This window comes from Marmota monax, unplaced genomic scaffold (genome assembly GCF_021218885.2).
Source record: "Marmota monax isolate L192 unplaced genomic scaffold, Marmota_monax_Labrador192_F-V1.1 WCK01_AAM20220418_F8-fsc00103, whole genome shotgun sequence".
In the NCBI taxonomy this organism is placed as follows: Eukaryota; Metazoa; Chordata; class Mammalia; order Rodentia; family Sciuridae; genus Marmota; species Marmota monax.
The window spans coordinates 3,258,355-3,835,070 of NW_026694286.1; the positions used below are offsets into that span (position 1 = coordinate 3,258,355).

Sequence of the window (576,716 nt, forward strand, 5' to 3'; positions counted from 1 at the left end):
ACTAAATATATTTAAAAGAAAAAGAAAACTACTTAATTCTCCCCAGTGCAAAAAGAAAGATGTATCTCCCCTACCCTTGCCCTGCCACCAATGAGCAAACAGGTGTGCACACACAGGCACACTTCCTTTTAAGCCTTATTTTTTTCTTCTGTGCTTCTGAGAATTGAACTCATTAGACATTACAAGTAGACAAATGCTCTACCAGTGAACTATGTCCCCCAACTGAGAGTAATTTTTTTCTTTTAAACCTATGATGGCCTTGAACTCAAGATCCTCCCACTTTAGTCTCCAGAGTTGCTGGGATTACAGGTATGTGTAAAACTTCTAAAAAAAAAAAAAAAAAAGTCTGCATTTGTTTGAAATGTATGTAAATCCTTCTGAAAGCTAAATTAGCCTCTTGCCAGTTTTACAACCCAGGAATGCTTCCTCAAGAACCTGGTATCCATCCTGTTGAAATTTAAACAAGAAAAAGTACCCCTGGCTCCTGGTTTCTTGGACAGATAGAAGCCTAACTTTGAAGGACACCTGGCTCCAAATTGCAACTCTACCTCCTGTCATAAAGACACAAGAAATCTATTTTTCCCTTGAACAATTAACAAACACAGATGGTCATCAAAATTACCAAGTGAATTTAGAATGAACTTTGTGACAAATGGTGCTAATGAGTCCTCTTAGAAACTAGCTATATCATTTGAGAAGTATGTAATCGACTATATCTGTTCAGCTATATAAAAGGGGGAGATTTCTGTCTTGGAAATCAGTGAATTGCTTGTAATGTGTATAACATTCTAGTCTAATGCTTATTCAATAAAAAACAATTTTTTAAAAACTTTCTCTTCTGTCTTTGTATAAAGGTTTTCTTGGGTTGGCAAGAGGTTTTGTTTTTAATTATATTTTTCCAACAGTAGTTTAGGCTACACTTTGAAACCCACTGAACAGTGTGAACAAATGCAGAACTTTACATTTCTCTCTAGAATTTACCTCATTGGTTTCCAGCCTGTTGAATTCTTTTTGAATATTTGCTTTTTCGAATTTTGATTATATTATCCCACTTTATGTCATCTGTAAAACTGATTTAAATTTGTTTTCTGCTTTCCAAATCATTAGTTCTGGAAAGGGATTGGGATGGTTATTGTAGCATTCAGTTTACTTTATTAGTCATTGAACTGCTGAATATCATGTACTGTGCTAAGTGTTGGGGCTACAACTATGAACAAGACCATCCTCACTCTAGTAGCTTACTACTGGGCAAAGAAAGGCCACTATGATATATTATGCTGCAGTAGGGAGATAGGAAGAGTGTTGGGGTTCAGATGTGGCTTCTTAGGAAAGTCGGCAAAACTGTCATCCAAAGGATGAGTAGGAACGAGGTGAAGGAGAAAAAAATGGTGGTACAGGCAAAGGAATAGTGTTTACAAACACCCAGAATTATGAGACTATGGTATGTATAGGTAACTGCAAATACATAGGTCATTGTAGTTGGAGCAGAGTAATGGGGAAGGATTGGAAAATAGGCAGAAACCAGATTGCTGAGCTTAAGTACAATTTCAACCACCAATTGCACACAACCAATTGCACCATCACCTGGCTTATGTTTCTATTTGATCTGTGTATACTTCACCATTTACTTATGTAAAACAGGTACACTGGGCATCTATCAAATCTCCTGTGCTAGAAATTCTACAGGAGCAAATGAAGGTAGCTTGACAGGCATATTTATTATTAAATTTATGTTTTTTCCTGGTAATCACTTTCTCAGAAAAAAATTTAACACAAATCGTCTATACAATAGTCCATTCTAAAAGGTGCATAAATTTTTAACAGCTGAGGATTAAAGGAGTCTCTTTAATTTCTGGCATACTTAAGTGGGTTTTGTTTTGCATTGTTTTGTTGTTTATTGTTTATATTACACTATGGACAGTTTCTGTCAGTGCCTCAGTATGAATTTCCCTTGAGCTAAGACAGAAATACATTGTTTCCAGAAATACTCCCAGTCCTCTTTATTAATACTGGACTCAGATTCTTCCTATATGTTTCCTGTTTTAGAAGAGCATGAAAAACTATCAAAATAATAATAACTATCAAAAAGAATTCTGCCTTATAGCATCAGCTAAATCATACATTGGGTCCTTGGGTCAATCCTTTCCTCATTGAAAGACATACTTGAAAGTTTTTTTGTAAACCTTAACTTAGTTCATATAAAATGCAATCCAAACCAAAAGTCAACTAAGGTAAGGGTAGGGAAAGGGAATCCAACAACTGAATAAGGATTCTACCTGGACTATACACCCCACGAAAGAGTTGGGAGAAATGTTTACAATTAGAGGACACAGGCATCGAAATAACGAGAATCTTGTCCCTAGGACAGAGTATTAGGGTTATCCCAAGAAACAGAAGAGAGATTTATTATTGGAGCTGGCTAGCATTATTACAAAGGCCCTTATGGCCTGCTGTTTGCAAGCCGGAGAACAGGAAAGCTGGTGATTCAATTCTGCCCAAGTCCAGTGGCCCAAGAACATGTATGGAGCCACCCCTAGGGCTGATGGCCTTGAGAGGTGGATTCTGAAAATATGGAACTAGAATTTTAGCTCTGAACTCCCTACTTCTAAGCTGTGCACATACACTGTGTGTGTGTGAGAGAAAAGATCAGAAGTTACATATTTAAGTATTAATCTAAAAATGCAGCATTGGCTTAATGGGGACAAACAGTAGGGGGTACAGGCTTTGTAATTAGAAACTAGAAGGCTAGTCATGATCGTGTGGTGGCAAAACAATGAATCACAATTTCACATGTGCCATATCTTGGAAGACACATGATAGGAACATAGGATTGGCAAAAATTGTAAGAAAAATATAAAATATTAGTGTTCACTGTCTCCCTTTTGACCACTCTTAAAAAGACAAACTGAGGCTAGGTTAAGTCTACAAGTAGAGTTGAAAGGAATCATGGCTATGCTAAGGAAGCTTACTCTCTAACTTGCAGTCTGATTTGACTAAAATCCCTGTATCTAAGCCTTGAAAGACTGAAGAATGTAAGTGTTCCTATCCCCAAACTGAAGTGGTTATCAATAGTGACCACAAGAAGATAATCTCTGAGATTACCTCCTTCACATAATTACTTGTTGGGGAGGGGGCAGGGCCTAAGAGTTTATTTAACTCATGAATCTGTGGGTCATGTGATTGGTTCGTCTAGTCTTGGCTGGACTCTCTCTGATCTTGGCTGGGCTTCTGCATTTCTAGGGTCTTCTGCTGGACTACTACTTGACTGAGACAAGTGGACCACTCAGTTCTGCTTCACTGTCTCATCCTTCAACAGACCAGCCCAGAAATGTTTCCATATTTAAAAGAGAGGAGCAAAAAAATAAAGAATAACCTGCAAGCACTTCTCTGTGTCATGTTTATTAATCCCCATTGCCCACAGCAAGTCACATGGCTAAGCCTAAGGTCAAGGAATGTGGCAGGAGCAGTGATGGGTAGGAGGCAACTCATACCAGCCCATTTGAGTTTATTGGTGAATTTTTAGGAATTTGGCAAGCTGATTGTAAGACAGACATTGTTTGAAATTAAATTACACACTCATAATTAAATAAAATTATATTAAAATTAAAATGAAATTATATTAAAACAAAAGAAAATACTTAAAATTCATGACTTCCTGATTATTTTACTGCATCTTTTCTGTGGTCTGTCCTCCTAAGGTTTTGTGTATTGTACCTGCTGGAAACATGACATCGTGTTTCAGTTGTATTGTACTAGCAGCATCAGTCATCCTAGAAGTATTGACACCAGGTCTAGTCAAGCTTTCAGATGACTGTAGTTCCAAGCCAATATTCTAACTGAATCTCACGAAGGACCCTGGGCCAAAAACAGCCAGCTAAACTGCTCCTGAATTCCTGGCCCACAGGAATAGTGAAATCATGCGTTTATTTTTATTTTAAGCCAGGAAGCTTTGAGATGATTTTTTATGCAGCAATAGATAACTGACGAGCATTATCAAGTTGATACAATACAGATGGGGAAAATTAATGAGGATGCCTTCAGATGAGAAGGTGTTTGTCAGTCCAAGGATGTGAGGGAGGAGGAAGGGATGAAGGGAGTAGTTCTTCTAGACTTCCTTTTCCTGGTGGGTATGGTTGGGGGACACGCTTTCTGGGTCCTTGCACAGCTGGTCCTCTGTGTTGTCACTCTTGAGTGTGGCACTGTGCCAATAGCTTCAACCACATCTGTCCTAACTAACTCCCTGCCAGTCCATTGCTCACATTGGTCTTGTCTACTTCTTTAAAAGTTTACACAAATAGTTCATTTGGTTTACCTGGAGAGACTCGGATGTCTATTTTTAGCCTGGAATATTAGAGACAAATAAGGGAATATTGAATATTAGTAACAGACTCATTCTTCACCTTGATACAGGAATAGCATTGTCATTTTGATGATATATTGTGTACATCTCACATTTCTCTCACTGGACTCTGTTGTTCAAAGCCAGCTCTTTGTTAGGTGACCATAAGTGTCTGCATCAAAAATTAAAACAAGTAGGATTTCCAGTTGTTTTAAAGATGAGAAAAGAATAGGTTGATAGAGGCATTTTCCATCTTAAAAAATCTTCTTGAAAATGAAACAAAAAATGTATTTAAAGTCATGAAAAATGCATTGACTGATCTTTAAAATTCAAGCAAGCACAAAAAGCAGGATAATTAAAGAAGACAAGCTAAAAGCCCAAAAAAAAGACATGAAGCTTGACTAATAAGCATGTTTAAAATAAATAATGTATTGCCATGAGTTATTGATGATTTTACATCTTCTGAGTGCTGAAAAAAAATGTAACAAGGCATGATTTATAAAAGGTCATCAAGAGCAAATAAGAATGCAACCAGTTCCTTGCTTATCTTGCCACTGATTAAAGTTGTAAAAAGAAAAGGAGATAGATAAGCAGAAGGGAAAAAAGAGAAGTGGCAATAGAGGTCCTTACTTGATGAATAGTGTCACAGCAAAACTCTTGTCCATTCAGCAACTGAGAATGTGACCTTGCATGAAATATGGGATCTTTGCAGAAGTAGTTAGTTAAGATGAAGTCATATCAAATTAGTTCTAAATCCAATCTGACTTGTGTCCTTGTGAGAGGAGGAGAGGATGCAGAGAGACTCAGATACACACAGGAAATAAAGCCACGTGACCTCAGAGGCAGGGACTGGGTGATGTAGTTTCAAGCCAAGGAAGTCAAATGTTGCCAGCCACCACCAGAAACTAAGACAGGCATGCACAGATTCTGGAAACATTGCCTTACCGGCACCTTGGTTTCAGCCTCCAGAATGGTGAGAGAATCTTATTTCTGTTGTTTTAAATTGCCGAGTTTTGGGCTTTGTTATGCAGTCCTGAAAAAATAATACACAAGTCAAAAAATGAAAATATTTTAAATCAATATTTAATTTCAGAAAGTAAAAGATGCCTTAGACACCTTAAAGTAAAAAAATAAATAAATAAACAAAAAAACATGGAACTATTACAATAATAAGAACCATGATTTCTAACTCAAATATTGAATTTAATATTTACTTTTGCCCTAATCAGTGAGCAACATATCACTGTCATCTATTTGAATATCAGTTATGTTCAATAAGTATCCAGTAATTATTAGAAGTAATAGTACAGCTAATAGAAGACTAAGAATACTAAGAACTGGGGTTGATAAAAAGGTGAATTTTATAAATTACAAGCTTCAAGTAACTTCACTTGTTAGGAAAACTTGACAAATAACCAAAGAACCCAGTGCAATAAAAGAAGATATATTAAGTACAGTCAGACTGAACTCTAGTAAAGGGCTGAAAACGAAGACCAATACTAATGGTTCTGAAGCATCAAAAGAGAGAATGGGGAGAAGTGACTGACCAGGATATCAAGGCACTTAGTGGGGACAAAAACAATGTCTGAAAGTGAGGCCATGCTAAAGAAATCTGAGTGAGGATAAACATATTCAAACACATCTCTTTTTTAGAGATAAATTGTACCAGATGCTGGGCAATATTAGCCAATGTTCCCTTTCTGCTTTGGATTTCCTGATAAGTTCTCTATTTGTATCTTCCTTGTGGAATTTGGACAGTCAGGGCACTGGCCTAGTGTGGGGCTAGAACTAATTATTAATGTATCAAAAGTATAAAGGAGGCTTGTGACCATAGATAGCACCAAAGGATGTAGAACAAGATATGAAAAAATGGTAAAAGAAGCCTGGTGTGGTGGTGCATGCCTGTAATCCCAGCGGCTTGGGAGCCTGAGACAATAGGATCGTGAGGCTGGAAGCCAGCCTCAGCAATGGCGAGGCACTAAGCAACTCAGTGAGACCCTGTCTCTAAATAAAATAGAAAATAGGGCTGGGAAGGTGGCTCAAGTGGTTGAGTGCCCTTGAGTTCAATCCCTGGTACCAAAAAAAAAAAAAAAAAAATGATAAAAGCAAAACAGGTTTGAAGCACATTATTTAATGAGAACAGAAGTTAATTTGGGGTTTCAAATCAATCATTCTTAACTTAAAAATACCCTGTTCTATAATGACTCTCATTTAATGTAACTATAAAACTCAAATACTTTATTATTTTCAATTAAAATCAGTTAATGTTTAAGTATCATTTACTTTAAAAGTCTAGTTTTTATTTCAAAATCAGCTATGCAACTAATTAAAATTGATTATCAGATATTTGGGAAGCAACCCTATTATTGAATTAATTTATAATTAAGTGCATATATCCTCAATTGCTTAATCTCATTACTTTAAAATATTTCTTTTCATAATGCCACTTTAGATATTCTAATGGTGATCATCATTATACATTAAAATTTGTATAACCACAGGAAGTCATTATGAATTTTTATGTAGGATCCCATAATTCAATAAATTTGCTTTTAAAGAGCTGATGGACTTCCAGGACCCAGATCTTGCTGTCTAACATTGCTACTGAATAAGGGAACCATAGTTCCTTGGAGAAATGATTGATTCTAGGGATGGAACAGAGAATAGACAACATAAGCCTGGAACATGTTATACTTCCAAAAAGTAAGGAAGTACTAACACAGTAAGTAAGTTATCAAAAGATGCAGCATGTCAAAGACACATGGAAGCTGTCCTGAAAAAGTTTGCAATGGACAAAGCTAGAGAAATTTGAGTGTTGGGTCATAATCCACAGAACATAATAAATACCCATGAGTCCATATTCATATCAATAAATCATTGAGTAATAAGTGAATAAAAACTGAGAATAAACAAATCTATATAAAAAATTTTCAAATAATATGTGGACTCTCCACCTTCAAAGGATTAGAGCTTCTTTCCCTGTCCTTTGTGTGTTGATTGTGCTTGGTGACTCGGTTCCAAAGTGTACTATGTACAAACATTGAGAGGAATGTAACCACAGTGGGGAAACCTGGCCAGCATCCCCTCACCAGGTTATCATTATCAGTGATGAGCTGTGATGGTAACCTGTGTCCTTGATACTATGTGATGAGAATGGCATTTCACCTCTGTGGTCTTCCTCCCCCATTGTGGTTTGGATATGAGCTGTCCCCCCAAATCTCCTGTGTTAATACAGGAATGTTAGGAGGTGAAATGATTGGATTATGAGCGCTGTACTCAGCTCCATCCTAGTGTGAATGGACTAGTAACTGTAGGCTGGTGGGGCATGGCAGGAGGAGGTGGGTCACTGGGGGCATGCCCTGGAAGGGGTCATCTTCTCTATGGCCCCTTCCCAGCTCCCTGCTTCTTCACCATGAAATGAGCAGTGTTCTTCTGCCATGCCCTTGTGCCATGATGTCCTGCCTTGCCTTGGGCTCAGAGCCACGAAGATGGCCTACCATGAACCGAACCTCTGAAGCCATGGGCCAAATTAAAATTTTCCTCCTTTAAGTTGTTCTCATTGGGTATTTTGGGCACAGTGACAAAAGGCTAACCAGCACCTCCCCCAAATGCACAGTCTCAGAGTAACTATAAGGAAAACATCAGACAAGCCAAAATGAGGAACATTCAACAAAATACAGAACAGCAATCTCAGAGATAAAATACAAAGTGATCCCTATGATTGCCCTAGCTTACAGCAGGTGAGAGTTTCCAGTGGCAGAGCAGGGAGGGAAAGCCCAAGCAAAGCCTGGCTGTCCCCTGAGTTAAGAATCAGCAGAGGCCAAGGCAGCTGTTATTCATGGGGCAGAGAAGGGAAAGGATAGAGCTATGCAGAGAGTAAGCCCAGAGCGATCCCCTGAATACTTTAGCTGAGTCTTGTGAGTGAAGAAATGGTGGAGGCAAACAGAAGCAAGCAGAACAATCCTTAGATCTCACTGAAGGCTAGGGATAGTAAAGGTGTAAAGAGCTCCTGACCTGTGGGCACAGAGGAGGATCCACAGAAGGCTACTCCCTCTTAGAGGGGCAACAATATCCCTACAATAATGGCTGTCCTGGTCTGCCTACCAAAGGTCTAAGTCAAGCCTAAAAAGAACAAACATTTTTTAAGAAATTAACTGCATCCCAGACCAACAAGATCAAACTGTTTTTAAAGAAATTAACTACATCTCAGAGCAAAGGTCAACATGGATTAAGAAATATAGGAATCTCTTATTGAACAAGGTAAATCCAAAATGTATTAAACCAAACCTTCCATACCCAAAAAACTAATCCAAAGAAGCAGGAAAATATGGCTCATCACAAGAAGAAGAAGAAGAAGAAGAAGAAGAAGAAGAAGAAGAAGAAGAAGAAGAAGAAGAAGAAGAAGAAGAAGAAGAAGAAGAAGAACACCATTTCTTTAAAGAAACAGACTTAGAAATGACACCAAGGGGCTGGGCCTGGGGCTCAGTGGTAGAGCTCTCGCCTTTCACATGTAAGATCTTGGGTTCAATCCTCAGCACCACATAAAAATAATCAAATAAAAGAAAGGTATTGAGTCCAACTACAACTAAAAAATAAATATTAAAATAAAAAGAGATGACAGTACCAGTAGACAAAATGTTTAAAAACCTACTATAATTCTACTCCATGTGTTCACAAAACTGGAGAAAAACTTAAACATGATAAGGAAACAAAGAAAAAATATACCAAAAACCCAAATCCAAATTCTAGAGAGAAAAATTATGATATCTGAGCTGGGAAAATTCCAGTAAGTAGAATCACCTACAGACTAGAAACTAAAAAACCAGTGAGTGAACTTGAGGACACAAAATGAAACCAGGGGGAAATGCTGGAAAAAGTAAGTTAAACTAGGAAACAGCATGAAGCAGACTAACATCTGTGTAATGGGAATCCCAGAATAAGGGAAGAGAAACGGAGAAGCCAAAAAGTTGTGACACCATATTATGAGGAACTCTTAAAACTAAATAAATTTGAATAAACAACAAACACAATTCTCATAAACAACAAGGCAACCGATTTTAACTGACTTTTTGCCAAGGAAGGATGATATACAGACAACAAAAAAGAACATAAGGAGATGCTCAAAATCATTAGTCTTAAGGAACTGCAAATTAAAAGCACTACATACAATATCACAATGGCAAAACTTAAAACGATTGACCATGCTTAGTACTGGCATAGATACAGAGCAATTAGTATGCTCATGCAATGTTGGTTGGAATGTAAATGATACAACTTTAGAAAACAATTTGACAGTTTTTAAAAAGTTAAACACACACTTACCGTACACTACAGCCAACCCACTCATAAGAATTTATGCAAGAAAAATGAAAGCATGAGTCCCGGCATGGCATACAAATATCATAGGAGTTTTGTTTGCAATGAAACCTGGAGGAATGATAAAAAGGTTAATCTTTTTAAAATCTTAATGTAATTCTATATATTTATACATATGTCATATACTTTAATTATAGTGTCATGATATATATCATGATACATATATCATGACACCATATGATAGGTACATATCTCACATTTATTTCAAAAGTTATATATACATATATATGTGTATGTGATATATATATATATATATATATATATATATATATATATTATTGGGGGGAAAATTGAAGCAAAACATGGTAGTCACAATTTTTGATAATCACTAAGGTTCCCACCCCTGGTATATATGACCAATATAATCCCTACCCTTTGAGTGTGGGCAGGAACTGTGACTATAATAAGACACCATGCTTGTGATTAGATCGCATTATATGGAAGCAGTGAAAGGACAATATAGATGTAATTAAGGCCCCAAACCAATTGACTATGGATTAAACCTAAGGGAAATTATCCTTAGAGGGCCTGACCTAATCAGGTAAGCTATGCTCCTAATACTCCAAAACTGTAATAATAAATGTGCATTGAAATAGACTATTCATTTGTAGTAATTTTTTACACAGCAATAGAAAAAGAATACGTGTGAAAAATTGAACTAATGCAGATGATGATCTAAATGGTAGTCTGGACGTGAATGAAGATGAAATTAGTTGGAAGAATTCTCAGTAATTCACCAAGAATGTCACTCACAGAGATAGAGTTAAGAAAAATAAGAATGATAATACTGGAAAAAGTACTTATGAAATGTAAAAAATAGGTTGAATAGCCAGGTCCTCCATATCTGATGGAAGTTCAAGCACACTCCAGAGGCAAGAAAAATAAAGCATCCACAATAGAATATTAAGAATGAAAAGCAATTCTTAAAACCTAACAGAGGCTCAGAACAAATTACATGTAAAGAAATAACAAACTTCTCATCAGCCACCATAGGTGCCAAGAGGTACCATAGGTACTTTGTCTGCAAAGTTTTGAAGGAAGTAACTTAAAAGAATAGTAATAGGAATAATTCCTTGCTAAACTGTTATTCCAAAGAAAGAACTAATGGCACTAGTTTAAAGATTAAAAGGATTACCATTCACCAACACTCACCACAAAAACTATTAATGATGTGTATTAACAAAAAAGAAAATGAACAGTGAAGAAAGTAATGGGATCGATAAACAGTGACAATATGAAACATTAGTAAATTATTTTGCTAAACTGAATTAACTATGGATTATTTTAAAAGAGAGCCTTTGTGTGTTTTTAAAAAGATAAATTCAAAACTTTAAAGAAAAATAACTTGATGGGAGAAGGGGACTAAAGTCCTTACTATATTGAGAATAAAAAAGATCCCCCAATTTGTATTTGTAACTTTTAGATCATGTTAAATGCTTAATATTAATCACTTAAGATATGAGTAGAAGTTCTAGTTTCTTCAACAGTAAAACAGGTGGAAGTGATAAATAGAGAACATGTATAAAGACAGAATAAAGAATAAAAAGCAGAAAAGAGAAAAAGAATGAAATGAAAAAGCTTAATAAGGGAAGACATAAACAATACCTACAGCAGAAAGAAAGAATTGCTAAATAGGACCTCACTGAAATTAAAATGTTTTGCATTGCAAAAGACAGTGTCAAGAGAATAAAGATAGAAGCCACAGGCTGGGAGATTAGGAGAGTAGGAGAAAATCACTATAAAAAAAAAACAAATGATAAAGAACTATTATCCAAAATACACAAAGAACTCTGAAAACTCAACAGTACGGAAACAAACAACTTGATTTTAAAATGGTCCAAAAATCTTAACAACCACTTCACCAAAGGAGATATATAGATGACAAATAAGCATCATCTGTCATCAGGGAATTGCAAAGTAGAACAAAGAGATACACTCCACACCTATTTGAATGGCCCCAATCCAGAACACTGACAACACCAAATGCTGATGAGGATGTGTAGCAACAGGAACTCATGGCTGGTGGAGATGAAAATGGTACAGCCACCTACTGACACTAGTCTCTTCACACTGAACATACTCTTACCATATGGCAAGCCATCGTAGTCCTCCTTGCTATTTACCCAAAGGAGATAAAAATATGTCCTCACAAAACCTGCACATGGATGTTTATAGCAGCTTTATTCAGAAGTGCCAAAACTTAGAAGCAACCAAGATGTCCCCTAGTAGTTAAATGGATAAATACATTGTGGTACAGCCAGACATGTAATTTTCAACACTAAAAAGAAATGTGCTATCATATCAAGTCATGAAAAGACATGAAGGAAACTTAAATGCATATTACTAAGTGAAATAAGTCAGTAGAAAAAGGATATACTATATGATTCCAACCACATAATGTTATAGAAAAAACAAAAACTATGGAAATAATAAAATGATCGGTGATTGCCAGGGTTAGGGAGGAGGAAGGGGTTAATAGGTGGGGTGCAGGAGGAGTTTTAGGAAAGTAACTTCTCTGTATTGTAACTATAGTGATAGACACCTGTCGTTATAAATTATCTAAACCCATAAAACTTATACCACCAGGAGTAAACTCTATCGTAAGCTATGTACTTTGAGTGATCATGATGTGTCAATGTGGCTTAACTAATTGTAATAGATTATTGGGATGTTGATAATAGGGAGGGTATATGAGGTGTGTGGGGAAGGGGTATATGAGAAATCTATTTATGTTCTACTCATTTTTTTTCTGTGAATTTAAAAGTGGCTACTGGGAAGTAATGAGGTAACTGGGGGCACTCCTCTTAGAAGGTATTAATGCTCATTCGTGGAATAAGTTATTTCCCCCAAGAGTAGATTGTTATAAAAAGAGTGAGCCTGGACCCTGAATCATTCTGATTTCCTAATATCAGATATTTCACATTTCTCACCATGTGATATCCTCTGCACACATTCTCACTGTTGTAATGCCAGCTGCCATGAAGCCAAACCAATGGGGCTGCCTGATCCTGGACTTTTGTTCTCTAAAACTGTGAGCTAAATAAAACTCTTTATCAAGTATCTCGGTCTCAGGCATTTTATTATAGCATCAGGCAATGGACTAACATAGATGACACCATTTTTATACTCACTTCCCTTCCAAATAATAGCAAAGGCCATTTTTAGGAAAGTAACTTTCCTAAGCATGGCCTCCCTCAGACTGACTCTCAAGATTTAGTCTCTGGCTGTACTTCTCGTTATAAGTCCGATATTATCTGACCACTGACATCCTTGCTTCCATGCCGGAAATAATTTCAGAGATCAGTAGTTTAATAATTGAAGTACGTGAAATAATAACTTGTATTTTCTACAAATACAGAGTTTTAGATCCCAACACAGACCTACAGAACAGAATCTCTGATGGTGGCCTCCATCAGCCTGATTATGACACAAATTATCTAAAGGGGACACTGAGACAGAGGCAGTTCATTTCCAAATGAACAGTGTGTGCGGAAGAGAAGAATGGAATTAGGTTTATGTTTTGGAAGGTAATTGTAATAAACCTTTTAAAAGCATATAAATCTGGAAACATCGTAGAGAATGCATTATACTGGGGAGAGGGAAGCTAACTAAAAGTTAGTCAAAAACTTTTTTTTGTACTGAGGATTAAACCCCAGAGCACTTTACCACTGAGTTACATCCCTAGTGTCTTCCCATTTTTAAAATATTTTTTTCTTTTAATATATATTTTTAGTTGTCAATAGACATTCATTTTATTTATTATATATGGTGCTGAGAATTGAACCCAGGGCCTCACACATGCTAGGCAAGTGCTCTACCACTGATCCACCACCCCAGCCCCCACTTTTTTTCAAGTTTTAAAATTTGAGAGTGTCTTGCTAGGTTGCTTAGGGCCTAGCAAGTTGCGGTCCTCCTGCTTCAGAGCCCAAGTTACTCAAAAAAATGCATTTAAACTACAAATAACAATAGTGCTTCCAAAATTATCCTACATAAAACTAAATTTCAGTATCTCTTTATTGGTTTTGCTCCTAATGCGAACATGAACATTTGATCTAAAAATCATCCTGTAATGAAAAGACTTTAGGATCCAAGGCAAGTGCTAACATTCATTTCTATTAATTGGCAATGAAAGGATTTTGTTAGCGGATACATTGCCTGTCTTTTACTTTCTATCTCATCCTTCTTTCAAGGACATATATCAATTTAGCTTTTGCAGGAATTTTTAGGGTGGATTGATATTAGATTCATTTTTAACATAATTTAATGATTCTCAACAGTTATTTCTATAAATAGATACCAGAAAAATGCAATGTTGGTGGAAAAGAGCACTGGAGTGGAAAAGGCTTGGTTCTGGAGCTGTCAGTGACTACATGAGATGTATGAACTGTTTAGGCTTCTCCCTTTACTGAGCAAGACTTTGGGATTGGTTTATTTCTAAAGTTTCTTGCAAAAATACTTAACACTATTTCTCCCCAGTACTTAGAGCTTAAAGCCCTGATAAGACCGAGTGTTCATTTGAGCAAGGGAGCCAGAAGGTGAAAGATAGGAGTGGAACAGAAAATGTAAATACAGGAGTATGTTGAGAATGGGTGTATGTTACTTCTACATTAGTTCTCACCAGTTCTTTCCTAGTTCATGTATGCTTATGTATATGTGTTTGAATAATATATAAACCCCTAGGTAAAATTTTAAAAACCACTCCCCCTCTCCCTGATGCTAATTTCAATTCTTTTTATTAGAATCCCACTTAAACATAGACAAATTAAACCAACTTATGCTCATAACTCTTCTCTAACTAATGTAGCTGCAAATTAAATACAAACCAGATTTCAAAACCAACAAAATTCAAATGAACACCATGAATTAAAACGGAATTATGATGTGTTTGGCTGAAAATAAATTACTCCCACACAACATGAATATTGTAATGATGAGAAACAACACTCTATATTCCCTGTGCAATGCCTACAGCCCACTGCAGACTCTTGGCTGGTGGGCTTCTTTCTAGAATATTCACATATTTCTGCCTCTATCCATTGAAGGTTTGTCTGCCAAGAGCTTCTTGTGTTTCTCTATCCCTACTGCACACATAGTATGCCAGTTGTACTTCTGAATTTAAACATGAAATTTAATTAAATATTTTGAACATTAAAAAAATTCTTTTAGTTGTAGTTGGACACAATACCTTAATTAATTAATTTATTTTTATGTGGTGCTGAGGATCAAACCCAGCATCTCGCACGTTCTAGGCAAGCACTCTACCACTGAACCACAACCCCAGCCCAAATATTTCAAATATTGATAAGCAATTGCGAGAAGAAAGAGACAGAACACTTAAAAAAAAAAAAATTCTGAGCTGGGCTCGATGGCTCACACCTAGGATCCCAGAAACTTGGGAGGCTGAGGCAAAAGGATCACAAGTTCAAAGCCAGCCTCAGCAACTTATTAAGGCCTTAAGCAAGTTGGTGAGACTCTGTCTTAAAATAAAATATAAAACCTAGCTGGGGTTGTGAATCAGTGGTCAGGTACCTCTGGGTTCAATCCCTGGCACTCCCTCCAAAAAAATATTCAGTTGGATGTCTTGAAAAAACTGAATGGTTAAGTTATTATACTATGTGTTAGTGAGACAAACATAAAACATAAAATATTGGTCAAAAAATTCCAAACATCTAGAAAATAATTATTGCCTTACAATGAATTTAAGTTCTCTATTTTAAAGAAATAATATTAGTGTATGAATTTTGTGCACAGAGATGTACACAAAGATTTAGTCACAGGGTGGCTTTATACACAAAAAAATTAAAACATTTTCAATAATAAAATTTTCTATGTCATATGGTGATGAGTGTAATGGCTGATGAATCCCCACGTGGAGGTAGCCTGGGTGGTACTGAGTAAGATGATCAAAGATGGCCTCCTTGATAAGGAGACATTGGAGTAGTGACTTAAAAGAGTCCAGAGAGTGTGATAGAAGGGACACTGGATTTTACATTTAGAAAAAATTCCCTCTGGCTATATGTGCAGAATAAACTGCAAAGCTGTGGGGCAGGAACAGAAAGAGGGATCCCTGTTAGAAAGCCGCTGCAATGTTTTGTTTTGTTTTTTCTTTTTTAAAAAAAACTCGGCACTTTACCACTGAGCTACATTCCCAGACCTTTTTATTTTTGTACTTTGAGATAAGGTCTTATTAAGTCACTGAGGCTGGCCTCGAATTTGTGATCCTCTTGCCTCAGCCTCCTGAGTTGCTGGGATTATAGGTGTGTGCCTCTGCCCACAGCTAGCCATTGTTACATCTTGACAAGAGACAATGGTAGCTTAGAGCCAAGGAGGTCAGACTCTGGAGACATTGTGAAGGCTGAACCACAGTTCATATGTGGAATGGGTATGTGATGCCAAAGAAAGAGAATAAGCTTAACATCCTCAACAACTGGATGGTGGGGCTTCCATTAACTGAGACAGGAAAGATGTGTGGGGAAGAGATTTGAGGATCAAGACAGAAACGTGGTTTTGAAAGTTGTATTGGAGATGTCTAGTGGAAATTAACATGGCGATCATATATGACATAATATATAGCAGAATTTCTCTCCAAGAGCTTTCCCTAAATTTGAATTTGGTGCTCTTGCCTCATGGTACATTCCTCACCCCCTGACACACACCACCCTTACCCCCTTTGCATGAAATGGCAATTCTTTACTCCCACCAGATTATTGCTACGTGAGGTAAGTATTCTCACACGAATTCCTAACATGTACCACAGAGCCATATGTATGTAAATTATTGTTTCCAATAAGATAAATATTTAATTGAGAAGATCCTACTAAGATATTTATATTTGGGAATGAAATATCATTAGTGCTTGCAACTCCTTTGAATCTCATGTCAGCAAATTCAATACTACAGTCATGTGTTGATTTGTTTCCAAACTTGACAGACTGTAGATTTACAACTCAGCTCAGAATTTGGAAGTTCTCATGTTATTCTAGTTTAAAGGGAAGGCATTCAAACTTCAGATTTACTGGTTGACTCTATGAGTTACAACTGATAGGCCTGAGAGATTTCTGCCAATACTAAGATTTTATAGATTCTTAAGAAATTTCATATTGAAATAGTTATTAGGACTTCTGGCTATAAGTGACTCATGAATATAGAGAGATATTTTACCTACTTTACTACCCAAAACTGCTATTCAATAACAATAAAGGGGTTTTTCCAAAAATATCTTCCAGAAGGTGTAAAGTAGGTCTCTGGATTTGTGGTCAGCTAAAGGGAGATGTAAAAACCAGAGCTATAGTAACAAAGTGCACAGTGTGGAGAGATGATATTTCTCAGCTTTCTTCTTCAGATTCCAAGATCCTGTCCGAAAGAAATTCTCCCCAAAACAGGAGATTTGAAAATAGTCTTTGCAGCATTTGATCATATTAAGAAGGACCTAAAGATGCTCACACTAGGTGTTAACCAAGTGTCCTAGACAGATCACTAGAGAGTTAAACCCACAATTACAAGACCCTTCCACAGGCTCAGGAATTTCCATCAGCTCTCAAGTCCACCTTTAGAAATTCAATGACAAACAAATATTACCAGTCATCCCCAAACAACCCTCTAATATGAAGATAAACACCAAGGCAAACAACTAACAAATAAATAGAAAAAAAATAATTTGGAAGAAATAGATGATTGATGAAAACAGAAGAACATTCAAAAAACAAATGGCCATGAGTACATTTGGAAAAATAAGATTTTACAACCATAAAACAGAACAGGATGTCATAAAAAAGGAGAAGATAGAAGTTGTTAAAAATAAATAAACAGAGCTCATGAAAAATCAAAAGGATAGTCAATCAATAACCAATGCCAAATGATTTAGATAAAAATTAAATAATGGGGCTGGGGCTGTAGCTCAGTGGTAGAGCAGTCGCCTCACATGTGCGAGGCCCTAAAAGAATTCAACTTCATACATCTATTTTTAAAAAATGAGAAAATTAGAAATTGGAAATGGCAGATTTGAGGAAGGCTGCATTTGCCGTTGCTCTGTGGCTAGGGATTCAGGCAGCAGGAGAACGGCTTGTCAACAAGGTGAGTAAAAGAAGGAATTTCCTGAAATTCAATATTGGACGTGCAGAATTTCAGCTGCATTGAATAAAGAGCAAGAAAGAGTACAAGTCAGTGGTGGCAGTGTCAAACGCTGCTGGTTCACCGTGGAGGGGAGGGATAACACAGAGAGAAATGCGAAGGACAAATTTGGCCCAGAAGAAAACTGTAGATCAGAGAAGCAGCCTGAACTTAGCTGACCCAGAAGCTGCACAGAGATCTAGTGTCTGAAAAGTGCTCTGTGTTTCTTGACCGGAGATGGAGAGCTGAGGCAGGAGTCATCTTAGGAGGCCAGGGCTGCGGCTGCTGCTGTGGAGCCAGATCACAGCAGACATTGCCGTACTGTCCCAACAAGCAACTACCACGTGGCTAGGGTGTACCTGGAAGAACATGAGTGAAACCCGCACAGAGAAGATGATACACAGGGGAATTCAGGTCACAAATATAGAAGAGAGTGCAGCATGCTCTCTCTTTGAGACTGGTGGCTCATGGGACCTGCTGAAGGGGCTTGGGAAACTGAACAGGCAGGTGTGAATACACCTAGGGACTGAGCCCAGGAAGGGCCAGTGCAATGCAGAGTGTGTTGAAAGTTGGCTGTGAGTAGAATTCTTGGAAGTTTCCTGAGATCCAGGCTACCAGCAGAGATCAGCATCTGCCTGGCCCTAAGGGTGTATTGATCTAATCTCTCCAGAGCAGATGCCACTTAAAGATAAGTCCCTAAGGCCTGATTAGATCTAACTAATCAGAACTCTCCCAGCCATCAGAACTCTCTTCAGAGCAGTCTCACCCTGGGAGTGCATCCATCTGGTCTGTCTAGACAAAATTCCAAACCGCAGTATGTCCCATTCTGTTCTACCTTCTACTGGTAAGAAGGGAAACTGAGAGCTATTTCAATCAGCTTCAATTTCGGGCCACTCCAGATGGTATCTCAGTTAGCAACACAAAAAGAAGAAAGGTTAGACAAAACACAGCCCTCCTCCCATCTTCACCTGCACAAAGCACCTCCCTGACCCCTCACAACGAAGAAATAGAAAGGAGAACAGTCAGGAATAGGCAGTGACCATCTATTCTCTTTTTTTTTTTCCTACAGTGTCTTTTTTTTTTTTTTCATCTATTCTCATTGATTGTTTCCTCTATGAAATTCTTTCATTTTTCACTAAGAATCTTTTTTCTTTTCCTTTTTTTTTCTGTGGTGTTCTTGATGTGCTCATATATGTATGCTTTTCCTTTTTTGTCATTTATTTTTTTTTAATATTTTTTAGTGTTGACGAACCTTTATTTTATTCATTTATTTACATGCGGTGCTGAGAATCAAACCCAGTGCTTCACACATGTGAGGCAAGCACTCTACCACTGAGCCACAACCCCAGCCTCATCATTTATTTTTTTTACAATAGTTTTTCCTTGTCCTTTGAGGGTTAGGGTTTTTGGTTTTGATTTGTTTTTATTTGTTTGTGTGTAATTTCATTCATTTATTTTTCTCCACAAACAGCCAAATCTTCTTGTTCCCTCTTTCTCCCCCCCTTTTTTTTTCTATTTTCTCCCCTCCTTTATAACCATCACTGTTTGCAGATGATATAATGCTATGCTTAGAAGACCCAGAAAACTCCCCCCAGAAGACTGCTGAAGCTTATAAACAAATTCAGCAAAGTAGCAGCCTATAAAATTAACATATAAAAATCAACAAATTTCCAACAATGAATCTGCTAAGAATGAAATCAGGAAAGCAATCCCATTCACAACAGCCTCAAAAATAGTAAAATAAAATAAAATATCCTCTTATCAAGGAGATGAAGAACTGTATAATGAAAACTATTGAGAACACTGAAGAAATTGAAGAGGACACTAGATGGAAAGACTTCTCCTATTACTAGATAGGCAGAATTAATATTGCTAAAATGGCCACATGACCAAAAGCATTATATAGATTCAATGCAATTCCCATCAAAATACCAAAGAACTAGGGGGGGAAAAAAACAGTTCTAATATTCATTTGAAAGACTAAAAGACCCAGTATAGCAATTCTAAGCCAAAAAAGTAAGGCTGAATATGTCACAATTCCCAACTTCAAATTATACTACAGAGCTATAGTAACAAAAACTGTATGGTACTGGTATAAAAATAGACAGACCACTGGTACAGTATAGAAGAACACAGAGACAAACTCAAATTTTGGACAAAGGTGCCAAAAACATATATTGGAGGAAAGAGTCTTTTTATCAAATGGTGCTGAGAAAACTGGTTATCCATATGTAGAAGAAGGAGACTAGGTCCAGTTATCTCTCACAAAAGTCAAATGGATCAAAGACCTCAGAATTAGACCAGAACTATGTAACTCCTAGAAAAAAAATGAAGGGCCAATACTCTAACATATAGGCACAGGAAATAACTTTTTCAATAGGACCCCTAAAGCTCAGGAAATAATGCCAATATTTAATAAATGGCATGACATCAAATTAAAAAGCTTTGTACAGCAAATGAAACAATTAATAATGTGAAGAGAGAACCTTCAAAATAAGAGAAAATCTCTGCAAGCTACTCTTCTGACAGAGGATCCAGAATACATAAAGAACTCAAAAAACTTAACACATACCCCCAACAACTCAATTAATAAATGGGCAAATCAAAACTACACTGAGATTTCATCTCATTTGTTAAAATGGCAGCCATCAAAACATAAACAATAAATGCTGGAGAGGATGTGGAGAAAAAGGAACACTTTCAAACTGTTGGTGGAATTGTAAATAGTAGAACCACTGTGGAAATCAGTAGGGAGTTTCCTCAAAAGATTAGGAATGGATCCACCATATGACTCAGCTATACCACTCTTCAGTATTGATCTTAAAGAAGTCAATGTACTATGGTGTTACATGCATACCCATGTTTATATTATAGTAGCACAATTCATAATAGCCAAACTACAGAACTAGACTAGGTGTCCATCAACACATGAATGGGTAAAGAAAATGTGGTACACATACACAATGGAGTTTTATTCAGCCATAAAAAGAATGAAATTATATCATTTATAGGAAAATGGATAGAACTTAAGAACGTTATATTAAGCAAAATAAGCCAGATTTAGAAAGTCAAGGGTCATATGTTTTCTCTCATATGTGGAAGCTAGAGAGAGAGAAAAAAAAAAGAAAAGAAATATGGGGGGGGGGATTGCATGAAAATCAAAGAGAGATCAGTAGAATAAAGAGATCAGGGGGAAGGAGGAGAAGAGGGAAGGGAAGGGGAAATACTGGGGAATGATATTGGCCAAATTATATGGTTATATTGTATGCATGAACAAATATGCATAGAGGATAATAAAGTAAGTAATAAAATATTCAGAGGACCAGTCTAGGAAAACTGGAGAAAGGGAAAACAAAAACGAGGAAGTCATAAATGAAATAATTCAAGAAAACATTCTAAAACTTAGGAACATGTTTTCCAGATTGAAAGGAATCACCAGTTTCTGGTGTAAAAACCCAAACCAAGAAACATATTTCAGAATGTGGGGAACATGAGAAGTAAGAATAGTCCTCAAATTTTTTTACTTAATTATTTTTTTGTTTATCTTTTCCCATCCCATGTATTGCAATTTTATTTTTAAGAGATGGGGTCTCTATGTTGCTCAGCCTGGCCCCAAATTCATGGGGATTCTGGAAATCTTCTTGCTTCTGTCTCCACAGTAACTGGGACCACCACATCTGGTTTTCTTCAAGCTTTAAAGAAAGAACCATTTATAGGTTACAGATAAAGTTTGAGAAATCAGAATGTCTTCAGACTTCTCAAGATATTTTCAAAAATTTGAAGATAGATTATACATTTAAAAAACTTGGCACTGGGGCTTAAACCAAGGGGGTGCTTAACCGTTGAGCTACATCCCCAGTCCTTTTTATTTTGAGACAGGGTCTTGCTAAGCTTCTGAGGTTGGCCTTGAATTTGCTATCCTCCTGTTTCAGACTCCCGAGCTACTGGGATTACAGGCAAGTGCCACTGTGCCCAACAGATCATACATTTTTATTTATTTATTTTTTTTGGTACCAAGGATTGAACTCAGAGGCACTCGACCACCTGAGTCACATCCCCAGTCCTATTTTGTATTTTATTTAGAGACAAGGTCTCACTGAGTTGCTTAGCACCTTGCCATCGTTGAGGCTGGCTTTGAACTCGTGATTCTCCTGTTTCAGCCTCTGGAACCTCTGGGATTACAGGTGTGCACCACTGTGCTCAGATAGATTATACATATTTAATACCTACATTTATTTAAATTTTCATCCTGAAAGAAGATGTGAGATTTTTAGAGGAGTGATCAAAGATATTATTATTTATAGCAATAACTATGCCCAATGTCCTTTATGTGATAACAGCAACATGCCATCTTGCACACTGTAAGTCTTCCTGAACTACGAATCTGGAGAGGGACAGGTCACCAACTGCCTCTTTCCTACGTGAGAGACACAGTAAAACCTTTGTTCTATAGTCATTAACAATCCTTTGGGATGTAAATGACTGGTTCTGGGGCTGTGTGGTTCATTTTGTCTTTGAAATTCAAACACCTACAGAGATAAGGCTCTATACCATGCAGTTATGGATAGTTTCTTAACCCAGGTGCCATTAAAAGTTCCCAGGAAGCCCTCATGGTACCGAAACATGACATTCTTCATTTCCTGATAGATTATTTTCCAATCTAGAATTCTATCCCCAGTGAAACCATCAAATAAGTGCCAGGCTTAAAAGGACCTGAAAAAGTGCAGCTTTCATTCCGTCTTCAGATGGAGGATGTGCTTCTCCACCAAAGCAAGGGAGTGAGTCAAAAACAGCCTGGGACCAGAAATGGGAACACAACTCAGGAATAGAGTGCTAGGATCAAGCAAAGGAAAGCCCTGAGTAACTTCAGTGCCCAGGATCCTCTCAGATAAGAGTTCCTTCGAAAAGTTGCAAGAGAATATTGCACCCTTCTAACATAATGACTGGAGAGATTTAGGAGGAGAATTTAAGGTAGCATCAGTGCTGTTCACAGAGAAACTTCAACAAACAAAAATTACTAGCTGTAGGGAAACAATTTTGCTAGCAAGAAAAAGAAATGATAGTATGCTAGGTAGCTAGTTGGAATATATTTATGTAATCACAACAATGTAAACCATAAATTTTGATTTAATAAAACTATATTAGAAACATAAAAAGAATACAAATGTGATATGTAGGAGATATATAGGAGGAAAAGATGGCCATAGGAATAAGTCGACAGATTGAAGTTTAAACCTAAAAAATTAAGGAAAAGCAATATCCACTTTTACTTACAGAAATAGAGGGAATCACCATATTTGGTAACTAAAATAGCTGAAATTGAAGGAGTTTAATCTTTGTCACATAAGGAGTTAGTCTCCAATTCCTAGTAAACTTATTTTCCTCAAGATAAACATTATAATTATTTTTCATAGAGTGCTTTTTCCAAAGAATTTTCCCATCTTTCTACCTTTCTATTCATCCTCTGTAAGAGTAAGATAAAACTGAACTCCAAGGAGTGACCTATTTTATTTTGAGGCAATGGGATTTGACCTAAAATAATAATGTAAAGCATTAAGCAGCAGTTTTTCCCTTTCTCTTTAGTGGGGGAGGAGGTAAGGTGAGGAGCAGGTCATGGGGGAGAGTGGTACATAGGAAGACCAGAACTCTATTCATGTGACTGATGTGTAATACCTTTCAGCTCTGGAATGTTTTCCAAGACCTCAGCTCTTATTAAATCCAAAAAGAGGCACAGAGCAAATGGCAGATTCTGACCATAGAGACAATTTCTTCATGTGGAAAGGGGTGACAGAAGAAAAGATCAAAGAAGACAACAGTGAAAATATTTGCATGGGGGAAAAAGGAGAAGACTTTAGATTCAGGCTGGGGAAGGAAGAGAAGAAGCTGCTCAAAGAGAGAGGAGCAAGATAAACAGAGATTTGGGAATTTTTTTTTTTAACTCAGGGGCACTAAACCTCTTGATCTACATCCCCAGCCCTATTTTGTATTTTATTTAGAGACAGGGTCTCACTGAGTTGCTTGCCGCGTCGCTTTTGCAGAGGCTGGCTTTGAACTCGTGATCCTTCTGCCTCAGCCTCCAGAATTGCTGGAATTATAGGCAAGCACCACCTTGCCCAGTGTAAACAGATTTTTAAGTGCTGTTTTGTACTTTATTCCCGTGCTGGCAATACTCAAGAAAGCTTCAGTGAAGATCCACATTATGTTTCAATACTTTTTATACTTCTTCTAACCTAGATGCCCTTTAATGAATAGATTAAGAAAAACTGTGGTATATATACACAATGGAATATTACTCAGCAATAAAATTATGGCATTTGCAGGTAAATGGATGGAGTTAGAGAATATTATGCTAAGTGAAGTTAGCTAATCCCAAATAACCAAAGGCCAAAAGTTTTCTCTGATAAGTGGATGCTAATCCATAAGGGCGGGGTGGCATGGGATGAGTAGAGGAATTTTGGATTGGGGCTAAAGGGGAGGGGGCTTGGGGATAGGAAACATGGTGGAATGAGAAGGTCATCATTACCCTATGTACATGTATGATTGCACGAATGGTGTGACCACAATTTTTGTACAACCAGAGATGTAAAAAATTGTGCTCCATTTGTGTACAATGAATTGAAGAGCATTCCACTGTCATGTATAACTGATTAGAATAAATTACTTAACTTAAAAAACGATTTACACTTCTTTTGGATGCATCTCCAAAAGCTGAGAATGACCTTAAAATAGGAACAGGAATGCCCAGATTTACTTAGTGTAGTTTGAATTGTTTTGCTAGGAGCTGTAACAGTGTGGAATCATCTGTATTCTTTCCATTTGGCAGTTCTGGAACTGCCAAAGTTCTGGAGTACTAGGAAATCTGGATCTGTGATCATTCTTTAGAAGTTAGAAGGCAAGAAAACTTCAAGTCATTAAATTTAAAATGCCTTAAAGTTATTAACCCAACTAACTAAATAATTACAGAATAATAGGCTTAAATCCTGAAATAACCTTGAAGACCCTCTAATAAAATCCCTTCCTTCAAGCCAAAGATATGGATCAGGGAGATGAAATCAGTTGCTCATAGTTCATATGGCAAGTTAAAGACTAAGAAAAGACTTGAAATCCAGATGTTCCATCTTTTCATTGGTTGAAAATAACAGTGAAATTAGTGTCTGCCATGTGTATCAGTCTGTTTTCTGTGGGCAATAGCAATATTATGGACAAAATTATCAGTAGGCATATTTTTTATCTTGTTTCTGGATGTTCAAAGTTGAGGGTATGCATCTCGTAATGTCTTACAGGCAGAGTCCCAGGATGGCACAAAGTACCACACAGCAACAGACACAGAGAAAGAGACAGAGGCAGAGACAGAGATTCTGCCACCAGAATTCAACCTTCAGTCACTGGGGCTCACCCTAATGACCTTATCTCAATTTAATCACATTTTAAAGACCTCCGTGCCATACACACACCTAGAGACATCATAGTAGGATTTTTACCCTTTAGTTGGTTATGAAATGTCCCTCAAATGCCCATATGGTAAAGGCCTGATCCCCCAGTCCATGTACCATTAGGAAGTGATAGATCCTTTAGGAAGTGGTGCCTAGTGAAGGAAGTTAGGTCACTGGGGCCATGCTTAAGTGGGTACCATTACTCTAGCCCTTCTTCTCTTTGCTTCTGGTTGCCATGAGGTGAACAGGCCTCTCCACAGAACCCTCCTGTCATGATGCACTGTGCTGCCACATACCCAAAGCAATAGGGACAAGGGACCATGGACTGACTATTCCAAAATTGTGAGCCAAAATAAACCTTTCATCTGTTTTAGTAGGTTACTTCAGGTATTTTATCAGAGTAAAGGAAAGCTAACACACTTAACACCTCATAAAGGGTATTGGATGTGGGACACGATCAAACCGTATCACCATGCGTAAGAACTTTCCACCGATTATCTCACTTAATTCTCAAGACTATTGTCCCATCTTACAAATGAGAAAAGTGAAATTCAAGAAGTAATCTAATATCTTGCCCAAAATTTTAGATTCGGGAATACACTCCCTAACTACAAATTCAGTTGCTATGGAACAAGGGTAGAATAGATACTGGATGGTAACAAGTAAATAGTCATACATGGTTAAAACATTAAAAAACAACAAATTTAGGAACTCGGGAGTTTTAAAGTCATCCCTTACCTCATCACATTGTGGACTAATTAAACTACTAATGTACCACTTTCACATAACTCACAGATGTTTGGAAAAATATGATTAATTATATAGTACCTAAAATTAATTCACCTCTACTGTTTTTCCATTCTTTTTCTCAGCCCCACAGTTTATGATAGGGTATCTAGACTATTAAACAAAATCTTATTTACATGAATGAGTACTGATCCAGTAGCCTTCCAATTGGGTTAATACTTCCTGTTTCATACTGGCTGGAAAGTGACAGAAAGAACAGAATAGCCAAAACATTTCCAGACTTAGAAGGAACAGTAGATAGGGGCTGGGGTTATGGCTCAGTGGTAGAGCGCTCGTCTAGCACATGCAGGGCCCTGGGTTCTTTCCTCAGCACCACATAAAATAAAATAAATGTATTGTCTCCAACTACAACAAAAAAATATTTTTTTTAAAAAAAAGAAGGAACAGCACCTATACATACCCTTCATTTAATTAAATATAAATAGCCCAAGATTGAACTGTGATTAGGTTCTCCAAATATTACACTTCTGTCATTCTGTTTGAGTTCAGTAATATTCTAAATTGATTATATCTGATTTTAAAGTCAAATTTCTCATCTATGACTTTTGGAAGAAAGGTGAGTTTATCTTTTAGAATAAGCAACAGTGGTGTAATCTGGGCAGGGAATCACCATTTGCATTTTGGCAGATGAAATTTAGAAAGATTATGCAACCAAGCCAACTAGTAATGAAGCTTGCTAGCAGTGGAGGTGAAACCTGAATCCAAGTTTCCTAACACCTTCCAGGGATAGAAAGAAGTCAAAGACAAGAGGAACAGGAAACCGCTCAACATGGGTGACCATTTTCACAGTTTCTTTTGGCCTTGGGTCTTTTGGGGTCACCTGGGCTCACTGTATAATGGAACATATGAAATTAACTGGTAACTTTGCTACTACACTGCAATCATCCATGACATTATATCTGCAGATTTTCGTATTCAGGGACAGGGTCTTGATCTGAAGCAAGGTAAAACAAAATTGGTTTACTATCTAGTTTCTTACATGAGATATTCTTGTAGAAATCAAAATATTAGGACCAATTCAGAACAGAAACCTAGGGGCAGCTGTTTGCATAAATGTCTCTCTCTCTCCATCCCTTTGTACTTCCTGCCTAACATCAGACAGAGGTCACTCAGAACACACACTCAGATACTCCTTTTCTAGTGTGAGGCTGAACAAGGGTGACTAAGGGCACAGGCTCTGGGGGCAGAGATGGACCTGTTCTCCTGTCCTGGCTCTGGGAAGGGCTCTACATTGGGCAGGATTTCCAATTTTGAACTTGGTGTCTTTATCACTAATGACTACCTCTGAGTTGTCACAAAACATAAAAAGAGATTGTGTATACAGTGCCTGACGCCTGGTAAATGTTCAACACACACATACTAGGTTTGATCAAAATTGATCCTCTTGACTATCTCCAGTGACAGGTTCAAAGTGAGAAGTGAAAGCAAACAAAAGGCAGCAATGACCTTAAAGAATCACCCATGTCTGTCCTTACTGAAAATAAAAAAGGACTATGTTCCAAGTATAGCATAGGGCGCTTTCATAGAACTGTCAAACTGACAGGCAGCCCAGATGTCCACCTTTTCAGATTCCCATGAGCTTATTTGCTATGCCAACCTAAACACATTGCTATCTTTGACTGGCAGTGGGCACAAACTGACTCTTTGCCCTCAGCCACTGGCGAGCAGACTTGCTCTTGATGCATCTTCCCTTCAAATTTTCTGAGTTACGAATGCTCTGGTCAAAGCTGCTGGCACCCCAGGTTATCTATCATTTTTCACTCCTCTATTTTTTACTTGCATCAGTATCTTTCTTGATGCCAAGTTCCACTATTTTAAAAGAAATAAACCTTAGTCTCCCGTTACCATTCTTCTTCCTGAAATTTAGTATCAATGAAGAAAACTAAGAATCATTTTATGGAAATATTTAATAAATATATTTTCTCAGTACACATTCAAAAATTCCACTTGAGAATGGTGTATTTTGGTACGACTAAATCTCATGACAATGTATGAAACACCCTTAATTACTTTCTAAGATGTGTTCCTTTAACTGGACTAAAATACCACATATTTTAAAAAATAAGTATTCTGCACATTTATGATCAATAATTATTTGTAAACATTTGTAAAATTCAGAAAGGTAAGTGTTCTTTCCAGGACAATAAGCTCCAGGAGGGCAGGAATGGAGTTGTTCTTGTTCACTGTTGCATTCCCAGCACCCAGTCCAAGGCCAGACAAGTACAAGGCATTCTATGAGAATTTGTTAACTCACACACTTTAACCTTACTCTATACACTTTTGTGTAAAAATTAATGGAACTATCCTCTTAAAAGCAAAGTGTTAAAGGGAAATTGCATGGAAATGGAAGGAGACCCTCAGGGTTATACAAAAGAACATACAAGAGGAAATGAGGGGAAAGGGAAAAATAATACAAGGGGGAGAAATGAAGGTCAGTAGAGGGGGTAGAGAGAGAAGAGGGGAGGGGAGGGGAGGGGAGGGGGGATAGTAGAGGATAGGAAAGGTAGCAGAACACGACAGTCACTAGTATGGCAATATGTAAATCAATGGATGTGTAATTGATATGATTCTGCAATCTGTATATGGGCTAAAAATGGGAGTTCATAACCCACTTGAAGCAAAGTGTGAAAGATGATATATCAAGAACTATGTAATGTTTTGAACAACCAACAATAAAAAAAAAAAAGAAAAAAAATTTAAAAAAAAGCAAAGTGTTGTAGCGAACTGTTATTCTGAAACCAAAAGGAAAAAAAGAATTCTAGGGTAGTAGTCTAAGCACTTTGGAGAAAGCAACAGACTATCCTGGAATTTATACAAACCAGAAAGGCAAAGTCTGGGTGTGGCCTGAAATACATCATTTAGAAAAGCATAATATAAAAATATTTTCTAAATGCATGACTCCATGTATGAGACTCAGATGGCTCTCAAAATTGCAATGCTGGCTCTGCCAACATGTTCCCCAAGAAAAGCAGGAAACCATCCAGAGGCCGGTGTTAACTCTTGACTACATTCCAATGACCTACTTAAAAATGGATAAATGATGAAAGACTAAGATGAATACACATATTTTAAAACAAAGCTGTAAATGGGTGGAAGCTTACAGAAATGCTAAGATAAACAGCTTCTGTAGACGTTTTCAGTTAAGACGATTTTAAAAAGTTGAGTCTACAATTCAGGGCCAGTGATTGTAGAGCTGACAGATGCCAAAGGCAAAGAGAATTAAGAACAGCAGGGAACATTTATGGAGCACCTAGAGCGGCAAATGCTGGGCTAAACGATTTGTATTTCTATCCTCACAGCAGATGAGGTTAAAAACCCCTGTATCTACTTTAGAGAAGATGAAATCAAGGCTCAGGACAATGAAAACTTGTCTATGTCTATACATTAACTGATAAGTACAAATGATCAAAACCCAAGTTCGACTAGAAAAATCTTTCCATTAATCCACACTTCCTCCTTGTTACACTTGAAAAAGTCAAATGAATGAATATCGGTAACTGAGAATCTCAAAAATATCGTGAAAATATTCAACAGCTGAAATCTGTTACAACTCAGATAAACTACATCTAGGGTCCTTGAGATGAGATCAGAACAGTAACCCTGAAGGGCACCATAACTAACAGATGAAGGGCAGAGGCCACTGTCAGTTTTTAAAGGATACATAGGACAAGAATGAGAAGGGGTACATATACGCTGTTAGCCAGCAGTCAAGTCTCTTCTGCCTTTGTATCACCAGGATCCTGCCCAGTGGCTCATGCAGGATGCTCAGGAGATGTTGACTCATTATTATCTTTAGATGCAGGATTAAAACCTTCAGTCATGCAGATGCAAGACTAAAACCCTATTTTGAATAATTTCATGGGGGGAGAAAGTTCCCAGTTATACGGGAATATACAATAATCAAGACAGACTTGAGAGGAAAATGACACTTCTCCATTCTCCTTTTGGGAAGTCATGGTTCCCTGACTTTTACTATTCAAAACTCAATACTACAGTGCTTATAATTCTAATTCAACTACACTTACAGTCTGTTCACAGCAGTTATCATCACTGACAATGCTACTACAAGAGAATGAATTCCAGGTTCCAAATGACTGAGTTACAGTATAATCCATTTAATTGGAAACTACATACACTTACATCATTTTCTCTCATTTCAATCTTTTCCTCCAACAAAACAGAAGTTAGTGTCAAGTTCATTTGATAGCACTTCCGTAATTTCCAAACACTTTAAATTAATGAGCAAGTTAACAGAGGCAAATTACCTGCTGCAGTTTGGGTTTTAAATGTTCTCCAAAAGCGCATCTGTTGGAGGCTTGGACCTCAGCTCATGACATTATTGGGTCATGGTGGAACTTTGCATGGGACCTAGTGTGAGGTCTTCAGGTCTTTGGGGGCATGCCCTTGAAGGGCATCTTCCTCTTCCTAGCTTTCTGGCCAGAGATAAATAGCTTTGTTCTGCCATATGTTCTTTTGATATGGCACCATGGGCCCAAAACAACTGGGCCAACTGATCATGGATTGAAACCGCCAAAACAAAACTTCTCATCAGTTGAACATCTCAGATGTTTCTATAGTAACAGAAAGCTAACACATTGGCCTTCAGTTAAACTTCCCCAAATCCTCTTTCTTCATCAGTACCAGTACAATGCAAGTTGAGTACAAAAGTTAACATCAAGTTTATGGACATTCTCTTTATACAAACAGAAAAAGTAGCAGTGAAAAGGGAGTAATATTGACATTTAGAATTTCCCTTCCTCTTATGTATGTAGCAGATGCAGGGTGAGCATATTTCAGAATTAACTCCCTAATATATTAGAGATACCCTTGAAGAATCTAACATGATGGTTTCACTATCCAGGAGACTATTACAGCCAGAAGGATGTGAAGAAAGGCAGTTACTGACCAGGTCTTAGCACACAGAACAGCTGTCAGGTTATGACTCTGCTGCCACTAAAAGAACACAAAGAAAACATGCACCCAAATACATACAGGAACCCAATGCCAGTGGTAGAAATTGTAACAGAAATATATTTCTCATGCAAAATAGGCCAAATGACAAATACCTGCACAATACAAATAAAGATCTGAAAATTAAACTTTCTCTTTTGGGGGTACTGCCATGATTCTGTGGTTTCAATGGGTGTCAATCCCATGTTAAACTTGCAATTCTATAAAACCGTGATTAAGAGTATAGAAAGCATATTTTGGAAGAAACCTGGGTGTGTGAAAGATTGCTATGAAAAAAATGAAAACAGGAATGATAGAAGTATACTTTCTTTTATATACAAAAATGAAGGCCCAAAATATGGTTGTTGAAGTAGCTATCAACAAGATGTTAAATTATTTTTCCTTTGCTTTGGTTAAAACAGCCTTGGAACAGCAGTCAGTTCCCCTTCTACTAACAGCATATAAACACAGTGACAGGACTACTTTTAGTACAGAATAAACAACTTTCAAGAAAAGAAATTAAATTAATTTTAAACTAAATTAAACATTTTTACCAATAAATAATTTCTTTTAAAGTAGCATCTTCATCCTACAATCTCGGGCAGAACATATACACCAATTTAAAAAATAAAGTTTCTCCCACAATAGTCATTACAGGTGTTAATGTAACAAGCTATTAAATGAAATTACTTTAATGTACTTAAAAAAAATTCTAGCAACCAAATATGAATTTTAACAGTTGTCATTTTCTACAATTGTACATATTCTAAAATAATTGACTAATACTTTCTTACAGAACATAATTCAAACTATTGTTGGCATTTCAATATATTCCTAACGAAATGGTTAAAAGAACATTTAGTACACCAAATGTGAAACAGAATTTATAATTCTGATTTACAGCTAATAAAAGGCAATCAATTCCTATTTAAACTGTAACCAGTGATGAAATATACTTCAATAACAAACATTTGGTCTCACAATCTTTAATATTGGTTAAAAACAGTCTGATGTTTGTTGCTCATGGAAGTTACTTTAATCCAATGTGCAAAAAAAGGTGCAGCCATCTGCTTTTACTTGAAATACATAAGACCAACACTACTATTTACACACTTAGAAGATTTTTAAATTTACTAATTTAAGCAAGCATATTGCATCTCTTTTATGGATAAATCATGTGCCACAGAGAGCCTAAAAGCTGGATGACATTCCATTAAGCCACATAAATGTTTCTTGTCCTAATTTTGAACCTAAATATAAATCCAATTTCAAAATCAATTAAGAATTATTTTGATCTAATAAGTCTTGGAATTGTTGCACATATGAAAACCTTGTCTCTGAGAGCTTTCACTCCTCTCACCACTGGTCTACTCCACAAACCCCCACTTGTTGCAGAAGGACAATGCCCCCAAAAGAGGAACCTGTGAACCCAGCCCTAAGCACCAGCATCCTGTGGGTTCACAGGATGATGTAGTACGTATGACTACAGCTTTTGGGGTAGATATGGGGCAATCGAAATGGATGAAGAAACACTTCAGCAAAGCAATTATTACCTGTGCACAAAAATAATGTAAAACATTGACAGAAAAAGTGAATAAAACAAATATAAATCTAATACCATTCTGCATTTCCAGAACTTGGTTTCACACTTGCGCAGTGTTCTTGGTCAATCACCCACCAGCATTTTCTGGGTCTGTATGAAGAACGTTTATTAAGTTATTCAAACTGCTGTTTTGACCATAAGTCACGTGTGACTATGACGATTAAGAAATCAATTTACTCGATTATTACTCTGTGCAGTGCACTCACAACGCGAGTGTAGAGGATTAAAAATAGAACAGAAGTCTCTCACCTCTAAACTGGACATAGGAGTTCTCAAATTAAAATCATAAAAAAGAAAGGGAGGGGAGCTTACTGGCAACAATAGACTAGACAGGACACTGAAACGGTTTGGTCAGAACTTAGGAACGTAATTTCCTTGACAAAGTTCTAAAAACACCTAACCAATCACTGCCTTATGTCCAGCAAGTACACTGCTCCATTCATTTCCATGAAAACATAATAACTGGCATTCGCTGATCACGATCAATGTAGTCCCAGTCTCGGCTTCCCAGGCGCAGCACTCGGGTCCTGCCACCTCTAGCTACAGGCTATTGTCTCCAACTGCTGCTCGGCTTCTGCAGCCATGGCTGCGGCCTGCAACTGTTCAGTCTCGCTCTGGATGGCACTGGGGGTAACCTGCTTCCTCTCGCTGTGCATATTGTTCTCATGTCTCTTCAGATCCGATGCCTTGGCAAAGGCCTTGGTGCAGGAGCCACACACAAAGGGCTTTTCGCCTCTGTGCCTCCTTTCATGGTCCTTAAGGTGGGACTTGTGTTTGAAGGCTTTGTCACACATGTGACATGCGAATGGTCTTTCGTTACTGTGAACTCTCTCATGCTTCTTTAAGTCTGGGGCACGAATGAATGATTTTCCACACACCTCACAACTGTAGGGCTTATACCCTGTGTGGATTTTTAGGTGTTCCTTCAGGTGGGCCTGGGTGGTGAACCCTTTTGTACACATTTCACATACAAATGGCCGGTCTGCGGTGTGAAGTTTCTCATGCTTCCTCAATCTGCCTTCATCAGAAAATGTCTTACCACATGCTTGGCAAGCAATCTGCTCCCGGTGGTGACCATAAAGTAAATACTCAAACTTCATGTCACTGGTGGCAGTCCAGCCTGGTGTCTGTTCATCTTTTACCTCACTCATTCCATCATTAAATGTTAAGGCTTGAGGGGTCTGGGACCCCAAATCTTTGGACTCTGGGGTCTCCATGGATTCTACTTCCTGACCGTAGCAATTTACTTTTCGAACTTCCTCGCTCCCCAGCTCTTTCAAAATCGCTTCCTGAACCCTGAGTGTAGTCGTAGGTGACTTGCCGTCCTCTTGACTTGGGGGGGTGCCTTCTACTGTGTCATCTGAAGGACTGTCATCCTGATCCCCGATTTCTTCCACATCATCATCCTGAGTGTCAGCAGTATCTCCAATGGGGCGATTTATTTTGAGGCAATATTTACTCTTTGATTGGCCATTATTTTCATCAGGACTAGATACATCTCGCTTCTGAGAACAGAGTTTATCCAAAAATCTGATACCAAGAATCTGACCTGATGACATCATTAAGTTAACATCTTCCTTTTTCACGGAGATCTTTGCTGTGTACATGTAGTTCAGGACCTCTTCAAATATATCAGAACGAAGAAAATCTATCTCTATTACTGAAGAGCTATCTACCTCAAGCTTCTTGAAAAGCTTTTTAAAGTAGGTGCTGCAGGCGGCAAGAACACATCTGTGTGCTCTGAATTTCACATCTTCAACCACAATAGCAATATCACAAAATTCTCCTTCCAGGCGTTGTTCATTTAGTGTTTTCAGAAACAGAGTTTTATGATCATCGTCATTGTATTTAATGGTTTCAGACATACTGATGAAAAACTCCTATGAAAACATTTTTTAAAAAAGGAGTTTAGTAATCATGAATAATACTTCATAGAGAAAACACAGGCAGATTTTCATTTTATGACTGATTTTTGGAACCTAGCAATTTCAGAAAGTCAATGTTAAGGATTGCCCAAGAATAAGGGCAGAAAAGACTGATGCCAACTGAGGGATTTCCGTACCGTTTTCTGTTTATCTTCAGTGTACAAAATATTTGTTTACTTACAAGATCAATAGCAACCTTCACAAAATACATGCCAAGCATTATTCTAGGCACTTTATATATTTTAACTAAATTCATGTCCAAATAACCTTGACTTATTCTACAGCCATTTAGTGAAGAGCTAGGACTCAAATGCAGATAATTTAGCTTCAAAATCCATGCTTCTAGATAACCAGAGGTAATCACAACACAAGTGAACCTCAAGGTTTAAGAAACAGTTTGGAGGCAAGAATCCTGTAGACCTGTCTATAGAATCTACTCTAATACCACACACAGAGAAGAGTTTCTAAAATAACTTAAGAGCTCTCAGTGCAAAGTTTTCTATACAGAAGAGAAAACCGCTGACACAGAACTAGAAAGGGATGTCATTGCCAAAATACGCAGTGCTGTCTTCTAGTTTTTCCATAACAGTTTTATGTCACTCCTAAATGAGGGTCAAGGTTTAATGTGACCTAAGAGAAACAGATGACTTCTGGGAAAATAATGATGAGTGGCTTCATTCCCACTGGTCACTAACTGCCATCCAAATAAAAGTATCATCAATATTGGATGCACAGGTTGAATCTATTACCTGAAGTGCTTGGGACCAGAAGTGCTCTGGATTTCAGATTTTTTAAATTCTTGCATATATATAATATGAGATATCTTGAGGTTATGACCCAAATCTAAACATGAAATTCATTTGTTTCACATATAACTAATATATATAGCCTAAAGGTATTTTTATTTATTTATTTTTGAGTACTGGGGATTGAATCCAAGGGCACTGCATCTTCAACTACATCCCCAGCTCTTTTTATTTTTTAAGACAGAGTCTAAGTTGTTTAAGGTCTCACCAAGTTGCTGAGCTGGGCTTGAATTTATTATCCTCTGCCTCAGCCTCCAGAGTTGCTGGGATTATAGGTGTACACTACCATGCCCAGCTGAAAGTAATTTTATATAATAAATTTAATAATATTTTAAACAGAATTTCATGGTGTAGTATTTTCCACTTGTGGCATCATATCAGCACTCAAAAAAGTTTCAGATTTTCAAAATATTTTGAACTTCAGGTTTTTGAATTAGGGAAACTTGACCTGTTCTTGCTAAGAATTTTGAGTTATTTTACAAGAAAAGAAACTTAGAACTAGCATGAAGGACCTCTGTCACAATGTTAAAGAACTAGTCTTTTAAAAATAAGGTGTCCTATTTGTTCTCTTAAAATAATTGTTTTACTTTTATTCAACATAATATAAATGTGAGGAAAACACAATTTTCCCAGAGAAACAGACTGCTATATATAATCAGAATTGAAAATATGCATTTTATAGCGAACACAAAATGATTTTTTCAAGATTTAAATTCAAAGGTATAATTACCATGAACAACTCAGGCAATTATCTTAATGCCTTAAACGCCAAAATCTTCAGATCAGAATAACTCTGATCAGGTGCACACCAGACCTACAGAGAAGAAGATAAAACAAGAGTGAGGTAACATCTTTCTCTATTTTGAATTCTCAACTAAGAATGTTGTCAAGAATTGAGTTAAATAATAATAATTTAAAAAAAAAAACCCTCCAATTTTTGTGCCTCTTGACCCACTTCACACTGGGAGTAGCAAAGTGGGTGATGAGTATCAGACCCAGTTCTGAACAGATATGGACTAGAATGGGTGAGGACTGGGCACAAGAGACATGGAGGGACTGTACACTGCAATAGGAAGGATGGGTTGGAGAACCGTTAAGGGATTACTCCTCATTAGCAAAGCCATGTCCACACTTGTACACATGTGGACCACTACACAGATGGCAAACTCCAATAAGTAGCCCTTACCCCCATCATTTCCAGTTGGGTATGCAACCTTCTACATTTTCCTCTAGGCTTGTACAAACATATACATGCACTTATATAAAAAACAGACAAAGCTGTACAAGCACACATGTAGCATGGGAGGAAAGAGTAGCTGTTTTCTTTACACACCTGTGTGATATCGAGCACACTTGTCTTTAAGATTGAACTTGTGAAATCCTAGTATTTTATCTCTATCCCCACAGTCTCAAAGAAATTTAGCTTTTTAACTCTTATCCGAAGAACTCTTTCCTGCACTCCAATATCTTAAAAACCAAAACTCTTCCTCTACTAAACCATGACCAAATAAACTGGTATAGTAGGAGCACAGGACTGAGCTGTAATACAGTCCCACAAAAAAAAAAAAAAAAAAAAAAACTGATGCAAACCTCTAACCTGAAGACCAAAGTTCCCTCTATAGAAAACACTAAGCCAACTAGAATACTAGGGGGGGCGGGGGGGGGTCTCATCTGCAGTGTGAAGGCTGGGCAAAATTATTTCTAAGGATGCTTCTTACTTGACCATTTTGCTCCCTGTTCTTTAGGGTCCCCAGGGACTACAGTCACCCCCAGAGAGAGGGCAGTCCAGGGAGAAGTTTCCTACCCTGTCAATTCCTACTGATGTAACTCTTGGGGCTTAGAAAATAAAAGTGCACCGGTCATACAGTGTCCATGTGTGTCCTGTGTGTGCGCATATGTTTTCCTTCTGTGGCTAGTGTGTATTTGGCTGTCCCCCTCCTCAAGATCTCTTGAGGACCTGAAAGGAGAGACCATGTGTTCACTGGCTCATTTTTTTTCTATAGAGATGTTCCAATTGCTAAGTTCAGATGAGTCAAACCGGAAGACAGCCATTGCCAGTATTTATGTGGGTAAGTGCAAGAAAAGATGTAGCCCCCAACTACACCTCCACAATAAAGCTGCCCCTTTGCAACTGCTCCCCAAATCGCGAGCACCCAGAGTCGCCCGTATGGAGCAGGGAGTGGGGCTTCCCGCAAAGCCAAACTTACATAAGCAGCCGCAGCCGCCACCCCTACCCCCGAGCAGCTGCGACAATGGCTGCCGCACGATTTCAGAAAGGGGAGGAAGCAGGGAATAAAGAGCAAGATCCGAGGCGCTTTCAAAGCGTGTCCAGCCCTCACTCTCATCTCTTTAGGCCTGGGACGTGGGGGAGTGAATAAAGCCTTTTGCATTCCTTCCCAAACAAAAGCTCCCGGCCTCGGAGCTGCCTGGTGAAAGCGTCACTTTCCCTTTCATAATCAGACTAGGGGCGCAGGCTGTTGGCCTGAGCTCTGAGCGCGGGAAGAAGGGGCCGCGGCGGCCCGGCGGCGCGACAGCTCGGGAGCGGGCGTGCGGCCGGCTCCGCAGCTCCGCGCCGCGCCCCGCTCCGCCCGCGAGCCCGGAGCTCGCGCCCCGCGCACTCCCCGGCCGGCTCGCGCCGGGCCCTCCCGCGCCCTCCCGTGGCCGGGGGCGGGGGCGGCGCGCGGCCGGCTTCCCGAGCTCCGCGGGCGCACCCAGGAGTGCGTGCGCGGGGGTCCCAGCCCCCTCCTCCGCAGGCGGCTGGGGGCGGCGCGGTGGGGCCCGCGGCTCCGAGGGGCGGCGCCGGGCGGGCTGCACTTGGCGCCAGGCTCGGGCCATCCCCACCCCCACAGCGGTGCACTGCGGCGGTGCGAGCGGGGGCGGCCATGAACTCGGCCGCCGAGCGCGCGCGCGGGGCCGCCACCGCCTGGCCGCTCCCCGAGCCCGCTCACCGGCCTGCGCGGCCCCCGAGCGCCCCATCCCCACGCCCAGCCCCGGCCCACGCCCGTCCCCGCTCGCACCGCGCCGCGCCGCCAGCGGCGCCGCACATCCTGGAGCTGGCTGGTGCCCCAGAGCTCGGCGGGAACGCGCTTCTTCAAGGCCGACCCGCTGCGCCAGCCGCCCGCTGCCCCCGCGTCCCCGCGCCCGCCTCGCGGATAGCCCCGGCCCCTTCCGCACCCCGGCCCGCGCTTACCTGCAGCCTGGCACAGCCACAGACACTCGCCGTGGGCTCCCCGCGTTCTTTAGCGCGCAGGCCGGGACGGAACGGACGCGGGGCGCGGGGGCACGGTGGGTGGCAGTGTTTTGGATTTTTTTTTTTTTTTTGGAGTTTGGGGAGGGGGCGGGGTGGGGGAAGTCGTGCACGTCCCTGATGGTAGCAGCCCTCCTCCTTGCACGAGCACAGAATGTCTAGCCAGCCGTGAACACCCCCACCGCCCCCCCCTTCCCGTGCATGCGCGGTGCGGGCTGGGGGGAAGGCGCGCCGCCGGCTTGCGCAGGCACGGAACCCAAGGAGGCCTCCAGTGGGCGAGCAGAGAAAGGGTTAATCCGGGACCTTGCCGACGCTTTCGGTGGTGTCTACGGGGCCGCCCCCGGAGGCCCCTGGCCTGCGCACGCGCGCGCACGCGCGCGACTTGGAGCGCGCGGAGCCCGCGCGCGGGAGAAGGGGTGGGCGGGGAAGGGGCGGGGCTTCGCTGTTGAGAAGCGTATGCACGAGCGCAGCCCGCGAGCACCCGCCCCGCCTGGAGCTCCCGCCTTCTGCTAAGACTCCTGGGCTCCCGCCCGCGCCCTGCGTCTTCGCCGGGGACGCGGGAGCCAGCGCTCCCGTGCGTGTGCATGTGCGTGGGCCTTTGCTGCCGCTGTGCGCGCGCGGGTCAAGCGTTTTGGCTTCAGGGCTTGCCGAGGCTCCTGGGTGGGATCCCTGGACAACTTTGCTCTTGATTCATTCTGGCCGGTGTGTGGATGAGCGCTTGCGGGCAAAGGAACTCGATTGGCGTCGCTACCGCATCTTTTATAAGTGGTTGTTTGCAGAATGAATGAAAAAAGTGCCATCTTTGATTTGAAGTGTAAGGGGTGAACCCAGTCACCCAAGAGAAAGGGATTACTTCTGAATCAAGCCAAGCCCGCTCATTTAGCAGGGTATTCTCAAAGAAAAGTCATGCTGGCTGGAGGCGGTAGCCTTCCAGGAAGTCGTGGCCCTGGACTAGATTTCATTTGAAGCTCCATTAGAGTTGGGGGTCAGCTCAGGGCACTGTCCTTAAATCTGTTCTGGAGAAGTTAAAGCTCCACTACTGGTTGGGCCTGTGCCTGGTCTGAGTACCTGGGAAGTCCATTCAGCTCCCAGGTTTTCTGTCCACATTAAGAACGGGAAGTTGGATTGGAGCACTGCAGATGGCCTTTGAGTTGGTCTTTTATCACGATTTAACAACGTATTGCAGAAACATGCATAATTTAATATATGAAATTAGAGCGTACCTTCCTCTTGAGCTTGTATGCAAATTAAGATAATGCTTGTTAACAGGGTACATAAGTAAAAAAGAAATGATATTATGATTGCCTCCGGCCCATGTCCCTGGCTGGAGATAGAAATGGGGTTCTTCTCCGTGGTACTGGCTGGCTGAGAAATAAAAGCTAAGAGAAATAAAATGGCGAAAAACGACAGAACACAGAAAGTAGTTTCAGAAGCAGAGGCCAGGACGGGCAAGCTGATCAGAGATCAGCTTCTAGACAAAATGGAGCCATGCCTGCTTTATTTATATAAGGAAATGTCAAAGAGATTTTATAGAATGGTCTTTTCCAAAAAAGGTTAAAGGTGGGCTGTTCAGTTCCTAATGGGTTATGCCTATCTCCAGAGCTACTGTGAGGAACCTTCCTAGCAGAGCGGAGGGAAAGATCACATGCATTGGGCAATCTATTGTGGGAGAGCCACCCAAAGTTTCCAATGCCAGACCGCTCTCTCCCTGGCTTCCATGCTGAGAGAAGATCCTCATGTATTTCACGGAGGGCTTCCTGAAGTTGCCCATATTTTCTAAAGGAAATTCTGTATGCCCTTGTTTGATTTTGTAATGTCAACCGCATTGGTTTAACATTTCCCAAGGTGCTTTTATACACATCTTTTCCAGTGCTCACAATAGCATGTGAGCATGGGGTTTAGTGAATCTGTTGATGGAGACATGATAGAATAGAGGGGTTCTAGAGTTAGGCACATCCAATTCCAGTAGTGGTTAAGCTGTTTAACTTTTTAAAACCTCAATTTCTTATTCTCTGAAATGGAGATGTTAAAAAGAAAAAAAAGGCACGTAATAAGGCAGTTACAAGGATTGAGTGTAATAATACCCAGGTAAGTGCTAACACAAATATTAGCTCAAAAGTGTTAAAAGGACCTGCATCCACAGATGGTTGATTCCAGTGGGAGGGGCAGGCCCAGACCCAGAACATCTGTCTCCAGAGTTCATCTCATCATACTTGATCCCCTGTGAATACTTGCTTGATTCTTGTTTGCATAGCATGTACACTTCAATTCTGTTTCTATTTATGGGAGAATAACAACAGTGTGTTATGGTATAGGGTTATGTCATCAAGCAATCAAGCCTGACATTGCAGTTACTGTCTGTGAACATGGCTAGCTCTCAGAAATGTTCATTACTTCTGCCCCCCCCCTTATATCATGCATGGACATTTTTATTCATTCTGCTTTTGTTTATTATCTGCTTACTGTGTGAAGACAATCTTTTTGCCTATGGCTAGGTTAAGTCTTCTCACGTATGATTAATCTGATGAAATTAGAATAATTCTGAAAAACGTCAAGGTAGAATGACACACTCTTGACATGTTGATTTTGTATCAGTTATTCCTTACATTTATGTTTGTGTCACCCAGGCTCTGCCTGGCTTTTTCTTGCTTGGTCATGAAGTTCATGGGGATGAATCTAAAGTAAAGATACAACTCCTTTGGAAGGAGGAGCAAGAGGTGGGAAAACAAAAGAGAAGGGCCTGACCCAGACTCTCATCTGTGTTCCCACACTTAATCATGTATCTCCCAACACTCATGAGGTTCATAGGAAACATCAGCTGACAAGTGCCAATTTAGGGGAGTTAATCAGGATCAGAGCCTTCCTCAAATAAGCATTTTTCCTCTCCTATAGACTGTCATCCTAGGTGATAGTTAGGATCCAATAACTGCTGGGGGACACTCAGAGCATGTTGACCCTCACTAGGGATGTCCATGGCCTCCTGAGTGGAACCTGTTTCTAAGGATTGTGAAGCCTGGGCCTGTGGTGTGAAGTGTGAGGTGCTAGGGCCTGGAGTGTGTACAAAGCAGCCCCCTAAAGATTCTTGGGGGCTCGGGAGGCTAAGGCAGGAGGATCGCAAGTTCAAAGCCAGCCTCAGCAAAACTGAGGCGCTAAGCAACTCAGTGAGATCCTGTCTCTAAATAAAATACAAAATAGGGCAGGGGATGTGGCTCAGTGGCAGAGTGACCCTGAGTTCAATCCCCAGTAACTCACCCCACCCCCGCCACCAAAAAAATATTCTTGGAAATGACAGGTCATTTGGGGTTCTCACAGAGGAATGGAGTTGATTTCTCCTTCACACCGACTCTGGACCCTCCTGATTGTTTTGACGGTGAAGCACTGGTAAATGAGAGTGGGCCAGTTCTGAGTAGAGGCTTTGAGAAGCAGCCTGTGTTCCACTCGTGTGCTGTGTGGTCTGCCTCCAGAGGAACACACACAGGTCACCACTTCCTCTTCAGCCTGGGCCCTTGAAGGCAAACAGATCTGAGAGAAGGAAGCCAGCCTGAAAGCCTACCTAAGCCCACCCCAAATTGGGGCAGACAACAGTTCATCCACAGATCCATGAGCGAGAAATAAAGGTTTGTTTTTTGAGTCACTGGGAGGTCATGTTTTGTGCATTGTTATTGAGCAAAACCCAATACACCTGCAGAAGGAAATATGTCCCACCCAATGTCATAAGCACCCATCCCCTACTGCTCTGAAATCCCTGGGTATGGCAAATGAACAAAAATAGATCCACAGAGACAAAGATGTGCTCATTTCAACAAAGGATCACATAATGATTATACAATTGTACATCGTGATAAGTGCTTTTAAAAACATTGCATATGATGAAAAAGGAAGAGGAAGAACTAGTTTTGATTGAGAAATCAGGGAAAACTCCAAAACACATTTAAGACCTGTAGGGCGAGGGAGAGAGAAGGCCAAAGCAGGGAGGGATTCATTTCAGGCAGATCTGGGAACAGGATCAAAGGAAGGAAATAGGTGTGCGTGACTCTTCAGAGGACAAAGTGACTGGAACACAGTGGACATGAGAAGGGCCCATAAGAACAGCAGGGCCCAGCAGAGGGCCTCACAGGGAACCGGCTGAGTTTTTTTATTAAGCACAAGAAAAACCATCAAAGGATCTCTGTTTTAAACTAAAATTTACTTGGGCAAATATATTAGTTTCCTAACCAGACTAAACTCAACATTTGGCACACAGATAAGACTTGCAGTTTCCCCACCTTTAAACACTGTTGTCTAATACACTGAAATTGGAAATTCTAAAAAAAAAAGATTTGGAGTTTCAAATATCTTCAATAATGAGACCATTTACATAGAACTTCCACAGTTCATGTTATGGGGGAACATTTTAAACTCCATCCTTTACTACCTAAAAGTAGAAAACTAACAGTTTACTAATGAAATTCACATAAAATGCTATATTAAGAAGTATAATATTGACAAAACTTCTTTTTTCACAATTGCATGATTATCACAGTGGAAATGAAAAGAGAGAAAAATCTAAATTACCTTAGCTTTTTCTGGATCATTAGAAGAGACTTATTAAATAACAATAAAAATGCTATATACTATCTGGGAATCAAATAAAAAGGAAAGAGGTTACTAGTAGATTAATTTGTATGGAATATACATCTATAAAATATTATCCTAAGGAATTATAATCCCATGACATTTCCATTAGAGCCATCGTATATCCACTTACTAATATTCAAAAGAGAAAAAAATTCAAGCCTGTTTTAGAAAAAAGATCAAAATGTTATTGTGATGTTTTTGAATTGTGTTATTGGTATTAAAAACAAAAATACTATAGTAATTGTAATTCCTGCAAATTGAATGAAATGGAAACAATTTATATGATTCACATTTAAATAATCTATGGTTATAAAACATTATCCTAAGACATAATTTCATCAAATTTCCATTTGAGCCATGAAACATTCTCTTAGTAGCAATAAAAGAGGAAAAATATCAAAGTCACTGTATCAGAAAGGTAAAAAGACATCTTGCTATTGTTCTGACTTCAGAAGTATCTTCATTGGAAAGTGATGTCTATTTAGAAGGTGGTTCACCTCTGTTTTCTGGTTGTGTGGACAGAAGATTGAATCCAGCACTTGGTATAAACTTTTCTTGTTGGCAATTTTGGGTGTACCAAGCCACCTTAATAGAGTGAATTCCTAGGGGGATTTGTTCTCACTTTCAGAAGAGGAGAATAGGTTGTCTCCTTCTCAGGAACTGTCCTCTAGGACTCCTCAATAAGATTTGACCTCTGAAGGGAAAGCCTGGGCCATTTAGTGGGAAGCTTGAATCACAAGAAGACGAACATCTGTCAACAGGTACTTCTGGAGGAATTACTACATCAGAATTGAGTTGGCCACATGGAGGATCCTCTCCAGGGGTGCTCAACTGGTGGGGCATCCGATCTATGCAGGGGTCCAGATATGACTGCCCCTTTTTTTCTCTGTAACCTGGTCATCCAGAGAATTCTCTTGGTCTTTTTGAGTTAACATCAGAGGAAACTGAACATTCTGTAAATCTTCTCTAATTACAATATTTGACCACTCTTCTATAAAGCTAATATTATTTCAAAATAACAACAACAACAAAAAGTTCCATGAAGATAATTTTCTCTGGATGTTTTTGAGATTTTTCTTTGTCTTTAGTTTTTAGCATTTTGATTATGCTGTTCTGGCTATGGGTTTCATTGAGTTTATACTGTTTGGAGTGAACTGAGCTTCTAGAATCTTTCTCTAGATTTGGGAAGTTTCCAGCCTTTGTTTCTTCACATTGTTTTCAATATCACTCTTCTTTTCTGAGTTTCTAAAGGCATGAACAGTGGGATAAAAAAAAAAATGGGGCTGGAGTCATGGCTCAGTGGTAGAGCACTTGCCTAGCATGTGTGAGGCACTGGGTTCGATCCTCAGCACTGAAAAACCAGCCTCGACCTCAGAGCAAAGCCTGTCCAAGGAAGGGACATCACCTTTGTCCTTGGAAAGACCCATAGAGCACTCCTAGGCACATTCCCAACCTACTAAGTGGTTTATCTACAAATAACAGGAGAGATCTGCTGCGCTAGGTATCCCTGACTCAGTCAGGCTAGGTGGAGACCCATAGTAACCCCCTAGCAGCCACCAATCAGCATGAGACAGGGAAATACCTGGGATGCCAGATGACCCTCCCAGTAGTTTATGGTGGTTGATAACGTGTTGGGAAACCATGTAGTTCAGCACGTACACCCCTTCTTGGCTTAAGCCAATCAGTTCAAATAAATCCCCCTCTTGTAGTAACCAATCACCCCTACCCAACTTGTTCCCGCCAGTGAATGTGCTAATCATGTTTTAGAGTTGTTATTTGATTTTCCCGGTGGTATGTGATGATTTGCTAAGAGATGCTATGATGTATGTGAAGTCCCTGCCTTCTCCAAAGAATGTATAAAACTGCTGCAAACCCTGGGCTCGGGGCCTCTCAGCGTCACCAGTTGTTGTGTGCCCGTGGAGGACCAAGCTAGCTCGCAATAAACACCTCTTTGCTGTTTGCATGGATCTTGGTCTCTGGTGGTCTTTTGGGGGTCCCGAATTCGAACATAACAAGCACCACATATAAATAAATGAATAAGATAAAGGTACATCAATATCTAAAAAATTTTTTAAAAAAAACCTCTTGTAGCATCGTAAAACTTTTAAATCTTTTTTCTCTCCATTATTCAGATTTAATAATTTCTACTGATCCATCTACAATTTATTGACTCGTCCTTTTGTTATCTCCATTCTGCCACTTACCTATCCAATAAGTTTTGTTGGTTTCAGTTGTATTTTTAGTTCTAAAATTTCCATATTTATTTATTTACTTACTTTGCTGAGAATTTCTATGTTTGATTTGTCTAAGTGATCCATTATTATTTCTTGGAGACTTTTTAAGAATAGCTTCTTCCAAGTCTTTGTTTCTTCATTCCAACTTTATCATCTTGGTGTTGCCATCTGCTGTTTTGTCATATTGTTGCCGAAAGCTCTGTCCTTGTCCCTGATGCCAATCCAATAATGAGGATATAGTTTTGAGAAAAAGGAAAAAGAAGGTTTATTGCTTTGCTAGCAAAGAAGAAACACAGGGGGCTCCTGTCCCAAAAGCTGTGGTTCTGCCCATCCGCAGGAATAGGGGGCTTTTATAGAAGTGATTCAGAGAAAATGAGATTATGGAGGAGAGATTCGGGGGAGGGGTGTAGAATTTTTTTTGGGGGGGTAGAATTTTAGGGAAGATTGGGAAAAAGAAAAAGCATGTAAGTTTCAAAGCCACAAGGGATATAGTCAAAACATCAAGTGAACCCCTGTTACAACATGGGAGTTGATATTTCCTTGGTCTTTGTATGATGAATAATTTTGGATCACATCTTGGACATTTTTAATATTGTAATGGTGGTCCACTTTATTCTTTGAATAGAACCCTTGTGCTCTGCCACTTGACTTATTTTTTAAATGGACTTGTTTCTTTCTCTTCCTCCCTCCCTGCTCCTCCCTAATCTCATCCTTTCCCCAACCTCAGGGGAAACAGGATTACCTTTATTCTCCATCCTAGGCAGAGTTATCTGTCCTTGAGCACACACCCACCACAGGAAGAAGTAATTCTGACTTGGAGATGACACCAGAAGATCTCAGAAATGAGGAACTCCTAAATTAACAATTGAGTGACAGAGAAACGTGTGGAATTCAGCCTTTGAATCACCTTTTTCTAAAAAACTCTTTTAACCCTAATAGGTAGAATCATAGCCTCTGGGACAGCAGTCCCCCATGTTTCTCCTTTGCTAGCAAAGCATTAAAACCTTTTTTTTTTTTTCCTTTTTCTCAAAATTGTATCTCATTCTTAGATTGGCATGGGGATTAGACCGAGCTTTCAGTAACAATATTATAAGACTGAGCCTTGTTTAAATTCCATGGAAAGCATTGACATTTTACTTTAGTAGACAACCAGGTGGGGGTGTAGCCACCAGTTGAAACACATTTTCTGTGTGCTATGGTTTGGTGTATTTGGAGAGCTATCTGAATCAATCTTGCATGTGTTCCATGTATTGGCCCATCTAGGACCTGATATGTTAGTTCAGTTCTCAAAGTGCTTTATTTGTTGATTTACATCAGACCCACACATACAGCTCAAAGGTCAGTCTAGCAGTTCAAAAACAAATTCATCAGGTCACTTTTCCTGGACTCCTTCCTCTTTCTGACTTCCCTGTTTCTTTCTGCTTTCCTGGAACTCCAGCCATGTTCATTCAGTTCATGACTATACCTGTATCTAGAACCAAGTGGCAGAAATGCTCAATCCAATACTGGTTTTTGATACACTTTCTTGTTTTCTAATGTGTTTATTTTTAAAGCTAAAAATTTCCTCCTAAGGACTGTTTTCCCCTTTCCGATGTGTTTTTGTGTAAAATTCAGTTCTCTATATTTCTTGGGTTTCTCTATTACATTTTTTTATATAATACTATTCAATTTAATAACATATTAAAATATTTCGTATTTAAATATTTAAATAAATGTTATTAAATCAAGTCTGATTTAATATTATTTTATTTCCAATTATATTAGAATATTTTTAGTTTTTTTTGGTAACTTCTTGTTTTTACATAATTCTAACTTACCATTTGCAAGAATATTGTAAAAATAATTTTACATTCATTTTACCTTTATCCAGATTTACCAGTTGCTAACAGCTTCCCTCCATTTGCTTAATCATTTTTACTCTTTTCCTCCCACCCTCTTCACACACATGCATTTACATTTTTTTGAACCAGTCTCTAAGAGTAAGTTACAGATATGATGCTATTTTTTCCTAAATATCTCAGTAGTATTTCCTAAAACAAAACAAAACAAAACAAAAGGTACATTCTCTTATATAACCACAGTGTATCGATCCAAATCAAGTATTTTAACATTGATAGACTACTGTTCATATTCAAATTTCACCAGTTGTTTCAATAATCTCCATTATAATGTATAACTTCCCCTCTGGTATGAAATAAATTGGAAATAAAATAATATTAAATCACACTCACTGCATTTTGCTATGTGGATCTGTCCTTTTGTCACTTGTAAGCCTGCTTTTATATAGTTTAACACTAATATGGGTCCTCTTTCAAATTCTGTGATCTGTTTTCTGGAAATAAATGCTCTATAGAAGCATTTTGCATCATTTGAAGTTTAGTGCATAAAGGAAGAGACTCCCTCTCTTCCTGGATATAGCTTTCCACATTACCAAGAAATATCGACATCTTCTATAATCCTGTATTCTTAAAATTTCAGAATAACTTTGGTTGCCTTTCTTTTCTCTACTGTTTGCCAGTGGCAAAGCTCAGCTACTTGATTTACACCAAAGCAGCTCTGAGGTACGCTTGAGAGTTGTCTTCTTTTCTGGAGATTTGACTTTTGTCCTTGAACAAAGAATATTTCATCCACTAGAGTGAGACATGTGTTTTATACTAATATTCAAAATATTTTATTCTCTTTGAGTCGGCAGGTTATTGAAGCTGAAATTAGTCTGCTCTGATCTCTTTCTCTCTCTCCTTCTCTTTAATGTGAACACTTTCAATACATGGAGTTGCTCTTCATCCATCAGGTGAGCTGATGCCTGTCAATTACCCGTCTCCTATTCTGGGGCAGTGTCCAAATTCAGGACAGTTTCTTACTTTGAAACTGGAATTCAAATTACATTTCTTATTATAAATGCTAGATAGAGCTATCTACCAAGTTTATTTTTCTGAGCTCCAAAATGATTACATCACATTGATCTTCTAAGCCTATAATGTGCAAATTTTGTGTTGTGTTATTTCTGTTGTTTAGTAAGCTGTTAACTGTACCTTTTACATGTAGAATCAACTCATCGGTTTGGTTCAGAATTTAATACTTTATTTTATCAAAATTACCATCATACTGTCAAATATTGTTAAAACTATTTTTAAAAAACCTGCAATGCATTTATACTTAGTTCTGATGAGCTAAAATTATAGCTTCCTCTTTGGGGCAATCAAATAGCTATATTGTTTTCTCAACCATAGAGACTTCAATCTCAGCATAACAAGTAATTCAGTGAAAACTCGAAAAAAAATTCTCCAACTGACATCTGTTCTCATAGACTTTTGCAGAGAACATCTTACCTCTCTATACCACCCCCATTCCCCCAGCAATACTTTGTCTTGGTCATTCCTTGAGCACACTGAGCATGCCTTTAGAACCTACTGTACCTCTACAATATTCAGGTTGAATTGTTAAAACAGATTTCAGGTTCTTATGATCTAAATAACACTTTAATATCTGCTCAAATGGCTAGTAAAAGAGCCCGTCAATATACTATTCTTTTGTTTCTTATTTAACTCAAAAAATCAGGTAGGAGACAAATATTCCACTTAAGGCATAAAAGAAAAGCAGAGTAGGATAATGAGTGCCCATTTGCCTAGTCTCTGGGTACGGAATATGAATCCTACTGCCACCACCAACTAGCCAATGTTCCTTGGAAGTTATTTCATCAGTCAAGATTCAGTTCACTTATTTGTATGATCAGAAAAAGGATACTCCTACCTCTAGGGCTAATTAATTCAATACATAGTTATGAGTATAGGTATCCCTTGGTATCCACAGGGAGATGGCTTCCAGGAATCCTCACATATTTGCTCAGGTCCCTTAAATAAAATGGCATGATATTTGCATATAACCTACACACATTCTCCCATAGGCTTTAAATAATCTCTCAATGACTTATATTACCTAGTACTATATAAATGCTATGAAGATAGTTGTTATATTGCATTGTTCAGGAAATAATGACAAGAAAAATTTTGTATATATTCAGTCAGTACAGATGCAATCTGTACTGACAAATTTTTGATCCATACTGGGTTGAATGCACAGATGTTGAATCTGTGGATACAGAGAGCTGGCCACATCTATCTTGTTCCAGCATACTAGGCATTTTGATAACCACAGTGGACGAAACCCACAAACACTCCTGATTGGGACCAAACAACAAACAAATAAATAATTGAAATATATATTGTAACCTGTTAATAAGAGCTAGGGAGGAGAATAAAGCAGGGGAGGAAGGCTAAAAATATGGATGAAAGATTTTAAGAGGAGTTGTTTAAAAGGATTTGTGGAGAAGGTGACATTTAGGGTACCAAAAAGACACCTACTTCTTCCACCTTCACTCTGCTTCTATCTGTAAAGGACAGTTGACAATGTGAGAGGTTTTTGTCTTTTTTCTTTTTCTCTTTTGTGGTACCAGGGATTGAACCCAGAGCGCTTACCCACTGAGCCATATTCTCAGCCCTTTTTATTTTTTATTTCGAGGCAGAGTCCCACTAAGTTGCCTTAGGGTCTCACTAAATTGCTGAGGCTGGCTTCGAAGTGGCAATCATCCTGACTCAGCCTGTTGGGATTACACATGAGCACCCAGCTTTTTCTTCTAATTTTTAATGAGCTGTTATCTTTATGTTTGTTGAACATCAAATGCACAACACACATTAATTTAACAGTGATTTCATAAATGCCTGGGCAGTCTTTAGCATGACTTAAGAGCGAGTACTCAAGGATGAGTGGAGTGGCAGTGATGGTAAGGGGTTGGCAGACTGCATCCTTAGCTGATCCGAGAGTCATAACTAGGTGCTTTGGGAAAGAAGGGAGGTGCAAAAGTTTGGAAAGGGAAGGAAGGCAGAAGGACCCACAGTCCTGGGCCCAGAGGATTCCAGTGGGGACCAAAATATCCAGTGAGTACTTGGATCTATCTTTCTTTGATTTCACAGGTTTTTCCATTAATATCCTTTTTGTGCTCCAGGATTCAACCCAGGGAACTACACTGCCTTTCTTTGTCTCATCTCCCCACTTGCTTTTATTCTATGACAGCTTCTCAGTCTTGTTTGGTTTTTATGCCTTCAACAGTCTCAAGAAAAGCCAACCAAGCATCCTGCAAGAATTTTGTCCAAATCTGGCCTTGTCTGATGTTCTTCTTATGATTAGACTGGGGTTATGGGATTTGGAAAAGAATAGCACAGAGGCAAAGCATATTCTTGTCACATAATCTCATTATGGTTTAAATCAAATTTTGCCTCGATTAGTTTTAAGGTCCTTTTGACTTCTCAAATGCTATGATATATTTTCTAGGACCACTGTAATTTTTTATGTAAATATTCCTCTATTTTGAAATTTTGACCTATAATTACACTCAAATGATAAACAGGTAAGGAAAGCCCACCCAATCGATATATCAACTGCCACACATTAACCTCATGTTCCCCACCAGTCATATACTCTTCATAGAGCTCCAGCATTTACAGATTTTATTACCACTCTATTAAATATTCCCATGGCTCAGCCAAATCTACCCTCTTTATTAAGTCAATAATATTACTAGAACAAAAGGAAACAAATGAAAAATCTAATTTTCAGAAAGGGTGGGAGTGTATTCAATTATAAGGAAATCAAGAATGATAAAGATGGTTCTAGTTCTGGAAACACATGATTCCTTGAGTGAGAACAGGAAGAAAAGTTTGAGAGGGAGCAAAGGTGAGTAGTGAGAAGAGAGGTAAAAGAAGAAACCCTGGGTCATCAGACAAACCATCTTATTAAAAAATTCTGTAGTTGTCTTATTTTCTTTGATGCCCACTTAATTTTATATTTGCAATGTAGTTGGGGCTTATCAGATTTGGAATTAATATTAAAATGCTTTCATCATTAATATAGTACTGAATACACCCTACAGCGATGACAAAAACCAACGTGACACTTGTTTTGCACGTATGGGGCTTATACATTCATTATATAATTTGATCATTGTGACAATGGCATACATTTGTATTTTGAAGGGAAGAATTGGAGGGCCAGCTTAATCGCTACAGTATATGAAACTGTGAAGCTCTTCCATGTGGCCTATGCACTTATTTTGCAGATGCAAAGACAGAAACCTGGAGTCAAAACTAGCACTCAGAGTTAGTGGTAGCACATGGAAATAAACTTGGAATCTGTAGTTCTTCCTGCCTGCTTGCTGGATTATTTAGCGTAATAATAAAGCAGACAATAAATGCTTATATGATACTCAACATGGGTTAGGATTAGTGCTGCTTAAGCATTTCATGTGTATGAACTCATTTATCTTCACAATACCCAATGAGGTGTAGGTATCCTCAATTAAAAGTGATGAAAGTGAAACACAAAGAAATTAAACTATTTGTCAGATGTTAAACACCTAGTATGTTAGTCAGCTGTTACTATAACAAAATTCCTGAGATAATCAACTTTTAAAAATCTTTGAACATCAATTTTATTATACAAAAGCAAGTAGCATCTCTGCCATCCCAAAAGCATGGAAGAAAGGACAGAGAAGAACAGGGCAGGAGGAAGTGTCCCAGGAAAAACAGTCTCTGATGTCTCTAGCAGGTGGGAGCAGATGAGACTCCTGATGTTCAGGTGGATCCAGAGGTGCTCCTGGCTGGAACTGGTGTAGAGATGCCTGAGCCATATGCCCACCTGGCTCCTGCAGCTGTTTGGAGTCCCTGTGCCTGATGCTCACCCCATGAGGTCAGAATCCACAGAGCATAGGGTCCTCTGGCTGACAGTGGTCTATTTCTTTTGTCTGTCGCAGCTCTGCATTTACATTGGTACCACCCTGTTTTTGAATCTCCCACGTTTTGGCCTTCCTTGGATGGGAGCCACTGTCCTGCTGACAGAGGGCATGCAACAACACAATTGTTGAAATCCAGCAGCAAACCTCCTCTCCTGGTCACCCTCTTTCAGGCTCTGCTGTTGTCATGGAGAAGGAGATTCTCCCAAGGGGAACTGAAATAATATTGGTCTTTTATGGCGGTTGGTTCACACACAGAACCCCTCCTTCCATCCATTCTTTCACTTTGACCTTCACAGCACATTGCAAAGAGGCTCCTGCTACAGTCCAGCCATTTACACTACAAATGCATAGTGAGCACCTGCTATGAATAAGGGATTGGGGAGATAGCCACCAAGACACATGCAATCCCTGCACTTAAGTAGATCTCTATGTATTCACGGTGTGAAGTGGAGTATTGGGAGTGGTGGCAGTAAAATTTCCCCTCCACAATACAAGAGCAAGGGATTATGTGTTTCAAAAAATGATATAACAAATGATAGTTTAATGGAAAGTAGTCTCTAATAGATTAGTAAGTACAAAACTAAATATTACATAGGGTCCTAGTAATGTTTTAGAAGAGAGAAAATATTATGACTTTGAAAGTAATAGGTATATTTGTAGTGGATAATATAAAACATAATAGTTTATAACAGTCACTTATCTTCAACAGAAGGACAAGTTTTAACATTCCTATTTTTAAGAAATTGTATTTACTAAAGTTTCACATTTTTTCCCCAAAGGGAAGGACTTTTTTTTTCTACCTGTATTTGAATGGAAGAAAATTGCACAATGGTATAAATTAATGGCAAAATATATTCCCTCTTGGTCCCAAACAACCCTCTATTCCCCAAAGACAAACATTTTCAAGTGTCCTTCAGCATAACCATTTAAAAAAATTCATGTATAGTTTGTGATATTCTAGTAATCTCCAGAAGTTGAAAATATTTTAATACCTGACATTTATACCAGAAATGATTCTTCTATTTTGATCTGCTGACAAGAGCAAAGGAAAGACAAGGCATCTTCTATGATTGCATGAAGATTATGAAAGTGAGGGCTGGGGCTGTATCTCAGTGGCAGTGTGCTTGCCTAGCATGTATGAGGCACTAGGTGTGATCCTCAGCAGCACCAAAAATAAAGAAAAATAAAAGTATTAAGAATGCATAGGGGCTGGGATGTGGCTCAAGCGGTAGCACGCTCGACTGGCATGCATGCGGCCCGGGTTCGATCCTCAGCACCACATACAAACAAGGATGTTGTGTCTGCCGAAAACTAAAAAAAAATTAAATAAATAAATATTTTAAAAAAAAAGAATGCATAATGTTTTAAAAAAAATCTTCATGTGGGATGCTGATTATATTTTGAACTTCAAATTCAGGTAATATGCATGCATGCATACTGTTTGGGTTTCATTATTTATGACTCTGATATAAGTAAAGAGAAGAGAGACAGTAAATAGAAGCAATTATTTAGTCTCCCACTCAGCATTTTTATTTATTCATTCCCAACTCATAAATTCCCTGATCTGGTCACATTAAGCCAACTCCTCTTTATTTGCATGCAGTCACAAAGTGGGGGAGCATGAAGGTGATGAATCTGAAATCACAGCAGGAAATTCTCTTAGCTTTGGGGACTCCACAGGGCACCCATTGATGGCTAAGTTGTCATTTGTTCATTTTGCCTTTTCTATTATTTTCTTCCACACAAATTGCTTGCCAAATGTTTTTTTTTTTTTTTTTTTTTTTTAATATCATGGTTGTTTTCACTTGGAACAGTCCACTGTTGGATGCTTATATTTTTTCTGCTGTCAACTTGGGTACTTGGTCAGAACCGCTATAACTCTAGCCACAAATAAATCATTGCTTCCTGTGAAATTCCTCATTTTTATTGTGGAGGTGTTAAATTCAATTGAGACTCATGGAGTGATTTATTTCCTCACTGACTAGAGCACATTAATCAAGTATTTCCAAAATCATTATAGTCACCACAGCAGCCTGATTGAACTCAAATCAAAATTATCTGTAATGCTTTCTGGATCCCCAAATCTTCCTAAGACACTTCTAGTCTTGGAAGAACAAATTTTTATTATGCTCAGTAGCTTGTCTGTGAAATAGTCATCATGATATTTATTTATCTATATAATTAACATTCACACGTGCATTTCATGGGATTCCTATAGGGACAAAACACTATCAGGTTAGGAGAGTGGGTATTTAAGAAATGGAAAAAAATAAGTTCAGAAGGTTAAATGACTCATCGGGATGACACAGGTAAAAGGTGACCCTGCTAATGCTAGAATCTTCTGACTCTGATCATTGCCCCGCTTCTATAACATGGGTACTCCAACAAAACAAAGACAAAGAAGATTAGAAAACAGAGATAATGTATTTGACAATTCACCAAAGGACCTCATTGCTGGAATAGACAAATACCAATGACCTTTTGTTTGTTTCTTTAAAAAAAAAACAAAACATGACCTAGGGGATGGAACGAAGACAGGTGAGCTGGCTCTCTCTTCAGGCAGTAGCTGGCTGCAATTGGGTTACTCCCTCTCTCTCTTCCTTTCTGCTCTCTTTTTTTGCAACTACATTTCCTTTTATGCGTGGCCTAGTTGTCTTCTGCATTTTCCATTTTAGAGATCTTTTATTTGGTGCCTGTAATACCTTAGATTTCTTCCACTCCTTTAACCAATTCTATTTGATAAAGATGCCCTTCTGTCTAATGTTGCTTTTTCTTTCAGACAATGAAAATAGCACGAGCTTTGAAATTTTATTAACCTAAGTTTGAACCACAATTCTGTTGCCAGCTTGTGTGACCTCAGGCATGTTCAAAATCTCTCTCAAGCAGACAAGTAGATAAATTAGAACTCACTCCATTGAGTTGCCATGAGGATTTTAATGATGAGCTGCTATATGCATTAGCATGTAACCCAGTAAAATAATCCAACATGTAAATTCCATTCCTTTGATATGATCATATTCCATTCTCTGACTGCTTTTAGGTCACTTATTTTGTATTTATTGCACTGCATTGCTGACCAAAGAATAATAAGGAGGAAAACAAGACTAAGATGGATTCAATACAATTCTCTAGACATAATGTCTGTCTCCATATCTGTGTCATTCATGATGAATTTAGACTAAATCATATAGAATTATTCAGACTCTCCCTAAACATCTTTCTAAAAGAGAACTTTTATCAGAAGTAATGAACTTGTGGCCTAAAATTCTCATCAAGAAAAGTCTCAGTAATTCATCCATGCAAATAGCTTAAACTTTACATTCAGAAAACTGTGATAAATAGAGATTTTTTTTTTCAATCTAGTGCTACTAGAAGAGGTGCATGAACCTATGTATATCTAATTGGTGTGTCTTTCATTCATGTACTAAATAAATATTTATTCAGTTCTAGTATGTGTCTGGCATTCTGGAGCCTGGTTAGTTTCCAGAGACACAAGAATCCAAAAGTCACTATGAGCTTTCTTGAATTCTAACATACTCTTCCTTCATTGATGTGGAGAACGCTGAGACTTTTTTCAAGTAAATTTGAAGTCATGATTTCAAAATAAACGTGAAAACCAGGGAATCCCTGCACTGTGGAGCTTTTTCATGATGGCAGATGTTAAGAGGGAAAAGGCCCCTTTGGTTCAAGCATCATTTTTGCCAGATCTTTTGAGTTAATTCTAGTCTCTGCTTCTAGGTATAGATTCCTGGACACTCAAAAAAAAGAATATTCCTCCTAATTTATACTGATTTTAATAATCAACATTGAGGGCTGGGGATGTGGCTCAAGCGGTAGCGCGCTCGCCTGGCATGCGTGCGGCCCGGGTTCGATCCTCAGCACCACATTACAAACAAATATGTTGTGTCCGCCTAAAACTAAAAAATAAATATTAAAAATTCTCTCTCTCACCTCTCTCTTAAAAAAAATAATAATCAACATTGAAAGTGAGAGATACTTGGGATCATCTAGTCTATGCCCCTGTTTTGTAGATAAAAGAAACTAAAGTCTAGAGCAGAAGGGAGACTTATCTAACATGGTGCTAACATACCTAGTCAGAAGCAGAAGCAGGACTGGCCCAGCTATAAGCAGAGATATCAGACAGCAATGGATTGCTTCCTCTTGAGTAGAGCATGCCATGATGCAACCAGGGTTGCCTTTTTTTGGGGGGGGGTACCAGGAATTGAACTCAGGGGCACTAAACCACTGAGCCATATTCCCAGCCCTATTTTGTATTTTATTTAGAGACAGGGTCTCACTGACTTGCTTAGCACCTTACTTTTGTTGAGGCTGGCTTTGAACTCATGATCCTCCTGCCTCAGCCTCCTGAGCCTCTGGGATTACAGGTGTGTGCCACTGAGCCCAGCAGTGTTTGCCTTTTAAAACTAGGCTTCAATCCTCCTTTAGAAGTTCACATGGGTGAATTAAATACTCCAATGACTGGAGAGTGGTCAAGATGTTTTCATGAGAATGTGTTTTTGTGCAATATTATATATGTGTTATAAAACATTAAAAAGTGCATTATGAATTCATATAGAACTTCTTCCTTCCAAAATAATAAAGACTTTCATGATGAGAATTTTAGGCTACAAGTTTGAAAGCATAGGCCACCACTGCTGAGGGAAATTCTCTTTTGGAAAGTTGTTCTGGGAGAGTCTCAGAAATTGAAACATTCCTATATCTTGTTTTTAAATATCTTGCAGAATCCAGAACACACTCATCCCCTTATAAGGAAACATTTAATGGCAGAAAATGATCATGATGCAATATTAAATGAGAAAGTATGATCTCAAATATGTAAAAAATGTTGTGCCTGGGGAAAAAAATCTGAAAGGACATAATCTCAAATATTGGTAGTAGTTACCTCTGGATTGTGAGTGATTTTTTTTTCCATTTTAAATACTCTATTGATACCTGCTACTTTTTCTGTAATAAATATACTTAATTTTTTTTCAGTGTTCGGAATTAAATCCAGAGCTTCACATGCTGGGCAAGCACTTTATCAACAAGCCATACCTCCAACCCCTATATTCATTTTTTAAAAAGTAGTGTGTGTGTGTGTGTGTGTGTGTGTGTGCGTTTCTTGGTGCATCCTGCCCACCTCAAAGCTGAGTATAACTACTAAAAGAATGGAAGGTTGGTAGTATGGGAAGAGTTCACAAAACCATTTTCTTAGACATATAGAATCTGCAATTCTAGGTAGACAGAACCCTGTGGTTTTAGGCAGACAGGCAGTGACTAATCAAAGGAACCCTGAGGATATTATTTAAGATGAAATGAAGAATATAACAGGGCCCTAGTAGGCAGGACCAGTCTATAACCCCCCTCATTCCCCACATCTCTACCCACGAACATTAGAGTTTGAAGAAAACCCCACTTTCTCTTTCCCTGCTACTAGATAACTTCCTTTCTAATACTATGACCCACCCCCAACCACTCCCCCATTCACAGAACAAAAAGAAGAAAATCCTCAAAATTGCTGACTGGATTGCAGGAATGTAGAATAAACACGGAGGGGAAGAGGAGAAGGCTGGGGAAATTTTATTAATATCCATGCATTAATATCAGCCAGAAATATGTCTAACTCCTCTCTTAAAGGGATTATGAAATCTTCACAGTCCCTAGTTTTATAGGAGCAGGAACTAGCAATAGGATGGTCTTTTTTCCTTCAGAACTGCATCAGCCTACAGCTCCCCAGCTCCTGGCCCCTCCTCCACCACGTGGACCTCTTCTGTGGAAATGGTTGAACTTCTCACCATTTCTTCAGACCACGTAGCAGACACTGGACCAAAGCTAATTTCCCAAGAGTTCAAAGACACCAGGACAAAGGAGGAAGTCACCTGAGAATTGCACATGTAGGACCAGCCTGGTGATGATGATAGTGTTTGTGCCATGCTCCAGCTAAGTGCATCCTGAATAGAGCAGTCACACAAAGGACAGAGTCATCTCATAAAATTTGACTTTCAGATAAACAATGAATGAATTTGTGTGGAGGTTTGCATACCTATACTAGAAATTACCTGTTGTTTATCTCAGATTCAAATTTAACTGAGCTTCCTCTATTTTCCTTTGCTGAATTTGACAACCTTAATCCTGAGCAAAATGATGATAACTAATAAAATAAAATATTATCTAATAGAAGCATTTAAACATTGTCAATAACTCAGTCCTATGGTCATTTTCTTATTTTAAATGTATTCCTAATTCATTTATTATTTGGGATCTGTAACTTCAATACTATCTTACATTTTTTTTAATATTTATTTTTTATGTGGTGCTGAGGATCAAACCCAGGGTGTCACACATGCTAGGGGAGCCCTCTACCACTGAGCTACAACCCCAGTCCCACTATCTTACATTTATTAATGTTAATGATATGAATAACAATCTGTGATCATTTATATAACTTCTATAATTATAGTTAAGCTTCAAGTACGTGAAATACATGTCCTCAATATTTAAGACTAATTCTAATTGGTAGCAAGTTCTTTTCTTTTTTCAGAATAAGGCTGACAACCAGTAAAAGAAACAAAGAGACTGAGAACACATTCAATTCAGAAAATGATTGGTTCAGTGGTATGATGACATATTTTCAGCATGTCCATCAAGGAGATGGTGATTGAAATATCTCTGACAATATCATCAAGGAGCCAGTCCCTTGTAATTTCACAAAGTCCATAATCCCCGGTAAAGACAATTTCTTCTTGTAACAAAGAGAACAGCAAAACTGGAAGGAAATATTCAAAGTGGGATGAAAGGAATTAGCATTAGAAAAGACCACACAGGGACTGGAAAAAAAACCAGAAGAGATTTTACAAGTTCTCCATCATGGAGCAGACTAAAATCACTAACTTTATCTCTTATACAGTTTCCTTTCCTAGTCTAGTAACTCTGTGCCTCCACAAAGTCTCTGGAAACCAGAAGAAAAAGCAGGGTTTTGAAACACCATTAACTGATTCAAACCACATACAAACTGGGTAGTTAAAACAGAAGAAATTTATTCTCTCACGATTCGGGATGCTTGAAGTCTAAGATCAAGGTGTCCCTCTGAAGGCTCTGGAAAAGATTCTTTCCTTGCCTCTTCTAGCTCCTGGTGTTCCAGGAAATCCTTGATATCTCTTGACCTGTCAACTCCTTGCTCCAGTCTCTGCCATTTCTTCACATGTGTCTGTGTCATCCTCTTCCTCCCCGTAGGAGGAAATGAGGTGCTACTTGTACATACCCGTTTCATTTTCAGATTCCCCTGGTCAGAACTTAGTCGCACGGCCCCACCACACAGCACAGAATATGAGGAACTGCAGTGTGTGGATGGGCAGCCACAGGTCATGTTGGGAAAAGAGGAAGGAGAATGGGTCCTGGCTAACCGATGCTGACTCTCTGTCATAGGCATCTGAGTTGACTTTGTGTAGATGGGAATTGAAAGGACTTCCCTGGGAGTTGGAATGGGGAAAATAGAACAGGAAGACATTCATAAACCTAATAAAAAAGAACCAAATGGCGATACTTTAACATCTGGACTAAGAGTAAAACAGGGGGAGAAACAATGGCTCAGAGCAAAAAGGGATTGACAGGGGAAAAGATGTTCTTATGCTTCAGGAAAAGTGTGGAACACAAGAAGGGAGGAATATATTATTCAAATAAATACATCTATCTCAACTTTCTGCTTTTACAACTGGGGCCTGGGAAGTTTGGCTATGGCTATGCTCCCAGATGTTGAAGAACTGATATGGGAAACCAATGGTAAACTGAAATATAAAGATCTTGGAATTGTCCAGATGGTCAGACCATTAGGAAAGAGAGCCCAGTAATGGAGTCCTGCAAAGATGGTAACTTATAACATACCTAAGTCCTTTCCTGTAGGGATATTACAGAAAAAGAAGGCAACCTAGCAAAGTCACTAGGATAAATATGGGGCTGTCGGTTCTAACATGATCTTTCAGGGAGAAAGTAAACTACTTTCAGAGTAGCATCCTTCATCCTCACTGAGGTCAGAAATTAAAAGCCTCAATCTATGATCCTCTGAGGGGTCCAGATGTTTTCTAGCTTTCCCCCAGAGAGCAGTTGTAGCTACCTTATTCCTCTTGTTCTAGAAAGACCTGTCAGCTCATGTTCACTCAAGTAGACTGAGGGAAATTATCGGGCGACTGAGTTATTAGTGTCCGTGATTGAAGGAGGCTCACTTTTTATACTTGGGGAGTCTTGGGAGCAAAGAGCCTTTTCCCCTCTGCCTTAGGATGGTGGTTAGGTTTTGAAGGTTATTTACCACCAGTTCTTGGGAGTAAACTTTTCTCTTATTCTACTATTAATAGTTTGGTATTCAACAAATGGGCTTGAGTTGAAGGGCTTGAGCTGATTACTGAGGCAATACGAAACCATAACCAGTATTAATAAGCTGGTTCACATAAGGAGTCTTAAAAGCAGAGGTAGGGATATCAAGTACCAGTAAAATTGAACCAATGGAAGAGTAGGGAAAATACTTTAAAATTATATTTAGGGGGGAATAATTGGAGCACCAAAGATGATCAGTTAAAACAAAAATTTGCATTTAAACTGAAAAAATACTTCAGTGATGTAAAGATCAACTGGAAGGATACTAACAGATAAGGTAGAATCTACAGAGAGTTAGAAAACAGAAAGGAAGTCAGGAAAGATGAAGCCAGGAAACAAAATATTCAATTAATAGAATGCTCAAAAGTGAAAAGTTAACATACAGAGAAGAAATAATTAATTAGAAGATTTTTTTTTTCTAATTTGAAAGATAAAACTGAGTGAACATATTGAAAGGACTTAAGGAATCCAATCAGGATAAATGGAAACACACACACACACACATGCACAAACACACACACACACGTATTCTGGTGAAATATCTGAACTCAAAGGCTCAAAGGGTAAAGAAAAAAACACTAGATACTGGACACAAGGGTCAAAAAAGAAAGCAGACTAATATCAGACTTCTCATTAGTAACACTGATTAAGAAGAGAATAGACTTAAAAATCCATTACATAGCAAAGATATGATTCATCTCTTCAAGAAAATGAAAGACACTTTTGAGATTAGCAAGTATACATATATTTTACTGCTCAAATACTCTATCCAGGGAAATTACTCAAGCATGCAATTAAATCAACTGCAATTAAAATGAACCAAGTACAATTAAATCAAAACAATGATTTCAAGATAGGGAATTATGAAGAAAAAAAGAACATAATGGTGCACAATAAATTGTGTGTGTGTGTGTTTGTATGTCTGTAATGTAATTTTTGAAACTAAAAAAAGCATATTGTAAAAGAAAACTAAATGGCAGGCTAGAACTAATTGTTTTAAAGTACCTACATAAAATCTGTATGGGACAACAGGTACAGGGAGTGGGGATAGAGTGACTGAGATAAACTTTCATAAGGATGGGAGAACAGTAAGGATGTAGGTATTAAGGAGATCATCTTGGCATGTGATATGATTTGTCCCCCATGGACAAAATCTTGGTCCTCAATGCAATGATACTGAAACGTGCTGGGACCTTTAAGAGTGGGGTCCATTGGGGTTGGTGATTATGTCATGGGGGCAGCACCTTTGGAAAGGATTAATGCCCACCTCACAGAAGTGAGTTAGTTTTCCTGGGACTGGGTTATTTATCACAAAAGTGACAATTGCAATAAAGTAAGTTTTATTTGCATATGTGAGTAGCATGTGGCTCTCCCAGAATCCGACCAGATGCTGGTGATCAGTTCTTAGACTTTTAGAGCCTTGAACTAATGAAACTTCTTTTCTTTATATATTGTCCAGCTTCAGATATTTTGTTATTGTAACAGAAAACAGACTAAGACAGTGGGATTGAGGAAGAGTATGCAAATAAGTTGTCTTGATGAGGCATGTGACTGTATTATAAAATGAAAAAAATATGTTGTTATATTGTCATAAACAGGAAATAGCCATTTCACATTTTTTAAACATTAGGAAACTTCCAAAATTAGCAAGAGTTCAAAAGAGGAAGAAGTAAACACCTTACCAAGTCCAAAAAAAAGTAAGAAAATGGAAAAAGAGGAAGTTACATAAACTATAAAAATGAATAGGAATTATGAAATGATATGGAGGAATAAAGTCATGCATATCAAATAGTACAATATAAAGGAACAGTCTTAAGTTTTTCAAAGGGCAAAAAACTGTTGAATTGGGCTAAAAAGTTAAAAATCCCCAGTGGAATGATTTTTCTACAAATTGCGTCTGAAAGAAATTGACAAGGACTATTGAGAGCAATGCAGTGGAGAATTATGAGCTCATGTTGGCTTCGTGACTGCCTCAGGACTGACCCCAATATCACCAGAGGACAGAAAATCTGAAATGAAATTATTGGATTTAGTTCTGGACTTGTAGTCCAGGGACCAGCTGAAGACACCTGCTTAACTCTTAGATGGGAAGGAGGGAGAGAGAAACAAGTAAGAAAACCTCTTGCTCAAGTTGCAGGAGTTGGAAAATCATCATTCTCAAAATATGTTAGTAAAGAGTGGATTCGTCAAAAGTCATCAATGCATGCTAAGATGAAGAGAAAATTATGTCAAACGCAATATTCACTTAATTTTAAAGTGGCTCCCACAGACCGCTTATTACTCGGAAGGGGGAAATAAAAGCAGTTAGTACATAGTAGAGAAATTGAATGACACCTGAATTGGGTGATAAAACTTGAAATCATGAAGGAAGACACTCTGAAAAGGCCACAGCATCCTTATGTGATATTCCAGAAAAGCATGCAGAACCTGAATCTGATCTTGAAGAAATATCTGACCCATTCCAAATTAAAAACCCATTTTTAAAAAACAGTGGGGGGTTATATTCATAAAATATTAAAGTCATCAAAGACTACAAACAACTGTGGAAGTGCCCCCAGATTAAGGGAAACTAGAAAGACAGGAGGGCTACATGTAACAGCTCACTTGGATTGAACCCTGTAAAGGATGGAAATACTATCAAGGGCATTCTGGGGCCAATTGGCAAAACTGAAAGACAAATGGTTGACTAAATCAAAGTATTATACCAATGTTAAATTTTACTGTGTTGTGCCTCTGGAAGAGAATATCCCTGTTCTTAGGAAGCACACTGAAGAGTGTAACTTACTCCAAAATGGCTTAGCCTAGGGATAGGTGTCTGACAAATGCATCTCTTCTTTTCTACCTGGCTCCTTGAACAAGAAAAATAAAGTTGAGGTTTTATACGGCCAAATAGCACAACTTATTTGAATTATAATATTTAAGATGGTAAGGCATCCACACTAGGATATAAAAATAAATCAATGAAACAAAAAAGAGAGTACAGAAAGAGATATATATGCACAGGCGCCTGACTTATGATGAAGGTACCACCACATTGCATTGGAAGAGAGAATGGCCTTTCCAGTACTTAGTGCTGGGTCAATTAGATGCCTGAATGTGAATGCATGCATGTGTCTTCTATCTCATTAAACGGGAAAAGCAACTCTAGGTAGACTGTACAAAATAAAAAATTATACTAAGAAAGCATGAAGAAGAAATCATGGGTGCATCTCTCCAAGGCCAAAATCATTCCTCAAACTGGACACAAGTGCACTAACCATAAAAGACCAGATAGAGGAAATGGATTTCATAAAAATTAACAACCATTGTATTAAAATGTGAAAACGTAAGCCACAGGGTAGGAGAATATTTTGTAATATATGTTTTTTGACAAAACACTCTTGTTTAAAGAATTCAGACAAGTCAATATGAACCAGGCAATCTTACAAAAATCCACAGGACTGAATGTTAAAAAATCCAAATGACTGATAAGCATATAAAGTAGGGGTTCAAATGCATCGGTCATCAGAGAAACAGAAAATAAAGCCAAAATGAGAGACTGGAAAAACTAAAATGAAACAAATAATTCTGACAATATCATTTTTTAGGAGAATGTGTAGAAACTGCTGGTTTTGCATAGTGTTGGTAGGAGTGTAAGTTGGTCTGAGTGTTAGGAGTGTAAGTTAGCAAACTGACAGTATCTTATAAAGTTGACCATATGCACGCACTATAAACTGAGTAACTTTACTCCTAGATATATGTTCAACAGGAATGCATAAATATGTGCACCAAAAAGACATAAAAAGAACATTCACAGAAATATTATTTGTAATAACCCCCATCTAGAAACAAGCAAATTTCTATTAATAAAAGAAGGAATAGATAAATTGTGTTATATTCCAACAATGTAATATCATAAAATAATGAAAACTAATATCTCTATCATAAGTACGTGAATGAATCCTACAGACACAATATTGAACAATAGAATCAAAACACAAAAGAAGATATATGGCGTGATTGAATTTACATAATTCTATAAAAGTGGCAAATCTATTGTACGGTGACAGACATCGAGACTGATTACTTTGGGGAAGGATAAAGTATGAGATGGCCATGAGGTAGCCCTGTGAGATATAGGTATCTTGATCTGATGATGTTCACATGAGAATGTTGCGTGGTAAAAAATTTCACTGATGCATGCTCTTCTTTGTGTTAATGTACTTCAATAAAAACTGCACAAAAACAAACAAGAGAGTAAGGTCACTATGACTGATGTAAGAGGTTATGGGCAAATCACACTCATTCCTTGGAACTGGGAAGAGGCTGACCTCACCTGAGCACAATGCTGCTCACTTCATATCTTAAAAAAAAAAAAAAATCAAGGCTCTGTTCACAGGGAAGCAGGAGAGAGTGCTTGTTAAATAGGCAGCAAAGAGTGACTGATACCTGCAGTTATTTTTTTTTAAATGAGTTCCATATCCATTAGTTTGATTGCATATTCATCATGAATTTTGAAATAAGAATGGTAAAATACTAAGTAATGTTCTCAATCTAGTAAAAAAAAATCCACTACTTATATATAAAGAAAGGTGTGGAAAAGACAGACAGAGCTATTACTACTGTATCCCTAAGGGTGTGTGATTGAGGGGAGCAGAAGAAAAGAGATTGTCAAGATTTCACTGGGTCTGCCTTGTTCCATTGCCTGTAGGAAGCACATGTAACTTTTGCATTTTTTGAAGCCAAATTAACCAGGAAGACTAAAATTAGAAAGGACAGTAACCTATAGTGTGTAAGAATCTAAGTCACTAGGAACGGGCCACCACAACATTAATCATTAGAGAGAGTGGTAGGGTGGTGGTGCAGGAAAGATGGTGGACTGAGATGGACATCATTACCCCAGGTACATGTATGACTGCACATATGGTGTGACGCGACATCATGTACAACCAGAGAAATGAAAAGTTGTGCTGCAATTGTGTACAATGAATCAAAATGCATTCTGCTATCATATATACCTAATTAGAATAAATAAATTAAAAGAGAGAGAGAGAAGCCCAGCTTCAGCTGAGGGCACCTGTAGAAATAAAGGTGACCAATACTCCTAGGGGCTTCTGTTCCTCAGAACCATTTCTCCAGTTAAGTTTGGAAACTGTTAGAGCCTCTTGGGAAACAGAATCCTCATGTCTGATTCAATGTATGTGTGTTTTGTAGGTATGAAAATCCTGTGCAGAAGGAGAGTAGGGAAAAGTCCATTTTGTCTGGCAATACTCACCTGCTAGAGGCGTTTATTTCCTGGGAGGAGAAAAAATCACCAGCATTCTCAACAAAATCAGCTTCTTAACAATCTGGTTTATGGATCTGCAGAGCAGGGGCATGTCCACCATGGTAATTACCATTTCATCTAATGAATCCTAATTAATACTGACACTGGTGTCATATTCACCTTCAAGATTTTTCCCCATTTATTCAGATTACCTTAACTTCTTTTCAGATATGAAACAAACAGCAGTTTTTTTAAAAAAAGTTATATTGTCTTATCATCCACTGAGTGCAGGAATTACTCGCTTTTGCATTCCTTCTTGGTTATGAATTTTATATTAAGCAATGCACAAAATAGCTACGCAAATGCAATTAGGACTTCATTGTCAAGCTGGTATGCATCTTATAAGGGAAAGAGAGAGTGTGTGTGCCTGTGTATTTTTTTTTAAAGAATTGCTTCCTGCAATATTGGCTTTGGATTCCTCAATTTAGAATTAAGTCTATTTTTCATGTGGGTAGGTAATAAAGATATAGGACAATTAAGTTTAGAATTACTTTTAAACTGGTGAATCAAAAAATAGATGCTACACTTATTACATATTGTTACAAAGAAAAATAAAACAAGAGAAATTATTAACAAGAAAAATAACAAAACAAAAAAATTATAGCCCAAATAGAATTGGTAAGGTAGAAGGTACTTGAACTGGTACGTTTTAATGGTGGCAATATTCAGATTAAGGTATTTAAAGGGTAATTGAACTTGAGTTTGGTTTTAGTTTTGGAAATTTCAGAACATACTTCATTGTTACTAGTTTTAAATTTGTACTTTCCAATCATTAAAGCATATATAAAAATGAAACAGTGAAAATATACATTCAAAATCACTTCTTCCTCTACAAGTCTACCCAATCTCTGGCAATCCCAAGCGCCACTTGCCCCCGTCACTGTGGCATCCAATTATCCCCATTGAATTTAGGTTTCACAATTCGGTGGTGCCAGTTCCTACTGTAATTTCTGACCTAAAAAGAGAGTGATCACAAAGCTCTTTAAGGATGCTGGGGCTCCCCTCATAAACTTCTTTCTCACAATTCATGGCAAAAGGTTTGTTTTCTGAGTCGTCTCAGGGTGGATGAGCAGTTTTTAAATGATAAATTCACTATAAAATTCCAAGCTCTCCAAGCTTTTGAATTCTTTTCTTTCTATTTTACTAAGCCAGTTCTGGCCTTTTGGTAGCCCTTTGCTCTACCTGCCTGAGCTGCAAAATTAAATATAGAATCTCTGCTTATAGGAGGCCCATATCAGCCCAATCCAACTACTTCCAAGTTATCCAAAACCCTTAATATCCCTTTCCTCACATATCCCTAAGATTTATGTCTATATAAATTGGAAAAATTGTGCAGTTCTTTTGGAGTGTAGAACATCCCTTGTAGGTCATACTTTGTACCTCCCTATTTGGGGCTTGCTGAAACTTGGGTCTAGTTATAGGTCCAGAAGCAAATAAAGATGGTACAGTGGCCCCTGTGGAAGTTCCACGGAATCTTGCAATGCAACTACGTCAGGGGAGGCTGTTAGGATTTCCTCGGGCAGAGCAGGGTTAATTTCTTTGGTTGGGGATGGAATGGCTACTTCTACAGGCAAAAAGGACTCCTCAGAATTTAGGGAGTTCAGTGTCACAGAGTTCCTTTCAAATGGAGCACAGTTGGAGCAACCAGTCAATCTTATTATACCCGTAGCTTGACGTACATGTTCTAAAGTCTCAGTCACCCAGAGCCTTTTATAAGTATTTGATCAAGAGTAGCCAATGGTGATATTTTGTATATCTTTATTGAAATATTAAACTGAGGAATACCAATTTTCTTTCCACTACTGATTGTAAAGTCATTAGAATCTTTAAGTCTAATTAGATTAGAGAACCAATTCCAGAAACTCAAGAAAGAATATAGAAAACTCACGCTGGATTGTAGGTTTCTGTAGAACCACTAACTCTTCATACCAAATATGTTAGTGCTCTCCAAAGAACCAGAATCAATAGAAGGGGTGTGTGTGTGTGTGTGTGTGTGTGCGCGCGCGCGTGTGTGTGTGAATATGTGTGTGTGAGAACAGAGTATTAGCCATAAATAAAAATGGAATTAAGGCATTTGATGGTAAATGGATGGAACTGGAGACTATCATGCTAAGTGAAATAAGCCAGACACAGAATATCAAAGGTCCAATATTTTCTCTGATATGTGAAACTAGTCCAAAATAAGGACAAAAAAAGGAGGGAGTGGGAGGATAAGAAGGGAAAGGATTCTATAAAAAAACAGAAGACAGATCAGTGGATTTGAAGAAGGGATTGAGATTGAGGAAGAGGGAAGAGGAATGGGATAAGGGAAGACCGGTGGAATGAAACTGACATAACTTTCCTATGTAAGTAGAAGACTGACTATAGCACAGTGAATCTCACCATGGTGTACTCCACAAGGCACTATTTTTTTTAAAAAAAAAAATCTTTATTTTTTAAAAATGTTTATTCTTCAGTTATAGTTGGACACAGTACCTTTATTTATTTATTTATTTTTATGTGGTGCTGAAGATCGAACCCAGAGCCTCGCATATACTAGGCGAGTGCTCTATCATTGAGCCACAACCCCAACCCCTAAAAATCTTTAAATAAGTAGTGGAAAGACCAGTAGAGTAGAGGGAAGAGAACAGGGGGAGGAAGGAGGGGAGTTTAAGGGGAAGTACTGGGGACTGAATTATAGCAAATTATATCCCATGTTTTTTATAATTATGTCAAAATGAATCCTAATGTTGTATACAAAAAAGTGCATGTATATGTAGATCAGAAAACATATATATAAAATCAACTCTTGTAATTGTGGGAACTTGCAAGTATGAAATCTGTAGGGTAGGTTGGCAGGATGGATACCCTGGGAAAAAGTTGATATTACATTCTTGAGTCTAGAGGCAGTTTGGAGACATAATTCCTTCTTCAGGAGACCTAAGTCTTTTCTCTGAAGGCCTTCAACTGATTGGATGAGGGTCACACATATTACAGAGGATAATCTACATTACCCAGAGCCTACTGATTTAAATGTTTATCACAACTGAAAAATACCCTCACAACAACATCTAAACTGGTGTTTCAACAAAAGATACATAAAATTAGCCATCACAAAGATGTTGAGCATCTTTTATGCATTTATTGATAATTTATATATCATTTTTACATTGGAAATGGACATTTGGAGATCTATTCAAATTGTATGATCACTTTTAATTGCATTTTATTATTAAGTTGTAACAGTACTTTTTATAAATGACATATGTCATAATTTTTTCTTATTCTATATGGCATCTTTTTACTTTCTTGATGATATTGTTTGCAGCACAACAGTTTCAATGATATTTTTTATTTTAATTTACCTCTAGTGTTTTAGTTAAGAAATATTTCCTAAACCAAGGTCACTGAGATTCACTCCTATGTTTTTTTTAGAATTTTATAGTTTTATCCTTTAGCTTTTATATAAAGGACTAGTATCAATTTGAAGTAAATTCTGTATGATGTGAGATAGGGGTCCAACTCTATTCCTTGTGTATGAATATCCAATTATACAACTATCATTTACTAAAAACATTGTTCTTTCTCATTAAATTTTCTTAGAATCCTTTTCAAAAATCAATTGACCATGAATACTAGGGCTTGTTTCTGAATTCTTAACTCTAGTCCAGTAAAATGAATGTCTATTCTTATTCAGAATTCAAGAATTTCAAAGATGATTAAGGGAAAGACAGGACCACAAGATGTCAGTATTGCACATCAAGCTTTATTGGGTGGTGCTTGAGATGGTTGGAGAAGGGAAGTCCCTCTTGGCTGATCTTCCAGGGACAGTAGAGCAGGGTCACAATTCAGAGGGGAGGAGAGCAATAGAACTGGAGAAGTGAGGAGTTGGAGAAGAAACTTAGGTATCTAGGCAGTGTTGCTTAGCAGCAAGGTGGGGAGTCAGTGGGTCAGAGAGCTCCAAAGAGCAATAGGGATTTGAGTCTTGAATTGCCCTAGAGTTTGTCTTATCTATGGATTGTAGGTGTTGGGTGCAGCTTCAAAGTTTTGTAAAGCAGGCTCTGTGTGGCTAAGACTGTGCTTACTTGAGCTATATGTAAAGTATTGGATGCATAAGAAAGCATGAGTTCTCCTCAAAATGCCTCAAAATATCATTTATCGCTTTTGAAATGCATTCAGGAACTAAAAATGGCATGAGTTGCATTTATTTGTAACTTCTAAATCTCTTTTAAGCCATAAAAACTCTTTGAACAAAGCCACAAAGAACTTTGTTCTTTTTCAAGATCACTCAGATTTTATGACTCCATGAATTTCTGTATGAATTTTAGGATAAGTTCATTAATTTCCATAGAAAGCTGGGATTCTGTTAGGAAAATCATGTTAAATTGATAGATCAATGTGGAGCAGATGGTAACCTTTACCATATTAAATTTTCTGAGCCACAAAAAGGGACAGCCTTTCCATTTATTTATGTCTAATTTAATTTCTTTCAACTATGTTTTATAGTTTTCAGTTTACAAATTGTGTGCTTGTCTTGTTAAGTTTATATCCAATATTTTATTCGTTTCCATGCCATTTGTCTTCTAATTTCCTTTCTGTAATGTTCATTGCTTTTATATAAAAATAGAATTGATCTTATATCCTGCAAACTTGCTGAACTCCAATATTCCTCTAACAGATTTTTAGTGGATTCTTTTGAATTTTTTGTCTTTTAAATATCTTTCACTAAAGATTTCCAGTATGCATTCAGAAAATTTGTTCCAATTTTAAACTCTAACAAGCCTGTCTTGCTATTTGAAAAAATCAAATTTCCAATAAACAGAATATATAAAAACATTTAAAAGGTCACCCATATACGCACTACTTGTACTCAACAAGGGTTAACATCTGCCATATTTGCTTATCTGTCTCTATTGATTCCATTAAATTTGAAAGTGAGTTGCAAGCAACATGACCCTTTATACCTAAATACTTTTTGTATGCCTTTTTAAAAAACAAATGTATTTTTTCTGCATAACTGAAATATAGTTACAACTCCCAAAATATTTCACACCAATTTCTTATTTTTTTATTTTTTATTATTATTATTTATTTATTTTTTTAAAGAGAAAGAGAGAGAGAGAGAGAATTTTTTTTTTAATATTTATTTTTCAGTTTTCGGCGGACACAACATCTTTGTTTGTATGTGGTGCTGAGGATCGAACCCGGGCCGCACGCATGCCAGGCGAGCGCACTACCACTTGAGCCACATCCCCAGCCCACACACCAATTTCTTAATATTATAAGATATATAGTTTATATTCAAATTTCCTCAGTTGCCTCAAAATATCATTTATCACTTTTGAAATGCATTCAGGAACTAAAAATGGCATGAGTTGCATTTATTTGCAACTTCTAAATCTCTTTTAAGCCATAACGACACTTCACCTTTTTTTTTTTCCTACATTGTCTTTTGGAAGGTATCAGACCAGCTGTCTTACAAACAATCAAACATTTTTTTGTCTTTTGTTTCCTTGTGTTGCCATCTTTTCTATTCTTTTCAATCCCTGGATTCCTGTAAATTGAAAGTATAGGATAAGGTTTAATTAGATTCAGGGAATACAGCTTGGCAAGTATACTTCTTAGGTAATACTGTGTGCTTCGTGGTATAATATATCAGGGGCAGAAAATGTCACCTTGCCCTATGATTAGTAATGCTGTTAATCAGTTGGTTAAGGATATGACTGCTGCATCTTTCAATAATCAGGTTGACAAAATAACCCATTTTGTAGATATTAGTTTGCATCTTTATCTAGCCTCACAGGTTTCTAAATAATGGACTTTTATACATTATACATGGCAAAAGGGCTGGAGGCTATGTTTTGGTTCAATAAATGTATATTCCTTCATCAAGTCCAAACTTAAAAAACACTACTGCCATGTGCCGAACTTAACACCATTTCCCATAATGCAATGCCATTCTCTGGGGACCATCCTGCCACTTGATGTTGGGTTGTTTACATTAGAGCCTCTTAATGCTAATAATGGTAGTGATTAGTCTTCAGTGCAGTATTATTTACTTTGGATCTGGATTTGCCTGGATTCTCACAATATTTCCACCTAAAATATTTCCAATGGATATAGGAAATACCTTATTCATTATCCAAGTATCCCACACAACATTACTTCTGATCAAGAAAAGTAATTCACAACAAGATAGGAGTAGCATTGGATTCATTCAGTGGATTCATTGGAATCCACTGTTCTTAGCATGTACCTGGTTATGTAAAAGCGTCGAGCCTGAAAGAGCTGTTTGATAGCTTCCTGAAGATTCATTATGGTGCCACTAAAGAGGCAACATTCTCTAAGATTGGACAGTGTCTTGCACAATATGCTTTGAGACAGCAACAATATATGACACCATTTCTTCTAATTCCCATGATACATGGGCCTGGAAATGAAGGGATAGATGTGGGAATGGTTCCTCTCACTTTGACACCCAGCCCAGAATGTTTGTTTTTTTTTTTTTTTTTTTTTTTTTAATTTTTTATTGTGGGTTGTTCAAAACATTACAAATTTCTTGACATATCATATTCCACACTTTGATTCTAGTGGGTTATGAACTCCCACCTTCACCCCATACACAGATTGCAGATTCACATCAGTTACACATCCATTGATTTACAAATTGCCCTACTAGTGTCTGTTGTGCTCCGCTGCCTTTCCCATCATCCACCCTCCCCCCTCCCCACCTCTCCCCTCCCCTCCCCTCCTCTCTCTCTACCCCCTCCACTGTATAACCCTGAGGGTCTCCTTCCATTACCGTGCAATTTACCTTCTCTCTCCCTTTCCCTCCCACCTCTCATCCCTGTTAAATGTTAATCTTCTTCTCCTGTTCTTCGTCCCTACTCTGTTCTTAGTTACTTTCCTTATATCAAAGAAGACATTTGGCATTTGTTTTTTAGGGATTGGCTAGCTTCACTTAGCATAATCTGCTCTAATGCCATCCATTTCCCTGTAAATTCTATGATTTTGTCATTTTTTAATGCAGAGTAATACTCCATTGTGTATAAATGCCACATTTTTTTTATCCATTCGTCTATTGAAGGGCATCTAGGTTGGTTCCACAGTCTTGCTATTGTGAACTGTGCTGCTATGAACATCGATGTAGCAGTGTCCCTGTAGCATGCTCTTTTTAGGTCTTTAGGGAATAGACCAAGAAGGGGAATAGCTGGGTCAAATGGTGGCTCCATTCCCAGCTTTCCAAGAAATCTCCATACTGCTTTCCAAATTGGCTGTACCAATCTGCAGTCCCACCAGCAATGTACAAGTGTACCCTTTTCCCCACATCCTCGCCAGCACTTGTTGTTGTTTGACTTCCTAATGGCTGCCAATCTTACTGGAGTGAGATGGTATCTTAGGGTGGTTTTGATTTGCATTTCTCTGACAGCTAGAGATGTTGAGCATTTTTTCATGTACTTGTTGATTGACTGTATGTCCTCCTCTGTGAAGTGTCTGTTCAGGTCCTTGGCCCATTTGTTGATTGGGTTGTTTGTTCTCTTATTGTCTAATTTTTTGAGTTCTTTGTATACTCTGGATATTAGGGCTCTATCTGAAGTGTGAGGAGTAAAGATTTGTTCCCAGGATGTAGGCTCCCTATTTACCTCTCTTATTGTTTCTTTTGCTGAGAAAAAACTTCTTAGTTTGAGTAAGTCCCATTTGTTGATTCTAGTTATTAACTTTTGTGCTATGGGTGTCCTATTGAGGAATTTGGAGCCCGACCCCACCGACTGTAGATCGTAGCCAACTTTTTCTTCTATCAGACGGCGCGTCTCTGATTTGATATCAAGTTCCTTGATCCATTTTGAATTCACTTTTGTGCATGGCGAGAGAAAGGGATTCAGTTTCATTTTGTTGCATATGGATTTCCAGTTTTCCCAGCACCATTTGTTGAAGATGCTATCCTTCCTCCATTGCATGCTTTTAGCCCCTTTATCAAATATAAGATAGTTGTAGTTTTGTGGATTGGTTTCTGTGTCCTCTATTCTGTACCATTGGTCCACACGCCTGTTTTGGTACCAGTACCATGCTGTTTTTGTTACTATTGCTCTGTAGTATAGTTTGAAGTCTGGTATCGCTATACCGCCTGATTCACACTTCTTGCTTAGCATTGTTTTTGCTATTCTGGGTCTTTTATTTTTCCATATGAATTTCATGATTGCTTTCTCTATTTCTACAAGAAATGCCATTGGGATTTTGATTGGCATTGCATTAAACCTATAGAGAACTTTTGGTAATATCGCCATTTTGATGATGTTAGTTCTGCCTATCCATGAACAGGGTATATTTTCCCATCTTCTAAGATCTTCTTCTATTTCTCTCTTTAGGGTTCTGTAGTTTTCATTGTATAAGTCTTTCACCTCTTTTGTTAGGTTGATTCCCAAGTATTTTATTTTTTTTGAAGATATTTTGAATGGAGTGGTTGTCCTCATTTCCATTTCAGAGGATTTGTCGCTGATATACAGGAATGCCTTTGATTTATGCGTGTTGATTTTAAATCCTGCCACTTTGCTGAATTCATTTATTAGCTCTAATAGTTTCTTTGTAGAGCCTTTTGGGTCTGCTAGATATAGAATCATATCATCTGCAAATATTGATAATTTAATTTCTTCTTTTCCTATTTTTATGCCTTTAATTTCTTTCGTCTGTCTAATTGCTCTGGCCAGTGTTTCGAGAACTATGTTGAAGAGAAGTGGAGAGAGAGGGCATCCCTGTCTTGTTCCAGATTTTAGAGGGAATGCCTTCAGTTTTTCTCCATTCAGAATGATGCTAGCCTGAGGCTTAGCATAGATTGCTTTTACAATATTGAGGTATGTTCCTGTTATCCCTAGTTTTTCTAGAGTTTTGAACATAAAGGGATGCTGTACTTTGTCGAATGCTTTTTCTGCATCTATCGAGATGATCATATGGTTCTTATTTTTAAGTCTATTGATGTGGTGAATAACATTTATTGATTTCCGTATATTGAACCAGCCTTGCATCCCAGGGATGAATCCTACTTGATCATGGTGTACAATTTTTTTGATATGTTTTTGTATCCGATTCGCCAGAATTTTATTGAGGATTTTTGCATCTAGGTTCATTAGAGATATTGGTCTGTAGTTTTCTTTCTTTGAAGTGTCTTTGTCTGGTTTAGGTATCAGGGTGATGTTGGCCTCATAGAATGAATTTGGAAGTTCTCCCTCCTTTTCTATTTCCTGAAGTAGCTTGAAAAGTATTGGTATTAGTTCTTCTTTAAAGGTTTTGTAAAATTCTGCTGTATACCCATCGGGACCTGGGCTTTTCTTAGTTGGTAGTCTTTTGATGGTTTCTTCTATCTCCTCAATTGATATTGGTCTGTTTAGGTTTTCTATATCCTCCTGACTCAATCTGGGCAGATCATATGACTTAAGAAATTTATCTATGCCTTCACTATCTTCTAATTTATTGGAGTATAAGGATTCAAAATAGTTTTTGATTATCTTCTGTATTTCTGAAGTGTCTGTTGTGATATTGCCTTTTTCATCCCGTATGCTAGTAATTTGAGTTCTCTCTCTTCTTCTCTTCACTAGCATCGCTAAGGGTCTGTCGATTTTGTTTATTTTTTCAAAGAACCAACTTTTAGTTTTGTCAATTTTTTCAATTGTTTCTTTTGTTTCGATTTCATTAATTTCAGCTCTGATTTTAATTATTTCTTGCCTTCTACTTCTTTTGCTGTTGTTTTGCTCTTCTTTTTCAAGGATTTTGAGATGAAGTATGAGATCATTTATTTGTTGGTTTTTTCTTTTTTTAAGGAATGAACTCCAAGCAATGAATTTTCCTCTTAGAACTGCTTTCAATGTGTCCCATAGATTCCGATATGTTGTGTCTGTGTTTTCATTTATCTCTAAGAATTTTTTAATTTCCTCCTTGATGTCTTCTATAACCCATTGATCATTCAGTAACCTATTGTTCATTCTCCAATTGATGTATGCTTTTTCCTTCCTTCTTTTATCATTGATTTTCAGTTTCATTCCATTATGATCAGATAAGATGCATGGTAATATCTCTACTCCTTTATATTGTCTAAGAGTTGCCCTGTGACATAATATATGATCTATTTTTGAGAAGGATCCATGTGCTGCTGAGAAAAAAGTGTAACTGCTTGATGTTGGGTGGTATACTCTATATATGTCAATTAGGTCTAGGTTATTAATAGTGTTATTGAGTTCTATAGTTTCCTTATTCAACTTTTGTTTGGAAGATCTGTCCAGTGGCGAGAGAGGTGTGTTGAAGTCTCCCATGATTATGGTGTGGTGGTCTATTAGACTCTTGAACTTGAGAAGAGTTTGTTTGACGAACATAGCTGCACCATTGTTTGGGGCATAAATATTTATGATTGTTATGTCTTGTTGGTGTATGGTTCCCTTAAGCAGTATGTAGTGTCCCTCTTTATCTCTTTTGATTAACTTTGGCTTGAAATCTATTTTATTTGATATGAGTATGGACACGCCTGCTTGTTTCCGAAGTCCATATGAGTGATATGATTTTTCCCAACCTTTCACCTTCAGCCTATGTATGTCTTTTCCTATCAAATGCGTCTCCTGTAGGCAGCATATTGTTGGGTCTTGTTTTGTGATCCATTCTACTAGCCTGTGTCTCTTAATTGGTGAGTTTAAGCCATTAACATTTAGGGTTATTATTGAGATATGGGTTGTTCTTCCAGCCATATTTGTTTATTTCTGTTACTAAACATTGTTTGTTTTCCTCTTTGATTGTTTCCCCCCCCTTTACTGTCCTACCTCCCACTGTTGGTTTTCATTGTTATTTTCCATTTCCTCTTCCTGTAATACTTTGGCTAGGATGTTTTGAAGAGATGGTTTTCTAGCTGCAAATTCTTTTAACTTTTGTTTATCGTGGAAGGTTTTAATTTCATTCTCCATCCTGAAGCTTAATTTCGCTGGATACACAATTCTTGGTTGGAACCCATTATCTTTCAGTGTTTGAAATATGTTATTCCAGGATCTTCTAGCTTTCAGAGTCTGTGTTGAAAGATCAGCTGTTATCCTGATTGGCTTACCCCTAAATGTAATCTGCTTCCTTTCTCTTGTAGCTTTTAAAATTCTCTCCTTATTCTGTATGTTGGGCATCTTCATTATAATGTGTCTAGGTGTGGATCTCTTATGATTTTGCACATTCGGCGTCCTGTAGGCTTCTAGGATTTGGGATTCTGTCTCATTCTTCAAGTCTGGGAAGTTTTCTCGTATTATTTCATTGAATAGACTGCTCATTCCTTTGGTTTGGAGCTCTGTACCTTCCTGTATCCCAATGACTCTTAAGTTTGGTCTCTTAATGTTATCCCATATTTCTTGGATGTTCTGCTCATGGTTTCTTAACAGTCTTGCTGAGCTGTCTATGTTCTTTTCCAGTTGAAATACTTTGTCTTCATTGTCTGATGTTCTATCTTCTAAGTGTTCTACTCTGTTGGTAGTATTCTCCATTGAGTTTTTAAGTTGGTTTATTGCTTCCTGCATTTCTAGGATTTCTGATTGCTTGTTTTTTATAACCTCTATCTCCCTGTATAGTTGATCCTTTGCTTCCTGGATTTGTTTGCGTAATTCATTGTCGAAGTGATCTTTCATTGTCTGATTTTGCTGTTTAATGTCTTCCTTGATACTCCAGATCATCTGAAGCATGTATATCCTGAATTCTTTATCTGACATTCCATCTGCTGCAGCTGTTACCTCTTCTAAAGTTGCGTTGACCTGCATTGCTTGTGGTCCTTTCTTTCCTTGTCTTTTCATACTGCTTGCGTATCTTTCCTGCAGGTGCGGGCGGCGGCTCTGCTCTCTCCTTATTCCAATTGGGGTGTCGTGGCTACCACGCCGGCAGGTCACTGGGCCTGTTCTGGGAGCTGGTGGCGGCTCTGTTCTGCCCCTACTCCAATTGGGGTGACGTGTCTGTCGTACCAGCAGGCCACTGGGCCTGTCCTGCTGGTCGGTCGCAGATCTGCCCACCTTTCGGGCACGAGTGGAGGCTCTGCTTTGCCCCTACTCCAATTGGGGTGTCGTGACTACCCCGCCTGCAGGATGCTGGGTCTGTTCCTGGCAAGGGAGGCGACTCTGCTCTGTCACTACTCCAATTAGGGTGGTGTTTGTACCCCGCCGGCAGGCTCCTGGGCCTGATCCGCCGGTCTGTTGTAGGTCTGCCTACCTTGAAGGCGCGGGCGGCGGATCTGCCCTGCCCCTCCTACCACGCCTGCGGACCCCTGGGCCTGATCTGCAGGTTGATCACTGGTCTGCTCACCCTGCGGGCACGGGTGGCGGTTCCGCTCCACCCCCACTCCAGTTGGGGTCACGTGACCACCACACCGGCAGGGCCTGATCCGGGCGTGGGATAAGGATCTGCTCTGCCCCTACTCGAGTTGGGGTGACGTGTGTACCACACTGGCAGGCCACTGGGCCTGACCCGCCAGGCTGTCACAGGTCTGTTTACCTTGCAAGCGCGAAGGGCGGCTCTGCCCTGCCCCTCCTACCACGCCCATGTACTACTGGGTCGTGGGTCTGCCCACCTGGCGGGTGTGGGTGGCGGCTCCGCTCCGCCCCCTCTCCAATTGGGGTCACGCGGTCACCACGCTGGCGAGCCGCTGGGCCTGCTCCGGGGGCTGGCGGCGGCCCGGCTCCTTCCCTCTGGCTCGAGGACAAATTGAGGAGACTCGGGTGACTGAGCCTCACCCCCCTTACCAGGAGACCAACTGCTTATGTCACCGCTGGTATTGATGAAGATCTCTCCTCCACCGCTTTCTGCTGACATCAGATCTCTGCCATGTTGGTATCCTATGCGAATGGCAGCATTTCGTTCCCCTTGCCAGGCAACCCAAGCAATGGGTGAGTCCTGACCTGCCCTCAGCAGGACCCGGACCGAGACACAGTTTCCGCGGGCTCCTCGCCCCGGTCCAGGGAAGTTCCGGGGGCCGGAACTCGGCCGCTCCGTGCTCGGTGTAAGCTCCTATAAGTGTAGGCTCCAAGAAGCAGCCCCCGCGGGCTCAGTTCCGGGAGCCGGAATTCGGCCGCCTAGTGTTTGGTGTATGCTCTGATAGTAGCAGGGTCCAAGAAGCAGCCTCCGCGGGCTCCGCAGCCCTGAGCCAGGGCGGTTCCGGGACGGTTCCGGGACCCGGAACTCGGCCGCTCTGTGCTCGGTGTAAGCTCCTATAAGTGTAAGCTCCAAGAAGCAGTCCCCGCGGGCTCAGTTCCGGGAGCTGGAATTCGGCTTCTTGGTGTTTCGTGTTTGCTCTGATATTAGCAGGGTCCAAGAAGCAGCCTCCGCAGGCTCCGCAGCCCGGAGCCAGGGCGGTTCCGGGACGGTTCCGGGAGCCGGGACTCGGCCGCCCCGCGCTCCGTGTTCACTCCGATAAGATCAGATTTTAAGAAGCCCCCAGGCGCTGAACCCTAGCAATCTGTCTGCAAGCCGCAGGCGAATTGCAGCCTGAAATTACCTGTTCTATGGCTGAATGAGCTGCGGTCAGTCAAAAACAGGTGTGGTGACGTCAGTTTACCAACATGGTGGCTGCTGGCCTCCTCTGTGGTCTGACCGGTGTGGAGAACTGAGATGGACCGCTTCCTTCCCCGTCTCGAACCCAGAATTCAGCCCTGAGTGCGGTGCTTGCGCGTCTGGCAGAAACTGCAGCGCTGTAACCCTGCGTCTCTATCCCAGCGCGCCTTGCAGACTCTAGCCGCGGGGCGATTTGCTGAATAAGCAGTGTTACCCTCCGTGCGACAAACCTCTCGCGTTTGAGTCCCCGTAGCCGATCCTCATGCGATGGAAATCCTTCCTCCAGGTTCCGGCGCACCCCACTATTGCTGGAAATTCCTAACAAGATATCCTTTAGCCGTCCTGACTTGTCATACTCCCACACAGTGAAGCAGCACACGGGGGTAATGCACTCCCCTCGCCGCCATCTTCCCCCTCCGACCCAGAATGTTTGTTTTTAATTCATAAACACTTGGAGTGTTTTGTTCTTGCTTAATTAAAGGTCTTAGCTTCTAGGCAGTAATATTTCCCTAGAAAACACAACTATGGATATGAGGGATTGGAAGTTGAGATGACCGTCTAGCTATTTGGAGCTCCTCGTGTCATGTCTCTGAACTAACAAAGACTAGGTGAGGAAATTGATTCTGATTATACAGTAAGTGGAAAGTCAAATTGTTTTATGAAATGGCATCAGAACATAATATCTGGATAGGAGAAGATTTTTTCTAAGCACCTTTTATTATTTTCCTACCCATTACTAAAAGTTAATATAAAACAACTGCAACTGTAGCAAAGTCAGAATTATTATGAACTCAGGGCCTTTCAGAAATGAAACTTTAGATTCATCTATTAAGTAAAAATTCTCAAATGGCTTAGGTACTGGCTGAAGACCCAGGAACATGGGATGAGAAGTAGAAGAAGGAGATTGAAAGTGTCAAATGCAGATGGTAGCAGCTAAGCATATCTTCTACCTTGATTCCTATGTATCAATTTACATTTTAAAATAGGTTTTCCATCATTCTCCTTTTCTGTCTTACTTTGTATACAGAATTTTGATGGTGGTTAACTTTGTAATTTAAACTTTGTGTTATAGATTATTCAGGTGGGATTATAAATGAGTTAAGAAAGCAATTAACCCATTCAGAGATCTATGCATAACTGTTAAGACCATAGATAGGTATCTCCTTTGGGATTATAGGTGATAACATTTTTATTTGTTCAGAAACATCTTGTTGGGATGCATGAAGTTATTACTGCTATGATGGGAAAGTATAAGTAAAAGAATATGTATAGTCAAAAACTTTCATAAATATAGCTGTACAAATCCTAAAGACAAAATTAATGAGTCAAACCTGAAATATGTAAAAATGATAATGTATCACAGACAAGTTGGGTTACTCCAAGAACACACATCTGTTTTAACATTAAGAAGCAATGATATCCGGGCACAGTGGCACATGCCTGTAATCTCATTGACTTGGGAGGCTAAGACAGGAGGATCGTGAGTTCAAAGCCAGCCCCAGCAAAAGCAAGACACTAAGCAACTCAGTAAGACCCTGTCTCTAAATAAATATAAAATAGGGCTATGGGTGTGGCTCAGTGATTGAGTGTCCCTGAGTTCAATCCCCAGCAACATCCCCCTGAAAAGAAGCAATGATTACAATTTATTAGTATTATGAAGAAAACCCATATACGATCATAAAAAAAGTTGCATTTGACAAAATTCAGCATTCCAAATTAATGATTTTTGCCAACAAGTAATAGAAAGGAATTTTCTTAACCAATAAAAATTATAAGAACACTCTAGTAAGCGATATTCTTTGTGGTGAAAGCAAGCTTCCCCAATGAGACTGAGAATGAATCAAGGATGCCAGTCTCACCATGAATACTCAACATTATAATGTATTCTAGTCAGCATCAAAGAGCAATGAATAGGAAAAAAAACAAACAAATAGATGAAAGAAAGATAAGTACAATAATTAGAATGAAAAATACCTGTTATTTGCAGATGACTAAGATATGCATGTTGAAAATCTAATACATGCAAACTATTAAAATTTTGCAAAATCATTTTTATCTAAATGTATTCCTTTATACCTTCAACAATTACAAAATTTGATCAGCACACATTGTATACATGTATTGAAATATCAATATGCTTTGTAAATATGTACAATGTTATGTTAATTAAAAAATTTTGATAATAGGTGCCTTGGCACACTCCTGTAATCTCAGTGGTTAGGGAGGCTGAGATAGGAGGATCAAGAGTTCAATGCCAGCCCCAGCAAAAGCAAGGTACTAAGCAACGCAGTGAGAACCTGTCTTTAAATAAAATACAAAATAGGGCTGGGGATGTGGCTCAGTTGTCGAATGCCCCAGAGTTTAATCCCTGGTACAGCCCTCCCAAAATTTTTAAAGTTTAAGGAGATGGAAACACTAACTACTCTGGTATGATAATCGCACACTGTACACATGTGTCAAATTATACTGTGTCCCACAAATGTGTACAGTTAAAAATAATAGTTTTTAAAGAAAGTAATTTAAAATAATTTTGAAGTAGCATCAAACATCAGATGTTTTAGAATAATGCAAATTAAAAATATGCAAAATCACAATTCACAATAGTTAAACTGTGGAACCAACCTAGATGCCCTTCAGTTGATGAATGGATAACGAAAATGTGATATATATATATATATATATATATATATATATATATATATACACACACACACACACACACACACACACAGGGGAATATTACTCAGCATTAAAACAGAATAAAATCATGGCATTGCAGGTAAATGGATGGAGCTGGAGTATATAATGCTAAGTGAAGTTAGCTAATCCCAAAACCCAAATGCTGAATGTTTTCTCTGATATAAGGATGCTGATTCAGAAGGGGGTTGTGGGGGAGAAGCATGGGTGAATTAGATGAACTCTAGATAGAGCAAAGGGGAGGGAGGGAAAGGAAGGGAGCATGGGGGTAGGAAAGATGGTGGAATGAGATGGAAATCATGACCCTAAGTACATGTATGAAGACATGAATGGTGTGACTCTACTTTGTGTACAACCAGAGATATGAAAAATTGTGCTCTTTATATGTAATATGATTTGTAATGCATTCTGCTGTAATATACAACAAATTAGAATAAAAAAAGAAAAAAATGTGCAAAATAATTGCATTAAAAACTAAAAAGTTATCGAAGCCTAAATGAATGGAAAAACATAGCATATTAATGGAGTAAACACTGGAATTAATAAATTTAAGAACTGGAATCCATATTAATAGTTTAAAGTAAGCAAGTCAATTCTCCCCAGATTGATTATAGATTCAATACAATCCCAATTAAAAATACTGGGACAGGGCTGGGGATGTGGCTCTAGCGGTAGCACGCTCGCCTGGCATGAGTGCGGCCCGGGTTTGAATCTCAGCACCACATACAAAGATGTTGTGTCCGCCGAAAACTAACTAACTAAATAAATAAATAAACATTAAAGAATTCTCTCTCTCTCTCTCTCTCTCTCTCTCTCTCTCTCTAAAAAAATACTGGACATTATATTGCATAAACATTTTTCAGTTCTAAATTTTATTTGGAAATGCAAAAGGCCAAGAATATTGCAGAAAACATTGAAGAAGGAGGGGGAAAAACACAGAAGAGCTTTCTCCAGTGGACAAAATTTATTGTGAAACTACAATAATTAAGAGAGTGTTGTTTGTCTTCAAGGGTAACCAACTATACTTGAGAAACAGAGCAGAATCTGCAATCGGTCCTGCACTTATGGATGCTATAGACAGGACCTTGCTAAGTTGCTGAGGCTGGCTTTGAACTTGTGATTCTCCTGCCTCAGCCTCCCAAGCCACTGAGAATACAAGTGTGCACCACCATTCGAGCCCAGCTCTTCTCTATGAACGTTCAACTTCGATAAATTACTTGAGATAATTTATTGATGTTTTCATTTCATAAATATTTATTAAGCATCTAGAGTGTGCTTGTCACTATGGTAGGCCCTGAGGATGTGAGATCAAAATAGACCTTCTTTATGATACTTGCATAGCAGGAGAATAAGACTGTTAAACACAGCATGGTGGGAATTCATTGGGGGTGCCCAGGCGTAGAGGGCCATGGAAGGTTTCTAGGAGAAAGTGATGAATGAGGTAGAGGGAAGAACAGAAGTGGGAAGGGTCAAGATTAGTGGGGGAGAGGGTATAAAACCATTTCTTGCAGAAGAATGGTCTGTAAGAGAATCCTGCATAGGATGGGATTCAAGGAGAGCAGGAAGAAGCTGATCACAGTCCAAATGGCAGCAATCTGTGCTGTAGGACTAGCAGTGAGGATGTACAGAAAGAGGTGGATTTGAAGGAGAATTTTCTAGGCAGAATGAAGAGTTTATTCATTGTTGATGGGATGTGACCACAGAGGCACAAGAAGGAATTAAGGATGACTTCCAGATATCTGAGAGAAATAAATGTATTATAACCAGAAGAAACAGAGGGACAGGAACAAGTTAGGGTGAGAGAAGAGTGGTGATAAAATTTCCTTTTTTTGATATGTCTAGTTGAGATGTCTGTGGGACATCGAAGAGGAGATCAAGCAGGTAGTTGAAACAAGTAAACTCCAGAGTTGAATCCCACCTGGAACTACACATTTTGAGGTCACTAGTATAAATGTGGATATTTAAGGCATGAGAATGAATGATGTCTGTATGATAAATACCCAAGTAAGAAAAAAGCCTAGGATAAACCCTAAGGCAGGGAAAAGGAACTTACGAAGAATTCTAAAAAGCACCCATTAAAAAAGAGGAAGAAACAGGGAGAGCATGGTGTCACAGCTGCTAAGGAAACCAACTACTTCAAGGAGAGGAATTTTAATAGCATCAGAAGCTTCTGAGAAACGAGAGATGAGGAGTCCACTCAGAAGGAGGCCTTCCATGACCTTGGCAAAAGCAGCTTGGAGGAATGGTGAGGGTGCCCAATGGTGAAGGGGCAATGGTTGTGATTTTAGAAGAGGAAGTATATATAGCTGCAGTGTGGTCAGAGTGTCATTCCTGAAAGCTGAGCCAAATCTCCCAAGTTGACATGGTAGGGCTCCTTCTGCCTCTGGCTTTCAGCCCCTACCTCTCTCTCCATGCTCTTACAGTCCACTGAGAGCAGAATTGGTGGCAGTAGCCTCTAACATTCTGATTTGGTGATGTGCTTCCTTGATATCTTTCACAGTTTATCCTTCCATTCTGCTTCTACAGACACAGGTCTCACATGGCTCGTGAGTCCTTACGAGAGGTCTCCCTGCTGGCTTCCCTCATGCTAGTTGTGCTTGTTTTCAATCTGTTTTCACCCACCAAACCACTATCAACTTCTAAAATGCAAGCAGGAGCCAGGCACAATGGCACACCCTTGTAATCCCAGCATCTCAGGAGGCTGAGGCAGGAGGACTGCAAGTTAGAAATCAGCCTCAGCAACGCAGTGAGACTTTGTTTCAAATTAAAACACAAAAAGGGGCTGGAAATGTAGTACAAGGTATAGCACCCCTGGATTCAATCTCTAGTACCCCAAAAAAAGTTTAAAATGCAAATAGGATCATCTTTTCCCTAAGTGATGCTCCATCCTATATAAGACACAGTGCAAATTCCCTAATACACCTGCTAAGCTTTCCCAGTCTGGTCCCTGCCCCTTCTCCTGCCCAGGCTCCCCTTCACCCTTTTTGGCCTCATTAAACTCATGTTCCAGCAGCTGGCGATTCTTGAGATGTTCTCAAACATGCCACATTCTCTTGGGCCTATTCTTTCCCCATGTGTTTGGAAGAATTTTTAGTCATCTTTCAAGATCTACCTCAACCACATTGTTTTAGTTCAGCTTTTTCACTGCTATGATTGAAAGATCTGACCAGAACAATTGTAGAGGAGGAAAAGTTTATTTAACAGCTTATGGTTTCAGAGGTCTTAGTCCATAGAAGGCCTGCTCCATTCCTCGGGGCTCCAGATGAGCCTGAACATCATGGCGGAAGAGTGTGGCAGAGGGAAGCAGTTAACTTGGTGATGAAGAAGGAGAGAGAGAGAGAGAGAGAGAGAGAGAGAGAGAGAGAGAGAGAGAGAGACTCTACTCACCAGATACAAATACACATCCCATAGCCATGCCCCCAATGAACCATTTTCTCCAGCCACACCCCACCAGTCTTTAAGTACTACTTGGTTAATCGTATCAGGGATTAATTCACTGATTAGGTTAAGGATAGAATCCAAACTTTTCTCCTCCAAACTTTCTTGCATTGTCTCACACGTGAGCTTTTTGGGGACACTTCACATCCAAACCATGACACAGATCTTCATCATGTTTTCCCTTATCCCTACGCTGTCCACCTGTGTTCACTCATGTTCCTCCTTCTCATTTATTTACATCATTATTTTTGTTACTCTTTAGTGACCACATCCTTTATAGTAGTCCAAGCTTACCTTTCACAGGGGCTTTAACTTTCTTTTCCTTTCATGCCGCAGTCCGGCTGCAGCAAAATAACCGGGGGGTGACGAGCAACTTGTGTACATTGATACAGCAGGAGTGGGAGCCGTTTATTGTAGGACAGGAGGGGTATATACACGTTACACACAGCTTATCTTAATTAACATAAACTAGATACAGCAGTCAACCAATAAGGAATCTCCACACTTAATGGCTCACTGGCATTACTTCACAAACCACTCCCTCTGGCAAAATGCCAGGCACCATCTTGACTTGTTTACAGACCCTAACACTTTCAGGAGTTCTGGGGATTGAACCCAGGGCCTCACGCATGCTAAGCAAGTGCTCTACTTACTAAGTGACATCCCCAGCTAGCTATGACTTTCTGTAATGCAAACAAAAGCATAGTACTCATCTTTCTGTTTCTTGTACTCATGACAGTGCCCAGCATGGAGCATAAACCTTCAATCTGCTGGGGGAGCATTACTGACATTCCTGATACATTGCTGCCTTACCAACATTAGAGGTGCGTCTGTCAAGGGAGAAAGAAAACATCTCTCTGTAATGATATTACATTTATGGGATGTTCCAGGGCTTCAATGAAGAAGAAAGAACTCCTTCCACAGCAGGGTTGAGTCTTTTGTTCAAGTTCATCTGTCAAATACAGACAGTCCCCAAGGTATGATGGTTCAACTTACCAGTTTTTCAACTTGACAATGATACAAAAGCAATAGGCATTCAGTAGAAACCACATTTAAAATTTTGAATATTAGTTTACCAGGCTAGCAATAATGTCGAACTATCCTATCTTGAATGTTGGGCAGTGGCAGCCAGAACTCTGTAGCTCCCAGTCAGTCATGTGATCACAAGGGGAAATAATACTTTACAGAGTACTAAGTGCTAAGGTAGGTTGTTAGGTAGATGAGGAGAAGTCAATGCATTGTCAATTCAAAGTATTTTCAAATTATAATAAATTCATCAGGATGTGATCTATTATAAGTGGAGGAGCATCTATGTATTTCTTGCCATTTTAGGAACTTCTGGAGATTATGCTCAACCAAAATTTCCCTGATGAATATGATATACTTTATTGCAAAGCAGACCAATCCATACCCAAATCAATCGTGATTTTTTTGGGGGGTGGGGTACTGGGGACTGAATCCAGAGCTCTTTACCACAGAGCTACATCTCTAGTCTTATTAATTTTTTAAAAAATTTTGAAACAGGATCTTGCTAAATTGCTCAAGGCCGTGCTAAGTTGCGAGGTTGGCTTTGAAATTGTGATCCTCCTGCCTCAGCCTCCCAAGTTGCTGGATTATTGTGCCTGGCTCAATTAGGATTTTCAGTCCAATTGACTCATTGAGAATTCTGCCCCAGAGACCCAGAAGTGTGAGAATACCCACAGTTGGGTATGAAGGGGATGCCTGACTGCCTCCCTACCCAATGGTCAAAAGAGTATATGGCTCTGGGAACAAAAGCCCCCATAGCACAAATGAAGCCAGCCTAGGTAAAACTAATAAGCAAGGATTCTTCCAGATTCACCTATTTTTTTTTACCCTTTACCCAATTTTATGACATTTTTTCTGCCCTTATTCCATACACACCTGCTTTCTTTATATATGCTTAAAATTGGCATAAAGAATTTTTTCTTGGTCCTAAGAAAAAAAGAGTTACATTTTCGATCAGTCTGGATTGCTTTTAAAATCCCCCATTACTTGCCATTGCAGTTTAATTCTTAAATGTGAATAGCAAACAGGATATATCATGTAAGTATCATTTTAAAAATTTTTTCAAGTCAGTTAGGCACAACTGAGTTCCCATTGACTAAATCAGTCCTAATCTATGTCACCGAAGATCCTTTTTAATAGGTCAGATTATAGTAATTGTTCTTGTTAAATGTGATTTCCACTTCATTTTATGTTACACTTAATTTTTTAATGGGTTTTAGGGGGAAAATCTGACAAGGTCTAATTTGATAATTTCTATAGAACAATTATTTGAAACACAATAACTTGTCTTTTAAAATGATAGCAGTTATTTTTGCCTCTGTGGCTTTTCACGATTTTACTTTTGAATGAACTAGAATCATCTTCACATACATGGGTCATGTATCGCACATTTTTGTGCCTTTCCTTCTCGAAGGCAATAAAGATTCCAGAGGAAGAGGGTAGGAAAACCACCACCAACCACCAGTGAGTTTCAGAGAGGGACCAGTCATCGAAGGCAAGGCCCTTTCTCTTTTGATAACCAAAATGGCACGTATTTTACTCACCCACTCTGTCTAGCAGGTGGGGTTCTCCTTCCTGCTGTGTGGAAGGACCAGAAACTTGGGGACAGGATCAAACTCTGAAGATGTACAGAATATGGTTATTTACTTGCTTAACTGGCCAAGTTCACTTCCTGTATGGTGCAGGGTTCAGAGAGTGAATTGCTGTTTACCTGGCTACAACTCTGCTTTGTCATCCCCTGGATTCCTACATTCCAGTCTGATTTTGGTGAAGCCATGCCTCTAAGTCAAGGGTGTCATCTACTGAATTACTTGGTACCTACCAAATGACTTTTGCTATAATAACTTCTTTGAGTGGTAGCACTGAGACTTGAAATAAAAGGTGTGATTTAAAATCATGTTCTGCTCCAGAGTAACCTAAGAGCCCCTCAGCAAGGTCATGGGGCACAGTAGGTCTTAAAGTCTGGGGCATCCACCAAAAAACCGGTCTCTCTCTGCAGATGTAGTAATGCAGAATTTCCAGTGTGAAAAAAAAAAAAGCAAGCAAACAAAAAAGAAAAAAATCACTCTGGAGCTTGGAGCTTCCAAATTTACTTTGGAGAATTCTCATTCAAAGTCTCAGCCTAATGACTTGTGAGATTGGAGAAAAATGAAGGAAATGTAGCATATATTTGCAAGGCTACCTACCACAACTCAAGCAAGTGTTTTATTCTATCAGAAAAAGGAATGGCTGCTGTGTTCTTGAGAAATCTAATTTGTTCAGTAACAAATCATCCTAGAAAAATGACAACTCATGCTCAAAATGTCACAAGACTAGCTGTGGAGTATTCCTGAATTGAATCCTTTATTCAATAATATTGACTGTCACCTAGAGGTTATAGTCCAAAGGCAAATATCACATTATGCAAGATTTTTTGTCTGTAGTACATACATCACGCTCAAAAGGAAACCAGATTAAAGCAAAAAAGAAAAACTATTTGAGTGCCTTTCTGGACCCTTGAAAATGGCAAAATGCTTCTCGTGTTCAGGTTAGCATTCCAAGATGATATCTCTTAGCTTCATGCCAGAGGCGAAACCACAGTCACTCCTTTCAAAGACTTATCTAGTCCTCTGTTAGAACAATTTATACTTTCCAATGACAGGTGTAAATGAGAAATGTCTTGCCACAGTATGGTGTCCAGTTAGGTGAAAACCACACCTTCCCATTTTCTCTTCTCTTTGCTCTGCCCTGCACCACAGAAATAAGAACACTTTTGATAAAGAATCTGGCACAGAGAGTGAAATGATATACTGGAACCCAAGCCCATATGCAAATACTATTAAATAGTTATTTGTATGTAGTCCAAGGGTGGGGCCAGAAAAGTTCAGAGGTGCATTTTTATGGGGTCTTTGCCCCCATTTCTTCCATTAGCATAAAAGTAAAATATGACATGAAGTGGAAATTAATAAAACAGTCTGTAAAATATGAGAAAATTACATGAGAAATAACTTTTATGTTCAGTGCCTTTTCAACTCTATGCTTTCTTTATGGCATAGAGGGATGGAGATATGGTAAGGGGGTGAGAAGTGAACTAGCCTACTAAATAAAACTCCCTAAAAATCTAAAGATATGTTGGTCGCATTTTTATACACTAACAAAGAATGTTCTAAAAGGAAATTAGGAAAACATTTCCAATTACAACAGCATCAAAAATAAAATCTTGAAATAATAACGAAGGAGGAAGGAGATGTATGTGTCAAAAACTATAAAACATTGCTGAAAGAAATCAAAGACACACAAAAATGGAAAGACATGCTGAGTTCATGGATTAGAAGACAATATTGTTAAAATGCCTGTGCTAATCCAAATGACCTATAGATTCAATGTAATCCCTATAAAACTCTCAGTGATACTTTTGTAGCAATAGAAAAATCCATTCTAAAATGCACATGGAATCATTAAATACCCCAAATAGCAAAAAATTAAAATAAATATTGAAAAGAAAGAAAAAAGTTGGAGTTCCAATACTTCTTGATTTCAAAACTTAATGTAAAGCAACAGTAATCAAGGCAATAAGGTATTGGTGTGAAAAAGATACAGAGACCATTGGAATAGAATAGAGAGTCCAGAAAGAAACTCTCATATATACAGTCAAATGATTTCTAGCAAGGGTGCCACACTCACGTGGCACTGTCAAGAGACAGTTCTTTCAACAAATGATATTGGGAAATCTAGATATCCATATGAAAGACTGAAGTTAGACCCTTACTTTATACCATGAATAACAATTAACTCAAGTGGATTAGATGTAAACACAAAAGCTGAAATTATAGAACTCTTAGAAGAAAATATAAGAGAAATGCATTATGGCATTATATTTGGTGACAAATTCTTGGATAAGATATCAAAAGTATAAGCAACAAAACAAAAAGCAGATAAAATTGGCTACATCAAAATCAAAACAAAAAAAAGCCATTGTGCATCAAAAGACATTATCAATAGAATGAACAGAAAGAAAAGGGAAAATATTTGTAAATCATGAGTTTGATAAGGGGTTAGAATCCAGACTATATGAAGATCTCCCACAATTCTAACATTCTGATTTTAAAATGAGTAAAGGACATGAATAGATACTTCTCCAATGAGCAATACAAATAATATGTACATAAAAAGAGACTCAACATCACTAGACATTAGGGAAATGGAAATCAAAACTATCATGAGATTATCTTTATGCCCATTAAGATGAGTATCATTAACATGCACAATAGAAGTAACAAGTATTGGTGAGGATGTGGAGCAGCTGGAACCCTTGTGCACTACTGGTGGAGATGTAGAAGATGTGGGCATAATGAAAAACAATATAGTAGTTCCTTAAGAAACTAAAAATAGAATTTTAAAATTCTAACACCTCTACTTTTGAGCCCATGAGAATTGAAATCAAGGTCTTGTACACCCATGTTCAGAGCAGCTTTAATCACAGTTGTCTAAGGTGCAAGAAACCCAAGTGTCCATTGACAGATGAATGAATAAAAAAAACATCATGCAATGGAAATTATCCAGCTTTAAAAAGGAAGGAGTTTCTGATATGCTAAGACATGTATGAACCATGAAGACATTAAGTGAAATGAGCCAGTCACAAAAGAACAAATATATAATATGATGCCATTTGCATAATGCACCTGGAATGTCAAATCCATAGAAAGACAAATGGTGGTTGCCAGGAATTGTGGGTAGGAAAGAAGGAGGAATTAGTGCTTAATGGGTAAAGCATTTCATTTGGGATGATGAAAAAGTTCTGAAGATGGATGGTGGTGATGTTTTCCTATAATGGGAATATACTAATACCACTGCATTGAATACTGAAAAACGATTAAGAAAGCAAACATTATGTTACCTGTATTTTACCAAAATAAAAAAGTTACAGGCACTCTTACAAGGAGGATTTAGGATACAGCCATTTAAAGGTTATAAATAGTTGTGCATCCTCTCTGAAAAAGTAGCACAGATTCTTTTTGTTAAGTAAGACATGAGTCACATTTGCCTTACAAGTAGACGTATCAAAATCCTAACACTAAAGAATAAAAATAGTAAATATAAAATCATTGACTTATTGGTTGATTCAATTTTTTACCTTTTTACCCCCAACTAATGGGGATTGAATCCAGAGTACAATCATGCTAGACCAGTGCTCTACTGCTGATCTATATCCCTAGCCTTTGACTCCTTCTTACATTATAAGAAAACATTTAGAAGTAGTCCTGCAAAATCTCCAGAATTGTGTGTAGTTTCAAGATAATTGGTAGCTAAAAGAAAATGTAGCAACAGGAATAAATGAATTTATGTCCAGGGAAAATATTCAGAAAGATTTTAGTTTGTATTGAAATATTTCTGGGAACATTACCTTCAAAGATTTATTCATAGATGCTCTGGGCCATTAAGAAAATGCATTCAGAGGTTAAGAAATAAAATAAAAACAGAAAAAAATGGGCCCTTTTATTATTTATTTAATGTATTTATTTAATGTATTTTCCTTCATAACAACATTTACAATTTGTCATAGTGTATTTATATGTTTTCTTTACCTTTTAACTCTCTACTATATATGCTCCATGAATATAGAGATTTTATTTGTTGAAATCATCAAGCCCCTGTATTTAAAACAAAACCTGACATATAGTAAATATTTAATTTGCTAAATGAGTAAATAAGTGACTTTTTATCCCCAAGAGTACCTAACCCTACACCTCATGAATGGTATGTGCTCAATGCATACCTACTGATTTGATTATGCATTTAAAAGGAAATTGATGTTACTTGAGTTGCAAATTCATGATGGCAAGACTTTCCTTAGTGCCTCATGGAATATGTATTATATTTTACTTAAGATCCATTTGATAGTAGGAGAACAAATATTTTATGAAAATCCAAGAAAAATTGTTGCCAATTTGGCCACAACTCATTATCATGTAATGCACATGTTGTAAGCACCACGTGTAGGATGCATCCTGCTTGCAGAGGGGTAAGCATCATGAATGCAAAAGGTGAGCATCTTAGAATTTAAGAATCAGGGCATATGCTACAGAATTTTCCCTAAGATCTATTGCAATATGCCTCTTTCTCCATAGAAATTTGGAGCTGAAAAGAATCCTAAGGGTCATTGGTCTAAATTTTCATGTAGCACTAAGGCAAACATTTGTTCTTAGAATGATGGGGGTGAAATTAAGGTCCCATAAACCTAGCAGCAGCTGAGATGAGGAAAATGCTGGAACTGAAATGCTCCCTTCTTCACTCCTTCCTCCTGTACCAGGTTTCACTCACGTTCTTAAGAGAGAAAGGAAGAAACAGCAGAGGAAGGAGGGAGTGGGCATGCTCTTGATCAAATCTGACCTTTAAAGATCCATCCTGTATGCAATGACCAGTGGGGAGCAAAAGAGGACGCAAGGAGAACAGTTAGGGGGCTATTGGAGAGAACAAAAGAGGACCCATTGGAGATCAGTTAGGAGGCTATGCAAAAAGATGGAGAGCAGAGGAGGAGATGGGGAGAGTTACCAAAAACCAGGAGACCTTGCACAGGTAATCTGTGTTATGTGTTGCATCTTTAAATCTTTTTTTTTAAATTCCTTTAACATGGCTTGCAAAGATCTGCTATGATACACATCCCTGTTTTCTCTTTTGTCTCTCTCTCTCTTTATTTTCTTTCTTTCTTTCTTTCTTTCTTTCTTTCTTTCTTTCTTTCTTTCTTTCTTTCTTTTTTCTTTCTTTCTTCCTTTCTTTCTTTCTTTCTTTCTTCCTTTCTTTCTTTCTGTTTTTTTGAAGCAAAAGTGTTTATTCACATTTTCTTAGTGTCAGTTACTTCATGCCTCATTCATTACCTTATTTGTGCCTATTAATTATGCAGCATGGTGGGTTTCTTTGTGGTCTATTCATACATACATAAAAACATACTTGGCCAATTTCACACTCCAATTCCCTCCCCATCCTTCCATTTCCCCTCCTCTTAGCCTCCTTCTCTAACCAATGGTCTCCCTCCTACTTTCATTGTGTAGCTTCCACATATGAAAGAAAGCATAGTCTCTCTGACTTATTTTGTGCAACATTACCAACTACAATTCTATTCATTTTCCTGCAAATGACATAATTTTGTTCTTCTTTTTTTTTTTTAAAAAATGTTTTTAGTTGTAGATGGCCACAGTACCTTTATTTTGTTTATTTATTTATTTTAGTGGTGCTGAGGATCCAACTCAGTGTCTCATACATGCTAGGCAAGCACTCTACCACTGAGCCACAACCCCAGCCCAATTTTGTTCTTCTTTATGGTTAAATAAAATTCCACTGTGTGTATACACCACATTTCTTCATGCAGTCATCTGCCAATGGTTCCATAACTTTTTTATTGTGAATTTTGCTGCAATAAACATGGGTATCTATATATCTCTAAAGTCTGCTGTTTGTCTCTGTTTTCTAAGTTAACAAAAGCACACACTGAGAAATATTCCACTAGTTGTTTTTGTTTGCTTTTTTGTTTATTTGTTTTTGAGAGAGATGTCTCATGCTACTTGCCAAAGGCTGGTTTGAACTTGTGAGCACAAATGATCCTACTGCCTCACAGCCTCCCAAGTAACAGGACTAAAAGGAGTGTGCCACCACTCCTGGCCCAATAGTTTTTTTTTTTCTTTTACTTTTTGGGTACCAGAGATTGAACTCAGGGGCACTACTGACCCACACCTATTTAGCATTTTATGTAGATAGAGTCCCACTGAGTTGCCTGGCACCTTGCTTTTGCTGAGGCTGGCTTTCAACTCATAATCCTCCTGCTTCAGCCTTCCAAGCTTCTGAGATTATAGGTGTGTCACTGCGCTGGCCCACTAGTTATTTTTGTACTGTTTATTTTAATTAGCACAAACAATAAGGTCTCCATATTTCTGAAGATATTTAACATTTCACTATTTTTAATTGACTTCTTAATGCCATAAAGGTATACTGCTTCTTAGAAGAGCCTAGCCTCAGGGGCACTGAGGGGAAGTAGAGGAGCAGCATGTTTGAACTCTTAAGTCTGTCCTTTGTGCCTGCCATGCTGCGGTCAGGAACAGGTTAGAGTCTCTTCTATACTGATCCCTACAGCAGTGTCTGGTTGTACTGCGAATTATCGATCTCTACTTTTTGATACTCTCTAAAGAATCAAGTGGAAGAAATAATGTACAATTCCCAGTCTAGAGGTCCCTTATGAAAGGCAGGTGGAGGTGGCCTTGGAGTGCCTCCTCCATCACGGTGGCACATACCTTTGTTCCTTTCTTCTTCAGCACACCCTCTCCTATTGTATTTTGTCCTTTGAATGGATATAAAGATCAAGGGCATGCTGCATAAAGTGAAAAAAAATCACGTGTGTGTGTGTGTGTGTGTGTGTGTGTGTATGTAATTTAAGGGCAGGACTTTGAAGGAGAAATGAATTACTAGAACAATTCCTTTTGAGTATTAAAACAAGGACAATTTGAGTCTTTGTAAAAATCACGTGTGGCTACAGGACATTCAGTAGGAAATGGGAAAGGCCAAAGGCCATCCATTCTACTCCATTTCCATTGCCTGTAATTTCAGTGACATCTGATGAGGGGGTAAATTTCCCAAAGCACAATAGAAACAAGTCGTATACCTGAAGGGTTCAAGTTGTGGATGGAGGAAAAAAAGTCTTCAGTGAATCCTCCAGTTGTTTCTCGAAGCTCATTCCACAGAAAGGTTTGCTGGAGATCTCTCTCTGGGATTGCCTGCAGTTGGATTCTTTACTTTCTATTTTAAGATCTAGGTTTCTGGCGACTACCTCATTCTGCTCTACTTTGTCTCATTTAGGTTTCAATTTTTAATTGGTAAAGACCTTATATTGGAACATTACATTCCTTGTAAAAAAATTTAAAAATTTGTTCTAATTAGTTATACATGATAGTAGAAGGCATTTTGACACATTGTACGCAAATGGAGCACAATTTCTCCTTCCTCTGTCTGAACATGGTGCAGAGTATAATCACCAGTAGTATAATCATACATGTAAATTTGGTGATAATGTCTGTCTCATTCCACTGTCTTTCCCATCTCCACAGCCCTTCCCCTCTTTCACTCTCCTCTGCACAATCCAAAGTTTCTTCATTATTCTCTACCCCGCCCCCCCTCCACTATGGATCAACATCTGCTTATCAGAGTACACACTCTGCCTTTGGTTTGGGGGATTGGCTTTTTCACTTAGCATGATACTCTCTAGTTCCATCTATTTACTTGCAAATGCCATAATTTCATTTTTCTTCAAAGTCAAGTAATATTCCACTGTATATATGTACCACATTTTCTTTATCCATTCATCTGTTGAAGGGCACCTAGGTTGGTTCCATAATTTAGCTAGTGTGAATTGAGCTGCTAGTAACATTGATGTGACTGTGTCACCATAGTATGTAAATTTTTAAGTCCTTGGGGTATAAACTGAAGAGTGGGATGGCTGGGCCAAACTTCCATACCAAGTTTTCCGAGAAATCTCAATACTGCTTTCCATAGTGGTTGCACCAATTTGCAGTCCCACCAGAAATTTATGAGTGTACCTTTTCCCCCACATCCTTGCCAACACTTATTATTGCTTGTATTTTTGATAATTGCCATTCTAACTGGAGTGAGATAAAATCATAGAGAGGTTTTGATTTGCATTTCTCTAATTGCTAGAGATGATCAACATTTTTTCATGTTTGTGGAACAATAAATTCTACCTAGAAGTTTTTCATTATTGTTTTTGCTTTTGTTTTGGAAGGGGATTAGGTTCTTTGCTCTATAAGTAAAATCAGAGTTCCTCTGCTTCTTCTGGCAGCTAGCGTCTGTGTAAACTGCAGACCACAGCCAAGAAAGCCCATTTTAGTGTTAGCAACTAATCAAGGCAGGGGATGTCTGCCAGCGTCAGCTCTGAGGATCTGCAGCTGGCAAAGTCAGCTTCTTCACCACTACTATCATTTGGCATGTTGCAGTTCTTAATGGCAGGCTATGCCCATTAGTGTCACAGCAGACTCCGGCAGCTCACCTCCAATTTCTCCTTTCCAGGTTCTTGCATAGTGAATTCAAAGTATGAAATTCCATAGACGTGGAAGAGTGGATGTAAACAAGCAGGATTCATTCAAGTATGAAGAAGAGAAACAGAACTCTCCCAGGGCATGAGGGGAACTGACAGCAGGTTGACACTTGAGTGTGCTAATCTAGGGGTTTAGATAGCTCTTTGGTTAATGCCATTGGTCTACATTTATGCTAATCAGGTTTTGGGAAATATCAATGCATGTTAACCCTGCAATCTCCACTCAGGTCTGCCCCCACTGCTATTTTATCACTGGTTGTTCATTGGGCTGGGCCACCATGGGGCAATGGGTCAGTCCCCCTGGCTTACCTGGGATCTGGCTCACCATACCTCCAGCTCACACCAGCATGGTAGGCTCCATGTGGTCATGGTCCAGCCTGCCCAGGCCACTGCTCTGCTGTTCCATGACAAGGGCTTGGCTTCATAACCATCTGTTATGGGTTGAAGTTAGCAAGGCAGACTTTACTAGAGGGGAATTGCTACAGTGGGGTTTTATAGTAAGGGAAAGAAATTGGGCTCAACTCTAAATGCAAGGAAAAGTGGGAATTTATACCCAAGGAGCAGGGTAGCTGTCAGTGGATGAACAGTTACTAAGTGGTAGGATAATTCTTTGCCAAGTCTACCTGACAAGATTCTTGCTGAAAGCAGGCCAGCATGATCAACATCAGCTGGGGGATGGAGGAGAATAAAGAATTTGATCCAATAGTGAAGGTGATCAGTGGGGAATTCTAGCTGAACCAACGTAGCAAGATTCTTGTTAAAATTGGGCAATTCAAAGACAAACATGGAGTATAAACATCAGAGCCTAGTTGAGAAGAGGGTTCAGAGGAGTCTGAGTTTGATGGAGGAAAGAATCATCATTCCAAAAAATATCTTAGATCCTGACTCCTAGTACCTGTGAACGTGACCTTATTTGGAAAGAATCTCTACAAATGTGATGAGTTGAAATGAGGCCATACTAGAGTAGGATGGTGCCTTAATCTACTATGGCCTGTGTCCTTATAAGAAACTAAACTCAGATACAAAGAGAGAGAATGCTATGTGACAAAGAAGGCAGAGACTGGAAGGGCTGCAGCTGCAAGACAAGGAGTGCCAAGACAAGAATTGCAGAACAGCAGAAGCTGGAAGAGAACAGGAGAGAATCTCCACTACAATTTCAGAGGGAGTACAGTCCTGCAAATGCCTGGATTTCAGACTTTTAGACCTCAGAACTGTAAGACAATGGATTTCTGTGGTTTTAAGTCATACAACTTATAGTACTTATTAAGGCAGCACTAATACACCATCCTTCTTTCCGTCTCTCTGACCCTGTGTTCATTTAATCAAGTGATATTTAGTTAGCAGCTGCTGTGTAGAGATGTTCTTCTATCTGTGATAGAGTTACATCCTGATAAACCCTTTGTAAGTTGAATATTCTAACCTCAAAATGCATTTAATCTACCAAACCTACAGAACACCCTCACTGACCACACAGCACCCTGTAGAGTGCTGGTTGCTTCCCTTCAGGTTCACAGAGTTGGTGGAGAACCGCAGTTTGCTGCTGTTGCCCAACATCATGAGAGAGGCTGGACAGTATGTTGCTGACTGGGAAAAGGTCCAAATTCAAAATTCCAATTCATTCTATGAATATCCATTAGTCTTTCACTATCCTACGGTAAACAATTGTAACTCGAACTATCATCAGTGAGGGACTGTCCTCTACAAGGCACTGTTTACAGTATCTATTGAGGAGACAGAGATGAGAATGTTCCCATGTCTGGTCCTAAAGAGTATTAATCTCAGGAGGCAAGGTACTGTGGGACACAGAGGAGGGACTTAGACTCCTTGGCGTGTGGAGATGGAGATGGACAGTGGCCATGAAAGGCTCAGCAGAAAACAAACTTAATAAGTAGATGGCAAATGGTGGGGGGAAATTGTATTTCTAGTTTAAAGACATAAAATACAGTATTGAAAGAGATTTTGAGTTTATTTAATCTATCCTTAAGCTATACATAAAGAAATTGATGCCTTTATGGGTTGTGACTTGTCCAACGAATCAGAGCTTATGGTGGAGCCAGGACAAGTATCAGGAGATTAGAACCTGCTGTGCACCCACAGGGTTTCACCTGCTTTGTCTTCCTCGCCCCTCACCTCAGCATTCACATTACAAACAAGGGAGCTTAAAGTCCAGAGAAAGGAAGTGATTTGCCCAAGGAAAAGACCAGATCAAAGTCAGTCAGAGCTTCAAAGCCTCGCCTCCTGTGTTATGCAACACACTCCAGATTTCAAAAATTCCTAATCTAATTTTCTTTCCACTCTATCATCTTGCCTTACAACAATTTATAAAACCCCAAATTAGAACTAGACAGTTTCCTGTAATGTAAATGAAAACTCCTTGAAAGAAATTAGAATTAAAAATGTAATCGTACCTCTAGGCCCTGCATCCTTTTAACAGAATGTACTGTTCATAGATCACATGAATAATACAAGAATATTCATGTATTCATATAAATATTGAAATTAAATTACCATTCTTATTGTTGTGACACTCATCACAGATATGGATGAGGTTTATTTCTCTTTCAAATTTTAGAGAAAGAAAAATCTAATGAAAATTATTGTCATACATTGATGTTCAAAGTAGTTCTGATAATAAGATTATTCTCAGGAATATTTCCAAACAAATTTATTTCAAATGCATGTTGATAGGCTTACAGTTCACCATAGCTATTACATTAAAAAGCAGAAGAGTATAAATGGTTAAAGACAAGGGGTTTGAGAGTGAGGCGGAGAACACCATTTAAACAAGCCTTAAACCATAATCACAAGGACACAAAATTCAATATGGAAAGATTTCACTGAGGAGATATAGGTACATATGTTTTATAGAGGTCAAGGAGAACTCTAAACTATTCATCAAATATTGTCATCTCAGGGTAAGGGAATATTCACTGAAGCTTGAAGAAGCAAAACAAAAAATATTCTAATTTAATTGGCATAGAAAAGACATGGATCATTGTCCCAGGAGGTAAGTATTGTAGAAGCTGAAATTACTAATAACTTTACCAAAGGACTAGGTAAATCAATGAGTCATAGACATATGAGCAGTTATTGGGATTTTTCCCAGGGATAAGTCATTAGGTCCTAGGCTGCTATTGCAAAGTATTATAAGAAATTTGCCACTTCTTCTGAGTAATGTTAAATCTCAGATCATCTATTTTGGGCATTGGAGGTAGATGCTTATTGCCATACCCAGGTCTTTTCTTGCTATGGTCCATTATGGACCATTGCAACAAGGTTGAGAAGTTTATAATGGTTCCATTTCCCCCTTATCTATGAATAATATGGTCTAACACCTGCTGGTGGATACCTGAAATCTAGGATATTACTGGACCCTATATCTACTGTGTGTTTTCCTATACATACAAAGAAATTTCAATTTTTAAATTAGACACAGTAAGAGATTAACAATAATTCACCATAGATCTTAGTAATTTCAGCATACATTTTTTACTTTATTGAACTGAGAACTTTCACATCTTCACTTAAAGGAAGCACTCTCAGCTTTTCTTTGGCATCTCTGAATTGCCAGCAGTATTGCTCTTGCACTTCAAGGCATATTAGGTACAATAAGGTTTACTTGAACACAAGAACTGCAATAACACAATAGCCAATCTGATAACCAAGATGGCTATTAAGTGACTACTTGGACAGGTACATATATAGTGAGGCTGCTTTGCACTAATTGACGATTCATGTTCCAGGCACACAGATTGGAGTGGTGCAAGATTTCATCATGCTACTCAGAACAGGGGGAGACCTGAAACTTAAGAATTATTTCTGGAATTTTCCATTCAATATTTTCAGACCTCAATTGACCACGGATGACTGAAACAATGGAAATCAAAACAGTGGATAACAGAGGACGATTGTACCAAAGTTTTGGGAAAGCAAATGGGAAGCAGGTACAGAAAGCCTTGAAACTTAAATATCTGTCTTAGGAAATCTTAGTTAATATGCCTTATGTGCACCGTCAGTTGAAGACGTAGTACTTGAGATATTTTCAGGTCTGTTACCTGTGACCATTTTAACATCTACCAAATAGAGCTCACTTCTCAGATACACACACCTATTCAAATCTATAGCCAAAAGAAGGAAACCTTAAGAAAAGAAAACTCCTTTCTTGACCTACTCAAGACCTGCCTTTCTTGATTTAAGTTCCTGAAAACTAACCTTTTTCCTGAGTCCCTGACATGGGAAATGGCCAAACCTTCCAGAGCAAGGTAAGACTTTCCCATAGGGCTTTGGGATTTTCTTAACAGACACTGACAAGCTATTGGGATAAAATACAGATACACAGGAAAGAGTCACACAGTCTTTATGGCCGTGGTGCTGGGGTGCCTTTCATTGCAGGGATAGTTTTATTTTCTCCCAACTTTCATGTGTTCAACAGAATCAAGCACTGGAACAAGTCAACATGACTTTCCTAATGGATGATTTGTGAGTTTCAAGTCATAGAATTTGTCCCTACATTTATATTTCTTCACTAAAGTCTCATAGAAAATAGAGGAGGTAGCTATAAAATACATAACTGATTTCCATTTCTGTCTTACAGAAATCAAATTATTTTTTTTTAAAAAAATTTAAACTTTTTTTTAGAAATAGTTGGACACAATACATTTATTTATTTATTTATTTATTTATTTATTTATTTATTTATTTATTTATTTATTTATATGTGGTGCTGAGGATTGAACCAAGGGCCTGGCACGTGCTAGACAAGCGCTGTACCGCTGAGCCACAATCCCAGCCCCCAGAAATCAAATTCTTTATGTCTGTACCATATAATAAGCCAGTTCTCTCATCTGTATCAAAATGATTTTTCTGGGCTGGGGTTGTAGCTCAGTGGTAGAGCACTTTCCTAGCATGTGTGAGGCACTGGTTCGATTCTCAGCACCACATAAAAATAAATAAATAAAAATAAAGATATTGTGTCCATCTACAACTAAAAAAAATTTTTTTTTAAATGATTTTTATGATGTAGCTTTGCTTAGTGCTTTTGATTATGGTGTTCTTTTTTCAAGCAAAAGCTTTAAATATTCTATATTTAAACAAAAATAAACTTGTGGGTTTTGGACTCCTTATTCTATTCCATGGATCTTTTTCCCATTCTTATACCAACATCATGTTGTTTTGATTACAGTGGTTCTGTTCTGTGCTAATTTACTGTCTGGGGCAGCATCTGTGAGGTGTACTGCTTAGATCTCCCTGGGGTGCAGTGATCCGACAGCCACATTGTGCTGCTAATGATTGACATGACAGAAGTATTAGGCCTTGCCATTTCTGCCTGCATGAAACTCCTCGAGTGGCAATATTTTTGCACCAGAGCTCAAAACTGGGCTAGTTAAGACACTGTCAGATGTGCACAGCAGTCAGGGGTCCTTGCTGTCTCTCCTTAAGCAGGCCTAAGATTTGATGAGGACTAAAGTTTCTCCCTGTCCAACTGTGCATCCTCCCTTTTTGTATTCTACAAGTATAACCTATTCTCCCCATTCAATAAATCTTTTCCATTCCTAACTGTACCTCAGTGTCTGCCTTCCAAGACTCAAGCTGCTGCCTAAGTAAACCCTCCAAGCCCTGCTTGATATTCTCTCTCTCTCTCTTCCCGCCCTTTCCTCCTGGTCTTTTATTCTTCCATGTAAACATTATTAGAATATTACAGAATTGCATCCTCAAAAAAAGTTGGGATCACAAATTGAGTTTCATTAAATTTATGTATTCATTTGGGGGAAATGGACACAGTTTATAATTAGATTTAATTGTGTGTTTGTTGAATGTTTTCTTCTGTTAAACTGTAAGCTAAGTGAGAACAGGTATTTGTTTATTTTGCTCACTAGTATATGCCCAATGTATACAAGTGGCTGGTGCGTACTATAGGTGTTTGCTGGATAAAAGAAATAACCAGTTCCTGATATGTATATCAGTTCCTGGTATGTACTGTTATGCACTACAGGTGTTTGCTGGATAAAAACAAAATAACTATAAGTGTTTGCTGAATAGAAGAAATAATCAGTGCTTGGTATGTATGTCATACCTAGTATGTACTGGTATATGCACAAATAGGTGTTTTCTGTATGAAAGAAATAACCAACATCGAAGGATCACTATTTTAAAAGATTAATAAAGGTAGACATTAAGTGGTCAGTAGAGTAACTATTACTAAAACAATTCTTTGGTAAAAGAGTGACATAAATTCTAATTTTATTTTCCATGACCAATTAGGAATGATTTTATTTTAAAAAGTTATTTTCAGGCATATTATCTGAACTTGAAATTCATTTGTCCCTTCAAACAATATTTATAAATAGAAGTTAGATTCTTAGCCTATTCCACAGTGTATGCAACTGTTAAAACTACATTTTGGATTAAACAGGCTTTTGTGGAACTAATCCCTATTTGTAAGAGTGTTATACTGAGGATGAAAGCATTAACAAATTCAACTTGAAGCTGGGACATATCCTTCTTTCTCTCATCATCCCCACCACTTATAACAAGAGGAAAAGAAGCATCATATAGACAGCAAGCACAGTTCAAATTTCATGTCCCTTGCTGAGTAGCCAAGTATCCTTGCAGAATTTACCTTTACCTTTCCAAGCCTCATTTCTGTACTATCTACAGTAACAATGCCCTTGCCTTTCAGCACTGGTTTTTAATCAGATGAACATTCATCCAAATCTCCTGGAGATATCTTCTGCTTTATTTTTTTGTCCCCCAAAATAGAAGTGCCCCAGTTGGTACCAACGTTGGGGCCCACCTACGTGAATTTAAAAATATGCTGAAGTGTTCTAATGTCCTGACTTTTATCAGTCAGGAAGATCTTGGTTTTGCTGTGGTAATAAGTAATTTTAAAAATTCTGATTTTCCTGTGGCTTGTCACATTAAAGCTGACATCTTATTCATGCGACATATGTGTCCAGTGTGGGCTGTAATGGAAAGGAAGACTCTGCTCCATAATCATTCAGGATCCAGAGTTGTAGAGGGTTCAAGGCCTGGACCATTCCTATTACTGAAGTTAGGCAATTCAGTGTTTGCTCTGGAGATGAGCATATTCTCATAGTCTTTTGGCTGCAACTATTCGTATGACCCTGTTCCCTGCAGGAGAACTGGAAAGCGTACACCTGTGTGTGCCCAGGAAGTAGAGGAGGAGTCTATACTAGTGAGCAGCAGTCACATCTGGACATTGTTAAGACCTCACTTCATTCTTTAATTAAATGAGATATCACAAGTAAGTTTATGAGTCTGCTGTCTAATATGGTAACCACTGCACACATAGGCCTAGTTAATTTAAATAAATTAAAACCAAATTAAATTTAGAGTGCATTTCCTCTGTGATAGCAGTCACATTTCACCCAAGACTTACATGTAGCTATGGCTACTATACTGCACAGCTTGGATATAAAAAGATTTCCCTTGCTGTGGAAAGTTTGATAGGGCAAGGCTGCTCTGTACAGCCAGTCTTTGTCTCCTTGCTCCTATGATGCCATATTTCTAGTGTCATAGCTACACATACAATGGTATGATTTAGATATGAGGTGTCCCAGAAAAGCTCATGTGTGAGACAATGCTAGAAAGTTTAGAGGTGAAATGATTGGGTTATGAGAGTTTTAACCTAATCAGCACATTAATCCCCTGATAGGGATTAACTTGGTAGTAACTATAGGCAGGTAGGGTTTGGCTGGAGGAGGTGGGTCCCAGGGGGTGTGCCTTTGGGGCATATGTTTTGTCTTTGTTAAGCAGAGCTCTCTCTTTGCTTCATGGGTGTCGTGTTTATTGCTACTTTCTTCTGCCACACCCTTCTGCCATAATGTCCTGCCTCACCTGTACCCCAAGTAATGGAGCCAGCTGGGCTCTGAAACCATGAGCCCCGAAATAAACCTTTCCTTCTTAATATTGTTCTTGCAAAATATTTTGGTCACAGCAATAAGAAAAAAGCTGACTAGAACACATAGCCTCCGTATCAATAGCAATGCTCTGACAGTAGTGCTAGCCATTGCTCTGTAGCTTTCCACAGGGAGGGACATTTGGATTCAGATGTTGGACATTCATAGGGTAGAGAATGTAGGGAGGAAGTGTATGATACATTTCAGGTTAGCAAAGCTAACGATAAAGAGATAGACTAGAGAAGAACAGATCTGCACAAACAGGCATGATGTGGAAGATTTGTGGGTCAAGAGGGGATTAAAAATAAGGGTCTCATTATAATTAAATGAGAAAGCAGGGAGGACAGATTTTACATGTTCTTACAGATAGGAATCTTAAGCAGAATAAATAAGTGGACTAACTTGACTCCATCTCCATGGGAAACAGAATAAAAGAAGGGCTTAAATTTATGGATAAGAATTTCATTTTATACAGGGTAGAATGCACTAAGAGTAAAAAATGGCTAATTACAAATATGCATCTATTGTATTGTAAAATGGAAGCAGTTTTGTTATTTTGTAGTATGGAGAATACCATTTGGAAAGGTGGTGTCAATATTTACAGATGGATTTTTCAATATCTTCACCAATGCTGTGATGATTTTGGAGGGGAGGGGTCCTTACACACCCAGTGACCTATGATCCTCTAGTTGATTAGGACAGTCATTCTCACGTTGTGATCCACAAACTCTAGGTTGTCCTCAGGTATTTCCAGGTCCAGCTATTTTCCTAGTAACATCAAGACGTTCTTTATCCTTTTCACTGGGTTGACATCTCTGTTGATCCCAGGAAAGTGATAGTGGGTCTAGAGCTGAATCTTTTAAACAAATCAAAGTAGTGGGACAAAATTGTTCTGTGTTCTTCAATGTGATGCACTTGTAATTTTTTTAAAATGCCAGTTTTACTAGGAATGTCCTTAAAGAAACACTAAAAATTATTATAAGCAGGCATTGTTTAAGGAAGGGGGCATGCTCTGAGAGGGATGTCTTTAGGCAATTTTGTTACTATGTGATCATCCTAGAATATATTTACACACACCTAGATGGTATGGGTTAATCACCCAATATGACCCGTCAATAAAATCAAGAGACAGTGACTATAAAATATATGAGGTTGCTGTCAGCAAAACAGGTACGTTGTCTTACAGTAAACTCATTTTTAAATAGGAATACATATTAACAATAAAAAGTATGGAGAGCAAATACATAAGCTAGTGACATAGTTGTTCATTCTCATCGTCAGGTATTATAGACTGTACATACTTTCATATGTCTGGCAGCATAGGAGGTCTGTTGATATCACCATCTCCATAACATGTGAATAATTTGCCATGCTATGAGGTTATAGCAGCTGTGACATTTATGGGCAATAGGAATTTTTTAGCTTCAATATCCTCTTATGGGACCACCCTTATATGTGTGATCTGTCGTTAGTTGACACATTACTGTGTGGCATATGACTATAATTTTATTCAATATTGACCTTTGACTTTTCAAAAACTATTCTGAAGGTGAAATTGGAAGAATGCAAAAAAAAAAAATCCGCTACTGCTACATGGGAAAGCAAAAGTGTGGCCATTGAACTTGCAAAGCTGACCTGCCTGGTTTAATTTTTGGAATGTGATTAATTGAGAGACAAACAATAGTTTTTGGATTTGGGTTTCTGGAAAAAATTTTTTTTAAGAATTTATTTTTAATATTTATTTTTTAGTTTTCAGCAGACACAACATCTTTGTTTGTATGTGGTGCTGAGGATCGAACCTGGGCCGCACGCGTGCCAGGCAAGCATGCTACCGCTTGAGCCACATCCCCAGCCCCCACTGGAAGACATTTTTTTCAAAATTAAATGAGAAGAGTTTGTCTCCTCAAGGAAAAATATTTCAATCAAAATTACTTTTGCTAACATTAAAATTCAAGCTTTCATGTGAAAATTAGAGTGACAGGAAACATTTTTTCTATTGTTCAGCTTTCTAATATTTAAAGATTTTAGGCTATGGTGATATGAGTGGTTATTCTAATGAATGAATTTTCTTGTGTTATATAATGAAACGTGCAGTGCTTTAAAGATCTGCAGAATCTAAAGAACCAAATGACCAATGCAGAATATTACAAATCACAAGTGTAAAATATGCCAATCTGTTATAATGTAAAAAGTATAAAAAGGTTGTCAATATGGTTTTGAATTCCACTTATGGAGTTTCAGTGTACTATCAAAGAATATCCAAAGTTTTGTGATGAATCCATCAAAATTCTAGTCCCTTCTCCACTATATATGCATGTGCTATGGTTTGAGCATGACCCTGTTCATGTGTTAAAAACTTAATCCCCAAAGCAACAGTGCAGATGTAGAATTATAGAATTCCAAGTTAAGGTCACTCTTCAGACCTTAACTTGTTGCAGGCAATGAAGAAATATTTTAGCGTTATAGAAAAATATTTCAGAATTGAATGTAGGGAATATTTACTGCTATTGATCTGTTCATTAAGAGTATATTTAAAGAAGTCATTATTCAAAGTACTCATTAAAATGATCTTAATAAATTACCAAGATTATGTGCTAACATGTTATATTGTTCAGAAGTATGAATAAAACATAAAAACATCTTGCTAAAAATATAGTCACTTAGAAACAGTTTTATAAAAACATACCAGAATTATGTGAATAAATGGATTAATTGCTCTTTAGATGCGATAAAAATGTTCCCAAGGGAAGTTTTCTTGTTATAAAAATTCCTCTATTCTACTAATTGTTATTTAAATTTTTTAAGTTCCTGTCATTTTTTTTTAGGAATTTGAGAAGAAATATGTACAGTGATTTGACAGGACAGTTGTTAAAGTCAGACAAAATAACAAAAGCATCTAAAAATAGTACCTGACTGAACCTTGTTCTTAACACTGCAGGCTGCTAAGCGTTTGAAGTTATCTCTAGATTAGAAAATGTTTTGCAATCATTCTGAATTATTTTTAAAAAGCAACACTATTTCATAACAACAGAATGTACTAATAACACTTTAAGCATTTTCATCATACTATTGTCGGGTATATGCTATTTGTGTTCCCCCAAATTCATATGTTGAGATCTTAACTCCCGAAGTAATGACATAAAGAGGTGTATCATTTGGGAGGATTACATCATGAATGAGAGTGCCCGAAAAGGAGGCTCAAGAGATGTCCCACATCCTTTCCACCATGTGAGGTTACAGAAAAAAAGATGGTTATCTATGAAGGAGGAAAAGGGGCCTCAGTAGACTCTGAATGTGCTGGTATCTGTATCTTGGGCTTCTTAGGTTTAAAACTCATAAGATTCAAATTTCAATTGTTTTCAAGCCACCCAATCTGTGACATTTTGTTATAGCAGCTCAAATGGATTACTACAGTGATTATTACATGAATTTTTCTTTAAGTTACTAAGTAAGCTGAACTTTGTGTCTAAAACAAGGGGAAAAAACCCCTAAATTATGATAGTATTTATTATCTATGATGTTTTCATATGCTGATATCATTATTAATTTTGGAGAATGGTAATATTTGTCAAATCACATTTACTTATGTAGCCAACAGAATGATATTCGCATGGATTATGTAAATACCTAAATATTGGCTTTTTACCAATTCCAACATTGAAGTTTCAAAGATATGCAGTCTTTGGAAAAGTATTACCAAACATACTGATCTTATTTCCTTTGACTTACTGTGTTACCTTTGCAGAACTCCCTTTAGTCATTGGAAATAACATGGATATGATACAGAATTGAAGCTGTCACAATTCAATGGACATATTTCATCCATTGAATTCAAATGTGGTTTTGAATATTTACTAAACGATGTTCCCAATCACTCCCTGAAGTGGCAACATTAGTCAACTTTCCTCCTTGTAGAGTGAAAACTAGAGTTAATAAGACGATCTGTATTTTTCACTTATAGTTTGTACTTATTGCTATCCTAGATATATATTAAATCACATGACATCATCTCTATGTGTGTGAAACTTTGGTCTATTGAGCAGCAGATGAAAAACCCATAGAAGAACTATGAAAAGAAGAATTAGAAAAGACTTAACATTTTAAGTCATTTGATTGTGGTTGGAATTCTTACCAGGAAGAAATCAATTTGGACTGTTTGAAGTTGTTGAGTAAACTTTACAGAGCAGAGGAGTCTGAGTTCTGTAAATATTTATTGAATTAAAGTGTGATAGGACTTAGGAATTTAGAAATAGATATGATATCATCTCTGACCACTAAAACCCTACAGCCTGGCAGGGAGGAAGACATAGTAGTGTTTTTTAAAATATGCTGCATGGGTAACAGTAGAGAGTATTTTGTTTGGGTGGTTAGCTGTGGACACTTGGGCATGATGCTTTGAGCTGAGCCCTGAAGATTAAATAAAAATTAACCTGTTGAAGAAAATGGGACAGAGACTCTCTGCAGAGGGAGTGGCATGAATAATGTCATGGAGGTGTTGCATGACCTCAAGTACATGGAGAGCAATAAATTACTTATTGCAGAATAAATTCAGGCAAAGAATTGGGCCAAATCCAAATCTTGCTGTGCAGATACATGGCCATGGTCAATGGGTCAATAGCAACTGGGGTTAAGGTGGAGATGCATCCTGGTCAGATCTGGTGGACCAAGGCTTTGGAAGATGATAATGTACTCTTGGTGTCCTAATCTCCCATATTAATCAGATTTTCATTGCTTTAACCAAGAGAACTTACAAGAACAACTTAGAGGAGGAAAAGTCTATTTTGTGTTTGCAGTTGGAGATACCACCAAAATCGTACCTCTGAATATTCCTGCATTAACATAGGAGATTTGGGGGGACACCTCATATCACCATAACACCTCCCCCTTGACAGAGTTACACATATGGCACTCACATCTGTATATTATTCTATTTATCTCAGTCTCTGACTAAAATCCTAGACTATAGATCTTGCTGGTGTGAATAGCAGAGACCACAAAGAGAAGGATCTGGAAAGGATTTTCTCTAAGTGGGACTAGTGCACATGAGGGAAGGCAGGTAGAACTTCCTGAGTATGTGTTTTGCAGGGACAAGGACAAAGCTGTGTATATGTCAGAATTATGTATACTTGAATGAAAACTGATCTCAGGCTGTGACTCAAGAAAATCATCTAATAATATTTCAGCTTGAGAAATCTGATTTGGGTATTGGAACATGGGTACTTTGATCCAGGATCTCAGGGGTACATGCAAATTAAAAGCTGTAAGTAAAACATTTATAGGTCTCTATGTACCTTTGTGTCTCTGGATGCTACAGAGAAGAACCCCCCAACTGGTATGCTCCACATGCACCAAAGGGTATGTAGTGAAATATTGATTCATCTCTGGTCTGAAGTATTGCAAAGGTAACTTAACTGTTACATAACTGTTCTCTCTATTGCAGTGCTGACACCTTTATTATGTTGACTATGACAGAGAAGGTCATCCTTTAAAACATAAAGACAGTAGTTTGCCATTACTTTGCTATCAACCCTGCACTGATTTCCCTTTTCACTCAGAAAGTCCTCATAGTGACCTGCAAGGCTCTGCATTATCTGACCTCTCTTATCATCTTGTCTCATACTGCTGTCCACCCTGGATATTCCATATCATGTACAATGGCCACCATGTTATCCAAGCTGGAAATATTACTGCCTTGGCTTTGCACAGGCTTCTTCTGTCTAGGATGTTCTTCTCCCATGGAGCCACCACATCATGCCCTCCTCTTTTTTTCTAGACTTTTTCTAGACAAAGTCTTCCCTGACCACACTATTCAAAATTGGTCTATACTCAATATCTCCTGTATATTCTTATTTTGGGGATGGGGTACCTGAAATTGAACTCAGGGACACTCCACCACTGAGCCACATCCCCGGCCCTATTTTGTATTTTATTTAGAGACAGGATTTCACTGAGTTGCTGAGTGCCTCACTTTTGCTGAGGCTGGCTTTGAACTCACAATCCTCCTGCCTTACTCTCCTGAGCCTCTGAGATTACAGGTGTGCATCACTGCACCTCGATTCTGTTTATTTATTTATTTTTAAAATTTATTCTAATTTGTTATATATGACAGCAGAATGCATTACAACTCATATTACACATTTTGAGCACAATTTTTCATATCTCTGGTTAAGTAGAGTTCACCATTTGTGTCTTCATACATGTACTTAGGGTAATGATGTCCATCTCATTCTACCGTCTTTTCTGCCCCCCCATGCCCTCTCCTTTCCTCTCCTGCCCCTTTGTCTTATCTAGTGTTCAAGTAATCCTCCAATGCTCCCCACTCCAACCCCATCATGAATCAACATACTTATATTAGAGAAAACTTTCAGCTTTTTTTTTTGTGTGTGGGGGGATTGGCTAACTTCACTTAGCATTATAGTCTTCAGCTCCATCCATTTACCTGCAAATGCCATGATTTTATTCACTTTTATTGCTGAGTAAAATTCCATTGTGTATATATGCCACATGTTTTTTATACATTCATTTATTGAAGGGCATCTAGGATGGTTCCATAGTTTAACTATTGTGAATTGAGCTGCTATAAACATTAATGTGGCTGCATTACTGTAGTATGCTGATTTTAAGTCCTTTGGGTATAAAGGAGTGGGATAGCTGGGTCAAATGGTGGTTCCGTTCCCTGTTATCCAAGGACTCTCCATACTGATTTCCAGATTGACTGCACCAATTTACAGTCCCACCAGGAATGTATGAGTGTGCCTTTTTCCTCACATCCTTGCCAACACTTATTGTTGTTTGTATTCTTAATAGCTGCCTTCTAACTGGAGTGAGATGAAATCTTAGACTGGTTTAATTTACATTTGTATAATTGCTAGAGATGTTGAAAATTTTTTTATATATTTGTCAATTGATTGTATATCATCTTATGAGAAGGGACTGTTCAGGTCCTTGGCCCATTTATTGATTGGTTTATTTGTTTTTTGCTGTTAAGATATTTGAGTTCTTTATATACTCTAGAGATTAGTGCTCTATCTGATGTGCACATGGTAAAAATTTGCTCACAAAATATAGGCTCTCTATTCATTTCACTGATTGTTTCTTTTGCTGAGAAAAAGATTTTTAGTTTGAATCCATCCCATTTATTGATTCTTGATTTTAATTCTTGTGCTATCGAGGTCTTATTAAGGAAGTCAGGTCCTAATCTGATATGATGAAGATTTGGGTCTACTTTTTCTTCCTTTATTTCCTTGCATGAAATGATTCAATTTGGACAAATCATTAGGTCTGCTTTCTTCCCTATTAGGCACAAGGTCTCTGTTTTAATTCCTATGTCCTTGATCCACTTTGAGTTGAGTTTTGTGCATGGTGAGAGACAGGGGTTTAATTTCATTTTGTTGCATATGGATTTTCAACTTTCCCAGCACCACTTGTTGAAGAGTCTACCTTTTCTCCAATGTATGTTTTTGGTGCCTTTGTGTAAAAAAAGATAATTCAAAATTATGTGGGTTAGTCTCTGTGTCCTCTATTCTGTACCATTGGTCTACAAGTCTATTTTGGTGCCAGTAACGTGCTGTTTTTGTTATTATTACTCTATAGTATAGTTTAAGTTCTGATATATTGATGGCACCTGCTTCACTCTTCTTGCTAAGAAGTTCTTAGCTATTCTGGGTTTCTTATTTTTCCAGATGAATGTCATGACTGCTTTTTCTATTTCTATGAAAAATGCCATTGAGATTTTGATCAGAATTGTATTAAATTTGTATAGTGATTTGGTAGTATGGTCATTTTGACAATATTAATTCTGCCTATCCAAGAGCAAGGTAGATCTTTCCATCTTCTTTGACTTCTTTCTTTAGTGTTCTGTAGTTTTTTTTGTAGAGATCTTTCACCTCTTTTGTTAGGTTGATTCAGAAGTATTTTTTTAGGCTATTATAAATGGGATAGTTTTCCTTTCAGAGGATTTGTCACGGATAAACAGAAATGCATTTGATTTATGGGTGTTGATTTTATATCCTGCTACTTTGCTGAATTCATTTACTAGTTCTAGAAATTTTCTGGTGGAATATTTTGGGTATTCTAGGTATAGAATCATATCATCAACAAATAGTGCTAATTTGAGTTCTTCTTTTCCTATCTGTATCCCTTTAATTTCTTTTGTCTGTCTAATTGCTCTGGCTAGAATTTCAAGAACTATGTTGAATATTAGTGGTGTAAGAGGGCATTCCTGTCTTACTCCAATTTTTAGAGGGAATGCTTTCAATTTTTCTCCATTTAGAATGATGTTGGCCTGGGGCTTAGCATAGACAGCTTTTACAATGTTGAGATGTATTCCTGTTATCCCTAGTATTTCTAGTGTTTTGAATATGAAGGGGTACTTTATTTTGTCAAATTCTTTTTCTGCATCTATTGAGATGACCATATGATTCTTACCTTTAAATCTATTGATGAATTACATTTATTGATTTCCATATGTTGAACCAACCTTGCATCCCTGGGATGAATCCCACTTGATCGTGGTGCACTATCTTTTTGATATGTTTTTGTATCCGATTTGCCAGAATTTTACTGAGAATATTTGATCTATGTTCATTAGAGATATTGGTCTGAAGTTTTCTTTCTTTGATGTGTCTTTGTCTGGTTTTGGAATCAGGGTGATATTGGCCTCACACAATGAGTTCAGAAGTACTCCCTCTTTTACTATTTCCTGAAAAAAATTGAAGAGCATTGGTATTAGTTCTTCTTTGAAGGTCTTGTAGAACTTGGTTGTGTATCCATCTGGTTCTGGGCTTTTCTTGGTTGGTAGGCTTCTGATGGCGTCCTATATTTCCTTGCTTGAAATTGATTCAATTTGGACAAATCATGAGACTCCTAGAAATTTGTCAATGCCCTTGATATTTTCCATTTTATTAGAGTACAAGTTTTCAAAATAATTTCTAATTATCTTCTGTATTTATGTAGTATCTGTTGTGATATTTCCTTTTTCCTCATGTATTTATTTCCTTTTTCATTAGTAACTTGAGTTTTCTCTCTCCTTCTCTTCATTAGCATGGCTAAGATTTTGTCGGTTTTATTTATTTTTTCAAAGAACCAACCTTTTGTTTTGTCAATTTTTTCAATGGTTTCTTTTGTCTCAGTTTCACTGGTTTAAGCACTGATTTTAATTATTTCCTCTCTTCTACTGCTTTTGGTGTTGGTTTGCTTTTCTTTTTCTGGGGCTTTGAGATGTAATATTAGGTCATTTACTTGTTAACTTTTTCTTTTTTTAAGGAATGAACTCCATGTAATGAACTTTCTCTTAGTACTGCCTTCATAGTGTCCCAGAGATTTCCATATGTTGTATCAGTGTTCTCATTTACCTCTAAGAATTTTTTAATCTCCTTCTTGTCTTTTGCAATCCATTGTTTATTCAATAACATATTATTTAGTCTTCAGGTGTTAGAGTAGCTTTTATTTTTTATTTTATCATTGATTTCTAATTTCATTTCATTATGATCTGATAGAATGCAGGGTAGTGTCTCTGCTTTTTTTGAATTTGCTAAGAGTTGCTTTGTGGCATAATATAGGGTCATTGTAGAGAAGGATCTATGTGCTTATGAGCAGAAAGTGTATTCGCTCGTTGAAAGATAAAATATTTTATATATGCCAGTTAAATGTAAGTTACTGAATGTATTATTGAGTTCTATAGTTTCTTTGTTCAGCTTTTGTTTGGAAGATGTATTCAGTGGTGAAAGAGGTGTGTTAAAATCACGCAGAATTATTTTCCTGTGGTATATTTGACTCTTGAACTTGAGAAGAATTTGCTTCATGAATGTAGGTGCTCCATTGTTTGGGGGCATATATATTTGTAATTATTATGTGGTGGTTGATGTATGGTTCTCTTGAACAGTATGAAACGACCTTCTTTATCCCTTTTGATTAACTTTAGCTTGAAATCTACCTTATTTGATATGAAGATGGAAACCCCTGCTTGCTTCCACAGTCCATGTGAGTGATATGATTTTTCCCAAACGTTCACCTTCAGTTTGTGGCTGTCTTTTCCTATGCGATGAGCCTCTTGAAGACAGCATATTGTTGGGTCTTTTTTTTTTTTTTTAATCCAATCTGCTAGTCCATGTCTTTTGATTGGTGAGTTTAGGCCATTAACATTCAGGGTTATTATTGAGACATGATTTGTATTCCCAGACATTTTTGTTTATTTTTGGTATTTAAGTTGACTTGATTTCTCCTTTGATTAGTTTTTCCTTTAGTGTAATCCCTCTCTCTGCTGATTTTCATCACTGTTTTTCATTTCCTCTTCATGGAATATTTTGCCAAGGATGTTCTGTAATGCAGGTTTTCTAGCTGTATATTCTTTTATCTTTTTTTATCATGGAAGGTTTTTATTTTATCATTGAATCTAAAGCTTAATTTTTTATTTTATCATTGATTTCTGTGATATCTTGGTTGGCATCCATTTTCTTTCAGAGCTTGGTATATATTGTTTCAGGATCTTCTAGCTTTCACGGTCTGAGTTGAAAAATCTGCATATAACCTAATGGGTTTCCCCCATACATAATATGATTCCTTTCTCTTGTGGCTTTTAAAATTCTCTCTTTGTTCTCTGTGTTAGGCATTTTCATTATAATGTGACTTGGTGTGGATCTATTGTGATTTTGTACATTTGGCATCTTATAAGCCTCTTGAATTTGGTTTTCCAATTCATTCTTCATGTATGGAAAATTTTCTGATATTATTTCATTGAATAGATTGATCATTTTTTTTTTTGGTTTGGAACTCTGTGCCTTCCTCTATCCCAATAACCCTTAAATTTGGTCATTTTTTGCTATCCCATATTTCTTGCATGTTCTGCTCATGGTTTACCATCTTCAGTGTGTGGTCTACATTCTTTTCAAGATTATATATTTTGTCAGCATTGTCTGGGGTCCTGTCTTCCCAGTGGTCTAATCTGTTAATGATGCTTTCAATTGAACTTTTAATTTGGTTTATTGTGTCTTTCATTTTAAGGATTTCTGTTTGGTTTGTTTTTTTTAGACCTTCTATATCCCTATTGAAGTAATCTTTTGCTTCCTGTATTTGCTTATGTAGCTCTGTATTGAAATGATCTTTTGCTGCCTGCATTTGCTCTCTTATATCATCCTTTAGTTCACAGAATATTTCTTTTGTGGACACAATACCTTTATTTTATTTATTTATTTTTATGTGGTGCTGAGGATTGAACTTGGTGCCTCACACATGCTAGGTGAACACTCTACCATGGAGCCACTACCCTAGCCCCTCACAGAACATGTTGTTATGTACATCCTGAACTCCTTCTCTGTAATTTCTTCTGCTGCACTGGCCCTGGATTCTAATAAGGTAGTATCTTGATTTGTTTGGGACACTTTTTTTCCCTTGTCTTTTTCATGTTGTTCATGTGTCTTCCCTTATAGGGCCCCTTCAGGGTTCCAATACCTCTCCTTTGAGGGTCAGGACAATGTTAACAGATCCCAATACATACAATATACAACCTTCAACCTAATAATTGCTATTAAGACGTTTACAGTTTGGTCACAATATACCCAAATGGTATATATCATTATCTGCAATGTAAACAGTAGGTTAGCAAATGGGTTTACAGTTTCTGATGGTTGACAAAGAACCAGGGGTGAGGTGTAGTAAGATATGCTGAGGAGGTAGGAGGTAAGGATATTGAGTTATTATATCTTAGAAAGTGTGAAAGAGGAATCTTAAGAAGAAGGTTGGAAGCAGGAGAAAAGAGAGGAAGTAATTTGGGGTAGACAAGTAAGTGGGGGGACAGTAGAGTACATAAAACAAACACATAAATATTAAGAAAAATTAAAACTGTAAAAATAGGAGAAAAAGAAAAAATTAATATACAGCACAACTGTAATATACGATTCAGACAACCCAGTCCTCAGGATCCTAATTCATGTAAAGTACTTGTTTTAACATATGTTGGATATGTGAGGGCAGGAGGATAGGGAGAAGAAAGAAAAAAATTTTTTGAAGGAAGAAACAGAGATTGTTTTGGTTGGAGATCAGCATCTTTCCTGCCTTCCTTCTCATCCAATAGGTGGGATTGTCAGTTCTTAGCTGGTATCTCCACCCTCAAGATGGTGGGGGGTTACCAGGATGTGAGGGTTGGTCTTGGGTATGTGGCACCTGGAGGTGGGGTATGGCACCCACCAGTCCCAGTGGGAGACAGCATCTCAAGGATCTCCTTTGGGGCCTGCTCATGTGATGTGCTGACTGGTCTTATCTCCTAATCTCGCCTGTAGACCTCACAGTTCTGCCTCTAAATGAGTCTCTAAAGTGTATCTCCCTCACCCTCTCTCTACTTCCTAATCAGAAACCTTTCTCTCTGGGTGTCTTGGGTGTTGTACTCTGGTAGCTGCACACCTGTCATGGAGAGCTGTTTTGAATTGGGCAGTCACTGTGCTGTGTTAGCAGCTGCTGGGGATTAGGTGGGGCAGAATTAGAAACTATGGGTACCTGGCTAACCAGTGTTCCAAACTGATAGTTGCCCCAACTAAAGATGGTGATGAAGGTGACCCAAGATGGAGGCGACTTCTTTTAGCCATGGGGTGTCAGATGGGGTCGGGCAAGCCGGGCAATGGCGTTGTGCTATGTGTTCAGGGATGAGCTCTGTGGAATGTAGTGTTTCAGCTGTCAGCTGTCTTCAGAGTCTGTGCAATGTCCCCAGGTACAAGCAGGCCACTGCGAGCGTGGGAGACTATGGCAGTAGCTGCTGAGTCTCAAGATGGAGGTGACCAGGGGAGCCCCAAATTGGTAGATGGGGGTCCACATAGGAGTGGCGGCCAGAGTTCTTGTGCATGGGTAGTGGCTGAGTGTCCTGCGTGGGAGCAGCATCTGAGTCCTACTAGACACTTGTGAGACCTGCGTGGACGAGCAGTTGGGAGTCGGGAGTCCTACTGCAGATGTGGTGGCTGTGATTCCTGAGAGGGAGCAGCTGTGTGTGGTGGGGTCCTCTATCAATCTCAGAGAAGCAATGTTCCCACTAGTTAAGAACCAGGTCATGGAGCCACACAGAATGCTGCCTCCCTCTGCCCGCCATCTTGCATCTCCTGCTTATTTTTTATATTTCTCTGTATAACTTACCTCTGTATAACTCATATTTCCCTTTACTGCCCTATGCCATACTAAATATTTTACTTATTTATATTGTATATTGTTTATCTTCCCTGACTAGAATGTGAGCTCCATGGAGTTAGGGAATTTTTTTTTAACTGTTTCCCTTATTAATGGGTGTATCATTAGTCCTTGGAGTAGAATTTGAAAATAAAATAACTAATTAAAAAAATAACAGAAATCACTGAAAGTTTTGATTGAACAAATAAATTTTGAAACAATTCATGTAAAAAAGTTCAATTGGTTTTAAAAATATATTAAAATTACCTCTAGAATTAAAAAAATACATTTGTCAATGTGAGAGCTATTGAAGGATTTAAAATATCAGCTGCCTTGTAAATTTTAAACGATGGTAAAATCATTGGTTTGTAAATTTTATTACCCGGTTGCTTGAAGGAAAGGTTCTCACCAGTGGAGATGATCAGAACAAAGAAATGGTCATTCAAATTTTTCATTCAGGAGTAATGTGGAACCATTTCAAGAACTAACTACAGATATTTAAAATATATATACATAGAAAGAACATGTCAAGGTTACCAGCAACATTTGAAAAGATCTTATTTAAAAATCAGAATAAATTCCCCTAATTTACTGTCTTTACATTTACATCATAATTATATAAAGGAAAAGATTTTTTTCACAAAACAGATATCCTAAAATGACCCCATTCCACCTCCTTTTGTCATGCAAAATAATGATAAATGGGTGTACTACTAAGCAAAAAAGGTCAGAAAGCAGTGTATCAAAGGGCTCACCATAAGCAAATGTCCCAAAGTGTGAGTATGGATGTCGTTTGGAGTGGCAGGAGACCATGAGTCTACACTCTAGTGGGTGGAGTGAGTTGGGGAGTATACAGTTTTTTTTTTATTTTTAGTTGTAGTTGGACACAATATCTTTATTTATTTATTTGTATGTTATTCTGAAGTTTGAACCCAGGGCCTCGCCCGTGCTAGGCGAGCGCTCTACCACTGAGCCATAACCCCAGCCCGAGTCTCCAGGTTTGAAGCTGAAAAGGTAAGCAAGTTCTGTGAGTGGTTTGGAATGACAAAATGAAGAATTGGGACTTTATTAAGATATAACAAGTTGTGGCAAATGCTTTTTCTAAAATAAGAGACCACATTAAGGGCACTTGCTATGGTTTGGATATGATGTCCCCCAGAAGCTCACATGTCAGACACTGCAGGAAGGTTCAGAGGAGAAATGACTGGGTTGTAGGACTCTTGGCCCAATCATTGAATTATTCCCCTGATAGGAATTAACTGAGTGATGACTGAGGTGGTGGGGTGTGGCTGGAGGAGGTGGATATTGGGGGCGTGGCTTTAGGGTATATATTTGTATCTGACAAGTGGAGACCTCTCTCTGCTTTCTGATCATCATGTGAACTGCTTCGCTGTGCCACACTCTTTCTCCATGATGCTTAGCTTCACCTCAAGTCCTGAGGAATGGAGCTGGCCTTCTATGGACTAAGAGCTCTGAAATCTTGAGCCTTCAAATAAACTTTCCTTCCTCTACAATTGTTCTGGTCAGATCTTTTAGTCACTGCAGTGAAAAAGCAGACTGTTTTAAATGATAATCAACATCTTTTAGAGGCGATTTTTTTGGGGTAGAATATGGTTTTCTTTTCTTTATGCTTTCAGATTCAAGCCCAGAGCCTCTTCCTGCCCTGTTCCATACTGCACCACCTAGGACAAGAAAGCAAATTGATAGAGACAGGCCAAAAGGTGGATTTGAGGCTTCTCTGCAAAAAAGAGCCATGTGGCTTCGTAGTTCAGCCCTGCAGCTAAGAGACTGAAGCAGCCCAGGCTAACCTCAACCCTGGTGATTAGACCCTTGAGGTTTACTGATGATCAGCTGCTGCCTGCCTGTGCCCTTCAAGGTATCATCAGAGCTGAGTGACACACCTTTAGCAGTGGTCCAGAGCTACCTTTTAAATACTAGCCTCACAGCTGAGGCTCCTGCAAAAAGCCACCTTGAAATGATCAGGGTGGCATTCTGGAAGTCTGAGCTTTACAAAAGTCCAGACATGGGTGGGAAGTGAGGCAGCACCCTTACATTTAGACAGGACGCAACTGGCTCACTGCACTTTGATTCCCAAATGCTTGGATCATTAGCTGCACAATACTCAAGGGCAATGCTTCTGAAATCCAACTAGGCAACACACCCCCAAATAAATTCAAACCTTCTGACAAAACTGTTGAAAGCAGAGCAAAATGATCCCCCAAATATAGCAATGTCTTGTAACAGTGCTGTAAATACAATGAGGAGTTAGACAGATCTGGAAGGCTTTATATTTAAAACAAATGTGGTATTTGTGTGGGATAGCTAGGGAAGGAGCCTGGAGAGGCTCTAAAATCCAGTACTAGTATCTTCTCTGAATCAGGCAAAGGATTTCACTACTATTTGAACTTCTTAACATACGTAAAAATTATATATCCTTAAAACCGCATAGTATGCTAAGTTTACATTTAGGATATAATTTGGAAAAGGCATACAAATTTCCTCAGTACAAAAAAGAATTGAAATGATCGATACACAATTTTGCAAATTGTGCATGCAAAATGAAGTTGGTGGGGGACACCTAAATTAATTTTAAGAAACAACAACAATAACAACAAAAGTCTATTGAGTGTGTGAGAGTCATCAGCCCCTACTCATTTCTGGAACAGACCGGATAATCCTTTTTCTCTGTCCAAATCATATTTGCTGTTACTCTCTTCTTTTTACCCAGTTGAAGTCAGGTAGATGGGTTTCACACCTTTTAGTAACAGTGCAGAACAAGTGCTTCCATTTTAATTTAATTTGCTGCATAAATCCACTGCTTCTCTTCTTGTGAGTTAATTCCCAGTGCATTTGGAAACTACTGATTTTACCACAAGAGCAGGGTCTCTGAAAGATACATACAGCATACAAACAAAAGCCTGCATCCTGTGCAAGACTGCAAACTGTTTTCATTGACAAGAGTAGGGAAAGTAGGGAAAAGTTGAGCCTCATTAGTACGTTTGCTTTTGAAAAACAAGGCAAAATGTACTCTGTACTTCTGCATATTATTTCAGAAGGAGTAAAGATGTTTTTACCTTTCTTTTTGTAATTCTTTGAAGTATGCTTCAGTTTTGCCAATTTCATTTTCATGAACATGTCCTAAATTTATTTCAACTGAGCCAGGACCTGGAACCTAGCTGGGATCTAGTATTGAAGAAGGACAGGTCCAGGGGATTTATAACTGAGAAAAATTTTGATGCAATTTTAAAAGTGAGAGTTAACATGGTAAGTGCAGAGTCAGAACAACTGAGCCGCAAAGACATTGGCATGAGGACAGTCACACATGTTGTAACTTATTTAGAGTATACTCATCCGTAGAAAATTACTGCCTCTACCTCCCACGGGCAACTTAAGTTATTCTTTACCCCTGAATGGGTCATATTTATTTAATCAACCAGGTAGCTCACACCTCTCCTTATATGCCCTGCAAACTATGTTGATTTGTAGAAATGTTGAAATACAGAATATATGTTCTAAAAACCAAAATTACACAAAGGTTCTTGAGTCATTAGGTAAGCCCACAAAACCCTGCTTAACTCATAGCATCACTGCTGTGCAACCAAATATTATTGATGATGTAAGACCTTACTACCATGTAGAACAGCATTTCTATGAAAAAATTCTGTTGAGAAATACCAGAAGCACAGTGTGCCCATCAAAAGGGAGGGGAGAGCTGTTTTGGTGCACCTGCTGAGCAGGAGTCAGGGAAATCCATGTGGGGCAAAACCAGAATGGGGTGGTATGCATGTAGTATCCCTTCAAGGGTTTGATTAGCCTCTGGGCTTGGTGAGAAAGACCCTGCAAAAAGTAAATAGTGTATACTTGAGAATGGAGGCAGAGAAGGCAGCTTATCATTGACAAAGCATACTTTATGGAGTGAGTGTCCTGACTAAAGGAATACTAGTTTATCAAGTTCCTGGCACTATTGAAATCACTAATCACATTTAATTAGTTCTCACAGCATATGAAATTGCTATATGTGTAGGTCAGAGCTGGTTAAATATTGTTATATTGACATGGTTTGAACTACCACTTTATGAATTTCCTTCCCTTACAGAGTTGAAAGACATTAAGCAACTTTGTCCAACATCACAAAGCTAATGAGTGGCTGCAGGGGTCAAGTGTTCCTACAGGAACATGGAACATCAAGGGGATGACTGAGGACACTGGGTGAAAGACTGTTTTCAAATAGGGCTAAAGGAAATCAACAAGAAAGCGGAAGCTCCCAAGAAAGCCATCCTAGAGACTGGTGGTGGCATCTTGGGACAGTGGTGGCATCTGAGGACAGTGGAAGCTGTGGGTTGAGGGATAAGTTGAGCAAAAGGAAGAGGAGGGGGGTCAGGGAGTAGTTACAAGTAACCACTACTGGCACATGGCATTAGAAAAGGAACTTGCATTTTTCTTTTTTCATATTGAAAGGGCTGAAGTCAGATGTTCATTCTTTTTAACATATTGTAACTGTCAAAAATTCTGCAGGATCCGCAGGCGTGGTAGGAGGGGCAGGGCAGATCCGCCGCCCGCGCCTCCAAGGTAGGCAGACCTGCAACAGACCGGCGGATCAGGCCCAGGAGCCTGCCGGCGTGGTACACACACCACCCTAATTGGAGTAGGGGCAGAGCAGTGTCGCCACCCGTGCCAGGAACAGGCCCAGCGTCCTGCAGGCTGGGGAGTCACGACACCCCAATTGGAGTAGGGGCAGAGCAGAGCCTCCACCCGTGCCCGAAAGGTGGGCAGATCTGCGACTGACCAGCGGGACAGGCCCAGTGGCCTGCCGGTACGACAGACACGTCACCCCATTTGGAGTAGGGGCAGAGTAGAGCCGCCGCCCGCGCCTGCAGGGTAGGCAAACCTGCAACCGACCGGCGGATCAGGCCCGGTGGCCTGCCGGCGTGGTACACTCGTCACCCCAATTGGACTAGGGGCAGAACAGAGCCGCCGCCAGCGCCCAGAACAGGCCCAGTGACCTGCCGGCGTGGTAGCCACGACACCCCAATTGGAATAAGGAGAGAGCAGAGCCGCCGCCCGCGCCTGCAGGAAAGATACGCAAGCAGTATGAAAAGACAAGGAAAGAAAGGACCACAAGCAATGCAGGTCAACGCAACTTTAGAAGAGGTAACAGCTGCAGCAGATGGAATGTCAGATAAAGAATTCAGGATATACATGCTTCAGACGATCTGGAGTATCAAGGAAGACATTAAACAGCAAAATCAGACAATGAAAGATCACTTCGACAATGAATTACGCAAACAAATCCAGGAAGCAAAGGATCAACTATACAGGGAGATAGAGGTTATAAAAAACAAGCAATCAGAAATCCTAGAAATGCAGGAAGCAATAAACCAACTTAAAAACTCAATGGAGAATACTACCAGCAGAGTAGAACACTTAGAAGATAGAACATCAGACAATGAAGACAAAGTATTTCAACTGGAAAAGAACATAGACAGCTCAGCAAGACTGTTAAGAAACCATGAGCAGAACATCCAAGAAATATGGGATAACATTAAGAGACCAAACTTAAGAGTCATTGGGATACAGGAAGGTACAGAGCTCCAAACCAAAGGAATGAGCAGTCTATTCAATGAAATAATATGAGAAAACTTCCCAGACTTGAAGAATGAGACAGAATCCCAAATCCTAGAAGCCTACAGGACGCCGAATGTGCAAAATCATAAGAGATCCACACCTAGACACATTATAATGAAGATGCCCAACATACAGAATAAGGAGAGAATTTTAAAAGATACAAGAGAAAGGAAGCAGATTACATTTAGGGGTAAGCCAATCAGGATAACAGCTGATCTTTCAACACAGACTCTGAAAGCTAGAAGATCCTGGAATAACATATTTCAAACACTGAAAGAAAATGGGTTCCAACCAAGAATTGTGTATCCAGCGAAATTAAGCTTCAGGATGGAAGATGAAATTAAAACCTTCCACAATAAACAAAAGTTTAAAGAATTCGCAGCTAGAAAACCATCTCCTCAAAACATCCTCGCCAAAGCATTACAGGAAGAGGAAATGGAAAATAACAATGAAAACCAACAGTGGGAGGTAGGACAGTAAAGGGGGGGGAAATAATCAAAGAGGAAAACAAACCATGTTTAGTAACAGAAATAAACAAATATGGCTGGAAGAACAACCCATATCTCAATAATAACCCTAAATGTTAATGGCTTAAACTCACCAATTAAGAGACACAGGCTAGTAGAATGGATCACAAAACAAGACCCAACAATATGCTGCCTACAGGAGACGCATTTGATAGGAAAAGACATACATAGGCTGAAGGTGAAAGGTTGGGAAAAATCATATCACTCATATGGACTTCGGAAACAAGCAGGAGTGTCCATACTCATATCAAATAAAATAGATTTCAAGCCAAAGTTAATCAAAAGGGATAAAGAGGGACACTACATACTGCTTAAGGGAACCATACACCAACAAGACATAACAATCATAAATATTTATGCCCCAAACAATGGTGCAGCTATGTTCGTCAAACAAACTCTTCTCAAGTTCAAGAGTCTAATAGACCACCATACCATTATCATGGGAGACTTCAACACACCTCTCTCGCCACTGGACAGATCTTCCAAACAAAAGTTGAATAAGGAAACTATAGAACTCAATAACACTATTAATAACCTAGACCTAATTGACATATATAGAGTATACCACCCAACATCAAGCAGTTACACTTTTTTCTCAGCAGCACATGGATCCTTCTCAAAAATAGATCATATATTATGTCACAGGGCAACTCTTAGACAATATAAAGGAGTAGAGATAATACCATGCATCTTATCTGATCATAATGGAATGAAACTGAAAATCAACGATAAAAGAAGGAAGGAAAAAGCATACATCACTTGGAGAATGAACAATAGGTTACTGAATGATCAATGGGTTATAGAAGACATGAAGGAGGAAATTAAAAAATTCTTAGAGATAAATGAAAACACAGACACAACATATCGGAATCTATGGGACACATTGAAAGCAGTTCTAAGAGGAAAATTCATTGCTTGGAGTTCATTCCTTAAAAAAAGGAAAAACCAACAAATAAATGATCTCATACTTCATCTCAAAATCGTTGAAAAAGAAGAGCAAAACAACAGCAAAAGAAGTAGAAGGCAAGAAATAATTAAAATCAGAGCTGAAATTAATGAAATCGAAACAAAAGAAACAATTGAAAAAATTGACAAAACTAAAAGTTGGTTCTTTGAAAAAATAAACAAAATCGACAGACCCTTAGCCATGCTAGCGAAGAGAAGAAGAGAGAGAACTCAAATTACTAGCATATGGGATGAAAAAGGCAATATCACAACAGACACTTCAGAAATACAGAAGATAATCAAAAACTATTTTGAATCCTTATACTCCAATAAATTAGAAGATAGTGAAGGCATAGATAAATTTCTTAAGTCATATGATCTGCCCAGATTGAGTCAGGAGGATATAGAAAACCTAAACAGACCAATATCAATTGAGGAAATAGAAGAAACCATAAAAAGACTACCAACTAAGAAAAGCCCAGGACCGGATGGGTATACAGCAGAATTTTACAAAACCTTTAAAGAAGAACTAATACCAATACTTTTCAAGCTACTTCAGGAAATAGAAAAGGAGGGAGAACTTCCAAATTCATTCTATGAGTCCAACATCACCCTGATACCTAAACCAGACAAAGACACTTCAAAGAAAGAAAACTAAAGACCAATATCTCTAATGAACCTAGATGCAAAAATCCTCAACAAAATTCTGGCGAATCGGATACAAAAACATATCAAAAAAATTGTACACCATGATCAAGTAGGATTCATCCCTGGGATGCAAGGCTGGTTCAATATACGGAAATCAATAAATATTATTCACCACATGAATAGACTTAAAAATAAGAACCATATGATCATCTCGATAGATGCGGAAAAAGCATTCGACAAAGTACAGCATCCCTTTATGTTCAAAACTCTAGAAAAACTAGGGATAACAGGAACATACCTCAATATTGTAAAAGCAATCTATGCTAAGCCTCAGGCTAGCATCATTCTGAAAGGAGAAAAACTGAAGGCATTCCCTCTAAAATCTGGAACAAGACAGGGATGCCCTCTCTCTCCACTTCTCTTCAACATAGTTCTCGAAACACTGGCCAGAGCAATTAGACAGACGAAAGAAATTAAAGGCATAAAAATAGGAAAAGAAGAACTTAAATTATCACTATTTGCAGATGATATGATTCTATACCTAGCAGACCCAAAAGGCTCTACAAAGAAACTATTAGAGCTAATAAATGAATTCAGCAAAGTGGCAGGATATAAAATCAACACGCATAAATCAAAGGCATTCCTGTATATCAGCGACAAATCCTCTGAAATGGAAATGAGGACAACCACTCCATTCAAAATATCTTCAAAAAAAATAAAATACTTGGGAATCAACCTAACAAAAGAGGTGAAAGACTTATACAATGAAAACTACAGAACCCTAAAGAGAGAAATAGAAGAAGATCTTAGAAGATGGAAAAATATACCCTGTTCATGGATAGGCAGAACTAACATCATCAAAATGGCGATATTACCAAAAGTTCTCTATAGGTTTAATGCAATGCCAATCAAAATCCCAACGGCATTTCTTGTAGAAATAGAGAAAGCAATCATGAAATTCATATGGAAAAATAAAAGACCCAGAATAGCAAAAACAATGCTAAGCAGGAAGTGTGAATCAGGCGGTATAGCGATACCAGACTTCAAACTATACTACAGAGCAATAGTAACAAAAACAGCATGGTACTGGTACCAAAACAGGCGGGTGGACCAATGGTACAGAATAGAGGACACAGAAACCAATCCACAAAACTACAACTATCTTATATTTGATAAAGGGGCTAAAAGCATGCAATGGAGGAAGGATAGCATCTTCAACAAATGGTGCTGGGAAAACTGGAAATCCATATGCAACAAAATGAAACTGAATCCCTTTCTCTCGCCATGCACAAAAGTGAATTCAAAATGGATCAAGGAGCTTGATATCAAATCAGAGACGCGCCGTCTGATAGAAGAAAAAGTTGGCTACGATCTACAGTCGGTGGGGTCGGGCTCCAAATTCCTCAATAGGACACCCATAGCACAAAAGTTAATAACTAGAATCAACAAATGGGACTTACTCAAACTAAAAAGTTTTTTCTCAGCAAAAGAAACAATAAGAGAGGTAAATAGGGAGCCTACACCCTGGGAACAAATCTTTACTCCTCACACTTCAGATAGAGCCCTAATATCCAGAGTATACAAAGAACTCAAAAAATTAGACAATAAGAGAACAAACAACCCAATCAACAAATGGGCCAAGGACCTGAACAGACACTTCTCAGAGGAGGACATACAGTCAATCAACAAGTACATGAAAAAATGCTCAGCATCTCTAGCTGTCAGAGAAATGCAAATCAAAACCACCCTAAGATACCATCTCACTCCAGTAAGATTGGCAGCCATTATGAAGTCAAACAACAACAAGTGCTGGCGAGGATGTGGGGAAAAGGGTACACTTGTACATTGCTGGTGGGACTGCAGATTGGTGCAGCCAATTTGGAAAGCAGTATGGAGATTTCTTGGAAAGCTGGGAATGGAGCCACCATTTGACCCAGCTATTCCCCTTCTTGGTCTATTCCCTAAAGACCTAAAAAGAGCATGCTACAGGGACACTGCTACATCGATGTTCATAGCAGCACAGTTCACAATAGCAAGACTGTGGAACCAACCTAGATGCCCTTCAATAGACGAATGGATAAAAAAAATGTGGCATTTATACACAATGGAGTATTACTCTGCATTAAAAAATGGCAAAATCAAAGAATTTACAGGGAAATGGATGGCATTAGAGCAGATTATGCTAAGTGAAGCTAGCCAATCCCTAAAAAACAAATGCCAGATGTCTTCTTTGATATAAGGAGAGTAACTAAGATCAGAGTAGGGACGAAGAGCAGGAGAAGAAGATTAACATTTAACAGGGATGAGAGGTGGGAGGGAAAGGGAGAGAGAAGGGAAATTGCATGGTAATAGAAGGAGACCCTCAGGGTTATACAGTGGAGGGGGTAGAGAGAGAGGAGGGGAGGGGAGGGGAGCGGTGGGGAGGGTGGAGGGTGGAGGATGGGAAAGGCAGCGGAGCACAACAGACACTAGTATGGCAATATGTAAATCAATGGATGTGTAACTGATGTGATTCTGCAATCTGTGTATGGGGTGAAGGTGGGAGTTCATAACCCACTTGAATCAAAGTGTGGAATATGATATGTCAAGAAATTTGTAATGTTTTGAACAACCCACAATAAAAAAATAAAAAAAAAATTTCAAACAAGTGCCAAGGTATAATGTAACTTTAACAAAATGGCATGTCACATCCCTCAGGTTCTGCCTGATAAAAGTCTACTTGTTCTTCTCAACCAACTCAAAAAAAAAAATCTGCAGGAGTCATTCTGGGCTCAGCGGGCATTTCACTGATTATTGCAATGGAATTGCAGTGAGGTATTAGTTCTGAGTCCTTAAACAACGTCCATTGATGGTCAACCTTTAAGAAGTACCCAGCGGGCCAACATGCTCAACTAGATTTCTGTTTCCTTTTCACCTCCCACTCTCCACTAGGGTATCCTCAGGAAGAAGGAGAATGACAAAGAAACAAGCTAATATCAGATTTTTTTTAAAAAAAAATTACCTATAGCTCAGAGCTACAAGTTCCTGATGAGTCCCTGGATTTTTCCATTTGAACTTGTCTTTCTTTTCAATTGTTCTTTCCCATACTATCTGTGGCCCACCCCTCATGGTGCTCTGGGAGCACCCCCACCCCTCATCTGGTACTGGGCTCACCCCATCCCTGCATTTCCTAACAGGGAACTCCAGGTATAAACCCTGGTTATGCTTCCCAGTGCCCCCCCTGTTCACAGTTGTTCCTAGATCCCAGTGTGCCACCTTGCTTCTGTGTATACCACCCCTGACATTGCCAAGTGGAAAACTGTCTTTCTAAGAAATGACTAGAAGTAGCCTGGGAAGTGACTACTACCCAGGAAGCCAGGTTTGCCCTGCCATTCCCACCTTGGAGACATGTCCTTCAATGCTGAAGATAATTTCATGCATTTGAAAACTGAGCAAGAGCATCCCCACCAGCACAACACCAGTGTCAGCCAAGGCTAGCTGACTTCCAAAGATGCTGCTGAAATCTGGGGAGACAGGAGGGGCACCATCATGCTCCAGGCCTGGTTATGTCCATCTCTTTTTGCAGGAAACTCCCTCCCGCATCCCGCCTTAGTCCAAGTTATTTTGTTTCAATTTAAAAACTTGAAAATAAGTGAAAGTTCAAATACCTAACTTTTGCACGTGGACCACATTTAATACTCCACTTTCATGGAAGTCACTTGGCTCACAGGCTTTCTGTTTCCTTTTCACCTCCCACTCTCCACTAGGGTACTTTATTCCAAAAAAGCAATTTCCAAGCTCTGTGCTGAGGTCAGTTCTCATCCACATTCCCTTTCTGCACCTTCTGTGTCCAAAACACTTTAATGAGAAGAGATCTTGAAATGTGGAAAGATTCTGAAAGGGTGTTCTGAATCATCAAAGCAGAAATTATGCCTGGTATTGGCATTCAGCCTATCTCATAGTACTGTCGGTTTTTAAACATTGGTAATTCAAGTGTGAATAATTTGATGTAAACAAATCAGACTATTCCAAGCATTTTTGGTGATGGAGAGTTTTTAATACAAAGAATTTCAATTTAATCCTATCTTTTCAAAGAGTTCTATTTATTCTTGTGCTTGAAAAATCTGCTGTGCTGTTTTATTTGTAAATTGTCTTATGTGAAAACATTGCCATTGGTACAATATAAATCTAGAATGACAAGCCTGGGAGAATGACTTACCTGGTATGGAATCTTTCTGCAGGATATCCTAAGCCATGCCCCAAAGCCGGCTTCCATTTTGTTTTGTTTCTCCCTTAAGATGGTGAGAGAGGAAGTTCCCCCTACCTTCAAGACCTTCCCCAAGTCACAGATGCCCTTGCTTTGCCTCTAGTGCAACCTTCTCTTTTCAGTCCTGTCTTCAGACTGGAAGACTCGGCAAGTTGTGATTGGAAGCTGAAGCCAGCACTCCTTGGTGGCGCTTAGGCATCTGCACTGGCTCTCATAACCCTCAGGACATTTTCCTTATAGCTCTGCTGTTTCCATCCAATGTCCATTTGGGTTAATATGCCCAATTACTGGAGCAAGAACAGACTCATAATAGGTAGGTGTTGGAAAGCACAAAGTATCAGACCTGTGAACCACTCCTAGGGAGATGCTGTTTTCTGAGAATTCTATTCCCACCTTACCATCTTGTTGGGGTTCAATGAAATGGGTTATGAATTACCCATTCTCAGATATTCTGTTATAGTAACACAAAGTGGGTTAAAAGAAGCTTTTACTCCTTGGGGCTCCCAATTCTCACACTATCATTTTATCTTTTATGATACTATATTGTACATTGGTTTCTTTGTCTAACCATATATCTCTTTATTTTTACTTATTTATTTATTTTTTACATACATGACAATAGTGGAATGCATTACACTCATTATTACCCATTTATAGCACAATTTTTCGTAACTCTGTATATAAAGTATGTTCACGCCAAATTATGCGATTACACTTGTACTCTCTTTTTTTAGCATTACAATTCTTTTTTAAAAATTTTTATTTATTTATTTTTTTAGTCATACATGACAGTAGAATGTATTTTGATATATAAAACATACATGGAATGTACACAATTCTTAATACACATATGTACCACAATTTATCATATCTCTGAAGATTTGAATTTGGTGTCAACATATATCTCTTTGTAAGCATCTGAATCAGTGACCATGATTGATTTTATTGCTGTATAGTTTATTTCAAGGCTTTTTGAAGAGCCTATGTTGACAGGTCTATTTTGGGTGATTACAATGAATGAATAGTGAAGCACTTTTTGGGGGAGGCATCATTATAGTATTTTCTATGACAATTGGTGCCTCCTTGGACTCTTTCTACTTTCTGTCACTTAGGATAGAAATGTCTATGAGGCGATGGCTGCTGTCCCCACAAGATACATATTCTTTTACTAGAATTGTAACTTCCTAGTGATTCCAATAACTACTGTTATTACAGTTGCTGCTCTTATCCTCCATCATCCTTGTTCTCTTAGTGTTCCTGGGAATCAACTCATTTGATCTTGCAGAGTCCCAACATGTGGGGAGATAACAGTATTGTCATTGGCTGGCACAGCAATTTAACTGCTCCTTGTGGTGACCTTCAGAATGCTGTCTCAATACATCTCTACAGCAACGTGTAAGTGGATGAGTTGATTTCCTTTTGTAGAAGAGAAAACTGAATCACAGTAGGTCAAGTGACTTGTCACCCAACTCATTCCTGAATCAAGCCTCTTTCCTTTAGGCCAGTGGTTCTCAAAGTGTGTCTTTAGACCAGTAGCACTTAAGAGCTTGCTAGAAATGCCCACTCCCAGGCCTTGCACAAGGCTAACTGAATCAGGGACCTTAGAGGTGGGTTCCAGAATTTAAACAAGCTCTCCAGGTACTTATGATGCCCTCTTGGGTTTCAAGAACCATTTCACTAGGCTTATGATTCTCTACACTGTCTGCATTGAGTCTGATTTGTGGAGTTATTAAAAATAGCAATGCCTGCCAGCCCAGCCCCCCAAACCAATTAGTTCTGAATCTTTGGAGTGATGATTCGGTTTTAGAATTACTTTTAAAATCCTCAGGTGATTCTAACTTGTAGCTAGGCTGAAGATCTGCTGCTCTGGATGACGCAGTCTGTGAATTCCTTCTGTTTGAGTCCCTGATGAGCATCTCCGGAAAAGGTATCCAATAGGATTATAGACAAGCACACAGATTTTGGAATAAGTCCTATAAAATGTGTCATACAAATATAAATCCTTGTACAGAAAATCATAACTAATCCGCAAATATGTGTATGTCTATTTAGATAGGCACCTCTTTCAGCAAGTGATGCAATAATCATGGGAACCTGCATATTCAAGTTTTGGATTCAATGCATATTTATTGTATGCTCAATGTTTCCAGGACAGTGCTAGTCACACTTTAGATTTATTATTTATTGGCAAAATTAAATTTTCACCATAGAAAAGCATGAACCCCCTACCTAAGGTAGGTGCACATGTAACCATATATTTCTATTTTGTCCCTCTAAAAAGTAACAATTGACATGGCTGCAGGGAAGGATCCTAGACATAGTCACTTGGGTCACTTGAACTACATCACAAGATAAAGATTTTGCAGTTTCTAAATGGAATTTTTGCAAGCTTAGGATTATTTCTTTTCTCAAACATAGCTGTTCCTGAGGTAACACAGTATGAGTTCTTGTATACAAATAAGTGATGCACAGTGTTGAGAGAGAAAGAAAAAAAATGTTATTACATCAGACTAATAATTTACATTTTACGAAGAACTTCTCCATTTGTTTTAGTTTCATCACGTACTTTCTCATACAGCCAAAGGTATTTTTTTCCCCTGTGGTGTGGCTATGGTCCCCCTGTTTTCAGTTCCCTTTTTAATTTCAAGTAATGAGGCTCAGAGTGTCCAGGGAAGTGGCTTAAGGTGACAGTGCTAGTAAATGGCAGACACAGGATTGCTGACTTGAAGGTTTTTTGTTTTTTGAGGCCAGTCTTGTTTAAACAGAGATAGGGCTAGTGATTGACAGCTTTACGTACAGGGAAGTGAAAGTTAAGCAAACTTAGACAAGCACATCTTTCAATTATACTGCAGTGTCACTTAAAATTACTTTCACAGTACACTAAATAACACCCTTAAAAAGCAAATGCATTGCCTAAACCACTAATGTGCCTCTAGGGAGACGCTTATTCATCTGTAAAGATCTAGCACCAAGTATTACTATAAATAACTTTGTTATCTATAATAGAAACTCATCTATCACCATTCTAATTAGAAGGTGACTAAGGAAGTCAGTATTTAACAAAGGCATCTGTAACATTTGGTGACTATAATAATGGCTTTGAAGTTGCAGGGAAAAGTCAGTTTTCCAAATTTCTTCTCATTTACATGTTTCTGACTCTCCAATATTCTGAGTTTCTAGACAAAATTACTGGTATTATTTCTTAAACTGATTTTTAAAAAACAAAAAAATAATAGTAATCAGAACTTTGGAAAAATAAAACAGCACAAAGAAGAAAAGAGAAACTATGTTCTCTCATTAACCAGAGAAAAATCAGTGCTATCATTCTCACATTTTCCTAGGCTCTCTGTGCGCACAGGTGAATATTTTTACCTTATTAGAAACAAGATGTATAAACATATTAGGATTATTTCATCTGTTAACACATTATGTTTTTTTTTTTCAAACAGAACATTTTAAATAACGTGTTAGGATTATTTCATTTATCAGGTCGGTATTCTGTAATTTTTGGTGGCTGTACACGGTATTCTATCTTACATAAAATTATCATGATTTATAGAATTCTCACTTTGTTGAATATTTAAACTGTTTACTCTTTCTGGTTTTTATGAGCATTGCTGAGATGGTCATCCCATACATTAATTCCTGTGTACATTAATTCCTGTCTGTGCTTTCTTTAGGGAAAATTCCCACAGGTGTATTTGCTGAGTCAAGAACTTTGTATACATTTAAATCTGTATCTCTGTATCTATCCTACCCCAGACAAACTACCGACTTATATTCTTCCCAGCAATGTGGTTTAAGTGGCCTCTGCTTTGAATTGTCACCAAAGCTTATAATTAAAATGATCTTGGTCATTGAGGTATGATGGTGCACACCTTTAATACCCACCACAGCTTATAATTAAAATTATCCTGATCAGACAGGTATGGTGGTGCACACCTTTAATCCCAATTACTTGGGAGGCTGAGGCAGGAGATCACAAGTCAGAGGTCAGGCTGGGCAACTGAGCAAGACCCTGTCTCAAAATAAAAAATAGGGCCAGGGATATAGCTCAGTGGCACAGTCCTAGTCTAGCATGTGCAAGACCCAGGGGACTGCAATTCCTAGTGTAAGGAGCCATCCATGAAAAACACATGAGGATCTTCTCTTGGCATGAAGCCAGGGAGATTTAAGGTTTAACCTTGGGAGCTATCTGTGGCTCTCCTATGCAATAGATTGTCCAAGGCACATGACCATTATCTTCACTCAGAGAGGAAGATCTCTCATGGTCCATCTGGAAGTGGGCGTAACCTGTTGGGAACTAGACAGCCCACCTTTGACCTTTTTTGGAGAACATTCTATGGAAGGCCTTTGATGTTCTCTGATATAATTAAAGCAGGTGCGGGCTCCATTTTGCCATAGTATAGAAGCTCTACCTGTATGATTGGCTATTCCGACCCAGCTTTTTGAGATTATTTTCTGTGTCTTGTGTTTTTGTTGTTGTTGTTATTCTGCTTTTCTTAACTTTTATTTCTCAGCCAGCCCATTCCACCAAGGGGAACCCCATTCCCACCACCCACGCGGGATGCAGGCGAGACCCTAGAACTGAAAAGAAAAAGTCTTGATTAATTTGATTGTTAGAAAATTATACAGCATTAAGGCATACGCTTCTTGTCTTCAGGGATCATTTAATTTCAGCATTATTCAGGGCAATAAATGAGCCTGAAATTTAGCTAAAAAGTATTCTGGCTCCTCCTCATTTTATGGGGTGCTCTAGAAATCCACACTCTCTTGGTAGATTAGCTAGTTCTTAAACGTGCGTGAAACTGGCCTATCTCTTACAGATCGCATCTCAAAGAAACTTGAGAGGTTCTTGTGTGTTGTGTGCACATGTCTACGTGTAATGTGTGTGTGTGTGTATTCAGAAGCCTCCCTATATTCCATTTTCAGATCCTAACAATATTTCCATGGGATAAAGGCAATTTCAAAGGACCATTCTGTGAGCGTCTTGAATTCCATGAACCTAAAGGATCCTTTGAGTCTCAACCTTCTGTGAGTTCTGAGCATTGCTAATAGCCTTACAAAGAAGCGTCAGGGGAGAGAAAGGGTCTCCTTCCTAGATGATGTTCTCTATGTTATAGTTTAACTAGTATTGCAGAACCCAGAACTCAATATTTGAGGATCTACTAGTCCAATTCCTTCATTTTATAAATTAGCAAACTAAGATTTAGAGAAGCTCTTTGTTCAAGATCACAAATCTAGTCAGTGCTGCTTCTAGCACCAGAACTTGTTTTCTAGTTCAAGTCTCTTTAATCAATTACATATTTTTCCTCATCAAAGAAAAAGACAAGAGCTTTTAAAATATGCATTTTTGAAATCACACGCAGGGCAGTGGAAAATGAGTATACAGAGATTAAAGAATAGTAACATACTGAACATTCCTTTGCCTACCACTCTCAGATGGCCCTCCCTGGTCACAATCCTCCCTTCCAGTCTTAAAAGTGACCATAATCCTGATTTTGGATCAGTTACTTTTTGCTTTTATTGTTGTGGTTTTTTTTTTTTTTTTTTTTTTTTTACTATGCACATATCTTTCTCTAATCAAATATCATTTGGGCAGGTAGCACCAACCTAGCAGTATAAGAATAGGGGACTGACTGTGGCCACCTGGAAAGGACTTCAAAGTTAGGAAGTTTTCATAACTACGGTGATGGATTATTCTGCTTTCTGCAACTTCAGCTATTTGGATGATGCTCCATCTTGAAGATCCACTTTTATCTTTTTTCCACCTCTTTCATTTTATTGCTGTACTTTTTAGGAGATTTTCTCAAGTTCCCATTCTACTGAATTTTTCATTCCTGCTATTATGTTTCAGTTTGCAAAAGCTCCTCTTTGTTCTCTGAATGTTTCTTTGTAGCTTTCTGATCTTCAGTTTCAGATGGGGTATAATCTCTTATCTGAGGTTGTGATTGAGAGTTTTATTTCTTTTTCAATTCTGTGCACCGTCTGTTTTCTCCTCGGAGTTGTCTTTCATGGTAGAGGCTTTTCTTAAGATATATGCTCATGATGAAGAGCAGACTAAAAAGACAGTTGGAACTAATGAGTATGTGACAGGGCTGGTCAACTCTGATCTCCATAATGGAGACTTTGGGAAAGTGTATTGGGAAGCCCAGTGTATTTTTTTTTCATTGTAATAAAATATACTATAACATGTCAGCCATAAAGAGAATGCAATTATGGCATTTGTTGATAAATGAATATCCAGAACTTTGAACATGCTAAGTGAAATCAGCCAGACCCAGAAAATCAAGGGTTTAATATTTTCTCTCATATGTAAATACTATAGAAAAATATGGGGGGAATAAGAGGGGATTAGATATTATAATGATAAAGGGAAGATATAATGGAGTAGAAGAAGGAGATCAAGTGGGAGGAGGAGGGATGAGAAAGGGGAGGAAATCTGGAGTGAAATTAACAAAATAACAGTGAATTCTACCTTCATGTCTATGTATGAAACACAATAAAAAAATAAATACATAGCTGAGGTTGGCTTTGAACTCACCATCTTCCGGCCTCAGCCTCCCAAGTCTCTGGTGAGTTCAAAGCCAGCCTCAGCAACTTACAAAGGCCCTAAGCAACTCAGTGAGACCCCGTCTTTAAAAAAAATATAAAAAGAGGGGTGGGGATGTGTCTCAGTGGTTATTCACCCCTGGGTTCAATCCCTAGTACCAAGAAAGAAAGAAAAGAAAAGAAAAGAAAGAAAAAATGAATGAATGAATGAATGGAAGATTAATAGACAAAGGAGAATAGGGAGAAAGGAGAAGAGGAAGGAAATGAGGGGACACTGGTGACTAAAATGGAGTAAATAAAATTCCAGACATGCATGATTTTGTTAAAATGAGCCCACCTATTATGTATAACTGTGAGCCCCCCTATTATGTGTAACTGTAGTGCTCTAATAAAAAATACTATAAATGAAATTTGCCATTTTTAACCATTCTTAAGTGTACACTTCAGTGACATCAAATACATTCATGATGTTGTACAACCACTAACATAATCTATTTCCAAACCCTTTCAATAATCCAGAAGAGACTCAATAGCCATTAAGTAATAATTCTCCATTCCCTCCTCCTCCACCCCTGACAACCACCATTCCACCTTCCATCTCTATGAATTCGTCTACATTAGGTACCTCAGATAAGTGGCAGCATATCATACTTTTCCCCTTTGGTGCCAAGCTTATTTCACTTAGCATAATGTTTTCAAGGGTAATCCATGCTGTAACATTTATCATAACTTCATTATTTTCATGGCTGAATAATATTCCATCATTTATATCTGCTATGATTTATCTACTCCTCTGTTGATGGACACTTGGGTTGTTTCCATCATTTGGTTATTGTGCAGATGCCTGTTATGGTTTGGATGTGAGGTGTCCCCCCAGAACTCAAGCATGAGACAATGCAAGAAGGTTCAGAGGAGAAATGATTAGGTTGTGAGAGTCTTAACCCAATCAGTGATTTAATCCTCTGTGAGGGATTAACTGAGTGGTAACTGAAGTGGTGGGGTGTGGCTGGAGGAGGTGGGAATTGGGGTGTGGCTTTGGGTGTATATTTGTATCTGGTGAGTGGAGTCATGATCTCTGCTTCTAGATCTCCATGATGTGAGCTGCTTCCCTCTGCCACACACTCCGCCATGATGTTTAGCCTTATCTGGAGCCCTGAGAAATGAAACCAGCCTTCTATGGACTAAGACTTCAAATTAACTTTTCCTCCTTTATAGTTGTTCTGGTCAGATCCTTTAGTCACAGCAGCGAAAAAGCTGATTAAAACAATGCCGCTGTGGGCATTCTTCTACCGGTCATGCTGGTGGAAGGATAGAGTTGACATTGGGGAATGTTGGAGAAAAAAAAAATAGAAAGCTGGAAGATAGTGTTAAGAATTTAGAATTGAATTTTAGGGAATGACTGAGGAGTTAATACTGAAGGATTTTTGGTTGTGCTATGAAGGTGCTTTTTTTTGATGATTAGGAAAGTGAACAGCCTAAAGATTGAGAGGTGGTGTGTTGATGAATGAGTAGAATTTAGAGACCAGTGAGATAATGCAACAGCCCAGATGAGAGATGATGTTATGGTTTAGTTATGAGGTGTCACCCAAAAGCTCATGTATGAGGCAATGCAAGAAGGGTCAGGGGTGAAATGATCAATTATGAGAGTTGTAACCTCACCGGTGGATTAATCCACTGATATGGATTAACTGGGTGGTAACTACAGGCAGGTCGGGTGTGGCTGGCAGAAGTAGATCACTGGGGGTGTGACTTTGGGTTTGTTCTCAGTGAGTGCAGCTTGCTCGCTGCTTCCTGGTTGCCCATCTGCCCCATGGTCGGCCTCACTCAGGCCCTGAGCTATGGAGTTGCCTAACCATGGTCTGAACTTCTAAAACTGTGAGCCAAGCTTTTCCTCCTCTCAGTAATTATTGTTGGGTATTTTGGTCCCAACAACAAAAAGCCGACCAAAACAGATGATGAGGGATTACAGTAGAATGAAAAGAAAGTCAGATGTGAAGGCTCTTTCACACTGTGAAGCAAATAAAGCAGTCAAAAATAACTGCAAGGTTTTAAGCCTGTATACTAACTCTTTCACCTCCACTATATCCAGTCTGAAGGACTAATGTCTGAGATGTTATGGTAAGACTTCCACTGTCCACAAATGGTATATCTAGTGAAGTTTACAATTCTGATTTCATAGGGAAATGCCAGCTTCTAAGACCCCTTTCAAATATGAGGTTTCTGATACGACAACCAGATCAAAACCTGAAGTCAACTGATCTGAGTCTGACTATCACATGGGTAATGATACCATTGCTAATCAGGGAGCTAAAACCAATCCATCACTTCTAAAGATAGATCTCTAGGGAGAGACCATCACTTGTTGGTCTCAGTGATAATGGTCATGGAGTTGATGAGGATGTGAAATGGAAAATGGTTCCATTGGAGGATTGAAATAGGAAGTGCTCCTTTGGGAATCACTCCTTCAGTGGAAACACTTCCTATTTCTCCCATCAGCTCCATAACCATTTCTGGGCTTCAGAGAAAATTCAGGAAAAAAAAATGTTTCAAACTTATCAGAGCAAAGAAAACTTTATCAGTATGTTCATTTGTGCATGCAAATATTGAGCACCACTGTAAAATCCAGGAACTGAGCTTGGAGGTGAGCCACCATCTGTAAGACTCTTGACATACAGAAGAGATCCACTGAAAGAATTGGGAAGATAAGGATAAATTACAACTTGGGTGACATATTCTATTAGATAGTGTTGAGAGCATGTAAAAGAGTCAAATGGTAAAACCAGGAAAGGGAACTTTATTAAACTCAGGTCTGAAGTTAAATTGGGGACAGAGTAGAGTAGTGCTGGGGATGGTTCCTGCAGTTAAACAGGACTGAGGCAGGTGAGAGGAGCCAGGGTGAGTGGACACATTGCTGCATATGTAACTAGAAAGCCAGTGGGTAAGAGTTGGCTCATGCATGTCTTCAGACCATGTTTGAAGCATGCAGGCCTTTCTTTATACTAAAAGCAATGGAAAGCCAACACATTTTAAATACAGGAGTGATAGGATTAAATTTTAGATTATGAGACTGAAACTATGATCTAAAGCATTGTCAGGGTGGGAATGTGCAAGACACTGGTGGGTAGGCTGTTGGTAGTGCCATTGTTAGGTTCCTAAGAGCGAAGAAAAATAATTGACAAGCTGGGGAAATGAGCAAGGGAGACAGTGGCGTGAAAACCTCCCAGGTCTCTAGCTTGTATAACAAGATGCAAAGGACACCCATTTGAATACATTGTTTCATACAGTTACTTCTATTTGTTTGTAGACTTGACCTCTTCTTATCAAGTTAGACGTCCTTTAGTGTCCCTGAAATTCTATGTCATTAAACACGGGTAGGTAGTGTGGGTGCACACACACATTTAATAATCACACTCATGGGGGAGCCCCAAGCCCCTTTATCACCCTTCCTCAGAGTTAAGTAGCCACAATAAGAAACTATCTGTCAAAACAAAACGTTGTTTCTGAGAACACAATTTTACATGCACCGAAGGCCTGCCACAAAAATGTATTTAAAAAAAAAAAAAAGGAACAATTTGATTTTATTTCAAGGGTAAAATGACTGTTAAAAATACAAGGCCACCTCTTTGGCAATCCAAGGCAGACACTTCCTACACTGGTTAACGGAGTGAGGAAGATGAGAAAGCATTTGATGTAAGGTAATATATAATAACTCTGCTTTGTAAGTTAGAAACACTTTTGAATTCAAGATTCTGATGATTTTTTAAAAAAAATAGCTAGGGTGGGTGCTAATTTAAATAATGGAGCAACAGATGTTCTAGAAAGAAGTTAATAAATGAAATGGATTATAGTAATTGTTTTTCAAAACTGGGCTGAGCAACCCTACAAAGTACACAATCTAACTCAGAGCCCTAAGCTTGTAAGCTCTGGCAGTCCTATGAAACTTGAAAGAAACAGACTAGGAGGGGATGAGAAATTCTTCCAAGAAAAGTGAAAGGACATGAAATCCCCACATTATTAGCACTGCCCTCTCATTTCTCTTGCTACGGCAGTGTGTCCTGGCATCACTGAGGCTCTGTCCATTAATCCCAACCCTGAGTAGTAGGATGCACCCACACAAACTGAGGTCACACACCTAGGCTGAGCTCTGTGGGTGGAGAGCAGGGAGCATTTCTCCTGAAGGAAGGTTAGTCATTTGACACAGCAATTCACTTTATGAGAGTCCAGAGAAAATAACATGTAGTTTTTATTAAAGGCTGGATACCACTGTAACTAATGCTTCTATAGATCCTTGTGGTGTTAGCATGAAAGTACAGGTTATCAGTGGGCTGGACCAAGATGGCCTTTAGAGAACCATACGTTCTTATTTCCTGGATCTGAATCTTAGAACAAATCGAGAAGCATGTTTTTCTTTTCAATGAGGCAAACAGTTATCTTAAGTAGAATTCTTCAATTTCTTTCAAAGTGTAATATCTGAGGTCCTTTCCATACCATTGGTAGTTATGGCTAAACAAAATACTCTGAGATTACTTAAGTATTCAGTAAGTGTCATCCAATCTTACACACTATATTTGTTGATACTGTGGGAAGAAGTCATGACTTTTGTTTTATCAATAGACTATGGCAAAGGAGATGGGAAGCCACTCCTTTGGTTATGTTATACTAGATGATGTCTTGCTAGCAGACACAAGCTAAGAGTGTTTTATCTTATTGCTAGCTTTCAAGCAGGAAGCTTCCCAAATCCTACAACCACAAGTGAATTCTGCCAATGACGTGAGGAGCTCAGGAGTGTGTCCTTCCCCCAGTTGAGGCCTCGGATGAGACACAGCCCTAGCTGACACTTGATCAGTCTTAGAGAAACCTGAGAACCCATACCCAGATCCCTGATCCATAGAAACTAGGACTTAGTAGTTTGTTAGTTTGTAGTTTGTTTTCAGCTACAAATTTTGTGGCAATTTGGGATACAACAATAAAAATCAGATGTTGATACTAGAAGGGAGGTACTTCTGTCACAAGTACCTAAATATGTGGGAAAGGCTTTGGTACTGAGCCATGGGTGGAGGTTGGAGAATTTTGAAAAGTGTCATACAGAAGGAGAAGAAAGCTGCTAACTTTCTTTGCAATGTGTAATTTTATAAAAACAAAAAGAGTACTTATTGCTAAGGATGGGGGCACCTTGATAACATTGGGTCTGGTTTAAAATAGCTGACATGGGTACAACTTGAAGGGTACAAACAAAGCAGACCCAGTGTAGGCATCCTTTAGATGACACTATTTTCATATAAATGAAGTGTTAGTTTTTTTAAAACATATTTTTGATTCATTACAAACACAATTCAAGTGAAACATAAGGACCAGCTAGGAAATTGCTCTAAATAAGGCCAGGTCAAACCTAATAGTATGTTTTTCTTTTTGTTGTTTGTTTAAAATCAGAAAGGTAAATGCACGAGATGGTAGGAAACGTCAGTAGTACTGGGAACTTCACCCTAGTCCCCACCCCAAGAGGAGTCTGACGCGATTGAGCTGCGGGAACAGGCTGTCCAGGCTTTTGCAGTGCATGCAGTTTGATTTATTCAGCTGTGGAGCTGATGTCTGAAAGAGATGTCCCTTTGGTAGATTGAAAGCACCCAGAAACATACAGCCTCTTTCCTTATGAAAAAAAAATTAAAACTTTGAACATGAGATTCTATGATGTTCTTTTTGAAGTTGTTGCAGGCACCCAGGTATTTATATAGACATATTTTATTTCCATTTCCAAGGGTCCACACACTGTAGACCATGTACATTTGGTTTTTTTTTTTTTTAATCCTGTACAGACAGGATGTCTCTACAGTGTGGATGAATGAGGCCTTTGATGTCATGCAAATGTTAGCTCTGGGCTAAACACACATAATACTGAAATTATTAAACATGGAAAAATTAGAGCTTTCGATGCGTTTGCCATTTTTATTTCACTATGCAGAAACACCATTCACCATGGACTGTGATGCGTGGACAGTGTGGTGGAGAATATATCTTTTTGAAGGCTATTTATAACTAAACACTCAATAATTTTAATTACAGTGGAAATTCTGTACAGTTTAAGGCTTGGCTCTGAACTAGATTGTAAATATGGACCAGATTTGGAAACAAAACACTTCACGTCAAAGAAAAAAAAAATCAATGGAAAAATACAAGGAAAAAAAGAAACAAAGAAAAAACACAAAGCAATAGAAGTCCAACAGGTTGTCCTGGAGTGAAATTTCATAATATTGTAAACTAACAAAAACACAGGTTTTCTTCCCCCAAACAATGACAATTTACATATTTGGGTCTTGCTGGAGAACTCTGGGGAGCTTTCCAGATCAAATGCAGACCGAAGTGAACAATATTAACAACAAGAAAGAAATCACATGAATGATATGCTAAAATCAGTACTACCTTTTAACAAATTAAGTGAGATACACAAAGCAAGATTGTAAGCATTAAATATTTCCAGAGGGTCAGAGAGTCATTACTGTGTATGGATGATAATAATAAGAACAGATGAAACAAGTACAAGATTCAAGTTGTTTACTGAATAAACTCGGTTATTGGCACATCTAATCTGAGATCAGTCCGACACACTGGACCTAGACAGCTTCTAGCATTTTAGGGTAATCTTCATTTATCTGTAAACAAAAGATTTGTCACCTAGGAAATTGCAGTTTTGTTGAGACTTTAATAATAATAAACTATGAAAGGTATGGGTTGTTTTTTTGTGTGTGTGTTACATGAGATCACGGTTTATATTGTTGGTTATGGAACGTGCAGGTAGAGCTGGAAACTGAGATGATTTTGTGAAAATTAAAAATGCTGCTCTTTTGTAATTTTATCGTTGCTTCATGCAATATCAGTTTAGTGATGCTGATTCGGATTGCTTTATTATGGGAAGATCTCTCTGCCAGTGTCTTTATTAATAGTCAAGGTCAATTCTTCTGGATTGGAATTTTCCACGGACAGATACAAGTCAGTTGGGTTAGAAGAGGGAACTCCATATAGGCTCTGGTTTTCCTAATGGTTTGCATGACTGGATTCATGTGCAAGCTAAATTATTCCTGCAGAAAAGAGATTCGATTAGTTATCCATCAGAAAACACGCGAGAAGTTTGCTCAGATCAAGGTCACAGAAAAGTACCTTGGATGTTAAAATTATTCTTTTTTTTTTTGACAAGATACTATAACACTCCATTCCAAGCCACTATGCTTTCTCTTCAATAATGACAACATACCCAAGTGGCTAAAGCTTACTGAAGGAAATCTTTTTTTTTCCTTTACATTCTATCTTCCCAATATATTATTAGTTTGAATGTAGTAAGTGATTTTTGATATTTCTGTGTTTGTCCATCTAAATGTTTCTTAAATCGAGGTTACAAAGCTTATGAAGTCTCTTCAATGTTTTATCCCATTAAGCACAGGTGCAAATAGCTCCCTGTTGCACTCAGCATTCAGAGCCCTCTAAGGGATGCTCACAGGCCCATGAGTTCTTGCACAGCAGGTCAGTATGCATGGCAAGTCTGTGCACACACACAGGAGACTGTTGGTCTGCTCATGATGCTGGCCACACAGCAGCTCGCAAGGCATGCACTTTCTGAAGGAAAACAGGATCACCAGGCTGCATTTTTGCTTTCTCCTGAGACAAGAGTATACTAGGGGGAAAGTCATCCCACATAAGCAGGAAATGTACGGACACCCAAAAAGAAAGTGTCCAGGTTCTGAATTAACAAATCGAAATCAAACAACGAACCAACCAACCAACCAAACAAACAAAAAAACCCCAAAGCATGAGTAGGCATAGTCAAAGAGCAAGCTACCAAGAAACAAGGTCATCAAAAGGAGAAAGGGGTGTATTTAATTTCCCTGGTAGCTGGAACACACAAATGGCATCTCTCTGAACAAAAACTGCTTTAGTTCTGAGTACACAGGAAGTGAAATCGAATTTGACATTTCAAATTTGGATATTGTAAAGAGTGCAGGGTCTGGATTTAAAGGGAATAGTGGTGAGACCACTCAAGCAGACTCTGCTCTCCCTTTCTCCTCTAACTGGCAGTAGCTGCAAAACATACCCAAGTATGGAATTTCCAAATCTCAAGACAAACTGGCACCTGCAGACCAATTCTTCACCCTCTTGGTAACCAGCCCCCGAAATACCAGTGAGAGGAGAAAATAGGAAGAGGAGGATCAGGCAAAGGAGGAGGGGGAAGTGCCCCATGCCACATGCCAGCCTAGGCAAGCCTAGAGAATGAGCATCACCTCTTACCTCTGGTCAATCCTCTCCATCTTCTGGTGTGATCTCTGTCTCTTTATGGACCACTACTTTGGTCACTGACATGTCAGGGTGCTGCTCTTTGGCCTCTTTAATTGCCTGAGCCAGAGCCTATCCCCAGGAAATCACAGAAGGGCAAAAACAGAAAGGAGTCGGACATGCATGATCACTAGCAAGGTGTAGACTTACGAGCTAATTCTACATCCACAATTTACAAATGAGGTACAATGATTACAAAAGGAATCAAAAATCATATACAGGAAAGCTAATTCAGAAAGATTTTTAGAGTACATGCTGAACTAGAAGAATAGCATTGGAAACTAAAGGGCAAACATGTTTGTCTTTGTGTCTCTGCTATGGGATTTACCATCTCACATAACACTACCTGGTCATGGTCAATGTCCGCATCTCCTGTGATGACTATTCGCTTCTCAATTCTCGTCTCTGAAATGCCTCCTTTCACAGTCTGAACGAAACAAAGAGAAGCTTCGTGAATCAGCTTACTGGCAGGAATGATCCCCATTCCACAGAGGGAATGGCAGAAAATGGTGAGAGTTTTAGATAATATCACCAACTGAGATAGAATTTTCCAGCAGTTATTTAACATGTTTAATTTCAGAAGTGAGGATTGAGTGTAGTCCTTTGGGTTTGGCTAGCTAGTTTTTCTTGAAGACCCACCCATGCTCAGAACTGGAATGAATGTTAGGCACAGGACACCAGAAAGAATATTCCTGCTGGGTGCGGGGGATGCATGCCTGTAATCCCAGTGGCTCGGGGAGCTGAGACAGGAGGATGGTGGGTTCAAAGCCAGCCTCAGCAATAGTGAGGTTCTAAGTGACTCAGCAAGACCCTCCCTGTCTCTAAATAAAATACAAAATAGGGCTGGGGATGGCTCAGTGGTTGAGTGTCTCTGAGTTCAAGCCCTAGTACCCGTACCTCCACCTCCCCCATTAAAAAAGGAAAGAATATTCCATCATTATGGAGCCAAGTGCATCACAAACCTAAAAATTGGAGACTCTCCCTCTGCAGCTATCCTGGGCATCCTGACAGTCAATTAACTATCAACGAATCTGTCAGAAGTTCTGCATGAACACCATCCCCTAGCTCTCAAGGTCTGCGCTCTCACTTACTTTGGTGATGTGCGTGGTGGTGGTGGTACTGGTGGTTTCCGATGTGATTGTCTGTGCGCTCATCAGCACACCTGGCTCCAGATCAGCCCCAGGATCCACCTGAAGCAAGGGCAGGAACAGATACCACCCTCAGGTGTTTACATTTCCTCTTTGGGAGTTAGCTATGTTATTTAAAGCATTAAAATGACTGAAGTATAGTCAGCCCTCTGAATCTATGTGTTTCATATCTGAGGATTCAACCAAGTATTCAGTAAAAAACTGCAGCTGTACTGAACACATACTGATTTTTATTCCTTGTCAGTATTCCCTAAATAACACAGCACAACTCTTTACAGGGCATTTATACCATACTAGGTATTTTATGGCATCTAGAAATGAGTTAAAGTGCGTGAGGTATGTGAATATGTTTTATGAATAAATGATATAGCATTTTATATAAGCAACTTGAGCATCTGCAGTTTTTAGTGTCCATGAAGGTCCCCCCCAACAGATGGAGAAGGATGACCTTCTCTCACAATCACTGTGCAGAACCTGGGAGCTGAACACAGCTAGAGCTAACTGGCATTAAAAACAAACAAACAACAACCCGGTGAAGTCACTTGCTACTTTATGATCAGTAATAAAATGACAATTATTGCATTTCTCTCTGTAGAGATGGTCTGGCTGCAGGATCCTCTAGGTCTCATGAATTAAATATTATGTAGCTATACTTAAGTGCACTCAACCCTAAGAGGAGGAAAATGTAAAGTGCCAGGGATCTGGCCTTCAGAGACTGTCTTACCTGTGATGATTCATATGTGATGGTTTTTGTTTCTGTGTGAACTACTGGCACTTCCTTGGTAGAAACTTCTAGCTTTACTCCTCCTGTGGGAACACTGCCATAACTGATGGTTTCCATCTTCACAGTTGATGACTGTGCCAACAGGAAGTGAACAGATGGCTATTACAGTTTGAACCAACACACCTTTGTTTTGTTTTGTTTTTCTCTCCTCTTTGGTACTTTAGTACTTGATAAAAGCACAGGTTAACATGAAATCAGTGTTCACACATTACACGGGGATAAACTGAAGAATAAGGCACACAACAGACAAATGTCAAATCATCTCCCAAAACCCCATAGCATTATTCATAAGGAATGTTTGAGGTGAAGAAAAGATTTTGAAGGAATTTTAAAAAAGTTTTCATGTTCTCTCTCTTCAATCTTTTAAACTCATCCATAAATATGCCTTTAAATTAATCACTGTTAAAAGAAGGAACAAAGCATGAAGACATCAACTCTCCAAATACTTTGTGAATCTTCCTAAAAGTGGATAAAGAATAAACTACACTGATATTTCACCTTATTCCTCAGAATGGCAATGATCAAGAATATAAGTAACAATAAATGTTAGGGAGGATGTGGGGGAAAAGTTATACATTACTGGTGGGACTGCAAATTGATGGAAAGCAGTATGGAAATTCCTCAGAAAACTTGGAATGGAACCACCATTTGACCCAGTCATCCCACTCCTTGGTATATACCCAAAGGACTTAAAATCAACATATTACAGTGATGTAGCCACATCAATGTTTACAGCAGCTCAATTCATAATAGTTAAGCTATGGAACCAAGCTAGGTGCCCTTCATCAGATGAATGGATAAAGAATATGCATGTGTGTGTGTGTGTGTGTGTGTGTGTATATATATATAAAATAATGCTATGCATTATTAACAACCAATATATATACATAATGGAATATTATTCAGTCATAAGAATGACTTTATGACCTTTGTTGGTAAATGGGAGGAACTGGAGACTATCATGCTAAGTGAAATAAGCTAACCTCAAAAAAACCAAAGGCTAAATTTTCTTTCTGATATGCAGATGCTGACTCACAATATGTCTGTGGGGAGGAGGGAAGATTTGCTGGATTGGACAGCAGGGGGTGGGGTAGGGGCGGGGGAAGGGAGAAGGGATGGGAATGGGAAGACAGTAGAATGAATTGGACATAACTTTACTATATTCATATATGAATACGTGACCAGTGTAACTCTACATCATATACAACCAAAATAATTGGAAGTTATATTCCATGTACATATGATATGTCAAAATACATTCTACTGTCATGTATAAAAAGAAAAATACAAAAAAAAAAAAAAGAACTAAGTCTTGACACTTGGAGAATGGAAAGGCATAGTCTTTGGTCCTTCTGGATAAGTACACTACTCAGGAATAAGACTATCAGAATTTCTAATATCCTGGCTCACGATGCTTTCTCCAGATTGGCTGCCAATTAGACTTTCAATGACAGAAACCAGTTCCTGGAGCTATGCATTATTAACAACCAATAGATATGTCTGTAAATGACCCCAAAGCTGAAAACCAGCATGAAGGCCCCTAATTGCCATATGCAAAGGAACCAGGCTAAACAAACCACATGGGAAAGGCAGGAGATTGAACTTAGCTCCATCTGTATGCTGATCAAAATTTCAGGGCACTACATTATCAGTTTAGTGTTCAGAGTAACGACAGCTACTAGTTACCTCAAAATGAGGTTTTTGTTCTGAAGTTTCAGAAACCTGGGTGGCTGCACCCTGCTCCTCTTCTTGCTCCTGGGAAGCACGGGCTGTTTCTTCTTGCTCAGATCCAGCCTTAGCAGACTCTTCCTGTCTTTCCTCTTTGGACCCCTCCGTCACAGCAGAGCCTTCCTTCTCTTTCACACTGACTGCTTCAGTAGGTATGGGCTGCGCTGGAGCATCTGCATCTTCCCCAGCTGTGTAAGAAGCATCCCCACTCGCGTGCACGTTCATCACACGCCTCTCCTCCACCAACACAGTTTCCTGCACCACCTTCTCAGTGCTGAGTGGCTGGGGGTGTGGGGTGGTTTCTGTCTCTGTTTCACTGGACTCGATCTTGGTTTCCACTTTCTGTATGGGAAAACAGTGTGGCATCAGAGTGATTTTCCTTAAGTCCAAAGGTCAAAGAAACAAAAATAAAAATTAAAAAAAAAAAAGAAAAATGAAAGCCGCCACTCACTACAATGATTAAAGCCAGCATCAGTTGCTTATAATCAGAAACACTGATAGAAATTATATATTAGCTTCCATTCCTCCCACCAGAAGCTTTGCTGCATGCCTCCTGCTAAACATACACACTGGAGCCTATGCTGCTACTCCACGGCATCCACAAAAGAAAACAGAATAAAATATGCAAGTGAAAAACAATGAACGGAAGCATCATAGCACATTTGCATTGGTTCTGGCTGTTTTTCTCAGACCCAACAGATGAGATAAAATGCTTCTAAAAATTAAATGCTATTACAATTTCTCAATGTGATTGCCTCTGGAATATGTGAGGTGTATTCTTGACATGGAACGAAAGGCATATGACCAAGCAGGCACAAAGGACAATCACGGAAGACACCTTGGAATGTTGAATGCAAAACACGAACACACAACCCGCCCCCCCAAAGGCACAGAGCAAGGCAGATGAGAACATTCAGAAACCCCAGGATGGAAGCAAATGGCCACCTGCACCCAGCTTTGAGAAGTAGAAGTAACCCCTCCTATGAATTCTGTTGGTTTTCGCGCAGACTCTAATAAACTGAAGATTTCAGAGCCATCCATGAGCTTTTCACCAGAAGTCTGCTTAGTCTGAGAGGACAAAGAAATGGACAGAGTCAAGCACAAGAGACAGACACATACTTAGCCACATACACATTCACAGCTTGTTAGACAAAATTGTAGGCAGAGGAAAAAAAAAGAAAGGAGAAATGAAGGAATCCAAGATACGGACTGTGGAAACAGAAAAGAATGGGAAATAAAATAGCAAAGTGGGGTGACCATGAGCTGTTGTTTGGTAAAGCAGAGAGTTATTAGGAACAGGGTAGTGCTGATTTAAGCAGATTTTTTTTTTTTTCTCCTTCATTGCAAGCCACAGCAGCGCTATCAAATCTTGGGAACGGGCAGCTGGAAATAAAACAGAAAAGTGTTTTAATGCTGACTTTAGACTGCGGTATTGACTCAACCATGAAAAAAAATCATAAAGCTGGGTTGGCTGCTCTCAACATAAAGCCAAGCAGCAAGAGAAACGGAAAGGTTTGGGGTGGAAGGGTACTGCTTCAAATAACATCATGCTGGAATCTTAAACTGCAACCGAATGAGAGTTGCTGGTTACCACCACTCGGGACGCGGACGACTCGGTGACATAATGAGCAGTAGCAACAGTAAAGGCCGGTTCCTGGGAATATCTCCACTCGGACAGGCTCTTCCTTCGGGGACCAAAGAGTCCCACTTTTAAGACCTCACTATCTGGTACTTGCTCTGTTATGCTGTACCGGGCACTTTCTGGGCGAGGGTGGACGGCCACACCCTCCCCTGGCTTTGCAGCCTTCTGGAGGTCATCCTCTTCAGGACTCTGCCGGCGAGACTCGGCTTCCTTGATGGGAGCCAGGGATTCTGACAATTTCCGCTTTGTCGTCTGGACCTCGGGTCCTCGCCTGGACTTGTCATCGGCCAGGGACTCCAGGACCTCGTATTCTGTCAGGATGGAAACAGCCTTCCCTGACTCTGACACGCCTCTCTCCATTTTCTGAAGGGCCTCTAGCGAGGAGGGCTGCGCTCCTCTCTCCCCATCTTTGGTTTTCCCAGTCATAGTAACGATTCTTCCAGAGACGGTGTCGTAGGATTTTCCTAGAGTGTATATTTTCTGTTTGTTTTCTTCTTTCAGTTGCAATTCTCGGGCCAAATCATCGAAGCTCTGCATTTCAACAGTGCTAGATTTCAGAATGTCCGCTGGGATGTCACCAGTTCTACTGCTCACCGTCACCACCTTGTAAGTCACAATCTTTTTCGAATCACCACCAACTACCTCAGTGGGTATTTTGTCTACAATAACCCAATCCTCTGTGCCCTATATTTAAAATATAAAAGCTAAATTAGAAATTCTGATGATATCCCATTTCTAAAATAAGAACCCTTTAAGAAAATCAGGCCCGGGGCTACACATAGGTCTGCAATGGGACTGCCCAGGACGGTGTTATTAATCTAAAAATTATGGCTATTATCTCTTTTCCTCTGAAATTAACTAACTATAACCTTCATCCTGAAATGTATCCTGCAGGGTATGGTTACAATTTCATATTTCTTTAACAGGAACAGAACTTCTTGGTAAATTTTGCAAGGAATCTATCTGCAAGATGCACATTTGATTATTTTGTATTTCAAGATTAGATAACATTATTGAAGTTATTGTGCAAGTTTTTCATAATAAATACAATAATAAAGTTCATATGCCATTAATTTCCACAAAGAACTTTCCAACATTCTACAAATTTCTGTAAACATCACTTTCCACGTTTGTAGATTGTGCTTCCTTATATGGGGAAGGGAATCCATGACCGCAATTATCGTTCAAATAATATTGAGCGCACCTGTGTTCACAGCATCCTTACGAAACATTCCCCACTGATCAGACACTTTGGGATCTTTTTAAAATAAGCCTGAGAGGTCTGTTCAGGGTCCCGATCTTAATTACAGCTGAAGTTCACTGTCTCAGTAGTCTGACTTCCTCTTTGCTTAATGTTAGCTCCAACAAAGCAGATTAAAGTTAAGAAAACTTTGCATTCAGGGAGACCGAATAGGAAGTGATAGGTTAACAGCTGACCAGTTTAACAGGTGACAAAGGGAAGAGCAATTAAACCAGAAGGAGGTGAACAGCTTGGTTTACTAGAAAGTTTTTTATTTTTGTACTTATTGTAGCCTGGAAACTTGAATCTAGAAATAAGTATGCCTTAAGAAGAATGACCACAGTTTGATCTACATGTTGGTGTTATACTAAATGAAATGAATTGAAAAAAATAACCTCTAGGGCCGATGGGACAGTTTTCTGGAAAATTATTTGACGAGAAGTAGCCACAGAATCAGCAGAGTCTCCTTCCTGTATTTTCTTAATCACACTTGGCTAGTGGGAAAAACCAATACAAGTTCAGAACTTTCAAAGTCAATCAAGTCATCTAAATTAGCGCCACTCTACGGGTAAAAACAGGCAGTACAAACTTCAGTAAGATTATTACTAGAAAGTACAATCAAAATGCTTCAATGGTAATATGTAATCACCTAGGATTAGAAATCATAAAGAAATGATGCATAAATGATAACCAACATATTAAAATTATTTTCCCCTTCCCCAGAGCCTAAGCAAAAATAATACACTTACCTTAGTTTGAAACAAGATAATTTTAAAAGGAAAATAAAAACTAAAGATACTTTAATGACACTGAAGTCTGAAGAACAGTTCCTTTAGAAAATCGTTTTTGCTTGTTTGTTTGTTTGTTTTACCTGAGACTCAAGGAATGGAGCACTTCCTTGCTGCAAAAATATAACTTTTTCAGAAATCTCTCTTTCTTCTTTGGTCTGTTTGAATAAAGGGGGTTGGGTTGGAGAAGAGGAAGTAGACAATTTCCAAAAAGGCAAGTTAGGAAGAGAGTCCTTTAACTGTATATCCATATATATATATGGATATATACGTATATATCCATATATTCATATATATATATAATTTTGTTTTTCCTGAAGAAGTAAATCATTGTTATTAATGTAAGAAATAGTCTGATACCATCTCAAAAGTTAAAAATTATTTACAAACAGCAGTAGATTATTTTATGAAAGTTGGATGGTCATATGGCTCAAACATTTTTCCATTTCTATGATGACAGAATATGCTAGAGGGAAATAAAGGGTTTCTTTACATTTGAACAGTGTTTGTGTTAGTTACTTGCAAAATCATGAGTACTTAAAATAAAAAAGGAAGAAATTTTAAAAATTTAAGTAGGAAACACATTTTTACTCAGGTGCGCCTGCTGTAGAGCAAGGAAATACACTCAAGGTTGTTGGCTCATTAGCTGCCAATTTGAATAAGCTCAGGTGGACTTAGACTGATTGCTTTGTTGTTCAACAAATAAACAAAAATTCAAGTTTTTTTTGAACTTTTATAACATGGTGAATAAATTGTGAAGTTAATTTAAGAATATCTTAAATTAAGCAGACTAAATCATACTTTTCTTTATAGAATTAAGAAACATTAAAGTAAATATTTCATGTTAGGCACTAGCTTTTTATTTCTTAAACTACCTGATTTTTTTCTTTAATTCAAGTGGCAATACAGTAGCTACCAAGTCTATCTTTGCACAGAGTATAGCTCTACAGAGTAGGAACTGAAGGATATTTTGGAAAATTAGTCTAAAAACAAATCATAGAATGTTCAAAGTTTCTAGAACAATGGAACTCTTTCAATGAATCTTATCATTATAAACAATATAATTTTAGGAAACTACTTAAAGTTCCTGTTTACCTACTAATGTATTGATAAGTACTACATCGAATGGTTTGCCTGCAAGAGGTTGTAGTGGAACATCTGGCACTTACTTCCTACAGGAGCTACTGAGATTTTGACAGTGCCATACTCACATGACCCTTCCTAATGAGAGATAAAAAAACATTATTCGAAGGAGAAAAAAAAATTCTGTCCTGCTGCAATTTTGAAGGAAGGCATTGGAAAACATAAAATGTGCTATATGGCATCATGACATGTAGATCATCTGATGCTTTCTTCCTTCCTTTTAAAACTTTCAATCATAGCCTCTTTTTCAAATAGAAATGAGAAACATGAAGGAAAGGTCAAAATTACTGGTACTTTTTAGAATAACATTTCTGGGCCTCTAATTATAATCACAGAACTACATCTTATTCCTCATACTATTCCCAAGATAAAAGCTTTTTTTAAAAAAATGCCCAGTGGCTAAAGTGGTTTTCGGTATACTCTGTTGTCTGAAACAAACTAATTTTTAAAATGTCTGTGTGTCTTACCATTGGAAATGTCAGCAAGGGCTACATGTAGAACTGTGTATGTCCATAACAGAAACAATATACCAAAAAGGGATATAGATCTGAGATTTAACTTTTAAACATGGCCAACCTTCCAACCCAACTACTTCAGCTACTAGAGAGTAGTTACTACTAATTGAAGTGCTGATAAAGAGAAGCTGCTAATCTAAAAGAGGATTTAACATTAGAGTTCAGAAAATAATCAGATAGTATATTCCAACTGTTATAACATTAGTTTCTTAAACATTCATCTCTGTATTATACTTGGGAAACAAGGTCCTATTTCTGGCACACCTTTATAAAACTGTCATTCACTCTTGGGTGATTAAGGGTCTCTACAAATAAATTTTAGGGAGCTGGGCACAGTAGTGCACGCCTGTAACCCCAGCAGCTCAGGAGGCTGAGGGAGGAGGATCGTGAGTTCAAAGCCAGCCTCAGCTACTTAGAGAGGCTTGAAGCAGCTTAGCAAGATCCTGTCTCAAAAGAAAAAAAATGGGCTGGGGATGTGGCTCAGTGTTTGAATAGCTCTGGGTTCAATCCCTGTTACCAAATATATTTAGGGAGCAAGTGAATTTGCAAATTCAGAATCTGTGGATAATGAGAATCAACTATGCTAAGTATCTAGCTCAAGGAGTTACATAGTGAACACACACCTGTTAATCTACCACTCCCATGAAACAGAGGACAATATTGGTGCTGCACAGGTATTGATGGATACTGATTTAGGGCTGGGATTTGAAAACTTTGGGTATTCAAGTAACCACTAAGGAATATATCCCTAACATGGGCTAGGCCTATGTGCATTATAAAAGGCCATTGTGGAAATATGTGTTGACAGAGAAGCACAGAAAAGGTACCAATATCCATGGAAAGTTCATTATAGTCAAAATATCACCTCCTTAAATTATAATATTTTGGAGTTTATCCAACATCATTTTCTAAGAATCAGGATTAAATCAGAAGTAAAAAAATAGATATTTTACCATTCTAATGGCTTTGATTTTTAAAAAGTCCCCCTTGTTTTTATCACCACCCTTTAACTTCTCTAATAAGCTAAAACCTAAAACATTCAAAGTGGCTACCACCTGACATTTTCTTAAGTATTAGCAATGGGAAGAGACATTTTGCTCCTTTTGTCTGTTATGCTTTGGGTAGCTACTTATTATGTATGTTTGTAACTTAGTCCAGTTGTCTGACATCTTTAGGGCTAGCACATTATTCTAAAAGAAATGGCAAAAATTAGGGTGAGGCTAAACTTGAACAATTAAAATAAAATTTATGACAGCATAACTGACAAGTGGTTTTCTTAACAAGGCAAGAACTATAATATTTAAATCAAACATGGAATGAGAAAATTTTGTCTCTTGAAACTCAAGTCCTCTCAATGGCAGTGGTGTTTCGTGGTACAGGCGTACCTTGGGTAAAGGTACTTTTCATTTATTCTGCATAAAAGGCCCTTTACAAAGTAATTCCCATGGGCACTTTTTGGCTGGTATTGAAATTGTCATGAATACAGCAATAGTGAGATCTTGGTCACTTTGATAAAAAGTTTTCAAAGGCGGTTTAGAAAACGATCAACAATGAGCGTAATTCGATTCTTAATTTCACTGCAAGGACCTGAATGTGGCCTACAGATCACTGTTTAAAGGCTTTTTCACACATAAAGGCATAAGTTCTAATTTTCTGTTCTGTGTCAGCTTCCTGGACAAACAGTTCACAATAAAGGGGTCTTGGTTAAGAAGGAGATTAACCAAAACAATGCCCAAAATATGCAGTTTTCTAAACCTGCTTGTTTTGGAAGAGAGATAAAGCAAAATGATATCTAACAGTAGATAGTAATCTGTGGGTCCCACACAATGGGAGCCCTGAAATAACACCAGCTGTACCCTTACTATGGCTATATATTGAAAGAGAGCTTTTCTATATGGAAAAGCTTTACTTAAGTACCACCAAAATGTGAGCACTGTATGCTAGTAAGGGGGGATGACTTCTCTGCCTACTCTGATTCCTTACCCTCTCCTAGATGGAGAGCCCTTTTCCTATGTATTTATTTTAACTCTCTTTGGTCACATGCAGATTATATTCCTTACAGTTTACCTTTATAATATTCTTCGGAATTTTATGCTTGTATGAACTGGATATTTTTTTCCTTTGTCTTTGTCCCTGAAAAGATTCCATTTTCACTAGATATGGTTGTGTTAAACCTTACTTAAAAAGAAATTTGTCAGCTGAGTGCGGTGGCACACGCCTGTAATCCCAGTGGCTTGGGAGGCTGAGGCAGGAGGATCGCAAGTTCAAAGCCAGCCTCGGGGTAATGGTGAGGCACTACATAACTCAGTGAGACCCTGTCTCTAAATAAAATACAAAAAGGGATGGGGATGTGCCCCAGGGGTTGACTGAGTGCCCAGTTCAATCCCCAGTACCAAAAAGAAAAAAAAAGAAAAAAAGGAAATTTGTCCTGTAATTTCCCCATTAAAAAAAGTCAAATAAAAACCAATTACAAATCAGTTAAAATAATCAGTTATCAGAAAAATCAAATAATGTGTACTGAAATGCTAACAACTTCTGATCACTCAAACAGCAGATGATCTCAGTAGCTCCCACCTTGCAACTGATGAGAAACATACATGGGTTTTCAGGTCATTCATCAGTGGAGAAGGAGGAAGGACATTTACAAAAAGTACCTGTTCACTATGATAGTATCTTAATTTCTCTGCTGTAAAATACAGGTTTTTTTGGTCAGAATCAGCCAGTTGGCACTACAGTCTGCCTGTGGCTTTATGCTCATTGCCAGCACCACCTGAAACCATGCTTTTTGGCCACCTATTCATTTAATTTGCAGCTTTCCTCTGGAGCACAGAGCATCTCAATTCAGGATATATATATATAGAAGTTTACTCAGAAGTTTGCCAAATCCTTTTCCTAGTTTCAGACTCTGTAGAGAAGTGAAACCAGTGAACAGAAGACAATTCCAACCCAAAGCTTGAATACTGACCTCTTCGGGTACCAGTGGCTCGATCATGGGTGCATCCTCCTGCCTGGCAGCCAGTCGCACTGGGGAGGTAGAAAGCCTCTTTTCCCACTCATTCGTTACGGCAGTGTCTGTTGAGGTTTCTAAGAAGGTTCTTTTCAGCTCGCTAATGTTGGTCTGATGTTTCATCAGTTCATCTTGAGTTTTATCTAGCTCCTACATTCGGAACATAAAGAATCCAACAGTCAGCCTTTCATGTTGGCTTTCAACTTCAAAAAAAAAAAAAAAAAAAAAAAAAGTCAAGTCAATCTCATTAGTAGTCAAAAGAAAATAATTTTGAAGAGGGTTCATGACACTACCACACACACACTCTGGTGAAAATGTGATATTTTCTAGAAGAGAGAAAAGAAATCAAATTCACACAAGCATAAAAAAACAAAAGAATTTTGAAAGGTAAAAACTGTAAGGAATGTAATGCACATGTGACCAAAGAGAACTAAATTAAGTCCACACAGAAGAAAAAGGGATCTACATCTAGGAGAGGATAAGGAATCAGAGTAGGCTGAGAAGTCATCCCCACTTATTAACAGATGAGCACACAGTTCATGCATCATGGTACGAGCCCACAGGTAAGCCACTACGGGGGAAAAAACAACACGCACAAACATGCACTGGTATATACCAATACCAACCTCTAACATAAGATTACTATGTTTGACATACACATTTTCACCCTTTATTCGCTTAATCAGACTATTCTGAAAAAAGTGGAGAAGAAAGGGAAAGGTAAGGGACACCGTAGTCAAGGGAACAAACTCCATCCTGCGCACTGCACCATCGACATGGTAACAGCTACAGAGCATGCTGAGATCTGAACATCGTACACAGACCATGACTTATCACGCACTGGTATGTGTTTTACTTTTAATTTTCTACCTGTGCCTTGAGCTCTGCATCTTCCTCCTGGTCCGACTGCCAGCATCAAGAAAGAGTGGGAAATAAAGTCTTACCATGCAATTTACTCTGAGATTAGAGAACTCAAAAGCCCTATATAAACTTGCTAAGTGGAGGCACTGGTTTGCACTTGTGTAATGATGCAGTTCTTTCTTATGCACAATCCACAACACTCTCACAAATTATGAAGCTTAACAAGCACTGAGAAGGGAAAGATTTCCTGCCCATTGGGTCTTTGGTGTTTTGATGAGCAGATGTACGTGGTTGGGAAGGTGGCAGCAAGGGCTTGGTAGGGTGTTCTTAATGAACATCACCAATGGTTCAGGAGGTATGGGGAGCCAGATTACAATTTCTAAGAAGGGCTATGGCTACGTGGTAATGATCGCTACCTTACAGTGGATGAGTCTTTACAAGAGTCCTATGAGGTTAGCTACACAACCCCCAATTTGTGGATCAAAGAACTGAGGCTGGAAGAATTAAACACAGAGATTCTTAAATTTTAAAACTTATAAGAACCTTGATTTTATTTTTTTTCATATTTTTAGTTATAGTTGGACTCAATATCTTTATTGATTTATTTTTATGTGGTGCTAAGGTTCGAACCCAGGGCCTTGCACGTGCTAAATGAGTGCTCTACTGCTAAGCCACAACTCCAGCCCTAAGAACCTTGATTTTTCTAAGGAAGAAAAAAATTAAAAAAAGAAGAAAAAGAAATGAACTGTCATCAATAGCAGCATCATTCCTTTAAAATAAGGACAACTTTTGAGTTAAAAAAGTACTAAAATATTTTTAGAAAATACCCCGAGCTACTACATTATCCTTCTTTGTCTAATTTCAACAACCTGCCTACAACTTGGACATGTGAGTACCAGTAATTAGGTAAGTGTGCCAAGCCACAGGTTGCATGGTAAAGCTGTGCTTCTCATAGGGCTTTCTGACCCAGAGCCTGGGCTTTGGGCCACTGTGCTCCAAGTAGACATGCAGAGTGAAATGACAGGTAAAACAAGGGTCACTCTCAAGCAAGTGGCCTTAAGCATATAATTTCAATTACAAGGGTCTCAGTTTCCTTATCTGCCAGTGGGGTCGAGTACCTACTCTGTAGACCCCATGCATTGGCCATATAAAGGGAAGGGAAAGATGGAAAGGAGCTACTAGAAACTAACAGTGCTGGTGACGTCCTGATGCTCAAGGGTGTGGTGTGTTCATAGCTCTTCACAATCTACTGTTCAATGTATTTGCTTCTGTGCTTTAAGTGTTCTGTAATGAGTTTTAAAACTGCTGTAGAAATTGAAAGTATTATTATTAAATGTTTTTCATTTACAGCATACAGAAAGATGGAGACATTCATTGAATTTATGAGCCTATGTCACTAACTCTTACAAAATCAAGGTGTAGTTTTTTTATATTTGGCATAGAAAATTATTAGCTTTTAATAAGTGTACTTATAATTGCTAAAAAGAAACTGGATAATAGCTTCACACTATTAACTTTTACTTTAAAAAATTAGAATTCTTTAAAATATGGCATTTCCAAAAGAAGAAGCTTAATAATATACCATTATGAAATATTTTTTTTCTGAGATTAAGTGATGTACAGATACAACGTAACAGTACTTTCATTTCTTCCTAAATAGCCAACTAGAAAATATGTTTATGATTGGATGATGTAAAAAATAAAATAAGACCCCAAGTAAAATTTATTGCAAAGTACAAACTGAATTCTCTAGCACTCTGGAAAATAAACATCTTAACTTCCATTACTAAAGATAAATACTGTTTTTTACAGAAATTTGAATCAGTTACTGATAGTGCATGTTTTAAAAATGACAAAAACCCATACACACAATATAATGTATTCTAAAAAATTAACAAAGGAGAATCAATAGCACTGTTTCTCTCCCATTAATGCGATTACATTTTTTTTTTCAATAAAGTAAGTCTATCGACAATTTTCTCTTCTTTTGAGAATTCATTCCTTATGACTCACCTGTAGTATAGCCAAAGGCTACAAAAAATAAATTAAGTACGTTTTGTTAACAAATATTATTTTACTATTTGGGATTTTAAACTATATATCTATCCAGCCAGCAAGCTAATTAAATTGTGATTTATCTCACAAATCAAGGGTATCATACAAAAAGAGCCTCTCATTTGACATAGGAGAAAAAAAATTCTCCTTTTTTTTTTTTTGGCACTGGGAATGGAACGCAAGAACTAAATGCTTTACTGAGCCACATCCCCCCAGCTCTTTTTGGGGCATGCATGTGTGCGTACACACACACATACACACACACACTCACAATTTTTTTTTTTTTTTGAACTATCTTCTTGTCTCAGCCTCAGAAGCAGCTGGGATTACAGGCAAGCACCACCATGCCTATTCCTTACTCCCCACCCCACCCCCTTCTTTTTTAAGGTATTATCAGTTTAGGAAAGTAGTTCTCCAAATATAATCCTAGAATTAATAGTCAACCTCCTCTGGGAACTTGTTAGAAACATAAATTCTTTAGTCCCATCTCAGTCCTTCCGAAGGGAAAAACACGTGAAGTTGCGGCCCTAGGAGTAATTCCGACCGGCACAAGCCAGTTTGAGATCCACTGACCTGTGCAATTAAGAATGGATCTAACTCCTACTTTGGAAGTTAGAATTTTCAAATTCATCCCCACTCCAAAGCTAATATGCAGCATTCATACTTGCAGAGGGCTCCCCCCACCCCCTGGGCCATTTTCCTGAGGCAGCTCCCAGCCAGACTCAGTGGAACACAAACCTCGGTGGCGGTGGTTTCTCCATCCGCGGCGGTGTCCGTTCGCTCACTGTCAGTCTATTGAGCGCAGAGGTGATCAGGTTCCAGGAAGGAGGCAGGGATAGAAAACAAACCCATCTGGTCAAGCGGGGTTACCTATAAGTTGAACCGCTCATTTCCTTTCTCTCGGATCTGTGGCATACTACCTTCCCACAAGAATGCAGCTTCAAGCCAAAGCAAAAGAAGAGCCAGAGCTAGGGGTTGTCAACAGAGCCCCCTTCGAGGAAGACCCGAGGCACGCACAGCCCGCAGGAACTGCAGGGACTGCGTGGGCCACACTGACCTGTCTGGTGCTACATGTCACGAAAACCAATTTGTCACTTTCCTCCCACCCTTTCCACTAACATCCCGAAAAAGCCCTCCTAAAAATGCTTAATGCAAATAAAAGAGGTTTATGTATTTTCTATTTATTTATTTATTCATTCATTCTAGCAATATCACATTTGAAAGGTAAGTGAAAGTACAAATTTACATAAAAAGCTACTGTTAACAGTCACTGGACTTTCAGCCCCTCATTTATACGGTTTGGATAATTTATGCCCATTTACGAACATCAGGCTGTCTGCATTACTTATGAATTATAAAAAGCACATGCCAGTGACTCACAGGCATATGTTTTATAGATGAAAAATGTAACTCAATTTTCAAGTAGCATTGTTAATAGGTACTTTTTAAGACTACATGTTGTTTATTTTATCCCACCCTCTAATATAGAGGTATATCAAAATATGTATTTAAATATCTCATTGCAAAAAATACCATTCAAATGATGCAAATAATAGTAAAAATCATTTAAAAATAAGGAAAGAGAGAGAGAGAGACATCTACTTGGAAACAAATAAAACAAAGCACAGCATTTGACAGAGCCTAGGATTTTAGGGGAGAATTAAAATAATAATTTCAGGACAGGTTTTCAATGTATTTCATAGGGGGTTATGACTTAAAACAGTATTTTCTCTGGGGTAAAGTAGAGCAATGAGCTTTGAAATGAAGACATAATCTAAACACCCTATTAATGGACTTACCCTCTTCAAATGTCAACTAATTATTCATAACATTCCCTTGATCAAATTTTTGGACTGGTATTTTGAAAATAAAAATTGGAACTGGGGGCTCTATAGTTTTGAATCTCTCTTAAAATATCCCTTCCTTTGAAAAACAAAAAAATGTCAGGAAGTGATAACTGGGACATTGTTCTCTCTATGGACTTATGGCCAATCTGATTTTTTGGCACTGTCCCTAAACTTTCGTTTTTGTGAATTTCTAAAGAGAAGGAGTCAGATTGCAATGTTGGCGTATGGACCTGAGGCTGTCATCTGACTAAACCCAAGTAGAAAATAATTTTCAGTAGATTTCTTTCAGAGAAGAAAGCTTGGCTGATATATTTTCATGATCTGACCACCGTGGTTAACAACTGGGGCAGAGGGGCTGTGAATTTTTTTATAGGGTGATTGTTATGGTATTACCATGGCTTTACAAACTGACAGCCCAAGGAAAGATCAATTTGAATGAAAAAGACAGGCTACTGTTGAAACGTACAGAATAACTCAAAGATCTTAAGCTTTCATGAAATAATTATGCTTAATGTCCTAATTAGTTGTGTCAAACACTTCTCAAGTTCTTTGAGATATTTGTATTCCTGCATAGATCATTTCCCATGTGGTTTTAAAATTTAATTCAGTAACTTTCCAACATCTTGGCACTAGAGTTCAGTTGCAGATTCAAGTGAGGGGTAAGATGTCAGAACAATTTCCTCAAATCCTTGCTGTTCAAACTAGTGACACACTGGGTGTATTTCATATTTTATATACACTGGGTGTATTTCATATTTTATCCCAGTTTCCTTCTTGGAAAACAGGGGAAATAACATGACAAATTATATTGGATAGTGGATACTAAGTGCTTTATAAGATGCCTAACATGGATAGAGCTAAAAATTGCCTATAATGATATATGGATATTAACCTATTATATAATTATTAAGTTTCCTTGGCAAACATAATCAAATATCTTTAGCCATATCTAAACTGCCTTAAAAGGGGTGTAGTGGCACCTGCCTATAATCCCAGATACTTGGAAAGAACTGAGGCAGGTAGGATCACAAGTTTGGGCAGCATAGCAAGACCCCCATCTCAAACAAAATAAAACAAAACAAAATCCCAAAGCTATAAACTCCCTCAAATTCCTACTTAGTAAACTAACATAGTACCTGATCAACAGTCAATGAAGTAAGAAAAACTGAATATAGCAGTTTTTTAAGCAACTGCTGTTCATATAATATATTATGACTACACAAAACTAGAAAAGGTGCGCATACCATCAGTTACCATACAGTAATACTATTTCCCACAAACTAGAATGCATAAATGAGGGGATCAATCTTTTTCTCCAAATTTGAACCTCTTTGTTTTGTATTATCAAAAAAATTACTCAGAAATTCACAATTACATGTTATGATGAGCTAAATTTATCTTATGATTCTTGACAGATGATTTGATATTCTGTCCATCTTATTTGATCATTCTGAAAGTATAGAAGAAAAGAAATGATTGGCCAACCACTTTTTTTGTTTGAAATGATTTAATCCTTTCTATACTGGGGTTCACTTTTGAGAAAGGCTGGCACTATGATTTAGCCACTGTAACATATGAGAGATGTAAAAAGAACTACTGTCATTAGTGATTTTGTAAAAGGAACGTGACAGATGAATTATATGGGAAGTCACCCAGTTTAAGCTGCCAAAGAGCTTGAGGCCCAGGGAATAAAATGGGCCATGTAAGCAAACTGCAATTTTTTTTTAAAACCGAATGACCTAAATATGACTTCTTTTGCTCAAGTGGAACTAGTATGCACAGCTCTTTGCACCTGGGGTTAAGAGTCGACACTGAACAGATGGTGAAATACTAAGTCTGGTGGCAGAAGAGCTGTAGTAGGCTAAGTCTGGGGAAGGGGGTGGCAAGGACTGCAGTGGTCAGCGCTATTTTACGGTTTCAGAGGTTTGCAATAACAAGGACAGCCAGGCCTGGGAAGCTCCCATCCTGTGTTCACTGACTTGCAACAATGAACTGCTGTGATTTGTTTTGCTGATGTAATGCAGACATGCCCAAGTTTACATTAACTCTCATGCACCGATTACAACAAGATGTATACCCTGGATTAGGCACAAGCTCTGTGTGGCTGGCTATGGAAATGTTCAGTTCTTTAGAATTTAGAAAAGCATAAAATAGAAATCTTTTCTTTCTTTCTTCTTTTTTTTGGGGGGGGGGCTTTATTTTAGACTCAGGACTAACTCACTGCTAAAGGAAAAACATCTGTAGGTTGGAAATATGCTAATATTATACACAAACTTTATAGATAATATTGTCTTCTTAATTGTAAAGTGTTCTATGCTATTTGATAATATTGCTACTGTGAGAAATAGTAAAAATAAAGCCTTGGACTTAAAACAGTTCTATTTTTCAAGTACAAAAAGATACATATGTGTATGTGTGTGTGCATGTATGTGTGTGAAAGAGAGGGTGAAAGGGGTAGGGGAGAGACAGCTGGAGCTAATAGTCTCATAGCCCAAGAATTTTGAAAAAGACTCTCATGCAATATCAAATTAAAAAAAAAAAAAAACTAGACTTCCATTTACAGCACCTGTGAGATCATTCATATTTTTTTCTCCATTTGCTGTACAGAAATGGCTATAATATCACTAAATACAGGTACTCACACCCTTTCACAATACTAAATACTCACAGGTGCACCTCAAATTATGACTTTCTAGCTGAGCATGAATCTGAATAGTCTCTTTTTTGTGTGTGTGTTGCCTTGACTTTGTGATGTATATTTTTTAAATGCTAGGAGCACATGTGTCTCCTGTCTCAGAAGCCCTTGTTTTGTGGAAACAGGAGAACTGGAGGCAGCCTGGGAGAGGCTCAGGCGGGAGAGGATGTGACAGCCAGTTCCTCTGGCGGCTGCTTCTATTCTTTTCCCTACGCTCTGTTTGAAGTGTGGAGAAAGGGAAGCTGCTGTGCTGTTCACAGGGTTGTGGAGAAGTGGGAAACAGGAACAATTAGGAGCAAAAGCTGCTGAGGGCTGTACCCTCAACTCGCCCAGTTGCTGAGATGAGGAAGGGAGACCCACATGCTGACAGATTCTTTCCTCCACTATGCAATACCTGGTTTAGGGCCAGAGACACCTCACCAGCTTTCTTGATTTGACCCTCTTGTCAACTTATGGGGAGATTTTTGTCTCATGTGGAATTGGAAGAATCACTGCTATCTGATTTATGCACCGGCATTGCTAACACAGACAAAATTTCAGCCTGGTTTTATAATGTAAAGAAAACTTAAATAAATCCTTCCCTGACTGTATTTGGACACTGCTGTACTGCATGCAGGTCTTCTTGGTCCTGTTTCTTGTCCTATCAATGACGAATGACAGGTGGCTGTTTCAAACTGTTGTTGACATCCTTTCTGACCCAATGCATGAGGGAACCTGATCTACTCAAGTAATAAAGATAACTGTAATCAAGGAGAGTAGTGGGGGGGCATTTCAGAATCTCCAGGAGACTAGTTTGCATATTTGGAAAGCTACCCAGGAGATTGTGACATGGACCCTCTGGCAATGCTCTCTCCATCTCTCCTTGAATCTCATTTTAAGCAGGAAGCTACTTATCTGTCTTATATGTGATTTGTTTTGTAAGATGATAACTGATCAGAAACTTTAACTTAGCCCTGATCTTTTACATAGCTAATAGGCTATTTGAAATTGACTTCTGGCTGAGTCCTTTACCCTACCTAGGACTCAGTGGGTAGCAGAGAATTCAGGATTGCACTCAGACTGCTGCATCCACATGGTGTTGTGCCTAACCCTGGGGCCTGGGTCGGACTCCCCAACACACAAAACCTCAACATAATTGGCACAGACAATAAATGAGGCTCTGAAAGTAGGACCACTATCGCAGCAGCCGGCTAACACTTGTTTCGGACCGAAGCACGGAACACGCAGGGGAAGTGTGTTCTATGCCGAGGTACACACCTCTTCCTCTGAACTGTCACTCGGGTCATTGTCTAGGGAGGCGCTCAAGGAGGCCGCCTTGGGCTCCAGGTAGCAGAGGCACAGAGCCAGAGGGAAAGAGAGAGTGAGGGCATATGGCACTGAGAAGGAGGCGGAGAGCAGAAAGAAAAAGATGAAGAGGAAACAGGGCACGAGGGAGGGTGAGCGGATCGGGAGATAATGCTGCAGGCTCTGGGGCAGGAAGTTGGTTTCAGACAGGTTGGGGAAAGAGAGGTACCCATCATCATCTAGGAGGGAGGGGAAGGACTCAGGGAGCTGTAAGGAGAAGGAAAACAAAGTGGCTCCTTTGCTAGTTTGCTGTCTGTAGCTAAATGCCACGTCCTGATCCCCTACGTAAGCTTTCCCTTGGCTGTCAGAGTCCAGGGCCAGCTCTCCCTGCAAATGCTCGGCTCTGGGCGGGGAGGAACCCGGAGCTCTGCATTCATTCTCCTTACACCTCCTACGGAGCTCAGTGGGGGATGTGGGGTCAGAATGGGCTGATGGAGGTGACAAGGGACATGAGTCAGTGCCAAGCTCAGGTGACTGATGTGAAAGAGACAGAGAGAGACAGGAAGCAGCAAACAGAGGTGCAAAAGGACAAAAAGAAAACTGCAATTAGTTAATTTTCTTATGGGTATCAATATAAAATCGTAAAACAAGAATTTTAGCAGTAGGGTTGCTTGGGAATTTTTAAGTCGTTAAGCTGCATGCCAACATTGCTGCAGACGGCTACAGTTCTCCCATCAGACCATCATATAACAGGGTGGAATCCCAATGTCTACAGGTTTCCCACGATCAAAAAATTTCATAGTACACTGACAACTCTAGGAAGGTTGAGGGTTCTGAGAGCAAATATAACTCTCCAATAAATCAAAATCAAGACTTTCAATAACCTTCTCCTGATCTCCAGGTAATAGATTTGTTACAATGGTTTAGCTGGATTAGAAAATGAAAACAAAATTCAATTCCAATTGCAATTATTTAAAAAAAATTTCTTCTAGCATTATTCCTTTCCTTGGTTAGTCAACTATATCCCAAATAGGTGGGTTTGCAAATCTAGAAGTTTCTGGCCCCACTCCTATCTGATAATGGGGGGAGGATTCAACAACTAGCATTTCAGAAACTCTGACTCCCCAACAAAGGACTGAGGTTGCTCTGAAAAGTCTTCTATTTTGGCTCCTTTATGCAGGGTGTAAGTGGAACTCACACTCAAAGTCATTTCAATAAGCTAACCAGCTAAAATAATGTGTTTCCTTGTAATACAGTTTCTATGTGTTAGTTTCTATTATTTGTGGGCCATAAATAATAGACAGATACAATTTCCCAGCCTCCTGATTTCTTTTAGTAGATAAAGGGCATGTTTATACCTTTGGTTTGAGTCCTTAACACAATGCTAAGGCAGGCATCTGCACAAAAGTGGCCCCCTGATGAGCTCTGGCTTTCATGGGACAAGTGAACCTAGTTCCATTCTCTGGGGCCCTGGCGGTTTCAATGCCCAAAGCTGGTTTCTTATGCAGGTGGTGGAGGGGCTGCTGGGCAAGAAAGGGAAGACAGGAAGCAAGCAGAGACTCTGAGCAGAGCATAGGAGCTGCTATAGCCTGGTAAGTTCAAGGCCAGGGCACATGGAGCCTGAAGATAATTAGACTTCTGTTGGTGTGTGTGTGTGTGTGTGTGTGTGTGTGTGTGTATTATGCCTAGTGACCTGAGAGCATGGAAATTACCCAGCCTTGACTGCCTGGTGATGGTTATCCAATCCTTATTTACAGAGAAGTGGTAAACACAGCAACAGAGGGAAAGAAAATGTACAAGTAAAATTACATCTGAGACATGAGGGAAAGAAAATGCACAAAGAAAAAAAAAGTGTCTCTTGAATATATCTGCAGAAGGAGTGTCTCGTTGGACCATGACAGGAGTGTGTCTTCCCACACACTCCCATTTGACATTAAAGACTGCATTTTAAACAGGAACCTGTGAAAATCTCTAAGACTAATGTAGATGTTACAAAGTCACCTTGAAGACAACTGTCCTCTGGTGGTGAAACTGGCCCTCTGACCTGTGGAAGGAAAAAGCCAGGGAAACCAGTTTCCTTCCCAGGCCAATTCTGGGGGACCGGTCTTTTAAGAATTATTTGCAATAATATGTTTTCATTTTGGTTTAAAAAAGAAGTACCTCTATGTTACTGTTTGGAGGTAGAAAATAATAAAATTAAGGGTTAATCTTCCATTCTGCTTATGAATGTGGTTTTTTCAAAGACAACTTTGTCTTTTTAAAGATTTGGGGGAATTAAAGACAGCTGGCAACTATGCAGCCTCCTGAAGGCGCCCTGCTCAAAGCACTGGCTCTGCTGAGATCAGACAATGAGGGGAGTCATTTTCTTTCTTTTTATTTTCCCATGGCATAAATGGCACAAGGTGAAGATAGCTCAGTGCTACATGTTACATAAATGAATTGGTAGTCTTTTAAAATTGAATAAAGTGAGACTGACTGCACCTATTTGGGGAGTAAACTAAAAATAATTTACCTCTGTGTGCCACTTAATTCCACTTACACATCCATGGGGATCATTTGTTGGCATGGACAATCTTGAGAAATTCTGTAATAACCAAGGGTAAGAAGGACACCTTCGCCTTTCAGGTATATTATCTTCATTTCATGTCCCAGTTAAAACCAGCCCTTGACTCAACTGACAGAGTGTGAAAATGAAATTTAGAACAAAGCAACAAAAGTGATCCAAATATCCCTGCACTTTTTTTTTTTTTTTTTGGTTTGGCAAATTAGGGAAACTTATCCTAAAAGAGCAAAATTTAAAAATGATGGACTGGGTCACTTGGAATATTCTGACTACAAAAATTATTTGTTGACCTACCCCCTCCCTTAAGATGCTGTTGTTAAAATCATTATGGAAAAAAAATATTTTTCCAAGGAGTCGAAATTGGTGATTTTCTATCACATCCATCTGTATTTGAAAAGCCCACTTAAGGGAGCACTTGTAAGTGGAGCAAACTCATATTTCAGGATAACCCATAGATGACATGAGCATTTTTCTTCCCCTATTTCCTCTATTTACCTTATATGTTCCAATAGCTGCTCTGCTTTTCCATGATTATCATGCATAAACTTTCCCATGTGTTGACGGTCAAAACTGTTTTCCTAAGAAGTTGCTTTATACTGCTGGGTCACCAGAAATAAGTCTGATATTTAAAAACCATGTTTAAGAAGAAATTTAATTTGGTGGAGGGGGGTGGGGGCATGATTTCATGAAATCACCTGGAGAAAACACCAATAAGTCCACTTCTCAACTTCCTGTGCACACTTGTACCTCCACATCCCATTTTAAAATATGGCCACTAACTCCTTCCTTTCCTGATGAGATCACAATTATAAGACTAAGGAAGATGAATCATAAACACACAGGCCTGTGATACTTGTGGTTAGAAGAATGGCGATGTGATTATCGTATATCTAGAAAAATATATCAAGCTTGGGTAGGAGAATGGGGCCAGAAACAAAGAAAATAGCTTTAGTGACAGTTCTGAAATGAGAGCCAGAACAGAAAGGCATCTTCCACCACCCAAAGAATTTTTAAGAGAGACAGACACAGGACAGCTGTTGAAAGTCTTATGTAGCACATTCCTCATTAAAGTAAAAAATCTCAAAAAATTAAGGAAGCAACTTTCAGAGTAAAAAAAAATGTCAAAATAGGAATAGTAATTTTAAAACTGACATATGACTGTAACTAGCGCTGAGTTATGAACGACCCTATGCTCAACACATTTCTGGTTCCATCCTCAGCATTACTGAGCCTTTGTTAAGCTGGAGCAAGCTCTATGAGGCAGCCTGGGAGCTGTACCTTTCCCTCGTGCCGGATGGCTGAGACCGGCGTGGCTTCCTCAGCCTTTTTCCGTCTCTCGTCTTCCTCGTCGCGCTCCTCCTCGGCCTTTTTCTCCGGAGTCACAGTGGTGATCAAGTTGGTCTGAGAGATGCCCTTTGTTGTGGCGTACTGGCCAGTACCAACCTCTGCAGCAGACATAGAATCCTTCATGTATATTTCATGGTTTTCATTCACTGACGCTAAAAGCAAATACAATTGGAGAAATAAGATCTGAAATTGTTAAGTAGAAGAGAGATCAACAACACCACTGTCCCATTACTGGGAAAGAAAATACCACTACAAAATACCAGCTTTGACATGAAAAGAATCTAAGATATCATAGACTTTCTGTTCCACCTAGACCGTGTAGTTTAAAATTACTTAAATGCTCACGTCTTGAAGTCCAGAATAATGCCCACCCATTCTCATGCTCTCTGGTGAGGGTGTGTGTGTGAGGGTGGAGGAGAATGGAAGGAGGTGAAACTGGGCTTCCCCTGAACCCCCTGCTGCCTGAGAGCCCTGGCTGGGCACCAGCACCAGGCACTGAGTGGCAAGTTCAGGAACTCAAAGCAGTGGATAATACTCTAATACACTTGACTTTGAACACATTTTTGGAAGTAACATTTACCAAAGAGCACTGAATTGGTTTTATTATTATTATGGGATGCTAAAAAAAAATAAACGAACACTCCTACAATATTAAAGCCCCAAGGGTAATAATGAAAATTAACCATGTTGTGGCACAGATTATAAAATTCTGATGGTAATTCCATTCAAGTGAAATAGAGAAATGCTTTAATATCCACTGCATTTTAAACAGTCTGCCATGATGAGATGCATATATACTCATTCCCATCTCTAATATTTTGAGAAAACAAGACAAATGCTGCTAAATGAAATTCATGCAAATGCAAAGCGTGCAAACATAAGAGATATAAGACACAGCCCTTCATACCAGCTAAAATGTCTCAGTGAAAAAGATGCTAAAATTCAGTTCGATGTCCAAATTATTTGGTATTCATTATTTTAGATTATAAAAATTTGATATCATGAAAAATAAACACTGCTTTTCAAATACACAGCAGTTGATCACAGACAAAATATAATCTGCCTTCGTCTTTTAGGAGCTTTAAAACAGAGAAAGGATTATGAAACGAAATCCTTTCTGAGATCCTTTTGATAGCTAAACTACTAAAATATCTTCACCAAGACATTTTATCTGTCTTTCTATCGATGAGAAAGCTTGTATGGTTTCTTAATAGACCAGTTAGGCTGTTTTCTACAAGATGCTGGCACCTTGCAAAAAAGCAATTTATGTTCCAACGTGCAGCCACGGCCCCCAGCTCAGCAGCGTAGAAAACATACTGGCAGGACCACCAAGAGGGAGACAACACATACTAACATCACTTTTGGGCAGGGAGGAAGAGACACCATGATATTAGTACATTGACTTTGCAATTGTCTTCCGTCTTCTCCGAAGTCATTAGCACACAAAAGGTCAAGAGGAAAACAACATTCACGAGAAATGTGCTCCCTTGGGCACACATCACTGAACAAAGTAGATGGTGGGGAAAAAAAGGTGCGATTCTACAAAAGTTCCTCAGTACTGACACAGAGAATGTACAAACAGTGAACAGAGATTCTATAAAGAGGAGTAAATGGGACAAAGTGAAAAAAGAAAAACTTCAGTGTTACATCACAGATATTCAATATCTTAAAACAGTTCTGGTACATGTTTTATTCTAAAGGGTTGGCTCTAGGTTTGGTATTCTGCAAATCTTAGAAGATACAGAATGGTGCAGTTGTCCCTTGGTATCCCTGGGGGATTGCTTCCAGGAGCCCCATGGATATCAAATCCAAAGATGTTCAAGTCTCTTATATAAAGCAGTGCTGTATCTGCATATAATTGCACATTCTCCTTTACATCATTAGATAATAAAGTAACACACTGTAAATGCTATGGAAATTGTTGTCACATTGTATTATCCAAGGAATTATGACAAAAACCAAGTCGGTACATATTTAGTGTAGCTGTGATTTTTCTAAAAAGAAATTTGCAGAATTTGGAACCCACAAATACAAAGAGACAATTGGAATTAACTTTTTGGGCCAGCTCACAAATGTAAGAATCGTCATCAATATAATTATTGAAATAATTTATATCTTATACAATGACTGTTTTCTCCATGTATCTTCACAACAACCCTGTGAAGATGGCCTAATTCCCATTTTCTGGGAAACTACTTCAGACCTGGAGAGCTAAAATCATTTGCCAACCATTACCCAGAGGACAGCGGAGTCTGGATTCACTCTTGAGTTTTTCTTGCCAGATGAGTGCTGTTCTCATTTTAGCAGTAACATACAAAATATAGCACTAACAATACAAGTGTGATTTCTTCTACAAACAGTTTTCTAAATTATGCAATCAGGAAAACACCGTCTTTTTAATCAGGGGATTCAGGAAATAATATGTCGCCCCCATCAACTACACTAGGGATGGCAGGGGCTGGGGAAATGAGATTCCTTGGGAAGCAGATGCAAAAGAACAGAGGGACAGAGATGATTCTAGGTTCCTGTAACTTTTATTTATGTTTTTGTTACTTACTAAAGTCATACATGCATGCCAGAAATCTAAAGCTTTTCATTTGCATAAGATGGGTCTTCAACAGAACAACTAATCTCCAAGTTCTCTGAACTACAAGTTGGAAGCTTGGGCATGACTTAGGTCCTAAAGTGTCACTGTAGCTGGCATGCCTTTTGGCAGAAGCCGCCCTCCATCTTACACAGAAGCAATACACAACTGATAGACAAGACAAAAACAGACTAATAATTCCTGTTTGTTATTCCTTAGGAAGGTCATCTAAGTGACGCTGTCCCTGATTTTCTTTTAGGTGGGGTGGCATGCTGGGGATTGAACCCAGGGGTGTTTAACCTATGAGCCACTTCCCCAGCCCTTTCTTAGTTTTTCTTTTGCTCAGGGTATTGCTAAGTTTCTGAGGCTGCCTTCAAACCTGAAATTCTCCTGCCTCAGCCTCCTGAGTTGCTGGGATTATAGGCATGTGCCATGGAACCGGGCTCTGCCCCTGTCTTAGTCATCTGACTCACTTATCTGACTTAATAGCAGAGAGCACCTACATAGCATCCTTTCTGCTAGCTATCATAAACAAAGGCCACATTTTTCCTAAAAAAATTAAATAAATAAATAAACCCTTTTAAGTAAGAGAGATAAATTAAGCCTACAGTTTTATTTCTGAAACAAATATTCTTGAGACAAAATTGCTAATCATTTCAGGTCAGCTGGCAAGAGAACAGAATTACTTGGAGTCCCTGACTCCTATATTTAGAATGTAACCATCTTTCTCCAAATTTGGGGTACTGGCTTATGAAAGCTATGCTCCTCATTCTCAAAGTGCCTAATTTATCTCAGTTTATACACATCTACAGATAGACTGACAAAGGCATTACTTTTGGAGGTGGGGATGTTCAAAATCTCCCACTTAGTTCAGATCCACCGCTGCTTTCCCTTTCATAATATCCAAGAAGATCTACATTTACACATGTTCATGACACTCCTTCCTGGTGAGTTACTAGAAATTATTAAGAGCCAGTGAGCAATGCCTACCTCCATCCAAGCTGCGAGACATGGTGTAACGTTTGCTGGATGAACGTTCAAAGTAAGGCGCGGGGCGATCTATCAATGCACTGGCTCTTCTTGTCTGGGCTTGCGTCCTGCCACTGTACCGGAACTTGGAACCCAAGGTTAGGAATTTCTTTGGAGGTGCTTCTGGTAACAACAGTCTAAAGATATTAAAGAAAACCACCAGAAAAGACCTTTAAGTCAAATATTCAGAATGCTATTTTTTTTTAACTTTTCACAGTGTATTAAAGGTTTACCACGAAGCTTGTAGGTAATGAATCTGATTTTTATTAGAAAAGCTAACAAGTCATACAGTATATATTAATGAGGGATGCAGGAGAAAAGACATAAGTAAAACCGGGGCTGGGCTGGACTATAGGAACATTAACCTTTATCTCATAAACTAGAGAGTCTAGAATATCTAGAGAAGCCATGGCTCCATAAACCCAAGGAACAATTAAATAGATGATTTAGTGAAGAAGAATGATAATTTGTTATTTTATAGGCACGAATCTGATGGGCTGAGTATATATGTTTGCATAAAGGAGTCCAGGGGGGTATCAAGAAATTTTTGAAATAGGAATGAACTGGATACTTGAAGAGGACACTCTTTTATAAAAATAATGAAAAGACCAAAAAAAAAAAAAAAAGTAACACAGATAAGTACAAGACAAATTGAAGTACATCCTTTAAATTTATTCAGAAGTGTTTTTAGGATTTCTTATCAAGATATCTGGTGAAAATGAACTTGAAGGAATAGAAAGGATGTTTCTAGATTGTCCTTCTTGCCCCAAACCTTTTCAATATAAGCAATCGAGTCATTTCAATTCTTCCTTAGGGAAAAAACAAAAACCAACTCCCAAATGATCTCTACCTACCTGAAAAATGTATGGTGTTCAACACATACTTTCCACAAACGCTTGGCAGCCCGATGGTTTGGCAGCTTAAACCCAATGGTGCTTTCAAATTGTTCAAACTAAATTTAAAAAAGCATATATGTATGGACAGAGTCAAGTTTGGAATTATGAATAATAGATGCTTTGCAAATAATTTACAAAATCATACTCCCATAAGTTTTTTCTTTGCTCATTAAAGCAATTGCTATATGCAGAATTCATGTAATACACATTCATGTAAAAAATCACCACATCTACCTCTTTAAAATGTGGCAAAGGTAGATAATCGTGTCATGCATGCAATAAATGCCTTCTGCATCAGTGTGGATCTTATAAAAACTAAATACAAAAAAAATCAAGATAACTGGATTCCTCCTAAAGATCAAATTTTTTCCTGATCCCATTTTTCTTATTTTCATGGTTTCTTAATGACACGACTTGAACTGGAATGCACAGAAATGAACAAAATATAGGTACAGATATAGTCTACAGCATGCTTAGAAATGACATTTCCTCCTAGGATCTTGCCAGGAAATATGCATATTTCTTAAATACTCAATGACTTGGTGTCAGATATTTCTGATTTCATCTGTGTGCTCCACTATAGATTATAATGTTTAATGTCAACATCTGTCTATATGATCCATAAGCAGAGATTGTGAAAACACATTTTCATACTTTCCAGCATGTATATTTTCATATGATATTCTATCAGCCATTTGGTTTTTCAAGATGGATTATCTGATTAGATTTTCTGCACAATATATTTTAATACGATTATTGCAGATGCACAATAATTTTCAGTTTCTGAAGACAGTATACATCAGGCCACCAGAGGGCAATCATCTTAAACAGTAAAGGTTTATATTAAGGATGACAAAACAACTGGACTACTGATACAATCATTAGCAAAAGTAATCTCTGGGGCAAGAAACCACAGGCCAGGGGTCATGTGCATGGCATGTGAGACATGATCATCCTTGACCTTTATTTCTTGCTTGCTGAAGATGACTGGGGAAATTGGGAAATATATCACAAGTTGCTCCAACACAAGTGCCCTTCCCAATTTCTTATTCATTCTGTATGTTCATGGGCAGGGGTGGTTGTAAAAATTGCTGCTGTCCTAGGGACCTGGCCAAGGCAAAAGTACCCTGGCTCTTAACTAAAGCACTATGCATTTACCCGTCCAGCATCTAATATGCCCCTGCACTATGCTAAAGCCAAGACTTACAAAAGAGAGTCACCTTGCTCTCTGGGGCAAGTTGCCTAGAAGTATGTTGCTCTTCAAAAATTCTCAAAAATTTTTACTGACATACAATAATTGTACATATTCCTAGAGTACCATGTGCTATTTCAACACATATAGGCAATGTGTACTGATCAGATCAGGGTAACTGGTTTATCTACCACCTCAATCATATATCATTTCTTTGTGCTGGACATATTCCACATGTTCTATACTGGGTATTCTGAAATACATGTTTAATTGTTGTCGACCATGTAGTTACACTATTGAGCTAAAGAACATTCTTCTATCCAACTGCACCCCTAGGTTGATCATTTTCTCACCATTTCCACCACCCGCTCTGCAGCCCCTGGTAACTACTTAGAGTACTACTCTCTACTCATGTGAGATCAACATTTTTAATGGGGCAGAGTGTCTTACTGTCATCCTCCTTTACACAAGGATGAGTTGGGCCCCTAGGCTTTCTGAATGCTTACTTCTCTGTGCTTTGTGTCTGCTTTCTTCAACCTCTTTGCAGACTATATGCTATCAATAATTTCTTCTCATTCTTCCCTGCCTATAAATATGACTGTAAAACAGGATGGGGTGGGAAGCCAATTTGGGGCCTGCTTCAGCCAAACCCTGCCTCACTCCTTACTGCTAAGCCACCTCTGTTATTTCACTCCTCGCCTCAATGCACTCTTGGCAGGTGGCTCCTCACACGTTCCCGAACTCTTCCATGCCATAATGGGACCTGACTATCAAGTTCAACACGCTTTACTTAGTCTGCACCCTGTGTGCCCTCTCTGTAACATATGGCACTGCTGGTGAGCCACTAGGCCCTGAAACTCACCTGTCATCTCACAGCCTCTGTCCTTTCTTTTATTTCTGGCTGTCTTCCTGTTTTTCTTCTACTGGCCCCTCAATCAAATGGTGGTGTCACCCAGAGTGTTTATTTTAGGGCCTCTTCTCTAACTTCCCTTGCTCTTTGGGCAATTTATCCCATATATCCAAGACTTGGGTAAAATATATCCAGTTGGTGATGACTCCATTCAATTTCTTACAAGGCAAGAATTGCCTCTTGAAAATTAGTCCTGAAGGAATTTTAATCTCTTTTTTTTCCCCCTTCAAATTCTGACCCTTTCTCTTTCTTGTTGGACATCATCTCCATCAACTTTAGTCATGCAAATGGAACCCCTCTGGTTATGTGGATTCTTCCCTTTTTGAATCCCTTCCTTCATCTTGTCTCAGAGACCTACTACTGGTTCTGCTCCTGAAACCCATCTCCAATTGCTCCCTCCATGCCATGATTTGGGTCTTATCACATGATCACTCAGTAGCTGCATTTCATTGAGAAACCCATCATTCCAGAATGTTCATCCAGTGTGTCAACTTAAGGCCTTCCACTGCTCACTACTGTCTACTAGGTCATTTCCCCCTGTGGCCTCACAGCGAACTCACTCCTTTTCTATTGTATTATTTATCTTTATGTGGTGCTGAGGATCAAACCCAGTGCTTCACACATGCTAGGCAAGTGCTCTACCATTGAGCCACAATGCCAGCCCCTCACTCCTTTTCCATAGATCATCTTCTCTCTTGTATCATGGTGTTATTATTCAAGGGTTGAGTCTGTTTCTCTGATAGAAAAATCTTTTAAGAAAAAGAACAAGGTCATATTTCTCTCTATCCAATTCCCACCATGGAGCCTGATAATAAATAGGTGCTCGTTTAATAAATAGTTGTTCAATGAATTAAAACGAACACATATCAGCTATAAGTTTCACAAACAATTTTTGCAAGTATTTTATAAAACACTACAGTTTCAAGTATTTAAATGAAAAGCTTACAGATTATTTCAGTTGTCATATAACAACTGAATATTTAATATAAATATTTAATATATTTATAATGTAAAATATTTAATATAAGTCATATTTATGTTAAATATGATTGCTAGCTTTATCTTCTGATTTTTTATAACTGCATTTTCCACCAAGAAATTCAGGGCAGAGGTATATTTTGAAGGCAGGATAAAACTATATTGAATGAGAAAATATTTAGAGATATATAGGAGTTGGAATCTTTGGGTTTTGTTTCTAGTATATTAAGGCACCAATTAGAAATTGGAGGTATTAATTATCTCATAAACAAATACAAGTAGAATTCAATACTTATTATGTATAAATCACTAAGAATATATAAATATAACTTGATCATGGAGGCTGTTGCCCAAGGAGTAAGAATTAATAATTCTGATTCTTTTATTAGTTTCTCTGATTAAAAAGAAATCAGAAATACCCTGGAAATGCACTAGGCTGTGGAATATTTACATTATTCACCTCCTCATTCTTTGTTCTAAACTTTTCTGTATCTTGAAGCACATCATCTCTAGCTATTTACTTTAAGGTACAGTCAGACTTGCAGAAAAAAATAAAAAGGAAAAGGAGTGATAACAGCAGGACACAAAAGAAGAGATCTATTCATCACGGCTTGAAATATACATGAAATTATTCATGAATCTTGATTTTATACCCAAATACATTTTTAAAAACCCTCTCAATTAGCGTATGCAGCTCAACTAGAACAACATAATAAAGAAGAGAACATTTTATTTATTACTGCTTTGGATAAAACTACAACAAATTCTCTCAGGATTCAGACATGATTCACCATGTTGCATGGTGCTTAGAATCTGTGAGCAAAAAATTTATATTATTGTTTGTTATTATGGATCTTTTTTTCCCAATGCAAATGCAAATGAAGGCATACTTACCTCTCCTGGCCGAATCTTAATGTAAAAGTTGTTTCGTTTATATGAAATTTTTAGAACCTTGGGCCAGGCAAATCTGTTTATTCGCAACCGGTCACGATATATCAACAGACCACTCGCACAAACTCCTAACATAATTTCTACTCCTTCTGAATCCTAGAGAATTACAAAAACAATATATCAGTATCTCTCTTCTTTCTACTTTTCATTGGGTACAACATTTAAGTCATGACAGAATCTACAATTGAAAAATTTAAATATGAAAAATACTGAATAAACATTTTTAAAAACATCCCTTAGGTAAGCTTTGTTTGTTTTGGTACCAGGGATTGAACCCAGGGGCGTTTAGCCACTGAGCCACTTCCTCAACCCTTTTTTATTTATTTATTTATTTATTTATTTATCTTTTTAATTTTGAGATAGGGTATCACTAAGTTGCTTAGGGCCTCTCTAAGTTGCTGAGACTGGCTTTGAACTTGCAATCCTCCTGTCTCCGCCACCCAATGCACTGGGATTACTGGTGTGCACAACCACACCCAGCTAAGTAAGTTTTTTTTTTTTTTTTTTTAATTAGCTACACATGACATTACAATGATCTTGGCAATTCATACATTTGAATCAATTGGGGTATAATTTCTCATTTTTCTGACTGTACAGACTGCAGAATCACATTAGTCATACAGTCACCTATATACATACAGCAATCATAATGTCTATTCTATTCTGCTGCCCTTCCTATCCCCCCTTCCCCTCCCCTCCCCTCCCCTCCCTTCTCTCTATCCAATCTATTAAGTAAGTCTTTAACAATGATATTTTTCACTGTGGACATTTGTTGGAGTAACATTTGTTCACCCAGGTACCTCAGATTTATGGCATAAATGCTGCACAGAGCAAAGGTCAAGCAGGGGCTGTGTATTAATAACCATAACACGTAACTCTTACCTATGGGGTGTCTAGACACTGCTCTATCCTATGTATTTTAACTTTTTCAATCTTCACTATGCTGTGTTGAGATGGTTGCTATTATTATTCCCATTTTACAGATGAAGAAACTGTAAATTGGGACTCAACTGCACACACGCAGTCTGGCAGTGCTTTTAGCTGATTTGGACACTAACAAGAGGGGACCTGTCTTTTCCTTTGAGCATTTTGAGTATTGTTACTTTGAAAAGAGTCTCAACCTTTATTTGCTATTATTGTCAGAGAAAAATTTTTAAAATGAAAATTTAAAAAAAAATACAAACCTACTGCCTCCAATATACCTCCATACATGGAAACACTGCCCAGTGGCAATCACACTAAATAAAATGACACCTATAGATAAATGCACATACGCTTTAAATATGATTACAGGGTTTTTTTAAAAACAAAAATGGGATGCTATTATAATTTCAACTTGCTTTTGTTACTTGGACATTTCATCTTTTACATAATTTCCTAAGAAATGTGTGATGCTTAGAGGTCATTAGCTATTACATTAAGCTTAAGAGGGATATTGTACATATGATGTCCCTGTTAAATATTGGATTCCACTGAAATCGGGGTAAAATGAAAATGCACAAGGCCTTGAATTGGGTGAAAAATACTGAGGCAGGACTGAATGTGAGCTGCAGCATTAATGCCTTGTTACACCTGTTTGTTGGAATCTGGACAGAAAGGGTCACGGGCTGGTCACACCTTATGTTATTGCAGAGAATTACTCTGCAATAACAGCAAAGCAGAGATGGAAAAAAATTAAGAATTCAGAGAGGAGATTTTCACTCATGCTTACAGTGGGAAGATACTTCCTAAATCCTATAGATGCAAGGCATAAGATGAACACTACCAGAATAAAAAATTAATATATTGGTCCATCTCTGGGAAACAGGAAGTTTACTAACAGAATATAATTGGTTTAGAATTAAATATCTTACCTTGGAAACATATTACTCCATTAGATATTGAATTACTCTACAGGAGTGGAACTATTGGATGGCAGGATATTAGAATATAATACAATTAGAGAATCCAAAGATCAGAAACTGCCCACTATTTATCAGAGGCTATAGTGACTATGCAAGTTAAAGAATTATAACCCAATGCTCCCAAGTTATTGGTATTACTGATTCTTGAGAACCAGCCCATCTGCACAACCCCTCAGAGGTGAGCACCTCCTGCCAGGAGGCAGAAAGGCAGGCATGAGGAAGGAACGCTTGAATAACTGTTCTTTGGTTCACTTTCTTTTCAATATAGAATGCAAGTTTAGGAAAGAGCCTTTGGTCCACAGAGGGAAAGGCCATTTAAAACCTTTTTCGGTTTTATCTATTTTTAAATCACCATTAGTGTCCTTGATCACAAGGAAACAATATCCCCTCCTGGGAAAGAGGAGGAAGGAATAAGACCTCTTTTTCTTGGGTCCTCCAACATGCTGCTCTGGTCCCAAATCAGTCTCTTATGACAAGCACAACCTTACTAAATGGTCCTAAAATAAGATTCCCTCCCTGTCTTCCTTCCCTGGAGACTGTATGCTGATTAGGAGCAGCAGTTCTGTTTTCTATTTGTAATCTCATGGCCAGCACAGGCCTGCCCAGCATGTATCAAACTCATGTGTGCCTGCTGAAAGTAAAAATGAATGAGGAATAAAATGCAGGAGAAGTGGGGTTTTACACTGGCTGAAGGGTCTGTTTCTTTAATTGCATAGGGACAAAAAATATGTTCATACCCAATTTTCTGCTATTGACCAGAGTACTTAGTTGGATAAATCTTTGGTATTAAAAGCTCTGCCAGCCTTTCTTGGGGACAGGTCCAATTCACTCTCAACAGACACACTTCTACTCCCATTAACAGGACCCTGAGGTAGACCCGGAAAGTCTCAGTCTGTCACAATGAAAATAGGTGGCCATGACACTCCCTTCGTTTAGAATCATGGCTCACACACTGCTATCCTTCACTATCACTTGGCCCATGGGGTATTTGACAGGGATTTATATCTACGTTTCATATCTTACATGAAATAAGTGACTCTGACAAAGTCTATTAAAACTAACATTAAGTGCTGAGTGCTGTGGCGCACACCTGTAATCCCAGCAGCTCGGGAGGCTGAGAGAAGAGGATCACAAGTTCAAAACCAGCCTCAGCAATGGCAGTGAGGTGCTAAGCAACTCAGTGAGACCCTGTCTCTACATAAAATACAAAAGAGGGCTGGGAATGGGGCTCAGTGGTTGAGTGCCCTAGAGTTCAATCCCTGGTCCTCCTCCCTTCTCCCCCACCCAAACAAACAAACAAACAAACAAAAAACAACTAACATTAAACAACAAACAAGCAGAGATAGACTTCCTAACATTAAAAATAATAAAAAATAAAAAAGATTTTGGGATAGATTATCCAAAACATAGGACCTTCATCTAATATGGGTATTTATTCTTCATATGGAGCTGTGGAGTCCATGATTACAATTCAGAATGCTTAAATGGATCATAAAGCTTTGGGACTTTCATACCATCAATAGAAGGAGAAGCATCTAGCTCATGACCGGAAATTGTCTCTAATTCAATTCAGTAAATTTCCTCCTTGAAATGATGGTGTGTGACTGCATGAGAAAATGGAGTCTATGAATCGTTTATTATACTTAATATTCAGATAAAATCCTATAATGGGCTACATTTGCACTTCCTTAATTCTTTCTTCTTAATTGGCATAATTTAAAATCATATTATTGAATGACAAAGCAGCCATCCATTTTAATTCAGTAGCTATAGCAATGTGAAGTGATTTTATTTTTACCGATGGGAACACTGATACAACCTGAGTTGCACTTCCCTCAATCAGTTCCCTAATCATTTATTTATTTATCTATTTATTTGGGGGAGGGCAGTTAATGCATCAAAGTGCAAGGTATAACTCAAAAATAGCTTTAGGTTCACTCAAATTCTCATGCTACTTTTATTTCCTTTTTGGTTATCTTTTAGCCACCTAGGGAAAAACTCTAAAAGAAATTGAAAAAAAAAAAAAAACAACTTAATTATCTGGTCTTATCTTTATGTTGAAATTCTACTCTACTGATATCTGACATAAGAGAGAAAAACATCTTCATTATCCAAGGGCAAAATACGTGAAAACATGCAATAAAAAATTGGCAAGTAAACAGCTACACCTGCTGTTGTAATGACACATAAATGTCAAAGAGCTTGCTGTTAGTATACCAACACATGTCCCCAGTCAAACCCCAGTGATCTTGCTGGTGTTCAGGCATTGGAAGTCCTCCTCTCTGTGATGTAGGAGTTCACCCATAGACATCACCAATCAAACCCACATTCGTTCAATGGCTACCATCTGTCTGTCCAAAGTCACGGAGGATTGGTTTGCTCCCTAAACATCTACCAAAGAGCAGCAACAAAACTTGCAAATCACATATTTTCTTCTGTTTGGTGATCAAGGTTGTTGAGATGTTTACTTAAACACAGACAGCTGAAATTGCTCTTCATTTCTAGCCTTAAAACTGACTGTGAGAGACACTTGCCTGCCTGGAAGGCTGTAATTGCACATTCTTGTGAGACCCAGACCGTGAAATTGGTGACTGTCTATCAGAGGTCAAGTCCACATCCCTATGCAGGAGCGATATTATCTTGTCAATCCTAAATAACCCTGAACTTTAAATACTGACCTTTTGAACACACCCAAAATATCAGAATCCATCTCTAGAAACCTAGCAAATTGCATATGTTTTGCTGATAAAAGTTCTCATAAAATCTTCCCCATATTTCCATAGTACTTTGTCCATGGCTTTTAAAATATTAGACTTGTAGTCCACATGCTCATTCTCTCGCTTCTGAAAAGCACAGAGATTCTAGAAAAAGCATGACAGGGTCAAAGCTGCTCTGTGTGTCTCAAACACTGAAGCCCTACAGTTTAATTCCAATTTCTTTCTTGCTAAGATACATCTCTAACACTGCACCCATTATCAGTCAACAAAGCAATTCTTAGCCAGGATGACTAGTTTTGGTTGCACTTTAAAAATAATCTTATTTCAAAGTACTGGTTACATGTACGAGTGCTTAAACACAAGAGACAGAATTCTTAAAATATAACATGAATTTACAAAGTACCTGGTGGGGTTCTAGAATGAGGGACATACACAGACCAAGTTGAGACAGACAGACATGAAAGAGCAGAGAAGTCAGATGTCAGATGAACATATTCAGGGAAAAGGCAGAGTCAGGGTGCAGAGGCAGCAAAAGGTGCATGTTGGTGCAGAGTGGGAGAAAACAGAGAAGGCAGCAGGGTCCAAGAGCTTGTTTGGTCAAGATAAGCTTCCAACTGAATCAACAGGCAATCAGAGGGTTTGTCTACTGTGGGCTTTTAGGAGGCTTAGCCCATGGGGAGAGTGAGTCTGAGCCATGAAAAGCAACCCCTCCAGTAAAAAAACAAAGAGCTAAGTTTGTTTTAACATGAAATAGGGCTTGCAAGGCAAACAGAAATTTGCACCCCCAATATTTCCATTACATTCACTAAAATAAGAATTACGGTAACAGAGTTGAATTAAATAAAATAGTGGGGGGTTTAAAAATGCATACCTTGGCATGATGCAAATCTACTCCATACATAGATAGTTTTTTGGCATTTTCCAAGAAATGCATCTCGGCTTCTGCTGGCGTCATTCCTCTGATTAGGGAAAAAAAAAGTGTTATAAGGTTGCCTTTCCCTTTTATTCATTAGAATGAAAAAGCAGTTAGCTGATTTTCCTTCCTTTTTCAGTTAATTGCTTATCCTTTATCTGGCTGGGTTGCAAAATTTCCCACTGAGCTCCCTGTTAATTTATAAGAAAGCATCTATTGAGGCACTGGCAGATACAGGTTGACCATTCCTAATTTAAAAATCTTAAGTCTGAATAGTTTTGAATACCAGCATGATGTCACAAGTAGAAAACTCCACACCTGATCTCATGAGACCAGTTAGTCAACACCCAGGTGTACTATAAATTAACTTCATGTGTAAGATGAATATGAAACATAAAATGAATTTTGTGTTGAAACTAGGGTCTCGTTCCCAACGCATCTCATTATATATATGTAAATATTCCAAAGTCTGAAAAAATATCTGAAATTTGAAACACTTCTGGGCCCAAGCATTTTGGATAAGGGATACTCAGCATCTGAGGAAAGAATAACAAGAAAAATGGCTTTGAAGGACAACATTACAAATAGATGCCTGGCTATTCTGAGGGAAAGCTTACCTACTCCAGAACTTTCCCATGTAAAGACCCACTGTGCTAAAAATCCCATTCTTAATGTACTGAAATCAACACTGGGAAGAGATAGGCTGTAGAACTGATGCTCACCCATAAAGCACAAGTTAAATGTATGCTCCTGTTCACTGACCTGTGGCTCTTGTGCAGCTCGATCACTTTATCTTCAAGTTCTTTAGTGTGGTTTGGTGCAAAGCGGAACTCACTAATGTAATCATTCCCACATTCATCGGGGTCATAGTCTCCAAGTTCTGACTGGACTGTGTAGGAGCCCAGCAGGGCGAGGGTCACAAAGGAGCAGGGCAGCCTTCCTGATACGATGTCATCGCGCAACTGTAGGCAGAGGTAGTACCTTCCAGGAGCCGAAAGGTCAAAATAAAAGGCCAGCATTAGGACACATGAAAAGGAGATCATTCAGTAAAAACTGTAAGTAGACAATTTCTCCCTGTGCAATAACCTGTCCAGGACACATTTCCTACCATTCACAGATGCTGATATTTGTTTCATCTATATTTGATCTAGATATCAGGGGAAAATACTAGGCTATAAAATATAATATTTAAAGAAGAAGGCAATGGTCATAATAAACCACAGTAGAAGAAATCTAAACATATCCTCTATGTTGTATGCATGCATGAATATGTAATGATGAATCCCACTATTATGTATAATTATAACACATCAATAAAAATAACTTTTAAAGTCTTAAAGACAGTCTTCAACACACTCCCAGAAACCCCTGGTTGGTGGAATTATAATTCAAAAATTGATGCTCTTGCATATAATTATTAGGCTCCAACTAGCCTTACAGAGGGATGATTTTGATAACTGGATGACAGATCTTACAACATGACTAAGACAGACTTTAGGTAAGAGTCCTACCTTCATAAACTCTATTCTCAACTCCCTGCATTTTGGATGACATCATCTCTTTATAATAATGCTTTCTCCTGCTTTAAGTTATTTCTTTTTATTTAGATATCTCCCTAGAATCTAACTGACCTGAATATTAATTTCAAGGAACTATTAACTTATAATCTGAGAATCTTGTCCCTGTAAGTAAACAGCTTTAAACTGAAGAAATAGAAAATATTTTTTATATAATTTTGTCATATGATAAAAATATTTCTATCGATAGCTGATTTATCTTCTCTGTTATTTTATTCTTAAGCATTACAGGTATAATACCAACTGCAAAAGATCTCAAGGTTAAGTATTAACCTTGATGAGTATTAGTAACACCTTATCATGCACCTTCCATATAAAAAAAGAACAGTTAGTCTGTTGGAACAGACTATTATTGCAAAGTCTTAAGGTCCCCTGTCGGGTGATTTGGTGCTGATGTAAGTAAAATCCACGTAACCCAGATATAAAAATTCCGAAATATTTAACAGACTCTACAAACATTACACAAGTAGATAGAAGGGAACCACACACTAAATTTTCAAATACAAGTATATTTGGTTTCCATGACCATCCACGAAGAAATAGTTCTTCAATATTGACAAAAAAGTGTCTGCTTATAAGAAATTATAAATTTTCTCTGACTTATTGCCAGTAGAAAAAAATCCTCTGGAACTAATTGCTACCCTTCTAATATAGCAAATGAAATTATTTTTACTGTAGCAAGTTACTAAAGCTGTTTTGGGTCATTTCTCTTTTATGAACAGCTAAGAAAAATATGAGCCTTATATAGAAAAATATTCACACACAGAACAAAATTGTTTTGCATGATCATAAACTTACTACCAAACAGAGCAAGAGTCAGAGTCTCCAAAGCAGAATGTAGGGCCATCTAGGAGGACATTCAGTAAACCAAGAATGACAGGCTGAATGTTTGTGGCCCCATTCCCATCCCCCAAATTCTTATGTTGAAATCCTGTCCCACCAAGGTAATGGATTAGAGGTGTTTTGTTTTCCCCAGAAATGATTAGGTAGAGCCTTTAAGAATGGGACTCGTACCATTATAAAAGAGGCCAGAGGAAGACCCCCTCATCCTTCCCACCTCCACTATGCAAGAACACAGTAAGAAGCCAGTGGTCTACTACAGACCCTCACCAGAATATGACCCTGCTTGCACTCTGATCTCAAACTTTCAGCTTCCAGAACTATGAGAAGTAAATTCCGATTGTTTTTAAACTGCCCAGTCTCTGGGATTTTATGATTGCAGCCTGAACAGACTAAGCTACCCAGCACTGCTTTATAAAGGAAATCCCTTTTCACACTCTAAATTCAGCCACCAAGCTGGGATATTTTTATGTCAGATTCTTAACATCTTTATTTCAGAAAACAAATTAATCATATTCCTCGTATACACTGGGCATGAAAAGTTAACCTTAAATTGATATGAATGTTATTTTTATTTTTAGACAGATGAGAGGTTGATTATATGCAGAGCATAAACATCTAAAGACTTTTTGCCTCTAAGTTTTAAAGCAGGCACACTTAAGAATTGCTTTATCATTGAAGACTGAATCTCATTGAATTTGACTGTGGTGGGTGGGTGACAGCATCTCAATTTTGCATGTTTTCCCACCAGGGTCAGGCAGCCGGAAACATCAGCGTAGCACCAAAGATTCAACTGTGAGCTAGATTTGGCAAATCTTCTCATCAGATGTGTGCTTCATTCAGTTGCCTTTTGTTTGCCATTTGAGCATTGTTATGGTGGTGAGGTGTCCCCCAAAAGCTCCCATGTGAGACATTGCAAGAAGGTTCAGAGGAGAAATGATTGGGTTGTGAGTGCCTTAACCCAATCAGTGAATTAATCCCCTGATAGGGATTAACTGAGTGGTAACTGAAGTGGTGGGGTGTGGCTGCAGGAGGTGGGCACTGGGGGCGTGACTTTGGGGTATATATATTTGTATCTGGCAAGTGGAGTCGCTCTCTGTTCTTCCTGATCATCATGTGAGCTTGCTTGTCTCTACCACACTCTTCCACCATGATGTTCTGTCTGCCATTGTCCATGGACTGAGACCTCTGAAACTGTGAGCCCCCAAATAAATCTACAATTGTGCTGGTTGGGTCTTTTAGTCACAGCAGCAAAAAAGTCGACTAAAACAAGCATGGATGACTGTAAGGCCACCAGATATAAGTGTGCTCTTCTCTGGAGATGTTGGGAGCCACATCACATTCCCAGTATGGCTTCCTATTCATCACCAATCGTCAAATACCTGGTGATATCTTCAGATAGCTGAGCAGGGTCTGGTGGGTAAAATTTCACATTAAATGAAAACTGCCAAGCACCACCTGTAAGGATAGAAGGTGGGGGAATCAGATTAAAACCTTAGAAAACTCCCCTAGACTTAGGATTCTAATTGATAGCTAGAACCATCTCAACTCTAAGCATTAACAGCCAGGCAGCTTTGATCACTAATAGAAAACAAGGACATCTCTGTTAAATGAAATCCACAGATAAGTCTGAAACCTCATCTAATTTCTAATCTTCTCTATTATCAAATCCTTTACTGGTCCTTCTAACTAGAAAGGAAATTGACGGAACTTCCTCTTTCCCAGGATCAAAGATAAGCCTCAGGAAGAAGTTGGGGGAGGGAAAGTGAATGATATGGATAATCCTCTATCAGATAAGTCTGGAAATGACGAGATTTAGTGCTCAGAATTTCTGGAGAGCTCACATACCAAGGCTATGGACCCAATTCCAATTTTCTTTGCGCTTCATTGTGTTGTTACAGGTCAGATCCTATTATAATAAATGTCAAGGGACTAGTCAACACAATTTATTTTATGGAAAGATTTGTTGTGGTGAATACTGCTTTCATAAGTGGGCTGCTCTGCTGGATGTGAAATGTTCTTTTTTATTTTTTATTTAAGAAAATTTTTGATGCAATACATACCTGGCCATGCATTACCCAATTTTACACCCCTTTAGTCCATGACTTGGGCAGATCTTTACAATACCACTCTTTATCCTGCAGTATCTACTCTAGCAGCTGAAAGGGTCTACGAGATGTTCCTTCACAGGTACCTAACTCTCTGCATTGGCTACCATTATCCTTGAAACATTATTTAGCCTTAACTAAGCTCCATATCTCATCAATACCATCTTTAATTGTGAATGGTTTATCAAAATAAATAAGAATAAACCTCCTTTTCTCCTCTTATTTTATCGGTGTGAAAACTCCTTTAACTTATTCATATTGTTATTTTGGCTTCTCAATGTATTAATTTACCAAAGTTTGAATATTTCTTCTCTGTGACACTATTTATAAATAATTTTTACCCTCCACCCCATAAACACATTAGAAGTTCCTCTGGCCCTGCTTATGTTCTGAATGGACTACCAGAAAAGTCTTCCCAGGCTCACTGGCTTCTATCCATGGGTGTGTTCTGAAGCCATGCTTCTGTGACCTTACAGAACAGCACTTATGCTTCAGGTACTCTCTCAAGACTTCCAAATGCTCTCCCCATCCCAATTAAATGACTTTGGAAACTTCATTTTTTCCCTAGAAGCACCTCCCAACACTCTCCAAAAAAAAGGTACAGTAAAGTTAAATATTTCTTAGCTGCTTTCTTTGTACTGTTTCTTGCATGTGTGGCAACACTTAGCTTCTTCAGGACCCTATGTTTCTGTCATAAAATACACAGACCCATTTATTCTTTCTAGTTTATTCTTGATGCTATTATTTATACCACACTTGAGATTCCACATGCCAAGAACTCTACTATAAAGGACTTAGCATAGGATCAGATATTATTGGGTAGTTAATATCATAGTGTAAACCAGTCAAAATATTACTCAAATATGGGCTATAAGAATTATAAGCCAAAAAATATCTGTTAATCAAATATATTTCTAATGGTTGTTTTTTCCACTGTTCTTAAAAAAAAATCCTTTTCTTATTCTAAAATTAGTCTGATTTGGTTTTACTTTCCTATTGATTCCTGCTCACTTCCTACTAAAATAGATCCCTTTAACGCTTGCCAGTAGGAAGACTCATAACAAGAGCTGGCTTTCCCTCAAGTGAAATTAAAAGTAATGGATTAGTTATGGGAAACGGATTTATTGCTCTTTTGTAATTTTCATCAACTTCAAAGTATGCCTCGACTCCAATGAATAGTCTGGCAATGTAATTAAAATAATCTTATAATAAACTCAGGGTAAAAATTCTAAGTTGGAAAACAGTAAGTAATAAAAGCATAAGCAACCCATTTCAATGCAAAAATCCTCATTTTAGGAAAGTATGTTGCAAATAACAGTGGGCCTAAAAAGAAACTGAAATAACATGTTAAAAATGCCTATTTCTAGGCTCTATTCCAGAGATTTTTATTCCTGAGACTTGGAATATGGTCTAGAACTTGTAATTTTATTAATATCTTTTGTGCTTTTGACGGAGGTAGACTTTGGAACCACAGTGAAAATCACTACTACTAAGAAATCCAAATGTAAGGTTATAACCCAAGCAACTACAAGGTCTTTCAGGGCATTATTTTGAAATGATGGGAAAGTTTATGGAAACTACAATCTACATTCCAATCAAGAAAAAAGTCAGTGAAATAAGGCATAAAACCTGGGATTAATGAGAAAAGAAGATGAAGCTCAAATACACATCCTTGTAAAGAAAGTGGCAGAAACAAATAACTCGGGAGGGTGCACTTATGCGATGAGTGACTTGTAGACCCACATCTGCTCAGATGAGGGCCCTGATGAGAAACAGGAAATGAAACAGCTGGAACACATTAAAACGAATATTTCTATAATGCTGATGTAGGATTTTTAAATTGTAAATTTATGATAAACAGAAAAGGCATTGAAGGGAGTTCATTCTTACAAAAAATTTCTAATTTTACTCTCCTAAAGCAGGCCAAATCTTAAAAGTTCATTTATATCATGAAATTACTATAGACCATATATTCTATATCATAAAATTACCATATTTTAAATATTCTTTACTTATGATAAAAAATATAGTATTTTTAGAGGTTTTTAAGATCCGGCATGCATTAAACATGACTAGAGTTAGAGTTTTTTGTTTTTTTTATTAAGAACAAACTTTTTGGTTTTAAAATTTACCATGTATCACAAATTTGTAACTTAAAATGTATATCAGATTGATCTCCGTTCTCTAACTGATCTCTACTAGAGTCTACTATGGACCTACAGAATAAAAAAGGATCCTTTGTCATCTCTGGGAAGAAATGTGTGATGGCAAATGATTATATAATATAACACCTCTCTGCTCTGGTGGGAAGAAATTTTGTGGAAAGAGGACATTTTAGTAGATAGGAAACAAGAAGATAGAAAAAAAATACTAAATTATACTCTTAATAACTTCCAATTTCCTTTGGCTCCTCTCTTGCAACAAAGCTTTTTTTTAAAAAAATTTATGATTCACATGACTTCCTAACCTGCATGGTAAAAAAAAATATCATTTACATTTCATACTTAGATTATCATTTTAAATTTTGTGTCTCAAGAAGACAGGAGACAGCATAAATGGAAAAGTAAGGGGGAAAAAGAAATTCTACTAACAATATGCAAAAAAGTTTATACCACCTTTCTTGTAACAGTATTACAACTTATTCTTGAGCATTTTACATATTTTCAAAGCACTTTGCAATTACTGATTGCCTGGACATTTTATTAGTAAGATGTACACAAGATAACATTATGCAAAACACTATGATATATATTCTTCACATCTGCTTTTAATAATGCCATATAAAACCTTTAGAACACATCTGTCATCATAAAATTTTTATTAGGATTCCTTGGAACAAGAAAAAAAGTGTTTTGATCTATTTATCAACAGTAGATATTCCTGTCTTCAATCTCAAACTACTTCCATCCAATTAATTGATCAGTGGATACACTGAGTCTCTCTTCAGAATATGGTAAATGAAGTTGAATTGTATAAATAATCAACAGACTCTCTAACATCTAGAAGACAGTGACTTTTGGAGGGATGTTATCTAAAATCAAACCATTTCTAACTGCTTATTACCAATTGTTTTATTAGTACTTGGGTTATTTTTATATCTCAGGACTTTCAAAGGCACTAAGAAGTATTTTCCTCTCTTTTAACAGTAAACTCTTTGAAAACTTAAAATGGAAGGATATTCCCATTAATTATTTGATCTTAAATTTATTCTTTATTCTTCAACTTGAATTAGTTATTCAGGATAATTAAGCTAATTATCCTTAGTTTTATTGATAAAAATACGAACCATTTTTTAAAAAAAGTAGTTATTTACAATAAAGATTTTCCATGCTTATGGCAAATGTAATAGCTATAGAGAATGTTAAAAAATAAAACTAGCAAACCTCCTTTCTCAATTGTGCAGGCCATTCCTGGAGTTAATTCCTGTTAATCTGTCATGCTTTCTACAAATATCCCATGCTTCTATATAAGCATAACATTTTATTTGTGATTTTTGGTATTGAGGACTGAACTCAGGAAAGCTTTATTATCACTGAGCCACATCCCCAGTCCCCCATTTTTCCTATGTGCATTATGTTTTTTTATTAATTTGTTATATATCGTCTATATATGACAGTAGAGTATATTTGGACATATTATACATACATCGAATATATTTTATTCTAATTAGGACCCTACTCCTACGGTTGTACATGATGTGAAGCTTCACTGTGGTATATTCATATATAAACATAGGAAAGTTATATCTGATTCATTTCATTTCCCAGTCCTTTTCATTTTTAATCAGACAGCATCTCATTAGGTTACTTAGGGCCTCACTAAGTTGCTGAGGCTGGCCTTAAACTTGTGATCTTCCTGCCTCTGCCTCCCAAACAGCAGGTGTGTGCTACTGCACCCGGCTCTATGTATGCATAACTTTTAAAAAGCAAATGTGATTATATTACAGATATGATTTTTCAACCTGATTTTCACTAATAAACCCAAAGACATCTGTCTATGATTATTCCCTGATTGATTTAATCATCTTTATAAATGGGTATTTAACTTGCCTCTAGTTTCCTGCTACTGCAAACAGCACTGTAATGAACTTTCACTTGTGTACACACTTGCATTTTTTTTCTCTAACACATATGCTGAATTAATTTCTTCAAGTAAAATGGAAGGTCAAGGAGTAGGTACATTTTAAATTTTAATAAATACTGACAAACTGCTCCCTTGGGAGGTTGCACCAATTTATACTTCTACCCGTTGGGTTCTTAGTAGTCAGTGCAGTTATTATTAAACATATTAAACTTTTAAAATCTTTGTTAATCCAAACAGATGGAAAATGATTTCTCAGGTTAAAATGCATTTGGTCATTAGATTTAGCAACTTAATAATGCTTATTGGCCACTTATGTTTCAATTTTGAGATGTGCTCATGGAATTTTTTATATATTCATTAAAATATATATTTCCCTTTTTTTGGGGAAATATATATTTATTAATTCACTTTCAGGGACTAAGAAAAGAGGTTGTCACCAGACAATAAACTTCGTTCTGATTTGTTATTCCATCTTTAAAGTATCAAATGACTACTGCTTTTAGCTTGGTTTTTAAGTGTTTGTGACAATTAGGCTTAATACAACATTAATAATTAAATTTGGAACTTTTAATGATTAACTGCCAACGGAGCATGACATAATTAAATCATACATTTCACATGGGTGTACAGGCAGAGGAATAGGTCAAGTGTCAAAGTTATTTTAATTTGAGTTATAATGACAAAAAAAATGGGTTCTGTCTGAGCTGGATCAATGTGCCAGATCAAATATGAACTTGTAATCTGTCTTTCAAAAACCTCTATTCACATTGGCCACTTGGGTATGAGCTACCAATTCAGATTAAGCGGCTCTCTTAAATATCTTTACCTTGCCACGTAAAATAATACAAAAGAACTTACTTCGAATCTGTTTTTTAATTTCCTTAGCAGGGTCCAACCAATTCTGCAAAGGAAATAACATTATGAATTGGAATCAGAGAAGAATAAAGGTGATTTAATGTTGCTTTGATACAGACATTCCCACAATGCTTTCCCCACCCTTCCCTCAATTCTGGTGGCCTCCGCCTGGCCCTGCCCTGTGAGGGTCTGGACACTGGTCTAAGGAGAAAATACGCACATGTGCCTTCATGCTTGACATTTTTCTTTTACAACCATTACCTTCAGGGATCTCTGCTAGCACAGACACAGAAGGGCAAAAAATGGGAGAAGATCAGAATTCAAACAAGTTTCCAAAATAAATTAAAAGATTTACATATCCTGACACCCACTGGCTCTAGACATTCATTTCTAAGTTAGTGACTTATATCATCACAGATGCTTAGGCATCTTCTTAAACCTTTTCTAACAAATGAATACTTGTTTGAGATCAGTGGTCTTCCTCATTACAGAAGCCAGATGTTTAATAATGAAGTCAGACATTGTCTAGTAAATTCAGTAAGAATGAGTCTGACACCACAATAGTAAGCAACATCTATGAGCAAAACTTATGTGACTTAGTTTTTAGCACTAGTACAATGGAAACAATCTTCTCCTTATTTTTCAGGTAGTTGTGGGGAAAAGTTTTAAACAGATGACTTTCCTCAGGTGTAAGCACCTATAGAGGTATTGCCTTAAATATTAAGAACTTATGGAATTATAGGTATCAGGTTAGCAAATGCACCACCTCCTATTTTGATTCGGTAAGAAAATGAAAATATAAGAAGATGAATCAAGAGGAAGACAGGAGCCCCAGTAGTGAACTGTTCTAACAGTTTATGTTACAACTGTAATATCTTCATAGAATTTGAGGGCATGAACACGTTTTCTTCATAAAAATCAAAGTGTATTTCTTGGGCTCAAAATTCCACTGAAATATATATTATCTAAAAAAAAACACCAAATAAAATACTTTGCTGGAGCCATAAATAACTCAAGGATGAAAAACAGAAGAGCTGACTTACTGTTTTCAAGATATTCAAGAATAAAGGAATCTGGCCAGGATTTCTTTCATGAAGAAAAGGGGTGAGGAACAGTATTTGGGGATGCTAAGTCATAAAAGTAGGCGTGTGAGGGAGGGTGGCCAAAGTGATCAACCCTTCTGGATTTTCCTGGGGGAGCAATTCAAGCCACAACAGTTCGTACTGGTCTTCTCTCTCACCTTCTGATTTTCAGCATCTCGATACGTGAGGCCAAAGTAGTCCTTTTCTAGCAGGTTCAGGTGTTCACACACTTTGTCAAACAGCACTTGCCCTCTGGAGCGTTTCTATGGAAACAACAGAAAAACAAGTCAACATCCACAAGGAAGTTCTCCCAATTGGAACAAATAAAACTTGGTAAAACTTCAGACGCTGTGTGCTGCCACTGTTCACGTGTGTTCACACCATCATCTCCTGTTGAATAAAAAGGCTACCTACAAAGTGGGGCCTCGACTTATAAAAGCCGACCCCAACAGACAAAGAATAAAACCAAATGTCAATGGTGTCACTGAGTACAGGTGACTAGGATGGGGAGTGATTCCTAAACAGAGATGATGTGATGCTCGGAAGCCTCAAATATTGTGAAATATAAAAATCCTGATGGTGAAAGAGGATCCACAATGGCCATGTTTTGGATGCCCCACCTACGCTCCCTAGGCTGTAAGATTCCAAGCCCAGAAACATCAGCCCTGCTTCCTGTTTTAGGCAGAACCTCATTTAGAACTTTCTATTCTAATCCTTACTCAGAAAGTCGAAGGGTCATTTTCTAAAGTCCATTAAACTAAGTTAATTAGTTAATTTCTGGTTTTGTGCCATGAATTTCAGTAGGGTGTTCAAATTTCTCTTAATTTCTGTGAGAACAAATACTTCTTATTAAACATCATAAAACATTCATTAGGTTTCAAGATTTTAATTATCCTATATAAACAGAAGATCTAGATATCTATGCTATATTTTGGACCATCAAATAGTCCTAAGAATGGAGAAGGGGAAATGTACTCATAGTGCGAAAATCCATCCCCTTAATTGATCTACTGCTTCAAAGGTCTTTAAACATGGCTTTGAAGTCTGCATTGGATTAACTGGCAACAATTAAGCTAAGTTCCCTTTTTGTTTGTGTGGTACTAATACTTTACATCTAATATGCTCAGCAAATTTGTCCTTAAGATTTAGTATGTTAACAATGAGACATATGAAAATTGATAAACTATGTTCATGCCAAAATAATGAGCATTCAAAAGACCTGTAGGTGGTATCTATTACTGTGTGACTATAATTATTTTGAAAGTTAATTACTCAGTCCCCTCAAGCATGACTGTTTAGGGAAAAGGATACATTTATGATAGGAGAGCAAAGCCTAAATTGTAGCTAGCTAAATAATCAATGATGCATTTGAAAAAAAAAAAAAACTACCATAAAGGATGAAAATAAATAACTTGTTAGCAAAACTACATAACATTGCTCATTGGCTATGAATAAATGATACAACAATGAAATGCTCCTTCATGGTTTAAATCCTTATTTATAAACAATACCAAGTTATTTTCTTTTTTTAAAAAAATCTTTTTTAGTTGTTCAATGCACCTTTATTTTATTTATTTATATGTGGTGCTGAGAATTGAACACAGTGCCTCACACATGCTAGGTGAGCGCTCTACCACTGAGCCACAACCCCAGGCCAGCAAGTTATTTCGGAGTAGTACTTGACAAATTTTTAAAGTTTTCACAAAATCTGGTTCTTCCAGTGCTTCTCTAGGTATTATCTACAGTTCACAGATAAGAACAGAGGTTCAGAGAAGCTGGATGAGAGGGCAGTATTATGCTAATGGCTATGGGTGGTAGCTTTAGAATCAGATCAAACCTGGGTTTGAATCTTCAGTATTCCCTTGCAGTTAATGTGAACCTCTGTTTCCCCACTATAAAGCAGGCAAGGACATCACATACTTCTTTGGAATGGCTGACATTAAAATAATGTATTCAAAGTCCACTGTTGGCATATATCATGCATTCCATGAATGTCGGTCATTATTATGGCCCAGTGACTGATAAATGGCAGACTGTTAAATGCAGAGCATGTTATAATGCACGTTTTCTGTAGGGACCATGAATACAAGTCCTGGGGATACCAATGAACTGATTAATATTAACACAGTCTACTCCTACTTTTCTTCTCCTTTATTTCCATATCTCTATTATTATTATTATTTATCGGTACCTCATAATCATACATTATAGTGGGATTCTTATGATATATTTGTACATGCATATAACAACTTTATCCATTTCATTCCCTAGCACCTTCCCTTCCCCACCTTCACCTGCTCTACTCTACTGATGAGATGGCAATCATTAAGAATACACATAACAATAATTGCTGGTGTGAATGGAGGGGAAAAGGTACACTTATACATTGCTGGTGGAATTGCAAATTGGGACAACCATTTTGGAAAGCAGTATGGAGATTCCACAGAAGACTAGGAATGAAAACCACATATGACTCAATTATCCCACTCCTTGGTATTCATCCAAAATAACTAAAATCAGCATGCTTTTGTGATACATGCATACCAATTGAATTCAAAAGTGCATGGGAAGGCCCCCATTCACTTGCTCTACTCTACTGATCTCTCTTCTATCATTATTATTATCATTTTAGTGCACTCGTGTGTGTGTGTGTGTGTGTGTGTGTGTATATATATATATAAAAACAGGATTCACAGGGCTGGGATTGTGGCTCAGAAGTACAGCACTCGCCTAGCTCGGGCGGGACTTGGGTTCCATCCTCAGCACCACATAAAAAAATAAAGGCATTGTGTTGTGTCCATCTACACCTAAAAAATAAATATTAAAAATAAACAGGATTCATTGGAGTATATTCATATGTGGACACAGCATAATTTTATAGATTCCATTCATTCTCCAGTACTTCCTCATGCCATCCTCTTCTCCCTCTCTCTCGGTTCCTTTCCTCTACTCTATTGGCATCCCTTCTATTTTTATGAGATCCCTTTTTTTATACCTACCCCCAGCTTCTGCTAATGAGAAAAAAAAATTCAATCCTAGACTTTCTGAGTCTGGCTTATGTCACTTAGTTGGATGTTCTCTAGTTCCATCCATTTACCAGCAAATGACATAATTTCATTCTTCTTTATGGCTGAATACAACTCCACTGTGTATATATACCATAATTTCTTAACCTATTCATCTGTCAATGGGCACCTAAGCTGGTTGCATAACTTGGCTATTGTGAATTTTGCTGCTATAAACATTGGTATGCATGAATCACAAAAGCATGATGATTTCAGTTATTTTGGATACATACCAAGGAGTGGGATAGCTGGGTCTATGTAGTTTCCATTCCTAGTCTTCTGTGGAATCTCCATACTGCTTTCCAAAATGGTTATCCCAATTTGCAATTCCACCAGCAATATATAAGTGTACTTTTACCCTTCATTCACACCAGCAATTAGTGTTATCTGTATTCTTAATGATTGCCATTCTAACTGGAATAAAATGAAATCTCAGTATAATTTTGATTTGCATTTCCCTGATTGCTAAGAATGTTGAACATGCTCTTTCTTCAAATGTCACCTGCTTACTACCTAATTGCTTCAGCTAGAACACATTACTTACGCATGCACATGGGTGCACGTGCTCATACACACACACACACACACACACACCAATAACTGCCCACGTACTTTCTCAGTGAGTAAACAAAAACCAAATGCAAATACAACAACTTCACAAGGCTTTGCTTGATTCTACACCTCCTCTGAACCACCAGATCAGAGCCAGCCTTCAAAACAAGAATTTTTTCGGAATGTGTCACAGGCAAACCTGGTCATCAATTTCAATTAGCTGTCTTCTGGTCTATTCTTCCTTTTGCCTAACAGGCAACATGGATTAGCTCAAGCAGAGACTACTAGGATGACTCCTATTTTTCCTGTTTCCCAGAATTTGATTTCTGTTAAAAGACTCAGTGCTCTCTGAAATAGACCATATCCTTTCTTACTGAGTATTTTAAACATTTGAATCCTATAGTCTTTAAGAAAATGACAGAGTGGTCCATTCCTTATACTGGAGATACTTTTTTTCTGGCCCTCAGAACCCAGATCAGTTGTCTAGAATCTACTGTAGAAGCCTATTATGGACTGGAAACAATGATATTCCTATTAAACATCAGCATGGCTACCAACTAGGTGGGTTACTTCGGGAAAGGCTCTTAAGTCATTTGAGTCTCCATTTTCTCTTCTTTGAGCAAGGATGTAAGACTCTGTAGAGCAAGCAGAGTACGGGTTCAAGACTATAACTGGGTCTTGCTGATGGCAAACTATTAATGGATAAGAGTACTCTTTTCCCAGGAGTCCAGATGGGGCTTTAGTACCCTTCTGCACATAGCAATGACAAAAATTCTGCCAATGGATGGAGATAGAGCATCTCTTGAAACCCACTTTCTAGCCCTGGAATGGATCCCCTCTGCAATCTCTCCCAACTCTAAACATTTCTCTACTCTTCTAACTCAGATGGTTTTCTCCTAGCTTTGGAAGTCAAGTATTTCTAGTTGTTGACATCTGTAGGTACCTACAGATAATAACCTTATGACTAAAGCTCAACATCCAGATTGGAAAATTTGGAGAAATTACATTAAATATTACAGTTCTCAAAGATATCACTTGATAAGTGATCAAATCTAAGTATCTATCTTACTACTAATTAGATATAATGGCTATATATACCCATGAGTCAAAAAACGACACAGTATTCTGAATGGATACTTTAACCAGATAAAACTAAGAGTTTTCAGTCTTGTGGTTTCTGGTGAGTTAAGTCATCTTTGGCTTAAAGGCATCCCCAGTTCACATATACTTTTACTAGGCAATCATCCAGAAAAGGCAGTTTTACTTTCCTGGAGTGACAAGCACAAAGGTGGCCTGCTCTCTTCCTGGAATTTCACCGGACCACCTGTATTTCTCTTTCTTGTATAGTAAATGAGGATATTACAACCTAACAATCTGGAGGGCTTTATCTTAAAAACAGCACACTCCCAAGCAATGTAAATAAGCTTCACTCTTAACTATTAGCATTTTTCTTTAGGGGCTGAGGTTGTAGTTCAGTGGTAGAGCATTTGCCTAGCATGTGTGAGGCATTGGGTTTGAGCCTCAGCACCACATAAAAACATAAATAAATAAAGTAATGTTATTGTGTCCACTTACAATTAAAAAAGTTTTTTAAAAAATAATTTTTCTTTAATTTAAATTTTCCAAATTGACATGCAATTTGGTGTTTGGAGAATGAATGAATATTGAGAATGAAAAGTCACATACTGAGAGAAAATATTTGTTGAACAAATCTGACAAAGGACTGATGACCAAAATTCAACAATAAGAAAATGACCATTTACTTAAAAAAATGGGTAAAATAATTTGAAATGACATTTAACCAAAGAATGAAAAAAAAAATATATATATATATAGCAAATAAGTGAAAATAAAAAGCTGCCCAACATCCTATGTCATTAGGGAACTACAAATTAAAACAATCATACCATTCTACACCTATTAGAAGGGCTAAACTCCAAAGACAACACCACCAAAGGCCAGTGTGGATGTGGAAGGATAGGAACCTTCGTTCCTAGTAGGAATACAAAATGGTACAACTACTTTGGAAGACAGTTTGGTAGTTTCTTGCTAGGTTAAGCCTACTTTTACCGTATGATTCAGCAATCATGTTCCCTGGTATTTACGGAAATGAGTTGAAACTTATGTCCAAATAAAAACCTGCATACAAATGTTTACAGCAGCTTTATTCATAATTGACAAAACCTGGAAGCAACTAAGATATTCTTTGAAAGGTAAATGGAAACACAAACTGGTACATCTAGCAGTGCATAAAAAGAAATGAGCTGTCAAGCCATGAAAAGACACAAAAGAAACTTAAATGCATATTGCTAAGAGAAAAAAGAGTTGGAAAAGCTCACATATTGCATGATTCTAAGTATATGACCTTTTGGAAAGGGCAACGTATGGTGATAATAAAAAAGATCAATGGTTGCCAGAGATTAGAGGGTAGGATGGGATGAATAAGAGGTGCAGTGGGCATTTTTAGGGCAGCTGAACTACTTTGTATGATACTGTAATGTTGGCTACATGTCATTTCGTATTTGTCAAAACCTACAGAATACACAACACCAGGAATGAACTGTAATGTAAACTATGAGTTTAGTTAATGATAATATATCAATGTTGGCTCATCAAGTGTAAGAAATATACCCCACTAATATAAAATGCTAAAAATAAAGAACACTAGAAGGAAGGGTACATGGGAATTCTGTACCTTCAGCATAATTTTTCTGTAAACCTAAAAGTACTCAAAAAAGTAAAGTCTACTAAATTAAAAAAAAGAGAGATAAAGAAAAAATGCAATAAAAAGCAATAATCTCTTAAGTTGTCAATAATTTATCAAATGGATAAAAATATAAATTAAACTCCAAGTGATTTTACTTTATCATGCATAAACAAAAACTTAAAACATTATTTTTCAGAAAAACCAAACTGGGGTGTGCAGCTTCTCCATTTACCTTGACTTTCCCCTCGAAATTAACTTATCTAAGAAATGAGGTCACTGCAGGCAGAGCTCCTTCATTCTAGACTTGGCTATTTGCATCTGCATGGTACAATTTAATTTGTTCCCAGTCTCCCACATTTGCTGTACATGGCTAGTTAAATCTAGAGGCTTGATGAGACTGGGGCCTGTTTCTGTGTGATCTCACCGGGAGGCACAGAGTGAGGGTTTGCCTGTGTTGCGATAATAGCTGTCGCTGATGATCACTGCCCCAGATCCAGTGGCTCCGGGGCAACATGGTGATATCCTGATACTAACCACACCTTCCTCTTTATTAGCTAGAGTATAGTTATAAAGAGATACTATGTCAGAACTATTCATCTACCCACAGTCCAGATAAATGCTTGCTTCTGTCTCTTGTCTCCATTTTCATGGTAACAAGTTGGGGCTCTAGTACCCTTCCAAGTCTCCAAGTTGAGTATTTTTATTCTAAAATATCACTATGAACTCACAGATTTAAACAGTTTGGATGTGTTTAATCCCATCTCAGATGTCACCTGTACTAGTGCCCTGAAAGCACCAAGATGCTCTGCCGGGCTTTTGCCTGCCAAGTCCCCCTCATCCTTCCAGAGGCTTCTCCAGAGTTACTTCTTCTTCAATGCATGTCCTGTCTTCCCAGACCCATGAGAGAGCGCCTTTGTACCTGACAGCACTCTGAATCTATAGCACCACAACAGCACTTTCCATATCCGTCTGTATCACAGTGGACTCTCCACACTTGCCTCTGATCCCTGACTGTAAGGACATTTCAGTGGCACTGTGACTGCCTGTGCTTTATCTTTCACTGAGTTTTATTTTTGGTCAAATGCCATGAAGAGATTCCAACAGTTACTTGATGAAACTTTATGTAAATTGTTTTCCACTAGCATGTCATAACCAATGACATGCAGGCAACATTTTAAACTAGTGGTTTTCAACAGCGGATCCTGGGAGCATTTAAAACATGCACCAGTGCCCAGGTCTTGTGTGTCAGGTCAATTAAATCACATTTCTGAAGTTGAGCCCCAGATATCTGCATTTTGTAAGATTCCCCAGGTCACTCATTCAAGTACAGTTGAAAGTTACATCTTAAGTTAAACTATGCTTAAAAGTTTTAAAAAAAATTGAAATGTGAGAACTCTAAAGGAATTTGACATTTTTTTGTGACAATACATGTACCTTCTTCAGATTTTGCCTAGGTCCAACTCAGTATTTTTTTAGGCCTTTGGTATACACTCTCATAGTTACATTAAGATACAATTGGTTTACCTATGTCCACATGCTTAAAACTCTAAAACATCCTTTCTAAGAGATTTTCTTGAGAAATGTAAGGCCTCAAGAAATGGTAAACCAGTCAAATGCTACAATAAAAAGATTCAAGTGAGAAACAGCAAGTCATCAAACTCTGGAGGAAAAAAACCCCACAAAATACTAACTTACATTTAAAGCTATGAATGAAATATGCACACTTGTGAAAAACAGAAATCTTGAAAGTTTGTTGACTTTTGTTTATTTAAGAAGAGAAACTTCCCCTTTGTAGAGCTGGGACATATGGCTTTTTCTCAAGATCCTGCTACAAAACTAAAGAATCAACACAGGGACATAAATAAATGTCTAGATCTCCCTTTTCTAAGGAGCAAGAGCATTAATACCTTTCCTGTGATTGACAGGCACAAATACGCAGAACTAAACCCAGGAGAGGACCCAACATGGAGACAGCTACACTTGGCAGTGCCTTTTCTGAAATGAGTGTTTTCTCCATGTTTGAGTGCCAGCAAATCGTTTCTTAATCTGTGCTTAAGTTAATGAGTGCAAAAGCAGGAACACAGATTGTACTGTATCTGCACAAGACGACAACAGAATTTGTTTTATTTCTTCAGTCTCACAAAGCTATGAACCAGCTCTCAAAAGGCACAGATTAAAAGCAATATTCTAACCTTAGAAGATGGGTTACTGTTACCCATCTGAAGCTGCACAGCATGAAGAAAAGGAGGAAGAGCAAGATATTCTGCCTGAGAGCTGGAGCTAATCAGCAGTGCCTACTTCTCAGGAAGAGGAGGGACAGTCTTCATCAGGGGGTGTGGATATCCTTAGGGCTCCTTAGAATTTATGCATACATTTCTGTATACATTCATTTTGAAAACCGAAAAACTAATGAACAACAAAGCCCCCTTCTATACTGGCTTTGCCTTAGACCACCCTGTTAATATGAGAAAATACTCAGAATGATATTGAGAACTTTCAGGAAAACTGATACTTCTGTGCCCTTAGTTCAGGGGACAAAATACCACAAGGAGTTCATGCTTTCTATGGCATCTCTTCCTCAAACACACCACTGATTTTCTTTTAGAACTGGTGTTCTTAAATGGTTGACTTTTATTTCTGCTCACTGAGGACAGGAAACAGTTCATCCTTTTTACTGCCCTGACGCAGGGCCCTGAAACAGCAGGAATTCAACCTACTGGCACCAATTCCAGGAAAGGATTTCTCCTTATGTTAGTTATCTTGGATTAATCTTGAAGCAAATGCTCTCCTTCCTCCCTCCCCCACACCCATACTTCCTACCGGAACCGATTTTCCTCACTGAATGCTTTTCTATTTTCCTCACTGCTAAAGGTCAGTCAGAATTCTATTTCTAAATGATCACCCCACTGCCTACCTCAAGTACAGGACCCCTGAAGAGCTCACCACACTTCTCTGACCAGAGTGCGAGCCCAATCAGACACTTGGACTCGGTGTAAATCATCTTGCTCTGGGCTTTTCTTTTTCTCTATCAAATTCTTGATTTAAAGAAAAAAAAATTTTTTTTTGAACACTGCCCTGAAGTTTAAGTGGACAGTGGGTTTGTTTGTGTTTTTAAATTTACCCTTGGAAACTACCAAGATGCTGTGGTCAAACCCAGGAACAAAAAGTGATGGCATCTGATCTGTGACAAAGGAGTCCACAAGGCCTTTAAAACAGAGCTAGAGCCAGAGGCCCCAGAAGCAAGACATGGCACCAGCTGCCCTGTGGATATCTACTGTCACTTTACACTTTGTCTCCAGTGTACATTCAATGCCAAGTTTAATAAGCATAGTGGAAACTCCATTATCCGCATCACTTCTGCCAGAATCCGTTCATTCCCATAGGGGCAGGATTTAATGGGATCTTCCAGGCTAAGCGCTAATCCCAAGTGTGACCCAGGCAGCGTATTCACAGAGGGCTGACATGAGGGGCAGAGATCACATATCTAGATGACACATATATTGCCAGCTCTTTCTTTAATTCCATGAGCAATCTGCTTTTCAGAAAACCATGGGAGATCAATCAATAATTATTCTACTACATTCTTACTCGATCAAGTTAGCAATGACCCTCTGGAGTGTTCTGTTAGGAATGGGGAACTTTTTCCTGGTCTCTAAATTCTTCAACAAAATATGTGAACATGTGATTTATCTGCATGTCTAAATTATCTAGAAATTAGAATTTATCTCACAGTACTTACATACGTTTATAAAAGGGACATTCTTAGCCCGTACAAGTTTGCTTTTCCAATATCCCCAACGCTCCAACTAACTAGCAATGTGTTGTTAGACAAGTCATCCAACCTGTTTGTATTTCACGACTCTCATTATAAACTGGAGATAGTATCAGCATGTACAGAGTTACTGCATGAAATAAGGTAAAAACACCTCACATTGCCTAGCTCACAGAAAGCTATAAACAACAAATGTTGGTAATTAAGGTGCTTTTGATAAGGAGACTGATCAAATTTCCAATGCTAAAATTTAATATAGAGACTGACTTAGTATTGAAAGTCTAAGCTGGGCTCAGTGGCACAAACCTGTATAATCCCAGCGACTCAGGAGGCTGAGGCAGGAAGATCACAAGATTGATGCCAGCCTTGGCAACTTACTGAGATCTTGTTTCAAAATAAAAATAAAAAGGGCTGGGGTGTTGATCAGTGGAAAAGTGCCCCTGGATTCAATGCTTAAAAAAAAAAGCTACATCTTCTGTAATGAAATCACAGAAAACACATCACCCCTGTTACTCCCATGAAAAACAAATCCCTACCTGTTGTATAGGTAAAACTACAAAACTGTTTGAAAATAGTATTATCTGGGAACTGGTATTATCAGAACTGAGTGTACACTCAATTGCACCACACACACACACACACACACACACACACACAAATGGTTTTGAATATGCATTGCGTACACTGGCACATTTGGCACATCTTAGGCCAAAACATAAGACGGGCATATATCATCATACATATGGCACACAGCACTGCCAAAGCAGGAATGAACTGTTGGAAGGCCACAGAGTCGACTCTACTTTTTGACTGAGATTCAGTGTACAAAATACTTCCAGCACAGACATGACAAAAGTCCCTTCCTGCACATTAAACCCCTCCACATTCTTTTATTTTTAAAGAACCCCTTGTTCTTTCAGCCATCATGGGTTCTGCCTGCATTTGTCATAGAAATTTCAGCCTGTGTTTGAAATCAGACTTCTGTGCTCTGAGTGTGCACTGTAGTAGATAATAGCTTTCCAGCAAAGCACGCTTCCTCTTGGCCAGCAAAAACACTGGGCTTGATTTTTTACAAAGAGTTTCACAGCGTACATACGAGATGTTGGCAGCGGAGTGTCAGACAACATTTCCTGCTGTTAATCTGCTAAGGATTCAGGTCACTAAGCCAATGTGTGCAAAATGAATGCAGAAGAGGAAGCCTGAGAAAGAGGAATGCTTGAAAGAGACACAAACTTGAACTTGAATCATGTCAAATGCCCATATTGGCTAATCCTGAATGATATGAAACTTGGAGAATTTTTCCTAAGAGGAAATACACAATCTCCTTTCTATGACACGTCTTGAGAAAAAGAAAAAAAAAAAAAAGAAAGAAAATCAACAAAACCCAAACTGAGATTTACAATTCATTTGGCCAAAGAAAGAGCTGGGGAAATGCAAATATTGAGAATGAAAAACGTGACTTTTAGTAGTGTGGAGTTCATGGGGATGGATTTGGATTTGCAGCACTGTCACTTTTCAAATCCTACAGCATTGATGTTTGAAACAACATAATAACAGTCACTGCTTTAAATATACGTATGTACTAAATGATTTCAAGGTCATTATATAAGCTACCCACATAATTAAAAAATATTATTATATATCATTTTACCAGTTGAATATAAAATTTTAAAGGGATCTTACAATCTATGTATGGCCTATAATAAAATGTAAACAAACAATAATTATCGTACTGTAAATGATACTCTATATACATTTTTCTTCAGCTGTTTTCTGATACACATAACACCCCACATGGACCCCTACATGTCAAAGACAGTATCATCTGCTAACACCACTCTATCAGAGCAGCCAGCCTTAATACTGTTGGAGCTCACAATCCTGAAAAGCCAGTACTAATCCTCTTTGCCCGTCCATGGGGAGGAGGCTGCTGAATCTTGCTAAGAAGATGAGTTTCCCGGTCCTAATTCTAGACCCAGATCAGAGGAGCTCCACCTTACTGGGTCAGCAGAGTTAGAAATGGGAGCCCCGTCAACACAGACTCACTCCTGCGGTTCCAACAGCTTGTAACCTGGAGAGTGGCAGCCACTGCTCTGATCCAAATCTAAGGTGGTCATTTCTTTAACTGCTGGAGCTAAAATGTTTTAAATGTACCAGCAGCATTAGCGAAGTGGAAAATGAGAAGGCAAACTGAATCAAGAAAACAAATTGCTTTATAAACAGATACAGCCTTTCTCCCTACCAAACAAGTATAATAGATCTAAATTGTACTTTTTTTTTCCCAGTACTGAAGTTTGAACTCTGTGCCTAGTGCATGCTAAGCAAGATCTATACCACTGAGCTGCATCCCTGTCCCTTTTTGTTTTACTTGGAGACAGTGTCTCACTACCTTACCCAGGCTGGCCTCACACTTTGTGATCTTTCTTCCTCCTTCAGACTCCCAAGTTGGTGAAATCACAGGCATGTGACTCCACATTGGCTTATCAATGTTCTTTTATTTATGGGAAAAATGACATTCTATGTAAACAACAAATAAAATATTACACAATCAGATTATGTGGCTTTTTCTTTTGCTCATGGTACTGCAACTATCTTTCCTGGGGATTATGTGTACCCAGGGTTTGTCTTAATTCATTTTCTGTTGCTGTATCAGAAGAGAAGAGACTGGATAACTTATAAAGAGTTATCTGGTCCATGATTCTGATGGTTGGAGGGTCCAAATACCATGCTGCCTGCATTTTGGCAAGGGGCCCCAGGATGTGATAACATGAAAAAGAAAAGGGGCAGGGGGATGGGTAACAAGTAGAAGGGGTCCTGTGAAGGGGCCCTCACACTGGCTCTCAGGAGAGCTAACTTACCTCAGGGACCTCATCATGTCCCATGAGCCCCACCTCTTAAAGGATCTACCCACTCAACACTGCCACATTGGGGACCAGGCTTCTAGCACATGAGGCTTTGGGGGACATGCACAAACCACATGCAAACTGCAGCAGGAAGTGAGATTCAGGATGCAGGTTGTAGGCAGTTCTGTGTCCTTTTCTTTTAAAAAAGTGTGGATTCAATAAGCCACAACTTCCTGCTCTCAGCTAGCTTAACAAGCGATCTGGGTAATATAATAAGCCAGGAGGTGGAAATACAGGGAGGTCTTTATCAAATTTATGTTGTTTCTACAATTAAAATGTTTTTAATGATCTTGAAGAGACTCTGTATGGGAAGACCAGAACTGAGCTCTCAGGTTCAGTGGTGAGAGACTCATCTGGGGCACAGAGAGCCTGAATGTGACATGGAAAGACCTGCCACAGGCTCCAGGCCCTGCCTTCCTCTTGAGCTTCCCTATCCCAAAATGCTCCCTTTGCCCTCCACACTCCATCAGAGAACACTGGACAGCCCCTTGCTTCCGCCTAGATTTTCTTCTGTCAAAGGGAATCTACCTCCACATTCTGGAATGTTCTACCTGCTCATCCTTCTGACCTCTACTCAGCACCCTTCCTCAGGACTCCCTCCTGAACTCTGGGTCTGGGTCAAGCAGCAGAGAACATAATTTAGAGGTCTCACACTGCATCTGTCAAGGGGACAATTTTACACTTGTGTTATGTTTTGAGTAAGGGTCATGGTAGCTTCTTCCCAGGTAAGCCGTGCTCACTCATGACTGTAAACAGAGCATGCATACCACAACACCTGGAATTGGGTAGAATCATTAAAAAAAAAAAAAAAAAAAAAGGAAAGACAATCAAGTTAAATAAATGCACCTGGGGTTGATTTCCTGCTTTGAAATTCTTCAAAACCTGCTCTGATTCTTGAAACTTGTTCTTGACCAGTGTGTTCACATTTCGCTCCCATGTGTGCATAACATGCTCAAGTTAGATCTACAATGTTGGGTCCCATCGCTCCATTTTTATAAGAGAAAACTTTATTTTCACAGATGAAAGACTGATTAGTTGTTTCAGGATTTCATCCCTAATGCCAAAAGGTCAACTTCTTGAGAAATTTCTAAAATTCTCTTGGAGTCACTGATCTCACTCCATTACTTTCTCTGATACACACAAAGCAGAAATCATGGTTTGTAACAATGCACCTTGCTTGTACTGCCTTATTCTAGCCCCATTGGTTCCAACAGATCTGCATCTTTGAGGCTCTTCTTTACTTTTTTTTTTCTTCTGATGGATGCAGACAGCATTTCCATGTATAATACAGGGATATGTCCTGGGTTCTCTTTTTAAAACTCCTGGATAACTAGGAAGAATATTCTCTCTCCCATTTAACTATACAAAACAGAAACAGAAACATGTGGACCACAGTTTGGAACATTAAGTATATAACTGGTCTCGCTACCTAAAAACTGCTGTAACATTGAGGTCAATATTTTTCTAGCAGTTAACAATATTTAATGGGCTTAGAGCTATTAGTCCTATAAGGAAAATGAACTCATTTGCATATCCGGGCATACATTTTGCTTTGAGGTTATCTTGAAGAGTATAGAAGAAATTATATTACTTGAGTTTAAATGCCCTATGAGTGCTTTAAAAGTTTTAATGGGATGACATTACTGAAGTCATGCTCTATAAAGTACAGTTGGGAGACCTCAAGTTTCTTTTTGTCTCTGCAGTGGCTTAGGTCCACATTTTTGAGGTGTAACTGAATCTCACCTCCAGGCACTACTGCCATGGCCCATGTCATACATGTGTGCACACGGAGAATGTTGCTCTCTTTGTGAATGTGTTGTCAAGTCCTCACCGCTCAGGAGAAAATGCCCAAATCATCTCCAGTTCTCCTGGTGAAAAACAGAGTTCTGAAATATTGCCTAGACAGTGCGACTACCTGCATCTTAATAGAAGGAATACTTAGTGCTGTGCTCGGAGCCTAATATCCATTGGTCCACTTCTCTCTGTTGAGTGAATCAGTAGGTTCATGGCCCCTATACATGAGTGGCCTCTCACTTGGATTCTCTGGGCCATGTCCTTCAGGAAGATTGCCAGAGAGAGAGATCACTCTATGGGCCCAAACCATCTCCTGACATGGTCCCACTATCTAATCTTGGGGATTAAAACAGGAAGCCTATTTTGGACCCTTGTCCTTGAGACATTCCCCAGTTTTATCCATAGTAAAATTCCTGCGTGTGTGTGTGTCTGTATGTGTGTGTGTGTGTGTGTGTATGTGTGGGGTGTGTGTGTGTATGTATATATATACTTTTTATGTATTTCTGCCTAAATATCCTAAGAAGCCATATATATCTTGGGTACTTAATAGGGACTGTAATCTCAAACGGATGAGTCACTGCTTAACTCTTATTAACAGCTTGATTGGGAAAAAATGGCAATCATTGAATTTTGCTGATGGCAATTAATAATCCACTCCCAGAATAAGCTCTCAGAGAGCTTCAGCACAGAGTTTTTCCGCAACAGGAACTGGAATAAATGTGCTTCTTTTAAACAACTGAGGAGTGTTTATGGTATGGAAACTGAGTCACACAGTTCCTCCTTTGTGCCTTTTAAAAGCTCAGAACATACATTCTGTGAGCTAACTTTGTTCTAGCCTCTTACATTCATTTTCTCTTGGTCATGCTTTCTACTTCTTTATTTTCTTATTATATTATGTATTTATGAAAAATAAAATACCCTATGTCCTTGTTGGGGCACAATGGGGTATAAATAATAAAGCTTCAAGTTAAAATAAAATGTACTTTTGAAACAGATTACGTGTCCTATTTTGCTTGTGGTGGTGAGTTTTGTTTTTCCCCTGTGACAACAGGTTCTTGATTGTTGTAACTATTACAAAAAGCTCTGCAAGTCATGACATTCTTGGCAGTATTTTTTCTAAAAGGAATAACTGGAGAAATTAACTAAAGCATTTCACTTGGGGTAATCATTTAGAACCATTCATGTGCTTTACAAGCTCAGTCTAATGGCATTTCCCTAAAGAATGTGGTGCCTCTTTAGTGACTTTATTTGCTGTCACCATGGCATTCCATAAGAAATAACAAGTCTCTGTATTCCTTCCAGTTTTCCAAACACCATAACAAGAACCAATTCCTTGTATTGCTGTGCATCTGCACACCATCACTCATTCCCATAAGCAGCAGCGGGGAAAATGAGGTGCATTCCTAAGGGTAAATGTGACTTAGAGAAAGGATTTCCTTTCACCCGTATTAGAAAATGACTCCAAATGTACATACCAGTTAGACACAGCTGTCTGTCACATTGAACAAACACATTCCCATTCAACAAAGATATCTTGCTTATTGACAAGAAGAAACTCCCAAGGATGACAGCATATCATGAATTAATATCTAATCTGGTCATCTTTATTGGTACAGTTATCCTTGTCCTATTTGCAGGAAAAAAATCACTAGGCAAGGCTAACAAAATTGGCCAGTCTTATAAGAGAAGCAATAAGAAGATCCCAAAGCCCATGTATCTAGAAAAGAATACCCTTAATAGTTATTGGACAAGGGAAATCACACCAATGAGTTAGGAAGCTGTTAATTAAGGTTTAGGATAGGGAATGTCCACAAAGGCTCATATGTTGAAGATTTGGTCCCCAGTGCAAGCAATGTTCAGAGGTGGGGCTTTGGGGAAGTGATTGGATGGTGAAAGAGCAATCCACTGATGGGTTCATCATTTAATGGACTACTGGAAGGTGATAGAATCTTTAAAAGGTGGGTCACCTGGGCATGCCATTGAAAGGTGTTATGGTTTGAATGTGAGGAATCTTCCAAAAGTTCCTGTGTTAATGCAGCAGGCGGAATGATCAGATTATCAGAGCTGTAACCTAATCAGTGGATTAATCCATTTGATGCATCAGTAATTTAAAAGGACCACTGTACTGGGTAGCAACTGTAGGCAGGTATGGTGTAGCTGAAAGGAGTTGGTCACTGGGGGCATGCCTAGGGGGATTATATCTTGTCCCCTGGCTACTCCTTCTCTCTCTCTCTGTTTTCCAACCACCATGAACTGAGTAGTTTTCTTCCACCATGATGCTCTGTACCATCTCTGACCCACAGCAATGGAGTTGGCCAACCATGGACTGAACCCCTAAAACCATGAGACAAAATATGCTTCTTTTCCTCCTCTATGTTGTTTCTGTCAAGAATTTTGATCACAGTGGCAAAAAGCTGACCAACACAAAAGGCATCTCTTGTCCCCAGCTTCTAGTGTGTGCTCTCTTTCTCTGTTTCCCAGCTGCCATGAGGTGAGCAGCTCTTCAGCACTACAGCCTTTCGGCCATTATGCTCTGCTTCACAACAAGCCCACAGCAATGGAACCCGGTGCCCATGGATTGAAACCATGAGTGAAAACAAATCTCTCCTCTCCTTAAGCTATCTTTCTCAGGAATCCCCAGCAACGGAAAGCTGAGTCACTTTACTGAAACCATTACATACTCCCTCATCGTTTCTTCTTAGTCTATGGCCTCTCATGGAACAACCATATAAAAATCTCATGGTGCTTTTTAATGTAATCCACAAAGTGGAAAAGGGAAATAATCCCTTGCTTCTCCACTGTGGAGAAAGAGTGAGACTAGATGCCTTTGGCTTCCACCAGAAAGGAGGGAATCTCAGAAGGGAGAAGAAGGGGTAGGGTGGTGCTTGAACAAAGAGCAGGGTGTTTCCACAGTCCCAAAGTGGGAAAATGCTGGAGGCTGCATGTACAGGGTTTATTTTTTTTCTCATTTGAAGTAAACACTGTAGGAGAACTGACTGCATCAGGCATTCCTTACGAGCAACGTCATGTCATAGTTTTTATCCGTGTGTATAACTGAAACTCTAAAGTACAAAAATGAGCACAAAGCCCAATTAAAGAAATAGAAGAACTGGCAACGAACTGCAGGGAGGCACAGGAATTAATCACAAAGCACGACAATACTTGCTTCTCCGTGAACGGTGCCTTATACAATCTCCTGCTTTCTGTTTTCTATCTCATAGTGCAAGGCCTAAGTGGTATTTAGAAAATGATATGAGGAATGCTTTCCTATGCAGACTTCTTAAGAACTGTTTGAAAAGAGCCTGACTCAGCCACACCCAGTTCATAAGCCAGAGTATGCCTAAAAGGGGTAATTGGCTATACATATGGAAAAAACCTGAAAATGAGTAAACTAGATCAATCAGACAAGTGGGGGGACACGGGTAGGGCAGGGGGATTTAACACTGCTCTTGCCACACCCATCAGTATTCACCAGAGCTCTGCTAGTAATGTTGTTGTTTCTTTTCTTTCTCATTCACAATCTCATTCACCCCTAGGTTTGAATGAGTATAAAAAATAATGGCTCCCACAAAACTCACCATCTTGCCTTACCTTCAAAACACCAAGCCATGTATCCATTTGTAACTGTAGATTGCTACTTCCATATTCCAAGCTATTTAAATTAACCAGTCTAAAGTAAATTTGTTATTTCCCCCGCTAAACTTTTTTTCCTGTGTTTTACATCCACTATAGTAGTACCACTGTCTATGAGTCACTCAACTGAGAAATTCTGAAGTTGCTATGATTTGAAATTGTTCCTTTTTCTAAAAGTGCCTGTATTAGAAACCCAACTCTCAAATTCAAACCTTAATGGTATTTGGAGGTGGGGTCTTTGAGAGATGATTAGGACTAGATGAGGTCATGAGTGTAGGGCTCCCATGATGATATGAGAGGATTCATAAGAAGAGAGACCTGAACTGGGATGCTTGCTCTCATTACCATGTGATGCCTTCAGTGTTAAATGCAGTAAGGAGGAACTCACGGTGGGTGCATGTACTTGGACTTCTCAGCCTCTAGAACCATGAGCCAACCTTTTATTTTTTATAAATTACCCAGTCTTACATATTTTATTATAGTAGCAGAAAACAGACGAAGACAGGGGTCATTAAGTTAATGTCTCTTATCGACATCACCCCCAGAGCCAATTAATGAAATCTGCTTATTTTCAGGACAGTTCATTAAAAATCCATTCTTTCCTTTCTACAGACAACATTTCTCTCCTCTTTACTGCTACTGTCTTGGTTCCGGTCCTCCACAACTCATGCATAGTTCACTGTAACACAGCCAACTCCTATTTCTGTTTCTATTCTCTAACCCCTACAATTAGTATTTAATAGAAAAATATTTTAAAAACATAAAAGAGCCAAACAGTTCTGCCATGTAAAGCCCCTCAGAAGCATCCACCCCTAACTGTAATAGGCAGAATTCTAGATAGCCCCAGGCTTTCCTGCCTCCCTAGTATACTGGACTGCATAATGCCTGGGACTATGAATAAAGTGGTCCTATGCACTTTAGAGTAAGAGGACATGGTTGGTCTTAATACAGAGACATGATCCAGGTGGCCCTGACCTACTAATCACAGGCGCAGTTAAAAGTAGAGTTTTCTCCAGCTTATTCTAAAAGGGGAATTAGAGATTCCCAAGAGAGACAGATCAAGCTGAGGGAGCTAGCACTGCTCTAGAGGAGGCCTCAGGGCAAGGATCTGAGAGCAAACTCTGCAGCTAGAGGGCACTTCTCAGACAACAGCCAGTAAGATTTACTACCACAAGTAATGAATTCCACCAACAACCCTAAGGAGCAGGAAGCCGAATTTTTCCTTAGTGTGGCCTCTAGATAAAAAGATGCAATCAGTGAAAAACTTGCTGCTTTATGAGACCCCAAGCACAGGACCCACTAAACATAAGACTCCTGAAAAATGTGAGATGATGAATATGTTCTGTTTTAAGCTGCTTTATTCATGGGTATTTGTTATGCAGCCAAAGAAAACCAATACATTGACAGAACAATACGGAACCTTATTAGCTCTTCAAACCCATCCTTCCTGACAAGTCCCAGGTCTTCCCTCTCAGCTATCCTCTGTCCGTCTGTACCTGATGTTTAAATCGCACTTGGTGCTTCCTTTTCACATCTCCTCATCTGCCTAAAGGGTGGAGGTTCTACACAGCATTACATAAATATTGTGTCTATAATTCGGCTTATTCTAGAAGTTCAAAAATTATAATGAAATACGTGAGTGCTTCTTGACTTAATGTGGCCTTAAATACCATTGCAGGGATTGTCAGCCAGCATTTTCTAATAATTGACACCTGCCTGCCAAGAGTGATTGGAGACCCTTTTATCATTCTTAACAGTCTGAAAGAAACATGAGTAAACAGAGGAATGTTTACTCCCAAGGAGGTACTTACAGCCACCTAAAGATCTGCAGTTGGGGTTTAATATGTCAGCTCTGCTTCAAAACCTAAACCCTAAAAAAAAAAAAAAGAGAAAGAAAGAAAAACCCAGGAAATGTCCTTCAAACAGGCACACTAAATTTCTCCAGGGGAAAGCAAGTTCTCTCGGATACTGAAGGATCTGTTTCAACAAGAAGAAGGACAGAGCTGGATCAGTCTCCATCTCTTCCCCCATCCCCTACAGCTTCTCCTGAGTCCCTAGTTATTTTATGTAAAACCCAGCATAATACAGAACTCCTCATGGGACAATTGGCCAAAAAGGGTCCCAGCCTACACATGCCACAGAAGGTTAAATACAAGACGACCTGTCATTTTGAAGATACTTAAATCAAACCAAACAGTGGAAGACGTCTCTTCAAACGCACCCCTCAAATTTACTAGGCAAGAAATCAGAAAAATAAAGCGAGTCGAGGCTCCACAGAAAATACAAAATGTTCTGTGCCAACTTCCAAAGGGATCAAATAAAGAAGAAGCGTGGTGACTTCATCGGGTCCCTTCTCCAACAGACTCCCCTGTGTCATGTCAGGGAGTTCATTAGTGAAGCCAAGGACCACTGCTCTTCCTTGCTCAACATAAAATGTGAGTCAATTCAGAGTCAGAGATGAGCACTGAAAGCAGAAATGGAGTGTGTGTAATTATTCTCGGAACATATTCAGGCTTGTTAGACACCTACTGATTTCTGACGAACAGCAAAGACGCAGCTGAATCCGGGCTGCATCTACTGTCTAATCCCGCAGCAGGTTCCACTGGGGCAGGGTGAGAAAAAGCACCTTTGCTACACTTTCCATATGAGCTTCCCAATTCTACAGGCTTGTGGGTGGGTGGGTTTTTAAAAACTTAAGCACAAGTACAGTTCCTTCCTGTTCCTTCCGTGATAACATTTAGTTTGGCACTGCTAAAGTTGTCAAATTAATGACTGGATGATTGGAAAATACTGATACTATTCTTTCCAGGTTAAAAAAAAATCTGGAAATGGAGAGTCAAATGCTTTATTTTTCACAGTGCAGTGTCTAATACATTGTTGGGTGATAAAAACAAATCTACAGACGGTTTAGAGGCTATAATCTGATTTTTTTTTTTTTTTTTTGGGTACTGGGGATTGAACCCAGGGGTACTTAACCACTGAGCCACATCCTTAGCCCTTTTTATTTTTTATTTTGGGACAGGGCCTCACTAAGTTGCTTAGAGCTTCACTAAGTTGCTGAGGATGGCTTTGAACTTGTGATCCTCCTGCCTCAGCCTCCTGAGCCACTGGGATTACAGGCATACACCACTATTCCCAGCTACAGTCCAGTGTTTGTGTTGAAAAAAAAAAAAACACTACTCTAGCCAGGGGCAGTGGCGGATGCCTGTATTACTGGTGGCTTGGGAGGCTGAGGCAGGAGGATGGTGAGATCAAAGCCAGCCTCAGCAACAGCGAGGCACTAAGCAACTCAGTGAGGCCCTGTCTCTAAATAAAATAAAAAATAGGGCTGCGGATGTGGCTCAGTGGTCAAGTGCCCCTGAGTTCAATTCCTGGTACCCCACCTCCAAAAAAAAACACTCTATAGAATATTTTATCTTTACAATATGTTCTTAACAGATGAATTTCTGGAAAGATATGCTTTATTTTTTATGGGATAGAAATTCTATGAAGTTAGGGGGGCTTTCAAATTTGCCAGCCATTTCAGACCCTGAAGGGTCAGGGTCTCTGGCATCTGTAGACACTTCCCATTCACTCTTCTACTGCTCATCCTAGGCCTGTGAGCTCTATTTCACAGATGAGAAAACTGAGGACTTCGGGGGATGAAGAGCTTGCAATGAAATGGCAAAGCCAGGATGCCACAGAGGCTCATGTTATAACATACTTACTGCCTTCCCATGTTTGATATCCTTAAGCTGAAATGCAATTCCTTAATAGAGTGCATTGGGAAAACTTGACACTATATGACAATCCTCCAGTCTTGAGTTTATTCATAATTATTTCCATAGGAATGCAAATATTCAATTGTGTAAACACATTAGGAGCTTCATAAACATATTTTAAAAGCCTGAGTGTGAGAGTTATTCTTCTAAATGAAATACTAAATGTAGGGCCCACGAGTGCTGAGTAGATTAAAAGTAAAAATTAAAGCTCAACATTTCTAGTCTGTCTTCAATGAAGCCTCGATATTTTGAGCAGGCAGTATAAAACTGACAAGGCAAGTTTCTTTGCAGAAGTCTCCAGCTCTTTTAGAAAGCATAAATGTGTCCAATGTGACTTTAATGTTTAAATTAATTTAGAATTTTAAAATGGCCCTCAGTTTATTGGTCTGACTTTCACTGGTATTGTCAGTCTGTTTGTCTTAAATGGAAAAGCCTTGAGAGAATGAGTAGGCATAAGAAACATATAAAACCTTGGTGAGAATGATTAGCATTTTGTTTAATATACTTATAGCCCCAAACAAAGGCTGCCTTCAAAGCTAAATATACCGTTCACCTTGAAATAAATGCCCAAACTCGCTGCTATAATTTATTATTAGTAAATATTAGCTATGCATATCCATTACCAAATTAAAAAATAGGGGAAAAAACCTATTAAATTTCACTATATAACATTTCAGCAGAGCTTTTCCTTCTATTTCATTATCATTTTTTCCATCTCCCACTGAATTATTTAATTGCCATATCCAAACTGCAAACACCACTGGACTGAAACTATTAACATGACGGATTTTCCCTTCTTCCTTTGCTGTAAACATTAGCAAGATCACAGGAATAGTAAAACCACAGGGTACTCACCAATGCATTTTAATATCTGCTCGTAATTTAAAAACGTTTTTCAAATCAATAGTAGTAACACACTCTTTTTGTGAAAAAAAAAAAGTCTAAAAAAATGGTTACCTCTCTCCACACACCAATCACACACTGGACTGTAAGGCCCTTGTGTCAGCCAAATCCTGAAACTAATTACTGCCAAGGTGTGCTTCCTGTTGAGATCAAATAAGCAGGTGTCTAACATGCCTGGAGTTGTGTGAATGCTAGTTCTCTGTAAATATTTCATCTGTCCCTAGAACAGGGCCTTCAACAGTATACTTTAAGACTCGACCACAGTCTTCCCTGAATCTGCTTCTATATTTTGTTAGAAATATACATATAATTTGTGGGTGCTGAACTAGAGACTATGTTCTCCTCCAACTCTAGGATACAGTGATTCTCCCCGATCTCACCTTTATAGTCAAAAGAGATCACAGGTGCTGTTTATAAGCCACGAAAGGGACTGACCCTTATCGATGTCTTGGGGGACAAGGTCAAAAGACAGATCTCTCAGAAACAGACTAACAAAAATAAAGTCATATGAAATTCAGGACTGTGCAGAGGAGCTGCCTAATTTTATGGTTGATACCAGTAACCCACTTCCTAAACTTCCTCAAGTGTCCAGAACGTCCATGAAAAAAAAAGCATCAATTTAAATGCTAAGAGATGATATGAGATATAATCTTGAAAATTATAACCTGTCCTTCATAGGGAAATGCTATAATTATGAAATGAACTGGCAATTGATCAGGAAAATGGAAAACGAATCACTAGATAGTGAAATTTGTTCCCTTGGGAAGGCATGACTAGGGTCCCCAGCTTTTCTTTTCTTTTTTGGTACTTGGGATTAAACACAGGGGCACTTTACTACTGAGCCACATTCCCAGTTCATTTTTATTTATTTATTTATTTTTGAGACAGGGTCAGTTGCTTAGGGCCTCACTAAATTGCTGAGGCTGGCTTCAATTTTGTGATCCTCCTGCCTCAGTCTAAGGAGTCACTGCGATTACAGGCATGCACCCAGCCTTTCTAAGTGATCATTTAGAACTTGCCTAAAATCATTCTTCATAAAGGCTAAGGGCCAAGTTGAGCCTTCAACCTTGCTCCTTGCTCCATGAACCCCTTTGAAGAGTTTCCACATTACTTCTCTCCACTCCACTCTCCATTATTCTCCTCTCACTCAAAATGGGAAGCATTCACTGCTTCCAAGCTCTACTCTTCATATAAGTTTATTTCATCTGAGCATATCCAACACCAGAGCTTTAGTAGTCGTTTTTAGGAATAAGACTTAGGAAATACTGGGAGAATGACATTCTGCCCACTGACTTCACATGTCTCTCTCGAATGGGATCTGCTTAAAATCTCTGAGCTCTTTTGCTCCAATAGAGGGCAAATCAACCTGCTGCAGACCTCAAGTTTATTGGAAAGAGACACCTACTTCACTGTCAAGGGTAGATATGATTCAAGGTTTGAAAGCCACAAGAGCAGGGGAAGAAAAGGAAAGGGAATAAAGTGAAAAGGAGAGAGAGAATTTCAGTGGCCTCCCTCCTTCTCTCTTCTCCCAAAGTGTACATACACAACTAGCCAAAAAAAAAAAAAAATTAGAGAAACCGATCAATGTTGAAGTCAAATGATTACAGAATTATAAATACAATAGAAAATCAAGAATCTATTTTCCTCAGCTTTATAAACATTTTGTAAAGTAGATCTTTTTCCTCCTTTTCTTTTTTCTTTCTACTTCTCAAGTCTGTATTGGGGGCCAATACTACAGTTCCTTCTTTCTGCAGCTTTCACTTCATTCTGACTATGGAAGTTTTGACAAAGGAGTACAGACACCTCTGGATCAGAAGGCGAGAGCTCTGGATTATTACCTTTCTGACAGGCTGTGTGCTCCCAGGCTTACCATTAACTTCTCGGAGCTCATTTTCTCATTAGTGGCAAGACATATCCAATAGAAGGATTCCAATCATTGCTAATGCCAATGTAAGGCTGATTCTATGGCAAAAACAACCTCATATCTAGGCTTAAAGTCTTTGATTCGTTGGTTTTACAATGCCTGGAACCTAACAGGCCCCAAAGAAATATATTACATTAAAATTCTCATAAGATTAATAAAGCTGTTTGGCAATTTTGTACATGTTAACAAGTTATTGTGCTAGTTTTGCAGATTAATATTGGCATAAATTAGAAGAAACATATAATAATTAAAACTCAAATGATTCACTCTCGTTAAAAAAAATATCAGTATCTACTATGTGCAAATTGAACACACAGAAGATTTTAATGAGGTGTCTGGTAGGAATCACACCTTAGCGGACTTTTTCAATCTATAAGCATAGGTCTTCTATGCTTATACTAGGTAACAGAGCTCCTGTACTGGGGTCACAGGCCAGATACACCTGTGCAATGGAAGGCTGTGGTGCCATATGAGTGGCTGGCTAAACTATGCCATGCTAGAAAAAGATTTTTCCTGAGGAAGGAAATGCCCTGTATTACAGTAGGGAACTTCTTTTTCTGCCTGGGGTTAGGGATAAGTGGGGACTGGAATCAGCAGGGGAAGGGGTTCTACCTACAGTGGGTATGATTGGCATCTGCCATGTGGGAGCAGAGTGGGCACTGGGTGTTAAGATATGGATGATGGTCTATGACTCCTGAGGATAGTGTATGGTGTAGCAGATGTTTGTTCTGTGATCCAGTCTTTCCCCAAGAAGTGCCCGGGGGAGGGGGGCGGGAATCAGGGAGCACCTGCTCTATTTCTGAAATAGCCAAGAGGGAGCAGCACCCCCAAAGGCACCCAGCACAATAGGTATACCCGGGGTACCTTTGACAGCTAAGTCATCATCACATAGGGGCTGTGGCAACAAGGCCACCGACAGAGTAGGTGAAATCAAAAGACTTCTTCCAGAGCACATGTGACAACGTTCAGCAATAAAACCAGGAAAGATTCTCAAAGAGGTAATTCCGTGCAAGTAGGTTAGATATAAAAATACAAAGTATAACCTGGACTTTTAGTGACAGGATGGTGAAAACTAGGAAACTTGGATCATTATTAAACCTGCAAGATTGTTTTCTCCATTCAACGAATAAGTCAGTGCACAGCTACTATGAGAAATCAGCCATGGTGTGGTACAAAGCACAAAGATAAACAAGAGAGGTCCTCTGGAACAGAAAAGGCAACAGTGTTTTTATCTGTGAATCTACCTGCTTGGAAGTAGGGTGAGACAGCTCATTTCCTAAAATCAGCAACACCAAGTGGCCACAAAACACAGTGGGAACATGAAGTCGGGGGACAATAGCCAGGAAAGAACAAGCCTACTGTGTCAGTATGACACGGTTAGAAAATTAACATTTGCAACCTGAGTTCTCATCAGGTCTTGGCACAAGGTGAGAACCAGGGTAAATGCAGACAGGATTCCTTGGTGAGGTTTTCCTTTCACAATAGCCTCCCCATCACCCAACGCCCACAAGCACTCAAGCTTCAAAAGTCTCTGCTTCCAAAACACCTACACCACAGTGGCATACCAGAGGTTTTTATTGTTTGTATTTCTTGACATATATGCTCACATTTTCAACCTTAATATTCTTTGGAGTGTTTAACAGACTGTGTCTAAATCATAATGGGCCATTAAAATTTATTACTTTTTAAAAATGAAGACCAAGAAGAACAGATTTAACAGTTTTATAAGAGTCTCTTTTCATTGAACCTGAATGGGGACAATTTTGATGCCTTGGGAAGAAGATTTAATGGTAATTTTGTCAGGCAAATGAGACATTTTGTGCTAAGTGCCAACAGTCCCTGTATGTAACTGTTCCTACGGTTGCACCAAAGAGCCATCACACAAGGAAACAAAGTTAATTAACACCCTTCCATCCTTCCCAGTCCCCAGGGCCATCATTCTTCAGGTAGGGAATTACTGCTGCTGCTAGATGGGGCCAGTAGGTTGCAGCACATGACAGATGTTTAGGATGGCAAGTCATTCAGCACAGTAGAGGACTACTAAGAAGAGTGGCATGTTATAGGTTAAGCTGAAGTTCACAGTTACACAATGAAAATCTCTGTGATTTATGTGTTTTTTGAATGAATAATATTTATGCAAGCATTGAAAAAGTCACTTTCTTCCATTGATTATTTATGATTTCTTTTAATTTGAGAAAGGCAATATTTGTTCTAATTAACAGTAGAGACAATTCTGTTCCATTTCAAAAGGGATTGGAAAGCATTTTAATCACATAACCTATAGAAGCTGGAGAATTCAGACACTGAATTTGTTTTTCCAACCAAACCCCAGTAATCAGAGAATACAACATGGGAGCATGATTTGGCCAGTTAATCAGATCACCAGCAGGACAGAGCATGTGGCGATTTTGCGAACATTCCTTTCCTGACCAATAGCTGGAAGATGCCAAGAGCACATCTATGGCAGAGATCCATGAGCTTCCTCAGCCACTATGGTTCCTGAGGAGCATCTCTGGATGGTCTCCGGAAAGCTGCTGGGGCCAACTTGACTGTGTTGGGTGATGACTACAGATTTGGGGACGTGAATATCCTTCAGTCATGGAATCCACTCAATCACAGGATCTCTGGAGGGGGCCTAACTAACCTAGGACCCAGGCTTTTAAGGTTTTACTGCTGTGCTTATATAATTCTGTATGATTTGCCTGGATCTTGATACAAATCTCACTCTAGTGTGTCTGAAGCATTAGAATTTTCTCTGGAGTGTGAGCCTACTGTGGATGTACCTGGGCCCCACAAGCACCAAGTCTCCCTAGTTTACTGAACTGAAAATATTTAGGAGCTAAGGAAAGTGATGCTTCACATGATGAGAGAAACATGGCAGGACACTTATGAGTGAACCCTGCTTGGTAAATCCTCCACCCCTCTCCCAGTAATGCTTTAGAAAACCCACCAATAAGGTTTCCAGTGGAAAACAAGTCATACTGCACAACAAAGTGTCTTTTGAAACATTGTATTCATGCAGCAGTGAACCTATGTTAGGAAATATGGACTCAAAATTGAGATCCAGTCTGACAGATTTTTCCAAAACCAAATCAAACTTGATTAGAAGGGTCCCTGAGGAGAAAGCAAATGTCTAACTGGATGATCATTAGGAACTCTATTGTATGCAGATCAAACAGATACAAATCAAGTCTGTCAAACATGGAATCAAATAAAATAAATGTAATAAACACATATTTGGGACTGGGGTATTTTTATTTTCTCTCTTAAAATTTATGTTTGAAAAGCAAACACCAACAATGACAATAAACTGGCTACAGAAAGTTGCTCGGGTTCTCTAATAGTCAGATTGAACATACTAAGTAGGAAATCACAATCTTAGTGCTTTTGTTAGCATATGTGAGAATCTGGTAGAGTTTAAACATTCCCCAAGCATATATATCAAGTTGCCTATAATAAGATCTTTGGCTTATTATATAAGATCTTTTCTTCTAATGTAGAACATTAAGACTAAGAGTTTGAAGAAAAATGGAGGTAAAGTCTCTCAAATGGAAAAACACTGTATTCTACAATGACTACACCGATTGCTAGCAGAAAGTTACAAAAACCCAGCACATTCTACAAAGTTTAAATCAAAATGCAGTTGCGGGGAGGGGCAGAAAATGAAGTGGCAGTAAGTGTTCAGTCATTGGTCTCCAGGACCTAGGTCTTTGCAGGCTGTTGAATGGTTCACTGGGTCTCCTGCTGTAGCACTGTTTGGCAAGGAAAAATGCCACTTTACAGCTTCAAAAGAAAAGAGAACCAAGCTATTCCAAGGGCTGTGTGTTTGTGCATGTGTGTGCAGGGGGCCCTTCAGAGATGACTATAAATTCTCATCATTAAGTCATGGCAGAATTGAGCCTGGTCATTCTGATGGTGAAGTGGTGGAGACATTAAGCAAGCCACGGAGAACGCATCACTGCTTCATTAAAATAAAAGGCCTTTTTTGAAGCCTTAAAAAAATGCATAAAAAAGTTTTACCTGCTACTATCTTCTGTATCCTGTTCATAATTCACCTATAATTACATGTATGGGGACAGGGATTAGGGAAGCAATTCGGCTTCTTCCTTTGAGGTTTTTCGAGTGTTTGTTGTCTCTTTTCTCCTTGGGTCTGAGTAGGAAGGGGCACTGGAAGTTGGTCTGGTCTTAAATAGTGTCTGAGGAATAGCAGGCTTCCCAAAATGCTCTTACAGTTTCTCCTGAAATCCTCCTAATGGCAGAATAAGCATCATCACAAGGTTGACAACAATAATCTAAAACATCTATTTTTGTTTACTTAAAATCTGACATCCTATGATGACTATCTTAGTTTTGTTTTGTGTGCATTAAAAAAAGGTTATGAAAACCCTACAATGATAATCTTTTCAAGTACCTGAAAATAGCTACCCTGTCCCTTCCAAATCCTATGTCTCATTTGTCATGAGAATGTTTTCAGATCATTCACAATCCTGAAATTCTCTCCTGAACAAGCCACAGTCAGAGTTCAAGGTTCTTATCATCATTATAAAACAGCTCTTATATACTAGGAACATACTATAACACAGAAAGTATAAAATAAATTATTTGCTTTAATAATCTTCTCAATAATATATTTTTAAGGCAAGTGTTTTTGCTTATTGAGTGAACTCTTTGTCCATTTTCTGTTGCTATAACAAAACAGCAGAGACTGGGTAATTCAAAAAAATCTAAGTTTTTTGAGCTCACAGTTTTGAAGGTGATGGCATCCATAAACATGGCACCAGCATCTGGTGAGGGCCATCTAACTCCATTGTAACATGGCAGAGGGCATCATATGGCAAGGCAGAACAAATGTACTAGCTGGGGTCACTTTCTTCTACAACCAATAATGCCATCATGGGCCACCTCCAACCCCATGATCTCATCTAATCTCAGTTATTTTCCAAAGGTGTCAACTCCAAATGCCATCAATATATGAATGTGGGGAACTTCTGGGGGACACATTTAAGCCATGGCAGGAATCAAAGTTTGAAAAATTTAGAAAGTTTCTCAAAATTGCATGAGTTAAAAGAGGCAAGGCTATTAGCTCACCCTCGTCTGAAGGCTTTGGAGCATTTCTAACATGTCTACAAAACACAGTCCTAGAGAGGGCAATGATCCAGCTGAAGGAACCAACAGCTCACCACCTTCTACAAAATAAATATTATACTTCCACAGAAGCGGCCTTTGATAACAGAAGGAGTCTTAACAGCTACACCACCCTGTTGAGTTCACATTGAGTTTGCTAATCAACTTAAGCCCAAAGAAGACTTTTACCCAAACTCTTACTAAAACTGATGGCCATTTCCACCAAACAAAAGATCAAGGGATTTGCACTTGATCCCTTCTAATAGATGAAGTTTTACCTCCAATCCAGCTTTGCCTTACAAGAAAACTGGATTCTGACACTTGGGGGCATTCATTAGCCTCTTCAAGCTCTTCATCACTTAAAAAAATAAAAATAAAAAATTTAAAAACTCTGTTCTGTGTTTCTGTACCTTCTTCCAAGTCTTTGAGAAAAACTCCACTCAGAGAAGAGCAAAGGCCAAAGGACATCCCCCGGGGACAATGCTTTTCATTCTCTGTTTACCTATGATGTCCTGTGTGTATCTCACCATCTAAGCTTTACTTTCCATAATTTAAGTCAAACAAGAGGTGTTTTCAGTACGCCTTTTCAACTAGCATCTCACTGCCACCTTGAGAAGTACACACTGATGATCCACAATTCACTTTTCTTATTCAATTAATCCACAACAAATAAATGCACTGAACTTTACCATATTCGTGTCCCTCCATCTTCACCACAATGATGTTAGTAGTAAACATATTTTTTTCTATATTCTGCTTGGTATGATGATGTGAGGGAAAAATAAATAAATAAATTAATTAATTAATTTTAAAAAATTTTAAAAAATGTGGGTCACAATAGATTGGGTAGAGAGAAGTGATGGGAGGGGAGGGAAGGAGAAGGGGGGATAGGAAGGACAGCAGAACAAAATAGACATTATTATTGCTGTGGGTATATATGTGACTGCATGACCAATGTAATTATGCAACCTATACACTCAGAAAAATGAGAAATTGTATCCCATCTGATTCAAATGTATGATATGTCAAGATCATTGTACTGTCATGTATAACTAATTAAAACAAATAAAAAATAAGAAGAAATAGAGAAATAAAGAGATTTTCAGACAACAAAAAAAAGAAAATATTCTGCTTGCAAATTTTTATATCCTAGAAAAAGTTACTCTTACAAATTTGTCAAATGCATAAAATATTTTATGATAAAGGGAAAGAATTGACCCAACTTTGCTATGCTACTCAAAATGCTCACACAGTGACTTTAAAAGTAACAATGAATTCTATCCAAATTAATTACAAAAGAAAAATCCTGTGCCCAAAATCACAGTGATTAGCTATAATGAATTGGAAGGCATATATAAAGTAAATTTGACGACCTTTCTCAAGGTTACCAAGTCCTTTAACCTTCACAGTAAAACCCAACTACAAGTACATTATTGGTATCTCCCCATTTTTACAATTATATCTGAATCAAAAATTGGACACTTTGGTCTAAGAAATTAACCAAAAGCAGAGGCAACAAAATATAAGCAATGGATCTGTGCATGACGAACCTTATTGCATCCTTGGAACCTCCTGAAGTAGCCCACTAATGTTTGTGAAGCTAAAGAATGATTGAATTTTTTTTTTACAAACCAGTATATGACTAAATAATTTTGATGTGAGAATTATTTTTCTTAAATTTTCTTCTATGTTCCTACAGTTTTTCTTAATTTTTTTCTGTGTTCCTCCAATCTGTAATCATTTAGTAACCCACCCTCAACCCTACCCTAAATGATACTATTGGTATAAAATGAATTTTATCTTGCAAGAAAAGCACTGGCTCCGTGGGTCATATATATATATATATATATATGAGAGAGAGAGAGAGAGAGAGAGAGAGAGAGAGAAAGAGAATGATAAGGGGGTTGTAATATGGAGGAAGGAGAGATAATGACTGGGGAACATGAAGAATTAGTTTGATACTGGCCATCAGAGGAGGAAAGAGAAATAGAAACCTGTGACCATACACACGGGCAGTGCCTGTGGGGACTGAGATGGGTAGACTGTGAAAGCTTCAGGGGAGGGACTGGCTTGGAAGAACACAGAATGCCCCCTTCCTGGATGAAAAGGGCAGAGGCTGGGGGCAGGAAGAATAAGCTCTTTAAATGAAGATACTGAACCTGAAATTGAATCACCTTACATAAGAGCAAGCCACTGGTTGGTGCATGCAGGGACCTACTCTAATAACTTGAGTTCATGCCCTGAGTATCACACTGTGATACTCAGAGAAGTAAACACTCATCCATCTCCATAGCTACTGACAGGCTGCGTTGTTCTCATCTGCTAACTTGGTCTTACAAAATATCTCTAACCAAGTCATTTAACTGCCCCTTCTCCAAAAGGAATTTTACTTCTCTTTACAGAAAAGAATGAAGAGGAATATACTCTCTTATACCAAGATCAATGTTCCCCACCATAAGCATATTAAAAATTACTATTCCCTGAGCAAGAAAAGGACATGAATATTTAAAATTCTCTCTCTATTGCTATGTACAGAATTTTAAGTTTCTGCTAAGTAATAAGTGACTTGGCCATAAATTATGCAAATAAAAAGGTAAACTTCACTTAAATAACAGGATATAATTTAAAAATCTAATTTTTAAGCTTCTAATTTTTTTTGGATCCTATCTTGGCAAGTGTTGGGAGAATCCATCTTTTTAATTTTTTTAAAAAAATATGTATAAGATCATGTTTTACTTTTAATTTTAAGATTTTGGGACACCATACATATTTTGAATAATTTGGTTCCCTGTTAGAGTCAGAAATAATTTTGTATTTATAGATCAGTTGTAATTTTCCAGAGTTCTAGAAAAATAAAGAGGTGGCTTGTGTGTTTTATACCAATATTCCCCAGCTTTCGCCATCTAGGACACCAGAGTTTTAAAATACGTACTTACCTCCACATCACAGGAATATTCTGACCCGTCTAGAAGTATCACTTTGCACTGCATGCTTTTAGGTTTTTTGACAATCTTTAATGGAGACCGAGAGAGTTTACTGCTATATGACTTCTGAGAAAGTTTATCTTCTTCAAATTGCTGATACTCAAGCTGTTTTGCAGCTGCGGCAGCAAACTCCTGTTCCTTGTCAGTGACCTGTGAAGAGCAAACAATGAAGAGTTTTCATTGCAAGGCAGGAAATAAATATTGCATTGCTCGGGCAATGGCACAACTCTTTTGGGAAAGAGGCTGCTTTCCCCTATTCTAGAGGAGGAGAAGGATCTGAAATAAAGTATCAGGAGTGATATATACACACACAGGTATTTATAATGCTCAGTTTCACCTAAACAACTTTTGCCATTTTAATGCACTGATGAGTCCTTATATCAGTTTGACTCCAGGATTTAATTTAGAAGCAAGCTGAGTTAGAAATGCCATCAAGATTTTACTAAGCAAAAAAGGAGAAATTCACTCTTGACTTTTCAAAAAAGGCATCAAATCAGACAGATCTCTAATCATCTAGATTTTATCTTATCTACTCCATTTTTCAAAATTCACTTGATACTTGCATATTCCTTGACCTTTTTCTCTGTTCCATCCATAGATTTACAAGGACTCTTATAAACGACAAGGCTTAAGAGAGCTTCTAGTATTAATCTTTTCAGTAATTTTATAACTGTTAAAATATTTGATTTAGCTCTAAATCAATTCGATGAAGTCAGCAGCACTGAGATTCATCACAAAGTAATCCCTTAAGTCTGCTTCTTTTCATTGTAATGAGTCTGTATGAGAACAGATCAAAACTGTCCAAAAGCTTTAATCTGCTTCTGAATGACCAACAGGCTAGTCCAGGCCAGACTCTGCAGTGGACACCCCACGAGGCACAGAAATTCTCCGAGTCAATTCCCTTGACATCTCTGTGCACGGCTCTCTTACAACTCTCTTTGGTTAAGTGACCACCAGTGGTGGTAGGACAAATTCAATCTATAGCCAGACTATCATTTCCACCAGCCTAAAAATATGCACCAGCAGTCCTCACAAAGATACACACTAATATTCTGTTCAGGCTCCTTGAAATAAGTGTGAAATTTTCTCTCACAGGAGTATACTATTAGCTTGGTGCTAAAAGTACGTGGGCTCTTGAGTAAAGACAGTATGGACAGTTTATCATTTCAGCTTTTTTTTTTTTCCCATTGGCTTCTACAATTTTATAACCACAATGTCATTCTAGGTATATTTATTTTGGATTTTAGGTATGGATTTCTGCATTTTCTACCTTGTTTTCGATCTAGAAGACTGCTAATACAGTCCTTTCTTCTAACACCATGCCTAGGAACTCTAAGTCTTGTGAAGTTATTAAGAATAGAAAGAGAACAGTCTGTTGAGCTTATAAAAATAAGCCAAGAAAAACAAATTGAGTAACCATTACCACAAGTTAGAATAGTTGAGAAGGCTGAAACAGGAGGATCATGAGTTCAAAGCCAGCCTCAGCAAAAGCAAGGCACTAAGCAACTCAGTGAGACCCTGTCTCTCTAAATAAAATACGAAATAGGGCTGGGGATGTGGCTCAGTGGTGAAGTGCCCCTGAGTTCAATCCCTGGTACCTAAAAAAAAAAAAAAAAAAAATTGTTGAGAAGGCAAGCTCCAGCTCAAATAGGTTAGTAACTACAGAAACCTTTCTCTGGCCATCTGCTCCAACTTTTTTGACCATTATCCTTCATCTGCTCCAACTTTTTTGACCATTATCCTTTTCCTATCATTGCATTAAAAATTTAAAAAGTATAAGAAATCCATAAAACTGTCATTAATATTGGCTTTGAGGTAGTTTAAGGAGAAGTTTGATAACCCTAGAATTGTTTATCAACAACCACACTTCATTTTGTGAGATGCTCTATAATTTATACAAGGCTTTTTGCATGTTTAATTAACATTTCATCTCATCACAAGCAAGGTCAATTGAAGCTACGTTTTTATTTAATTTTATCTGGAATCAACTTTTTCTATGTATTGGAAATGACAAATGTTTCCTCTACAAAAATAACAATGTCTGTATCTGAGAATAAAGTTTCTGTGGTATTGAATTGTCAACTCCACAGCATCTTAAACCATCACTCAGAGGGCAGGTCTCATTTCTGGGAACACTTGAAAGATGAATCTACATCTGAGGCTCTTACAGCACATTTTACAAACAACTTTAACAGCTCTAGAAGAGCAGACCAAGTACCTCAAATGAAATGTCAATCGCAGTCACACAATGCATTGGAATTTAAAAATATCAGTATCAACCACTTTAGTAAATCCTGTATTTTATTCAATCCTCAATAGCAGCTCTAAAATGGAGCTATTATCACCCTCACTTGCAGAGGAGGAAAGACAGAACCAGGGAACCTTTTCAAGGTTAGAAAAATTAGAAAACTGGAATTCAAATTCTGCCAAACCCATATTTAATCATCACTATATACCAAAATATGCCTTTCTCCAATTACCTGCGACATAATTGGCTTCCTCTATTATGGAGCAAAGAACTTTATGGAAGAGTTTTAGACAAGACTATTTCTGAGAGCTTCATTTTGTAGACAAACATTGTGAAGCCTGAGGGCCTGAAGAGTCCTTTGAGGCTAGTAATAATAAGGAGATAAGACCAAGGTCTCTGCCCTGTTCAGCCAGGTATTGCCCCTCCCCCTCTTTTATATCACTTCTCTTTCTTAGCTTCAAGCATCTGACTACAGAATGTAGAAGTACAGTCTCGTACCACATAACAACATTTTGGCCAACAATGGACTGACTGCACATGATGGTGGTCCTGTTAAGATTACAATGGAACTGAAAAATTCCTATTGCCTGGTGACATCACAGCCATTGTAATGTCATAGTGAAATGCACTGCTCACACATCTGTGGTGTGCTGGTGCAAACAATCTTCCTGCGCTGGTAGTCATATAAAAGTATAGCATATGCATAATACTCAACAATGATAACAAATGACTATATTATGGGCTTATGTGTTCCCCGTATTGTATGTTTTAAGGTTACTTTAGACTGTACTCCTTCTACTTCTAAATAACAAGTCTGTTCCCAGCTTGGTGATACATACCTACAATCCAAGAAATATGGGAGACTGAGATAGGAGAATTGCAAGTTCAAGGCTAGCTGTGGCAATTTAGAAAGACCCTGTTTCAAAATAAAATAAAAAGGGGTGGGAAGTAGCTCAGTAGAACAGCACCCCTGAGTTCTATCCCCAGTATTGCAAATAAAACAGAACAAAGATCAAGTTTGTTATAAAAACAGAATGCTGTGTTAGGACAGTAGTGGTCTCGCTGAGCTCATGTTTGCCATGCTTTTTTATTTTATCATTTTCTCTTGTGCTTCATTTCATCTCATATAGTTCTGTTCATGATGGCACGAGGTGCCATAGGCCACACACACAGGGGTGTGTGTGTGTGTGTGTGTGTGTGTGTATACACACACACACACACGTACATGTATATATAGCCATATGTATGGCTATATTTACACATACAGTACATATATATACATAAAACCCTGCATTTACACAATCTGAATGGTACAGCCCGCTACCACCTAGGTTGTGTAAGTGCACTCTACGATGTTGACATGGTGATGAAATGACCTAATGACGCATTTCTCAGTATGTGTCCTGTCCATGAGGAACACATGACTGTGTATTAAGTCATGTCTAGGCACAGAGACTCATCCTTTTCTAGAATTATCTCCCATTTTCATGTTTCATTTCAGAACTAACAGGAAAAAATGAAAAAAGGCAAATAGCCTAATAATTTAAAATTTTTGAAGATTAAAAGAAACCAAACAAATATTTAAAAAAAAAAAAAGAAAACGAAAACATAAAGAAAACCATGATGCCAACAGCAGCAGCTCCTTAGATTTTATATGCAGGGCTGGGATGGCATCCCCAGCACTCAGCACAAAACCTCCTGGACCAAATAGAACAACTACTCATAAACTGAAAGTACATGTTATTATTAATTCTATTTAAAAGAAGACTTGCAAAGGTAGGACAAGAAAAGAAAATAATCTGGTTGTAAACATAGAGCTTAAAATTATAATAGTAATGCTGTCATTTCCAGAGATTTTCACTGATAACACTGATTTCCCTCATCGTTTTCTAAAATTTCTAGCTCAACACAAATACTTGCAAACTAGAAGAAGCCAATCATTTGTAAGGACTCCAGATTTTGTACTAAATGCAAATTAGTACTCTAAAACATGTTGATTCCAATTCCAAAGTTTTAAGACAAAAGAAAGCCAGATTCATTGGAAACCTGGATATAAACCATAATTTGTCTTTGGTAATGCTGGGGGGATAGAAGTCGGGGCTTCCAGGGCCTCTTGCATTCTAAGCATGTGCTTTACCACTGAGTCATAGCCCCAGCCTCTAGAATAAAATCTTGTTTTAAAAAATACATTATTCATGCCAACTCAAACATGTGTAGGCACAGAGTTGATAATATAGATGTATACAGGGGAGGAAAAGAGACCTATGTGAACATCAGCTAAAAATAGGGGGAAAAAAAACCAAAACAGTTCTAACCCTTAGACTTGAAATTAAAAAACATCACCAGCATAATTAAAGCTGCCAGTTTTCTGTCCACACTTCTTATAAATCCAGATAGGAACAACTGAACAATAATTTCTCCAAATCCAGATTTCAGTGTGAGTTTAAGTGTTTTAATTTAAGGAAGGAGTCACCAAGCAGGCTTGGGGAATGGCACTGACTGACAGCCTTAAAATAGCATACATTTTCATCTGCCTGGAACCACCAGGCCAAAGCAGACGACCCCTCGTAGCTGCCTCTGGTGCTAAGAAACGAAGGTGAAAGTCGAGCCTGGAGAAGCTCAGCAAACAGCCCTTAATTGCTTTTCTGGCCTTTGCCAGCGGCCTCACCTCCCTCCGCACCGGGGTGCTGTGCGCCGCCGCAGCCTCAAACTGCTCCAGCGCCGGAGGCTCCTCAAGGCTGCCGCTCCCGCTCCCGCTCGGGGGCTCCGGAGGCCCGGGCTGAGCCCCCGCTTGCCCCTGTGCACCCGCTGCCTCCTGGGGCTCAGTCTCCTGGTCTGCCTTGGATTCAGAGTCTGATCCCGATTCGGTCGTCATGGTGGATTGTTCTGCAGAGACAAAAAAAAAAAAAAAAGGGAAGGTCCTGTGACTGGGTGCAAGCAAAGCAGGGTGCTAACCATGAAAGGCAGAGATACCCATACACAGGGAAGGAAGAGAGATTGCTTAACCAGGAGCAATTCTATTCCGCAGGCCCAAGAGAGGACTTCCCAGAGGTACTACAAAGAACTCCCAAGAGCTAAATTGTGGAACCAACCCAGATGCCCGAGTAAGCCAATCCCCAAAAACTAAATGTCAAATGTTTTCCTTGATAGGAGGATGCCGACTCATAATGCTGATGGGGGGGGGGGCAGGGGAGGAATGGAGGAACTTTAGATAGGGCAAAGGGGAGGGAGGGGATGGGAGGCGACATGTGGGTAGGAAAGACTGGAATGAGTTAGACCTCATTACCCTAAGGACATTCATGAAGACACAAATGGTGTGAAAATACTTTGTGTACAACCAGTGACTTCAAAAATTGTGCTCTATATGCGTAATCTGAATTGAATTGCATTCTGCCATCATATATAACAAATTAGGATAAATAATTTAATAAAAGAGAAAAAGATGAGCACCCAAGAGCTGCTCAAAAGGAACAGAGAACCAGGAGTGGAAGTTGATTTGTAATGATTACAGGTTTTCTTCCAGTAGCCTAATAAGGCTTCTGCCACAGATGATCACAAACAGACATTTCAAAAATGGCTAATAATTGAATAACAATTTCAGAAAAGTGAATTAGCTGAAATGAGGGAAGGATGATCTAGCAATGGTAGACATTCCCTCTCATTCTCATGTTTCTTCCCTCTTTTCTCTACACAGGGGTCATCCCCACCGCTGAATCTGTAGATTTTTCTAGGAACAAATGCCTTTCCCATGTGACTTCTCTTAATTCCGCTACCTTCTTTGGAAGTGGAAACTGCAATTACCATAGAGATTTCTTCAGGAGTGTAGCCTCAAACCAAGATCCTAATCCTAATAATACGTAGTATGACCTTCTGACATACAACCACCATCTTCTAATAGTTTGCTGTTCAAGTTTAGTATTTTGTGCTTCAGTTTCCACAGGTGCCAAATGAGACAAATGAACTCATTTACACCTGAAGAAGTGATTTTCTATTGTTATTTTTTTCTCCTAATAGACACACTACTGTGTTTTAAGGAAGATTTTTACTCTAAGCAGCAAGAAAGCTGCTATGCCAAGTATATATGACATTTTGTTTCTTAACTTATGAATGTGAGGTAAATACCTCAAAAATATATATCTCAGGTTGTGTAATAACTTCCCTTCCTAGTTCTAATTTTATGGTAAAAATATCCTGAGCAAAGGGCTAGTGTAATACCTTCAGTAAATGATATATTCACTGGCATAATATAGAATTATTGAAAATAAACTAGTAACTGTAGTAAAGCCCTATCTTCACAACACATTGGAATATGTTTACAAATTTGAAGAACATTGCAAAAAAAACCACTCAATGCTACATCTGCACTTTTTTTTTTTTTTATTATTCCTTTTCCCAATTCCCAGCTACACCTTCTGTTGAATAAAAGACATGTCAACTTGGCATGTGCTGAGCTGCCCAAAGCATATGTAAATACCAAGTCCACAGGCAGAGCAAGAAAATGATCCAAGCAAAACTAACATAGTCTCTTCTTTTTCTTCCTATATCACATTTTAGATTTTAGAGCAAATCTTGAAGGTAAACATTTGTATTTTTTTTTTTTTTTTGGTCCTCTTATCCTGGAAAGTGGGATGAGTACAGAGAGAGAACAGCTGAGGGAGACAAGGTATTCATCTGGAGGAATTCAGAGCCTACAACTGAATTCCCATCTTGGGAAGGGGGAGGATCAGACTTAATAGTCAACTGAACTCACCCAACAATTACTGAGTCCCAAATATAAGCCAAGTGTTGCCTGTGGTTTAGAAGCAGAGATTAAAATGTTATAACCCATCCCCTCTCTACCCCAAGGACTTCATCGTCTGAGGCAGAAATGGAGTGGCCTTTAGTAACTTCCTTTAGTAAGTAAGCATTTTGTTTTAGCTAGAATTCCTCCGCCTGCCGGTGATGAGCAGTGATCATGTGATTAAGTCTGGACAATGAAACAACAGGAAAAAAAAAAAAAACTTATTCAATATTCGTCTTCATAGAGACAAAGTCACTTGCTCCGGGGGACTCAATTGTCATTGACTAGAAAATGATGACAAATGTCATGGTCTCCTTAGACACAGCCATGGATGTGCCATGTTCAGGAGAATGTCAGAGTCACGCCACTTGTTTTGAGTTGTCACATGAAGCAGAAGTCAGCTTTTGCCTTGTGTGAACCTTAGTGTACTGGCCCATACCCCAATATGTGATGCATTCTATGAACGGCATTAATGCCCCTGTGGTTCTCACTCTCCCTTGATCTCACACCCCCCTCAGCTGCTACCAAGTTCCTCTTCTTCTCACTCCTGACTCAACCTAAAAGGAAAAAAAAAAAAAAAAAAAAAAGTTGCTGACCCTACTTGTCTTCCTCACTTCCTCTATTCTGGCTCCTACCCCACCCACTTCATTGAGGTGGCTCTTGTGGTCAAGGCAGCGGACCATGCGCTCTTCCCTGTTCTACCATCTGACCTCCGGGCAGCTCTGACCCAAGCAATGAACTCTCCTTGTCAACACACTTCCCTGTCTTGGGGATTCAGATAGCACCATTCTCCCTGCAGCCTCCTTCTGTCTGGCCTCTGTGTGGCCAAATTCCAGAGTATTCCATTCTGGGACCTCTGCTCTCTCATCACACCTTATCACACCTTCTTCCCAGCATGCCACACACTTTCCCAGGGTTTTAGATCCTTCCTGTATGTCAGAGGTTTCCACACTCACACCTCAAGTTCAAATCTCTGTTCTGAGCTTCCCAGTTAGCATCCCTTCGCCCACTTACCACTCCCGGCCAGGCCATGTAGGTGTCTCCTGATTTCTCCCCTCAGCCATCCCCTCCCTCCCTCATCTTCCCCACCTCAACAAGGGGAAAGGCTGCTTCTTCAAGCCCATCACCCCTGATATTTTCCTTCCCCTAAACCTTCTTATCTCATACACAAGGGAAAGTTCTTCTGGTTCTATTTCCAAAATAAAATCTTTATTTGTCCCCTGTCCCTCCATGAGCCACTATTCATTTCTCTCCTGAATTCCTTCAGTCACCTCTGACTAGTTCTCTGTCCTGCTCCTGCTCACCTCTGTGTCTAATCTCCAGAAAACATTCATCCAGTCCCATCCATACTCACTGCTGAAAATGCTTTTAACAGCTTCTCAAGGCACTTGAAGTAAAATAAAATCTAAACTCATAATTACCATGGCCTTCAGGGATATGTCCAGGCCCTGACACTCTAGAGGTGCCTGGCCCTCCAGCCCGCTATGATCCAGCCACAATGGCTGTCCTTTAGTTTCTACTCCACATCAAAGTCACCTCATTCTTCTGTTCTTAGGCAGCCCACTCCCCATTCCTCAAATGTTGGCTGAGAAAGGCCTTCCTCATTCACCAACATTCTAGCTGTGCCTGAGTTTTCTTCCTGCAATAGTTAAACTATAATCATTCTCTTCTCCCTTACCTCCAACCTAGCTATTCCAGGTGGGAACCATGTATTTATATCCAATATACCCAATATCAACACAGTATCTGGAACGTGGCATATCACCAGTTACTTGATAAAGAATGAGGCTGCAAAACCAACCTCATTTATTATCAAATCTATGTATTTTAAAGTGTAATGTCTCTTACTGAAAGGGTAGATATTTCTATGTCTTACATAGCTAAGAAAATAAAACTTGAACAAAAATTTCTGAAAGGGGCTGGGATTGTGGCTCAGTGGTAGAGCGCTCGCCAAGCACATGTGAGGCCCTGGGTTCAATCCTCAGCACCACATAAAAATAAGTAAATTAATTAAAGGTATTGTGTCCAACCACAACTAAAAAATAAATATTAAAAAATTTCTGAAAGATCCTACAAGGAAAAAATTTTACAAATATAAATTTCATATACGTATATGTAGACATGTATATTTGTTACTTATATCTATGTATATGGATTCAGTCTAAATTACATACAAATGGTAAATTTAGTTATTACAAGTAAATATGAGGGGCTGGGGTTGTGGCTCAATGGTAGAGTGCTTGCCTAGCATGTGTGAAGCCCTGGGTTTGATTCTCAGCACCACATATAAATAAAGGTCTGTGAACAATTAAAAAAGTATTTAAAGAAAAGTAAATATGAGAATATTTACTTTCAGTGAACTAACCCAAATAACAGTTTAATTTAGTCCAAAGTGAAAATATCAGAAGGGAAACTTGGAAAATAGTTTTCACTGCGTTGGAAAGGAAAAGGTACAATTTTAAATAGCAAGAATCAACCCAGAAAGCAAGGAATAAGTATAACGTGTGTGTGTGTGTGTGTGTGTGTGTTTCCACCTGCCAAGTTTGAAAAATTGTTACACAGTTAACATCAATGCAGTCCATTGAAACACTACTGGTTTTTTCCAATCTAATGCTTCTGTCAGTCTAATGAAAGTCTTCCAAAAAAAAAAAAGAAAAGGTTTAGAGCTGGGCATGGTGGCACACGTCTGTAATCCTGGTGGCTTGGGAGGCTGAGGCAGGAGGATCGCAAATTGGAAGCTAGCTTCAACATTAGCAAGGCCCTAAGCAACTTAGTGAGAACTTGTCTCAAAATAGAAAATAAAAAGTGCTGGGGATGTGGCTCAGCGGTTAAGCACCCCTTGTGTTCAATCCCTGGTACCAAAAAAGCAGCAGCAGCAACAGCAGCACACTCCTGTAATCCCAGTGACTTAGAAGGCTGAGGCAGGATGGCAACTCTGAGGCCAGGCGGAGAAACTTAGCAAAGTCTTTTCTCAAACTAAAATTTCAAAAGGCTGTGTGGATGTGGCTCAGTAGTTAAGTTTCCCTGGTACCAGAAAAAAAAAAAAAAAGGTTTGAGTAGGTGTTTCACAGAATCCCTATTTAAAAAAAATAAAAATCACAGTCACTAAATCGTGAGTAAAAAATGGAAAACATAAACAGCTAATAGAAAAAGCATTAAAATAAAGATGCTCAATTTTTCCTATGGCAATAAAGTTCCTGCATACAGATCACTTTCTTATTATTAAAGGATTTTGGATATAATCAAGTTTTTCTTACTATGTTTTATGAGTATCATATTTAGGATTCTCTGTTACTGTTACGAAGAGTGGCTCAGTAAGTCATAGCCATAACATCGAATGTCAAAACTGTTAAAGAAAGAAAAAGCTAAAATCTTATTCCAAACTACAAACTTCTCTTCATTTCACTTTAAAAATCTATACATAATCTTTAGAGACATAATACATGAAAATAACCAGCAGCAAATAAGTTTCATGTATGATGCTGGGTGAATAAATTTCTGTTTCCTTTTCCATAAAATGAGAAGCTCAGACTAGGAATTAGAGAATGCATAGGATTCCTCTCTGAGGAGTGAAGTGAGTGGGCTGGAGAGATGGGAAGGACAGGGAAAGAGGAGGCAGAAACTACAGATCCCCCCATCGGAGCCAACAAATCTGTCATCTCTTGCACTACAAATCTGTCATCTCTTGCACTATCTTCCTGCAACTTCTTCACTACTTTTTAAACACAGCTTTTAAAATGTAGTTTATATATACTTTTAATACCAACATGTTCCTTGCTAAATAGGTTTTTAAAAAAAGAAATCTCTCTAAACACATTAGTCCCTGGACTCACTAAATATGAACAATGGAAGGAAAAATTAATACAGCAATATCCCAACTGATGCCAGTGTTATCACTCCAGTCATGAAATCATTGTGTACCTGCTTTTATCTTTAATTCCAAGACTTGTCTCCAAGGCAGAAAGCCAGCTCTACACAAGCTGAATTAATATGCAAAATAGATGGGGTTCAAAAACTGCCTATCAACTAGTGAAATAATAACCCACCATTATTTTTTTAATATTTTTTAGTTGCTGATAGATTTTTATTTTTTAATACATGGTGCTGAGAATCGAACCCAGTGCCTCACACATCAGGCACGTGCGCTGCCACTGAGCCACAGCCGCAGCTCCCCCACCATTATTTTCTATGTATGACTATTCCACAGCATACCTTACCTGTCATACACCCCAGAAACCACAGAACCTCCAATCTCAAACTCCTGTGCCCCTCTCAAACATTTCACTGGCATATTACTTTTTCTAGTACTATATGAATAATATAATGAATGAAAAGCATTGCTGCTTTTTTATTAATGTTAATAAAATAAAACTTTTCTATCAAGAGAGAGTTAAGTAATAAGCCTTAAAATGTAAGGCTTTTTAATTTTGAAATCTCACTAGAATCAATATCCAGTTCCACATCTGAAGGGGCCTAAGTTCATGGTTCCAAAAAAAAAAACACAAAAAAAACAAAAACCAGTAATGATGGCCTAGATCAGCAAATTCCATTTCCAAACTTTTTCTAACATTCCTCTTCTCTATGTACATGACAACATAAGCAATTAATAAACTGATTTTTTAAATGGCAAACAATTAACATCCAATATTATAACTTTAATAGGTTTATAGTACACTACTTCACTCGCGTGCATAAATGCCAAACCATTATTTCAAACTAGATTTTTATGATATTTACATTGGTTTGTTTCTTCTTCTTTTTTTATTTTTTTTTTGGGGGGGTTGGTTTTTTCAGTGCTGAGGACAGAACCCAAGGTCCCTTGCATGAGCTACATCACTGGCCCATGGTTAATGTTGTTCTTCTTCTTCTTACACTATTTCTTGCTTTCTGGGATGACTCTTGCTACTTAAAATTGCACCTTTCCCTTTCCAAATCAGTAAAGACAATTTTCCAAGGTTCCCTCCTCTTCTAATATACTCACTTTGCATTAAATTAACTGTTGATTACTTGGATTACTTTACTGAAAGTAAACATTCTCATTTGCAATCCCAAATAGAGAGTGATAGAAAATGCTTAACTTTGAATTAAAACTGTGCCCTTTTAATACTAAATTTACCTTACTCTTTGTGGGATTTTTTTTTTCTTTTTGGTACAGGGGATTGAACCCAAGGGCTCTTTACCACTGAGCTGCATCCCCAGCCCAGACCCCAGACAGGGTCTCACCGAATTGCTTAGGGGCCTTGCTAAGTCTCCGAGGCTGGCTTCAGACTTGCTATTCTCCTGCCTCAACCTCCAGAGTCACTGAGATTACTGGCATGTGCCACGGTGCCTGGCTTTTTCATGTTTTGTTTAGGCTGAAAAGCTTTAAATTTCTAAAAACTTCAAGTCCTAAAAGTTGAGGTAAGGACATTCCTAAGCATGCTAGGCTGGTGGAAAGAAGAGTCTTTTATTTTTTAAAAGAAACATAAATTCCATTTCCATATGCCTCTCAGGGATATATTTATTAAGGGATTACCAAGAGAAATGGTAATGAGCTTCAAAAGATGTATCCTGCAAGTGTTAATGAAATTATATGTACAATTCCCAATCCAATCACCTACAAAAAGGATGTGGTCATTGTCATGCATTTCAAGTTTTCTTTCTTTTCAGCTCTAATTTTTTACTCCAAAGGAAAAAAAAAAATTGTCAGTAGGTCCTCATTTTTTCCACCACTAAAAGTAGCATCTTTAAAGTCTCCATCTCCTAACTAAATGACTGTTAAATTAGATTTTGTATTCAAATTTACCTCTCTCGCTGAAATGAAAATTCAGTGACATTTTATTAAAAGATACAAATGTAAGACTTAATGAAAGAAAATGCCTAATATAGATGTGTAAGACAGGCTTCCTATGGAATAGCAAAGTATTTCATAAGTGAAAAACTCCTTTGTACTATTTACCCGCTTACAAGGATGTTGAGCCAACAATGGACAAATTTTTTAAAAAATCATCTTTTTCCCTTATATGTTTCAATTATAAATTTATAGGCAAGGAAAGGCAAGTAGGCTGGTAGAACTTAGCAGAAATATTTGTGACCACCAAATGCTATTTACCAGCTTGATAAAGCCCTCAGTTGTTAACACTTGAGAAGACGGTAATATCTCTTAGCCTTTCAATTAGAGTGTCTTTATTTGCATTTTTAAAAAATGCCTTCATTTCATATACCCCAAAACTAACCAACACAAGAAACCAAAATGATGTGCTGTGGGTCTCACCCTCCAGCCTTCCCAGATGGCCCTACGTCTCTGCTTTTCTTTACAGCCAGTCTTCTGGAAAGAATCTTCTTATGCTATCTCCACATTCTCTCTCTTACTTATTCATTCTTCAGTATATTCCCTATTATCTTAGTCAATCTCACCAAGGATATCAGTGGCATCCCCTCGAGCCAATGAATCCCAAGTGACATCTCTCTGTCTTTCAATTTTCCTTCTATCTTTCCTGACTACTTTTTCCTCATTTTCATTTGCCCCTTCGTATCCCAGTTTTTAAACTTGACAGCTCTTTGGGAATCGGTGTCACTCTTCAAATTCTTTGTCTTGGAGAGCTCATTTACTTCTTTTTAGATACAAGGACAATTCCAAAATATAAGTCTCTCAATTTGTCCCTTGTGAACTTCAGACCCAAATTCACCCTCCTCCTCGCTTATCTCAAAGGCAGCTACACCTAAACATTTCTGCACCCACATCCTTGAGTCCCCACTACTGCCAGCTTCCTCCCCACCCCACTTCAGCCTTCTGCATTTCAACAGGTGGGCCTCCATCTGTCCAGCTGCATCCTGCTGGGTACAGACCACTTCTCAGACTCCCAACTCCAATCTGCCTCATGCATATCAAGGTTACCTCTTGTGTTTAAAGAAAGAATAAGAGGAAGACGGAAGGAAGATCTAGGCAGAGGTTATCAACAAGCAAAATCAGAACAGCATGAAAGATCTCTTGCTCTCACTTAAGTGAGAGGATACAGTCTTCTGTGGCTGGAACAGAGGGTTGTGGGAGTGGACAACGAGGGGTCATGAGAGTCAGACAGGCAGAGGGCGAGCCCAGGAGGCTGTCTGGCCTCACCAGGGGGACCTGGCCTCCTTACACAGAGGTCAGTCTGGCAGCCATGAGGACAGCTGACATGGGAAGGACAGGTGGATTTCCCCATTGTTTCAGCTCAAAATTAGGCCAAACAGGCTTTGATGAGGCAACAGAGGGTCATTTACTCCTCACAGTACAAAGCAGTCAGCTTTAGGATTAGGCATTAAAAATACCTTCCAAAAAGTTGACAATAAAGAGTTGACCAATAGTAGGGAAAATTCTGAACAGTTTTTTGTTTGTTTGTTTTGGGTTTTTTTCCCCCAAATATGCTTTTTAGCCACATACACAAAAATGTAAGTTAAAATCCTCTAAGCCTGGGCTGGGGCTGTAGCTCAGTGGTAGAGCGCTGGCCTAGCATGTGTGAGGCACTGGGTTTGATTCTCAGCACCACAAGCAAATAGATAAAGGTCTGTCAACAACTAAAAAAAAAAAAAATTAAATCCTCTAAGCCAATATGTCAACTCTGATAGAGGTCACTGATTTTTTTAAGATTATGCCAAAAGCAGCAATTTGGAATTTTTATGAAGGAAATATAAGAATCAAAAATTACTTCCATAATGACCACTGTAAACCTGCAAAAGTTTTCCCAAGGTCCATCAATATGGAGATGAAGATTTCAAAACAGTACTGGGCATTACTATTCAGTGTTATAAATTTAAAACACCTAATCAAGATTTTTTTTTAAAGGCCATAGTTCTCTATTTCAAGCAGTTTGCATTCTGACAAGTTACCCTGAGAAACAAAAACATCCCAGTCCTCAGGAAGTAAGGACTCAGCCCAGAGAAGGGAGCTGCAAGCAAGTCTGTGGGGCAAGATGGGTTTCCATAAGAAATAATCACTAACCTTCAGTCCCAAGTTAAGAGACCAGTTTTAAACTGCAGATTTAATTAAAAGTCAGACTATTTCAGAAAGATAAAAGGGAAATCAGAGATAAATAAAAGTGAAAGGACACAGCCTGGTAGGGAGTCACATGATGGGGCAAGAGGGTATAGACCAGCCAGGGGGCCTCTGGTGATGGGCCCAAATCTGCCACATGCTCTGTGACCTCAATAGAATTTGGTTTCCCTTTCTGTTCTAAAATTCCAAAATTCTAGGGTTCCTGGGAACCAAAAAACAAAACTGTTATAACTACCAGCATGAAATCTAAGGAAAATCTGCCCTGTAAGATTAGTGAAGACAGATGCCAGCTGTGTTCACTAGTGTCCCTCCTGGTCCACAATTCTTCTACGGCAGGCAATCATCAGCACTCCAGTAAGAGACAGAGGCATTTACCACTGCACAGAAGGTGCAGGCAGAAGGCAGAAGGCCTCATTAACTATTTGAATCTATTACATTTTTCTCTCTTTTTTCTTTTTTTAAGTAAGGTACTGGGGATTGAACTCAGGGGAACTAAACCACTGAGCCACATTCCCAGACCTACATTGTATTTTATTTAGAGACAGGGTCTCACTGAGTTGCTTAGCACCTCACTTTTGCTGACTGACGCTGACTTTGAATTCGTGATCCTCCTGCCTCAGCCTCCAAAGCCCCTGGGATTACAGGTATGCACCACGGCGCCTGGCTAATATTTCATTTTGTTCACTGAAACAATACATTATTCAGATACCCAGATAATATGAAAAAGTTAGAAAAAACACTCTTACCTAATAGACTGGAAATCTCTATTTATAGTAAGCTGATGGCTTTTATTTTTTAAATGTTTAGGTCTATGCGTACGCAGAAAGATTAACAAATGCAGTTTAGAATATATGTAGGCCTAGATATAGTGACTATGTAAGTATCCACCTTATCAATATACATAGTTTCACCAAATCCACCTGGTGCCAAATACCAGGGTATAAAACTTCCTATACCTCAGGAAAAAAACATCAAGAATCTTTCTTTGGCTGTTCCTACAAGTTCCCCTAATAAATTTTAATAAAGTAGGCAGCTGGCTCCCCTTTGGAGGAACGGGGATTTGAGCTAGTGTTAGGTTTTAATAGAGTTCAGGGACCCTTTTTAATAGAGAAGACAGAGCTAGGGGCTGGCAGAACTACTTGCAAATTAAGACTATGGTGTGAGTGGCAGATGAACCCATTCAAATTCCAGGATCTTTGCATTATGTGCACTCTGTCAAGAACAAGGTTACCAAAACTGGATTCTTGGATACCAAAGGTTCAGGAAGGGGCACCTAAGGTCCTCAGAGTGTGTCTTGCAATTTCAAAGCAAAGTGCACATCTAGCAATGACACTGGCTGCACACACCAACCTGGCTTCTTTGCTTTTGGTTGGGAATTTATTAGTTAAGGTTACAAACTATGGCTGCAACACTGCTTCGTTCATTAATACATCCCTTCAACAATCACTTGCAGAACAGATGTTCCGAGGCCTGGTGATACATCTTATAAAGATGAACAAGGTCTCTGCTTTGGTGAAGACTGTATTTGGAAGAGCAAAATAAATTTTAAAAGTCAGCTCAAGATGGATGTTATTAAACAGTCCAGGTATAGTAGAGGAGTGCTGCTTTGGTCTGGGTGGTTAGGAATGACCACTCTAGAAAAAGACATTTAAGCCATATTCAGATATCCAGCAGAACTGCCATGTAGAGATACGGAGGTAGGGATAAAGCCTTTAAGAAAGACTTGGGATCAGACCTTAAGGATGAACTGAGCTTGGGGTGATCAACTAACAAAACCAAGGCCCGAGCACCTGGAATGAGGGAGGCACGGGGAAGAACAGAAACAGACGAAGAAGATGGAAGCCGGGGTAAGACCCCACGGTCTTTGAAAGCCAGTGGATGAAGTTGGATTTTACTGTAAATGCAATGGAGCATTTTAAAGTGGGGAATGGTTTTGTGGCTGCTTTGAAAGGTTACCCTGGTTTCTGAATGAAGGGGCAAAGGTGGGCACAGGGAAATCAGTTATCAAGCAATAGCCACAGAATTTCCAGGTGTCAGAAAATCTCAGGGCCAGGTAACAAGAGAGAAAAATGAAGGGAAGTGGTATCCATCTAGTGCTGATCCGAAGCTTTTTTTTTTTTAATATTTATTTTTTAGGTGTAGATGGACACAACACAATGCCTTCATTTTATGTGGTGCTGAGAATGGAACCCAGGTCCCACCCAGGTTAGGGGAGTGCTCTACCACTGAGCCACAATCCCAGCCCCTCGCCCCCATCGGAAGCTTTGACTGCAGCTTTGGTAAGAGAGAGAAAATGAACTGAGCTGACGGGCAAAATCAATCTCTTAAATGTGTTAGGTCTCTTGTTTACATCAGGGTCCCTGGAGGGGAAAAGATTGCAAATAATACACTCTCCAACAGGCCCTTAGACAGGGAGCCCACCAACAAACAAATGTCAACAGTTTAGCCATTATTCTTCGATAATGGTTCTTCCATCACGGGAAATCATTAGCCCACCATACCTCACCAGCAATACTTCTTAAAATCATCAAGACCAGGTGAAAAGCAATGCTTGCCTTCATTTATAAATGATGTGTTCCTGTGGTTTCAGTGGCACTTTCAGTCTTCCAAAGAAAGCAAACCTAAAACAGGTTCAGGTGAAGAGCTATGGCCTTTGGAGTACAAAATGTGCTTCTACACGTCATCTGAGAATCTAACCAAAGGACAAATGGCACCTGTACTACCTACATGCTTGTTTGGTACATAATTCAGCAGAAATTCAGAGTCTCCATAAAATTTTTACCTGACTATCTCTGATACTGTCATTATTGGGAACCTACTCAAGTTTTGACATGGTATATACAAGAATCAGGTTGATGCTATTAAAGGTTTTAGGCTCATAAGCGGTCCACATGTGAATTCTGTCTTGTACTGGGTTTGACTTAGAAAGAACCACCCTCACCCAGCAAAAGGCAGGGTTTCTCTAAAATTCATTTACGTCTTTTTCACTTTGATAAGCATTTTAAACGTATTACTCGATATACAGTAGAAATACTTAAATAGTTGACCTCAGGATTGGAAACTGTCAAAAAATATTTAACTTTTTTTTCAAGAGTTAACACAAATACTTGAATTCAGTTTCATGATAGCTGTATTTATAGCAAACCATTAGCATTCCCTATCATTGAAATAGAGCTCAGAATTGACAACGACTCATTTCTCTTTGCTAGAGGCAACCCCTTAACAGTATTCTTCAGCTTTTAAGCAGAAAAATTAAATCAAAATGGAAATTTCAGAACACCAATAACATACCTAACAGCAAAATATTCAGTCTTTATGTTAAGCTGGAAAGAGTGAGTAAATAAGTGTAGCAACTGCTCTCTCCATTTTCTGTTAACTGTAAGTCACTTTAGGTAAGAAAGAAACTGTCATTATGTGTTCAATGCATAGTGCATAATTTAAATACTGTGGAATTGCTTAAGAACTCTAAACAAATCTTATCAAACATTGCCTTACAGTTCCCTATGTGGAAAGCTGAGTGTATAAAATCATTGGATTTTCATGGAATTTGGCAGCTGAAATAATTTCTTATAAGTCGTTTGGGATGATATGACTTTTTCATTAACGGGGCGGGGGTTAGTGATGGAGAACATAAAAGAAACTGTTCACAGAGAAGCACAGGGCCGGGTGCTAAGCACCTCCCTCAGACAAGGTCAGCTCCAACCCAACCTGTGGAGTGGATGTGGGACCCTCAGGACAGCGAGGTTAGTATCCAACTCAGGTAGGTCACAAGATGAGCAAAGAGCCAAAAATGAAATCTGACTTTCCACTGCCATCACATAGCTCTTTCTCCTACCCAAGATGCACACAAAGGCACACCATACAACCTTCTCTTGTCCAAGTCATTGAATGATGCGACCATTCATACATCCATGTTGCCAATGTGCTATCTCCTTATTATTTTACTTAATGTATGTCAGGCATTAGTAAATTCAAACATTTATAAAATTGTGTTCTTAAAAACTATTTTCTCTACTACTTATCTTTAATAAGTACATAAAGCATCACAAAAATAACTTAATCCTTTGTAAAAAGAAGTTCCAATCTAATGTGAACCTTCAGGAATCTGTCACAGATTGCCATTTTATTCCTGGAAAACAAACAATAAATGATCATTGTTGCTTCTAGGGAAAATATGAATGGTTCTGATGGTTCCCAGATCCCCAGCAATTCATGCCTTCCCACTGTGGTGGCTCTAATGGGCAAGCCCGAGCCTCAATCAGTGACAAACTCTGAGATTGTTCATGGAGGGCCTCAAGGTGATGAGAGTCAGGGTCACAACTTCCGCTTTATCAATGTCCAGCTTCACTGCTGAAAATCTCCATGCCTTCCTTTTACTAAAATTCCAAGGAGGAGGAAAAAAGGAAACAGTGTATTTCCCCTGTGTTCTTGGCCAATTCTATTCAGGGAAGAACTTATTAGCAAAAAGATAACTTTGGCACCTAAATTCAGGAGCATATTTTGCTATTACTCAACATCTGACTGTGCATCTGTGAGGAATGTGGTGTGAGCTGCAGAGAATGAATAAATTAAAACAGACTCTATGCAGTCGTCAACCACTACCAAATAGGAGCTCTCTGACTCTTGAAATGGGTCTCTCACAGACTCACTGTAAAAAAACAGGGCAAGGGTTCTGAGAAAAAAAAAATCCCAGCTTTTGCATCTTAGGGGGAGAGACAGTATATACCCTCTATTATCTGGGAATATCTGGTGGAGAATCCATGGTTCAGGTCTTTTGTGATGGGTGTCCATACCATGGGGTTGAGCAAAGACAGAACAACAAAAATGGTTGTCTCAAAATGACCTAAGCACAAACATCCTGTGCTTCCAATTCCCTGTCTGTCCAGGAAAATTTGGCATACGTGGACCCTGAAAAATAGAAAATGAATGAACAGCTTGTTTTCTGCATCTCAAGAATACAGCAGTACAGTAGGTCTCGCTTAGGAGCCCTGTAGATTCAGTCGAACTACAGAACAAGGAGTTGGCACATTTCTGTAACTGCTTGCGTGTCTCAATGTTTTTATCTCTGTGGTTAGCGCAAGCTTCATGCAAGCCCCCCCAACCCCCCCCCCCGCAACTACTTACCATAAGGACATGTGGTATGAACAGAAAGAAAACAAAGGGGAAAAGAAGACCTTATGGGGACCTAGGAAGGCAAGCTGCCTGTAAATATTTGTATCTTGCCTTTTAAAGCAGTTCTAGGCAGTGAGCCTCGGAGACTCACACAGCATGAATAACCTTTGATCAAATCAATAAAGAAATATGAAAAAGACAACTTCTATTGCTATGAAAATACAAAATCAAATGTATGAGAGAATTCCAGACATTCTAATTTTTGTTTCTATTTAATTCTTATAAAATCATAAGACGGGGCTGGGGAGATATATATAGATCAGTGGCACAGCACTTGCCTAGCATGCACAAGGCCCTGGGTTCCAGCCCCAACACTGCAAAAATAGATAGATAGAGAGATAGAGATAGAGATAGATAGATAGAGAGAGAGAGAGAGAGAGAGAGAGAGAGAGAGAGAGAGAGAGAATCAAATCAATGTAAATATCAGCAACAACCTGGTGGTCATTAAATATTTAAATGAATGAATGAATGAATATAGCAGCTTCCTGTAACCTAAATGTGACCTAAGTAACATGTCTACAAATGATGTCTTGGAAATCAGATCCCTCTGGCTGTTCTGTGGCAGACTGCATTGAATAGAAATACACACAAGTCAATACCTCTCGACTACTTCCTATATAGAATATGCTCAACTTGATCAGTTACCTTTCCAATCCTGACACTTTCTAGGTAATGTACCAAATTCCAGAGCCAAATTAATAGAATTTGGTCTTCTCCAAAGTTCTATATCATGGTGTCTCTGACACCCAGCAATTAACAATACCATTTATTAAGATTTTTAAACAGAACAAAAATGGGGAACTCTTCTGAAACTTAAGACCCTCCTGTACTATAAGGGTTGATCAGAGAGTTGAATTTTCATCCTTTAATATAAACGAGAGGCCAAATAATTAATTATTCTGTTTTTACTGTAATGCATCAGCTTTTACCTTGATGCTAGAAATGGATGGAGACAATGAAGAATGGTGTTAAACGATCTCACTGGCATACAAATGACTTGCTTGAAAATATTCTCTCATCAAAGTCTCTGAAGGCGCTGATAAGAGGATTCCTTGCTCCAGGGTTATTTATTCCAGGCCTAAAGAGCTGCTAAAGGGCTCCCCATGAATGCTTCAAATACACTGTTAAGAAAGCCTGAAGAGATGAGCTGGGCCGCCATCTTCCTTCCTGCCCTAGAGGTGACTTAGAAGACTAAACAAATGGCCCTATGGCAGGAGCTTAATGCTGATATTCTGATTATGGGAGTTGAGTGTGTCCCACACAATGTACTAAAAAATGATTGAGCAGCCACAGGTCTGATGTTCCATTTATATTCTTTTTCTCCAATGGGCAACTAAGCCAATAAATAGCTCTTTCAATTTTTAAATCCACATATTTCCAGTTCAGTGAGGATTAACTCAAAACCCTAGAGCCAAAAATAAATTTGAAGAAAAACTAAAATCCTGAAATGCAATTCATCTTAAGAATTTTCTTTTTAAATAGGTTCTTTACGGTGTTGTTTTTTTTTTTTTAAGGCTTAATCACAGCGAACCTGCTTCACTTCATGTGTTGATAATTTTTTTAATTACTATGGTTTTCACAATGGAATCAGCTTAAATCCTTCAACTTGTCTATTTAAAATTAATGTAAAGTAAATCAGTCGAGGTAAACACTTTCTATGCAGCAAAAAAGAAGTTACACTAATTCCTTACTTTGAACTCTGGTGTTCATAGGGGTCCTCAAACCTGCAGAGAAAGGGGCACTTGCTCCGTTGAGCCAGATTTTGACAGACAGGTGAGAAATGTAAGAAGTTGCAAAGGAAGGGAGATAATTCAAAGCAAAACTGGGACTGACATAAGGACCACACTGGTCCCAATGTGTTTACCCAGGAAAAACTGTCCTAGAAAGGGTCACAGGTTTGGGCAGAATAAGAGTTTCCTAGGCTCCACTCTGCTTCTGTCCTGCAGTAGGAAGAGGAAGACAGATTAAACCATTTGCTGGGAACAGGGAGGTCATTCATTCTAGGCTATCACCAGGGGCCAGACCATTGAAGAAGTCACCCTAACCTAATGCTACAGAGGTTGTGGATTCAGCCTGGGTGCAAGGGCTTTGTACAGTTGAAATTTGTCCTCCAAGAGTTTATGTGTGGGAAGCTTGATCCTTACCATGGTGGTACTGGAAAGTGGTAGGACCTGTAAGAGGTGGCTTAGTGAGAAGTGCTTAGGTCACTGAGGGTACTGCTCTCAGAAGAGATTCCTAATCCTAGTTCTCAAGAGAGTAAGTTGTTGGATGAGTGAAACCACCCCTGAATTGTTCTCTGGCTTCTTGTTTCTTGATGTGATCTCTTCCTCTCAAACTAGTTTCCACCATGACGTGAATCATTCCCCAGTGGTGAACTGCTGCCAGCACAAGGCCTTCAAACCTATAGAACTATGAGCTAAATAAACTTCTTTTCTTGACAGAGTTGGCCTGTCTCAGGTATTTCAGTACAGTAGCAACAACAACAACCACAACAAAAATGGACTAATACACTAGGGTTTTCAATATCCAGATTCATCATGAAAAGAGCTTTTTCAGTGACCAGGCAAAATGTTGAGAGTGATCATCTCTGGATGGCTGACTCTGTCTTTTTGAGAGTTTCCACAAAAGTATTATTTTTATAATTAGAAGAAAACAAATCAACAAAATATTTCCTCTTAGAGACAAATACCCATCGAATACTCTTTCATCCAGGAGATTATCTATGGTTTTTAACTCAGCTTTATAATAGAAATAATAATTGTAATTTGTTTTAACATTTCATCCTGCACTAACATAGCTTGGCACCTCTATGCTGAAGATGGACCACGCCAGTGAAGGCCTGAAGTTTGTGCAGGGTGATGATATGTAGGACACTTGGAACAGAGGCATACGGAACGCTCTTAAAAATTCAGATTCCTCAGGCCTAAGTGCAGGAATAATCAGCATGCAAATGCCTAGGTTCCATTTCCTAATTCAAACAGAATCTCTCACGGGAGGCTGTGTGGTTAGGTAATTTGAAAAAGCGACTACAGGATTCTAAAATGCAGCCTGGACTGAGAATGGTCAGATTATATATATCCACATTTTTAATGAGCACCTAGGAGACTCTTACACTCAAAAAAAGCTTGCAATGACTGGCTTATAGTGAAATTAACAGCCTCTCCACCACCCCAGAGCATTTGGATGCAGAAATGACAAGTAGATAACGAAAGATCACTGGCGCTAGACAGGGCCATCAGCGTGTGCATATTTTGAACACTGCCACAAAACGAGCTTGGCAATCTTAACGCTTTTTTGCATTTCATATATATACACGCCATTCTGCTCTTGCAAGTTTACTCAAAAGGTATTTGCAGATTGCTCTAGAATTTGAGGATCTCGCCTTTAATAATAATGTAGTACTCACATTCTGATATTCTGATTTTATAGTGGATATATTTTTCCAACTCAGTTACGCTCCATCTTCTCCCCCAAACAATATTAATCATGTTATCTCCTCTATTAGTAATTCTTACTGAAGCAAAGTTGAAAGCATCTTATTTACACTTCTTTCCAAAGGAGCACCTCCCTTAAATTAGAATGGGGTTGCAGCTGAGGACAAACTGAAGAGGAAGAGAAAGAGGAGTGCACAAGAAAGTGGGCAAAATGCAACTCTGCTCATTACAATTCCTGGGCTACTTTCAATTTCTATCTCAATGACCACTCCAATCTAGACACCCATCTAGCCCTTACCAGTGCTGAGTACCTAAACTTGCTGAGTACTTAATCCTGATTTGGCATCTTGGTCACCTAAAAGAGTAACAGACACTGAATTATTATTATTTTTTTTTTGTAAAGCCCCAACCCTTCATTTAACTAATTCTGAATATCAGAAACTGTTGAATCCTTCCTAATAACATCTTCAGTATGTTTGTTTTTCCCCTGCCATCCCCGTTGGATTTTGAACACTATTCACCAAATCCAGTCCATGATAGAGTCTGTGTTACAACTAGGAACACACTGTTTTTACAGCTTGAGAAACACTGGAGAAAAACATGAAATAGTAATAAAATAAGCACATAGATTACAACCTACTGTAATGATTTTCTGCTGGTGTCCATCCTCAGCTGGATTTTTGCAGGTCTGGAATTGAGAGACTATTTCCTCCCACATACTAAAACTAGTTCCCTGTCCCTGTCCCTTATTTCTTCTCAATGCAAAGGGCAATTCTCAAGTCTCATTTTGATCCTCACCACACCAACTTCAGCAATAAAGATCCGATTGGATGATCTGCATGGAGTTCTCCAAGTGCTCTAAGAGTTTGAGTCTTCCAATGCCCTTGAATATGCTGCCTTGTATCTAGAAGCCTCCAACTCACCCATTTTCCACAGAACTATTGAACCCTTATGCTTCCAAATGCAGCTTTAACACCATCTCTACTATGCAACCTCTCTTGAGTTCCCTCCTCCCCAGGAACAGATTCATCTGGGCAACCACTAGACTTGTGCATATTCTGACCACTAAGTATTTCTTACTAAAGTTGTATTAATCTTAGCTTCAGAGAGTCTCTGTTACCAGCTGAAAGATTCTCCAGGGCAAGTGAAGGTTTTCTACACACTCTCTCCTAGAAGTTTACCTTAAACCTAAGGTGTTCAGTAATGAACTCCAGAACATTTTTTCCCCCAACCACCTGCAACCTTCTCCAACAATCAACCCATCCTTCTAGGTTCTTAAGCCAAAGAAAATAGGAATCAACAACAACAACAAAAACAACTTTCCCTCACATTCTGTGTGGTTCATCAGCAAATCCTGTCACTCTACCTTCAAATTGTATCCAAAGTGTGACCATCTCCCCACCTATACCCACCACACCTTCACCTCCACTGATATCCACTATACCTTCACCTCTACCACTATGCCATGTTTTTACCACTACCAATACCCAACATACCTTCAACTCGACCACTACATCTTTACCTCTATCAATACCCACTACACCTTCACCATTCCCAATACCCAACATACTTTCAAGTCTATCAACACTCCATTCCAACTTTACTTCCACCAATATGTACCACAACTTCACCTCTACTACTACCTCCCCATCCAGCCCAACATCATTGCTTGATCAGTTACTCCAATAACCCCCAACTGGTGTCTCTCTTTGCTTCTGCATACTCTATAGTATGTTTTTCTGTAAATCAACAAAGTCAATCCTTTTATGAATACAAATCACATCAATTCTTTGCTCAAAATCCTCCAATGACTCCATTTCACTAAGAGTAAAATCCTGATTCTAGAACACTACTTTGATGCTTCCTGTTCTACTTCCATTCCACTTACCACTGTGGCCGGCCTCAGGGACCTCCCCACCATTCCCCAGACATCAGAAGGACACTCTCACCCACAGCCTTTGCACTCACCATTCGTACCTGGAATGTGCTTCTCCCCTGGATCATTCCCCCACCTTGTTTGCATCTTTGTTCTAATTTGCCTTCTCAGGAGGCCTTCCCCATCTGCACCTCTTACTCTCTATGCTCCATTTTATGTTCTGTTTTCTCTTTAAAATTTATCACTAACTAAATTATCTGTCTCATCCAACTGGAGGCTCTAAGCCTCAGGAGGTGTGGTGGGTATTGATGGAGGGTTTTTATCTATTTCATTTACTGTCATATATGCTTTGTCTAATAAAACAGTATGTGGCACAGGGTAGGTACTCAGTGACTATTTATTGTATGCATAAACTCAGCTTTGGGTTTTCAAGTCCTTGAACACTTGAGTGTCAGGCACTTGAGGCATTCTCTACATTGTATCTGCTGAATTATGACACCAATCTGTTCAATTCTTAAAAAGCTATTTCAGTTCTAGGTAAAACAGTACTACCAATAACATGTGCATCAGTGTTCTTAGGATCATTTTTCTTAAGGATGGTTCACACCAGTGAAAACAGCTTGGACACTGATGTTAGTCAGATAGTCATAGCTGGAATCCTAGCTATACTGCCTGTTAATTGTGCATGCTTGGGCAATGTGACCTCACAGATCACATGTTTTTCGTCTTTAACATGTACCTTAAAAGGTCATTGTAATTGTAATGACCAGAAGTAATACACACACATGTGTATATGTATGTGTATATATAAATATGTGTGTGTATATATATATATATGTGTATGTGTGTATACATATATGTATATATGTATATATACACATACACACAGTACTTGTCTGAACACCAAAGAGAACACATAGAAGCACAAAGCAACCAAAGGATATTTAAACTTGAATTCTACATCCAAGAAGCAAGATATGACCTGCCTCACTGATGTTTGGTTAAACAATTTGGGATGAGTCTTGCCTTTTTCAAGGAGGATTAATGATAGAAGTCAAAAGGCTCTTATGAGAGACATTAATAAAGCCATTAATCACTTTTGCCAGTTGGTGTCAGTTGCTGACCTCCTACAAACTGATGGCACCTGACAATGTTCAAAGTTTACCCTTTCTAGCCATGCAGCTTCAAACCATTAAAACTCTGTAAAGATCAATTGATAGAAGTATCAATTGGAAAATGCCCCCAAAACAACAACAACAACAACAAAAATATAGCTCTTACAATTGTTGAGAAGGAAGTAAAATCATGCACAATGGCACTGCATTTGACAGAGCAGAACACTCACAGGAGGCACTTAGTAAATGGGCCGTCATCATTTTTAAGCCTATAGAGCAATTCCTCCTGTTCCCAACTCCTGGCTGGCATTTCTGGGATTTTATTTAGTTTGGTTGGTGTTGTGTTTTTGTTGGTTTGTCTTTTTTGTTCTGCTTCTTGCGGGGCTGGAGATGGAACCCAGGGCCCAGCACACACTAGGTGAGAGCTCTACCATGGTGCTGCATCCCCAGCCCTTGATGCAGTGAGAAGAAAGTGAACACTCCTTCAACCCCCAGCACGGGGTGGGGTGGGGATCATGTTAAAATTGATGGTGAGTTGGGCCAAGTTCCTTAAAACTTATGAAACATCACCTGCCCCTAGCTTTCCAGGCCTTAAGGATCACTAGTGCTCATATAATCATAATTATTAAACCAAATTTAGAGTCGAGTTGAACTCTCTCCATACCACTGTCAGAAGAAACAACAGCAGCTTCTACAACTTTTATGCATTTACCATTTCCAGCAACATGCTTATGTGAACACTGCTGAAAATCAGGGCTTAGGAGAAAATTACCTCACACCAGGACTGTCTCAGGAGGAAGATAAGGGAAAAGAGTTCAGACAAAGGTTACATGGGACAAAGATGCCCTGGGTTAGCCAGGAAGACAATGAAAATAGATTTTCTAGGGACTGGAAAACTATGAAAATCACAATTACCAGAGATTAGTTCTTATCTGATACTATAAATATTTTGTCTTCTTCATTTAGCTTCTAAAAGACACGATAAAGCATATGCTTTCTCCCAGGTGACGGGAGAAAGTGGGAATAATTTACTGAGCATTTTTATATTACTAGTGTCCAAACCCCACTGAAAATACAGCTCCGACTGAAATATCCTTTGTTCTAGGCTTGTTCAGAGTGTTCCTCTTCTTTCTCCCCTATTCTCTGAATGTATTCTCTCATTCCTCACCATCATGTATCTACTTCTTATATATAACAGAATCTAGTAGGAATCACACCTTTTTGGTGTCTCCATTACGCAAATCCGATAACAACCCCCAGACCAGTTAGGCAAAGAGTATTAACGTGACAAGCCAGCATACCGGGCTTAACCGCGAGCACAAAGATGATCCCCAGGGATTTCTCTCAATGCCATCTGCCTGGAGGTGCTGAGCAGCTTCTCAAGGGATGTTATAAGACCAGCTTAGCAGAGGATGGCTTCAGAGTCTAGTTAGGAAAACACCCTGAAAGGTAAGAAAAGGCAAGGATTCTGGGACTGGGGGTGGGGGAGTAGCTCAGTGTTAAAGGACGAGTTTAGCATGTGTGAGGCCATGGATTCTATCCCCAGCATTACAACAAACATAAACATGCCAGTTTTCATAATCAGACCTTGGTAAAGTGTTAAGAACTTCCTCATGAAATCAAACTGGTTTTTGCCTTTTTTTTTTTTTTTTTTTTTGGAGAGGATGTTTTAACAGAAATAAATTCCTTTTAGGATTTCCAAAATAAATAAATAAACTGAAGAACACTTAAAGAGGCCACTAGCCCAGTGGCAAAAGAGGGCTGAGGTCCTCAGCTGCCCCAAACCAGCAGCTCCACCACCTCCAAGGTGAATATTTCTTCCCTTGCGTTGAAGGATTTATGTCTTAAATGGTCACTACCTCTGCTGGTGACACATGAAGGGGGATGAGTTCAGCAGAGGTGTTGCAGCAGCCAACGGACAGCAAAGTTCTAAGGAAATGGAGTTGAATGTAGTAGGAACAAAGAAATGGTTGGAAATTTAAATGGAATTGAAGACATTAATCTTCCTATTTCCCGGTTTGGTGCTTTAGAATCACACTAATCTAAAGGGAATCAATGGAGATCAGAAAGGTAAGGAAGTCTACTGACCCCCAACTGCATATTCTCAAAGCAGAGGTGTTGCCCCCACCAAGCAGAGTGGCATCAGAGTGAAACTGCTCTACAAAGCACTTCAAGTAAATTTCTCCTAAAAGGGTTTAGGTTGTTTTTATTATTTTTCTGCTTTGTTTGGGTAAAATATTTACTTTAATCGTGCTCAACTTATAGCCATTCACTTATTCAATTATTCAATAATATGGACAGTCAGTCTTCCATAGTCACAGGTTCTGTATCTGCACAGTCGACCTACCATAAATCAAAAATATTTAGGGAAAAAATGAGCTTTTTTTGGTCATATTCTCTATACAACTCAAGTTCAACAACAGTTTAGATTGTATTAGATAGTACAGTAATCTGGAGACGATTTAAAATATACAGGAGGATGTGCACAGGTTATACAGAAATACTATGCTACTTAGGCCTTGAGCATCTGTGGATTTCCATATCCTTCCAGGGTCCCAGAACTGGTCCCAGAACCCAGTCCCCTGTGGATGCTGAAGAATGACTATATGTTATGAGCTTGGTCCTGAGGATATGAGACTTGTATATCTCATTTGCAACGTGGCCTACTTTTAATTTTTATCATTGAACATGTTATAGAGTACAATCATTAAAATAGCTAAATATGTGCAAACAAGTGACTTATAGCTAATCACCAACCTACAGCCAGGCCAGAAGGCACCTGTACCACTAGAACACATAACACTCGTGCCCTATGATAGATGTTCATTTTAATATGTAAATCAAGAAAGCTGGTATTGCAATATTGGTTTTAACAGATAAGGGCTGACAAAGGAGTCGTTTTCACTGCAAGAAAGACATTAATGTCATATGAGTTCATACTTACTGCTTAATTTCATTATAAAACTAGCATTGAGGACCCAGGGAACATCTGCATCTAGACAATCTCTGGTCTATCAAAAGGCATGATTTGACATAGTATGCTTAGCAATGGGAGTCTGCATGAGAAAAGGGCCCAGAGGACCCAACTTTCTTCTTCGAGGATCCAGGTGAAGCATCATCCCTTATACAAAACCAAGCCCAGTTCCCAGGCAGTTGGGGAGCCCCTCTCCAGTGCTCAGAAACAGTAACTACATTCTTAAGGGTGCAGCTGTAGCCTGGTGTTGTCAGGCACCGATGTACATGCCTGTAATCCCAGCAGCTCTGGAGGCTGATGGAGGAGGATCACAAGTTCAAAGCCAGCCTCAGGAAAAGCAAGGCACTAAGCAACTCAATGAGACCCTGTCTCGAAATTAATTTAAAAAAAAATACAAAAGAGGGCTAGGGATGTGGGTCAGTCACAGTGCCCCTGAGTTCAGTCCCCAGTACTCCCTGGCAAAAAAAAAAAAAAAAAAAAAGTGCAGCTATATTGTCCAGTCACTGCCTAGTGCCAGCCTGACTCTCTGGGCTCTTTCTCAGCAGGAAAGTTTTTAGCTTTCTCTTCCAGTGCTCAAAACTAGTTCATATTTTTCTCTATGAATGTATGGTGAATAAATTAATCTAGTACTTTTTCAAAAGAATATTTCATTACTTTCAATTTTTTTATCTGACAAAAATTATTAAATGTATAATGTTTTTATCTTAAATGCTAGCTCATTTGCCTACTATTTAAAAGAATAAATGAGGAATTAAAATTCACTGTAGACATCAATCTGCTTTAAAAAAAAAAAAAAAGAACATTTGAAGTCATTCTACTTGTGTGCTATTCTTTTACTAAAGTCAGGGGAAATGATTTGGCTCCACAACCAATGGGTATTCCAGAAGCCCGGGGATATGTGTCACATGGTAAAAGCAAAAGGAGAGAGAAATCTGTTTGACCCAAGAACTTATTCCCCATTAACCACAGGCAGACAATAGACTATCATCCCTGGGCCTCTTGCTTCTTCCTGTCTGCACGGCACCTTTTGATAAGCCTGATTCCAGCATTAGGACTTCATCCCAAGGGAAGGAGGAAAAAACAGAAAGCATGCAGAATTCAAATGAATTCATTCAACTTTTCTCCAATATCTCCTTGGAAAGACTGAATCAAAGAAGCAAGCAGAGATGGCTGAATGTATTGAGTCTAACTCATCCTTTCTTTTAACAGCTATGGTATGTGCACCCAACTTTTATTTGCAAAGAATCAAAGGACGAGAACTTGGATTCACTGTTCTTCGAAGGGAAGGAATTTGGCTTTGGGCCAGATTTTTCATAATGAGACTAACAAAATCAAGATGACGATGATCAAATATTAGATCCAAATTTCACAACTCTGAACTGATGTCAGAGTTTCTTTTTCTCCATTTATCATATAAAACGTTAAGAGTAATTTTCAAAGAGATGACTCCTACTGCTTACTTTACAAGGACCATTAACATCCCAACTTTCCATATGTGCACTGAATACCCCTGGCCAGAAATGTTTCATAGAATCACCTTACTAGACCTTAAGAACGCAGGAAAATCAATCTGTGCCCAGGTAGTTGCAAAAGGTTTCCCAAATAAAATGATATTTGAGAACAGCTATGTTGAGAATAGCTAGTTCATAAGACAAGGAAATCAGGTGGAGTTAGATTTTCTTTCTGGTAAAATTCAATACTGCAGGAAAACAGGTATAGATTTTTAAGAGGAATGAGAGGGCAGTCAGACCAACTCATACTGCTTGGTTGGTTATTGTGTGTTCCCTGAGCATACAGTTCGCAGGACCCTGTTTATGCTAGGGAACCAATGATGAGCAAAGAGACATAGATGTACACTCCCACCCTCAAAGACCTCATAACTTAGAGAAAAGCACACCCAAGCCAAATGCTCTAATCAGAGCTGGGAAATGCCATGAGATGGGGAAATCATGGCTGGTACAAATCACAGAGAAGGACCACTTACCCTCTAATGGGGAAAGGGGAGTTCCTTTCAAAACAAAAGTGAAATCTGATACCCAAAAAACGATGGACCAGTAAAGAGAGTGCCTTGGCTTAGATGGGAACACAACAGACAGGAAGCTAAAGAGGTGATCAGGAATCCAATCACAAAGAGCCCTTCCATGTGAATTAAGAGCAACAGAGAGGGAGTGCAGGGTTCTAAACTGTGGAACAGTGAGGTTGGATTTGGATTGGGGTTTTAGACACATCACACTGGCTAGAGAGTAAATGGGTTAGAGGACAGATCTGGAGTCTAAAAGCAGAGAGGAAGACCAGTGAGGAACATGTTACAGTGATCCAGGAGAAAGAAGATCAGAGCCTGAATAATTATAATAACTGCAGAAATGAAGAAGGGATTTGGGAGGAAGGGAGACTGGGGAATTTGGAGTCCCTCATTACCTCCATTAGTTCCAGCTCCCAACATATGCCACTCCTAGACCATTATTACCAACTCCAAAGTTAAAAATGGCTGGCTATGCAAATGCAGGGGTAAGATAAATCCTTAGTTCTCCACTTCCAAATAGTTCACCTGGCTAAGCTCCACCCATATGTTAGGCCACTGCTAAGAATCACTAGTAAAGAGATTTACAAAAATATAATACGCAGAATTTGTCAGATGAGGGAAACAGCCAGGCACTTGGATGGGGTGCTCCAACCCCTTGGTTGGAGAATGCAGCTGTCTGTCGTCAACAGTATTGTTCCTAAGTATTTCTGGTTCTCCTCTCTCCAGGCACATAGTAGGACCACACTTCCTCGTCAGCCGGGATCCCTCAGTTATTAACAGGAGTCAAGACCCTCTTGTAAATTACAAAGCATATTCAGCTCAAACTAAATGTCAGTCTTTGCTCTTTTAAGCCTCAGAGATGAAAGGGTTGATATGGCAGATAACCTGGCCTTCCCTAAGTGAGCTGGAGATGTCACATGTCTAGCTAAGAGGAGAACTGAAATACAGTTAATGTCTGTGCTGAATCTGGAGCATCCAGAAACAGGAGAGAATACAATGGCAAGATTCAAGAGGAGGTAGCAGCCCAGAAAATGGAAGGATTTTTCTCTCTCATTTAAATATTTATGGAGCATCTTCTCTGTGACTCGGTCAGCGATTGCTCACACTGCTCATTGGTCTCCATCTGTTTTAGAGAGTCAAAGGGTAAGAGCCCAGACTCTGAAGCCAGACTGCTTGGGTTTACCGGCTCCACAATTAATTAGCTGTGTAACTTTGAGTAAGTCATTTAACCTCTCTGAGTTCTGGGTAAGTGGGAATAACAATCATATCCACAAAAGGGATAATAATCATTTCCTTCTCATTTGCTTAGGAGGATTTATTGAGCGAATTCATGTTATTTATACAGTGTCTGGCACATATTAAGTACTCAGGTATTAGCCATTATTTATTATTTATATTTCACCTTGCTAAACCCAGTACATATAGAATATAGTATCTTATAGTTATTATGGCTCATGCATAATGAACTAAAAATCAAGATAATTTTAAATAGATGTCCTAGCAGAAATATGATGAATACAAATATGATAGAGCAAAACTAGTTAATTTTAATAATGACTTTGGTCATGTTCACACACAGGCAAAAAAACCTAATAATTAGGTTGCAAACGTGGAAGAAAATGAGCATTTCTCTCAGTGTGTTCTTCTCGTGTATTAAATTACAACCCTTGACAGCAACAGAGATGACATCAACCCTTACGTGGTGATTATTTCAGTAAGAAATGCTCCTTCTTCCTTCCTGCCCCAACTTAATTGAAACAGAACACCAGCACAGCTGGTAACACTCGCTTATGTTGCGAGGTTCATCTTCTCTTTACAGGAAAAAAAGCAAAAACACAAAACATTAAGTTGATACACATTTTTGTACGTGATTTTGCCAATCACAAATGGTATAAAATGTTCTTGCACTTCTTAGGAGTAATTTGAAACAATAACCAAAATAAGATGTCACATTACATTACATAAATGGCAAAAATGTAGGTCATATGGCAGGATTGCTCTGGAAATATACTTTCCTTCTCCATTTATGTACACAGCATTATAGTCCACCTGCAAATAATTATTTTATTTCCCAAGTGGTTTTCTCCTCTTTAAAGGACAACTTTATTTGCATTGGATACCATTAACATATGTACTATTTTTTTTTTTTTAGAAAGCCCGATAGTGAAGGAAAGTCACAAAGAAAACACCTCTTAAAATGAACCTCTTATGAAAAATGCTGAGTCTCATAAATGTATCCAATCACAGGAATGATTGCTACTTTCTTTGTATTAATTTGGTGCTCAAGGTGTGTGTGTGGGGGGGGCGGGGGTTAACAGACAGAATATTTCTCACTCCATATGTTTCTGAAGAGAAGGTGAGATTTCCTTGGTCCTAGAATCCATTAGTACAAGCAGGGTACAGCCATACCCATAATATTCTGATATTTCCAATTACATGTATATAATGTTTATTTCCTATGCTGTCTTTAAGTCAACATGTAGGAAGCAGTCAAATGTTTCAAACACACAATTCTGAACTATAAAAGAAATGCATGTGTTTGTTCTCTTTGTCCCAGAGCTTCGGAGCCCACACTATTTCAGTAATTGACCATCCATCTATTATTACTAAGTAGAGTCATTTTCACAAGTGTCTAAAGCCAGCATATGCTGGACAGGACACTTTATTTTTATTCTACATGCACTTTGGTTCCCTGGTGTCCAAGGCAAACAGCTGTCATTTACATCAGGCCTTTTGCTAACACTTTCTGTAATTCCTAAGGGGCTTCCTAGCCTATAATTAGGCCTTCCAGCTGCCACCATGTACACTGTGGGGCGGTACTAAGTGTTTCTGCTTTACAGCATCCCCTATAAAACCCTCTTTGAGATGGTATTGCTGGAATAACACTGTTTGGAATTCAGCTCAGACAGCAAAGAGGAATTCTCAACCAGTTGCTATGAACAAGTCTGTTTAACCAGCCAGGTCTGCTTGGAAATCAACTCTGCATTGGCCACATGGGCAAGGAATTGAGACTAAGCATAGAAAAGAGGAAGTAGAAAGCAATACTCGGAACTTCCTAATTTTAAGTTGTAGAGAACATCAGTATTGAACCAGTGACAACAGGTTCTCCTGGATTATGTAATTCGCCTTCCCAGGGATCATCCCCATGATTAACTGAAATGGCCCAGCAAGAAGGAACTAGGAGAGAACAGGCTCAAGTCTCACTCTGTTTTGAAATCCTTAGGTCAACAATGCCAGAAAAGAGAGTTATATGAGTCCAAGTTCTAAGTCCAAAACAAAAGACGAAGAAGCAGGCTTTAACCTGGAGTAAGTCTTTCAAAGAAAACGAAAGTCTGATTTTTTTTTTTTAAATGGAAACATTTTCAACATACACAGTGCTGCCACCCACCACCTCTCTTGGTCCAGCCCTAGTATTCCCAGGAAACAAACGCTCAAGGGCTGATTTTTCTCAGCAGAGGACCCACTACAATTCCAGAGGGAAGCCTGTCCACCAGAACCATCCCCAACCCAAGATGCCGTGGTTTCTCTGACTACAAAACTGCCACAGTCCTGATGACCTGAAAGGCGAGCACCAATATAAAGCCAAATACCTTAACAGCCAATAAGTGATAGAGTTTTTATAGTTGTTGCTAGTCAGCTTTCCATCACTGTAACAAGATACCTGAGATAAGCTACTTACAAGGAGAAAAGATTTGTTTTGTCTCACAGTTTCAGAGATTTCAGTCCACAGTTGCTTAACCCCTTGCTTTGGGCCTATGGCAAGGGAGAATATCATGGCGGGAGTGCATGGTAGAGGAAACTACCCACCTCATGGCAGCCAGGAGATGAAAGATAGGGGAGAGAAGTCCTGTATCACCTTCAAGGGCATGTCCCCAATGACCAACGTCCTTCAATTTTATCCCAACTCCTAAAGTTTCCAGCACCTCCCAACAGTGCCATCAGCTGGGGGACAAGCCTTCAAAACATGAGCTTTTAGGGGGCATTAAAGATTCAAACCATTAACAGGCGGTAAGATATTTTTACCAACAAATTTCTCAAGTGCCTCAGATGTCCTTGGTCTGAGTACCCAATCCAAGGACTGATATTCCCGAAGTCCTCACTCCTACCATGGCTGTAGTTGACATTGACCATGACTGGGAACACTCTGAGCCCAAAAGAACAAGACAACAACTAAGACCCCTGGTGTATCTGTTTTGTGGGTTTTTGAAATTCCAAAGTGAGAGGATACTGCTCTTAGTCAGCTTTCTGTTTCTATAACAAATAGCTGGAGATACTCAACTTATGAAGACAAAAAGTATACTTTAGTTCATAGTTTTGGAGGTTCCAGTCTAGGATGGGGTGGATCGACTGCTTTTAGGCCGCTGTGGAGGATAGCACATCATGGTGGGGGAGTAAAATCACTCATCTCCTGGCTAAGAAGTGAAATAGAGAATGAGGCTGTGGTCTCACTGTCCTTTAGAAGATACTCGCACAATGAACTGAAGACCTCCAACTAGGCCCCATGTCTTAAGGATTCCATTATCTTCCAATAAAGCCATGCCCAACATGCTCCTTCAGCACACGGACCTCTGGAGTAAACTTAAGATCCAAACTATAACAATAATTAAAAGAAAATTAAGAAGCTCAGCTATCTCACCCAACGGTGAAGGTGTTCACCGTTAATATCTGTTCCAGGAAGGAAGCACTTGGGAATATGTGTTCTCCTTGCTTTCTAGTTAGCAGTGTGAGGATTTTTCAAGCCCAAAATCACATGGTTAAAGGAGAATAGTCTATCCATGCTGATTCCTGACAGTCCCAGCCATCCCTCATGCAACTTTCTAAAAAATCTGAAGTTCATTTCTTCCAGTACCCAAAAAGAGCTTTCAAATCATCTTTGATGGGAAGATGGAAAATATTCCTAACCCTCCCATGTCCCCTTAAACCAAAAATGGACAACAGTGGATTTCCAGCATCCCTTTCTCTACAGCAGCAGCTAGACTGCTGTTCTGGATATCAGCTGGTATGAATCCAGGAATCCATACATTTTAGGATTGACTTAAGCAAAACAATTGAAGAGACAAATTTGATTTTTTTTAAAACTCAGCAGTTAAAATAAATGCATTTATCTGACTATAGATTTCTATTAGCTGAGATACCTAACAGGTGATAATTCAAAATCTGCTGATCAGAACAGTTAAAACAGGAGTATGGAAAATCGTCAAGAGCTAATAAGTTCCATTTTCCACAAAAAAAAGTTCATTAGACCCCACCCTCCTTTATCTTGGGGATATGCTCCAAGACTCTCAGTGGGTGCCTGAAACCTCAAATGAATCTCTATACACTTTGTTTTTTCCTGTACACACACACACACACATACACAAACACACATATTTAATGGCTATTCCGTTTAACTAGGCATTTATCATGCAATGTGGCCATATCTTTGGCAGTTTGAGGTGTGACAGCAATACAATCATAAATTTTTTTCCTTCTACATAATTTCATGGACAGAAAATTTCTTCTTTCCATACATCTTAACAATTCAGGATACAATATTTTTTTCTTCCTGTAAGTTAAGAAATTCATTTATATGTGGGTCTTATCCCCAAGATATCTCATTATTTATATGCAAATATTCCAAAATGTCAAAAAACTCAAAGACCTAAAACACTTCAGGTCCCGGGAATTTTAAATAAAAGGATACTCAACCTGTACTTTTTGAATAAGCAAAGGAACAAGTAACATTTTAAATACCATTTCCTAACACTTTCTTTTATCAGATGGCCAAAATGCCATCTTCGTATTTAACACAGGACTGGTGATCTCATGCATGATTTGAACATTCATGCAATGGGTCCTCTCCTGATGGGCAGTTGGAGTTCCCACTTGTGTCTCTGCTTAGAAACAGAACTGGAACACACAGCCTTTTTCATGGGCATATATTTGCCAACAAAAACGAATATTAAAATGAGAAAATACAAATACCTTAAAGTTTAATAAGAATAAGCAAAAAAAAAAAAAACTCACTAAAACGTGTCTGAACTACTTGTTTGGCAAATTAGCAGGCAATCTGTTTGCTCGGCTCAGATTGTGTCAAGTGACATCCTGCAGTGAATTATTACAATAAAATTATAGGGTTGATAAGAGAGAAAAATTACAGGGAAAATAACTCATGCTGAGCTTTGAAGAGAGGAAAACAACGGCTGCAACAACAACAACAAATCCCCAACAGTTGCCTTTGGTGAAGGCACGTCCCTCATAAAAACTGCCCTTAGCCAGGTGTGGTGGGGCCTGTAATTCCGGTGACTTGGGAGGCAAGAGAATCACAAGTTCAGGGCCACCCTGGGCAATTAAGGGAGACCCTGCCTCAGAATACAAAAAGTACGAAGAGCTGGGGATGCAGCTCAGTGGTAAAGTGGGGGAGGGAGTCGTCCCTGTCACTCGGTAGTGCATTTGTCCCTGTTCATGGGTACTCTGGCAGAAAGGTACACGGATGTGCTCAGGAGACTATGAAATACTCTGATCTTACAGTAAATTAAGGGGAAACTCGGTAGGACCAAACTCCTCTCTCTTCGGTGCTAATGCTACCCTCCTCTCCTGCATTCTCAGCTACTCCCCTGACTTGTTCACATCACTTCCTATTTTTTTTTTCTTTTCAAAAATCCTCAAGGGAAATAGTCACTTAGTTATCACCTACCTCCAAGAATCAATGGACCTCAACAAATCAAATACCAACTATTTTTTTTCAGAGTAGAAGTTGGCTCCTGGTAAAAGCTTTTCCAACCTCCTTTTCCAAATAAAAATGCTGAAGCCATTAACTGTGCCCCTACCTCAGAGTCCCTAAGGAGCTCTCTCAGAGCAACATCTGCTACTGCTTCCTCACTGAATTGCTACAGAACCTCCGCCAGAGAGGATGGGGACGTGTCCTACTTTCAACCTCTAGGCAATCACTGGTCCATCTCATGTGCAGGACAGTATACATCCTTTTCTTAAAAAGGATTGACCCCATAGGGCATGGTAGTGCATGCCTGTAATCCCAGACACTTGGGAGAATGAGGCAGGAAGATCAAAACTTTGAGGCCAGCCTCAACAACTGTGCAAGATCCTGTCTCAAAAATAAATACATATAACTCTGAGGGTCTCCTTCCATTTCCATGCATTTTCCCTTCTCTCTCCCTTTCCCTCCCACCTCTCATCCCTGTTTAATGTTAATCTTCTTCTCATGCTCTTCGACCCTACTCTGTTCTTAGTTACTCTCCTTATATCAAAGAAGACATTTGGCATTTGTTTTTTAGGGATTGGCTAGCTTCACTTAGCATAATCTGCTCTAATGCCATCCATTTCCCTGTAAATTCTATGATTTTGTCATTTTTTAATGCAGAGTAATACTCCATTGTGTATAAATGCCACATTTTTTTTATCCATTCATCCATTGAAGGGCATCTAGGTTGGTTGCAGGAGCCCCGAGGCCCTGTGGCTTTTCTGTGTTTTCCATATTTTATAATTTTAAACAGTGAAACTGGCTGTGTCTCCCCCGCTAGTGGGAGTGGTGGAAAGAGGGGGTTCAGGAATGTGGGGCTCAGTGAGCATCTGGCAAAAGTACATACAAGAGGAAGTGAGGGGAAGGGGAAAAATAATATAAGGGGGACAAACGAATGTCAGTAGAGGGGGCAGAGAGAGAAGAGGGGAGGGGAGGGGAGGGGAGGGGAGGGGAGGGGGGATAGTAGAGGATAGGAAAGGCAGCAGAATACAACAGACATTAGTATGGCAATATGTAAATCAATGGATGTGTAACTGATGTGATTCTGCAATCTGTATATGGGGTAAAAATGGGAGCTCATAACCCACTTGAATCAAATTGTGAAATATGATATATCAAGAACTATGTAATGTTTTGAACAGCCAACAATAAAAAATTTAAAAAAAAATAAAATAAATAAATAAATACATAAAAAGTGTGTGTGGGGGGGGGGGGCTGGGGTTGTGGCTCAGTGGTTGAGCACTTGCCTAGCACATGCAAGGCCCTGGGTTTGATCCTCAGCACCACATAAAAATAAAGAAAGAAAATAAAGGCATTGTGTCCAACTACAACTAAAAACTAAACTTTTTCTTTTTTAAGTGCTGGGGATTTGGCTCAGTGGTAGAGTGCACCTGGGTTCAATTCCCAGAATGGAGGGGGGGAGAACCTTCCCTGCATCTGCAGTAGATTCAGCTGAGTAATTACTGATAACTGTTCATCATCCCACAGACTGACAGTGTTCAGTTTTCAAAGAAATCACAAGCATGAAGACTACCATTTCCTGGAGAGTGGTTCACAAATGTTGGTTAATGCAATCACCTAAAATGTCTCCCTGTTGAGAGCAGCAAATGATTCTCAGCCATGGACCTGTTTTGCCTTCTGAGGTGACGCAAGCATCTTGTCCTTGGTGCTTTGCTTCATTTCCCACTCCACCGTTAGGCTTTGTGATACCCAAACTAATAACAATACACAGCATTCGTCAACAATTTCCATTTTCCAAGATGTCACAGAAGAGATGCCCTCAAAAGAAAGATGCTGCAAATCAAGGAGAAAATAATCAAGGCCAAATAAACTAGGTCACTAGATTTATTTCTGAGTGAATAAGTTGGACATGTTTCTGAGCCACAGAGTATTAATCTAGAAGAGCAATCAAGCTGCCTGCCTCATTCTGGAGAGGAAGAACCAGGGCCAGGGTGATTAAGTACCTCCCCTGTGAGTTACAATGTTCTGGTTAGAAAATGCCCCAGTACGATAAGAGATTTTCCATGTGAATATTATTTTGTTGAACTGGTATGTGAAAAACAGTTAAAAATAAAAACAGGTAAAAACACTAACCCAGCATTTCACAAATTGGAACATTAATTCCAAGAAGGACAATGCTCTTATGACATCTATTATTTGGTTAAACACAATTAGAAAATGCTGCACCAATTAACTTTGGTCTTTCTCCTTCTGAGCAATATCACCTCTGCTCTTCTTCCCCAACTTCTAGGGCAAAGGAATATAAAAGCAAGAGCTTCTATTCAGGAATTGCAGACAGACAATGAAAACACAATAGAAAAAGAAACACACACACACACACACACACACACAAGTTGAATAATGAACTGTTGCCACAACTGGACCATTAAATCACCAAAACTGAGATCAGGTAAGGGAGATCTCAACTCCAACCTGGGAGGCCAGTAGCCTTGGGCAGGGATCTGGTCACCCTGAACTTCCACTGTATTACTTACTTGTAAATGGAAGCTTTGAATAAGACAAACTCCAAAATGAACCTTCAGCTTTAACATAAGACACTTTCAGGAATGCACAGTATATCTCCTGAGTGAATATTTACCAAAACATAAACTCAGTAATGGGTGCTTAAAAAAACAAATGCAGAAAGAGATGCACTACACGCTCACACATCACTCAAATAGTGGGAAAAGAATATCATGAGTAATTATCAATATTAACTTAAGTCTTTGTCCTTGGTCAAAACAATGAATGATATGATTCCAGAATGCATCACGATTTTAACAATACAGATGCCCCATCTGTAAGGTGTATTTCCATTTTATCATTGCAACATAAGTATTTTCAATAACTGATCAGGAAATGATTTGCTTTTAAAGCTCTGGATTGAAGTGTTGGCTGATGTTGAATATACCTCATTAAGGTACTTATCTGAGTACACAAAACCCACATCCTATCTAGAATTTCATTGTAGGTTTTTCTTGGGTGAGTGGTGCACATCTCCTGTGCCCACTTGGAAGATCACAGCTGAGGTCTAGACTGGGGTAACAGCCAGCTCATCCAGTTAATCCCAAATTCTATCTAGTTTAGCACCACATACAAGGAATTTATCACAGCCATACATGTTTCTAATTTTCAGTCATTTCACACAGAAGTAACATATGAAGAGTATAGTCTGGTAAGGAATAAGAATATCAGGAAAGGAACTATTTAAAGTTTAAAGAAGCACACAGCATGTAATGGCAAAATGGCTTTGGGATGAGACAGTCCCAAGTTGAAGTTCTAAATCTGCATTTACTCCTCCACATGTTGTAACAAATCATGTAACTCCTTAAGCTTTAGTTTCCTCTCTATAAACCAAGAAGTAAATACCTATCTGACATGCTGTGGGCTTACAAATAATGGCAGATCCCACTAGAACATAAGCTCTACCTGGGAAGGAATTTTTTTGGTTTTACCTTGCTGCTATGTAGAAAAGTTCACAGTACATAATAGGTATTTAAGAAATATTTGATGCAGAAGGGAATGCGTGTAAAATGACTAACTCAATAGGTACTCCAAAGATCACTGAAATTAACATAGTCATAAAATATTGAAATACTGACCACTCTGACCACTAGTCTCAACCTCAGCCATAAAAACCTTAATCATAATATATAATATTAACAAAGATGCCCCTGGCAAAGTTGGTTCCAAGTAAAAGGATTATCTTGGTAGAACAGAAATATTTACTCTGCTCAATGCCAAACAGATTTTTAGTTGCATTATAATAATATAATCAATGTATGTATGTAGATATAATTCATGCTCTAGATGAAAGAAGGTATTGGTCATTCAAGTTATGCTTAATACACTATCTTTTGGAGCCTGTACATTTCAACCTTTCCTATTCTACTCAGATTCTGAAGCACACAGGTAAAACCAACAGTCCATGCTCTAAAATATCATGGGAGTTGAGAGCCTTCAGAGCACATACATATGTATTTCTAGATTTTGATCAATGTCTACATTTTTTGAGCCAAAAAAGAAATATAATTCTTCTTAAAAGCCATCCTAATTGGGGGGAGGGGAGATCTTAAACAATAAAAAAAGCAAAGTAAAGCAACAGATTCAAAATAATATATAATTTTTCAGTTTTACTATAATTACCATAAATCAAACTATATTTTGTTATTGAAAGAGAATAACAAGATATGAAAATATCAGAACCATCATAGCTTTAGCAAACAGGGATATACAAAATGAGTAATTCCCGTGATAATCTTCCTTAAGGACAAACATCTGCTATACTCCTCCTACAAGGGCCACAAATGCCCTGAAACAGTGGTTTCCATACTTGCCTTTCACAGACTGGGAAAGTGGCATTATTGAACATCAGTGATGTGAGACATGGGCACTGAGGCAAATATTATCCATACTGGTTTCTGAATAGATGCTTTGTAAGTGTGAATTTCTTCAAGGTTTTTTTTGTCTCACCAAGTCTTCCTTTGATTCTTAGTCACTAGTCACCTTATTGTAAATCTTGTTTTTTCTTCCTCAAACAAAATGGGGCTTTTGCAAATGAAACTATAAACCAACACCACAAATCAGAAATAGGCTAATACTAATAATCTGACATAAACAAATAACTTATAATCTTTTTTACAAAATACAATGCAATTATTTTTTATTCAAATTCATCTAATTTTTAAAAATTTTAGTAACTGTTTTTATGTTTGTTAATTAACCTTTTTGAGAAAAGTCATACAATATCATGTCCTTCCTACTATTTTTGGTTTAAATTTTTTTCTTTTAAACTTAAAAGTACATGTGTGGGTGCATACAGATATAGCTTTATAATAACTCACAAACGTTTAAATGCATATTCTATATAAATGATCTATGTGAATATCTGTATGTGTATGTTTATCCCTACAAATATGAATTCATTTAACTTTCAACTCTCACAATTTATGAAATAGGTACTATTATTATTACCAACTGAAGAAACTGATGCACAGAAATGTTATTAAACTTTCCTTGGGTCATAAAGTTAGCAATTGGCTGGGCTCTTAATTACTACCCTATACTGTTAACATCTGCTTTCCTACCATAAGAGAAAAACAATTTTTTGGCTATCTCTATTGGTTATCTGCAGGAAACAAGGTAGCTCTGCAACCTGAGGAATTCCACTTTGCTAAAATACAATCTCACATCCTCTGAGCAGGTCAATGTGGGATCAGAAAACCAAAGCAATGAGAAATTATCCAAGAGAAAGACCACAGTTCCGGGAAAATGTTCACATGGCCCAGCAAGGCTCCACGGCCTGGCATTTTAAAACTAATTCTGTAAGCATTAGTAATACTAACTCAGAACACACTGTGGTCAACCTTACCTCAATTTCCATTTTGGACATGCACATAAACTTCCCATAAACAAAACAAGGTTAATTTTTCTATCCACACCTTAGAGAAGACGACACTAAAATTAAGGGGCACTGAAGAACTTGCCTACAGCTGACACTGTTAGTAAAAAGTGGCTGAATTGGGATTCAATGTGAACATTATATAATTTAGAAACAGAAATCTGACGAACACATTATCATATACATATAATTATAACATACATGTATGATTATTATGTATATTATATGCAACAATACAAAACACAAAATAACACTTTACATATATCTTCTCAGAATTTAGAAATCTGAGAATGATTTTTGGGGGTTCAGGCCTCCTGAATCCTAAGTTATTAAGAGAATATCTAAGTTGATATCTTTTCTACAACCAAAAAACTTCCCTTTTCTGCATTAACATTACTGCAGGTACTGTAAGACCGCACCTCCATCTAAGAAGGTGTCTTTTATAGAAGGAATCATGGATGCATATTTAACATTTATGAGGATGATGCTGATGCTGGCATTTCTATTGAAACATTTTCAGCCTCACCCTCTTTTCAATATCAGATAAAAGGCCCCTAGGAAACAAGACAGCTCTATCAAGCAATTCCATTTTATAGAAGGCCATAAAAACAATTACCTATGGCATTGGAGACGCTTTAAAAAAGAGCTTCAAAACATCATACTTGATGGTCCAGGCCTGAGACAGAATCCTGGCAGGCCTTGCTGAAGAACAAGTTGAGTGATAGTCATCATCAGACATCTAAAAATCAGGGAGGCCAAATATAGATAGGGCCAGAGATGGGGCACTTGTGTTTTTAAGTCAGACTGTTCATGGAGATCATCACAGAATCAGTTTACAAGGAATGATTAAGGAGAATCCATGCCTCCCACACCTTCAGTTTATACAGAATATCTAAGTGGACATATTTACCACTCAATTGACTTCTCTTTATCAACCAGACATAATCAAATCATCCTGCCAATCCTAGAACTTCACTCAAGAACAATACTGGCATCAAGCAGAAACGCAATTAAATACAAATTTAACAATAAATAGAGAACATTCAATTTCACCAACATGCACCAAGAAACTGGATCTAGAAGAGAAATTTCTGATTTCTGCTCTCCCAAAATCTACATGTGCAACTTAGATTTAGAGAAAACTTTAATTGTCTAGAAAGAAATAAAAATAAGACAATAACAAGAACTTCCTTGAGGATACAAAATTCTTCAAAACTAAGTTACAAATCAGTTTACAGACAGGAAAATGTAATTGTCAATCTTTATACTTCAGAATAATCTATAGGAGTCCAGACAAAAAATTACCATTCTTTTTTCTTTGATTAGAATGCACACCTAATCAAACTCTCCCTTATCTACTTGGTGCTTAACTGAAGAACTCAGAATTAACACCAACTGCACTTTGATTTTCCCAGTGCTGAATACAGAGAGTGAAAACTAGAAGTGTACAAATTAGTTTCCATATGATAAGACAATGGAATATTCATTGGTTAAGAAAAAAAAAAAGTCTGTTTACCTTCGATGACTGTGCTAAAATTGGAAGAGATCAAAAGGGGGAAGCCAGATGGTATATCAGATAAAGTATTAACAAAATGAAAGTGCTAATTCTTAGGGAGGGGAAAATTACTCTAACAAGCATGAAAAATCCCACATCTAAGTTAATTGAAAACCACTGGAACACAACTGTCATCCAGGGAAGCATGGTCACACTCCTTGCTCAGTGGAGTAAGCACTTGGTCTGACCTACACCAATTAGCTCACGTCTCAGAGGGTCCTGCAGGTGGACAGCCAAGCTCCTCTCATTAGGGTGTCTCATGTTTTAAGGTTATACGATGTTAAGTCAAATCATTTTTAACAAAATCATTATCTGCCGTGTAAAATATTAAAGATTGATCTAGAATTTTCCTTCATAAGTTTATGGGATTGTTTCACAATATATTTTTAAACTTCTCCCGCATTTAAATATTACTGAAGGTTGGGGATGTAGCTCGGTGGTAGAACCCATGCAAAACAACAGCACCTCATTTATTAGTAAATACAAATAAATGAATATTTAGTAAGCAACTATTAAGTGCCAAGCACTGTTCTAAGAGCGGGACATCTACAGCAGTGAACACATAGGTATAAATCCTGTATCTGTGTATCTGATAATCTGGTTAAAAGAGACACGATGAATGAGTAAAATATATTGTCATAGGTGAGAAGTATTCAAGGAAGGGGCCTAGGCTGTGCTGGAGAGGAGTGGGAGAAAGTGAGAAGGGAGTAGGTGTGGGCTTCACTAACAAGCAAAGGATTATGGGAGCTAAGGGAGTGAGCAGCTGTGTAAATAAGCTGGGGGAGAATGTTCCAGGCTGAAGGCCACAAGTCCAAGTCCTCTGCATGATCCAGGTTAAGGGTCAGTGAGGAAGCCACGACCTTGATTAAGACAATGGAATATTCATTGGTAAGAAAAAAAAAAAAGCCTGTTTACCTTCAACTGTGCTAAAATGGCCCAGCCTTCATCACTAAGAAATATACCATGAATGAATACTATACAAAATCAACACAGAGGAATCTACTTGACTCTCAGACACACTGATAAACAACAGAGCAAGTTACAGAAGGATACACAGTGTTATTAAAGATTCGGAAGCATTAAAAACAATATCACAAATAATTTAATGATGCTACCAATAGTGATGTGGAAGGATATCTATGGTTACATTGAACAATTTCAGAAGAGTAGAAGCTCAGGCACAGGTTTGGAGGGAAATGCCAGGGTGGGGGGGAATGTTTCCTTGAGGTGGATGCTGAAATAGGGAGGTGGTTATTAGACTCTCCTTCAACCTTCTCATGCTATCAGAACCTTTTCACACTATTTTTTAATAAGAACCCTCCATCTTATCTCAGCATTCCCTGGCTGCTTAGCTATTCACCCTTGGGTCCAACCGAGGCTGATCTCTGAGTCATGGGCAAGTCAATACCAATATTTCTGTTCAGCCAGGATCAAGAATATGCTGCCACTGATAGAATCAATTCCATTTTCAAGAGGAGAATAAGAGTATATTAAGGGAATTAAAGAGCTGCCATGACTTCTCTGGTAACTCTGCAACTGCACATTAGAGACCCTGTGATCTACAGAAAAGCACCGCTTGAAAGAAAACATCGCAGATTTATATTTGGTGCTTTCAGCCCAGCCGCCTGTCACCATTTTAAATACAACCCCGCACCTACCTAGGAGGTCAGCACTTTCTGTTGATGTCACCTCTGCTTCTCAACCAAATCCTCTACAAAAATAGAACATGGTGGAAAAAACTGACATTCTGTTTCTGAAAAGACAAATTTCTTTTCTATTTCTTGCCTCCCCTCCAGCAGGGTAGAAAGAGCAGCGGTTGGTTTCTCTGCCAGCTTCCAAGTATCCCTGCTGGTGCGCTAGAGCTCCGCGTCCTGACTTCTTCTCTCTAGGAAACCCACTCCAGGTGGCTGCCCTTAGAAAAGGGGGGTGGAAGAGCAAAGAAAAGCCAAGAAGTGGAAGAATCAGTGCACTTACTGGGAAAACCAGTGCTGCTGCTCTAAGCTCCTCATGGCCTCCAAGAGCACAGCCAAGCTCAAAGGGAAGAGCCCAGAGGTCAAGATCAACTGGATGCTGGAGGACCTAGGCACTGCTTGGTCCGTGATCACATTTCCCACCATGATTTCTTTCCTCCTTGCAGACTCTTTTCACTCTTATCCTCTTTGGTGGCCTCATCTTCCAGTTTTAATTACCTTCCTATTTGGGTGATTCTGATTCTCCATCATTGAGCTGAACTGCCCTGATTTCCTTATTACAGCCCTTGTCCCAGTGAACTGCAACAGCTCAGGAGGTAAGTTCTTATCTCCAAGCCAGGATGGCAGGAAACCCATGAGGATGGGCACTGCTGTCCCATCCAGCTCAGTGACTGCACAAGGCTGGCCCTTCAGGATATACCCCATGGTTAGGAGGAGGAACAAAAATATAAACTGCAGGAGCAGAGCAGGAAAGCAAGCAGACATTTGTGCCTCTGAGGGCTTTCCGTGCTCCCCAACAACTGGACAATTATTATCTCACACCTTTACAGTTCAAAAGGGGCTTTCCTGAATGCCACTGGATCTCCACAAGAATTCTGCAGGAAGAAGAAAGCGGCTGCTCTGCACATTTACAGATGAATGTGTGTTCATTAGCCAGGCCACAAATAAATTCAAGCCTATGAATGCGTCATGTGCCCACCAGATACTTCAAAGGAATGTGAGTTGGTATAATGTCAAATTCTGGATCCTGATTTTACTAGAATGCAGTCAAAATTCACAAACGGGCAGGTTAATGTGTTTTAGGATCAGGGACAGATGAAGGTTTCATAAGCAATGAAGATTCTACAAATGTGGAGTACCTTCTTAAGGAAAAAGATTATAAAAGTATGGATTCAAATTTAGGGGCAAACCATGGAAAACCATTCTGCCAGGAATGTCTCCTGAAGCTTCTTCGGAAGTCCACGTCTGAATGGAACCACAGAAGCAATTAAACTTACATGATAGAGAGTATACATTTTTAAGTCAAAATACTATCACAAGGAAAGCCAAGCTAAGAGAGCCAAGCCAAGAAAGAAAAGTAGTGAGTCAGAGCTATTTATTCAGCAGTTAACAGGAGATCGCTCTGTAAAAGGTACTATACCAGGCGCAAACACGGTCCCTGCCAGATACCTCTTAGAATCTAGAACTGACATCACACTTGCAGAGAAGAGGGGCAAAGAGGAATACAGGATTCGATGAAATGTTAAACATCCCGCAAATAACAGTATCCAAAGAAGCCTTGTACACCCAAAGCCACTGGGATCCAATCCTACTCTGATCACTCCTGGCTATTTGAAATCGTATTTGCTTGCCCCTCCCCCCCACCCCCAGTTTAAAATACAGGTCGTAGAAGAATAGAGCTTGATTTGTCCCGTTTATTGTTGCAATCCCAGGACTGAGCAAGGAACCAGGTTTGCAATAGCATTCCCTAAGTATTTGTGGAACAACAAATTAGCAGATAAAGGAACAAAGAAAGAAACACAACTTTAAAAAGGCTCAAAGTGTCCTGGTATGTGTCATCAGTCTTTTCAGTGTGAATATGTATTTAAGTACACTTTGGGGAATCTTTTAATTCTGTCACTGTGGTCAAAGAGTATCCTGCCTGGACAAATTATAATTTCAAAAAGTTTGGCTCAAGGCCAAGAGCTGAGAAGCAGTATTGGCAATGACCTTGAAGGGGAAGCTGATTCAAAAGATGGGTTGATTTGTTTTCTTTAGGTTGAGAGACACTTGAACAAGAGTCATTTGGAGATGATTCTGAGGCTGGCCTGCATTCAATTTGTGGGTACAGTAAAGCATCCACTGAGATGAGGAGCCACCAGCAACACAGGCTCTTGCATACACTAATATGATCAAATAAGATATTTTAAAATGCCAGCCAGGAGAAGCCTCAGGCAAGGAAATCATCAAGTTGAAATCCAACTCTTTAACAAGAACATGTAAAAATAACAGGTCTGAAGGTAAACATAAACAACCAGTAGATATTGCAGGCAGACTACTTAACTAGAAATTGAGTGGAAACAAAATCATCCAGTTTAACTTACATATGTGTGTGTTTGTGTGTGTGTGTGTGTGTGTGTGTATGTTTTATCTTTTATAAAAGATCTTCACACATGTCTTGGTCTTAGTGCTAAATACTCTTAGCACACTTAGTTTCAATTTTGCATGTTTGATGATACCTGGAGACAGTTCAATAGGGGGAGTCATCATTATGGTCTGAAGATGGATGATAACTCACTGGCTTGCTGGCCCTGTACCAAGCAGAAGAAATGCTGAAAAAAATATTTTAAGTTCCTAAAGGCTGACTGGCAACTACAGCCTCTTGAATTCACTTTTGGGTTCTAAGAAACCAATGCAATCTATATGTACCATACAGTGACTTTTATTTTGCTGTCCCTATATATGGCTTATGTGAGTATTTGTGTCCTTCTTAATATGAATACAGTACATAAAATGCTAATTAACATACACTTCATTACAATCTGATCACTCACCACTTGTTAATATCACTAACACAGTAATACCTATAGAGAAAACAAAGTTTAAGTTTCACATATATAAGAACTTCATAATACTTTTGAAAATATCAGTGGGACCCAAATAGTTCAGTATGATTTTGATCAAGAGAATTATTTACTCAGGGAGACATCGTTCTTCACTTTCATTTAACTCCTTTATCAATCACAATGACCGAAAATTAACCCCAAAGGCTAGACATATGAAGAGCCATGTATTTTCACTTTGATTATGTTAATCCTCCTGACCCATTCAGCTCTATAATTACTCTCATCCCATTTTAATAGATAAGAAAACTAGCCCTTTACCCTGTTTCCTTAACCTTTTAAATTTGACATAATTTCCTAGGGCAACAAAAATTGCCAGTGCTGGACCAGCCAAAATGGAAACCCAGGCATTCTGAGCCCAGGGCCGGAGCTTTTTGCTCTATGCTAAGCATTTTCTTAAATATTAGTTTTATTTATTTATGGTGCATTACCTTTCCAGATTAAATGCTTAGCTGAAAATAGCCAATAAACTGAAGAATCGTTAAGACAAGTGTCTTTAGTCTTTTAGTTCAAAATGTGGTCCAGGGCCCGCTTGCATCAGATGCCACTGAGCTACCTGTTGGATAGAGGTTGCCTGGATGCAGCTCCAGACCTATTAAGTGGGAATCTGTGGATGGATCCCCTTAACATACTCCATAACAAATTCCTCCTTAACAAACTTCCCAGGTTATTCTGTTGCCCATGAAAACTTGAAGACCCTTGTGTCTCATTCTTTGCAAACCTCTAAAATTGTTGTTTGGAGTTTCATACTTAACCAAAAGCTACATTACCATTAAGAATCATGTTTTGGATTATGGGGTTTGTGGTGGAAAGCCACAAATATTCTAGACTCTCTTTAAGGGTCACCTTTGGATTCTCAAATTTTCTAACAGTAGTCCCTAGTAACAAGCAAAAGAAAGCAAACAATATATACTAGCTGAAATGGAAAAACATGAACTATGTGCCTACTCTCATTACTCGCTGACCTAGATGTTTATAATATAGATCTCATTTCATGCAGCACCACTACCATATCACAGCTGGGGACCCTTGCCCAGAGAAAGTGAGTGAGCCACCCAGAACAAACTAGTTCAAGATTAGCAGGTGTTTCAATCTGTGTCTTGTGTAACTTAACATATTCTTTTTATTCTACGACATGGCTGCTCCCCATGAATTACTGCTATCAACATTTCAAGAATTCCAAAGGTCTTGAGCTAGAGAAATAAGTCAACCCTATTTCCCCAGGCCTATACTTACTCCAAGATAGTTGTATAAAGTTGTATGGTTTGAGTCTTCAATGTCCCCAAAAGCTCCACATGCTCAAGGCTTGGTCTCCAACCTGTAGTGCTATGGGGAGGAAGAACCTTCAGGAGGTGGGGCCTAGGTCACTAGGGCTATTGGGAGGCGGAGTCCTTCCTCTCTATGCTTTCCCTTCTAGCTGCCATGAGGTTTTCCTCCACCACCCACAACTGGCACAATGTGCTGCCTTGCTCCAGGCCCAAAGTACCTGGGCCACGCAGTCACAGAGTGAAAGCTCTAAAACCATGAGTCCAAATAAATCCTTCCTTCTTACAAGCCGATTATCTTAGGCACATTGTTATAGAGGCAGGAAAATGACTCACAAAAAGCACCAAAAATTCATTAAGAATAATTCTCTATGATGAAATTGCCAAAGACTTTCTACATCTCTGTGATATCAGTAATGTTACGTATATTTGACATCCAGCAGACAACTCTCAGGCCTGGCCTTGAGCTTACAGACTCCTTCACAGAAGTTAACAGAAGTCTGGGAGACACACCAGGCAGCACACCTTCAGGATCAGAACCTGATCAGAACCTGATCTTTAGCTGAATGAACGTGGGGAACACAAGATGGAGACCCAAGCAAACCCAAGGCCAGTCAGCCCCTAGCACTTGCAATAACAACACAGTGGCCTACATCCCTGGAGACTTTGCATGAAATCTGTGCCCTGAAGCTGAGAGCTGACACCACTCAGAATATCTTGCCTCTGAAGAGTCTAGTTCAAGTACAGGCTGTTTTGTACACTGCCCCTTGGGGCCTATCTGGAGTCACACAGGGAATTCAGGGTAGACTGGGTTGGGTGAAGCCAACCTAATAGGAAGAGACAACATTAAAACTGGAAGGAAGAAATTGGAAATGGTGAAAGTCTGATTGTTTAGAATGACAAAAAGCAAAAGGTCCCACAGGACACAGATGTACATAATGATCCTCAGAGATTTTAATTGTGCTCACTGTCCTGTTTACCACAGCCTTCTGATGCATGTGCTAGAAGAGGATGATGAAAAGGGCAGCAGTGAGGAACAGGAGGAGGCAGGGCTAGATGACAATCTGATCAAATGATCCTTAGATGAAGGTGATGATCCTTTACCTGAACTGTTCAGGACTAAATGAAATGTTTATTTGCCATTAAGCATAATGATGTGGGTACAGATTCACATATGTGAAAAAGCTTTCCTGAACATAGAGTTATGTAAAAAAGAAAATTATGCACAGTAGTATTTAAGACAGAAGTCAAACCATGTAAAACATTATGCATCCATCCGTGAAAAAAAATTTTATATATATATATATATATATATATATATATATATATATATATACATATATATATATATATATATATATATATATACATACACACACACACATATATATATAAAATAATGTTATGGCTACTTTACCAGACATGATACACCAGGAGTTGTGGATGGTGTTTGTGTTATTGCATATTTAATCCTCATGCATTATGGACTTTTATAAATGAACTCACTCACTCTAAGAAGTAAAAAGACTTGACCCACATCATATACTTATTGCACAAGGAATCCAGGAGCCTAGCCCAGATCAATTTGATGTTAAGACCCACAACAGATTTCACTTTCAGATACGTAGCTTTGGAAAGATATTTTTCAAGAATATTAACAGTATATATTTCCAAATGGTATTTCTTCTTTTTTTTTATTTCTTCAATATTGTCGGAATATACTGTAAAATGAGTGTGCATTATTTTTAACAACTGAAATACTAAAGGCATTTTAACTGGAAGGACAAATAAAAAGGAAAATGTTATCCTCTATTATATCTCATTTTGTACCTCTCACAGTCCAAAAATTAATATTTAATCTCCAGCTAAACACAACCACAAAAAATATATAGGATGAATTGCCAAAATATCAATCACTGAGAGGAAAAATTGTTACATTCATTTCTCAAAATTTTTGGATTACTCCATCAACAAAAGACCATCTGTCTCTATATTCCTAACTTTGCAATTTGTGCTACATTTATGATTAGATACACATTTTTCTTCCCTAGTTAACCACTTTCAATGGCTCCCCACTATCTAGTGAAGTGAAAAATATCCCAAAACCTTCCACAATCAGGCCACAGCCTCCCTCCTTAGATCATCTCCCACTACTCCCCGGCATAGAGGCTACACTCCAGCTAGTTCCGCATGCCCCATCCAGAATGTCTTCTCAAGGACTAATCTCTATCAAAATCTAACTATCTACCAAAGATCAAAATAGCAAATGAACATCATTCAACATATCTCTCCTATAAAATGAGGCACTTAGGAAACATAATTACTAACACATACAATTGACCCTGTAAATAAGCACTCAATATTATAAATCATTTTTTAAAAGCTAGCACAGCTAAGTGCTGCAGTATGGATATGAAATGTCTCCCACAGGGCCATGAGTTAAAAGGCATGGTCCTCAGCCTGTGGTACTACTGGGAGGTGATGGAACCTTTTAGAGGTGGGGTCTAGTTGCAGGAAGTCAGGTCACTGGGGGTTCTGTCTTTGAAGCCAAATTTGGGACCCTGCCCCTCCCTGCCCTTTAGGCTCCTAGTAGTCAGGAGGTGAGCAGCTTTGCTCCACCACTGTCTCACCACAAGCCCAAAAGCAACAGGCCAATGACCATGGATGGAAACCTCCAAAACTGTGAGCACAGATAAACTTTTCTACTTTTTAAGTTGATTATCTCAGCTATGTTACAGTGATAGAAAGCTGCCCTACTTCATAAAAGTGACAAACCATATTTCATGAAAGGCATGACATCATTGGTTGTAAGAGATAACATCATGTGATGCAGCACTCTGCCAATTAAGCAATGACTCACACATTTTTAAAGACTGCAATTTGAATTTTCCACTTAAAAAAACTTTTAGACTTATCTAGGTATTCAATGCATGCATAAGGAAAATATAAGCAAATGAAATGTTCTAGGGGCTTCTAAAATTTTTCACACATACAGAACCCAACTCCACCAACCTGCATGCCCACTCAGAGTTACTGCTCTTTATGATTTTGCATGTTACCATCTTCTGTGTCCTCAAGAGCACAGGAACCACATCGTTTCTAAAAAGAGTGCTCCATGACCGACTTCAGGACTTTCTTCCAATCAGCTGATCTCCAATGTCCAATTTTTGATACACATTCACAATCAAATGAATTGGACTATCAGCTTCTTCTCCGCCATGATGGTATTGTAAAACATATCCCAACTTCAGAGATGTTAAATGTGGGAGAAATAAGTTTGTTTTTAGAAATGATGAGATTTGAGGCCTGAATAAAATACATGGAAACTATTTGACAATGTAAAACCATAAGTACCAAAGCCCCAAAAGAGATCTACAACAGAAAAGAGTTTTTTCCTTTTTTTAGTTCAACGCTAGGATCAATACCATCTTCCAGGACTAATCCATTTCAGTTTTTGTCGACCTCCCATCTGCTTCCTCCTCTCCTCTCTGAGTATTCCCCCTACACTGATGTCCTCCCTGACACCAATTAGAGCTGGCAGGGGAGGACGCAGAACCCCCTGCAGTACTCCCCTCAAAGAAACCATTCTTTTTTAAAAATGTTTTTCATCTTAATACCTGCAGTATTCTCCTCTCTGATATGGAAAAACCTCTAGAAGTTACACAACTGGAGCTACAGAGGACCAGAGTTTCTTATGAAGAGGATCCTGCTATTAAAAATAATGACTGCATGCATGAGCATGGTAATTCGCATTTTTACATACACCACAGCACTTCTTAAGCCATCCCATTTTTTTCCCCCTAAAGTGCACCATAAGTCACAAATGGCCTCATTTTTTATTCAGTTCCATAAATATTTACTCAATACTTTAGGGGTTTCAGTGTCTGCTTGGTTTGGGGACGAAAGCTCAAAAGAAGTTCCCACCCCATCAGGCACTCACTCAGTGCAATTGGAAGAAAAAACACAGGAGGCAGGTTAAATATTGCATTTGTTTTCTATGTCTAATATAGACCTTTCTGTCTCTCCCCTTTCCCCCAACCCTTTTGAATCTGTAAGGAAGAGCTATAAGAACAATGCCTCAAAATGTCAGCAATCTTAAAATTAAATTGTCAGCTTTTTCTCTATACTGCAAATTACAAAAGAATTAGAGGTTTGGTGCTAATAGAAGCTTACAATCCTAAAGTGTGCAATTTAACCAGTCATCTGGAGGTCTAAAAATGTAGTACCCAAGACATTTCTACCAAGAGATCTGCAGTTCTGGTACCTAATTTCAACTTCTCTACTTCCATCATCCTTCCCATTTTTTTTTCTCTTTTCCTTCTGATTTGGAAAAGCTACACAATTTAGTAAAATCTGCCCTGAGCTCTCATATATATGTAATATTCTCCACATGAAAAACTGACAGTCATCTTAGCAATGAGATATAGAAAAGACAATGAACATCTACAGCTGCTCTGTGGATCTTCATATTTTTATGCTTACATATGTTAAATTCAGAAATCAAAACATCAGATGTACTTAATAGTTTCAGAATCTCAGTTCTTCCTTTTATAATTTATGCAACACTAATTTGAGAGAAACATGTCTCAGATCATCTCTGCACTAGAATTCTAAATGAGGATTAAAATGCTAAATTATAAAATAATTAGCAAATAAAACAAAAATTTAAATGGCAATCAATTACCTCAAATTACTGCAGGTATCACTACACTTGTGAAACCCCAAGCTTTAGATTTTTTTCCATTACCAACTGTAAGCACATCACTTAAAAACAAATGAGAAAGAACACTGCTTACCCAGAAAATGAACTGTACCTTTAAACTGACCACGTACTTTTAAAAGAAAACCCCAAGAATCTAAACCAAGAATCCTATTTTGGTGCAAAGAAGAGTAAGAAACAGATTGATCTCAATGCATTATTAAAATACTGACTCATTATTCTGATTCTTTAGATAATTTTTTAAATTATAGTATTTTCCTTCACAAAAGGAATATTCAATAATTGCTACTGTTTGACCAAAAACCTCTTCTTCCTTTATCTTTGAGACATATTCTCCCATGCAGTCTTATATTCACTCTTTTGGTCCAATTCTCCAAACAATACCTTATGGCGCAGTTCAATGTGAGAAAAGAGTCTCATTCATTCATCAGGCAAAGTTAAAGCCAGGAAGACGCTTCAGACAGTCTGGTTTTGCCTGCCCCACCCTTGTTTCCTCTGAGCCACAGTGATGTCACAACACCAAGCAGGGCAATGACTTCACTGCTCCAGTCCTTGCTTCTGAGCACATAATTCTATACAGCCAGGGCAAATCAAATGACAGTAAAATCCTCCAGGAGCCCAGCGTGTCTGATGAATTCCCAACAAATTAGCAGCTAGCAAGTCTTCTGAAAGAAATAGATGCTGCAATTGCACCATTAAGGATCTCTCTAAATGAAGTGGTGCTAAAGATAAATTTGATTCATGGTTTTCAATGGTGCATCCATGCTCCATAATAAAGCTGACATCCAAAAGGAAAAATTGATGGGGTACTTGGAAAAGTCTATGAGAAATAAAGATGATCAGGGGATACTACTTAAGAAACCTCTCTCATTTTAGTCAAATTCTCAAAGAAAGAAAACACATTATGTTTCACTTGAAGTTCCATATTATTGGTGAGGGACATGAATTCTACATTTGTCAATTCTGAAACTTTTTAAAAGCACTAACTTAAAAGATGAATGCACATTCTACAACAAAGAAGAACACACTTGTACAGAAAGTTCCTGCCACATTTAATCCAATATATGGTAAATTAAGAAAAAAAGCCACAAAATGATGATAACATCATTTCTCTTAAGACTTGGATTGTTGCCCCTCTTCTACTTAGGTGGTTCCTTGATGCATTTGATGTATCAGTTTTTAAAGGGCAATATATATATATATATATATATATATATATATATATATGTAAATGTTTGCATCTGATCAAGTTTTTAAAAAATTCCTGATCTAATATTCCGACACAAATCAAAGTTGGCCCAAGTCCAAGCCCCAGGCAAATTGGTGACAAAAACTGCTTTTAACCTAAATCACATTCATGCAAAAGGAATGACTTAAAAATTAAATGTAAATATTTCACTGAGATGCTGACCTTTGACCTACAGCTCTTCAGTTCTTCACTTAAAAAGAGTTTATGAATTAAAGTGGCTTCTCTTGACAATGATAAATCATTTACAAAACATGGGGTTTTTTTTCACAAAAGTGACTTAAGTGTTTTTTAGCTAAACTCTACGCGATAACTTATGCATCTAATTATTTTTCTTTCCTAAATCATCAGAAAATCATAATGCAAAGAGACAGTATTTAGCATTCAGCTTTTATTAGTGCCTTGCAAATTAACACATTAAAGTCACGCTTCTCTAATCTAGAATTGTTTTCCTCTCATAATAGTTTTGTTACTCCAAATAAGGTTTTAAAAGTTTGATGCCAAAATTAACAAACTTTTTTAAAAATAAATACCCTCTCTGAGCCCAGATATAAATCACCTCCCAGGGCCCCACATTCTCTAGGCTTTGATGTGTTCCTTTGTTGTAATTGGTGCTGGGTTCATGGGCTCCCAGATATACGCGGAGTTTACCATTTTGTTTCCTTGAGCCTTTAAAACTCAGTGCGAAATTCAAAAAGAATGTTTTTAGCATTTGGCTTGACTACTCCTCTATTTGGAAAGTTAATGCTACTGAGACAAACTCCAGCACACCTGGATGCCTCAGAGACCCTAAAATGGGCCCAAAAGAAGGATAGGAAGGATATCTGCAAAAGCAATTCCGCAAGACTAATGTTAAAAAGCTGAAACACCAACTTAAACACGTAATGGAAGCACTGCATTAGCAGGACTGCCTGGCCCTCTCAGGATTTCCCAGCCCAGCCTCCACACGTAATTAATACCACATGTTTTCTTTATCATTCTATTTGTTCCGCAACAATCTCTTCCCAACTTTAACCCTGGCCTGCAGAGGCAGGAAAAACCCCTAGTAAACTTCAGATCCCTACATCTAAGAAGAGAAAGCGAAAGAATGCTCCCCACCGCAAAGGACCACAGTTACAATTTACTAGGTAACCACACCCACCGCATTGCAGAAGCCATGAACTTGGCGCGGGGGTGAGAAGTGGGGAGAGGGAAGGAGGTAAGGAAGAAGTAGGGCGAGATTAAGGCAGGAAACCCGAGAAAGGGAGCCCCTGCGGCAAAAACCAGGAAACACTAGTCCGAACTGGCTGAGACCCCGACTCCAGCGGTCCCAAGTCCCGGCCTCCCCACCCCCACCGCCGCAGAGCCGCCTTCGCAGACACCTCCCAAGGCAGCTCGCAGCGCGGCAGGCAGCAGGCGCCAGGTGAGCAGCACCCTGCCGCGCCCTGGGCTGGGCCTGCCCGCGGGGAGGAGGCAGGGGTTAGGAGACCCGCAGGTGCCCAGACCCAAGAAACCTCGTTCTGACGCTTCCCTCTCCTCCCCCCTTCCCCCACCGCCGGGCTGTGTTCCCGCTGCCGACCGGGGACGTTGCCCCAGTTTGGGGAAGAAGCAAGTTATATAAAAGCGGTCAGCTCCGCTGTGGAGCAAGGATGCTTTGTGCCCCGCGCACCTTACCGGCCCCACGCCGCACCCGCCAGCGACTGCACCCAGGATCAGCCCGCAGTCGCTGGGCGCAGGGCCCCTCCCGCAGCGGGCCACACGCCCAGGGCGGCGCCGCAGTGTCGCCCCCCGCCCTCCGCACCTCCCAGCACGGAAAGCTCCCTCCCTAGCGCTTTCCCCCAACCCCTGGAGTAACTTAAAACATGGCGCCCCGAAACGGGAATTTGCGCAAATTGGAAGAGAAAGGACGCGGGGACAGAGTCGCCCCTTTTGGCCAGGGCTCCGAGGGAGGCCCCCAGGCCGGAGGCCGGGCTCAGGCTACGCGCGCCGGCCTCGGCGATGCTTCGGAGCGCCCAGTGGAGCGAGCAAGTCCCCCGGAGCGGAGCGCAGTGCACTGATGGCCCAGCCCGGCGGGGGTCCCGGGGCGGGCGGCAGTGGGGAACGCGGGCCGCGCTGCGCGCTGGGCTCCCGCAATTCAGGCGGCCGCGCGGCTCCGAAGCCACGCGTCAGCCGCACAGCCCAGCGCGCTTCGCCCCCAACCTCGGGTTCGTCCTTCGCACCTCGGAAACCAGAGACCCCCTTGGAATCCTCCCTCTGCGTGAGGCAGAAAAGTTACCTGGGGTCGGCCGGGAGGCCGGGCAAGCCGCGGCGTGGGGACCAGGCTCGGGCTCGCGTCCTAGTCGGCGGTGCGCAGGAGACGGCGTGGGGAGGAAGCCGCAGCCCAGGGCTGCTCGCCGCGGCTCCCCCCGCCCCCCTTGCAAGAGACACCGAGGCTCCGCGGAGCTGCAGCGGGGCCCACGCCCAGACAGGGTGCAAAGAAAGCCAACCTCGTCCCCGCTTCCCTCTCAGGCGCGGGGGAGGGGGCCACCGCAGTACTTTAGGACAGTTATATTGGAACAGCCTTCTCCGTCCTGGCGCAGCATCAGGCTCAGGGGACAACGCCTGGAGACAGTTGCCAATAGCCTTAGCCTTTGCATTTCCACTTAGGTAACTGCTGGGCCTCTATATCCCCTTCTCTTCTCCTCCCAGACCTCCCTGTGGGAAAGGAGGGAGGGGTATTCCGGTGACCTTCAGGTGAGTTATTTATTGGCTTAGGGACTGCAGAGTTTTTTCCCCCCCTTTTAAAATTCAAACTGGATGTGCCTTGCACAGGATGTGGGCTCCAGAAATGTTAACAGATAAGACTTAAATTGAAGCTTGATAAAAAGAGGTTTTCTGGTCTGTTAGCAATTCAGCTACTCTGTCCAACTCAGCTACTCAGCTTTCAGCAGAAATGGAAAGAAGGGGAATCACACACTGACTTGTAGGTGAAAGAAGATGGTCATTTCACAGTCTTGAAGCTCTAAGGCGTATTTATGTAAGAATTTTTAAGCCCTTTACAAACCACCCAGTCACCCCTTCACAAGCTCAAAGACAATAAGGGATGACAGAGGGATTCACAAAAATATTGCATTTACCCATGGGTGCCAAAGATGTGATGCAGAATAAATGCCTCTGGTGGAGATGAGTAGGTTGATCTTTCAGCCAGGCCTCAGGAAGTGGGGAGACTTGACCTGGGGTTCTAAGATAAGGAAGCTTCAATAGAAAAGGGAGGTAGCATTTGATTACCTTGCCTTGGAAGGATGGTCAACTTCTATGAGGGACAAGATTGGAAAATTATCCTTACTGTATTGCTATAGAGTTTAGCAAACTACATTTTGTAGAAGACATGTTACTTCAGGAAATATTGAGTGAGAAAGTATGAATTAAGTCATTTTAAAAAAATAACCAGAGGGCACTTCAAAGATTAGAATTGATGGGCAAATACCAGGTTGGGAGGAGATTGTGGCACTGATCCAAGTGCCAAAGGTAATGAAGAGCTAGACTCTTTCAAGTGATAGATAAGGTGACATTCCAAATATTGGATACATTGGAGGGTCACCTATATTGGCCTCAAGAAATCTACATGAATGTTAAAGACATACATATCACATGCACATATGTGGCAGGGTGTGTGTGTGTGTTACATACAAGATCTATGAATGAAGAAGCTCTCCTTTGAAAGTGGACTTGAACAAACCATATTGTTTACAATAAATACAAAGTTGTCATTATCATTAGAGACACAGATGGGTTCATACTTCCATTCATTTTATTGCAGCATTTTTGTTAATTTTTTTTTTAATTGCAAGCAAACTGTTCTCTCCATGACTCATGAATCTTAATCTTTGTGGTGATAAAAATCAATGATAGTATATGAATGACTTTTTCCTAAGGGGTAAAAAAGTTAGACTACTAGGTATTCTATTTCAAAAGTGAGAAATACATAGCTGGTTATCATAATAGTTCATGAGTTCAAGAATTGGAGTATAAAGAGAGCTGCTGCATAGTTTAATAGTAAATCTGGGAAATAATTATTATGAAACTCTTTGGGCTTGACCAAGGTTCTCCACTATTCTTTTGTGTTTGTTTTCCTAGCACAGCTATGGAGAAAAATAAATACCAAACACACGAACGACACACGAACAGGGCATACCTCCCTCGGCAACTGGCTTGCATCTCTGAAACAATGCTGTCTTCCTTCTACCTTGTTAACATCATGCAGGATCCCATCTTAGTCATCTCTGTCTCCCCACAGTGCCTTACTGGGTACATTGCAAGCCAAGCACTTATTTTTGCTAAATCAATGAATGGACATTCAATAATGAAAGAACTACACTGACACTTTTCTTTAGGGTTCAGTTTTTTTCAGATAGAAAGAAAATAAAGGACTAGTTCCAGAGTTCCATGTGCTTCAATAAATTAGGGATCCATAAAACTATAAGACATATAATGTCTGCTGAGTAGAAGCAATAATGAAAACCCAAATTCTCATCAGCATAAAAAAATAATGAGATCTTCCATTTGAAAAGAGAAGGAAAGTGACAAAGTAGAAGCATGGTGGTGACACAATTAGTTAGATGTGGTTTCTTTTCTGGAGGTCTGATTTTTCCCTAGGTCCCTCTATCACAAAGAAACCCATTTAGACCCCCAAATAAGTCTTTATTCTTGTCAATGCAAAACTCATTGTGCTTTTTCAATCAGTTAAAGACAAAATAGTTCTTGGGCTCCCTGCCACCCCGGGAATACCTTTCACACAGTCCCAAAGTTAGTGCTGATTTGGTACCAGAGCTCAGTACTTTAGACTCCTAGTTAATTATATCCAGACAACACTACTGGAATGTTATGCAAATGTTGAAATACTTTGTGAGAATTATTTCACTCCAGTTTAGGTCTTAAGATGCCCATTCTTGTCTCCTCCACTATACTCAGGCTTACTCTACAGCACACTAATTTTATTTATGGCCTTCCTATAATTGCTCTACTGGAAGCCAATAAGCCATTCTAACTTCTAGCCACAGTGCAGCCAATGGGTGCAGCTTTTTTCAGGTAAGATGTGTAAACCTATACCCACACTGGAGAATCAGGATCCCCAGTGAACCTCCATCCAACCACAAGCATCAACAGAATACTGACTCATTGGGACTCTGCCTCCTCAATAGCAAGGATAACATCAACATGATAGCCAAGGGAAGGAAGGACAGAATTTGCAGGTTGTATTGACAGCCATGTTGTCAGCCTCATGACCTGAGAAACTATCCAAAATTTCCCCTAAATATGAGGACTGAAGGAATAGTGAAGCTTGACCAAACCCTCCAAATGTTACCCTTCTAAGCATGTACACTCATTTGTCCTCATTTATTCAACCTCAGCTGCTGCCTTAGTAAAATGTTAACAACACTTGCAGTAACTGGTTAAGGCTGATTTTATGCTCAGAATCATGTCAGGCACAAGAGTTGCATTTCAAATCCTTGAAATCAGAGCAGGACTTCAGCCACAGCATTATTGGAGACCATAAATAAGAAAAATTCTGGGATGAATGCGTGATTCACAAGCAACAAGCTTATCCTTCTGAAATAAAAATTCATTTACGAGTTTCTAGGTTCTAAGAATAGTGTTAAGTTTATAGCTCATTAAGACTTCCAGATGCTGTCTTCATTCTGGTTGTGTATACACTACTTCAGGGGTCTGCATACATGCAAACCACAGATGAAAAATGAAATAAAAAGCCACTGATCAGTATGAATGCAACACACACTGTACAAACACATGTACATTAGCAGGAGCAAGATTGGACATACTAACACCATTGAGAAAAGTCATTCCCATTCATCAGAAATTTGTATTTCCCTCCTTTCTTTTTATACTCTTTATAATAATAGCCATAAAGGCGAGGCTAATAATTATTATGTGAGTTTCATTATATTAAAATATCCTTATTAATTATTTTTACATCCTCCACTTCTAGTATATTTTAGCCTCAGCCTCCCGAGTTGCTGGGATTACAGGCATGTGCCACCAAACCTAGTACATTAAGAATGTTTTCCATTTAGGGATGGAGATTATATATATATAAACAGAATAGTAAATATGAATAATGGGGGTTGGTCATCTGTAGTTTTATTCAATTCAACTCCCCAATAACATAAGTTAAGAATGTTTTGGGGCTGGGGATGTGGCTCAAGCGGTAGCACGCTCGCCTGGCATGCGTGTGGCCCGGGTTCGATCCTCAGCACCACATACAAACAAAGATGTTGTGTCCGCGAGAACTAAAAAAAATAAATATTAAAAAATTCTCTCTCTCTCTCTCTTTAAAAAAAAAAAGAATGTTTTATACTGGGAAATTTTATATGCATGGTAAGATATAAAAGAATTGGAGTTGGTAATCTGTAATATTAAATTCAAGTTCCAAACAGATGATTGCTGCTGGGTTATGCCAAGATACTTAACATTTTAATCACTTCTCCCAAAAACGACATAAAATAAATGCCAGCGAGCCCCTCCATGTTGTAAATAATCCTAATCAGCCATTGTATTTCATTCCAACAGCTATCAACAAGAATTAACAGAGGAAAAAAAGAATGAGTAAGTAGGAAGAGGCATTCTGGCTTATTAACTTCCTAGTGCTATCTTCAGGTTTACATTGCCCTCTTTAGGCAAACGCATGAGGTTAACTTTTAGACTAAGAAGTCTACAGCAATGACTACTCTGAGGGAAAAAAAAATGTCAGTCTTGCCTCTTAATTTGATTTCTCTTTTCCAACACTTTTCCCCTTTCCAGTGGCCACAGTGATGTGTATTTGCCAGCGTGGTTACCACCTGAAAATGGGATTGCACTGGAATCCACAGCTTCCAGAATGCTCTGGAAATCAATGAAAACATCATCTTCAATGTCTATGTCTCTTGAAATAAATTTGTTTAATAGGTCAAAGCCATTTAAGAACCAGCCATGGTGGTTCAAGATGTTATTAGGGATTTTCCTGAATATGCAAAGATGACTCATTTAAAGGTAATAGATTGGAAAAGAATACTGGGGTTTCTCAAACTAAGTTGCCTGCAGTTTACTAAGTTACATATGTCAATAATAAATTTAGAAGGTGATAAACATATCATACCATTTATATCAGAGTGCTCATTAATAATGCAAATTTATGAATTCAGCCCCAGACTAAGCAAATTAGAAGGTCTGGGATGGGGTCCAAAAAGCAGGCCATTATGAACAAGCTCTCCAGATGATTATAATTCCCATTGACTTTTGAGAGCCACTGATCTAGGTGGCCAGCTGATGTAACACTCCCACAGGTGACAAAGGGTATACAGAGGTTCATAGAAGCTAGAATAGAAAAAAAAATGGTATCAAAAAAGCCTCACTGTTACACCCAGGTGCCTGAATTGAAGATAGTCTACACCCCAACAGTCAGTTCACATTTTGCAGAAGAGTGATTGCTTGGATCCTGTCATTGTATGCATCAGGATGCAACAGCAGTTCATTAGCAGTAAGTATGGTAATAAATAACAATGAAAGATTGTTCTGTTCCCGGTTCCAGCAATAATTGCATTAGATGCCCATTTATTGAAGATTGCAGAAACAGTATAGCTCTGACCTTAATTCCTAAGCACACAAAACATCTTTACAAAGATGCCAAGGGATGTCTCATTAAAATGGGAAATGGGGGACTAATTGCTGGCATTTTGGGTTAAATATGAAATCTGACTGTTGTAAACCCATGAAATAGACACTTTAACAAAATTAATACCTCTTGGTATAACATAATTAAGGTAAAAAGGCATTTCTGTACTAACTAGTGAACCAAATTAAATAAATTGACCAGGGCTTACATCTTTCCATCCTTAGGCACAATGTAAGGAATTTTGTTTCAAAAAATATATACATCATTAATCAGTAAGTTAAATCAACAAGTTGGTGATGTTATTGAATAGGTATTGTGTTTTTCACATCAATTTGTAAGATTATTTTGATTTTTAGGGTTGATGAGACCTAAAAGCACAAGAAATTCGAGTCTGGTTTTACATTTATATATATCTGAAGCAACATGAGGAATGAGGGGCATCATAAATATCTTCTTTTATTAAAGTGGTGTTAAAGAATGAGATTTCAGGGCGAGGATATATAGCTTAGTTGGTAGAGTGCTTGCCTCGAGTGCACAAGGCCCTGGGTTCAATACCCAATACCACAAACAAAAAAGAGAGAGAGAGAGAGAGAGAGAGATTTCAGCTCATTAAAAGAGGGCTGCCATTCTAATATGGGTCACACTGTGTTTGAGCAGTAGACTCTGCAGCTATAATGTTCAAAGAGATAATACCAGATGACATCTGCGTTCTAGAAGAGATTCCTCTATCAAGAAGACATTTTGGCAAGATCATCCATGAAATGCTGTCCAACTCTAGATGAAATTGTTTTGCAAGAGTCTGTCACTCGGGAACCAGGGCATTATTGATTCTATACTATTTGAGGTAGCAACTCCAATTTTGACTTTAAGAAGATATGTGTCTTTTGAATATCCTACAAAACTTCTCTATTATGGATTGAGAAAAAATTTGGCACTAGTTCATTGCATTTTCTTCATAAATCTCATGATAGTGTATACCACCTCTTTAGAAAGATTTCTCTGATTTATCAACTGTAATCTATTTTGTGTCCTACTGTCTCTCGTCTGACCTTTTTTGAGTTAACTTAGGTGGCTGGGCATGATACTGTTTTTTGAGTCAAATTATAAATATCCAGAACAGAAAACCATTAAGCTTCTCTCTAAATTTTTCCCGAGTGTCACAATGCCTATTTCCAAATTGAAGCCAACAAGCAATACATGTGCCACATTACATTCTAATGAGTGCCATTATGGCTTAATGGATACCCTATTAGGTAATGTTTTAGAATCACAGGGCCTTCAAATTTCCACTTTTGTCAATATCAGTATCATCTGAAATATTCTTTCTATTCTTAATCATGACTGAGCATTAGAAGAATCACTTGGGTTTTTAAAAACAGTAGATTTTTAAAAATCATGTTATATGCATATATAAATATACCACAGGGAATTTCACCTTTAAAGAAAAAGAACCAATCAAATACAAATAAATGGATGAGTGAAAGGAAGTCTAGCAGAGGAGAGGAAGGAGAACAGGGAGGTCAGGAACGAAAAGGTGGAGATCATGAACTGAAATTGAATTCCATGCATGTATGATTTTGTTGGGATGAACCTAACTACTATGTATAACTATAAAGCTCTAATAAAAAGAAAAATATAGCATTAAAATAAAAAGTATTCTGTTTTAATTTAGAATTTTTAATACTGTATTTTCCCAAGAAATAAATAATAATATAAAAATTAAAAAAAAAAAAACACCACTAGCTAAAGTTAATTATCATGGCAGGGAGATAGGTACATTTGGATTTGTGATATATATTTAGTTGTAGGTGGACACAATACCTTTATTTTATTTTTATGTGGTGCTGAGGACCAAACCCAGTGCCTCATGCATGCAAGACAAGCACTCTAACTCTGAGCCACAGCCACAGCCCTATATGATATAATTCTTTATACACTGGACATATTTGAATTATTTCATAATGTTATGATTTGGATGTGAAATGTCTCCCCAAAGCTCCCATTAATGCAGGAATATTCAAATATAAAATGATTGGATTGTGAGAACTATAACTTAATCACTATATCCTAGTTTGAATGGACTGACTGGGTGGTAAGTGTAAGCAGGTGGGGTGTGGCTGGAAGAGGTGGGTCACTGGAAGCATGCCCCCCCCAAGGGTTGTTTTTCCTGCAGCCCCTCCCCCCACCCTCTGTTTCCAACTCCACTATGAGCTGAGCAGCTTTCCTCCCCTGGGCCTTCCCAAAGCTTGCTGCTTTGCTTGGGCCCACCCAGAACAAGAGAATCAGCCTCTATGGACTGAGACCTCCAAAACCATGAGCCCCAAATAAATTTTCCCTCCTCCAAGTTCTTCTTGTCAGGTATTTTGGTCACAGCAATGCAAACACTAACTAAAACACATAATTAAAAGTTTAAATTAGAAAGAAACTTTTAAATACTGATACTTGATGTTTACTGTGATTTGATTATAACACAGTATATACATGCACGGCATTATCATTCTGTACTTGATATTAACTCAAAACCTCCGGGTAGTGGGGCCCAAGCAACAGTATACTCTAACATCTTCCCAAGTGATTTGTATGTGTAGGCAGAGTTGAGAAACAGGAGTAATAGAGGACTAAAGTACAATGTTTAAGAACTCCTCAAAAATCATTATGTCAAAGAGATACCTGCACACCCATGTTTATTGCAGCACTGTTCACAAAAGCCAAGATATGGAATCATCCCAGGCTTCCACTGATTGATGAAGAATTATAAAACATTAAAAAAAAAAATATATATATATATATATATATATATATATATATATATATATATATATATATATGAGATACACACACACACACATTCTGTGGAATTCTGCTCAGCCATTGTGGCAAAACAGATGGCATTGGAGGACCATCATGTTAAGTGACATAAGCTGGGTACAGAAGACAACACCACATGTTCTCATATTTGAAGCTAAAAAGAAGTTGAACTGATAGAAGAAAAGAGTAGAAGAGAGGTCACTAGAGGCTGGAAAGGATGGGAAGAGGTGGGATCATGAGGACCTAAATAGAATTAGATTTGAGGAATTGGCTCTAGTGCTCTTTAGCACAGTAGGGGGACTCTGGTCTACAGGAAATTTTTGTGGGTTTCAAAACAACTAGAGTAATCCAAAGGTACCCAACCCATAGAGATGATAAAAGTTGGAGGAGAAGGAAATGCTGATTACTATAATTTGATTATTATACATCATATATGTATATCAAGTTATCACATTAGACTCTGTAAACATGCATAGATATTGTGTGTCAATTTTTAAAATTCTGAAAAAAAAGAATTTCTCAGAAGAAGAATGTCATAAAAATAAACACTAATAGGAGGTACTTATTTATATTTTTAAGAGATTACTCATTGTACTTGGTAAAAGGTACTAGATTAAACATATCTGTGCCCCACCTCTACGAAGAGAGCCGTTTTGGAGCACACATGGGGCATGCTTTGGCAGTGTCTGCCATCAGATTTGTTGGTGCTCACACTAGGGAAAGCCTATTACTGTTCCTGGCTGCCCCTTTCCCAGTAATGTGTCAATAAAATGCTGGCATATTTCACAATTGGCATAAAGAACTCACATAGCACACAAAATATCATGACTAGAATTTCAACAACTCTTCAAACACCCCAAAGAAAAAAGAAATATCATCCATGGTTTAATTCCAAGTTCCTGTGTGATGTGGAGAAGATACTCATGAGCACTCATTATTTTAGGTGATAAATGATAGGAGGTTCTGGCATGTACTTTGCGATGAAATACATAAGAATGGTTGAAAAATTGGAGGAGTCTGAGGGAAATTGTGTCTAAACAGAACATGAACATTTTATGAATTGGCTCTAGCGACGTTTCCCCAGGGTGTTCAGGCGCTGGGATAACTACATCATGGTACCTTCACACATTCATCTCTGCGGTTATCCTGGGACCTTTGTAGTTGTCCTCCAAACAAAAGATATTGTGAGTCTCGTAAAACATCAACCAGACCACAGCACTCATTTGTTCAAAGTCCCCCAAGGCCTCCAGGACCTGCGTTATCTGCCATGGTCTCCTTACTCAATCACTCCATCCTGACTGCGTCTACCAACCACATTCCCCTGTCTCTCTGGAGGCCCTGGTCTCTTTGCCTTTCCGTGGTTAACCAGGCACGTCTCCACCTTCGGCTTTTGTCCCAGCTCTTCTCTCTAATATGCTAAGGCCCTCACCTGCTTCCAGTGTTTGCTCACAAGTCAATATTCAAAGAGGCCTACCCCCATTTCCTTAAGATAATCATGACCAGGCTTCTGTGTGATAAAGGCCTGGTCTCAAACTTGGTGCTGTTAGGAGGTAGAACCTCTAAGAGGTGGAACACAATGGGAGATCTTCAGGTCACCGGGGGCATAACTTTTAAAAGGATCATAAATCCCCTTTTCTTCCTCTTTTTCACTTCCTGGTTATGAGGTGCGTGATTTTGCTCTGCCACCTGCTCCTTCCAGTGACTAACCACAGGTCCATAGTCAGGGGGGAACTGACTGTGAACTGAAACCTCCAAAACTGGTGAGCCAAAGTAAGCTTTTTTCTTTGTAAGCTGATTATCTCAGGTGATTGTTATAGTGACAGAAAGCTGACTCATACCACAGGCTCCCCCTCACCACTCCTGCCCCCTTACTTTATTTGCGTTTTTTTCTTGTTGCCTGACAAACCATTTCATTTCCATATTTATTATGTTTAATGTCTGTTATTATGTTTAATGATGTTGATCTCATAAAGATAGGGACCTCCTATTCTCCAGGTGTCCCGGTCACCTAGAACAGTCCCTGGCAACGGAGAGGTGTTATGATTCAGACTCTAAGTGTCCACCAAAGGCTTATGCATTAAAGGCTTGGTCCCATCTAATGGCACTATTAGGAGTGGTGGTTCTTTAAGAGATGGGGCTAATGGGAGGAAGTTAGGTCTTTGGATGTGTGCCCATAAGGGAATATGAGGACTTTGGCCCCTTCTTCTCTCTCTCTTTGCTTCCCAGCCTCCAAGAGGGGAGAAGCTTTGCCTCACCAAGTGTTCCCACCATGATGTTCTACTTCACCACAGGTCCCAAAGCAGCAGAGCCAGCCGATCATGTACTGAAACCCCTGAAACCATGAAACAAAATGACCCTTTCCTCCTTTAAGTTATTTTCCTCAGGTGTTTTGTCACAGTGATGAAAAAAAAATGACGAACACAGAGGCATTCGGTCCATGTGTGTTGAATGGAAAAATGAAAAGAGCAGTAGGGAGTGCAAAATATGGGACTCTGTGAGAAGGTGATTCGAGGGCCAGGTTCAGAATTGAAAGTTAGACTGCCCAGGATTGAGATTAGACACAAGGAGGGAACTGGGAGGGGAAAATTAAACCTAAGAGGGAGGGATGAATATATTATAAAAATGTGTATGGTATAGATATTTGACACATATTAATCCTCCCTTATGTATGGGGGACACACACCAAGACCTCAGTGGATGCCTAAATCTTCAGATAGTACTAAACCCTATATAGACCACATTTTCCCTGCATACCTTTGATAAAGTTTAATTTGTAAATTAGGCACAGTAAGAGATTGACAACAATAACTAATACTAAAATAGGATAATTACAACAATATACAGAAAGATACATATGGCCTCTGTCAAAATATCTTATTATAATTATACTGTACTCACCCTTCTTTCTGACAGCAGGTAAGTATGGAAAGCAAAACCAGGGACCTGGGGGGACTCCTGCATATTGCTTCCATCCAATGATGGAACTGATTTGGGCAAAACCACCCTAAAAACCTCCCAATCCTCACTCCTGAACCAACTCAGGGCCCCTCTTCCATCATCCACCCAGAGATAAGAGGACAGAGTGGTGGAGCCACCCCTCTGCATGGGCCACTGGGACCTTCCCTAACAGCAGGGGGACGATGAGCATTTATCTTCTCAGGACAAAAGAAAATGTGCAGGGATCTGAGCAGGGCTGTCTTTGCTCCTGCGCCCAATGGCAATGACCACCGCAGTGGAAAATGTCAGATCATCTGAAGCAGAAGTGTCCAGGCTAATATTAGTTCTCATATCAATGGTTGCCATGGTGATATCTATGAAGATTTGGCAATAATCAGGTAGTGGATCCTTTTCAGAGAGGCTGGTGAAGGAATAGAAGTCGCAATCCACCCTCCGTCCTCACACATCCCTCTCACCCCACTTACTCCCATGAAATGGCTCACTTCTTTTGATTGTACTTGGCATGCCCACGGAAGATGAATTTTAGAGTGTTTCATTTCGGGCTCGAAGCCTGGGCTGTCTTTCCATGTGGTCTGCATTAAGGTTTTATCTGGTGATTCACAGTCTTCTTTCAAACATCACCCTTCATCTTGCCTACTGATCCCCAGACGTTTCTTCCACCAGGACACCCAAGTTCTAGGGCCTCCCATCCTCCGGGAGGAATTGTCTCTATGTAGTAGCCATTGACTAATTTATTGCTACGGCCATCCTTCAAACACACGTTAGGAGATTAGGGGTGAGTATAGGGATATCCTAACCCCTCCTCCACCCCCACCACTAGATGGCAAGCTCTGTGAGGGCAGTGGCTCTCTCCTACTCAGGTTTGTGTTTTCCCATGTCAGGAACAAAGCGTATTAATCCTAATAGAAACTGAAGGAAGCCCAGCACCAGGAGCTACTGAGCTTGGAGAACAAGGCCACTCATCAGTCAAGCAAAATGGAAACCCAGGCAAGGTGTCTTCCGGACACCTAGCTCTCCCTGATCTCCTTGTGGATCTATTACCAAGTCCTGTGCATCTCCCTGGATCTGTCTACATCCCTTCTATGTCCTGTAATAGTGTCTCCTTGGGCCTCTAATCCACTTCCTTCCCAAATGAGTAAGTTCTCCCTGACCCTTCCAGGGTGCTTTCTGTCACATCTGCCACCACATTCTTATCCCCAGTTCTCAGGGAAAGGGCAACACTCCTCAGTGCCCAGAGTGCTCCCTTCCTATGCTCCAGGCAGCTAGGCCACCTTTCCATTCTTCGTTTTCAATGTCCCTTTGCTTTCCCGTGGTCACCACTGTGCCCAAGCACTGTCTGTGTGACCACTCAATCAAACACTGTCTCCTTTCACTAGAATCAAGTCCCAATGAGGAACCTGGGCCACTTCAGCACACCACTGTGTCCCCAGCCTGCAACCACCTGGCATATGGGAGACAGTGAATCATTTTGATAAACAAATATTGATGGGCTTCCATTATTGGAAATAGTACAGCACCTAAATGTTTTTAGCCTGTTCAGCAGGTAGCCAAGGACTCCCTATTTCTGCAAAATGTAAAAGAACAAGCAAACAATTAGATGAAAAAAAAAAAAAAAGTCAACAAGGTTTTTTCAGATCTTGGACACTTAAGCGAGACTTATAATAGACACTCAAATATCCAAATATTTATCTACAGCATTTGCAAATATGGACTGAGCACCAACTCAGGGTGGGGGACAAGTCAGGCCATTAATGGTACTTTATCTTTCCAGAGCCCTAACCAAGCCACATCCCCTAGTGGCAGAGCTGGAGTAGGAATATTTGGTGTTGAAATGCTGCCCCCAGAGAGGGAGAATGAAGTGACCCAACTATTTGGTGCAGTGGCTCAACCTCTGAATTGCATTTGACTGACTTGCATTTATTCCCTGGATTACCAGCATTTAATACTGTTAAGAAAGTTAGAGGGTAGGGCTGGGGTTGTGGCTCAGTGGTAGAGCTTGCCTAGCATGTGTGATAATGACTCTTCAAAAAACTTAATGTATTTTTAATTTCAATCCTCAGTACCCCATAAAAAGATAAATAAAAATAAAAGGTATTGTGTCCATCTACAACTAAGGAAAATATTTTTTAAAAAAGAAAGTGCAGAAAAATGAAAGACATCTATACGGTGATCTGTGATGGACTGAGGGAACCCAGGACAGACAAGAGTATCTCTGTCTGCCATGGACCTGGGTGGAGGACAGAGCAGAAATCCACAGACTTAGCCCTGCGCCCGTTCCTCCCTTTGCCAGTGCATGACCTCATGTAGGCTGCCTTGCTTCATCTCCTTTTATCTGCTTTCTCATCTCTAAACTGAGTGACTAAACATGCTTCAAGGATCATTGAGAGAATTAAATGAAATAATTCATGTAAAAAGCACTTAGGAAGCTCTAAATGCCACATAATGCCCTCTAATGGGGTATCGCACCATTGTCGTACATTGACTGACTCACAATCAAAGCCCTTGGCCACTCTATCTCCACCAGCACAGCCAGAGGGTCCCTGAGTTCTCCCTCTCTTGTTTCACCTCTATCAACACAGAGAAGCAGACTTTGAGCAGAGAAGCCCTTGGAGAACCAGCCCATTCAGCAAAGTGAAAGAGGAGGTTCACTTCTCAAACTTTTTGAATGGTTAAAGTGCTAGTTCGAGAGTCCAAAAGAAGTAGTTCTGCTTGGCATGGTGGTGCATGCCTGTAATTCCAGCAGCGAGGGAGACTGAGATAGGAGGATTCCAAGTTCAAAGCCAGCCTCAGCAGTGCTGAGGTGCTAAGCAACTCAGTGAGACTCTATCTCTAAATAAAATATAAAATATGGCTGGGGATGTGGCTCAGTGGTTGAGTGCCCCTAAGTTCAATCCCTGGTACCCAAGTGGGGAAAAATTACTTCCAAAAAGATATTGAACAACAGAACCATCTTTACTCACAATTACTACTATCAATTACTGAGCACTTACTATGTGCTAAGCACTCTGTAAGCTCTTTACATATATTCTATCACTTCAGATTCAAAAAATGCCTGTGTTATATCCATCTTACAGGGGGTTGGACAACTTGCCTGAAATCACAACTAGGTAAAAGGCCAAACTACAGTTAACTGCATGGATAGTTTTAACATTGGAACTCCCTATCTTCAGGTATCCTATTCCCAGGTTCAATCAAACATAGAATAAAAAAAATATTCAGGAAAAAATGTGTCTGTACTGACTGTACACAAATTTTTTCCTTGACCTTATTCCATAAACAATACAGTATAACAACTACTTACATAGCATTTGTATTGTATTAGATATTATCAGTAATCTGGAGATGATTTAAAGTATATAGGAGGATGTGTGGAGGTTATATGCAAATACTATGTGGGATTCTATGTAAGGGACTTGAGCCTCTGGGGGATTCTGGAACCAGTCCCCCACATACCTAGGAATGACTACACTTGAGTAGTAGCTTCCTGTCCAAGAAGATGGCACTTCTTTGAATGTATATACTCAATATATTTATTTTAAAAAATGGTTAAGCTTCATCATATCTATATGAAGACAAATCACCTCAAATTTTCAGGATTAGTTGAGTCTGGGCTCAAATCACTAAGAACAGAGCTTTGCAAATGTACAGAAATTTCCAAGGCTGAGAGGAACAAGAATAACATCCTTCCAAGAGGGAAGCAGAAATAAGCCTAATAAAAACCTGAAAAGGGGTGGCAGATTATGACATTTGTATCCAGGCATGATTATGCTTTTGTGGAGCATATAGGCCTATATTATACAGAATTATTATATATGTTCTATATTTATTGAACTATATAAAGCTGCAACGTCTATGTGCTAAGAGCAGAGACTGGGCATTGAGAGCAAGTTTACGTGAGGCTCTGGAAATTGATTAATCCTCAAGGCCTCAATGTCTTCATTGCAAAATGAGGATAATCATGTTTCCCTCTTCATGGAATACTTGAGAATCAAATACACAAGGCTATTCCAATTGTGCCCAACATGCAGTAAGCAAAAGTAAGTTAGTTACTGTTATTAACATTTATGTAAAAATACATTAAGTTTTTTGAAGAGTCATTATCTGGAAGAGGTCATAATAGGACCACATTCATATTCTACAGATGAACTTGATCTTTGTCAGTGTGTAATTCAATTAGACTACATCAAGTGTTTGAACATCAGGAGTATTCTCCTTGCCAAGATCACACAGTGTCTATAATTAATTAAATAATAGTTACTAAAGTGAAGAGTTTTCAAAACTATTTCTGTATAAGCCCTGGAAAAAGAATAATTTGGCATGCATTTCTTATGAAGATGAATAGACATATTTTTTTTCCCCTCCAATAGAAGACTTTGTGATCTTCAAAATATTTGGCCACAGTTTTGCTTTTACAAAGTTGAAGCAGCCACATTTACTTCAAAGTTACTGACCAAGAAAAATAGATCTAGTATTTTATCTGCTGAACTATCCCATATCATTTAGTTGGGTCTCAGTAAAAACATTATTTACAAATGAATGGAGAAAGAAATCTTCCTTGCTTTCCTATTTTGGAGCATTGATTTAAGGAGAGAGAGAGGGAGAAACACACACACACACACACACACACACACACACACACACACGGCGGGGGTATACCCTAGAGGATCTACTCTACAGTATATGAAGCTCTTGCTTCTTATCCAACCTTACAATGTATTGGGATCATGAACACCCAGATAACTTAAGACAATGCTTCCTAGTAAAAATTCCCCAAATGGCAGTTTGTTAAAATCAAATCCCATAATTTATCCAGACTTCAAGCATGTCATGGATTAAATAGGCTTTTGTCCAGATACCTGGGATGCCAATCACTAAAACATTCTTTCTAAAGGAAAATGTCTTCTGAGTTCTAAATAATCAATCGATGAATGAACTTATAGATGTACATGTGTATAAATTCATGGCCATTTGGTATAATTCAAAATCATCTTACAGATCATATCAATCACATAACATTTACTTGGTTACCTCCCTAGAAAAACCTATCAAGGATCAACAAGATTATTGAGGGTTTAATGACTGTCCCAGATTCTCATATAGGATCCAAATAAAATAGTTCTCATTTCCCACATAATGGATAGTTTTTCTAGTAAGACCAGAGAAAATGTATTCCATGTTCACCTATACAGTGACTTCAGTTGTCACATTCAAAATTTTCATTTTTTGCACTCTCTAGCAAGACCATGTTATTTAGCTTAGCATTATGTGATTTATCTTTTCATCTTATTTTGATCTTTAGCTGGAGTAACTGACATCATCCAGATGTGATAATACATGGCCCACTCTTGACCTTGCCCAATATGACCTTTCCCCACAGAATTTCCTTTCCCTACAAGTACTGTCAGAATTCGTTTGCTGGCTTAGGTTCTTCCATAACTCTGACTTAGAAAAATGCAGAGAGTAATTTAAGGTGTTTGTGTAAAAGGATGATATAAAAATGGAAATAGCACAAGAGCTGATTAAAGCTAAACCTAAAATTAGATGGGTTCCCTTGATTAATGGCATAGCAACAGTCTGATGAGTGATGGATGAAGAGCCGCCACACCGACACTAATCTAGATGCACTAACTTTGAGAGTAGAAAAACTCTTATCCTCACCTTAAAGTTCATTTTTAAGAAGCAGCTCCCTCGAAGACAATTTTGGCAGCCCCATCAACTTGATAAGAGCAACTTTTTTAATTTTAACTTTTTCAAGCTGTATTCACTCTGTAGGAGAGACAACTGATTACCGAGCTCAGTCAAAGCCCCAGGTAAAGTACCAGTTCATCTAAATAGGGGAATTAAGCATACAGGTACTAAAAGTTCTAGAGAACACTGCAGGATGCCCCGCCATACCATTTGCAGCACCATTCTGAAAAATCTACATTTGTTCAGGTACGTTGATCAGGAAGGGGAACATTTGCACGTTTATTGAAAGGAAATTAAATGGCATGTTGTTATGTGACTGGAATGTTACATTCCATACTTTACAAGGTAATTTCCAACACTTTGTTGTGTGGGGGAGAGAGGAACACACTCTCTTCTGTGGTTGTCTTATGACCATATAAGGCAAATCTTCCATGAGAAGTCCCAAACTTCTAAAAGATTAGTTATAGGCTTCTTCTGATATTATACATAGTTGTAATTAATTTTTAAAATTTGCTTTATTTGCTGAGCAACCTGAGGTACTGGAAAGTGAGAAAGTACTTAACAAAAAAAGAGAAGGGACATATAAAAAGGACAGCAATGGAGCCAACCTGAAGAGCTTCTTATGGGAAGGGCCAAACAATTGGAATGAAAATATAAATTAAGCATTGTATTGGATTATAACCCAAAGAATAAGGTAAATACTCATGTGTTAATACTCTGTAAATAGATGATTAAGTAAATAAATAAAAAGAGGAAAAAGAAGACCTCTTCTTTACAGAAGAATTCCACTTAACAACTGTAGGAGGAACGAGGCAACTAGAAAAATCACCACTAGAAAACCACTGGAGTCATTATCAGGGAAGATCCAAGGAGGGATGAATGCTACAATTAGTGGGTATAAATTTAAATTGCATTGTTTCAAAGCATCTCCCCTCAAATATTTCTTAATTGCAAAGGGAAACATGTTACAAATGCAGTAGAGAAAGCCAATGGCCACCATCTTAACCAAGTGATCAAAGTTAATGTCATCAGTAATAAGATGCAGGGAGTTCATGTGGCCTGGTTATGGCGCAGGTTTGAGGGGGTGGAAAACATCACCTCTGTAGACTCTTCCCAGAAATGCAAAACCTGAATCTCATTGTAGGAAAAACATGAGACAAATCCAATTTGAGGGGCATCCTACAAAACACAGGTCTGGAAAGATGAGGAAAGACAGAATTGCCATTGATTGAAGGAGTCTAACAAGATTCCTAGTAACTCAACTAAAATGCAAAGCTGGACCTCAGATTGGAACAGAAAAAGGAAAAACTAGTGGTAAAACCATTCAGTATGAACAACATTTGTGTTTAGGTAATAGTATTGTACCAATGTCAAGATCTTAGTTATAATTGTTCTTTTATATTTATGTAAGATATTAACATTAGGGTAGATGGGTGTGGGATATAGGAGAACCCTGTATTTCTTTTACTCCTCCTCTTTAAGTCTTATTTCAAAATAAAAAGTAAGATGAAAAACATAAAAGATTAAGAAAAAAGAAAACTTGCTTTGCTACTGTGTATCCAGACCATGTTGTAGCTTAAAAGATGGACCTGGAGATAAATAATAAAAGTAGGGATTACAACTAGATTAAATAAATGAAAATTGGCCATATAACCTGGTTCAATTCCTCACTGGACCAACTATGAGCTGGTCCAGTGAGGAATTGAACTGTCTCTTTAAGGCTCAGCTTCTTCATGCATCAAGAGGGGAACCGGTAGGGTACTTGCCTCATAGAGCCAGAAAGGATGACTGAATAAAATACACACACAGTCGCAGGGTCCAGAACACTGCTAATCAGTGTTAGCCATGGTAATGGTGGTGATGCAGAAATGTGGAAAATGACAACAATGAATAGCCTGTGTTTATTGGCATGGATGGTTTCCTTCCATGAAGCCCCTGAGGATATCCCATTCCTATGCCACCTCTGCATATCTGATTAAAGCCCCCCTGATACCATCCCTGAGCCCTTCCTATCCAGCTTTGTTCAGATTCTTATTGGGCTCTTACTGTGTGACTCAGTATTTTGCTTAGGTAGAAGGAACACAGAGATAAGAGCATGGGTATCTGAATCTAGTTTCTGTTCTATAATAAAATACTTGAGACTGGATAATTTATAAAGGAAAGTGGTATTTTGGCTCATAGTTCTGGAGACTTGAGAAGTACAAAATCATGGTGCTGGCAGGAATCTTGTGCTGCTCCAACCCATGGCAGGAAGCAGAAGGGTACACAGGCTTAAATTGAAGAGAAAAACAGGAGGGCATCCCCCACCTTTTTTTTTTTAAATAACAAAATCCCTCTTGTGGTAACCAATCTAGTTCTGTGAGAATGAGAATTTGTTCATGTGAGAAAGGCATTAATCCCTCTTAAGAAACTACTCACTTCTTAAAGAACCAATCACCTCACAACTTAAATGAGAGTCAAGTTTCAATATGGGGATAGATCACATCCAAAGCACAGCAAGAGCGCTCTGGCTCTCTCTCTCTCTCTCTCTCTCTCTCTCTCTCTCTCTCTCTCTGCACCAAGAATTGAATTCAGGGACACTTGACCACTGAGCCACATCCCCAGTCCTATTTTGTATTTTATTTAGAGACAGGGTCTCTCTGAGCTGCTTAGCACATCACTAAATTGCTGAGGCTGGCTTTGAACTTCGGATCCTCCTGTCTCAGCCTCCCAAGCTGCTGGGATTATAGGGGTCTCTGTTTTGGAGGGAAGAATGCACATGCTTGTCTTGGGGGGGCGGACAGACAGATATGAGGACAGACCATTTTCTTTAACACAAGGAATGCTCTGCTAGAGATACACCCAACATCCTGTGATAGCATCTAACCCAGCAGAGCTGGGTCTTACTGCCAAGAGGAATTTAGAAGAACAATAGGGTAGGAGGAAGGGAAGGGATTCCAGATAAAAGGAACTGAAGTAGAAAAGGCACCAAATCCTTGAAACAGCCAGTCCTATGTATGGGGAACCTTGTGAGAAGAAAGGGTGAGAAAAACATTGAAGCCAATGGGGCCCAGATGATTGACAAGGATGTACATCAGGGTAAGTCCTTGATTTGGACTGATAAGTTGCACTCAGGAGAGCACCACAGGTGGATTTGTATTTTAGTTACCATTCTGATGGCATTCAAGAGAAAAGACTGGAGAGACATAAGGTGGGTTAATGTCAGGGAGGCCAAAGAGGACAGCTTTGCTAAGATTTAAGCAAGTAATAATAATAATAATAATAATAAATTTAATATAAAGTTATTATTAGGGCACTAATAGTAGGGAAGGTAAAAAACAAGATAGGTTCAAAAATATACCAGAGAAAAAACACTGTCAAGAGTTGATGTCCCAATTTTTTTCCTCTTCTTCATTTTTACTCAACTTTTAGAATTTTTTTATGGACACATTAATAATTGTCCATATTTATGTGGTAGAGTGTGAAAATTAGATACATATATACAATGTGTAATCATCAAATCTGGGTCATCAGTCTTTCCATCTCCTTGTACATTTATCATTTCTTTGTATCGGGAGCCTTCAAACCCTTCTTTGTAAACAGTTTAATAAAGTGCTGTCAACTATAGTCACTTAACTGTTCTTTAGAGCATTAGAAGTTACGCCTCCTACCTAACTGTATTTTGGTACCTGTTCTCCATCCTCCATCTTCCATCCCCTTTGATGTCTTGCTTGTCCACAAATATTGATTGCATTAATTGCCTAACTCCAAAAGGAGGAGGTCTGCACTGGCTCAGGTTTTCAGCTCAGAAAGCTGCATGGGTAAGGGTGCCATTGATCAATAAAGGAAATAGTGGGTGAAGAAATGTGTGTTGGGAGAGACTGGAAAGAGTGTTGAATAAATGGTAAATACTGTTGGGTACATGCTGAGTCTGAGTTGTGCATGAGGAACTTAATTCATACTTCTGACAATCAGTACAGTATTTGCTTGCAGCTCAAAGGAGATGGGATTACGGAGAAGTCAAAACTATGAACTTGGGAAAAATCATCTAGGAGCATGGAGAAAATAATCTCCATCCAAAGATGGAGCCCTTGGGAACAGGAACAGTGCAAGGTTGGGCATGAGGCAGAGTTACCATGAGGGAGACGAAGAAGGAAATTCAGAGAAAAAGAGCATAGCTAGCCAAGACAACCAGAAAAATCAGGATGGTGAGGAGGCCTCGGGATTTAGAATACAAAAGTGACAAGCGTCCTCACCTGAGAAATTTCAGTTGAGTTTGGGGATAAATAATTCAATGGATTGAGGAGTGAATGAGAATTAAAGACGAGGAGATGTTTAAATATTTAAAAATTTGGCGAATAAAAATAATAATTGCTCAGTTTTATTGAAGACTCACAGGTGAAATTCGGGCTCTCTCTGTTTTGCATATATTATTTCATTTAATTCTCTATAACTCAGTAATGGTGCTGTATTATCTCTGCCATTTTAGAGATGAGAAAATAGAAAAATGAAGGAGAGGAATGAGATACCATCAAGAATTGATCAAGGAAAGAGTTGTGTGTGTGTGTGTGTGTGTGTGTGTGTTTGTTTCTGTTTGTGAAGGATGAGGTAGACTTGGATACCCTCATACAGAAAGGAAAAAGAATCACACAGAATGAAAGATTGGGATTATGGGGCACTTGGTCAGTGGCTGGGCAGAGTCCTGGAGGAGAAGGGGTCAAGAGCACAAGGGGAGGTGATGCACTTGAAACAAGAAGGACAACTCATCCTCATAAGTGAGATGGAAAGGGAAGGAGATGAGCTTGGCTGTGGACGGTAATTAAGGGGTCAGCGTCCCAACCACTCAATGTCATCACCTCAGCTTTTGATCTCAGTTCCCAGGGAAGTCAAAATCCTCACCTCTTTTCCCAACAGGCCTCCTTCACTGGGTTCTCTGCAGCCTCCCACAATCTCAGTTGAGTCTTGTGGATCAAGGGATTCAGGGGAGGCCTGAGACAAGTGAGGTGGGACATAAATACCGGGAATCAAGAAGGCAACTGAGTTCATAATCAGACCTTTCCCCTCCAAACAAACAGCCCCAGAACACATAGTTTTATCTACAAGAGTCCTCAAATTGGAGTCTCAACTCTTTCAGGACAATGTGCAGGCACCTGTCTGGTTTTCAGAGACTTGCAGATGATCAGTCTTGTCCACCTGAGCAGGTGACACCTATCTGCCTGACCTCCTTTCTTATGCCACCCACAACCTCCTTCTCCTATCGGACAATACAAAAGCAAACCATCCCCATCCCAGGTCATGCAATGCACTGCCCAGGATGGAAACCCCTAGTGGACAAAAAAGGGACGATCTAAAATATTTACACTAGCTTTGAGAAAATGCAACTGCTTCTTAATTAGAATTAATTTGGTCACTGATTAACAAATCCTTTGTAACTGTTTTTTTCTCCTTTCAATGACAAGGAAGAAGGAGAAATGCAGTAGCAAACAGTAGTTCAAAGACTTGGAGAATTTACAGGATATATAATATAGTTCTCCATCAATTACAGCTACCTTTGTACCTCAATATATTTTGTGCTTGTCTAAAAAAATGTGAAAGAAGAAAACAAAGAAGGGAGGAAGGGAGGAAAATTGCTGAACTCTCTTTCATTTTAGCAATATGTAATATTTATTCACAAATGCATGAATCACTCTGCTTATATAAAGGGATTGTTTCTCAGTAGCAGTAATAGGTTTCAGTTTGTAGGAATTTGTCTTGTTTAGATCTAAGTATACACTACTAATGATTATAATGATCACTTAATCCAGAAAAATCTTTTTTTTTTTAAACATACTGTTGCTAGGTGTGGTGGCACACATCTATAATCCCAGTGGCTTGTGAGACTAAGGTAGGAGATTCACAAGTTCAAAACCAGCCTCAGCAAAATCTAGGTGCTAAGCAAATCAGTGAGACCCTGACTCTAAATAAAATGCAAAATAGGGCTGGGGATGTGGCTCAGTGGTTGAGTGCTCCTGAGTTCATCCCCCAACCCCCCCCCCAAAAAAAAAAACCCTATAAAGTTATGGTCACCTAAGATAAAAATAAAGTTAAAGTTTCAATGTATATACCCATTTTGTTGCAGTATTCTAAAAATACTACATTAGGGGAATATTCTGTGGAACTAGTAGAATGGAAATAGAAGTTTATGGAGAAAAAAAAGGTGCAAAATGTCCATGAAAGAAAAATTTGCTCCTGTGCTTGTGAACTATACAATGATTGATGGCAAGTTGCTATGGTATTTAAAAAACACACCTAAAAAAGCGATGTCTGTGTTTGATTACAAAAATTAAAGTATATACATGATATCTGAAATTGCTTTCTGTGTAACTATTTATAAGATTAAAAAAAAATTTAGATGTGGATTTTCAAGGAGGACATAATTTTTTCCAAAGTGTTTTTCAGGTGCTACACAGGAAAAAGTGAAGGCCAAGGGTCCTCAAGAGAGTACCACCTTACTCCATACTCAAAAACTTCCCTTCTCCCTCCACTCTGGTTTCCACCAATCCTTCTGGATGGTTTATTAAAAAAGAAAAAAAGCGGGTAGGAGAGAAAGCAAAGACTTTGTTGATATATCAGAGAATGTTTTTGAAACACTAAATGTGAAATTCAGATCTAGATTTCCCAGCGGTATACCCACATTTGCTAGGGGGCCCCACAGGGTATATTCAAGCCCTGATTAGATGCAAAACATCTGTGTGTGATAGTGATTATTTGTCAACATAAGGAGAGACTTAACAAAGTTGCGGTAACTTTTCCCAAGGCATCTTCTTAGCAATATATATTCAAAACATTTGCAGGCTCTCTAATGGAGGAAACGTGTTAAATATTTTGCTGTTAGGGTTCATAGTTTTGGACTCCTGATTTTCCAAATTAAGAAGTTGTAATGACATACGTCATACGCTGTTGTCTGCTTCACACCAGAATCTGCAGGCAGCTCTGACATGGCCCTCACATGCTTTGAATTTAGGAAATCCTGTAAGAAACTCAATCTGAAAAATTAGGTAAGGAAACCTAAAATTTTCAGTTATTAAATCTTAAAGAACTACTTGAAGATTGAGTTTGCTGCTGGTTATGCAATCTCCTAAGGCACATTTCCATAAATACAATTTTACAAAATGCATCTTGATTACAATCTGTAGGTTTGATTGGACAATGTTTCCTTAGCAGGACTCCACGGCATTTGAGAACAATTTTCAGTAATCTGGAATAGATACACTCAAAATTTGTCCTTCAGTTATGGAGGCAATATAAAAGGAGAAATAATGAAACAAAACAAGGACAGCAGCCTTCCTCTTGGTAAACAAAACATTTTAAGGAAGATGTTTCCATCTTAAAGAGATGTTCAGCTGCCTCATCTACTTTTTTAGCAAGCATTTGGACTTATGAAGTTAATTTAATACTTTCTACCAATCACTCACCTTTTAATTTAGAATTACTGTCATTACTGTGTGCATGACCAAAACAGTAATTAAGAGTCAGCAGGGTTCATGAACAATTAGATTAAAATGTTGCTGAGGCATAATATATAAAATAGTTCCCCTAATTAAAGATATCCCCCATTGTGAATAAGCAGCCCACATGCATGGGCACCTGAGGGACCAAAGGAGGTGGGGAAAGGATGTGAACCTTCTTCTCTCTTTATGGGAAGTCATAGCACCCTGCTGACTGACCTAGAGACATGTATTTCTCTTCTACAGGGGTGAAAACATCTTTTCTCTGCATTTCCTAAAAGCAGGCAGTTTTCCGCAGCTTTCAATGCCTCTAAGAGGGGGATGTTTATCTGGGATCCCTCGTTGAAATTCATCATATATTTCTGTATAGCAACATCTCATATAATACAAGAATCCTTAAATTGAACTTTTGTAGTAAACTTCAGTCTTCTAGAACTCTCAGGTTCTTTGTTAACTCTGGCTAACTGAACTTTGCCTAGAGCTGAATTCAAGCCCCTTTCAAACTTGCAATCAATGCTGTTTGCTAAATGTTAACTATCTTTGGCACAAGCTTCCTAGGATGCATGCTTGTGAGCCTTTAAGAGAAGCATCGTTTTGTTGGTGATGGGATGATTATAATTTTTATGAGGAGGTGCCATATGATGATAATCTCAGGATGTCTGCAGGTAAGAGGAACTTTCTCCCTTTCTGCAAAAGGCAATAGAGATACATTGAATTGTCCAAGGTTTTCTGTATCCTCTCTTGCCTTCAGACCGTTTGTGATCAGCGTGCTCCTTTTATCACTATTTCTCACCCTTCCAATCCAATAGTGAAACTTGCTAAAATTATATTTAGAATAAGAATATATGGGCTGAGGGTCATTTAAGTTTTCCTGTGACCAGGAAGGACATGCTTTAATACAAGGAATTTGTAACATCTCTTTAGCTTGTTCAGTGGCATTTCTCATTCTCTAGAATTTGGCATTTTAGATAAGACAATCATCAAGTTATTCCAGATAGGAAAGGTGCTGCCTTTCAACACTTCCAAAGAATGATGACTTAAATAGGCTTATAATGGCTGGCTTGAAATACCATTTCTATTATATTTTTTTTCTAACATGAGAAAAATGTATTTAAAATTCTAAAAAACTTGCTTACTACACTTCTAGAATACAGCCCATTCTTAGGTTGGAAACTTCCGTTACACAGGTTTTATTTCTCTGCTGTTGCCTGGCAACAGAGATGTGGCAAAAGATGTCAGAGGTCAAGGAGCAGACTAAAGTCATTATGGAAAGCAAGCCCTAATCAGCATTTTCCATCTAACTTGGTAATCTTCAAAATAAAATAGGTTTCATTGTATTAAATGCCTGTATTTTTTTCTTATCAAATGCCAAGATTTTAGAGACATTTTTTTTCCCTGTCTGAATATGAGTCCACTACACATGGGGAATTGTAATTATGTGCATTGCTTTGAAATGGACTTCTCTATTACACTAGCATACTTTGAAGGTTAAAGTGAAAAACTTCTGGCATTCTGTAGTAATGTACTGTGTGTAAAGTAGTTGTGAACACATTTGAAAGCCCTCCAAGAAGTATCAGTACAAACACTGGCACTACACATCCTCACATTGAACCATTACTTAATGGTTAATTAAATTCCATTTTCAAATATATTTGTCTGTGTATTAGAACATTATCCTTTGGGAAAAAGGAAAGCAAACAATTCCACAGGTCTGCTTGTCCTTATTTTGAAATAGGAAGGGATGTGATCAAAATTTAACATTCTCTCTAGAGACTTCTGTTTTGTTGTGTTGTTTTTAGTCTGTTCGGTACCAAATGCCAGGCTCCTAAGGATGCGTTGCTCATGGGGAGTTAATTGCATTTCAGCATGATACATCTTAAGACTTCTTTTCCAGTGGTATAACACAATAGGGTTTAATGAGATTTCATCTCTAAGGGCCCAAATGTCTTGGCCCAAATGTTTAACGTTTCCAAATTACTGCTATAAGATTATGGCAACCTGAGTTAGAATCACTTTCTATGTTGGCTTAAAATGGATCCACAATTATTTCTGGAGGGAGTTGTTTTTTTTTTTTTTTTTTTTTTTTTTAATCAATGCTAGTTGGTCATCCTTCATTTCATCTTTGAGTGAAGCAACAGCTGCCAGCCATTCAGAGATGTGTTTCTGAACTTCATCAAAGAAAATAGCTCTGCCCTTTTCCCATTCCCAAATGCTTTGGCAACATTGCATTCCATGTTTTAGCCTTAGACTATCAATGAGACCCGATGATGAGTAGTTCTTATCAAAACCACAGTTGAGTTTTAAAAATAAAATTAAGATGTTGAAAATAAATAAATAAAATGGAAATCTTTCATAAAATTAAAACAACAACAACAGTTGGGATGGGCACAGCAAAGCATGCCTGTAATCCCAGCAACTCAGGTGGCTGAGGCAGGAGTATCACAAGTTCAAGGCCAGCCTCAGCAACTTAGCAAGGTCCTATGCAATTGAGCAAGACTGTTATGGTTTGCATATAAGGTATTCCTCAAAAGCTCATGTGTGAGATAATGCCAAGAAGGTTTAGAGGAGAAAGGATTGGGTTATGAGGGACTTAACCCAATCAGTGCATTAATCGCCTGATGGAATTAACTGAGTGGTAACTGAAGGTGGATAGGGTGTGGCTGGAGAAGGTAGATCATTGGGGGTGTCCCTTTGGAGTATATATTTTGTATCTAGCAAGTGGCATCTCTCTCTCTGCTTCCTGATTATCATGTGAGCCACTTCCCTCCACCACACTCTTCTGTCATGATGCTTTACCTCAAGCCCTGAGGAATGGAGCCAGCTGTCTATGGACTGAGATCTTTAAAACTGGGAGCTGCTAAATAAACTTTTCCTCCTCTTAAAATTGTTCTTCTCAGGTCTTATAGTCATAACAGTGAAAAAAAAGCTGACTAAAACAGACCCTGTCTCAAAATAAAAAGGGCTGGAGATGTGTCTCAGTGGTTAAGTGCCCCTGGATTCAATTCCTAGTAAGACAAACAAACTGTTAGAAAATATATATCCATGAATGAAATTGCCTGAAAGATGTGGGGATCAACCTATTCTTTTCAATTTTCTACATTTAAATCTTGCACAGACCTGGGTACTTGGAGCCATCAACTCTTTGAGAACTGCGTGTACTGAAGTGTGTGTACTATGTAAATAGTACACTATGATGTCACAACCAATAACATGAGCCTTGCCAGGCCATGTCTATAAGAATAGCCACAGATGAAAGTCCTTTTAAGTTTTAAGTATTAGGAATTTTTTTTTTTTTTTTTTTTAGTACTAGGAATTGAATTCAGGGGTGCTCGGCTATTGAGCCACATCCCCAGCCCTATTTTGTATTTTATTTAGAGACAGGGTCTTACTGAGTTGCTTAGCACATTGCTTTTGCTGAGGCTGGCTTTGAATTGATATCCTCCTGCCTCAGCCTCCCAAGCTGCTGGGATACAGGCATGGGCCATCACACCCAGCAGGAAAACTTGTTTTTTTTTAATGTTACAGATATTTCAAATTCTTAGTTTTTTTTTTCCTTCACTTTCATGGCAAGGAACCCACACAGCCAAATTTGCAATCTACCTCTGTGAGTTCAAGCATCAGAAGAAATGGTGAGAGAAGAGGAATGGGAGGGGGCCAGGAGGAAAAGGGAAAGATAGGAAATTTTGCTCTTTGACAACAAAAAAGAAAGTAAATTTTGGGGGCTACAGTATCATTTTTAAGGAAAGTCAAGAAAATGACACTTAGAAACTTCTATTAAATCCAAAGGTGACATTTAAAATCCCCACATACCCGATTTGTATAACAGGAGAATGTCATCTCTGCAGTACATATTGATGAAGCAGTTTTGCTAATAGTATTTCAAAACAACTATGTCGCCATTTGGCCCATGCATGTTTGCAATTCTAAAAATTTTCCCAAACCTGTTTCTTTACTTTCCACCTGCAAAATAGAACAGCTTCATTAAAAAACAAAATGCAGGAGCAATACTGAAAAATTTCTTTAGCTAAGTAAAATGGTGATATCTCCAACTGAAGGCAGTCATATAACTCCAATAAACAGGACTTGGTATTTAGTTTAATTACCATAAGGAGGAAATGTAACTAGAAATAAGGATTCTTAGAAGCTGCTATGGCTAAAGATATGATATGGATAAAGAGCTGAAATTTCCCCATATGGTATAGCTCATCAGAGGGAAGGAGTTTTATGTTAGGGTATTTAGAAAGCTGTGTACACAAATTCTTTTCTTGATTTGGTTCAAAGCCTTGCAGGCACCTCGAAACTTCCCATTTCCCCTACATACACTATTTCCTATGTATTATTTCCTAAATTTATGCCATCAGGACCCTCACTGCACGTGAGAAGCAGAGTTCTAGAGAATCTTTATTATAAATAATAATAATAATATTCTCATTATGCTTACAAATAAGAAAAAAATAGCTACTTGTGCTTTTTTTTTTTAAAAGTCAGTACTATGTTATAAAAATTAGGTGAAGAGTTACCTAATTTCAGTTAGTGGTGAGTGGATTACAAAGCTAATTCAGGTCCTTTGGAAAAGAATTACCTAATAAATGGAAATTTTAATGTTCTAATATTTTCATGTTAAAATCATCTCTGTTAACACTGTCCTTAATAGATAATTCAAGGTCAAACTTCCCTCTTAGTACTACTTTTCTAATTATGTGATTTACTCTCATTCTTTAATCACAACACAAGAGATGTACCATGGATGTTAACTTCATATTAGAATCAGGTTTAAATAGGGAGACATATATTTTTATATGTTTTATATATCTTCATAAATATGACAGTAAGAGTCAAAGTTATTTCTAATATATACATTATAAATATATATATTATCTATATATCAAAGATAAAATTATTTCTTATATATAGGAAGTCATATGTATTAGAAAAAATATATATTACAAATATATTTTTATATATTATCTATAATATATATATATATATATATAAAATAACTTTACTTCCCCTGTGATCTCAGAGTCAGTATTTCTAGAACTCAGAGTGCTTTCCCTTCCCATTCTAAACAGTGCCTATGCTGAGTTCCTTCTGAGTCTAAAATTTCAATACACCAGATCCCTGTAACAATCCTGGGCCCCAAGTCTCTACTTCCCAACATTGCACACAGATTGTCATAGTTTCTACTGGAGAATGAAGCCCGCTCTGTCTGATTGATCCAGGAGGAGACCCTTGGACTCTGGCACCTGGTTTCCCGGAGACTTCGCACCATGCGCCTTTCCCTTTGCTTTGTAGACGGGGGTGTGATACGTCCTAGCTGTGGGTATGACTATATGCTGAGTCCTCCTAGCATACCATGCACCTGGGACCCTCTGCCACAGGTCTATGGCTTGTTGCATCATTTCTAGTGTCTCTAACTCATAAAGCGCTCCATAACTCCTCTGACCATTAGTTCCCCACGTGTGTCCACTAGACACCAGTGTGTGCTCACTACTTGATTTACATCACTGTTGGTGCAGCAGGAAATAGAAGTTTGTGAGTCGAAGTTCTGAGACAAGAAGGCTGGTTTCTGTCCTTTGTTCTTCTGTTTGTCTTACCATTTGCTGTTTAATTCTGAACAATTCATGACCTTGTTAGGTCTTCCTATCCTTACATATAAAACATGACTAAAACTACGGGAACAACTAACATCCAAGAACCAGATTTTGATTTTTGGGTCGTTTCTTACTGATTTGTTTCTGAAAGAAACATTCTATTAGAGATGATACCAAAGCTACCCATCTCTTAAAGGAGAGCCCATTTCTGGGTAACTTCCAGTATGGAAATTCATTCTTATATAATTCTGAAAAAATTTCTGGATTCATTGAAAATGTAGTAAATAATCCAGAACTAGCTATTTAAGGGAAAATAGAATATGATGCAAAAATAGGAATCATACATTATCCTACCCTAAGATACTTCTCCCAGATGATAATATTGTTTTGGAAAGTTATAGTCAGAAAGGAATTAAGAGATATCAGCAACTGGTAGGTGGCTCGAAAGGGGTTGGGTTCCTGGACAGCTACTGCCCCAAGTCCCTTAGGATGAGGCAGGTGGTGCAGATAGAAAGTGGCCTCTTCTGAGACATGAGTTCAGAACCCACTTTGTTAAACATGTCCAAACATAATTCACTAAGGGGAGGACTTACTGAGGTGCCTCTCTGAAGTTTTACTGCTTCTAAACATGACTTTGTCCATTAGTCACTTCTATACCAAGCATTATTGAAATTCATTTTTTTGCAAGGATCAATAGAAGACCCACAAATCCACTGGGGAACCCAGACTTAATATTCTCCAGCCCAAAATAGGTGAGCTGTGTTTCTGGGTAGACCCATTCCTTTGACGTTCAAGTAACATCCATGTTTCAATGAAGTTAAATTACCAGTTGTTTTTATACTTATCTACAAAATAATCCTAAATTCTATTTCACTATGAATTCATAATAATTACTTCTGTATCACTCTTGGCACAAAAGAAAATGAATTATAACTTGTGAATTGCAAAGCCTAAGTCCACAGCATTTTGTCTTTGGAGAGCATTCAAACTTTTCTTTTAACTACTTCCTAAATTGAAGTTGCCATCACAACTAAAAGCTGTTTCCAAACTCTTCAAGCATGTGTCCCTATAAGCAAAGACTTTCTGACAGATGGGTCAGACTGGTTTGTACTAAGAAGGACAAAAGGAAAGGTGAAATGACATTGTAGTTAAACCCCATCTGTTTCCATTTCCAGATTTTCCTACTAAAAATTGAAAAGCACAGCTTTCAAACCAGAGAACAATTAGCATAGCACAGTCATGAATGAACACACATTATAAGAAGCACCATGCACTAAAGAATTATTTCCATATTTCCCTAGTTGAATTTACATGCTGATCCGTTTAAATGTTTATCAAATGCAGAGTTAAAATCATAAACAATTTTCATTGCTCATAGTATGCATTAATGTTAGTGATAGAAAAATGTTACCTCCAAATCCTAAGAGGGACTTTGAACACAGATAAAGACAGATGAGAGAAGGCATGCTGCAGTGCAGCACTTTCCAAGTTACTGTAGCATTGACGCTCCAGCTCCTACTCCTCCAGGAATATTCTCAGTGAAGCACAGAAAGATCCAGGGTGGAAAAAGCAATTGTTTTACTATGACATCTAGACTTTTTTCCTCTTGAATTCAACACTTAAAAATCAAGCCAGGAGCAGGCAGTGTTAACTGCACAGCATTTTATGGTGCCCTTCAGGTTCCTCTAACATCTTTCCTGGTTCCCAGGGTAGCTTCTCCGCATGACTATGCAGCTTTCTCCAGAGTACTGTGGAAGGAGATTCCAGCAGCAGAGAAACAGAAAATCTACAATGTCACAGCACTACCTATGATCCCTTGGCTTCCAGAAATAGCACAGAATCTTTTGCATCATATCAAGTTTTCAGTTGATATATATATATGTATTTTTTCTGATCATTTATTTTCCCAATTGTCAAATTAATATACCATCAAACATCTAGAGACGGGGTTATGAAGATCAACAGAATAATTATACTGATTTTTTCCCTCTTTATTCTGCCAAGAACTCTGTTGAACCATTTCCCCTCTACTTTCTTTCCTCATATTTCCTCCAAGGGAATCAGAGTTCATTTAACTTGCTTTATTTCCTAAAGTACAACAATACTTGTAGGACAACACTGGTCACACCGATAAGCTGAGAATATCCCTTAAGCAAATGGGGCAATTGTCCAACAGAACCAGTTTACTGATAGGAGGCTCCAGAGTGGGCCAGGCCCTCAGGGAATGAGAAGAAATCTTTACTGATTGTCCATTTTGCTCCATATTAGTATTTACAGTATCATGTGTAATGCTAATTTAATCCTAAATCCTAAATCAAGACTATGACCGCTATATTATCATCACCATTTAAAAAAATATTTATTTTTTTACTTGTAGTCAGACACAGTACCTTTATTTTATTTATTTATTAATGTGGTGCTGAGGATCAAACCCAGGGCCTCGTGCGTGCTGAGCCACAACCCCAGCCCATATCATCACCATTTTTAACAGATGCAGAAATGATCTCAAAATGAATGAGGGGCTGGGGTTATAGCTCAGTGGTAGAGCGTTTGCCCCGCACACATGAGGCACTGGGTTCGATCCTCAGCGCCACATAAAAATAAATAAATAAAATAAAGATATTGTGTCCATCTACAACTAAATAAAAATTTTTAAAAAAATGAATGAGTAACTGGCTCCACATCTCCAACAAATCAATAAGAGAATCATGACTCAACAAATAAAAAGATATTTCATGGCAGAGAAATTATATAATGCCCAAAGCATGAGAAAGGCAGTCAACATAGTTTGCAGTCAGGGAAATGTAAATTCAAATCCCTTGGCAGTAAATGTGATCTTGTAGTGTAAATTAAAGCCCCAATTTTATACCCATTCAATTAAGGGAAAAAAATTCGTAACAATTTCAAGTGTTGGATGGACAGTAGGTCCATATTCTAATGATAATGAAAAACAGAGGCAACCTAACAGTTCGGTCCTATATCTTAAAGCTGAACATTCACACACTGTATGACCCTCAGCAACTCTACTTGATCCAAAAGAAGTTCTTGCACATGTTCATAAGGAGTTTTAGTCATGTTTAACAATGCTAAAATAGATTTCTCTGCAACAGCACAAGTATGGAAACACCCAGATGCTCATCAAGAAGGGAGGGTAGAAATAAACAATAGAATAAAAAAATATATACATCAGCATACCACAGTGTAGACGAAACTTTGCAATAAAAAGTTAGTTTCAAAGGATTATGTTCAACATCTTTTTAAAAGTTAAAAACAGTAAAGATTTAAAATTTTCTTTTCAGAATGTGTATAAATGCATAAGGTTGCATTAAATGGAAAGTAAAAGAATAACAAAATGGTACTCAGGATGTTTGTGTATGTCCACTAGAGATTGGAGGAGATGAGTAAATAGCTAGAAGGTCAGATGAAGAGTAGAGGTGAAAGTTATTTATTGTCAAAACCCTGGCTTTTGTTTGGATCTGGGTTTGTAGGTACTTGTTGCATTATGTAAAACATTTAAATAATTATGAAATAAAAAATAAAGAGGTAACATTGATGAAGTGTGTCATTAAACAAAGATGACTAGCAATCCAATTTTGTTTATCTGAAGTCCTAAAAACACCCAAAGAAGTAAGTTAAAAACAACAAATAAGCAAAAATACAACACAGGTCATAGAATGATGCTTTCAGGACTCAAGTTCAGGTCTGCAGACTCCAAACCCCAGGCTGCCTCCAGGCAGGGCCACTCTTCCTTTCTCAACTAGAGACACAGGACAGCACACACTAGTCCCAATCTCTCAGGATGAGAGGGACCCTGTCTGTGGATCACAGACAGAACTAAAAAATTATTTTTCCCAAATAGTGTCAAAAGGCAGGAAAGATATGACTAGACTAGCAGATTTTTGGGACAATCGAAAGACCGGTCTAGGCTAGAATCTTGACCCCACCTGACCAATGCCATTCAGTCTCTCAGCCTCAGCTTCCTCAGACTGTGAGGATTGGAGATGATGTTGAAAATGACATGATCATAATGACTAATATTTTTATTTGCTTGCTTATAAGCCAAAGATTTACCAACACTGTAAAACATGACCTTCACTACAACCTATGAGACATGGACTATTATTATTCCCAATTTAAAGATAAGGTGATGGAAAGAAAAGGGGGTTAAGACATTTCCCTCAGGTCATAAATTATGATGAAAGATGGGAGAGTCTTTAGCTCACTCTCTCCTGCTCCATTGCCCATGCTTTCAACATCTATATATATATATACACACACAGTCCTTACATGGATACATACAAGTGTATAGATATACACATATACACACATATGTATAGATACATGAAAATATGTAGATGCAAATACCCACACAAGCAGACACACCCATGTTCATATGTATAGATGCACATGCATGTATATGTACACGTATGCATAGGTGCACACTCATACAAATGTATACACATTTATACACTCCTATGTATACAAACATCCATAAAGTGTAAAAACACAGGTATAGCTGTAGGCACATACACATATATATGGCCCATATTACATAGATCCACACCTTAACACCTATATAGATACACACTCATGCACACATATTTAAACAACTATGTGCATGTGTAGACACCCCTTCATGCACACACACACACACACATATAGACACATTCATATAGACATGTACTGACATATATGTATGTATAAATATACACATACATATGTATAGATCTGCTCATGCACACACACAAAAGCCTAGCTTTTCTGTTGCTCAAGAGCTATATTAACTGTTGTGAAAACTTCCTACTTCAACTTCCTTCAGCACATATTACATGGCATTGTCCATGTGAGAAGCAATTCTCCTTAAATGTGTAAATTCGGGCTGGGATTGTGGCTCAGGGGTAGAGTGCTCCCCTAGCAAGGGTAGGACCCGGGTTTGATCCTCAGCACCACATAAAAATAAAGGCATTGTGTTGTGTTCATCTACACCTAAAAATAAATATTTTTTAAAAAGTGTAAATTCATTCAGGGACTCATACTCATAACCTCTATGTGCATTAGCAGTGCATGCTTCAGTGTGTATCAGGGACATACCTGTTTCCTCTTCACTAAAGGGTAAGTGTCATATCTGGAAGTGGCCATAAAAAATAAATTTGGAGTAAGTCAAATAGCCAATATTTGAAATTAGATCTTTCTACTTTTGTAAAAACACCAAGCCTCTTTATATTTATTAATATATGGTGGCCGGAGTCTGCAATATAACAACTGTTTAATGAATGATAGCTATTACCATCATAAAAATAAGATGGTCATCATTATTTACACAGAGTCCAGTAATGCTAAATGAGACTTTTGTTATCTTTTTTTATTGTTATTGTTATTTTGAGATTTTTAACTTTATTGGTGAACCTTCAGAGTAAATATGTCCAATATGAAGCTCTACAAAAAACGAAAGAATAGTCAAAGTGTTCCTGAGAAAAAAGAGCATTGCTGGAGGCATCAAAATACCTGATTTCAAATTACACTACAGAGTCTTAGTAACAAAAATAGCATGTACTGACACAATAACAGACATGTAGACCAATGCAACAGAATAGAAGACACAGATAAAAACGCACACAGCTATTGTCATCTGATTCTTGACAATGGTGCCAAAAATATACATTGAAGGAAAAGATAGCCTCTTTAACAAACAGTGCTGGAAAAACTGGTTATCCAAAGGTCAAAAAATGAAATGTGATCCCTATGTCTCACCCTATATAAAAGTCAACTAAAAATGGGTCAAAGACCTAAGTCTAAGATGAGAAACTTGACAAAAGTTGAGAGGCATCAATATAGAAGCACAAGAAAAGGCTTCCTATACAGGAACTATATAGCTCAGGAAATAAATAGAATGACATCAAATTAAACACACACACACATACACACACCCACATACACAACACTTCTGCACAGCAAAGAAAACAATAGAATGAAGAGAGTCTACAGAATGGGAGGGAAAAAAAAATCTTTGCAAGCTACTATTCCAACAGAGGACTAATATCCAGAATATATAAAGAACTAAAATCTCAGTACTAAAAAAAACCCAAATAACTCCCAAAATAAATGGGCAAATAAACTAAACAGCCACTTCTTAAAAGAGAAAATATAATCAACAATTATATAAAAAATTGTTCCATATCTTTTGTTATCAGGGAAATTCAAATCAAAACTATATTGAGCTTCCATCCCTAGAGTTAGAACGACAGTCATCAAGAATACACAACAAATGCTGGTGAGCATGTAGGGGAAAGAAACTCCTAGACACTGTTGGTGTGAATGTAAATTGTTCCTCAAAAAACTAAAAATAGGACTACCATATGATCTAGGCCTTCCACTCCTTGGTACTCATCCAAAATAATTAAAATCAGCATACTTTAGAGATACATGAACATTCATGTTTATTACAGCCCAATTCACAATAGTCAAGTTATGGAACCAGTCTAGGTACCCATCAACAGATGAAGGGATAAAATAAAATGTGGTCTAAACACACAATGGAGTTTTACTCAGCCGTAAAGAAGAACAAAAATTATGTCATTTACAGGAAAATGGATGGAACTACAGGTCATAAGGTTTTACACAACAAGTCAGGCATAGAAATATGTTTTCTCTCATATGTGGAAGCTAGAAAATATGTTTTCTCTCATATGTGGAAGCTAGAGGGAAAAAAGGGGGGGACCCAATGAAACTCTAAAGAAGACCATTAGGAGAGGGAGATGGAAAGGGTGAGGGGGGTTGGGGAGTAAAACTGATCTAATAATTCTGTTTTTATGTGTATCTGAATATGACACAATGAACCCTGCCATTCTGTACAATTAACATGAACCATTGATAAAACAACACAAACTCCCCAGCAGGTTTAAAATCAGTTATAGTAGAGGCTGGGGATATAGCTCAGTTGGTAGAGTGCTTACCTCACATGCACAAGGCCCTGGGTTCAATCCCCAGCACCAAAAAAAAAAAAAAAAAAAAATCAGTTATAGTAACATTTTCTCAAATTGAGTTTTAAGAGGCTAAGGACTCTAGAGAATAAAGAAAGGTAAATAGGTTACCATTTATGCTGACTTAAATAAGTGAGATGGTTAAGAGTTGGAAATGGGATATAAAAATACAAAGAAACAAATGAAGAACCCCAAACCTCTGCAAACCCTGAATATGTAAACATGGAAGAACCAAATATTGTTAGCACTAGGGAATAAAGTGAATGGCCCCCTTCCTGCACCCCCCACCCATATTCCATGGTGAATTTCTGCTGCATCCCTCATCCATTCAGGTCTTCAAAACATAGAAATTAAAATTTCCAAGGATTAGGATTATGTGGTTTCCTCCCATACCTTTCACATAAAAATCAGAAAAGGAAAAGACAAAAATTTAGAATGTTGAGTGTTACGGTTTAGGTGTGAGGTGTCCCCCCAAAGCTTACATGTAAGACAATGCAAGAAGGTTCAGAGGAGAAACGATTGGGTTGTGAGAGTCTTAACCCAATCAGAGAATTAATCCCCCGATAGGGATTAACTGAGTGGTAACTGAATTGGTGGGGTGTGTCTGGAGGAGGTGGGAATTGGGGGCATGGCTTTGGGGTATATATTTGTATACAGCAAGTGGAGTTTATTTCTCTGTTTCCTGATCACCATGTGAGCTACTCCTCTCTGCCACCCTGTCCCACCAGATGTTCAGCCTCACCTTGTGCTCCGAGGAATGGAGCTGGCCTTCTGTGGACTAAGACCTCTGAAACTGTGAGCCCTCAAATAAACCTCTTCTCTATAGCTGTTCTGGTTTGGTCCTTTAGTCACAGCAGTGAAAACATTTGAGTTTTACATCAAACTAGAAAAATGTGTTCCCTGATGTCGCTGTAGAAAGCCCCTAGAGATTTCAAATTCAAAGAGCAGAGTTTTCCCTCAAATTGCATCTCAAGGCCATGGGGCCTCAGGATCACTGAGTTCTGTTCCTGACTCATAAAGGAAATGCATACAGAGACGGTAATAGGATATGGAGGGATTTCAGGCTAGAACATCTGCCAAACACAGGAGAGAGGCAGAAGGGAACAGATCCAGGACCACTTCACAAAATCTTCATCTCAAATGGAGGAGAAAACAGGTAAAGGAATGGATCCCGTGGATCACAGGGCTGGACCCAAAACTTGGCAGCTGGCTCAAGGCTGGTTAGAGATCTGTAACTTAAATGCATATTTCTACAGAGAATTGAACCACATCTGGAGTCTACGATTTCATTTCTGCCAACATTAAACAGATGTCTACTTTTAAAATGCTAAACAGTATATGTTTAAGGATTTTCTAAAACTCATGTTTTCTAAATACTACAAATGAAACTTGGTATTCTTTACAAGAGTCCAAATGATTTTAACACAGAGAATATCAGTCCCAGAAAGGAAAAAAAAGAAATGAGGTATTCTAGCCCCCTTTTAGAAAGGAAGAAACTGAGCCCTATGGGGCTAAGTGGGTTTATTGATTCTCCACAAATAGTCTGTGACCAAGTGCCGAAGTCAAACCTAAGTGGTGGTTTTCACTTTAAATATTTTACTTCTTATAAAATTTTAAATGTCTCATGAATTTTAAAGGACAAATCAAAATAAGAACATTTCCCAGAGATTCCTAAGGGACACAGAGTAGGCAGCATGGCAGCATGATGCTAGATTTGTGCAGGGACAGTAAGGGTCCTCAGGAGAAGTCCCTAATCACTCCCAGGAGTCACTGCAGACACTTGGTAGGGAATGTGACAGCCCTTATGTGCTATATGGGGAAAAGGCTGGCAAACAGAGAGGGGAGAAACTTGAAGAGATTTGGAATGTCTGAGATGCAGGTACAGAGTCGAGACAGGGAGATAATAATATGTGTCTACTTTTTAGCATACTAGTTTAACTCCTGGCCCAGGTGGCTGAGACCGGCGGGTAATATACACATTGCAGAACACAATGACAGTCCCTGTGGCAGAGCCAGATACTAAGCTAGATTCTTAACATGTCAGCTCTCCTAAACTAAAAAATATCATAGCTCCTCGATTACAAGATGCTGTGTGTTTACTCTATTAATTAATAAACCCATCATTGAATAACAGCTTTTTTGGGGGGTGGGGAGAAACATATGAAATATGCGATCATTTATCCACAAGAAAAGGAAGCCTGGAAAAATTGAGTGACTTAGTGGTAGAATCATCATTTTAATACCTGTCTACTTAACTCAGGGACCCACTGCCCCAGCCGTGGCCCATTTACCCAAGTCATGGGTAAATTACATGAGAATAACACATTTCAAAATGAACAGTCTTTGATTATTTGCTGCCTATTCCTGTTTTTAGAGTCTGTTGGCCACAAGGGGAAAGGTTTTCTTGCAGAAAACATGCCAGGAACAACTCTTTATTTCCTCACTTCCAACATGTACTTTTCTCCAAGTACGTCAACATGTCTGAAAACAGGATGTGGAACTGATTCCCGGATTTAATGTGATAATGATTTCCCCCTAAAAATGAATTATTAAATTTGATACAGCATCATTCAGGATCTTAGAATTGAGGAGCTGTGTCATTTTTTTCCAGACGATAAAATGCCTTTGAAACTTTCATATGAACCACTTTCAGATACATTGTGCTGGAAAATAATCCATATATGCTCCCCCAGCATGCTTCTGACCTGGACCATGCCATTGATGTGCTGGTTCTCTACCAAAATGCCCTTAAAAATGAGGGCACAGAAGAAACTGGCCAAAAACCAGACCTTTATTTCCTAGATTCAATCTCTATGGATCACTTTTAAGGGCCTGTTTTCTGCAGATCCAAAATTCCTTGCAAGGATTTGCTGCCACAGAATGTGTTTCTTTTTGGCGGGGGTTGGATACTGGGGATTGAACTCAGGGGCACTGAGCCACTGAGCCATATCCTCAGCCCTATTTTGCATTTTATTTAGAGACAGGGTCTCACTGAGTTGCTTAATGCCTCATGTTTGCTGAGGCTGGCTTTGAACTCTCGATCTTCCTGCCTCAGCCTCCGAAGCTGCTGGGATTACAGGTGTGTGCCAGTGCACCCAGCCATGGGATGTATTTTTATGAAGCAAGTATAAAGGTATAGTATTCAATTTGTGATACAAAGCATATTTTGTTGTTTTCATGACATTGAGTTTAGGGTTAGCAGATCATCTAATTTTTACTGGGGAGACAACAAGATTTAACTTAAATACTCGGGTCACTTTAGCATTTTACCAAGTTATTTAATTCTCGGAACCTTCTCTCCCTTATCTGCAAAAAGAAATTAATAACTCTCACAGTGTTGTAAGGAACACAGCAAAAGTCATTACAGAATTCTTTCTGGAATAAAATAAGGAAGAGGAAAAGAAGAGAGAGATAATAACATTATGGCATATGGCAGGTGTTTAGTAAATGTTAGTTGCCCTGTCTAATCAATATTTTATGCATCTTCCTATTGCAAATGGAAGAGTCTGGTCGCTTTAATCAGTGAATACATGAACATATCCATGGCGAGACATCTCAACGTATCAAATTATTTCATCTGCCTCAAAGTGAGAATCTGTAGCAAATTAAAACCAAAGGCACACAACTTCAAAAAGAAGACTGACTTGAATGAAAAAAATGAATACAGTAATAAGTACAGCATGAAAGGCTGACTCATAAAGTTGGATTCCAGGGCTGTGGAACTCTTACTGGATCAGTCAATGGTTGCCTTGTTTAGAGGAGGGTGCAATTTCTCCCCAATTAACATAATGAGCTTTTTATCCCTTCAGGAATGATCTGACGCTTTTCAAGAAAGAAGACTCAGAAACTGAAATTTAAAAGAAAAATAAACAAACATGCCTAGCTGCAGGATACATTTTAGTTTTTGTTCTTTTGGGTTTTTTTCCAATTTTGCCAGACTGGAGTCTGTGGTTATAAGTTCTAAGAAGTGGGTGTTAAGTTTTAACTGTAATAAAACTCTTGCGAATTAATATGTTTGTCTCTCTATTTGATGCGACATCTAGAAATCACATAATAAAGACCTTAAATATTTATCTTTGAAACAAGTCATGCAAGGGCCTAACTATTCAAAAGATATGTGATTCTCTCATATGCTGCTTTTCTGGAAGTGTTCGACCACATATTTCCTTAACGGAAATCTACAATTCTGTCATGCTTCTTTTTCTAGTAGGTTCTCAGCTCCATTTTCCACCCTTCTCTGCTCTGCTCTGTTTTGGGGACTTTGGGGGAGAGTCAACCCCCTGAACTGAACACTCAGTCTTGCTGACACTCTGACCTAGGCCAACTTAAAGTACCAAGCTTTGGTCATTTCTTCAGACTTTACTCTTATGAAGATCCCTAGGTATGTGTAAAATTCATAAAACTTCTGTTTTTCTTTAGTTCATCAGCACTTGAATTAACTTGATTCCTAGATCCAGCCAGAGAACCCACATAAGAAGGAAGAGAGGGCAAAGAACCCCTTTCTCTCTCCTCTAGGGAGCATGCGGAGAGAAAAACTGGAGTATTCATGCTCTGGTGCCATGTTCCTGCCAATGCCATACCCCTCTACAAGGACAGCTCTTGTTCAATGGTCTCACCTACGTCTCCAACTCTTAAGGGCCCTGTGAGCACCATATATTTTCTCTGCTTACCATTTTGGTCCTAGGGGGTGTTAACAGCTTCCCCTATTACTAGTATTCAAGGGCTTCAACCTCCCCCCTTTTGGTTTGGTTTCCTTTTTTATATATACCCTTCAATTCAATTCCTTGCTTTATATTCTCCACAATGCACAGCCGAATGAACCCCCTACTTCCCCTACTTCTAATGATGTCCCTCAACGATACACCCAGAAATCAAGCTAATTAATAGAAAAAAATAGTTCCTTACTTCAATAATTAAGTTAGAGAAAAATTCTACATTTTCAAATATGTCAGATTTCTTTTAAAAAGGCATTTATTTGACCAAGCTAGACAGAGAGGTTGAAAGATTCATGGATCATAGGAATAAATAGCTTAAATAATTTTTTAAAAAATAAATGAATGGATTTTATTATAATATGATTGTGTGTGGCATTATCCTAAAAATAGAGGTTCTTGTATGGTAATTTAAGTTATTTCTAAAGATAATTACTCAGCAGATTGGTTATTCAGTCTGTTCCATGAAACCTGACAACATGACACATTTACAGACAGGTGTTAGAAAACAGTCTCAGTAGTTGAATCCTTAGTGTCCTAGGTAATTAGAGTTATCAGTTGTCAATCTGCTCAGAAGCCCCACAATTCACAAGCCCTCCTCTACCTATGCAAGGCTAAGCAGCAAGACCTTAATGGATTAAAATACCCTGAGAACTTACAAATAAATTAGGTATTTTGGTTTATAATACTTATAAAATTCACAAAAAAATCAATTTTAAGAAGTATCTTGGACATGAAAATTAACTCATATGGGTCATTATCTTCGTGAAATATCAATTAGTAAGGAAAATAATCTTATATGGCTTTGTGGAAATAGGAATCATCTGGATGAAGTGGGAAGGATAAAAATTAATCAGATGACTTACACCTGGAAAAAGATCATTCCCAGGGAAGGTACACTGGTAGCATGGACCACCAGTAGTCATGAGATCCCTTCTCGTCTTTCCTGCTGCAACTCAGGTAGCATTCACAATAGTTTCTAAATGATATAAAAGCAAACAACAAAGGCTTAAAAGAGAGACACAGAGACAGACAGAATTCTGGAGAAAAGCTACTCTTTCTTTAAGTCAAGTTATTACATGTCTTTAATGAAATAAAATAATCATGATGACATGAAAATAAAAAGATATACACCTCTCAATGTGATGTTTCTCATAGTATGAATGTGAGCCTAATAGAAATAACTGCTTAAATCCCTTCAGATAAAACCTAAACTCAACTTGACAACAGTGAAATTTAGTTCACACAAAAGAATACTAAAATAGCACCCTTTAAAACAATATTTAGCATCATAGACAATGAAGGCAATACAAATTGAAACAAATAGAAGGTGCCATCTCACACCTCCTGAATGAGGAAACACAAATTAAAATAATAAATCTGATGCTGGCAGATGTTACAAGAAGTCATATAAATTCTTGTAAATGAATGCAATAAATTTAAAGAACAACCATGCACTAGTCCATAGAGTCGGAAGGTCAATCACAGCCCAGGACCTTGTAATTCCAATTTCAGAATCAGTATCCTCAAGATACAACTCCACAGGAAATGAAGTTTTATGAATGAATACGTTTCTTGAATATGCTTTGGATAATGTGCAAATGGCTTTTCCCCAGTTACCAATGAGTGAGCTGAGGATAGTTTATTTTGATGACATTTTTAAAAGACTAGATTTGAAATATATAAACTATATTACATCTTAGAAAAGTATCCATGAGACAAAAAAAAAATAGAAATAAAATAATAGATCCATTCCTTTATTCAATAAATAACATGTTGAATACTTTGACTTTTTTGCATCCCTGAGGTTTGAGTATTAGTCCTGTTTTATAATTCAAATAGGAAAAATAAGACATAGGAAGATTAACTACTTGGACCAAAGACACAATATTTTAGTGCTGAGTAAACATCAGGGAGTTTGTGATTCCCAGAGCTAAAGATTGTCGTTCCACTATAATTAAGTAATAGGTTCCTGTCTCTCTAGGGTTTCATGACAACCTGATAAAAACAATATATCTACGTAAAATCTTGATATTTGCAAAGCGGAATTCATTAATCTATAAGATGATTTTATTTTGGGAAGAAAACAAAATATAGGGCCAATTATTGTAACATGTATTTCCAGGTAGCTAAGTATTTATGACTTCTTCATTCAAAAAAAAAATGATTACTTCACACATGGGATAATGTGTTTCACTGGAGATATTTCAATATCTGTGCTACACTGTACTTAGCAGGATGTAGGCACACTGTGTTCCCATAAATCATTAAATAAGTAGGCAAATAATTTACCAAGGATTTATTATAACTAACTATATTTTAAAAGTTGATCATGATTTCCTCTTTCTATTCAGGAGAATTCAAAGTTAATTTTATGGTGTTAACTCAAAAAACCATATATTCTTATAAATTCTAATGATTATAGGAAACCATAAAAATATTCAGCAAACCATATCAGATTTCTTTCCCTGTCATCCCTGGGCCCCCATCCAGGCATCCACCTCCAGCCAAAAAAAAAAAAAAAAAAAAAAAAAATTACTAAAATTATTACATTTACTTGAGTATCTTGTAAAAGGCTAGCAAGGATGGTGTTTTTATAATAATACATAGTTATTTATCTCTGAACTCCAGGTGGTCATGACTTAACAATACAAAAATATAGAAGCAAAGTTTAATAAATCTTTTTTTTCTTCACGTGGCTATAAAACATGCAAAGATATCAAGCTCCATTAGGCACATTTAATTATGTTTAGATGATTCTTTAGCTCTGTGAAGTCTCATCCAAAACGATTAAAAAAAAAAAGCCAAAATATGAAAACAACAGAAACTTTTTTACAGTTTGAATATGGCCCTGCCTTCTCATACCTGTGCTTTACTGATCAATTTCCCAAACTCTAAATCTCACCAATACTTTCTCCCACAATTTTTAAAATAAAAAGGTATATCACTCTTCAGAATTTCACACACTTTTTTTTTTCTTGGGGGTTCGGGGGTGGGCTGCTGCTGTGCTAATGAGAACTCCTGCCAGGAGAGTAACTGTGATGTTTCAAGGACATTAATCAGATGCTCAGCTGGTGGCACAGTTGTCTAGACAAAAACACTGATTTTTTTTTTCCAACTTCTTTTTGCTGGAACTTTTTTCTTCCCTCACTGTTCAGTGGAGTAAAATGAGTTTTGTCGTCCTCCTCAGGGTAGAAAGTATTTTGAATTAAAAGGAACAACTTTTAAATGTGAATTTGAATTTAAAGGAGCAACATCTCATTTGGTTTTTCACGGAAGAGAAAAGAAGAAGGAGAAAATGGGAGAAATAAGAGGGAGGATGCAAAGGGCTTCATTCTTTCTGCAGCTGCTTCTATTTCTATTTCCTTCCAAATTGTCTTCCTCTTGGACTTACAAAGCTTGGCTAGGAGTGGACCATGGCCATGGGGACCCCTCAGCTTCCCAAATGGGAGTTTGGTGGAAGAGTGGTTCCCAAGGATACCCAAGGATAGCTCTTTGAGGTTCCCATGCACCACTGACTCTGCAGAGTAATTAATGAGCTAAGATAGTACCAAGGACCTTTTGCTTCCCTCCTTGGAAACCCAAACCTGGATGACGATTCTTGTATCAGAAATGGCTACAGTAAAAAGTGCTGATAATACATAGTACTGACTAGGACGAGGAGCAACTGGAACTCTCAAGAATTGCTGGTGAGATGCAAATGGTAGAGCCTCTCTGAGAGTTTGGCAGATTCTTATAATGTCCTCACAGTATGACCCAGAAATCCTATACTCCTGTCTTTGACACTGAAGAAGTGGACACATGTTCACACATGCCCAAAACTCTACCTGAATTTTTATGGCAGATAATCACCCCCAAACTGGAAACAATTAAAATGTCCCTCAGCAGGGGAGCAGGTAAACACACTGTGGTCTATGCAAACAATGAAGTAAAAACTCAGCAATTAAAGGGAACAAGTAATTGATACGTGTAACAACTTGGATGAATCCAAAGGCATCACAAGGTTCCATACAATGCCATATAAATGATTTCATTCCTATGATACTTTAGAAAACAAAGAATCATAGTAACAGAGAAGAGATCAGTGGTTGCTAGGGGTGGGAGCTGGGTGTGACTACAGAGTGGAAGCACAAGGGAATTATTTGGTGGTGATGGACTTGTTTTGAATCTTGAGTGTAGTGGTAGTTACATGAATCTATATGTTTATATATATATATATATATAAAATGATCATTTAAAAATTATATAAGAAAGGATATTGGGGGCTGGTGCTATAGCTCAGTGGCAGAGTGCTTGCCTCCTATGTGTGAGGCACAGGGTTTGATTCTCAGCACTACATAAAAATAAATAAAATAAAGGTATTGTGCTCATCTACAACAATATAATACATAAGGGTTGTTGGTTCGGGGTACTAGCTTGGAACCTATCCATCCATCACATTCTCTCTGTTCTTTTCCATTCATAAATATTCATGGAATTTGCACAATCTAAAGCCTCACTTTCATCCTCAGAATGAATGTCACAGTTTGTTTTGATGACTAAAACAAAATGCCAAACACTGGATAACTTATAAACAATAGAAATTTGTTTCTCACAGTTCTGCAAACTAAAAAGGACCAAGGTAAGAGTGCTGGCAGATTTGGTGCCGGATGGGGATTGTTGACAGATGTTGGAGTATCCTCACAGGGTAGAAGGGGCGAGGGATCTCCCATGGGTCTTTTTGCATGGGCACTTAATCTCACCCATGAGGTCTCCACCTTCATTTCTTAGTCATCTCTAAAATGTCCCCTGATACCATCTCCTTGGTTGTTAGGATTTAAAAAGATGAACTGGAGGCGGGAGGGAGTGGATAGAAACATTCAGATCATAACAAGGGATGATATTTACTTGGGCGGGGGAGGGGGGGACATGATGGAAATGTTAGAGAAACTATGTTTCAAATGGCACAGCAATCATTGCTAAAGTTTTGGATGTGTCATTTTTCTTTTGTTAAATTTGTATAAGAAGCTCACTTTGTTTTGACTCCTAAGTAAAGGGTAAAAAAGAAATGTCAAGAGAAAAGGGAAAACTGAAATCAAACCAAACACACTCAAAATATTTTTATCTATCCTTTTTAGAAAAGGGAGAACACCTCCAAATTGATGTGTGATGTAATCTGTTTTGGCCACTCCTCTTCCCAGAAAAATAGAGTAATTGTCAAACAACTGCCAGGGGAGCTATTGTCTGAGGAATAGTCTAGATTTATTTCCCATGAATACTAAGCTAAGCATGGCTTGGGCTTATCCGAAAATGCTTCAGACAATAATAAATTCCCTCAATGTTTTACCTTTTTAAAACAGGGGGAAACAATGAGCTAATCAACTATCATGGTCCATAATTTGTCTAAAAAGTTAAGCTACAAATAGACTCTTTTATATATATTTTAGTTATAGGTGGACACAATATCTTTAATTTATTTTTATGTGGTGCTGAGGATCAAACCCAGTGCCTCATGCATGGTAGGAGAGTGCTCTACCTCTGAGCCACAACCCCAGCCCCTACAAACAGACTCTTACTAGAAAAATTATTCAATTTTCATTAATTTGGTGGAAATATCAATCTGGAGACCAGTCTTCCATATTGCCAAAAAGAAAAGTCACATTGTATTTAACAAACAATTAGATTTTGTTGCAACAATGACATGAAAAATTTGTGCACAGTGTATTTGAAGTACAAAAAGCAGTGAGATACCAATTATGTAAAGTGCACAAACTATGGTATAGAGTTGTTAATATCACAGGACTGGGAAATAAATGCAATTGTAGCCTTAGGAAAAGAGAAAGAAAAATCATCCAAGTCTTTAAAATAGAAGTTAGGGGAACTGCTAATTGACCATGGCAGGAATGGACCTTAGACAGCTGGGAATATGGCTGGGCTGGCTGAGGGATGCTCCCAGGAGTCCCTCCCCTTGTCTGGCAGCACACACTAGATGCACTGGAGGAGAGAAGATTTGCATCAGCTACTTGTACCACATGGGCAGCCATCCTGCGGCCTGCCTTTCCAGAATTAGAGGCAGAGCAGGTAGGGTACAGAGTGGTGAGACAGGAGCATAGACAGCTCAGGTCAGAGGGGCCAGCAAATCTACCTACTCCTGGGAGGTCCTCAGTCCAAGTGTGCATTAGCAAGCATGGTTATGCATCACTATAGAGAAACTATGGATGCCTGGAAAGCCAGACCTCTGGGACATGCTGTGTTATCACCTGCTTTATGTAATAGTCTTTGGACATTTTCAAATTAGTTGCCATTAAACTGATTCATCTCTTGGCTGTATCTATTGGCACCTTTCCATCAACTACATCACTACCAAACATAACAGCCATGCATGTATCACATAGAGCATGCTGCTGCACTGGGAAATCACCTCGGGGCCTTTAGAAACCAATGCCAGGGCCCAATTTCCAATCTCCAGAGATTCCAATTTAATCAATATGGCCCAGTTGACTGAAATGATCAGAACCACTGACAAAACCTACTGTTTGACTATTTGTTTTTAGCGTTTTTGTGCACATGGTTCCAATATAGAATTCATCCCACTAATTCTGTATGTCTGTTACCTACACTGGCAGTAATTTATTACATAAGACTTCTCAATTATACTTCATGGACAAATTTAGTTTGTTAAGACTTTTATTCTCTGTGATTCAGTATTAACAGATAGATCAGGGGAAACACTTTCTCTTCTAAGGTCTTGCACTGTAACAAAATATACAAAAAGGTATAACTTGTATTTTTCACAAAATCCATTTCTGTGGTCATTTTAACCCAGGTAATTTAACTTTTAATTACATCATCCTGAATTCTGACAATGGATTATACATCTTCCATCATCAGACTATGTCCTCATTTTCTTTCCCCAAGAGTTTTAGAAGGAAGCCTGAGGAACCAGATCTTTAAATTCTTTGTTCCCCTCCCTGTGCATATAAGCAAGCTCTGTCAGTACTGAAGCCCTAATATGGTCTAGCCGTGAATACCAAAGATGGAGATTTAATCAAATCGGGTAAAGCACTTTCCCACAGCCCTGTTTCTGCTGAAATTAAACAACCAAGAAATGATGTTGGGTTACACGAGGTCATCAAGACAAAACTATCCTAATTATAATTGGAAAAGTCTAGGAAATAAGGAGAAAATTATCTTTCTTGCAAGAATTAATTAAAATCTTGTTAAAAGACCATAAAGCAAGGCCGTTCAAGCACCTATTAAGGACATAGAATTAATGAACTCACATTAGGCACTTAGTAGCTTACTAGTTACTAAGCTCTCTAAAATGACCCCCCCCCTCCTTTTTTTGGCTTTAAAGTTGAAGTAGGAAGATAGCTCCAAATTCTGGGTGATGTCTTTGGAGCAAATGGTTTTAACTTGCTCTGTAAAGAGAGCCAGCCAAATTGGTTAAGATCCAATACCTGCAGTTGGAAGAAATTCTTTTTTTCCAAGAGAATCCTTGGAGAATAATAAGCAGGGAATTGACAACTCTGTGTGGTAACGTAAGTATGAGAAGGAAGGATTCCAGTCATCTCCTCCTAGAGATTTATGCATAGCTCTTGAAGAAAGCATACTGGGAGCCCCCAGGCCACCACTGAAAAGTCTGCCATCGGGCTGGGCCAAGCACGCTCTCTTCAGAAACCAGGACCAACCACTGTCCACAACAGCCTTCTGTTTGCCATCCCTTGCTCATGCCATCCTCTCAGCATGCAGAGATTCCTCCATCTCCTCTCCTCCTTCTGAGCGATCCTGAAGGCCAATTCACGTGCCATACATTTTGAGAATTTCACCCCAATATCTCCTAGTAGAAGGAATCTGTTGCCCATTTGGTGTCTGTTCTGCCCACTTTTGCAATAATTGTGTGAAAGCTCACGAAGTGCAGGATATATGCCACCCCAAGACCTAAAAAAAGTACCTTTCTTATCAGCATTTGGTACATATTTGATTTTTTAGAAAAAGGAAACTAGGGGAAATTTATAAAATGAGATTTTTGCTTCAGAATCCCTGAATATGTGCTTAATTTGCTTAAACTTTCACCAAAAAATTTTCTTCATGCTTCTTACCCAGGTCCATGGGGACTATGAATGGAAGTCTGTAAACCTCCAGAATTGTATATAATCAGCCTTCTGCATCCTTGGATTCCACATTTGAATTCAACCAACCATGAATTGCAAATATTCAGAAAAAGAAAACCATGTACCTATACTGAACATGTAAATTTTTTCTTGTTATTCCCTAAACAACATAGTGTAACAACTATTTACATAGAATTTACATTATGTTGTGTAGTATAAGTAGTGCAGAAATGATTTAAAGTGTGTGGGAGGATGTGAGTAGGTTACATGCAAGTACTATGCCTTGTTATAATAAAAGCTTGAGGATCCATGGATTTTGGTATCTGAGAGGGTCCTGGACCAACACTGGATACTGAGGGTCAACTCTATAAATTTAATGTATGCTCTAGAATGTGGCTCCCCTCTCGCTACCCTTTCTTCTGCTCCTGAGTTTTTTCTTTTCCTTCCTTCCTTCCTTCCTTCCTTCCTTCCTTCCTTCCTTCCTTCCTTCCTTTCTTTCTTTCTCTCTCTCTTTCTTTTTTTTTTCAGTACTGGGGATCTATTCCAAGGCCTCACGCTCACTAGTCAAACACTCTACCACTGTGCTACATCCCCAGCCTCCTAGGGCATCTTGACATCTCTTTTGAAATCTTTAAGATAACTAACTATAATCCAGAGTGAACTAAATCACTGCTCTAAATATATATTTGTATAAACAATAAAGTATAAAAGCTTCATGAGGTGGTTAAGCAATGGAATGAGATGAACAAGGCAGTCTCCATCCTCGGGATATTTTGAAAGAACAATTATCTGTTCTGATTGGTCCAGAGAACCTGAAGGCCAGAATGAACCATGTGACATCTTAGAATCTTAGATCACTGAAGCTAGGAGGAACCATAGAGATCACTGAAATCTAGTAGCTCTCAAACTGTAGCATGCACACAATCACCTGGAGGGCATGGCAGAACACTGGTCCGGTCCCTATAGTTGATGGTTCAGTTGGTCTGGGATGGTCCTAGGAATGTGTTTCTAACAGGTTCCAGGTTAAACTGATGGGCTGGCCCATGGACCACACTGTGAGAACACACTGATCTAATCTTATTTTTATATTTTAAATAATTAGACAGACTTTCAGTAACTGGATGTGACCTAACCCCAAAACACAGCTAAACAGGAGTCTAACCATACTTGATTAGTAGGTGACCTATGTATTTGTAAATGCCAAATTTGTAATTTTGTAAATGATGAATACCAACACACAAATATACCTCAGCCAGAGATATTCAAACTTGTCATCAGTACTAGTTTCCCCCCAAATACCACTGAGGGCATATGGAGAAAGAAATCTCATATCCCTGCTCATCCCAAATGAAGTTTATCGAGTTCTTGATTTCTTTTTCAACCCCCACTCAATGATGAGTCTTTTGTGGCAGTTTTATGACTGTGGCCAAAATGTTCTTTTAAAATGAAAACATGATGTCATCCTTCTGACAATGCAATAAGAAAATTGTTTTAATGGGATTATAGTGTTTTAATAATAAGGTATGTTTCCATCAACCTCTGGAATACATTTTTTTAAAAATTATCTTTAAGGAGTCTGTTTCCCAGCATTCTGAAGTCTCCTCTTCCAGATCATTCCACTTCTGAGCAAGAACATAAAGAGAGGCACAAATAACAAGATCTGACTTAGACTGAATTCCTTCACACTCTTGCCTGACCCCATCCCAGGCTGCTCAGGGTCTAGTTAGGTTGTTTCTGACCTCCTCCCTGATGCCCTCAGAGCCTCCCGTGTCCCCTTTGGGTTTTGCACCTTGTTCTTTCTACTTCTCAGATCACAGACTGGATCAATACTAGTTTCCCCTGATACCAGTGAGGGCATATGGAGAGAGAAACCTCATGTCCCTGCTCACCCCCAACAAAGGGTTTACTAGAGTTCTTGATTTCTTTTTCTACCCCTACCTGTCCCATAGTCTCAAAACTCTCCAACTCAGAACACATAATCATTCCTGTAACTGGATGTGGCTTCAGTGACCTCATTTAGGGTGCCTTCCAGTGTCCTGCTTTATCTCCATGACAACCCTTCAATGTCACATGTCATATTCACAGTGTTGTTTCCCAAGTGTTGTAGAAGAAGAGAGCAGAGCATGTGCAGATGTACTTTACTCAGTGTGCCCATGTATTAAGCCACTCAAAAGTATTTGCAAAGATTTCCCAGAATTTTGACTTTTTAAATGTTTTTTCCCATTCCCATCATATCTGTTTTCTATAATTTTTAGGAAAAAAAATACAATTATTTATTACTTGTTCAACAGTGAATTCATGTTAAATGTGAATATATCATTTCAAATCCATGGTGACTATATTTTGTTCTATCAATAGCCACCATAACCAGTTCTCTAAGTGTAGAGCATTCAGAATTCAGGAAAGTTGTGCCAACCCTACAGATCAAGCTCATTTTGGAGGGAAAGACAGAAGAGTGAGGGAATGAGCCAAGACCCCGAGGGACACAGTGAACTCTGCTTGGCAGTGCTATCCCTGTCTCCCAGGCACCAGGCTGTACATGATTTCATTCTCTGAGTCCGGAAGTGGGGGTTCACACCACCCCAGCTCAGGAAGCTGCAGCAGCACTGTCATCAAACATCACCTTGGCATCATGATCACTTATTCGAGTGTCTTTTATGTACCAGGATCTGCACATACGTTGCTTCAAAGTCCTTGTCACAGCTCAAACAAAAGTAAAGCAACTTCCTCTGGCTTCACAGCTAGTAAGCTGTACTTGCCTTCAGAAACCTAAAATGCGTAGTCCCTGAGATTTGGGACTAGGCCTCATCTTACTTAGACCAGCAGTTCTCAAAATGAGGACGAAACCCTATGACGAATCTGTAAGATCAGGAATTATCTAGAAAGACTAATTAAGATGCTCATCCCTCGTCCAACTACATTTCTACGTGCAGGTGGATTTTCTTATTACACTTAAAAACGATGTGTAATAACAGATTGAAATCAGAAGCAGATAAGAATCCAGTTGTCTTCTATTAAGTCAAATAGTAAAGGGACTTGAAATAAATGTAAATTCAAAATATATAAAATAATGCTACTTTACTATTAAATGATCTTGTAAAATTGTTTTGAAAAATAGACATATTTTGAAAACATATTTTATGTATGTTAAGTTAATGGGTTTACTAATGTGATTTTTAAATGACTTAATAATCATTTTAAAATATCACAAGTTTTCATTCCTTAGGTTGGCAGTGGGTATAGCCTATCTAAACACAAGCTCTTTGTGGATCCTAAATAATCTGTAGGTGTAAAAAGGGGTACCATCCTCCAAAAGTTTGATAACTGCTGTGTTAGACAATACAGTATTTGTATTTAGTACTAGGAATTATTGTTCGGATTTATCATATCTCCTCCATTCCAAAAAGATGGTTCTCATTGCTGCAGAAAAAGAGGTAAAAAAAGAAGACTCCTTGCCTTTAGAAACCTGAAATACTAAAAATAAACAACAACAACAACACACACACATACATACACACACACATACACACACACAAAGACCAAAAAAAAAAACCTTGAAATACTATTGCACCTATTTTCTAAACCTTACACTTGGTAATGATGTAAATGCACAAGGAAATTTAATATCTTAAAAGAATATACTGTGCTCAGTCTCTTCAGTGACACTGAAGGTTTTTTGAGGACTCAGCATCAACTCCCTTGGAATGTAGCACATGCTAAGTCTTGAATAAAAACAGTGATCAGCCAGGTGGGGTGGCATACACATGTAATCCAGTGGCTTGGGAGGCTGAGGCAGGAGGATTATAAATTCAAAGCCAATCTCAGCAATTTAGTAAGGCCCTAAGCAATTCAGTGAGACCCTGGCTCTAAGTAAAATACTAAAAAGGGTTGGAGATGTGGCTCAGTTGGTAAAGCGCCCCTGGGATCAATCCATGGTACCAAACAAAACAACAATAACAAAAACAGTGATTACCTGGAGAAGGAAAGAAGAGATGTAACCATGAAGGACTTCACAGGTTAGGAAAATGAAGTGGAGGGACAAGCCTGTACTATGGAGAAACACAGATTCGGGTTTAATTTCCTGACATAATGTAGATAAATTGATTTCTATGAGCCTCAGTTTCCCAGTCTGTAAAAGGGATCCCATGATCCCTTATTTCACAGTGCCAGGAGAATTAAGTGTATCATATATGTTCAGCACCTGTCTGGCAGTCGGTTTACAAGAAATATCACTCCCTTTAGACAAAACAATTGACCAGGTTAAAGGCAACCTCTGAACATTAGGAAATGTAAATCCTTGAAGGGATCCATTTCTCAAGGGAACTTCTCAACTCTATATCCACTGACTACTGACGTCATCATCAAGAAAGGGCATTTTGTCACCACGGTGTAGCATTTTGTCATTTATAGACATACAGCTGTGCACCATAACGTTTAAGTCAACAATGGGACACATGTACGATGGTGGTCCCAAAAGATTATACCACCTAGTGACGTCATAGCCACCCTAGTTTGTGTAAGTATACTCTGTCATGTTCTCACAAGGGTGAAATCATCTCACGATGCAGTTTTCAGAACGTGTCTCTGCTCTTAAGCAACACACAACCGTATTTACATTCTCTTCTCAGAACTCACTGACAGCAGCTATGAGCACTAGAAATTTCCCTCTATGAGAAAAAAAAATATGAAGAAATTGAATACCACACCACAGTGATATTTTCAAAGTTGGAAAAAGTTATATTCTCAACAGTTGTACAACTCCACTTAGTGGTTGCTAAGTAAACAAGTCTGAATCTTGAAGCCAAATACAATATAAAAGTTTTCAAAATGTAATTAGATGTTTTATTAAGAATGTGAGATTGCCAAGCTAAAATTCAATTCCATGTTTAAAACAAATAAGAAATACAATTTCAGGCAGTAACTCTAAGTTTATCAACTATTGAAGCAATTCAAACTGTTTCATTTAAGACTCTTGTTATACCATCAGAAAATTGTATCTAAATCCATTTACCACAGGCAAAGGTAACAATTACAACCTAAAATTGAATCTAGACACATAAGTGGTGTGATTTCACACACACACACACACACACACACACACACACACACATTTGTGGAAAAATGAGGGAATGATTAATATTTCTATGTCAAAAATTATATTGATGAACTGAACCATAAAAACACTTTATGGAATATCAATGCCATTTGTTTTGCAATCTTATAAAGAAGTGCTAATTTTTTGCCCTTTAAAAAAATCCATATTATTTTTTTAACCTAAAACTTACACTAGGTGGAGCCCCTTGTCCAAGATTTGGAGTGATTAAAAAAAAAAAAAAGCTGAGAGGAGATGATAATGAACGATTAAGAAAAAAAGCAACAGTGAACTCATTCTTCATTTTTAAAATGCATCCATAAAATCTATAGTACCAGCAGAATTTTTTTTCTTTCTTATCATTGAACCCATTAAAATGAATAGTACCATTAACATTTACAACAGAGAAACACTCAGAGAAGCTGCTCCTACAGAGTCTGGACTCTGGATTCTGATGCAAATGTTAAGTTTCAGTTGAGGAAGAGGTTTTAGAGGGCAGGGGGATACAATCCTTCTGGACACTTGTAAAATATTTGAACAGTGTAATGCTGTCTTATATTTAAAGGAGATGGAGTACTCCGATAATTGCTGACGTCCTAGTTAGGGATACATTGTTGTTGAAACAAAAGACTTCAGAACACTAAAGCACTAACAAAAAGGCAAAACATCCCAAATGCACTCAAATTTCTGTGCTTTCTGAGACGTGGAAATACAGGAAGCCCTTCATCGGGCATTTCAGGATGTCTGAGGAGGGAGGGGCTCCTGATCTGAGCACAGCACAGGTTCATTTATGCCTAACTAGGACTTGCAGTTAAAAATAGGCTTTAACTGCACTGTTGAGCCTCACCGTAGGCTCTGGCTAGAGCAGAGATAAGACTTCTGAGATAACACCTCAGGACCCAGATAGCTGCTCATTTGCTCCAGGATAAAACCACTGTGCCTCCCTCAGACTGTTGCTAAGATTGGTTCCCTTATGCTATCTCAGGGCTGCCTTCCAACCCAACCTGTGTGGTCTAAATGCAAAGTTCAGACCAGCAGCAAGAACTCTTGCCCAACCCCTCCTGCTTCTGCTGACATAGCTGACATGGGTCTGTCAGTTTACTAGGCAATAAAATGTTGTAGAGTCATTTTTTTTCCCCCTTCTTCTGATTTCTACAAAATCTTGGGCCAGGCAAGACGTGGTTCTGCTGACAGCTGAAATATGTGGCAGAGTGACCTTTGAACAAGTATAAATCATTGACCTGACATAAATTCCTCCAGAAAGTCCAAACTAATCAGTTGGATCAGGGGTCATATAGGCATGAAGGTAGTGAGAACTGTGCCCCATACACAGTTCTGTGTATAAGTAGGTATTTGTAACTCTTAATCCAAAACAATTATGAAAAACCATTTCTCTGAGATGTCTGCTTCATACTCTGCCAGGGAAAGTGGGAGGTGTTTCCTCTGCAAACTAATTACTAAATCAAATTATAACTCTGATACCATAAGTCATTTATGGAAGCCAAACTAGCAGGAATAAAGAACAGGGGGTTGGGGCTGGGGCTCAGTGGCAGAGCACTTGCCTAGCATGTGTGAGGCACTGGGCTTGATCCTTAGCACCATGTAAAAAAAAAATAAGCAAATAAAATAAATGCATGCTGTCCATCTACAACTACAAAAAAATATTTTTTAAAAAGAACAGAATTTTGGAGTGGTTAATTTTCTTTAATGACAGAAGTGAGTTTTTAAAAAGAAAAGAAATTCCTATATAGGATCTGTAGCATCGAGCTTTCAAGCCATTTATTGGCTTGGAATGAATTGGACAAATTATTTAAATTGAGAGCTTTTTTTCCCCAATATATTTAAAACTGACAGAAAGCTTTTATGCAAAACTGGTCATTAGGATATGCATATTTTCATTCCAAGTTCTCATATGGATGGGAAAGAAATTTGACCTACAATATAATGGAGTCTTCCCATTAGCATTTCAGGAGGGAGGGGAATAGCAACATGTGCTATAGCATAGAAAATTTGCACTCACATTCTCCCCTAAACATTGCACCATCTCCTCTTGCCAATATTGTCATCAGTATTAATAAAAATATTACAAGGAAAGTTATAGTCAAATTGTTTCTCCAAAAGACAAAGGTGAATGGGGTACCTGGTGTCTGCAGCATGGTACAAGGTCCGTGAAGCTAAAGCCACTCAGATCAATACAGACTCAACATACTTATAGTCCTTTGTCCTTCTGCCCTCCTTCCTTTATCCCTTCAGAAAAGGAGACCAGGTAGCTGATGTTTTACAATTTAAAAATATAGGGGACTTTAGGACCGACAAGAAAATAGTTGATCAAACTACACACTAAAAAAGACTTTAGAATAAATTTCTCCATCTAATAAGCTCCTTCTCTATATGCCAGGGAAGAAAGAACTTGATGAATCAATTTTTTTTTTTTTTTCATTTTGCTGACTCTCAGTATTGGTTCTGAGAACAATTTCCTTCGAAGCAAAGTAATGTTTAACTACATCTTTATCATCAACTCTGCCTCATAAGCATAATTTAGAACTTTGCTTTTGGAATTCAGGATGCTTCACTTTTTTCCCCTCTTTTCACCAAACTTTTGAGAGAGAGAGAGAGGCAAGAATGTCTTATTCGTCAGCACTGTCATTATCTGAGCACTAATTAAAGATAAGGTAACAAAGGAACTACATGTACACAGTAATCACTAAGGGGAAAAAGGTCTCTGACTGCAAAGAAAGTGAACAAAGACACCTTCATCCCAGCAGGGCAGAAATGAGCTGAGACACCTCCACCCTCACAGCAGCCTGGAGTCACAGATGGGCCCAGGGCCACCATGGCCTGGAGAGGTGACTAGAGAACAATGCCAAAAGGTAAGACTCACACAGGACAGACCACAGACCCAGGCCTGGGACTGAAATGTATTCCCATGTTTGAGGCCCTTGTTCCCCTATAGGGATCAAATCTTAAGGAGTCATGTCAGTCACTGTAAATTTGAATCTGGGGGTGGAATAAAGAGGAAGAGTGATAATTCTGATTTCATTAGCGACTAGGATTTGCCAGGATCCTGTGTCCCTCCTTCCAATATACAGAGCTTAGCCATTGCAGAAGTTATAAAAGTTGAATGAGATATTATTGCAGGCAGAAAAAGGTAAAAGCTGGCATTTCTTGGAAGGTCAAACTCAAATCTCTGGAGGTTTGGAGCCTAGCTCATATGATAACTTATTCCAGAGAGATTTACACACACACACACACACACACACACAGAAACACCTATGAGTACATGAAACACACATGTATGGGCACATACCCACACATGCACACACACCCTCCCCTCTGCCATCTGATTTAACTCATGCTTCCTCTAGTGTGCTCTGCTTGCACTAGTGTTAGCATCATTGTTTCATTTTGTTTTGTACTATGATCATTTGTTAGATCATGTCCTTATCTACCAGTGGTTGAAATCTCCTTTTTTTTTCTAATGGTCCATGACATTGTGAATAGTCAATAAATATTTATAGAATGAGTAGCAGAAGTTTTCATATTTGGAATAGTTGAAAACTATGAATTTACCACTTTTCACATTAGAAGACATCTTGAAATCTTAAGGGGTCTCTAAAATCTTCTTATTTAGCCATGCATGGTGGCACATGCATGTAATCCCAGCAACTCAGGAGGCTGAGGCAAGTTCAAGGGAAGCCTCACCAACTTAGTGAGGCCCTAGAAGGAAGTTAGTGGTAAAACACTCCTGGGTTAAATCCCAGTGTCCCCTGCCAAGAATCATTTCTTCATCTCTTCTTATTCAGAGAGAAACCATTTTATCAAAACCATTTGTATTAAAAATGAAATTGCCAAAATGTTTCATTCCTTCTGATCCTCCCATGTCCCCAATCCACAGGCATTTTGTCCTTCTTTAGTTAATTTCACAAAAAGTTTTGCCTTGATGATGGATACTATAATATAACTAGCCCAGATCTCCTGACAGGAATGAAGAGGACTTATAATTCTCTAGCTGCTATAAGTGCTGCCGGGAGGCATCCCTCAGCTGTCAGTCCTCTTTGGAGATCTGCCTCCACTGAAGACAACTCTAGATAACACCTCCTTCTGTGGGCAGCTGTTATCCAAAATGACTAGTCCACATGGGAGTAGAAATACTCAGGGCCTCTCACTCCATTAGAAATAACCTGGGATCTCATCCCGATACCAGGCCCAGCCTCTCCCTGTGCCCAGTCCTGCTTGCTTTCTTCCTTGCTGTTGGCCACAGATACACTGCTATACCTTATTTAACTGCCAATGTCCATTTCATAGCGCACCTCTCAAGAAACACATGCCAATTTTAGGTGTTAGACATACAGAAGTCACTGAAAGAGGTAGTCTTGTTCTTTCTGATCTTTGAAAACGATAAGAGGATATACCAGCAAATCCATCACCCTGGCACGATATGCAAAGTTGTGTGAGGAAACATCAGGTGTTGTAAGAGTATAAACCCAGGTGAGGTGGGGTGAGGAGAGTTGTCGGGACAGACCTCAAGCAGGAGCTATGTGTCAGGGACAAGTTACCAGGTGGAGACAAGGTAAGGGTTGGAGGCCAAAGGCAGAGGATGAGAATGATCACAGATACTTGAGGCTTCCTGGGGTGCTCCAGGCAGGACACACCAGTGGACATGCAGGAGTGACAAGTGACAGAGAAGCAGGACCAAAGGTGAAAACGGCACATGGATGTAGCAGGCAGTGACAGGATCAGAGGGAAACGTGAGGATCCTCCCAAGGGGCTTGGCTCTTGATGTTTTGTTTGTTTTTAGACTGACATGTAGATAACTTTTCCATGTGGCGTATATTTCTAGACCTTTCCATCTCCTCACTTCCATCAAAACTTTTTGAGAAAACAGAGAGAGGAGCAGCAGTCCAGATGTTTTTCTGAAAGGTGGGTGGGGCACTGTCAACACCTTCATGTGAACATGTAAGTAGTGGCTTCTCTGTGAAGCATGAATTTAGTCATTTTCGAAGAAAAGTTCTCAGTGCCTATGATTTCCAAAATCATCTTGTATAATTTTGGGAAAAGAAAAGGATCCTATCTTCTTTTCTAGACCTCTATTCTATGTCATGTAAAAACTAAATGAACTTGTACTACTGAACAAAGTTGAACAAATTTGTAATTTATTGTTATTCACATAAAAGATTTATACAGATTTTGACCTTTTATTTATACGAGGAATCTTTATCAAGGTTTTGCTTTAGTCATCACTTTGCTGTTTATGTGGTGATAGGGGTTATTGTCGTCATGGGTAAGAATGTTGGTAGCATCACTCATACAACATAATGCTTGAGCTTCCTCCACCTAACCTGGATTTGCTTTTTACCTAAAAATTGTCCATGATAGAATATCCTAGGCAAAGTGAGAAGCTATAAATCCCAACACACAAACATTATAGAAACTCTTGGTGACCTGCATTATAAACGGCATACCAGGAACCATTAGGCGATGGGACAGAGCAAAGCTGACAACATGACATAACCCCTGGTACCAGCTAGCTGGCTCTAGTGACATGTTCTCTCTCTCTTTCTCTCTTCCATGCAAGAAATAATGCAGCGATAAAAAATGAATGCGAACAAGATTGCTATGGTGGTAAGCTTGAATCCAGTCTGTTTTATTTTTTAAGAAAACAAAATTTTTTTTAGTACTCAGATTATTATTAGTAACACATTACCTGTGACACCCACATGCATGATCAATCCTCAGCAGGCTGTTGCAATAGTGTGGTGGGGGAAAAAAAATCCTATCAGAGGCTAGATACAGCCACTTAGGTATTGGAAGCAAGAGATGGGCATGGTGAGATTTATAGTTCAGTCATGTCTCTCTGCAGCCAGAGAGAAGATGGAATAAAGATGGGAAGAAGACTTTAGCAAGGTGCCCAGTGTTGGTAACTGAAAAACAGTGTGGCCGGGCACTTCCAACACTTGGCTTTGTTCATTTCTATGCTTGTGGATGGAGTTCCTTAAAAGAAGCAAGCCAGGCAGCTGACCAAGACAACTTTCTGCCTTTTAATGTCACCCTGATTTTGAGAAGGGCCTCATTGCCCTGACTAATAAAGCAGAAAATTAGTTATTAGAGAAAGACTCCTGATTAGATGTAGGAGTCCTGATACTCGATAACAAGAGTCAAAACGCCAAATGGAATTCATAGGAACAAGGGGTTCCTCTGATTTAGAAAGAAGTTAGATTCTGTTTGATTTTTCCTCCTAAACTACTATTAGAAAATTAGAATACGACGGTTGCACTGTCAGATGAAAAGAGGTCCATTTATCTAGAAGCAGAAAGCAGCTTTTAGGGCAGATCACTCTCCCGATAGGTCTTTTACTATCATTGCTCCCCAGTGCCACCTGCCACCACAGGATTGCCACTTTTGCTTGGTGAGTTTTACTACGTAACTAACTGCCACACAAAGACAACAGCTGATACCTGACAAGGTGTCATCAGGACGCACCCAAAGCCTATCTTTGGAGGCATGGGTGGGTCCAAACATGCATTCCATGGTCAGAAGGAAGTGTGTCGGATGAGAACATTTTTATGAATATGACACTAGACTCTGACTGCTCTGTTAACACCAGACCCCTCCACTCTCTCCCGGGTGCCTTTGGCCCGTTAAGCAGTACTTGTGCTTGTCTGTTCATCCATAAAATAAGACCGTGAAAAGGACCCCCATCACCAGGTTGTATGCAGCTTCAATGAGACTCACATGAAGTCCACATCCCAGTGCCCATTAGAGAGCGATGTCACTGAAAGGGAAGGTGATGATGACCTTGACAGAAACTGAGCCATGGCAGTGTGATGAATTTATCAACTGCATTTTTTTTTTTTTTAAGAAAAGGATCCCTTCTTGCCTAAATCAGTAACTCTTTAGACTGCACGGCCAATCTTTCCCTTCTCTCCTCCTGGAACAAAAATAAGAAACCCAAACAACCTTCAAATCCAAAGACTCCACAATAGGAGGAGGCTGTAGAGAGACTCAGGAGGCTGATGAGGACCCAGACACACTGCAACAGAGTCTGGCAGGGAACATATAGGAAAGCACCATTGCTTTGTGCTGGGATATTCTTGATGGATTTTATTAGTACTGGGGGTTGAACCCAGGGGCACGTTACCACTGAGCTATATCCCCAGTCCTTTTGTTTGTTTGTTTGTTTTTTAAGACAGGATCTTGCTACATTGACCAAGGTCTCACCAACTTTGCTGAGACTGGCCTCCAACTGGTAATCCTCCTGCCTCAGCCTCCCGAGTCACCTGTGCTATTTTTAGAATCAGAGATTTCTGAGGGTTTCCTGAATATCTCACCAATCAAGGGAGAGCTTCAGAAAGCTCTCCAGATCCAAAACAGATAGGGGATTCAAATAGACCTGACTCATGATCCATTCAAAGGAAGTAGGTTTCTCAAAAAGAAAATGAGAGTTGGAGGATGACTGTCCAGTTGGTTATCATTTCCTATAAGGAAAAGGGAGGTGAACTATCCTGAAGGGACACATACCGTGGATTCCCAAAAAAAGGATTTTTAGATGTGGAACTGAAGGTTCATCACATAAACCAATAGGCAAAACAGCTGATTAGGTGGTAATTGTGTCAAATCAACTTCTCAAGCTCAGCAGATTAAACTCTAACGACACATATTCCTAAGGATATTTATGGGTAACTTAAATCATCTAAGATAAAGATTCCCAAATTACTTACACCAGAATAGAAACTCTTACAAACATCAAGGCCAAATTTCATGCCAACCTTCAACATAATTTTAGAAATTTGAGAAATAGCGGATCGCAACAAATGTGTCTGCTCCTGGCAAGTGAAGTCCTGCCACCTCAGCTGGCTGAGACGGTGACACGGCACTTTGAAATTTCTTGAGAGGTACACTCAGGATGAGAGGGAAATTGATAATCAAGACAATGACTTTCCTGCTGAGGTATGTCTCCGCCAATTTCTTTTCTTTTTTAAAATATTTTTTAGTTGTGGATAGGCCTTTATTTTATTTATTCATATGTGGTGCTGAGAATCGAACCCAGTGCCCCACACATGCTAGGCAAGTGCTCTACCACTGAGCCCCAGCCCCAGCCCCAGCCAATTTCTTTTTTTTTTAATCAGCCATGCTAAATCCTTTAAGAAAAGTAGAGAAGATATGGGGTCAGCTTCTTCCATAATATCATACCAGTCAAAGGCTTTTCCCGGATCCTTGCTTCTCTCACATTTGAGAAGAAGGGAAAAATGTATTTAAAAATATATCTCTTTATATTCAAAACCTGCCTGTAGTCTAGTCTGCATTCTATAGCAAGAAATCCACCAGCAGACCACAACCTCTTTTCCAATGCTCGTCCTACTTGCAGATCAGCAGAGGTTTGGTCCTTCATCATTGCTTAGTTTAAAAAGAACAAAGTTCGTGATGGATTTTAACAGTTTTGCTATCATGAGTTTTGACACCATCTACCAAGAACTAATTGAGTGGGAAGTCATGACAGGTACGCATTTATTTAATATAAACACATCAGCAATATACCCTTGGCAGTGGGGTTATATTGGAAACGATGTATTGCAAAATCACCACAAAATAAACACATTTAGCCATAAATGGCAAATACATAAAAAGTTGAAACGTGTGGCTTATACAGAACAAGAGCCTTAGAAAATTCAGTGTCAAGCTCGTGGGCTATTTTCAAACTGCTTTGTCATAAAGAACTATTATTAAAAATGATATAAACAGACTGCTGGGCTAGCTCAGTTGGGAACGCATGAGACTCTGAAAAATGGTATAAACCTGAAGAAATTCCACAGGAAAGGTCTAAATGACACCTTGATCAGTGACCAAAGGGATCACTCATTTGCATCTAGAACCAGAACTACCCCCCGACACACACACACACACACACACACAGAGCAGGTTTAACTCAAAGCAAACGTGCACAGGGCCCATGCAAACAGGCAATAGATACTAAAGATATTTTCCAACCAAATAATTTCACTTAGCAATTTTCTTCTTTCACAAAGAGAGAAATCAAAACTTAAACATTCATTTCAGGACTCACCCACATTATCCACGTCCCAACGCCCAAAGATAACAATTTTCCCGGATGATGGGCAGATCCATGGTCCATGTTCCAAGAGGCAGTGAGACAGGAGCGTGTGCAAAAAAAAAAAAAAAAAGAGAGAGAGAGAAGAAAAAAATGGTTTAGGAATAGTTCAACAAGTGGTAGCAATGCACATCACAGTGAGCACGATCATTTCAGTTCCCTCGTTTCTGGAAATCATCCTACTGCCAAGACATTGTGGGTTAAGGAGAAAGTTACTGTCAAAAAACAAGGTCCGAAGGGATCACTCATTAGCATTTTTCATTTAACAGCTGCAAATACAATACATGCCCAAATGATTGAACGTGCAATAGATGTTTCTAGAAAGATAAGAGGGAAGAGTTGTATGAACATATAGGGACATAAAAATAATTAAAGCAAGTCTAGACTAGATTGGGGGGAATCTGCTGCAAGGTAAAGAGTTAGACTGAGCTCATATCATAATTAGAAAACTCAGTACAATGACTTACACCTTTCAACAAGCATTGGACTAAAATGATTCCAATTATAGACTCTCAAAGAATATAAATTATAGCCCAGTTCGTATGTGCTACAGGCCGAGCCACACAATAGAATCTGAATTTTTCAAAGAAACAAGTTATTATGACTCTTTTTTTTTTTAAGGAGACAAAGGAAATAAATTAACATGATATTCAATTTTCTAAGATACATTGTTTTTCAATCCCACAAGCCATGATAATTGCTCTACTTGGGAAGAAATTTCACAGCCTAAAATCATATAAAACATATTTTCAAGTAGATGGAACTCCCCAAACTGAGGCTTCATGTAAGACAGCTCTTCTGTCACAAGCTTTCCACAGGAGACATCACCTTGGAAAGCCAGACTTTGCTCGGTTCATAGTAGAGGAATTCTGTGATCCTCAGCCTCCTGGACCTTGGTCTTACAGACATAAACTATTAATCAGTTCTATCCAAAGCTGCTGTCAACTGAAAGGAAACAAAAGCAGGGTCTCAAAGAGACATGGGTATACGCATGTTCATAGAAGCATCATTCACAACTGTCAAAAGGCAGAAACAAACTAGGATGTGTACACACAATGGAATACTATGTAGCCTTAAAAAGGAAGGAAAGATGACACATTCCAAAACATGGATGGACCTTGAAGACATTATGCTGAGTGAAATACGCCAGATACAAACTGATAACTACTGTACACACCACTTCTATGAGATTTGTAGTCAGACTCACAGAGAAAGTAGATTAGCGATTGTCAGAAGAAGATGGGGGTGGGGGAGGGACTGGGAGTTGTTTAATGGGTATAGAGTTTCATTTTTGCAGGATAAAAAGAATTATAGAGGTCAGCTACACAATAATGAAAATGCATAGAACACTACTGAACACTACTGAACTGTACGCACAGAGATGGTGAAGACGGTAAGTTTTGTGTCATGTGTATTTTACCCCAATTAAAATGAAAAACAGCTACTGTCAAAATGGTTCTTGGAATTTTTTGGCTACCCTGTGTAGACTTGATCTTCAAAGGAAAGAATTAATAAGAGTCTATGTCAACACTTATTGTAAAGTGTTAAAAGACGGCAATTTGTAATAGAACAAAAAAGGAGCCTAGCACTAATTCAAAAAATGTGGCTTTACTCTCAGCAGATGGTGGGATGAGAACAGTCACTTAACATGCGCTGGGAGAAATCATGACAAACCTGCCCAAAAAGACCAGAGCCCGAGCGAGCTGTCAGCACCCCTTCCTTGGCCCTTACAGAACACAGGAGCCAACCTCTGCTCGGGCATCCGTGTCCTATCCAGGGGCACCTTCAAAAGTACCAATGCAAGGGCTTCCTAATGTCCTTTAGAGATTTTTAAAGTTTAATACCTTGGGTTTGCATTGCAGTTTCTTTCTTAATCCACCCTCCTTCATCCTGGAAATAAATGGTGGGATTTCCTCTACCTGTACCTAAGTAAACTTCACACAGAGCACAGTTGATCGTCTCTCATACACTAACTTTATTTGCTAAAAAAAAGAAAAAAAAAACCCAGAAAATGGAATATACTGGTGTGTACATGAGAAACTATCATCAAATAAGCTTCATTATCTGCTTCAAACACTTTCTGGGCTCCTTTCACAGTGAGCTGATCTCTCAGAGAGAGGAGTCAGCTTGCCTAGGGAATGCTGAGGGAGCATGAAGTGTGGGCTCAGGTGTCCTTTAAGGACTTTGGGGTGACTTTGAGGAGGCCACTACACATCTCTTTTTCCTTGGATGAAAAAGGAGAACGATAGGTCAGCTGGATTTGGCACAGACTCATGGTAGAGGGCAGATGAGATGGCGCCTGTAGAAAGCCTCTGAGAAACAGTGCAACATCAATGCCGGGGGACAGCGGAATGTCCTCCTTGTGGGTCTGCCACTTAGCAGAGACGTTCAGTTCTTTCCCAGGAAATGAGGAACATCCAATTCAGCCAGCAAGTGCTGTAGCTTCAACTTGGCATCCTTGCTCTGGCTTTGTGGTTTAAATGTGTCCCCCAAGAGTTTCATGGGTTAAAGTTTAATCCCTATTACATGGTCTTAAGGTAGAAACAATCTGACTCTAGTTTTTAGAGGTGGGTTCTTTGGGAAGTAATTAGAATTAGATAAGGTCATTGGTTTGCAGTTCCCACGACTGAATACTGGTGGCTCTATAAGAAGAGAGGGAAAGACCAGAAGACACACACATGTGCTCCCTGTCTCCTGTCATGAGATGCCCTTCACCTTGGGACTTTGCCTGGGAACTCTGTCTGATATGGACATTCCTCAGCAAGAAGCTATCACTTAGAAACTGACCCTTGAACCTACTGAACTGTGAGCTAAAACTTCTCTTTTTAAAACAAAGTAACCTAGCTTCTGGTATTTTGTCATAGTAACGAAAAGCCAACTAATAACAGACCTTATTTCCTATCTTTCCTGTCAACCTATTGACCAGTTTCCATCCAAATAAAGGCCAATGTGTCTATGGTAGCATTTCTTCAAGCAGGATGCAGGGCCTGGGAAGTCCCTAAGATGCTTTTAGGGAGCCCATTAAATCAAAACTCTTTTCTTGGTCATTCTTAGACATTAATTGCTTTTCACTTTCATTCTCTCACAAGTGTACTGTGGAAAGTTCTAGAAGCTACAATAGCGTGCGACATTTCACTTTCCATTTCTTATGCTGAAACAGCCATTAGAGACTCTCTTCTGTTAAGCTGCATACGAACTAGATTTGCAGAGCCATTCTTTACCCTAAGTTATTTCTGCTTTGGAAAACATAGTTAACATATTTCATTGAAATATTTGTGTTAACATGGAATGGATTTGTTATTGCTATGCTTAAGTAAATGAAAAATGAATATTTTTAAAAGTTCTCCATTGTGATTCCTAATTCAGTTAACATCAGTAGATATAATCTGCACAAAGAAGAGTTGTTTTCAGTCTTCAATGATCTTTCAGAATATAAAGAGTTCCTGAGGGGGAAAAAAAAGGTTGAGTACTGCTGGTCTGGAATGAATAACAGAAGGGCAAATGACACAAGAAGAAGCTGCAGAGGGTCAGGCACGGTGGCCCCCACCACTGATCCCAGCTATTCCAGAGGCTGAGGTAGGAGGATTCTAAGATAGAGGTCGGCCTGAGCAACTTAGTGAGAGCTGGCTCAAAAAATAAAAAGGGCTGGGTAATGTAGCTCAGTGGTGGGCGCCCCTGACTTCTATCCCCAGTTCTACAAATAAACAAAATAAAATAAATATAAGAGGCTGCAGAGGTAGGCAGGAGCAGAGGCGCAGATCATGAAGACCTCAATGGCCATGTGAAGAGCAACGTCAGAACAGTTTGGCTACAGTTACAGTCCTATTCTCTGTGTGTAGGAGTTGTATATGATCATCACTTGTTCAACTCACTGTTCCACCATTTTCATTCATAAATCTCCATCACCCTATAATGAACCTGAAGGCGGCTTTCAAAAAGAATAACTTCCCCTTCGTGATCACATGCATATTTGAATTGTGCTGACCTTTAGAACTCAACTTTTTGATTAACTTGTGGAAAGTGTCTATAGAGGAGCTCACTTCTGTTTCTTGATACCTCCACATTCAAATGGGGCCTGGACTAAGGTCATGGCTCCTGTCCTGGGGATTCTCCATGGAACAGGAGGAAGTGCAGCCAGGCTAATGGGTACTTTACAAAAGGTGGCCTTTTCTCCCTCAGAAAGCCCCTCTCTGCTGCGTAGAGGTGCCCACTGTTTCCCTCTTGGGCTCTCTTGTCCCTGTGCCCTCAGAAGTTGTTGCAGGCTCTATCCATTCTCAAGTCCCTTGTCTACTCCCCTCATTCTGAGGAAGAAAAAAAAAAAAAAACCTCTCACTTCTGGCTTCCTTAGGAAGCCAACAGCAAGAAATTCTGGAGTTAATATTAATGCACAATGATTACAAAATATATGACTTGTAACTTTAGTGTTGGCAAGATAAAAAATAGTCTATCTTTTTAAAAAAAAATATTTTTTTAGTTGTAGATGGACACAATACCTTTATTTTATTTATTTATTTATTTATTTATTTTTGGTATTGGGGATTGAATTCAGGGGCACTTGACCACTGAGCCACATCTCCAGCCCTGTTTTGTATTTTATTTAGAGACAGAGTCTCACTGAGTTGCTTAGCACCTTGCTTTTGCTGAGGTTAGCTTTGAACTCTCGATCCTCCTGCCTCAGCCTCCCAAGCCGCTGAAATTACAGGTGTGTGCCACCATGCCCGGCTTTATTTTTTTTATGTAGTGCTGAGTTTGAATCCAGTGCCTTCCACGAGGGAGACAAGCGCTCTACACTGAGCTACAACCCCAGCACAGAATAAATTAATAGGCAGTTTCCAGGAATACATAACACCTGAAAGTGTGATTCTGATTTAAATAACAAGAAAAGAGTTGCATGTTGGTAAAGCCAGTTAAGAGAGAAAAATCTATAGCCATGTCAGGATCAGGATATGTGTAACCAGGAAACAGGCTAAAAACTTTTTATCAAAGTACATTCTTCAGACATTCCCATCAGCACATAACTAACTGAAGGAACAGGTTATACCTTAAAACAGTTGAGAAGGTGTCATAAGCAGACTGAAATGGTATTATCATTTAAATATTGAATGTCTCCCACAGGTTCATGTAGGAAAGGCTTTGACCACAGGGTGGCGCTATTGAGAGCTGATGGAACATTCATTTAGTCAATGGGTGCTGACCCTTGAAGAACATTGTGGGACCCCTGCCCCGCCTCCACTCCCTCCTTTCTCTCTTTTGCTTCTTGGCCAGGAGGTGAGTAGCTTTGTACCCCTGCACACTCCTGTCATGGTGTGCTGCTTCACCAGGGTCCTAAAAGCAATGGGGTCAACTGATCATGGACTGAAACCCACAAAACTATCAGCCAGAATAAACCTTTTCCCCTTAAAAATTAAGTGTCTCAGACATTTTGTTTTAATATTGGAAAGATGACTTATGGCTGTTTAAAAGACATTTCTTGATGTATCTGTGCAGAATTCCTATGTTGGGCAATAGACATATCTTTACAAGATAATGCCCAGTTGGTTTTCAATATTATAATATCAATTTACTTGCTAACCATTTAGAGCTGTGTAAGATTTGATACTTTTCATAAAATTCTCTTTTGAAACCCCTCATTATCACAGTTTATGTTGTGGTAATTGGTGTTTATGTACTGGGTCTCCCTGTACAATGAGAAGCACCACATTTTCTTCACATGTACATTCCCACGGCCTACATTGGCACTTTGCTTGTGAAAGATGGTGAATGAATATCAAATTGAAAGAAAGACTACAACCTGTACTTAATTGGGGTTATAAGGCATTCTGATGTTTTCATGCAAATAGCACAGAAGGATTAGGGGTTAGCAATCCTTTCTGCAAATAAAATTGATTCCATCGGATTGCTTTCCACCTATTGCTTAGAGCAATCAGAATTAAGAAAAAGAATAGTTTTACTTGAGAAAGAGAGATGGTAATAAATGTAAAGCAAGGAATATTTTGGGGGAAGTAAAAAAAAAAAAAAACCTGACTATGAGCCCAAAAGTGTGACTTGGGATAGTATATAGAAATGACAGCCTGCAGAAAATCAGCACTGAGGACAGATGAGGGATTCAGAAAGGAAGCTACAAAGCAAGGTATACTCATCCACAGACTCCCACCTTAGGCAATCCATTTGGGGAAGCACCATCTAACTTCCTGTCCCAAGGACCCACAACTGATACTCGTAGTTACAAAATTTGCTCATAACAGATTGAATCATTGTCTGGGCTAGCCTGGAAATCCAACTATAATTTTTAACATCTTCTCTCAGGGCAAAGAATTCAAAATGCTGAACAACTACTTATAAATGCACTTTTGGAAAAATGACTCATCTATAAAATAGGGAATGCCTATATTCAGAAAGTAGGTCTCTGCCTTTTATCACTCTAGGCTTTTCACCCCAAAGGCTAAAAAAGCCAGAGGCTGAAGCAAAGAAGCATTTCTAAGCTCTTAAAAAACAAAATGCACACCATCCATTAAACTACTCTTTGATCATGGCTTGTCTTCTGCTTTGAAAAATACTCAGAAAAGGAGTGCCAAGACCTCCCAAAATATGGAGGAAATGCATGTACTCCTTATGGAGAAAATGCAAAAAGTTTCAAAAAGACCACGGGCTAAAGAATGGGGAGACTGTGTCAGCAGCAACACCCAACCTATGACTAAAAGGTATGCACAACAGAATCCATTTCTCCCCGTGTGAATGAAGTGGGAAAATAAAAGGCTTCTAAACATTTGAAGGTCATTGACCTTGTATTCCCCACAAGTCTTTGATGCTGGCTCTCTCATATCATGTGCAAATGGATACTTTAGTAGGTCAATGCCAATAAACCAAATCCCTAAATTTAGTGTGTATCTCTGTGAACAGAGAACACTAACAAAATGTGGTGAAGAGCTATACCATAAATCTCAAGCAAGTAATCGCACACAGATAAACTTAGTTGTCTCTGTAAAAACAACAACAACAACAACAACAACAAAAGCCCATTCAACCATGGAGAAAATAACATGTTTAAAATAGAGCTCAGTGTTTTTAGCACTGCTAGAACATTCATGCTTACAGACAGCCAGTTTGGTGTTGAAAGTGTAATCAAACTGCTTGCTTACTACAGAGAGAGTTCAATAAAGACAGAGAAGTTTAAAGTACTACTCAGCCATTAAAACTCTTTTGAAAATGTAAGAATTATTATGTGCTCTGACTTTCATCCTGCAACATCATGCTAAATTAAGTTGGCAGCATGATTCGCATTTAGTGAGCATTTATGATGTGCTACATGTAAAAGAACAACTCCATGCACAGCCAGATATTGGTTATTAAGAAAGGTTTTGGAAGAGGGGGGTAGAGGCTAGGTTGATGTTGAGAAGCCATGGGCAGAAAAAAAAAGAAGGAGCATATTTATTTGACTCATTAATTTTCTGTGAACACCATGCAAGTTTCTCTATGGATCCCAGATTTATTGTACACTCTCATTCAGTCAACCACCAACCTGTGGAGTCTGATGTTAAGGAACTACTTCTTTTTATGTTGTTGTTTTAATCCTCAAGTCTTCTCCTTTGTCTTGCTAAAATTATACTTCCAGTCAGAGTCATAAGTTTTGGGGTCAGATACTTTTTCCTATATCAACTCATTTCCAGGCAGTGAGTTCTATGCAAAGCCACTGAAGGGTTAGCCTAGCTGCTCCTTGAAGCATTACATAAGCAGCTCACAGTGAGAGCCAGGCAGGAATGCGCCACTCGCTACCTTCCAGAGGGGCTTCCAGGACTTTTATCTTTCTCTAGACTAACAGCTAGTCAGATGTAACAAGCACTCCCTTTCCTTATGCCAAATGGGGGCCAGGAAAAAGTATGTTGAGGGTCCCACGCTATATATCAGCCACATATTCATCATTTTAATTTATTTTAATGGGAGTCACCTAGATAAATCCTCTTGCCATGCTTCGAAAAAATTACACTGAATCCCTTTGAATTCCTCCAAATCCATAGGATGAGAAAAAAGGAGCGGAAAAATCACAAAAGGAGGTCCCAGATCATATGTCAAACAGTGCAGACTCTGAGTCAGTTTAGAAAAACAATAGATTAATGATCAACAGTCAGGTCCATGGGATCAATATCCAGAGAACAAAAATGAAATTGCCTGTGATTATTAGAAAAATAATACTATGGTTGCTATTATTAAGAAGGACTTAGAATTTTTTTATATAGCGACACCTATGTCAAATGATACTTTCATTTCCCCATGTCAAAACTATGTTTCAACAACACTGTGCAGTAAAAGCATTGGGAAGTTGAAGCTGTTATCAGGTTTAAAAAACAAAAGGTTTTGAATCTGTGATGATGCTTCAGGATTACAGATTTGGAAGCTGAAGCAGCTGTAACTCCATCATAAAGATGAATAAACTATCATCCAGGGAAATTAAGTGATAATGAACTCATAATCTGGAAAACAACATCACCGCTTATTTTTCCTGAAACACACTTGGTTATCTTCTAACTGGATCCTACGGAGACCAAACCTACGCTTCAAATTCAAGGTAGAACAAGCTGAAAGGAAAACATACACTCACATATTAAAAGTATAAAACAAAGCATCACGATCCGGCTTCATGTAGTGCAAAGGTTGGCAACCAGGTCACACACACACACACACACACACACACACACACACACTTAAGCAAACTCACTGTTGAATTACCAGCTTCATCTTAATCTACACTGTTTTTGAAAGGAAGCAAACAGCTAAGAATAGCACAAATTATTCATCCTTTATAAATACAATGCAGATGATGTTGTAACTTGATAATATTCCCCAGGATTCAGACATTTTGTGAGAGAAAATTATCTCAGCCATCTGAGATAATAACCTCTTAAAGGTTAAGAGATTATTATGATATGATCCAGGCATTGTAGTGCACACCTATAATCCTAGTGACTCTGGAGGCTGAGGCAGGAGGATCTAAAGTTCAAAGCCAGACTCAGCATCTTAGAAAGGCCTTAAGCAACTTAGCGAAACTCTGTCTCAAAATAAAAAATGAAAAGGGCTGGGGATGTGACTCAGTGGTTAAGTGTCCTGGGTTCAATCCCTGGTATGAAAAAAAAAAATCCATTTTTAGATCTGGTTATTCCAATGGCTAACCACTAGAGAAAAGGTTAGGAGTCTCCCTGAAAAGAACCCAGGTCAAGAGAAGAGTCCAGGCACAAACTTGGGCTGCCGGTGGTTGTGGGATGCAATGCTCAGTGCCCCGGAGGCTCTCTGTTACTGTCCTCTAACCCTTCACACTTTCCCCACCAACAATCAGAGTAACCTGTCAATGCCTGACTTCCCCAGATTACACTTCCACATAAATTCTTGCATGATACTTCATGGCTGGTTTGGCTAATTCCAAAGTTTCTCACACTTACAAGTTGAGTACATTAGTTTAAGCATTTACAAGTGCCAGCTGGACCTCATGAGGTCCCAGGGACCAGTGATCCAGAAACTCTACTACATCTGGACCTCAGAGAAGCAGGGGACACACCATCTCTTGCCAAGTCTGGTGTCTGCTGGGTGCAGCCACAATGAATTTAGTGGCATCCATTGATTCCTTTGGACTCTTTGATGTCAGATGTCACTTCATTGGCCAGAATAGGAGCTAGAGCAAAAAATGGCAGGATCTCTCTGTCACAGAGAGGGTTCAGTTTCACAACCAGGGGAGAGAGCCTCAGGGATTCCTAAACACAGCTGGGGTAATCTGACTATGGTTAAAATTACCATCATTGTAAGCAGTGACAGAGTCAAAGAAATACAGTTGCATTACAGTTATTAAACTGTTATGGCTTGGGAAACATGGGATACATTTGTATCCACTATAAAATAAAAGTGCTCTTTTAAAAAAACAGGCCGGCTCTGTCCATTAGAAAACATGAAAGGGCAGCAGTTTTACCTAATTATTTTCATAATTAAATGATTGGTGTAGCTCATTTTAAGATCAAGGAGTATAAATTAATTTGTCACAGGTTACTTTAGCACCAACAGAGCTAAATACCTATGAGGCCCATTACTTCTCCCATTTGAATAATGCAGATACAGCGGGGGTGGATCAACAAAATAATATTTTGTTTTTGAAATCACACATGTTTTGCAGTAAGATTATCAGGTTTAATCCTCCTAATTGCATTTTGCTTTGGCTATTATTATATCCTTAAAAATAACTGGAAAGGGGCAAAGGGAAAATTATAGTAAATACACTCAGGGCTAAAGTTTATTTAAAAAAAGATTAAAAAGTAAATAAATATAATCAGGACTAAAAGCTCAAAACACAAATATTGAAAGTAAAAGTTGATTTGGTAAATGTAGATTTTCATGCTGAATAAAATACATCACATGATACCAAAGAATGGATATATTGTTTGAGCACTTAATATGCTAGTCATTTTATGGTATTATTTTTATTTCTTACAACAACTCTGCAAAGTCAATGTTACTAAACTAGTTTTGCAGAAAAAACTAAGGCTAAAAAAACTTAGGTGATTTGTCCCCAGATATTTAGCTAGTATCTACTGATACCGTAAATGCACTGGGGCGAGTCTAGTAGTCAGTATGCATCCCAAAGTACTGTACATGATAGTAAAATCAGCTTTTTCATTTTTTGCTGCATCACCATATTTATTCTGCTCTTTAAGATTTGCAGGCTGGATACAGGTGGTACTGACTTAGGATTTTTTTTTTTTAACTTTATAATGGTGCAAGAATGATAAGCATTCAGCAGGAACCATACTTTGGATTTGGATGTTTTTCCAGGTCAGTGATAAGAAGTATGATTTTCTCTCCAGATGCTGGGCAGGGACAGTGACCACCTCCCAGTCAACCACCCAGTGTACTGTGTCGCTAAGCTCTGACGCTCCAGAGGTTAGGTATATTCAATGGCAGAATGTAACCACATGGTAAGTCAAGGAACACCTGCATTTTCAAAAATCATCTTACCCAAATTCGACCTGAAAAAAAAAAGGGGGGGGGCACCCACGATTCAGGGAAACAACTATTTTAGGTGGGATTCAAATGCATCTTAATCTTTGTTAGCAATTGCTTTAAAATCAGACTTCTAGCTTATCCAAATGATCTCTGCCTACAGACTTCTGATCTCATTATTTAGCTCTGTGAAATTTTATGACTACCAGAGGGTAAAAATAAGTTCTTTTAAACATTGAAAGGTAAACGCAAGTCACTGATTAAACATTTTTCTTGTTTAAATTATTTCTTGTGACTGTTCCACGATGTACTTTCACAAAATTGTTGCAGGGACAGAGAGATTTGTATGGCATCTTTAAAAACTGTTAGACTAGTAACTCATAGTTTGTCATTTGTAAAGTGCAATCTCAAATGTGATGCCATACCTTTCTTGTCATCCTCTGGGTGGAGTAGGGACTCCTGTTACTTCCAGTTAACAATGAGAAAGCTGAACCTAGGAGAGGTTGAATAAGTCTGCAGATCCGCTAAGTACCTGTGGTTACATATTTACACTGTGAACAGCCAACACCTTTCCCATTTTGCTACAATTATGTAAACTCCATAAATAACCAAGAGTCAAATTTAATGCACATAGATACATCAGCTTTTATTTCTTATAGGTGATCTCTCATCTTCCAGAAGGGGTTTGAGTATATAATGCCAACATTATAGTAAGGCCTATTCCCCTACTATTCAAAACCTCAGTATTTGATCATGCCTGTTTTGTCTTGTTTCTATTTGCTCACTCCTTGTGAGCAATGGATTATTTATTACTATTTGATGAGGGTGAATTTATCCTCTCAAGTTTGAAGGCCTGTGTACTTAAGACTGTTTGGGAAATATTTTGTTCCTGAAATGTGGAAGCTGGTGATATTTTTATAATAAATTTTTCTTTGCCTGATCTCAGACATTTAATATGTGTGTAAGATATGGCTTCACCCTTTCATTCTTTAAAAAAATACAGAATCACAAGAATGCTCACTTTATAAGAATATGAATAAAAAATTTATCTAGGTCTAGAGTTGTGGCTCAGTGGTGGAGTGCTCGCCTAGCACGTACAAGGCGTTGGGTTCCATCCTCAGCACCACATAAAAATAAATGAACAAAATAAGGGTATTGGATCCAACTACAACTAAAAATATATATATTTAAAAATTTTTATCTAGATCAGAAACATTTTAATAACTGAATATGCCAAAGAACACATGCATGATTCTACTTTATACGTCAAGGATATGTAATAGAAATCAGATGCAAAAGCTTCCTAAAAGGGATTTTAGATCAGTCAAATCCATAAGCCCCAGACTAAGAATTCTCTCACATATTTCTGGATGCATTCAGTTCTTGATGGGCATCTTGCCCAGCACATCTCATTTTCCTTTCAACCTAATCACTATCAGCTTGGCTTTCCACATTTGACTCTGCTTTTGAAAGCTCTGAGCTCATGTGACCATATCCTCATCTTTACAATGAAGAATGTCAATAACTTTACAGATCCTTTAGTTTCCAAAGCTTAAATTACCCATGTAATTAGATAAAGGTGGTAGAGGTTGATTTTTGAAGTTTCCAGATAAATTGCCTGTATTTCCACTTTGCCTAGAAGGACCTGCTCAAGGGCTGGGCACTTCTTCCTCATTATCATCTTGACACTGGTTTTAGAACATCCTTCTCCCTCTTCTCAGACATCTGGGGATGATTATTCACTCAGTGAAAAGTTATGGAGTCCCCACTCTGGACACCACTTTGCAGTCAAAGATGAATAAGATGGAATCCTAGCTCTCAATCAACAAAACACGTGAAAGAATAAAAACATGGCATGTTCCCTGACAGAGGAAAAAGTTGCAGAAGGAAGGATGGGAGAGAAACCTTCTGAATATGATCTTGGAAAACTTCATGAGGGATGTAGTATTTGAGTTGGGCCTTAAACAACTGGTTCAAAACAGAGACAGGGTGAGGGGCACATCTCAGTGGAAGGACTGGGATGAGAAAAGGATGCAGAAACAAAACTTAAAGGTGTGCCTAGGTATTGGCTGGAATTGCAATAGATCTCCTGCAGTGGCCATGGGAGATAACACTAATGTACAGAAGAACAACATGGGGCTTTGCACACAACTTGAAAGGAGGTGGATCTCACCCTTTAGGAATTTGGGTTGGCATGAGGCTTGAAACAGGGAGTGATATCTTCAAAGCAGCACTGTAAAAGGATTACACTGGAAGCAGATGTTAGGGAGAAGAGAGTTAGCAGAGAATGTGAACTAGGATATTATTGTGAAGGTCCTAGCAGGAGGTGTCAAAGGCTTGGGGTGGGACTGGTGACAATATGATAAAAAAGAAAGTGGCCATGGGAGGCCCACAACATGGCCACTGACTTTTCTGGGGAATGTGTCTGTGGAGGAGCAGTGGGGAGGAGGGGAAGGTATCAGAAATGAAGATCAGGTCTCTCACCTGAGTGACTCAGGACATGGTGGTTCTGGGTGAAGGAGAAAGTCTGAAATTGAGTGAAGTTTCTGTCCATGTCTCGTCTGAGGTTGCTGTGTGAGGGCTGGGTGAAATATCCTCTTGGCAGTTGGAAATGTGAGACTAGATTTCTAATGGAAGCTGAAGAGCAAAGATCTGAATCTGGTAATCATTCATCCAGCTAATCTACACTCCTGGTTCCAGAAACCAGTGGCTTGTTGTTGGGGCAACTAACCTCAGAGCAAAACCATCTTATGCCTACTTTCCTGATGAAGAATCTTCCTGAGGACTTTGATATTATCTAGTGAGCTAATGTCAGGAGGTATGCAAGTTCTGGTTCATCCTTGTTTTCCTGCCACACTGAGCAAAGTCCCACCCCCCCAGCCAACGACTTCCCGCTGTGAGCATTGTCATGCATTCCTTTGCCCATTAGTTTATTTTCTCCTGTTCTGATCTTCATTCATTCTCTTCAATGGAAATCTCTCCTAATAGTCCCCAATTATATTCAGGGCCTTTCCCCAGTCTCATCACTGATCTTAACCTACTTAACTGCTCACTTTCCTCATTATGTGGGATTCCAAGATAATGTCTCCTTAGCTCCTGCGTCTTGAATTCTTCCCACTGGATATGGTCCCTTTCATTAATATTGGGCCTTAGCTTGTCAAAACACACAGTGGACATGCATCAGCCCTGCTTATCCACATAACACCATTGTAACATCACATCTACCTGAATGAAACCCTCAGGTGCTACTCAACTAGCATTAAAACAAAACACATTATTTTCATCTCTGCCAGGAGTGAGGTGACTTCTTTGATTTCTGTATTCGTTTTCTCTACTCCCCTATCACAACAACAAATCATGAACTATTTCTAATTGCTACCTATATTTCTCCATCTTAATTGTGAAGATCAGGTTCAAAACCTTTTAAAATCTCTAGTTGCTCCAGCATCTTTCCACTGAAAGTCATATTTACATTGGTATCTTTGTTTACTTATGTATTTTTAAATTGGCACATGATCATTATACATATTCATAGGGCTTAGTGTGATATTTTGACACATGCTTACAATAGGCAATGCTCAAATCAGGGTTATTGCATATCCATCACCTCAAACATTAATCATTTCTCTGTGCTGGAAACATTCAAAATCCTCTCCTCTAGCTACTTTAAATATACAACTAGGTTATTGTTGACTGTATTCATCCTACTGTGCTATAGAATACGAGGACTTTATTTTGTTTTATTTTTGTGGCACTAGACTACTAGAGCTTAATCCTCTTATCTAACTGTGTTTTTCAAAATAAATTTTTAGTTGTAGATGGACACAATATCTTTATTTATTTTTATGTGGTGCTGAGAATTGAACCCAGTGCCCCACACATGAAAGGTGAGTGCTCTACCACTGAGCTCCAGATCCAGCCCCTAACTGTATTTTTTAGTTGTAGATGGACACAATACCTTTATTTTATTTATTTATTTTCATGCAGAGCTGAGGATTGAACTCAGTGCTTCGCAAGTGGTAGGCAAGCGCTCTACCACAGTGCCACAACCCCAGCCCCTCTAACTGAATTTTGATTCCCACTAACTAACCTTTCTGCATCCTCCTTCCCCCACCCTCCCCAGGCTCTGGTATCTACTCTTCTACTCTCTACTTCTATGGGATCAATTTTTTCAGATTCCATATATGAGTGAAGACACATGGTATTTGTGGAAGTCCTGTCTTCTTTCCAATTGTGTTTCTTGCTCTCCTTGGTTAATCAGCTCTGAATAGGTAAATTGCATGTCCCCAAGCACTCACAGTTCCCTTCCAGGCATCTCAAATAACTCCAAAGTCATAAATTAATTATCAGGATGTGGTAGGTGAGAATTATTATTCCCCTTACACACAAGGAAGAAGCTGCCCAGAGTAGACTGTGACTCACTCTACTCCCTGGATCTTTTTTAATGAATCATTCACAGTCAACCTGCCCTCGCTTCAAATCCTACAAAAATCATGACCTGGTTTAGTTTTTGTTCCCCAACCTTCCACCCCTGAGAAAGCATGACAACATTCAGCATGTTGTGAGGAAAGTGAGCAATTTGGTGTTGTGGTTTATGATGAAAAACCTATGGCTCTTAGTTTTTGGAGAACAGAAGAAACAGAGAGCTGTGGAAATTGTTGGTGGTTGAGTAGGAGAACATTCAAGCTCAGGAGATGGACTTTCAGGGAAGGTGTTGGCATGCAGGCCAACTTTGGGGACCTTCTTGTTGCTTTTATATGGTCCTCTGTAAGGACTTCTCCTCCTCCTCAGGTTCAAACCATAAGGTAAGACCCATACTTCTTGAAGTTTCCCTTGCTGTTGTCACTCAAAGGGTAGGATCACTTTGTCGCTATCATTTAACTGTCTCACCTATTTATACAATAACACCAAAATCATAATGTTCCTTCCATTTGGGCCCACCAACTAGAATATAAGCTTCACATGGGCAGAGACTGTGCTGTGTTCATCCTAATGTTCCAAACATTTAAACGAGTTTATCTAAAATGGAACAGAATATTTCTGAAGGTAGTGAGGCCTCCATTTCTATAGGCATTTAACCAGAAGCTGTTATTGGGGTTCTTTACCCATGTGACTCTGTCATCCTGGTATTTCAAACTTGCCTAATAGTTTACATGCTCTATTCAAAGTGGTTTACCAGTCCCAACGAGTTTAAAAATGTTTGCAACTAAACAGTGACTTCAAAATGAATAGGACCATTTATATAATGATTTGAATAATGATTAATCCTATAAATGATTAAATGTCTTTTCAGGACAAACGTCACATAATTACAAGCAGCAGTCTACTAATGTTTGTTGAACACCTACTCTGGGAACCAAAGGATGAAAGAGAGAGAGAGCCCTGTCTTCAGTAGCCTCCATTTCAGTGAGGAGGTTATCCCCATCATTGGGGTTCAGAACTCCCGGTATGGGTACACAGTTTCAGTTTCACATCTCTGCTCCTGCATAGAGGTTTTCTTTTTTTTTTTCTAAGAAGCCTAATTGAAAAAGCCCTCTTTGTAAACTAATATTACAAGAAAGGCTCTTTAACCCTTTGGTATCACTTTGGTATCCAAACTGTGATTGATCCCACTGGGAAATAAATGTCTATGGTTTAATAAAAGAGGACGAAGACAGAGGCCCACAAGGTCATTTCAGAACCAATCTGAACTTTCCGTGTTCTGAAATATATGTAAAGATATGCACACTCAACCCCCCCCACACACACACACACACTCTGACCCCACCAGTTTTGGGAAGTATAATTCAGGTTTGGGGTGTGCCAATCTTGTTTAGTCCTTCAGTAACTGTCACAAGAAATGCATACGGGGGTCCCCACGCAGACCCTGCTTTGCTAGATTAGAGTCTGTTTCTATTCAAATGGAATTTAGATTTAAACTGCAATTAGATTTGGGATTTACAGTCCTTCTACTTTCATTCATTTCATGGATTCCAGCCCTCTCCCAGCTCAATCCAATGCACTTCAGAGGGAATTACACGAGTCAGCCAGCCTGAGATGGGGGAGGCTGTGTGTGTTCCAACATCAGGTCCCCCTGGGAGAGCGCCCAGGGCAGGAGCAGGACATCCAGGCTGGGTTGTGTTAGCCTCGCCTCCCTCGCCTCGCCTGGCTTCAGGGATCCTTGGCGCTCACCGCAGCCCTCTCACGACTGCGAAGCGAATCCTGGCGTTTTCTTTTCTCCTATCTTTCCCACACTGGACCTTGCTCCCAGGAGGACTTTGCCTCCAGCACCCCAAGCTTTCTGGGCTCTGAGGCTTCCTCCGGGGCCAGCGAGAGTCAGTGCGGTGGCGGCGGCTTCTCTTCCATGGAAGGAAAAGTGAAAGCGGCTGCCGGCTGGGGGAGTGGGCGGCAGAACTCGCCGCATGGCTGCTGCTTCACCAGCCGCAGCGCCTGTCACCGAGCGGTGCAGATCCGGATCTCAACTTCCAGAGCAACTCCGCTGCCCTCACCCAGACACAGCTGCGACACGCCCTTAGGCTCAGGTCTCCAGTCCTGGGCTCTAGGCACCCGGGATGTCCACCCTCAGCTCTGCCAGACCACCCCACCTCCAGCTCAGCGCGCCGGCCCCCGGGTTGGCCCGCGGGTCTCTAGCTCCCTGGCTTCCGATCAGGACGCGCGCGCGAAAGGGAGTTCGGAGCCCCCAACTTCGGCTTCCCGGTTGACACGACGCCCACCCTGGAACACAGGCCCACCTCTGCCGGCCTCCAGCGGCGGTCCTTACAGGCAAGCAACAGGAAGATGAAATGCCTAGCGAGGGGTGCTGCCCTGGATTTGGAAAAATAGCCTCAGTTGCCTCGGGAGCGCCTGAATCCTCCAATCCGCACCCTCTGGCCAAATGATTTTCAGCCTGGGACGCGCCTTGGAGGAGGAGACCGGGCGCTGGATCCTGAGAAGAGGAACCAACATCGCTGAGTTGCTGGAGTGCAGCCGCGCGCCGCTGGCGGCAAGGGGCGGTGAGGCTCTGCGGCTCGGTGGGGCAGGGGGAACCGGCTCCTGCGCCTCTGCCTCCCGGAGAAAGATACACACACACACACACACACACACACACACACACACACACACACACTCACACACACACTGACAAGCAGTCTTCAGCTCCCCCACGCTGCAAGCCGGAACGCGGAGGTCAGAGTCACTCCTCTTTAAGGCAGTAGCTGAAATGCCGAGATGGTGGCAGATGTTGTGTCCTCACCTCCAAGGCTAGCACCTTCCCAGGAGACCCCCTGATCCCCCAGAGCAAGCTAGCTCTGGCTTCCAAGATTCCGCTCTTTGGGCAAGCAGTTCGAGCTGCAAGGGGGCGGGGATGAATACGGAGAGAGCTCTAAACCGCAAGTCCTTGCTCACCTCCCGCCCTACGGCGCAGAGAACTGGCCAGCCCCACTCTCCTCCAGCGCCCTACTAGGCTGCCAGGGCCGGGGAACGGGACCCTCAGGACATTCCAACTCTGGTAAGGGCGAAGAGGGGAGTGACAGCAGCAACCACTGCGCGCGTTGGCAAAGGCACTGAATCTCCGAATAGGCTAAACCGCGGGCGCGGAGGGGTGGAGGCAAGAGGGACGGAGGAGGAGTTGCCAGAGCTGAGAGGGATGACGTCCTCCAGAGCCTCAGGCTCGAAGGGACAGAAGATTCGTGTGCTAGCCTGGCCCCGCGCGCTGGCTCGGGGGTTCTCCCAGGCGCGGCGCCCGGCTGCGGCTGCGGCTCCAGCCCGGCGCACACGGGTAGGATCCCGGCTAGCTCTAGCCAGGGCGCAAGCCCTCCTGTCCCCTAAAACCACCGCTCCGTCAGCCCCTCGCCACGGGGTGCCCACCCACAAGACCTTGCCTATCCTGGGCAGGCCTAGGCAGGCAGCCCCCAGCCGGTCTGGCCTCGCCCCTTCCTTGCTGTCTTCCCCGTCGACCTCAAGCCAAGGGCAGGCGCCCGCTCCCCAGCCCCTACCCACGAGGTGAGCCGGCGCTCCCGGCCTGCGCCCTGCTACCAAGAAAGATGGGACATTGTAAAGGAAAGGCGCTCACCTGGGTCTCAGAAGCCTTCCTCTCCCTCTCTTCTCGGAGCCTATTCCCAGCCCCCAGACACAACCTTCCTTGGAGGGGGAAAAAAAGTAGCGCACGGGCAGAGAGAGGTAGCGCTGCTTACAAGTCCCTGCACAGCGGCTTTTTCCTTCGGATTCTCCTGGGTCCAGTCTTGGTCTTGGCGGCGGGAAAGGGCTCCCGGAGGCTAGAAGGGGCCGCCAGATCCTGGCTTCTCCCGCAGCGGTGGCCGCGGCCCCTCCAAGTTGCCACCTGCGGCGCGAGTCGGGCGCCTGTGACAGCCCGCGCGGTTCAGCCCGTGCGGGCCCGCCCTCCGGGTCCGCTCGTTGGTTGTGCCGGGAGATCGGGCGGTCCTTGCACTCGGCCCCGCCCCGCGCCCGCCCCGGAGTGGCGCGTTCCCTAGAGTGAGTCTCCTTCCTGGCCTCCCTGGGCTTTATAGCCAGCAGGCAATGCCATCTGGAGAGAATCAGACAGGGACACGCACACGCGCGCGCGCGCACACACACACACATTTGTGTAGCTAGGGGCTGGAGGAAAAAGAGTAAGTTTTAACAAATGTCTCTTCGTGTACTCTAAGGGGACTGGGCAACTTGGATTCTTTTGCTGGTATTGGGGATATGGGCTAGAAGGTGGTTTGGTTCCTTTAAGTTTCACCCACTCCACAATAAACGCTAAATATGATAAGCAGCATGGAGTCACCACTCTTCCCTCTCCTACCTACACTCTTCCACCTACACCACAGTAGTGGAGGATCCTTAGGTTCCAGCACTCACAAAGCCATCCCCACTTTTGCTCTCCAGGTTTCTAGGCCTGAAGACCAAAAGCTCATCCTCCACGTGCTTGCTTGATTCTGTGGCCTCCAGAGTCCAGGCCAAGAAAACTCCTGCCCATGCGTGTAAAAGACCTGTGCCCTTAGTGCTACTCTTGGGCCTTTTAAGTAAACCTTTTCCCTTCCACCTCTACCCCAAAGACCTGAGCAGGAGGAGTTCACTGTTCACTGCTTAATCTGCCTAAGGCATTCAGGTGCATTCTTTAGGCCCTCTGCCTCTTCTTGGCTCCTGAAGCTGTGCTTTCTGGAAAACAGATTCTGTAAAGCCTTCTGGAGGAGAAAAGCTATTTAAAACAAAACATCATCAGCAACAAAAAGCTATGACAAGCACCTGTGTGAAGAGCCATCCAATCAACCAGAAACATCTGACTCTGGGGAGTATCTATGTGAAAGTGGTACATTGCTAACTACCTATTAGTTTAGTAGCATTTCAAAATTAACTGCCCAAATAGCACCTTTTAAAGCCCATTAGGGAAATGTCTGTTTTGAGATAGAGGTGTGGTACTATTAAATGTGACCAGAATGTGCATGGTGCAAACCGGTGGCTAGCTGTGTTTTGTAGAATACTCAGTGAGGTGAGAGGTGAGGGAAAGTTCCTTGCTAAAGGAAATCAAAAGGTGGCTTTTTATAAAGCTGTTACCAGTCAAAAAGCCACTCCCTGTCAACTATTGCTAAGTAACTTGGAGTGTAGCTTTATAGCACCAGTTAACTGCATTTTAAGGTAAAGTTTTGTTCCATAAGATCCTATTATCTTGGGTCCACTTTGGGAATTGTAAGCAAACACCCTCCTCCTCCCATAACCAAGTGCTTACTGTCGCCTCTCGGCAGAGGCAAGCCAGTCCTCACCCTTCTTCTAGATCCTGAAAACTTGGGTAGCACGGTCCAGTGGCAAAACAGTCACAAGGAGAGATTGAGTGCTTGCTTAGTGAATTGCACTTTGACCTGAATTGAGTGAAATCATGAGTAGAATGAAGGTGTGGCTTGCTGGAGTCCGAGTTCAGGTTGATGTAATCCCTGGAGGAACAGTTGATAAAAATGATGGTGGAAGGAGGGTGCTAAAAGAGTAGTGATTGTGAAATCAGAGATGCATCTCATGTGTTGACAGGCAGGTGAGGCACAAGTGCACATGATGTGTTTCTTTCTGGGAGTACTAATTCCACTATAGAAGTGATGGGAAGCCCTTCAACAGGAAAATATCTTTCCTTGACGTTAGAGAAAGAGCTTCAAGACACATGTGAATGAGAAAGCGTGATGTAGGCAAGAGGAGGAGAAGAAGAAGAAATTAGAATAGAAAATCAGCGAGTTTATTGATGGTGGGAGCAATTAGCAGCTGTTGAACCCTGTGTGGCTCCAGATACTGAGAGAGACCATAGGAAATTGCTGGAATTTAGATGGACTAAGTGTAGAAGATGGGACTTGAAGTAGCACTTCTGGAGCCAGCAGACATGGTACTGAATCTGGTCTCCCACACCTCTGTATGTATTTTGCTAGATTTGCACCTAATACACATTATTAAGCTTCATTTTTTCTTATTTATGAAAAGGGGATAAGGATGCCTACAGTATAAAGCTGTGGTAAGGATCAACTGAGATAATACATCTGTGATACTCTTAGTAAGCATTCAATAAATAGTAGCTTTATTATGAACAGTGTTTTTAAAGGGGGCCAAAAGTCACTCATAGCTTCTGCTATTTGTTACCAATCAACAACTTTTACCCAGCACCCATCCTGCCTGTGCATTCCTTATGATGAAACCTCACTATCTTAAATGGTCCATTTCATCTTCCCAAGCTAAAAGCAAAACTCCCTATTTTTTCCCATTTTCCTTCCTTCCTTCCTTCTTTTTTTTTCTTTATTTTCTGTTTTTTTTTAATGGTTTCTATCCAAAGTGGTCATCCAAATATGAAACAACACTTCATGGGAAAGCCTTCCAAATTGTTTAAGACAAATAATAGATGCCATGGGTGAATTCTTGTGTTGGAGCTAAACAGGACCTGTCCCTTTGGCCTCAGATAATGGACTTTCACAATCTTTCACCATCTCTTACTCTTGGGACTGCCTCTGACCTCTTAGCAAAACACCTTTGTTCAACGTACTGTTGTTCATACAGACTGCACTTTTGTACACATTTTTAATGGGCCCTACATCTGGATACACCTTGGGTTGCCTGCTGACTACAACTCACAGATCTTTTGTACATTTGACATTATGTATACTATCTATCATATTATTTAGTATTATAGTCACATAGTTATACTATTTGCTTATAACTTTGGGGGTCCTTGTTTTGTCTTTCCATGTGTTTCTTCCTGTAAGAAGACAGAATTAGACTAAATGACCAATGAAGCCCCTTTTTAATAATTTATTTTCAAATAACTTCAAATTTACCAAAGTGGGGGGAAATAGTACAAATAAATGCTATTATGTCCTACTCCCCTGGTTTTATCAATTGTTATTATTTTTCATTTGCTATATCTCTGCATAGAAACATTAATTTATAGATACTCATGATTGATATTATTTTCCTAAACCATTTAAGAGCAAATGCAAACATGATGTTCCATTACCCTGAAGTATTCCAATATATACATTTTCCCCAAACCAGAGTGCCCTCTACATAAGTCCAATATGACATTGAGACCACACCATTAAATAATCCTTAAAATTGATTGAAAAATTTCCAGCTTTCCCCCAAATGTATTTTTATTCCTTTATGGTCCAAAATCTAACACAGGATCACGTATTGTATTTACTTGGCATGCTTCCTTATTCTCCTCTAATTTTCTTCTGTTGTTCAGTCTTTCTCTGTCTCACATGATTTGAAAAAGCGCATGTCCTCAACTTAGATCCACTTGATAGTTCTTTAATACCCTGGCTCAAACATAAAGAAATTTAAAAAAAAATCAAGTGGATCTAAGTTGAGGATATGTGCTTTTTATAACTATATATACATACATATATATGCGTACATATATATTCTATATACACACATATATGCTTAGGAATATGAAAGAAATGATACTATGCTGTTGATGGTGCATTAAGAGGTATTTAACTGTCCCACCATTAGGATGCTAACCTTTATCATCTGGATTGCTGGATCTGGGGATTCTCCATTATAATATCTCCATTTTCCATTCCACCATTTTGGTTCCACCATTTTGGAACCAATAAGCATTTTGAAGGACATACTCTGAGAGTACACACATATTCTATTCCCATTGAGTCTTCCCTCAGCCAGCCTTAGTGGGTATTAATGACTCCACTTTAATCAACCACCACTGTGATGGCTACCAAATAGCAATCTTTCATTTGCATCTTTTAAAAAAGTTTTGTGTGTATTAGTTGGGAGGGTTTTATAAAGATTTTTCCCTTCCCCACATTTATTTACTTATTCCAATATAGGCTTATGAATCTCAGTCCATTCTATGGGTTGTATTCCACTAATTTTATTATTTATTTTGTTATCCCAACTGATGTTGAGAGCCACAACCGAAGGGGCCCCAGCAAACTTCCAGCTGCCGGCTGATGATTGGCTCACAGCGGCCCAGCAACATCTAGCTGATTGGCTCCTCTGCGGTGATGCTCATTGGGCTGTTTCCCTGCCCTTTCAGACCATGGAGCTGCTCATTGGGGGACTTTTTTGGCTCCGCCCACGTGACCCAGCCAATTGGCCTCAAGAGCAGGAGGATTGTGGGAGGTGGAGAGAAGCTTGGGTGGGAGAGAGAGGCTTGTGGAAAGCCGGTGGTGGCAGTTGAGGCTCTGAGGGTTTTTCCTGAGAGGCTGTTTTGTTTGGCGTGTGTGGTTCTAAAAATAAAGTTAGTTTCTTTTGACAAGTGGCTCCTGATTGTGCCCAGCCAGACTGCGGCAGGTTGTATTCCACTAATTTTATTATTTATTTTGTTATCCCAATTGCCCTCCAGATTTTGCCAATGGATGTCTCGTTAAGCTGGATCTCTGACATGTCCCCATTGTTCTTTGAATACCCTTTTACTTTCTTGCACCCAAGATACTCTAGGCTCATCTTGTCCTTTCCCTGCCCCAAACCTGGAATCAGCCCATTCTCCAAGGAGACGTGGTTCTTCTAGTGGATGACGACATTTTTAAATGAGCTCTGGCTCATGCTACTGGCTTGTGATGAACTGTAGGCTTTCTCAGTAGACAGAGGTGAGGAAGAAATTATGAAGTTTCACACACAACCACACATACACATTTATATTTATTTCTTTATGTGTACCTATACCTAGGCATCTTTATCTGTACATATTCATTTGTAAATATGTGTCTATCTTTCTATCGTGAATTTACACCAATTCTGCCAATTCTAAGCTGACAAACTGGGCTTCTTTCTAGCATCCCTCCTTTCTGTATTTGTAAATCTCTTCTCTAAGAGAGAAACCTGACTCCCATTGTTCTCAGTATATCCACTTATTTGTTCCATCTGGCCTTATGGCTCTTCCAACCATGTCAGCCACCTCCTTGCTCTTTTACAAGCTGCTACCTCCTTAGGGCTCTCATTTCCTGGGCCCCTGGCTCCCCCACAGTCTCGTCAACCAGTACCCTTGGTTCCTGGTCTTGCTGCTACCTCCTCAGCTCCTGACCATACCTTGTCAGTAAAATGACTCTCCTGTTCTTGCAGTTGTTCAGATCAAAATCCTCAAGTCGCCTTTGATCACATCCTAGACCAAATCTGTAGCAGATTCTGTTTCTCTACCTTCAGATAGGTCCAAAATTCACCTCCATCTCACTACCTCCTGCCCCCCACCCTGATCAACAATACCTCTTGTCTTGACTACTGTTCCCCTGCATCAGCCCTTCCTCTCCAGGAAACTGTTGTCAGACCCATAAGCCCAAATAACACTTCCAAAATATAAATTATCATTCTACTTCCTCGCTCCATGGCTTCTACCTTCTTCACATAAAAAGACTCAATCCCATCAGATCTGCTCCATTTTCCCCAATGCTTCCTTTGTCCTTCCTTCCCTCCTCTTTGTGCCTCTCCAGGCACATTGGCTTCCAAGCCCTGACTTCTCCATGGACCACTTCCCCAGGTCATCACATAGCTCCTTTCCATACCATTTCCAGGTCTTTTCTCACATGTGCCTGCCTCAGTGAAATCTCTGGACACCGTATTTAAAGTTGTACTCCCTCTTTTGAACCCACCTTCTCTCCTTCACCTGCTTGACTCTTCTCTATAGGATTTATTACTATCTAACATATTACACATTGTGTTTACCTAGTTACACTTGCAGCTTCTCCTCCCCTGCCTTTATATTTAAACTCCATGAAAAGGCAGATCTTACCTGTGTTGTTTATTGCTAAACCCCAGTGTTTATAGCAGTCCCTGATACACAAGGGATCCTCAATAAATACTGTTAAATGAATGGCTGAAATTACAGAAACACATCAATATATTTAAGAGTGTCTATAGATACACCCATATGCTAAGTGGTTGCCAATGTGACTTGAGGAATTGAAACCAAATAGTGTTCATGCAAGAGTTTCACAGGGATGAAGCCTATATACACTAAGCCAGTGTAGTAAAAGGCTGTAAAAATGTAAAACAGAAAAAAAGAAAAGAGAAAGATTACATGTTGATGAATATGAACCAAAGTAGGTAACCTGGCAGTAGACGATATTAACTAAGTATCAGACCAAAAGATTAAATTATATACTACCAGGCATTAAAATTAAAAGTCCTTAAAATATTTTCAAAGAGAGTCTCTGGGATTATGTATTCTGTTAAAAGGCTTTAGATACATTTTTCTCATGTGAAAACAGAAGCCTCTTAGAGCAGAAATGACTCAATAAGAGAGCTCAGGAGAGACCAAATCTAGTACCCTTACCCCGCCTTTTTTATGTGACCACTCAGTCCACGAGGGAAATAAAGTCCCTTTTTGTATTATTAATGTCCAGTTTGGTCTTTTATCAGCCAAAATCCCTGAGAAAACATTTCCACAAAATGAATTGGAAACTTGTACACGAATTTTAGGATTGATTAGTCATCAGATTCTTAATGTACCTTATTCTGCATACTTTAGAAGACTCTGAGTGCACATCTGAGAACTGTTTAGGAAGCAAATTTCACTGAGGCCAGTACTACAATTATTTAATGATTGTGCTTGGTGACTGCACACAACGTAGAGCAATTTACAATTAAAATTGCAAAGTTCATTATTTTCACTTTCCCAAAGTTCCCTCATCCCAAGTATACAGACATATATATATATTTCAACCAAGCATAGTGATTCAAACAAAAGATATAACTCTGATAGAAATTTTAGGTATTCTAACAAAGGTTTCCAGCACATCCTTAATGGGATGATCAGATGGTTGGAAAGAGGATTATTTCTCTTAAATTAGCATGCAGCCTTCAAAATGAATTTTGGACTCTGCAAAAATAGCTATCTGGTTTATGCATTAAGCATCTTTTGAAAGGAAGACCTTTCCATGTTTTCTCAAAGGAGCCATCATTGCTAACTCAATGGCTGGCAAAACTCATCGATGGCATCCTGTGCCTACCCATGCGCAACCTGGAGACTTGCCTTCACAGCATAAATCTCTTCCCTCTGATGCCGTGGTTCTGCTGCTGAAAACTTCAAAATGTTAAGCAAAAGTCGCATAAAGTTATGACTTGCAAAATATCCCCAAAGTTCTTCTCTTTGCTGCTCCTTTATTAACTGTGTGGTCTCAGCTTACCCTCTCTGAATCCCTGTGCTCTTAAATAATTTGAGAATGGCATTTTGTACCTCATAGAATAGATAGGAGTAAATCAAATAATTAGGTGAAAGGACTTTGAAAACTATTCATTTCATCGTCTTCCTCCTTCTCAAGCTAATTATATTGAATAATGGCAGAAGTTTTGAAATACTGTAAATGGTAAACCTGTCTCAAATGGTTGTGTGTGAAACTTTATCATTCTTTCTCACCTCTGTCTCTAATAGCCCACCCTGCTTCTCTCTCTCTCTCTCTCTCTCTCTCTCTCTCTCTCTCTCTCAGATGATCCTATCCCACTTCCTGAAGTCTTACTTTCATTCTTAAGACTAATGAATGCTCAGTGATTCCTCTGACCTCCAGAACTCATTAGTTTCAGCCTGGTATGCATGAACTAGCATTCGAGTAATTTTTTTAAAAATCATCTCTAAATTAAAATTTAAAAATTTAACCAAGTTGCCAATGACAGAAAGTTCCAGAGTAAGCCCTGCCCTTTGCAGCAAAATATCAAACAGCAGCGACTGATCAATAAGCCTTTCACATAATTGCAGATCGTAAAGTTGCTGTAAAGATTCAGTGCTTGGTGTTTCTCCTTCTTTGCATCCCAGCCTGTGAAAAGGGCACTCCAGGAGATGGAAACCTGTGAGGTTCTTTTCTGATCCCAAGCAACAACGCATGCAAACTCAGCAATAAGTTGAAGTTAATTATCTGAAAAGTGAATTCTTTGCCAACTTTTGCAAAGCAAATAGTTTTCAAGATACAAGATAAGACTGGTTTAAAGATGGCAACTGTCGACATCCGTATCATCTTAAGCAGTGCTGAGGTTTAATCTGAATTTTACTTCCTTTAAAAAAAATCACAGCCACCCTCTTTGGCCTCCCAAATCCAAGTATTGTGACTGACTAGTGATATTTATTTTCTTTAACAAAGATTTAGTTAATTTTTATTCTATGAGATCACAAATTATCTTTCTGTCAGCTGAAAACTAGGTCCAGAAGCCCAGTTTGTAAAGGAGCCAAACACTTTCTTCAATGAATTTGGGCTATTTGGGCATAAACCTCCTCTGTTTTTTCTAAAAACAATGGATAATTGTTGTGGTCTTTATTGTACTCAGGGTTTAAGTTCAGGGTCACCAGTGACTCAAAGAACTGTCTTTGCTGAAAAATAGCAAGAGGTTTCTCTTCCAGTAAATGACGTCCCTGCAGGCACACAACTATTCTATACCAGAGCAAATAACTGTTTGGTTCCCAGTATTCACTGGTCTTAGTATTGCTTCAGGCTTTAATGTCATGCACTAATAGGGACCCACCAAAATCCAATGGTACCTGCTTATGTGTGGTCAGATCTCAACCTTGAGTGTTTCCAGAAATCTCTTTCTATTTTTTTTTAAATTATTTTTCTATTGGTGACCCCTGAGTTTATATGTGGTGGCAGGGTCTTAAATTTCCTTTAACTGTTATTATGTTTAGAGAAGAGGAGAAGAGGAAAAGTTCATTTAAACAGACAGAGCCAGAAAAGGAGCTTTTTGTGGTTGTTGTTGTTGAATAGACATTTTGAAGATCTAAAATAGACTTTCTAGCCAGGCACGGTGGTGCATACCTGTAAACCTGTCAGTTTGGGAAGCTGAGGCAAGAGGATTCCAAGTTCAAGGCCAGCCTGAGGAACTTATGGAGGCCCTAAATGATTTAGTGAGACCCTGTCTCAAAACAAAACAAAACAAAAATTTTAAAAAGGGATGGGGTTGTGGCTCAATGGCTAATCACCCCTGGGTTCAATTCCTGATACTAAAAGATAAAACAATACATAAAATGGACATTCTAGAGGATGCATCTTTATAAGGCTCTCATGAAATTGTTAGGGGGAGGTACTTCAGGCCAAAGCAAATGACTAGCCAATGTCATCAGTGACAGAATTCTATAATTGTGACTACAGGGTACCTAGTCAGTCTGTTTAGTTAGGTTTGGCCTAACTAAACCTCATGTTTACAATCTTACTCGGCTTAATGCAGTCAGTTGTTTTAGGTGGTGAGATTGTCCTGTCCTTAAGAGTCAGAGGTTGATGTACAATTTTTTTGCCAGACCTAGGGCATTATGAGGATGGATTGTCAGAGGCCTGTACACAGATGTCTAACTATGTATGAAGGATTTCTTTAGAACTCAGAGAAACCACGTAATGAATAGCTTCCTAAGTAGATACTGTAAAAGTGATGTTCTATAGGGCAAGATTTGCCTAGAGAACTAACTGTTCAATCATCAGATTTTTTAAGCAAATTTGTTAACGTTCTCCTATTTCTCATATCATTGATCAATAAATTGGATGACGCTTGTTTTCCAAAGAGAAGGCAGTCTTTAAAATTGCTAAGAAAAGGATGCATCTGCCAGAGTTTCAACTTTTAAACCTGTGTTTCTGTGCAGATAGCAAAGATTCCTGCAGGATTTCGAGTCCCCAGAGGCTTGTCAGATTTTATCAGATCTGCCTTCAGATTATACCTTGAACGGGCCACTTCTTCCTGCACTGTAATTTCCAAATCTCTGTGTATCTGGCCTGAGCTATCAGTAGCCTCCCAACTTTTCTCCCAGCCTGGTTGCCCTCTGGCTCATTCTCCACATTCCAGCCATACAGGTCCCTCCTTTGCTTAATACTTTTCAATGACTGTTCTTTTTGTCAGAGATAAAAAATTTTAAATGCTGAATAGCCTCCTAGCAACCCGGCAGCTCTATTTTCTCTCACCTGGTGTGACCCCCAGAAAGGCCTCATTTTGTGTTCAGTGATTACAAAGAGCTCTTTCCTACCCCCAAGGGATTCTCTCAGGCTTTTTTTTTTTTTTTTTTTTTTAAACCTGCCTGGGACCCTTTTCCCATGTCTCCATTCTGCTAGGGCTTGTTTCATCCCTGAAGGCTCAAATGAAGATTCCCTTTCTCAAAGAGATCTTGCTTGCTTTCTCCTTTCACCTCTCAATGTAAATTAGATGCCACATGACATTCTCTATATTCCCCCCACCCCGCTGGGATTGTTCAGTATTGGCTGATCTATGATATTTCCTGCCAACACAGCAAGTTCCTTGAAGACAGGGACTGTGAGAGTTTGTTCTCCTCTTTATCTACAACAGGTAGACCATCCTGTACCTAGAGAGAACATATTCTGTCATTGTTGATCACCACAGCTCTAGAACTGGACCACCTGGGTTAAATTCTAGCTCTTTCTGAGCAGGGCTAAGTAATTTAACAACTCTGCATTATCAGTAAAGAGCACCACTCAAGTCCCTAAGCCATTGGATTTCCTTTTCTGTCAAGTGGGGAAAATGGCAGGTCTCCATACTGGGAAATTGTGAGGCTTCCCTGAGTTAATGTCAGGTGCTCAGGAAAGTTCTAGGCATGTGAAACACAAATGCTAGCTATTATTTTCGTAGGCAATCTTTCAATCAATAAGAATTTTTTAAATAAAAAGTATGAATTCTTATTACTTTGTTCACAGATTTCCTCCTCATTTTGGGTAATTCTTCCTTAATTTACATGACAGGATATAGAGAAAATAAAATTCTGCTTAAAACCATCAACCAAGAATTAAAATTTTCCTTTCATCAAGAAAGATAAGACAACCTCAAAACATACCAGATCTGCAATTGCACCCACTCCCTTCTTTGTTTTTCTATCATAGTCCTAGCCAAAAATGATGGCTCCCTACCATTCCAAACGTGACACATTTTTGGATGGAAATGAAAATGGAAATAGAGCCTAAAATATTCCTGTTAATTGAGAGTAGAGATATTTTGTTTTTTCTCCAGGTATTTTTTTCTATCATTAAGATGAATTTATTAGGAGCATTGCTATACAGAAAAGTCAGTGGAAGAATTGCCAGCTTTTTTTTTTTTTTTTTTTTTTACCTAGGGTAAAGAAAAACTGACTAATGTAGTGTTAGCTACCTATATTTTGGTTCTCTCTCTCTCTCTCTCTCTCTCTCTTGAAATGAATAAATACATTGCATGAATGGAGTTTGGTATCTACTCAAGTCTCACCTCTTCTGGTTGCAATACCTCTTTTTAAGCTCTGTGCACATTGGTGGTTATTTTCTAAAACGAACCCATCATTCACCATTACATATTTTTCATTTTTACAGTTCACAAGATTTGGAAAACCCATTGTGACCCCATTGTGACCCTTGCTCCAAGGTATCCTGTCATGCTTGAATGACTTTGCTAAAAATATATTGACAGCCATAATTTGGAAATATAATTATTTACCTTAGAATTGGGCAAAGTAACTGAGAATTTTTGTAATAGCATTATACCATATTCTGGAGGGTTGTCTGCTTTGTTTGTTTCTTATTAAAGTATACATATGCAGGTGTAGACTTCACTCTGATCATTAAAAAAAAATCCATGCTTTATAATGCCAAGTTTACAATTTCTCTTGGGGCATGAGTTAGTTGCCTGCTTTACCGGGTTTTGAAAAGGCTTTTGTACATAAAATTACACCTTAATTTAGTGAATCAAACCCATACCTATTTTAGTAAGAAAATTGGAACATAATTAATGTCCTAAGCAGTTGGCTGGTTTATCCTTGGCAGCCTAAATTTAGATGTATAGAACCACTTTATATTAAAGGCCATTTTATTTGCTAAGTTTCATTTCTCGTTTAAAATAAGGCCTGTATCTTTCCATGGCTTCCCACTCCCCAATCTCCAGATTATCCCACTTTAAAAATATGCTATTTTAAAATTTTGACAATCTTATGTATATTTTTTGAGGTACAAAAAAAGCATTTCATTGTATATATTGCTTGGTAACCTTATTATTTTCACTCAATAAGTATTGTAGAAATCTTACTATTCAAAACGTAAAATTTTTACTTACAAAAAACAGAGGTTACATTCTATGTTTCATAGGTAAGGTTCATATTTCAGCCTCATGTGCTGAAATATGTTCTCTGCAAGCTAATATTTAGATATGAGTCGAAGCAATCTAAACAGCCACTGCTCCAGTGTTGCTATCAAATATCAAAGCTAAGTACTAGTCTTACAAAATGTGAGGTTTTGCAAATAGCTCCTCTATAAATGAAGGGTAGTCCAGGGTGCAAAAGTCTACCATTCATTATTTGATCATTTTTACAACAACTACAGATAGAGCAATTAATCTAATCTTCATGTTCAAAGTACAGATGTCTATCCATTTTATTGCCCAAGTATGGATTCCTGCTTGCTGAGATGACGTCATATTAAATGTTGTTGGGCACATGCTGCCTGCTTAACCCTAGGAATTGTGATTTAGGCAGCTCAAATCAGGTTTAGAGTGCTTTCATTTGCTGCAGCTTAAGCTTTTTAATTATGGTATAATACATATTTTCATATGTGGCATAATATACACACTTTTATTGTGGTGTAATACACATAACATAAAATTTACCTTCTTAACCATTATACGTATACATGTAGCTCAGTTGCTGTACATTCACATTGTTGCATAATGATTGCTTGAGACATTTTGAGCCATCAGTAAACCCACAGAAAGATATAGGCCTTCTTTGGGTGCCCTTCTTTCTCCAGCAGTGATTTGATGAGAACACACACCTAACCAGAAGCACTTGGAAGTTTTGGTACTTGAAATTTAATTCCACATCAAACGCTTCCTAATGTTGTCTGATGACTGTTTGGAGCAATTGTGAGTTTGTCAGAGTTTCCTTAGAAGTATAGGACTTTGTAGAAAGCTGCTAGTATTACGAACGTGGATCAATACCAGGCAATACATTTTGCAGAACTTGACCTTTAGAAATAGACACTTCATTCCTCTTTTAATGTCCCAAAGTCCCAAAGCAGTGGACATTTGTGCTACTTCTTATTTTATGAGATAATTGAAACTGTGGGGACAAATATAGCCACCAAATGCAGTATTGTTATGCTTATACTCAGAATAACAAAGCAGACTGCTTTCGCAAGACATACAATGAGGCAACTTAGTTTGAACTCAATCACTTGTAGGAGAGCCATCCCTGACAAGATTGAACAGGTGGGCTCTCTCAAAGCTATCATGCCTCCACATCTGTCACTCTGATGCAAAGAAGAGCCTGTGCCAGGCAGGCATGTCTTTTATTTCTGATTTCTTTTCTGTACTCTTCAAAGAACATAAGCAGGCACTTTGAATTTGCCCAGCATGCCCCAGGTGTCTCTCTAGGTACTTGTGCATGACCAAAAGAACCAGGTGGGAAACTCAGCAATACGGAGACCGATTTTCTTTTGGATTCTGCATTTGAATTCCTCATGTAGATCTAGTCATTTTTGCTGAGTGTTAGCTCTGAATGAGTGTTCATATCATGAATAGACCATTGCTCTTTTGCTTCTATCTCTTCTTCTTGCTTCTGTGTGTGTGTGCAGAGAGTTTCCCAGATGTGCATCCCCCACTGATGTGCTCAGAGTAGTCTACGGAAAAACTGGAGCTCAGAACAGGTATCTTCCTATTACATTTTGTACCATCCTTACCCTGCTAATGAGGTGCCTTCTTTCTGGATAGTTCATGAAGTACCATTTCCAAATGAGCAAATGTGTCTTGGAACACCAGCTAACCCTCTTTTTGTTTTTATGATCTTTGTCTTCTCTGCTATGATCTGAATGTCTATCCCCCTTCACTCACATGCTGAGATCAAGGTAGAAGTACTAGGAGGTGGGGCCCTTGGGAAATGATTAGGTAATGAAAGCTGAACCCTCTTGACTGGGCTTAGTGTCCTTAGAAAAAAGACCTGGGGGAGCTTCTTCACCCCATCTGCCATGCAAGGACACATAGAGGATGCCATCTATGAAAAATGTCCTCAACAGACACTAAGTTTGCTGGTGTTTTGATCTTGGACTTCCCAGCCTCCCAAACTGTAAAAAACAGTTCTTTTTCATTCCTTATAAGCTGCCCAGTTTGTTGTGTTTTGTTATAAAGACAGACTCTTAATATATTATTGGGGACCCTAAAGAGCTTCTGAATATGTGGATTATATCAAAATTTATTATCTTTGAGAGTAAAAGTAAGAAATTTTAAAATATCAGAATGTAAGGTGTCAGAGCAATGACATCATTACATGCCATATAACCTCTGGAAATTTCACTGTGTGCTCATAAAAGAATAAGAATAATAAAGATAATCATGTCCTAATTCTACTGGGAAATAGTTTTCACTTTGCTGGCCATCTGAAAGGGAATCAGCAAATGATAAGCATTCCTAGGACTGTGTTTTGAGACCGTGTTTTTATTCTCCCAGAATAAATCCTCATTTATTTTTAGTTCTTAATTATTCTTTAAAACATTACTATTTCACAGAATTCAAAGGACACATTTTAGGAAAAGATATTTGGTAACATTCTACTTGACTTGAAGTGTAGGTGGGAAAGGTGCTTAGAAAAGGAAGTTCCCCCCCCCCCCTTAAGATACTTTTCTCAGAGTTAGAGTGTCTATTTTTTCCCACCTCCCACATCTCACAAAGTTAGTACTTTGTCAAAACTGGAGTCTTCAGTTGCAGTTAAAGAACTCTGGTATAGAAATAGCAGATGAAAGTGTAGGTAAAGCTCAATTTCTTTTTTTCTGTCATTGTGTTGAAGTTTAGTTAATGGACTTTGTGGGTATTTGAGTCCAATATTTGACATGCAATCTAAATAAGGAGAAAGCATTTCTCCCTCGGACATTAATTCTGTAGGGGACATGGGAAGAGGGGACATTGATGGCATTTCAGGAAAATGACATAAGAGATGCTTGCTGCTGGAGATTTCACAGAGAAGCCACAGGGAAACAGAAAGGACTAACAGTAACAACTATAGCAAAATTCACAGGAAAGCTGGTGGATTTAGGAGCCAGAGGGATTGGGCTAGCATATGGCAGGGGGAAAGTCTGTAGATCTCTATTTATACACAGTGAATGCACAAAAATTAGTAGCCACTTCATGCTATCAGCAAGAAGCAGCCTTGTGAAGGGTGAAAGAAAGAGTTTAGAGGTCAAACTGTCATGACCACCATTCACTGTGTAAATCTGGGCCAGTTGCTTCATCCCTGGGAACATGTTTTCTCTTCTGGGGAATAGTATTCAAATACTTGCTTTGCCGGTGACTGCAAAGAGTAGAGATAATGGTTTCTGCACAATGCTAGTTGCTTAATAAGTGATAGCAGGGAAGATAGGATGGAAATAAAAGGTCACATAGTCACATGGTGATAATGGTGATAACGGCAACTATTTGTGTGCTCTGCTTTTCACAGACCTCCAGAAGTGTAAGGGCACCAGGTCCTCAACTGGATTTGACCTGCAGATGCCTTAGCATGACCTTGGACTGGAGGTTAAACTAGGAAGGCTCCCATGTTTGAATGGTTTCAAGACAAATTCTCTAAGGTCCAGGAGAGAAACTTCTTCTTGGCCAGACTCTGTTTCCCCAAATGATATGCAAGACCACAGTATCAGTCAGTGACATTCTTTCACCAAGATTTCAGTATAAGTATTCACTACCTTCCACTGAAAAGAGAGCAGGCCATTCCTCTGGCAATTTCCATCAAGGACTATGGAAAACAAGTCTTGTCAATGAGTTTTATCCCCCTTACCAGCATTATTGCACGTCTAAGCTAGGGTGTTAATATTTCAGATGAGTCACTCATGGCAGTGGCTAGACATTTTCTCATTATTTATTAAGAATGGTGTGATTTCCCATTTCCTACCCATCTTCCCTCCCTTGCTTTGAACCCTTTGTAACTATCCAATTTGTCAGCATTGGCAAATTTCACTTATGTGCTACTTTCTCCACCTCCCAATCATTAATGAAGGTGTAAAACACTGGGGGGGGGGGGAGAACAGAAAGAAATGAGACATGTTTCAGGAGTTTTTAATAACCTATGAGTCTATCCAAAGATGTGAAAATGACATTTAAGATAAGGGGGGGGGGGGGAAAGCACAACCTGGTAATGGGATTCTTTGTACTTGCTAACCAAAGTTATTATTCTGAGCAGTGAAGGACTCAACCTTTTTTTTAGAGAGAAGAAATGGCTCTTACACACTATATTGTTTTTAAGACATTGGTCAGGTACATAGATGTCACCTTTCATTTGGTAGGTGCTTTAGGGAATACCACCTTACTTTCAGGTACTCCAGGGATATCTAGGCAGGGTGTAAAGAGAGGCAGGGGAGAAGGGCAGAAACTGAAAAAGTCACACTGAGACTTGTTGACATAATTTATTCTCTCTTGGGCTGCAAATCCGAATGTTCTGGAAATCCCCAGTTTCATAAGAACTGGCTAAGTGACACAGGACACTGGGTTTCCTTGGAATTGAGATGAACCTCAACCACCACCAGTCTGTTCATCAGAAACTATGATCCATCAATAACCAGTAGCCTTGAAGGCCTAACATGTCAGTTGAGTGCAGTGGACATCAATGAAATTGTACTAATAATGAACTGGGCATCTACTGTGTGGTATTCCACTTTGGTTGCTGAAAACAGTGTTCATCTTCCTTAAGGACATGTCATGTTTTTAAAAAATTATCCCATTTTAATCATTATACAATGTGTACATGCATGAAAACATCACATTATACCCCATAAATTTGTGCAATTATTATATGTCATTTAAAAAATAGACAAAAAAAGTAAACTAAGGACATGTGGCAAACTGAGCAAGGAAAGCTGGTAGCATAAAATAAAGTGGCATCATGAGTGTTCAGGGCCTGGCGTTAAGGGATTTTGCAATCCAGAACCCTCAGGGTGATCTTTTGAGGATCAGGAGAAAACACCAGAATTTCCAATGTTCATCTCTCACCTCCTTTACATTTCTATTTTCTGTGATGCCTTAAGATGTGCGTGTACAATGCCCATTAGGTAGTATGCCTACATAATTTCTACACAAACATTTTGCCATCTTGTTTGATGAAGTAGAAAGACCAGTGCAGCAGGCAGCAAGGGCTGAAGCTGCCCAGGAAAGAAAGCAACCATTGTGGAGTCAAGCCAGGGAGCAATGAGAGGTGGAATCTGAATGGGTGGAAGAGAGTGGGGAGAACATTCCAGGCCAGGAGACAGCATGAGCCCAAGAATGGGCTCATGGGTGGCCATATGATGTTTTTGAGAGTAGAAAGAGACTAAGCAGTCCAGGGAAGAGAGAAATGTGTTTGAGAATGGAATAACATGCCAAGTTTCTTGTCAGAGTAGGTGTGAGCAGGGCATTCAGATTCGTTACTGTAGGGAGGCCTGGGTGAGAGGCAGAGGACATAAAGAGAAATTATAGTTAATACCCAAGAGGTTTTGGACTCTGAGGACTGAAAGTCATGTTTAAGGAAAACTCATTTAGTGGCAGAATGAGACCTGGGTTGGAGGTGGAGGTGTGAGGTAGGGATTCCCAGTTGAAGTAATGGACAGAAAGTGGAGGCGGATTGTAGGATGCTCAAGTGGTAAAGAAGCAAGATGAGTCACAGATGATCCTCAGGGATGGAGGCTGCCCTGGATTCATTGTCTTAGGAGTGTCTACCTAGTACAGAATACTGCCTACTGAGTGTGCTCTGACTTGGACTCACACATACCAGCTCTGAATTCAGATTGGACACTTTCACCATTTCAACGCATTCTCTCACCTGCAAAATGTGGACAACAGCCGTGCCTATTCTGAGGGGTACTGGGAGGAGTAAATGAGATAAGGCACTTAAAAGCCCTTCGCAAGGAATTTAGACACATGGAGTTCAGACAGATATTATTTTTAGTTTAATAAAAACTTATTTTAATAAAAACAGCAAAACAACATAAGCCTTAATTGGATTAGATGCTCTTTGAAAACAAACTTTGAAGAAAATATTACACATAGCAATTTTCTATTGATCTAGCTTTCTGTTACATTTGTTTGTTTATACTTCACACTTCATGCCTTCCAAAGTAAACATTTAATTTCCACCCATGCCTTCCTTGTTTGAAACAATCCCTCCCACTCCTTCTCAGGCTCATCCTCTGTGAGTGGGGATGACCTTCATCTTGGAGGCTGCAGAGTTTCAGGAGGGCTCCTTCAGACACAGACTGCTGGGCTAAACCAGTTTCTGATAAGATTCAAGGTGGTGCCAAGGTCACTGGTCCAGGGATTTCTTTGTGAGAACCACTGTCGTAGAAATAGAGACCCAAGTTTCTATTTCCAGGGAAAGACTGGGTTTGGATTCTTGGCTTTGCAGCAAACTCCTACACCCTGTCAACTGCAGAGATAGATACTCTGGTTGGGGTGCGGCATGGGGAGAGGGAACACTGCTTCCATCTTAGCTTTGCTTAGCTCCTTACATGTGGGAAGGTGGAAAAAGAGATGCTTGTAGACCTTTTTCTTCCTCATCCAAGAGATAGAAGAAATCTTTATTCCCATTGGCATGCAATTGTAGGGGTTTTCTCTGGCTATGTAAGAAGAGGTTGAGAAATGGCCAGCCCTCTTTTCCCCATATCCCCAATTGTGGATGATTGGACAGTTCTGAGTAAAGAAATTTGATTATCATAGTTTCCTTAGCAGTGACTCTAAATCTATATAATTGAACCAAACATAAAGTGTGTTCTGATATGGAGATTTTGTTTTAAAATCCAAGATCACGCTAAAAGATATAAAATTTTATAATTATTTTAATTTTTTGTTTATTTTTAATTGGTAAATAATAATTGAACATGCTTATGATACATTCTTTGTGTAATGTTCAAACAGGGTAAGCCAATCTATGTCCTCAAACATTTGTCATTTCTTTATGACGAAAACATTCAAAATGAAGAATTTTAAGTATGATAAAATACACATGGTGTAAAATATACCATCTTGAATAATTTTTAACTTTATAGTTCAACAGTGTTAAGCAAAAATCACATGCTGTAAAACCAGTCTCCAGAGCTTTTCCATCTTCCCCACGTAGTGCTCTACGCCCATTCAACTAGACCTCCCCATCCCCACTCCCTCTGTTGTCTGGCAACTATCTTCCATGTCTATGAATTTGACTACCCTAGATATGTCTTATGAGTGGAATCATACAGTATTTGTCTTTTTGTGACTGGCTTGTTTTGCCCAGCAGAATGTCCCTGAGGTTTTTCCGTTTTGTAGCATGTGCCAGAATTTCTTCTTTTTAAAGGCTGAATAATATTCCATTGTATGAATATACTATGCCCGACTTATCCATTCATCCACTGGTCACTGGTGGACATTTGGGTTGCTTCTGTCTTTTAGTTATTATAAATAATGGGCTAGGAACATGGGTGTTCCAATGTCTCTTTGAGACCCCATTTTCAATCATTTTGGAGATGTACCCAGAATTAAATTGCTGGATCATATTGTAATTTTATTTTCAGTTTTCTGAGGAACCACCATACTGTTTTTGACAGTGGCTGGAACATTTTGCATTTCTACCAGCAGTGCATGAGATTTCCAATTTCTCAGTATCCTTGCCAATACCTGTTATTCTTGTGCTGGGACTTGTTTTTTTGTGGGGAGGATAATAGCCATACTAATGGGTATGAGCTGATGTCTCATTGTGCTTTTGATTTGTATTTCCCTATTTATTAGTGATTTGGGGCATCTTTTTAAATGTTTATTGGACATTTTGTATATTTTCTTTAGCAAAATATTTTTTCAAATCCTTTGCCTATTTTTTAAAAAAATATTATTTTTTTAGTTGTAAATGGACACACTACCTTTATTTCATTTATTTATATGCGATGCTGAGGATCGAACCCAGGGCCTCGCACGTACTAGGCAAGGGCTCTATCGCTGAGCCACAACATCAGCCCCCGCCCTTTGCCCATTTTTAAGTTAGGATATTTGTTTTTATTTTGTTGAGTTACAGGAGTTCTTCATATATTCTGGATATTAGTCCCTTTTCAGATTTATAAGTTTCAAAATCTCCCATTCCATGGATTGCTTTTTTCAATTGCATCTCTTGATGTACAAATGTTTTAAAGTTTGATGTTGTCCAACTTATCTCTTCCTTTTGTTGCGCATACTTTGAGCATCATATCTAAGAAATCATTGTCAAATGTGACATCATGAAACTTTTCCCTTCTAGTTTCTTCTAGGTGTTTTACTATCTTACCTTTCATATTGAGATCTTTGATATATTTTGAGTCAGTTTTTGTATGCAGTGTGAGGTTGGAGTCCAACTTCATTCTTTTACATTTGTATATCCAGCTTTTTCAATACTATTGGTTGAAGAGTAGGCTTTCCCTACGGAATGATCACAGTACCCTTGTTGAAAACCATTTAATTATATATATGAATGCCTAATAAATTGTGACCATCTGCTATTAATATCAGTTTTATTGGGCAAGGGCTGAAATCTTCTTAGGGATGCCCGAGGTGACTTGGAATGTGATAGTGGTACCAACACTGCTTCCATGAGAAACTCTAAGTTCTTCTCTGTTAACTTAAATATCCTGATCAACTAAGTGTTGCTTTATATTGACTCCTTTTAAAAAATAATGTACTTTATTTTCCTGTTTCCTTTCAGGTCTGGTGATTTTTGATTGGATCGTGGGCACTGTGAATGACAAGCTGTAGACATTCTGTATCTATAACATTCTTCTGAAGAGTGGCTTTTGTTCTAACTGGTTACTCACTTGATTTTGAACTCCCACTTGTCACACCTCTGATGGGCAGCTGTTGAAATCTCTGCTTCATTCTTTCAGATTATGGTCATTGCTTTTTGTCCAGACCCTTGGGATTGCCCACATGTGTGTTTAGTTAGAAATCTGCACAAAATTTAATCAGATTTTTGTATGTAGATTTTTCTGCTCACCTTCTAAGACTCTTTTTACTTCTGTGATTTTTCCCTCATAACCTACTGACTTCCCTGTGAGCCTTGAACTCTGTTCATTGGTACTTCAAGCCAGTAAGGTTACCAGTTTCTCTGTGCTTAATTACACAGAGATTGAGGAGTATCCATGCCCTTGGGGAAAAAAAAATCACCCATTTTGCCTTATAGTTGAGTTTTCAAAGGTCCATCTGCTTTTGGTCATTCCAAATACTTCATTTGCTTTATTTTCTACTTGTTCATATTTCATGATTGTTATGCAGGGAGAGTCTTATTAAGCTACTTTACTATTAGCAGAAGCTGGAGCTCTGAATCTATTAAACAATGAATTTAATAAAGAATTTTCTCAGGAAAAGGATAGCCCATTGCAATTCACCTTCACGCTATTAGGGAATGAGAACTCTGGCAAATATTTTTCTTAGCTTACTAATCCTCTAGTATGACACAGATAATATTTACTCCGTAGTCTCCCATCATCAGGCCCACACATGAAGCTCATTTTGTCGCTTTTGTCTTCACTGTGATGCTCTAAGCTAAATGCTCCATTTCATGCATGTGTAGGGGCAGAGTGGGAGGTGAGTGGGTGGCCCTGAAACACAAAAGCTCCTCTGAAACAGAATTACCTATTCTGCCTTGGAGAAGAGAGACACTGTGGAGAAGCTGAAGTCTCTTGTGCTTTTTATTCCCCCAGATCTCTGAGCATCACAAACAGCTTCTAAGCATTGCTTATTTGAGGTGGGAGAAGGAAAAAAGATGTCTTTTAAAGCAGCTGCTTCAAAAACCAAGGATATAATATGGAATGAAAGAGCAAGTCTCTGTCACATAGGATTTGTGATGCACACTTTGTAACATTTCTCTAGAGTCCTCTTCAGAGAACCTACAGGCTGTTTTTAACCATGTTTTAAGAATATATTGTATGTCCAAACCGCAAATAGGATCAGAAATTGGAAAACAGACATTGGGGATACAAGCTGAAAAGAGTTCATCTGTAGGTATGTTAAAAAAGTCATATTGGACATTTCAAAATGGCATCATATCTCAAACTAGAATTTTAAGAAAGTCGATATATGATACGAGTAAAATTCCCACATTGTCTTCACACGCCAGTAGAAGAAATATGGTTTATGCAAAGGGGTAAAGAGTTATTCTGTTGCTTCCCCATCACCCCCTGTTATTTAATACCCAGGCTAAAGGTTTTAAAATGTATTTCATTAGTAAATGCAATCTGCATAGCAGGTATTTATCCAATGCCAGTTTTTTAACCAGGGTGATTTTCACAGGTGTCCTTTCCCTGAGTCCCACTCCTAGGGATGTGGATTCAGTACAACTCAAGGAGACTCCTGTATTTTTAAAAGGGCTTCTAGATGATTCTATAAACAGCCTTGAGGCATTCCTAGGAATCATAAGAAACCACAACCAACAGTTTCTCAAAAGTGAGGACATAATAGAATGGAGAATGTTTATTGTTCACTCAAGCCCAACTTTGAATATCTCAGGACATAAAAGAGAATGCAGTCATGCTTAATGCTATATTTGGATGAAATTAAGCAAATCTAAGAGTGTAAGTTTTGCAGATTATTCTTGGTGTCATCTTTTAAAGGATTACATAAGGCACATTAAAATATTCTTCTGATGAGAGATAAGGAATCCAAAAATCCAAATCTGCATTTTATTCTCCTTCAGACCCAGTAAATGGGAAGCACATCTCAGCCACATGCAGAGTTTAACATGCATAGAGCAGCTCTCAGCCTCTAGAGGCAAATCTAGTTTCTGCTTGAAATCATGTTACCATCGTAGCTGTTTCTGTTCTGCTTATTGAAAGAGCTCTTGCCATGATTGTGGATGCTAAAATAGACTTCTCAAGAGCTGGTACACAGTCAGAGGAAAGCAACGGAGGTAGAAAGGACCCTGTGGAAAACGAACCCCAACTCTGGATCTGTTTGCCTTATATCTTTTACTTCTTGAGTCAGCATATTGCACCCCATTCTTGGTGTAGCTTAGACATAACAGTTGGAGACTAGCTTACTTTTTTGCAGTGCTGGGATGGAACCCGGGGTTTTGTGCACGCTAGGCAAAGGCTATATACCTCAAGCTACATCCCCAGGCCCTAGAAGAACTTAGGAACTTGTTCCTTTGTAGATAGTGTGACACCAACCAGGAAGTTGAGAAGGAGGATAATGTGCCTGCAGAGATAATTATGCCCTCATGTTCCAAATTTTGAATTCCTGTTGGTCTCGTTACAGAGTGCCACAGCAAAGTCATCAACACAAACAATCATGCCTAAAAAAAAAAAAATCTCTTCCCCGGTGGCATCAATGACAGATCTGTGATATTCACCCAGTGCTTGAGAAATTAATGAATTAAGTTTTCAGTGTAGCGGGGGAAATATTCTGAAGCTAAGATTACTGAAAATATTGGCGACTCATATAACTTCCAGAAGCTTCATAAGTGTGAAATGAGATAGCATTAGCTTATCTCATAATACTGGGAAAAATCCTACCTTGTATAGTTTTTCTCAGCTTTCAACTGTTCCCCAACCATCTTACACTTTTCAGCGTTAGACTGGTACATGTGTTATTAGAAGAAGGAGTACTGATGCCAAGAGATTTTACAATGTGGAATTCATTTTTTTTTTCCAGACCCCAAAGCCCAATTTCAATTGCACGATGGTTATTTCTCAGTGTTACATAGAAAAGCCCAGATGCTAGAGAATGCATCTGACACAGTAGAAGCTGTTATTGGACTTCATAATCAAACGGCATTAACAATGGTGATTTTGTGCAGTCACTTTTAATTTTAAATCAATACCTACAACCCTTGGGGGAAGAAAATGAAGTACTTTAAACTGCAATATATTGTTCATTAAAGTGGATATTCCTCCCAAATATTAAACATGGCTAAACCCCTATATATTGGACTCTTTTGTTTAAACTAATTCAAGCTCAATCACAGAGGGCTTAGACCACACATTCTCAGGTTTTTATCCCGTTGCTCTTAGAGGAGCAGATGAGGGAAATGTGAACTCTTTGTTACTTTTGTGTTGGGTATTGCTGTGGTTTGTATCTTGAATGTCCCTAAAAGAACCATGTGTCAAAGCCCTGGTCTTCAGGCGGTGGTACTGAGAGGCAGTGGAGCCTTTAAGAGGAGGAGCCTAGTGGAAGGTCTTTAGGTCATTGGGGATGTGCCCTTGAAGTGATGAGTGGGACCCCAGCCCTGTCCTCATTCTATTTTACTTTCTGGCCACGAGGTGAGCAGTTTTGCTTAGCCATCTTCTCCCACAATGATATCCTACCTTGCCACATGCCCAGAGCAACAAGGTCCAACTAATCATGGCCTGAGACCTCCAAAACTGTGAACCAAAATAAACATTTTCTCTTTATAAATGATTATCTTAGGTATTTGTTATGGTGACAGAAAGTTGACTAACCCAGTCACATTATTATCTGCTTTTCATTAACTCTGACTTGACTTTAAATTCTGTGTCAGTGATTTGAGGCCTCCTCATCAGGGATGTGCCAAAAACCTAGATCCAGAGGCTTTTTTCATTAGGCTCAGAAGGAGATGATGTAGTGTCAGAAATTATTTCAGTGCAAGATTTAGCATATTCTATTCTGACTCATGCTCTGAAGTAAGCTGGATAAATAGATGCTCAAAGCTGGACAATTTATGAATAGAGTAAAATTGATAGCACTGCGAGCCTGCAGGCATCCTCTCTCTGGAAGGAGGAGAGCTTCTAGACCAGAGGCATCTACATTTAAATGGAAATGGGAATTAAAATAAAGTAAAATTGGTGGTTTAGATCAAGGCATGAACCCTCAGGGACTGGAGACTGGGGGCCCGAGACCAGGGACAGTAGAGTGAATCTTGAATTTGTTCTGGAGTCCTCAGCCTAGTGCTGGGGGAACCCTGGGAAGACTGGGTGTACTCACTTGGCTGTGACTTTTTTCTATGCCTCCTTGGAGTTGGCCCCAGAGCCAGAATAGCCCAATATTAATTACAGTTTAGCTCAGGAATCAGAATCCCACTTGAAAGTTCAACTCTGCCCCTTACTCTGTGACCCGGGCAATTGACTGAGTCTCTTCATCTCTTAGTTTCTCTATCCATAGTGCAGATAATATTCCCTAAATCCCAACCTGCAGGGTTCTGTCCTTCTTGTGCCTCAGTTTCCTCATCTGTAAAATAGTGTTATAACAGCATCCATGTCACCGGTTGTGGAAGAATTAAAGCAGTTGATTTATAGAAACATGCTGATTCTTCCTGACACCTGCTAAGTACAACATGAGTGACAGTTATTATTAAGGGTGTGAGGATTAAATGAAATCAAGAATATAAAGCAGACAGTAAACAGAAATATTAACGACTCGAGCTTCTTTCTTAGTTCTGGACTTCCATTAAGCTCCTTTTGGGGGGCTGAAGCTTCCTCTAATTCCATCTTGCCTAAAGTGAGCTCTGATAATCATGCTCTCCCTTGCTGGTCTTTTCCTAGAGGTTTAACCCTGCCCATCCACGAGCTGGAGACCCCAGAACACAATGCCACTGCTTTCTGCCCACCTTTGAGGATGACTGTAATACAGAACTTGTGCTACTGTGTCCCAGTTTCCCCTCGGCATTCCTCCTGTATATTGACACTTGTCTCTTTGCCATAGCTGAGTCTGAACTTTGTGATTTGGACTGATGCCTCCCTCCCTGGCCAGGGGCAGATAGCTGCATTCATTCTCCCCAGGCTCAGGCTAAGCCTCTTCTTCCACCAGCCTTCTACTCCCATCCCTGCATGCCTTAGAGTCATGCACACTTGGAATAGGACTATTTTATCACTTGAGATAAGGTGATAAGGAAGGGAGGATTTTTAAATGATGATAAAAATATACCTAATATGAAATTTACCCTCTTAATCAAATGCCCAGTTCAGTAGTGTTATATATATTTACTTTGTTATACAACTATCATCACCATCCAAATCTAGAACTCTTTTCATCTTGTAAAATGGAAACTCTGTACCCATTTCAATATCTCACTATTAATGCCTGCCTCTCCCCAACAGCCTCTGGAAGCCACCATTTTACTTTCTGTCTCTGTGAGTTTGACTGTTCTAGGTTCTTCATATAAGTGAAATCATGCACTATTTGTCCTATTGTGACTGGCTTATGTCACTTAGCATAACGTCCTCAAGTTTCATCCATGTTATAACATGTTAGAATTCCCTTCCTTTTTAAGGCTGAATAGTATTCCATTGTACATATATGTTACATTGTTTATCTATCCATAGACATTTGGCTTGCTTCCACTTTTGGACTGCTGTGAATAATGTTGCTAGGAATATGAATGTAAAAAAGTATCCCTTCCAGACTCTACTTTGAATTATCTCAGGTAAATATGCAGGAGTGGATTTGTTGGATCATACAGCAATAATTTAAATTTTGCAAGGAACCACTGCACTACTTTGGAGGGGAGAAACTTTGCTTCATCAAGGTTATTTTCATGTTATTTCATGTTTCTTGTCGATATGCGTTATGTAATTAACTATTGTATCATTTACCATCCACTTTGCAGCTCAGGTGCCAATACTGGAGATGAAGCCTGCTTATCATTCCACAAAGCAAGAACTTTGGTTGTAAATCCTTAAGCATGCTGAAGGAAGTGTTCCGATGCTATATCAAGAAGAGAGGAGACACTAGGACATCTGGAAATCATTAGCATCAATCAAGAAATCGCTGTCTTACAAATATTGCTATGAGTATTTCTCATCAGTGATAAAAACTAGCTCTCTAGGGGGAGAAAGGAAAAGGTTGTTTTGCTGAGTAAAGAGTAATTCGCTTAGACCCCCAAGGAGAGCAGATGTTGGCTTTCATTTCTAAAATACCAGACTGGAAAGTCCTGGGTTGTGTGATCTAATTGTGCTCTTCCAGGGGAAGAAACTACCCACTTTGTTCTCAGGCTTATTTCATAGTGGAAACTTTACTTCCTGGGGTCCCAGGGTGACACAGGGTCTAAGTGAAAACCTCGGTTGGAGTCACAGAAACCATTGATTTAAGATCACCCATTAAGCAATGGGAAGAAGCAGAAAGAGGAAGTCCTCAGAGAGGAATTATTTTTGGATTCTTGGGAAAGACATCAAATGCCCGTAAGGAATAAAGCCTATTGATAATAACAACAAAAAAATCCACTATTTTATTTCATCCAATCAGAAAATTCTTGATGCTTCTTCATGGTATTTAAACTATGTGCTGCCTATGAAAGAAAGAAGATTGATTGGTTTCATTCCCACTAGTATTTTCTTACTTCACTTAGCATAATGTTCTCAAGTTAATCCATTTGTAGCATATGTCAGAATTTCCCTTCCTTTTTAAAGCCCAAATAGTATTACAGTATATGTATGTATCACATTTTGTTTATCCGTTTGTTCCTCAAAGAACACCTGGGCTATTGTAAATAGTGCTGTTATGAACATGGACACACTGACTTTTTTTTTCAAGCAATAATGTGCTTGAATGATTTTCACATATAGAAGGAATCAATAACAGAAATAGCTGTGGGAGAAAAGCTCCAGGAAACCCAGTTGTGGGACTAACTCTATCTTATATTTGATGTGTGACTTTGGTCCAGGTGTGTCCCTCTTTGGGTATCAGTTTCCTTCTCTGCAAAGCAGAGAGTTGAGCTCCAGCTCTCTGGTCCATACATGATCCTAACACCTCTTGGGAAGTAAGTCTAGGATTGTGGCAAATTTAAGGACTGCATTAATACAGATGCTATATAACATAACATCTTTATTAATTGGGCTGTCTTAGACTTTCAAATAACCTCATGCACATGTGGAGTCCCCTCCCCCCCACCCATCTTCCCATCCTGGGAGAGAAGAGAAATTAAGGTCAGCCACTTTCCAGAGGAATTTAGAAGCAAAAAAAATAGGAGCCTTTGTCTGAATGGTAACCTATGAAAAGAATGCTAAGTACCCTTCTTAGCTTCCCCTTGTGAAGTGACACAGGCTTAAGAGGGTCTGTCTAATAGTAAAGCAATTTTCATTGGAATATAAGTGGGATCTTTTGTCTCTGTCAAATGCAATTTAGAGAAATGGCTCCAAAAGGCCCAAATTTAGAGCATATTACAGTCCTCGCCATAGACCTGGTGAAGCTTTTTATAACCTAAGATTTATCTTAGATAATGCCTTAGCTTGTGAATGGCCACGAAACCTAAACCTAACCTTTCCACTGACCCAGGATATTGGATCCCTACTCTGTTTTGCAGAGTGAAAAGGAGAGAGATTCCTCTTTCCATGTGTCCCCACTCACTGTTTTTCTTTCAGATTTCTGTAGCACTTATACTTTAAGGACAGTCCATATGATCACTTACTAAGAAGCTAGAGTGACAGAGTCCTGTCAGAAGCACTCTTTGAATACAGAAAGGGGCTATCTTTCAAAAGAAAATAGCACTGCTGTGGAAATTGTCTGGTGCAATGATATTGAGGATGGCAGTTACTAGGTTTGTGTATTAACCCTCAAATTATAGAAGGTGTGAATTTACCAGATAAAATGGAGGCTACCCAATATGAACATCAGATAAGCAATGAATACTTTTTAATTATAAGTAGATCCTGTGCAATATTTGAGACATACTTATACTGAAAAATATTTGTTATTTATCTTATGTTCAAGTTTAACCGGGTATCCTATATTTTTATTTGCTAAATATGGAAACCCTCAGTAGACTCTGTGAAAAAAACATGGCTCAGTTTCAAAAATAAGAAATCTCTAGAGAAGGGGATTTATTTCCTAATAGGACCTCACAAACATGTGCTTATTTGAATTATGCTTTACAGGTTGAGATACAAAATCATAACAGGTAAGACTCTCATATGAATATAATAATGAAGGCTCTCTTTTTAAAAAACAACTAAAAACCACAGTGCAGTGGATAAAAAAATAAAATCCATCAGCACTAAAATTATCCAGAATAATTGCAGTAAAAATCAGGTAAGAGACTTAGAAAGTTTTACTATATTTTCTTTCCTTTTATTTTTGTGGAAATGTAATTTATGGAGTATTGTCAACATGAATGCTAAAGACAGATGTTTCCGTCCTACCAGCCAAGTGTTGTGTAGTGAGCTAGAAAGAGGATGAAATCTTTCTTTCTTTTTTTTTTTATGGAGATGATGGTTTTATTTGATGTAAAAATTTGTGGCAAGTGGAATAGTTGAGGGGTGTATAGTGCTTTTACAAATCAGTGATTTAAAGACTTTCACAACCACCTGAAGGGCTGCCTCACAAACAATTTGCTATTGCAGAAGTAGCTCATAATATTTGATTGGGCGCATGGACCAAGGTCCAACCTTCTCCTTTCCCTGCTTAAACATCAGATTCTTAGAGCGATCCTACCAGGTCAATGATGAGCTCATGGCCACCAGACCGTCGACCAGCAACTGGTGGTGAGCTAGGACTACACCACACGAGTTAAGATTTCTTGAGCCAAGGAAAATGATTCAACTAAAAGGGAACACATTTGATTGCCTAGGACTGCATTTCTAGAAAAATGTAGGCTTCTAAGCCCAAGCCTCTTAGGGACGGAAGGTCCATTGTTCTGAGTGCCAACTTTCCAGATGGCACAGAGCACTGATGGGAATGAGGTCTCGATCTTTAAATGTTTATTGATCAGTGATTTCCAACAGAAAAGCTAGCATCTATTTCAAGCACAGAAGATTCTGGTTCATTTCCCCTCTTCTCATTAATGAAATGTCAGATTTTATAATACTGAGCCAGTAATATATCCTTCACTGGGTAGCCCTTCTCTTCTGTTCCCATGGAGGCCAATTCCCCAGCCTCGAATTGCTTTCTATTTGGAATTAATAGAATGAATGAATAAGGTAATAAATGCTTTTTCTTGATAGTTCTGAAAAGGCTTTCTGTCTTGCTTTCCAGAAGGATAGATGACTTCTTAGGATCTCAATAGGAAGATGTTTTCTCAGGGACCCTCTGAGGCCCTTGAAGAGAAAATACAAATGGCCGATTGAGTCAGATACCTTGTCATCAACCCAGATTCCTCCTTCACCTGTAATTCAATAAGCCTCTCCATTCTCCTCTTCTCCCACTGGAGATTCTGTCAGAGCCCTTTCCTCTACCTGGCCATCGCCCAATACCAGGGTCTTACCTCTTGGGTGATCTACTTCATCCATCTCTTCACTGATCCCTCCCCACTGGCTGCCCCCACTCTTGGGGATACCATGTAATTATTAAAACTACATTCTAAAATGTGAACTCAATCATTTGATCCTGTCTTATCCAAATTCTTTACCCTGACCACAGAGCCCCTTCTTAACCTTTATAGCATATTTCCTTCCACAGCCTCATCCCCCAGTGCTGTTTCTGGTCTTCTAAATATGCTGCACAGACCTCCCAGGACTCGGGCCTCTGAGGAAGTCATCCTTTGAATCTCAGATCAACCTTAGAACTCCATGAGGTACATGATTATCTCTTTGTACAGTGACCTTCATCTCTCTTACAGCTCTTGGATTGTTTAAAAATTGTTTGTGCTTCACTAAATATCACAGTCTGCTATGGTCTGAATGTCCCTTCCGAAATTCAGGTTGAAATTTAATTGCCATTGTAGGTCTGTATTAAGAGGTGGAACATTTAAGAAGTGTTTGGATCCCGAGGATGCAGCCCTCATGAATGGATTAGGCCATTATCACTGAAGTGGGTTCATTATCACAGCAAGTGGGCTTCTGATACAAGGATGGGTTTGACCTGATTTTTCTCTCTTGTGTCTCACGTGATTGCCCTTACGCCACATTATGAGGCAGCCCAAGGGCCCTCCCCAGATGTGGCCTCTGGATTGTGGACTTCCCAGCCTCCAGAACTATAAGCCAAACATGCTTCTATGTATGGAGCAGAAGAAAATGGACTAAGACACAGGCCTTCTGAAAATGACTGCCATGATCAATCAACAAACCCTGATTGTTTATTACCTTTTATCTCTTAAATGTCAGCTTGGCGATAAGAAATGTAGGAAGCGTCCTTTCTATAGGTCTACTTAATTCTGTCATCTGCCTTTTCACCTTCTCTCTCAGCCCTTCTGCTCTCATCTCTAGAAGAAAAGTGTCAAGAAGACTGCAATGCAGTCGCTTAGTCCTGCTCTTACTACCTCAGTGCCAACCTGCAGCCCTGTGTGCCAGCCCACATCCCTCAATACCAGGGTGTGCAACCTGGAAGTTGGAATCTGACTTGGAGAGAGGGAAAGATGTGCTTTTTCAAGACGGGATGCCCCGAACCGGTTATCCATCACCATAGGAGGAGAGTGGAAAGAACAATCTCCATCTAAAGTCAGTGGGATGGAAACCGCAGGGAAGGGGCAGTGCAGGTTATAAACCCGAGGGTGAAAGGAAGCTGGAGAGGTTACTGATTTTTGCTCCTGCTTTTGAACAAAGCAGAGTCTCGGACATGGGAAGTGTAGGAACTATTAATGATGCTAATCAGTCTGAATACCTTTGGGGTAACCCATTACGCTGGCAAATGCTATTTTTTACCTCTATCTTGATCATCCTCATATATTTCTTTACTCCACTGCAGTCAGTGCTTCCTCGAGGGCAGATCTGGAGCCCACATATTCTTGTGAAATGAAAACAAACCCTTATATTACTTTTCTGAAAATTCTGTAAATTATTTTAAAACATGGCCTAATGAACAAACGTATGACTCACCTTTTGGTGGTAGGCCACCTGTTCTCTGAAGTTTAGAATGGAATATAAAAGATGCTCACTGCAGTCCTCTGCTGCAGAAAATGGAAAAATCGCTGCAACACATCTTTATGAGCTTTTCCAGGGAGCCAAGCTCAATAGTATGTTTTATGCAGCATTTTTAATGCTAAATTAACTGCCTCACGAGCTGGATCTGGAGCTTTTAAACACAAACAGGGAGACCCAATTTCTCTGTGTGAGTTGGTCCTGGAGGACCAGCGTGCACCTGGCACTCGAACCCTGGTGCAGGGGAAGAGCTGTCTTTTGACAAAAGTCTTTCTCAGCTCAGGGCCACAAAAAGCAAGTCAGTGAAGGGAGAAAGACAATGGCCGAGGCTAGGCATTGTGTTGCATGCCTGTAATCCCAGGAACTCTGGAGGCTGAGGCAGGAGGATGGCGATTTCAAAGCCAGCCACAACAATTTAGTGAGGTCCTTGGCAATTTAGTGAAGCCTTGTCTCAAAATAAAAAAATAAAAATGACTGGCTCAGTGGTTAAGCACCCCTGGGTTCAATCTCCAGTAACAACAACAACAAAAATGGTCAATTCTGATTCTATAGTAGACCCACCAGGTAGGTATCCGCAGTCTACCAGGGTCAACCTGCTAGCTTCCTGAAACACATCCCACAGGGGCCTCCTGGAGATCATACAACTGTGCTTTTATGTGATGCCTCCTCTCCTCCTCCTGCTCCATGTGGCTGTATGTAGATTTTTCCTTCTCTTGTTTGAAAGAAAGTGGATTCCCTAAATGGAGAGCAGGTGATTCATCCTGAAAAGTTTCATTCCCAAATTCTAGTGGGAATGATCTTGAGTGACATTTCCTGAATGTCCCAAAATAGTTATTTTCAGAATAAGCTTGGAGGAACCCTCAGGCCTTCAAAGTTTTCTCAGGGCCCACTGCAGGGTATGTATGTGTGTATACATGTGTGTGCAGGTGTGTATGTGTGTACAGGTATGTGCGTGTGCAGCTGTGTATGTATGTGCAGGTATATATGTTTGTATAGGTGTGTGTGTGTGTGTGTGTGTGTGCAGAGTGGTGAGCACCCTGCAGTTAGGGGGGGGGAAGGGAAGGCAAGAAAGCTAAGCAGGTGCCACCCACTACATTAATCAGAGCAGCTACATTTTATCATTTTGGCTACTCATCTGACATTTGCAGTTTTGTTTAAATTAAGAGTTTTGGCATCTAAAATCAAGTACAGATATAGGGAAAGGAGGAAGGGTGAGAAAATGTAAAACAGAGGAGGTAAAGGAAAATTGAAAAAGGAATTCAACATGAAAGGGGAAAGAGGGAAAGAGGGAAGAATTTTCATTTCACTTTCAATCCTCCAATAAGCTTCTGGAACTTGCTCCTGTGAGTTTGGCATGGTGTTATACCTGTGGATTGAGAAGGATGGAAAGTTTCAAGCCCAAAGTCCCTCGATGTGTGGACCCATGTTATAGTTTAGATATGGTGTTCCCCAAAAGTTCACATGTGAGACAGTGCAAGAAGGTTCAGAGGAGAAATGATTGGGTTGTGAGAGTCTTAACCAATCCATGAATGAATCCCCTGATAGGGACTCACTGAGTGGTAACTGAAGTGACAAGGTGTGGCTGGAGAATGTAGGAACTAAGATGCGGGCTTTGGGGTATATATTTTCTATCTAGAGAGTGGGGTCTCTCTTTCTCTGCTTCATGATCATCATTTAAGCTGCTTCCCTCCACCACAGTCTTCCACCATGATGTTCTGCCTCACCTTGAGGCCCTAGGAATGGAGTTGGCTTTCTATGGACTAAGACCTCTAAAATTATGAGCCCCTAAATAAACCTTTCTTCCTTTGCTGTTTTTCTGGTTGGGTTCTTTAGTCACAGCAGAGAAAAAGCTGACTACAACAACCTGGATTAGCATCCTGAGATGGGAGATTGTGCAGATGCACAGAACTGGGCTCCCAGTGAGCTTCCCAGTGGAGCTGCAGGGCTTTGTCCCAGGCACGTGTGAGGATCCCCATAGCAGTGTGCCCAGGCAGCTGCCCCAGGTCAGGCTTAGGGCTGCTTGGCCTAGGAGGAGGCTAGAAATGGGCATAATTGGTGAATCAGAGGGCTCATGTACACTCTCCATTTGAAAGGAAGGGCCTACACTTGGCAATAAGGCTTTTGTGAAGATTTAATTATAAAAAAATAATTTTTTTGAGGCCACAGGGATAAGATAAAGGTAGAGCGACAGTGATGAACTTTACTGAAAGATTTGCATAAATGAGTGTCAAACAGAAATGTAGGTATTTCTGCCTGAAAGCTTCTGAAGCCTGCTTCATTAGAAGGGGGATAACATGGCCATCAGAGCCATTGGAACAAGGAAATCCTAACTTGATTGTGCTGCTTCAGAATGCATTCTGCTCCACTCTACCTTGACCCGGAACTGCCAAGAGCCCCAGGGAATTGGAGACCCAGTTATAAAGCTCTGATGACTCTCTATTTAACAGGACTCCCCTCTCGACTCCCACTGAAACTCACCCGACCAGACAAGCTCTGGGAAGATCCAGAATGAGTTAGTGAGGAAGAGATTTAATTCACAGATCACCTGATGTGCTTTGCAGGCAAAAATGTCAGTTCCAGGATTTTACTGTTCATGATGGAGACTCATTTAGAGGAGAAAGAAGCGGAGTAGATTTTCTCCTAATTTTAGTCCAAAACTAGAATAATTCTTACTTTTCCTTGTTATGCCTGCATGTGTTTGAGGATTCACTCCCTTCCCCCATAAGAAACATACTGTGACCCCCCATCTCAGCCCACCTCCCCAAATCTAGAATTCAGAACCAACTCAAGGAAAGCCATTTCTTGCTTTTGCTTTCATTCTTCTTCCAATACTATGCAAGATCCTAAGAGGATTTTTGGAATCCTCTTATAAAGGTTTGATCTTCATGGAAAACCTGGATTAAATAGGCCAACATGACTTTTGCTTGATTCGGGGAAGAATCCATTACACAAACAATCCCGGTTTGGAACAAAATCACAATAACCCTTGGTTCCAGAACTCCAAGCTTGCTATCTTAACAGACACGTGGTGGGTGAGGTGAATAGAGACCTTGTCTTCCAGAGAGAAGATGCTAACTTGTCCCTTGCAACAGGCCATAATGATTTCCTCCCTATTTATATATATTTATGTATATCCCTCAAGGGATCTTAGGGGAATGAAAACCCCATCTTTCCTAATAGTTTGGTTGGGGGGCTTGCACGGTGGAACACAACCCCCTGGGTGACATCAATCATGAGATCACGTACAGCCTTTGGCCTCAGGGAATCTCATCTGTAGCACTCAAAAACCTGCAATCCTTTGCAGATCTAAAACGCTCTCAGATTTATTGATCTCTTGCACCTGAATATGGCTGTTCCCATGCTGGTGTTGAAGAGTAAGAAAATGGGTCTCAAGGAGGCTGACTCCCATGCAGGAATCTCGGGGATAGGGCCAGGTGAGCTCAAGGTCAGGTCTCCTGATCACAGACCCTATTCCCTTTTCCATGGTCCCAGAATGCCTGTCATCAGTGGAAAGACATGCAAAAACAATGAACCCTTGCTTCAACTCAGAAAGCATTTACCAAATGTCTCTCTGCTATGGGTAAATGACAGGGGAGCTGAACCCCAAAGGGTAGCAAATACTTTCAGAGATGCCTTAGCTAAAAGGAGACAGGCAAGTAAAAAGGCCATTTGTATCCAAGTTCTCAGTGCTGCCAGAGGTCAGATCAGGCAATGGGTGATGCCTCTGGTGCTAGGTGAGAGAAGACTTCATTCAGGCATGTTGCTAGAGTGTCAGGAGAGGTAGCTGGTGAGAACCTTCCCAGAAAGCATGGGGTTCATGAGGACTGCGGATAGTTTTCAATGGGTCAGTGTAGAAAACCTTGGGTGCAAAAGCAATCTTGACAAGGAGGCATCATCCAGTTTCTTTTAGGCTGGGTCAATACAGAGTGGACAGGAGGGAGCCATAAAGGTTTAATCAGAGGAGTGACTTGATTAAGCCAGAGTATAGGAAGATTTCTCCAACCCCAAGGAAGAAATCTGCAGCTCTTTTGGTGCAGAACCCAGCAAAGCTTCTCAGAGGTAAGCATGGTGCAAGTGTTTAAGAAGCTCCAGCTCAACAAGGAATCTAGAATCAGCAGAAGAAATATGAGTGGCACTTGAGAAATCTTTCCTTTTTTTTTTTTTTTTACTTTATGGTTAAAATCTTAGAGTTAGTTTTTTTTTTTTTTTTAAAGTTAAATATTTTATGTGTTTTCCTCCTTGGACTGTGTATACTATACTTTGAGGTTACTTCCTTACCACACAGCACCATAAATACACAATAAATATTTCATAATGTTCTATATTAGGTTGCCAGTGCTTGAAAACATCTCGCCCCCTTGCCTGGCTCTAAGCCTGGGAGCCCATGGGAAAGGGTCAGAGGAAGGTTCTTCTCCGCACCCTACCCCCATGCTCCCACCCAAAGCATCAAGAGGCCAAACAATTCTATGCCAAGGGAAATAATTCAGAAGATCTGAATTAAATTTCCTATTTTTTCCCCTTCAATAGCTTTGAACTTACATAACATTGTAGACTCAGAATTGTTGAGATCATCTGCTCTCAACTTCTTAATGAAGATAGTGAGGTCCAGAATTAGAAAAGTAAAGGGTATTAAGATTAAACATAGGTTTTTACTTATTGCTATTATGAGATGGTTTTCTGAAACAGGATGAGAAGAATTGTAGATTGAAATAAATGGAAAACACTTGAAGAAAACACCATTAGAATATACTTACAAAAAAGTCATTAAGCCCATTTTTATGCAAATTACTGGTCTATACACTTCTCCAAGGTCCTTCTCAAGCTTATATTTCCTGAAATTAAATATATATATATATATAAATATATATTGATGTGTAGTATACATTTCTTTCAATCAATCTGTCTAGAATTAGAAAGGGGTAAGTATTGCTAAGCAAAATTCTGAATTTCCTAAGGGAGATTTGCAATGACACTATAGCATCTTCAGGCAGGAGAACTGCAAATTTAAGACAAACCTGGGAAATTTAACAAGATCCATCTCAAAAACACAAAACAAAACAAAACAAAAAGATCTGGATGTTCTTATTATAAGTGTTTATTAAATATTAGCATAAAAGTAGAAAGCTAGCAAAAATATCAGTGTCATTTGGTATTTCAAACTCCAAATTGTCAATAGTCCTGTGATATGGCCACAAATTCAAGAGTCTCTAAGTGCTGGTTTAAATCAACAGGAACTTGATTCTCTGTGATCTCCCACATGCATCCAAATGGGGCTCTCTCAACCCCAAACCTGGCACCATCGTGAGTGTGTATTTTTCAAGCCAGTCAAAGAATTGAAGAGAAGCAAAACTATTTAGTATAAATTTCTGTATGTTTATGTCCCTTCTGTTGCTGTCCAGATCTTTGAGGTATGACTCCCCCATGGAGGGAAGGAGTATTCTCACAGCATAAGGAGATGCTCCTCCACATCCAGTGTTCCTAATCACATAGCTTGGGGTCACATTTCATTTTTTTAAGAAAACATTTTTGTGTTGAATTCCTATTTTTTTCATAGGGCTTTCTAAGACTTTTGTTTTCATCATGCTGTTGATTTTGCGTGACATATTTTAAACATTATTTAACACTAGTAAGTGGTAATGATACTATCTCATCTGTGTTGTCCAAGTGATTGTCACTGCCGGAAGATAAATAAGAGAAATTTACATGGTAATAAGGCTGTATAGGCAAAATAATTGCAATTTATCATCACCACAAGTGGATTAGTTATTAGCCTAGATGAGGGACCAGGAATCATCATCTCTGATATTGAAAAGCGAATACATCACTGGCCTATTAGAAAGTACAATATTTATAACTGAAATTTATCTTCATAGTTCTAAGTATAGGCAATTGCATAGTATATTTAGGAAAAACATCCCTAGAATAGCAGTGTTTAATTGTTTCATTATTGCTCTGGAACTGAATGGAATTTGGTGCTAATGTTTTTATTAATAAAAGAAGGGTTAAACATGAGCAAATAGCTATAGCTATTAAATTAAAAGCTAATCATTTGAGATTCTTTCTATGTCTGAAAGTATTAGAGATGGAATGCGGATTTGTTTTTTCCTCCAATGGCAAATTTTCAAAAGTTTAGGTCACAGGGATGCAAGAATTCGAGGTAGAGGTCTAGCAATATCAAGTATTAGTTATATCATCAGGGTTTTGCATGGCTTAGTGAGTTCAAGTCTTACAGGCTTGGAAGCAGATGGACTAGTTCAGGAGCAGCACCATCTTGCTATTAGGGACTGTGACTCCCCTGTCACTGGGAAAGAGGAAATGTGAGAACATTTCTTTTCAGCATTTATTCATGAAACTGTTCCATGTTTCTTTCATGTTGCTCTGCAGTCTACCTGGAGATTCTGTGCTCCATTCCTTTTCCCTTTCACCCTTAAATTGCTTAAAGCTCAGATGTTCATAAATCTTGAAACCACCTCGAAGACAGAAATTATGTAAAGAACTAAAATGTCTTCAAGTTCTCAAAGACATTGGGGTTTCTGAGTCTAGGGTTGGGCAGACTTCTTTCAGCAAGATCAGTCTTATGCCCATATTTTGAATTCGTATTGTCTTCCAGCTTTTTTGTTAGCTGGTAGGGTTTGGATGTGGCTTGTACCCTCAAAACTCACGGTAAAATTTAGTCCCCAGTTTAAACTGTTAAAGTGGTGGAAACTGTAAGATGTTTGGGTGGTGGGGTCTCCATTTTCAGGAACACATTGAAGTCATTCTCACGGGATTGAGCTAGTTTCCATGGAAGAAGGTGAGTTATCTCAAGAGTGGGTTGCTTTAAAAGCAGGCTTCTTGCTTCTTCTCTCATACCTTGCTTCCATATTCTGATACATCAGGAAACCCTTTCCAGAAGCTGAGCAGATGCCACCTCCATGCTTTTGGCCTTTCTGGTCTCCAGAGTCATAAGCCAAAATGAGTAAATAAAACAAACAATTCACCCAGTGTGTGACTGTTTTATAGCCACAGAAAGTGGATTAAAACTCTCCTCAAACTGCGCTCTATAGAACTGTGCAATGTGGGTATAATCTAGGAGCTCAGTAGAAATGTAGAACCTAGGACCCTTGGGAGAGATGCTGAATCCGAAGCTACATTTTAATGAGATCATCTGGTGATTCCTATTTGCATCTTCAAGCAGAGGCTCCATGGCCCAAAACCCTTTACAGGTTTCACCATTTCTCCACTCGGTTATGTTGGGGACCAAAGTTTACCATGAGTTTTGGAGGGGACAAACCACATTCAAACTGGAGCAGGGAGCATGGAAGTTGGAAGACAGTCTGAACTCAGAACACAGGCATGATGCTAATCCTCCTGAGAGAGGTCTCTGCCCAACTCTAGGTTCAGAAATTCTGATGTCTTCAAGAACTGGAAAGAACCTTAGTTTAGATAGGCAGAGAAGGAAATATTATTCAGTCATAAAAAGTACGAATCTTGCCATTTTCCACAGCATAAACAGATCTGGATGACATTATGTTAAGTGAAATAAGCCAGACACAGGAACAAAAATGGAGAATAAAACAGTGGTAACCAGGGGTAAGGGGCAGAGGTGATGGAAGGAAATGGGGAGATGTAGTTCAGAGGATACCAAGTATCAGATATGTAGTCTAGAGACTTCATGTCCAACATAAGGGGTGTCACTGCAGGGCTGAGGCACCTAAAAGAGGATGTCCCTTCTCTCTTATTTTTGTTTGCTGGTCAAATGTAGATGATCTAATGAGGACTCCCCAGTCTTAGGGCAATGTTTTTAATGAACAGTTGGGAACTTGGGGTGCAAATGGTAGTCTTGACTCTCAGGTGACATTTGACAATGTCTAGAGATGCTTTTGATTACCATAACTAAGATTGTCATACCTACTGGCATCTAGTGGGCAGAGGCTAGAGATTCTGCTAAGCATTCTACAATGCAGAGGAAAGCCCCCTTACACAAAGAATGATTCAGCCCAAAATGTCAATAGTGGGACATTTGAGAGGATCCAGCCCTAGCATATGGTAGAGCCACTAGATGGAAGGAGTTCAGATTCCTTCAGGGAGCACCCCAAAACATAACTGCTGACACTTGCAACACTGTGAAGGGAGAAAGAAATAAACTCCCTGTGGATGAAGATGCTGAGACCTGAGGGCTGTTTGTTTTAGCGGTTAGCCTGCCCTGACTGAGAACATAGCCCTCCACCTAGCACTGAGTCCTGGTAGGGTTCTGGTGAGCTATTCTGCAGAGCTACTTAGGCTGTCTTTATTGGAGGGTCCATCTTGTTCAGACTTTGGAGTGAGCTGAACATTGTGAGGAATATGACATCTTTCAGTGAGAAGCCTTAGGCATTGACCACAAGCCTCATGCATTTCAGTCACTACATAGCAGAGCTCACTCCAGGGCTGACAGTGGGCACCTGTGATGACCAAAGAATTAGTCATCACCATTGCTCCATCTGAAGCCCTCTTCCCTCGGCTCTTGCATTAGGAAGAAAAGGGGTGAGCTAGTCTCAATTCCACATGTGAAGTGACTTTATTTGGGACTCATAGTACAGTGCCAACTTCATTCCAATACTTTCTCAAATGAGGGAGAAGTATATCCTTCTGCAGGTTCAGACTTCAAAAGTTAAGTTTGATTTTATAAAAATCAAAGACACGTGAAAGAGTGACCACATTGTTTGCATGCTCCAATAGCCTGGAAAATAATGGGGAATTGTCTTGCTGCAATATGATTGAAATTGATGGCTGTGTGATCCAAACTTGGCTTACACCTGCTGTTTTTTTTTTAATTGGCACATGATAGTTTTACATAATGATGGGATTTATTGTTATACCTGCTCCTGTATAGGACAAAGTTGTTATTGAGTAGGCAGGCAACTGGCTCCAAGTCCCTCATTCTGCAGAGCAGAGACAAAAACTCACATGGCCCAACAGCCTTGGTTGCCTCTGGTCTCCCAGTTGATTTTGAGAGCAGCATTCCCAGTATCACACTCATTTGCCATTTTTCTCCTCCATGAAGCATTTTTCTCTCCACTAGGCAATTAGGGAATGAGGCTCTGTGGTGTCATATTGATCTTTCCTGTTAAGATGTGTAATTAGCTGTTAACATTTCATTAAAATCAAGGTTTTCTTGGGTTCACTATGACCCTCAACTCATCAAGTTCCCAGGCCTCTGAATGCTGTGAGTTAATTAATGTTGTTGTTGCATGTGAACATATAATATGTGGAACCTGGAATCTTGGTAGGGAGATACTGTTTGGTGATGCATTAGTTTTCATACTAAGTAAGCTTTATCAGGAATACCTACAGAGAAGCAGCTTAAATCAGTCCTTTCTGGATCAAGCAGAAGGGTTATATTTAGTGATATGCACATTAACTCTGGAGAGTCATCCTTCTTTTTTTATATAATTATTTTTTAGTTGTAGTTGGTCACAATACCTTTATTTTACCTATTTGTTTTTATGTGGTGCTGAGTATCGAACCCAGGGCCTTACACGCACTAGGCGAGCCCTCTGCCACTGAGCCACAACCCCAGCCTGGAGAGTCATCCTTCTTGAAGGACAAATACATGGGTTACTCAAAGGAGAAAGATTATCCTGACACTTTACTATTTGACCATGGGATAGAGTGACAAGCATATCTTCAGGTACCAAAATGAGCTTCACTTTACCTCCCCTGAAGGGCAGGTCCCACTGTCAGCTCCTGAAATTGCAAAGCAGGTGACAATGAGTGACTTGCAGAAGAGGTGAACCACTTATGGATTAGGCAGAGTCTACTGTGTCCTTTGCATTGGATGATCAAAGGACTAAAGAGGATGCAGGGAGCGGGCCCTTTCAGGCCTCTCCACACTGCAGGCAGTACAGACTTCCTGTGTGTTCCAGGACGGGGTGTTTGCAGTCTCAGCATGTTTGTGATTCCTGTCCTTTCATGGCATCTGAAACCACATGGCTGCATCAAACTCTGCAACTATTTTTGCCTATTTCAATTGCGCTGTTTTCCCCCCTGTTTATACCTCTTGTTGAAAATTCACTTCAGCTTCAACTGTGACTCCCATTGAATGAAGGAACATACTCAACCAGAATGAGTGTAGGTTAAACCAACTGGAACTACATAGGGGCAAAAAAAGGCTATAAAGCATATCACTTGGATATATTCCAGGATGATGTTGTTGCTCTTCCTTTAAAAATTTACTATGGGTTTCTGCAAACCCTGATGAAACTGGAGAAGAGACTAAAGTACCATATTTGAATATGTTTGAACCCTATAGAAAATGGCCCAGTAGAAGAGAGGGCAAGAAACTTCATCTGAATAAAGCAAGTACTTGCTTGGTTGGCAAATCAAGACATGTTTATAGGGTGGGGAGAGTTGGTTAAGAAAGAAACATTTTGCTGCTTGGTCAGCTGTCACTGACATAGGAACAAGTAGCCCAAAGGCTGTAAGCTTCATGTAGCTACATGCTTCAGGGTTCCTTTCTTATCAGCTGATAGACTAAAAAAAGAGTTTGCTAAAACTCTTGTTTTTGTTTTGTTTCCCAAACACTGCTCTCCTTTCCCTCCTTCTCTTTTTCACTCCTGAACACCTCCCATGGAAATTTCTCCATTCCCTCCACTCTGCCTCCCTTTTATGTGATTGTTGCTCTGTAGACTTGTGGTTCTAGGTGGAAGACTTGGATGAGTACGGAACCTTCTGCCTTGTGAATCAGACACATTTATGTTGAATTCCAGTTTCACAAGTCAGTGGCCGTATGTTCTTGGACAAGCTGTTTTAACTCTTCTGAGTTGTTTTCTCATCTACAGTGTGTGGATAATAATAGTTATGTACTTCATAGGCTTTTGTGTGAATTAAAATAAACAATGTATGCAAAATGCTTAGCAACCAGCCTGGCACCAAGCAAGCATCCAACAAACAATAATTGCTTGTGGGTTTTGCTTATGATTATTACTGTTGTAATTTTTACTCTTTGCTGTCATGAGGCTGATCAGCTCTATTACCAAAATGTACTGTCAAATGTTGAATCCAGCCAACCTCACCTGCCTCTCTGCTCCCACCCCAGTTCCTATGATCCTTGGAGTCTCTCTCATTCAAGGTTTGCTTTTCATGAATTCAGTTACCTGTGGTCACAGATGACCTGAACTTATTAAACGGAAAATCCTAGAAATGAACAGTTCATAAGTTCTAAATTGCACAAGACACCATGCATGATGAAATCTTGTGTCCATTCTGACCTATCAGGACTGTGAACCCTCCCTTTGTCCAGCACATCAGCATTCTGTATGCTGTCTGCCGGTTAGTCACTGAGTACTTGTCATGGTGATCAGATCAACCACGATTGGAAGGATCGCAGTGCTTGTATTCAAGTAACCACTAGGTAGAAGACTGCCACTGCATCCCAATGCCTCAGTCATTCATATCACTTCATCTCATCTTGTAGGAACTGCCTCATCCCACAGTAGTACAATAAGAAGGATGAATACAAAACAATGAGATATTTGGGGAGAGATCTCATTCATGCAACTTCTATTCTAGTATAATTTGCTCTATTGTATTACTGTTGTTAATCTCTCACGGTGCCTAGTTTATAAATTAAACCTTATCAGAGGTATGTACACATAGGGAAAAACATGATATATATATATATAGGGTTTAGTACTATTTGACAACCACTGGGGGTCTTGGAATGCATCCCCCAGTGGATAAAGGGAGACACTATACTTTGGTACCTGTGTTAGTCAGCTTTCCGTTGCTGAGATAAACAACTTACAAGGAGCACAGGTTTATTTTGGTTCATGGTTTCAGAGTTTTAGTCCACGGTTAGTTGGCTCCATTGTCTTTGGACCTGTTGTGAGGCAGCACATGCTGGCGGGAATATGTGGCAGAGGAGTTGCTCATCTCGTGGTGGTCGGAAAGCAAATGGAGAGAGAGAAAAGAAGAGAACACAATCCCAATATTCCCTTCAAGGCCCCCGCCCCCAGTAATGACTTAACTTCTCCCCAGTTGGTCCCATCCCTTAATGGTTCCACCACCTCTCAGTACTGCCACAGGCTGGTAACCAAACCTTTAGCATGTGGATCTTTGGCTGAGTTTCCAAAAAAAAAAAAAAAACCAGTATCCTACAGAACCATCTTCCTACTTCTGTTCTTTCCTATTCTGCATAGAGCAGCTAGAGCAATCTTTAGTAATTTGTTTTTATCAGATCATATGGCTCCCTGCCTAAAACCCCCACCACAGCCAGAATAAAGTCCATTCTCCTCACCAAAGACTACTGAGACCTCTATCCATCTCATCACACACCTCTTACCATCTCCCCCTGGTTCTCTGTGACTCAGCCACATGGCTCCTGTCTGTCACTCTACCCTGTGTTTTCCTGCCTTAGTGTCTTTGTACTTCTTCTCTTCTCTAGAAAATCCTATTTCAAGTCTTTTTGAATGCCCAGGTCTTCTTGTTGTTGGGTAATGAGTTCAAGCACCACCCTCTTTGAAGAATACACTCTGACTGCTTGTTAAATAATGGGTTAATCAGTATGAATTCACTGATATTTGACTATCATTGACCTAAATATGACCTTCAGATATATCAAATGCTCCCCACCACTTCTTCATCCTCATCACTACATTTTTTCATACAATCACAAAGGTCAGGTATTGACATTATTTCATTAGTATTTACATTCATATGTTGAAAATCTCAGAATTCTTATATTAGAATGTAAATGTCAAGAGGGCAGGTACTGGGTCTTTCTTTTTTATTTTTGTATCCTTACCACATAGCAGCCTTCTCAGCAGATGTTTGCCAGGTGTTGATTGAATAGGGAACTTAAGAACATCAGGTTGGCTGTGCCATCTTCTGGAGGAGTCATTTATTCCATGTTTTTTTTCTCTGCCAGTACCAATCTGTGCACACTGCATATATGGACCTATGTCAGGATTTTGTCTTAGAACAGCTCTTGTAAATGGGCACTGCAAGTTGCAACACTGTGTTGAGAAGGATTCTGAGGCTGCATACAAACTCAGCAGAGTGCCTTGATACATTAGCAGTAATGTCCTCCATAAGGATTTGGTTTCATGTGGGCAGTTAGCCAATGCTGATTGGGACAGAGTCTCAACTTCCTTTCTAATTTCAAGTTCATGATGCTGTCTTATTTCTTTAAAGCAGACGTACCTTCTTACATATATACTTTGAAGGACACTTACTGTTATACAATGAGTCCTACCACATACTTGAAAATTTCCAAGAGTAATTTTGTGCTTGTTGATTTTTCAGTTTACCTAAAGAGCATAAAATATTCTACATAAATCTCCAGATACTTCTTTATGACTGACTGAAATTTACTCAATTAGACATTTAATGCAAGACTGATTTATATTATTAAGATGGGTCAGATGAGGACCTCAGGGAAATATTTTTAAATTAGCAAGCTTCTTTGAGCAGCCATGGTGGCTCAGTAGCTTCTAGAAACTATCCTTAGTTTTCCTAGAACAAAAGGCTTAAGGTAAAGACATACAGAATTATATCGTCCCATTACTTCCTGCCAGCTAATTATTGTTCGCAATTTGCATTCACTATGAAAAAATGATGCCAAGAATATGATTATATTAAAATATGGGTTTCATGATTGGGTCTGTTTGTGAGTCCAATAGATTTCCAATGAATAAAACTTGATCTCATTCTTAAGTCCCCAGAGACAGACCCCTGTCTAAGGATTGACCTTCCCCTTGATTCTGATAGGCCAAGTAAGTTGGGTTCAGGGAAGAAGCCAGTCTCAAGCATTCTAAAAACATTGCCTGGCATATTTAAATATGGTGACATATTTAAAATGACCTGTCCAGCACACTCCTCTGGGCTCCTGCCCAGATACTGTCTGCATTCACATTCACTGGGACAAAGGAGACAGACGGCAAATCTGCCTTGGTCCTGCATTTCCCTGCAGGACATGGCATCCCAGTGAGATTGGCACGCTCCTCTCCCAGCCATGACACGTGCCTTCCCACCTGTGCCTTCCCCGTTCAGCACCACCGGGCCCAGGAGCCTTCCTTCACACTCCATCTTAAATCTAATCTCACATAAGCATTCAGTGTGATCCATTTCCAGGAAACACAATTTCTGTCTCTTATTAAATACTCTGTGATGCTCACTTATTTAACTGGCCAGGCAGTGAAAAACCTTCCCAAGCTAAGAGTGATCTCCCAATTCTTTGGGTTGTTGATAGACCATTTATTTTATTTCTATTTTATACTCCAGGTTGAATATCCCTTATCCAAAATGTTTGGGAGCAGAAGTGTTTTAAATTTTGTATTTTTTTTATATTTTGGAATATTTGTATATACATAATGAGATTTCTTAGGGATGGGAAACTAGGCATGAAATTCATTTATTGTTTCATATACACTTTATATACATAGCCTGAAGGTAATTTTATATAATATATCAAATACTATTGTGCATGAAACAGTTTTATGGTGTGGAATTTTCTACTGTGGCATCATGTTGGTGCTCAAAAAGTTTTGGATTTTGAAGCACTTAGTATTTTTGGATTAGAGATGCTCAATCTGTAACTTACAACTTCTCCTCTATTTTGTAATCTAATGCCATCAATTTTTTATATTGCATTTATATTGGATTTTAACTTTTATTGTATGTGAGCATGCACAATTTAATTAGATTTCATGTTTCTAGAAGTAAGGGAAACAATCATTCTTTATATATTCAAAACAGAAAAACAGGTAGCAGATTGCTATGCACACAGAGTGTTTTAGCTAAATATTTACAGAAATATAGAAATAAAAGATAGAGGAAGGAAAGAAGGGAGGAAAAGTGAGGGACAAGAGAAATGAAAAGAAGACATAATTCCTGAAACCTCAGTCTAATTTAGTGATTGTTTAAAAACAGATGCTAAATACATGCTTGCTTAGTAGACAGAGATATTCAATCTTGCAAAAGTGTCCTAAAGTTGCAAATCCACTTCTACTTCCTTGAGTTCTCACCATTTCTCCACATATACAAAGCATCTGTTCAGACTCCACTTCCAAAACCCAGATTTGTAAGGAAACCAATTCAAACTAAAAATCAAAGCCTAAATTTTATAAAATGTCATTACTCTTTAGATTGATCATTTCCTCAACCTCCAGAACTAATGAACCTCAGTCTTAGGATGGTGCATATTTTATGCCAATACTAACTATATAACCATCGATTTAGAATTTGCTTGTCAGATTTCAAATCTGACAACAAGAGCCTTTTTAAAATATGAGACCTTAGTGTTGGAAATCAATAATTGACAGTTAATATTTGTTTTAGTCAGCTTTTTTGCTGCTGTCACTAAAAGATCTCACCAGAACAATTGTAGAGGAGGAAAAGTTTATTTGAGGGCTCAAAATTTCAGAGGTCTTAGTCCACAGAAGGCCAGCTCCATTCCTCTGGGCTCCAGCTAACCTAGAACATCATGGCAGAAGAGTGTGGTGGGGGAAACAGCTCGAATGGTCAGGAAGCAGATAGAGAGAGGCTCTACTTTCCAGGTACAAATATATACCCCAAAGCCACACCCTAATTCCCACCTCCTCCAGCCACACCCTACCATTTCAGTTACCACTCAGTTAATCCCTATCAGGGGATTAATTCACTGATGGAATTAAAGACTCTCACAACATAATCATTTTTCCTCTGAACCATCTTGTATTGTCTCACATGTGAGCTTTTGGGGGACACCTCACATCCAAACCATAACAGTATTTTAGATTGAAACACATGCATACAATTTTTTTTTAAGGAGAGAAATCTAAGAAGAGGAATGTTTACAATTCAATGAACCAAGCCCTTCTGTTTCCAATTATAAGCAAACTGGTGGAATGAGGTATCCCTGGAAAGAGGAGGCCCTGCATTACTTATGGTCAGTATAACATGAGGAAAGATTCAGAGAGGATGTGTGTGTGTGTGTGTGTGTGTGTGAGAGAGAGAGAGGGAGGGAGAGAGAGAGAGAGAGAGAGAGAGAGAGAGAGAGAGAGAGAGAGAGAGAGAGAGCGCATGCACACATGCAAACACCTATGCATTTGCTAGCCTTTAAAAATTAAAGTGTATGGTCCTAGGTAGGTTGATTCTTCGGCAGCCCTAGAAGATCCTATGAGATGTGATTTCAGGGTCAACAAGCTGAGTCAATTCCACATTTACTGAGTGTTCAGCATGATGTTCCAGAGCGTGCAGCATACAAAAGAAGTCAAAGCTCAGTGTTTCTTTTAGTGCAGGCACAGCCTCCTAACACATTCTCTTACTTTAGGACCATTCAAAGTTAATGTCTTATTTACCTGGCCCATTTAAACAGGTTTTTCATCTTAATTACAAAGATCCTACCTGCTCAATGCAGAAAACTTGTTAAATTAATAAAAAGGACACAACAAAACAACACACAATTTTAACACCAAAACAGGTCTGTGGTTTACATTTTGATGTTTCTTCTTCCAGCTGTTTTTAGAATACAGTTGGTCCTCCATGTCAATGTGATTTTGATCTGTGGATCCAAAAAATGGCAGATTGAAAATATTTGAAAGAAAATGTGCCTTTTCTGAACACATACAAGTTTTTCTTGTCATTATTCCCTAAACAATATAGTATGATAATATTTACATAGAATTCACATTCTCTTAGGTATTAAAGGCAATTTAGAGGTGGTTTAAAGGATATGGGGATATGTGTGCAGCCTATATGCAAATACGATGGCATTTTATATAAATGACTTGGAGCATCCACAGCTTTTGATATTCACTGGGAACCTTGGAACCAATCCATTGCTGATTCTGAGGGATGACAATATAAGATAATAATGTGAACTTTATATATAATGTTGATATACTGTTTTGTAAAAATGCCTGATGTGGCAGAGTTCTTTAGCACATTGCACACTGGCATAGTATCTGATTTGCTATGAAAATGATGAACACCAGACCCTCAAATATTGGTGTTCACCAGCTGATGTAGTGGAGAGATATTTTGGTCAGAGAGCACTGGGCCAGAGACAGGAAAATAGGAGATGGAGAGATCTAGATATGCCTGTTGAAGCCTTGAAGATGTCCTTCCCGATTCTTAGGTCACAAAAACAGTGTATGGTTTGGGTCTTAAGTGTCCTATAAAAGCTCATGGGTTGAAAGCTTGGTCTCAAACTGGTGGTGTTATTGGGAAATGGTAGAAATTTTAGGAGGTGGGAACTAGCTTGAGAAAATAGATCACTGGGGGCATGCCACTGAAGAGAATTTGGGGATCATTGGGACCCTGGGCCCCTTCCCCCCTCTCTCTCTCCTTCCCAGCCACCATGAGGTGAGCAGTTACCTCTGTCATGCACTCTCCAACATGATGTGCTGCCTTGCCACAGGTTCAAAGGCAACAAGACCCAGTGACCATGCACTGAAACCTACCACTGAAACCATGAGCCAAAATATAAATCTTTCCTTCTTTAAATTTTTTTTTCATCTCAGGTATTATGTTATAGCAACACAAAGCTGACTACCACAGTCTTCTGGTAACAGTATAACTTTTGTATTTCACACATAATCCATCTGGTTTTCACTGGGGATGTGTGAATCTCTCACAGGGAGAGATTCAATCTCTCCCCCACCCCCATTTAGTGAAATAGCATTCCAAACACCATCCACTGCATAACTCATTTTTCCCCAGTAGACTGGCAAGGCTGTGTCTGCAATACACCATGGTTCCCTGTGGTATATGAATCTATCATAAAGCTCTTTGTTGTAGTCAATTTTTTATTCTTGCACAAACATCACATATTATTATAGCCATTCCCCCTTCTTTGTGGTAGGGATTTCTGTGATTTCAGTTAAATACAGTCAATAGTGGTCTGTAAATATTAATATTCATCCTGACTCTTTTAAGATAGAGATCCTACTCATAGCCGGACGAGGTGGCTCATGCCTATAATCCCAGTAGCTCTGGAGGCTGAGACAGGAGGATCTCAAGTTCAAAGCCAGCCTCAGCAACAATGAGGAACTTAGCAGCTCAGTGAGACCCTGACTCTAAATAAAATACAAAATAGGGCTGGGGATGTGGCCCAGTAGCTGAGTGCCCCTGAGTTCAATCCCCAGTACACACACACACACACACACACAAAGAGATACCCTACTCACATAACTTTTATTCTAATATTTTGTTATAATTGTTCTATTTTATTATAAGTTACTGCTGTTAATCTTTAACTATGCCCAATTTTCAAATGAAAGTTTCTCATAGTATTGCGTATGGGAGAAAACGTATCACATGTAGGGTTTGTATTATCTGCTGTTTCAGGCACCTACTGTTGGTCTTGAAATGCATCTCCCATGAATAAGGGGTGACTGTACCACTGTATCTTCATAATATTGTAAGACATCTGCTAGATGAGTTCTTTCTCTTTACTTTTCTTTTTCAAATTTGACTTAGTTACTCTTGGATGCTAATTTTCCAAAAAAATTGAATTTAAAAAATTAAATTTAATTGAGTTTAAAAATATACCTGGAATTTTTGTTAAATTAAATTTTATTTAATTTGTAGACTAACTTGGAGAGGATCCATGTCCTTATATGTCATCCCACAACATAGCAAGGAATGTCACTCCACTTAGTAATAAAGTCTTCCATGACTTTTAGTAAAATTTAACAATCTTCACCATACTGTATTTTTCCAGTGTTATACATTATAAGCATTTTCATGTATATAGAAAAATTTAAAATTTTTATAGTGAACATCTCAGTTACCTCCACCTAGATTCTACCATTTACATTTTACTCTCCTTTTATTATGTATCTATCCATATTTCAAAGTAATTGGTAGATATCAGCACACTTTCTCAATACATGTGTATCCTTCATGAGGGCCTATAGCTTTTCTGTTAGTGATACAATTTTATGAACTTCCAAATGGATGAAACTTATCTGTATTGAAAAAAAGTCATAGTAAAGAAATCATACTCTTTTGTGGAGAGCTTCTTTCATGCAGCATGATGATTTTGGATAGTCATCCATGGTTTTGCAAGTATCAGTGAAAATTACTTTTTTATTATTAAGTCGCATTTCATTTTATGGATTTCCCAGACTGTTTTCCTATTCCCTTATTGGTGAGTACCTGGGAAGTTTTCTCTCTTTGGCCTTTACAAAGAGAGCTGCTATGAACATTCTTGTCCAAATATTTTTGGTAAACACACTTTTATTTATTTTGGGTAAATACCAAGCAATGAAATGACTAGGACATAGATTAATATGTTTACTTTTATAAAAAATAAACTGTCAGGCCTTTTGGCAAAATGGTTGTATTATTTTGTATTCCCATAAAAAAACTGATGAGCTTCAGTGGCTCTACAACCTCAACACACTTACACTTAGTATTGACATTTAAAAAGATATAATGGTCCATTTTAGCCTTATATAATGATATCTCATCATGATTTTAATTTTCATTTTCCTGAAGACCGATGGTATAGAACATTTTCTACGTACTTATTGACCATTAGTGTATCTTTTGTTATGAATCTTTTGCCCAGGTTTTGAAATTTGGATATTTTCACTGAGCATAGAACTGTAGGTGGGCAGTTATTTTCTTTCAGCACTTTATGATGACATTGCTTTAACTTTTGGCTTCTAAAAAGAAGAGAGATTAAGAATTGTAATGCAAAAGTAAATAAATTTTTAAAAATAAAATACAAATTAAAATAAAAACAGTTTAGATTTATAGAAAATTTGAAAAGATAGTAAAGTTCTCATATACCCCAAACTCAGTTTCTCCTATTATTAACAGCTATGATATATCTGTTATGTTTAATGAACCAGTAGTGATATACTAATATATTAACTAATGTTCATAGTTTCCTAAAAAATAAAGAAGAGATATGTTGATTATACCATTATATTCTTTTGAATAAAATTTGTATTTTTTTCTCTTAAATTTTAATTTAAAAATTAAAAATTTTATCTTGATTTCTATTCTTTAGCACTTTAACTGAGATATGTTTTTATTTATTCTGAGGATTTTCTTAGAAATTCCTGAAGCTGGAACTTGATGATTTCACAATTTGTGAGTATTTTAGCCATTATTTGTTTACATAGACTTTCTGCCCCATTGAAAACTAAAATCATTACTATATTTCTTCCTAATGTTCTGTCACTGTTACTTTATATAGTTTAATTGCAGTTAGATATATTGTGTGCATATGAATGCTGTATCTTCTCGTCTATTTTCCCCAAATGCCTCCATCCTCCCTTTTGAAGTTTTTTGCTTGTATTCTCTGTCAGATATTAAGGTTTCTTTGATTTCAAATTTGCCTGTTTTAACTTTTTCCATCCATTTTCTGTTTTTTTTTAAACATTCTGTAGCAGAGAACATGCTACTAACTTTTGTTTCTGTTAAGTCCAATCTGAAAGCTTCAGTCTTTTAAGATGCACATTTAATCCATTTACATTTATTGATTACTCTTATATTGGCAATAGTTTTTGACATTCTACTTAATTGTTATTTATGTTTACTCTTTTTTGCTTTTGTTTATTTAAACATCCTTTCCTATTTTTCTTTAGATGGATTTCATTTCCTTCTGCTGGTTTAAAAGTTATTTTGTCCCTTTATAGTTGTTCCTTAACTATTTACAAACATTTCAACAACATCTTTATCTTTCCACTGACTAGTAAGTATTTGAGGAAGCTGTTATGTCCTTTCGGACCCCTACCTGTGGGAAGCCATTCTCGCATGTGATTGGGTACCTCCCTGATTGGGTGTGAGGCGTTCTGGCCAAACTGTGTCGGAGCTTATCCCCACCCTCTCCAGGTGAGAGCCTATCCGTGTGGGGGTGTGACTGACCATTGACCCTGAGACCAATCACTGACCCTGATCTTGGAATGCTGCCCCTCCTCGACCTTCATTGGATGGAATTTTCCCCTGAATTTCTTGTTCCCCAATAAAAGGCCACTCCTTGATGTTCTCTCTCTCTCTCTCTCTCTCTCTCTCTCTCTCTCTCTCTCTCTCTCTCTCTCTCTCCCTCTCTCCCTCTCCCTCTCCCTCCCTCCCTCCCTCCCTCCCCCTCTCCCTCTCCCTCTCCCTCTCCCTCTCCCTCTCCCTCTCCCTCTCCCTCTCCCTCTCTCTCCTGCTAGTCCTGAGTAAGCCTTGCTGCTCCACTGGGTGGCTCGAGGCGAGAGCTAGAGGGAGGGCCATCTCGGACCTGGTCAAAGAAAAAGGTAATTGAGTCTTGTATTTATTTTGATCTCACTAGTTAACTTCTATGCTATGAACCTCTTGTATGAAACCAGCGTGCTGGTCGCGCAGTGGACCTACCCATCAGTAAGTATTGTTTAGAATTTTAATTGTGGGTGGTAATGGATATTCTGTTTTCACCCCTCCCCCACCTTTTCTGTTTTCTGTTTTTGCAACTTATCACCTCTGAGAATTTCCTGATGATACTGTGACCTGGACTATTGCTGCTAACTTGTTGGAGAAGGAACAGACAAGTGTTCTTTCTGAATGACTCAGGGAAGAAGTGAAGGCAGCTACCAAACTCTTCCCTTATCCCATTCTGTTTGTTGTTTTGCACATAGCCTAGTGCAAAATAACCCCAGTTGTATCACTTTTTAAAAGTGCCTGGAATTCATACCTCCCTCCAGCTTCTGTAATGTCTCTAGGGTTGATTCCCGGAAGAAAGCTAGCATCAGATTCTTTATCAGTACAGCAATCGGATGGTCTGTATTTCCTTATGGAACAAGGCGTGATTCCCTTGGGGAAGGAGGGTAGGAACAGTCTTCCTCAGACCTGTTGTATAGCTTTGAGGGTATCATAGAGAATTTCACAGGCAGTGCAGGATTATTGTCAGAGGGGATCATGGTGCAGTACCAGCTCAAGTTGTTTAAGAAAGAACAGAGCAAGGAGATAAGAATGGAAGGGTGTGGTCAATATTTTTTTTCCTGACCATCTGAGAAATCTCCTGAGAACTCGCATTTAAAATCTGGGGGGAAGTTTGATAAGGGTGAACAAGGAGAGATGTGGATATATGTTCAGGAATGTTCTCCCAGAAGCTCTGCAATTCTGGAGGCAAGAAGTTATTAAACCTGTGAAACTCTCCACCTGTGAAATTTGAATAGCAATGCATCATTAATGTCAGTATATACTATGTTTTAATTATTCTTTCTTTACATTTTTTTCCCTCCCTCTAACCTCTTGCAGCTAAATGGAAGACTGAAAAAGCACACAGGATCCTTCTTAGTCTTGTTGACAGCTTTATCTGCAAGGCTGACACAGTGCCTGGCACATAATTGTATGTTCTCTATAAATATTTGTTGAAACTATATAGAAATTGAAGCAGTTATTTACTAAATGTATGCTCCCACAAAACACATATGAGAATGCCTATTTTCTTAAATATTTGCAAATACAGGTTGTTATTATTATTCATAAATATTGACAATTATATAGATATAAAATGATATATCTCATTTTTTAAAATTTGCATTTGTCTAATTCTTGTTATAATTGAATATTTATCACAGATTTAGTGTTTTTAGTATTTAAAATTATTTTATCTTTGATTAACAAACCATAATTGTATGTATTTATGGGGCACAATGTGATATTTTGATATTTATTTACAATGTGACATGATCAAGCTAATGAACAGCACTTGGTGAATTCATTATTCATGACTTTTGTCTGTTTCCCTTGGGGTGTTCATTGTTTTCTTACTGATTTTATGATCTTTCTATATCAGCTATTTATATTAAAAGCTTTGTTCTCATTTATCATTTGCCTTTCAATTTTGTTAATTTTTAACATCAAATATATCAAACTTCTCCTTTGTGTTTATGTTCTACATATATATTATCATTTTTTTTCTTCCCTCCCTCCCTCCAGGTCTCCATCCCCTTTCTCTTTCTCTCTCTCTCTCTCTCTCTCCTCTCTCTCTCTTTCTCTCTTTCTTCACACACACACACACACACACTTAACACTATAAAATATTTTATCTAAATAGTTAAATGATGATTCTGGCACCTTCTCCTTTGGTATCATTTCCCCACACTAATTCAAAGTTCCCATTTTATTGTATTCTAAATACAGTAAGTACAAACTTTTCATTTTTAAATGAAACACAGGAGAATATGCATGTTTTCCCCACTGATAGGTGCAGGATCTGAACTTGGGCAGGCTAACTCATAACTTGTACTCTATTGAAATGAAAGAACATTGTTAGAAGAACTAATTCACAATTCATCATAAGAAAATTTCTTGGAACAGAATAGATGAACTAATGCAATGACATAATAATACATACTCTTCTGCTCAACAAGTGGAGACCCAGCTTCGCCTGTCTTTGAAGATAAATGCAATTGCATGATCCTCTTTTGTATGTGCTGCATCTCTTACGGCCCTGACAATTGTACATCAATTATTTTCCAAATGTCATCTCCGAAATCCATGATCGTAGTTACAGACACTGTATCAAATAAAGCTTTTGAGCAAAGTACTTCAGAATTTAGAATAGTTTCAAAGAAAAAAAGTAATATGAGTTGGTTGACACTTTTGCATGGCAAAGGTTGTCATTTGAAATAAAAATGCAGGCTTCTATAGTGCTGTTCTGAATCTGTCAGAAGGGAAAAGGACTACAAATGGCTGAAGTAGCTGCAGCTGCCCTTGACACTTCAAAGTAGTTACATCCTCAGGCTAACACAGACCATTCTAGGCATCCTAAGTCTTCCAAAGCTGCTTCCTCCTGAAGATCACAGAGTGTAGGGTGACATAATTCCTTGTGAGAAAGGCCAGGAAAGAATACACACAGGTAATCTCTGAAGACTTTGGGGGTCCTATCCAGCATCTTGACAAGAACCAGGTGCATAGTGTTCTTGTATTTAGAACAGGGGTACCTTGGGTGTCCCTCCTGCGATAGGTCTACGCACCACCATCACTTGAAAAGCACATGTACACGTGATATGATATCTATTAGTGCACGCTTTTGCTCACTAAAGGGGCAAAGTACATGCGACTGGCCCCATGTGCTTTGTGGCTCTTAAGCAAAATCTGGTTTTCCATTAGCATTATGGAAGGACTAACAGCTGTGAGAGCTGGTAGTCAGAAGGTCAAAGGTGAAATATTCCCTCCCATTAGCCCATTAGCACAGCACATCTTCATCTCAAGGGTCCGTCTATCTCTTGATCCCAGAGGGATTGAAGTTTGGGCACGTGGTTCTCCACCAGGCAGATTGTGTCACTAAGAAATACTGATGTCTACAAGACACCAGAGACCCAGGGTCAGAGGCTAACCCAATGTAATGGCCCTTGGAGACTGGTCTAAGGCTGGCGGACACTAAACAGTGAAGCTGTATGACACACAGAATGAGACGCAGCTGTAGCTGAACGAACGCCTGATTCTGAAGATTGAGAATCACCCAGAGGTACTGGATTTGACTCCTGCACAGGGAGCTTTCTGCCCACCACCCTCTAAAGAAGCTGCTGTGGTAGAGAATCAGGGGAAATAAAAAACCACAACTTCAAAATCCAGAGATGAAAGGGACTTGCCCTACATCACACAAGGTCTTAATGGCCCACTCTGCAAGCTGTCCAAAGTCCTTGGTGCTGCGGTAGGGGGAGCACAGCTGTGCTACATGATAGCTCAAAAACCTTTCTTTGTGAATTCCATTAACAGCGGTCTTCTACTAGGATGAGAACAAGGCAGACAATGAATCCCAGGGCTCAGGGCTTTGCTCCTACAAGTTGAGTCTCCCTAACCTCCAAATCCAACATGACTTCACAAGTGGAAAATTCCATACCTGACCTCATGTGATGGGTCACTGTCAAGTTACAGGTGCATTAAAAAGTTATAATATTACCTTTGGACCATGTGTATAAGGGGCATACAAAACATAAATTAGTTCTGTTTAAACTTGAATCCAATTCCCAATATACTTTATTATCCATCTGCAAATATTCAAAATCCAAAATCCCAGGCATTTTGGATAAAGGATTCTCAAGCTTTAGTGACATCTCTGTGGTCTTCCTACCCTGTCTCCTTCTCAAATATCTTGGTCACTTCTAGGCTCACTTCCTGCTTGCCCCATCCTCTCTGAAATCTGAGTGTCCTCTTTTTCTTGGCATGATGGGATGACATGCAGTGGAGTAGTCAGAAGATAGGAAGTGGGCATCAAAACACATCAAGAGTGTCCACCATGAGTCACAGACTCAGCAAAGCTCCCAAACTGCTCTCCCTCAGCCAGGGGGCGTCCTGCACTGTGACCACTTGTAATGATCAGCATGGTCACTTTTGTTAATGGATGGGCCTCATTTTCTACAACCAAAGGAAAGGGAAACTATAAAGTCCCAAAAGATAATTAGGAAAGAACACAGGCTTTGACTGTCAGCTGCCTAATCCTAAGCAAAGAGGAAATCTCATTAAATAAAATGTAGAGTCAAGAAACGAATGGAGTCAGTGCAGTCTTCTAAGATGGCAGTTTCATTGCTTGCTCAGGGCCATCTGAGTCACAGGGAAAGCTCCCAGGAGAGGCAGATTCCATCCTTATTTTGTACAGCCTAAAGACTCTTCAGACTTCTCGAGGGAGGTTCTAGGTGGGTGATTCTTCTGCCAGCTCTCAGAGGCTAAGGTATGTTCTCTTTTCTTCCTTTACCCCTTATTCATGTTCTAGCTGCAGGCTCATTTTATGTCTGGCCGGTGGATCTCACCCTTTATGAGGCTTCAGAATCCCCTGGTGGTGAGTTCAAGCACAGGTTGCTCAGCCCCATCTTGGGCATTGCTGATTCCCTAGCTCTGGGGTGGCACCTGAAGATCTGCACTCATAATGGGTTCCCAAGCACTGTCCTTGCTGCTGCTTGGTGCCTACCCCTGGGAAGGACCAATCAAGGTGCCAAGACCCAAAAACTTGTGCACACTTTGTCTTCCTTTTTTTTTACTCAGAAGCCAGAAACCAAGACAGGACTCTAGGGCAGGGAGTTTATTTAGAGTAGATATAAGGAAGCCCTGGTGGGGGAATGGGGAAGAAAGAAAGTGAAGGAAAAGAGGGAGATAAAGCTTGCACTGGTGGCCCCAGGTAGGACCTTGCAAAGAAGAGTTTTCTTACAAGGGGAGGGCCTGGGTGTCACTCCTGTCACCACTGGCTGAAGGCCTCTCCTGGAGGGCATTGCCTGTCCCACCCCAGTGTCCTAGCCTGCTCTAGGCAGAACAGGTGCAGTCACAAAATACCCTCAGGCCCAGAGTCTTGGGTGCCTGAGTGTGGTGCCTGGGGCAGGGGGTAGGCAGAGCAATGACTGGGACTGTCACCTAGGTCTTTTTGGAGCTTATTTTCCATTAGGGAAAACAAATGATGTGCACAGAAATTCTTAATAATTCTAGGCAGGGGATTATTAAAATAAATAATTGGCTATGTTAAAAAATAAATAGCCATGTTACTAGAAATTTCCATTGCCCAAGAACTTTAATTTTCTTGGAAAAGAAAAGCACCTTCTTTGGCTCCAGACTCTTCTATGAGAAGACAACCACCATGAAATGGGATACCTGTTGCCCAAATTAGGACAGATAGACCCCATTTCCCACACCACCTCCACAGTCATTACCACCAACAACAACGCAGCACATACATACACCTGTAAGCACACACAAGGACACGTGCATATGCACACACATGCACATGGACACGTAGCTACTGAGATTGTTGATCTAATTCCTTTTCTCCTTCCCCATCCTGAACTTTGTGGCCAGATCCTATTCTTCCAGCCCCTACCTTCCCTATCCCCAGGAAGCTGGCCTCTTCATGGTCCCAGATTTCTCTACTTCCTAGCCACCAGGGGTGACAGGAGCCTAAGCCATGAGGTCCAGGTGGGATGAGGAGCTCAGACGCTGGTGTTTGATAAACTCAAGTCAAGCCCCTGCAGTTCCCAGCTGCGTGATCTTCACACAAGGACCAGGCCTCTCAAACTTCAAATTTCTCATCAGTAAAGTAGAAGGATAAGTGTTCCCTCTGCATGGAGGTGTTATAAAGATTAAATACTCTGGACTCCCCAAGCATTTGCCATGTATGAGGTCCTAAACTAGTAATCCCATTTGACAGAGCTGTCGTAAGGATTCAATAAGATATTGATTACAGGGTGACCAACACAATTCCCAGCTCACAGTAGGCACTTGTGTTATCAATCAATGTCATTAATAATTAGGATTCTTCTGAAGCTATTGCAAGATGAATATTTGCCCCAAGGCTATGCTAAATTAAATGCAAGATGACTCTGATCCTAGAAGATACCTGTCCTCTCAGAATATATCCAGTTCCTCCATGTCAAGATTTGTTTTGGCCTGAAGGCACAGATCACATGGGCAGTATTCAGTGACCTCACTATTGGTGGACATGGGCACCAAGCACCCTCTCTGCTGCCACCACCTTACCAACAAACAGCAATTCCTTGTTCATAATAAATATGCTTTTGCTTATTATTGCACGCCTTACTAAATTAAATAAACATTTCACTGTCTTTGTAGACCATGAAATTACTCAAATTTTAATCTACTTGTTATATTAAGAGAAGGAGCTTCTAATTTAATAGGTTCCACAAAAGTAAGTAATTCATAAACATGTTTTCAAACTCTTTGAAGCCAGAAGAAAGAGTGAAATGTTGTGATAGGAAGAACCCATCCAAGTCCCAGTTTGGGGATTCAGGATGTGAGGATTCCCCAGCAGATTGGATATGTAATTGGACTGCTTTCTAAAGCAAAGCCCTCTTTGATGGAGGTCAGGCTCCTGCCTGCTGAGTGATTCAAGACAATTTCTCCTACTCTTAGGCAAAACACCAGTTGGACCAAAATATGCACCTGCAAATATATACCCTCTGATCTCTTTCCCAACATCACATCAGAAACTTTCTGTAACCATACTGTAAAAGAGCGTGAAGAGAGAGCCTACAGAATAGGCAATCTTTGCCAGCTGCTCCTCTGACAGGGGATTGACATCCAGAATATATAAAGAACTCAAAAATCTTAACACACTCACACACACACACACACACACACACACACACACACACCAAATGATCCAATTAATAAATGGGCGAAAGAACTAATCAGACACTTCTCAAAAGAAGAAACACAAATGGCTAACAAGTAGGTGAAGAAACGTTCAACATCTTCAGCAGTCAGTAAAATGAAAATCAAAACTACCTTGAGAATTTATCTCATTCCAGTTAGAATGAACATCATCAAGAATATAAATAATGATAAATGCTCATGAGGATGTGGGTCTGCAAATTAGTACACTCACTCTGGAAAGTAGGGACACTCCTCAAAACACTAGGACTGGAATTACCATATGACCCACTCCTTGGTATTTATCCCAAAGAACTAAAATTAGCATACTACAGTGATACAGGCATATCAATGCTTAGGGAGTGCAATTCTCATAGCCAAGTTACAGAACCAGCCCAAGTGCTCATCAACAGATTAATGGATAAATAAAATGTGGTACATATAGACAATAGAGTTTCCCTCAGCCATAAAAACAATGAAATTATGGCATGTGTTGGTAAATGAATGGAACCAGAGGACATCATGCTAAGTGAAATAAGCCAGACTCCACACATGAGAGCTTCCAGCACATGAACCTTTGGGGAAAACACCAAACCACAGCACTTACCTTAACTGAGAACTTGATGAACTTGTTCCTATCTGTGCAAACCAATATTCGGATATACCCATCAGCCCAGAGACTTCACTGAGGCTCCTTTCCTCTTCATGCTACCTCTTCATCTTCCCACCAAAGATCTTGAATTTTGGAATTATGAATTATATGCTCTTTTGAGTCTTCTTTTGTTTCACAACACTTTTTGAGATTCACTCATTTCATTGCCCATTATCAGTAGTTTCTTCTTTCTTCATAGCTGAACGATATTCTTTTGTGTGGATATACCGCAATTTGTCCATTTACCAACTGATGGACATTGGATCTTTTTGTAAATTTTTGAGCTTTTATAAGTGAAAAAGACATGAACATTCATGCATAGGTCTTTTGGAGGGTGGAATACATACTCATTTCTCTTGAGTTGTATCTAAGAGTAGTTTTGCTGTGTTCAAAGGAAAGTACATGATTAATTTTATCAGAAACTATCACATATGCTTCAAAATGGTTTTTTACCATTTTACACCCTACCAGCAGTGCCCAAGAATTCCAGGTATTCCACATTCTTACAAATTCAAGTCTGGCTTTTCTTAAAGGTCAATTGATCATCTGTTTCCTATATTTATTTCCTATGCCTGAAGAAAATGCCTGCCATTTATGGATGGCCTCCTATATGCCTTTTAATCATTATTTGCTTTAAATGTCACAACCATCCTGCAAAGAAAGTATCTTTATTTTCTTTTTACAGATGAAGGAAGTGAAATAATTGCTTACTGCTCTCAGCTAATAAGGCACCCCACCAGGGTTCCCCTGTCTAAGCTCTTAGTTTTGGGTGGTGTCCAAGGTGGGAGGCAGAAGGAGTCTTCTACTTGCCTCCTAAATATGCTGTTCCAGGGCAGGGACTGAGGCGAAGCCACTAATTTAAAGCCTGTTTATCAAGCAAGGTTTGGCCTCATTTCTCTGCAATCAGATATATAATGATCCCAATTATAAAAGGGCCTGCTTCAAAGACCTGTGAGAAAAGTGCTATCATTTACATTTGCTTATTTCTTTTTAACCTATATGGACATGGATTTCAGTTTCTAACATCACACCAAAATTGGTTTTGCCACCTGTGGGATATAAGTTAAAAAAAAACAAACAAAAAAACGAGATGGCTTTTGTGTAAAAGTATCTGGGAAATTGGCAAGCTGCTGATTTTGCCGCAGTGGACTTCAACCTTGAAGAAAAGGACCAGGGTGAGGGGCATGAACAAGTGGGTTAGGAAGGCTACACATTTTGTAAATCAATAGTTCTACTTCAGATAGGTTAGTAGATAGAGATTGCTATCCTAAAATAGAGCCTGCAGCAAGTTTGAGCCAAGCAGACAATAACACTATTCTGGAACAAATAGAAAAAGATGATTTTGGTTTTGGTTAATACAACATAAGATGCAATTCATTTTTAAGTGATAAAGGAAGATTTGAGTTTTCTTCACCAACTACTGGGCACTGGGCTCTTACACACACTTTCTCATTTAATCTCACCCTGACCCTGTGGGAGAGGGATTTTTATTTTCATTTTTCAGAAGAGGAAGATGAAGCTCAGAGAGGTTAACAAACGTATTCATCAACATCCTGTGACTGTGACAAAATACCCGAGATAATTAACTTATAAGGAGGAAAGGTTTGTTTTGGCTCATGGTTTTAGAGTTTCAGTTCGTGGTTGCTTGGTCCTGCTGGTTTGGATGTGATGGCACAGTTCATCATAACAGGGACACATAGTGGAGGGGGTTTGTTTATTTCATGGCAGCTGGGAAAACAAAGAAAGAGAGTGGTCCCAATATCCCCTTCGAGGTCACACCTCCCAATAATGTAACTTCCTCCCACTAAGCCCTACTTTTTGAAGGTCCCACCACTTCTCAGTAGTGCAGTCCTGGGGACTGAACCTTTACTATGTGGGCCTTTGGGGGGACTTTTAAGATCCAAACTACAGCAACTAAAGTTCAACCTTTGTGCAGATTTAACTTCAAAGCCAGAAGGAAGTCCATCGTAGTCTGCTGTCTCTCTGAAATAGGATTGGTTACAAATTCAGACAAATTTGGGTGATGGCTTTAAAAATCACAAATGCTGAAATGACCAGCATTTCCCCTGCACATACAATGCAAGTCAATGCTGTACAAAACTATATTTCACACTGTCTGAATGGCATTTTTTTAATTGTTTTTTTTTAGTTGCAGATGGACCCATACTTTTATTTTATTTATTTATTTTTATTGTGGTGCTGAGGATCGAACCCAGTGCCTCACATGTGCTAGACAAGAGCTCTACCACTGAGCCCCAGCCCTAGCCCCAGCATTTTTTTTTATTTTTATAAGCAATTCATCAATAAAAAGAATCTAAGTCTAAAGATTCAAGATCATGCTCCCCCCACCCCCCCAAAAAAATCCCACAACACATGAGTTCAATCAGAAAATAAACCAAAGAACTGTTCACTGAGAGTCTTAATGGAAAAGAAAAGCTTCAACTATCTGGGATCCAACACATCAAGACCCTCAATGAACCAGACACCCTTTCGTGCACTTAATAGCAAATTTACAGAAAGGAAATGGAAAAAGTTATTTCTAAATCTCAATCCTAGAGCTCATCAGGGTTCTGTCTACATCCAGCCCAGCTTCTACATCTACAAAATCTACATGAATAATCTGATAATTGACATTCTGGAGCCATGGCTGAAAATTACTGCCGAACATTCATCTTCAGAGAAAGATTCCACTGTGCTCACTGTGCTGTGCTGGTGGAGACAGGAGAATGGAATACAGCTCGTTTTGAAATATTTTCAATCATAATGAAAAGGATTTCTTAGCTCTCAGTTACCTAGAACATGGAATTAATCAAAATACCTCATTGCCCACACATTTCTCTCAATCAAGGTTTTACTGCTCTCAGATTTGCAGCTTTTTTTTTTTTTAAAAAAAAATCATGCATCATGCTGGTGACACTGACAGAAGAAAAGGCCAAGAGGTGGACTGTGAACTGAGTGGACCTGGGCACATAAACACTGGGCTTTGCAGCCCAGGAGGAAGCTGGGAGGAAGCCAAGTGTGGCACACTCCCCGCAGGATCTACCTGGCTGCGTTTGCACTCACTATTTTTAAGCTGGGAAATACGCATGCTCACATTTAGCTGTGGCCAGCCATCTTGAGTGCTTCTCCTTACCAATATTTTGTTCCCAAGAGGTTGGCTTGGTGGCTTTTGCTGTTGCTATTTATATCACAATTTCAACTTCTAGATTTGCATATGTCTATTTTGTCAAGGCGGCACTCTGGTTCAAATCCTCTTAAGTAGGAGAAGAGAAGGAAATGGCTGGTGGGTGAGTTTCACAAAGCAAAGCATGAGCCTAAGAATCAAGGCTGGGGGCCTGTGTGTCAGGTGGACAGACACCGTGGGGCAGAGTGGCCTTGGAATAATTAAACCGTGTGGCTCGTTTTACTTCTTGTTGAGGAGAATTCACTTGGGAACCCAGGCAGCTTGGGAAATTTCATCCTGTCCTTCAAGCTACCCTGAATAATTTATTAAGGTCCCGAGACGGTGAGTGGCTGAATCTCTTGTGGCAAAGTCCACAGATTCATAAATCTTCTTTGAGTGCCTACTATGCTCAGGAGTCCTAAAGTCCATTCCTAAAGGAATGTTAACACTGTCAAACCTTATTGTGGAATACGTGGCTACAGCAAGGACAGCAGCACAGAGTCCTTCACTCCAGGTGGCCCATCCAACTGTGCAGTGACACCATCAGGGGCAAGCCCTCCAGGAGAGGTGGCCTTGCAGAGGTGTCATCTCACAAAGCCAGCTCACAGCTTCTCTTCAGGGCTGTCATCAAGTGACAGGCAAAGGGTGAGACAGAATCACTTTATAATTATGAATAACAGGGAGTGCCAGTGGGCAACTGGGCCTCTTGGCACCGCTGGTAGAAATGTAAATTTAGACAGCTGTTATGGCAGCACGGCAAACTGGTAGCATTTAATAGAATTAAGTAGGCCTTCCCAGAATGCCTTCACTCTCGTCTACACATGCCAGAGCAATTCGTGCATAATTGCATAATGGGATGTGTGTTGGATTTCATTTTGGCACTGGGAAAGAAAGGAGAAAGGATGATATCCTTGTGCTCATCGTTGGAGTTGTGGCCAGGTGATAGGTGGTAGATACCTGCTCTGGAATACTGTGAAGGCATAAGAAGCAACACACCAAATGTGCCAACAGCCACATGGAGAGAATAGTGTGGAGACAAAACAACAATATAGCAACTTAAGAGACAGATCAAGAATCATAGCAAAATGCCCATTATGTCAATTAAAATCACAAAAATATTTTATAGGAACACATGCATATTTAAGTATACATATATTTGGGGGGGAGGATAAAGGGGTAAAATAAGAACTCTGAATGGACCAATGTTAAAACTTAGCAGTTATCATGATGGAGGAGTGAGGTTTACTTAACTTACTGTGTCTAAGGTCCACATTAGAAGGGTGCTGTGGAAGGGAAGAGTACTCTCACAGAAAGGAACAGGGATAAGATGTGGCCAAATTTCAGCAAGCAATTTGTGCAAGGATCCTCCTGGGGCAATTGCAGATACTCTGGTTTTATCTAAGGAACACTGTGACCATTCTCTATGGATAAGGCAAGGCAGGCTATATTATATTATTATTATTTTTTTAAAAAACAGTCAGCTCTTAGTGTTTTAAAAGAACCAATGCTATATGTCCATCACAGGTTGACTGTGTCTCTGCCCTACATGAAATGCTCCAGGACCCAGGCTCTAGAGCAGCCTAGAGCTGCAGGTTACTGGTGTCTGTGGCAGAAGAAAGGAGACCTCAGCTGAATTGCACATTGGTTCTAAGTATTCAAGCCTAGAAACACCACCTGTCACTTCCACTTACATTCACCTGGCCAGAGCAAGCCTCATGGCCAACTCTACCTGGAGAATACCTGGGAAGATGGCAGCCAGAAATCTCTGGTTGAAAAAGAAATGAATGACAACCTTCAGATAACACTTCTTTCAGTTTTGCCCAGTTTTCTCTTTCAAGCTGTGTAACCATAAAGCAAGTTACTTAGTCACTTCATGCTTCCATCTTCTTTCTGTAGAATAGAGATTTTATTGCCTAGCCTCATGAACTTGCTGCAAAAACAGGTGAGATAGTATAATGAATGTACCTCACAGTGCATCCAGCACCCAGTAAGCCCTCAGTAAACCATGGTTGCCATGTTCTTATTATCATTAGTCTTACTTCCTTTTTTCATTCCGCCCTCAGATCCATCCTGTGCATGAGGCCTAGTTTGATCTTCCTCAACATGGTGCATGTTGCCTCTGAGGTCAAAGCATGCATTTGCTCTCCTCTTATATATGCTTTGCCTGATTCCCGTTGACATGCAGCGTGTGTGTTTCTGTGCCACACTACATCTGCCAGTTGGATCTTGCTCCCAAACCCCTTGACCTGAGTCAGAGACCCACCAAATCAGGCTTCGATTTAACCTTCCACCTTCAGATCCCATGACTTTTCACATCCAGACTAAACCACATACTATGTGAACTGCTCTAGTTTTCAATCATAATTTGCACTCGTCTCTTTTCATTCATTCAATGAGCACTCACCCCACGGCAGATATTATTATAGGTGTTGACAATACATAAGTGAAAAGACAGACTGCTCAGTCCTCATGAAACTTGCAAGAAATGTGCAATAAAATAACAAAGATTGTTTTGATTAGTGATAGGTGCTATAGAGGACCCTTCAGTGTGGTAATAGGATAGCAAGTGCATAGGTGGGGTTTGCTATGGTTGGCCAGGGAAGGCTGAATGATGACCCAAATGAAGAGGAGACCTCAGGTCAAGAAACAGAAAGGAAGACTGGAATGAACCAAGTGCAGTGCACACAGAGAGGAATGGTAGGGACAAGTCACTTACAAGAACACAGGACAATTAACCTGGGCATGTGATGCAGGCCTGTAGTCCCAGCCACATCGGAGGCCAAGGCAGGAGGATCACAGCATAGGAGTTCAAGACAAGCATGGGCAATAGAGGGAGACCCATGTCAAAAAATAAATAAAATTAACAATAAGTCTTTTGAGGATTTTATACTTTTGCTCTTTTGTGTGGACCCATGCCTCCAATGCTCCCATAACCAGATCTAGTCATCCTTCAAAATTCAAATATGCTTCTCCACGACACTTTCCTGATCTTTGCTCCTTCTTTGCACTACACCCTGTTTAAAACAGTTTTTCCACATTTAAACTCAGAGGGTAACTTATCCAGCTTGGAGAATTCCATTCATTTACCTGGATAAACATTTCTGAGTGGCTCCACAATTTTGATTCTGTGAAACAAAATGTTTATTATTAAAGGTACCCAAGCAACGAGCATTTCTTAAATATACATCTAAAAGCACTAATGATATCTACATGCAGTTCTACTGTGAATTCATAGAGGAAAAGCTTCAGAAAAGTGGACCAAAAAAAAAAAGTTTCTAGAAATTGGAACAAGCCATTCAGTGTCTTGGGACAAAGAGCTGGGACAATAAAACCGCTTGGTCAGGATAATTCTTCTTTGAAATGTTTTAGCCAGACCCCTTGTCATGTTATTTATAATCCGCATCCCTTTGTGTATTTCTAGAAAAGACAACTGAGTAATAAAGCTTTGCTAAGGAAATAACAGCTGTATGGTTTTCAGTTATTGTTTCTAATGACTTTCCTTTATGATTGTCTGAGTTGGGATTCTTCTCCAAAACACAAAGAAGAAAAGAAAACAGAGAACACAGTAAAATTAAATCATCCTGGGCATTTCTAGGCCTGAGTATAAAAGATTGCTTCATTTTTCATATAGAGCTAGTTAGCTTTCTAATCTTAATTAATGACCATAGAATGATTCAGTTTTCCTGGCCTCATTGTGCCGGGGGCTTGAATCCCTTAGTCTAGCACACAGTTGTTATTATTTATTAATATTCACTGAACATCAGTCATGCACTTAGATGCCACTGGGAAACCAGAATTAGCTGTGATCACTCTCCAGTGAATTCAACCTCCAAATATGACAGGATTCAAACCAAAGGAGAAGCCTGTTTCCAGAAAGCAAGGATGACATCATGCCCGTGGCTTCGGATGGTAAGTGGGACAAGCTGGCTCTGACATTCGTGGGGCTCATGATGGCTCCAGATAAGTTTTTTTGGTTAACTGTATCTCGTAGAGGAGGGGTGAGGTGAGAGCTGGTCAGCAGCCATGGTGATGTGTGAACCACAGGGACACATTCTCTCAGCTACAGAAGGACTGTTCTCCAACCTGGCTGAAATATAAATCTTGTATCTATGTTTAGTTTCACTGTATTTTGAAAGTGGATGTGCTTGGAATAAAGAAGTGGATGGAAGAATGCAAAGGGGGAGAGAAAAGCTAAGGGAGTGAAGGCAGACTAACCTTTTGGCCATGACAGAATGAAAGGTGGGTGCAGGAAGAGGAGACTGCAAGGTCAAGGTTATAGAGTTAGAAGAGATACAGATACAGCAACAAGTCAGAGAAGAGGGAATTTTTCTTTTTCTTTTTTTAAAAAAGTATATTTTAATCAAATTATAGTTTCCAGTGAAATATACAGAGCTTAAGTATATAGTTCAATAAGTTTTGGCAAGTGCATACCCTTAAATAGAACTCACGCTTCTATCCAGGTGTAGACTGTTTCCATCACCCCAGGAAGTTCTCTGTGCTTCTACTCTTTCCCTGCTGCAGAAGACACTGCTCTTCTGGTTTTGATCACCACAGCTTACTTTTTGCTGTTTTTGAACTTTGCACCAATGGAATCACGGAGTCCAGACTCTTTGATGTCTGCCTTCTTTCCCTAAGCATGTTCTTGAGTGCCATCATGTTATTAAATACACTGTTCCTTCCTGTTCCAGGTAGATCCATTGTATTGCTGTTTTATACTTTTGAAACCCATTCTCCTTTTGATGTCATTTGTTTCTGGTTTGAGGATTTTTTTGATTGTCCCCTCACTCCCCAGTTTTGTCTGCTATTCCAGTAAAGCAGCCTTGAACATTGTCAAAAGAGTCTTGTTTTTGTTTGGGGATATACGGTTATCTTTGGGGCAATGCCAAGGAGCAGAATTGCTGGGTACACCATTGTTATGTCCAGCGTTATGAGAAACTGGGAGTTCTCCAAAGTGGTTGGACCCTTTTGCATGCCCAACAACAATGCATCTCCAGCTATTCCATTGTTCTGCATCTTGCCCACTATGGTATCATTCAATCATTCCACCTCTTAAATTTTCACTTCCCTGATAATGTTGAATACTTTTTCATGTGCTTACTGGCTATTTCTCTGTCCAAGTCATTTTTTTGGGGGGGAGGTGTACTTTTATTAGTTTTTTTTGCTTTTTACTATTAATTTGTAAGAGTTCTTTATGTATTCTGTACATAAAGTTCTTTTGTCAGATATATCTATTGGGAACATTTTCTTATAGCATGTGAATTGCCAATTTATATTCTTCATGGTGTTTTAAAATAGAGAAGTCTGACTCAATCACATTTTTTTTCTTTGATAGTAATATTATTTGAGTTCTGTCTATGAGATTTGTGTTTACTTCAATGTAACAAAAATTTCCTGTTTTCTTCTAGAGACTTAGCTTGTATGTTGAGGTCTAATTACTTTTTTAGTGTAAACATTTTAATCCTGAAGTGGGGTGTATGGTTTGTTCCTTCCCATGTCCAATTGCTCTGGCTCTCTCTGTGCCAAAAGTCCCTTCCTCCCCATTGAGTTTCTTTGGAGCTTGGGTAGGACAGCATTTAACTAGGAAGAAGTCACTGGTGACCTCAAAGGAAAGAGCAGGTGCTGGAGAGACGCCAAGAAGAGAAGGAAAAGCCTATAATACAAAGTAGGAGGGAGTTTTAAAATAAAAGAATAAAAGCCAGATTATAAAGTCTAAGGGTAGGAGGCAGATAGAATGGGGAGAGCAGATATAGAGGGCATATTTAAGGAATTTGCCTATGAAGAGAAAGGCAAAAATAACACAGTAACTAAAATAGCCACGTTCCGGTCAAAAGATGAGAAAAGCATTTATTAACAGGCAATAGGTCAGGGAAATAATAATGATAATTGGGAATTTAAAGTGCTTTGCCTGAAAAACAGCTCAGATGATGGCCCTGCTGTAGAGACCTTGCCTGTAACATGGGAAGTTCTCTGGCATGGTATCCCCAGGGGGACTTACATTTTTTGACAAATAGCTATTCAATATACAAGGCTCTCTTGATAAAGACACAGTGTGTAGAAGTGAGATGTCTGGGCTAGACAGCAAGTCTGTGGGCAGGAAGAGGACAGAGCTTCTAGAAGCTCCTGTGGCTGTACCATTCAGGTTTCCCTGGTGCTAAACTAACCATTGAATCACTCAATGCCTTCACCATTTCATGCTCTCGCTGGGGCAGAGCAGTATACTTTCAGAAAACACCAACAGAGCTCCTGGCTACCTGCTTTTCCATGGGACAGTCTTCCTAAACATTTATATGGATGAGGAGGACAGTGCATCTATTTTCTTGTCTCCTGATCCCACATGGGACACTTTCAGGGTCCACTACAATTTCTTCTCCAAAGTAGCTATTAGCAAGAAGGAAAGGAAGACTAATAATACTTACTGGATATTAACTGCATTTCAGACAGGACTGTTTTGTTTTTGTTTGTGTTTGGTACCGGGGATTGAACTCAGGGACACTTGACCACTGAGCCACATCCCCAGCCCATTTGAATTTTATTTAGAGGCAGGGCTCTCACTGAGTTGCTTAGCACCTTGATTTTTGCTGAGGCTGGCTTTGAACTCATGATCCTCCTGCCTCAGCCTTCTGAGCTACTGGGATTACAGGCATGAGCCACCTTGCCCGGCTTAGACAGGACTATTATTTACAATTGTACAGGCTGTGCATAACACCAGAATACTATTCCCATCCTAGCCTGATATTGTGCAATGTGGTATCAAGTGTTTCTTTGTGGACTTTTGGAGAGGAAATCCAATGAGTTCTTGCAACCACTCTATGAAATGAGCTTTAAAATGCCCTTTCTATAGATGAGATAATGCCACTTGACCAAGGTCATTCGGTTAGTAAGTATTGGAGCCATAATCTGTAGATTTGTATGTTCCAAAAGTTAACATATGAATGACTCTTAAATGTTGGACTGAAAAGGATCATCTTTAGAAGCTAGGCAAGTAGAATATTCTAGCTGGAACCAGTAGCCTGTAGAAAGCATAAGGAATGAAAAAGTCCATTAGATTAGAAGAGAGGGGAGAGAATAGTAGTAGAAACTCCCAAAATGGCTAGAAGGAGACGTACAGAAATCCCAGATTGGCAGGGCCTATGGAGCAGATGGTCCAGCAGCTAGGCACTCCCATCGGGTTGGGGTCAGGGTAGAGGCAACTACAACTACCAGGCTGGCCCAGCCTGATTGGTTTGGGAAACTCCACATGGGTTGAGTCACGAAATAAGGTATCCAAGGTGGGGTCAAAGGCACTGTTCCATTGCTTGGAAACTTGAGCAGAAACACCGAATGCTTGTGTCCAAAGGCAATCTGGCTAAGAGGAAAATAAGTTAAAGATCAAATTGTGATCCTCACATTAACCAATCGCCCCTACTGTGAGACTTCAGGAAAGTCATTGAATCTCCGAATCACATCTGTACAATGGTATTATAGTATCAGCATATGTAATTGTTTCAGTGATTAAGTGAGATCATGTAACTAATGCACATCATCATTTTTTAATAAATGCTAGTCAACTCTGTGGCTTGGGGCTCAGTGCTGTTGGCCTGTGGTATCCTTTAGATACAGAAGGAGAGAAGACTCTGAAACTCAGGTGCTGCCTATGCCACGACAGGTTATTTATGCCTCTTTAAAAATTGTTCTTTGTCCATTAGAATCACTTCCTCTTCCCAGGGCATCATGCATATCAGAATGGATTCCAAAGGTGGCCCCAAAGACTATCTACTAGCTGTGCAATCTGAACTCTCCTTCTGAGATATTCAAACTCCAAACTCTTGGAAGGCAAGAGCTATTCTTGTTCATTTTTGCATCCTCAGATCTTTGAACCTAGAAGCCCCCTCCATAAATGTTGGCTAGATGGCCAGAAGGCTAATGAACCCATTTGCCTGACCCCTGGGCCTCAAACCTGGCCTGTATCTAGGTGAGTTTTGATGGACAAGCATGAGGAGACCCTGAGGACCAGAGTGCTATAGCAGGGTGAAAAACCTGGATGTGTCTGATCAGCAGATGCCTGGCTGTAGCAGGCTGTCCATTTTCAGGTGGCAGCCGTGCCCACTGGGCACCTGGAGTACACATCCCCATTGCACAAGAGCCATTCTGTCAGCCCAGAAATGAAACTTCCCTTTCTCTGGGCATTAAAAGAACAGAGCCAATGAACAGTGAGGGAAAAACAAATCAACCCGTGCTGCCCCGCGGAAAATCGTCTCTCCTCCCTTCTCATAAAACAAAATGAGACTGACCCTGCTATTCCATCTGAATTAGTCACTGGTCAGTGCCAAGGTGACAAAACACTTGGTCTAAGAGGTCAGACCCACAAGGTTGAGCAGTAAAACTTTGGGATTGATGGCTTCTAATCAGAAACAAGGTAGGGAAATGGAGAATGCTTTCAAAGTTCCAGTAAATGTGATGCTAAAATATGCAGCCATTTGGATATTGCCATGTTATCAATTCAATTAACCTTGCATCATACTATCAACCACGTTCAGCAATACAGATGTGTTACAAAGCAACGGGAAACGTCCCTCTGCCAATCATGATCCCAGATAACAGAGAAAATACAGCTTTTGAGTTTCAGAGTTTTGAAAAGAAATAGAATTCAAGTCTCTGGTTACGAAGGCAGTGATAACCTACGGTGAGGCTGCAAACAAATAAGATTTTCATTTTATCAGCCACATAAATTTGTCAAAATCATCAGCACATGGAACTCTGTATTCTGATTAGTGGTGATAATGAGAACCAGGTTTTAATATTCCACAGCTGAAATGACCCTGGTAGTAATGAAATAAAATTGATACACTGAAATGTTTTCTGGAGGAGATTATTTTTTAAAATAATGTCCACTGATTTTTTTCCTGATTGCTTTATAAATAGAGAAACAGATGTTTCTCTTGCAGCAACTCTGCTTTCTTAAAATTACATTTTCTGCTCAAGGTAAGAAGCATAAAAAGTACAAGCTGAAACTATCCCTAGTTCTACCTTACTGTTTTTGAACATTTCCCGAAGCTGGTTTTATAAATATTTTATTACAAGAAAAAAAAAAAGACAGATGGGAGGAAAATTGACAACATATCCTGGTAACTATTAGGTCTTTGGTTTTATTTCAGCTTGATTTATCTATATGTTCACCTATTTTTATGTAGAACAGAAACATTTTTTCAAAAATGCAATGCATTGACAACTTTTCTACAAAGACTGTGGCTGAAATGATTACTAATTTATCTGCTTTTGAGGTCTTACAAATAAGGCTTATGGAAATTTTGGCAAGATAGGACAAAAACCCAGAAAAAATTTGATTTGGCATTTCTGTTTCAATTCATGTGATTTAAACATTAAGCTTATCAACAATCTTCTACCAAAATAAGGTCTAAACTTCCAAAAATATTTCCTAAAGTCTGAAATTTAAATTTCTGCTCCAAAGGAAAAAGGAAGTAGCTCCCCAGTTAGTGTTTTCCAAAAATACCGGAACATTAATAAAAAAAAAACTATTATATTTTAGTCCTTATTGCAGGTTGAGGAAGGAAATGACAGAGGTCAATAACCATTTCTCTGTAAAATATTTTCCGGTAACTTTTAAACCAGGACTATTACTACTTATGGAAAATGAGATATTTTCCTGACATGGTTTATAATTTAAGTATAGGTGAGAGTCAAAATGATTTGAGATCCTGAGATAAATCACTGCAGCTCTGGCTTTGTAATGAAAGGAATTTACTGAATTAGGTGGTGACTGGTGCCAATGAGACCAGCTTGAACATCAGAAGTGCCAAGCCAAGGCTGAACAGGGCTGTACTGACCGTCATTCCTTCACTCACCTCCTTGTAACCATCACCACCATCCCATCAGACATCCCCTACCGGGTGTTGGCAGGTTCCACAGCTTTCATATCTGTGCACTATTTCCTGGGAAGCTGAGGGACCCTTAAGGAGAGAAACATTAACTATGAATGCCTGACACATTGCAGGTGCTCCCAAAATGTTCTAGAATGAATATGTACCAAGCAGTTTACCAGGAGATATAGGGAATACAGTTAAAGAAGAGGTTCCTGATCAGTAAGCACTTACAGTCCAGTTAGTAAAAGAATATACAAATACAGAAGACTAATAAGAAAAGGTGAACTATGGTAATGCCTGAGTGATATAGACATTAATTAAAACAGGACTTAAGAGGAAGAGAAAGCAGAAGTTTACCAATGGAAGCGAGTCAGATGTCTGATGTAAAACAATCTGTTACCTGTGATATAAGTGACAAAAGCCAATGACCCCAAAAGCACAGGAATCAAAAGCAGAAATAGACAAATGGATTTCCATGAAACTAAAAGGTTTCTACACAGCAAAGGAAACAGCACCTTGAAGAAATAGCCTATAGAATGGGAGAAATTATCTGCCAACTATGCGTGACAAATGATTAATACCCAGAATATGTAAGGGGACTCAAAAAAACCTAACAAAATAACCAACCAAAAAAACAAGTAATCCAATTAAAAGATAGCCAAATGACCAAATAGACACTTTTCAAAAGAGGAAATAAAAATGGCTAACAATTCTATGAAATAATTGTTCAGTAACATTAGCCATCAGAGAAATGTGAATCAAAACTAAAATTCTCACTGCAGTTAGAAGGGCTACTATTACAAAAACAAAAAACAAAACAAAACAAACAAACAAAAATCATTGGAGAGGATGTGGAAAGAAAGGAACACTCAATACACGGCTGGTGGGAACATAAATTAGTGTACTCAGTATGGAGAACAGTATAAACAGCATGAATAATAATAATAATAATAATAATAATAATAATAATAATAATAATTCATCCATCTCACTTCTGGGTCTATATCTAAAGGAAATTAAAACCATCATAACAAAGAGAAACCTGCATGTCCATGTATATTGGTCAGAAGCAAGGACATTATGTTAAGTGAAATACGCCAGACCAAGAAAGACAAATGCTGCATGTTCTTTCATGTGTGGAAGCTAAAAGCAGCTACATGAAGGTAGAATCATGATCACTAGAGGTTAGGCAGAGTAGGTCAGAGACGGGGAGGAGTGAGGTGGATGAAGGGAAACTGGATTTGATCCAGGTACTCTATTTGCATGTGTTGAGATATCACACTGAATCCTATTATAATATGTAATTAATACATGTTCATTAAAAATAAAATAAAATTAAAAAGTTTTATTATGTCACAGGATTGTATTTAATTTATGTAATTACAAGATTACACACTGTAATCCCAGCAGCTCGGGAGGCTGAAACAGAAGGATCACAAGTTCAAAGCCAGCTTGAGCATTTTAGCAAGGACCTGAGCAACTAAGCAAGACCTTGTCTCAAAATATAAATTGAAAAGGGCTGAGGATGCAGCTTAGTGGTTAAGCACCCCTGGGTTCAATCTCCAGAACCAAAATAATAATAAAAATAAAAATTAATAGTAATAAAATAACATAATAAAAAAGAAAATAAATAAACTACAACATCCAGGTGTGAGAGTTAGCTGGGTAAAGATTATGGGTTTCCTACTGTGTTCTCTCCCCTCCTTTTACCCATACTCAACCCTTAGTCCAGTACCTGACAGACAGCGGAGTTTAAAAATGCCCTGAGTCACTGAATGGACAAATGAACAAGGAAGGAAGCAGGAATGACCCGCAGGTTGCAGGTCAGGGCTTGTGCAAGAAAAGTTAGATCTGAAGGGAAAGGGAGAGAAGGAGGCAGACACAACTGAAGGAGGGTTTCTAAGCAGGGGAAGGTCCCTTCAGAGAGATGGTGGCAGAGTCACGCTGTAGAAGAGGAGAGCTGGGGAGGACATTAAAAACCCATCATGGCCCCCTGTGTCACCTGGCTACATTCTACTCCTCCTCCAGCCCCCATTGGAGATTTCTGACACCCTCCTGGGTTTGGCACCTTAGCACTTCTGACTTGTCTCCTCCCTGTGGCCAACCCTGAGCAAGGCCATGATCTATCTACTTGCCTCCCAGCTCTTGAGGTGAGACCGTGAGCTTCAGTGGGAAGGAACCCAGATATCAATCATTTCAAAGTCTCAGCACCAAGCCATCTGTGTGGGAGGATCCAAAGTCTACCCGGGATGGGCTCCACTACTTGTATTCAAAGACAGAAGGGATGCAGATATTGGAGGCAGCACAGAGCTGGTGAGGTTAAACCTTGACATCTGTGGCAAGATCTTGGGTGAGGTGACGTGGGCTGAGGGCTGAGGAGGGCAGGTGAGGATGACCCAGAGAGCTCAGGGTGGACAAATCTAAAGTCAACAGAACTCAATGGCTGAGAGCAAAGAGGACCATGTTGGTATATGCAGGTCAGGTGGACAGTTTACTTACAGCAGTGAGGGAGAGGGTAGAGGACAATCAATCAATCAATCAATCAAATAAAGATATCTATATTTCCCTGGAAGATTATATTTGGAAGGCTTTGGTGATCCCTTATAAGTGGTCTGACTCAGGGGTGGGACTGGCCAGGCAGGATGAACAGGGCACAACACAGAGAGCCTTGGAGCTCAGAGAAGGTGGGAGGAGGAGGGGGACACATCTAGAGAGAGCAGAGTCCCCGGTGCCCAGGGGGAAAGGGCATCCCAGGCAGGAGCACAGGGTGGGACCCCTCCTCCTGCTGCCCAGTGTAGCTAGACCCCCATGCTGCTGGCCTCCCTCACAAGCAGCTCCAACTGTCCCCCTATCTGCTCAGATTTCTACGCTCCCTGAAAGCATAACTGTCTTCTCAGTCAACAGAGACTGAAATGCTAATAATGGCCTCTGCCTTTTAACTGGGAAGGATAAATAACTGTAATTTCCAAACACTTGTTTTTCTTAAAGGAACATGTACAAGCGTTTCTAAGCCAATGTGTCATTGGTTAGCTCTGAGTTTCTGCTGGAAAATGGAACAGAGAAAACCCAGCAGGTTTATTTTTAGTTCTTGTAGGGATGAATGACCATCCCCTGTGGTTTAACGATTATTTGAGTATCCCTTTTAGCTGCAACCTGAAAAATCAATCTATGGTTAGCACAGCTGAGTCTGTTGAAAAGGGATCATTATAACTTATATTTCCAGAGAGTAGAGTTGGCAATCTGGCACCAGGAAAGGGAAGCTTGTCTTAAAACCCAAGGCGTGAAGGTTTTAGCCTCTGTTGGCCCTTGGGTGTCATCTGTTTGGGGCTGTGAGAGAGGCAGGCTTCTTCTCTGCACCTCCATTTATCCATCTGTGAAATGAGACAGTAATTGCTGGATGCTCTTCTCACAATGTAGAAATGACACATCCTAAAGAAAGGTTCTTTCTACCCAGTCCTTAAAAGAAAGGCATAGAATTCCATGGATTAACATAAAAGATGTTTAGGATATCTGGGAGGAAAAGCATATTGTATGTATTCATCTGTAGACTGATATATGTATATGCATGTATGTGTGTGTGTGTATATATATATATCTCCTATGTCTATATTTAAATAGTCAAGCTTGCCTATCCATGAGTCTACATCCTTGGATTCAACCAACTATGGATTGAAAATATTTGGAAAAAAATATTATGTCTACACTGAGTGTGTATAGACTCCCCCGCTTTGCGATTATCTCCTAAGCAACAGAGTATAAAAGTATATACATAGCATTAATATTGTTAGACATTATTAGTAATCTAGAGATGATTTATAGTATAAGGAAGGATATGGGGTGGTTTCTACATAAATACTATGCCATCTTAAATAAGGGACTGAAGCATCTGAGGATTTTGGCATCTGCAGGGGTCCAGTGCCCTGTGGAATCCTCAGGCCCAACTGCGTGCGTGCGTGCACACACACACACACACACACACACACTTATGTATAAAAATGCAGGAAATTCTACATCAAATAATAAATAATAACTATGGTGGCTTTTGTTATATGTATGAGTACAGAGAATATTTATTTCTTCTATTTTTTTACCATTTGCATTTTTACAAGCTTGCATATCTTGAATAATCAGAAAACATAGATGAAAATATAAGTAGGTAAATGCAGACACTTCTCTGTCTATGGAAGGCCATTTTGCTCCACCGATCAATAGATAACTCTTATCCATCTCTGGAAAAACTCTGACACAGCTAGTGTTCCAAGACCTCAAATGGCCTTTACTCCTGACAATTTGCTTTTCACGTCTTGGGGCTCTAATACCAACTGGTTATCAGAGTCATGCTGATGTCAGCTCATGCAAGATGCTCATGGGAAACTTTAGTCTGTCAAAATCTTAAAGCCCCATAAACTTTTCTCTGACAGAAAAAAATATTTAAACAAATATTTAGAAAAATATATTTTTTTTGCCTTAAAATAGTCAGAAAACAAGCTTTAAGGGGGTTCTTTTAAAAATTTTATTTCAAGAGATTTGAAAAATGAGTTGGCAAAATTTGTATTTCTCCAGGTAGGAGTTAGGAACCAGGGCCAGGGTATATACATCGCAAGGGTTCTCTTGGGCCCAAGTTCTGAAAGGCACTGGGGGGCTCATTAAATGTCTGTTCAAGCTCAGTTTTATGGGTTGTCTGGGTCTGTCATGAATTGGGGTACAATTATGATGGGTGGTATGAAATTAGTGCAGCTCTGTTTGCCTATTACTGCTGACCAAAATGAATTCTGGTCTGTGATAACTAGGTTGTAACTTTAAAGACACTTAAGAGGGCGATAAAAACACATTCATACACACTCCATGCATCTGGAGGATGTGCTGAGAAGGAGTGGAAGGGAAATGTCTCTCAGAAATCCATGCCAATTTTTCCACATTAAATATTTTTATCTAACCATTAACCTTGACTTGTGGTATTCAAAATTCTGGGCATTTCTTACATGCTTCTTTTTTTTTTTTTTTTTTTTTTTTTTTTTTTTTTTTTAAGAGAGAGTGGAGAGAGAGAGAGAGAGAGAATTTTTTTTTTTTTAATATTTATTTTTTAGCTTTTCGGCAGACACAACATCTTTGTTTGTATGTGGTGCTGAGGATCGAACCCGGGCCGCACGCATGCCAGACGAGCGCGCTACCGCTTGAGCCACATCCTCAGCCCCCTTACATGCTTCTTTTTAATTGAGCCTGTAAAGAAGGGCTGTATCTTAAAATTTTCATGCTATCCTTCTTGGACTTCAGAAAGTTTGATGTTGATAGTTGTGTGACATCTTTCTTTGGGACTCTCAAGAAACTTTAGAAAGCATTAGTAAGGGCTGAGGTCTTCACAAAATGCTTCAGAGAAAGATCCATTTTATCCAGGCTCATTGTAAATTATTTACAGAAAATAATGTTTTAAAAAATTAATTGGTGTCCATTCTGCTGCCATATTGATCCCCCCACTTCTCAACCACACAAAAAACATTGTCAAAGTGTTGTATCTTCTAACATAGAGCAACAATAGATCCAATGTCCTAGTCCAACCTGGGAGGGATACTTTCTGTAGAAGTGATTGGCATTATGTCAGAAGGGAACAAAAGGGAAGACATTAGGTCAAAACAAAGAGATAAAAGCTGAAAAATCCAAGTGATTCATAACAGACGATCCAACCAGTTATTTGCAGACCAGGACTAGCATCCTCCCCTTGACTTTCCTAGACAGCCTTCTGTGCACTGGGCCAAGCTGCCTGTTTATCAGGGACTCAACTTGCACCTGTCTCAGGAAAACACTTGCAGTTTAACAGAGCTCTTCTGAGACACAATGATTTAACCTAAACAAATGATGCTTAACAATGAGAATTTCAGACATCATAGCAAAATTGCACAGGTAGATATGTGGAGCTGTCAGAACTTTTGGCTCTCTTCCAAGGTAGAGCTCTGGGGTGATTATTTTGCTAAGGTAGCTTTCCCCTTGGAAAGCCATTACTTGTTTTTCAGCTCTGTTAGACTTGGTTAGAAGCCATAGGTGTGGGCTTTCAGAACCGTAGAATGCATGCTAGGTCTCCATTTGCTTTGATTAATAGAAAAGAAGGGCCAGTACTGTTTATGTAGTTATCTTATTGCAAGTATGAATTTTTCTATCACTAAAGACACCTGTCCAAAGTAGTGGTGTGTTGGAAACAGTTCCTACCAGCCCACAAAAGCCAAACTGGTGCATCTCATCCAACTTCATCCAGTTCAATGACTTCATACTGATGTCCTGAAATCAGCCACAGGGAGCATCCCAGAGCTTGGCAAACACTAAAAGCAATAAGATATCCCCCCATAGAGTCTGTTTACCAGCATAGTGTTGATTCTAAAAATGCATTTTTCTACTATAGCAAGTAACTTTATTCTTTGAGTAAATTATTAACAACTAGTACTTGACACCTGGCCAGTACACAATAGATCTTTGTAAAAGAAAGATTGAATGAATGAATGGGTTTTTTCCATGCTCCATGATAGTTACTGAGACTCAATGAGGCATTGAAACTATGTTAATTTGGGGTTCTCCATCCATTACCTTGTGTTCATATAACTCTCTCAAAAACCAGCTTAGAGTGTGGGAGTTTAGTTTTAGTTTTTTTTTTTTTTGAGAGAGAGATGGAGAAATTTTTAATATTTATTTTTTAGTTTTCGGTGGACATAACATCTTTATTTTTATATGGTGCTGAGGATTGAACCCAGTGCCCGGTGCATGCCAGGCAAGCACACTACCACATGAGTCACATCCCCAGACCAAGAGAGTTTAGTTTTTTATATAAATCTTTCTAGTGCCCTTTTTTGGGGCAAGAGAAAAATTATTCCTTCTACTAAAATAAGGAAGTCTGATTTAATTGTCATGAAAGATAATTTTGACTTTCATAGTACAAAAGAAAGGAAAACTTATTTTTACTCAGGTTATTTTTATTTTCAAAAGCAGAAGCAAATCCTAACTATAAAAGCTAAAGTGTCTGACGTTGTCTCATTAATATTCTGCTTCCCTGATTACTAGCTCCAGAAATTATGAAGAGTTGCTTTTAAAATTGATGTTCAAATTTAATATGATTGTGCTTTGCATCTTGTTCCAGTAAAATCTCTTGTTGGTTTGCTTGTTGGAAGCCAAGAAAAGAAGCAATTTTTTTTGCCTTGGAAAATTCTGTGAATATTTATATAGTAGTTCTAAGCTGCAGTGAATTTAAGAAGCTTAGAAGAATTTTGCAAAGTTTTTAAAGCAGGGAGTCACTGTAATACTATGGATAGAAATATATTCATGTCAACTTGAAATTATGTGAGTGCTACTATTACTCTGTTGGACCAGAACACAGCCTTTTGAATGTTTCTGAAATAATCTGACATAGCAGTTTCTACTTACTCACATACTATTTAAGATTATCTGTACTAGTTTGGTATGTCTGCTAAACTTATATGAACGGTTTAGGGGTTTGGCCTTTCTTTGCTTTTCATAGATGCCCATCAAAATCAGTACATAGAGATATCACAGATATCATCTCTTATGTAATTTAACCTCAAAACTGTTGTTTTAGGTTGACTCCTACAAAGAGAATACCAAATAAAGGAATCTAGAAACTAAAATTTGCATGCCATATTATCCCATTTATATGAAGGTCAAAAAGAGGCAAAACAGATCACTAGTGTCAGACATTCATATCATGGTCACCCTCACAGGGGTCAGGGATGGGGACACTTTCTGGGTTTCTGGTAATGCTTTCTTGATCTGTGTTCTGGACACATGGATGTGTTCACTTTAAAAAAGTCAAACTGTGCACTTATGTTTTGGACATATTTAACCTGTATTTAATCTGTATTTCAATATAGAGTTTACTTTTAAAATAAACAGGAAGTTCACTGAGATTTCAAGTGTTACAAAGAGTGAATCTAAGTAGACACAAGTGACTTCCAAGAGGTTGTTATTTAAATAAGGTCAAGGTCTAAATGGGAAATGGAATCTCCACATAGAAAGACTTGGTCTTACTGTACGAATCTCATCTTCTGACTCTGAAAGAAGTGCTGTTCCATCATGTGATCAGTGATTTGTTTCAAGGGACACTTTCATGCTCCCCTATAAAAGTGATCGTTGAAAGCAATGCTGACTTCCAGCCTCTTAAAATGTGTTTGGAAACTAAGAAAGACTTTGAGGGGACACGCTGATAGCTCTGTGACAATTTGGAGAATCCCATTCTGATGTCTTTTTGCCCCATCCTAAAATCTGCTAGGGAAAGCCGAGCTAATTAGAAGTGGCCAGTGAGGATTTAGTCAATAAATAGCTTGGCTCAGCAGACAGTTAATGCAATGCCAGATCAATAGCCACTCTGAAAATTATTTCTTCATTTCCTTCTATGGCAAGTGAGTTACCCATGAAGGACAGAATGTCAGCCTTCAGTCAAGGAAGCACGGAGCTTTTCATTATTCTGACATTGAATGTTGAGGGGGCAATTGTAAACAGTTCCAAGCTCCTTATTGATGTGATGTCAGATTTTCATTTTCAAATGGAATAGGCTTTAAGAAGCTCTTGCAAGAAAGGGCCGCTCTTCTCAATCCAAAGTGCTTTTCCTTTCCCTGGGAAAGGGGGACCACATCACCACTTAGAACAACTCTCTGACTTGGCTTTTAGGCTTTAGGAGGTGATGGGAAGCTAAGTCCTAATTTTACATAGTGAAGGAAAAATTAAAAGAACACTGAAAGATCAGGGGAAACATTTTGGAAGAAAGATATTAAAATTTCTCTTTATGGGATCTTCTAATAATTCATATGGGACGCTATTTTGTTTCTACTTTTATGGCTATGTCAGGGTGAAAATGAAGTTCCTTTTTAGTACTGTATGATCCAGAAGAGGCCTTCAATGGCCAATGTTTACCACGACCTGGTTGGAAGGTTATAGCTTTGGACCCTGGGAAAACAATAACTTGGATACTAAGTGGGGAATCATTCACTTCCTAAAACTAATAACCCTCCAGCCAGTTAACAAGTGCAGATGGAGATCTGATGGCTGTCTTGATTTTTCAGAAGTGAGGGAAATGTAGAGTGAAATTGCAGAGTATCAGAGTTTGTTCATTTCTATGATTAACTTCAAACTGATAACTGAAGCATATTTTTATTCCCACATACAGTTTGAGAACTCCTTTTCTGAATCTCAGATGTGGAAAGACATCTATACCTCAGGAGCAGTTTCTGCTCTACTTATTTCTTGGGAACCTCCTACTTCCTGGCAGCACAGTTACATTTCCCTGGGGGTGAGCAATCTGGAACCAGACAGTGGGTTTTTTTATTATCATTATTTTAGGAAAATAAACAGAATTTCTTCATCTCTGAAGATACAATTAAATTCTGTTTCAATGTCATCAATTCAGGGAAAAAGAAAAGATCTGTCATTTCATCCAAAATTTCCATGCATACTCTCCCACCCCCCACCCCCACCCCCCAACCATAGCTCTTTTTGAATCCTTTTCTCTGCACAGTCATGATGGAATATTGATTGGCTCACCAGGAATTAATTCTCAGCATTTCTCTTTGTTTTTCCCCAAGTTATAGAAGTCGTGTTGTTAAGGTACATCCCGATATGGAGAATAGTCTTTTGGGGTTAATTGATGAGTTTTTTAGATGTGTCCCCTGACTGGGCACCATTGTCAGGGAGGGAAGATCCCCTGGGGCCTGCTGGAAAGGAGGCTACCTGTCCATCTGAGTAGCTGCCTGGGATCTCCTGTGGTTTGATGATTTTCTTCCTCTGACCTCCTTCTGCACTCCCTGCCTAGCTCATGTTTAGCCAAGATGATGCTCCTTTGCACAGGCTCTTCCTTTTCCCCAACCACTTGGAGGCCTCACAGTGCCCCTGGAGAGTTCTTTCTTAAGTCCAGTTCTCAGTTAAAACACTACTTCCAACCGAAGCCTTTTTTAACCTCTCTTTGAAATGAGTGTCCATGCATCCTGCTCCCTCATTATCTGTCCCCTGGTTTTCCCTTCCTAGTGCTATTATTATAGTCACTTATCTAAATGAATTTGTTGACTTCCCTAACTAGAGTTTGAGAACCATCAGGTTACAGATTTTTACCTCTCCTGCTCATTGCTCTGTCCCCAGAGCCTGGCATGGTGGCTGCTCCATGGCAGATGATTGGCAAATATTTGCACACATTTATTTTTCTTCCATCATGTTAATGTCATATTTTCTGTGCAAACTGATACCCAGAATATTGTACCAGAACTAGCTTTAGGCTTGCCAACAATTATTGTTGACAAACAACAATTTGACAGACCCTAACTTCTTTTTCAAAATAACTTTTGTATGAGCAAATTCAACTTCAATAATTTTTTTTGAATGGGATTGAACACAAACCTAAACCACAGATAACTAAACCTTCCTTCAAATTGTGTCTTTCAGGTGGGATAAATTCTGCTACAAATACCCTGTTGTTGATTAAAATGAGGTTTTAAATCCATAGAACAATAATTTTCAATAGGTAAAAGAAAACTAAAGGCTTGGGATGTAGCTTTGTGGTAGAGCCCTTGTCCAGCATGCACGAGGCCCCTGGGTTCCATCTCTAGCACTGCAAGAACAGAAAATCAACAAATAAGTAAAATAAATGAATAAAACTTAGGAATTGATGGGCCTCATATCCCTCTGGGCATCAGGCCTGGCTGGGTGGGAGGAAGACAAGCATTTCTCTCCTCTGTACTAATTTGTACCTTTCATTTTTCAACACCTTATCGTTCCACTGCCGTCGGGTGCTTTGGTATTCTTCCTTTCTGAATATAAAAATGAGTCTTTGGATAGGCTACTCACTTCAAACAACACAAGACTTGCTTAAGAGTCATTATCCCTTCTATGAGTGTGTATACTGTTAGAATTGAAGGGACATAATGGGTTACATGGACTAACCTCCTCCTTTATGCCCTTATCTGCATTTTCTTTCTTTCTTTCTTTCTGTTTGTTTTTATGTGTGTGTGGGGGGGGATACTTAGGATTGAACCCAGCGGCACTTAACCACTGAGCCACATCCCCAGACCTTTTTATTTTTTATTTTGAGATAGGGTCTCTCTAAGTTGCTTAGAGCCTTGCTAAATTGCTGAGGCTGGCTTTGAACTTGTGATTCTCCTGCCTCAACCTCCTGATCTGCTGGTATTAGGTGTGTACCACCACACCTGGCCTCAATCTGCATTTTAACATACATAAAAGTAGGCATCATTCTCTCTCTCTTTCTCTCTTTTTTTTGGGGGGGTACTGGGGATTGAACTCAGGGGCGCTCTACTGCTGAGCCACCTCCCCAGCCCTGTTTTGTATTTTATTTAGAGACAGGGTCTCACTGAGTTGCTCAGAGCCTCACTTTTGCTGAGGCTGGCTTTGAACTCTTGATCCTCCTGCCTCAGCTTCCCTAGCCACTGGGATGACAGGCATGCGCCACCACGCCCGGCGACATCATGCTCTTGTGTAACAACTTCCCATTTTAGAATCTTCCACCCAGCAGAGCAAGGTCTGGTTGGCTCCCTGCCCTTACTCCATCTTCTCAGCCCACCTCACTGCTCTTGCCCTTATGTTGCATGCTACTATCTCCTGCCCTCCCTCTGGTACATTTCCTACCTGCTCAGCCTCCCCTGGCTGACTTAGGTGTTTCAAACTCCTTTGTGTTGGCCTGTCTTACCTGCTGGGACCAGGGACAACATTCATCTTGCTTCCTGGACCCCAGCCCCTGGCACAGGCACCATCAAAGTCAACAGTGTGAATGAGGGAAGCTAAAGAGAGTGTGTTCTGAGGGTAGAATTTCAGGAATTAGCCAGTAGAAGAGTTTTCTTATTTGAGCACTATTTTATCTCCTAAGTAGCCGTGTATTACCAAAGCTTTTGGTCCATCCACAACTTCTGGATGGTTTCTTTTCATAATAAATGTCACACACACACACACACACACACACACACACACACGCAGGATATTAACTAGGGTTAGTCCATTTATCAATCAATAAGTGCATTTTTAAAAAAAATTGACAAATACTCCTCTAAGTGATATTGTAGAAATCAGGTTAACTGCCCTCTTCTTTGTCCCCCAAGACAAGCAAAATCATCCCCTCATCCATTTGTGTGAGCCTGCTCTGTCCCCGGTGGCTCTCTGCCTCCCTGTCCTGACATAAAGTCTGTTAGCAAAGAGGTAATAGTGTATGTGTATACTGAATGTCTTTTTCTACCTAATTATTGTACCTCCTTACACTTTTCTCATGAGATTCAAATGAACTCAGAGAAGAATAAATGGAGGAAGAATATTAGAAATATTTGCTAAGTTCATAGTTCAAGGCGGAGGATGCAGCGTGACTTTGCAATCAGGTGGGTCTGGTTAAAAATGTGACGCTTCTTCCTTCCTGGGGCAAAGCAGTGAGTCTCTCACCTACCAGGGAAAGGGGCCTGGTGAACTCACAGAGTTCTAGTGAGAAATACAGGCGATGGTGCAGATGTGTGAATTAGCCTGGTTCAGGGGAGGTGCTCTTTCATTACCATTTCCCCTAGGGAGACACCTGGGTACCGGAAGCCATGAATTTCTGGATTGGATAAAAAGTTCCCAGCTGCGAGGAGCCATTTATCTCTGGATCACACTTGCTTACACCAAGTTTTCCTTAGAAATCAAAAAGTTGATATGGCAAGAGCTTCACACAATTTATGCCTCTACTCATAAAACTTCAAAATCCTCCTAGCAAAGCTATATCCTAAAGGCACCTCCCTGCCAAGAGTTTGTGATGAGCCATTTTTAGAGCTAGGATGGGTCTAGTCCTAGACTTTTGTGAGTCAGGTTTCAAACTGTATGTTCCTTGAGGCAAGAGTGGCCTTTTTGTCTAGTCATTGTTATTCAGCAGGTTAGGTCCATTGAAAAGCAGCTTAGACTATGAATAATGAACAATGACTGTCACTTTACCAGTGTCAGCAACCCTATTAGTACACCTTTCATAGAGTCCAGCTATGTGTGGGTGCACACCAGCACATGTACATAACCATGAGTGAACACATGTGTGTGAATGAGCATGTGTATGTATGCAAAGATTGTGTGCAAGCATATAAGAATGCATGTGAACACATGTATGAAGGCATGTTGTGAATGTGTGTGCAAGAGGGCATATGCATAAGCATGAATACACTTGTAGGTATGAGCATGTGCATGAGTGTGATTGTGGGTGTGGGTGTGTTTGCATATATGTGCGCATGTGAGAGCATATGAGTGAGTGGGAGTGAGAGTGCATGTGTGAAAGCTTGGGTGAGTGGACATGAGTGTGCATGAGCATGTGTGTGTGCAAAGGCACAGTTACATGGGAGGGTGGATGTGTGGGTAGTCCCTGGTGAGAGCTCTAGGGACAGAGCTACACATTTTTAGTTGTGCCCAGTTCATCTTGTCTCCGGGTTCCTGTAGAGCAGGTCACCGGATTCTTTAAAAAATCTGTGTGCCTTTATGGCACTTGCTGACCACATCATCACTGTTTTTCCTCTGTCCTGTCTTTTCAGAGGTGAGAATTTTGCCTTGCTGATGATGATCTGCACTCCCTTCCCCAACTCCACCTCAGATGATTCTGTGACCTGGGCCCAGCCGGCTTCTCTTCTGAGGAAGCCCCACCAGCCCCTTTCCCTGCCCTGCCTCTGGGGGCATAAAGGAAATGGGGCATGTATGAGCCTTAGATGGGTGGAGCCTTACTCTGTGCTAGGCTTTGTGGCCAGATCCTCCCTCCGTTGTCACATCTAACCCCTCAGTTACACTAAAGGAGAAGTACTGTTGGTTTTGTCTGTTAAAGTGAGGGGAATTAAGGCTCAGAGAGGTGAACAGCTGGTTCCATGATATGAGACCATCTGCAGCGGGGCCAGAATCAGCCATGTTTGGCCCAGACTTCCTCTTTTGTGATTCCCCCTAATGTCTTTAGTTAGGGATGGTTGAGGAAGGGGCAGATTGAGCATACAGGTGGACGGAAACTCAGAGACAATCATCTGACTTCACTAATGACAACAGGAGCCCACAGAGATGACTTCTGCCAAGATGCACATTTCTGAGGACAGAGCTAGGATAACAGTGCAAACATTCCAGCCCTCGGGCCCATGTCGGCAGCAGTTAAAACCCCTTGCACTCCTGCTCTGCTTCTGCAAACAGGTTGCTGATGAAGACCTGCAGAAGGAAGTGAAATCTCTTATTTTCTTGGCTGCTCACTCTTACTGCCACTGTGTCACCTCTCCTGGTGAGTAGAGAATAGGCCTTAGAATATCAAGCAGCACATTGAATGGAGTGTGCTGCTTTGATGTTACAAACCTGAGCAGAAAGCTCCCCGCCACGGTGCATTTTTCATCCTACATAATATTTGTTTTCTTGTCTTGCATTTGCAGAGGTTATTTTCTTTCTTAAAAAAAAAGAAAGAAAGAAAGAAAGAAAAAAGCACTTTCGTGGAGATGAGAACTGTCAACCAATAAGATTCACTATAAATGATTTTGGGGGCTATGCGATTTTGCCAGAGGGAGTCCCAAATCAGTATCTGTATATATGTTTCTTTGGTTGAGTTTCCCTGTGAGGGTTCTTGCAATTGCCTTCTTGGTGACAGGAGCCTGCCACTGGGGGATAGAGAGGGAAGAGTTGGGGGAGAGTCGCACCCCATTACAAGTCACAGAGTTCCATTTATTCCTCCTCATTTTAGCTGGGTGCTTAATCCTCAAGCTTGGTTGGTTCTGTCTGGGGTTCCAATCTCAGAACATCTATTGTCCAAGCTCTCTGGAGAGAAGCCTCCAGACTTCAGGCAGGGTGTGATAGGGCAGTACTCTGATTACATGGAGCAGGGATGAAATCTGGAGTTTTGTTTGATGTGTGTGTGTGTTTTTTTTTTTTTTTTTTTTACAAAGACTTTCAACAAACTGTCCTTTAAAAATTTTTTTTTAAAAACTCACTCACAGGTACCTGCAATGTTGGAGCATTTCTGCAAACCACTGTGACAAGGAACCTTGCTTATGATTACTTTTCCCTCTTGCAGGCTAATTATTTGGCCAATTATTTTTGTTCCATGAGTTTTCTAACTTTAAAAAAAAATTAGCCACTTGTATCTAGTGGGAGAACGTTTGAAAAGCAACTTTATCCTTTTATCACTTTTCTAATGTAAAAAAAAATCACTGCAGTAAATTTTAGGAAGTAGAATTTTAGGAAGTGGCCTTAGTGTGTGTTTCCATCTGCCTCATTGACCTGGAATTATCATCTGCACTTGACTTAAAGAGATTAAAAAATTTATAGAAGGCAACACAACTCAGTCTGAGGCATGGCTGGAATTTCAACCCCCTAGGAAGGAGAGGGAAGGAAGACAAGCAGGAAATCCGGACTGAGCTTGTGCAGAATGTCTGTTAGAATGTTGATGATGAGCTGGGGGCAGAAGGTGGAGTCATGACACCTGAGATGGGACCCGCAGAGTGGGGTGGCCCCTGAATAATGATCCTGCCTTTCTTCTTCCTTCCACCTATTTCTTTCCCCCATCTTCTCTTTCTCATCTACCTCCTTTCCTCCATGAATATATAAGAAGAGACTACCTGTGTTAATCTTGGGGCAACTCCTGAGGGTACACCCATATGGGAGACGGCACCAGGCTGCCCATTCACAGGGAGCTCACCATTTAATGGAAGTCAGATGGGGCAGCATGCCCAGATCAAGAAGGAGAGACAACATACTCATCCCAATTTTGGAGCGACGAAGCCTCTGGCTCTTCCCGCCTCTTCCCGCCTCTTCCAGAGCTCCTTTTTTCTTGGACTCTTTTGTCCTTAATACCAATGTCATCTTCATTATTGCAACCATCATTATGAGCTTCATAACCATTTATAGAAATTCCACTATTTCCTGGTACCATAGGAGACCTCGTAAATAGCTCATATAATTATATTCTCATAACAATTCGGCAAGATGAGTATTATGAGCTTAAGAAAACTGAAGTTAAATAATTCATCCAAAGTCACCAGTAGCAAGTAAGGCTTCCTGGCCTGTCCTTCCATCTGATTTTTTTTTTACATGTTCCTTTTCTATGTCCCCCCTACTCTCCAGTGTACTTTGTTGTCACTGTACCTCACCATTATCAATTTACATTTTTGTGTGTGTGTTCTCACAGGAACTATTCCTGACTTATCTCTGTATCCCAAAGGCCTAACTCAGTATCTGGCACAGGTTTAGAATTCAGTAAATAAATAATATTTTTGTTTTTTTTTTGCATAAGGCAAACCCAGGATCTGAACCTAGATTCTTCTTATTACAAAACTCATGCTCGCATATTTCCCGGTGTGACATATGTGCTCCGATTGAGGCTTTCTCTGGTTGGTGTCTCCTCTGCCTTTTATATACAAAAGGTCAACTTTGGTGCACTTTGACCTTCTGTCCCCTAATGCTCCTGCTGACAATTGTCTTCCTCTCTCTGGGAAAACCGGCGATTAAACCCACAAGTGTGGACACATCTTTTGCAAAATCAAATAAATGCCTTTTTGGGGAAAAAAGAAAAATCCTTCATTGCTTTCAAGTGCAGTCACAGCACAAATTTCAGCATCAAAACAAACTTTTTTGTTATAAATATTTACTACATTATGGACAGAGACTTAGGATTCCATCTGTTCTATGGGATTTTCATTTCAGTGGAATCTTTTGAAACCAGATCAGCAAATCATTGTTACCATTGGCCACACAAGGAAATATCTTGCTTAAACAGAACCCTGTGTTCAAATGGTATCTGTGATGAACCTGGAGTTTACCTGCACAGAGCTGCAGAAGGCAGCAAAGATAAGTGAGGGTGGGAACTGACTCATGGACAGTCAATCAAAAGGTTGCATTTCCTGGAAACTCCCTTCCGGCTCACCGGACCTGGGAACCCAGGTGAAGAGAGCAGATGGGACTGGTGTTGGTATTAAGACACTGCTGCCCTTCCTCCAACTCTTTGCCAATTTCTTTTTCTTTGCCAGATTTGTAAATACTTCTGGAGGCAGAAGAGCAGAGGCAGGAGCCGGGTTATATTCTGCCCTTAGATTTGGAAACCATGGTCCTGCAGGCTTGAAGCATCTGAATCCTAATTCTTCAGTTCTTTACTTGTAAAACAAGGCTAACAATGTTAAGAAACTAAAGGAAAAAATCCAACAAAACATTAAATAGCAACCTTCAGGGCTCTCATGGTTGGACAGTGACCCTTCCTTTTCCTTGAAAGAAGATTAAATGAGCACATGTGGAGGTGCCCATAGCCCACACCTCAATATTCTGATTCAGTGTAAGATCTGAGCAACTGTCCATCTTAGATGTCCCAGGGAAACCTAGGTGGAGAGCCACTGTCTTAAGCAAGACAAAGAACCAGCTTTCTTGGTTAGGACCAAAGTTTCCAACTTCTGATATGGATTTTTAATGGGAAAGCAAGTTCAGGCTACAGCAAGCAAGAGCAATCTGTACTTACAAAGCATTTTACAATAATTATGTTCATCCTTCCTTTATCCTTGACCACAAGTTTGGCTTTATGAGCCATACTTTCTGTTTGAGAACACAAACATAAAAAGGTTTATGCAGAGCCTCAATGATCCCGATAGGATTGGAATCCAAAATATTTATCATTCACAAGAGCTGAACAATACAATCCTTCTCAAACAGATTACCTACCAACAATCGGAATAATGGACTTGTACTGGTAATTTTGTCAAATTTGGCTCATAAATTATGTTTTAATATAGTAATTCAAGTTGGTTGAGGTAAAAAGCAAATATCAACCTTATGATTGATGTTTAAGAAGAAGTTGAATATGTCATTTGACCATTTGTAGAAATGATTAGGAACTTGTCCTCCAACACAGATTTGTATTGGGAATAGAGCCTAACCCAATGGAATACACAAATGAAAGAAAACAGTTTATAACAAACATAGGTTTCTAGGTGCAAAATAGGGAAAGGTGAATACGAGATCTTGGAAGATTCCTAGAGGTTTTATTTAATGAGAAAGCTAAAGTGTGCTTCTCCCAAAGGAACAGCAAGCTCTTCATCCAACCAGTTCATTCTAGGCTGAACTCACGAGAGTTTGTTCTTTCATGTCTTGTTTTCATAACTGCTTTGTCTTAAAGATCCAGATTAGGAAAACAACAACAGAACAGTTCTCTAGAAACTATCATCTGCTGAAAGTTTTATTTAAATGTAATTTGTAATTTGCTCCCTATTCTTCTATCAAATGATGGAATGCATGGAGATAATGTGTAACATGGTACAGAAATCATTTGCTAAAGGTTATAAAGGGGCTAAGAGAATTCCAATACTAAAGCTCCTCCTCTAACACAATAATCTTTCCAAGTTGATTTTATATTATTCTTCCTCAGTCCAATGTGAAGAGATAGAGAGTGCTCACCACTCTAGGTGCTTTGGCTGTAATTTTTGCAATGAAATATCATGAACAGTGTCATAATATAGAGGCATTTAATTAGAGCCATTTAACACATTGTAACTTACCAATGATTTTTGCATTCAGCATGCTTCGAACAGCTGAGTTTTTAAAATGTGGAGATTTGTTCACCACTAAATATCAATGGGCCTCTGCAGCTGCTACACAGCCCCTTAAATCTGGCTTGCTGTGTAGCTTAATGAGTCCTCAGGAACAAGATAGAACCAAGGAAGCTGCAGCAAAGAAAAATACCCAACTGGAGAGGGTGTACACCCAGCCAATGGAGGTGGCCCTGGGCCTGAAGGAAAGCAAGCAGTGAGCAGAGTCTGCAGACACTCTTTGAGGGTTAGGGAACTCAGTCCCAAGCACAGTTGCACAAGAAGGCCACAAGAAGGCTCGTGGCACTCAATTCAAGTTCCCTTTCCTGTCTGCTCCCATGGTAACTCCTCCTCCTATCAGGTCTGAAATTCCCAGTGTTAAGGTTACTCCTCTAGCACCCATTGGAAAGGGAAGTCTACTGTCAACAGAAGGAAAATGTCACCTGCAAGGAAAAAGAGGCTGAAAGGGCCATCAACTCTCCTTGAATTTCCCTCTTTTGTTTTTTTTTCTTCTTGCTCTTTGATTTTTTTTTTTACTTTAATTATCAACACATATTGGTTGTACAGATAAATGGGTTTTACTGTGGCATTTCCACACATGCATATATGGAGTTTTGATCATGTGTCCTTCCCTCCTCCTGTTTTTTCCGTTAAATATGGTCTGGTTATCCCTCCCTGTTCCTGGGCTCTGCATCTGACGATTCGTTCAACCACAGATTGAAAATATTGGGGGAAAAATTGTGTCCGACTTTTTTGTTGTTATTATTCCCTTAACAATAGAACAACTATTTATCTAGCATTCACTGTGCATTAGGTTGATAAGTAACCTAAAGATGATTTAAAACATATAAGGGGTAGTATGTGATTTATATGCAATTTCGACACCATTTTATATAAGGGTCTTGAGCATTGGTGGATTTTGGTATCTTTGGGGTATCCTGGAACCCATCCCTTATGGATACTAACCACTGTAAAATATCCCTCTTTATTTACAAAAACAAACCAAGTTCTCTCAACAACTCAGGATCAGATTTTACAAAGAAGAAAAAGTGTGAAAAATCACATTAATTCCACAAACCAGATATAAGCACTGTTAACAGTGTGAAACGTGAAGTAGGTCCTCTCAGTGTTCTTTCTAAGTGAGAATATCCTTTGACATATACTAGATGCGCACCTTTTATTATTTCCTTAAGATAGAGACTGACAGAGGATTGCCTCAAATGCAATGCATATTCTAAGGCTTTTTAATAAATATTACAAAATTGTCCTCTGGAAAACCAATTATTTTATATTTGCATCAGAAAAACAGGAGTGACCATTTCCTAACACATTTACTTACAGAGAACATTATATTTAACTTGCTAGTTTTAAAGGTGGAAGTCATTTCACAGTTGTTTAAATTCAGATTACTTTAACATTCTGCTTGAATTTTTACTTCCCTTGTCATCCCCCAGGGGATTGGTCCTCAGAGCACACTCCTTGAATATCCCCATTTCTCTGTCCCCTGTTTTAGCTCTATGGTAGCACTAGGGCAGGCTGACATTTTCCAAAAAGAGGTTACTGCAGAATGAAGTAGAAACAAGAGGAAATAATTACAGAAAATTAAATATCACACAAAAAATATGTATCTAAAGACTTAACTGAGGAAATCAGGAATACTTAAAATCAGAAAAGACCTTTCCAAATTTTTGCACCCCATCTTGCCTGGATTTCTCTGTTTCTTATAGAACTCAACTGTTTAAACACCTTCTCTTTAGAGATAAATTCTGCTTAAAGCTGCAACATATAATTGGTCCAAAATTTCAAACTCTCAGGAGTCTGTTCTCACAATTATGATATGTTTGTGTTTGGGGTATGGAGGTGGGGGTCAAAAATGGCACAATAAATCACACTTGGTTACACATTTAACAAATTGCCTCTGTGTAAGACAGAATTAAATGCAATTGTGAAAAATTTGAGCCAGGTATTGAAGGAAGGCCCATAAAACTCATATCTTGAAAGAAAAAGCAATGAGTCAATATGTGAATGTATTTTTTGCTAAATAAGAGTACGACACAATTTTTATCGTCAAAGTAAACCACTGGTCTTAAAAGAGTTTTGAGGAGTGTATCACTCAGGAATATGTGAATTTTTGCTAATGTGAATGTGTAGGGCCTGGTTGATCACTGTTGGAAGCTAGACTACTAGAATGGGAGTTGCTGATTGGGTGGCTTTCAGACAGGGGAGGCTGCCACTGATTGGCTGACTTTCATAAGGGCATTTACTGAAATTGGGATGGGCTTGAAATTGGTTCTGGTGAGTCCTCCTTCGTGGCTTAGGACAACTGCCAAAGAATTATTCTCCTTTCTTGAATTTGAAGGGCAGGAACATTTTATTCTCACTTAGTTGTCTATAAGAGACATAGGGTTTATTTGTTTTGTTTTGCTTTGCATTAATTACACGTGTTTCGGTAAAAGTGGACAAACGTTAGATCCACTTGAATTACCAGAATCATTAACGTCTGGTATCTGAATTCCAACTACTTCCAAAGTACTTTGTGATAACCTTCAGACATGTTTATTAGACTGGCCTCCCGGAGTAATAAAATTAGATGTTGCTTGTAAATAATTTGTGAACCTTGTTTCTTACAGTTGGGGAAACTGAAGCCCAGAGGCTTCAGATTCCTGGAAGATGTGTCTTTCTCTGCCTTCCTACCAATCTCTCCATACCATACTTTTCTGGCATCTTTTGATGGGAATCTGGTCAATGAGTGGGAGGAAAAACTGTATCAATAATTCATTAAGAGACATCATGCATACTCTTTAATAAAATATAAATTAAATGTAAATGGCACGGTTAACATTAGTATTAAACATAGTAACTTTAAATAGTAGTACCAACTATTAAGAATATATGCATATTTGTCCTAATCCATTTTGTGCTGGTAAAACAGGATACTGGAGGTTGGGTAATTTCACTAAACAGAATGTTTTTTTTCTTACAGTTCTGGAGATGGGAAGTTTAAGATCAAAGAGCTGGGATCTTGTGAGAACTGTCTTACCACATCTTCTATGATAGAGAGTAAGAGAGAGAGAGAACTCACCCCTAAAACCCTTCTTTAAAGACAATGAAGACATCCATCAGAGCTTTGCCTCATCACCTAATAACCTTGTAAAAGACCCCCCTTGCCAATGTCATTATATTAGCAATTAAATTTTGACCTTCAACATTTAAACCATGATAATACTCCTCTATCTTTGATATAAAAATATTTCCTGTTTCTACCTATTTCCTAACATGAAAAAAAGGGAAACAGAGGGGGGGGGGAAGGAATTTGGAATGAAGTGCTCTGATGAAGAGGAAGAAGAGTGGACCAGGGTAGGAAGGACTGCAGTGAGAAAAAAGGTAACGTGAAGCTGCAAACAGCCACTTTATGATCGATCCATACAAATAAAATAAAACGCGGTTATTAGATATAAAGCCACCTGGTCCTGGGAATACAGAGAAGTCGGAGATGAAGGAATGGGGTGTTGCATGGTCAAGCGGATGCTTTGCTGCTTCATCTAAGGAGGCTCACCTTGTGCTCCTGCAACCAGGCTGAAGAAGACTCACAGCCCCTGATCCCTCCTCCCTCGATCTGTCTTTCCCTGCTGGTCCGTGTCACAGTCCCCATTCACTCTGTTCTCTTCCCTCTTGCGATCTTTTGCACAGAGCACCCAGTTGCCTTTTGAAAACCCAGGTCACTCACTCACTCTCCTCCAAAGGCTGGCCATTGCTTTCTGGCATAAAATCCAACATTTCTTAAGTGACCAATAAGTAAGATGGATATGTATATATATATATAATCTATCATCCCAATGGCAGCACTTGGATAGAGAAAAGGGGTGCTATTCCTGGAACCATCTGGAAAAAACTGAGACAGGTAGTTCCCCCCCTCTACAGGGCTGTACATGATGCTGTCTCTGCCTGTTTTCCACTTTGACCTTTTGCTTCTTTTCCCCTCGCTCATAATGTCCCCTTTACACTGGCCTTCTGTCCTCACATGCCCAATTCTTTCTCACTATAAAGCATCTGCAGATTCGGTTCTTTTTGTCTGCAACACTCATGCTGCCCTTACCCAGGGTCAATTTCTGCTCATTCTTCAGGGTCGGCTTTTGTGGTGTGTGTGTGTTTTATAATCATTTTTATTTATGGCTCAGTTACATCTCCTGGTGATCTCATCTTTTGTTCAGTGCAAAAGCCTTCTTATGCTCTTCTCCAGAACTTTCTTTTTGATCAACAGAACAAATTCCTTGACTGCCCAAACTAACCAAACTGCTCCTATTATAATCTCTCACTAGTGCTAACATACAGGAAAAATATCCTGTATGTTAGTTTCACTGTTAGTTATTTTGTATTTCTTTGTAGGGTTCTTTGTTTAATGTCCATCTTCTTTTCCATGTGTGTGCTTCCAAAGACAGATAACTATATATTGGTATTCAATCTTTATTCCTATGTGATAGCAGTGTGCAGGGCACATGGTAAGTACTCAAAATATTATCTACTACATATTCCTTGAGGTACATTTCTTGAATGATGGATTGATATGCAGATGGGTGGTTAAGAAGAGAAAGCACTTACCAAAGTGTGTAGGGAGAGGGCAGTATAAATACTTCAGACTTCTGCTGGACCCATTCAAAGGTTGCAGAATTTCCCCCAAAATATGTACCAATCAGCTTAGGCTCAGAACACCCCCAGGATCTCAGCAATTGACAAAAAAAAAAGGTTAATTTCTTTCTCACATTGCATATCTATTGTAGGTTGGCTGTGTGTCTTCATCCCGATTGTTGTGGTCATCCCTTTTCCAAACGTTACTTGTCTTTTTGCCCAGGGAGAGAGAGCATGTGAGAAACATGACGTGGTTCCTTGATGCTCTACTCAGAAGGAACATTATTTCTGCTTCCATTTCATTGGCCAAAGCAAGTGACAAGGGGCAGAGATGTGTAATCCTTTTATTAGGAGACATCTGCCTAAAGGTACATATAGCAATCAACATTTTGAAATATGATATTCTCTAATTTATAGTTCGTAGGTATCTAATACTTTTGGGAGATAAAGAGAGTTTTCTTGCTTGTATATTTTAATAAGGCCTGGTAGATAAACAGAAAATGTGATGACTAATTTTAGTTTTGGGGAAACCAGGGCGGTAACTCAACATTAAGGAGCGCACTACCCGAGAGTTTTAACTAGTCTACTATTACGTTGCCCCTCTATGAGATTTTATTTCCTTTGCACCCCCGCCCAGTCCTTTGAGTCATCCTTATGCTTTATGATAGCCTCCGAAACCTTTTACACTTGTGGGAGTTCCTTTCATATTAAAGGTAGATTTTTCTATGGAAGAGAGAGAGATAAATGCAAATGCACAAAATCCAACCTGCTTCTAGTAGACAAGTTCTATGTTAAACATCTTCCACAGACCATTAATATCTCATTTCATAAAAGAAAATTGAAGTGTTCTACTGGGTGGGTTGGCCAGTCACTCTCCTGCTTCCTGCCTCCATCTAGTTCTGGGGGAAGAAAACTCTAATGAGAATTAAACTCAGCCCTCCTGTGTAATCCATGCCCTCCCTCATTTTAAAGTGAAAAATGACAGAAATCCTGAAAAAATTAAAAAGCAAGAGAGATCGCAGCCCTTATAATTGAATTAACATCTGCTTTGTCTAAGATGTTATCCATAGTTTTGAGGCATGAAGTGAACTTCTCTTTGGAAATGGAATAATATTTAAGGAATAGAAGTCTGTGACCAAGGATGGGATGGAGCATGGCTGAGACAAAGCTTGAGCCTGTGGCAAGCTAAGGAGCCTCTTTAAAAATGTCTTTGGGCAGCAAATGTGCAAAATAAGGGATTTTTTTTCTTTTCCTTCTGGCAAATGAGGCTTTGATCCTATAACCTTCATACATATTTAACTGCAGTTGACTTCAATTGACCTCAACTACCTGCAACCCCATTTAGCTTATCTCTATTGTGCCAAAAGCTAAATCAGAGTTAAAACTAGAAAGTGGGAGCAAAATAGGCTGAAAAGGCAGACATCGTGTAATAACAATTCTGCAAGCAGCGAAACTCCGCAGTTATGATCACCCAGGGAAATCTTGGAGTCACGGAATGGCCATCCATCTTACGGAGATGCCTGCACTGTGCCCCGTCTGCTTACGGAACACTCAACTATTTCTGAAGCTGAAGAGAAAGAGGGTCGAACATCTCTTTATTTTATTAAAGTTTTGATTTTCAGCTTTATCTCAATGTGATGTTTACTACCAGAGCAATGAGGTTCACTTTCAAGGAGTACCCACAGGAGGAGGGTGGTTATTTCTATTTGAGGCGGGCAGTGTCCACCACGGAACTGGGGCATCAGATGTTAGAGAATGTCAGCATTGCCATCCAGTTGTCACCATTAGCAAGTGACTCAGGTTCACAGTAAAACCCAATGAATATTCATCCCATTCTAAGTGTTTTGAGGAAGACTATCCCTTTGCCGAACCCCTTGGTATAAATTAGCTAAGGGATGAATAAATGAGAAAAAAACTACTTAGGAGCAAGAGTTAAAGAAATTGAACAAAGTCAGTACAGCTGTATGCTGTGATGACTAATATGTTGGCCATATCAGTCAGTTTATCTCTAAGGTCCTCGTAGTCTTAGATCTCACAGTGATAACTTCACATGGGTACAGCACCTGGACTTCACACGATTTCACGTGATCTGTACTGACCACTTGCCTGATTCTATTGACAGAATCTACTTTACATCTGAGTATTGAAGTTTGGGGTTGAAATTGTTTTTTTTAAACTCAAGATGTGCCAGGAAGCCAGACATGGTTATGCATGCCTGTATTCCCAGAGGCTCTGGAGGCTGAGGTAGGAGGATCACGAGTTCAAAGCCAGCCTCAGCAAAATTAAGGCACTAAGCAACTCAATGAGACCCTGTCTCTAAATAATACACAAAATAGGGCTGGGGATGCAGCTCAGTGGGCGAGTGCCCCTGAGTTCAATCCCTGTAACAACAACAACAACAACAATAGCTACAACAACCAAAAGACGTGCTTGGCATGGTGGTACATGCCTGTAATTCCAGCTACTCAGGAGACTGAGGCAGTCAGAACACAAGTTTGAAGCCAGCCTGGGAAACTTACCAAAACCCTGTCTCAAAATAAAATAAAAAGGGCTGAAGATATAGTTCAGTTGTAGAACACTTGTCTAGCATGTATGATGCCCTGGTTCAATCCCCAGTATTGCAAAAAATTAAAAAATTTAAAAGTAAACTTGAGATGCTTGATATGATTAATCTGGATGTTTTAATGGTTTATTTGCATAAACACAGTTGTAGTAATGACTACAAGTTATAAATCTTTATCCCAACTGTTTTTTTTTTTTAACTGATGAATGTAGTTCTTCTCTCTTTAATCTTTACCTATGCTACTCTGTTTCTGCTTTTCAAGAAATAACACTAGCTTGATGGCTGGAGGTATTTACACTCCACACCCACCATAGACATACACTTAACCTTCATGAGTCCAGGGAAAAACCAACGACATTATCCCACTTTTTATACCTCTATGTACTTCATATTCCATCTTATACTTCTGGGTATACAATATGTCTGTTTTTCTCCAAAGAGGCAATATGCTGTCCTTGTTGGTAGCAAAATATGGCAATTTTTTTTAAAAAAGAAAATCCACAAAGTTCCAAATAGTGAATTTTAGGCTTTGTGGGCAACACGGATATCTTCTCAATTCTTCCATTGTAATGTGGAGGCAGCCATAAACAATACAGAATCGAATGGGCATGTTAAAATAAAACTTTATTTTAAAAAAAGGCAGCTGGCCCCGTTTGGCCTACAGGCTATAGTTCTGTGCCAACTGTGCCAGTCCTTGGCATAGAACATGGGTTCTGCAGCCATACTTCCTCGCACTCTGGCTCTTTCCTCTGGGGCAAGGTCACTAACCTCTCTGTGCCTTAATTTTCTCATATTTATGGGAATATTAATAACACCTGCTCTCTAGGAATGTTTTGAAGATCAAGTTAGATGATAACTTTCTAAGGTTGGCTAAATCTGTGTCTTAAATCAGATTTTTTAAAAAATAAATGTATTGAAAGGAATAAAAGGATGGCTCTCGAGACCCCCACAGTCTTCCCCACTCTCCACAGCACATACTACAGTGCAAACTGTAGAGATGCTCAATACGTATGAGTTGAAATATTCTAGATTGCTTTGTCTTTCTATTTTTGTAAGGAAAACTAATTTCTCTTTTTACTCCTTCACTCGGACAAATATATCAGTAGTTATTTTCCCTACTGCTGCAGCAAAATTATATTTTGAGCTGCTGCAAACCAATCTGCTCCCCCTCCCCGCCCTGCCAATTTATGGTTTAGACCAAGACTTTTAAAGGAGACTTTTGTAAAATTACCAAAATTACCATAGTATTGGCAATGAGCAAATCTTTGGTAATTACCAAAATTACCATAGTATTGGCAGTGAGCAAATCTTTTTTTTTTTTTTTTTTTTTTTCAGGTTCTGAAAGGCATTTTATTATTTTAAATTGACCATGAAGTTAAGTGAAATCCACCCTTTCACATTTCTTTTTTTTTTTTATTTTTTTTTTTTATTTATTTTTTTTTCTTTTTAAATTTTTTATTGTGGGTTGTTCAAAACATTACAAATTTCTTGACATATCATATTCCACACTTTGATTCAAGTGGGTTATGAACTCCCACCTTCACCCCATACACAGATTGCAGAATCACATCAGTTACACATCCATTGATTTACAAATTGCCATACTAGTGTCTGTTGTGCTTCGCTGCCTTTCACATCCTCCCCCCTCCCCCCTCCCCACCTCTCCCCTCCCCTCCCCTCCTCTCTCTCTACCTCCTCCACTGTATAACCCTGAGGGTCTCCTTCCATTACCATGCAATTTCCCTTCTCTCTCCCTTTCCCTCCCACCTCTCATCCCTGTTAAATGTTAATCTTCTTCTCCTGCTCTTCGTCCCTACTCTGTTCTTAGTTACTCTCTTTATATCAAAGAAGACATTTGGCATTTGTTTTTTAGGGATTGGCTAGCTTCACTTAGCATAATCTGCTCTAATGCCATCCATTTCCCTGTAAATTCTATGATTTTGTCATTTTTTAATGCAGAGTAATACTCCATTGTGTATAAATGCCACATTTTTTTTATCCATTCGTCTATTGAAGGGCATCTAGGTTGGTTCCACAGTCTTGCTATTGTGAACTGTGCTGCTATGAACATCGATGTAGCAGTGTCCCTGTAGCATGCTCTTTTTAGGTCTTTAGGGAATAGACCAAGAAGGGGAATAGCTGGGTCAAATGGTGGCTCCATTCCCAGCTTTCCAAGAAATCTCCATACTGCTTTCCAAATTGGCTGCACCAATCTGCAGTCCCACCAGCAATGTACAAGTGTACCCTTTTCCCCACATCCTCGCCAGCACTTGTTGTTGTTTGACTTCCTAATGGCTGCCAATCTTACTGGAGTGAGATGGTATCTTAGGGTGGTTTTGATTTGCATTTCTCTGACAGCTAGAGATGTTGAGCATTTTTTCATGTACTTGTTGATTGACTGTATGTCCTCCTCTGAGAAGTGTCTGTTCAGGTCCTTGGCCCATTTGTTGATTGGGTTGTTTGTTCTCTTATTGTCTAATTTTTTGAGTTCTTTGTATACTCTGGATATTAGGGCTCTATCTGAAGTGTGAGGAGTAAAGATTTGTTCCCAGGGTGTAGGCTCCCTATTTACCTCTCTTATTGTTTCTTTTGCTGAGAAAAAACTTTTTAGTTTGAGTAAGTCCCATTTGTTGATTCTAGTTATTAACTTTTGTGCTATGGGTGTCCTATTGAGGAATTTGGAGCCCGACCCCACCGACTGTAGATCGTAGCCAACTTTTTCTTCTATCAGACGGCGCGTCTCTGATTTGATATCGAGCTCCTTGATCCATTTTGAATTCACTTTTGTGCATGGCGAGAGAAAGGGATTCAGTTTCATTTTGTTGCATATGGATTTCCAGTTTTCCCAGCACCATTTGTTGAAGATGCTGTCCTTCCTCCATTGCATGCTTTTAGCCCCTTTATCAAATATAAGATAGTTGTAGTTTTGTGGATCGGTTTCTGTGTCCTCTATTCTGTACCATTGGTCCACCCGCCTGTTTTGGTACCAGTACCATGCTGTTTTTGTTACTATTGCTCTGTAGTATAGTTTGAAGTCTGGTATCGCTATACCGCCTGATTCACACTTCTTGCTTAGCATTGTTTTTGCTATTCTGGGTCTTTTATTTTTCCATATGAATTTCATGATTGCTTTCTCTATTTCTACAAGAAATGCCGTTGGGATTTTGATTGGCATTGCATTAAACCTATAGAGAACTTTTGGTAATATCGCCATTTTGATGATGTTAGTTCTGCCTATCCATGAACAGGGTATATTTTTCCATCTTCTAAGATCTTCTTCTATTTCTCTCTTGAGGGTTCTGTAGTTTTCATTGTATAAGTCTTTCACCTCTTTTGTTAGGTTGATTCCCAAGTATTTTATTTTTTTTGAAGATATTTTGAATGGAGTGGTTGTCCTCATTTCCATTTCAGAGGATTTGTCGCTGATATACAGGAATGCCTTTGATTTATGCGTGTTGATTTTAAATCCTGCCACTTTGCTGAATTCATTTATTAGCTCTAATAGTTTCTTTGTAGAGCCTTTTGGGTCTGCTAGGTATAGAATCATATCATCTGCAAATAGTGATAATTTAAGTTCTTCTTTTCCTATTTTGATTCCTTTAATTTCTTTCGTCTGTCTAATTGCTCTGGCCAGTGTTTCGAGAACTGTGTTGAAGAGAAGTGGAGAGAGAGGGCATCCCTGTCTTGTTCCAGATTTTAGAGGGAATGCCTTCAGTTTTTCTCCATTCAGAATGATGCTAGCCTGAGGCTTAGCATAGATTGCTTTTACAATATTGAGGTATGTTCCTGTTATCCCTAGTTTTTCTAGAGTTTTGAACATAAAGGGATGCTGTACTTTGTCGAATGCTTTTTCCGCATCTATTGAGATGATCATATGGTTCTTATTTTTAAGTCTATTGATGTGGTGAATAACATTTATTGATTTCCGTACATTGAACCAGCCTTGCATCCCAGGGATGAATCCTACTTGATCATGGTGTACAATTTTTTTGATATGTTTTTGTATCCGATTCGCCAGAATTTTATTGAGGATTTTTGCATCTAGGTTCATTAGAGATATTGGTCTGTAGTTTTCTTTCTTTGAAGTGTCTTTGTCTGGTTTAGGTATCAGGGTGATGTTGGCCTCATAGAATGAATTTGGAAGTTCTCCCTCCTTTTCTATTTCCTGAAGTAGCTTGAAAAGTATTGGTATTAGTTCTTCTTTAAAGGTTTTGTAAAATTCTGCTGTATACCCATCCGGACCTGGGCTTTTCTTAGTTGGTAGTCTTTTGATGGTTTCTTCTATTTCCTCAATTGATATTGGTCTGTTTAGGTTTTCTATATCCTCCTGACTCAATCTGGGCAGATCATATGACTTAAGAAATTTATCTATGCCTTCACTATCTTCTAATTTATTGGAGTATAAGGATTCAAAATAGTTTTTGATTATCTTCTGTATTTCTGAAGTGTCTGTTGTGATATTGCCTTTTTCATCCCGTATGCTAGTAATTTGAGTTCTCTCTCTTCTTCTCTTCGCTAGCATGGCTAAGGGTCTGTCGATTTTGTTTATTTTTTCAAAGAACCAACTTTTAGTTTTGTCAATTTTTTCAATTGTTTCTTTTGTTTCGATTTCATTAATTTCAGCTCTGATTTTAATTATTTCTTGCCTTCTACTTCTTTTGCTGTTGTTTTGCTCTTCTTTTTCAAGGATTTTGAGATGGAGTATGAGATCATTTATTTGTTGGTTTTTTCTTTTTTTAAGGAATGAACTCCAAGCAATGAATTTTCCTCTTAGAACTGCTTTCAATGTGTCCCATAGATTCCGATATGTTGTGTCTGTGTTTTCATTTATCTCTAAGAATTTTTTAATTTCCTTCTTGATGTCTTCTATAACCCATTGATCATTCAGTAACCTATTGTTCATTCTCCAAGTGATGTATGCTTTTTCCTTCCTTCTTTTATCATTGATTTTCAGTTTCATTCCATTATGATCAGATAAGATGCATGGTATTATCTCTACTCCTTTATATTGTCTAAGAGTTGCCCTGTGACATAATATATGATCTATTTTTGAGAAGGATCCATGTGCTGCTGAGAAAAAAGTGTAACTGCTTGATGTTGGGTGGTATACTCTATATATGTCAATTAGGTCTAGGTTATTAATAGTGTTATTGAGTTCTATAGTTTCCTTATTCAACTTTTGTTTGGAAGATCTGTCCAGTGGCGAGAGAGGTGTGTTGAAGTCTCCCATGATTATGGTGTGGTGGTCTATTAGAGTCTTGAACTTGAGAAGAGTTTGTTTGACGAACATAGCTGCACCATTGTTTGGGGCATAAATATTTATGATTGTTATGTCTTGTTGGTGTATGGTTCCCTTAAGCAGTATGTAGTGTCCCTCTTTATCTCTTTTGATTAACTTTGGCTTGAAATCTATTTTATTTGATATGAGTATGGACACGCCTGCTTGTTTCCGAAGTCCATATGAGTGATATGATTTTTCCCAACCTTTCACCTTCAGCCTATGTATGTCTTTTCCTATCAAATGCGTCTCCTGTAGGCAGCATATTGTTGGGTCTTGTTTTGTGATCCATTCTACTAGCCTGTGTCTCTTAATTGGTGAGTTTAAGCCATTAACATTTAGGGTTATTATTGAGATATGGGTTGTTCTTCCAGCCATATTTGTTTATTTCTGTTACTAAACATGGTTTGTTTTCCTCTTTGATTATTTCCCCCCCGCTCTTTACTGTCCTACCTCCCACTGTTGGTTTTCATTGTTATTTTCCATTTCCTCTTCCTGTAATGCTTTGGCGAGGATATTTTGAAGAGATGGTTTTCTAGCTGCGAATTCTTTAAACTTTTGTTTATCGTGGAAGGTTTTAATTTCATCCTCCATCCTGAAGCTTAATTTTGCTGGATACACAATTCTTGGTTGGAACCCATTTTCTTTCAGTGTTTGAAATATGTTATTCCAGGATCTTCTAGCTTTCAGAGTCTGTGTTGAAAGATCAGCTGTTATCCTGATTGGCTTACCCCTAAATGTAATCTGCTTCCTTTCTCTTGTAGCTTTTAAAATTCTCTCCTTATTCTGTATGTTGGGCATCTTCATTATAATGTGTCTAGGTGTGGATCTCTTATGATTTTGCACATTCGGCGTCCTGTAGGCTTCTAGGATTTGGGATTCTGTCTCATTCTTCAAGTCTGGGAAGTTTTCTTGTATTATTTCATTGAATAGACTGCTCATTCCTTTGGTTTGGAGCTCTGTACCTTCCTGTATCCCAATGACTCTTAAGTTTGGTCTCTTAATGTTATCCCATATTTCTTGGATGTTCTGCTCATGGTTTCTTAACAGTCTTGCTGAGCTGTCTATGTTCTTTTCCAGTTGAAATACTTTGTCTTCATTGTCTGATGTTCTATCTTCTAAGTGTTCTACTCTGCTGGTAGTATTCTCCATTGAGTTTTTAAGTTGGTTTATTGCTTCCTGCATTTCTAGGATTTCTGATTGCTTGTTTTTTATAACCTCTATCTCCCTGTATAGTTGATCCTTTGCTTCCTGGATTTGTTTGTGTAATTCGTTGTCGAAGTGATCTTTCATTGTCTGATTTTGCTGTTTAATGTCTTCCTTGATACTCCAGATCATCTGAAGCATGTATATCCTGAATTCTTTATCTGACATTCCATCTGCTGCAGCTGTTATCTCTTCTAAAGTTGCGTTGACCTGCATTGCTTGTGGTCCTTTCTTTCCTTGTCTTTTCATACTGCTTGCGTATCTTTCCTGCAGGTGCGGGCGGCGGCTCTGCTCTCTCCTTATTCCAATTGGGGTGTCGTGGCTACCACGCCGGCAGGTCACTGGGCCTGTTCTGGGAGCTGGCAGTGGCTCTGTTCTGCCCCTACTCCAATTGGGGTGACGAGTGTACCACGCCGGCAGGCCACCGGGCCTGATCCGCCGGTCGATTGCAGGTTTGCCTACCCTGCAGGCGCAGGCGGCGGCTCTACTCTGCCCCTACTCCAAATGGGGTGACGTGTCTGTCGTACCGGCAGGCCACTGGGCCTGTCCCGCTGGTCGGTCGCAGATCTGCCCACCTTTCGGGCACGGGTGGAGGCTCTGCTCTGCCCCTACTCCAATTGGGGTGTCGTGACTACCCCGCCTGCAGGACGCTGGGCCTCTTCCTGGCACGGGAGGCGACTCTGCTCTGTCACTACTCCAATTAGGGTGGTGTTTGTACCACGCCGGCAGGCTCCTGGGCCTGATCCGCCGGTCTGTTGTAGGACTGCCTACCTTGGAGGCGCGGGCGGCGGATCTGCCCTGCCCCTCCTACCACGCCTGCGGACCCCTGGGCCTGATCTGCAGGTTGGTCACAGGTCTGCTCACCCTGCGGGCACGGGTGGCGGTTCCGCTCCGCCCCCACTCCAATTGGGGTCACGTGACCACCACACCGGCAGGGCCTGATCCGGGCGTGGGAGAAGGATCTGCTCTGCCCCTACTCCAGTTGGGGTGACGTGTGTACCACACTGGCAGGCCACTGGGCCTGACCCGCCAGGCTGTCACAGGTCTGTTTACCTTGTAAGCGCGAACAGCGGCTCTGCCCTGTCCCTCCTACCACGCCCATGTACCACTGGGTCGCGGGTCTGCCCACCTTGTGGGTGTGGGTGGTGGCTCCGCTCCGCCCCCTCTCCAATTGGGGTCACGTGGTCACCACGCTGGCGAGCCGCTGGGCCTGCTCCGGGCGCTGGCGGCGGCCCGGCTCCTCCCCTCTGGCTCGAGGACAAATTGAGGAGACTCGGGTGACTGTGCTTCACCCCCCCACCAGGAGACCAACTGCTTATGTCACCGCTGGTATTGATGAAGATCTCTCCTCCGCCGCTTTCTGATGACATCAGATCTCTGCCATGTTGGTATCCTATGCGAATGGCAGCATTTCGTTCCCCTTGCCAGGCAACCAGAGCAACGGGTGAGTCCTGACCGGCCCTCAGCAGGACCCGGACCGAGACGCCGTGAGCAAATCTTTTGTTCTTCTGAATTATCTCCCTGATGACAGGCTATGAGACCCACCCTGCCCAGGAATTATCCTCTCCCATGAGTTTTCATGCTTGTCTGCATTCCCCTCCTCCATGGTATAAGTGTAACTTGTGACCCACTTTTAAACAGTGAATGATGGCAAAGGTGATGGAATGACTGAAGGTTGTAACCTTTTTTTTTTGGCAGACTCTTCACCAATGCTCCCTTCCTGGTGATACAGTAAGTTGCCATATGGCAAGAAACTGGGGGTAACCTCCAATTGACATGCAGCAAGGCACGGAAGCCCTCAGATGATAGTTCACAGGAAACCCAATCCTACCAATGCCCCGTGAACCAGATCTCCCTCAGTCAAGCTTCAAATGAGACCCCAGCATGGCCCAGCACCTTAATTATGGCCTCATGAGAGACCTGGAGCAGGGTTCAGGACACCTAGCACAGCTCATAGATTCCTGTCTCACAGAACCTGTGAGATGATAAATGTGAATTATACTAAACTGTAAAATTTATGACGCTCTTATTATGTAGAAATAGATAATGAACACAATATCAATTAAAACAACAATTATTACATATATTTATAAAGGTTTCTTATCCATGATTTGGTTTGTATTTAAGATTTGACTTGCTTTTTTTTAATACTGGGAAATAAACTCAGTGGCACTCAATCACTGAACCACGTGCCCAGCTCTATTCTGTATTTTATTTAGAGACAGGATGTCACTGAGTTGCATAGCAACTCATTTTGCTGAGGCTGGCTTTGAACTTTGAACTTGCAATCTTCCTGTCTCAGCCTCCCAAGCTGCTGGGTTTACAGGTGTGTGTCACCATGTCCAGCCGGCAAGACTTGATTTTTAATGGTCTTATGCTAGTGAACTTGGTTTACTGCCAAAACTATGGTAATTAATAATCCACAATAACTCTTGCATAATCCAGCCTTCTGGAAAAGTCAATTCCCCCAAAGATTTCTAAGTCTAGGAGACAATATCAGAGAATGAACAAACTCAAATATTTGTGACACACAACACGACTAAGAGAATCTGAAGATTGACATGTTGCAACTGTTCTGTGATTGGTTGATTCATGACACAGAAGCAATAAGTTAGTAATTTCTAAACAGTAGCTGGACAAACAGTAGCTGGGCTTGCTGGGCGTCAGTTCCACTGCTCCTATTCCATCTAATCATGACCTCATACATGATCTGGTCAGTGTTTGGGCAAGGGACTTTTGGCACAGCAATAACCCGAATTAGCATCTTGGGATCTAATGGTTTTAATGTATACTAACAACCTAAACTGCTAACTTCCCATTGTGCATGCTTTAAACTCTGTGGGGGAAAGATTGGAGATAACTAAGTCACAATAAGTCAGGTCATATTTTCTCTTCCATGTCAATGAGAATGGGCAGGTGTAATCATGCATGGACTGCATCACTTTATCCCATGCTAGGGTGGTGTGAGCAGACCCTTCCATCCGCAGACAGATCTGTTAGAGGCAGATTTCCTACACTTGGCACTGGTTTCCCTCACTTCTGTAACCCAAGGGATAAGAGAGCCCCGTTTAAGTGGAATCGTAGTGATGGTGTAGATGCAGGATGTGGAGTCATTCATTATAGTATTTGTGTTTCTCTGAGTATGGGGACTGGATCTCCAGTTTCTGATACCCACTGACATTGACAGGGATGCTAGAAAGTTTGGTCCTTCACAAGTGGATGTGGTGCAAAACGGTTGGGCCCGTCTCTTGGACAGTTGGCTCAGTTTATGAGGCAGTCTGGTATTTTAATTTCCAGAGGACTGAAGATGAGCAGTGATCTTTCTTCTTCTCCTCACCTGGGACCTTAGAGGACAAACTTATAAAAAAGGGGAGAAGGAAGTCATGATACAAGAATAACAAAGGTTATTTCACTCAAGGCTTTGGGGAAGATTTCATACTTAGACTTCCCTCACCAATATGCAGCAGGCACAGACTGAGAAGATGGCTGGGGCATTGACTTTGCATTCAGTCAAAGGTGACAGGATGAAATTAAAAAATATATATCTTTCTTTTTATTTATTTATTTATTTATTTTCTTATGTGGTGCTGAGGATCAAACCCAGAGACTCACGTCTGCAAGGCAAGCACTCTACCACTAAGCTACAACCCCAGCCCAACAGAATGAAATTTTTAGCCACGCCTTCTATGGAGTCACCTTTATGGATTTGGGGTTCTCCTTAACTGATCGACCACTTTGCATCTCCACTTGGCTTTGTAAAGAACGGCCTGATTGTGTCTCGGATTCCTATTAACTTGGTGTACATCTAATTGGAAGATTTCTTTGTTCTTCTGCAAGAATCACTGATAAGCATAATCCGCGGATTCATCACATCTAGACTGTTGGAACTCACTCTGCCTAACGACAGCAGCATGAAAATCGTAGTTGATTAATACCGTGGTGCCTTTCTGAATAAACTCAAAAGCTTATTGTGGTGAAAGTCATTGCTTGCTAGATTGTTTTCCTGTTTAATTCAGGATTCTGTAAAGCATTCCAAGGCTTGTATTACTGGGCGGATTTTGAGCCGAGTCCAGTGGCTCCTGGAACTGTCAGGTTCCCCTGCTGTCTCTGTGTGAACCAGACTGGAAAAGTGGTGCACCCAGATCTGCTAGGAGACCCAGCTGGGTCCCTACCATCCCCAATGCAGAGAGAGGTCACTACTGACCCATCGTCCAAGGCTTCTCTGCTGATTGCCATCTAATTATTTTCTTGGCTGCTATCTTGTGTATAGACGGATGTGCTCTCCGCCACAGTGTAGGTCAACCTGACCACAATTTCAAATTACTAGAAGCGAACCTGTAGGGGATTTATGGTAGACAGTTAATGTGAGTCTTTGTGCGTGTATATGTGAGAATGCTAGTTGTAAATTCTGTTTTTCTTGTCTGCAATTGGCTGTCACTTTTTTTTTTTTTTTTACAGTGTAATTGCATTAAACCAGCTCCTGGAACCATCAGACAATGAAGTTCCTTCACCTAACACATCTGCTTGACTGCTCTTATAACCAACCCTTAGGTTACAATTGTAATATATTATTATCCCCAACAAGCCACTCTCCTCTCTGCTCAAGCCAATGACTTCCCTGACTCTGGGGTACCTGTGTCACTCTCAAAAGCAAATGTATTTAAGCTTCTAGGAAATATTTTCAATGCCTAGCTACTTGCGATCAGCACAAAACTACCTATACTACCTGCCAGCTGCCTGTCTCTTCAGATCTCACCTCCCTGTTTCCTCACCACCCACTCTCCTCGTCTCTCACCTGGGAGCCTGAGAGAAAGAACTATGCACTCCACCAATACCCAATGAAACCAGTGTAATCAGAATGAGACCTTTTAACTAAATTACTTACCCCATTTGTATCAGTCAGTTTTTCATCACTATAATAAAACACCAGAGGCAATTAACTTTATAAAAAGAATAGGCTTATTTCAGATCATACTTTTGGAGGTTCCAAGGCATGGGTCTACATGAGCTCAGCCCTGGGAAGGACCACATCACATTGTGGGGGCTATAAATGATGGGAGCTCATGCAGAAACAGGGTCACATCTCCAATAGGAGCAGAGATGAAGGAGACAGGCAGGACCAGGCTAGCGTCTTTGATTACATCCTGTCTCCAAAACTCAAAGGGTTGCATGTGAACTACCTCATGCCCCTGATGATCTCCCATTTGATGCCACCTCCCAAAGGTCCAACCACAGTGATGCTGTTGTAAGTGATGCTTACAACAGCATCACTCTGGGGACCAATTCTTTAATAACAATGCGTCCTTGGGGGTCACAAATTGCAGCACCAGCCAACAACAGATCAAGAGGAAGAATGATCAGAGTGAGTCTGGTAGGCAAGTTGACCAACATGCTTGTCAGCTCAATGGCTCCTATCTTGTATCCACTGGGAATTCCAAGGAGCGGTGCTGAAAACATGCCAGAAGGTGCATTATAATTAGGAAAGGGTTTTATTCACTGTTTGAGTTGGAAAAGTAAGTAAAAAGTCTGATATGATTTTCTGTTGCCTTTTGAATTAGGTTCAAACAAAACCCATTTGCTTCTTTTCCCATGGCAATAGAGTAGCCTTTCTTTAACTTTCCTTTCTCCAGAGTCCTGAGATCAAAGGAAGTTCGATTCTGCTGTGCTTGATACCAGGACCTTTCCCCCCTGAGCTGTTTCCAAGTGAATTGGATGAGGTCCAAAGGCCTGAGCTCCAGGCTCGGGATTACCGTGATTGCTTAGGATGTGCCAGGGTCGGTAAAGTGTGCCACTCTGGAAACCCCCTGACTGCTACATGAGGAGGAAAGTTACTGCTGAAGGGTGCAGATGAGAGACTCTGTCTAGCATTCCTCCAACTCTTTAAGAAGGGTGTCTTGAGTGAAGGCAGAGCACTTAGGGCCCCTGGTCATGTTTCCTATGCGTGGCAGAATAGTTTTGAAAGAGCTCTTCCTGTCCTGCAGGGCATCCTTCATCCTTTTGATGGAGCACAAGTTCTGTTCCTGCAGGGACCTTCTCTGACCTTAATAGGTTGGGACATCTCCCCCATTCTCCTACAGAGCTCCGTGTTTTGTCCTCTGGATGCACCAATCTAGCTGTATCATCGTCTCTACTCGTGGGTTTGTTGCCTCCTATAGACTGTGAGTTCCTGGAAGCAAGGATAATCCAAATCTTCTGCATTTTTTTTATTCTAGCTCCTGCCATGGGGGCTGGCACACAGTGGATACTCATTTAACAAATATCTTTGAATTTATTGATGAGTGAACACAACAAAGGATACCCAAAGTAAAATGTTCTTCCAATGAAAGTAAATATTCTAGAATAAAATTGTTCCCTGGATTCACCTCTGACATGCACAGACCATGTTGTCGCTTGGATTCTTAGGAAGGGAGATAGACACATTCAATCTGTGCTGCAGGGGAGTCAAACATGACCAATCGTAGGTACTCCATGTCCCTGGGCAGAGGCAGAAAGCGACTGAGACTGCTGCCAATCCTGGGTCCCGCCCTGCAGCAAGCCCCTCTTGCTTGCAGCTGAAGTTTCCAGTTTCCTGTGATCTCAGCCTTGATTCTCCATTCACTGCATAGAGAAGACAGTGTCCCACATGGATAAGTTCTGGGAACGGGCAGCACTGCTTGCCTTTCACCACTGATGCATTCCAGTGATACAGATGAGGTTGCAGGAAAATATAAAATGGATTTTGATCATCTTTAATGGTATCTAATCAACAGAGATGCCTAATTATTCTCATTTGTGTTATGTCTCCTCCGCACTCACAGCTTGGGGCTTGTGCTACCTCTGTTCCTCCTATTCCTTTCCTCTGAGCTAAGGCACAACCTGTGGGCCTTGTTCCCAGGCAAAGGCAAGTTGGCCTTCCCACCTCTGTCCCCAGACTTACTTTTGCCTTTGTAGAGACTTTGTAGAAATTTCAGGACACAACCACAAAGACTCCCCCAACTTGTAGGAGGGCTCATAGATATTAGGTAGGTAGGTAGATAGATAGATAGATAGATAGATAGAAGGAATATAGACAGATAGATGATTGATAGAAAGAAAAATAGAATGAATCATCAGCTGGAATCACCCACCTTAGCAGGCCCAGGGCAGTGGATAGAGAGGACTTCCCAAATGCTGTCCTGTAAACTTGGCCATCCTCAGTTTTGACAAACAGGTAGGAATGGCCCCTCCCTCTTTTTATACCCTTCTAAGGGCCCTTGGTCTTTATCTCCCCAAGGCAATGTTCTTTATGGTTAGAACTCGGAATCCACTTCTAACTGTGAACGCTGAAGCTGGGCATGTGTTATGTTTTGGATGTGAGGTGTCCCCCGAGCGCTCACATGTGAGACAATGCAAGAAGATTCAGAGGAGAAATGGTTGAGTTGTGAGAGTCTTAACCCAATCATAGAGTTAATCCCCTAATCAGGATTAACTGAGTGGTAACTGAAGTGATAGGGTGTAGCTGGAGGAGGTGGGAATTGGGGCCTGGTTTGGGGTATATAATTGTATCTGTCAGGTGAACTCTGTCTCTGCTTTCTGATCATGATATGAGCTGCTTCCCTCTGCTGCTTACCTACTCCATGATGTTCTGCCTCACTTTGAGCTCCGAGGCATGGAGCCTGCTCTCTATGGATTGAGACCTCTGAAACTGTGATCCCTCAAATAAACCTTTCCTCCCTATAATTGTTCTGGTTGGATCTTTTAGTTGCATCAGTGAAATAGCTAACTAAAACAGCATGTGCCCTCAGCTTGGTCACTTGACACCTAAAAGACAGCTGCAATGTATCCTCAACTGCTTGCAGGAAGAGGTGGTGGGGCTCTGTAATGCCAGGGTGGTGAGGGGATGGGGTGCACACATTTCTCCTCCCTCACCTCTGAGCCTCCTTAGCTCCCCTCCAGTTTTCCAAGCCCTCTAAGAGTTGGTAAGCCCTCTAATAAAGGCCCAAGTTGCTATTTATATACAATTTTAAGAGTAATAGTTGTAAAATACTTATTATGAAAAACAGCAGCCCTTCTTCTTTCTCTTATCCCCTACCCAATGATATCCTGTCTCCCAAGTTAAAATGTGAATCATTTGTTTTGTGACTAAATTTTCAGTGTTTATCTTATTGGAAGTATAAAGTTATTTACATCTGTACATTTACTATATCACAGTTATAATATATTCAGGAAATTTTAAAAATCAAGTACAGGATACATCCAGGAAGTCTAATATACAAATAATAAAAATTGCCGAAAGATGGAGTGAATTTTTTTTTTACAATCTTCCCATCTGAAGTCAACAAGTGCCTCATTAATTCCTTTGCATGATGTTCTACATATCCATCTGTTAGGGTTTGAGTCTGGAATGTCACCCAGATCTCATGCATTCAGAGGTGAGGCTTTTGAGAATGGATTGGCTCATGAGGACTCTCCCCTCACCAGGTCCATTGATGGATAAATGGACTCCTGGGATCACTGGTGGTGTGCCCTGGAAGGGTTCATCTTCTCTCTGGTCCATTCCCTCTCTTCTTCTGCTTCCTGGCTACCAAAGCTGAGCATCTTTCCTCTGGCACACCCCTCTGCCATGATATTCAGCCTTACCTCAGGCCCAGAGGAATGGAACCAACCTACCATGGACTGAAACCTCTGAAAAACATGATCCAAAATAAATTTTCCTTCCTCTAAGTTGTTTGTGTCAGGTCACAGACATGAAAAGGTGACTAACGTACCATCACTATTGCCAGACCTGTTGATAGAACTGTAAATCTCTTCTCAATATATAGAACACATCTGGTTCACTCTCCTGTGTGATGGAACACGTCCTCTAGGAACTTCTTGAGAAGCATTTGTGAGGTAAAATTTGTGAAATATTTTACTTCACACTTGATTGACAGTTTGTTTGAGAATAGAATTTGAAGCCTTTTTATGAAATTTTGAAACATTAATTTATTGTGTTCATTTTTTCATATTGTTCTTAAGAAAAATGATACTTCCAGGCCCAGTGGTGGCCCATGTCTGTAACCCAGCAGCTAGGGAGGCTGAGGTAGGAAGACTGCAATTTAGAGGCCAGCCCCAGCAAATTAGAGAAAACATAGGCCACTTATTGACATCCTGCCTCAAAGTTAAAAAAAAAAAAAGAAAAAGAAAAAGAAAAATGGCTGGGGATATAGCTCAGTGGTAAAGCACCATGGGTTTAATCCCCAGTCCAGAAAAGAAAGAGAGAGAGAGCTAGTAACATTTCAATTCTTGATATTTTGTACATAACACTTTTTCCTCTTGGACCTTTTAAGATATATGTTTTGTCCTCTGTGTTCTAAATTTTCATGGTGATATGTTTTGGTCTGAGGTTGTTTTCTTTGTTGCTTTGTTTTATTTTTGTTTTTTAAATTAATTATCCATCATGTTGCCCAATGATTTCACCCTTTCAGTCAGAAACACGGGAGCTTTGGTTTGAGGAAATATCCTTGAATTATTGCATTGGTGTATCCTGTACTTGATTTTTAATATTTCCTGTATTATATTTAGAATCATTTGACTGTGTGTGTGTGTGTGTGTGTGTGTATACTCATGCCCACTTGTACTCTGGGAAGTCAACCCAAACTTTTCCCTTTAATATTTCAATTAAACTTTAAAATATATTTCAATTTTATTTTTGGTTTTCAAAAACTCACTTGAATCCTTTGAAAGTTATCATTTTTTTTCATTTATTTAGATTACACTGTTCTGGTTTAATAGATGGAATATCTTCTTTTATATCTCTGAGGATAATCATAGTGAGTTTTTAAATTTGTTTGTTTCTTTTATGTATCCCAGTAGAGAATGTTTTGTTTCATCTTCCCCCAAGTTTCTTCGAATTGGGTGTCTTAGTCTCTGCGTTAGTTTTCAGGGGCTTTCCCAACACGGTACCTCAAAGTGGATGGCTTACAGGACAGGTTGTCCCCCAACTCTGAAGGACAGATGTCAAAAAACAGGGTGTTCTGAGCTGTGAGAGAAGACTCTCCAGGCCTCTTACCAGGCTTGTGGATGACAGTGTCCTCCTTGTGTCTCTGTATATTTTCTTCCTTCTCTACATGTCTCTTTGTCTTTATATGGAGTGTGGTTTTGTTTTCTTTCCTTTTTTAAAGACACAGGGTCTCACAGGGTCTCAACCCAAGCTGACTTTGATTTCCTGGGCTCAAGCAATCCTACTGCCTCAGCCTCCCTAGCAGCTCAGACTATAGACATGCAACGCCAGACCCAGATATTAGTGTCTTTTCTTTTTTATTCAGAATAAGGACACCAGTCATATTGCATTAGGTCCCACCTTCCTCCTGTATGATTCCATCTTAACTAATTACATTTGCAACCCCCTATTTCCAAATAAGGTCATATTCTGAGGTACTGTGCATTTGGACTTCAGTATATGAATTTGATGGGGACAGACAACCCATAACAGTCCCTGAGCTTCATTTGGGACTTTCTTTGGATGTTTGGCATGTGACAGGCAAGAAATTGGAAGTCCCACTTGGGTGGAAATGGATGGCAGTGGTTTTCACTGGAATAAACTCCACCTGGGCCGCTGTATTACCAAGTATCTGTAGGTCTTTCTTACTGGGTTAATAAAAAACAAAACAAACAGGGGAAAAATCAATCAATCAATCAGCTTTCCATGTTCTACCTAGAGGGTTTAAGCCTGGATGTCAGCATTCCAAGAGCTAATTATGAGATGGCAGCCATGGTTACCAGCATTCATATATAAACCTTAATTCAATTCTTATTGTCAATGTACTTTTTCTCCCCTCATCTGTGTTCATTGTTCTAGAGTGTAGACAGTCCTGTTTCACTTTCTCCAAAGAACAAACATCCCATCTTCTGAGGCAGCTGCTTGCTTTTTCCTAACAGGGGAGGGATTTAGGGGTCAAGGTCTTACTCAACAGGTTTCAAGCCAGTCTTTCAGTTTCTGCTTCACCTTTTACCCTATAGCACCTATTGATATCAAATTGTATAATAGATCTCTCCATTTTCTCTGTTGAAGGAATTCTCTTTCCTTAGATCTGCAAAGTCAGATATCAGCAGACCATTTTCTTTTCAGTTTCCAAAGGTTTTTTGATTTCATCTCTTTTCCTATTTTCATTGTCCTTGTGTGTTTATAACATTAAAAGCACAAACAAACAAAAGCCCCTTCCTATCCTACTGTGCCTTTAGTGTAGTTCCAATAGGGAGCCTGTTAATATCAGTTTCAACAGGTAAACCTAGGTATTCAACTCCCTTTGTATGATCAGAAACAAGGTAACACCTACTCACCCACCCCCACTCCCTGCCACCCCTTGTACTTGGAACAGCCAGAGCTGGTTTCCCCTGTGTGTCACAAAGAATCCAAGCTGGCAGGGGCAGAGAAATGGAGACAAGGGAGTGGAAGGAGAGCTAAAGTCACTATTCCCTCCTCATATATGCACACCCTACACTTTAGCCAAACTCGTTGCTGATGCCCATAAAAGTTAGGCTGTTTCTTTCCTCAGTTTGTTTTCTTATACAGTTTTATTAATTATAGGTGGGGCCACATCCTGAGATCCCGAGAACCATGTCCTTGGGTCAAGGACAAGCCTTGTTCAGACATCACAATGTATACTCACACACACCTAGGGGGTAAAGTCAATCATTCCACGTGGTCTCTTGATATAATCAAAAGGTGTGATAAGCTAGGCACAGTGGCATGTGCCCAGAATCCTAGCTACTCAGAAGACTGAGGCAGGAGGATCACAAATTTGAGGCCACCCTGGGTAACTTATGAAGAACCTATCTCAAAATAAAATACAAAAAGGGCTGGGGACTTCGTTCAGTGGTAGAGCATCCCTGGGTTCAATCCCCAGCATTTCACACACAAAGAAACAGACTTGGTAAACACAAATGGATGAGGATATCACGGTTGGCACACTGTCTTGGGGTAAACTTTAATTTTTATTTGTAAAAATTTATTTTTATCAGTAAAAGAAACTTTAATATAATGATAAAATGTATACAGTAGTAAATAAATAAGCCGGTAACATGGTTGTTTAGTATTAATACCAAGTATTATGTACAGTCCATAACTCTTATGTGCTATATTTTATATATAACTGGCAGCTCAGTAGGTTCATCTAGCACAGCATAAGGAATGGGAGGGATGTGTATACCACAATGTTAGGACAGCCACAATGTCACTGGGTGCTATAGTTTGGATCTTAAATGTCCCCCAAAGGCTCATGTGTTAAAACTTGATTCCCAGGCTGAACGATTGGGAGGTAGTGGAAACTTTAAGACCCAGGGCCTAGTAGAAAGCCATCTGGTCACTGGGGGCATGCTATTATTTTTATTGATTTTTAAAAAAATAAATGACAGTTGATACAGAATAAAGGACACAGAGACTAACCCACAAAATTATAATTATATTAGACAAGGTGCCAAAAACATGCACTGGAGAAAAGATAGCCTCTTTCACAATTGGTGCTGGGAAAACTGGAAATACATAAGCAACAAAATGAAATTGAACCCCTATCTCTCACCATGCACAAAACTCAACTCAAAGTGGATCAAGGACCTAGGAATTAAACCAGAGACCCTATGTCTAATAGAAGAAAAAGTAGGCCCAAATCTTCATCATGTGGTATTAGGCCCCAACTTTCTTAATAAGACTCCTATAGTGCAAGAATTAAAATCAAGAATCAATAAATGGGATGGATTCAAACAAAAAGTTTCTTCTCAGCAAAAGAAACAATCTGTGAGGTGAACAGAGAGCCTACATTCTGGGAGCAAATCTTTACCCCTCACACATCAGATAGAGCACTAAACTCTAGGGTATATAAAGAACTCAAAAAGATAAACACCCCCAAAACAAATAACCCAATCAATAAATGGAGGCATGCTCTTGAAGGTGACATTAGGACTCTAGCCCCTTCTTCTTCTTCTTTTTTTTTTTTCTTCCTGGCCACCACGAGATGAAGGGATTTGCTCCTCTGTGTACAGGTCCCTGCCAGGATGTGCTGCCCTGCTACAGGTCCAGACACAATGGGGCCTGCTACCAGCAAGGAAACCTCTGAGCCCAAACAAACCTTCCCTATCAGTTTGTTTTCTCAGGTATTTGTTACAGTAATGAAAAACCAAGGAACATACCAGGTGACAGAAATTTTTCAGCCCCGTTACAGACTCCTGGATCCGTCCTTACATGAGTCCATCTATTGTTGATGGAAATGTCATTACGTGACTCACAGCTGAATTTCTCTCTTTGTCTGAGCTAATCCCTTCTCATCCCTGACTGACTGCCTGATAATTATTCATCTTCAAGTTCAAGGCTCACAGACCCCAGGAAGTCTATTTTAATCCCTTCAGGTAGATCTGGCCCCACCCCCACACCACCCTCACATACCATGTGCATAACTGCATTGGACTATACTTGTCTGTTTACAAGTTTCCCCTACTCTGGACTCTAGATCCTCCTAGGCGGAAAGTGCATTCTATTTGTCTTCAATGGTCTAGTGCCTGGTAGGCTTTTGTTGTTGTTGTTGTTTTAGTTATAGATGTACATAACACCTTTATGTACATAACACCACCCTCACATACCATGTGCGTAACTGCATTGGACTATACTTGTCTGTTTACAAGTTTCCCCTACTCTGGACTCTAGATCCTCCTAGGCGGAAAGTGCATTCTATTTGTCTTCAATGGTCTAGTGCCTGGTAGGCTTTTGTTGTTGTTGTTGTTTTAGTTATAGATGTACATAACACCTTTATGTACATAACACCACCCTCACATACCATGTGCATAACTGCATTGGACTATACTTGTCTGTTTACAAGTTTCCCCTACTCTGGACTCTAGATCCTCCTAGGCGGAAAGTGCATTCTATTTGTCTTCAATGGTCTAGTGCCTGGTAGGCTTTTGTTGTTGTTGTTGTTTTAGTTGTAGATGTACATAACACCTTTATTTTATTTATTTATTTATATATGGTGCTAAGGATTGAACCCAGTGCCTCAACATGCTGGGCAAACACTCTCCCACTGAGCTACAACTCCAGCTCACATGGTAGGTTTTCAATAATTTCTAGATGCTCATGAATCTATGAATCCATGAAAAGGAGATATATTGCAGAGGAATGGGTTCCAGTATGATTTCTGGTTTTCATACTGGGAAACCATGTGCGGGGCATGTATATATGCAATGCTATGTATAGTTCCTAGGCAAGTGTGGAATTCTGCACATAGTCCTTTGAAAGCTGTTAAACTGCCTCAATTCCTCCAGTTTGGCCTCTCTCCAGAAGGTTAAGAGGTTATTGGGCCAAGGGGGCACACTATTTTCTGCCAGCTTCTCCCAACTTGGTATGCAAGTGCATGTGGACTTCTCAGACTCAACTGGAAACCGTCTTGACACTGTTAGCACATGATAGTAGAAAATTTGGCATTAAGTTTGGAAGAGAAAATAGTTGTGATTTCCTCTAGAGGGTCTCTGAACGCTGACACATTTTAGTGGACCAAGTTCATCACCAGGACAAAGGTTCTGAGGAGAGAAATCTCCCCAAAAGGAAGTAGAACTCAACTCAGGCCATGAAGATCCTTGATGTCCTAGCAAAAAGAAATTTCAAGACAGATCAAAGGGAAGCACAGACTGAATTTATTGAGAGAAAGAAAGAAGTATGCACTCTGAGAGACAGAGCACAGTGTGGGCATTGGAGAGGAATGCACTAGCTACATCTTAGCTGGGCATATTTATACATGTGAGATCAATAGTACAGGGACGTGGTCCAAGAAGGTGTTTTTAGTTCTCCTTTGTATTGATTACTGGGCATGTTGGCTATTATCATGGGTGGCAGGGTGGCAGGGGGAGTGGGGGCAGTCGTTTACTGACGTGTTGACCATCATCAGGATGAGGGTTGTCATTTTCTTTTCTTCTTTGTTTCTGATGTGTTCTGCTTTGTGAACACAGCAGTACTTTGTTACTCCTGTGGATAATTCTTATAATTGACTTAATAGTGCCGTTTGTGACCTCTAAATCTGGACTTTAATTCATGTGCAAGTACTCTTTATATCTGCACTTTAAATCATGGTCACCCCTATGACTTCTTCTATCCTACCTCAATTTCATTTCTCTATTCTGGTCCTGGACCTTTGTGGGTTGGGGCCACTGTACCCTTGTAGCCCGCCCTGGTTGGATGCTGGGGATGCAGACAAAGAAGATGTCACTGCACTCAAATTGCCTCTATATATCAAAATATATACAGATGCTAAGTCCCCGGGCTAGTTTTAGCAGTGATCAATAGAGAGTGCCAGTCGTACATCATCCAGTCACTCAAAATGCACGAGACCCTCAATATTCACGATGCAAATTGTACAAATGGTGAATCCAAAGTTCTCCAAGGAAGCTGCCATGGAAAGACCCTGCAGACTATGTGACCTTGACTGAGCAACACTGTGACTGTGGAGAGATGGAAAGTTGTAAGTCTAGAGCTGAAATTATCTTGGGTATCTTTGGCCCTTTAGAAAAATAGCCATTTACCAAACATTCTCTTGACTATTCATTCCACTCCTCAGAATGTATTAAGCTTAGTGCTCCAGTAGCCTCCACTACCTCTAAAGCTAAGAATGTTATAATATCTGAAACTTAGAGAAAAGATTCCCCCTCTTTGTTATAACCTGCCCACCTAATGCCCTGACCAATTGTTAAATGCATTGATTTATGACGTTGTTGTTGTTGTTGTTCTGCTACAAAAGTTCACAGAATCTCTTCTACTTCTTCCACTTGGGTGGGTTCATCATTCAGTGTGACTTGAGTCTGTGTTTTGGGACGTTGGTCGCTCAGTTGACTGAGTATAAACAATTATTACACTGAGAAGATAAAGCAATTAAACTTCCATATACTGCAATTAGTTCATATGTGGTAACCATTCAGAGCAGGAGAATAAGAGGAGGACACACAGATTTGAAGCAGTTTGTGACCCAGCCTGGGTTATACATATGAGAAATCTGACTCTGAATTTGAGGACCTAACTGCTGAAGCCAGAATGAGACAGGCAGTCAGTAAAGATAGGTAAATCGAGTCAGCTCGGATCCAAGAGGCCAATTTTGAGTGAGTCTTGGAAGTTGGAGACTGTCCCGTGAGGGATTGAAAAGTTAATTCCTTCAGAGCCCTTCCTCCCCTTTATCAAAAACCTGCCCCTATTCCAACCTGTTGCTCAGGTGACCTGTCCCAGGAATTGCCCCTCCCTACAGGGAGCTATAAGTTTGTTAATTAATGTGTCCTGGGCCACTCCATCCTGCCTTCCTCTCTCAGCCCACAGGTTTCCCACCTTTTGGCCATCCCAATGAGCATTCCTGGGCCTAGTCACATAGGCAGGAAGGAGAAAGATAAGGGGAAGAGAGCAGGAGAACAAAGAAAGCCTAAGACCTATAAAAAGAACACCTGGCTTCTGGGGATACCAGGATACCAGCTATGGCCCCCTTCTCCCTCCTGGGAGAAGTCTATGTGACCCCTTTTTGAATAAACCCTGCTTTCTATGCTTGCCTCAGGGTGCTCCTCTAATGTTCAAACTTCAACATGTGGGCAAGCAGAACCCGGTCACCGACTGATGACCAGGGGTATCACCGCTGCCCTCCGCTGGCTGCCTGCCCAGGAGTGGAGATTGTTCTCACTTTTTGGAAGATGGTCCCCAGCTTTTCCAAGAGTCACAGTTATACCCAGCTTTCTCCTCTTCTCAAGAAGATTAGGCTGAGAGAAGGAAGTGATTTTGTTGGAACCAGAGAATTAGAAAGGCTAGCTGCAGAGAAGCTCAGTCATTAAAGTATTAAGTTTCACATTGATCCCTGGCTATTCTAATAGGTCTATTCAGGACTCCTGGAAACTCCAGCCTCAGCCCCAGACCCAGTGGAAATGGCATTCTGTTTGTCACCGGTTTCCCCTTGAAAAGTAGTCTGGGGGAGGTTTACAAAAATCCCTGGCCCTCAGAGATTTGTCCACATGTTTTAAATTTTAAGGAGAACAACAGGGGGATTCTCAGGATTTTTTTTTCAACGTTGGAGAATGGAAATGTAAGCTTTGAAAACTGATTTGTCACTGTCTGGTTTTTGACTTCTGACTGGAAAATAATGATAATCATGTCCCCTTCTTGATCTCCCCCCACGTCAGGAAGCAGTAGGGAACAGGGCCATCTTGAGGAGGAACACCAGTCTTGCCTTAGGTGTGACAACTCAAATCACATACAGAGATCACCTGGCTTTTATAACCGACACAGTTGTGGCCTTTTAAAAGCCAGGTGGGTATACAGGAGTTTGTGAATAAGGTTGGAGGCTTTGTGTTTTAGCTCAGGGCAGGTTAGGAATGAGCAGCTTAATGTCTTTGACATAAAATATATTCGTACTTTTAAAAAATGGTGTTTGGGGCTGGGGCGGTGGTCAGCGGTAGCGCACTTGCCTGGCATGTGTGAGGCACTGGGTTTGATTCTCAGCACCGAATATTAATAAATAAAATAAAGGTCTATCAACAACTAAAAAATATTTTTTTAAAAATGTACAGATTTGCAAAATCTCTTCTTCTTTTACAAGAAGAAGGACTATATCATCCTGAAGTCTTCAGTGCACAAAAAGAAAGGAAGAAAGGGAGGAAGGAAGAAAGAAAGAGAAAGAAAGAAAGAAAGGAAAGAGGAAAGTGAGAGTGAGGGAGGGAGAAAAGGAGGGGAAGAGATAGAGAAGGAAGGAAGGAAGGAAGGAGAAATGGGGAAAATGTGTGAAATAGCATCCAAGTCACTCTCACATCACTCTTAAAACAATGAACCACTGCCTAAGTACATAGCTGAACAAAATAAGAGTGAAGATGGTAAAAATCACATTTTCTGTAGAAGTCAAATGGCATTGGTATGCTAGATATGCTTGAAATCAGAAACGTCCCCATCTCTGAAATCTGTAAGCCCTTCTCTAGTTCGGTTTGGATACAAGAAAAGCTGAGGCTGTTGCAAAATTCTCTCACTCAGAGCTTCATGACATCCAACACAGAAAATAGATTTGCTTATATCCACACGTACAGGGAAAATCATGGAACTAATATCAGGAAAGAAGATTTGGTGTCATGCGGTCACATATCACTATTTGGACATGTTTTTATAAACAAAATAAGACACAACCTCCATTCCCTTTCAGAAGATGGATTTAAAATAGCTAACTTTTCTTTTCCTGTTTTATGCTTTTAAAGATTGAACTCCTGTGTTCCAGAAAGTTCCAAAGCTACACAGTTACACTAGTGGAATCAGAACTAGTTTCTTACCTTTGGTTTCACTTGTCAAATTAAGCCAAGCTTCTTCTATTTCAATTTTTTTTCTCAGAATTGCCTGCTGCCCTTCCCATTTATTTGAAGGACATCACTACCTAACCTTTCCTGAGATTCGTGAAATTGCAAAATGTTTAATCACGCAAACATTTTCTCATTTGGCTTCAAAAACATCGCTGGTCAACCGCCAGTTCCACTTATGCTTTGCCTGGTTCCGCTTGCAGAGAGAAGCCACACCCTCCTGATTTTCTCCAGTGGGGTCTCAGCAGCCCTGGATGTGTCCAGCAAGGCTGGATTGCTGTCCCCAAGAGGAAAGAGAGAGGTCCACATTGATCAGGTGGTCACTGATAGCAGTTTCTCATCCATCTCCAATTCTTACAACAATCCCAGAGAGTAACGTACATATGTATTATTTATCCATTTATTTACTCCAGGTTCATGGGCAAGTATAAAGTGATGTAATATTGATACATACTTGGAATCCCAGAAAGAGGAAACAAAATACATTTAATGAAATAATAACTGAACTTTCCCCAAATTTAATGAAAAACATTGACTTATGGACTAATAAAAGATTAATAAAGATTAATAAGCCTCAAACAACTTAAATACAAAGAAAAACTCACTTAGGAACACAAGACAGATAATACTTTAGTGGATAAGGAAACAGAGGTTCAGGGAGAGATCAAGTGACCTGCTCAACCTTAGAGTGAGGAAATGTCTGACCTCAAGTCTGCACACAGGCCAGCCAGTTATGGAAGCAGCTGGGCTTTGCATGGGGAACTGTTGCTTCAGGACTTGTGGTTATGGGTCAAAGTGGGGCATGGTTCTTTCATGAGATCATAGTTTAAAAGTGATCAATGGTATAATAACAATGCATTATGTGTCCATTTATCTGACATCTCTGCTCAAGAAGGAGAACCTAGCATCATGTCTTCGGTATCTGACATACTGCAGGGGCCCAAGAACCTTCAGTAACTACACAAAGGAAGCAAGAAAGAAATGCAGTAGAAAAGTGAATAGGATATTGTCCATACACTGGCCAGTCTTACAGTCTTGCTAGGGAGGCAAATGTGCCCTTAATGAACTCTATTCAAATTAGAACAATAGTTTTAAACCTTCATTTTGTGCTAGATTCATGGATGGTGGGGTGGAGGGGCAGAGAGAGCACATGGACAGTGGGTAAAGCTTTGGAAAAATACCAATGTCTAGCACTGTCTCAGAATAAAGCATCTCCAGGTAGGACCTGGGAGGGGCTTTTAAAACATTCCCCAGGTAGTGCTAATGTTCAAGCAAGCCTGGAGACCTCACATGTGTGCAGCACTGAGCCTATTACAGGGACAAAGAATGGAAATGTCAAAGTCATGGAGTTTGGCAGGTCTTTTGGAAGGGATATGGTTTGAGCAGGGTCTGTAAAGGTGAGTATGGTTTATCATGGGTGTTGCCAAGATGCGGACATTGACCAGAAAACCAAAGACGGTGTGGGAGTCACCCACAGTCATGGGTGAAAGGCACATGCTGAAGTCTGAAGGCCAGGCTCGGGGCCTCTGGAAGGTGACACTAGATCCCAGAATAGCAGGGGTAGAAGCAATAGAAACCAATTAGGGTTGACTCTGCAGTTGGAAATGCCCACGTAGTCACCAGCAGACAGCTGGAACTATTCACGGGGAGGACTCAGACCCTTTCCAGGTGGAGGTGAAGATAAGGCTGTATTCTGTTTGGAAGATCAGCCTTGTGCCTCTAGCAGAGCCTCCTCTGTACAAAAAGGGGGCTGTCCCTGCAGAGCAGTTTTTAAACAAAGCTCTTAGAGTAAAAGGCAGTGGTTTTCCAATTTTATGAAGATGAGAATTCATCAGAGGAGTTTAGTGAAAGGAAGATTCCCAGGCCACCATCTAAGACTCACTTGGTGACTTGTGGGCAGAGGTGTGGAATGCCCATGTCTCCTAAGGAGCATCACAGGAGAGTCTGATGCTGACCTATTTTCAGAAGCACCGCTGAAGACGTCACTGGGTGCCTCAGGGACTGCTGTGTGGATGAGTGAAGAGACAGCCCTATCCCTTACTGCAAATGCAGAAGCTCTGCCTTTAGTTCATATATTGGACTTTTTGCAAGACTTGCTTTGAAGGGAAGGTCTCCTGGAGACCTGCAAAAGGAAACCTGGAGCCATGACAACAGATGATCCCGAGATCCCTTCCAAACTCCAACAGCCTGTGAGCCTCTGTGGAGGATATTACCAAGGAGCCAGGAGAGAGAGAGAAGAGGAGTGAAGACAAAATTGGAAACAATGCTTTTATCTAAAGAGTGGGCAGGAAAGATGACAGTCAAGGGGAAAATATGTAAAAAATGTGAAAGGCTTTACTTTTCTAATATTTAAAAAATTATACGTTATACAGAAAAACTGCAAACACCTGGCAAAGTATTATTTTCCCTTATATAAAGGGACAGCTTTTAACCCAGATACAAGGTCTGGGTGGGAGTTGATGGTGAGAAATGAGAAATCTCATCACAAAGATAGGCAAGTGGCTTCAGGAGAGAATTATTGAAGACGATTGCTCTTCTGTAACTTAATCCAGCAAGGACTACAAAACTCCTGCCACCGGGTTATAGAAGATATTCCCAGAATGCATTTTGAAAGAGGCATTTGTGAAAAACATCCGTAGAATATTTTTGCATTGGGAGAGAATCACACTGCACTTTCACTGGCTCTGGGTTCTAGCATACATTTGTGAAATAACAAACAGGGAAACAAATTGACAGAACAATAGAAGTAGTATTAAAATATGGACTTTGAATAATTTCAGAAGAGCTGAGCAGTTAGTCTCTTCACAGTGTATTATTAGAGTACAGAGAAATAACCAGATGTCATACATCCCAGAGACTCATCTATGCTCACCAATGCAGATGACTGCTTCTCCAGGTGATGTAAGGAATTGCCTGTCTTCCTTGGTAGACTAACCTTAAGCTCCCATCAAGAAAACCATGTTGCATCCACTGTTGCATCCCAGCACTTAGCACGGTGCCTGTCATATAAGGGAATTTACTAAATATTGTTTGGCTTTAATTGGCATGGTCCTAAAGAAAATGCAGGAGAGAACTCTTTATATGTGACTCAATAGGAAAAGGAGTTGAGTGGAACCAGAATGAGAAGCCCTGACCACCTATGTCTGAGGTTGTTCATTGCAGAACATTGTTGATATATAAAACATGATGTTTTCATATTACTTCTGTTTTTATTTACATTTCTGCATACACAGGATTGAGAAAACTCCACTTGGCTCACTCTTCACTGTGAGTTCAAGTCCTCTTAACCCAAATCCTTTGTTTTCCAAGTCTAGAGTTCAAGAATCTCTTCAGGTTTTGTATGTAAGAAGTTTTTCTCCTCTCTCTTTTTTCTTCCCTGCCTCTTTCTTCCAGTCCCCGATTACCATCCCCTACTACCCATACTTTGGCCAGAAATTCCCATATGTGAGAATTCTTGAGCCAGGTTAACTCAACCCAAATGGAGCTTCTTCTCTGCTTCAGGGATTTCTGGGGGAGGCTGACAGCACCCCCACAGCATAGCACTTGAAGAGGAACTGCTGTTGTGGGCACAGATGACACTCACTGGATCCTGTGCCGAGGGGGAGAACTGGTTCCATTTCTCCAGAGAACCCTAACTGATACAGTCAGCATTTTCCACCTCCCAAACCCTCTTCTAAATCATCCCTCCCACACTCTGGTGTGAAAATCCTTTCTCCTTTGAGATGTTGTCAATCTGACTATATTCACAGTGTCAGATACCATTCCCTTGGTTATAAGCAACAGAAATTGGCTGGATGAGATGGGCTACAGAAGAAATTATTCAAAAGATGCTGGAGAGCCACAGAATATGTCATTAGATTGGTGCAGTGGGATGGGGTAAGGGTCCTGGTGGATAAACAGGTTCACAGGCTAAGCCACTAAGAACATTGCCTAAAACCACTCTGCAGAACTGATCTGTTGAAAATCCACCGTTGTCCCCACTGGGTACCAGGCACTCCTGGAGGCTGCCATCCATGCCACTGCTTCTGTACCTAGAAACTGGGCATAGGGTCTTGGCAGCCATCTCCTTCCTGAGTGGCTCCTGCAGAATGGTATTGCATGGAGTTTTGTGCTACAAGTTGGAACAGGTGTGCCTAACTGGCAGGGCCTTGTCATATACCTGGATGCCATCTGCCAAGGAGACTGAGAAAGCCACCCTAGTATCATAATGAAAGGAAAATCTAAGGTAAGGGATTCCACAGGTAGATTATATCCTACCAAATTCTGTCCCTGTAGGGACACTGTCTTACTGTGACTCTGCCTGCTGTCCTTCAAGTCACTCCTCTCTTATTAGGAACCCAACTACAGACTTTTCCTAGACTCTGTCCTGCTGTCCTCATCAAGGACTTCAGTATCTGTACAGATGCTTCTCAACCATGCTAGGATGACATCCCAATAAACCCATTGTATGTTAAATGATTGTAAGTCAAAAACACACTGAATGTACCTAACCTACCGAATATCCTAACCAGCAACACAGCACACTATAGAGGATCAGGCCACCTGTCTCAAGAAAGGATTCAAATTCAAAGCACAGGTTCTACGGAATGCACATCGTTTTCACACCATCATAAAGCTGAAAAATGGCAGGTGGGACCATAGGAAATCAGGACCTTTTGCAAACCTCGGATGGTTGAGCTGCAGTCTACCTGTCTGTCCTTGTCATCTGCTTAGCCAGCCTATCCCTGCACCATGGCTAATGCAGCTTCTGCTTTCCTCCTCCCAGCCCTAGCTGGTTCTGTCTGATGTTAGTGTAACAAGTAACAAGTGGACCACCGGTGCCCACCCTGCCTTGCTGGCCAGGAGACCTCTTCCCTGTGTCAGGACACTTTCTCTGCCTCCTCCTGCAATTCATATCTGGGACAACAGGGGGACCTCAGTGATTCAGAAAAGGGGAATTTTGTCCATTGTTGTCTTCTCTGAGCCAAGAATGACTTTCTAGTGCTCCTTCTTACTGATTATGGCATCCTGACCCTCTTCCTCCTTGAGTTACTGAGTTCTTTCTTATTTTCCTTGACCTTCTGACTAGAATCCAAATTTATATGACATAAAAAATTTATTTGGTCCTGGCTTCTTGTTGTTTTCAGTGCTGGGGATTAGATCCAGGGTTTTACACATGCTAGGCAAGCACTGCCACTGAGCCACACCTCCAGCCCTTTATGTTTTTATTTTGACATAGGGTGTTTTGACTTAAATGTTGCTGAGGCTGGCCTCAAACTTGTGATCCTCCTGCCTCAGCCTCCAAAGTAGTTGGGATTACAAGTATGCACCACTGCACCCAGCTTTCCCTTCTTGTTTTTACCAGCTTTCTAGTGGGCTCCTGCTGGTCTTTCCCTTTGGCTGAGGCAGAACCCTTGTGGCAGACCTCCAGAAATTTGCTGCCAAATGCCCGTTATCAAATCTCCTCACACCTGTCCAAATGCCACGTGAGGCTGCCTCAGCCTCTCTCTTCTTCTTGGTCTTCCAGCCATCTGAGCTGGCCTCTCTCTCCTAGGAAGAAGAGAATATGTTTTTATATCTTATTGAAATTCTTATTCAAACTATTCTAGCATTGCAGAAATAGTTTTCTATTTCTCATGACAGTGTGTATATATATTTTTAAAAGATTGGCTTCTCCCAAGTTCAAACCAGAACACAAAAGTCTTTGGACTGAAAAAAAAATCACTCTTTTCTTATATTCAAGTAAAAAGATTGAAGGAGAAAGTACTATGTTGAAGATAGGAAAATAAATTGCAGGAACTCTCTAAGTTGGGGGCCCCAGTGGCTCAGTATGTGCCCATGTTGTATCCAAGGTCTCAATTCTCTCTGAGAAGGTTCCAAAGCATCCTGACAAGATGCATGCGGGATGAGGAGAGATGAAGTTATAGCAATCTACTGGTTTTGAGGCTTCTTTCTCACAGCTCTATACCTCTGACCTTTCAGAAAAAGAAAACCTGCTTTTCAGGATGTAGAGATTGTGTGTGAAATCTCTAGAGCTCTGGCTGCCCGTTATTTTACCCTTCATTCAACATAGTACTTTCTCCCCAAGCTCATAAGGTCAAAGTGTTGTCATTCCAAAAAGAAATGCTCCTTGCAAACAAGAAGTTAGAGAGAGTGTTTTCAGTCCAAAGTCTTTTTTATCTTCTAGTTTAAACAAGGGCAAAGGCTATTTTTAAAATATATGGAATGTCGTGAGTAGTTCACCTCTACGATGCTGAAATAGTTTGGATAAGGGTTTGTACACAAGATAAAGACAAATTATTTTTTCACCAGCACCCAGGGTTGAAGACCCTTTTGGAGTAGGTAACAAACACATTTCTTTGTTAAGGATGTGACCTTAACTAGAAGGGCTTCTTGGAGCCAGAGTCATGAACGCATCCTGTTGGGCCTCCAGGTGGAACAAGGTTTTGAGATCCAACATCCATATTTTAGCATCATCTCCCAATCTTAACACACATGTAGGAAAAGCAGGTTCACAATGATGGGTATTACTGCCATAGGTCTTTTTTTTGGGGGGGGGTACTTTTGAAATTTTTGATGCTAGTCCTGTTCCTGCTTCTATGATGCGCGTAGACAGACCTGATTGTGATTGTCTTACCTTTTACTGAAGTCATCAGCAGAAACAAGCAGGCCCCCAAGAAGGATGCAGAGGGACATGTATTGTGAGTGGGACAAGTTCATTCTTCTTTATATGTGACAGTGAATGAAATTAATGTCTAATTAAGAGGTTGACTTGATTTAAATATACTTCCTTGCTTGGGAACCTGATGCACTGGATTCCCAGATCAGCAATGGTCTGATCAGGAACATTTCAGTGTCCTGGCCTAACTAGTCAATGGGAAGATATTTTTGACCTGGATGGAAAATAGCCCAGATGGACAAGTAGAAAATATGAAGGGAGACTGCCAGCAATTTATAAGCAGTGGTAAAAGCTGACAAGCAGCCAGGGGCTGGAGGCTGGGGACAACTGTTCCCAAGAGGACAGGTAGGAACAAGACCAAGACTTGGGTGAAAAAGTCCACATTTCAGAGAATATGACAAAGACCATTACCAGATAAACAAGAGCTTAGTCACCAGGGAGGAAAAGGAGGAAAATAGAAAATATGGTCTCAGGAGCTATAGAACAAGGTCAAGGACACAGTGGATTGCACATCCTAACTACACACCTCCATCACCATGTGTACGCCACACCAGACCACATGTGTTCGGTGAGAAAGTCTAGTGTCCTTCCCATATAACATCACTCTCTAGTTCCATGATTAAAGCCCCAATTCAAGCCGTCTACACTGTCACCTAACTTGCCTTCTAATTTCAGTCTTACTCTTCTTAATCTATTCTCCTGTGGCAGCCTGTGTGAGTTTCCAAAAATGCAAATAATGTCAATCAGTTTCTGACGCCATATCCTTCCCTACCCCCATCTTGCCCTGAGCTATAAACCCAACTTCTTTATCATGACCACGTGACTACTGGGTCCTGTCAGATCTTCCCAGGTCTGCATTGGTATCTTCCCAGAGGTGGAGTAAACTCTTATAAACTTGAAAGCTTTAAGCTTTCGTTCTTGCTCATAGGATTTTATACTCACAGATCGTATGGTCTCCAGTGGACCATCTTTTCTGCTTACAACCATGGCCTGCCCAATTTCTACTCCAGTTGTAGCTATAGGCTTCCTGTCCCCCAGGAAGCCTACTCTGAAACAGATCCCCCTAAAACTCACCCTGAAACTCCCAGTCATAGGGCACACCACATCCTACTCCTATTCTGTGTTAAGTTTATTTTTCAGAGGACTTAGAGGAAAAAACTGTTTCTTCATCTACTACCAGGCCCTACTAGAGAAGTTTCCTCCACATGTTGGTTGACATCACCAAAATTCTTGGTCTCTTGCCTTGGCTGAACCTTGAGTGTGACTCAAAATGTCGTCCATGGACCAACAGCATCGACATCACCTGTGAGAAAAGCAGAATCTCAGGCCCCAGTGAAGCCCTACTGAATCCGAATCTGCTTTTACCACTGTCTCTAGAGGATTCCCACAAATGTGAAACTCTGAGGAGCTCACCATAAACCCCATGAGGGCAGGAGCTCTTCTTCATGGTGTTCCCAGGAGCTGCAAGATGGCCATGCAACACCTATTTCTGGAAGAGATCAACTAACTGATCAAAATGAGGAACTTGGTTCTGAAATCACTCTGAAGCTATTGCCTCCTGTGGCCAGAAGCAGGATTAGCCTCAGACATGTACACAATGGAGTCTCAAGAGGGGAGGAATCCACGTGGGACATGGAGGCTGAGGGAGCCACAGCCAGGCATGTAGTGGGCACCCAATGGCATGGACACAGTGGGCAGACTCCTGGGTTCTGTGGGTGCCTATGAGACACTGCAGAAATCCCTCCACCTCTCTGGGCCTCATTTATCCACCTATAAACTGAGCAGACAAAAGTATCGGTTTTACCTCTCTCTCTAGAGTCACAGGAGGATTAACTGAGAGAATGTACGCGGAGACACTTTGTAAATAGGAATCAATTATATAAAAAAAGAGGAGTCATTATTTGATCCTGCACTTTGATCTTTTACTCTGGCACCCGCCCCCCAGCAGGGCTCAGGTGGGGCAGCAGGCACTGACGGTGAGAGGACGGCTTTCCAGGTCACTGCCAAGGCCAAAGACTTCTCAGGAGCTCTAAGCCAGGTGCACGGGCACTGACAGCCCCGCCCTTCCTTGGCCTCTCTCTCAGTGTTGAATTTATTCCAACCATTCAATAGGGATAATGAGCAGCAAGAAATCCATCAGTCCCCTATCAGCCCTGTAATCCTGACCCCATTTAACAAATCTGATGATACTTAGCGTATCAGCATGTTTGCTTTCTTTCCAGCAAACAGTCAAACATGATTAAACTCATTCCTCATTTCCATATTAATAGCACACCCGTGTGAAGAATTTAGGAAAGCGCATTTCTGGAAATCTCATTTTTGATTTAAAATTTTCCAGTGTGGCACTGCACAGAGACGCACCGGTGTGCAGAAATACCCCCGCCTGTCGGGGAGCTCAGAGGGAAGGTGGCTCCCTGGCTAGCAGCTTCTAGTGGTCAGCAACTCAGTCACAGGATGTTTCCTTCTCCTTTCAGCTTTCATCTTAATTGTCACATAATAATTGTTCACAGTTATAGGGTACAATGTGATATTTCCATACACTGTGCAGGGATCAAGTCAGGGCAACTAACATACCTATTACTTCAAACACTTGTCATTTCTTTGTGGCCAAAACATTCAAAACCCTCTTTTAACTATTTTTGAAATACACATGACTAAGTATGGTCACCTTAAGGTGCAATCGCAGACCAGAACTTGCTCTTCTTAACTAACTTGCATGATTAACCAACCGTTCCTATCCGTTTCAAAGGCTACAACTTAAAGGCGCTCTGGCTTTCATCTCTTTGCTGAGAAGAGAGGGCATCCTCCTAATCTGGGGAAGGCCCTTCTCAGACTGAAGATGGCCTTGACATTATTCCAACACCTTCCAGAACCTCAGTCCTTTCCTTTTCTGGATGGATGCTTCCATTTCCTCTCACTGTTCAGATCTGGGGCTGAGACCAGTGTGCAGCTAAGGAATGGGGGAACCTCTTGATATATGGATATAATGGGGTCCCAGATTCCCTGAGTCCATCTTGCAGGGTCATAGGAAATCCTGCTCTGTCCTTCAAGAGGATGTGGGTGCTCTAAAGGCCCCATCCTCACCCATACAAGGAACTCTCCTAACTGAAGAGACTAGTGGGTGCAACCTCGGGCTTGGGAGGCTGGCAGGACCAGACCTGAGTCTCAGCTCCTCCATGGACAAGCTGTGTCTCACCCAACACTATTCCTTCACCTGTAAAAATAGGAATAATATGACATCTGCCTCATAAGGTGGTTGTTAAGAGGCAATTTAAATAAATGATATGTAGAGAGCACTTAGCTCACTGTTGGAATATGGTAAATGCCCAATAGAAGTTGGCTATTGTTATTTTGTCTATTCTGCTCTAAATAATGTATCACTACTCCCTGTTCCCTCTAACATCAGGTCCACAGTCTTAGAGAATGAACTGCTTGCAGCTCCAACTCACTAGGCCAGACCCTTTCATCACCTGGGTAGCATGAAGGAAGGATATCTCCATGGAAAGGAGAGGAGCTCGTTCTACTTCTGCCTTTGCTCTGTGTCTCCATTTACTGTAGGTTTGAAAAAAGCCCTGTTGCCAGAGAGAGGAGATGTATATTCTGGCTCTGTCTATTATCACCTGGGTGAGCATTCAATTTATTAAAGCTCTAAAAGTCAAGAATTTCTCCAAAATTGGGTACAGTAAAAATGATTGATTTTTTTAAAAAATTAATAAAGTAAATTTAGATTAACAGAACACTGTGAGGCAGACTGTATAGGGGAGGAAACCGAGATCCAAACTGAGGTTAAGCAACTTGCTTCAGACTAGAGCACAGGTCTTCTGGGTGCATACTAACTGATTTTCTATGTGGCCTCATTTTTGCCCCAAAGACCAGGGAGCCCCATTTAATTGAGAAAAGCTATGCTCTAAAGTGATGGAATCATGGGGCTGTGTTATCATCTTTCTGTCACTGTAACAAAATATCCGAGATGACCAACTTACAAAGAGGAAAGGTTTATTTTGACTCCTGGTTTCAGAGGTCTTTGCCATGGTCACTGGTTTTTGTTGCTTCAGGCCTGTGGTGGAGCACACCCTGAAGGAGGCCTGTTTACCTCACGGTGGCCACGAAGTAAAAGAAAGAAACAGGAAGGGGCAAGGGTCCCAATAGTCCCCATAATAGCATGCCCTTAACGATCTTCCATTAGGCCACACTGCCTTTCAATAGCAATACAGGCTGGAGACCAAGCCTCCCATACATGGCCCTTTGGGAGACATTCCAGATTCAAACTATAGCGGTGGTTAACTTACGTCCAGCTCTGTACACTCTTTCCTCTCTGGACAATCTTCAGTCCTGGTTGTGGACTCCAGACCCATGTGAGCGTTTTCTGACCCTATGCTTGGAGTTAAGGAATGTCATTCCATTTCTGAGTTCTGCCATCTGCTCATCATCAAAACACGAGTGTTCTGTGTGCACCCGGTGATACATGACTCTTGCTCTGTGAATCACCCAAAACACAAAGCAAAGAAAATGGCCCTTTTGGCTTGAGAGTAGGAGTAAAGAATATAAGATGAAGTCCTCTCCTCCCTCCCCTGTCCTTCCCTTCTCCTTCATCTCTTCCCTTGGCACTGAATTCAACTTTGATTTCCAGATTGATTATTCTATGTGCCCCTGCCTGAGCCCACTTGTCCTGGGGAGGTCATCCTTGATCTCACTTCTGAAAATCATCAGAGAGCTGCTCTGCTGTAATGTCCCAGTTTTGTCCTGGCCATGGGCTCCCAGATCCCTGTGTCTTTGACTGTTTGCCTGGGAAACACCATATGTGTGAACTAAGTTTATAAAGCAGTGTGTTTAAGAATAAATTTCAAGATGCTATTTTTCAGCATCCTATGAATCACTTAAACTCATTTGCAAAATAAACTGTTTGCCAGGGGAAATTCATCTTTGATGACCGTAGAGAGAATGAAAGTCATAATACATGGAGCTGTTCCTCTGGATAGTCAGGAGCTATTTCTGCCAGGAGGGATAAGAATGGGCAGCCATATAACTTTTAAATTCAAGTTCCCAAGGAATAAAAATATATATCACATGTATTATTATAGACTCAGATTCTAGTTTTCAATGCTGCATGGCATTTTGTCAAACTACGTGGACCATATGTTGGTCTTTCACCCAAAGTAGGAAGATGAATACTATAATAATAAAAATATATATTTTATAGAGTTACTATATATCTTGATTTCACCCCCCCCAAAGACATTTTTTTCAACACTTTTTAATTCAAAATATGTCTGGAAGATATTTCCCCAGAAGGAATGTGAAGCCAGAGAGTGTGCCGATGTGAAACCCATGTATTTCTGCTGAGCAGAGGGGATCCAAGGTACAAAGGAGATCAAGATCTGCCAGGGGTGTTGCTGGCCCTCGGACTCGTTGTTTTTATTTTATCAAGTTGTGCTGCCTTTTTGTGTCGGTGGGATTGTCCCCTCAATGATGCCTCTTCAGCTCTTTCTGCTCAGTGTGTTGTTTTTTTATGTCCTTATCCGGAGAAGAAAAGCTGGGGCCTGCTAATGATGATGAAAGGGACCCGCGAAAAGCAATCAGCACCACTTCATCAGGAGCAAAGCTAGTATTTAGGTCATTGCCATGGATCAGAGCCCTTAGCATCGATCCCCTCACTTTCTTCGGGGAGCACGCCAGCCTGCGCTGGGGAATTGTCTGGTGAAAGGTGGCATGTCACAGAAATGTGCACCTGGAATTGCTGACCCTTCAAGATGGATTGCAGCGGAGCAAGGAACTGCGGGAATGCTCTTGTTTACTTGCTGCAATAATTGTACAGATTGTGCTGGCTTCTCGTTTCCTGCACGATTTCTTTCAGCCATTCCAGACAGGGCCATATTTCTAAAATCAATTTTGATTGGACCTCCGGGGATCAAACCAATCAAACTGACCTCATTGAGTGACCAGCATCTAAGCTCCACATGATAATGGAGTGTTGAAAGGGTTCTGCAAAATGGGGTGCCTATGCAGACACAGAAGGGAAGTGGGCTATTGAGTTTGGGCTCAAAAGGAAGCCCCTTGTCTGTGCTGAATAGATACAGTGGCTCTGACTGTCCTGCAGAACACAGAATAAGGGAAATGTTGGTTCAAGCTAATCTGGTGCCATGCAGCCTAGTGAGTTGGAAGTGACTTGGATGTTGGCTGGACTTAATGCCAGCATGCATGCCTACCTGGTGTGCGTGTGAATCATTTGTGTGTGTGTGTGCGTGCGTGTGTGTGTGTGTGTGTGTGTAAGCATGGAGATAGCAAGAGCCGAATTCTATGTCTGGTGTTCCAGGAAGGGTCGCATATTATTTCATTGCTCTTTTTGTGTTTTAGTTTTACTCTGTGCCTTTAGCCTTGTGCATAGGAGTCCTGGGTACAGTGCACCAGGCAGGAGACGTGAGAGCCAGGGGAATTTCTCAGTCTGCAATTTTCTGAGTTTGAAGATAGAGGTTGGGAGTTGGGTTAGGCGCCAATCAGTCACTTGGTGTTGTTGAAGGTCTTGTCCTAGTTGTCACAATGGTGTTTCAGGACACCACATGTATGACCACATGTATGACCCTATCTCTAAAGACAAGAGCTATCCTTTATTTATTTATTTATTTATTTATTTATTTATTTTGCCCAATGGCCAAAACAGTACTCAAAGTCAATGAGCCATGGAGATAGTACCAACTTCTAAGAAAGAAGCCCAGAATAATAGCCCTGAATTAACCTTGTGCCAAGCACTGCCCCAACACATGGGCACACACACACATACACACACATACACACATATGTAACAAACCAGTGATTAAAGGGATACAATAAAAAGGAAAGTTCTACAGGAAGACTAATAACATGTGCCTCCTGATATGATGTAATATGAAGCTTACAATATCTCCCATGAAGTAATCTTTCAAAAAACCTGACTGGTTTATGTATTTATTATACTAAAATTTTTATTATTGTTTTAGCATGTGCTCCTACTTATATATAGAACAAAAAAGTTTACTGTAAAACAGTGTCTGGGGCCCAGGATGCAGCTCAGGGGTAGAGTGTGTGTTTAGTGTGTGTGAGTGAGTTCTTGGAGTCGAATTCTGACACCACACACGCAAAGCCACATTACACTGGCAGCAGCCTGATGTACATTTCATGTTTACTCTGTCTTGTTTGCAGCAAGAGGCCACATCACCTCTACTGTCTAGGTATGTGCTGATGTTTGCACAACAAAATATCCTCTAAGGATTCACTTGTTAGAACATGTCCCAATTGTTAGTAAGTGACATAGGGCTTCTGTTTAGCTTTTCTATTTCTTCTTGAGTCAATTTAGCAAAATGGAAATTCTCAGGAAATTGTATACTTCATCTAGGATATCCAGTTTGTTTGTTTTTAATTGTTCATAGAACACTTATAACCTAGTCTTTTTTTGGTCCCTCTTTAACAGTTATCCTTGGAGTCAAAGCTTTTCCTCTGGGCTATGGAGAGTAAGGCAAGTGATTTTACTAATTGGACTCTTTTTTTGTTTGCAAGTCAAACTAAAGTTTTGTCAATAAACTTGATCTTTCAAAGACAACATTTAATTTTTCTTTATTTCTCTATTTAGTTTCTTTCATCTCCAGTCTTTGTAACTTCCTTACTTCTGCTTATTTGGGGTTTAGTTTAATCCCTTTTGTTGTTGTTCCCCTTAATGTGGAACATTTTTTTTAAGGCAGAAAATTTCTAGTTTCTTACGGTGAAAAGGTAAGGTTTTTTTTTTTTTTTTTTTTTTTTTAATTTTTTATTGTGGGTTGTTCAAAACATTACAAATTTCTTGACATATCATATTCCACACTTTGATTCAAGTGGGTTATGAACTCCCACCTTCACCCCATACACAGATTGCAGATTCACATCAGTTACACATCCATTGATTTACAAATTGCCATACTAGTGTCTGTTGTGCTCCGCTGCCTTTCCCATCATCCACCCTCCCCCCTCCCCACCTCTCCCCTCCCCTCCCCTCCTCTCTCTCTACCCCCTCCACTGTATAACCCTGAGGGTCTCCTTCCATTACCGTGCAATTTACCTTCTCTCTCCCTTTCCCTCCCACCTCTCATCCCTGTTAAATGTTAATCTTCTTCTCCTGTTCTTCGTCCCTACTCTGTTCTTAGTTACTTTCCTTATATCAAAGAAGACATTTGGCATTTGTTTTTTAGGGATTGGCTAGCTTCACTTAGCATAATCTGCTCTAATGCCATCCATTTCCCTGTAAATTCTATGATTTTGTCATTTTTTAATGCAGAGTAATACTCCATTGTGTATAAATGCCACATTTTTTTTATCCATTCGTCTATTGAAGGGCATCTAGGTTGGTTCCACAGTCTTGCTATTGTGAACTGTGCTGCTATGAACATCGATGTAGCAGTGTCCCTGTAGCATGCTCTTTTTAGGTCTTTAGGGAATAGACCAAGAAGGGGAATAGCTGGGTCAAATGGTGGCTCCATTCCCAGCTTTCCAAGAAATCTCCATACTGCTTTCCAAATTGGCTGCACCAATCTGCAGTCCCACCAGCAATGTACAAGTGTACCCTTTTCCCCACATCCTCGCCAGCACTTGTTGTTGTTTGACTTCCTAATGGCTGCCAATCTTACTGGAGTGAGATGGTATCTTAGGGTGGTTTTGATTTGCATTTCTCTGACAGCTAGAGATGTTGAGCATTTTTTCATGTACTTGTTGATTGACTGTATGTCCTCCTCTGTGAAGTGTCTGTTCAGGTCCTTGGCCCATTTGTTGATTGGGTTGTTTGTTCTCTTATTGTCTAATTTTTTGAGTTCTTTGTATACTCTGGATATTAGGGCTCTATCTGAAGTGTGAGGAGTAAAGATTTGTTCCCAGGATGTAGGCTCCCTATTTACCTCTCTTATTGTTTCTTTTGCTGAGAAAAAACTTCTTAGTTTGAGTAAGTCCCATTTGTTGATTCTAGTTATTAACTTTTGTGCTATGGGTGTCCTATTGAGGAATTTGGAGCCCGACCCCACCGACTGTAGATCGTAGCCAACTTTTTCTTCTATCAGACGGCGCGTCTCTGATTTGATATCAAGTTCCTTGATCCATTTTGAATTCACTTTTGTGCATGGCGAGAGAAAGGGATTCAGTTTCATTTTGTTGCATATGGATTTCCAGTTTTCCCAGCACCATTTGTTGAAGATGCTATCCTTCCTCCATTGCATGCTTTTAGCCCCTTTATCAAATATAAGATAGTTGTAGTTTTGTGGATTGGTTTCTGTGTCCTCTATTCTGTACCATTGGTCCACCCTCCTGTTTTGGTACCAGTACCATGCTGTTTTTGTTACTATTGCTCTGTAGTATAGTTTGAAGTCTGGTATCGCTATACCGCCTGATTCACACTTCTTGCTTAGCATTGTTTTTGCTATTCTGGGTCTTTTATTTTTCCATATGAATTTCATGATTGCTTTCTCTATTTCTACAAGAAATGCCATTGGGATTTTGATTGGCATTGCATTAAACCTATAGAGAACTTTTGGTAATATCGCCATTTTGATGATGTTAGTTCTGCCTATCCATGAACAGGGTATATTTTTCCATCTTCTAAGATCTTCTTCTATTTCTCTCTTTAGGGTTCTGTAGTTTTCATTGTATAAGTCTTTCACCTCTTTTGTTAGGTTGATTCCCAAGTATTTTATTTTTTTTGAAGATATTTTGAATGGAGTGGTTGTCCTCATTTCCATTTCAGAGGATTTGTCGCTGATATACAGGAATGCCTTTGATTTATGCGTGTTGATTTTAAATCCTGCCACTTTGCTGAATTCATTTATTAGCTCTAATAGTTTCTTTGTAGAGCCTTTTGGGTCTGCTAGATATAGAATCATATCATCTGCAAATAGTGATAATTTAATTTCTTCTTTTCCTATTTTTATGCCTTTAATTTCTTTCATCTGTCTAATTGCTCTGGCCAGTGTTTCGAGAACTATGTTGAAGAGAAGTGGAGAGAGAGGGCATCCCTGTCTTGTTCCAGATTTTAGAGGGAATGCCTTCAGTTTTTCTCCATTCAGAATAATGCTAGCCTGAGGCTTAGCATAGATTGCTTTTACAATATTGAGGTATGTTCCTGTTATCCCTAGTTTTTCTAGAGTTTTGAACATAAAGGGATGCTGTACTTTGTCAAATGCTTTTTCCGCATCTATCGAGATGATCATATGGTTCTTATTTTTAAGTCTATTGATGTGGTGAATAACATTTATTGATTTCCGTATATTGAACCAGCCTTGCATCCCAGGGATGAATCCTACTTGATCATGGTGTACAATTTTTTTTATATGTTTTTGTATCCGATTCGCCAGAATTTTATTGAGGATTTTTGCATCTAGGTTCATTAGAGATATTGGTCTGTAGTTTTCTTTCTTTGAAGTGTCTTTGTCTGGTTTAGGTATCAGGGTGATGTTGGCCTCATAGAATGAATTTGGAAGTTCTCCCTCCTTTTCTATTTCCTGAAGTAGCTTGAAAAGTATTGGTATTAGTTCTTCTTTAAAGGTTTTGTAAAATTCTGCTGTATACCCATCGGGACCTGGGCTTTTCTTAGTTGGTAGTCTTTTGATGGTTTCTTCTATCTCCTCAATTGATATTGGTCTGTTTAGGTTTTCTATATCCTCCTGACTCAATCTGGGCAGATCATATGACTTAAGAAATTTATCTATGCCTTCACTATCTTCTAATTTATTGGAGTATAAGGATTCAAAATAGTTTTTGATTATCTTCTGTATTTCTGAAGTGTCTGTTGTGATATTGCCTTTTTCATCCCGTATGCTAGTAATTTGAGTTCTCTCTCTTCTTCTCTTCACTAGCATCGCTAAGGGTCTGTCGATTTTGTTTATTTTTTCAAAGAACCAACTTTTAGTTTTGTCAATTTTTTCAATTGTTTCTTTTGTTTCGATTTCATTAATTTCAGCTCTGATTTTAATTATTTCTTGCCTTCTACTTCTTTTGCTGTTGTTTTGCTCTTCTTTTTCAAGGATTTTGAGATGAAGTATGAGATCATTTATTTGTTGGTTTTTTCTTTTTTTAAGGAATGAACTCCAAACAATGAATTTTCCTCTTAGAACTGCTTTCAGTGTGTCCCATAGATTCCGATATGTTGTGTCTGTGTTTTCATTTATCTCTAAGAATTTTTTAATTTCCTCCTTGATGTCTTCTATAACCCATTGATCATTCAGTAACCTATTGTTCATTCTCCAATTGATGTATGCTTTTTCCTTCCTTCTTTTATCGTTGATTTTCAGTTTCATTCCATTATGATCAGATAAGATGCATGGTAATATCTCTACTCCTTTATATTGTCTAAGAGTTGCCCTGTGACATAATATATGATCTATTTTTGAGAAGGATCCATGTGCTGCTGAGAAAAAAGTGTAACTGCTTGATGTTGGGTGGTATACTCTATATATGTCAATTAGGTCTAGGTTATTAATAGTGTTATTGAGTTCTATAGTTTCCTTATTCAACTTTTGTTTGGAAGATCTGTCCAGTGGCGAGAGAGGTGTGTTGAAGTCTCCCATGATTATGGTGTGGTGGTCTATTAGACTCTTGAACTTGAGAAGAGTTCGTTTGATGAACATAGCTGCACCATTGTTTGGGGCATAAATATTTATGATTGTTATGTCTTGTTGGTGTATGGTTCCCTTAAGCAGTATGTAGTGTCCCTCTTTATCTCTTTTGATTAACTTTGGCTTGAAATCTATTTTATTTGATATGAGTATGGACACGCCTGCTTGTTTCCGAAGTCCATATGAGTGATATGATTTTTCCCAACCTTTCACCTTCAGCCTATGTATGTCTTTTCCTATCAAATGCGTCTCCTGTAGGCAGCATATTGTTGGGTCTTGTTTTGTGATCCATTCTACTAGCCTGTGTCTCTTAATTGGTGAGTTTAAGCCATTAACATTTAGGGTTATTATTGAGATATGGGTTGTTCTTCCAGCCATATTTGTTTATTTCTGTTACTAAACATTGTTTGTTTTCCTCTTTGATTGTTTCCCCCCCCCCCTTTACTGTCCTACCTCCCACTGTTGGTTTTCATTGTTATTTTCCATTTCCTCTTCCTGTAATACTTTGGCTAGGATGTTTTGAAGAGATGGTTTTCTTGCTGCGAATTCTTTAAACTTTTGTTTATCGTGGAAGGTTTTAATTTCATTCTCCATCCTGAAGCTTAATTTCGCTGGATACACAATTCTTGGTTGGAACCCATTATCTTTCAGTGTTTGAAATATGTTATTCCAGGATCTTCTAGCTTTCAGAGTCTGTGTTGAAAGATCAGCTGTTATCCTGATTGGCTTGCCCCTAAATGTAATCTGCTTCCTTTCTCTTGTAGCTTTTAAAATTCTCTCCTTATTCTGTATGTTGGGCATCTTCATTATAATGTGTCTAGGTGTGGATCTCTTATGATTTTGCACATTCGGCGTCCTGTAGGCTTCTAGGATTTGGGATTCTGTCTCATTCTTCAAGTCTGGGAAGTTTTCTTGTATTATTTCATGGAATAGACTGCTCATTCCTTTGGTTTGGAGCTCTGTACCTTCCTGTATCCCAATGACTCTTAAGTTTGGTCTCTTAATGTTATCCCATATTTCTTGGATGTTCTGCTCATGGTTTCTTAACAGTCTTGCTGAGCTGTCTATGTTCTTTTCCAGTTGAAATACTTTGTCTTCATTGTCTGATGTTCTATCTTCTAAGTGTTCTACTCTGTTGGTAGTATTCTCCATTGAGTTTTTAAGTTGGTTTATTGCTTCCTGCATTTCTAGGATTTCTGATTGCTTGTTTTTTATAACCTCTATCTCCCTGTATAGTTGATCCTTTGCTTCCTGGATTTGTTTGCGTAATTCGTTGTCGAAGTGATCTTTCATTGTCTGATTTTGCTGTTTAATGTCTTCCTTGATACTCCAGATCATCTGAAGCATGTATATCCTGAATTCTTTATCTGACATTCCATCTGCTGCAGCTGTTACCTCTTCTAAAGTTGCGTTGACCTGCATTGCTTGTGGTCCTTTCTTTCCTTGTCTTTTCATACTGCTTGCGTATCTTTCCTGCAGGTGCGGGCGGCGGCTCTGCTCTCTCCTTATTCCAATTGGGGTGTCGTGGCTACCACGCCGGCAGGTCACTGGGCCTGTTCTGGGAGCTGGTGGCGGCTCTGTTCTGCCCCTACTCCAATTGGGGTGACGTGTCTGTCGTACCAGCAGGCCACTGGGCCTGTCCTGCTGGTCGGTCGCAGATCTGCCCACCTTTCGGGCACGAGTGGAGGCTCTGCTTTGCCCCTACTCCAATTGGGGTGTCGTGACTACCCCGCCTGCAGGATGCTGGGTCTGTTCCTGGCAAGGGAGGCGACTCTGCTCTGTCACTACTCCAATTAGGGTGGTGTTTGTACCCCGCCGGCAGGCTCCTGGGCCTGATCCGCCAGTCTCTTGTAGGTCTGCCTACCTTGAAGGCGCGGGCGGCGGATCTGCCCTGCCCCTCCTACCACGCCTGCGGACCCCTGGGCCTGATCTGCAGGTTGATCACTGGTCTGCTCACCCTGCGGGCACGGGTGGCGGTTCCGCTCCACCCCCACTCCAATTGGGGTCACGTGACCACCACACCGGCAGGGCCTGATCCGGGCGTGGGATAAGGATCTGCTCTGCCCCTACTCGAGTTGGGGTGACGTGTGTACCACACTGGCAGGCCACTGGGCCTGACCCGCCAGGCTGTCACAGGTCTGTTTACCTTGCAAGCGCGAAGGGCGGCTCTGCCCTGCCCCTCCTACCACGCCCATGTACTACTGGGTCGTGGGTCTGCCCACCTGGCGGGTGTGGGTGGCGGCTCCGCTCCGCCCCCTCTCCAATTGGGGTCACGCGGTCACCACACTGGCGAGCCGCTGGGCCTGCTCCGGGGGCTGGCGGCGGCCCGGCTCCTTCCCTCTGGCTCGAGGACAAATTGAGGAGACTCGGGTGACTGAGCCTCACCCCCCTTACCAGGAGACCAACTGCTTATGTCACCGCTGGTATTGATGAAGATCTCTCCTCCACCGCTTTCTGCTGACATCAGATCTCTGCCATGTTGGTATCCTATGCGAATGGCAGCATTTCGTTCCCCTTGCCAGGCAACCCAAGCAATGGGTGAGTCCTGACCTGCCCTCAGCAGGACCCGGACCGAGACACAGTTTCCGCGGGCTCCTAGCCCCGGTCCAGGGAAGTTCCGGGAGCCGGAACTCGGCCGCTCCGTGCTCGGTGTAATCTCCTATAAGTGTAGGCTCCAAGAAGCAGCCCCCGCGGGCTCAGTTCCGGGAGCCGGAATTCGGCCGCTTAGTGCTTGGTGTATGCTCTGATAGTAGCAGGGTCCAAGAAGCAGCCTCCGCGGGCTCCGCAGCCCTGAGCCAGGGCGGTTCCGGGACGGTTCCGGGAGCCGGAACTCGGCCGCTCTGTGCTCGGTGTAAGCTCCTATAAGTGTAAGCTCCAAGAAGCAGTCCCCGCGGGCTCAGTTCCGGGAGCTGGAATTCGGCTTCTTGGTGTTTCGTGTTTGCTCTGATATTAGCAGGGTCCAAGAAGCAGCCTCCGCAGGCTCCGCAGCCCGGAGCCAGGGCGGTTCCGGGACGGTTCCGGGAGCCGGGACTCGGCCGCCCCGCGCTCCGTGTTCACTCCGATAAGATCAGATTTTAAGAAGCCCCCAGGCGCTGAACCCTAGCAATCTGTCTGCAAGCCGCAGGCGAATTGCAGCCTGAAATTACCTGTTCTATGGCTGAATGAGCTGCGGTCGGTCAAAAACAGGTGTGGTGACGTCAGTTTACCAACATGGTGGCTGCTGGCCTCCTCTGTGGTCTGACCGGTGTGGAGAACCGAGATGGACCGCTTCCTTCCCCGTCTCGAACCCAGAATTCAGCCCTGAGTGCGGTGCTTGCGCGTCTGGCAGAAACTGCAGCGCTGTAACCCTGCGTCTCTATCCCAGCGCGCCTTGCAGACTCTAGCCGCGGGGCGATTTGCTGAATAAGCAGTGTTACCCTCCGTGCGACAAACCTCTCGCGTTTGAGTCCCCGTAGCCGATCCTCATGCGATGGAAATCCTTCCTCCAGGTTCCGGCGCACCCCACTATTGCTGGAAATTCCTAACAAGATATCCTTTAGCCGTCCTGACTTGTCATACTCCCACACAGTGAAGCAGCACACGGGGGTAATGCACTCCCCTCGCCGCCATCTTCCCTCTCCGGCTCAAGGTAAGGTTTTTGATTTGAGACTTTTCTTTTAATATAAACTCATTCAAATTCTGTGCTCTAGCTAAGCAGGGCAGGAAGGGCTGTTATCAGACATGTAAGAAATTCTTACCTGTCCAATATCCACTTATGTAGTTGTTGACTTACGGGACGCCATGATAGTATTTTTATACTATAATGAGCCTAGGTAATTATCTAATCCATTTCTACTCTGCTTTCCAGGAACCTGGGGCCCGGAGAGATTATTTGCCCTCACCAAAGTTATGTATTCAAGGAAAGAGTTAGTAGTAGCATCTGTGCCCATGGATCTAAGCTTTACTAGCTTTCTGAACCACATCTATGATCTCTGGATAATCATAAGTGCCTGCTTAGAAGGAAATTGGTGCCAGCCAAAGAGAACAAGTGTGTCAAAATAATCCCATAAGAATCTTCTGCCAATATTCCACAGAGAGACAGATGCAGAGTCCTGCTTGAGTAAAAAAATGGTATGTTCTTTCCTAAAGATCAGAATCTCACAGAACATGATATAGGCCACTGCAGGAAGGATTAGGGATACATGTATTAGGCAGGAAGTCTTGTTTCTAGAGAGATCTGTATTACAAAGGATTCTTAGCCTCCAGTTAGAGTTGGAGTCAGTCCTGGAGAAAATGAATTGGTCCTGGAGTCTCAGACAGAGCTGAGCTCCAAGGTAGGATTAAGCTGATAACAACCATCCAGGTTAAGGGTATACAGGAGTTATGCGGGTCGAGTCTTGCAGTGAAGCCAGGTGTGAAGGCAGCAGGAAATTGAGAAGGCTAATGCATTTCTTTGTTCTGGGACAATACAGGGTGGTACAATGAAGAGGCCAAGATGGAAGTCCAGAAGCAAGGACAGGACAGATGTGGAAGAAGATAGAAACTAGGGAGGGATTGGGAGTAGGAATAGTAAGATAAACCAGATGAATCCAAGTACTATGGAAAATGAACTTGCCCTCCAGAGACCCAAAGGAGACTTAAGGACATAAACTGGATTTGGTGGAAGTAAAATGGGTCAGGCAGAAGCTGATCTAGTGTCAAGGTAAAGACTGTGTCCCTGAATGTGTCGCGACCCCCTTGCCCGCAAGGAAGACGCAACTCTCGAGAATCTTCTCTCAACAGTTTATTCAGGTCCCTGGATATTTCTTCTTCTCCCTCGGGTGCCCCTCCCAGCCTTAATAAAGCATCCCAAGCCCCAATGCAAAGCTGCCGCGTGGAACTTTCTCACAGGGTGGTGAAAAATCATGTGCCAACTTTCCCAGATAAGAAATTGTTTGTCACAGACCACAGCGGAGCCAGCGCCATCTTGTAATGGCGACCATAATCTGCAGAAACGGCAGAAGCGGCTCACCACATGAATGGTCAGTGCCTGCCCCAGCATTGGAGTTGGACATTCCCCTTCCACATGTTCCCCTTATGACCAAGAGTCTTGCTAACATTAGAAGAATCACAATCACAGATTCCCTGTCTCCTCCTGTCCATGACTCAAAATTAGCCACTGTTCTCCTATATGTCACTATGCCCCCCAGGAGAAAATGGGTCAAAATTCTGCTTTCCTCTTCCTTAGCCCAGTGGAAAGGCTTTGGGATCCAGGGAGAACTGTCAAGGGAGGCCAACAAAAGCAACTGTAGACTTGGACACTAGGGCCCCGGGTGAGCAGAGTGATGAGGAACTCTCCCTGATGTAGCCCATCTCCAGAAATACCCTTCTCCAATGAAGGCAGCCAAGTTGGGCTTGTCCTGTTCCGTCCAGGAGGACATGCGGTAGATTCTGAGCAAACAACTCTGGGTTCTGGATTGCAGTAGAAGAACCTGAAGGTGGAGACCCTGAGCTTCTCCTTAATCGTAATTTTGTGTGGATTCAGCCTCAGCTGACATCCACAAAGACTAGCTCTCCTATGAGGAGTGGAAACACAGTTCATAGATTCTTCTTTCTTTATTTTGAGTTAGATCTTTTAAAAAATTTTTAAATTTTCTAATTCAATTATACAAAAGCATTTTGACACATTGTACACAAATGGAGCACAACTTCTCATTCCTCTGGCTGAACAGGGTGCAGAGACACACTGGTAGCATAATCATACATGTATACAGGGTAATCATGTCCCTCTCAATCCTCCATTCTTCCCATCCCCACACCTCTTCCCCTCCCCTTACTCCCCTCTGCACAATCCAAAGTTCCCTCATTATTCCCTCCCCGTCCCCACACTATGAATCAGCATTGGCTTATCAGAGAAATTTTGACTTCAGTTTTTTTAGGATTGACTTATTTCATTTAGCATGATATTCTCGAGTACCATCCATTTACCTGCAAATGCCATAATTTCATTCTCCTTTAATGCTGAATAATATTCCACTGTGTATATGTACCACATTTTCTTTATCTATCTGTTAAAGGGCATTTAGGTTGGGTGCATAGTTTAGCTATTGTGAATTGAGCTGCTATAAACCTTGATGTGGCTGCACCACTGTAGTATGTGGACTTTAAGTCCTTTGGAATTGAAGCTTAGTTTGTTTTTGGATCATTCAGGAAGGGGAGGTCTCAGTGACACCTGTCCCAATGTGCCCATTGAGAGTCCCTTGATAGTAGGATAATTTATAAGGAAATATCCCTACTTCAATTTTTCCTTACCTTATATTGAGATAGTAGTTAATGCATTGTAGTAACTGCCATGATACTAGCAGGGAATCATTTGTCACATTCTCTGTAAATATCTGACCACGAGTACTTGAAGACACTAAGAAATGGCACTTTCAAAAGTGGAGGTGGGGATGGATTGGGCAAGAGGATGACCATTTGTGGCCCGAAGAGAAAGCAGAGCATTTCTTAAATTCAATTATGCAGAAAGAGATTGAAAGTTCTTTTTACTGAATGTTTTTCCACCCCAAAGAGAATATTTACATCCATGATATTTCTTCCTCAAGATGCATTTCATTTCTGGCTAATTGAGTCAGATTACAAATCAAATCTGTTTAATGTAAACAGAAACCCAGTTAGGCTTCACCCTTTCCACCTGAGTCACTCCGATAATTAAGTTCCTGATTTATCAGCCTCTCTCTCCCTCCCCTTCTTTCTCTCATATCTTTCCTCCGGTTGTCCATGGTCCATCCCCCTCACACCAGCTCTATGGTTGTGAAGCTCTATGACATCATACATTATTAGATGCTCCCGTTAGGGGATCAACACCTCAAAGGCCACATGTGCTCTTTTAACTTATCTGCTTCACAGCCAGTGCAGCAACGCACAATGAGAAATGCTTTTTCGACAAATGATAGACTCTGCATCATGTTGTGGAATATGAATTAATTTTAGGAATACCTTTTCCAGTGTACAAAGCATCTTCCCATATCGTCTCATTGATCATTACATTAAAACATCCCTGGCCTGAGGCTGGGGCCCAGCGGTAGTGCACTTGTCCGGCATGTGTGAGGCACTGGGTTTGATTCTCAGCACCACATATAAATAAATTAAGTAAAGATCTATCAACAACTAAATATATATATATATATATATAAAATTCCCTGTGAGTTTAGATCCGTTATTATCATTATCACTGAAGTTCAGATAGGTTAAAGGGACTCATTCAAGGCTACAGAGGTAATAAGTGGTAATCTGACAAATATAGATAAGATAATCTTCTCACTCAAGTTCTCAGGTTTTTTTTTCCTTTCAACTATGTCACAAAAAATGATGAAATGCTGCTATCCTTAATCATAAATCTTAAAAGTATTGTATTTTTTAAAATATATATATTTATTTATTTATTTTTAAGTTGTAAATGGACCCAATACCTTGACTTTATTTATTTATTTATTTATTTATGGTGCTGAGGATTGAACCCAGTGCCTCACTCATGCTAGGCAAGTGCTCTCCCACTGGGCTACAACCCCAGCCCCCCCAAATATTTGATTTTATAGGCAATAATCTGGACCTAAACACTGGGTGAAGAACTGGTGGGGCCATCTTCAGTGTTAAAGGGTTCCCATGATTTTATTTCGATGTACACAATGATTATAGGATGAGGAAAGGTAAGACACGGGAGCCTGTCCCTGAAGCCCCATTCCCCTGGCACGTCTTGGCCCATGCTGTGTTGTAAGCACTGCATGTTGGACACAAGTCCATATGTGCAGACCGCAAAGCAAAAATGCCCATGACACATGTTGCTTTCACCAGAATAATGCTTCCACAGCACACCTCTATTCACATCTGCTCAGTGGCCTTCCTGTTGTCTGCCCAAGGTAAAACAAACCCCATGGCTAGCACCCAGGAACTCCCCTTTAAGACTTATTTATCACCACCCCACTCCATGGGATTTTAGGCATTATTTAATCAACCATCCCCTAACAATGATGAGTTAACCCTCTTCCTGGATTTTCTAGACCTTTACCACTACATTATTTTCTTTCAGGGCTCAAATGCTACTTTGGGTAGAAGACTTCCATTTACCCTCACAAAGAAACAATTTCTTCTTTTTTAGAACATCCATGACTTTCCATTTACATTGATTTTGCTGCATGATCGCTTTTTATCCATTACTACTCTAGGTAGATCATTTTCCTTACTCCACCGGTAAGATGGTTGTGTTAGATTTGAATCCAATGGGGTTTGCATTGCTATTCGTAAGCACCAAGCATCATGCCTTACACATTTGGTCTGTGCCAGCTGGATAATGGCCCCCAAATATGTCCATGTCCTAATCCTCTGCACATATGACTTTACACAGCAGCAGGGATTTTGTAGGTGTAAGTGAATGTCTTGAGATGAGATTACCATAGATTATCTGCATGGGCCTGGTGTAATCGAACTCTTTGTAAGAGCAGACATGAGTCAGAGGAAGGGACCACAAGCCAAGGAATGGGTACAGCACCGGAAGAAGGAAAAGAGAGGAGCAAACTCTCCCTTTAGAAGGAAGCTGCCCTGCTAATACCCTTACCTTAGCCCAGTGAAACCAACCCTGAACTTAACAACCTCCAGAACCATAAGAGAAAAAATTTGTGTTGCTTTAAACCACTGAGTGTGTGGTAATTAGCAATAGTAACAACAAGAAATGAATACGGTTCTTGGAAAAAAAGTGTGTTGAATGAAAAATAAATGGATGACTATGAAGGTTCTAAATGAATCTCTGCTTTATAATGTTTCCTTGCTTCCTATGTCTCTCCACAGTGCAAGGTATTTCCAGAGAAAAAAGCATGGTTTAATATTCTTGAATATTTTTCTGGAGGTCTGATTAAAAGGCAGATGCTTCAAGCTGGGATTCTGAAAGAGGGTGCTTATCCTCCCACACTAGATGTCCCACTATTCTATAAGGCTCAGGGCCTGAAGAATAGAGGAGAAGACAGGACTCAGCAGACATGGAGGACTTAAAGGACCTACTACACAGGGCCTCTCAGAGGCACAGGAGGAAGATCTTAGTTACAGAGAGAGTGGCCCAGTGCTGTCTCCTGATCCTTGATCCAGTGCACACCTTGATCTGGGAAGGTGAAGAGAGGCAAGATGTAGAAGGACCACAGTCATCAAAATCACACCTCAACACCCTGGTAATCTTCTTTGACCTGCCAGAACTCCTTCCCCAGCCTCAAAAAAAAAAAAAAAAAAAAAAAAAAAAAAAAAAACTTCTGTTACTGGGGGTAAATTCTCATTATTTTCAGGAACCAAAGCTCCTGAATAACATATTCGACTTTGACATACCATAGTGATTTAAAACTACTTTTCAAATCCAGTACCAAAATGCACAAAATAATAATTCAATAAGGTTAATGTGTGGCTTTCCCACTATCTCTTGTATACAGAGAAAGGTTAAATTAATTGGAATGGTCACTGGGCCACAAATCAATTACTACTTAAGGTTACTCTTAAACTTAACTATCAAACTCTTCATATCCCCTAAAATACAATCTTAACTGTGGTCTTTTGCAAAAGTAAACCATCTCTTTTGTTAAAGCGTGCGAGCACACACACGTACACATACATCTCTTCATGGGCTGTTAACTGAGAGCCGATCATCTCCCTCATTTTCTCAAATAGCATATATCATTCACACGGAGCCAGAGCATAATTTGAATGAAATAGAATGAGATTTTCCTTAGCTTCAAATGAATTGGAGTGGAAGATGATAATGCTTTCTATTTTTTCTTGTCCAACAAGCCCAGCTCTTAGCTCCAAAAAAAGAAGAAAAAAAATCTCCACAGTGTTTCAGATTTAAATACATTATATTTAATGTAGTTTCTAAATTTTAACTACTTCTGATTCTTTTAACTGCTTAGAAAGACATAGGGAGGTTTTAAGATCTTCCAATTGAACTGAAGTCAAACCCACAAATGCCAGCAAGAACAGTGTTGATGGACCTATTTAGAAAAGGATCTCTGAGCCCTTTGGGTCTCCATGGGGGACATGCATCTTTGTGCATAACTAAGAAAATTTAAAAATTAAAATTCCAAACAAACAAAATGACTTTAATTAAACATCTCCTAAGAAAAAGAGAGAAAGATAGAACATTCTTAGGTAAAATTTCCAAGTAAACCATCCTTTATATTTGGATATAATTTTACACTGAACTAGAATAGTACTTTACTTACTACCAGGATCTATTTTTGCCAGCACTAAGAAATGCTTTGGGGAAAAATAAACAAGGACATTCTAAATTAAGTTGCATAAATAATTTTCACATTTTCTACTTGAGTGTCTATCTATGTGCATTTTTCATTGTCTGCCATATTCTCTATGAAGGGGCAGCCAACTGTTTTATTCCATATGCCTGTTCAGATACTGCTGCATGGTTTAAATTGCATCTACTCTTTTTGTAACTCACTAATGTTTGCTTCTATGCCTTTTGTATTTCTTCATCTCACAGATTTTGTTCAGTTCTACAATTCCTGTATCATCCTTGGCTGTAAGTTGATAATGGTTGTCTTATTCTCATTGGGGACATTACCCCATATTTTATCTGTACTAGTAAAATATGGAAGGTCTCCTCATAGCCTAGTATTTCTTTAGGCTGCTGATTGGTGTAACAAAAAAAAATGACAACACAGATATTTGTGAAGCAAACGGAAATGATCCTTCCTTAAGATCACAGGTTCAGGGACGTTGCCATAAGAACAAAGAAGTGGTAATACTCTTGTGACAATCGATTTTACTAGCTGTCCTAGAATTACCTATTTTAAATAAAGATTATATATTAGGCAGAAGGTTTCAGCTCTGATGAAGCCCACAGGAAAAGTTCCATTTTCTCTTATCCTTTCCTGAATGCTTTTACAAGAGACCTTTTATGCCCATGTTTTGGTTAAAGCACATGTTTGGCAGCCATCTGCACAAAGCACCAAACATGAACTTCAAGGGCAAGAGAGCTGCATTTGGAAGATAACTCATGTGCACACTATAAATATTTCAGAGCAGATTGTGTCTCTGTAGATTCTGAGGGAGTTGTGAAGCTCCAACACCCTGCCAGGAAGTAGTTTTGAGACCTTGACCTTCACTTTTCTGAGTCTTAGCGCCTGTCTTTTTGCCTTTCCATCTTCTTATTTATTTGTTAAATGCAATGAATAATCTTCTCAGTCTACCAAGTTTGAGATATTTTGAGTTACCAGAAACACGACATTTGTTCACTCAACAAACATTTATTGAGCAAATACCTTGTTCCTGGTGCTATGCCAAGTACTGGGCAATATAAATGTAGCCACGACAGATGTTGCCTCTGCTCTTATAGATACAACATAAAAGTATTGCTACTAATATTATTAGAACTATTATTTAATATCTACTACTTCCTTTTACTACTATAATATTGGCAAATACTTATAAGAAATTGCTATTATTTGTGTAACCAATGACAATCTTTTTAATATGGTAGTATTTGGGAGTATCTTCATTATTGTTAAATGATTTCTTTCACTTTTCAAGACATCTGTTGATAATTTTGTAGACAATGATGCAATCATCATCAATTTCTATAATTAGAGTTTTTACTTTTAATTTGAGTCACACTGCACATCTCAGCCCAACATGTCAGGACCAATAAGAACTATCCACACACAAAAAATAGAATAATCTTAAAAAAATTATGTATCAGATCTCCATGCATGTGTTCAGTTTCTATTTTTAATGCTTTTATGAAAAGTGTTTTACATGGGAAATAATGAAGTCTTTGGAATTAGAATTTTCTTAAGCATCTGGTATATGCTAGACATTGGACATCCATCATCTGATTGAGATACCCTGGTGCTCCATGACAGCAGTTACTATATCCACTTTGGAGATGAAGGGTGAGAGGTTGTGTCTTTTCAGACTCAGTCAATTGCAACCTAAATCAAATGCTCCTTCCACTGTACCCAATTCTGTTCTGTCTGTTTAGCTACCACAAGAAAATTTTTTAATGTCACTCAGTTCATATCCGATTGATCAATAGGGGTCTGATGTCAGTTTAATTGGTGGTTCCTTGGTAAACAGGTGAATTTTCCAGCTTGACAAAAAGATCAGGAGCTGGCTTTGTCTCCATGAAATCAAAGGCTTATCAATATATGGAGACCTTTACTGAAATTAAACAGAAATGCCTTCCATGAGAAATGGCTGGCATGCTGGCTTCAAGAACAGTGGTATTCTCCAGTCTGTCAGTTGTTCTGAGACGTTAGCTGCATAAGAACCACCTCAGAAACTTGTTAAAACACAGATGTCTGGGGTCCTGCTCTTTACCAACTCCCACTCCCAGAGGGTTTCCAATTCAGTGGTTCTGCAATATCACCTGAACATTTATATTTCTGACAAATTTCTGCATGGTGTTTGAAACCAGCACATTATGTTGAGCTATCTGGGGAAGTTGTCAATGAAGACAAGGAAGTTAAAAGACATTTTTTTTTCCTATTTCAACAAAAATTGATGTAAAGGGTGACCTTCAAATCAAATTTTCATATATATATTTATATACATACACATATATTCACACATTATATATGTAAATAATGTAATATATTTCATAAATTTATAAGTGTATATACACATATATAAATATATACATACCTGCATACACACACATTTTATATTGATGAAAGTGGTCTCTATTGGAAAAAAAAATGACTTCAAAGACTTTTACTCTGAGGAAGAAAACATGAGCCCAGGGGTAGAAGGCTACAGTGATGTTTGAACTGATGTATGTACTCCGGTGGAGACTGAACTGTGCTAGTATTTCAATTGAGGTTGCTATTATTTTTGTTACTTTTGGATTGCCAAATTCTGTAGGTTTTGGATGGCCCACCATAGGCCTCCTTTTCCAAAAAGCTTGTAATTTTTTTCACATATATATTTGCAGACCATCAGGTTTTCCAGGAATATAGATATGGTATCAGAGCCAAAATGCTATATAAAGAAATTCTTATCAAATGTAGTGATAATGACCCCAAAAGTAGAAAATCAAGATGACCTGGCAAATTTACATAGAATGGATGAAATAAAGGTGTGTGGGCCTAATAAAAACTCCTTGCAAAGTTGTGTCAAATCTCTTTTCTGAATATGTCTGAACATTATGGCCAGTGGAAGAGCCATCAGTCCTCAATGTTAAAGTTTCTGAAATCAAACAGTCTTAAGTGAGAGAATTCTTTCAGGCATCTTACTAATAAAATAAAGCCCTCTATCTTTCCTTAAATTAAACAAGCTTGTCTTTGACCATATCAAACACAGAGTTCACCTTACCAAGTTCTTCCCTTTGGAGTTCTCTATTTGAATTCTAGAAGTGTCAATCAGCTGGTTTTCTTTTGGGGTCGGGGAGCCTATTCATTCCCCATGGAAACTATAATCAGTTGGACGCCTCCCTGAGAGGTTATAAAGTGGGAGGTGAGAATGTGCAGAGGTACTGCAACATAAGGTGAGAGCTTGCACAAAGGGGTACCTAAGCATGTGATGTTTGGGGTCCCCTTTCCTGAGTTGAGTCCATCCCTTCCCTGGAGGAATTTCGGTCAAAATGCAGCCCTCTAGGTTACCATGTATAGCTTGAACACAGCTTTCCTGTGTTCTCTAGCCTCGTACTTTCCACATGGCCAAGTTCACGGGAAGTCATTTCTGGGGTGTCATTAGTGCTTCAGTGATTTGTATTATAACCTTAAATTAGCTAGCTGTACATTCTTGAAACACAATGTAAGAGAATGCTCATGTTCTAATCCCAAGTAAGTTCATAGTGGCTCATTTGGCTAAATCAGACAATGAGGAAATTGAATGAAAACTTGCTGAAATGTGCTTCTCAAATGAGCTCAAGTGGGTGAATTCAAGGGAGAAATCCAGTGAACTGGCATCTGCAAAGTCAGAATCATAGATAATGAAGCAAGGCTTCTTTTTGTGTGTGTGTGTGTGTGTTTTTTTTTTTTGTTGTTGTTGTTGTTGATGAACACTGATCTCTATTTTAAAAAGAATACAGTCACATCTACTGTGATGTATAACTAAACAGAACAAATACAAATTTAAAAAATAAAAGAAGACTACAGTTCTGGGTTGAAGGGGAAGCTATCATAGGTTTGGAGAAAAGGAGTAAGTAAGTGGTGTTCTGAATTAATTAAAATGTTCACTGTCACGAAATATTCTGGCATCTTTGGTGATGACAACCTAAGCTCATCAGCAGGATGTAACTATGAGACAAATATCTGAATTAACAGCTTACCTTTAGAAACCCAAGGTTATGTGATTCCTACAAATGTAGAAAGTTCTCCAGCTGCTAGGATAGTGTGAAGGTATCAAAATACCTAAGATAAGTTATTTAGCTCCATTAGTTGTTTTTTTCAGGATTGTTAAGCAAAGTTTCATGATGCAGAAATACAAAACAGAACGATTTTAAAGTCATTTTCTGACTCCTTATCCATAAGCACCATTTAACGTTACTTCTCATTAACATGCACATCACTGAAAAATCTTAAACCTCTGTGCACGGGCATTTTTCAAGAAGTGGTTCCTAGACATAGATGTGCATCGGAATCACCTGGAAAAGTTATTAAAACATAAGTTTCTGGCCCTCATCCCACAGTTTTTCAGTCAAAAAGGCAGGGCTGAAGTGTTAATATTTGCATATCTATCAACTTGCCAGGTGATGATGAAGCTGTAGGTTCAGACACTAAAAAGAGACCTTAGAAAGAGACTGGTGATGAGGTGGCAAAAGCCTCAACTAGGAGTTGTGGGACCTGAAATTCTTTTTATTCGTTTTTAGTGTCAAACCACTTGTTTTTGATTTGTGTGTGTGTGTGTGTATATGTGTGTGTGTGTGTGTGTGTGTGTGTGAGGGGATGTGTCTTTTTTGTTTATTTGGTACCAAGGATTAAACCCAGGGGTGCTTAATCACTGAGCCACATAGCCCCAGTCCTTTTTATATATTATTTTGAGACAGGGTCTTACTAAATTGCTTAGGGCCTTGCAAAATTGCTGAGGCTGACTTTGAACTCACAACCTCCTGCATCAGCCTCTCTAGCCACTGGTATTATAGGCATGCACCACCATATCTGGGTAAAACCTTGCCTTAATGGCTTCTTAACTAGTAAATGGAGAATTCTGCCCCATAGTGCTGATTAATGGTACTTTATCAACTCTCCCTGAAACTCTTACCTACTAATGTATTTTCTAACTGAAGGCTTGAAGAAAACAGGAACATAAGTTTTATTATCAATCCATTATTTCATAATCAGTGAATATTCAATTTCCAAATCAATAGACCATATCTTGGAAAGACACTGACTGTCCAGTTAGGGCCAACTCCTAATCCACGCTCCATCACTCAAACCCTCTCAGATTCTCAGATGACTACACAGTCTCTCCATGACCTTTTCATCTGATTTAGTCTGAGCTGCATGGATTCAAGATTATTTGGTCTTGGGATTTTAAGGAACTGGGAAGGCTCATTGATTATTTTCCTTTGGATTATGCCACATATGTTAAAAGTCACTAAGCAATGACATCTGAAAAAAATCTCATTTGCCAGAGGAAAGGAAAACGAATATTTGGATCTTATATTTCAGACCAGAAATGGAAGAACAGAATGCAACTGGGTGGGCTCACATGAAAGTCATTATTAACTGTGTTGTAATATTAATTTGTTACATATTTCCTCCTCCTGGACTGCTAGGATAGTGTGAAGATACCAAAATACCTAAGATAAGTTATTTAGCTCCATTAGTTGTTTTATTCAGGATTGTTAAGCAAAGTTTCATGATGCAGGAACATAAAACAGAACAATTTTAAAGTCATTTTCTGACTCCTTATCCATAAGCACCATTTAACGTTACTTCTCATTAACATGCACATCACTGAAAAATCTACTGCCTCACACAGAGAACTCCACAGCTAACCAATGGTTTTACCTGGAGAATACAGACAATTTCCATGTGCAGAGCCATGTGGGCATCCTTCTAGTAAACCAGTTTGGAGTATCATTTTATCTTTGGCATTTTTACCCTCTCACAAACAATGAGGAATGACCAGCTTGCATTTGTGGATGGGGATATTAGAGAAGCATTTGCAAGTGTCCAGCCATTTCTGGACTAACTCTTTGCATTTTTTTCTTTGGGTATCATTTTCTGGAACAGACAAGCATTTGTTTAGGTTTAAAATCGACAAAACCAAAGTCTTTTGATCAACAGGAAAAAAAACCATCAAATTTGCAGATAGATTAAGAAAGACATTTTTCTAGAGTTGTAATTACAATTTCAAACCCTACATAAAAGTTACCTTTTATTTCTGCAAAGTTATTTCATCTCATATTTGGAAAAGGAGCCTCTAAATATTATATAATATGGTGCACTTAGAAGATGACATGAACAAAATATAACAAACCAGAACGCATTTATGAGGACTATCAAAGCACAAGCTGAAACACTTTTCCCTTAAATAACCTTTCTGCTAAGAAAAGAAATCATTTAGGCTAATATTACGAATATAGATTTTCAATAAAGTAGAACCAATTAGCTCTCCATTTTAAATAACACCATCTGTATTAGATGGAAATTGCTTATAACAATAATACAATAAAATTCTCTGTCGCCCAAAAGTTTTCGTACACTTCACAATTTCAATGATCTCTTTAAACATGATGAAAGCTGATTTCTGGGTGTGATGATGATATTGTGTAATTATCCTGTTAAATGTCATGTAATTCAGCAATAAAGAAATAATACTCCCTTCTATTTGAATAGTACAGGTTTTTTAAAAACAATTTTATGGAGATACAATTCATATACCTTACAATTCACTCAATCATGTACAATTCAATCATTTTTAGTGTATTCATAGATATATACAACCATTGCCACACTTAGTTTTAGAACATCTTTATCTCCCCAAAAAGAAAGTCTAATTTTTAGTTTTTGCCCCTCTTTCTACCTGCCAAACTCCTTAGCCCTAGTCAATCACTTATCTATTAAAACTTCCCTAGTCTGAACATTCACACGAATGGAATGATAATATGAGGTGTCTTTGTGACTGTCTTCTTTTACACAATGTTTTCAAAGTTCATTCATGTTGTAGTATGTATCAGCCTGACTCCTTTATATTGCCAAATAATATTCCATTATATGACTATATCAAGTTTTATTTACCCATTTCTCTGCTGACAAGCATTTGGGTTGTTTTTTTCCTTTGAATATTAATAAATAATGCGGCTATGAACATTCGTGCACAAATTTCATGTGGACCTATATTTCCATTTCTCTTGGATATATACCTAGGAATAGAAGTGCTGGGTCATCAGCTATCCCATTCCTCAGCTTATACCCAAAGGACTTAAAATAAGCATACTGAGTGATGCAGCCACATCGATGTTTATACAGTTCAATTCACAATAGCTAAACTATGGAACCAATCTAGATGCCCTTTAACAGATTAATAGATACAGAAAATATGGTATAGAGACACAATGGAATATTATTCAGCCTTAAAGAAGAATGAAATTATGGCATTTGCAGGTATATGGATGGGGTTGGAGAATATCATGCTAACTAAAAAAAAAAAAAGCCAATCCCAAAACACTAAAGGCCAAATGTTTTCTCTGATATGCAGATGCTGATCCATAATGGGGGGGAGGAAGAGTTAGGGAAAAATAGAGGAACTTTGGATTGAGCAGAGGGGAGGGGAGGGTGTGTGGGGGTGAGAAGGATAGTGGAATGAGACAGACATTATTATTCTATGTACATGTACGATTGCATGAACGGTATAACTCTGCATGGTAGACAGAGAAATGAGAAGCTGTGCTCCATTTGTGCATAGTGAGTTTAAATGCATTCTGCTGTCATGTATAACTAATTAGAACAAATAAAGAATTTTTAAAAAATAAGTGCTAAGTCATATGATAACTCCATGTTTAATTGTCCAGGGATACACCAGTCTGTTTTCAAAAGTGTCTACAACATTTTACATTCCTGTGCACAGAGTGTGAATGATCTGATTTATTCACATTCACCCAAAACTTGTTATATTCTGATATTCTCTTCTAGCCATCTTAGTGCATATGAAATGGTATCTCATTGTAGTTTTGATTTGCATTTCCCTCTTGAATAATGATGTCAAACATCGTTTTGTGTGCTTATTGGTCATTTGTATATGTTTCTTGGAAAAATGTACATTCTGATCCTTTACCCATTTTTAATTGAGTTGTCTTTTAATTATCGAATATAAGAGTTGCTTAAAAATTACAGAGAACAATCCCTATGAGACATATGGTAAAGGTTTTCTCCCATTTGGTAACTGTTTCATTTTCTTGGTGGCATCCATTGAAACAAAAAAGTTTTTAACTAATGAAATTCAATTTATTTTTTTCTTTTGTTACTCCTATCAAAGAATCCTTTGCCAAGTCGAAGATCATGAAGATTTTTCTCTGTTTTCTTCTGTAAGTTTTATAGTTTTAGCTCTTACCTTGAGGTCTATGACCCACTTTGATTGAATTTTTGAATATGGAGTGAGATAAAGGTCCAATTCTGTTCTTTTGCACCTGGCCCTCCTGTTGTCCAGCACTATTTGTTGAGAAGACTTGAGAAAGATCCCAACTGAATGTTCTTGGCACCCTGTGAAAAATCAGTTGACTATAGATGTATGGGTTCATTTCTCCCCTCTCTCAATTTCATGCCCTTGATCCATTTATCTATCCCTGTGCTGGACCACAGTCTTGACTGTCTTTCCTTTCTGGGAAGTCTGAGTCCTCTTACCTTGTCCTTCTTTTTTCAGAATTGTTTTGGATATTCTGAGTCTCTTACAATTTATAGCATTTTACAATCAGCTCATTAACGTCTACCAAGAAATCAGCTGGGTTTCTGATATGGATTGTGTTGAATCTGTAGATCAGTTTAGGGAGTTTTGCCATCTTAACAACATTAAGTCTTTTTTTTCATGAATATGTGATGTTTATCCATATATTTAGATCATGTTTAACTTCTTTCAACAATATTTTGTTGTTTTCAGAGTTTAGGTTTTACACTGTGTTTGTTAAATTCACTTCCAATTATTTTTATTGTTATTGTAAAAACAATTGTCATCTTTTACTTTTTAGGGTGTTCATTCAAGTGTATAGAACTATGAAGGATCATTTTGTATATTGCTCTTCTATCTGTAACCTTGGTGAATTCATATATTAGCTCAAGTCATTCTGGTATATTTCTTAGAATTTTTCCTTTCCAATATGACTGTGCTTTTATTAAATCCATGAATCTCCTCCCAGTTACCTTGCACCATAATATCCATTGTTCTTGAGAGCATCCTTATGCTTGAATTTCTCCACACTCTGTTGCAAATTGAGTCATTTCCATTGGGAAGAGATTAGGTGCCAACTAAGGGCTTATTTCTTCCCCCAGACATAATTCTGTGAACCAAGTGTTTGGAGCAGGGCTGGTAGCTGTGCACCTGAGTGGGGGAGGAGAGCAGAAGGTCCTCTCAGCTTGCATCTCCTGTATGAAACCATCACCTAGCAATTCAGGGCAAAGATAATTAGAGTCCCAACATTCTCAGTATGCCATGCCCAAGGTACAGCCCCCTTTTCATAAGGAAGGGGATTATTGGCAGAAGAAGGGAGCATTTACCTACGTCTCATATGCATTACCTGGAACATAGTCTCAACAACAGGTAGATGGGGAAGGATGAGAAATTCTGAAGACCTACTCTTGCTAGGAAGACAGCCTACCGACTAGGGACTCTGGGCAGAAGGTCTCTGTGTTCTTGGCTATATCAGGGTGCAGTGGAATCTCTACCTCATTGTGGGTGGGGGGAAGCCAGAGAGAGCATTCTTGGTTCCTATACCACAAACTCTTAAATTTTCTTGCTGAATTTTCATGAATAAGCATGTGTTTTTTGAATTAATCTTTATCACTGCATTATAATTGCACATAATGGTGGGATTCATTTTGACATATTCATACATGCACATAACTTGCTCAATTTTTTGTATAGGCTTTATTTATTTATTTTATTAAATTTTGTTTTGCTATTTTCCCTTAGGATAATTTCCAGAGGGTTTGAATGTATTCTTTGTTTGTTTTTATCATCTAAAACAGTTTCACTGGGGAGCAGCTTAGCGGAGCTCCTCAGGTTGTTATGGCAGAAGTTGATCTCCAGTATGTTATAGTTTATAAAGTCGCTTCACACGTTTTTCATCTTATGTTTCACTTCTTATAAAGACTGATAAGCGTTTCATTTATGGAGCATTTCTCTCACATTTCAGTTGATATGAGGAGGAAATACTGAGGAGGAAATTCCAAGTCAGATACTGAAAGTATAAAGATATGTATGTTCAGTTCACATTCATTGTAGTCAGCTTTATTGTCACTGTGACCAAAAGACCTTAAAAGAACAATTGGAGGAGAAAAAGTTTACTTTATGAATGGTTTCAGAGGTCTCAGTCTATCAATTTTCAACTCCACTGCTCTGGGCAGAGGTGAAGTAGCTCATCATGGCCGGAGGGTGTGGTAGAGGAAAACAGCTCAGGACATGACCATCAGGAATGAGAGAGAGAGAGAGAGAGAGAGAGAGAGAGAGAGAGAGAGAGAGAGAGAAACCTAGCTCACCAGAGATAAAATATAAAGCCAAAAGACAAGCCCCCAGTGACTTACCTCCTCCAGTCACACTCTACCTGCCTACAGTTTTTCACCCAGTTAATTCAATGAATCAATGCACTGATTAGGTTAACGCTCTTATAACACAATCACTTCCCCTCTAAACTTTCTCGAATTGCCTCACACATGAGCTTTGGGGGGACACCTCACATCTAAACCATAACAACATCCGCTAGAAAATATGGAGGAAATTCTAAGTTATCACAGAAATAAGAACAGGACTTGAACACAAGTTCACTTGAAACTTAATCCCATGAGTACATTATGCTTTCTGTTGACTCTTGGGGAATATATCAAGAGGAGGAACAGAATTGCCTGTTTTAATGCCAAAATTATATTTTTTTAGCCTACTACTCACTGAGGGTATGGAAATTATAGAAGGCTCTCTCACACCTGACATATGCTATACTATGATATCACTTCTAATTTCAGCTTATAATACTACTGGGCATCTGTACTTGTGTCAGTCAGCTCTGCATCACTATAACAAGCACCTGAGATAAACAACTGACTAGGAGGAAAGCTTTATTTATTTTATCACAGTTCTGGAGGTTTCCGTTCATGCTCAGTTGGGCCCATTGCTTGAAGGCCTGTGGTGAGGATGCATGTCACAGAAGAAGCGTGTGGTAGAGCAAAGCCACCGACCTCACGGTCAGGGAGCAAAAAAGAAAACAGAAGAGAACCAGAGTCCCACAGTCCCCTTCAAAGGCACACCCTCAGTGACCAGAAGACTCCCAATAGGCCTCTCATATTAAATTTCACCACCCCCAATAGCACCAACCTGGGGACTAAGCCTTTAATACATGAGCCTTTGGGGGTCATTTGAGATCCCATTTATACCGAGATATTTATGTGGAACGTTGAGGGTCCAGTTTTTTGTTAGTGAAAACATTTTAATTTTCAGTCACTCCTTCAATTGCTTGCAAGAGAAGACAATCCGTTTGGAGAGGAAAAGAGCATTGCCATAAGTCAAAAGTGGCAACAAAATAAAACTAAAAAATTCTGGGGCAGGAAGAAGAGCATTTTAATGGCGGGATGAAGAGATTCTATGCTTAGACGAGAGCCATGTGGCAAACCAAGACCCAGCACTCATGAGAAGGGTCTGACCATCTCAGACAATCAGTACCATTTCCAGAAGGAGGGAACCCCAGGAGGTGGAGGCCACAAAGCAGCTGTGTCACAACGTTTTAGTCAGTGTTTTTCACTGCTATGACTGAAAGGGTCTGACCAGAACAACTACAGAGGAGGAAAAGTTTATTTGAGGGCTCAGGTTTCAGAGGTCTCAAACCACAGAAAGCTGGCTCCATTCCTTGGGGTGAGGCAGGACATCATGGCGGGAGGGGGTGGTAGAGGAAAGCCGCTCACATCCTGGTGACCAGGAGGCAAAGAGAGTCTCCCCTCTCAGATACAAATATATACCCAAAGCCACGCTCCAATTCCCACCACTTTCCTGCTTCAGTTAATCCCATCAGGGTGCAACCCACTGATTAGGCTGGGGCTATAACGCAATCATTTCTCCTCTAAACCTTCTTGCATTGTCTCATATGTGAGCTTTCAGGGGACACCTCACATCCAAACCATAACACAAAGGAAGTATGATGAGCCAACCACCTGGGGACAAGGAGGCTCTGAGCACTCTGGACCCAAAGCAGCAACAGCACCACGAATCAGCTGTGTCTAAGACACTGTATCTTCAAATCCAAGAGGAAGAATTCATTAAAAAGGCAATGGGGGGGCCAGGCACAGTGGCACACACCTGTAATCCCAGCAGCTCACAAGGCTAAGGCAGGAGGATCACGAGTTCAAAGCCAGCCTCAGCAAAAACGAAGTGCTAAGCAACTCAGTGAGACCCTGTCTCTAAATAAAGTACAAAACAGGGTTGGGAATGTGGCTCAGTGGTCATGTGCTCTTGAGTTCAATCCCTGTTACCCACCCCTAAAAAAAAAAGACAGTGGGGGACTGTCCCTCTAAGAAAGATGATCCACCTCTTGCAGAAATTACTTGATTGCAAAGACATTTGCAATGAGGTATCATGAGACTTAATGAAATAAAAGTCAAACCATAGGATGGCATGGGCACCCCAAGAAACCAGCAAGGGAAGCAGAAGCCTTTTGATGCCCAATCAGGAACACCTCAGTGCTACTGCTGCTGTTTGAATCTTGTGCCCATGCATTGAATTTTTGTTCCTCAAAGTGGCTCTACTGAAAGGTGGTGCAGCCTTTAAGAGATGGGGCCAATTGGGAGACCCTCTGGTCATTGAGGGCCTGCCCTTAAAGGGGATTGTGAGACCCCAGTCTCTTCAATTCCTAGATATGAGGTGAATAGTTTGCTCTTCCATCTACTCCGCACCATTGCCATCTGACAGCCCTATAGCCCTAAAAATCAGTGGGTCCACCTGATAATGAACTGAAACCTCTAAAACTGTGAACCAACATAAACCTTTTTCCCTTTGGGAGTTGATCATCTCAATCATTTGTTAACAGTAACAGAAAGCCAACTTGCACAGCTACAGAGAGTCTGACTACATTCACATTAAAGAGAAAAACTTGAAGTACAAAAATGCCTGGGCTCTCAGGAAGAAGAGCTCTGGTTAGAGCAGTCATGCCAAGGAGCTAGCCCAAGTAAAGATGAAGAGAAAGCAAACTCAGAGGGTCTGAGTGGAACACCCCAGAGAGCCTTGATACAGCAAAGCTGAGAATTCCAAGGCAAGAAGAGATTCATGGGGAATGAAGTGTGGAAGTCATGACCCCAGACAGTATTGATGACCGTAACCAACCCAGGGCAGGAGAGAAAACGGAAAGACGTTGTGAGGTTGGTACATCAGCACGTTGAAGACTTGGTGGATCAAAGTCCAGAAACAGGTCACAAGTAGATAGTAATATGGCAAAAGAAAACCAAAATGACCAAAAAAAATGAAATAGAAACTAGGTGGGGTGATGCACACCTGTAATCCCAGAGGCTTGGGAGGCTGAGACAGGAGGATTGCAAGTTCAAAGCCAGCCTCAGCAAAATCAAAGCACTAAGCAACTCAGTGAGACCCTGTTTCTAAATAAAAATACAAAATAGGGCTGGGAATGTGTCTCAATGGTCACTGCCCCTGAGCTCAATCCCCAGTACGAAAAAAAAAAGGAAAGAAATGAAATAGGAGAGATTCCCAATTATTTGGCAGCTGCCCTAATAATTAAACAATAATCAGGTGAGAGCATTTTGAAACTTTTGTAGTTTTTTCCTTGGGAAACTTATGAGATGTGCCAAAGTCATTGCTATCATCTATATGCTGATATATTTTTTTTAATATTTATTCTTCAGTTGTAGCTGGACACAATACCTTTGTTTTATTTATTTTTATGTGGTGCTGAGGATGGAACCCAGGGCCTCACACACACTAGGTGACTGCTCTACCACTGAGCCACAACCCCAGCCTTATATGCTGAGATTTTTACAAAGCATCTTGAACCTGATTCTCTGGATTTCCTTTTAAATGACTTTTAAATTTGTTACTATTACCTATTTCATTCTCTTTTCTTTTCTCTTTCTGCCCTCCCCTCCTTCCTCCTTCAGGTGTGCCAAAATATCTGAGAATCTGAATTTTGAAAACAATTATAAGGTGATTCTTTTGCATAGGAAAGTTTGAGAAGCATAGATCTATGATAGTGTAGATTCAGATTTGTGGGATTATTTAAGACAATGTATGGGTCCACTCTGTGTAATAAAGAGAGTTTACCCTCCCTAAGGGACTTTGAGTAGCTGACTAAGGGTGGTTTTTAAATTATTCAATCTACATACGACCACAATTGTAAATTAAAGTTTGATTTTCTTATACTCTTCTGTTCTGTACTTAGTTTTGGAGTTTTTCAGGGTTTTGTTTTGTTTTATGTTAGTGACTGACATATTGTTTATCTCAGATTTCCACCTAAATTTCTAAAAGTAATGTTGGACTCAACACTTCCTTGGAGAGTCAAGTGGTTGGTACAATATCTAATCTAATGGATAGGCACATTAAATCTCAATAAATCCAGTTCAATATTTCTGCAAAGAGATCTGGCATAAAGCCCAACAGAAAATGCTTAGTGATCTTGAGAGGAAAAGTTTTATACTGGAAATGTTGTAATGTTCTATGTTTATTCCAGGATGTCTTATTTATTACCACTCACTCATCTGCCATCGCCGTTGTAATGTTTTAAATAAAATTTGTATCTTAGATAATGGAAGAGGATATATATAGAAAGAAGGACTTAAATTTAATTTTCATGATTGAATAGAGAAGTTAATGGCTTAACCCCATGCTCTGCTTACTAAAATGGAACGGCAAGGTTTCCTTATGGAAATGATTTCCTAACTTGGCCAAAACATGAAGTTTGACCTGAAGAATGAAATAAAAACCAGAGTTTTAAGAGAAGTTGAATGGGAACTGTTGGTTAGAATTTACTAGAGAAGTGTTGAGCATAGAGGTGGGTTGCTTTGTCCTAACAGAGCGCCACGAACTGAATGGCTCAGGAACAGAAATGTGTCTCAGCTCTGGAGACTAGAAGTCCAAGATCATGCTAATGGCTGGGCCATGCTCCCTTTGAAGGTGCCGAGAAAGGATGTGTGCCAGACTATTCTCCTACCCTCTGGCAGTGCCTTGGCTTTGGGATCACAACTCCCATCTTCACGTGACATGCTCTCTGTGTGACTATCTTTCTGTGTCCCCATTTCTCCTTTTATGAGGACACGAGTCATAAATGATTCAGAGTCCACACTACTCCACATGATTTTATCTTAACTAATTACATCTGCAATGATCCTATCTCCAGAAAGTTCTTAATTCTGAGTTACTCAAAGTCAGGGCTTCAACATCTAGAATTGGGGAGGACTTAATTCAGCCCGTAACAAGGAACATGAGACTGTGGAAGAATAAATAATAATATATGGATAGTAAAAGAAAAGGGGGTTACCTCTCTACTGCTATCTCAGGGTCCATTCTCCTTGGGGAAAAACAAGACATAAATACTCAATACTATAGTAGAAAGTTCCTGACAAAGCATTTAATTTCATATATTTGGTGTAGAGTGGGAAACTGAAGTCACCAGAGGTAAAGCTAGGTACTCAAAGAGTAGAGAAGCAAATCCAAAACCTGAATCTGGGTCTCTTTATTTCCTATTCTCTGTCTCCTGTGTCCATCTTACTAGAAGCTGGGATAGTGTGAACAACTTTGCCCTTGAAATCAAACTTTGGTTATCAATCTTTGAGTATTCAGGGCAAAGACCAGTTGTTTCTGGAAGTGAAATTGGACATCAGAGCCACTGAATCTCTCCTTAAGTTGCCTTTTAAGGTGTACCTATGGTAGGACTTTCTCAGGGCACAGACTAAAATCCCTGCTTGATCTTGGACAGCACTCTATGCTGTGTGCACCCTCTACTTCTCCATCTATTCACCCAAAATTTCTGTCCTTACTATGGAGCTTAGGACAGCATCAAGATGGTAAGCAAAAGCATACTAATCTAATTTATTGCTCCTTAATAAGTGACAGGTAATATTTGATAGTATTCAGCTAGACTACTCACTCCTTTTCTAGGAGACTTTCGGCTTTCTGAGTGACTATCACTGGAGAATAAATCAAAACTACTCTAAGATATCATCTCACACCAGTCAGAATGGCAGCTACTATGAAAACAAACAACCATAAGTGTTGGTGAGAATGTGGGGAAAAAGGTACACTCATACATTGCTGGTGGGACTGCAAATTGGTGCAGCCAATCTGGAAAGCAGTATGGAGATTCCCTGGAAATCTGGGAATGGAACCATCATTTGACCCAGCTATCCCTCTCCTTGGTTTATACCCAAAAGACTTAAAAATAGCATACTACAGCGACACAGCCACATCAATGTTTATAGCAGCACAATTCACAATAGCTAAAATATGGAGCTAACCTAGATGCCTTCAGTGGATGAGTGGATAAAAAAATGTGGCATATATACACAATGGAATTTTACTCAGCATTAAAAGAGAATAAAATCATGGCATCTGCAGGTAAATGGATGTCGTTGAAGAAGATAATGCTAAGTTAGCCAATCCCAAAAAACCAATGCTGAATGTTTTCTCTGATATAAGGAGGCTGACTCATAGTGGGGTAGGGAGGGGGAGCATGGGAGGAATAGATGAATTCTAAATAGGGAAGAGGGGTGGGTGAGAAAAGGAGGGGGCAGACGATTAGCAAGGATGGTGAATGTGATGGACATCATTATCCAAAGTATATGTATGAAGACGTGAATTGGTGTGAATATACTTTGTTTACAACCAGAGATGTGAAAAATTGTGCTGTATACGTGTAATAAGAATTGTAAGGCATTCCACTGTCATTTATTTATTTAAAAAATCAATAAAAAAGACATATTTTCTCCCATTCTGTAGGTTGTCTTTTTATTTTACTAATTATTTCCTTTGCTGTGCAATAGCTTTTCAGTTTGATGTGGTCCCACTTGCCTATTTTTTGTTTCTGTTGCCTATACTTTTGGTGTCAAGTCCATAAAATCATTGTGAAGGTCAATGTCATGAAGCTTTTCTTCTATGTCTTCTTCTGCAAGCTTTAGAGTTTCCTATGTTTAGTTGTCAATCAAATCACTTGGCTTGTTCTTTATAAGATAAAGTTTCAATTTTAATATTTTAAACGTTGAACTCCAGTCTCCAACACTATTTATTCAAGAGACCCTCCTTTCCCCATTGTGCATTATTAGCACCCTTGTCAAAGATCAGTTGACTGAATGCATGGATTCATTTCTAAATTCTCTGTTCTGTTCCAGTAGTCCATATGTCTATTTTGATTCCAGTAGCATACTGTTTTGATTACTATAACTTTACAATATACTTGGATATTAGGAAATGTGATGCCCCCAATTTTGTTCTTCTTTCTTAAGATTGTTTAGGAAATCTGTAGATTTTTCTGATTCCATATGAATTTTAAAATTTTTATATTTCTGTCAAAAATACCATTGAGATTTTGTTAAGGATTGCACTGAAACCTTTGAGTAGTATGGATTGTGTTATCATTAAGTCTTCCAAAGCATACAGCTGATTTAATACATACAGCTGGTTTAATCTCCAAATTTTCTAAAGAATTCCTACAGCTCAATAACTAAAAAAAAAAAAAAAACTAGTTGAAAAATTGGCTAAGGACTTGAATATAAATTTCTAAAACAAAAAAAATGCAAAGTAGTTATATGAAAAAATGCTCAATATAATCATGATTAGCGAAATGCAAATGATAACCTTAATAAGATATCGCCTCACACTTGTCAAGATGGTTATTACTAAAAAACAAAAGCAAGAAAGCAAGTGTTGGAGAGGGTGTGGAGAAACTGAAATCTTTGCAAACTGTTGAAAATGCAAAACGGTTGGGTTACTATGGAAAACTGTATAAAGATTCCTCAGAACAATGTTAATAGAGACACCATATAATCTAGCAATCCCAATCTGTTTTTATCCAAAACAATTGAAACCAGAATCTCAAAGAGATATTTACATTCCTATGTTCATTGCAGAACCATTTATAATAACCAAGATGTGAACACAACTGCATAGATAATCTCCATCAATGGATGAATGGATAAAGAAAGGATGGTATATACTTACATACAATGGATTATTATTCAGCCTTAAAAAAGAAGAAAATTCTACCATCTGTTACAACATGGATAAACCTTCAGGAAATTATGCTAAATAAAATAAGCCAGACACATGAAAGACAAATACTGCATGATTCCAGTTATTTAAAATATCTAGAATAAATATGAAGCAGTGTGATATGTGTCACTTTTTAAAATAATTGGCAAATGAACTTAACTGTTAGACTTGGAAAAATTCTCTATTGAGTGGCACAGATTTAGTAACTAAGAATTGTAACTCCTGCTTTTAGGGATCTCATCATATGATTTGATCCTGCAATGAATAATATTCATCAAGCCATGCTTTTGTAGTTGCTATTTTTTTTATTTTTATAGTTTACACAAAGAAAGCACAAAACAAATATAATTAGAAATAGAACATAAATGTTATAAACTCTTGCAAAATAAAGATAATTGCGTATCTGTTAAGCGTAGAGTTATGGAGGAAATACAAATGAACAGAAGTCTGTACAGTTGTTACTTTCTTCAACTTATGTAGAATATATTATAAAATACTATGTGAAGTTGACATGTGAAGAATATAAGGTCAATAAAACGACTGACTATATGAAAAAAAATCTAGAATAGACAGAATCTTAGAACCAAAGAGTGGAATGGTGGTTCCAGAGACTGGGGAGAGGGATTTGGGGAGTTATTAGTCAATGAGAATAAAGTTTTAGCCAAGTCAGATAAATAAGCTCTAGTGATCTACTGTACAACTTTGTACTTATTGTCAACAGTAATGTACTGTATACTTAAAATTTAATTAAGAGGGTAGATTTAATGTTAAGTGTTCTTACTACAATAAAATAAAATAAGATAATCTGTGGTTTATTGGATCCAAACTAAAGATCTCAAATGCACTGGGTAGATGTAAGTGGTAGCCATCATCTTCTTCAAACTGCAAAGAATTGGTTGCCATCTTTTTTTTAATCTGTGCTTAAGACTGACATCTTGGGTGGTCTATGGTGAATTTAACACATGGAGGAGTAAATAGTTTCTATTGCAGCTGGCATGCTGTTTGGCTCCAGGGCATGTCTTGAGCTGTCTGAATACACTACACTATATCTAATCACACTGGATTTCTCCCTTATACCCCCCACCCCCGTTCCCAGATTTCACCTTTTACAGCCTATTCAAAGATGAGCTGGAAAGAATGCTTTCGAGCTGCTCTTACTTTATTTGCTCTGTGCATAGGATTTCAAAAAGCAAAATATTGATCAGGGAACTAGCCTGCATTGTCTCAGAAAATATTTCATTCTCCAAACAAGTTATTATCTTCAGTTGCTACTGGAAATGCATCAGTTTCATTATATCAAATTTATAATTGAAAAATGGCACAAGATTAATTATGGAAATGCTTTTCAATTTCAATAGTCAATTAACAGGCAGCTGTATGAAGACTGCAATAATTACATTGTTCTGCAAGCACTGCACTACATGTCTTATTTTAGTATATTTAAGCTTTTAAAAGAGAATCTGATTAGCATTTATTTTTTAATGAATCTGGCATTCAGGGGATGCATGAATTTACTTTAGATACTGGATTATCAATTAATGCTTATCAATTTAACATTGATTTTCTTTATAATATAGTACCATCATCACAGAGAATTTTTCTACATAAATTCCTGCTACAGTTGTCATTAGGTGTAAGAGTTTAGAAGGAACATAAACTCCCATAGATCCTAGTAAAAAAATGTTCTTTCCTGAAATCTACCTGTAGTTTTGTACAAGTCTTGAAGATTCATCCTATACCTTTAACTAAAAACAATGTTTTTCTCTGTAATGTCTCCAAAGAGGAAAGCAAGAACAAGCAGTCTCCTGAATTATTCAATTTAAGTAGGCTATGACTTATTTTCATATTATAATTATAGGCTGCCAGAGGCACAGATCCTAAGTGTGCAGTTAGATAAGTAGTGACAGAAGTATAAACAACACGGAAACCATATCACCCTAGAAAGTCGTGGGACTTTACACCAGTGCCTCTTGACATGAGTTTTTTCTGTAGACACTCCTACTGCCGCCCCTGTTGTCTGGGAGGGTGTGGTTACCCTCATTTCCTCCTTTATCCTTGGAAGAACGGGAAAGGTAGAGGCCATTAGTGGTTCATGTGCTCATTGATAGCTCTCCTTCCCCTTCACATATTTGCTAGAACACTGGCTTTGGAATCTAAGAAACCAGGTTTAACTCTTGGTTCTACACTTTTTAGAGTTATTTAACATCCCTGGGTCCGGGTGTCCGTATCTGTGAGGTTAGGATGCTAAAACCTACCTCACAAGGCTGTTAGGAAGGTTAACTAAGATGCCTTTATGCACCTGTCACCCAGAACATGCTCAGCTGGTCCTTCACTCACCCTCTCCTGTTGAAATCTTGGATATTGGGTCTTTTCCTCTCCCCCAGGTCAAACAACTAACTAAAAGGGCGCGTTCCAAGGGCTGGGGATATAGCTCGGTGGTAGAGTGCTTCCCTAGCATATGCAAGGCCCTGGTTCCATCCCTGGCACTACAAAAAGAAAAAAAAAGTTGGGGGTAGCATATATTTCAATCTTTGAGGACGCTGCATTTGAAAAAAAAAAGTTACTTTTTCTAATTAGGAAAACTAATCCTCACTAATGCATTAGTAAACTTGAGTTATTTCCCTTTCCAGGTACTTTTATTTGTATTTTAATTTAAGCCTTAAGGGAATGTTTTTTTTCAATCCAAATAAGTCAGAAGATTGGGAATAATATAATATTTGGGGCCAGGAGGCTCTAGTTCTCTTTAAATTCCAGACAGCCATCCATCTGCCTGAGTGCATAGCTGCCTATGTGACATAGACAGCTTTTCTCAGGAAAAGATTCTATGCACAGGTTGCAGACACATTTTGGACAAGTTGCTTTAAATAAACTCATGCAGGCATTGAACTCGGAGCCTAGAATCTAAGTGTGATCACAAGGAAGCTGCTTTCCCACACATTGGAATGATGATTGGCGATGGTCAATTAGCAAATTAGAAATAGAGATCTGAAGATCAATACTGAGAAGTGGTCTCTTCCTTTGTGCTCCTATCTGTGAACTACCCTGTGGTTTCTACTGGAAGCACCAAGAGCTTATCAGGGAAAGCAGCTCATTAATTTCCCATTTGAAACATACTTAAATTCAGAGCCCCAGGTGAGAGTCATCATTACAGCCCAGTTGAGTTGCTGGACCACAGTGCTATCTTAATAAGCTCCCTATGCGTCTATTACTATGCAAGGTTCTGCCTGCCTGTGAAGGTGTTATTGGCAATTGAACCCAGGGATGCTCTATCATTGAGCTATATCTTTTTTTTTTTTTTTTTCAAATCTTGAGATAGGGTCAAGCTAAGTTGTCCTGGCTGGTCTTGAACTCTCAAACTTCCTACTAACAGGCCACGGTGAGCCACGGTGACTGGCTCCCTTGTGATAGATTTTAAAGACTTTGTTGGTTGGCCAGTTCTGATTTTGTATCATCTGCTTTTCCCAGGCAAACTGACTGCCATTCACTTTTGCTTTCCTCATAGTTTTCTAAACAAAATAAAATAAAATTTATCTTGACCACATGAGATACTCTGTGATTGAAGCAAAGTAGATTCTTTCTTTTTTCTTCCTGTGTGACTTTATACATTCTGAATTAAATTGAAGAACTTGGGGAATTCATATACAACCAGAATCCAAAGCTGCTGCAATTACTGATCCCAAAGTAGACCATGCACCAAGATCATTGCTCAGCTCGAGACTGATGATGGTGTGCAAAACTGAGAACCCTTTTAGCTATATGCAAATTACGCCTCAATTATGGTTTCCCAGTACATTTAGGCATAACCCTTTGCTAGCCTTCTTTTTTTTCACATGATATTTGAAATTCATAATCAATAGGACATGTAATGGGAAGCCATACCTTGTGATCAGGGGCACAAATATAAGAAGCAAAAATAAAATTTGATATTCAATACTAGTAAATATTCAGGTCCAAATTATTTACTTTACACCATCTAAGCAGCAGCAAGTCATTAATGGAATATATGGGTGGAAACTTCACTGTACAGAAAATAGTTAATTTCATAGACCAATGAATTAGGGACCAAGGAGATGGTACTCAATGAAATATTATGTTCCCTTGCTCATTAATATAGTTTACAAAGGCCTGCTCCAGTGGGGCTTTCGTCACATTTTTGTAACACTACTGTCATTTAGCACTCATTGTCAATGTCAACTGGTATTAGCCAGTTAAGTAGCTCGATTAGGAGTGCCTAGCTACCATAAAATACGTCAAAGCCTATTTTTGTTTCTTGGTGTTCCTGAAGCCTTCATTTTCCTGTGTCAAGGAGAGGAAGGATGATCAGTGAATTTGATGACTACGTAAGAAATTCTAGTGATCAATGACTAATCAATTTTGCAGTTTTTCTTTCATCACTTTGGAGAAATTAAATGAATACAATCTTTGATGCATATTACTAAAATACAAACTTAGGGATCTGTTAGGGTTTGGATATGTAGTGTCCTCCAAAACTCCTGTTAATGTAGGAATCTTCAGAGGTGAAATGATTACAGTGTGAGAGGTGTTACCTAATTAGTCCACCCTAATTTGAATGGACTTACAGGGTAGTAACTACAGGCAGGTGAGGCAGGGCCAGAGGAGGTGGGTCACTAGGGGTATGCCTCTTGCATCTTCCCTGTGGCTCCTTCCCCCTCACTCTCTCTCTCTGTCTCCAGGGCCAGGAGCAGAAAAGCTTTCCTTCACTGGACCCATCCCCCAGGGTGCTGCCTCACCTTGGAACCAGATCGATGGAGTCGGCCATTTGTGGACTGACACGTCTGAAACCATGCACCCCAAATAAATGTTCTCTCCTCTAAGTTGTTGTCAGGTACTTTGTTCACAGGGATGTAAAAAGCTGAATAAATCAGGACTTCAGCAGTACACCTAATAGTACCCCTCCTTTCCTTTTAAGATAGAAAGAAAAAAAAGTAGTGACCATAAAATTCTTGAAGCCTCTATTTGAAATAAGCCATTTGATGTGTCAGTGATAACCAGTTCTGCAGAACTATTCCATTTTCAAGTTCAGTACTCTCAGCTAATTTTTAAGCCACCTCTGAGTCTTTGGAGATTCTAAATGGCCTGTGGGATAATTCTGATTATTCAAATAGTTAAACTATCCAACATAGGCAAGCAAGAGGTCCTGTGTGGACTCAGTACCCCAAACCTCTGCAGGCCCTATCATGAAAGATAAATGAGAAATGTTTTCTATTATCTTTTCTTGCTTTCCACAGAGTGGACTTTAAATCAAATTTTTAGCTTTATGTCACTTGAGAGAATAGTGAGAAAGGCTTTCAGGTGGAAGGAAAGCAATGATTGAAGATTGTGAAGGGTTTTGGAAAAGACATGCAGTAAATGTGTTGTTGTTATTAATGGTGTTGGTGATTTAGAATAGACAGCATTAGCTAGAAACAACCAAAAAAAATCAGTAATTTGCTCTCTATATTCAAGGGAAAGATGGAGTATGCATCACTTGTGGTACATATTTAATAAAGAACAGTTTTCCTTCATCATAAATGAATTTGGTGGCCTTCTATTTGCCACTGTAAAACTTCAAGAAGAGAGTATAACTGAAGCCCAATACATTTAAACAATAATGAATCAAATTTCATTACAACATGCAAAAGAATGTACCAGAATAATAAAGAATGCACGCTACATTTAGCAAAAGAAATTATGTCTTTAACTGGGACTAGAGGCTACACTGTCTCTTTGGGAGACCAATAGGTCTCTGTGGACAGTACAGGTCAAGATCTCATAATTTTGAGACATTAAGTAAGTATGCAGTGAGCTTCCCAGAGACTCATAGAGTGTTTCCAAGTCAAAGTGTCATGAGATGATTGAGTTTCAGGTACCAAACTTTCCTACACTCACTAGATCCAGAATGGGATCCCTCTCAACTTCCTGAATCTACCCTGGTTGAAGTCAAATGGGAGATGAATTATGCTCTGGAGTAAGGTTTCTCCATTGTCCTCTAGATGTTTATACAACAGAAGGATCTTTCCTGGTATTTATTTTGCTTGTTAAAGTGTTTACATTAAAATTTGTGCAAATTAGCATTTATGATTATCTGAGCCTCTAGTGTATACCTATACTTGTGGGTATGTTTGTATAGGGGTGTGCTCTTAAGCTCATAGTATACTTCTATACCAATACTTTTCTTCCTGTAGATTCATATGTAGAGCACAGTTGGTCCCTTGTATCCTGATTCTGAATCCACAGATTCAACCAACTGCAAATGGAAAAGATTTGAAATGAAAATAGTATCTGTACTAAACATGTACAGGCCATTTTCCTTGTCATTATTCTCCGAACAATACAGCAGAACAACTATTTGCATAGCATTTATTCTATATTAGGTATTATAAATAATCCAAAAATGATTTCAAGTGTAAAAGAAGATGTGGGTAGGTTATATGCAAATACTACATCATTTTATATACAGGACTTGAGTGTCCATAAACTTCAGTAGATTGGGAGGCCCTAGAACCAATATCCTGTGCATATGAAAGGACAATTGTATTTTATTTCAGAGACGTTAACATACATTTTTAAACCATGTAAGTAAAATTCTTTAGAAGTTCTTGTGAAATTGGATGTGGTCAGATACATGGTCAGCGGTATGAATACATGAACCAGGGTAACGGGTGAGCTAAGAATTGGATTGTGCACACTACACAGAGTGTGTAACTGTGCAGAAGTGCCCAGCAGGGAAAGTGCACCCGTAAAACCCACCAGCCCTGAACTGGCCATGCATGTACCAGATTTGCATGCTCTGGAGGAAGGGGCATCTTTTTGCCATTTGCCTACCCAAGAGGCATAATTCAGTAAGTGCAGGCACATGGTATGAGTTAAGTGGAAAGCTGGCTGAGAAGCCCTCGTTGTCAAAGAAAAGAAGGTACTCAATTCAGGATGAAATGGAAGAAAAGTCAAAATTACCTAGATTTGATCTGGGTATATGAAATTAACTGGATCATGCCTTATTCATCAATAAAGTCTTCAAGTGACTCCTCAGGGCCAGGCATCTGGTGAGATAACTGGTAGAGCTCTTGGTCCTGTATCAACTTCAGGCAGCATAAGGTAGGAAGGCAGTCACATGAGCAAAAGAAGTGATATCATATAATTAGTGCCCAAAGTTTACATAAGATTCTAAAGAACTTGGAGAATTTAAGATCAACAGCTTTGTCAGAAATGGGCGGAGAAAAGGTCGTCTCCATTGAAGCCCTGTATCTCTCAGAGTATTCAAACCAAGAGTTATGTGAATGTCTGATCAGGATCCACCTACGTCCAGTGATCCTTTGTACTTTCTGGCCCTTTATTCCTTTCTCTATGGATATTTTCTCCTTACTCTAAGAAACAGAAGTCCCATGTAATGGACCTCCATAGCCTAATCAAGCCCCATCAAAATTAAGCTATCAAAATTAAGCTATTGGTGCCATTAAAGAAACAGACAAGCTCATTGGTTGGACAAATGGGTCCATCCTACTGTCGTATGGGAGATGTTCTTTTATCCTTTGCTTCTGGGCAACATGTCAATGGGGTCCTCAAATCCCTGATCTGAGACTGACTAAGGTAGGGGTCGCAAGCTGGCAGGAAGGTATTTGGGAGCAGTTGTTTCTCTTGGATCACCTTAAATCATAGCACATATGCAGATGCTTCATCAATCAAACGAAGTTATAAAAAGTTTATTCCAAGCCAGAAAAAAAGTTCCAATTTAAAACCACAGAGCTCATACATTCATTAGCATAGTTTTTTTAATTTCTCAAAAGAATTACTGAGAAGGCCTTTGATGTATCAAATATTAAGCCTTTGATGTATCAAATGCTATATGCCTGGAGGGATTAGTTCTGATTAGAAAATTCTAGTCTCTGCTCTATCTCCCAACCTTTAACGACTGTGTATCCTTTTATTAGAAGGTAAAGGGCAGCTGGCATTCTCTGGATAGTACAGGTCAAGGTCTCACCCAATGAGTTCCTTTGTCTTTGGGGAGGTTCCCATGTTTGTGGTGCTATATTGTGTTTCTATCCATGAGAGATATCCCAGGGGTGACCGTCCTTGGGGGTGTTAGGCAGAAGGACTTATGATATTGAGGATGTTCTTCATACTATTATGACTATTATGATTACATATTTTCATGAGTTCCTTCAGGATGAGTCCCCAACATCTCAAATATCCACTGGTTGGTTTTCTCCCAGGAAGAAAGGGCAATCTGGTAGTTGGTAGGCATCTAATGGTTCTCCTTTTATATTCTTCTTTCTCCAGGACTGTTTGACATTGGAGCAGAGAAAAACTGAAGATTTACAAGGACAGTTTTTTAATATGATATTTCATGGGATGGGCCACATTTGCAGCTGAATGGTCTCTGTAAAGTGTGTGAAGAACAATGGACATGGGCTGACCGCAGGGCATGTCCCTGATGCTGGGTCGCTTATCATTTGTATAAAATCCATCTTTGTTCATCTCTAATTTTAAACAACTCTTTAAATATTTTTTTTTTTTTGCTCATGGTTATATCCTCTGGAGAAAAAAAGATAAAAGGTAATTTCATAGGAAAAATAAGGCATTTGTCAACTTTCCCAGCACTCTGGGGAACGATTATCTGAGATCTGCTGATGGTGAAGCTTCGGGCTCTCCTGCTCCAGTGGAACCACCCTGGGTCACAACCCTAGAAACCTCTCAGGGTGCAGAAGGCAACCATTGGGTCACTTCCTGTGAAGGCTGCTTCCCAGGGACTTTTCAGCAGCTTAGCTGCAGTCAGAAATAGAAGGTCTTTTGCTAGTGGGATACAGTAACTCAAATTTTACTCTCCCAGGACTGTATACTATTTTGAGAGTGAGCAATTAAGCAGTACTTAGATTAATGGCTCACCAGATAAACCTGGAATGATTCATTAGTTCTTCCTAAATAATCACCCACCCAAAAGAGATAATTTTTTTTTCTACAGGTGAATTTCAGGGTAGGCTTATAGTACTTGTGTCCCAGGAAACAGCCATATTGTCTTGGATTTAAGTACCATTCAGAAATAAGAGTTCTGCATAGTGCTTGACCCCGCCCTGTACAGTGGGTAATACCACCCACTTCTCCTGCAGAGGCTCCCATCCTGACACCCAGGTAAGAATTGGCAGGTGTTAGGTATCCTGGGCTGTCCTTCTACTTCTGATGCTCCCAGAAGGCTGTTCTTCCAAGGAGAGGCTGTGGCTCCATAGTGGAAGAACTGTGAGAATTTGCATTTGTTTGTTCTCCATTTATATAAGAACATCTTTCCCACCTGGGCTCTGGGATTTGCCATCAATTGATACACACACAGCATAGAGAGAGAAAAGGTGATATGATGACTCACAGGATTCTCAAGGTCATGTCCTCTTGCCACAGACATAAACCTACCCTGTGCTGAGTAGCCAGGTGAAACCTGGTATAGGAGGAAGAGGAGAGAAGAAGATACTCATGAGGGTGAGAGATGCATTTATGTTTGCTTTCAAATTAAAGGTCATTTCTCATGGCCCCTGTTCATCCTGTTTCCTCATAAACTCATTCTCACATTTCCTATGTTATTAAATGTGTATTAGGTTTCTTTTGGTCGGGGGACAGTACCAGAGATTGAACTCAGGGGCACTCAACCACTGAGCCACATCCTCAGCCTATTTTGTATTTTATTTAGAGACAGAGTCTCACTGATTTGCTTCGTGCCACACCGTGGCTGAGTCTGGCTTTGAACTTGTGATTCTCCTCCCTCAGCCTCCCAAGCCATTGGCATCACAGGTGTGTGCCATTGTGCCTGGCTGTATTAGGTTTCTTCAGAGAAGTAGTATTTTTCTTCTAATTTTTGACTTCCCGCCTCACACGATTAAACTGCAGCATAGGATTATTTTAAAGGAAGTTACACTATCCCCCACTTTTCACAGTGGGCATTCTGAGGGGGTGCAGAGCTCCCCACAAGGCCATGAGGTAGATCCACATTTCACAGAGGGGCTACCTTCTCCCAAAGTCTTCAAAGGCCACTCTCAAGTGCTGCAAGATGATCTGTGGAATGGAGTTCCTAAAGCCTTTCCCCCAAATGATCAAGAGAATGCAAAACTTGGATTTTGGTATTTTTTTTCCATTTGATTAACAAAAATTTCCTATGTAGATATCTCCAAAATCTTCTCATTTATAAGAACTATCACAATGAATTTGTTAACTTCTACCTTGAGAAACACTACACGGTCATGAAAGGAAGCAAGTAATCCTGTGAACTGCCCTTGAGTCAGAATCAACTGAGAAGAGACACCCAATAAGATCCTTTGTCCCCAGTGCCTGAATGCTCTCCCTTTCCACCCCCAAATGGAATGCAGAATAGTTCCAGGGACTGTTGCACTTTTTTACATTATATACTTCACTATTTTATGAAGAACCCCCAAACTGGTATCTGAATCCCCCCAGGTTTGATGGATATGAGTCAGTGGGATACAGGTATTGATTCCTCTTCACTACTTCTTAGCATCCTAGAGTAAAACTCTCTGAGCCTTGATTTCATGATATGTCCCATGAGGATAGTTGTGAAGACTTAAGTTTGAATGTTTTTTAAAGGGCTCAACAGGACCCTCCCAGCCTTCAATCCAAAGTGAATGGCCAATGCATACGCTTGATGATATTAACCTGAGGGGATCTCTATAAAATTCAATTATGGGAAGAGAGGCACAATCAGCTTCCCTGGGGAAGCTCTGAGGAATTAAAATGTGCCCAGAATACAGGAGGTGTTGATAGGATTCGGGGGCTGGTTCCAGAGCTTAGACAGTATTATAGACTGCTTGTTAGATACCTGAAATCCATTTGTTAAAACTTAAACCTCCAGTAAGGAAGCATTAAGAGTTTAGATCTTTAGGAGATGACTGGGTCATTATTATGGAGCTCTCATACTGAGATTAATGCCCTTATAAAAGGAGACACTAAAGAGATTGCTACTTATTTTTCTACTTTTGACCATACATTTTGGTCAATTTTCTGTTACTACCATTAAATACCTGTCCTTTTATAGAAAAAGAGATGTATTCATCTCATAGTTTTGAAGGTCCAAGAGCATGATATTAGCATCTGCCTGGCTCTAGTGAGGGCCTTCTGGCTGCATCACAACATGGCAGATGGCATCATGGTGGGAGCATATGTGAGAGGGAGGAACCTCATGGTGCAACCAGAAGCAAGAGGCTCGGAGAGTCCAGGCTCACTCCATTCATAAGTATCCATTCTCCCTGGGAACTTACTGACTCCTGCAAGACCCAACCCACTCTGCGAGACTTCATTAATCCATTCATGACAGTAGATCTCCCAATGACCTAATTCACTTTCTACTAGGGCCCACCCCTTAAAGGTTCCAACTACCTCAACATTCTATACCTAGCTTCCAACAGATGAAACTTTGGGGGCTATACTCAAACTATATCCAAACCACATCCCCTTGTGTGAATGCAATGAGAAGACAATCAGGAAGAAGGCTAGGGAGCAAAATAGGGCTCCTTTATAACAAAAAAAAAAGTATTATGCAACCAAATGATAAACCATCTGTCTCACAAACTCCCCAGGACCTTACTGAGGACTTTCAGAGGACAAAAACAGGAACTGAGCTGTACTGTGAGATCCCCAGGCTGCATTCCTAAGTCTCTCAAGGGGCTTGAGGCACCTGAGGAGTGAGGTCCTGGGCCACCAGGATGAACAGTTGCTATGTCAAGGCCACAGAAGCACTTTAATGTGATTAGTGCTGCAGCTACCTTGGCATTAGCCCTGGCCCTGGGGATCACAGAGAGAAAACTGCTCCCTAACATGGCTCCTTTAAATACAGAATGGAGCTCCAGTGCCAACAGCCTTTGGCTGGTTTATAGCCTTCTCTAATTGTAACTCAGAGCACAGACACAACAGGGGAGTTATCCTAACTCACCTTTAAGCAAATCTTTGATGCTCAGCCCAGACCTCTTATAACACTCAGTCTTGGGTGTTATAAGAAATTCAGAGGCCCAACCTGGGCTTACTCAATCCAGCTGTCAGGTCAGTCCTTAGTGATTCAAGTGAGTAACTGAGGCTGGAAACCCCTAGAATCCATTCAAGGTTTTATAGTGACATGTTCCATTCTCAGCATGACAATAAGACATTTCTACACAACATACAAAGAAGGGAGCTCAGCTGTTTTGGCATAGCTGTCTTCTAAAAATTAAGCCAAGGACTAATCCAACAGGTCAGAACCTAGGCACCCCTTCCTGAGAGATGCACACTGCTCCCCTAAGCAAGTTCCTGGATGTTTAATTTGATGAAATCTTGCAGCAAGTGCATCACTAGGCAAAGCCTACCTCTGGTATAATCACCTAGAACTATCCAAACAGCAATGTAGCAGAACCCCATTGCATTTAATGGGCTTTAATGTTAACTTTAAACACATGGATTTGCTTCAATCACTTCAACACCACCTGCTTGAAGGACAGACCGCCAGATTAGGCTTGTTCATCTAGTTAAATCCATAGTTCCAATCTTCTCAATAGCTGGTGTTTTTCTAGAGATAGTGATGGTGTAGTATGCATGAAAAACTTAGATTTCCCTTTTCTACAATGCAAATTTGCCTAGGAGGTTGGTGGTGGCAAAGTCTTTACTAGATACTTCAGATAGGCAAATTAACTGTATAGAATTCATTTTCTCCTGAAGTAGATCATAGAGGGAAGTGTCCTTGCTAAGGAACTATAAAATGTGGCACTGAAGTTTAAATGAGATTCCATCCTGGATTTGTAGTGACCAGTGACTTTTTCTGACTTATATCCCATGACCAGTGACCTCTTAAATTTGAACATTTCACCCTGAGGGTAGTTATCATTTCTTCAAATCCAGAGTCATAATTTATAGTGCTTAGCATCACTTTACCCCCACTTTTAACCTTGAGGGAGTAACAATTCCAAGAGTTTTTCAGTGAAAAAATCTAAATGTATATGAATGTGCATGCACATAGCTTATTTTATGATTTCTAATAAGGTACTTTTCTTATAACACTAATATGTTTTTAAATCTGATGACTGAATTTATAAAGAGTAAATATTTGTCATCCACTATGTATTAGTCAGGTTAGGACAGGATATGCTGTGGTAACAAAATCCCTCAAATCTCAGTAGCTTCAATTGCAAATGTTTGTTTCAGTCGCCTCCAAAGTGAACAGCAGAGGGCTCCACTCCTCTTTGTTACTCAAGTTCTTAGGCTTCTGGAGGCACCACCATACTTACAAGTCACTTCATTGTTTGACCCAGCAGGGGGATTTCTCGATTTCTGAGTGTCAATCTGAAGTGATACTCCTCACTTCTGCTCTCATTCCACTGGTAATAATGCATGTGGACCCTCATTGCAAGTTAACCTAGGAATCTTATGCACAGAGGAGGAGAGAAGATACTGATGTTGGTGAACACCAAGACCCACCTTAGTTAACAAGCACTTTCTGGAGCACTAGTTCTGGTATATGTTGTACTAGTTACTGATACCAAAGAAGTCCCTAACCTGGAGGATTATATTCTGTGAGGAGGAAGGGGGAGTAGAAAAAAGGAAAGGGTTAGACTTGTAGGTAGATACTACGTTACAACATGCCAAAGGTCATAATGAAGGTATCTCTATGGAATGTGAACTTCAGATATGGGAACAAACATGATGGGGAATATTGATGAGGGTTAAGAAGGTAGGTGATGTTGGAGTAGGATCTTGAATAAAGAATATATTCCCTTATGAACACATTGTAGTCCCATTTGAAATCTTTCCTTTGTGACTGTTCTTATGAGGCTTGTTTTAGTTTTGTAAGCTTCTTGACAGAAGTCCAACGTTCTCTGCTTTTTCAGTGCGAGGAATAAACTTGAACTTCTGAAGAATCAAATGAGTAATACATGAGCACAGTTGTCTCATCAGTAAGAGCTGGAATTGTGACCCAGAAGGAAGCTGGCAAGAGCCCAGGAGGTGAAAATGGAAACTGAACCAAGGTGGCTATATTATATTTTTGACATAAAATCAGAATGTGAGGACTTACAGGAATTCCTAGTTTCCTTTGCATGCAATGGCCACCTGGGAAATGTTGTTTACGTGTCATAATTTTGGAATTTCTGAGCTATTCCAGTAGGTATGGCAATATAGAAACAGAATATCTTAAATAAAATGATCCCAGAAAATATGAGTTTTTTTTTTGTTGCTGACACAAAAATACAGTCAGCAACTTTTATGACATCCACTTATTGCAAACCTGCACCCCAATCCACAAAGGGCTATGATTTCAATGAAGACAATGATAACAACTAACAAGAGTTTGGTAAGCACCATTTATAATTCTAGGCACATATTTATTCATACTCAACCCACCAAATGTTGCAGGAACTGCTAATACCTTTAACTTACAAATAAAAAAATGACAAATAGTTGTGCATCTCACGAACGACAAAGTAAGTGATGGAACTAGGATTTATACCCCAATACTCCAAATTCAGAGCCCAAATGCTTCATCAGTCCCCTACACCTCTATCATTAAATTACCTATCCTCCAAAACAAGGTAAATGATAATCCATCTTCACTAATTAAAAAATAAATAAAAGGTCGGGTGTGGTGGTGCACACCTGTAATACCAGCAGCTCAGAAGGTTGAGGCAGGAGGATCATGAGTCATGATCATGAGTCATGCCAACCTCCGCAAAAGTGAGGTGGTAAGCAACTCAGTGAGACCTTGTCTCTAAATAAAACACAGAATAGGGCTGGGAATATGGCTCAGTGATCTAGTGCTCCAGAGTTCAATTCCCGGTATCCTCCCCTGCAAAATTAAAATAAATTAATAAATGAATAAACAAAAAAAGGCTAGCAGATTTGTTTTAAAGATTACTTGTGTTAAACAGAACTTATGGAGGCCATTGGAGGAATTGAGCTCCTAAGCCAGGCCAAACTGCCCAAAGCAAAATGGAGTTACCCATGCTAAAGTTCCACATCACTACCACACTGAAACTGAGTTGTTCATCTGACCTTCCAAGAGATTGAGAGTGAAAGATAGTGGTCAAATCCCCAAAGAGTTTTAGTTGGTATGAAAGGCAGAACCCTCTGTTTTAACCTTCATAAGGAAAGTAACTTTGAACAAACAATCTGTTTATTGTTCTCTATTTCTGCTTTCCTCTCCCTTCTCTGTCTCTAAAACCAAACTCCTCCACTCAGATCACTGGAACATCCATTCTATTTTATGAGGTATTGCCTAATTCTAGAACTGCAAACTAAAGCCAATTAAAATCTTTAAATTTGTTACAGTTTTGTCTTCTGACTCTAGGCAGCAAATATTTTCTCTGTAGGTATCCAAAACTACATAAGGCTTATCTTCATTAAAGTTACTTTTTATAATATTTAGCCACACTCAAACACTCTCCTTGCTCTTCAAGGGCTAGCACTAAATAGATTTAGATGTCCGATGCTATAATGTTGTCATAAAATAGAAAATACATATTTGATCTTTATTCCTGGTTTCCTAGAATCCTTATAATTTCCTAAGTGTGAAAGTGATAATGGTAACTGAACATCTCCTGTTATTCATAACAAGCCTCTTTCAGCTATATCTGCATTTGTTAAGGAGGTAACTCTTGAAAAGCCCAAAATTGGTTGCTAGGGGAACCAACCTTGTTGTTAGGGAGTTGTAATTTCAGCTCCACCCACCAACCTCTAGGGGAGAGGAACTTGAGATTGATCCGACCACCAATGGCCAATGATGTAATCAATCATATCTCTATATAATGCATATATAAGCGCATAAAAGGAAGAAAAGTGCATAAAAGGTCATGGTGGTGCACACCCGTAATCCCAGAGGCTTGGTAGACTGAGACAGGAGGATTGAAAGTTCAAAGCCACCTTCAGCAAAAGTAAGACTCTAAGCAATGCAATGAGACTCTGTCTCTAAACAAAATACAAAATAGGTCTAGGGATGTGGCTCAGTGATCAAGTGCCCCTGAGTTCAATCCTTGGTACGTACATACATACATACATACATACATACATACATAAATGGCTAGCAGGTTTGTTCTAAAATTACAAATTGAAAAGTTTCCAAGAACTTCTGGATTGGTAAACAAAGGGAGGTGGTGGGAGGGTGGTGTACCCAACATGGGCATGGAAACTACATACATACCTGTACCCCATAACTTACTCCATGCATCTCTTCCATCTGCTTGTTTCTGAGCTGTTTCCTTTAAAATCAACCAGAAAACTAGGAATAAAACTGATTTCTTGAGCTCAGTGAGCTGATCTAAAAAACCTGAGGAGAAGGTCATAGAAACCCTCAATGTATATAGCTGGTGGGTTCACAAGCACAGGAAACCTAAGCCAACCAAGGATGGAATGTTCTCTTTGATATGTAAATGCTAACTCACAACAAGTGAGGAGGGGAAGAGTAGAAGTTCAGTGGAGTAGAAAAGGGAAATGAAAGGAAGCGAAAGGGGTTAGGAATAGGAAAGATGGTGGAATGGATCAGACATAACTTTCCTATGTACACAGATGACTACATCACAGTGAAACACCACATCAGGTACAATTACAAGAATGGGATCCTAATTATTATAAATCATACTCCATGTATGTTTAATATATCAAAATATACTCTACTGTCATGTATATTTAAAAAGAACAAATTTTAAAAGCTGAAAAAAAAATAGGTAACAACCTGGACTTTCAATTGGCATCTGAAGTCAGAGAGACCCATGAGCTTGAGTCCTTTACCTCTGAGTTTTGACACCATCTCCAGGTAGACAGTGTCAGAATTGAATGAAATTGTAGGAGCTCTGAAAATGGAATTGAATTGATGTGAGGGGGAAAAGACTCACACATTTGGTCTCAGAGGTGTTGTAAGTATTGTATGAGAGTACAAAGAAAAAAGCGGTTTGGTTCTCTTTCGGATGGGAACATGGTGTTTGAAGACCATGGGGCACTATGGCCAGGCCAGGCCTGGTTATTGCACTCGGTTGGAGCCCTTTCCGCCTTTTAGAGGGAAGGTAGGCAAAAGAGAAAGCACACCAATGACCTTTGATAAGATTGTCAGGTAGATAACCTGTGTCCCTTGTCCTCTGTCTCCTAGCATGTTAGTTTCCAGGAACTGCTTTTAAACAGCTGTTCATCTGGGTCTGTGGTCAAAATTTCTCCATCTGCTCTTCTTTTCTCTTAAACTCTGGAACAGCTACATGTAACAAATTGCTATTCATTACTTTTCCCAGAAAACACATTTTATAAGCTACTTGAGGCTATCTAAGAAGTTTCCAGTAAACTACTAGAGGAAAGAAACTTCAGATTGGTTCAGAGGGAGGCATTTTTCAAGGCAAGAACTTGTTGCTGTGCTTTTTAGGGTTATTTTCTAAAAATGCTGGCCTTTTTAGAGCGCATTGCTGTTTTGAACCCAGAGGCCCATTCTGCTGCAGCCCCTGCTTGCATTTGCATACCCTGCAGAACCTATTTTTGGGTTCCACGAAGCTGCTGCCTACACAGCCAATCTGCCACTTCTCCTGGCAGGGGCCTCTGTGCACGAGCATGTAAACCACACCCAGAGCGGGGCTGCAAATGCTCCCTTGCAAACCCAGTTTCCCAAGAAAAACACTGAGATGCTCAAAGATCCCTTCAAAAGAAAGGTGGCCAAGAAGCACCAAGACTTTAGCGAGCGCAAGTCTTGATTTGGAGGTGATCTTAGGAAAGGTGAGCAGCAGAGGAAAAGTGAGCAGAATGGGAAGGTATGGACATGAAGCAGAAAGATCTCATGCAACACAGGCCTCAAGGGGAAATCCTCTGCCCTCTCTCCATGGCCTAAGGTGAGGAGATGTTCATCAGAGGGGATCTTGTCAACGGCATTTTGTGTGGCATGGGTAATACTAAACAGAACAACCATAGTTGAGTTTTCCATGTACAGTACCTATGGGGACCTTAGAGTAACTTTGGCTACTTAATTGCTCTATCATATATTGCTACTGTCTAGATTGTTGCAATAAGGGTGACAATTCAGCCTACTCTCAATTACAGGTACTGTTTGTAAATTGCTTGCTTACCTAAAGTTGTGAAGAGAGCTTTGCATAAAATGAGCACAGACTTTGCAAGCAGTGAAGCCTTCAAGTCCCACCTGACAGTTCTCAAGCTATCCAGAGCAGCTTCGTGCAAAAGAATGGTAATTACATTGATTGAATCCTTCTGCCTGAACTCCTTTCAGCTGCTTTGCTATATTCTTCTGAGCATAAATGAGTCTTCAATGAATATTACAGAATGGGCAAGACCAGAGGGAAAGAGTACCCGAAAGAGCTATGATTTGAGATGCTGTTCCAAATATACACATTTAGTTCTCTGAGTGATTAGCTCTCTGACACCCTGTCCCACTGTTCCTAAACCTATGAGCCTAGACAGTTGGGAGTAAGAAAAACGTCTGGGATGATGTAAAAGCCATCTGACTCTTGTGGGTATTAAACAGTGACCTTTGTTTTAGTAGCAATAAACCTTATGTGGAAGAACTCTCAATCTAATATCCTACTTTTGGTGATTTCTTATATGACTAAAATGGAATAAATGTTTTTTTAAAGGAAGACTTCAAGTTCATTCTTGATGTCATAAGCCTCTTGAAAATGGGGTCACCTATTTGTCCTGGTTCATTTAGAATTTTCCTGTTCTTAACACTGAAAGCTCCATGATCAGAGAAGGATTCAAGAAAGTGCCGTCATAAAATATGCTGAATTGGAATGTTGATAATTTGAAACCAAAATCATATGGGGAACAATAACTGCAGAAAAGAACATTTGGCTAGTCTTTTCCTAGATTCAGCAAGACATTAAGATTTTTTTTGAGATTAGAAAAAATATTGTTATTTGTTCTTTTTAGTTATATATGACAGTAAAATATATTTTCTTTTTTTAATTGATTTTTATGTAAGTAGAAGTATTTTGACATATCATACTTACATGGAGTATAATTTCCCATTCTTGTGATTATGCATGATGTGGAGTTACACTGGTCATGTATTCATATATGAACATAGGAAAGTTCTGTCCGATTCATTCTATTGTCTTTCCTAATTTCAGCTCCCTCCCCTTCCCTTCACCCCCCTTTGTCTAATCCAATGAACTTCTATTCTCCCCCAACCCCATGTGAGTCAGCATCCGCACATCAGAGAGAACATTTAGTATTTGTTTTTGTTTTTTTTTAAGATTGGCTTATTTCAATTAGCATGAGATTCTCCAGTTCCATCCATTTACTGGCAACTGCCATAACTACATTTTGCTTTATGGCGAGTAATATTCATTGTGTATATATACCACATTTTCTTAATCCATTCATTCTGTTGAAGAGCACCTAGGTTGGTTCCATAGCTTAGCTATTGTGAACTGAGCTGCTATAAACATGGATGTGGCTGCATCACTGAAGTATGTTGATTTAATGTCCTTTAGGTATATACCAAGGAGTGGGTTAACTGGGTCAAATGGTGGTTCCATTTCCAAGTTTTCTGAGGGCTCTCCATACTGCTTTCCAGTTTGGTTGCACCAATTTGTAGTCCCACCAGCAATGTATGAGTGTATCTCTTTCCCCTCATCTTTGCCAATATATTTTGTTATTTTTATTCTTGATAATTGCCATTCTGATTGAAATGAGATGGAATCTCAGTGTGGTTTGAATTTTCATTTTTCTAATTGCTAGAGATGTTGAATATTTTTTTCATATAATTGTTAACCATTCTTATTTCTTCTGTTAAGTGCCTGTTCAGTTCCTTTGCCCATTTATTGATTCTTAAATTTTGTGAGTTCTTTATATATTCTCTTTATATATGCTCAGATAGATTAATGCTCTATCTGAGGTGCAGGTGGAAAAGATTTTTTCGCATGCTGTAAGCTCTCTCTTCGTGTCCTTGATTGTTTCCTGCCATAAAGATTCTTTTGGGAGGGATGTTCTTCACACACCACACCAGGAAAATAGAGACTTGTCATTGGGACTTCAATTCACCCAAAAAAACAAACTTGCCAGAGTAGCCTTTATGTTCCATGAGCTTCTAACCCCACCACATACATCTCTTAGTAATGTTCCTAGAATTTGCTAGTCCAGAGATCCATCTATCCTATCATTCTTTCACAAATTTGTTTGTTGTCTAAAAAGTATAAAAGCATCATATTTTAGTGTTTCCTTTGGAATTGATTCTCCTGTGAAGAGCCCACATATCTGTACATTTCATAACATTTTTATGCTTTTCTCCTGTAAATCAGCACTTGTATAAATTGGGTCCTTAGATGCAGCTAAAGAGCCCACACAAGATCTCTCTCTTCCCATACTAACAAGGTCCTCAGTCTGGGGAAATCCGAATGGTCAGTCCCCTTACTTAGAAGGCACAATGCAGCTTCCTTAGGATCTGACATGAGGTTGCATATTTATGGTGTGGTCTAGATTTGTGGTTACAGCAATATTCTCTAGTCAGTTATCTCCATTATCAGACTTGCGCCAGGGAACACATTTAGTAGATGGGCCAGGTAGGAGGATGCAATGAGGGATAAAGAAAGCAGGAAGATTAATGTCATATTGGAGTCAGACTGCAGGGCTTCTTTTACACTATAAATATTTGATGAAGTGCTGATGTAACCTTTACTGCAGCATGACATGGGATTTGGCTGTTTTATGGCCCCCGATTAAAGTAAGATACAAGTCTCTGATTATTCTTCCCCCCACCATAAACCTTTGCCCTTCACTTTTCCAAGAATGCTCTTTTATTTCTGCAATCACTCTACTCAAACTCCAGCACCAAACTATGTAGATCACCACCTAGAAAACATATCTTAAGAAGGATTCTTTATATTCTTGACCTCTAATTATTTATAATCTGAGACACTGACTTCCTGATAAGCCCAATGGAGAAAAGGAAGAGTTGAGTCTGGCAATCTGCCTCCTTCTAAAAAGTATATTATCTGTACATGGTGAAACCATTGATGTTCTGATGAGATTGTGTAGGAAAATGGATGGGTTTTTAATGACTTTAGTTTGTTGCAATTGTAGATAGCTAAGTACAGTCAACTGAAAAGCAAATTGAGCTCTAAGGAACAGAATTAAATCTGTTGGTTTTCTTCTTCCGGTCTATCCTATTCAGTAATTTAATTATTTGTGAAACTTTTAAACTCAATTGACTCCTATGGAATTGATCCAAGTTGGAGGGTGTTTGGTGTTTTTGCTCATTACATCTTTTGGTTGTGCTCCAGCAATTAGCAACTTGGCTTTATTCAATCATAGAGGACCAACTGTATTTGAAATGCCTGTGTTTAGTGTTTAATGTCTTTAAATGAGATCCACTTTAAAAATTCAGAACATTAGTCTGCTAATTATGTGGAATTGCAGTAGAATTATCAGGTTCAAATGGAGGGATTATTTTTCCTTTTTAACTTTATACAAATTTCCTGAGTGGAAATTTTTAAATTTAACTGCAATAAATGGGGTTGGAAATTTAAATGATCTAATATAAATAACATCAGAGGGTGAGCCCTCATAAATCAGCAAGTCTGATGTTAAATATAGGTCCACAGTATTACTCTAGATTCTAGATGCCACCTACTGGTAGTAATTACTCTTCGATACAGCTGGCCATGGTTTTAATAGAGAGGGAGAATACTCAAGACACTACAATTAAAATTCAAATTTTGTTTTATGGCATCTGTATTTTGTACAAATCGATCACTGAATAGCAAGCATAGCTATATTTTGAAATTCAGACCGCATTTAGGAAAAAGCTACTGTGAACTGAAAGCCTTATTTAGATGTCACTTGTATTTGTACATTTTGGTCACCAAAGAATATCTTTGTGATGAGACACATCTGACTGCTGCAGATTCTATAGCCTAGCTTCCTAGCGGTTGTAGTGCAGCATAGAGGCATGTGGAGATATTCCTTTTGTCGTCGTACCTGAGTACATTTTGCAAAAGCAGTCAGATCACAGCCATCCTCCATATAGGATGTGGCAGTGTGCCAAATATACTGGCTTGTGTGTTATTGATTAGCATACACAAGCTCTATCTGCATTTTTATATTAGAGAATGATTAGTCCTGGCCCCCATCATAAAGAAAGTTAACTATATAAATCAATCTCATGCATTTCACATCTGTAAACTCTATTGAGGCCTTGCTTACACTGCAGGTAGAAATAATACGGTCCATTATGAACAAAGGAGCTAATGATTCCTGGGTACTGTGGTGTGACCATGTCTCCCCAAAAGAAGCATGTACAGGAAACCTAATTTCCCACAATGGGAGGTGTTTTCCTTAATGGGAGGTGGGGCCTAATGGGAGGTGTTTAGGTCACCTCTTGAAGGGATTAATGCCAATTATAGAAGGGCTTGAGGCTGAGTTCAACTTCTTGCTCTCTATCACCCTTTTGCCACAGGAAGATGAACGAGATGGCCTTCATCGGATGCTGGTCCCTCTATCTTGGGCTTCCTAGTTTCCAGAACTGTGAGCTGATAAATTTCTGTTCATTATAAATTACCCAGTCTGCAGTAGTCTGTTATAGCACTGCAATATGGACTAAGATGTCTGGGTATCTTGGGACAAAGATGAAGCATAGCAAAGTCAGCTAATGTTTTAGAACATTTGCCAGGCACTGGCAAACTGCAGCCTATAAGCCAAATCCAGCTCACTGCCTGTTTTTGTAAACAAAGTTTTATTGGAACACAGCCATGTCCATTTGTTTGCATATACTCCCAGTCTGCTTGCTCTGTAAGACAGCAGAACTGTGTCATTGAGACAGATACCACATGGCCCACAAAGCCTAAAATATTTACTCTCTGGCCCTTTATGGAAAGTTTGCTAACTCTTGTTCTACAAACATAAGCCCTTAATTTCACTAAGGCTATCTTTCATTTTTAAATGCTAAATGAACATCTTTGCATGAATCAGCATAAACCATGCAACAGCCATTGCTTGACCCCTTGTGGGGTCAAGAGTGGGACAGGGACAGTTCCTATTATGATTTGAATGAGTCCCCCCACTCCCAACAAGTTCATGTTTTGGAAACTCATATGTTAATGAATTTGGAAGTGGGGAGTTTGAGAGGTAATTAGGATTAGATGGAGTCACGAGAGTGGAGCTCATGAAGATATTAGTGGTTTTATAAGAAGAGAAAAAGAACCCAGGCTAGCATACTTGCTCTTTCTCATCATGTGGTGCCTTCTGCCATATTGAGATGTAGCAAAAAGACCCTTACCAGATTCCTGTGCTAAGCCATTGGACTTTCCATTCTCTAATACCCTGAGCAAAATAAATTTCTATTCTTTATAAATTATGCAGTGGCAGGCATTTTGCTATAGCAACAGAAAACAGGCTAACATAGCTCCTCTTTAAAGTTTTCACAAACAGCTTCCTGGGTGGATCAACTTACCATGTCCTGTTCCTGGGCTCCAGTGAACCAGGGTACCTGCTAGGGCTTGGTACAAAAGGAGAATTTGTTCCCACACAGAGCAGAGAAGCTTTTTCTTTCACATTTCAGTTTCGATTTAGCTGAAATATATTTATTTTTTTATTTATTTCTTACCAAAAAATAGTTGAAATATATTTAGTGGTGCTGGTAATAATAATAAGTAAGAAATTGAGCTTAATATTTGTTGAAATAGAGCTGTGAAAGAAATTGTAGAAACATGTTTTTTGAACATTTTGGTGATTTGTCAGCAGCTTTGAGTTGTCCATTATATCATGTAAACAATGGGGAAAAGTTCAGATGTTCAAGGATAGGAGGAATGAAATATATGAAAAGCAAAAGCCCAGATGCTAAGATTAAAAAAAAAATCAAACTAACAAGAATTTATGAAATTCATACTTTCATATATTATTGCAATGTAGAAAAGAGATTTGAAACCCTTAATGGTGACTTTTTTTTCAAATGCCATATTTATTGATATACCTAAGACTCTTCTTTTTTTAAAAAAATCTTATGTTGATGATAACAATGAAAAAATGGAATTTGTAAAATTTCATTCTATGTACTTTTGGAGGCATCATCATTTATCCTCAAAATAAATAAGTAAACAAATAAATAAATAAAAAGTGCTATATGGTAAAAGCAGGGAGGGCTCCTGATGCCCCTCAACAGGTGAATGGACTAAGAAAACACACACAATGTAGTTTTACTCCTTCATAAAATAGAATGAAATTATGGCATTTGCTGGAGAACATCCTGCTAAGTGAAATAAGCCAGACCCAGAAAATCAAGGACAGAATGCTTCCTCTCACATGCCGAAGTTTTAAAGAAAAATGAAGAATTTTTTAAAAGTGGGAGGAATCCCATGATAATAGAAGAGAGATAAGTGGTATAGGAGGAAGGAAATAATGTGGGAAGGAGGAGGACAGGCAAAGGAAGGAACGGTGGGAAGAAATGACCAGACTATCCTATGTACATATATGAATATGCCACATTGAATGTCATCTTTATGTACAAAGCACTAACTTTAAAAAAATCTACAAATAAATAGAAGGAAGATCAATGGAGCAAAGAAGGGAAATAGGGGGAAGGAGGAGGAAAGAGAAAGTCCTGGGGACTGAGGTGGAGCAGATTATAGTCCATGCTTATATGATTATGTCAAAATGAACCCCCCAGTATTATGTATTACTATAATGCACTAATTGATAAAAATGGGAATTAAAAATATATAAGATAGCAAAGAAAAACAGAGGTAGGGCTATTTTCTATGTCTAATATCAAGGGGAAGAAATGGAGATTCAGAACAAGCTTGTGTCTGAACTGAACACAGTTCAGCTTGAATGACAGCTATCTCTTGGGGTAAAAAGAAAAATCACCATGTCTCAATTCTCTCAGCTATAAAATGAAGTTGGCTTCTATATCACAGAGTTGTGATAAGGACTATATGTGATAATATATATAATGACTGCTAGTACAGTGATTGTCCTCCCGGAAGGGCTCAGTAAACATGGATGATGGGGAGGGTGTTGTTGCATGTGCAGGAAGCATTCCCACAGCTGGTCCTAGATGCATCCTTAGAAAGTTCTGCCATCGAGGCTGGCCCTTCCTTGTTGAATCCAGGAACTTGACTAGTGAACAGTTCCTTAAAATCAGTTAAACTTCCTAACAACACTTTCTGCATTTGTGTCTTTACAAATAATTTGGTTGTATACTAAAGACCTTGAATTGCTTCTGGAAGCCTGGAATTTTGATATCTACTAAAGAGTGGTACCTATGTGACCAACTCCCACTAAAAACTTTGGGCTTTTCTAAAGAGAGCTTTTGATTCCTCAATGGGCTTCCCTGGGCAGAAACAGCACACATTTCTTACTGGACAAAGGAGATGCTCAGGGTGGCCCTTCATAGGAGGGGGAGACCCCAAGAAAGCCTGCACATGGCTTCTCTGGACTCCACCGTGGCTTGTTCTCTTCTGATCTGGATGTAAATCCTTTCTATGTTGCTGTAAAGAATTATTGCTATGATCAAACCTACATGCTGATTCCCATGAGTCCCTAGCAAATCTCCAAACATAGTCTTAGGAGCCCCCAACACACTATATATTTTATGTTTTAATGCTAATTTGATTAGACAAGCCCAGTAGTTCCAAACCTTGGCTATAATTATAAATATCTGGGAAATCTCTCTCTCTCTCTCTCTCTCTCTCTCTCTCTCTCTCTCTCACACACACACACACACACACCTCTCCAACTGCCTATGCCCAAACAATCACAGAAGGAGTGCTGCTATGAAAGACCCCATTATTGGGATTTTGTTTTTATTTCTGACACTTCTATTCAATTCTTTATAAAATCATTTTTATGTCTTTGTGGAAATTGTCCTTCTCTTCAGGAATGTTGCCAATCTCTTCTACTAGATCCTCTGGTGGCCTTTTAAGTTTTTATTTTGCAATTATTTTAGGTTTTACAGAAAAGTTTCAAGAATAGTAGAGAGCACCTGTACAGTCTCTCCTGATTCCTCTGATGTCAGAATTGTACAATGATCAGAACTGAGAGTTAACAGTGCTTTTAACAAAATAACAGGCTTTGTTTGGACATCACTAGATTTTCCTAGTTGGACTTGTTGTTGTTGTTGCAGGGTCCAATCAGGATCTGACCTCCCCAATCTCCCGAATTTATGATAGTTCCTCAATCATCTTTCTTTGTCTTTCATTACTTTTTCCCCACGTTGGTTACTGGGGATTGAACTCAAGGATGCTCTACTGCTGAGTTACATCCCTGGCCCTTTTTATTTTTTGAGATAGGGTCTAAATTGCAAAGGCTGGCCTCAGACTTTTGATCCTGCTGCTTCAACATCCCAAGTAGTTGGGATTAGAGGTGTGCACCATATGCCTACAAACTTGACAATTCTAAAGAGTGCAGGCTTTGTAGATTGTCCCACAATTGAATTTGTCTGATGTTTTCTCATGATTAGGTCTAGGTAATAAATTATCAGCCAATACTAGAGAAGTGATGTGCCTTTCTCAGTGTATTATAACAGCAGTGGGTAATATTGATGTACCTTTTACTAGTGACATTGACCTTCCTCACTTGTTAAAAGTGTTGACTTCAGGTTTCTCCACTATTAAGGAAATCTTTTTCTTTACAGTTAAAAAAATTTTAAGAAGATACCTTGAAACTCTGCAAATACCCTATTTCTCTTCAAACTTTTGAACACTAACTTTAAGATCCCTTGGATAGCTCTTTCCTGTTATGTTCTAAGAACAATTTTCCATTTTTCTTATTCCTCCTATCTTTATTAATTAAAATTTTGTCAGAAAGAGCAGCCTCTTTTCCCTCTCTTATTTATTCAGTTATTCACTTTTGTCAGTAGAGACTCATGAATATGTATTTCATTCTATGGATTTTAATCAAACGCTATTATTTTATTATTTAAATGGCTCCAGCTTTGGCCATTAGAAACTATTTCAGGTTGATGTCTGTGTTTGGAGAATCCTACATCCTCCTTCGAGTATTTATTTACTTTTTTTGGAGCCAATTTTTTGCTCAATTTCATCATGTATTTGTCTTGCCCCAGCATCTTTGTCTAAGAAGCCCTGATTCCTTTGGTGGGGAATGGAATTTAGATACCACGTTTGACTCTGAGTGTTTGCCCCTACTGCCTTCAGACCCTCTCAGTGGATACAATTTGGAAATATATGTAAGTACATATATTTCCCATTCATATGCATGTACATCTCTCTCTCTTAATTTATTCACCTATTGAATACACTTTTTTAAAAAAAATCATGAATTCATGCCAATTTCTCCAATTCCAATTCAGTGCCTCTCGGTTCATGCTTGCCTTCCTTCTTTCCTAATTAATAACTTTTGTCTTTGAGAAAAACTGACTCTCATTATATATATATATATATATATATATATATATTTAGGTAATAAATTATCAGCCAATACTAGAAAAGTGTATATATATATATATATATATATATATATTTGTTGTTGTTGTTCAGCCCTAGTATACATACAAAGTGGTTTCAGGATTGCTAAGCAAATCCCTGTGATAAACAAATTTACTCAGTAGAGTTCAGTGTTTGTGTGTATTTCATTGAGTCCTCATCAGCTGGCATCTTTGTCAGAGTTACATTAAAGATGCTCTCTGGTCATTCCAGTCTCTGTGACCTCTGCATCTGCTGCTATTGAGTCTTTCCTATTTCTGAGCATAGGTCACATTTTTCTGTCCCTGGGTGTATCTACTAATACTGGGTTTTATTTAAATGTTGTGTATGAAAGAATGCTAGAGATGAAAGTAAGTAACATTCATTCTGCAAAAAAATCATGCCCCTACTTGTGTCAGGTTGCCAGAGTTGGGGGAAGGAGCTGATTCAGTGTGACCTGCAAAAGTGATGGGTCTGGTTTTGTGACAGTTTTAGCTTGACTCAATTCACCACCAGTTTCAAATGCTGTAAGCCAGCATCAGGACTGTTCTGCTGCAAGGCCTGGGACCTACGCATGGGTGAGATCCTGGAGAACTCTTTCGTTTGGTGTTTGAACCACCAGCTTTCTCTGCTGTTAGGAGTCTTCATTCTGCTTTCTATTCCAGCCACCAGCTACTGCAGCTCATGGGGAAGTGTGGCTCTCTCCTCCTGCCCAGCACTGAATTAGAGGCTATGGAGGCCTCTGATGCCTGAGGAAGTTCCTCAAGGCTTTCCTGCCTCCAATCTCTCTTGGAAGGCACTTGTCTTGCCCTTGGAAGAGGCACTTCATGCCTTTAGGGACATGTCTTTCAGCACTCTGGTCCTGCTTCAGCCTTTGATATATCACCTAGTGATATATCAAAATAGCAGCTTCCTGTTTCCATCCTAGACCCTAGAATTTGCAAATATGCCATGTTACATGAAAAAGGGAAATTAAGGCTGCATATGGAATTGAGGTTGTAATAATCAGGGTTATCCAGAGAGACAGAACCAATAGGATAGAAAGGTAGATAGTTGCTGGGCGTGGTGGTGCACACCTTTAATCCCAGCAGCTTGGGAGGCTGAGTTCAAAGCCAGCCTCAGCAATTTCATGAGGCCCTGTCTCTAAATAAAATATAAAAAGGGCTGGGGATGTGGCTTGGTAGTTGAGCGCCTCTGAATTCAATCCCTGCTACTGGAAAAAAAAAAGGATAGTTAGGTGATAGATACATAAGATAGATATCAATTGACTGAAGGAATTATTAAGAGAATAAATGACTCACTTGATCCTGGAGGTTGAGAATTCTCACAATAGCCTATTTGTAAGCTGGAGACCCTAGGATGCCGGAAGTGTGACTCAGTGCAAGTCACAAAGCTAAGAACCAGAGAAACCAGTGATGTGATGCTTAGTCTGAGATCAAAGACCTGAGGACCCAGGGACTGGTGTTTTAAGTTCTGGAGTCCTAAGGCCAGAGCCTCGGAGTTCAGATGTTCAAGGGTAGGAAAAGAAGATTATGCTCCGGCTCCTGGGGAGAGGAAATTACCTCTTTTGCTCTATCAAGATCCCAGAGGTTTGGATGGAGCCTCCCACACTGAGGGTGGATCTTTCCCCTCCATTTACTGACTTCCTTGCCAGTCTCCTCTTAAAGTGTCCTCATGGACATGACACAAAAGAATGCTTTACCAATTCTCTACAAATCCCTGAATCTAATCAAGTGGACACCTAAAATTAACTACCATATCTGCTAATCCACTGGCTTTAAGAAAAAGAGATTAGGCCAGGCATGGTGGCAAACATCTATAATACCAGAGGCTCGGGAGGCTGAGGCAGGGGGATCAGCAATTTAGCAAGGACCTAAGCAACTCAGTGAGAACCTGTCTCTGAATAAAAATATAAAAAAGGGCTGGGGATATAGCTCAGTGGTCAAGTGCCCCTGAGTTCAATCCCCAATACCCCCCAAAAATTGAGATTATTCTGGATTATCTAGGTGAATAATGACAATGGGATCCCAAAAGCCATAAAAATGGAAGAAAAAGCTGAGTCAGAGGAGAAGTGATGACAGGATCCGGGTCCGAGAGGTGTGATGCTACTGGCTTTGAGGGTGAAACAAGAACCCATGGTCCATTGAGTGCAGGCAGTCTCAGAAGCTGGAAAAGTCAAGGAAATGGATTCTGCCCTAGAGCTTTAAGGGAAAAAGCAGTCCTGTCCCAATTTTAGTCCAGGGAGACTGGGTCAGACTTCTGACCTACAGAATGTAAGATACAAAATTCACGTTACCCTGCACTCATTACCTTTGTGGTAATTTGTTACTTCAGCAACAAGAAACTGATACACTTCCCCAGAGCATCAGGGAACACCTGTGGGAAAGATCTGCAGGAAGGTAAGTTGCTCTGTGACTGGGCTGTTGAAATTCTGACCACATGATTTAGCCCACTTGTGTCTATTAAACATTCACAAAAAGTCAGACTGGTGTTAATGGGCTGAATTGTGTCCCTACCAAATTCCTATGTTGAAGGCCTAACCCCCAGCTCCTGAGAAAGTAACTGTAACTGAAGGCAGGTGTTTTTTTTTTTTAATTGTTTTTTTTTTTTAACCTGAGATTGAACTCAGGGGCACTCAGCCACTGACCCACATCCCCAGCCCTATTTTGTATTTTATTTAGAGACAAGGTCTCGCTGAGTTGCTTAGTGCCTCTCTGTTGCCGAGGCTGGCTTTGAACTTGCGATCCTCCTGTCTCAGCCTCCTGAACTGCTGGGATTATAGGCGTGTGCCACTACGCCTGGCTGGAGACAGGTTTTTAATGAAGTCATTAAGATAAACAGGGTTCTTCAGGAGGGCACTATTCCAATATGACGGTGTCCTTATGAGAAAAGGAAATTAGGACAAGACAGCACAAAGGAAAGACTACACAAAGACACAGGGAGAAGACAGCCATCTGCAGGCCAAGAAGGAGAGTCTCAGAAGAAGCCAACCTGGATAACAGCTTGATCTTAGAAGAAATAAATAAATACCTGTTGTTTAAACCGCACAGTTCCATGCTTGTGATGGCGGTTAGAGCAGATTAATACAGCTGGTTCTCCTCACTCCCATCTACAGAGGTGCGTCTTCATGACGCTCCCCAGGTATGAAAGCAATTAGGGTTCTCTCATCTTCTATCAAGGGTTCATGACATTCTAAAATTTAACTTGAAGTTTCTCCATGTCTTTAAGTCTTTGTTGATTAAAACAAACAAACAAACAAACAAACAACTCATGTTTTGTCATTTATCCAGCTTAGTTTGCCTTGTCAGAATGGCTTTCTACCTTGAAGGTAGATGTCTCCAAGCACCAGTGTTTTGAAAGGGCTAAATGTGTAACCAGGATGGGAATCCTCTTGGCTAGGACCTCTCCTAGTCTAACAGGCTTGGCAATTTTTCAAAACTTCAAGCACCAAGCAACCTTTGGAAGAAAGAGGCACAATCCACCTCTTCACTCTATTCCCTTCATTACAAATATTGAGATTAGTGCTTTTTGACCCATGGAATAGGAAATTTGGATGCTGTTTTAAGACACTAGGGAACACACAAGCTTTGTGGGATTTGGTTTTCAATAATAACTGGCCCTGCCCTGCCCCTCTCTTCCCTCCTTTCTCCAGCCCTCCTTCCCTTCCTCCCTCCATTCCTTTCCTAGTTTACTACCAAGACTCAACAGACATTTTGTAGAATGCCAACGTACACCATAGGGAAACTGCAGTTATGTGACAAGAAAATTTCCAAACCAAAGCTCAGATTCCTAAGCAAGTTTCTAATGAGGTTCGTCTGGATTAATACCTAGTAATTCTTAACATTTCTCTTTTGTATTATCCCCCTATTTATCAAGACATTAGAAACATTTTTGTTGACCTCTGCTACCATTTTGTGGGACGTGTTTTTAAAAATTCATAAAACGTTGGGAATCCACTGCAGGAATTTTTTTTTTTTTGGAGACATCTTTCAGCCATGCTTTAAGTAGTTCTCATAGGCATTTCATCTTCTACAGAAGAGGATTTTCTCATATAATTCTCCTGGAATGCAATTAATTTATATGCATTTTTAAACATTTTTAACAATCAAAATGTTTACTGGGTGTCTCTGTTTAAGTGTCACTATTTAAGGGAGATGGACAATCATGTTCAGAATCTTAAAGTCCTAAGTCAATTAATGCATGATTATAGTTATCAGTAAATTAGATTCCTAAAGAAAAGTTACTCAATGGCAAAAAGCAAAGAATGGAAGCATCAAAAAGATATTGAGGTCACTGATGCAGAGATTATTTAAATTCCATTGTCTTATATATAAGCCATCCAGACTTATATATAAGACAGATTCCATCTTCAAAGGCCTAGTCCTTACCTTTGCATATGAGCATATGATGTGCTGCTTCTCATTCTTAAGGCATTTCCCAAGTGGTCACGTACTTACCTGACTCTCAAAGCATGGAGAAGTAGCACTTATAGCAAATCCTGTAACTTACAGGTGGATCACGATATCATTGTTGCCTGGGTTGGTGCTTATTCCCCCAGAGGAGAAGTAGGTAACACTCTCACCTGATAGCCCCTGTGAAAACAGTATTTATCATATAATTAAAGTATAGAAGCTAGGAGCTGTTGAGCCCTTGCTAATGTGTGCCAGATACAGACCCATGTATTTCATATCTAATATCTCATGCAACCCTCATAACAAAGCCAGAGGGCACAAAAACTAGCATTATCTTGCTGTTTATAGATGCATAAATGAAGGTTTAGTAAAGTCTGCTCACCCATGTTTTTAACTGCTATACAATATTGTCTCTGACACAGGACATGATTGGTTCCATTAGCTCTCAATTACCAAGGCAGGTGTTATTTTAAGTTGTGGATATTGTGCAGTCTGAATAGTTGTATACAATGTAATTCTTCTATAATGCAAGAGTTTAGGATAGACTTACACTTCTGTTTCACAACCATGTCATATTAGATTTTTATTGCATGGGTTTTCATATTCTATAGGCATGATTTAGCTCATGCTATACCCAACTCCACAAAAACAAAAAAGAAAGAAATGTTATTATAATTGAGTTTCACTGTGTATATTAATATGGCCAATGGGAAACTTTCCTCAGAACTAAAATTATAATCCCATGTTTAATTGGGGTCAGGCTGAAGACCATAACACAGCTGCCATTTCATATAGTTTGATGGATGCTTTAAACCTAGAGACTCTGGTTTCAGGAAATGCCTAAAATTCAAGTGGAAACAGACCCTTAAGAAGCGCATATTCAGAAGGCCCATGCCCCAAAATCATGACATCCACAGAGCCCATTAGAGAAATGTTTCTTCTTTGTATTGCTCAGAATCTACCCATTCTATCAGTGGCTCCAAAATCAGTTAACCACCAGCAGCAGTCCATGACAAGTATCACAGGTTCTTGGTTTCTAGTAAAAGAGAAATACATAATTGGAAAGATCTCTGTTAGAACATTTGACTAATGAATCCTGTGTTCAGGCATTGGGGTTTTTTGGGGGGTTGGAGGGGAGCAATGTCCAGAACCCACCACCATGAACTACATCTTAGTTTTAATTTCTAGATGAAATATTTCCATATTCCTCTCCAGTTTGAAGTTTTACATTTTTATATCATATTCGATTATTTTTTATTTCTCTTACAATGAAGTCATTTGAAAGTTAACTGGAGTTCTGGACAATGGCTCATATTTTAATATTTTTCTTTCACGAATGTTCATCTACAGTGACAGTGGTTCTCAATTAGAGAAGGTAATTTGGCTCCCCATCCCCAGGGATATATGACAATATTTGGAGATATTCTTGGTTGTCACTTGGGGGAAAAATACTACTGACATTCAGTAGGTAGAAGCCAGGGGTGATGTAAACATCCTACAGTGCATAGGACAGCTCTCCACAGCAAAGAATTATTTGGCCCAAAATGTCAAAGTTGAGAAATTATGGCTTAGGGAAAGCACTTCTAAAAACATTAAGATTTATTTGTTTTTAATTTTAGTCTGTCAACTTAGAGATTTTCATCGTGCCTTAATATTCTTATTAATTAAATGATATTTGTTTACTTCCTAATTAGCATTAAATAACTTTTCCTATATTCCAGAGCTATAGAACTATTTGCTCTGATCTTTACAAAGACTATGAAGATAGTTCCTTTGGGATGAAAATCTTCAATAAAATTGATCTCTGCTCCAGGCAAAAAACAAAACAGGGATCTGGATATTCTTGCTGTGAATATTCCACATATATATTTCTTGAAAGCATAAGCAAGACCAGAGCACTCTAACAAAGAGAGTATTTAGAAAATATAGATGCCAGAGTGCTGCTTTATCCAGGCCCACCGCCAGAGATGTCAGTAGGTGCTCCCAGTTGATTTCCTGTGCCTTAGAGGACAATGAAAAGCCACATGAAAACATTGCCACCGTCGAGATTATAAAAAAGGCAATTTTATGAAGGAGGTGTAAATGTCAGACAGATCTTCACTATGGATGGAGAGACCTTCCTCCAAACCAACACCTGAGCTTCTGCCAGTTCAACCAAATGCAATGAAGGAAGGGGGTTGGGGTATTAGAGAAAGCAAAGCTGACAGATGGCAATTTGTGAAGAGTTGAATCAACATAAATTATATCTCATCAGTGAGCAGAGAAAGGGGAGGATGTGTTCCAATGTTCTGCCAACCACTGAGAAGCTGTGTGTGCCAGCAGCCCAGCAAGCCAGTTGCGGGCATCATTCAGAGCTGGATGAAGCACAGAGGTGGAGAAACATCCCTTTATTGGAAAGCCATCTGGATTACAACTCGCAGAGAGACGTCTGTTTGAAACAATACAATAAATAAGACTAATGAACACCGGATATTTCAGAAGGTGTTAATCATAGACTACAAAAAGCCAGGACAAAGTAACTGATAATGAGATAGACAGAGCAAGAAGTACTCAGAGATCCCCTGTTCAAATCTACCTGCTTAATGGTGTATGAAATAAGTGCAAATATTATTTTCTGAGGTTTGAAAGAGTTACTTAAACTACATATAAAATGCTTTCATTTTTTTTTCCTGTAGCCTCAAAATTTGCTTCTTAGAGGAAATCCATATGTAGCAGAATGAAATTGAACCCTATCTCTCACCCTGTACAAAACTCAACTCAATGTGAATCAAGGACCTAGGCATTAGACCAGAGACCCTGAACCTACTAGAAGGAAATGTAGGCCCAACTTTCCAACATGTTGGCTTAGTAACCAACTTCCTCAACAAGACTCCTAAAGCACAAGAACTAAAATTAAGAATCAATAAATGGGATGGTATCAAATGAAAAATCTTCTTCACAGCAAAGGAAACAATCAAGAACATGAACAGAGAACCTAGAGAATAGGAGAAAATCTTTGCCATCTGCACCTCAAATAAAGCATTAATCTCCAAGATGTATAAAGAACTCAAAAAACTTGACACCAAATAAAAAGCAAATAACCCAATCAATAAAAGGGCAAAGGAACTGAACAGGCACTTCACAGAAGAAGAAATAAGAATGGTCAACAAATATATGAAAAAATGTTCAACATCTCTAGCAATTAGAAAAATGCAAATTCAAACTATACTGAGATCACATCTCACTCCAGTCAGAATGGCAATTATCAAGAATACAAGTGACAGTATATGTTGGCAAAAATGAGGGGAAAGAGATACACTTATACATTGCTGGTGGGGCTGCAAATTAGTGTAACTTGGAAAGCAGTATGGAGAGTCCTCAGAAAACTTAGAAATGGAACCACCATTTGACATAGTTATCCCACTCCTTGGTATATACCTAAAGGGCATAAAATCAACATACTACAGTGATGCAGCCATATCCATGTTTATAGCAGCTCAATTCACAATAGCTAAGCTATGAAACCAACCTAGGTGCTCTTCAATAGATAATAGATAATGGATAAAGAAAATATTATGTATATATATATATATATATATAATATATATAATATAATATTATATAATATATACTATACACACACATAGTGGAATATTACTGGCCATAAATAAAAATGAAATTATGGCATTTGCCAGTAAATGGATGGAACTGGAGAATCTCATGCTAAGTGAAATAAGCCAATCTTAAAAAAAACAAAGGCTAAATGCTCTCTCTGATTTTCGGATGCTGACTCACAATGGGGTTGGGGGAGAATATAAGTTCACTGGATTAGACAAAGGGGAGTGAAGGGAAGGGAGGTGGGGGATGCAATTAGGAAAGGCAGTAGAATGAATCAGATATGAACTTTCCTATGCCCATATATGAATACATGACTAGTATAACTCCACAACACATTCAACCACAGAATGGGATCCTAATTAGAATAACTTATATTCCATACATGTATAACATGTCAAAATACAGTCTATTGTTCTTCACTAAAAAGAACAAAGAACAATAAATTATAAAAATCTCTTCTTAGAAATTAAATGATTAATCATTAGCATTAACTTTCTAAAATTTCATAACTATCAAGGGAAATAGAAAAGTCAACCTGCAAGGCTCAACACATTTTAATAATATAGAATATAAAATAATATAATAGAGATGCATACAAATGACTTGAAGTCTTGACATTTTAACTTTGGGAGTTAACTTAAAAGGGTCCATGAATTCAGATATAACAAATATAAGATACCTGTGAAATAAAATTCTTTTAATAAAATTTCTGAGTGAAGGTAGGCATTAAAAAATCTTTAGCATATTGAATGAAGCTTACAGATCAGAACCAGTGAGATGACTGAGCCAGTAGATGGCACTAAAAGAAAAACCAACCGCCTCTGAGATTTTTCAAGGACTTCAAACTATAGAAGTGAAAATTTTCAAGGTGATGTAAAATAGGTGAAAAAAAATCTGTATTTCCAATTACTTGTATGTAAAGGCAAAGGCATAGATTGTGGAAAAAGCAAGAAAACATTTATAAAACATCTATTTTATTCTCTCAATTTGAATTATTGGCTACTGGACAAATAAGTTTTGTACATCCTATGAACAAGTTGTCTTAAGTTTCCATAAAGTAACTATTTAGACATGCCATCATACTAATTGTTCAATTGGAACAGCAGCAGGTGGTTAACCACTTGTAAGAAATCAAGGAGTAGCTTATGTTTGGTTTATAAAGGTTTGTTGTTGTTGTTGTTGTTATTTTTCTGTACATTTGCACTATTTGAGAATTTTGTATAGGACAAGCACTTGCAAAGGCAGAAAACAGTATTTAATATTTAATAAATTCA

At 39.4% G+C, this 576,716-nt stretch overlaps 2 protein-coding genes across 35 annotated transcripts; both read right to left on the minus strand.

The window, feature by feature from the left end:
• Window positions 1–328: 328 nt before the first annotated feature.
• Zbtb14 (zinc finger and BTB domain containing 14) lies at window positions 329–38,895 on the minus strand. Of its 7 annotated transcripts, XR_006856820.2 has the most exons (6): window positions 38,539–38,895; window positions 36,079–36,162; window positions 32,633–34,497; window positions 9,662–9,766; window positions 5,285–5,372; window positions 329–4,341 (listed from the first exon to the last, which is right to left on the minus strand). XR_006856820.2 is itself a non-coding variant. In XM_046467434.2 (3 exons), the coding sequence occupies exons 2-3, from the start codon at window positions 36,079–36,081 to the stop codon at window positions 33,154–33,156; spliced, it is 1,347 nt and encodes a 448-aa protein (XP_046323390.1). In that variant the 5' UTR covers window positions 36,082–36,162; window positions 38,539–38,895; the 3' UTR covers window positions 27,952–33,153. The 7 variants fall into 7 exon arrangements, 3 of the variants coding, with proteins under 3 accessions (XP_046323390.1, XP_058442405.1, XP_058442404.1); XR_006856821.2 differs by lacking the exon at window positions 9,662–9,766; XR_009228892.1 differs by having other exon boundaries at window positions 329–5,372.
• A 103,310-nt stretch (window positions 38,896–142,205) lies between these two features.
• Epb41l3 (erythrocyte membrane protein band 4.1 like 3) lies at window positions 142,206–369,556 on the minus strand. 28 transcript variants are annotated; one of them, XM_058586427.1, is made up of 25 exons: window positions 369,267–369,556; window positions 254,921–255,044; window positions 231,900–232,117; window positions 226,936–227,133; window positions 194,020–194,124; window positions 192,783–192,825; window positions 187,116–187,191; window positions 184,079–184,297; window positions 183,275–183,362; window positions 177,726–177,878; window positions 173,710–173,807; window positions 172,817–172,992; window positions 169,174–169,394; window positions 165,306–165,866; window positions 160,245–160,298; window positions 157,217–157,282; window positions 156,549–156,740; window positions 152,009–152,083; window positions 149,201–149,323; window positions 148,214–148,597; window positions 146,468–146,599; window positions 145,687–145,785; window positions 144,942–145,022; window positions 144,551–144,667; window positions 142,206–143,349 (listed from the first exon to the last, which is right to left on the minus strand). In XM_058586427.1, exons 3-24 carry the CDS (start codon window positions 232,104–232,106, stop codon window positions 144,557–144,559), a joined length of 3,462 nt encoding a protein of 1,153 aa, XP_058442410.1. In that variant the 5' UTR covers window positions 232,107–232,117; window positions 254,921–255,044; window positions 369,267–369,556; the 3' UTR covers window positions 142,206–143,349; window positions 144,551–144,556. The 28 variants fall into 28 exon arrangements, with proteins under 28 accessions (XP_058442410.1, XP_058442411.1, XP_058442409.1 ...); XM_058586428.1 differs by lacking the exon at window positions 254,921–255,044; XM_058586426.1 differs by lacking the exons at window positions 254,921–255,044; window positions 369,267–369,556 and adding an exon at window positions 286,370–286,522.
• Window positions 369,557–576,716: the final 207,160 nt, after the last annotated feature.

What these genes read in the sequence shown, in the direction of transcription:
- Epb41l3 (XM_058586428.1), bottom strand. Translation starts at nt 232,106, where the DNA reads ATGACGACCGAATCGGGATCAGACTCTGAATCCAAGGCAGACCAGGAG. An exon ending in CTATCTGAAGATATCACCAG is followed by an intron (nt 184,298 to 187,115) that starts GTATTTGACGAT and finishes GGCTCCTGGAAG; the next exon opens with GTACTACCTCTGCCTACAGT. An exon ending in GAGAAACCACCGCCACCGAG is followed by an intron (nt 157,283 to 160,244) that starts GTTTGTGTTCCA and finishes CACTTTTTTCAG; the next exon opens with AATAGTCTGATTAAGCGAAT.